The 576,716-nt window shown below is 42.4% G+C and overlaps 1 protein-coding gene across 6 annotated transcripts; it reads left to right on the top strand.

The window, feature by feature from the left end:
* The first annotated feature begins 134,828 nt into the window (after nt 1-134,828).
* On the top strand, nt 134,829-493,827 carry Sox5 (SRY-box transcription factor 5). Of its 6 annotated transcripts, none has more exons than XM_051173348.1 (15): nt 134,829-134,980; nt 185,427-185,553; nt 222,960-223,170; nt 295,195-295,281; nt 305,038-305,210; nt 309,614-309,682; nt 372,617-372,737; nt 393,164-393,249; nt 426,367-426,513; nt 454,868-455,045; nt 468,104-468,249; nt 484,123-484,231; nt 486,683-486,856; nt 491,430-491,646; nt 493,191-493,827. In XM_051173348.1, the coding sequence occupies exons 1-15, from the start codon at nt 134,943-134,945 to the stop codon at nt 493,492-493,494; spliced, it is 2,187 nt and encodes a 728-aa protein (XP_051029305.1). In that variant the 5' UTR covers nt 134,829-134,942; the 3' UTR covers nt 493,495-493,827. The 6 variants fall into 6 exon arrangements, with proteins under 6 accessions (XP_051029305.1, XP_051029304.1, XP_051029302.1 ...); XM_051173347.1 differs by having other exon boundaries at nt 372,614-372,737; XM_051173345.1 differs by having other exon boundaries at nt 185,427-185,658.
* The last annotated feature ends 82,889 nt before the right edge of the window (nt 493,828-576,716 follow it).

The raw sequence follows: 576,716 nt of genomic DNA, 5'->3' as shown, positions 1-576,716 counted from the left end.
CTTGGCAGCAGCCCGGCCCAGACATCAACATGGCCCTGGGTGGGAAGTAGACCTCCCCATTAGCTACTCTTCACACCGTTCACCATGGCCCCAGGTGGCAAAGCAAGATGGTACCTGGTAAAAAACATTTGCGAGCAAGCCCTAGGGCCAGGGTTCAAATCTCAGGACACACAAAGTAAGAGTAACAAACTTACTCTCCCAAGTTGTCCTCTGGCTTCCATACACAGAAAGGGGGAGGCGGGAGGGAGGAGATAGAAGGAGAGACAGAGACAGAGAAAATACAGAATCACCAGGGTGCTTTGTCTTGTTAAGGATTAGCCTACACTAATTGTGTTGTTTCACCTGAAGCTTTGTTCAGTGGATTACCCCCGGCCCAGAGCTCTGCTTTCATCTTCAGATGAACTCTCCTGTTTACTGTTGGATAGAGATTTCCTAGGCTCTTTATCAAAATTATTTGTGATTGTGTGACTGCCTCTGAGAGCTTTGCTGTCATCAAAACGTTGAATGTGTTTTAGTGTTTCCTGTGTTGCCTGTGTCCGAGGCACTCAGAACAAGCCTTGCCAGTCGATTCAGAGCGGGTGAAGGAAGGTGTCACCATTTTGGATTCAAGTGTGTTTTGGTCCTGACAAGCAAGTGCACATGTTCTGTGGGAACGCTGTGTGACATTTGATCTTAATGCATCAGGAAACGAATTGTAGAGCTTGCTGTCTCCCGTCCGTTCACCCGCTTATTCTGCCCGCATTAAAATACTCTAGCAACGTTGAAGTAAGCAGTGTTATTAACTGTGATCCCTGTGTAAAACAGTAGATCCCGGAAATGCGTTCTCACCCACAATTTTATGTCCTTGGAAAACCATCTCCTAATTCTCAAAACTGCCCCCAATCTCAGTCTCTGGTAACTTCCTTCCCCTGTGGTAGAATGTCGTAGATCCTACCTGTTAGTGGGGTGGCTCGTACATAGTACTTGTCTTTTGTGGCTGAATTACTTCACTTGGCCCTCTTGCCATCCATGGTGTCAGAAATGGCAGGATTTTTTTCCCCCCATCTACTGATGAACTCTCCTGATTCTTGGCTACTGTGAATCATATTGAAACACGCCAGGGAGCACAATGTCCCTTAGAAAAGATGCTTATAATTCCTTTTGATTTACAGCTTACTAGATCAAATGGCTCTTCTAGCTTCAGATTTTTTGAGTTTATAGATAGAAACTTTTACAAATGCTTATACCAGGCAGTAGTAGTAACACCCTTAATCCCAGCATTTAGGAGGCAGAGGCAGGCAGATCTCAGTGAGTTCAAGGTCAGTCTGATCTGCAAAGCTACACAGAGAAACCCTGTCTCAAAAAATAAACAAATAAATAACTGAATTAATTTAAATTCTTACTAACAGTTCACAAAGTGGCTGACACCTTGGTCAAGGAGCCACATTTGTCATTTTGTTAGTAGCAATTTTCTCATGTGTGAGGTGCTACTTATTGTGGTTTTGACTTGTAGAAATTAGAGATTTTGAGCATTTTATCACGCATATATAGGCCATGTATAGCTCTTCTTTAGAAATTACCAGTTTAGATCTTTGCTCATGGTTGTGTGTCCTTTTTTTGTTTGTTTGTTTTGTTTTGTTGTTTGGTGGGGGAAGGCATGACCAGTCGTTTACCCTAGACAGAACACCACAGACAGACCAAAAGAACTATTCCATGCAAACATAACATGAAGAAAAAAAAAAAAAAAAAGCAAGTGTACTGTAGCATGCGTGAGAGGTCATTTATAGGAGCAATGTGGTAGCTCCAAGACGGGTGTACCTCAATGAAAGATTCACCCCAGGACTGGTGACAGCTCATGTAATGCTCACCCTTGGAGCTTAACTGCTCACCTTTCAGACAGTCCTCTCCACAATGACTGTTTGCAGCCTCGGGACCGCAAGCAAGCAGGGGTCCTGGAGACCTGGAAGATTCCAGCATCTTATGAGTTATGAGGAATCGTGTGACGTTCTTCTGAATTTGTCAGTCTCCCTTCGCTTCTGCTTCCAAGAGGGATTGTTGCGACTCAGCAGACGTAGTAGACAGTCGACACTCATTCCAAAACTGGGTTGCCTTCCTGCTCTGCTCTCTACTTGTTTCAAGCCTTAAATATTTTGGATACCGGCAGGTCCTCATGGGGCTCATATGTTCTGTCAAGTATTGGATCATTGCTTGATCCCATTGTCTCCTCTGCTGTGAAGAATATTTTTCATTTTTAGACAATTGAATCAAGTCTGAGGAATATATCACCCACAGTTTTAAATCGTTATATCTTATGTATATAATTGCATATACACAAATCTATGTAGAGATACATATATATCCATATATTGCAAGATAGGTACAGTTTTAGGTTTTAAATAAAGCATTTAAAATATTTCCAAAGGAATATATTCAGGAAATAAAAAAATAAAAGTGTATGACAAGGGTCTTCCCCACGCCCTGGGCCATAAAGTGCTTCCTGAATATTTTTGTTTCTTTGATTGTTTCTTTTTGGTATTTTTAAAATCATAAATGCCTCATGAGGAGTATAGTTACACTGGTGAAGAAATCTGACTTTAGATATGGGGAAGCCTCACCCCTATGTTATCTTCATTTCTAGGTTGAAATGGAGCAGCTGGCCTCAACTGCATCTCTACCCTTTCCATTTTATAAGTGTTGGAGTTCAGAAATATTTTTGTATAGTATTATCTATTGGCAGAAATCTGTAAGATACTATTAACTCTCATCTTATGCCCATGTCAGATCTCATTTAACATATTTTTAATAACGTATTTTTAAGAACCATCTATTAGTACATCAAAGATTGGCTGCGTATATTTTGTTTTGATACAATCATTTTCCTCCATCATTCCATGCTGTTTGATTTATGCATTTAAAATATTATATTGGGGACAGATCCAGAGAGTTTACCAGACTGTCAATCAAGTTCATGCCAACCTTATGTGGAAAATCTCTTCCGTGAGTACTGTGTGCAGCCCAGTCCAGGTCTTTGAGGTATCACATTCAGGCATTCTTGGCCTCCATGGCTGCACCAGAAGCGATCTGATGTCTCTTGTGACATCCCCTCTCCCATCTTACGATGCTTGTTACTCCAGTCACCTCCCTTGTTAGCAATTATGGGATGCCTCTGTCTTCTCTCTGCCTTTCTAGTCTCCCACCTCCCAGTATCTCTCTCCCTTTCCCTCTCTCTCTCTCTCTCTCTCTCTCTCACACACACACACACACACACACACACACACACACACACACACGTCTTCATGAACAATGTCAGATAGAAGGACATTTGCATTCTTTTCTAAGAAGCATAGTCATTGAAGCATGATGAAATCTACAGACATTTATCTGTATGTTCACCTGCAAAGTTTACAGTTAGTAGCATTTGCACTCTTTTGACTTTGTGAGTTTTTATTAGCTAGCTATATAGCAAATTATAATTATGGATCTTTTGGAGTCAGTTATTCTTTTCCTTATGTGGGACTTTTAATACCCTCTTTTCTTATTTTACTTATTTAGTTGGGCAACTCCTGCTTATGTATCACATCATTATTTTTCATGTAAAGTCCCCCGTGGAGTATTTGTCCCAGCAAATCAGTATCCCTTCTGCATGGCTCTTTAATGGCTTGAATCTGACACACCCTCTATCTTCACATCAAAGCTTAATCTGAAAATTAGCCAATATTTCAATCCCCCTGTGATTTTAGTTTTTAAAATATTTTTTAAATATTTTGTTTGTTTGATGATTAATTCTCTAAGAATCTTATTTCATAAATTCAACTCTCCTTTGAAGTCTCTCTGAAGATTTTGATTTGAGACTCATTTCTGACAATCCTATGGCTTCCGTCCCGTAGTCACTCATTTTCATGTTAGGACTGAGTATGTCGGTATTTGCCATCATGATGGATTCCAGGCAGCGTGCCTGGCGTGATGAAGTGGACACGTGGCAACTTGGGTCCCCACGTCAGGTTTCCTCCCTTTGTGTCTCCTCTTGGCTTCTGTTTGAATTCCTGAGCCTTCTGGAAGCTTGCCAGATGCGAGTCCCCATGGCATCTTCAGGCGCCCCCTTTCCGTGAGTCTTCCAGGTTGTAGCAGTTTTTGTTGTGTTGTTTAGGGGTCACTCCACTACTGTCACCCCGTGGAATCCCCGGGGGAGGGGGGATACGCAGCAATTGAGACATCGCACAGTCTTCGCTCTTTTACACCCCCTTCTTGGATTTCTTTTTTCTTCCCTCTTACTACTTTTTGTAACTGTAGCACAACACCTCTGGGGGCGTCAAAGAACGGCCATCACCTTTAGCCAAAAGAATAGATGCACTTTACTATTTGTTCCAAAGTTCGAAGTTGACCCTGGTGTCAAAAGTGTTTTGTAAGCTTCAAGGTGTCACAGACTTTTCAGAAAAGCAGCAGAAACTGAAATGTAAAGGCCACATTTCTTCTGAACTTTACAGAGTTGTTCTCTACATGCAAACATCACTCTCTCGGTGACCAAACTGTAGTGCAATTGTATCAACCTGGCATTTCAGCCCCACAGTTTTGATTATTCTTTATATATTTACAAGTGCCTGTCTTGATTATTTTTTCTACAGTAGTCATGTTGAACTCTTAAATATTCAAGTACATATTATTCCAATTATAATCCTCTCTTTTTTTTCTCCTTTATAGTGCAGCTAAAATGTTACTTTTCTTTTAACGTCAAGACTTGGGTACTTTGCTTATAATTTTCTGTTCAGGGTTGAGAAGGGACAGTAAAACCTTTCATTTAAAAATAGGTCATTTATTTTGATGAGATGGGAAATCAGTGGTGGAAATCATGTGGTTTTTTTTTTTTTTTTCATGTTTTTCAATCTTTATGAGAAACCTAAAAAAAGCTTCCAAATATTGGGGTGGATAGAATAGGTCCTGATCAAAGTTCTTTCCATTTTTTAAAATAGAAATCTTTTTTTTTATTATTGCTTTTGGGGTTTTTTTTTTTTTTTTTTTTGGTGCTATAATATAATTATATCATTTGCGTGTTTTTAACAGCAGTAATTCAGACATAAGCACCCGGGTACTGGATGTCCCCGCGTGTGAGTGTGAAGTCTGTAAACTCTTTGTGTCTTCTGCATGACATTTTCTTGGAAATCCTCCAAGAAGACTCAGAAAACCTTTTCTGGAAAGACCCACAGAGGGAACAGCAAACTTGTCTCCACCTCTGCTATTGCAGTACAGAGTCGTCTATCCTTGAGCCTGAGTAACTATAACTAGCTTGAAATACATTTTCATTGACAAAAGAAGACGACAAACTGGACTAGGTATGCTGCTGTAGTTTGCCAGAAGTTTACACTTGAGATGACAGAGTTCCCAGTGTTGCTGGGCAGCTAGCTTCCTCTGGGGACTGTCTCTCAGTGGTAAAACTAAACAAAAGCACAGGGCTGGCAGTGTAGCTCATTAGCCTTGCCTCATAGGAGCAAGGCCCAGGGCTTTGTACCTAGCAGTGCCAAAGAAAGAAAGAAAATCAAAATAAACCTGAATGTCTTGACAGTCCTGCGCACGTTAGGTAGATGTTGTGGTGTTTTCGATGCTTTTGCTGTGGGTCCTCGTTCCCTATGTGGCTGAGACAGTGACGGCGGATAACCTTGACTGCATCATATAGACAGAAAAGCGGGGTTATACAGATTTCTTCTCCTCACCCGTGGTAAGGGAAAGGCTCTTTGCCAAGCCCGAACCAAATGCTGATTCCTCCATTGAGTAGGGATGTGTTAGGTGAGAAGTGGGTCAGTAGTTTGGGGTCACCCTCCGCTCCATAGTGAGCTCAAGGCTAGCCTGTGGGACATGACACCTGGCCTCCAAAAGAAAGCAGAAGGGAGTTTACACAGAGTAGAAAGTAACTACTGTGAGTAAATGTAAAATGACTTTACATCACAAATGTGTGATTTGTTTTGGCTAAAGAAAGGGAACATTTTCAAAGGGACCCTGATATGTCACGTGTCTGAAGAGTTTTTAAGAACTACAAAGTGTGATAAGTTAAAAAAAAGAATAACCCTGTAGGGTGGGTGGTGGCAGCCTCGGCCTTATTCCCAGCACTGGGGAGGCAGGGGCAGGAGCATCGCTGTGAGTTTGAGGTCAGCCTGGTCTACAGCTCAGGTTCGAGGACAGCCAGGGCTACACAGTGAACACTGTGTTAGGAAACCAAGATAACAAAAATAAAACAGAAACTTTAAACGTTTAGCAAAAACAAACAAACAAAAACAAACAAACAAAAACAAAACAAAACAAAAAATAAACCTCAACTAAATATTGACTATTGTCTTGCACACAGGAAACCTAAAGTTTCCATGATTATCATAGAACCAAGGAGCCCAGTAACCCACAAAGCAGTGTCTTCCACACGTGGGAAATGGAGTCTTGATAAACTGGTTTTGAGCTAAGAGAGAAACGGATTTGTTCTCCAACAATGGCCGTAGATTTCCTAGGTGCTGGGATTACCAAGGGTCTAGGGATGCTGCCTGTTGCCCATGGTGCTGGAACATGGCTTTAACTCTGAGGAAGTGTTTTAGTCACACTTGGTGAGGCAAAAGATGGTGCTGTGTTAAGCATCATGCTGTCACGTGGAGCCTCGCTCCCTGCATCGGGACACTCAATGACTGTTCACTTGGCCTTTGACAGATGTTTTTGAACCTTTAAACCATTTCCAGATTTCTCTCTGTGATTAGAGTTTAGAGATGTGAGTGTTCTCTTAGAGTGTGCTCTCCCCTGTGGGTAATTGTGGTTGCCCAGGGGACATTCTGTAATGTCTGAGGAGTTTGCTGTGTCTCCTGGACACTGCCATCTCACGAGCACCGGCTTCAGATGCTGACAGGCTTCCTATGTGACACGCCAGTCACCTGAGGAGATGGCTTGTGGAACCCAAATTGCTGCTGCTTATCCCTGCAGTACTGGCTTTCAGGAACCAGCTTTTCTGCTTCTGTAAATCGGAAGCATCCTGATGAGGAGGCATGATGATGGGCAACTCGCTTGTCAAGTGGACGAACAACTCCTAATGCTTGTAGCAGTGGGGGATATTTGACAATGTGGCAGTATTCTCATATGTGAGATCAGAGCAAGGTCACTGGCTGCCAAGGCTCCCTCCCAGGTAGTTCCTCAAACATTATTTATTATTGTGTAGGTGCATGTGCATGCTACCCATGCTACAACTTTTTGAGTTGGTTCTCTTCTTCCATTCTGTCCCAGCAATCTAGCTTCAGTACCGAGATTTGCAAGACAAGCACCTTTATCCACCGAACCGTCTTGCCAGCCCCATTCCTCATCGAACGAGCATTACCATGGGACCTGTGAGGTCCCTGCGGGAATACGCAAGGCTGACTAAGGTGCTGTCCGTGTTGATGGCTCCTGGCCGGTGAGCAGGCCTGCCTTGCCTTGCCTTAACTTTTCAATGTGTTGCCGTGTGATGACAATTCCTCCAAATGCATCAAATGGGAGATTGAGCTTTCTTAAGAGATTTAAAATTCTTTTCCCATTGACAGGAAGATAACCCATAGAAGTTGATTCTAAAGACTTTGGGTTCTTAGAAACAGAAGTAGCAGTGGCGTCGGGTGAACGATAGTGTAGTAAACATGTCTAGAGCAGCAATGGGAGCTTCAGAACCCCCGAAGTCATCAAGAGACCAGGGCCACTAAGTGGGGATGCAGTACCTGACAGGCAACAGGAAATAGGCTCACACATTTCTTTAACAAGATGAGAACATAGGGGCTGGCAAGATGGATCAGCACTTAGCAACACCACCTGTCCTTGCATAGGACCTGTATTCAGTTCCTGACACACACGATATTGGTGACCACCTAGAAGCCAGGTCCAGGAGGTCTAGTGCCATCTTCTGGCATCTGTAGGCACTGCATGCAGATGGTGCACATACTGTATGCAGGGAAGACACCCCTGCACCTAAAATAAAAATAAATATTTTTTAAAAGGTGAGCACCATTACTAGATTCTGAGTGTGCCCTTCTAAATTCATATTGACAGTTAATTATTCAAACATTGTATCATCAAGAGAAAATATCAGTGACGTTACCATCGAAGTTACCACACAATTTTTTTTTTTAAACTATGTCCTATAATGAATCTACTCCTGCATTCATTTATTTACATTTGAACATGGATCATAGAGTTTCTAAATGTGGACTTTAAATTAATAGCTTTTAAAATGAAAAGGCATTTTTAATATCCAGTCTTGTAAAAAGTAAATCCACCAGTAATTCTGTTGAGATGGCTTTTGTTGCTGCTATTAAGAAATGTTTTTCTCCGTGTGTTATTAAGTGAGAAAGTAAGGAAATACCTGAGGAGAGAAGCCTGCTTCTACTGTGTAATGGTCCCCCTAGTGGATCTGAGATGCAGCGAGCCTGGGACTGGTATACAGAAGTTGGTGATGGATGGAGGGGATATTCTCTGCCTGCTCTCACTTTGAGAAGTGTTCTCTAGGATTAAGGACACCTTGACAGCTACCCATAAAGAAACTCCCTGTGCTTAAATGTTCATTTTGTGAATGCCTTCAGAGAAAATCTCAGCAGCGCGTCCCTCTTTACAGTTAGAACGAGATAAATATATTAAATAAAGAGTCACTTTGATACTTTCCTAATTTCCAAATGAAGACTTAACTGGATTTTGTCAGTAACATTTTGTTCTTTCGTTTAAATTGTCTCAATATCGGCAGAATGCACTCCAATGCTGGCGTATGATTTTTGAATGGAAAAGACTTCTTAAAATCAAGAAAAACAAATGAAGGAAATTGGTGGTAGGAAAGCAGAGTACTTGCAATCAAGACACAGTCTCAAAGTCTAATGTTTAAGATAGCAATATATAACAATTACATAATAAAACTTCCAAAGTAAGGATTGGCTTATGGTTGTATAAAACGTTACTGTTAAGAACAATGGAAATAAGTGCAGTTACATACGATGAATGACCACTGGGGTGGAAAATATCTTAAACATACAACCAGCTAGAATAATCTAGAAACTATAATCCAGTTTTTAAAAGTTAATAATGAGCATATAACATGCCCGGTATCAACAGACTGTCCTATTACCTAAATGAACATTGAGAGTGTTTTCCCCTTCATTACACAATATTTTTCTGGTTCATGAAGCTGTTACTTATCCAGAGAAAGGAAGAACTCAAGTAGGAAGATAGTTTCTTCCTTTATTTCACACTGGTGGGCGGCACATTCTGTAGCAGGTGAGGGCCACATGAGCCAGTTCCTTCGTGATGTTAGGGTAGACTGGCGCACCATCCAGCTTCCTGGTTGCTCGACTCACTAATCAATGCGGTTCTGTGGTTTTTAAACTTTTTCTTCCTCCGTGTCTCCTGGAAAGCTGGCTAGAGGACCAGTGATTGGAGAGCTAAGTTGGGACACGTGTCCACGGCGTAGTGCGTGTGTTGTCTCCAGACCAACGATGCGTATGTCTTTGGGTTATGAGCACTTCCGTAGACTTAGCTTGCTTTATCCAAGCAGAGACTATTTATTTATTTATTTATTTATTTTTCTGGCATCGGACAACTTTCCTTGGTGACAGAATGGGTGACATGGTGTGGACTGGTCGAGGAGATAAGTAGGAAGAAAACGAAGGCTGTGAACATCTATAATCAACAAGAGTGTACACAAACAGTAATTAGAGTAAGTGAAGTATATTTCTGCAGAGTGAAAATAGAATGAACGGAACAATGGCAATTGCAGGCAATTAGGATGGATGATGGAGCGTGGATCACAGAGAGGGTGCCGGGCAGAGACAATGGGTGCAATGCGGATGGAGAAACAGCGGGGTTGTTAAAAAGCCCTCTGTTCAGGGCTCTCCCCAGACACACCTGACTTAAAAACCCTCTGTTCAGGGCTCTCCCCCAAACACGCCTGACTCCGCGCTGCCCTTCCGTGACCACCTCTGTGCTCATATTTCCAACTTGTAGGAAGCCCGAGTAAGGTAAACACTTGGTTTGAAAACTTTGTGCGGAGGCCCCACTGGTTTCCCGTGTCTCCTTGGCCTGCTCTGTGCCGGCTGCTTCCTCATCCACAGGGCTCGCCTGATGCTTAAATGTTACCATAGTGATGGGTGCTGGACACTGTCACCTTTCTCTTTTTAATTAAGGTGTAGAGGCGGGTGAGTGTGCTCTCGGAGTGACCCTCTCTAAGTTGGTGTGAGCACTGCGGTCCTTCCTCTCCTCCACAGTCTTAGCTTCGTCCTGTCTTTGATCAAGGCCTTCATCCTGTTAGGTTAAAGATACAGAATGCCTTTAGCCTGCTCCTCCACAAGCTTTGTCCTGGAGTAAAAAACTTAATTAAATATCACTGGGGAAAAAAAATGATTCTTTTTTTCCATCTGGAAACTCACACTTTCTCAACTAAAAGTTAAAATTTGCTGCCGCGTGAGTGGCGGTTTGTTCAAATCCGTGTAGTTTAGAAGTGAATGTTGCTGCTTACGATTTTAAAATTAATATTGTTCGTTAATTCTTTGGAATTCTCATAGAACACATTTGATCATATTTACCCGCACGGATCACACTTTCACATCCTTGCCCACGCAACTTTGAGATACCCACCCACACACACACACACACACAAATACGTAGAGTCTAGTTTAAGTTTCCCACCAAGTCTTGGGCCGGTAAGACTGGAATGGATTTGCTCTGGAGTATGGTTGACTTCCCTGTGATCACAAAATGAACCAAAACTGATTCCCTCTCCCAGCAGCTGTCAGAAGCCAGTCGCTAGTCGGCTAGTGGTGTGATTCCATGCCCACCTTCTTCCCATGCTGCAGTCTTGCCTGGCGTGAGCTTGCTTAGTTCTTGTGTGTGCTGACACAGTTGCTGTGAGTTTCTGTGTCACTGTTGTGTCTGGACAAGCAGCTTCCTTGGAGTGCGCCACCACCTCTGAGTCTCAGAATCTCTTCCGCCCTTCCTTCATGAAGATCCCGGGCCTTGCGGGGCAGAGTGTGGTGTGTGTGCCATTTGGAGCTGAGCTGTCTGTACTCTCTTACTCTCCACACGTTAACCAGCTGCTAGCCTCCATGTGAACTGCCTCCCCTTGCGAGAAGCTTCTCTCACGATGCTGGAGCTGTGCTTGACCAGCCGGTGTTTATCGATAAAGTACGTTCAGAAGGTCTGTGGAGAGTCAACGCAGGTGAAAATCCTCACTCGCTATATATTTTCTAAAATGCCATAAGAAGTATAAACAATGATTATGCATGAAATGAATGGAAGGAAGTTGGTGCTCCAGAGATGCTTGTATTGGATATGAGTGTGTTTGTGTGTGCGCGCACACACATGTGGGTATACATGTTGCATGCATGCATGCATGTTTGTGTGGTGTGTGTGTGTGTGTGTGTGTGTGTGTGTGTGTGTGTGTGTGTGCTTGCCACAGCACTCCAGTGGAGGTCAGGAGACAACTTGGGGATCTTTCCGTCCTACCATCATGCCTGGGGATGGAACATACAGCATCAAGCTTGCCAGCAAACACTTTCACCCCTGAGCAGGCTTTCTGGTACAGGGTTGCTAATTTTAAGTCGATCCTTTGGCTGTTCTCAGCTAATCTGAACTGTGTAGAATTTGGGGGATGTCTGGGTTTGTACCAGTTTCCACTAATGTCAGAGATTATCTCATATTTACCACGAGAGTAATTTTTTTATTAACACTTTGGTTGGTTTCCAAACTATTGAATTTCGTTGTGACATTCGTATAAATTTGTGAGTAAACTTTGCTATTTTAAATTTGTTTCATACATGACCCATAACAGATCCTAAGACATTATCTTATTTTAACCATTTGAATTTGTTTTTAACCTTTGGATTTTGATGTGTTTTTCCTGTATCTTAAGTCCATTTTTGCTCTTTTGTTATCATTTTTAGTACACTTATATCACCCTTCTCTAGTCTCACTTGGCATTGGCCCATTTCTATAGAAGGTCTGTGCACTTCTACCTTCCTTGGAAGTAGTAGACATGTGCATTACGCAGGAGCCCATGCAATTAATTGAGCAAGGCATTCTCTTGTTTCTTTCTGAAGCTGTACCTGTCTGTGCCCTAACTGACTGCAATCCTTCTGCCTCAGCCTGCCAGTTGCTGCGATTATAGGCATGAGCTGTCACACTCAGTGACAGCTTTTCTTGTTGAAGATCAATTCTATTGAAAACTCGTTCCTAATGATTAGTTGTGCCTGTTGGCAGCACACGGCTTTCTGTGTTTTGACAGGTGTCTGTGACCACCACAATGTGCCTTCCTATCCTTACCATTCATGTCTTCCTGGGACGTTCACATGCCCCTTCCTGGTCTGTTTCACGCTCCCTTCTGACCCCCGGGTGACCACTTTGTCAAGTTCGGTTTGCCTTCTCTAGAATTTGCTATCCTAGGATTCGGGTGTATGTGATAACCTTTTACCCGGTACAAATATTGTAAAGTTCAGCTCATTACTATACATATCAGATTATTCATTTCTTCTGTAGGGTGATAGATCTCTTTTTTATGGTCTTATGCTCATGATTACAGACTTTACATCCATCTTTTTAAATTCAAAATTAAGACCTATGAGCCTTCATACGCAAGTTCCTAGACATATGTTTTGTCTTCTTGGACAATTACAGAGGAACAGAACATGGGGTGATGTGATTGGCATGGGTTTAATTCAGTGAGAAGCTGCCGATGTTTCTCTTAGGTTGTTGGTTAATTGCTGAGCCTTGTGAACTTGGTGGTATTTTCAGGATTTGCGTTATTTTGTAATATCCCACTGAAGACATGCCTGCTCTCTTTGATTGGCCTCTTTAGTTGTTAACATTTGTCTTTTGAAATACAATAGTTATAGATTTTTTTTAAAAAAAATCCAACTCATCCATTATAGGGTATACATTTTATGTATGTCTTATCTGGAAGATGTCTCTCACTAACCTAAGGAAGGAAGGGTTGCCACATATTTTTATTTAACACATTTCAAGATTAAGTAAAAAGCAATGATGGTACAGCGACCCCCATCTCTCCTGCTACTAAGTGAAGGCATTCTCAAGGATGAGGGCAAAAGAATGAAACAGAGTTCGTAATTTGTAAAAAGGAGTGGGAGGGAAGTAATTCTTGAATTGTTCATGATGACACTAAGAATTCTTTCTGTACGTTTTGTCTGAGAAAGGCCGAATGCCTTTCTCTTCAGAGAATCTCCTTGAATCCAGATGCTCCCAATACAGTAGCACTGGGTCACTGGCTTGAAGGTTGGTCTCAGTTTTGATTCTTTATGTGTAAATCAATGTCCAACACATGCATACATGTACAGCGAGGAGCAGCTGTGTTCTATTTAACAAATGCTTCCATTATTGATTTACGAATTTGGCAGGGTTCCCCGTAAATGTTCTGAAGAATGAAATAGATTTAAATCATTTGCTTGTTTTCTATTTTTTTTTTTTTTTAAAGAGTATGGTTAGAGCTCTGGAGTCTAATCCATCCCTAACAGATGCACTTTGGGGCCAAGTTCATCTCTGTTAGACATTGGTATGCACTTACTTACCAGCTACCTACAACAGAGCTGATGGGCTGGAGGGAGATGATGGCCTCATCCTTCAGGGAGCGATGCATTGTCTCTTTGTGTTAGTGCCATCCAGAGACGTACAGACTCTTGTGCTGTGATGATCTGAGGATATCCATTCTCCGGCAGGAGAGTACACAGGTGGAGGGAAAGCAGGGCCATCTGTGCTTTGTTATTTGCTGCCTCAGGAGAGGGCAAGGGGACATCAAACTTAACTGCTGGGTCGGGGCATGTGACTGTCTTTGAGACAGAGCAACACTCCCTAAGGTCATTTGTGGTAAACCTCAGGAGAGTTATTTCGAGGGTTCTTCTTCTCGGCTGTCTCCAGAGTGACTCACAGAGCTCTGTTTCTGTTGGTGGCACCTATAGTCCCACCATGAATGGTGAGCTAAGAATTGTTTGCAGTAGGCCAAAAGTGGCGTCAGTGTCATTTCCAATCACTCTGAATGTCTCTAAGTCATTTCTGCTTTTCTTCAGAAACCATTGCTTTGGGATTTTAGAGGTTTCTTAAACTAAGCCTGCATAGTATAAGGTCTGTATGGTTTACCTCATGCTCACATGGTCTATCTCAGGTTCATATGATCTACTCCAGGCTCATATGGTCTACCCCAGGTTCATATGATCTAACCTAGGCTCATATGGTCTACCCCAAGCTCATATGATCTACCCCAAGCTCAGATGGTCTACTCCAGGCTCCTATGATCTACCTCAGGCTTATATGGTTGACTTCAGGCTCATATGATCTACCCCAGTCTCCGATGATCTACCCCAGGCTTGAGCCGTCTATACCAGGAATGCATCTGGCTCTCTCGATTTTCAAAGTCTCCTCTCCAGTGGAAAAATGAAATTTTATATTTTTGGATCAATAAAACATGTAGATGATGTTTCTTTCTCTTCAAATGAGTGATCATTTGAGTTGCACATCAGTCATCATAGCACACTGTTGTTGTGGAATTCCCCTCTATCAGTGACTTTCAACACAGAGAGGTTTTAACTGCAGTGTTAACATCTGCATAATGACCCTTGCCGTGTGTGTGCCACCAAGTTCCAATCACTAATAGAGGTAACAGTTATAATGCTTAGTAATAGGATACATGTGGAGTTGTCAGTTCTTCAAATAAAGCTCCAGATGAGGCTTAGAACTTCTTTCCACCTTCACACTTCTGACGCTTTGTCTAATGAGTTTTTAAAAAGTGTTTGTACATCCTGTAATATGTGCAGGAGTTATTTGTGTGGTAGGTGGTGTGTGTGTGTGTGTGTGTGTGTGTGTGTGTGTGTGTGTGTGTGTGTGCACGCGCGTGCGTGTGGTCTGTTTGTGTAGAATGTACTTGACAGCATGTGTTAGAGGTCTTCGTCATGTGCTCCCTCACTCATTCTGAACTCCTCACTTTGCTTTTGGTGGGAGGATCTTTCACTGAAGCGAATCTCAACTCAAAGCTCTGTCTAGACTACATCCTCAGCACCGGGACAACAGGCACCTGCCACAACGCCTGGCTGTTTACATGTCTTCTTGTTCTGAGCTTAGGTCTTGATGCTTGTGCAGTTGGCGCTTTAGCGACCAGGCCACCTCCTCAGCCCCTCCCAGATGATGCACCTATCTTGGAAGTCACCGCATGCTGGCGACAGGGAAGCTCTGGAACTGCTTGGCAGGAAGAAGACTGTTAGCATTCTCCACTCAGCATTTAGCTCTCTGCATTTTACACACACTCCTTGCCTTGTTTCCAGGAACACTGACCAAATCCTCAATCCCACTGTGGCCTTGACACAGAAGATCGCCTTATTCCCATGGTTTTGTGTGACAGCTCCCTGCACCACGGTGTGCGTAAGTTAGCTGCCATCACAATACCTTTGTGAGTTGTCCTTTCCAGCTCAAGTGATAACTATGATAATGGTGCTGTGAAAAATTATCGTGGGAAGACCGAATAATCTGTAAAGTATAAGGCCAAAAGATTGTAGCTTTTCCTCAAACAAAATGGCTTCTCAGATGGTATCAACAATGAACTTTCAATGCCTCTTAATTTATGTCTTCTGTCTGAACCTCATTTTTGGCTTGTGGCGGTTAATGGCATACTTTAATTTGCTTTGCATGGTGGACCTGACAGTGTGCATCCATTATGGGTTCTCAGAGAGCCTTTCAGTGACTTCAACCTGAGAGCGGCCACCCCTCTCACACCCTCACCCTCCTGTGCTAGTCAGGCCTGATTTTATTTTCCCACCTCAAAACTGTAAAGGCAACCTTGTCTTGGTAATTTTCATGCCCTTTCTTCCTCTTTGTTCTGTGTGTCAGTGAGATCTGATATCCACAGGCTTTTGCCATAGGTTAATAGCTTGGAACAAAGTTCAGTTAGAGTCTCCAGCATAATAAAATAAAATGCATAGCTGAGAATTATCAGTAGGCATTGCCCTGTGTTTTCTTCAAGCATTGTTTATTGAATCTTGCCCACCAGTGAAGCTGAATGCATGGATAAGATAGCAAACTGTCCGTCATGCACACAGAGAGGCAGGACACATCTGTGATGAATGGTACCGTTCTGGGTGTTCTGAGCACATGTGTAGTGCCCCGGGATGTCCCTGCTATAGATGTTTTCCTTGAAAGGTATGATTTAACCATATTGTCAAATCTGAAGATCCCTTGGTGATGTATGAGAACTTAACAACAGGCTGTCTTCACATTGTTAAGCACTTGCAATAGAAACATTAATTCATTTCCACCTCCCACATTAATTCAATTCAAATCACCTTCACTAATAGTTTAAAACCATGGGTCACTGCTGTTAATTATTTATTTATTTTTCTGCTCAAGCTGCTATCTGCTCAAGGTCATTGGGAATTATGTGGTGGATTTTCCAAAGAAACAAATTGTATGCATATGAATTTATAAGGTGGATTATTTAGAAATAACTATATCAACACCATTGAGCATTATCAACAATTCCATTGCCGTGGCTTCCTCCTCCTCTACTCAATGAGCTGTTAAAAGACACAATTTGTTGTACTATTCTGCTAACAAGAAATAAATAGCATACAGCAGGTGCCACGCAGGAAGGCACTGAGTGTTATTGTACTAACTGTGCTCGACTAATTCTCGCCAAAACAACAATTCTGTATCCAGTAAAGAAAAGAACAGACCATTTAGCAGAGATTGGAATCCTGGTTGTTTGTCATGTCAGGGTTAGACATGAAAATAGAATCATGTGACAGACATGGATTGAGGAAATATTTGGCTGCAGAGATGCACATTCAACTCTGAGCATCACCTCCAACATAGAATCTGTGCAGGTGGTTTAGAACACGGTGTAACTTGGTTCTGTACACATGTAGCCTAAGCATAGGATATTTTGTTTTTTTAAGAAGCACATGATTATCTTGCCATGAGGCCATTTTCCATATCATATTGCTTGTAAATTAGTGTTAATTGCCCAAAATATCCTATCAACTGAAGCTAAAGGATAGCTACTCTCTCCCCCAAACACACACACACACACACACACACACACACACACACACACACACACACACCACAGCCCCAAGTAAAAATTTGCCAGTGATCAGTATCAAAGGGTTGGGATGTTGAATGAGGTAAAGAGAGGGTTGGGATGTTGAATGAGGTAGGGAGAGGTTGGGATGTTGAATGAGGTAGGGAGAGGTTGGGATGTTGAATGAGGTAGGGAGAGGTTGGGATGTTGAATGAGGTAGGGAGAGGTTGGGATGTTGAATGAGGTAGGGAGAGGTTGAGATGTTGAATAAGATAGGCATCTCTGCATTTTCCCTACAGCTACACTTACTTGCAGCACCTCAGCCATTTTTTTCATCCTGTAACTTCTAACTGAGCACCCACTGTGTGTCAGGAATCACAAGAGAGTTCAAGTCAAACAGCTCATACTCCCACAGTGACTGGGTTCTCCTGGCACAATATCCAATCATTGAGCCGAAACAGTAACTGCAGATGGGGGCATTCAACACTTAGTGAGAACTTGTGAAGGGTTCCTTTGTGCTGAAGGGTGAGGAAAGGCCACTCGTTGACACTACATGGTCAGGTGTTCCTGAACAAGGAGAGAGAAGCCCTAGAGTCCCTGGGGGTGGACAGGGCCTAAGGGACAGCTGGTGTGCTCTGGGCTACAAGTGGAGCAATCAGAAGACAAAATGGAGATCTGAGGAAGGACCGGGTCTCGGAGGGCTTCTTAGACAGTGATTAGAAGCTGTGTTTTCTTCTCAGAGCAGCAGACATGGGGGCTGAGGAGGGGGTGCTCTTGAAAAGCTGTTTGACTTCCACGGTTGTGTTACTCAGTGCTAATTGTTGGATGTCCTGACCATCCATCCAGCTCCTGTGTGAGGAGGTCTTTCCTCCCAGGCTGTGTGTGGTTCTAATGATGTGTGTGCCTATGTGTGTGCATGTGTGCGTGCCTGCGTGAGTGTGTGTGTGTGTGTGTGTGTGTGTGTGTGTGTGTGTGTGATCTGTGTCTGTATGTACTCAGCTCAGCACATGTGGAAGATCAGGACAGTCCTCAGGAGTCACGGTCTCTTCATCGACCATGTGGTTCACAGGTCAAACTCAAGTCACCAGGGGTAAACAGTTCCTACCTGCTGAGTCACCCAGTGAAGTTCTGTCTGACTCTGCTTCCTTGGGGGTCTTGACCGCAAACTAAAATGTCAGCATTAGCAGGTATGATTTGGACATTTAAAGAAGTTTCAAGTGCAAGGTACCTGATTATAGCCAAGGAGTGCACTCTTCAGCGAGTGTGGTCAGAAAAAGCTCCTTGAGGAGTAGGGTACCACCTAGTTAGCATTGGGGTTGGTTTTCTCATGAGGTCATGATAGAGGAGTAAAGGGTAAAACTTTGAATTTCAGAGCCACACTGAGGAGTGACGCTGAGAAGAATGGATGAAGAGCCCGTGTCCTTGACACCGGCTGTGCTGAAAGATGCCCAGGGACATTAGGACTGTCCTTGGAGACAGGGATGTAAGAGGACCCTGGGAGGAGAGCTGCCATTTCAAGACATAGTTTTCTGGAACCAAAAGTTTCTGTACACAGCTCTGCTTCGTTTGTTCTAATATTTCTAGATTCGTTCTGATGTACAGGAGGAGTTTTTGTTTGTCAAAGCACTGAGGACACTCAAGTATATTTTTTTAAAAAGTCTTGTACACTGCTTGAGATTATAATGTAATTACATGGTTCCGCCTCTCCCTTTCTTTCCTCCAAACCTTCCCATGTACCAACTGAACCACGCCCCTACTCTCAATCACAACCGGGACCTCCTTTGTTTCTACATATACGTGTATACATAGATCTTCCTAGATGACAGATACACCCTCCTCAGTCCATATAATGATTTTCCCTAAAGAAAATCAGTAATTGGTGTCATGAAAGCATGTTCATTGTTACCACCCGTTAGGGAAATGCAAATTGGAAATACTATAAGATACAACTTTGGGTCCACTAGGAACACGAGGCAGCTGGTCACATGGTAGTCACCGTCTGGAAGAGGGGTCCTGGTGCCCAGGGACGGCTCTGCCAATCCATCCAGTGCCTCTTTCCATATCAGTTAACCCAGTCTAGGAATTCCTTTACACAGGTTCAGAGACGGTCTCCTAGGAGACTGCATCCCGTCAGGTTGATGCTATCAGCCATTATGCACAGAATATAATGTCATTGAGCCATAAGGTGCAGGGGAACCTGGCCCTCCCTAAAGCATGAGTATGCCTTGAAGGTGTGAGAAGCCAGGTGTAAAAGGATGAACCTTGAATGGTTCTTCTCAAAAACAGAAAAAAAGGATGGTGTTTGGTGCAGAGGAGGGAACAGAGAGTGAGCGATGAGTGGACAACAGGGTTTCCTTTTGGGGTGATTAAGATGTTTTAGAAATAATGAAAGTGGACGGTTTTACAAGATTGTTTAAATGTATCTTATGTCACAAAGTTGTAAATGTTTAAATGTGTATATTGCGAATTAGTTGATCACAACAGAATAACAAGATAATAGTATTAGTGAGCAGTATTGATCTTTGTATTTAATAAGGGACAGTTCTTGAATTTAATAAGGGACAGCCATTTGACTGTCAGGCTGTCTACTTACTGATAGCTTCGGGACAGGTCAAATTCTAAGACCTGGGAATACCTGCTCTCTTATGGGATGGTTGGCTCTTTGTAAACCTCAATCTTCAGAGCTGTCATCAACGTGATCACAAGGCAGATGACAGAGGAGGAGCTTGTCCTTCCAGGACAGCCGAACTCCGGTCTGTGTTCAGATTCAGGAAGAAAGAAAAAAAAATAAATCAAAAGTTCAGAAAGAGAACAAGGAAATTCCCACACTTTTCAGGGGACAAGAAAGGGCACCACTATTAGAAAGGGAAATGTAATCTTAGCAGTTAAAAAAGAAACAAGTTTTAAAAAAAGTATTCAAATTACATTTATTTTTTCCTTTTCCTTTTTTTGACACTCAATGAAGGTCAGCTTTCTCTCTCTTTCTCTCCCTCCGCCCCCTCCTCCACTTTGAAGAGACAGCCACCAGTCCTTTCTGGAAGGGAGGCTCCAACTCCTACATGATCTCCTCAAGAGAGAGAGAAAGGCAGTTAGGAAGAGGCCATGGCAGTTGTGAAGAGGAGGGGAAATCTGAGATAACTTTATTTAAAATATCAGCGTTTCCAGTGTCATCAAGCACTGTAGAGCGTTTGGATCCAGCGGTGACTCTATCATGGAGCCCCTGGGAGGGGGAGAGCCATTCCAGAAAGAGTTAAATTCAAATACTGCACGAGCCATAACAGAGCTGGCATCACACGGCAGCGGGGAAAGTTTGGTCTCTTCAGGACATGGTGTTGGACAATTGGTTACCCATATGGACATAAAGTAAAAATAGACCCTGGTGACAGGATAAATTCCAGGTGGCTCAGAACCCTCAATGTGAAAAGGAAACATTTAAAAAGCCTGTCAAAAAGCAGATTTTCATGACCTCAGAGGAAGGAAAGATTTTTTTATAAAGGAAAAGGTTAGCAGATTTGGACTCATCCCCAAGGATGCCACAGAAGAAAACACAAAATGACCAAGGAGGTGGTAAGGGGGATGAGGAGGGGCGTTACCAAAGGTTAAATACTTAGAACTTACCCATCACTGGGTGTGGTGGATGTGGTCCTGGGTGCTTGGGAGATGGGGGAGAAAGGTATCTTCCAGTTCCAGGCAAGCCCAGGCTATGTGCTAAGTTGCAGGCCAGTCTAGGTAACATAATGAGACTGTTTCAAAAACAAAACAAACAAACAAACAAAAAGAACAAAACAAATACAAACAGCCCAGACTCCTTCAGTCTTTAGTTTTTGAAAGACAATAGTAAAACTGGAAAAGTAAACAAAGAGACATTCTACAGGAGGAAGAAAGGGAGTAGGGGGCGTAAACATCCAACAAAGCGACTTGTGACTCCCCTAGTTAATAGGCAGCTTTGAATTGAACCGACACCTCTTGTAGACTCATGAAGCTTCCTCCCGTGTATGCCCGATGACATGGGTGTGGGTGATAGCCAAGAACGATGTTTTTTATGGCGGGAGAAAGTGGTGTGGCTGCTTCGGAAAGCCATTTTTTTTAATAAGTAGAAATTAAAATACACGCGTGACGGAAGCAGCCTCTCAACTTCCAGGATTCCTCCAGGAAAGACAGTTCTTAACACATTCATTTGTTGTTTGAAAACCAATGGATACCTGAAGTAAGTTTAAGAGATTAAAACTGAGTAGTGGCTTAATCAGAAGACACGTGAATAAACTAAGGCACCCGGAACCAGTACAAACAGTGTGGAATTATTAAATTATTTGGCTGTGATAAAATCTCCTCAGAATGGGAAAGGTTATAGTGGCAGTGGGAATCATCCAGAGGCCAGCGAGTTCCCTGAGGAGCCAACCGCTTAGTCTGTACCTTTTCTGAACATGTGTGATCTCAGCAGCGAGCACCCTTACCACATTTATTTTAGTGCGGGTGTGGGGTGTGCGTGCATGCACACCCAAGTGTCTTGCAGAGATAAGAACACAACTACATGGAGTTAAGTCTTTCCTTCTACCGTGCTGTCCAGGGCACCGGATTCAGGTCATTAGACTTGACGCGAAGTGCTTTTACATGCTGAGTCATCTTGCTGGTTGTACATTTTCCTTGGTTGATGAGCCATCCCAAACTAAGTGCCTTAAAATGGTTAACCCTTTGTTGATCTCATGGTTTTCTGGATGGGCCAGGTGACTGAAGGAACACCGGTGTCCTGTTAGGCCTCTTGCCACAAGGTATCACCACTTTCAGGACTGGGTTAGAAATGAAATCTGCTGCTACCTGATAAGGTGGAGGTTCCATGTGCGTCCCCACAAAGTGAGCCCAGGAAGAACTGAGTCGGAAACATTAGCGGCATTCTCCAGACTCCTCGAAATTTCTGGGGGAGGGGGCGCTAAGTCTCTCTTGAACAGCTGAGAATGAGGGCAGAGACTTGGCCACATTCACTTTGACTCCCAGAGCTTTTCCCAGTGGAGGGTTAGCCTGCATCTCCGTTGTCTCCAGCAGGCTCCGTGGCCTTGGCTGGAACCGGTTAACTGCGCTTAGCAGTGACCAGCTGGAATGGCTTCTATGAATGACAAAAGATATGAGGGGTATTCTAGGGAAGGTTGGGCAAGAAAAGGGGTAAACTGGAGGGAGATTCCAGAAGATTCAGCAGTTGGCATTGGGGGTACCCATCACTACCTTTTTTGTTTTTTTCAACAGAAATGACTGGCCTATTTAAGACGCTTCCTGAGAGACAGGATTCAAATTCAGACCTACACACTGTCTGCTAGTGACACTCAACCCCTTCCTGTCTGAACCCTGCATAGAAGCTTGTTATCTAAATGTTTGTAGGAGGCACATCTACATTTTAGGGAGTCTTATTGTGCACATTGTGGGGAGGGACATTTCCCATATTGATAAGTAGTTTATTCCGCACTCGGTCTCAAGCAGAGGCCAAACTGATAGACAATGAGTAGAGCAGAGTTAATAGACTGAATGAGAGGACAGGTAAGCCCCCCCTAAGGGGCTCCCACTGAACAAATAAGGGGGTTGGATAGCAAGGGATGAATGAGCAGGCCAGCTTTCCTTGAAGGACATAGCCAAGCCTCCATGCCAAGTCAGCTTGTCAGGTGTCAGTCTGAGACATGAGTGACCTCCCTGTGGAAGGAAAAGATGCGTTCAGCCTCTGCCCAAGAATGGATTCTCTAAGTGCGTTTAGCCATTTGTCTTTTTATTCACCTGCTTTTGGATCTACTTTATGAAAATGTTGTTACATAATAATATCCTTGTAGTTTTTATTTATTTTTCTTCTCTCCATGTACAGACTTCCAAGTTTTCAAAAACCCGCCTTTCAGTTTTAGCCACAATTCATTGATGTCATATGTAAAGATAACACACTGTCATTCTATTAATGCACCGAGCTGGGTTTCACCCACACTGTGTTTTCTTTACTATATGTCTCATTACATGCCTGACATGACCTGTGGTGTCTAAAACCGTCTCGACCCTGAGCTATCCCGCGTTTTTGAGGAATTATAATTTCCTTCTAAAGCTATGTGTGTCTCAAAGAGCCAAACTTATGAACTGCTTTGAATGCTGCTCTGGGATGTAAGTGAAAGGGGATGTAGGAAATACGGCAGCCAACTGCTCCCTCCCAGTGTCTCGTGCCTTCCACGGAACTTCAAAATCTGTCAGCCGACTTGATAACCCAAAAGAGGATCCATTTCTCAGTAGTTCTGTGGGTCTCCCTGTTCTTCCCTCCGAAAATTCTCTGAGCTCAGGGGCTTCAATGTCATGTCATTTATGTTTCCAAGTGCCCCTTCCTCACCATCTAACGCTAAGACTGGATACAACAGACCCATCTCTCCTGATCATTATCCAACACACACACACATACACACACACACACACACACACACACACACACACACACACACACACACACACACAGGGGTTCTCACGAGAGGAATGGCCAAAGTTTTACTATAGGTTAACCCAAGAATTTGAACACATTTAATCCAAACGTTAGAATTTGTCTAGTATTTCCACATGTTTCACTCATTGAGGGGATTCCTTAACCACTGGATAAATTCCATAGAATAGTTTATGAAAATGTTTTCAGCAGATATGATAATGTAATTTTACTGTTGTTCTACAAGCTGATATTTGTGTCATCCATCATCAATCAATCTGTCATCCACCAACCTACCTACCTACCTACCTACCTACCTACCTACCTTTTGTCTTAGGGAAATTTAGTCACTCACCTTTGACCACACAGTTGCAGGGGACTCTTGAAGATCATGTAGACATGTAAGTGAATAAGGACTTCTGTCTCAGTTCCCTTAACTGTCGTTCCAAAGCGAGGCAACTCCTCACTCCCACTGCTTCTGAAGTAATGGTTTACAAAAGGCATTTGTCAACCAAGACCTAAGTAAATGAAAAGAGAGGAGAACTATTTCCATCAGATTTTGAATATTATGCCTTTATCCGCCAATGCTAGAGATGTAACTCGGGGCCTTTAATGTAATAAGCAGTACTTTACCACAAAGTCACACCTTAGCCCTAGTAAAATGCATGTTCTAAAAGTGGAGTAGCCCCGTTTTCTAGAGTTCTCAGAGTTTTTGCTTTTGTTTTTAAGACAGGATCTCATGTAGCCCAGGCTGGCTTTAACTCAATATGTAGCTGACAATGACTTTGAACTCCTTATCTTCCTGTCTCTAATTCCTCAGTGCCACACCTCCCTGCCAGAGTCAAGGTATTTTTAATCAAATGTTATGATTCCATCACTTGTATAAAATATTTCTCAGTAAGCCATCGATCTGGGCAATCCTGGACATTATTCTAAACTTACCGTATCTGTTCTCACAATTCTGTCCCTTTAACCGAGGAAGCATCTATGTGCTGCTCTATAATTCTCATGCAAAAGAAGTTGTACAGTAACTGAGAAAGGCCCGGTAAAGCTTCCATCATTCTAAATGCAGGAGGAGGGGAGGGGCCCCAGGAAAGAAAGGATCATAGGCGTGGGGGTCCCATAGTGCCAGTCATCTCTCTCTAGCATCAAAGGTCCCTTCTCGCGGGGTCCCTGTGAGGAGTGTCTCTGACAGTCTGGTGTTTAGAACAGTGAAGGGAGCCCATAAGATCTGGGCATTGTCCCAGGCATTCACTCTTTGTCATACGCTGTTTGCTTCTCACCTAGTGGGTGCTTCTGTGCCTCAATTTCCCACATTTATCACAGATGACAATATCGCTCTGTAGTTGATTACAAAAAAAAATAATGATAATAGTTTTACACGAGCTGAATTTTCCCATTTGGTTCAGTTCCTTCTTTGAACTAAATATATGGAGTTGCACATATGTACAGCTATATAGAAGGCCCTAATATTCCTGTATAAATCTCAAACTTAAAGCTTATTCTTCAGAATGGCAGGGCATGAACATTTTCATGCCAGGCTTTCCAATCTATCAATTTGTGGAAGAGTTGGCAAAGCTGCCATTGGTGGAGCTGACTGTGATGCAGATGGGCCCGAGTGACTGTATAGGGAAGGGGGGAGGGGAGTTGCAGGCCTTCTTTGTTTTTTTTTTTTTTTTTTTTAGGATTGAACAGAAAAATCTGCTCTCTCCTATGGAGGGGGTGGGGGGCAGGGAGTTTTTGCAAAGCAAAGACTAAAATAAGGGCTCCATGATCAGCTAGACACTGCATTTCTCTTATCTTCCAACTTTGCTAATATTTTTATCCTCCGAAAAATTTTGGGATATTTATACTCGGTGCTATTACCGACTCTTTTGGAGGAGGAAGAGCAGTATTTTCATCTTCAGCTAGCAGTGGATGACTTGTGTTATCTATAAGCGTGTTCTTTACCGAGTCATCCGTCGTTTTATTATAGGTATCTCAGGCATAGAAAGCAGCGGAACTACACTGTTGCAGTCTTAAACAGTCTGAGATGGGAGGCAGCCTTCTTAGGGTGCCTGCCATCCAAAGGACAATGAAGAAGGTTACTTTCACTTTCAAAGCCTACACCCAGTTAAAGCTGATGGCTGTCCATCAGCAGGGTTGTGTTACTGTTCCTCTAGTACACTGAGGGTTTGAGGACCTCTGCTTCACTCACTTACTATTGTGTTTGTGTAAGAGCCTGCAGAGGGTGAGTGCACGCGGAGTGTATTTGCACACATATATGTGCATGGGTGTGGAGGCCAGAGTTTGATGTCAACATCTTTCCTCTTCATTCCCTCCGCATCTTAGTTCTGAGCCGGGGTCTCTCATTGGCTGTGCTGACTTGTCAGTGATTCCTGGGGATCTTCCCATCTCTGTCTCCCCAGTCCTGGAATTACAAGCATATACAGTGTGCTTGGAGTTCTACATAGTTAGGAGGCATCTGAACTCAGCTCCTTATGCCTGCATGGGAGCCATGTCACTGCAACATACACACCTCAGCCCAAGGACGTCAGACTCAGACAGTAAGATGGAGCGTGTGTGCAAGAGCCTTTAGCTATATTCACATGGAAACAAAAGGATGGGAATAGCAATGGGTGGGAAGACACAAGTGTGCCAGGCATAGCTCCATGGACGTGAAGGGCTGTGTATACTGGGTGCCTCTTCAGTATTAGCGGATCTGCAGATTATCCACATAGAGTTCTCACCACCAATTACTGGGGATTTCTTCCACCTGTTCCCTCTTCCTCACCAACTAGTAATTAATTATCTTTTCTTGAGTTTAGGAAACGTTTGTTGGCCCATATCTACATAACTATGATGCATCGACTTTCAAACGGGTAGCAGTTGATAGCAGACTTCCCTCACATAAATACAAACTTACCATGGTATACATAAATGACCACACAGACAGTTGTTAAGATAGTTAATTTTGGTCTTTGTTTGTTTTGTTTTATTTTGTTTTTGAGACAGGATTTCTCTGTGTAGCTGCCCTGGCTGTCCTGGAACTCCATTTGTAGATCAGGTTGACCTTGAACTCACAGAGATCCACCTGCCTTTGCCTCCCAAGTGCTGGGATTAAAGGTGTGCACCACCATTATAACCTCCACAAGAAAGCTTATTAAAAAGCCCTTAATTAAAAAAAAAAAGTAGGGTAGAGTCAGTGTTATAAATTAATATTGTAGGGTAGAGTCAGTGTTATAAATTAATATTTTCTCTAAATCTGCATCCACTCTTTTTCGTTTTCTTTTAGGAATGGTCTCACATGTAGCTCAGACTGGCCTTGAACTCACAGCAATTTTCTTGCCCAGAGTCCCACGTGTCAGAATTAGAGGCATGAGCCACTGCCTCCTCCTCTCTCTTTCTTGGTCGATTATTTGCAAAGATATGTAAGAGCAATGTGACTCATATGTAGGAGGCTGGTGTGGACAACATTCCTGAGTTATCCAGGGGAGTTATGAAAAGGCATATCTGTACATATTAGTATGTCTAAACTGTACAGGAGGGTGTAAGTCCTGACCCGGTGCTTGCAAAGGAAATAGGAGAGCCTCCCCAAGCTGTTCCAACAGATTGTGGGATAACAACAGAAACTCAGCCTTCCGAATGATACAGCGGGCCTGCAGAGCCTTCTAGGCTGTGCTGGAGACCCTGTGAGTTTGATTGGGAAGGGAAGGACCATAAGTGCTGTTTTTATTGTTATCTCAAATTCATATGAAATGAAGGTATGGCTTATGAATATCTAGAGAAATCTATGTTTGTATACTGACCTCTTTCAGTATCTTAAAAGGAAGATTTCCAATGAAGACGATAGGAATCTGTTTCTAGAGGAGACCGGTATGTGCAAATACTAGGCAGTATCTCTTCAGTAAACCCAATGATCAGGCAGAATACAATGGGTAGACAGGGCAACATATAACGGGGGGGGGGGAGCCGCAAACAACATTGGGGGGGCTTGTTTTAGAGTTTGCTGTACTTTGTGCAGCAGCCACAATTGCTTTTCCTGTATTTGCTCTCAGCTGAAATTTAAAATGCAAACTCTCTCTGGTCTGGTCACACTGGAGATCTATCCACGTGTCTTCCCTGAGTGGACACTTGAGTCTCCATGGCTAGGTAAACCTACCGGTGGACAGTGCAGCCTTGTGGCTCCACCCTGTGAATAAGCAGGCCAGGGGACATGAGGGGAGGTGAACTGGGGACAGAAGGATGTGTCTGTTCCATATGACACTTTGGAATGCAGGCTGGCGGTGGGGTCTGTAATGAGAACGCATCATCTTTCATTGACAGTTTGTTAATGTGACCACGCGTGTTCACACATTTCCTTCCCCAATAATTAAGACCTCAGAAATTTCTGAAACAATAATCATTACTATTGGTTGTGTCATCGAAAAGTAGTTCTGAGATGGCACACGGACTTTATCTTATGCGTGCTGTAAGATATACACTCCACTGATGTAGAAAGAGGCCACTCATCTGACGGTCTTCTCGTGCGTGCTTTGCATGTGCCTGTTGCCTGAGCAGTGTCCAACATGTGCAGACATGTGCAGAAGTCCTTAGCACTGACTTAATTAACTGTGTGTTGAAAATATTAAGAAAAGTGATTCAGTTTTTTTTTCCTTTGTAAAAATGCAGTTGTAATCATTGTAAGCCATGTTGTTGAGTGATCATGCAACTCTGAAGGGCACTCTCGGAGATATTCTCAAAGCATGAGACAGAGCTGAAGATGGTTGCCTGTGTCCATTGACTTTGGAGATCTGCCTTTCCCTCCCTGTATTTGGACACAGTACCTCATTTACAGGGTGAGGTGTGCGGTGCTGCCCTCGTAAAAGCTGGGGCTCTCTTTGAAACCCTCTGTTTTTCTTCCTCAATTATCTCCTCCTCTGTCCCCTCCTCTCCCTCCTGCTCTTCCTCCTCCTCCTCTTCCTCTTCCCCCTCTCCCTCTCTCTCTTCCCTTTTCGGTGCTTGAAGAATCCTTTCACCCAGAGTCTGTAGCTACAAGGCTGCTTTACAAACAATTATATGGGTTCCCATGGTGCCAGCACCAGTCAACGTACCCCAAATTGTTTCCATGATCATTTCTTACAGGAAATAAAATCCATGGGTCCACATTGCTAGCAGTCTGCACTGATTATTCTCAATATAGACTTTTCAGTTATTTCCAACACTGAGTGTCTTAAACCCCAGGAGTTTCTTGACAATGAAAGACATGGAAAGCACATTCCCTCTCTTAACAGCTGAATGTGTTTAGTAAGGCTTCCACAGGACACATAGAAACAGGTAGAATGTTTGACAAAACAGTTTGAATACTCTTGGCTTTCTTTAGTGCGCAAAAGAAAACTTGATTTGGAAAAAACGAGCTGGAGCAGAGCTTTAAGGGTGTTTTACTACCAAGTGTGATGTTTTGCAGTGTATCTGTTCTTGTCTGTGTGGACTGCTTATGATGTTTGTGTTCCCCGAGGGATTACTTAGCCGATTTAAGGTGCTTACTAAGTTTTTATTTGATGAGGGAAGGGTGGAGGAGAGAGAAACTTTGAGAGTTGATTCTTTTGCCCATTTTTAAGCAAACACATTTTTGTTTCAGCTGATGACCATGAGTTTGTTTTTCAACGTAAAACATCTTTTCTTCTTCCGACTATGAACATCTGAGACCATTGCTATTAAGGCTACCTGCCCTCCTAGTCCTTACAGTAGGCAACAGCTTCATAAAAGAATTGCCCTATGTCAAGAACATTAACACACATGCATCCTGTTGACAAATAATTAAAATGTAAATGTGGCGAGGTTAGATTGATTCATAGTAGAATTCTCAGTGTTTGTGGGAGCCCATTTGGGCGGGGAATAAGGGCTCCCTGCTTGGTTCATCTCCCTGAATCAGAAGCAATGGTTTTATGTAACCTGCTGGGTCCCGAGGCCACAAAGTGAAGGAGTCTGTCTAGGTCCCATGCAGTGTTTCTAGCAGGAACCACACACTCAGCTTTTCATGGCCCCAAGGAGCCCGCTAAATGGACGGACTGTGGACTGCGGGAGTTTGTGTTACCAGCCGGCCCTGCCTCTGCCTGCACCATCAGAGGAAGCAGCCATCCTTTTATGTGCACAAAGTTATTACGTGTCTCAGTCTCCGTTCTATTGCTGTGAAGACACCGTGGTCAAGGCAGCTCATACAGGAAAACATGTAGTTGGGCGCTTGTTTACAGTGTTAGGGCTTTAGTCCATTGCCATCACGGTAGGGGATATGGTGACAGCAGTCAGGTGTGCTGCTAGAGGAGCAGCTGAGACCTGCCACATCTTGATCTATAGGCGGAGAGAGAGGGGAGAGAAGAGAGAGAGGGAGAGGAGAGAGAGAGGAGGGGAGAGAGGGGGAGGAGAGAGAGGAGAGAGAGAGAGAGAAAGAGAGAGAGAGAGAGAGCAGTAGCCAGCCAGCCTCTTGTGTGCTTTTGAAATCTCAAAACCCAGCCCCAGAGATAAACTTCCTTCAAGCAGGCCACGCCTCCTAATCCTCTCAATCTTATCAGAGTTCCATTCCTGGTGACTCACCATTCAAACAAGTGAGCCTTGCCAGGAGGGGTGGGGTTCTCATTCAAAACACATTGTGCAAAATGGGGTTTTCCACATCAGCTGGAAAGTGCCCCTAAGTTTTAGGTGATTTTCACAGATTTGAAGAGAGTGTGAGCTCTTCCGAGCACCTCTGAGGGCATCATGGTGGTCCTTCCCCCAGGGTTTGTGGGAGAGCAAGTAAGCCTGATACCCATATGCCCTCAAAGCTCTGTCTTATCGTGGAAAGCTTATCCATGGGCATGGAGATGATTATTGGTAAGATTCAGCATTTGTAGTAATTAATGGAGAAGGAACGTTGTCATGGTAGGGGTTTATACCCCTTTGCGGCAGAGGATGTGGCACTTGGGGATAAAAGCAGAAGGGTCCAGAGTTCAAGTCCAGTTCAGGTTACATGAGGACCTCAGAGGCCAGTCACACAAAGAGCAACAAAAGCCAAGTGGACACGGAGGGACAGTTACTGTGTTTGGGTGTGTCCCGGAGCTGGACACGGAAACTATGTGAATAGGGACATGTCTGAAGTCACGGTAACTGAAGGGACACAGTGTTGCCATGACTGGTGGGATTCAGAGAGATTTGAAGGGAAGTTTGCAATCTTCATATTTGATTCCTAATCTTTCCATACATGATGTATTGTCACAATAAGATGTATTAAGCAATAAGTAAAAATTCCTTCTGGAGAATTGCATAAGCAGGGGCAGGAGAGATGGCTCAGTGATGGAGGTTCTTGAAGCTCTTGTGAGTTTGATTCCTGTCTCCTACATTGTCTCTCACAGCTGCTTGTAACACTAGCTCAGGGGATCCCATGCCCTCTTCTGACCTCTGCAGACACCCTCATGTACATGCACACACACACACACACACACACACACACACACACACACACGCACATACACACAAGTAAATAATAAAACACATACTTAAGAAGTCATCGTAGCTCTTGTATTAACCCATTCATGTTGCCAGAATATCAGAAACTAGGCAATTCGTAAATTACAGCAGTCAATGTCCTTTGAATGTGGAATGTTCCCCACAGCTTCACGTGCTTGGACATTTGGTTACCAATTGGTGGCAATGTTTGGGAAGCCATGACACCTTAGGAGGTGAATCCTTGCTGGAGGAGGTGGATCGCCGGGGACAGGGTTTGATTGTCACCCAGCCCCATTTCCAGTTGGGTTTCTGGCATCGGAGGGAATTGAGGGAATTCAGTCAGTCACTTCAACTCTGTAGCAATGACCTTACCGCCAGGATGGGCTGTGTGTCCACAGTGAGCAAGTCCCCCTCTCTCACCCTCCCCCCACCGCCACCCCCACCCCCCCACCGCCAAGTTGCTTTTAGTGGATATTTTATCATAGCCATGAAAAAATACATGTGTCTAATCCATGACCTGTTTCCAAGATAAGGGTGCAACCTGGGGCATCATCGGGAGCAGGGGAGAGCGCCTGCCCTGTTTCCAGGATAGTGTCTTGCATGAGGACACGCGGTGTCTCCACATGACCCCAGCCTTTTGCAAGGACCTGAGTCCCTTCTGTAGAAGTGCTTTGTCATGGCTTAGAACCTTTCTGAAGGCCGACTCGATCACTCCATTGCTCTGGGGATCTCAACATTCAGAGTGTTGTGTTCCCTGTCCACTGTGAACCTAGGCCGAGAGTTTAGAGTTAGCCTTATGGTGACTGCTTTCTGAATGCACGCACAAACCAACCAACTCACCCCATCCACGTGTCTCCCCACGGTATGTGTTCAAGGGCCCCATGCTGTCTTTCACTTGGTGGTCACACAGGGTTAAAAGGTGTAGATACAGTTAGGTGGAACACCTTGAGGCCACATCCTCTTCCTGGCCTCGAGTCTGAGCCTCACTGGAGTGTCCCTCCTTAACGCTTTTCCCCTTTTATTCCATAAAAAAAGTGATGTGTCTGTGTTCCTTCTCTGGTGACACCCTGAAGCAGGCTTGTTTTTCTGGTTCCTAGTTCTTCCTGCCAAGCAAGTGTACTTAAGGGTCACTCAAAGGCCAGCTACGCACATATAACCAGGTTAGGTCTCCTACCCTCCCCTCGCTTGGATACCAGATGAATTGCCTCATTAGAAACAATGTGGCCACCAATTCTTCTTGGTTGTAACCTTTTATCCTTTGGCTTTTGAGTACTGCACTTGTAGGTAGAGACTTCCCCAGACCTTGGCCCAAGGGTAAGCGCTTATTGCTTCATCCACATAGACTCTGGGGCCTGAGAGCCGATAGCCAGCAAAAGATACCCTCAGCTTGCTGCCAACCATTCTGGGGCTTCTGTGATTCGGAAATGAACCCAAACAGGGTGTTACAGTGCTGTGGTACCCACAGCCCTTCATACCGTGAAGCTGCAATTCTTGGATTGCGCTCTTTTCCAGAACTCTCTCAGCTGCTTTGGGAGGCCCACACTGTGTTCCATGGACCAGAGCTGCAGCTTATGGTTGGAAGACTTGGTGCAAACTTGGAGCTCAGTTTGTGTGTGTGCTTATGCGTGTGCACATGTGAGCATATCCCACAGAACTGCAAGTTCGCTGCTGAATCATATGATTGATTCATTATAGGATTAGATGTTGATGAAAACTCAAGGTGGGTCATGGCCCTAGTAATCTATGTTTGAACATAACTGGGGAAAGAGTACTGGAAACAAATCAGTGGCACACAGATTACCTGATTGAAGTCTCAGTGGTACAGGTTTGTGCAACGTGAATGGGAAAGAGTGAATGACAGGGAAAGATAAGACCACATGGGAGCTAAGGAGAACCTCTGCCTCTGTGTTTCAGGTGAGATATTTCCACTCTCCATCTATTCTTCTTATTAGCTACAGAAATCCACAGAAACAAGTCGCCGAGTGCCCCATTCCGACTCAGATGGCATTTTTCAATAAGGGCACGCTGTCTTGCAGAGAACATCACATCTCACTAATTGTCCTGCAAATCCCTCTCTTAATTAAAATTAAAATCTTCATCCTAACGACCGACGATGCTGCTTGCAAGTGTGTGTTGTTTCTTGTTCTTTAGGGGCAGATGCTGTGGGCACAGCTTCTCTTATCCTTTGGAGGAGGAGTATCTCTGGTGAGGAAAAATTTACAGCAATCGATTTTGTTTTGTTTGTTGCTGCAGCCGTAAAAACTCTCAAGCAAAAGTAAACAGTACTCATGAGGCAGGGGCATGGCGGTGCATCATGGGCGCACCATACGCTTTACGGCCCTGATGATGCGAACTCAAGTACAAGGTGTAATGGTTCCGATTGTACCATTTGCCTGCGCTCTGGGCTAAGTCGCATGCTCCATTGTGCCTAGTCTGGCTACAGCGGGACTGTATTTAATTCTCCGCTTGGTTACTCAGTCCCGAAAAGACACAGCAAGTGAGCTTCGCAAGCATCAGGTACCAGCCCCGAACAACACATTAAATACCAGAGATGTCTGAGTAACCGTAGTGGTGGGAAAGTGTCTGGCAGTCTCATTCTTTGTGAAGGGTTGGAGGGAGGAGGTGGGGGTGGGTGGGTAGCAAACAGGGAAGAATGGACTTTGTCATGTGCAAATATGGTGGCCATAAATGGTGCTGGGGGCCGTGCCATTGTCCTCTGAGTCTGCCATGGGAGAAAGCGGGCCAAGGGGAAGAAAGACACGTTTGATAGAGTTGTGAAGAAGGTTTGAATGGCGACTGGGTGTTGGGTATTGTCTTGCAGTGACCTCAATTCGGTACAGTAGAGACCCTTGAAGGCACTGTCTGAAGTCACAATACTGCCATTCTCCTCCGTTTAGTAAAAGGGATTAGTTAAAAGGGTGGCGTTCCGTGCCCAGAGTTCCAACTATTCCATGAAACAAAAGGCCCGAAATGTTTTTGAAGTTATTTTTAATTGAGTTGAACTAATTTAATAAAGGTCCTACGGAGGAAAAAAAAAAATAAAGGAATGTGATTGTTTTATGATTCCTCACAGATGGAGTGGACATTTATAGCATGCTTTTCCTTTAGTGTTCCAGAGAACAGTAGCCCCATTTACAGCTACTGTTAGCAATTTAAAACTGCTCCAAAATGAAGTCTTTCAAGAAGTTGACAGCTTATAAATAAATCTGTCTGATAAAACTGAACATAAACTGCATCTGTGGTTAGTTTGCCAAAATTAATTCTACATTTAATTAGAGATAGCAGTCAAACATATTTAATAAAAAACAGTCTTGGAGAGTAAATCAAATGAAGTCAGTTTTTCGCAGACGTTAAGCTTTTTTTTTTGGAAGAGTGATGAAAAGACCTCACCTCTCTGACTCCCAGTTTTGTGGTACTGTGAGCTCCAGGGAGCCTGAGGAAGCCAATGAGCTCCACTATGCTTCCAAGGGCTCCTCCATCAGCTAGGGTAAAGAGAAAAATGATCATTTTGCAATTTTTCTATATTTCCTTATTGCATTTTACTTTGATGCACAAAATATTAAGCTCACAGGTCATAGGAATATTTCTATTAATAATTTCCAGAGGCCAGCTGACTTGATACAAACTCGTGTACATGTATGAAAGTGTGTGAAGTTCCCCGTTAAAGAGCTTCGAGATTTCTCTGGAAATCTTGATTTCTTTATAGATAGAGAAATATTTGATAGGTACATAGATAATAGATGATAGGTATATAATAGATGACAGGTAGGCAGATAGATGATAGATGGACGATTAAGTAAATGATAGATATGTGGGTGTGTAGATGGATAGACAGACAGACAGACAGATGATAGGGTGCAGAGCCATTTCTTCCCAGGTAGAGATTTGGGGCCATCTGATTTGCATAATATCTGTCTGTGACATGCTAAGGGGATGTGAAAACCTGGACACACACACACACACACACACACACACACACACACACACACACACCACAGGTCCATCCCTGAGCAACAGATACCATTCTACAGCAGAGGTGACTGACAGTTCAAAGAGCAAACCAGTAGCTCCTCAAACATTGGGAAATTCAACCAAGTCCAAAGTACTGGGAGAAGTTTCCACACAATATAAACTAGCAACAAAAACCCCACATGGTGATGAAAAGCCAGGCGCATACAAGAATCCACACAGGGAATAAAGGCAACTTAGCCAGAATTACATTTGTTTAAGAAGTATGGTGTTTCTTTCTAGGAATGTTGGAAGTTGAACAAACACTGTCCTATATATTATGGGAGATAAAACTGCTATACTTAGCTAACATCAAATAGTTTGGATTAGAAGTTAAACATTTATTTATGGAGCTTAATGTGACAGTCATAGGATGATTAATCTAGACTAAATATGTTCCCAGATAGCTACTTGGTATTGTGTAGTTTTAATGCTACTTCTGATTAAAATGCATTAGGCCTTAGTTGGTTTCAGTTGCTCTAATAACTATTTTGATTTTACACATTCAATATCCTTCCAGAAAAATAGGTTTTGAGAACACGTTAATTTACCTTCTCAGTAACTTCATCAAAATTTCAATGAAAGGTTTTATTTATTTATTTATTTAGCAGACATAAAAGTAATACACACTTGTCTTAAAGTTAAAATAATTTATCATAGTTTTGAGGCTTACCACACCCACTTAGCATGGGTAACATTCTAGGAAAATGTATAAAACGCAGAATGTTTATCTACCAGTTGCTTTTAATTATGCCATGGAATAATGATACTTAGAGGCTAATAAGTTGTAGTGGGTTCATTATATATATATATATATATATATATATATATATATATATATATATATATATATATATCAGTTATAGGCAATATGTAGAAAGGGCAGTTCTTAAAAGTGGATACCCCAAACAAGTGATAGTTGGTTCAGGTTTAGTTATACTTTACCATCTATGACATTAATAACAAGAAGAGCCAATCTTCCTCACTAGACAGCTGGTCAGTAGCAGATGGACAATCAGACAGACAGATACACGTGTGTGTGCACATGCGTGTGTGCACACACATACATGCTGACATGTGATCCACAAGAATGATGATTTTAATTGATGATTTCAAATTGGGTAGAAAAAAAATTCTTGTTTCTTTATCATTGAAGAGTTAGAGTAAGGCTTATTGATGCAGCCTTGTGAATAAATAGATGTCCAATTCATGTAGTAAAAGTAAATTAAGACACATCAATGTTTTTGTCATGCTGTGTGTCTAATAGAACTTAGACAAAACAGCTTAAAAATTGTTTTAATTGACAGCTGTAGAATTGTGAGTTAACAGTTCGCTCGATCCCCTGTGGCCATGCCAGGCCTCTCCTTCAGCAGCTGAGCTGGTACTGGACAAGCCACTTCACCTGGCTTAAATAAAAGTCAAGGCATCCTTTAACCTTTAAAGAGGAGTGCTGAATCTTCTCTAGAGCAACATTTGGGCTTAAGTTCTATGATCAACGAAAGCATTCTGCCACTTTAAACATAACCTCACTTTCTCTTATATTTTTGTTTATATTTTGTGTTAAATGTTATAACATTTAATACAAACCATTTGATATGGAAGGTAGGCACTGGTCACATCTGGGAGTCACTGTGCATTTTGCTGATGTAGAAGGCAAATGAGAACATTGAGTGTTTTCAAGACAATAATGTCTCTGCTTCAGAAACTCAGCTGAGAATAAAACTCGCCATCCCCTTATGGCAGGGTTGAGATTTTATTAAGAAGTCCTAATCGAGTATATTTAATATATATTGCCAATGTATATGCTAGATGACAAGGTAAAACTCTCCCTATAGAAAGCCCCTTGTTCCTTGAAATTGATATGTCAGGAGTGCCAGCTGAGGGCCTTGAAAACAGCCCTCCTAACCTGAATGTCTCTGCCTCTCTTGAGTTCTCGCTTTCTCTGGCTACTTAACCCAAGTCTCTTGTGGCAGACAGCACACCCACTCCTGTCTCCTGTTACAGACCCACTTATCCCAATGATCATGTCAGTTATCTTAAAACAGTGTAAATCTGGATTTCTGGAGATATGGCTCAGTGGATAAAGGACTTGCCTTGCAAGCATAAGACCTGGATCTAATCCCCAGAACCCACCTTAATGAGCTGATCTGGTGGTACAGGCTTGTGAGGCCATGGCTATAGATAGATGCTGGGTCAAGAGGGTATCTAGGCCTCACTGGCAAGCCAATCCAGTCCCTAGGCAGTCCCTAGGCCAGGGAGAATCCTTGTGTCAAAAAGAAGGCGGTAGTGCTTGAGAAACCATATCTAAGCTCTGGCTTCTATGCACACATACCCACCTTTACACATGTACATACACATACACACACGCGCGCGCACACACACACACACACACACACACACACACACACACACACGAATCCCTTTAGAGAGAAGTATCCCTTTATCCAAATTAGTAATTTCTTTTAATTGCCTCCAATGTGCATGTGTGTGTGTGCACATGCGTGGGCGCATGCAATAGTTGGCTACAGTAAGACATCCGAATACCTGAAGCCAGACAAACTTGAGTCTTATCCATCTCGTCCCTACAGAGCCCCCTCCTGCATACCATGCAGCCTGCAAGAGCCTTGCACAGCCTACAGAGCCCCACTCCTGCATGCCATGCAGCTTGCAGCCTTGCACAGCCTGAGCTCACTACCTGTGGCTCATATCCAAAGATAAATGAACACTGCCTCTTCTGTGAAGTGGCCCTTCTCCAAGCATGCCCCCTCTCCCACATACTGTGGTATATACACCTTCTACCTAGAACTGCGATCCCTACCCCCAATCCCCACAAAGAGCCCCTCTTTTAAATCAGTGCTTTGAAATTATACCACCAAGCAGCCATATATGGTGACAGTATGAGCTTGTCCAGAGACAGTGACACCCAGCTGACTGATGCGTCCCAATGAGTTGTCCCAGAGTCTGCAGTCCTGATTTTCTTGATGCACAGCCATTTTTTTGAATTCTGATAACACGTCTCCACATTGTTACCCACTAAAAGTATAATTTTAAGAATTCTTGGTGTGTCTTTTTTTAATATCATTTAAATATTTCTAAGTTATTCTTAAGGATTTTCAAAGTGTCTATATTATATTTAATGTAGAATTCTGAATTGCCGTTAAGAATGTTGACTTTGAATCACCGTTTTGAAGCTTAACTTCAGGCTTCACTTTGCAACGTCTGTGTGTATATGTATTTATTTACATCTGAAAATACCTTTCAAAGGGAAGTATCGCTTTATATAAATTAGTAATTTCTTTTAATTGCCTCCAACATTTTGGTCTCATGTGGATTTTTGAAGTTGCTTGCACCTTTGATGTTTTATTAATTATTTCCAAGGTAGCTTCCTTTCCAGGGTGAAGCATACATATTGATTTTGCGTATGATGAGGACTGAAATTTCTAGCTTGGCACCGATACTTCTTGCAATCATATCTAGAAAGGGCTTGAACGTTTTTTTTTTTTTTTTTTTAAAGCAAGTCTCCAACAGCTAACTGTTGGCTGCCAACGTTCCATTTAGATAAGTGAAGAGGGGTTTAGAAGCCTCACACATTCCATGTGTGATGGGAAAAACCCAATATAATGTATTAAAGATGCAGCCTTTGGAAGGGAAACAAGGAGCGTCTTGAGGACCGTGTGCCAGTCTTCAAAGGTTTGCAGTCAGGTTTGGTTCAGAAAAGCCCTTGGATGTGTTGGAAGCAGAGCTTGGAAGGGACTGCGTGGTGTGTCGGGAAATTACCACAGTGAGCCTTGGTTACACGTAGAGTGCAAAGCCGACTGTGGTTGCATGACAAAAATTGGTCTGTGTCGTTTGCCACTGCCAATCTTCCTGATTGATTCAGACTGTTGGAGCCATAGCTCTCATATGGTGTTCCATATTGATTGTTAAAATCTGCAGAAATGAGTTATTTGGCGTGTATATTTTTCCCCCATCCCATTGGCTAATTTTCCTTGTGTCAAAGAGTTTTAAAACATTTGACCTTCCTTCTCAGTTCTCGGTTGTTATCATGACTGGAAGGAAATGGTGTGATGCGGCTGGTTTTTCATTAGGCCTGAACAACCTTGCTGCTACAGTGTATAGTTCACAGGGAGTGATGCGGAGAGCCCATCCCATTAGCCAAGTCACTGCCGAGCAACCACAGCAAGTCAGTGCTTCTATTTCTAGGGGTGGTGTAGACTTATTTTAGAAGTAAATGGCATCTACACTTGAAGAGAGAGAACAAGAATCCTTGTGCCAAACCCAGCCCTTTGGAAGAGCTTGATGGTTTCCCAGTGGCCATGAAAAGCAGGACAGAGGTCTGGGTTTTCTTTTCTTTTTTTCTTGTAGCATTCCGATGCAGTTGATTGGGTGTGAAATTTTGTCAGGATTTTTCAGACTGAAAAGATTGTGCTTGCTTGGAATGGGCAGGTGACACGGAGAGCCCCCTTTAAGTTGCCTGCAACGCCAGGATCATTACAGAGGAAACAAGGGGAACGCTGGCCCCTGCTGTTGGAGAGAGCCCACAGAAGAATGGAGACAGATGGCATCACCATTCTGTCCCGAGAACTGTGCGCTTGCTTTTTGGTCAGAGTCTGATTGAAGTTTCTGGAATTATTGAGTGGATAGATAATAGAGAATATGAAAATGGGTGCAGACAGGCCTTGCCAGGACTTTAATTCTCACTTAAACAAAACTGTCCCCTCGTTCCACAGACCCAAGCTTGGCTTCTGAGGCTTTATAAGGTCGATCCAACTCCAAAAATTAAAAAAAAAAAAAGAAGAAGAAGAAAGAGAAAGCAACTTCTTTTAGGTGCTGGTTACTATTTTAATTAGAGGAATATTTAACTCTAGGTTTTGAAAGAGGAAAACAAATCATCGCAGTGGTTTATATGGCGTCTCAGATGGTACATACCACATAGAGTGCAGAGGCAGGCGGGCGGGGGAGGGGGACGGGGCTTGCTCAACAGACTAAGGTGAAGGGAAGTTCTAACCTCTTCCATTCCCCATCTCTGGGAGGTTTGCGACCCAGCTCCCTTCCTCCATACCCAGCACTTCCCAGTTCCGTCTCTCCTCTTCCTCTTCCACTGTTAACTTCAGAGGAAATAGAAGGGACAGCATCCTGCTTCTGTGTGCCCACATGTTTGTGTTGGGATCACTAACGTGGTATTGTGTTTGCATCCCTGTAGCTTTGCTTGGGCCCTCTGTGAGCACATGTGACAACTTGTGAAGACTTTAAAGAGTTTTTGCAAAGCCCGATAAACCCCCGAAGCTCAAGCCATGCCACTCAGTGATTTTCTTCAATTCGGTTTCTGTAGAGAGGTGTCTGGGCTCTGGATTTGCAGCTCCCAACCATGTCTGTTTGAGAAGGAAAATATGTAGTTCAACCATATTTTGAAAAGTACAGCTTCATTAAAAATATGTTTCTTTAAGTCTGATTATCAGTTTAAAATTATCTTATAGCCTTGTAATGGCCAACTTAACAATTAAATATTGTTGCTACATCCCGCATGAAGGCATGAAGCCCTGAGACCTTGAACCACGGCCTCCTGACATGATAAAAGGGGATTTTTACCTTATTTAGTCATTTTTCAAAAGAAACAACTGACAAATGTATCCTTAACTTTCCATTTTTTTTTTAAATGGATTTTTAAAAATGAGGAAAATCTGCAAACCCTGTTTCTAATTGGCATGGACTATTAATAAAATTAAAGGTCTATCAGTGGGGAGAGCTGGCAACTTTGTGTTTACAGAGAGAAAAACAAGGAGAGAAATCTGAAGAGTAGAAGCGGGCTTTCCCAGGTCATATAGTGGAGTCAGAAATAAGTTATGATTGACATGAGAGATGAGCAGAAATGTCTCGGATAAACACTGAAAGCAATTCAAGAGTTGGATGAACATCACACCATCTCCAGTGCTGAGTTTGTCGGTTCTTGGCTGCTGGAATGGAAAATCTGTGATGGTGAACACACAAGGGAAAAAAGGCTGTCTTAGGCTCACAGTTTTGGGGACTCCAGCTCGTGGTGTGGTGGCTCATGGGTTGCAGGGCTGGGGCAAGGCCTACCAGCATGGTAGCAGGGTGGGGTTGTCAAAGCTGGGAAGGAAGAGAGAAAATGGAAGAGGTCCGAGCCCCACAGTTCCTCCTTGAGCATAAAACCCCGGTGACCTAAGGCCCTGCGCTAGGGCCTGCCTCACAAGGGTATCACCATTCTGGGAATGGAACAGTTAACACACAGACCTTGTGGGGACATTGCATTGCTCTAGTGTGGCATATGCAGTCAAGCTTTGTTCGTAGGGAAACAAACAAACAGTGAAGACTCCTTAAATGGAACGCTCAGCTCTCCTTTGAAAAATGTAATTTACAGAAATAAACGTTGAGCCTGACACCAGGTTTGTGTGGGAGTAAGGTAAATTTGGGCTAAATGACTGATGTGCTGTTTGGTGTAAACATTTGATTCCATATTGCAACTGTCTGTCAGTACGCATGTCATTAATCAAATAGGTACCCAGATGTACAGCAACGTTTAACTCTATTTAATGCAGTTAGTTTTATAATCATCGCTGGGAATTATCCAGGTGCAGGTGGTAGCTGCGTTCTCCCTCTGATTGTAGGTTCTGAAATCGTCCTTCACTTTCTAAAACGTTGGAATCTGAGTGCACAGGTTTGATACGATCTACCAGGTCTGGTATCTTTTGTGGTACTCTGTTAATGTGCAATCCAAAACTCCTGGGTGGACAGAAGTATTGGACGCCGAAGAGAGCCACACTCTCTCACATTAGCTGATAAAAGACATTGAGCGTTTACTTTCCTGCTTGGCAATGTCTGCAAATTCATAAGTGAACTGAATTCTTATGAACAGGAAGGTAGTGTCATTTCTTTGAGCTGTCTATTACTTTATGTGCTGAGGGCTGAAGGAAGTGAGCGTAAGGATATCTTTGAGAGACAGCAGGCTTTTGGAATCTCTATTGTAAAGTTTAATATCCAGAGAGCTATTATTTAAAGCCTGTTATGTTGGTGTATGGGTGTTTCGACAACATGTATGTCTATGTACCATGTGTGTGCATGGTACCTGCAAAAGCCAGAAGAGAGTTACGGATCTCTTGGGACTAGAGGTATAGGTGACTGTGAGCTGTCATGTGGCTGCTGTATAATCCACCGAGCAATCTTTCCAGCCCCACGTGAATCAACTGCACTCCAAATACCACAGTTTGAAAACTTAGAAAGTTTCGTCTGGCTGTGGTTGTGATCACCTTTAATCCAAGCACTCTTGACAGGCAGAGATCTGTGAGTTCAAAGTCAGCCTGGTCTACAGGGTGTCCCAGGACAGCCAGGGCTACACAGAGAAAAATCCTGTCAAAAAAAAAAAAAAAAAAAAAAAAAAAAAAAAAAAAATGAAACAAACAGAACAAAGCCCCCAAAATAAACAAGCCATCCTCAAAGTAACAACAGCAAAACATTACAAATTCTGTTACTTTGAGAGACAGGGTCTACGTTTCCCATGAAAATGTCATGATTGGTTCACTGTGAAAAGTCATGCTGAAAGAGTTGAGCTGTAAAAAAAATTAAAAATGAAGAGAAAATAGCCCTAGATTATCCCCTAAAGGCAACTTGTGAGGATTGTGTCCGGAGTCCGTTAGGGAGCCTTGAGAGGTGTTCCATTTTTACGCTTTTCATCTGCTGTGAAATCCCCCGAATCAGAGTGCGAGTGGACAGCTCACACAAACAGTGTGTCCTGGCCATAGTTCCGTAGATGGGGTCTTCTGTCCTTTCCCCGTAACAGACACCGTAAGTGGCGACAGCTGGTGCCAGGGAAAAGGCTTGAATCTTATCCCTACTGGAAGGGCCTGGTTCCCAGTGTACATGTTTACTAAAAAACTATAGACGCCCTTCGGTGACCTTGACGCATTTTCATGGGTTCCCACGGGCTCTCTCTTCTGGCTGGCAGCTTAGTTGAAATGCCTGCAAATCCAGGGAAGGAAGCTACAAATACATGTTCTTGTCACCTTCAGAGCAATGACAGTTGCCATCCATGTAAGATGGTGGCTTTTATAGCCATGAGTCTGCAGTGTAACCTGGGGGTTACTAGTACAGGCAGAGGGGACTGGACCACAGCAGTGACCTCACAGCCATCCATGGTCTCTACTGACTCAGCCTTCTTGTTTTCCTTTTGCTGCTCCCCTCCCTCCCTCCTTCCCCCTCCCTCCCCTCCCTCCTTCCTTCCCTCCCCCTTCCTCCCCCTCCCTCCCCTCCCTCCCCTCCCTCCCCCTCCCTCCTCCCCCTCTCCCCCTTCCTCCCCCCTCCCTCCCCCTCCCTCCTTCCCCCTCTTCCCCTTCCTTCCCCGTCCCCCTTCTCCCCCTCCCCCTCCCTCCCCCTCCCTCTCCTTCCCTCCACCCTCTGCCCTCTCCCTCCCTCCCTTTTGTTGTCCTTTTAACAGGATGTTTGTTGACTGACAAATTAAACTTGAGTTCCTGTGCTGTCAGAACTGGGTGAAGCAGCAACCTCCCGTACATCTGTTATCCCTTCTTCTAGAATAAACACTGCAGCTGGAAGGCTTGCCTGTGGTTCTCAGGATGGATGCATCTGTGTGCCAATGGTGGTGTTAATGGAGGAGAGCATAGGATGTCGGGACAATGGCCTCTCTCATGCACATTTTCTACTCTGCCCTATGTAAATGGCAGTCGCACACTTCAGGTTGGCGAGCAAGCCAGGGTATCTGTCCCTACATTCTCTGTGATTTCTTCATGTTTCCACATGTTCCTCATGTGAGGTGAGAGTTTATAAAGTCGCTTCTAGGGGTGGAGAGATGGCTCAGAGCTTAAGTACTCTTAGGTGTACTTGCTTCTCATATGAGATCTGAGTTTGATTCCCAATCCACATATATTGCTCAAAACTACAAGGAACTCCAGCTATAGGATCTGATGCCATCTTCTGGCATCCTAAGGCACTGAACACACAGACACACAGACACACACACACACACACACACACACACACACACACACACGGGAGACTGCACATAATTAAAAATTAAATATTTTTTTTTCTTCAAAAATCCAGTGTGGTGTGAATTCCTCGTAGAAGCAGCAGAATGGCTGTGTGCAGGTAGTGTTTCTGTTACATCTTTGTAACATATGTTAGCTATTTTATTTTGTTACAATTTATTTGGCTCTTTTGGGGTAGTAGTGGTTTGCGTACCCATGTATCACAGAAAATATGGTAAAATGATACTAGCAGAGAGACCCTGGAAAGGACCTGAGTGCCTATGGCCGCATTCCTGTCACCGAAGGGTTTTAGAATCTGAATGAAGAATGTTATGTTTTCCTGTCACTGTGTCAAATGAGCAGTTTGCATGGGGCAGTTTCTCTTCTCAAAGCCAGCCTGTGGCTCTCTGCCCGCCATCCCTCCCAGGTCTCTGAGTTCTTGACACAGCCTGCTAACGCTGATCTCAGCTCTCTCTGACCTAAACCGTAGGTATCATCTGCTCCACGAATTGTGGTGGCTGATTATAGTTAATGGCATGCACTTTGTCATGTGATCTTTATGTAGCAAATGCCCCCCCCCCCCTTGCAGGAGCACACATTTCAGTAATAGCCACTGTCACAGTGGGTTTTCCCTCCTCTTACCAAGTGATGCCCTGGCCTCCACAGGAGGGGACCCTGCTCCCTGCCTCCTTTTTCCTCCCACCTCTCAACACATCACAGAATGGTTGTCACAGCCGTTTGAAGTGTTGATAAACTTATCAAATTCCATTTCAAACTTACTTAGATCTCCTGTCATTTGATACAGAAGAGAAGGTGCAGCACACTCCTCACTCTTGACTGAGCATCGGGGACCCGAACCCCAGTCTGCATTTCGGCATCTTCTGGCCTTTAGTCCTTCCTCCAACCACCTAGTGCCTCATGCTATCATCCCGTGGTTCACGAGACACAGGAATGGTGACTGTCGGCATGGGTGGGGGACAACCCTGCCTGGTCCAGGATTTCATCAGATTTCCAATGCCTCTCACTTTGTTTCTGTAAATACCAGTCTGGGTGTGGGTAACGGCATCACTGAAGGTTGTCAAAAGGAGCTCTTCCTTTGTCGAGGTTTCTGTTTTTCCCCTAGTTGAGTTGTCCGCCGCATATTTATGGAGTACTGGTGATGAAGTAGAGGGTGTGAGTCACAAAAGAGCACATTTGCTCCATTTGCCATTGAAACTCGTATCTTTTGGCTTTCATGAGCCATTTATTTCTGCAATGGAGACATCAATAGCTGTCCACCAGGCAATGCAGCGGAGGTTTAGCAGAGGGCCTTCCGAAGAGAATAGAGGCGATTGCGATTAGCACCACTATTGTGTGAGGCTGTTGGTTGGAGTCCTGCTTAGCTGTCTTGACAGCCACAGCTTAGCTACTGGCTAACAGTTTTTTAAGTATAATAGATTCAGCAACATAGACGCAATTTTGTTACCCGAAAGTTAGTTATTCTTTCTCTGCAGCCTTGAATAGAAGTATCAGTCTAGCTTGTTGTAACTAGGGTCAAATGATTGCAGAGTAAAATAAAGAGCATTTATACCATAATGGTTACCATGCAAGGTTCAAACATGTTGGATCCCAGAAAACCCAAATGATGAGCATACTCTTGTTCTGTGTGGATTGCATCTGTGGAAGGTACCCCTGGCAGAAATCTGGCTAGATGATCATAAAGAAACTATGTGGGTGTCTTCTTTCCGTAGTCTAAGTGTGTATGTGTGCATGAGCATGCATGTGTGATTGCCTATGTGTATGGTATATGCATTCATGTGTGTATGTACATACATGTGTGGACAATACACTTCTGCGCATGTGTGTGCAGGTAGATGAACATACACCTCTGTGCATGTGTGTGGAGGCCAGAGGTCAATATAAGGTGTCTTCCTCAATTGCTATATGACATTTATTTGTTTATTCACTGATTGATTGATTGTGCATCTTTTTGTTTGTTTGTTTTTGTTTAAGAGAGATTATCACTGAACGTGGACGGCGCCAATTCAGTAAGACTCACTGGATAGCAAACTCTGGTGCCCTTACTGTCTCTGCTTGCTTCCCTTGGGCTAAAGACACAGGCGTGCACGGCTGGCTCTGCCTGGCTTTTGACATTGGTATGATGGTGCAAACATGGGTCTTCATGCTTGGGTGGCAAGCGCTTTACATACTGAGCCACCAGCATGAAGTCTCCACACTTGACTGTAGGGAAAAAGATGCAGCTGCAAATCTTTGAGCTGTTAACCTACGATTTTTCATTCAGACACAAAGGACAACTAAAATTGTTGTCCCTAAACATATGGACTTTGCATGTAATGAGCAGAAAAAAAAAATTCTCAGTGATGTATCTTCTGGCTCTATGACTTAAAATGCATTCTTGATTATTTTTTGCAGTGGTCAATAAAAGTGAAATGGTACCCCTAACCCCACAAACTTGCTGATATGTGAAAGTGGCTGAGGAGCCCTCCATAGTCTTACATAGCTCATCACCTCACTGTCTCAGCTTGGTACAGTGTATTTTAAGGTATTTATTGCCCACCTTGTTCTTCTACCAACTTCAATCTCTGGTGCAGACAAAGCTACAGATTACAGAATACTGTTTTACTAAGGCCGGGTGAAAGGGTTCCATCAGCCACATTTCCCCTTCGTTCACACGTTTATCTGAGATGAAAGATAGCTGATGATTTTGCCTAATCTAGCTTTATTCAGAATTGTGGCCTTAGGCGGTAGGGGGGGGGAGTGGCCAGGGAGGGTCCGGAAGGGACAGCGTAAACATACACACAGTGTGGGAATGTAAAGAACAGGATCTCTGTTACAACTGCTGGAGAAATCTCTGCCCATGCCGCTGAGGACAGTATGAGATTAGTGTTGCTGCCTGAGGGCCAGGACAAAGCCGAGCTGTGTGAGAGGGCTCAGGATGTTTGCTCAAGGGTGCTCCTTCTCCACCTGTTGACAGATTTAGATGGTGCCATGTCAGGCCTGGCTAACCGCTCTGAGGCTGTCGGGAAGCAACAGTAGTAAATGGCCGTGTGGAGCATACCGTGAGTTCCCTATTTGTGTAGTAGCTGAGGCTTGAGGTGGGGATCTCATATTGAATGGGCTCCAGATTGTCTAAATTGCAATCACAGTGTTTATTTAAATAGCCTGTGGGGACCATTAAAGCATTTTAACCTTGCCCCCATGCTTCTCCTGTTATGAAATCTTGAGGCACATCGGGGAGAAAAGAAAAAAAAAACATCTCAAGCTTGTAAAAGCATTAGGAGGCTGTAAGTTCTCTCTGCTGCCAAAAACCCTTCAAGAGTCTTAGTGTGCTGAACTAGCACGTGGTAGGAGGGATCCCGCTGCGGCACCAAGGGAAGGGATTTTCCTGGTGCACAGGCAGCGATCTGTCACTCTGCAGTCACCGATATCTCAATTCCAGAGATTCCAAAGATGCTGCTTGCTGTGCTAGCTTCTGGCCTGCCCCTCAACTTTCAGAACACCGTGGCTTCCGGGCTTTAGCAAAATCTGTCCCCATCACACTCGTGGTCAGCAGTCATTAACCCTCTTGGCTTTGCCTTCCTTCCCTCTCTGGGCTGCACATGGCTGATGGGAAGCTTTGTTTTGGTGTGCAAAGGCCATAGACTGGAGACCATCTCCCTAGCCTGGTTTTCAGCCCCCACTCCCAACTCTTATGAAGAAACTTGGGCTTTGACCTCTGCACAGTGGTTCATGTCTAAGCAGGGTTAGTTAGTGTTAGTGTGGTTCCAGCTCTTTCGAGGAAAACGGGGTGTGTCTCACAGCCCTGGCAGGGTTCTTCTAGACAAGCTCTTACAAATCTGTCTGAGCATGCCTACCCTGAGTAGGGTGATCTATCCCAGACACAGACTGGTGGCTGATGCATGTAAAGGACGCCCATCTCTCTAGAAGTGCAGATGCTACGAGCTTTGTGCTGAGTGAAAAATAGAGCGGATCTGTAACAGTGGAGTTTAGAAATGGATGTCTTTCCACCAGTGGTCATTTAGCTTCAGTCAGTTCCCAGCGAGAAGACACCTCGGAGGCCACCTGTTTCCTGAAATCTATCCTCTACGGCAAATGACGTCTAACCTTACCTGGTGGGGCTCTTCCATCCTTCCACTATATGGGTCCTAGGGATGGGACTCTAGGCATCAGGCTTGGCGACAAGCGCCTTTGTCTACTGAGCTATCTCCTTTTGAAGCCCCTTTGTAGGACCTGGTGATGAGGAAATCCAGATTCCCACTGAAGAATCTCGGGCGATCTGCTGTGTCCCTTCCGTAGTCACAGCCGCTCTGGAAACCTTGTAGCGTTCCCATCCATTGTCTTCTGGTTTTAGTCCTGAGTTTTAACTTCCTTACTTTCAGCCACCCCTCTCTCTCTGCCCCCCTTGTCCTCCTTTCTCTCCCATTCCACTTCTCTGCTCTGATGGTGTAAATTTTGTGAGCTATCCAAAGAAAAACGAAGCTATGAAGAAAGGCGGTGAGATTTATAATCAGAAAACAGATAACCAGCTGGTTATGCCCCTGAGAATGAATAAGGCCTACACAGCTGTGGAACACACAGCAACAAATTATTTGTGACAATTTGGAAAATCCTATGTCATAGTGAGAGTTATACAAAAGAATAACATTGTCTTTCTACCTGCCAGTCTTCTAATGTCTAGGAATACTTCTGCAATATTTACTATTCTCCAGAAAGCCTGTTTTAATGTAACAATATTGAAAGGTGCTGGCCTTGAGACTTAGTCTATACGGTGGTTACACTGTTTTTGTTGTTGATGATGGTTTTTGTTGTGTTTTGTCTGGGGCACCTTTGAAGGTAATGGTGTTTGCGCTTGTTTTAACTGCATCACTCCTTAGTGAGCCACGGTGGCTTTGGGAAGGGTTAGAGGTATCCAGGGAAGTGTCTCCACTGTGATTATTCATACCCAGCACTTTAGTTTTATTTGAGGAATAAAAAAAAACAAACAAAAACAAACAAACAAACAAAAAAACAAAAACAAAAAAAAACAAAAATCACCCAGGCTTGCACTCTGCTCAACTGGCTTTCCTTCTAAAAATAAACCCCAAGCTGACCAATGGCTGCAGTTCAGGTCAGAGTTCAGTACGGGACGGACCCCTTTACACAGGTTCAAGTGGGTTGGGGTTCGATAGGGCTTGGAACAGAGGGCTGAAAGGAAAACCAGGGTGATGCGATAACTCTTTTTCTCTGACTCACACTGCAGTCCCGCTGGGGCTCCCTCACAATGGTGCCAACTTTTAGGAGAAAGGGCAGATGGAATCTCTGACCTCTTGTGTTCAACCCATCAGTTCAACTTTGTGCCTCCTGGAGTAGTCATGTGTGGCCTTTCCCCATTGTCATCTTGTTCTTGTGTCTCACACACACTTTAGGCGTGACTGAGTACCAGTGCTGGTTTATTTTATGCTGGATGTGCTTTTGATGTTCTTCCTTTTTTTTTTTTTTTTTTTTCTGCTCTCACTACATACCCCTCAGTAGCCCTTGTAGACGAGCCTGGCTTTGAAATTGCAGGGGTCTTCTGGCCCTGGCCTCCTGAGGACTAGAACTGCAAGCATGCACCACCCCGCCCAGTCCAAGCATGCACCATCATGCCCAGTTTCCCATTGAACTTTGGCTCTCTAGACATTGACCATTTGGATTTTTTTTATTTATTTTATTTACATATAAAGAGTTACAACTTTAATTTTCTGATTTTTATGTATTTGGTTCATTTGTTAATAGTATTTTGTATAGACTTCTTAAAAATAATTTTGAAAGGATGCATGTTTTCAATGGTCATTTCAATGGTCATTTACTAAGTACCTAAGATGTGCAAATATTTAACTTGCTTTACTTGTCTTTCTTTCTTTCTTCCTTTCTTTCTTCCTCTCTCTCTCCCTCTCTCTTTTTTTTTTTTTTTTTGGCCTGTGTGCATGTGTGTGCATATGTGTGCATGTGTGTGTGTGTGTGTACGTGTGTGCACATGTGTGTGCGTGCGTGTGTATGTGGGGGGTGTGCATGTGTACATGGCACCCATGCTCATTTATGTGTGCATGCATCTTTATGAGCCATGGCATATAAAGTGAGGGGCAGGAAGTGTCTGCTCGACAGTGGTCACTGATGAGAACTGGCAGTTAAGTGAAAGAACTTGATCCTGATCCTTCTTTCTTCCTTCCCACTGACCGCAAGGTGGCTACCATCTCCTGATCAGTATCATGGCTGCCCTCAGTCTTTCGGTGAAACTTAAGAATGTCAAAACAAGAACAAAGAAGTTCACCTGGTGCCAGCAAGATTGACAGATCAAACTTAAACCAGCTAGGGGAAACCTAGCATCACCAACCACAGGGTCTGGAGAAGAGTCAAGGACTAGATCTTGATGCATAACCTTGTTCATGGCAGCAGCAAGAAACCAAGGCACATGCTCTGAGGTTTTTAAAAAAGTCTCTGAAGGATTTCCTTGGCTTGGGTGGGCTGGCTCATACTCTAGTCCCTCCCCTATTATCGCTTTACATTGCATATCAATATCCTTGATTGACATTGGGAAGCTTGCATTTCTGAGAAAAAGTCTATGTAAGTGTGGTGCTGGCTGGAGAGACCCTTATCTTTCAGATCACCAGAGCAGAATTTTTTAGAAGGGAATGTTGGAAGACAATCTAGGATTGATAAGATGTGTCTTCAGTTCAACAACCAATACTACTGTTGCCTTTGCAAACTGTTTTAGGCCCCATGCTAAATGGAAGAACCATAGAGAAAAACCACAGCCTCTGAACCCAAAGTTACGCATACCATTCATCTCTCATTGCTGTTTTATACCCAGCTGTAATATACACTGTCTGGCACTTTCCATTTAGTGGCCACTTTTGTGAAGTGCAAGTTTCACCTATGTATACATGTTTGAAGGCCAGGGATCAATCTAAATCCACCCTTTTTTCCCTCCCATTCTTCTTCTTCTTATTTTTTTTACACAAAATTTCTCAATAAATCTAGAACTTGCTGATTCTGCTAGATTAGCTGTCCAGAGATATGAAGGGATCCTCCTGTCCATCCCCAGTGACTCCCAACCCCACATACCCAACCCTGGGACCACAGTGATACTTCACCTAGCTTTCCACTGAGTTCTGAGAATCTCTGCCCAGGCTTCTTATACAAACAGCCCAAGCTCACAAAGAAAGTGTAATGAACACAGAACTTTTAGTTCCAGGTCCTAAGACCCCTCCCATACCTACATTTCTGTTTCATTGCAAATTTGTGAGTTATACACTTTTCTTAAAAAAGTTGAATCTTCCTTCCTTCCTTCCTTCCTTCCTTTCTTTTTACATTCCAATCCCAGTTCCCTCTCCCTCCTCTCCTCTGGTTCCCCCCATCTTCTCCCTGCATCATCTGATCCTCAGAGAGGATAAGGCCTCCTATCCCATCACCTCCTTGAGGCAGGACCAAGCCCCACCTCCACCCCCATGTCTAGGCTGAGCAAGGTGTCTCTCCATATAGAATAGGCTCCCCAAACTCAGTTTATGCATTAGAGCTTGATCTTTGTCCCACTTCCAATGGCTTCACACAAAGACAGACCCATCGGAATATTTCTTATGACAGGCATAATATCCAGAAGTCACCACGTCTGTGTAGTGGTTACAGTGCCCTAGGTCCCAACCACTAAATTAGGAAAGCATTCAGCATTGTTAAGTATAGCCACATGCCTCCACTGAGGGTGTCAAGTGGGCTAGCAGAACTTCTCATATATTCTGGAAAGTTCTGAGAAGTGACAAAAGGATCAAGCTGGAATGTAATGAGGCAACCTCGACCCCCCTCCCACTGTAAATGCTTTTGCACTGATGCTTTTGGTAATGTGCATTTGCACCATTACTGGAGTTTACCCTTGGTTTGCGATGCAGTTTGGTGGGAAGACTCTGGCTCAGTGTCAGTGAGAGACGGGCTCGCCCCTTAGTACTCCATATAGTAAAATAAAACACACCATAAAAACACAGGCTGAAGTCTGCTTTTCAACCAGTCTGTCTCACTGCAATTGTGTATCCTTCCTTCCCACAGTCCTTCCCTGGGTACATACTTACTGAATTCATTATGTGTTAGGATAGGGAAAGTCACTAGCTATAAAACTATGAATAAGACATGTTCCCTCCCCAAATATGAAGCAGGCAGCATACGTAATTACCACTGTAAAGTGAATAAGGTTCTTCTCTGTCATTTCTAAACCCAGAAGGCCTCCACTGGAAAAACTGGTTCGAGAAGTGAGTGTGTGGGTGCATTCTTCAGGAAGGGATGAAGTGTGTCCTAGCCACCCATCCGGCAGCACTTAGGACTTGTGAATGATTTCAGGGTTTCCATGGGGGCACAGTTCATTATAGCACATTATGTAATACACCGGCTGACAAAGCGTGTTGCAACTGTATACACCGTGCATCCTCCCTCAACCTTAAATCACAGTGCACGCATGTATTTTCCCAATCTCATTCTTAAGTGCTTCTGTTATTGTAAAGTGTAGCAGTAGCAGCCATAGATTGTAGTTGAAGAAAGTGGGACATAAAATAACTTGCCCAGGGCTAGTCCACAAAAGACTGGCAAAATCCATCCCCTACTTCTCTGCCCATGAGTTTCTAAGCCCATAGATTTCTTTAAAGGACTCGCTTGCCTGTATGTGTGGTTCATTTGTTTCCTATAGGCATCGATGTCCTGTGGGTGGCCTGCTGGCAAGCTCTACTCCTCACAGCCTTGCCTTTGCAAAGCTGCCAGAAGGCCACACCCTCTGATGTCCCCTTTTCCAACAGAGGAAACAGAAAGAGCTGAGAAGTGCCCCTCTGTCTAATCGAATGGGAGTTTCCTTAGCTGAGCATTGAGATGCTGCAAGCATCTCTTCCCTCACCCCATCCCATATGAACTACTGATGTCCAGCTAATAGTCAAGTCGATTTCGCATCAATAAGGGCCTGCTTGGTCTGTGTGCAGTAGGGTGTTTGTTCTCTCTCACAAGTCACAAACTCATGAAGTTTAAGGTGAGCTTTGGGTAACAAGGCGGGGATGACTTTCCCCATGGTGACAGCCTTACATGTTAGTTCTGCAGTAGTGAATCCTGGTAGAAAATAAAATAGGTTTCCAAAGTCACAGCGGGATTCTCCTGCTTGGGTAGGTTGGTTCACATATTTGTTCCATCCTCATAATGACTGTACAGTGACATGCCATTCACACTGTTAGGACTAGCCGGCCTCTTAGATCTCACAGCCTATGGTACTAGTCATCTGTGAACCTGATGGAGGCATTTGGTGACAACTAGTCGATTCTGTTTTAATATTGGTTTATGTTTTACATGTATTTCCCCCCCTCTCTCAAATGGCTACATTAAAATAGAACAAGGCTCCCGTTCCAACACTACAGTTATTTGAAGCTATTTGCCACAGAGCAAGAGAATAGTTTCTGTAGTAACGACTCGCTTGCAGTGTTTCAGTGTTCTTAGGATTGACGCCGTGGCTGGAGGCAGACCCTCTGGAGCCATCTTGCTTCTCTCTTTATAGCGCTTGCTTGGAGATGGGAGTGGGGCGTTTCTTTCTGCCGTATCATCGATGCAGCGAGTAGATGGCAGTCCTGGGAAACTTACATAGCCCGGTTCTGACTCGGGAGCTGGGAGTGACCTTACCATTTTGGATGGTGTGGTACAAAGGTCTCAGAAGCATCTTGCAATGCCTTGTGGTCATATCACTGTGTGGAAGTTATCCTTGACATAGTGGCGATACCGAAAGGTAAACTTCAGCCTTTGCCAAGCACTATTCTGTCTGGATATGGATAATCATTTGGATGTGGGACCACACAATGATATATGGCAGTAACTAATAGTCTGGTGGCTCAATCCCTCCAGAGACCCAGAGTCCTACTGGGAATGTCCAAAGCCAAGTTTTGTTCTTTCTTAATACTTAATGTGGCAGTTGCTAAAACTTTCCCTGGGTTCTTTGGCAATGCCTGCACAGGAAATCAAAATCATAGTAATTTATTTTTCCTAGCCTTGTTTTTTTTTCTCCCCCAAAATTCCCAAATTTTGTGTGAGAACTTGGACACAACGATCATTCAAATAGCAGTAGCTGGAATCCACCAGTGTTCGCATCCATGCTAACCGAGATCAAATGTTATCTTCTGCCTGAAGGTCACCTCTGTGAGGTGATGTAAGAGTTAAACATCTCACGGTCATGTGACAGAAACCCATTGTGTATATTCTGCATGGTCACAAAGGGACGGAAGTGCTCTGGTGGCAGTTGGTGGCTCTTCCAGGAGCCTGCTGGCTTCCAGTGCGATTGGATCCTGACAATGGGTTCTGAGAAATCTCTCCATTTCTCAGACCTTTTGGCCATTTTTTTCTGTTGGCTTCTCTTTCAGGCTAGCTTTCTTTCTCTTGAGGCTGTCTCCTGCCCCAGAAGAAAGTGTTAGGTCTGTTCTGTCCTTCATGGCTCTATGAAATGTCCCCTAGCCTTGTGAGTGGACAGAGAGGCAGGTTTTCTTTTTTGTCTTTTTTTTTCTTTTTGTTGTTTTGTTTGTTGTTGTTTTGTTTTTTATCCCCCCAGACCCTGGTCATTTGCCCATCTCTTGTGGGAGAATGGGGGAACTATTTGTTTCCCACAGGAAAAGAAGGTCTTTGTACCAGAAGGAGAACCGCAAGCCAGGCCAAAACAACTGATCTCCATGACAATGAGGCCTCCTATCTTTTCTCTTTTAACAAATGCAGGAACTTTGCCCAAGCTCACAGGGCAAATACAGCAAATACAGGGGCGAATGCACAATGAAGCCAGATTCAGTCCATCCAAAACCCAAGGACCCAAAAAGAAGTGTCAAGGCTGTAAGACTATGTTTAGAATAAAAGCAGCCAGTGGGACTCCCTCCTCCACCACTGACTTGCTGCTACCTCTGGAGAGTCTGCCTTGTCTTCAGAATCGCCCCAAGTCCTGTCTACTCTAGAGGGCCATTGTGAATATTCAGGGCTGTACATATAGACTAGACATACAGGCTTCTTAAAGTTCCTCATCCATAAGTGGTCAAAAACGCTGGCCTGTATTATAATTGTTTCTAGAACTTACTAGACCCTAATAGGCAGCTGTTTGGAGTTTCACTTTCATTTGATGATTCTCCCCAGGAACAAGTCTGGGTTTATAGTCTTGACCAGACCTGATTAAAATCCTCAATTTCTTCTGTTACTTAGTATGCGTGGCCAACCCCACACTATCGCTTGCTTGCTGCAGTTTTTGATACTAACCTTGCTGTCTGATATCATCACGTACTGTGTTAAAGTAGACGATGACACTGCCTTTCTAAAGAAGGGGAAGTATAGCTTTCACTGTGTTCTTGGTACTTCACAGTATGTAGCCCGTGTAGACTGCTCTTGCACTCATGGTTTTCAATGTGTTTTGATGCTGGATGCTGCTTCCTTTTGCTAAGCCTTGGGGGAAGCTTATCATTTCCTCAGCCCTACGAGTTGTATCTGCCCTGGAATGAGTGTGCACCTGAAGCTGGCTTTGATGGATAGATATGAGCCGTCCAAGTGAGGGAAAATGGCTCCTCTGTGTGTGTGTGTGTGTGTGTGTGTGTGTGCGTATATGCATGTGTGTGTATGTGTATATGTGTGTGTGTGTGAGAGTTTGTGTGTATGTGTGTGTTGTGTGTTGTGTGTGTGGTGTGTGTGTATGTGTGTATGTATATATGTGTCTGTATGTGTGTGTGAGTATGTGTTTGTGTGTATGTGTGTGTAAATGTGTGTACGTATGTGTGTGTTGTGAGTCTGTGTATGTTTGTGTGTTGTGTGTGTGTGTTGTGAGTGTGTGTATATGTGTGCGTGAGTATGTGTGTGTGTGAGTGCGTATGTGTGAGTGTGTGTGTGTTTGTGTGTGTGCACACCTTCAGAGAATGCTGTGAGCTTCCAGCAGCTTCTTTTTCCCTTGCCTCCATTCCAGAAGCTGAGCAACATGGTGACAAGGAAAACTTGTCAATTAAAAGCATGACTCCTTTGCAATAGGCAAGCAGAGTTCTAATATCATTGCTTGAAATGTCCAAGTGGCATGTGCTTGTATTTGCCCAACATGAAGAAATGGGCTATTTAGCAGGTGACATTTTAAGCACCGATGCAGCCTATGCCCTTTGCAGACAAGGGCTGTGGTGTGGTGAGTGTGGGCTTGTTCTCAGAAACAGGAGGGAGTTGTTTTCAGAGTGAGGTAAAATTTAAATTTCAATATTGAAATGTCTTTGAGCTTAGACTCTGATGGTAAACATGAGATATGATATGCATATAATATGTATGTATGAATGTATGTATGTATAAATCACTATATAATTATAGATAGTTCTTCTGTGGCAAAGGTTAATTTAGCTCCTTAAATGGTCCAGTGACTGGAAACCACCTAGCTAAATTTATGCACTATTTCTTGAGTCTTGCCCATAGACTGGAATTTGAGGTGATAGTCGTTTGACATACATTCTCATAGGACTCACACGAGGCCTCTTACTTAACTCTCTATCCTGCCAGAGGTAGGTAGATGAGAACCTTGTGAACTGCCATTAAGTAGTCGTTAGTTAGTTATTTGCTTTCTAAGGGACTTATCACAGCAATCTAGCACGTGTTGAAGGCTATGCCATTTCAGATGGCTAAAGCATAGTTAAGCCACTTCTAAAGTGTGGCTTTTAGTCTGGCATCTTCAAGGCTTGACAGCTTGTGTCTTTTTAACCAAACACTATTCCCCTCTATTTTTTACAGTATCCCTGCCCTCTGCAAAGTAACAACATTCAATAAATAAGAAAGTGCTGGTAGCATTTTAGAGACCTCAACTAATCTCCCAGCAGAGAAAAATCACTGTTCTGGGGTTGTATTTAGTATAAAAAGTAGTAGAACATCTGAGAGACAGACATGATTATCCTCGCTGGGTACCTACAAGAAGATGTATTGATTTCTTCTGGAAGAAGAGTACGGCTCTGCCCACAGATACACATGTTCACCCAGTGCTTCTGAAAACATAGCTTTTAATTCCTTGTAAACAATAGCATGGCACCAAATGAGAATTTTTTTTTTTGAAAAAGCTGCAACTATAAAACATTATTGTGCACATCAGTTTCAGATGAATTGACCTTTTGTTTCAATGGGGATGGTGTGCCCCTTGTTATGGACTAACTCCATTTGCCCATGCAAATCAGCACAAAGCTAGGATATTATCAGGCAATGGCAAAATTAAGAGGTAGGTCAGACTTAATGGAAACATCTGTCATTAACCCTTTTACAGAAACTGCCTGGGGGAAATCCTTGCAGATAAAAGCGCTCTGAGCCATCTCCTCCTGCTCTGCAGAGGTCCAGAGAGGGTGACAATCCTGGCTCACAAAGTCCGTTCCAAGCAGACTCTAGAGAATCGTTTTCTGGATAAAAACACCAGGCACAGTGTCCATGTGTGATGCTTTTCAAAAATAAAACAAAAATGAAGGCGACACATGCTGTCACTGACCTTAGTTTCTCGATCTCTCACCTGGAGACCCCCTCGCTGGTGTCTGTTAACCCATCAAGGTTGCCTCGTCCTCCTAGTCCAGTCGGTTTAAACCTCACTCTTTACCTGCTGTATTCTGAAAAGGTGGAACAGACAAAATTAGGAGGAAAGGTTGCTATTTATAGCTGTGAATGCCAATACAATATTGTTTGCCCATGTAGCACAAAGATAATAAAAGTTAATTTCCTCAACAGTGCACAGAGAGCTGGATAGTCAATGCCCATGGCTATTATTTTAAATTATCAGTGGACTTTTATAAAAAAAAGATTAATTCATTCGTATTCATGGTGAAATTAAAAGCATTGCTTTAAAAAAAATCTGAAAATTTATACACATAACCACAAGGTTACAGATCTGTTTGCCAGTAGGTAAAGAAGGAAGGAAGATTTCCACCAGAATCAAGAGAGCCAAGGTGTGGTTTCTAGTACAAGTTACATTTATCCACAGAATCACCCTGAAATGACTGTGCTCTTCCTTATCAAACGCTTTTATCCTATTCTTTGCTTAAGATGCTCCTGTATGGATAACTCTTCTCTCTGAGGAGCCTCCTATCTCTGTCTTCTGAACTTTCTTCAGTTTCATACTACCCCGTCGCATTGACTCCTTAATCTTTCTGGAAGTTTGGACACACAGTCAGAACACAATTTTTTTTTATTTTGTTTTGATTTCATGTCCCTCTTAAACAACACATTAAGTTTCATTAACCAGAGACACATTGCAAAGTAAGTGGAGGGGGCGTTTATTTGCTTGTTCTATGGCCTTCCAGTGCAGCATGCGACTTGCCTTTCTGGCATCTGAGAGATGTAGAGAGGTTTCTGCATGGTGAATGAGGAGCTGTGCAGCCCTACGCAGGCTGTAGAGTCCATACAGCTGAATTATCCTAAATATTACCTAAAAGATAAAAGGAGTGGACATAGAGGTGAAACAGGAGATACTCATTTGCCTTTAAAAAACACAATGCTCATTTTGTATATTTTAACATTAATATGTTTAAAAACTATTCCCTTAAAAAAAAATCTAAATAACTCCAAGCTCCAGCCACAGACCAAAATTGGCATGAAATTATATTGGGTTTCTATTAATCAGGAGTTCAAATTGAGAATGCCTTCCATCTCGGTTTCTCTCTGCCATGTGGGCAAAGTGAGACACTGTCAGCACGATCTGCAGTGGTGCTCACACATGATTGTGGGTCAGCACGCATGTGTGTGAGCGTGTTCACGTGTGTACTCAGCAGCGTTGGAGGCAGATCCTGCATGGAATGTTGAATTTGATGCTGAACCGTTTGTCCTAAGTAAGGGAGGGTGCAGCCTGAGATTGTTATGAGATGAGATGGTGACTAGACCTGATTAAAGATCCTGAACATCCTGTCATCCCCTCCTCCCGCATCGTAATGCCGGGGGCTCTGGGTCCCAGAGGCCAGCATGACCTGCTTAGTTAATCGGGAAGTAAAGAGGGCTGCACACAGCACCAGCCACCTTCACACAGTCCCAGGTCTGTGCTTTGGCAAGACCCGACTCTTGTCACCCTGGAAATCAACCATGCTTTCCTTCCCTCGGGAGTCTTAGGCTCTTTTCTGCTTTCACTGCCCAGGGCAGGCAGCCTCCACGCAGAATGATCGGAAAAGTTAGCTTGAGGACTTTCGGTATTTGGTTGAAGCATCCTTTTATTTTGCAAGAATTTTCACATCTTCTCGTTGCTGTCAGGCTCTGGATCACTAAATGCGTGGTGGGAGAGGCTGAGTCTTTAGATCAGAGCGAGGGCCTCACTAGTCATGGAGCTCTGGGTTCCACATAAGCTGAACGTGGTGCGACATGGCTCTAGTCCCAACCATGGAGGTGTGGCGGAGGAAGGAGCAGCCTGTCAAAGTTCTTCTCAGCTGCAGGGTGAGTACGAGGCCAGCCGGGGCTACACAAGACTCCTTCTCAAAGACAAAGCACAAGTCAGGTTTCTCATGGCAAGACTGCTAATAAATGACTGTTCTACGCCCGGGCTAAGAGGTCGGTGTGCTGTTTCAAGAGGTAAAGCCTTCTCTTTCTAGCCTCTAATTTGCAGATAGACGGTGATTTCTTCGTTCCATACCCTGTGAATCGGTGATCAATAGTGTAGAGACTTGACCAGTGATCTGGACGTGGGACACAGCATTCGATGCCTTTGATAATCAGGACACAAGCCATTCACTCTCAGCAGTAGACATCTTTTTCCCAGGAGACTAATCTGGAGGAGATGAAACAGCATCCCTGGCCGAGGGTCTGCTGGGCCTACACCAGGGTTGTGGAATGAAGCTTGCTCTGCTATGATCTCTGCCACCTGCAAACGGAAGTATCACATAGCCAGGTCAGCCATCACGAAGTGGTCGATTGGGAGGATCTCTTTAGCCCCTGGGCGTTTTTGGTATTCAGCTTCTTGGTTGAGTATAGTCACATGACTCAGCCTCTTTGTTGTGGCGATAACACACTCTGATCAAAACCAACCTGGGGGATGAGAGCATTTATTTCAGCCCTCTGGTCACAGGCCATCATGTCTTGCTGCTTGTTGGCTTGCTCATAGCTAGCTTTCTTACACAGCCCTGGCCTCCCTTGCTGAGCAATGGCCACCATGGGCAGGGTCCTCCTACAATCAAGTCAACCTACAATCAAGACAGTCCCCCAGAGACACGCCTGCATGCCAGCCTTACCAGAAACTCTGTTCTCAGATGACTCTGAGCGGCGTCAGGTTGACAGTCAAGGTTAACCAGGGCTCGCGCCCAGTGCAGGATGAGTTCTCCATCTACACTTCTCTTGTTCATGCCCCGCCCGTCCTTTCCCTGTAAGTAACAGTTCTAACAGTTCCTGGCACGCTCTCCTAGACTCTGTTCACTGTACTCTTGTGACAATGTCACGGCCTCTTCTCCTTCTCTGACTTCTGCCTGTCCGTGCTCACTTGACTTGCACGGGGTTTCTTACGCCGCAGTGACATTTAACAACGCGCATGCCGAGTCCCAGTGCTCTCTGCTTGGCTTAGCATTCATCTTTCCACTTATGTTTTGAAGAGAAATTTCATATTTTCTTTGCTCTAATTCTGGTTGCCAGGATGGCTGAGTGCCATCCTTGGAAGGGGTGTGTGTTAGCGCTGGCAAAGCAGGACCGTTGGCACAGGGCGGGGAACCCATTTCTGTGTCATGGAGATTTATCCACTCATTAGTTAAACAACTGCTATCCTCATAACCATCATTGACTACACCGTGTGTGTGTGTGTGTGTGTGTGTGTGTGTGTGTGTGAGACCCAGGCCCACCAAGGAGGTGTGTCCCCTGTTTTGCCCAAGAAACTCCCAGCTGGGTATGATGCAACTCCAGCTATGGGGAATTGTCACTTGGACAGCCAGTTCATTAGTAATAGGTAAAGAAGAAAAGAGTTTCAGTGTTTTGAAGGAAGCGATGGGATATTTGGTGCTGGCTTAATACATGGGAGGGACAGGTATAATCTTCTCTATTTGTCTTCTTTAGATACTCTGTGTGTACCTGTAGGATTCCTGTTGAAGAATTAGTTTGACAGGTTTTTAAAAGACTGAAATCCTTTGCCCTAGAAGAATACGTGTGTTAGCAGAAGTTTTAATTTACTTGTTCAGCCTGTGTTTTTAGTGCCTCTTTTTAGGGGTAGGGGGGTCCTGTAAATGGCTACATGCTTCCCGTTTTCTTAGTGAGCAACGCCAGGGGTATGTGGCTATGTTCAGCTTCTAGTACAAGAGGGGTCTAGGTTCCCATCGGCCTACTCCTTTGCTGTAGGTAGAAGCTACGGCAAGATCCCTGGCCACAAGACAGTGATCATAGCCACATGATTATATTACTGAGAATCACAGAGGAGGAAATATTCAGAGCGCCAGGTTTGAAGCCACCCCACAACCCTGAATTAGCACAATCTGCTACACACAAAACAGAGTTCTAGGAAGATCAGCTCAATGTAATGTCATACAAAGAAGCATATGGGCGTGGTGATTTCATGCAGCCTGCTTTATACAGTGTTATAATTTGTGGAGAATGTTTTATCATAGTTCTGTTGTTTAACTGAAACGAAGGAAAGAATGTCACCACTTAAAGAAATTCTGTTGGTCGTGTATTTAGTGAGTTAGAGATCTCTCTATAGTGAATTATGTTTCATTTTATGTTGTCTGGGTTTGCTCATTAGGGGTTTCTCTTGGGGAAGACCATGGAACAGAGGAAGTAGGAACACAGCGTGCTGAACTCTGAAATTGTGATAGGAAGTGTGTAGCAGCGACAGACCCAGACCTCAGCCCCCAGAACATACTCTGCAGTGTTGCTTGATGGGAATTGTGATCTAAGTGTGCTGGGCCTTATGTCAAGAGGTTTCTGCTAGGAATCATAATGAGTAATATCTGATATTTTTATTTGATGGATTAATGGTCAAATATTGAGGAAGGAAAGCTATTTTTGCTTAAAAAACTACAGCTTCTTAAGTTTGTTACAAAGTCAGAATAGGCAGTGAATTTTACTCACTTAGTGTCTGGCTAATGGTCCTCAATTAAAGGACGACCGCACACATGCACACAAGCAACAGCAGCAACAACAGCAGTCTTTCACAACTTAACACAGCATAATTTCATATAATTTGTAGCCTTTCCAGTTCTAGTGTAAGCAAATTCAATTTTTTTAAGTATGCATTTATTTTTTTAATTGTATGCCTGAGTGCATGAATGTATGTGTGTGCACTGTGTGTACTCACTCGGTACATGTGGGGTCCCAAAGAGCATGTTCACATTCTGTGGGTTCCAGGCAGTTGTAAATTGCCATATAGTGCTGGGAAGAATTGAGCCCAGGTCTCTGCAAAAGTAACAACTACTTTTAACCACTGAGCCATCACTCCAGCTCCAAATAAAAATTGTAAGACAGTATGGTCAGTGTGCCTTACATACTTGTATCAAAAGGTCCGTATAACAGCAAGCATTACACACAATGAGATGAGGTATTATATGCAATGAGCATATGTTGGTGCATTTTTTTAAAAAATTGCAGTATGGACAATGCATTTGATAGACCAGTCTTCAACTAAATTACATTCCGGTGAATTCTAACAATTCTTACAAGAATGTTTGCCCTCAAAATTAATTAGCTGTGAAGAAGTTAAAAATCAAAAGTCATTAAAAAGAAATTAGGAAACTCATGTTTTCAATTTAAACAAGTTAATTCTTGGTGTCGATACTATATTTTGGACAACTGGCAATAACCTCATAGGATTGTGTAAGCTCACAATTAAAGATACTGTTAAATGAGTATCCCAGAAATTATAATCTTGTGACATTGCTTATTCTGTGGTTTCATTTACCCTGAAACCCATGGGGGGGGGAGCAAATATTGGCTCTTATTCTCTGTGAGGATTCTGCAGGGCTTTGTAGGAATACAGTTCACAATGACAAGGACAACAGCTTCATTTGTTGAGCAATTAGACAGTTGCTTGGCCATTTGAGTTCCTTCTATTTCTACTCTAACAATGGAAGATGTAGCTACCACCACCATTTTCCTTCCTGGGTCCCGGATGCAGAGAATCCCCAATGATGTAGCCATCACCCCTGTTTAATCCATGGGTCCCGGATGCAGAGGATCTCTGATGATGTCATTGAAGACTGCTGAGCAGACGTTCCCACTAGAACACTATTTCTGTCTCAGAGGCAATGGCTCTTCTGTGACGATCGCTCACTACCTACCCAAAGCCGATCTGGTGTCCACGACTTCTCAGATTTGTTCCTGTGAAGAGTTGCTTACTGGAGGGTTCTCATTAGGCCTGTGCGCAGTCTTGGACTACTGTGGTTAATCTGGACAAGATGTACTACAGAGCCTCCCTTCCTCTTGGTGAAATGGCTAGCCTGGGCACATTGTCTGAGTGTACTAGGCTGCACTAGGAACCTTTGAGTGAGCACTCAGGAGGACGGAAGGACCCAGAACCTGTTTATATAAGAAGGAAAACGCAGCAGTTTGCAAACCTTCGCCTGCCACTTTTTCTATTTCGTAGAGCCTGGACTTTGGGACAAAATTAACAAATTTCAAGGATGTTTGTAATAAGGGTCCCGGCTCCCTCCCTTAGCAGCAGCTCTCCTTCTCTTCCATTATCTTGCCTCTGCGCCCGCCTGCAGCATGGGCGAGCACTGAAAGAAAATAAGCCCCTTAAACTCATAAACATACCTGCCTACCGTCTGGCGGGAGGCCCTGCAGTCTGGTGATCTCCTTAGTTACCCAGCAGAATGGAGGAAAAACAAGAGCCCTGTGAAGATTCCGCATGCTGCTGCATCCCTGCCAGATGGCTATTAGCAAAACACGGACAAGTGTCCCTGGCTCCGATGCCCTGCAGTAGGCACAACCAGGGTCCTGGGGCGGCGGTGGGCTTCGGTTTGAAAAGCAGCTTCAACCTCGGATCTTTCCATGAACACGCATGTCCGCATGATGGGGGCCCCCCGCTTGTCAGAGTGGCCAGACCATAAACCCGCTGGCCTCCGCTCTGCTTTGACGTACTTAGGGGCCTCCCTAAGAGACGTTATGGGGGGCTGGGAGGTGTGACATCACTACCTACCCATTACCTTCTCTGCCCTGGTGGGCCGCGGGACTAAAGTTACCCCCCAAAAAGTTGGGCCTTTGGGCTTCTGACAGTAACATCTGCTCATGCAGAACACAGTCCAGGTAGGCTGGAGAATGCTAAGTTAAGCGTCCTACAGTGGCATCTTACAGCGCTTCCGTCTGTCTGTCTGTCTGTGAGACGCTGACACAAGTACCTGGTCAGTTTAGGTGGCCTGGGTGAACACACAGCCTGTCTGTGGCTCTGAGCTTCCCCAGTGAGTTCTGCTGACCAAGCACCCTCCTCTAAGGTCCCTTCAGCCCTCACTCTTAATGGCTCTCAAATCCACCTGGCTCCAGCAGGCCAAAGCATTGCTGATTTTGAGGGAAAACTCTACTTGGCCCAGATTTTTTTTTTTCCATTATTTCTCCCTCATTGTCTTGCACCCTTGCCCCTGTTTATGGCAGGGTTAGACCCGCCCGCCCGCTTACACATGCCTGCAATCCCTTCACCTTGCTTACTTTCAGTGTGAAATGCCCAGAGCCCGGCTTATGTGGTGTCTGCTACTGTGTCCCGTCCCCCGCCCCCGCCCCCGCCCCCGCCCACCCTGTCCTGCGATGGAACACTTACTCTCCAGATGTGGGTGCTATTTTGAAAAATGGTTGTATCTGTTGACGGGAGGGGCTGCTCACTGATGACAAGGTCTGAGGTTTTGTAGTCCGGCCTCACTTCTCAGGATCTCTCTGCGTTTGCACTGTGGACATCACGTGACCAGCTGCCTTCCCACTGTGGCCTCCCAGGTTGACTTCCTCCCTTGAACTGTGAAAGGAAACCGCCTCTTCCTGAAGTTCCCCTCGTGAATTGCATTGTCCCAGCAGGGAGTGCCCAAAGCAACACTGAGTTGCAGCTCTGCTTTGCTTTGCTGGCCATTTGTAGAGATACAGCACACTTTTGGATCTAACGGTGTTCACACAGCTAAAGCCTAGCATTCGGGAACTTTCCAGTGTCTTTCTTGGAACCCCACATGTTATGATGAAGTGCTAGAGGGACCTTGGCAGATTCCATGGCAGGCAAGGGTGACCCAAGTAGAGGGACGAATACCCCAGACAGATGGAGCTTAGTGAGCAGTGTGATTAGAAAGGAGGTGGAGAGACATGGAGAGAGGACAGGACAGAAGAGGGAGACAGGAAAAGCCCTGTCTGCCCCTGGGGAACAGCAGGAAAGAGAGCGCAAGGGTCCTTTGCACCCACATGCAGACCATGCAACCTTGGAGCCCTGGGCTGACCAGGGTACCGCCTGAGTTCATTCTGTCAGGTGACAGGGGCAGGCCGGCATGATGCCTGAGTTCTTAGACCACAGACTTCATCATCGGATGTCGTTCATTCTCATCAGCAGAGAGAATTAGCCTCGTTAATAGTCCCTGGTTGGGAAACTCCTTTTCCTGTCCTTTGTGGACTTTCATATCCCATACATTCCAAACATGGGAAATGACAATGTGTGTCTTTGTTACTAAACTGAACCCAGATAGCAAAGGCTCCGAAGCTTGTTCCGTCTGCGTGGTTTGACCTGTAGCTACTCCAGTGATTTTGCCATTGCCATTCCTTAGGCTCTGCATGGCTACATCTCATTTTAATTATTCCTTTGGCAGTTGACAGGCATTGGGTCACTTTCTGTTTGAGGTGCTTAAGAACAATGTGACTATGAAAGTTTAGCTACAAGTTTACATGTTGATGTAGATGTAGGTTTCTCTTGGGCATAACCCTAGGAGCACATTTTTTTTTCAGGAGTCATCTGGTGTCTCTGTTCTTAACATTGAAGGTAACATGAGGGCAGCTTCTCCATCTAACTGTGTTATCAGAGGCAGTAGTGCATTGCAGACATGCTAGGCTTGTGGAATTCACCAGTGGTTTCCAGTCCTAACTGAGGAATAGGCATCAACTACAAATGGTCCCTGTCTAAGCTTTACTCTTTAGGAATATTTTAGTCAATCAATCATCAGAAATTGTTAAGAAGAAATAGCTATGTGATGCTGTTGGCTGTGAGATGCCATTTTCTTCCATGTGGCCAGTGAGGTGCTGTCTTTTACTACATCTTAGGGTGGTCATCTGCTTACCCTATTGAAACTCTCGAGGTATTTTACAAACTAAGAAGAGTTTTAAAAACATGAAGCAAAGGAGAGGGAAGAGGAGGGGAGGGGAGGAGAGGGAAAGAGAGGAATGGGAAGGGGAGGGAAGAAAATGGAAGGGAAGGGAAGATAAGATGTATGTCTGGAGATATGGCCAGACACATTCTTATTTATGTTTTAGTTTCTTTTCTTTTTTGTTTAATGTAAACTTTTTCTATGGAATTGAGCTCCAAGATGAAGTAGTATTTATTTTTACTTTTATATAGTTAAGTTGACTTTCCTATTTGTGGTCACTGTCATAATTCCTTCATATTGTTATGTCAAACTGAAGAGAAATATTTGAACCCTACTACTTACCTCAAGTTAAATATTAAGAACACAGAGTGATGCATCTGGAAATTCAACAGACTTTACCACCTCCCAGGTGACTCTCACATGCTTTTCAAAAGCCAAATTTGAATTTCAGGCCTACATTCCTTCACACTGTCATCTTAAATCAACAACATCTGGAAGCAGGAAACCAAACAAACAAACAGTTTTTCTTGTAGCTTCAGCACCAATTTCCTTCCCAGCCCCCTAGAATGCAGGGGCAGCAGCACACATGGCTTTGACATCACTAGTAATGTTTCCCCCTATGCTGATTGCCTGCCCCTCCCCTCCATAGTTCCTTCCCCTGCCTTACATGTGTCTATTACCCTCAGGCTTTGACCTTGGGCAGACTGTGAGCACCAAGTCTCGTTATTTAGAGTGAAGAAACACCAGCAGTCATGAGGAACAATGTAGTTCAAGCCAGATAAAATAAATCTCTCATTTCCTGTCAAGGGACCAAGCCAAAAGCAATGATGAGAGACAGGGGCAACCCACACAACCCGAAACATAGACACTGGGGATCTTTGCAACCACAGGCCTACCTCAAACGCTGACAACAAAACCCCAAACAGCCTGGTGACAGCAGACACATAATAGCTATGGAATTAGCACTGGTGTAGCTCCCTGGCTGTCCCCACAGCATGCTTGAAGTGCCAGGAGAGAGTTCTATGAAAAGTCTCCACCCTGTGAAGGAAATTGCACAAACCATGACGCTGCCTTTGCAATGGAAAACATAGGCACACATTCTGCCTGATGTATGTCCTGAACATCGGCAAATAGCCATAGGAAGGACCTCCACATTCACTTCAGAAGTAGGGGGGTTTAATAGTCTTTTCACCATTGTTGACCATGCTGACAGTTGTTATGATGAGCAGACACCAAGGGAGTGTCTGATGTCCACAGGTGTAGGAAGTGGTTTTAGTCCTTGAAATCAGTTGTCTGTGGGAGCGTTGTTGGATTCTGCCACTGTAAGTGAGGACTCTAGGGTAGCCTATCCAAGGTGTGGGCTTACCAGAGTGGGATGCCAGGTAGTACAGATTAGTGCACATTCCTTTCATTGCTAGATTTTACTGTGTGCATGGGCATAGTCACTGGGGCCACATATTAGATTCTTGATGTCAGCCCCTGATCATTCATTCATGTATGTATGTATGTATGTATGTATGTATGTATGTACCTGAGGGATCTGTTATATCAACAGCTGCACTCATGTGTGTACACCCCATATAGACATATATATATATATATATATATGTGTGTGTGTGTGTGTGTGTGTGTGTGTGTGTATAAATATGCATCTGTAAATGCCTACACAGAATCAATCAGTTAACAAAAATAAAACTTAAAAGGAAACCACAGCTCCCTAATATGTCAAATATTGCTGCCTAGCTTGCTCTGGGGATCTCCTGAACTCTATGTTCTAAGGCCAGAATTACAGATGGGCCGCCATGACTGCCCAGCACTTACAAGCGTCTTGGGGCTCCAAAGGCTGTGGCAAGTGCTTTAACTACTGAGCCATGTCCCAGACAGACAGACTGGGATGCTAGGTAATATTTGAGTCAAGCATTTGGAAGCACCTTGTGGAGATAGAGACAGAGTTAAAGACAGCATTTACGATGGCATTCTTGATGCTGTGCAGAAAGTCATAGGTGGGAGACCTTAGAAGAGCATCCCTTCCCTAGAGAATGAGTCTCACCTGTAGACCTCATGGATCCTCCTTCTCCCCCCTTCATTGCAAAAATAACAATATTTTGATCCCATGCAGCTATACATACTCTGGTTATGTCCATGCAAAGGAGCACGTACCTGCTCCCCCAAGCTCCTGACAGGGGCGGTTAGTTACACTCTTCTTCTTGGGGCCCCTGAAGTTGTAGAACCTGCTGTGTGGAAGCACTCAGTGGCTTGCTATGTGAATCATTGAACACACTTTGTAAGTGTGGATAAATCAAAGACTTGCACACGCCTTTCAATTTATGCAATTTTACTCAGATTGTGCATTATTTAAGGGAGTTGATCACTTTCATAAATAACCATAGTGGTAACATTGTTACACATGTTATCTGAATGATTGCTTTGCATAAGGACTTCCTTCAGGTGCCGAGCACGTATTATTTAATTTCCCCCGAATCTATTCAGTGAGCGCACACTACTCCAAATTGATGAAGAATATGCTTTGTTTGAAGCTTGAACTGAGAGCAATCCTGAGTGATAAATCACTTATTTTAGGTTTTATATACATAAAATCTTACCTAGTATTTTGAAAATTATCCGCTTCCTATGAAATAACATAGTCCAAGGACAGTAAACTGAGTTTCAATAGGTGACAATGGACCACATTTTAATGTATGTAAATAATCCCTTTAATTTGTCCGTGTTCACAAAGAAGCAAACTGATATAGGTCCAGGAGCATTTAGTGTGGGAAACATACAAGAGAGGGAATACAGGGAGATGTGGTAGGCTGCTTTTGCATAGTATTCCAAAACACCTGAGATGGTCTGAGAGAGAGAGATAGAGAGAGAGAGAGAGAGAGAGAGAGAGAGAGAGAGAGAGAGAGAGAGAGAGAGAGAGAAGGGTTTGGCTCTGGGGAGATGGCTCAGCAGATCAGCAGATAAGGGCATTGCTGCTCTTCAAGAGGTCCTAGATTCCATCCCCATCATCCATGTGAGAGACCTCACAACTGTACCCCAGTGTCTGTTGCCTGTTGCTCCTCTGCCCTGTGCCCTTTGCAGGCACTTCCACGAACGTGGACTCACACAGACAGACACACAGACACATTTAAGACTGGAACGCTGCTTTTGATTGCAGACACACTGCTGTGGGCCACACCCTGTGGGCCATTGAGACACTCCACCTCCAGAGCAAGCCCTGCTGAAGAGCTTGGAGCAGAACTCATGATTCTTCAGGCACCTGTGTCTTCATGTCTGTAGCTACAGGCTTCTGATCAGCCTGTACAAAATATAAAGTGCTCTAATAAAAGGGTGAACTCAGACAATAGGGTATTTCGTTTCCCTGTGTCCCCAGTGGTTGGCACACGTCAGCAAAAGGTTTATATATCAGGCTTGCACAATGCACAAAATATTTAGACAAATGGAGCAGTGACTCGGTTTTCCTCTTGTGCTGGTACCCTGCGCCCACACACACTAGCTGCCTGATGTACGCCTAGGTCTATTCCTTCCAGGATTTATCGACCTTCCCACCTCTTCGCTCTGTCTTCTGTTGACAGAAAATGGGACTTTTGCTTAATTTAACCCAGGATGTTTCCTTTAAACAAAAACAATTGCTTCCTTTCGACAGGAAATTGATGGAGCAGAAAGTCTTCAGAGGCAATTGTACTCTTTAGGTAGCTCACAGTACAACATGAACCCTGAGATCCATTCACGCCCCGATGGGAACGATATTGGTTACTTTTCCATGTCTCAGCCCTGGGCTGTCTGTTCCTGCCGGCAGCCTCTACTGGCACTCACAATAACTAAGAGCTAAGCTTTGACAAATGCCAGGCAATCCATCATCTTAAATTACTTGTAGGGATACGTGTCTTTGTGAGGGCATAAGCTCTTGAGTGCTGTGCCCACAGAAGCCAGAAGGGAGCACCAAATTCCCTTAAACTGGAATTACAGATGCTTGTGAGTTACCAGATGTGGGTACTGGGAACCGAACCCATGTCCTCTGGAGGAAGAGGTGTTATTAACCAGCAAGCCCTGTTCCATCCCATAGACAGTGTATTGCTTAAGAACCATGTCTGCGGGAAGTTTTATGCACTATACAAAAATAGAAAACAGAATAGTGAGCACTCACAGACACTGGTGGCATCTTGTGGTGGCTTGGGTGACAGATATTCTGTTTGGATCAAAGATGCAAATGCAAACTATACGCTCATGGGTGGACTGTTCACTGTTCTTCATATTCTGACTGTGGGGAAACAGAAATGGAATTAAATATCTAACATCATGAAAACAGCTAAAGGGAAGTACTGTGTATGGCAAACACAACTCACCTGTAGAATCCACACTGCTGCTGCTAAAGGAAATGGCCTAGCACTTTGAGGTTTTCTTTTTTTTTTTTTTTTTTCCTTCTTTGTTTTGGTTTTTTTTTTTTTTTTTTTTTTTTTTTTAATGGCCAAGTCTTTTTTTAGTGGGCATGGAGAATGTTAAAATTACATTATCTGTAGAAACTTGAAAATATTCCAGTCAGATGAGTGGCTTGAAATATTTTACACTTTCTCAGACTAGCCTGCCTATTATACTATCATACTCTAATCTTACTATGCATACTAGGCACAACGCAAGACAAGTTATACATGAGGATAAATATTGCATGATTTATCAATTTAGCTATCTTATTACTATGCTGTAGATAGATTCATGTAGAAGTAACTATTTATACCATGCTAACAATATACATTAAAGCCAGCAATAACCCCACAGCTTCCTAAAATTTCTGTTGTCTGCACCTGTAGCTCAGGTAGACATTTAGTCTTTTACATTTGTGATAAAACATTATGCATATCCATTTGCATACTAAGTTAACTATAGTAAATTTTCACCGTGTTTAAAAATGTATTCTGTATACATTTTATATGGCACATATACACTTTAAAAATAAACAATGAGCTGGGCAGTGGTGGTACACACCTTGTACGTGCCTTTAATCGTAGCCCTTGATGGTATGCATAGGCAAGCAGATCTGTGAGTTTGAGGCCAGCCTGGTCTACAGAGTGGGTTCCAGGACTGTCACAGCTGTTCCACAGAGAAACCCTGTCTCATAAAAGGGTAAAAAAAAAAAAAAAAAAAAAAAAAAAAAAACAAAAACCATGAACAAACATTAAAGGAGGTATTGGTTAAACATTTAAAAATATAGTTAAAGTATTTCAGGCTGTGTGTTTGTATGAAAAATTTGAAAATAATCTGCTGTCTGATTTGAGCCTCTATAGGCGAAACCAGTATCAGTGGGCATTTGGTTCTTATTTTTTAAATTGGGCTTAAGACAATAGTATAAAATGATCATTAGCTTGTACAGTTTATAAAACAACTCTGTTCTATGTCATTTGTTGTCCTTTGCCACAGTAATGCTCTGAACATTAGGGGTGGCAGTGCTTAAGAGATTCTGAATGTTTCTTTAAAGACTGGCTAGTATGTTTGCTCCGGCACAGCTGCCTGAGTCCCCATGCATGCTTCTGGATGCTTCTTGAGCAAATACAGCACATTCATGTTTCACCTTTGGTTACACAAGCATCTCATAATACCATGCTTGCTCTTCAGACCCCATTTCTCAAGCCCATGATGCCTCTCCTGACCGCTCTCCATTCTCTTGACTGGGATGGCACGATTAAGCCATTATATGAAAGTTATAATTTTGATATCTTCATTTTAACCAGAGTTTAAAGGCAGAAAGTGTAAAATCCAAATCACCTAAGATTGGCATAACTCATGCATCAAGCGTCAGGTGAGTTCTGTGTGATTCACGCTTCTGTGGGAGTTAGGTGAGGGAAAGTATCCCAACTGCCCAGCTTGGATATCCGAACTGCTCTGTGGGGTTCTTAAGGTGGGGTACCTGCATGGAAGACAGAAGTAGTTTATTTGAGGGTTTGTGAAAAAAACTTGGTGTTAATACATACTACTTGCTATTTAAAAGCCACCTATAAACGGTGAAAATCATTATTAAAACAAGTCCTAACTGGAACTTCTTAGTTTATCCTTTTATAACTAACACAGTTTTTCTGTGTCCAGATTTTCTAATTAAGAAATATTAGTGTATTGTGATGCTTGATAAGGGGAAAATATTCTTGAACTTACTGTTTTATTTTAGTTAATGTCTGAGTCCATATGCAGTTTTTATTTCTTAGAAACATGACTTCAAACAGAGCAAGGAAATGATGTTTTTGGTTGCTGTGTGTTTTGTTTTTGGAACAAGGTCATTTATGTAGCCCGCGTTAGAGGAGCTCACCCCTGCTATGCCTTCTGAGGGTTGAGATAACCAGCATGGACCACTACACTGGGCTTCAAGGGCATTAGATACGCATCCTAGGCATGATGTTCCAGCAAAGTTTAATATGTTAAATGAGACATCGAGCCATTTCCTTTTCCAATGACCGTAAAATATTCATATAACTTTTAAGTAATCAACGATGCTATAAAGTCATTGTAACTACTTTGTTTAAACCATATGGCAACTATCAGCAACATTTACGTTTTACTTTTGTGCTTTTTCTAGCTTGGTCCAGTTTGTTAGAGAACTTCTAGTTCAGAAATTCAAGATCCGAGGGTAGTAGTCTAACGTTGCCGAGGGTTCTCAACTTTCTCATTATTATTATTTCTTAATTTTGGAAGAGGACATACTTGCATGCTCCTTGATTTTTTTATTTGCTGTTTCTTTGGATCTGGTCAAAACCCACTCTTAATTCTGTCTAATGTGTGTATTATTACATTGGGAGGTTTCAAATGCATGAGGAGGAATCAGCATCAACATGATTGAACTTGGGTAGTGAAGGTAGCGGATCGGCGTGGGCATATTGGTCTGGTTTAGCTTATTATTATTGTTCATTTTTAATTAAAATAGAATTAAACCATTACCCCATTGTCTTTCCTCCTTCAAGCAAGTCTCAGATTCCCTGCCTCCAACCCTTAAGTTCTCCCCCCCCCCCCCGCCAAATTGATAGCCCTTTATTTTCTATTATTATTGCAACATGTATATTATACATTTTCACAAATACATAAATATAGTCTGCTGGGTCTTGTTGTTGTTGTTTGTGCTTATACAGTTTCAGAACTGCAGTTTTTTCTCCCAGCACCCACATGACAGCTCTCAACCATCTATAATTCTAGTTCTGAGGGGATCTGACACCCTCTTCTGGCCTCCTCAGGTACTGCGTACATGTGGTGTATAGCAGTATGTTCAGTCTAATCGCCCATATACATAACATAAAAATACTTTTTAAAATCAATCAGTCCATCATAAGCCGAAAGTCAATGTTTAATTCCATTATAACTCAGCAGACGATGTTCCTACAGAGGCGAGGGCACAGATACATTTGATAAAAGTTTACGAGTTCATGAACACGGCGTCATCTTCATTTAGTTGTGCTATCTTAGAAAGTTTTTTTTTTTCTCTGTATCCTTGTTGTATTGCTGCTGATAAAAGGCATGTGGCTATTGCAAAGTGTGAGAAGGGAATATTTACTTGCAGTGAAATCTTGTATAAGATTTGTATTGATTTAAAAATGTTCAAATCATTGTACCAATGTCACACCAAGAAAACAAACAAACAAACAAACAAAAACCCATGTCCTGTCACTTTGAGTGTTACTCCCTGGGTGGATGCTCATCATTACCAGTGCCACACCTAGTAAAATATGTCCTGTAGCGTTGAGCTTCTCTCTGACGGTGACCACTTGCCCCATTGGTCGCTGTGAAATAGAGGCTTTCTGTATTTTTAAGATGGGTAATAATAGTTCTTTTCAATTTTTCTCTTTTAAATTGGTAGTAGACTGTTGTACTGTTTTATTTTACATGTATGGTTATTTCGCCCACATGTATGTGTGTGTACTACATGTGTTCATGGTACTGGTAAAGCCATGGAGTCAGATCCCCTGGAACAAGGGTTACACACAGTGTTAAGTTGGGAATTGAACCCATGTCATCTGGAAGCTCAGTTAGCACCCCTAGCTACTGAACCATCTCTCTGCACACCGTCTTCCTTACTGAAACTGCTGTAGTTTTTCTTCCCATCGTCAGTGAACTCCAGTTCATTGACTCCTTGACTCCAGTTCATCTCCCTGTGGGTGCACCCATCCTGACTGCAGTGAGGACTTGGACTATGAAGACTACACAACATGCTTTGTGAATTTCAACGCTGTTTGCTTTGGCTTGCGTGAGTCTACAGTTGAGAAAGTATTTAGTCATCAGCAGTCTTACTGAGCGAGACACAGGAAAACCCACCATGCCATCACTTCCTCTGGGGGACTTGTGTTTTCTGGGAGGCTTTATTACTTCTGGGGATAGTGAGTGACTCACATGTAGGGGGGACTCGTGGTTTCCATGATGGTTCACATTTCTGCACTTTAGAGTTTCCCATTAGAAACGGTGCTTCTACACTGCCAGGGATATGGCAAAGAGCTCTTTAAGTCCCTTTCCTAGAAACAAACAGTTAGTGGAAAGACTTACCCCAACAAATCCTCAGTATTTTTTCTCATTTTTGAAGCTAGGAATCAGCTAGCTAGAGATGTCAGTTCATAAACTGCGTTTAAAAGGCAGAGATAATTTGGAGAATAAGCAGTATTGAACTTGCTGGTCCAGATAAGAATCACAGGCAGCTCTCCATCCCAGTGGGTCCAGATTTGATGGAGACATCTGTACACGGAACCCAGTATGCATGGCAGGGCCATCTTATTCCTGATTGGATCTCTTAACCTTTAAAACACAAGACAGAACAAAGACACTACCAAGACAACGGGAAGTGGAAGTTGCCAGTGTGTTCATGGGTCTCAAGAAGGTGGCCATCTGTGGTTGTATAATCAATTTGTTCCACAAAAGAAGTATTTCTCCTTAGGTGTCTGGGCCCCTTCCTGCCAGGTCACAGGCCACAGGTGTGCTATTCTCTTGGCCACTGAGAATGGCAACAAGGAGACCTTCCCATCCCTGCTTCCTGAGATAGCTCTGCCTGTTCTGGAAGGTCATAGATCAGGAGAAGGATTTGTGTTCAGGGTCAACTTCCACAGCCCTCACTCAAGGCCCCCGTGGGATTGGGACACCCACTTGACTTGAAGGAACCTGCCCATCATGGTTTCCAGCGCAATAAAAGACTTGGAGACCTCTCCTATTACTTGTCTCACTGGTGTGACAAAAAAATATTCAAGTTAGGTTGATTTTGGCTCAGGTCTCAAGAGTGCTGACTACCATGGGGGAAGCCATGACAGCTGGTTGTGTTGGCTCTGCAGTCACGATGCAGAATACAGTGATTCCTTTGTTCTGCTTACTCTTTTCTTGCCGTTCTGTCCAGGGTCCCACCCTATAGGCTAGAGCCACTCACAGCCCCAGCTGATTTCCCGATTCACTTAACCCAGTGCAGAACTTGCTCACAGTAAGCATGGGATTCGTCTCCTGGGTGGTTCTAGATCACATCCGGTTGACAGCGGCCGGCCATTGCACTCCTTTATCTCTTCTGTATCCTTTTCCTGAAAATACCAAATAATTTTGTCATATTTTACATTTCTAATTTCTCCCCTTTACTGCCCCCCCGTGTGTGTGTGTGTGTGTGTGTGTGTGTGTGTGTGTGTGCGCGCGCGCGTGCGCCTGTGTGTTTTCTGAACAAGCCATGGCTCATAGTTTCAGAAAACAACCTAAACATATTTCCAAGCATGATTCACACAGGAATTTATGTTTTCAAATATCAAGTCCAGAGCCCTACCTTTCTCAGTCTTTCTTGTTTTGTTTTGAAACAAAACAAACAAACAAAAAGACCAACTTTAAGTCTTTGCAGATGTCTTAACTTACAATGACAGCCCTGGGCTAGGGAGTTCAGGACTCAAATCTGCTGATTCATAAGGTTCACACTATGGATCTCACAGGGGAACGGGAGAACACATCTTGAATGTTGTTCTCTAACACATGAATGCCAGGGCACGTTTTTCATATGCATATGTAATAAAATAAATCATGTAGACTCGTTGCTACTGAAGTGAGATAATAATGGAAGTTTCTAGAAGAAAACTGATCTGTGTTGGGAGAGACTATTTCAGCATAAACGAGCAGACTTGAACCTATAGAAAGGTATGTATAAATGTATGAGATACTATTTCACGCAATCTGATATTTAGCTTTTGAATTAGTGATGCAACAGAGATTTTTGAATGCTGCATATCATTTCAGTGGAGCAGTTAGTTGTTCCCGCGTGTCCATTCGACACTTGCCTGCCTCTTTGACCACTGACCTCCACAGGTAACTGCAGCCATGAGAAGTTCTAGGTCAATGTGGGAGCAATTTGACTTTTCTGTTCGCCATGGCTGATTCACAGCGAGTCCATACCCTGGCTCCCAGAATTATTGACTAGAGTCATGGAATGTCCCTTCCTAATGGGATTTCTTCTGGCGCTTGCCAGGGAAATGGACTTTGGGATAGTTAGTCTCTGCTCATGGGCCTATCACTTTATCAGGGCCCACTCTCTATGCATGGATATGCCTTACTTATTGGAACTGTCTTAAATGCAGACTTGAGTAGTGTACAGGGGTCAGAGAGAGTTCAATTATTTGAAAATGTTTTTCTGTCTCCCTTCCCCCCTCCCCATGGCTAATGCTAACCCATGAAGCGTCCATGGCCCCCTTCAATTTAAAGAGACAGCCTTGCACATTTGGAGGGTGTGAATGCCATTCTTGTGAAACACTGTAAGTAGTAATTCACTAGAGGATGACTTTTTTATTGCTTCTACATTGATAGCTCGCCTGTGAAGACTTATGCCATCCTGTTGAGCTTAGGGAGATAGGGGAGGAATGTGTGTAGTAACTTAAACATCTGCATCAACAATCACGATCAGATCCTTTTTGTTTACCAGTACTCACTGACTTCCACGGTGTGGGTAGCCTGTGCTTTCCTTTTTTTTTTTTTTTTTTTTTTTATTTCTCCTGTTGCTTTCCTAAAATATTGAGGGTGGAGCTATGTGTATAATATGTCGCTGCCTTGATGGTTTAGAGAATCTGGGTTTGAGTCATGTTGAGATGCTGTCTGTTTTCTAAGGAGGAGTAGAGTGATAGGGACCAGGACCTGAGTATTGATCTTAGCAGGGATCAGACGGCAGGTTGCATATCCTGCACTTGTAAATTGCTTATTACTCAGCTCCATACTTTATATGTAGAGTCTACATATAAAGACTGCTCATAGAGCTGCAGAGATGGCTCTGTGGTTAAGAGCACTGGCTGCTCTTCCAGAGGACCTGGGTTCAATTTCTGGCACCTCCATGGCAGCTCACAACTGCTTGTAACTTCAGTTCCTGGAAACCTGATACCCTCACACAGACATGCATGAAGACAAAACATCAATGTATGTTAAAAACAAACAAACAACCCCCCCCTGCCAACTATTTGTGGACATAAATATTTCAGACTACCTGTATGTCTATGAGATGTCAGAAACCCCGGTTACTTCAAAAATCACTCTATGTGTCTTGGGATTTTTAAAATGTTTTGTTGGCTGTAACAGAGGTCTCAGGGAATTCCACAAGGTGTTAAGAATGTATAGTAGAAGACTATCTATTGGCAATAATCACAGTTGTACGTAAGTGAATACCTCCCTAAGACCAAGAGCTTAAGGTCAATAACTGTCTTAGCTCCAACTGCCATCATTGCTAAAGTTAATTTCCAATTCATATGAATAAGTTTAAATGTTAATAGAGAAATGACATCACTATAGATAAAGAATCTATGTTGCAAGTAACTTATGCTGAATTTGGAATTATACTGACATTCTGAAACAGATGAATCTCAGGTTGTAAATTTGTAAAGGTTTATTTACTTATATTTAGGTGTATGAGAGTTTGCCTGCATGTGAGTGTATGGCATGTGTGTACAGTTCATGAGGAGGCCAGAAGAGGGCTATAATCCCTGGAGCTGGAGTTTCAAATGCTTAAGAGTTTCCATGTGGGTGCGGGGAGCCAAACCCGCATCCTCTGTAAGAACAGCCTGTGCTATGAACCACCGAGCCACCTCTTCAGGCCCTTAATATTTTAATAATAATAATAAAAAAAGTTTTATGTGATAAACTGTTTTCACACTGTCCAGGCTTTTCCTGATGCAAAACTAAAACAAACAAACAAACAGATACGATCTCCACCAACATTGGGAGGATGGCTTTGATTTTCTTTCCCCTTGTTTAACATCTCTCAGGGGGACAGAGAGCCAATGGGGAAGCCACCAGGTGTAGAAGCAAACGTCTGCTGCTCAGGGCAAAATTTTCTGCAGTCTGGGAACTTGGGGATCTGGGAGCTAAGCAGTTCTTTTTTTTTTTTTTTTTTTTTTTTTTGTGATTATTAAGGGAACGGGGTTTGGAAAAAACCAATAGAGAGTTTTTATAAATTCTGTCGCTATTGTAACTATATGCACTTTTTATTTAGTGCAGAGTTAAATCAAACACTTTTCAGTTTTGTATGATGGGAGGGAAGGTCCCTTTCCTTTTGCTTAAGAGGGATCCCTCACCCTTGAGTCCTGTTGCCACAGGAGCTATGATTTATTTTTAACCTAATGTGCTTACCGCCTCTTATCTGCGGCCACACTTCCTGTCCATAACGCCATCAGTTTCTGCTTCTGTTAAAAGGGGGGCCGGGTCCCACAGCACTCTTCCCCGCGGATTCCTTTCCTTCTGTGTTTGTTTCTTTGAAGGGACTACCTGCTTTGATGGATGCAGTGCAGTGGCACAGTGACCCCTTGGTCTCCTTTCTGGTGAACTTATTTGCATGTGCTCCTTGGTGCCCGCTAAGTTGTAAGCGTCCATATGTGACCACATGTGTAAGACTCTTGTTGAATCAGCTAAATGTGAGCTATGCTTGCATCATCAATAACCTTTACTGATTAAATGCACACGTGCACTGAGACGCAAATCGGTGAAACTAAGTGTGGGTGGTGATAAGAGAAGTATCAGGAGAAGAAACAGAAACAAAACAGAAACCCTCTGAGTGTCTGAAAATAATCCCTTCAAATACAATTACTACTGTTACCTAACATGTAGTGAGCACTTACAGTTTTCTGGGTCTGAAGAAAATGAAATACACGGCAAACAAATGTCTGTGTTTCCAGACGGGCATGTAAAGGGAGTTGGGGAGACAGAGCCTGCAGGGTCAGGAGACTCTGGGGCTTGGCACTTGCGTATCATGTGGAGACCAAACGTTAATGTGGTTGTTGTTGAAACTTAAAACAGTTGTATTAGCAGCTTGATTGAGAGGGGGAAGAGACCCAGGATAAACAAAAGTATGTGTTTTCACGAGAGCTTAATTGTGTACAGTGTATTTCCTTCCCCAGTACCCTCCAATCCATCAAACAGAAAAACAGACCAATTTATTGTATTAAAACATATAAACTGTTAGGAAAGTATAATTCACGGGCCAGCCAGGGGGAGCGGCTGCTGTGGAACAATTCTCCATTGTTCCAAGGCCGTGGCGTAGCGGCCGCCTGCCTGCTGCATCCAACCTCGTTGGCTAGAATGCTCATGTTGAGGATAGCAGGACCAGCTAATACCTTAAAAACATTCTCTCCCTGCAGTGGTTCTGGGAGTCCCAGGGGCCTGGGAAAGTTCAGCTTTGGGAAGGGAAAGAGGATCCCCTTTGTCCCCCCACACCAGTCGGCCATCTCCATCCTTTACTTTGCTACAGCCCGGAGAAGCTTCCAGGCGCTCAGAGCTAATTGCAGCTCACTCAGGAAAGTCTTCATTAGCGTGGCCACACATGGTCACCAGATGTGTGGCCAGGAGGGACAGCAGGACAAGGCATCCAGAGGAGAGCAGCTAGGAGATCCGTTTGAAAGCTTCATAAGCCGTCTTTGTTTCCAGGTGTATTGTGTTAGAGACAGGGGTGGCTGGGGACTTGAGGAAGATGAACGCCTTCCAGTTCAGTCCTGCTCTGGGCCCTGAATGGGATCCTTTGTTCTCTTCAAAGCATTAAGACTTTTTTGGTGACTGTCAGTGGGCTAGAGATGTTTCACTTTCTTCACTGGAGAAAATGAAAATGTCCCGTGTTATCAAAGCGCTGCTAGCTGGGATTTGATAACCCAATGTCAGAGTCTTGAGGCAGGCTGGACTAAACAGTTGTATGGAAGAAGTCTCCAGGGAAGGGCACCCGTGTTAGTTGGTGAAATGTGTGCTGATGAAACGTGTACATGAGTTCAAATCCCCGCAGTCCACTTGAAAGGTAGATGGGGGGGGGGGGCTTGTGCTTGCGTCCCCGGCGCTGCAGAGAAGGGCATGGGAGGAGCCTGGAGCTTACCAGACAGCGCCAGCCTGGCCACATAGAAGGATTTCTGGTTCACTGTTTCGCTATAGACCTGTCTCAAAAGTCTGTGCAAATGCACATGCACAGACACAGACACACACACGGTCTGTTTTTACATTTGTATGTATATGTCACATGCATTTGTGTGAGTGCTCACGTAGTGCAGGCTCATGTGCTTGCACCTATGTGTGAAGGGCTGGGGCTGAGGTCGGGCTTCCTTGTTTTGTACTGAAGTGGGGTCTCTCACAGACCTCTCACAGACAGTGTGGCCAGCCACCGGCTCCGAGGGTCCTGTCTCTGCCTCCCACATGCTGGATCACAGGTGGGGTGCCATCTCCACTCAGCTTTTCTGTACCTTTGGGGATCTGAGCTTCAGTCCTTGCTCTTGTCAGGCAGACATGATTGACAGCAGAAGACGCCTGTGGTAGCTTTTGGGCTTTCCGGTGAGTCTTCTCTGACCAGCCTTGCCTGACATCAGACGCTCCCCGTACATGGCTCTCCCACTATCAGTGAAAAGTGCCGTTTCTGGGCCCTAATCCCCGGAGCTTAATTAATTCATATTCCTATTTATTGTTAAGTTTCCTGCAGGTTAGGATTTATTATCTACACTCTTGGAAGATTATACAAAGTCACAGAACCTCTGCTCCCGAGGGTCCGCCACTGTCGTCATCGGCCTCACATTTGCACATAGATTACTTCAGAATGCCAGTGAGATCCACTGAAGCTTCTACAAATGGAGTGGTCTGATGCTGCAACAAATCGTAACTTTTAAAGTGGCCTCATGAACTAAATCGCCAGGGAAAAGCCTGTGAACTTTAGCCTTTGGTGTCTGAAGTGATACCTTAAAAAAAAAAATTCACTGGGATTATCTTGTGAATTTCATTGTACTTTTTAAAAGTTAGATGTAATGGGGATGGAGAGATGGATTAGCAGTCAAGAGCACTGGCTACTCTTCCAAGGACCTGGATTTGGTGTCTATCACTCATATGATAGCTCACAACCATCAGGAACTCTAGTTCTAAGGGATACAATGCCCTCTTCTGGACTGTGTGGGCACCAGGCACCCTTATTGTGCAAAGACATATGTGAAGGCCAAATATTCATATACTAAAATAAAATATTTGCAAAAGTCAGACATCACAGATCTTGAAGGGGTAATTGAATAAATGGCATGTGAAATCATTCATTTTATGGCCGCGCATTCTTGAGGACTGGGTGGGAATTCCTCTGCATTTCTAGGGAAGTATGTTTGGACTGATGCTTTATGACTCTTCCTCTTCTGTGGTAAAATCATGAAGGAACTTGGGAGAAACTAAAAAGGAAGGAATTAGAAGGTTAAGGGGAAGGGTACTAAAGAAGATAGAAGGGGTAAATATGGTCACAGTTCATGATGTGCATGAAAGAAATTTTCTGAGGCCTGACACGTACAGTAGTTGTGCACTGACAAAATGTTGAACAAAGGATATGTTAATGTAGTAAGTTATGGGAAGTGTAAGTTTTAGGAGGAAGAGCGGGATAAATTTCCTATTGTCCTAAAAGATCAAATTTGTTTTTGTTCTGTTTTGGTTTTAACATTTTGGAGTCATAGAAGCATTTTAAAGTTTGATAAAATCCTTGGAAAATCTTATCCATGCGCTTATCCTCAATTTTATTGTGTGTTTACATGTCTGTGTGTGTAGGCAGGGTTATTTGTGTACCCGTGATTGTGTGTTTATACATGTGTGTATAATGTGCGTGCAGAACCCGGAGACTCCATCTAGTGTTTTCTCAAACACCCTCTCCTTTAATTTTTGAGCCAGGGCCTCTCAGTGAACCTGAAACTCGAGGGCTTCCCCAGACTGGCTAGCCAACGAGTCCTGGGATCCTTTTGCCCCTGCCCGGCACCGCTGGGATTGAAGGGCAGGATATTTATGAGGCTGGGAGGTGGTTTGAACTTATGTCCTCATGCTAGTATAGCAAGTGTTTTCGTGACTGAGCCTGGATTTTTAAAAATATGGTTCAGGACCTCTCGAAACTTGGCTTCCAGTTTGTAAACCTCAACTTGGAAAGAAGAGACTGTGTGGCCCACCACGCCAGTTCCCTAAAAGCAGTGGAGAGAAAGGACAAATGAAGCACCAACCCGAGCTGGTGTGGCTGTGTCACATCCGGTTTGGTCAGTCAAGCCTAAGATGCTCGCATCCAGTAGGCCTTTACTGACCTTTCCTGAGTAGATTTTATAGCTCTATCCACCTAGCGTTCCATGTCACAGTCTGGGTGAATGAGTGAGTGAGTGAGCGAGCGAGCCGATGAATGAATGAGTTAATTGTAAATGTCATGTATTAGCTGCTACAGCTGCTGTTGAGAAGCACAGTACGTTATTTCTCCACGCAGATTTTGATAACATTGTGGTTTTTATGTTTGGACGTTGAGAATATACTTAATCCCGAGGTTTTAATACGTCAAGTGCTTACTATGGCAACAGCGTAGAGGGTAAGCTCGCCGACCTCGCTGTGTGTTAAATGGCATGCAACCAAATTCATTTTGATGGCATTTCAAAACTACACTTTCCAAGGTTAAAAGTAAGGCGCGACTGGAGATCACTCGGACATGTGTCTCTTTCCTGTCACCTGTCCTTGCTTTTGGAAAGTCGCAGCGACATTAAACATAGAGTTGTATGTGTGGAGCTCTGATGCCAACTTTGCTGCTCTAACCCCTTCCCTGGGGTTCTTGGGATCAGACCTGGTGCCAGTGTTATGCAACAAGCACCCTTGACCTCTCAGCCATCTCAATGGTCACTCTTAGATCTTTCACAGTCTTTATTCTACCTTTCCTTAATCCACCCCTTTTGAGTTGACTTTTTGTACATGGTGTAGCAGGCTTTCTTGGACCACCCGCGCCCAAGTAATGATGCAGAGACTTACCATGAATTACGAATGCTCGACCTTAGCTTAGACTTGTTTTCTAAGTAGCTTCTTTACATTAACTCATTTCTATGACTCTGTGTGCTGCGCTGAGGCACCATTGTAATTAGTTTCCATCCTGCTTCCCTACTTCCTCTATGCCTGTCTACCGGGCCCCTGGCTGGCTGGCTCACCCTATTCTCTCTGTCCATCAGCCCTGCCTGCCTCTCCTCTGTCAAGCTATTGGCCATTCACGGTTTTATTGGCCCAACCAGGTACCTTAGGCAGGCAAGGCAGGACAGCAACACAGCTTTACATAGGTTAAAAAAAATTATTCTGCAACACAAACAAATGCTACACACCTTTGCATAGTTAAACAAATACTCTGTTCCACAACAAGATGGTATGGGGCGAGGACAATTTTATTCTGCTGCGTGTGGCAGCCGGTTCCCTCGGCTCCTGCCATGCCTTAGCGTGCATGCTATGCAGCTTTGTTGGAAATCTTTGCCTATAAGCTAACCAGCACAGTGCAGTGAGGTTCAGTCTGCGCTTGCCTGGATCCATGCTGGTCTGGTCCTTTGCTCTGTGCTTGGCTTTATGCTGCCCTCATTGTCTTTGGTTGTGATGGTTACCTGGTGTGGCTGAGGCAGACTGCGGTGTCCCTGGTTGCCTGGTGTGACTGAGGATAAACTGTGGTGGCCCCCAGCTTAGTCTAGGTTGATTTGCCTATTCAGGATGAGAGAATGTGTTTGACAAGAACTACCAGACCACACCATCACTCTTGGTTTATACAGTTGGATGACTGTGGACATAAAGAGAAAATCTGAAATAAGATCGACCGGTATGTCTAACCCTTCCCATGTCTGATTGAGCCTAACACTTAAACTTGTGTCTTTCAAGAAAGTGTAGGTGACAGCATATCAACCTCAGGGGTACATAATGAGAATAAATTCAATCATTACTGATAAACGACAACCAAGGCTTACGTCTGTGGAGTTCTGCATAGTGTCAGTAAAGTTACCAACATTTCTCAAATATTCGCTTAAGTAAAATTAAGCTACACTACTAAATCAGAATACAATTGGCTGACCTCTTTCCCAGCACTCAGGAAGCAGAGGCAGGGGGATTTCTTAGTTAGAGGCCTGACAGCTCTACAGAAGTCGTTCAGGACAGAGAAACCCTGTCTGAAAAACAAAACAAAATAAAACAAGATTCTCAAATTGGTATATTGAATTCTAACATCCCCTCTGCATTTTCTTCTTTAAAACTTTTAAGAAGCATAGGAGCTTAAAATAGAATATTAGAATATTAGAAGACAACAACGGACACTTAAAAAATACAAATGTAGTTAGCTCAACTCAACTCAGGAGGTATGTATTAGTAAGGCAAAACTTGGTTCAAATGCAGTTTTATTTAAAGAAAAGAGTATTGGAGGATCCTTGGCTCTGAATAACTATCGCATTAAGTTACACTTAAATGTGTTAAGAAGCTGATAAGGTTTAAGAGGAATTATGATCAGTCCCTGAGCAATATAATCAATAATAAACAGCATAAATCTTCAATTAAGAATGCCAGCCTCCTGCAGGAAGAAACATACTTTGATTTTTCCCCCGTATTTCCCACATATGAGTACAGCTAGACATTATTGTCACTCACAAAAATAAATGTGGTTATTTATTTTTAAGTAGAATTGATTTTTCTTCTATGTAACATGAACTGATAACATGGATTGAGATAACACTAAACATTTTTGTATCTGTGTGGGGTGTCTTTTCTCTTACTTGTTTTAGTAACAGATATCAGACATATCTGAAAACCACTGAGTAACATGAACTAGATTTCTGCTGCTAATTAGTGTGGCTGAAATTGTAACCATGTCATTCACAGCGCCTTATAAATACATCCATGTTACAATGTAACTTGTACTTTAGTCTGCAGTCATTATTATCCACTTAAAACTCCCTTGTCTGGGCTCTAGGTGCAATCCCCAAAAAAAAAAAAAAAAAAAAAAAAAAAAGATGGAAGATTTAGCTTTTATTTTCATGATTTAATGTAGCATATTTCTTAGTTATCATTCTGGACTAATCCAGGATTGTAGCAACTTCTTAGAGTCTTCTCTTTGACTTTTAAGTCAGCCTGTTTATTGTACCAGCAAGTTGTTGGAGATTGCCTCCGCTTGCCACACACAGGACGGCCAACATGGACCTCTCCCACTGTCCAATTCTTGGTTTAGCCTCTGTCTTTCCTATTTGGCACATGATTCCTTTAAAACTCAGGATGTGCCCACCCATATTCAGACATGCATGACCCTGGTGGCTCTGTGTCCAAATCTGGGATTCTCATGGTAAGCAGAGTCGGTATAGCTTCCAGCCTTTAAGGACCATCATGGTACAGGAACAAGATGGACTTTTTTCTTCCCTGAACAGGGTCTCGTGTACTTCAGGCTAGCCTCGAATTCACCATGTGGCCTAGGATGTCTTTGAGCTTGTGAGCTTCTTGCCTTTATTTCCTGAGGAAAATATGGATATTTAAGGAGTACTATAGTTATATTACATAAACTAAGTCAGTCTTAGAAACACAAATGTCAGGCTTTTTTCTCTCTCACTTGTAGATTCTGTGTTTTATATAGATACCTGAAATAATGCATGTGCATATGGTATGGAAATAGAAAAGTTCCCGGGGGAATGAAGGAGATTCATTGGAGAGGGCAAAGGGAAGGGTAGAGGGCAAGAAGGCAATATGCTCTACGTACCCGATCCACTTGAATGGAAATGTCCTTATCAGATCCAGTACTGTGTGACATTAATATAGGCTAATAAAGTAGAAGTATGATAATTGTAGACATGTTGCACAACTTTATAAGGAGGCACACTAGGGGAGCATTAATGTCCAGCAGGTGGTCAAATTCGTCTCACTGCCTGAGCCTTAGGCGGCATAGACATATGCTCGAAGGTTTAGGAGGGAAGGAAAATGTGAAAAACAGGGAGATGCCAGAGTAGCAAGAAGGAACGGCTCAGAGTTGTGGAGCTGTGGAGTTATGGGATCCAGTTTGGGCAGGACTCCAGAGATAAACTGAGAGTGTTGTTACATGTAATACATACATAATACATACATATGTGCATGTATCCATATATAAGCTCATGCTTGTGGTCTGAAGGGAAAATCGTAGTCCCAGATTTGCACTTTGAAAGGATGCCTTTGGATGCAGAGTGGAGAGAATTCCCTGGGGGAAGGGAGGCTGCAAGAGGGACTTGTCTGCATAGTTAGCGTCAGTTTCCAGGAGAGGATGTGGTAACCCTGAAGTTAGGGGCAGAGTCCAGGGCTAATGTTGGGGAAAAGGACTTGAGTGTAGATTGTGATTTTGACCTCCTGTAGTAGGGATCCAAACTAGACTTGACATATGCTAGGGAAGGTCTCTGCTGCTGAGTTACATACTCAACCCTCAGGGTGGCTCAGGTAATTGGTGGAAGAATGGGCGAGACCAAGAATCCTCTGCCGGAAACTTGTGTATCTTCCCTCAGTTTGCTCACACATGATGTGTCTTAGACTGTACTGTCTACCGTTTTAAACATACCATGTCACATGAACTCATAAATCAACTTGGATAAACGTTTGTATGAGCGGCCATCCCACCTGTTAACTCAGAAGGACACCATCTTGGTGGTCCTTGTTATTTTTTACAGAGTCTGTTCTTGACATCATTGGAGTTCTGACCATATTAATAAAGGAGGAGGTATAACTGAGCCAGGGAGAAATTTTAAAATGTGAGTCTGTGGACAAGGGGGAGAATCTCAGAAGACAAGGGAATGATGTTTTGAAGAAGTGATATTCATAAAAGAAAGTATACTCTGATTGTCACCCATTGACTTTATCTTCATGAAGAGTTTTGGTATACTGGGCATGGCTGAGTATTCAATTAGAGACAAATTTCAGATGTCCTGTTGATAATTCACGCTAGCAAATGGGTTTATAACTATGATAAAATGGGAAGAAATTTCCAGAACCACCTGGCTTTAAAGTGAACCTTTAAAGGTCTAGTTATGGATGAATATTCTCTGTCCTTATGGTCTCGGTTCTGGCCACGTTGTGTGGCCTGCTGTGTGTGTGTGTGTGCAATGACAAGATTCTACTTTCGGTGACTGTCACATCTCCTGAGTGGGTGAGATGCCATTAGCTTCATTGCAGGTGCTGCAGAGAAGTCTAGGCACCAGATTTGGCATTCTGGCCAAGTTCAAATCCTCACAGGATCCAAGCCAGGCTTTTCTAGCCTGGCCCAGCACAAGAGGCATTGTCTTTCTCCTTGTTCACTATTCAGCTTTAAGCTATGGTTTTCCTCACTGATCTCAGATTTGAGATAAAAAACTTAGCACACTCTTCTCGATGTAAGATTCTGTCGTCTGTGGTCTAGGACGTCCAGGATGCTGAGACCATCATCCAGGGCCACAGCATTTCCTTTTGGAAGCAAAGGCCAGGGAAGGACAAATTTAGTTTGCCTTTGCTTCCTTCGTGGGGTATTTCAGCTTTTCTTAACATTCTCTGAGCAGGTTTTTCTATTGAAAGTGGTCATCCAGAAAGCACCTGTGTGGGGCCATTCAGAGCCAGAGGTTTTATTTCAATCTAGTACTTCTATCTTTTCCGGTATGCGTGTTGGGAAGCCTTCTGTTCCTCCAGAGGCGTGTGCCTGTCCCGGCTTGGTGTGCTTGCCTCGGTTGAGAGACACTCCCTTTTCTAGTTCACGTGAGTAGAGGAAAATTGGCTAGTCATAAGAAGTATTTTAAGTTATTCCACAAAATTTTACTTTTCAGTAATTGCAGTATTTGTTCTTTAATTGTCTTGTCTTTGTCTTGCTTCATTTTGAAGTGCAGTCCGTCCGGTATCTCAAGCTGTCCTCTAGTAGTTATCTGTGTTGCTGAGCCTCACCATACGTGTGATGTTCCTCACACTACCATCCAAGTTCTGGGGTTATAGGTGTGTGCCACCATGACTGCTTCATGTGAAGGTGGAGACTGAGGGGAGGAACTGACATTGCTGGACAAGCACTCTACCAACAACATTCACATGTAACGGCACACATATGCACATACACATGCATAACACATGTATGCATGCACCTATACAATTCATAAGTACATTCAGAAACACATGCATATGCATACACACAAACACATGCACACACACACACACACACACACACACACACAGAGCTTACACAGCTTGTATTTGCTTTTGGGTTTTGAGACAGGTTCATACTATATAATTTAGGCTGGCCTTGAACTTCTGATTGGAGATCCCCTGCTTCTGTCCCCTCAAAACTGAGAATGTAGTGCCCCTCCACTTCTAGCTGACATTTTTGAGGCAGTATTTCACTATGCAACCTTGGCTGGCCTAGAACTTTCTAGGAAAAGCAGGCTGTTCAGAACTCAGAGAAATCCACCTGCCTCTGCCTCCCAAGTACTGAGATTAAAGGCATACACCATCATGCCTGGCTACATTTGATGTTTTGACTGGTAACATTTAGTGGTCCATGACATTTGTGAGGAAAATATTTGAAATTATCTCAACTTTTGTCACGCATATATCCCTGGAAAATATAAGTAAAAGTAATAACGGGGTCAGACATCTAGGGTATGTCTTTTCCTCAGCAATGCTCTTGCCACAGGGTGTTCAACCCCTGAGACACTCTCTGCCTTGTGATGCAGTTTGCACTGATTTTATGCCAAAGGCCCGGGTGGGGGGGAACATGTCTTCCTCTGGGCAACCCCACAGCTCCTTTAAAAGGTCAGTCTTGGATTCAGATCATTTCTTTTGTGGTGCTGGAATCGTGCATCAGTGTAGCTGCTTTCTGCCTCTGGAACTGAATTGTACAGACCACAAGAGCAAGAACGTGGTCATCTTTAACTCAACCCGGTATTACCAGTGGCTTGCTCTGTGCAGTACTCACTAAACACCTGTTTGCACCAAGATAAATGGATGAACCAATAGCATGACGTCCCCGAAAGAGTGGATTCAACATGAGAGGACTTGTTGAGGCACTGCGGGATTTTGCAAAGTAAATTCCTGTGGTGATGTATTGTTTATGATTTTTTTTAAGCTTGCCTGAGGATTCAGAGAGCAAAGCCAGCCTTAAGCTATGGAGATCAGGGAACAGTGGTATATACCTTTAATCCCAGGACTCATCATTAAGAGGTAGATGGATCTCTGTCAGGTCAAGGCCATCATGGCCTACAGAGGAGTGAAGAGTAACAGAGCTCACACCATCAATCCCACCATTAGGGAGGCATTTAAGACAGCAACAGGGTCTCAGAGCTGGCATTCATTCTCCAGCCACACTGAGGACAGGAAGACATTGGGGTCTCAGGATTCTCCAGCCATGCTGAGGAGAGGCAGCGGTCTGAGGCTCGGTGAGAGCTGGTGGAGACAGGGTCAGCCCTTCCAGCCTGAGATAGAGGTGAGAGCTCGTGGCCGGCCGCTTTGCTTCTCGTCTTCCCCTTAAAGCTTGAGCCCCAGTGTCTGTCTCTGGGTCTTTTATTTATCATGCTACAAATCCCTATGGCTCAGTTGAGAGAGTGTGAAGGCGGCTGCTTCCCCTGTATTGTATGGAAAAGTCTGAGAGCAGGGTACGGTTTATCAACTTGGATGGTGTGAATCTAACAGTCTATGCTTACTGATAATCCTGCTCTCCGTTGGTATGTGCCGCTCCGATAGGCACTCCAGCGTATCATCCCAGACATAAGTGATACTTACCATTGTATCAAGTAAGGACTGTAGGAGGATTAAAACAAAACAGAACAAAACAACAAACACTAAGAATTTTCACACTGACGTCTCCAAACTGCTTTTGCTGTTGTTTATTTTGAAGAGCTACCGAAATTACTAGAATGTCATTTACAGCACACTTGGCCTTACTGTGGAGGATGGCGTCGTCATCATGATCCTTAGAATGGACAGTTAGTAGCATTTAAGTGTTGATGAGATGAAGAGTCTTTTCATGTCCCCTGTGAGTCCTCAGGTTGTCAAAGAGTTTACATCTTATCTGTTAGAGAGACTCTGCCATTCCGAGGCTGCATCAGTGCCCAGTGCCTGGGGCTTGATAAGAAGATAAAGCCTCAAGGTAGAAGAAAACAGAACTTCTTTAGAAGGAGTGTGTAGTTTCCACACGTGACGCTGTGATGTGTGGAAGCATGTTCAGTGCAGAGTTTCTCACGTGGTCACGTAGGCAGTGGTAGGTTTGGAAATTAGGGGTCTGGCGCACTGCGCCCTTCATGAACTTCCCTTCCACGGGCCGATGTGTGCCTCCTTCATCACCCTAGCTTTCCTCATCAGCTCTTGTGATGCCACCTGGAGTGACATCTGTGGCCTCCGTGCCAGGGCATTGAGCATCCACCATAAGCAAGCAGTTGTTGGGCTGGTCTCTGCAGGGCACATCTCGTCTTCTTGAGTCCCTGGTAATAATAAAGCTTTTGTCATATTGGGGGGAAAGAGGAGAAGCAATTGAGAAGGATTTGAGAGGGTGACTGTGGGTCTCTCAGGTCCAGCTACAAGAGGAATACAATGATGGCCCTCAGAGCTACATATGGTCTTCCTTCCGAGGGAGTTGATTAAGCAGCTCCGGATGAAATTGAAATCCTGTGATTTGACCTTTGTCTGGCCTGGGAGGGCTGCAATTCGCATAACAATTTCCTTTTGTTCTTTGTTTGGAATTATTAATCCAACATGAGCCTCGAATTAATCAGGGGTAGTGCGTACTACGTTTCTAATTCGCGGCTCCGCTGCTTGTGTCTTTTTTAATTAAGGCCGAATGATAGCAGGCCTTTGCCCTGATTGCCACACTTACTCACCACACATTGAGGGATGAAGAGGCCAAGCAGGCAGAGGCAGATTACTTCAAGGTTTTACTTAATTGTTTTCTTCCCTTAAATAAAAAGCACTGGCTGAACCTTGAGGCCAGGCTGAGAGAGAACCTTTGTGGCTGCTGCTAGTTTTGACTTTCTTTGAGTGGGGAAGCAGAGTAACTCCTGTTAGGGTTAGTTCCCTCAATTGTCCAAGCTATGGTTTCATTGTTTATTAAACTACACCTCATATCTTCATGGGGCCTGGAAGGTTCGTGAATTGTAGGTCCAGTGTCAAAGATCGTCTGCATCCTGAGGCCTTTGATACTGTCTTTTCATCCTTGATTGATCAAATTTTTGTCAGATATGAGTCATTGAGAAATACCTATGGTCCATGAATCTAGGACCTTTGAATGCACTGTTATATCTTCTGTTTAGTTCCAAGGGAATTGGTTTCCTCAAGACCATAACTTAGTCCGGCTTTTCCACCTTGCTCTGAACATGGCATGAAACCCAGGAGGCAGATGCCCATGAGAGCTCCCAGAAAGAACTTTTTGGTTTAAGGTTTGAATTACTTCCTCCCTCATCTGTTCCTCATATTTTAGGAGGGCTTATGTTCTGATCTAGATAAAACGATATTCCCTGAAGTCATATCCTGACTATGGAGTTCCTAAGCTTTTCCCTGGAGATACCGGGTAGGCTTCATGACACTTCCACAATGATCCCCTGAGGGTGGATCTTTTCTTCCCCTCAAGTGCCCTGTTAGCTTAAAAAAAATGCACTGTCACTCCATGAGTAAGTTCAAGCTTAGGCAACTATGTAGTGCCTCATAAAGATAGTCAGAGCTTTTCCATTCTGAAATGTGGGTCTCAAGATCAGTACATAATAACAAGCAGAAAGATGCTGGGCCATGAGAGCTGGAGGATTCCTTTGTCCCACATATGCATACCCATTTAAAGGCCTAGGATTGCTTATTTATTTACCTATTTTTCCAGAATCATCTGGTAGACCTCTAATGAGTCTAATGAGTGGATAGTTTCTCTATTATCCATGGGTTAGAAGACTGGCAAGAACTTTAATTTACAATCACTGTTACACTTCAGACAGGTCTCCTGTCATAGCTGTTTGATGTCCCATTGTGCTGATTTTTGTCTTGATTTTCTAATTGAAATGCAATTATATAATTTTCTCCCTTCTGTTTCTTCTCTGCAGCATTTCCTATACTCCTAGCTTACTATCAGATTCATGGTTCTTTGTCGTGTGTGTGTGTGTGTGTGTGTGTGTGTGTGTGTGTGTGTGTGTGTGTGTGTGTGTGCTCATACCTCTGTAAATACAACCTGCTCAGCCCAAACAATACTGCAGTTCATGACTAACCATTTGGGTAATCAATCAGGGGATTCCTCCCTGAGGGAAACTGTTTCTCTTACTGTTAGTGTCTCTTAGTTGCTTATAGTTCTTTGTCTAGGGTTGAGGCCTATGAGATTTTCCTTTTCTGTATTATCATGTCTTTGAGTATTGTCCTTGTTTAGAAATGTTCCTCCAGCAGTCGTGTTGATTGAGACTTCATGGATATAGATAGCTTCCCTGACATTTGTAGGAGGTGAAATCCCACAGCAAATTTTCTGACTCTGTCAGACTCATCTGTGATAGAGGGACCTGCACTGTTTGGAGAAGTCTGTTTCTTGAGGGTGCTAAGCTGAATGGCTAGTCAGGCCACCTCCAGTAGGTTATAGCTGAGATTGTGAATGGAGAGTCAGGATCCCACAGGTCAGGTGATAGCTCTCTAGTTAAATTATCATATGACTCATTTGTTTCTCTTTCCTTCCCAGTGGTGGCAAGGTTCTGGGGAGAGAGTATGGATATCCCTTTACACTGTGTAAAGATGCATCACTGTGATTAGTAAAGGGCCGAATGGCCATTAGCTAGGAGGGAGAGGTTAGATGGAATTCTAGGGACAGAGAACTCTGGGAAGAAGAAAGGAGGAGTCACCAGCCAGAAGCTGAGGTAACTGAGCTAAGTAAAAGAATGTAGATTAAAAGACATTTAATTTAAGTTACAAAAACTAGTTAGGAACAAGCCTAAACTAAGGCCAAGCTTTCATAATTAATAATAATTTTCTCTGCCCTTTATTTAGGAGCTAGCTGATAGGATGGAGAAAGACTGGGTATAAGAAAGTTTCCTCCTACATCTGAATGCATGTTTTTTTTTTTTAATACCTCCATTGAGTTGGAGTCTGATGCAACAGGCATGTTGACTGCTGTAGTTCTTGTCCTTATAGTATTTTCGTTTCTTTGTTGATAGATGCATTAATAAGAAAAGACAAATTGCAAAGCCTCAAACTGGGAGAGAAGTTGCTTTTGAGAGTTTACTTAAATATTATTTGAATTTTTTGTGAACATGGCCAGTGAGAATGTGCTAAAGAGCCCTGTAAAGCGGGTGCGGGTGGGTATAGAGGGATTGTAGCATGATGGAGGGCCGAAGGGAGGAGAATGGTTTGCGTGCACAGGCTAATGAGGAGTTGTGGGACAGAAGGTCTGATGAAGATGGGAGGGAAATAAGGAGGCAAGGTCAGTGTTAATTAGAGCATAGGGGATCCTACCCATAATTGGAGAGTTATCTCCAGGCAGAGAGAAGGTATGTCCTCTTGCTCTGCAGAGACAAGGAAGCTGCTTAAGATGTGAGTAGATAGAACAGTGGGGTATCTCCATGGGAAGTGAGGGCATCTGGAAGTCATGGGGGATGTTGGCTAAAAGAAACCAATGGGTATCTGGTGCTGTTGTGAGGGGGTGAGATGAGGAAGATAGGACCCTTGAGGCTCTTGGATGGTACTGTCAGGATGGATATGGGTATGGGTGTGGCACAGGTTCCCAGCTGTGTTAAGCCATCCAGGGTGGGTGAGCCGAAGAGACAAATACGTGACTGATTTAGGATGAGGCTTCTGGCAGATAATGAAAAGGGCTAAAGAATAGTCAATACCCACTGATGCATTGCTCTGAGTGACTTCCCAAACAGGAAGGTGAACTGAATTATTGACTAGTGAGAGAGAGGGAAACAGGAACTAGGATAGGCCAGGTTGCATTACAAAGTCTAACGCTCTTTCCAGCGCAAAATACAGTCACCTCATAGTTAACACATTTTGTTATTTCCAACAAGATGATTTTATCCAGTCATCTTATAGGATGAGAACGTCTCTTGTAAGGATTACATAAAACTCAAAATGAACCGGTGTTTTGGTGAGGAGATTCCCATTTTACTGTAAATGTCAAGTCCATGGAAAAATCTAGAGACAGAACCGCAGGCACTTATGAGCAAACACCCTTGGCTTTTAGCAGCAGGTCACAGGCTTTTGCCATCCTTCTCTCCTGGCTTCCATTCATTTGTTCTTTTCCAATCCTTGGAAAATGTGGATAGCCCTACACAAGGCACATGCCAAACTCTTCAGGGCCGAGATACACCCAGATGGTCCACCTTTTCCCCCTTCCTTTCCATTTCTGCAAATGTTATTACCAAATACAACATTGTTTTTTCTCCTCCAAAGCCATTAGAGTCCATTTGGCACCTTCTGTAATCTGTGCCACTTGTTACCTTCTGATTATTCTGTGAGGGGACCGAGTTGTCTCATTGCTAGCAGCCAAATGACCAAGGGATTAATGAATTTTCTGTCCCTGGCCAATTGGTTTTTAGTCAGCAGTTATTTATGGGCAAGTCTGGGGCCATTGGTTCTCAAGTATGTGCAGCTGTACACTTCATCCTCCCGAGTCCATAAGCAAATGTAGACTTACTTTATCATGTTCGGTTGCATTTCTCCCTGCATTGGTCAGACAATCTGTTGCCATTTATGAACGAGTCTTTGCGTGCACGACATGGCTTGGGATTCTCTTTAATAATTTGGATTCCACGTTGCAGAAGACACAGTGGTTCCGATTCACACCATCCATGGGGGGTGGGGGGGGTCTGTGTCTTTCCCTCCTGTCACTAGTGACAGATTGCTCCCGGAGAGCACAGTGTTACCTCGTTCGCACTGCACATCCGCCAGGCCGCTGTCCCCGAATCAGCCGCTATGCAGAGGACCCTCGTGGAGACATCCATGATGGCGTGGCCTTGGCCTTTCTCCCCCCAGCTCTGCTCTTTTGGACATAAGGTAGAGATTACCACTAATGGTCTGTCATTTCCTAGGAGCTCCTCCCCCTAAGCTGTCTCACTGTGATTTCTTTTGTGGCCCCATTGAATGGTAGTCTTTGATGTCACACAAGAGAATGCTGTTGGCTAACAGTCTAGAGGCTGCTTCATTTGAGCTAAACACCACAGGAAAACAAACGTGATCTGTCATATTCCATTCCTAGCGGCCTCCCTCTTTGGTGCCTCCCTATTTTTTTTTTTTTTTTTAAGTGTCAGAGTTTCATCCTGACAGGAATCAGGAAGATACGTGTGATTAAGAGCAGTAATAATGTGTATTGCATTGTATTGTAAATGACCTTCCCAAGCCTGTTACTTTCCTGTCCTGCTGCCATTGGCTCCCCAGCATTTCTGACGACTCGGTATATACAGTGTATTAGCGCAATGGAGATCATTATGTGGCCTGTATTTGAGTCATTTTTATTTAAGATGCCAAACAATAAGCTGTTGATTGGGGGAACAAGAGGCGAACAATAATGTTCTGTGTCGTATAATACACCACCATTTCCCGGCTTTGCTTCAGAAGGACCCTCTTCATTGTTTTTGTATAAAAATGGTTCTTAGGAGGAGGAATATTTTGCTGAGGTATGTCATTATTTTGCAAATTTCTATTATCTCATCATGTTGTCTTCATTGTAAATTGCAGCTAATTAGGAACCTAGTTAGAGCCCAGCTTTGAGGCTGGCTTTTTTGTGAAAAGAGCCCACCGATTACCGCACTACAAGAGAGGAAGGGGAGAGAAAGGGGAGATTAATCTGGTTACCTAGGCGACACTCGCTTCCATCTGTGAGGAACAATACATTTTTGTTTCCTTGGCTCAGTTCAGATCTGTTTTGTTTAGAAGGGGGAAAGAGAGAGAGAGAGAGAAAGAGAGAGAGAGAGAGAGAGATGGAGAGAGAGAGAGAGGGAGAGAGAGAGAGAGAGAGAGAGGCAGAGAGAGAGACAGAGAGAGAGAGGCCAAAGAAAAGAGAGAAACTGGCCTCTCACAATGCTCCCTTGTGTCTGGGCCAGGCTTAGGGTTTGATTTCTCTGTAAGTTAGAGGTCTCAGGAGAGTGAGAAGATGAAAGAGATAAACTCCAAAGTTCCCAAAGGTCACGACCTCACCATACAAAGCCAGCAGTTTCACCTCCAAATCCCCTTCCCCCCTCAAGTACTTAAGGGAAACAAAAGACCTTGGTTCCCAATGCCATATAGTTTTCCTTAAAAACATGGTGCCCCAAATGTGAATTTTTAAAGTTATTTAATTTTTTTTTCACTGAATAAAATAATTGGTAATTCTAAGAATCTACTGATGAGTCTACTTTTTGCCCAGGCAAGTGAATTTAGACTTCCCTACTTTCTTTCTTTTAAAATTAAATCCCTTTGCTGAAGCCTGCCTTTTCTGTATGCTGTGACTCTCCAATGAATAAGACAAACCTATTGACTGCCGAAGGTTGAGGCCACCGATGCCTCCATTCCAGTCGTTTTTGTCACAGACAAGAATCTCAAGTCTTGCTTTGTTCTCAACTGGAGGGAACAGGCTTCCAGTTTCCTGTCATGGAGGTATGGAGGATGGACTGTGATAACTTGGGAGACGAGAGAGTCTACCAAAGAGGCTGAGAGGTCAGGGCATTTCTGGTAAATTGGCCGAATTCCCATCCTGTGTGAGCATAGTGCTTTGGGCATTGTGTTCCCATTGGTCTCATGCCATCATGCTAATGAGTCGCTATTGGCATGCAGGATGACATGGGATTAAAGATGGCTCACAGAGAGTGATGCAGAGCTTCCTGAAACTGTCTGCTCCACAGAGGTACTTACAGCATCCTTCAGAGTTCATCCTTCATGCTCATCAGTTCTCTTTCCAAACCACATTCCCAGCAAAGGGACGCCAAACCACTTCAAAGCCACAAAAGTTCCATTTGAAAGTGGAAAAATATTAATCAGATTATCTCATGTAGCCCAGGCTACCTTTCCACTTTCTACATAGCTAAGGATAACCTTGACTTCTTCCTTCTCCTGGCTTCTATTTCCAAGCATTGGCATTACAGGTGTGTACCATCAACCGTACCCAGTTTTATGCTGGCAGAGCGATTGAAAACAGGGTCTTATGCATATATGTAAGCATTTTAACAATTAGGCTACATCCCTAGCCTGATGCCATGCTCCTTATTGGGATGCTCAGAGCTACTCAAGTTCTTGTTTCATCATTCCATTTGGGCATCAAAATAGGACGTATAAGTGGTCTTGGCAGTCTATAAAAATACCTGAATTATGGAATTCTAGTACATTATAGTATTCATTATGTTTTATGGATTAAAAAAAAACAACAATAAAAAATGTTGGCTCAGATCCCAAACGTATGCTTTCAAAATGGCACTTTATATATTGAGTTCTTCTAAAACATCGCACGGGCTTTGCTTCTCAGCCAACGGGTCCCTCGTGTGGAACAAGATGCAAAGTGATTCAGAGGCTCAGATCTGCAGGGAGACTCATCTCCTAGGACCCTTCCACTACATAAAGTAGATGTGGCAAAATGATCTATTTGTATCACAGCTCGGGCAGCTTCTTCAGGCGTGTGAACCAGGGTAATTACTGGCTGAGCACACAATCGTGTTATAGAATCCCCTCTTCCCCAACTGATAAGATGCTCTATTCTGCGCAAATACACTTGGCTTGACCTTTGAAGAGACCTGGCCCTGTTTTTCTTTTTGTTTGTTTGTTTATTTATGAAGATGCTGTCATTTCCATGGGAATATGGAGAAGTTCATATGGCACAAATTTAACATCTTTATAGAAAGGCCTTGTGCTGTAAGGGTCACTTACCAAGGGAGCATCAGGGTCTCCTTCCCTTGTCTAGGAAGCTCGCCAGCCTAACTCCTGTTCCCAGCTGGACTGGGGTCATGTGGAAACCAATCTCTGTGTAAGGGCTTTGGCTTATTATATGTGGAGAAGGTAGGAAAATGGAAATGAAAAGATTGTTTGCCATGCACAAAAGCATGCTGTTCCTTGTGTGTAGAACAGGTCTTTGCCACAGATCGTGCCAACCTTCCGTAACATTGCAGGGCTGATAAGTTGTCAGGAGATCTTAGTTAACAGGCATGGGGTAGGGTGGGGGGCTTCTTCCAGCCTGTAGCTTTTAGGATGGCCCTGGTAGTTTCTCCCTGCAGAGGTGATGACCCTACCTTATCATACTCTCTTCCAACCTCGTGCTTTCTCCCTCCTGAGTCAGGAACTTCCGCCCTGAGAAGTGGACCAGAATGGTACCATCTGCTGACTTCCCATCCTAAAGCACTTCTGACTCCTCCCGAGGAGTCTCAGATGATTTTTACCGATACCTGGCATTAAGTCCAAAGAAGGAGGCAGAAGGCCTAGTTCTCTGGGGGCTACAGTTCTGTGGGTAGGGGGTGATCAGGTTGACTTGACAGGAATCAGGGAGTGATTATGACATACCGTCATTCATCTAAACACTTTGTGTGTTGAGTTATTAAATACAAAAGTACTCAGCTGCATATTATCTGATGAGTTTTCCCACGTTTCCTCATAGGCTAAAGAGAATGTTGTGTGTGGGCCATACGAAATCTACTTCTTGGTCATGTACAGATTTTCATCTGTGGTTTTGTAGTTCTTCTCATCATGTGGGGAAACACATCCAGTGACAACTCCCACTGTGGGGTTGGCTTGGGGAATGACATCACAGACAGGAGTTTCATCCTGTCTTCATTCAGCTGGCCCTGGCCACTATGGAAGGAAATTGGTTAAAGAAAAAAGTTGGCTTGCCCCATGAATGACCCACTTATGGACTAAATTAAGGTATTCCAGAAACTTCCCATTCATGTTTTTGCTGGTGATATTTGAGGAAATTGTGTTAGGTTTTAAAAATAACTATTATAATGTTGAAAGCTCACGTAGTGTGAGGAATTAAGGAATTAGATATTTCTGGAAAGCCTGTGAGCACCTTGCTGCTGAATGGAAATCAAAATAAGCTTTAGGGGTGATTGTCCATTTAGTGTGAGTGTACCAGATAGACCAGTTTAATTTTTATCATACTTGCATCACAGTTTATGATTATATAGACAGTGTCTCAGGGGTTAACTCGCCTGCCTCATATACGTACAAATGTCCCTGATAATGATTTTGTATGTCTGACATGATAATGGTTTCTTATATTTTTAAGAATGTAAAATATGCTTCATCTTACCAGGGCTGCAAATGAGCCCTTGGTGGTCTCCTATCCTACTTCTCGTCTTTAGTTAGCTCCCTGTTTTCCGTGTGCTCTGCCATCCTCTCCATTAGAACTCCTAATTAAAATGTAATTTTTAAAGTTTCCCTCACTGGGAGGTGGGCTGACGTGTGCTCATCCAAAGTGAGGTTCCTGGCCGACTGAGGTTTATTTGAGTCTAATTGATGTGCAGGAGCGATGGCCATTAACCCAGGCCTCCGGTACTGGAGGGATGCTGTTCCCAGTCAACTGAGGCATGAATCAGGTTGCAGGCAAAGCAGAAGAATGGGCAGCAAAGGAGCTGTTACCACAATGGGGCTGCTCTAGATACGGGCCAGAGCCATCAGCATCTCCAACCTCTCTATGAGACAAAACCAAATGTGGATTCTATCCACTCAGAAGAAGTGAAAAGGAGAACAGAAGGCAAGAAGGGACCTACAAAAGTCACTACGGGGGACATGTGTGTGTACATGAGGTGGAGCTGTGCGTGTATCCCTGTATGCTTGTGTGTGTCCTTGCATGGACATGATCTTCTGCATCATAAATTGGCCCATTTCTATAGGTATTCTGCAGACAAGCGGTCCTGTATGCATGCAGCCCTATCACACTCTGGGCAGTTTTCCTGCTGGAATACTTGTGTGTATTGTGGTGCCAGTTTGCTGATTTCTCCTCTACCAGAGAGTCCACATGCTACTTCTTCAAACAAGGGACAATGTGACCAGCAACCACGTGGTTCTTGGTACTTCTTTTCCATCTTCAGTAATCGCACCGTTACTGTTTTAGAATACTGTTCTGATTTCTAAGCGACAATTCTCTAAGTGCTAGGAAGGGCCAGTGACTTCCCTCTCTAGGCGTGGAAGGCGGGCATGGTCCTCACTGGCTCACCCTCTATCCTGTCTGTTTTCCTAGGCTAAGGGGCCGCTGCCTTGTCCTTCTGTCCTTCTTTGGGTAATGCTTTTCTTACAGAGCTCATGCGTGGCTTGAGAGGGTTCCCCTGTCTCCAGGCTTTTGCCTTCAGCTGCATTCAGATCTCAGGCTGCAGCCCTCTCGAGGCCTTGCAGGGTTGGGTGCTTGAGAGAGCTGCAGCTCGGTGTCTGGCCTCTCTAATCAGCTGAGGCATCTGGAGCCTTGACATCCCCCCTACCCTCTGTGGGGAAGCCCTGACATGCCTGTCCCCTAGGCATCACCTGGCCTGTTCCTGAGAAGTCTGTCCCAAGACCCAGGGGGGAGAAGGCAAGACTTCTTATGACCTAATCATTAACATTATGTGACACTATTTCCACGTTCTGTTTCCTGTGAAGCCAAGAAGCTGTAGGTTGAGCTGCTCCTTCCTAGGGGCATGCTCACATGGCCTTAGGGCTATGACACATGGTCGATCAGGGAGCTATCATTGTAGACTGGCTGCCAGGCACCCTCTTATGTGTTACTCTTACGCTAGTTTTGGGAAAGAGGTGCTTCAATAACTAGCAATTAACTTACAAGAAAAAAAAATCTGAGCACCTAGAAGATGCCCTTGAAAACCAGATATTTTAAAAGGGAATTTTTTTCTCTGACATTAAATAGAAGAGACAGACCATCTGAAAGAAGCCGTTTCAGGGTGTTACAACCTTGGGTTCCCTCCAGTTTGAGCTGGAGCTTAAAAAAAAAAATGCTCAGCTGTACTTAGAGTTCTCCTTGTAGGTTGCCCATTCAAGCTTCCCCAACAGCAAATTCCCAACTGACATAATGAGGCTCTATCTGCTAAACCTGTTGTGTCAAAAATCTTCTTGAAGTGTCTTCATTTACATATTTCTAGCATTGTGGAAACAATCATAATAGCCGCTTCTGTCAGGCCCATTGTAGCAGGCTTTCATGCTCTGATTGACAGGGCTAATAATTGATACTATGGGTCTATCTATTAGAGTTCTTGTTTATTTGGCATTATATTCAACAAAACAGGCACCGAAAATCCTTAGAAGTGTTATGGTAAATGTAGCCATCTCTTCTTTGCTCCTGTCATCGCCAATGGTTTGGATCAAACTGTCCCTAAATTAGTCAACTGGAAGAACATTCTTTATCTTTTATTTAGGATATTTTCTGATGTCTAGCGTTATTTCCCCTGTAATCATTTCAGCTTTATTGAGTGGCAGCTATACTTCAGAATTTCAAAGGAGCTTATACTGAGGAAGGTATTTCTTTTCATAGCTGTTCACTCTTCCTGATGGGGAAGACATTGCATGGCCATTTAGACGCCAAGGAATCTGATGGGTAAAGAGAGAAATTCAGATGTACGCAATAGAAAGTCCTTCAGCCCACCCTAATTCTAACTGTCTCCAACTCCCCCCCCCACTTAGGAAATCAAGTGAATCAACCAAACTTTGTGGAAGAAACACATGTTGGTGTTACTGTGATTTGTGTGTGCGTGTGTGCTAGCTGTGGTACAAAGGAATACAACAGATGCGGGCTAAAACGTCACCTGTCTAGCTGATACAGGTGTTCACAGAGAGCCCCGGGGGGGGGGGTCCAGCTAACACAGCTAAGCATGGCAGGGCTACCTCTGCTTATGGGAAAGATCCCCTGACCAGGCATGTTCTCCTCACCTCAGCCTTGGCCACTGAATCATTCACCACACCGTCCGTATGTGACAAGAATTCTCTCACCACGTTTTCTAGGCAATCTCCTCTTCCAATATTCTTCCTGTTGTGTAGTCTTGTCAAAAAGCCGAGGCTTCCTTCGGTGCTGTAGCAGTGACCACCAGGTGCCCAGTTGGCTTTCCTGTCCACCGATTGGGTCCCTCCTGTCACATGACCTTCTAAGTTAGTAGGAAATACATATGATTACTACAAAGGCCTTTGACGTCCGTCAGTGGGTTATTTAAATGTGCCCATCATAAACCAGTCAGAGAATGGATCTGAAATGGTTATCTATCAATGCAAAACAACTGTAAGAGGTGTGTGTGTGTGTGTGTGTGTGTGTGTGTGTGTGTGTGTGTGTTTTCCCATAGGGAAAAGAAAATTCTGAAATCTGATATCAGTGTTTGCAATGTTGGCAACAAAATCAACTCATGTTTATACTCTCTCCCTTTTAATAAACTTTCTTAAGTGACAGTTTTAAGTTGTGCTGGTTGCTGTGTTAGCTGTGTCTGTGGCCTCTGGTCTCTGGTGTAAGTCCTTTGTTCAACAAGCAGTTATTGAGATTTTAATGTGTGTCCAGCATTATTCTTCGGGGGTTTCTGTCAATAATGGATTTTAGTGAACTATAGTGAGTAAAGCAGCTGAACAGCACATGCCTCTAACCCTGGCGTGTGGAAGGAGCCTTGACTTCGTCCTCTGGATTATAGAACTCACCAGTGAAACTGCGTGGAGTTGGACTTTACCTTGTGAGATTTGAAGTCCCAAACCATACGTTTTAATGGTGACGGAAGGGCTAGTTAGGGCTTTGTCAACTTGATACAAACTGGAATCAGGAGATTACCTTCATGTAGGCAAGACTGTGGGGCATTTTGTTTTGATTAATAATTACTGTGGGAAGCCAAACCCATCGTGTGTGGCACGACCCCCGGATAGATAGTATGGGGGGGTGTAATGAAGCAGGCTTAGCAAGCCATGAGGACAACCTGGTATACAATGTTCCTTCATAGCCTCTGCCTCCGTTCCTGCCTTGAATTCCTGCCCTGACTTTCCTCGATGATGGACTACTGCTTAAAGATGAAATCAACTTTTTCCTCCCCAAGTTGCTTTTGGCCACCATGTTTATCACAGCAGTAGAAAGCAAGCTAAAACAATGGGTTCATTAATATTTTCTATGTCTTATTTAGACATTTTTGTAACTTGGGTCTTTTTTTAACAACAATTCCCATTTGGTATAGCTTGTCTGATTGGCTGGCCTTAAGACTTTTCCATAACTGCCTTCATAGCGCTTTGAGTTTTGTAAGGTTAGTAATGGCCAGCTTTTGCTTGCATTCTTAATCTGTGCCCTTGTGTTTCTTTTCTTGGTTAGTCTAGCTGCAGGTTTGTCAATTTTATTGATCATTTTGCAGAGCCAACCTTGCTTGCATTGATTTTTTTTTCTCTCTTGTTTTTCTATTCTGGCTTACTGATTCCTACTCTAGTCTTTCCTTTTTTCCTGTCATCTATTTGCTTTATTTCACTATTCCTTTTCTTTTTTTTTCAAATAGAAACTACAGGCGTCAAAACTCAATATCTTTACAATCCTCCACTATAAGTAATTACTACTATAATTTCCCCCTAAGCCCTGCTTTAGCTGTAGCTCATAAATATATTTTTAATGTAGTTTCCATTACCTCACACTATTTCCTTATCTCCCAAGTTATTTTTTCCTTGATCAATGGGTTAGTTAGAATTGTGTCTTATTTCCAGTTGCTGGTGGACATCTTACATGTCATCTCATATTTTTTTTTTGATTTCTAATTTAAATCCATAGTGATAAGAAAAAAAATATTTCTGTATGCTTCAAATCTCCAAAAGTCAGTAAAACTTTTCTCATTTTCTCTCCACCCATCTTTTGTCTGATCAAATGCCCTTCCCTTCATTGCTTTCTGTGTGTTTTTCTTTTTGTTCAACACACACACACACACACACACACACACACACACACACACACTCACACACACACAAACACACACACAGATTCACACTCACGCACAGACACACACACACAGACACACACACACAGACACACACACACAGACACACACACACACACACACAGACAGTTGCTTTAATAGTGGTCTTCAAACAAACGATCAGCATAGTGAGAGTGTCAACACATATTACTTCATATTGCTTGTGTGTGCATGTGTGTTTGTGTGGTGTGCTAAAATACCCCGCCTAACTCTGGAATCACTGTACCCCTGGAAGTTCTTAGACTTTGATTCTCCTGCCTCAGCTTCCTGAGTGGCTGTGATTACAGCCTTGTGCCACCAGACCTGGCTGTTTTCCCAGCTTGTTTATTTATTATTAATTGGTTGCCTAATTAATTAATTGTATATTTGAGGCACTGGGGACTTGACTTTTGATTATTCTTTCCCTACACACATATGAGATACCAATATCTCATCTATCATGTACATACTATATTTCACATATTTTTAACTCCTTTGTGTTAATATTTATTGAGTTTCTACAATACCTAATCAATGTTTGTCATTTGATTACAGTGCTTTATGGAAGTGTCACATTTATTCTTATTTATCTCATCTCTATCTTTGAGAGTCCCTGGGTGTGTCACATAGCATCAAATGTTTTCTTGCAGCTTCCTGAGGCTCATTTATGCCTCTTCATTTCTCATTTCCTCTCCTTTTTCTTAAGATAGGTCTCTCCTAATCTATTTTCATAATTTTCCATTTTTTATAGTCATTCAAGTATTCTTTTAAACCCCTTCAGTCAAATTATTTCGTCCTTCTTGTATATTTTCCCAAATCTAGAAGTCTTGTTTTGTTGGCCTGCTTTTCATGGTCTGAGTGGCATATTGAAGCACCATTTTGTACAATATACTTTCATCATTAAAATAAAATCTCTTTTAATTTCTAAACATCATTCTAACAATGACTTCATTGGCTCAGTCTGTGACTCTGAGGTCTAGGACTTCTCAGAGACAACTTGTGTCAACTTCTCTGTCTTTGTTTCAGCAATAATTTTGTGCATCTTTGTATGCCTCGTCATCTTTGTTTAAAAACTGGGCAGTTTGATGATGTGTTACTGCAACTCTGGCTTCTGATCTCTTTGCCTCTTTTATTACTGGCTGTTTGGTTGTTGTTGATGATGTTGTTGGCTCTGTTGCTGCTTCTTTTTATATGACTTTCCTCTTCAGTAGGCCACACTCATGTCTCTGTTTTTATTTTGTTTCAAATTTTTTTACTTAATCTTTCATTTGAAAGAACAGTTCCTTTCTAGAGTTCCCTTAAGTGGCCTTAGTGACAGCATGGGGATGGGTTAGAGGTGATACTTAATGGTGTTAAACCAACAAGACTTCTGTCTTCTTCTACTGGGCTTGCGACTCAGTGGTATGGCAGTTGCCTAGTATGTTTGAGGCCCTGGGTTCAATTCCCAGAACCACAATAAGTTAATTAGTTTATTAACTAAAATTGAAAAACAATCACGAGACTATTTTTCCAAAACGTTGATAACAGGTCATAGAGTGTTGTTTGGTAACATAATTTGGAGCATAAGGTGATACATTGGTTGAGGGATGGTAGCCTGCGTTCATTCGTTCGTTCATTCATTCATTCATTCATTTATTCATTTGTCCTCAATCATTTTGATGCTACTTCTTATGTACCTACTGGGGTATCAAACACCTTCTGGCCCTGGAAACATAATTGAGAGATGGAAGGATTGTCTTTGTCATAGAATCCCTCAAACTCAATAACTCTTCCGTGACACTGTCCTGGGAATAGTGCTGAGGTTACTGAGAATAACGTTATGATTGAACCAAAGGGTCAAAGAAACCCTCTTGCTGGGACATTTGGGTTTGGAGATGAAGGATGGTTTGGTTAATTAAGCAGGAAGAATTGACAGAGAGAGGAGAGAACACATACAGTATCTGCAGCAGGGGAAGAAAGCCATTCCATAGGCAGAAGGGGCATTTCACGGGACTGTAGGGAGAGTGAGGACTAGCTGTACCCCCCAGAACCTGAGGACATGGCCAGAAGCTGCTCCTTCTGGGAGCTCATTCTGATTGATAAGGGTGGAACATCAGTGGCTGAGAACAGCTGAAAGTATGGAGTGTCACGATGTTCTGAGCTCCACACTGGAGCCTGGATCTGGGTGGAGATCATGGACACAGTCACTCAGAGTAGACTGTTTAGAGATGCATTTCCAGTCTGGTAAGAATGACAGTCGACAGGGCTGTAACAGTTTCTGCGTGAGTTGCTCACTCTGAGCGAGTTCAATCTGTGCTGAGTGATGATGATGCCATTCCAATCCTCCTCACCTTTTCTGTCCCCTCCCTGATAAGTATCAAATGTATACATTTAAATGTCCCATCCTCTGTTGCAACTACCTTGTGACTAATAAGAAAGTTAATAGACATTAATTGTTGTCAATTTTGCCAAAAGACTCTCATGAATCTTGTTATTTTTTTTACATTCTGTTCATCTTGGAGCCTTTATTGCATCTCAGCAGGGACCACTTGGAAGCACCAGGGACCACTTGGAAGCACCAGGGAGCACTTGGAAGAAAATATTCTTGGCAGCTCTCAGGTCAAACTGTAGCCATTCCTCGAAAGACTGACTTGGGATGTTCTGTAGGGAATGATAAAGTTTTCAACTGTGGATTTTATTTTGTAACTTTGTGATTCAGTTTCTCTCAGTATTTTCTACATCCAATTATGGCCATTTGCAGAGTGCAACAATAGCATTTTTAAAATAAACTCATAACACCAGTCGATGCATGTACACATGGACACAACCACATAGCCTCCCCCAGTTTTTCCATATTAGTCTATGATTTGAAATTGTTGACTGAACCCAGTAACCACCGAGTGAATGCATTAGCCCATGAACAAAGAAACACTTGCTTTTGATTTTAATTTAGAGATTTTCTTTTCTTTTTCTAAGAATGAGAATAGATAATAAGCTAGTAAAAACTTACAGAGAAATCATGACTGATCATATATTTCCCTAACGCATAAATAACTTAGGCAAAAATCCATGTTTAGATATAAATTCAAGAGCATACATACTACATTGGATAACTCTGCTTCTATACCTCTTGGGGAGAAATTGGATCAATTGGCCAAATTTGCATAGCAAAAGCAATATCGTATCACTCTCTTTCTGTACATCACGTTACTTGACTTCTTACTACTATTTATTTAATATCAGTACATGCATGTCCATGTGCGTGAGGTCAGGGGTGCCATGGTGCTTGTGTGGAAGTCAGAGGACAATCTGAGGAAGAAGATTCTCTCCTCTCACCATGTGTATTCTGGGGATGTCACTCAGGTCCTCAGGCATGGAGGCAAGCATCATTACCCACTGAGCCATCCCTTGAGCCTAAGAATTAATTACTGGGTTGGAATGCCGTTTGTTCAGTAATATAAACTATTTGTAGCACTGACAGGAAAGTAATTTGAAATGGGCCTTCATGTCACTTGAAGTCAGCTTGCTTGACTGACATCATTCTGCTGCCCCCCTGGTTCTTGTGGGGATTTCGCTGCATAGTGTCATGATCTGAGAGATGCTTTAGTGTGCGTTCGGTTCAGGTGGCTGAGACGTTTACTGGTGGTTCAGCGCACAGGGCATCGCCGCAGACTTGGCGTGTCTAAGACTCTCTTGCTGCTTCTTCCTGGCCAGTGAGTTGCCAGGCTGGAGGAACGCGCAGGGATGGCCCAGGCTCCCTTCCTTTCTCATATTCCCCTTTGTCTTCCGACTCTCCTCTGTCTCCACCCCTCACTGGTCCCTCACATTCATTCTGTTCTCTCCTTATATCCAGGCATTATGTTATTGTCTGAAATGACACTAGCTCTTTTTACACAAGAATGTCCAACTGGGATTTTTGTTTTTAGAAAGTTGCTAATTTAAAAAAAAAAGTCTTTGCGTGTATGTGTGTGTATGTGCGCCCACGTGCACATGTGCAAAGTATGTATATGCGTGAGCGCCTGCACTTGCCACGACACACATGTGGGGGAGGCAGAGCACACCCTTGGTAGCAGTCTTAGCTTCCCACCTGCTTGAGACTGAGTCACTTAATGTTCGCCACTGTGCACCCCAAGCTAGTTAGTCTTTTGAGCTCTTGGAGAGTCTCCTGTCCTATCTCCCGTCGTGTCATAGGGATCACATACGTGTTAAGATAACACATCCAGCTTTACAGGAATGCTGGTGTCCAAACTCAGGCCTCACACTCCGGTGGCACTCAGCATACACACCAAGCCACCCCCAGCCTTTTTTGATGTAGTGCTCTCTGCTTCCAAAGTTTATCCACTGCTCGATTTTAGTGGGCTCATGTGTGAGTGTTAGCGTGCGTGCGTGCATGTGTGTGTGTGTGTGTGCGTGTGTGTGTGTGCGTGCATGTGTATGTGCGTGTGTGTGTGCGTGTGCGTGTGCGTGTGTGTGTGTGTGTGTGTGTGTGTGTGTGTGCGTGCGTGTGAAGGCTGGGTCTAGAATTCTGAGAACACTTAAACAAGCATTCTACCATTGTGCCACAGCCCCGGCCTTGATTTTGTTTTAAGGCACAGGCCGTATTTAAGTCCCATCCTTCCTCCTGCGACTTTCCACGTGTTGTCCCGAGCTCATTGGCACTGTTCAGCCTGTTTACTCTCCTGAGAGCCCCCTGTTCACCCTCAGGCCTTTTCCAGGCTCTCACTGCAGCCCCCTTTTGCTCAGGTTTCCCACAGTTCTGCTGTACCCGCAGTGTGGGCATCTCTATGGATTTAATGTCAGTGACTATGGTGTCCTTGCCCGAGGGCTGTAGGAATCTTCACTGCCTTGGGTTTTTGTAGTGTCTCACTCACCAGCCTTCCATCTCCGCTTGTTTTGTGGCTATAAGCACTCGTCCCTAAGCAACTCTTCTCTTCATCCCCAGTGACTGTTGGGAATGCCCCTTTCTGCTCCTCTGCTGCGCTCACTTTGGTTTAACCAGCTGTTTTATTTTTACAGTGGATTCACAAGGAAACCATATACTCATATTAGTGACTTAAGGCTAATGTGTGCTCTTCTTCATTAATTGCTAGTTTCCTACTGCTCTCTCCCGCACGACTCTACAAGGCATGAGTGTTCAGACATCGGTATCCCCAGTGATCCACAGGAGCTAGTCCAACACTTGGCAATGTTCAACACTCGTTTCTTCAGCCATTCTGAAATACTAAAAGCTAATGACAGCACCAGTGAGTTATCCAGCCTGTGCTGTCTCTTCTTAGTGTGTTCATACTCAAAATCTCCAGTTCTCTTCTACACAAACTGACTCTTCCAGTACGCTCCTAATCTCCTCTACCCCAAATTACCCATGAGCTAAAGGCTTAAAGTTTTGTTGCCAACCTATGCCGTTTCTTGAAATATCCAAGTTCCCATATTTATCTGAGCAGATGCTATCACTACACAGATATCTGGTAAATGTCTCTCGTTCGCCGTGACCCAGAGTTCTCCCTTCCCCACCTACCGACCCCTCTGTTTGTATCCTCCATCATTTTAACCAACTTGGTCTCCCACTGTTTTCTGAACTTGGAAATCTTTGGGTTATTTCCAAGTCTCGCCGTTACCTATTCTACACCCACTCACCAAAATCTTCATTCTACCAAGAAGGCAATGCAAAGCCAGCCAGCTGTCTACATTTCTGTGACATTTTAGGAGGGCCACCAGTGCCTCTCTCTGCTGTCACAGCATCAAAACCTCCAGCTTCTCTGCCTCCATCTTCCTACCTTATATTTCCAGCAAATGGTAGCAGCCAGGCTGTGGTCTTCTGTGTCACGGTCTTTCTTGGGCTCTCCCACGGAGCTGTCTCCTCTAAAGCTGTTCTGTCCTTCTGCTTCTCCATCCAGCTAGCCCTGTGTGCTCCAGCTTCGTTCATTCGCACTGTAGACAAGCCAGCCTTGCACTGATGCTCATTTCCTGTAGTAGCTATGTGAAACTAGGAGAATACAGCTCTACCAGCCTACACGGAATCCCTTCCTGTCATTAACTTAAATTCATACCAGTGGAGAGGTCACCTTTGACCACGAAGCCAAAACAACCCCTTCTGATCACGTCATTGTAATTCCCCTCGTGGCAGTTATCAGCATTTTAATTTTGTCCCCCCTTGTCGCTCTTCATTTCTACCCTGTCTACGTCTCCGACGATAGTACCTACCATTTAGCGGGTTTTCAATTAAATATGTTACTTCAATAGTTGAAATTAGCCTTATTAACTGTAAGAGCAGGGAAGATCTGCTAATGAACTGGAATCTACTACATTTTGTACTTGAGAGAAGAGCCTTCATAATTCTTTCTTAATAGCAGACAAAAGTGATTTTTAAATGAGTCTTCGACTGGCACAGTGGAGAAACTTAAAGTAGAATTCCAAGCCTTGAATTTTCTGGAAAGGAATGACAACTACATGCTACATGTAGGGATGGAGGCTGACTCCACAGGGTTTGCTGTCCCCTGACTCATTGTATCCTCACCTTTAATACTAGAAGAAAGCATCCTTATATATGTGTGTGTATATATATATATATATATATATATATATAATATACATATGTATATTATAGCTTTAAAAAAGCTGATACCACCCTGCTTCGGCATGAATGACATCATTCTTGGCCATGAAGTACAACACCGTTCTAATTAGTTATTTAGTATCTGTCAGCTTAGCTATGTTGGTTGATTGAGTTCAGTTTTTACTTTCTTCATGGAATAACAAATCACGCACATGATGCAAGGCATGTTTTATTTTCCTTTTAATACTATATTATGCTTCATGCAATAAAATCTAATTGTTACTGCTGCCACATTATCTCATTAATTTGATGGGTCTTGATAATAACAATGATTTGCACTTACTGAGTACCTAAAGCGATGCAAGCTCCTTGGGCAAAAAGGCTTGTACTTTATGTGTATGTAGTTTACTTCTTTTTTTCTGTAATCTTCATGAAGACGTGGGTTTTGTTATACATCTTCCTTTAGATTCTGAAACCACACAAGTGATTCAAAGTGGACATAAAATAGTTACATGCATGTAACACCAGTGATCAAATTAGACAACTATCATTTCATGTGTTAATATATATGTTATATATATGTATATGTGTATATATAAATACACACACTATATATATATATGCATATATATAATCTTTAATCTTCCCTATACATATCTAACATTCCTATAATAAGGACTAATTATCAATTCTATATCCAATGATCTGGTTTTCGCGTGATACTCTGGTATTCAGCAAAGTGGCCACGCCTCTCGTCAGTACACTGTATGTGTGCAGGAGCCATGCTGGCTGCTTATCACCTCCAACCTTTGGTAGACTTCCAGATCTTCTAGGACTCAGCCTCAGTTTCATAGCTCATTTCCTGGAAAACTCCAACTGACTCATGGTTGACAAGCGCTTCAGCAGACCTGGCGCTGTCCTACGTGGTACAGCCAGTGGGCGCCCGTGCTGCGGGAGGACTGAGTACTTTGTGTGGCTAACCCAAATTGACAGGTACAAACAAACATGACAATGCATTCAAGGTTCTTTTTTTTTCCCCCTCTCTTTTGAAATGAATTGCTTTTAATATTAATTACTCAGACAATGTATTCTATTTTTGTTATGTGGGGTTAAATAAATTATTAAAATGTTTTTCACAGTTTGACTTTGTAAAGCGTAGCTACTTAGGAAACTTAAGACGATGACTTCTATGGATTGCTATTTAGTAGTCATGTCCTCCTGTATAGTATGAACTTAAACTCCAGTCCCAAGCTCCGCCCCATCCCTGAGTGGAGATATGGAAGACTGCAGACTTAGGAAGAGTAGAACAGGCAGCTACCCCCCACCCCCCACAGTCTGTGCAGCTGGTGTGCATCATGAAGCTATGGAAACAGTCTTTACTCTTCGATCAGTAATAGTCCTTCATAAGCGGAGCAGGAGGCCCCTTCTCAACACTGCACTGAAACTTCTTACTCCAGTCACGCAGGCGGAGGGGTGAGGATGTCATTAATGGTGGTAGATAAAGGAATGAGCATGTTATGGACATTGAAATGTCATTAATGGTGGGAGATACTCATAGAAAGGGAGGAGATTTCCTCAGAGGTAGAAGGGAGACAAGGTAAATGTTTATATTTCATGTCACATGAAACACACTTACCATCATGTAAAAACTTGACTTCTAATGTGACAATGTAGTCTTCTGTGTAGTCAAGAAGTGTATCAGAAAAGCAGTCCAAGGGATGCTAGCAAAGGGAATATAGGAAGCCAGGTACTAACAGAGTCCGAGAGCGGCTGTGTGAGATGCAAGCAAGAGAAGATATAAGAGCAGACTCTGATGCTGGATGGGTCACCTTCCAAAGAGAAAATAAAAACTAAGACAGGATTACACAATGGTTTTTAGTCCAGGCCAAATTTACATACACCGAGTCTTGGAATCAGTGTGTGTTAGCTCTAAATGAATATGCAACAGGAATGACAAATCCCCTCAGTGTGGAATAGAATTGAGTGAAACATTATTGAAAGGAAGGAAGTGGACACAGAGAAGACACCTTTCACCAGATGGAGCATGTAGGTATTGCTTTAATTGATGAATTAAAAAGTGATCATTCCAGCAATTTACATTCAGAAAAGCATGATTGGCACGGGGGAGGAAAGAGGGCACCTAAGCACACTGGAGGAGAACAGGGAGAGGTGCTCATGGGAAGTTTGCTTTTTTTTATTTTTTTAAGTGAGAGTTTTATTAGAAAGGGAAGGGGGGAAGGAAAGAGGAAAGAAGTAAAGAGACACAGAGACAGAGGATGGAAGAGAAGAGGGAGACGGGAAGAGTCCTGTCTGCCCCAGGGGAACAGCGGGAAATAGAGAGGGAGAGAAGCCCGTGTGAAGTTTCCAGAAAATATGCACAGACAACATCTAACGGCGAGCCAAGTGTCAGAGTGTGGCGGCTCGGCTTGCGCCTGTCCCGTCAACTCTTTCTGGGGAGGCCAAGCAAGGAGGCTGTGTCAAGTGTGGACCAGCCTGGTTCTGGGCAAGCTTTGGCTACAGTGTGAGATCCTATCTTTAAAAAAGGAAATAACAAACAGACAGACAGAGACATTATCAGTCATCAAGTAGAGGATATGAGGACAAAGCAGTTATTGTATTTAATTTATTAGGGGGGTAGGAACATCCGGCGGAACAGAACCCTGTTTTAGTATCAGCTTTGACTTTCCTATAAGCAGAGTAATTGTCTGTCTTTGAAACTTCAGGTGGGAAATTCGGATTCTATCCAAGTCCCACTGTAATGAACTAACGATGGATGAGTGTATTGGGGTTCCTTGCAGGCGTGACTCAAACATGGCAGCAGTATAGACAAGTCCTTCCCCAGCAAGGGTAGGACCCCACCACCAAACAATTCCTTCAGTGAAGGGTTCTGCCTGTCTAGTGACGACACTCCATGACCACATACAGCCAGGGGGCAGAAGGGAGCGATGGGCGCATCCCATGGGACCACCCATGCATCCATTGCCTCAGCAGCGATAGATTAGTTTGTGATAAAGGCAGTGGGTCCCTTACCATTTAGATGGATAGCAAATGTTTCCCATTATTTGTAACATGTATTATAAATAAGAACTAGATGTTGGTTTGCACAGGAAAACATGATGGATATCACTAACAGGCAGTGGCACTTGGGGAAGCCTGATGCTCCATGTCTGGTCTGTGTAGGTCTTGTGTGTGGTTAATATTACCCAGGCTTCTTACTAATAATACCCAAATTCCATTTCCTGCATTAAAACTAAGACAAAGGGTGTTTGAAGCTTTGATTTCTTTTGATTCCTTGGCTTTTGACACTGGCTCCATTTAGACTTGATTTTTGTTTAGGATGAAGACATAAGTGTTGAAATTTGCAGCATGGCGTTCTTTGCTTTATGAGTGAAAGACAAATTTTTGGACATTGAGAAACACTGCGAGTCAATCTGTTCTTGGAAATTTACCAAGCACACTTTGCAGAGGTTGTAATTCTACTCAGCACACCTTTGGATACTCAGCAGAGTTTATTGGAGATTAATAACAGTTATATGGATCACATGTCCCGATGCTTTTTATCCACTAAGGTGTCATTTAACTTCATAAGTCCAAACACACAGTGTGCAAGCTGTCCCAAACTTGTGAACAGGCTGTTTCAAGTTTGTTTGGAATTTAGAATTTGCAGCACATTTTCCGACAAAAATAATGTTGTGAGTTGTGTTTGAAAAAGCCAGGCCAGCCCCAAAGGAAACTGCTATTAAATCTATAAATTAATATGTTGAACCTAATTGTACTGTTTAAGTTTTATTTATTTTTAGTGTGTGTATATGAATGTTTGCCTGTATGCATGTATGTGAACCGCATGAGTGGTTAAAACACTTTCTGGTCTCCCGGAGGACCCGGATTAGTCTCCTAGCACCCACATCAGGAAGTTCACATCTGTCTGTAACTCTGATTCATGAGATCTGATGCCCTCTTCTGGCCTCTGTGGTGCATGAACTCAGGTACTCATGAATGCACAGAAAACAAACAAGCAAATGATCTTTTTGTTTTATTTTTATAAAAGACTCTTCCCAGGTGATCCCAGGCTGTGTCAAGCTGAGCACTGAAATAAATTGACTATCACAAGCTCCAAGTCCGTGAATCAGTGCCTTTGTGTTCCGTAGTCACCTATGGGTAGAGCTTTTCAAACGTGTTAGCCATGGGGAATAGGCCACACCTACTCCACCTCTCCTTGTAACTGTGTTCCATTCCTCTCTTTCCAACAGAGCAGCCCCAGCCACTTCAGTCCGGTTAGCTCTGCTTCCTTGCAAGATAAACTATGAAATGCAGAGCAAGCAGCAAGGTGTCATTTTCTAGATAATGTTTCAAATCCCAATCTCATACTTTCTTCTGTCTTGCGAACTACCTCCAATCCTGTGCTCATGATCTCATGGGATGATGGAAGCAACTGATCAGGGCTAAATTCATTCACATCCAACTACAAATGGCAGTTTTTTTTTTTTTTTTAACATTACTTCATTGTCCTTCCTATTTCCCACAAAGGTCATTGTCCACAGTGAACCTACTGATGATCAGTGTGACGACAAAGCTTAACACAAAGCTTAGTGTCAATAAACAGTGGTAGTTTAAAGTATGTGAGGTAAGAGCTCATCTTGGAGACTCTGGATTATTTTTTCTTCTAACTCCTTTCATCTTCTCTCCTGCTTGTTCTCATATTTGCAGTTTATAACTGAATATATATGTATAATACATATGAATTAATATATAACTTAATATATATACACATATATACATAGATTTTGCTCTTTTATCAAAGTTAGAATTTTAATTTTTTTATGCAAGTATATTGATAGTATATACCAGAGTATTTATAAACGGAAGAGGGGGGTGGAGAAATGGGTAAAATTGTTCAAATAATACAAATAACACGATGCTTCAGTTAGGCTACAGGACTAAATGTTAGTCATTTAATTCACTGTGGGTTTGTTATAAATAATAACTCATGACAAGAATAACTGGCTTCTAGGTTTAGGGGTCTTAACCATCGAGTAGATGTTGGTTCTTACATCAAGGTATAAACCTTGTGGTGGAGAGTAGAGAACTATAAGTTTGGTTAGTGACAGCATGGGCTTTGAGATTGCTGAAAGAACCAGGACCTTTACATGTAGGTATCAATAAAAAACAAAGTGAATACAAGGAGCCTCCCAGTGGAAGATGGCAGAGTCATCAGGGATGCTCAAGCCCAGCAACTCTGACCTCAAGACGTTTATTGAAAAAGTCAAAGTAGCCATAGAGACCTAAGCAAAAGAGATGTGTGCAGAACCACAGAGGATATTTTTTATTTGTGTCCTAATGTCTTATAATATTGTACTCCACAAATAAAATGGAGTTATTTAAAATATGGTTTACTAAGACTAATGGCTTTAAATTAAAATCACTATGAAATATGAATATTAAAAAATACAGTTTTCAATGCTGGAAGTCTTACCCAGTAAGTTCTTCATGCTAGGCACGCCTATTACTAAGCGACATGGCTTCTCAGCCCCACGTTCTCTTTTAAATCAGAAAATTAATTTCTCCAGAGGAATATTATTATTGATAACATTTGTTATTTAATTTCCTATTTTTTTTTTACTATATAGTACATATCATCTGCACACTTTTATTTTAACAAATTAAATTTTATTCATGTATCTGTTGCATGGGTGTATGTGGTGGGGCCTGGCTTTTGCCTTGATGTGAGTGTGGGTATCAAAGGAAAACTTGCAGGAGTTGACTTACTCCTTCCATTTTGTGGCTTCTGGAGAGCAGACTCAGGTCATCAGGCTTGGCAGCAAACGCCTTTACCCCACACAGCTCTCTCGTCAATCCCTTCTGTCAGTCTTCATTTACCTTTCTACACCTTTCTACACACGAGGTAGAAGAACACCATTTTCAAGCAAGGGTGTAACGCACCTTCAGCTCTTGCCTTTTTCAGAGGCGAAATCACTTAAGAGCCATGTATTTACTTCCTCTGTTTCTTCCTTGTGTATCCATAAAGCATCCTTCAGAAGCATGAGCGGAGATGTCTGTGTTGCTCAGTCCCAGGGGCTTTTTATGCTGGGGTGCATCTGTGTGAACAGAGGTCTCACATGGCTGTCTCGAGGGTTCTTCCCATCACTGTGGACCCACCTAGTGTTGAGTTTTCAAATGCATCTCCTCAGAGTGGGTGTGTCATGCTGGTGCCCTGTAAATCATAGAAAAAAAAATGACACACTTAGATAATCTTAGGTTTTGATGCTCATTGTCAATGCTTAATGTTTTTGTCCCTCTCCTCATGGAGTATATTGTATGTAACATAAACAACCCAAGCATAATTGACTGTGAGTTAAGCATCAGACTGCTAGATTGCTCTCTGCACGAGAGAAAAGCATTCCCAGCTCTGGGTAAGAGCAGGATTCTTGAAGGAGATCACCTTGTATGGAATTTGTGTGATTTATTTTACACACCGATGTTACTTCTCTAAGTTTATTAAAAATACTTTATTTGCTATAGCTTTTAATGCTGAAATTGCCTTTCAGGGTTTACAAGTGGCTTTGCATTTTTATTGTAATTGTAAATATTTAGATAATCTTCGCAAAGAGGTGTCACTATGGGGAAGATGGCGAGGTAGGCAGCAGCTCGCACCCCGGTTCCTTTGTGCTACATGATAAAAATTTGAGCTTATATAAAAATGTTGCACCATTTCTGGGATTTCTAAGTCAGTATGTATTGATTACACATAACTATACGTGCAGTCTCTAACTTTTGATTACTCAACTTTATAACTGCATCAAAAGCGATAAGCACTGAATGGAAGTGTCCTTTGCAATGTGGCAGGGTGCCAGGCAGAAGAGAGCAGTCACAATCCCTCAGCCACATGGTCATACATGTTGACAACTGCCAAGCACCTTGCTGTGTGCTGCTAAGTGGGAGGCACATGCAGTTCGTACATTTTGGCCCGTGCTTGGGTACAGGTAGGCTGCAGGTAAACTGGAAATCGTCTGAATTCATCCCTCACAGCACCTAAAATCTGGCCTGCCTGGTGCTGTCCATAAAGTGCTAATGTTGAGAAATAAGCCCATTTGCTAATTGAATTGATAAAAAATGTAACAGGAGTAAGCTAGCCTATGTGTTTTTCTTCATTGCCTCTTGAAAAAAAAAATCTCACTTCTGGCCAAATGGTTTATTTCAATCAACATTTTTAATGTGTTTCATCTCAATATTAAACTTCTATATGTTTATGATGACAGTTATAATCTACTGGCACACAATTTCTTCGGCTTTTCAGTCTCTGACTAAATTTGTTTCTTCTCCATTTTCTGGGATTGGAGGAGACTGTTAGGCAGATAGACTGTTGAGGGTGCCTTCCCTTGGCTTACCATGGGATGGATTTGAGTACAGTGTGTGTGAGTGTGCGTGTATGTGCGTGTGTGTGTAGTTGTGTGCATGTGTGTGCGTGTTTGTGTGCACGTGTGCGTGTGTGGTTGCTTGCATGTATGTGCATGCGCTTGTGCGTGCATGGTTACGTGTGTGCGCGTTTGTGTGCACGCATGTGCGTGCGTGGTTGCTTGTGTGTGTGCGTGCGTGTGTGTGTGGTTGCATGTGTGCGTGGTTGTGTGTGTGCATGTGCGTGTGCGTGCGTGGTTGCTTGTGTGTGTGTGCGTGCGTGTGTGTGTGTGGTTGTGTGCGTGCATGGTTGTGTGTGTGCATGTGCGTGTGCATGCGTGGTTGCATGTGTGTGTATGTGTGTGTGTGTGTGTGTGTGTGTGTGTGTGTGTAACTCTCATTCTGTCTCCCTTACACTTTGGTTCCTTAACTCTGAGGATAACAGTGACAAAGCTAAGTGAGAAATGAGGCAAAGTTTTCCCACTGGCCTTCACTGTGGTCTGGCTACTGTCTCGAGGGGCTAGAGAGTCAACTCTAAGAACTGAAAGGCAGGCTGACTTTTGCCTGCAGGGAGCTTGGTTGTCATTCTGAAGTGTTAGGGCAGGGAACTATAAACCCTTGTCCCACTGATAGATAAGGAGTGCTCCTGGGCCTCAAAGCTCAATGCCTGTGCTCTGCCATTGCCCAGCTCCTTGGCAGCACTTGCAATCAGTTCAGCAAATGCGCTCTTCAGATGCTCACCCTCACATTGAGAGTCAGGTCCAAGGACACACCCATGGGCAGGTGACACCACTGACCTCACATTGGGTTGTGTAGCCCCAGATGAATTTCCATTTTTCATGCTTTGGCCTTCCTGGCTCCACCTTGCTGCCTGTTCTGGTCACCAGATGTGGAGACCATTCATGAACTCTGTGAGGGTGGGAGTTGCCAGGCGGCTGTGCCAGGGGGACCCTGTACTTGCTCCATAGGAGGCTGTGGTGTGAGCGGCGTGTGTGATGGTCACAGTGGCTGTGGGCATGTGATTGATGTGAGGCCGTGTTCGCTTTACATGTCCCCTCCCTTGCACTGCTCTGTCTACGCCTGCTGGGAATAGCACCCCGATTCTGACCTGGTCCCGGCTGAGACTTGTGCCAGCATCCGCAAGTTCATGTCTTTGAAAACGAAAGAACTTTGTGAGTTCATGGCCAAAGACTGTTGGTTTCTTGAGGTGAGCCATGGCTAGTAAGAATGCAAGTGTGCTTTTAAGTTGTGTAGACATGTAGCCATCTTTAAAATAGTCTTCACAAGAGGCCATATCTTCTCAACTTGATTTGATTCTCCTTGCTTTGAGTGTTTACAAAGCACTGAGGTAAGTGATTTTACTAAATTACCTGGCAGTAATTTTGTAAACAGCAGTAATAAAGCATGTAGCAAACACTTGGGGAAGTACACATTGTTACCCCATAGTTTACACAAATAAACACCACAGGCAGTCCCTTCTGGGAGAACCTGGGATGGCCTTTCAAGGCTGTCATTGCTTGAGATAGGATCATGTTAGATACTTGTTGATGTCCCGTGTAACCTGTATGCAAACAGAATAAATACCTTTCAAGGAAGCATAAAATCGTGACTTCCCAGTGTCTTTTTCTGCCCTAGGAATGCCTACAAAGAAAATGAAGGGAATATACTAAATGTTTGTTCTGAGGAATACAGGAACATATGTAAATTTTAGGAGACATGAAATATGATCACTAGGAAGCCACATAACTGTAACAAGATAGTGAAAATATAGGCTAGAGAGAGGGCTCACTGGCTGTTCTTCTAGGCCACCTGAGTTCAATTTCCAGCACCCACATGGCAGCTCACAACTGTCTCAAACTCCAGTACCGGCGATCCAGCACCCTCTTCTGGTCTCCATGGACACCAGGCCCTCGAGTGACATACAGACATACATGTAGGTAAAAACACCCATTTACATGAAACAAACATAATTTAAAATGTATTACAGAAATGACAATGAGAATTACACCGCAAATCATAGACTTGTGGCGTCTCAAACATTTTATGCTATATTTACAAGTTTCTTTTATCATCTTTATTTCTCATATCTTGATTTCTTTATACATCTGTTTAGAAGGTCTCAAACTACCATGTGCAAAGACAGACAGATTTGCTTTTTCCAACTCTTAGTTTAATGTGTGTATTTTTCAGTTTTTCTTTCTTTACTTTTCCCAAAGAATTCTAAGACTAAAACAATTAAAAACTATCACTTCTAATTAATTAAAAAAATTTTTTTTGAGATAGGGTTTTCTGTGTAGCCCTGCCTGTCCTGGAATTTGTTCTCACAAAGATCCACCTGCCTCTACTTTCTGAGTGCTGGGAGCTGGGATTAAAGGCTGTACCACCACAGGCTGGCTTCCTTTTAATTTTTTTTTAACTGACCAGCTGCAAGTAGATTGCCAGGTAACTGGTTTTATCTATAAAGTGCACATTAAAAATGGTGTACCCTGTGAGATGGAGAGATAGCTCAGTGGTTAAGAGCACTGTCTGATCTAGCAGAGGACTTGAGTTTAGTTATCAGCTCACACAGTAGCTCACAACCATCTGTAACTCCAATCCTGGGAAATCCAACACCCTCTGCTGGCCTCCACGGATGCTGTACATGTTATGTGTAGGCATATTCAGACAAAACACCTATACACATACAAAAATTAGAAAATGGAAACCTTATATAACTTTATTGCACTAAATGTGAGTCCTCGGTTTTCCTGTGCTTTGTTTGTTCACGAATGATGGCAGAGTAGACTCAAGAGTAAGCCATTTGTAAAAGCTCTCCAGTGCTTAAATTAGTCTTTCCCCCTTGGCACCAAAATACCTCTTGTGTGGATGTATCAGATTCGAGGATCGAGAAAATCCCTGCACTTCTACATCTGCTTTCATAATTTTTTAAAACCTGAGATACACAGCCCGTGTGGTTGAAATGATGGTTCTGCGCATTTGACAGAGATTACAGGGATCAAGAAGGTGCACTTCTTGTCTTTAAACTCTGGGGAGTTCGCTGTGGTTTTAAAGTATGGCAACAGTGTTGCCCCTGTGGGTTATCAGGGTGTCAGCAGAACAGATTTTGTTGTTGCTGTTGTCGTCCAGATAGGTTAGCATCTATTCCAATATGCTTAAAAACGGTTTCTTCTCTCACATGCCTAGACACAGTCCTTAGTGTCGCTCTTACGCAGGTTCCCTTTGCCTCCCAAATCATTTCTTACTTTCCTTCAACCTAAAGAGACCATGTGTCTTTATGATATGTGGTGGCATTTATTTTCCCCCAGCCAGGCTTCCAGAGTATCATAAGGACGAGGGGCAGCCATTAGGTCCTCTCCACTTATTGTAATTGTCTTAATTGGATGGGATCACAATTACATTTTCTTTTACTGGGATGTGGGTTTCTTTTTGGATGAATCATGAGCTCGGGTTGCTCATGAGGCTCTGAACTTGGCATAATGTCACATAATGGTTTCTGCAGAGCTATGTAGTCAAACAACAGGAAAATTCATCAAAGGAGAGATGTAAACGGAACATTTTTAGAGCAGAAGTTAGATTTGACTCATTCCTATGGTAAGGGCAACGGTGAGCAATTGCATTCTCAACTGCCTTAAATGCAATCGAAATGACACCAACTGTCTAATTGCTAAAATAGCATCCGGCCACTTGGACAAATAGGATAAAAGTTAGATTTGACGGGGACCATTGCCATTGTGAAACTAATAATGGTTAGGTCATTATTACTTTCACAAGTATTTTTAATTTTGACTCTTTTTCCATTTTGTCCACTCTCACTGGCTATATTTCCCTGGAAATCTTCACTTGTTACTTTCCTATTTCTGGTATCCCAAGTTAGTCCCTCAACCTTTCCTGTGGAAAAGGTGTGTGTGTGTGTGTGTGTGTGTGTGTGTGTGTGTGTGTGTGTGCTGTGCGTGTATAGCTGATATGACAAAAGCTGCATTTTACCTGAGATAGGCTGTTTATTTTTTTGTCTTATAGAAGAATCCCACCCCAGTGACTACAAAATTGTCCCTTTCATTGTTTTTTCCCCTTTATAGTTTTCTTTTTCTTCTTCTTCTTCTGTTTTTTTTTCTCATCTCATATTTGTCACAGAGCCTGTGATAATTCCAAATCCAAAGCCCCGTATTTCCTCTCACACTTAACCACAGTCCTGAGTAATATTCCAGTGTTTAATTCTGGAGTCCCTTTAAGGTATTATTACTACGATTATCTTAACCTCAACACAATTTGCCACCTTTCACCCAAAGGCCCCAACTTTAAGCTTGCGACAAGGACACTATTGTCTCTTTAGTTTCACCTGTGTGCATGGGAAACAACGCCTAAAGCAGGCGCTTTTCATGTGCTCCCATGTGTGTAGGCTTACATGTATGTGCATACAGGTGAGGTCTGAAGCTATTATTTCCCTTGGGTGTACTCCTTCTTATGCGCTGAGGTGGTCTTCTGTTGGAACCTGGACCTCACCAGCTCTGCCTAGTCCAGCTACCTAGCTCACCTCAGAGATTCCTTTCCCCAGTTAGAGGCAGGTCATATAAATGCCTGCTCTGCTTTTACTTGGGTTCTGGGCCACCAAACACCCAGTCCTCACGGTTGAGTGACAAGAACTTTTCTAAGCTAGGCCCTGGGCAAGCTTCCTTTAGATATGCACTCAAAGATGGAAGATGCCATAAACTTGAGAATCGGGTTAAAGAGTGGGCCTAAGCTATGCCAGTTTCTATGTGTAACTTTAGGATTATGAAGTCTTCTGTGTTTTCTCTAAGCAGAGGTACCCGGGCATCTGTTGCTGCAAAATTGCATTGGGGATGTTTAATGAAACCAGCAAACTTGGGCTGCAGAGCCCAGGTATGGAAGGAGAGTACAGAGACAGTCGGAGAGGGGCCTTGCAAGGACTGGAACCTCGTTTGGAAATTACCCTAGGAAACTGGGAGACAGGCATGGACAATGCCCCCCCCCCAGCAGTGAAGTTCCATTAGACCAAACAGTAGTGTGTGTGTTTGTGTGTGTGTGTGGCGGTGTGGGCTGCAGGCTATGGGCAAAGGCTAGGCTTGATGTGGTCCCAGGCCAGAGAGTGTCCAAGAGTGTTACTGTACATAACTTATCATCTCTCAGATTTTAGTTATATCCATAAAGATATACATCCTCAGGTATGTATTTACGAGCTTGTTATTTCCTTTAATGTTATTTCAAAAGCTAACACCACGTTCTCTGCAAATGACTCTCCCTTGACCATTATCGTGATAAATGGGAATTTCTGACTTCCTGACACATCTGATAAGTTTATTACAGCCCTCCAAAATCTCAATTGCCCACATCTTCTAAGAGAATTTAGCAAGTGCTCTACATAGTTGATAGGGAACTACTAGGAATATTTATTAATAGTTAGTTACATATGTTTAATTCCCGAGTCACGAACTACTTTAAGTAGTAGGTGTAGGGCTGTACTATTCCATTGTGTTGTCAGACTCCAATTCCCGCCTTTTAAATTGTTGCCGGTCCTTAGCTGTTAGGCCTTAGCATGGCAAATGAGTGTGAATAGATGACATCCCTCACATGTGAAGTATTTTCTTAACTGAGATGAACAGAAATAAAATCACCACTTGTAAGTGTATTGGACATTTCCAAATTGCCATCCACATACATTTGTTCTGTAGCTCCCAAATGGTATCCGTGGGTTTTCCTGTGCATTGACAGGTTTTTTTCTTACCTGTTTCATGGGGGTGCAGGTTGTCTGTGGGTACATTGCCTTCATTGTGCTCCATTTATCTCCAGATCTCCCCTATACCCAAGCCTCAGGCTCATGAACTAGTCCCACCTAGGAAATGCTGAGAGAGGGTGGACCATATTCATTTAGAAAGCTCTGTGTAGTATTGACTAAAGAACACTGTCCAGATGAGGTGCAAAGGGTAGCCTTGGAAGTACTCTTCACCTCAAGGAAGTATTACAAGGCAGAGAAATAGATATTTAGGGTTGTGTGATCTACAGTAAGTCTATCAAGGTTTTCCTTCCTTGGCAAACAGTTTAAGAGATACGGTTATCAGCCTATATCTGAAAATTGAATTTCTACTCCAGTGGTAGATGTTGGACATTTTGTCTGCACAGTAACGTAACACTTTGCCTTTCCTCTGAATAGTTTGCTCTTTCTTTGCTTTCTTGACTATTGAGACTTTGATGTTTTTCTCATTCATTTCAAAGAACTTCCCTCATCTCAGAAATTAGCTGTTTTCTTGGATAAGGAAAATGTTGCATATTTTTAGGCCACATTTTGTCATTCTGTACTTTGGGCTATATTGATTTATTAACTTCTATTTGTGACTAGTGAATTTTGATACAAAGATAGTAAGGGCATCTCATTTCTAAAATTATTTCTGAGTTTGTTTGTTCCTTGCAGGTAAATTTCAGCTTTCTTCTTGCACTTATGACTTATTTCCACGTGGAATCTCATCCATGTGTGTATTTCTTCATGGGGTTCTCTGACAGCATTAGTTAAATGCCACTGTATGATTTGCATTTTAAGAAGTATGTCTTTGGACTTCTTTCTCATCTCTCCTTTGACTTTCCTATCCCATCAGGTCATTTGAAACTTTGTGGTTCTAGTTCCCAGAAATATGGCCTAATTTCTAATTATCCTTCTTTATTTTGAAAGAAAAAAGTTCACAGGACTTTTGCCACCCATCTACCTGTGGACTTTGTATGTCTTTCCATATCATATTTTAAAGGTTTGTGTTTTGTTGATGTTAGAGCATCCATGTCAGTGTGTGTGTGTGTGTGTGTGTGTGTGTGTGTGTGTGTGTGTGTGTGTGGCGGGGGACCTCAGAGGCCAGAAGAAGGCTTTGGGTCCTTGGAACTGGAGCTGTAGGCAGTTTCAGTTTTCCCTGTTGTGGGTGCTGGGAGTTGAACCTAGATCTTCTGAAGGAGCAACTGGTGCTCTTAATCACTGAGCCAGATCTGTGGTCTTCGTCTTCCTGTATTGCTTTCAAAGCTCCCTATACAGATAAACTTAGCTTCAGATGTTCTGTTTGGGGTTACTAATCCCAGTGTCACCCACTTGTGATGGCGGCGTGTCGTCACATGTATTATTATGAACGTGGCATGTTCTCTGTATCACTTGTCTCCTGTTCTAATTTTGAGTTGTCTTAGTGCCTTTGGGACATTACAGGCAATTTTGTAAATACGTATTTTATTGAGTACGTAAGAAGTGTTTGAAAGTACTTCAGGTTCAGATATTGGGCACCTTACTTGGAAATCAGATGTCTTACCCAAACTCTCAGGAGCATTTTGCATCACACAATGGGGCTTTGGTCCTTTTCTCTTGCTGCACACTGGCTCCCTGGGTAGAGCATTGGCTCTGCATTTATAGTCAAATTACTTGTATTCTAATTGTCCTTTTCCCTCTTATCAGTTGCGTTATCTGAAACCAGTTAATTATTCCCCCCACCCCAGTCCTTTCTTTTTAAATTGTAGAGGAAAAGTAAACAAATGGATCTTTGTAAAGGATGTAGATTTCTCCTTAGCAAGAACCCAATGGCAGTTTTTAAACTAGGCTATGAAGCCCAGTTTATGACCATTGTATCGTGGCCATAATTTTATTTTTTATAAGTTTATTGTTTGACGTTTTTCTTTTATCAGTGCTCTGCTTAGCAAAAGGCCTATGTGTATTTTTCTGCTTTTTTTCTCACAATGTGGCTCAACAAAAATCAGGGCATACATTCAATAGATGTCAGAAATTTTATTCTTCAGGTCACAAATAATGACCTGGCTATGAAGATTGACTAAATTGGAAGTTGGGTTCTTACCCTAGGAAAAAAAAAATTGTGATTTTTTTTTTTTTTTTTTTTTTTTTTTTTTTTTTATTGTGAGCTTAGCCTGTGGCACATCTGACAGATATTTAGTCTTTTAGTCCCTGGTCAGAGCTCATGCAAGGTTTAAAAGTGAGGGCTTCTAATTCCAGAGCCATTGCTTTTTTTTTTTTTTTTTTTTTGAGTCAATCAATATTTAGGCCTATATTAAGTAATAGTAAGTACTTTACCCCTAAAGAATTCTTCAGCTTAAGGACGATTAATCGATAGTAATTAGACTCGACCCCCGTTGTAAAGGTGAGCATTTAAAATGTAAGATTGTAATATATATAGGGATGTTTGGACAGTATAAAGATCCTTCACTTGTCTGATGAATAATTAGACTAGTGCATTCATTTGGAAGTGTGTGTTTTCCCATACTTTATGCAACATGACTAAGTTTTTCCAAGTTGTGCCTGTAACAATTTGGAGACCATAACACAAGGATACAAGAATAAAAGCAACAGTCAACTTGGTAGTATTTCCAAAGTGGGTCAATAGCATTTGTGTTTAAAAAAAAAAAAAAAAAAGAAAAAGAAAAAAGAAAAAGAAAAAGAAAAAAATTCTAGAGTTTGTGATATTACAATCTTTCGTTTTCTCCTGAAGTTTTCCTTTGATATTTTCAAAGTTTGTATAAGGACAGAATCTTTTCCATTTTTTAACCCACTGTTCCATGGCACAAATGACCTATTCCATATGGGAGGTCTTCATCAAATCCCTCCCCTTAGAGTTCGGGAAACCCTGCAGAAGAGGAGGCCAGAAAGGAAGATGAACATGAGTAGACAAGGCCTCTAAATTAACAGGGCCAGGCTCACCTGAGCTCACAGATCCTGAAGCAGCAAGCACAGGGCTTGCACAGGTCTATGCCAGGTCTTCGCATATATTCGGTCCTATTAACTTAGTGCTTTTATGGGACTCCTGAGTATGAGAATCCAGCTCTTGCTCTTGGGACTCTTTTCCTCCTGTTGGGCCACCTTGTTCTACTTCAATATGATGCCTTTTGCGCCATCTTCTTACAGTTTACTTCATCATGTTTGGTTGCTATCTCTTAGAAGCCTGTTCTTTTCTAACAAGAGACTTTGGAAAGGAGAGGAGGAGAGGAACCAGGATGAGTAGAGGGAGGAGAAACTATAATCAGTATACATTGTGTGAGAAAAAAAAATCTATTTTCAATAAAGGGAGGGGGAGAAGGGACTGCTTGTAGCAGTATTATCTTGTTAGATAATATAATAAAAAATACAATTGTATAATAAAATTTCTGAAATGAAAGTTCTCAGAATCGTAGGCTAATTCTGTCCTGAAATCAATCCTCTTTGAAATCATTGACATGTTATAGTCAACTAGGTTTTCATAGTCATTTTAACTTAATTAAATTAGCTATGTTAATGTTAATAACAGAACTCAATTTTGTGTGTGTGTGTTTATGGACACATGAATGTGTAGTTCCGCCACACCTAAGTGGGCCAAAGCAACCTGTTCTGTGTTTGAATCTTCTTACAGTCTTCCAAACAGCATAAATATATGGAACACAAACTGAGTAGTGTGGAAATCTTATTTTGGAATTTCAAAGACAGACTGTAGAAGAAGGAGTTTAGGGTCGGGAGAAATGCTGGCTCCCAAGGCTGGAGCTGGAGACTCAGCCTCCGGATGCCATTTGTACTGTGTCCTGCATTAGAGATTGGCACATCAGACACCAATAGATAGACAGCATCCTCATATATTACATCATACTTACAGTCACTCATTTAGTATAGAATAAAGAAGACAGATGGGCATACTTAACTTAAAAACAAGTTGAATTATCCAAATGCTTTCCGATGAGCCACGGCTTGTTCTCAATTCTCCCCCCGATTAGATACCATAAAGAAGTATGTAACGCCAGGTATGGTGGTAACTTCCGCAATGCTAGTACTGAGACTGGAGATCTGTCTACACTATACAAGATCCTCTCTCTAAAAATGAGTGTGTGGTGTGTGTGCGTGCGTGTGTGTGTGCGTGTGTGTTTCATAGACATCCTCCTACACACACACACACACACACACACACACACACAGAAAACTTTCTTGAGTCCCATTTGCTAAGATAGTGTGTAGTTGTTCCCTAATGAGGAAAATCAAGAACCGTGCCTGTCAGTGAGTTAGTCAGGATTGCCGTGAGGTCCTTTGCTGCCTCCAGGGAAATGTAAGTACAGAATGTTCCCTGAATTTCTTAACAGGTTAAAAAATTCTGAAGTAGAATGTTGGTGTCCATGAGCCCCCTTTAAAGGTGTGGCCACAAGGGAGTGACTTCTTTTCTGGTGGGTTCTGTGAATCCTCCACTCAACTGTTTGGACTTCTGCCATCAGAGGGATCGGGATATGTCCCTTCTCCTCATTGTCTGACATCAGGAAGACCTTTTCTGTGTCACAGGAGAAATGATTTGTGTGCAGTGAGTGAAAAATAGAAAGAACACAAATTCAGTTGGTTTTACTTTGTTAGCTGAGGTTTTTTTTCTGGATTATGTGATTTTTGTTAGACCGAAATTCTATTATAAGAATGGGCACCGGAAAATCAATCCATGTAATATAGGGGAACCTTCAGAAATTATCCCTGAAGAGAAGGTAATGTTACAAGAAAGATTTGTTGTCACAAGATAAGAATAAGATTTGTCAACCCTTTTAATAGTTGTATTAAATAACCATCTTAAAGTTAATTATATTTTTAGTTGTTAATTATGCTTGCCACATCTGGTGTGTGTGTGTGCGTGTGTGTGTGCATGTGTGTGTGCATGTATGTGTGCGTGCATGTGCGTGTGCGTGTGTGTGCATGTGCATGTGTGTGCATGTGCGTGTGTGTGTGCTTGCATGTGGCTGTGCGTGTGCGTGTGTGTGTGTGTGTGGTGTCACAGTGGATGTGTGATGGGAGTTTGTTCTCTTCTTCTACCCTGTGAGTGCCAAGGAGTGTGCTTAGGTTGTCAGTTTGACAGCGATGGATAAGCCATCTTACCATCCCAACTAAATCAAGCCATTTGTGAGCATGGGCTGGTGTTTTCTGCCTCCATCTTTATCTAAAATTAGGGTGTTCTCTTGAGATGACAACATACCCAACAGCTGGAACTTTCCTGCTCTTGGGCTGTGGATGAAGCTGTTGAGCCACTGGCACTCAGGCTGCCTTTGGGAATTTGGGAGGGAAATGAGATGCCAGTGCTCTTTGCTGCACCTCCATGTTTAAAGCTTTTCTTTCACTGTTTTATTTTCCTTTTGAGACAGGACATTTTCTTTAAAACTTTAAATCACGTGTGTGTGTGTGTGTGTGTGTGTGTGTGTGTGTGTGTGTGTGTGCATGTGAGTGCAATTACCCATAGCAGCCAGAAGAGGGCATAGATCCCTTGGAATTGGAGCTACAAGCAGTTGTGACACATTCGATGTGGGTGCAGGGCACAGACCTCAGGTCCTCTCCAAGAGCAGCCAGGGTTCTTAACCCAATCACCCCTCCGCCCCCTCCCCCATCTTTCTTTTGACTGTTCAAACATTTCTTGCAGATTAAGAAGTCCTCAGAGAAAGAGCTACTGTTTTAAGGCAATGCTGAAGAATGAGATTAAACCAGGAAGGAATAGTATTGCCTATCAGAGTGAGAGTTAGAAGGGGGATGGGTGTGCCTGAAGAACAGGCTTTCACAGACAACTTCTGAGAGCCACTTGTTCAGGTCCAAAGACTTTGAACATATGGGCTATCATGTATGGCCCTCTCCTAGCACATACACCATTAGACAGGGCCAAAGTCAAGGTCTATTTCAAAGACAAACACTAGTTCATAGGTGCTGTCTGAAGCCATTGAACACTATACTACTAGAAGCCACTGTGAGATAAGTTTTCAGTTTGTGTGACAAGCTAGTGACAAGTTCCCTGAGACTCTGTGGAATGACTCACATTTGTACACTGGCTGGAAACTCCTTTCTGTTTAATTTTTTTTTTTTTTTTTTTTTTTTTTTTTTTTGTAAAGAGACATCTTCCAACTTTGGGGAAGATTGAAAACCGAAGTCAACAGCGCGTGCCTGTGTGTCAGGGTCAGTTAATTGTCTGACACCAGTAGTCCCTGGATTTAGCATGGCTATCATGCTAAATAATTTCTCTCTCAAAATAACCCGTCAAATTGTGTTAAGTATGAAAACTTGCACCGGCACGTTAGGAACAGCTATCACACACTAAATGCCCATCCTTACCTGTGGCCATTTCAGGGTAAAGCAGATGATGTTTAACCATTCTGCCCAAAACAAGGAAAGGGAGGCTGTCCTCCAAGAAAAGGAATACTCGGGATGCTTGCCTGAGGTGGCAGCTGGGAAGAGGTTACACCGAGGAATAACTTGTATCTGGTGGTGTTAAGTTCCGGGGTTCTCTCTTAGAGAATGTTCCGGCAGTGCTCTGGAGCCTGCCTTCCATTTCCCCGGCCTGTAGGACACTTCTTTTTCATACTTGCAATGGGAACAACATGCTCAGGAGAAAGCACGCTTGCTCACCTTCACCGCCATCACACCAGCGCGGCAGACCTCAGGGAATGCATCAGCGCCTGTCCATGCTTCCTAGGTCCCCCAGTCACTTGGAAAGACAAATGTGTGGTTTCATGTAAGCATCTGTACATAGTTCGCCGTGAGTCCACCGACCCCAGCTAACTCCAGTTAGGTTTCCCCCAGTGGATTTTCATTTCCTTGTCAGGGGTTCTTGTGGTCTGAACTCCTCTTGCCATCTTTAACATGGAAGCCTTGGATATTAACAAATCATTTGAAACTTAGTCATTTGATTATTTTTATGAAACAGATGGGACCAAACATTCAGGGGCCGAATGTGTGAGAATTTCCAAAAGTTTGCTGCCAGCTTGGACTACCTGGAAGTTCTGCCCTGGCCTGGACTACAGAATGACATGGTGTTTTTAAAATACTAATAATAAAATTATTATTATTACAATTAAAGTTATTTCACTTTTTTTTTCTTGGATTCTGTTGAAGTCATAGTCCTTGCCACACTAATAATAATTTAATGGGTGTTAAGTGAATACCAGTGTGTCTTGATCCATTTATATTTTAAAATTACTCTCATTATGAGTGGGTGTCTATCAATCATGATGTCAGTGTTAATGCAGACAGTGCCAGCTACATAACTTCAAATAATTGACTGAGTATTATAGGTTTATTTCACATGCATTATGTGCTGGTCATGAAACACTTAGGTGCTTTAGTACAAAATAACAATGTTTCTAAGTGATACACTTAGTTTGAAACACTGGCTTCACTGGGTTAACATCATTGCCTACTGTACCCCCAGAGCAGATTTCCACTAAATATTTGGGATACACTATTCTTTTTTGTCTGACACTCTTGAATTATGGGACTTACAATTTCTACTGTAGAATTCAAACAGAAACAACTTTTGAGGCATATTTGAAAGTACTAATTATAAGCTGGTGGTGGCTCATGTTTGAATTCTCTACTAGCAGGATGCTGAGGCAGGAAAATCATGAGTTCAAGACTAGGCTGGGCTTCATAGTAATGCAGTGAGACCTATTTTAAAAAAAGAATGTTCATACTATTCAAAAATATTGAGTACAATGTTACCAAAGTGGCAAGATTTTATAAAATTTAATTTGGGGTAAAAATATCCTTTAAAAAAGCATTTTAGGTCTCTTATGTCTGGGGCCTCTGTTTCACTGTATGTTTTTCTATTTTTTGGGGGGGTGGGTTGCTTCTTCTGGATTAAGACATCTCAAGTGACATGGGTAATGGACTCCTTGCCAGCTGTATGATCCCCCCTTCCTTGTGCCCATGTGTGAACAGTAGCAGAGTTAGTGGGGGGCACACTTGCCTGTATCAAGTGACATCCTTGTCCCAACCTCTTAAGCAAAGCTCTCATGGTCTTAAAGCTTAGTTTGAATGAATCATGACTGGGGTGGTCATTTTTAAAGGGGACATATTTTTCTACCTGGTCTTTAATGTGTCTCAACTCTTAACAAGATGACTGTGCAAAAAACATAGTTTTTAAAAAGTGTGTGTGTGTGTGTGTGTGTATGTGTGTGTGTGTGTGTCGCTCAAATTGATGGCCACTCCTGGCTTTTACACGGGGATTTGAACTCAAGTCCCCTGTTTTCCCAATAACTGCTTTCAGCTCTGACTTTTAAACCAGTTTTCGATTTCTCATCTGTTATTTGTGTTTATTTGGCCTTTGTATACTTCTGAAGGAGGCATGTGTTCTGTCGCGGCTATTCCAACCGGCAGAAGGCGAGGAAAGTTTTTCCTTGTAGTGGAGTTGGTTTTGAAAACCGTTTTCATACCTGTACTGGTGACCTTCAAGGTTAGAGCACCAAAGAGCAGCCAGCGGTGAGATATATAGATGTTGTAGGGAGGCAGCAGCTGGGACCATGCGGATCACAGCATCCTGCCTTATGGCCATTATCAGTATTTCTAGCTTTACGCTGCCACCATGACTCCTCTGTGTCCCTACTCCCTCGATTCCCAGTAACATACCCTTTCCCTTGCTTTCATATTCCCTCTTGCAAAACTGTAGTCACTAATTAGAAGAAGAAGAAAAGATTAAACATTTTAAAACGCTCGTAAGCTTAGAGTCCCTGTGACCATCATTAACAGAAGAAAATACTATTTTATATACGTTATCCATCAGAGTGCATTAGAGGTTGGGTCTCTTAAGGGATTAAAAAAATAGATATTTATAATAAATGCCACGACTTTCTCATTTTCCTATTTAGAAGTGGGCTGGGGCTGTAATAGAAAATAATGAGGTGAGTGCATAAAAAAATGAGTAATATCCTTTTCCCCTTCCCCAACTGCCAAAATAAGGACCAAGTCATTTTGACCCATCCCCGTTAACAGCTTTCAGGGTGAGTCTTAAGTCCGTGGTTTTGTTAGTGCCTTAACTCCATAGTGACACACTCAAATCATACTCCTCTTTGATTGTGTGTGTGTGTGTGCGTGTGTGTTTCTGCGTCTCTCCTGAATGATAGTTCTCATGATTAAGTTACTTTCAACTTTGTCCCCAAATTTCTTAGCTCAGAATAAAGAATAAATACGCCACCAGGAGTAAAACACTCCATGATTTTCACTCAAAATATGTGTATGGCATGTCATTGTGTATGCCTGGAAAGTAAACTTACTGTCTGCCTGTCACCAGGATAAAACAAAAAAAAAAAAAAAAAAAAAAAGAAGAAGAAGAAGAAGAAAAAAAAAAAAAGTGGGCCCTAATCAAACTGTGGTGGGGTCAACCCTTGTGGTTTTAAAGGCCCTTAATGTTATCCAGCTGCGAAATAAAAGGGGTAGGGAGGGGAAGTTGGAAGGAGTGGAGAGGGCTGGGGGGGGGGCTGTGGAAAAGCACAGAGAGTCTGGCTTTTATTTTTATTTTTTTTTTTTAAAGTGAGTTCAGTGCCAGCCTGGACATTGGGTGTGCGGACTATTGAGCCATTGTCTCTCCTATTTCCAGAGTAGACCCAGTTAATCACTTCGGCTTTAAAGGGAATTTCCTCGTGGAATTCTCCACAGAAAATCTAATCAACTGACCTGCCCTCTCGACAATGGGAGGCTTTTTTTCCTCTCTCTCCCTTATTGGGGCGGGCTCTGTAATGTAGCCTTTTGTGCACAATGAACCCTCCCAGTAGGAGTGGAGAGCATGTGTGTGAGTGACTGTGTGTGTGTGTGTGTGTGTAGAAAGCACACTATCTTGTGCTGGCGAGAGTGAGCTGACTCCCTAGCCAGATGCTGCGGTGCATGGGGACAGCCACGGTTACCCTGTGCGTGTGTAGGTGCCTCTGCCATTCCATGTCAAAGGTACATTACCTGATTACCTCCCCTGCCTGCCAGATTTTTATCTAGATAATTGGAACTGCCATGGAGGCTGCGCCTTGCCAGCCAGCTTAGGATTTGGAGAGCCAGAGTTTGTCCAGCTTATCTGTGACTGCCTGGGCAGAGGAAATTAAAGAGCCCCAGGGCTGGGGGGTACCCTGCTCTGCTCTGTCCGTCCTAGGCTCCCCAGCCTTCAGGAGCAGGACAGTGGACCGGTCAGGGTCATTTTGTGGCTGGGCTTTGGGACTGTCCTGCACCCGTGCATGCTGTGTTTGGCATGTGGGTATCTGCTCTCCTCCACGCCTGGTTTCTGGAGTTTGGAGCTACAAAACTTTGCCTGGGTTGCCAGGACATCCAGAGCACTTTGTGGAAAGGGAGAGCTAGCACTGAGCCCCACAGAGTGAGTGACAGCCTGTTTACAGGTTTCCTTGAAGGGGCCTCTGCTATATTTCAATCTGTCAAAGTTGCTTTTCTTCCTTCAGAACAATGCCTGATTGTTGTGTGTGAGTGAGTGTGTCTGTGTGTGCGTGCGCGCACACACACACATGCTTGTGTGTTTCCGTGTGCGCTTGGAGAGAGTCTGGGCGGGGGTGAGGAATAACAATTCTTTGTGTAAAAATGCTGTGGCTATTAGTGCTTAATTAGTTAATGCTCACAGTTGATTGGGGTTCTGTTATTATAAAGTTATTTTTTTAGTCAGCCCCAAATGCATTTTGCACAATGATACTGCTGGTGGTGGCAGTGGTTCGTGTCTGTGTGTGTGTGTGTGTGTGTGTGTGTGTGTGTGTGGTGTGACTTTTATTATTTAGAGGAGAGAGCATGGGAGACGTGTTACGAGTTGACTTCTACCATTCAGTGATGTCCAGGAGAGAGAATTAAGAGGAAGGGACAGGCACCCGGAGGTTGTCTACTGCCAGCAGCCGGAGTGTGCGGCTGTGCAAAGGGGGAGCAGCCCACTGCTGCTGTAAGTGTACTACCCCTTTAAGAGAATGGTCAAGGAGTCCTAGGAGAGAGAGAGAGAGAGAGAGAGAGAGAGAGAGAGAGAGAGAGAGAGAGAGAGAGAGAGAGAGAGAGAGGAGGGAGAGGGAGAAAGGGAGAGGGGAGAGAGTGAGAAGAGAGAGAGAGAGAGAGGCAGAGAGAGAGAATCCATTGGTTTAGGTTTGGACTGACTTGACAGGTTCAGTTGGAGCCGATCATAGGTGGCTACTGTGACAAAGGGAAATCGTGCTTTTCCAGCATGCTTACTGACCCTGATTTACCTCAGGAGTTTGAGAGGTGAGTACTGCTTGGTTTTTCTCCCCCTAATATACTGAAGTGCAAACTCTTCCGTTTCACAGTAGTCTGGATGCAACGGGAAGATGCCTCCCCCAGATTGCGTGGGGTAGAGCAGCTATGAGCGAGGGTCTCTGCAGCCTTGGGAGCTGATCTCTGTTGTGGTCGCCCGGACCAAATTGAACTGATTTGCAAAGTCTCCTCCGAGCTTACTGCTAATGTTTTTAGGTTGCGTCGGATCACAGGCAGGAAATTAAATGAACATTAAGCATCTCTCTCTTCTCTACCCCCCCCATTCCCTGCTGCTCTCTTTCCCTTCCTTAGTCTCCTACTTTCTGCCTTCATTGATCCCCCCCACACACACACCTTTTGTAGACTGCTCGCATATTCAGGATCTCTGTCTCCTGTAATTTCTGAAGTGACAGAAGGCTTCGGTGGCGGTTAAAGCGGAGGCTGTTAAATTCCTGTTTGATCCCTCTGTTAAACTTTGGAAACTGCTTGGGAAAGCAGGACCTTTTGTTGATATGGGAGAGCCGGGCTGTTGTTGTTGTTGTGTGCGTCCCCCCCCCCCCAAAGAAAATTTAACACCACAGGTCAATATTAGTAGATGATTATCGACGTGTCTGACGAGAAGAGGAAGGGGACAGACAAGACACCCTCCTTTTAAGTGTCGTGGCCACTTTTGTACTCGCTGTCTTAACTGGGTTTTGATAAACTGCACTTTCTGCTGAGCTGAGTGTATTTGTAATTAGTTGTTCCTATTCAGAGAGGTATGTGCAGTTCCCCTCCATCTGATGCTGCTGCAAGTAATGTGGGGGCTTCTAAAGAATTTTAGCCCTCCTCGTGTCCCTGTAATTACACATTATAAATTTTAACTTTGAGTTCGTATCCTAGTCTAAGTTTTTTTTTTTTTGAACTATAAATAGATTTTTGTTTGCCATTAAAAAGAACTCAAACTTCATATTCTGTATGGTGAATTAAAAAAAAAAAAATAAAAAAGCTAAAAAAAGCCAGGATGCAAGATCCCCAGGCTTTTTTCATTTTCATGCAAGCTATACCTTCTGTATAAACATTTGTTGTATCTCACTATGCAATGCAAGCTAGGTGCTAGACCAGCTGGTTAAAAATATGCTAAGTCAAGCTGTTTATCACTCAAACGCCTGAATTTGAGATGAAAAGACGAAAAAGGAAAGGACAAAGATTAAAACATTCTAGAACTGAAGCCACGGGAGAGGAAAAGTGTGGAGAAGAAAATAACCCTAAGGATGTGGTCACATCTCAGACAAGCTACTGTATAACCCGGGAAGAAAGTGAATATAGGGTGGACACTTTAATCCCTCCCTTTCCCATCTCGCCCTCCTCTTAATTAAGAAGGTGGATCGATGGGAATAGTTTTGAATTATTTTTTTTTCAAAGTTTCACTTATTAACTCTTTTAGCCAGTTAGCTTCCCTTTGCAAACATGGCCTTGTTTGTTTCTCTGTGGATACTGAAATTGTTCACATTAGAGCACATTATTGCCTAACGTGGCGATTTGTTAATTGAACAGAGTAAGTTTTGCAGCATGTGCAGATGAACACCCCAATGATAATTTTCCTTAATTCTAATTATACTTTATCTTTGCAAATAAAACTCTGACTGATTTGTAACCTGTTAACACATTGTTTTTATAAAGAGGTGGTTACATATTAACAGGCTGTAGCCTATTTCTCTTATAGGCAAGCTGCCTGCTGGGAACTTTATTTGTATTTTTTTTTCAATTATCTCTTTTTAAGCCAAACTTTTCCCTTTAACTTCCTAATGCTCAAATCTTCTAACATTGTTTTGTTTTCCCTTCTAGTGAGATTTTTTTAATGCTTTTTTTCATTATCCAGAGGCATACATTTTTAGCTAGATAATTAAATAAGCCAGTGATAATCAAATAGTTTGTTCCTATATGCATCCTATATGTAAACAGTAGTAGTTAAAGTAATTTTGAAAAATGTCATACAATAATAACATTTTTAGTAATTTGCCCAGAGGTTGAAATTGGCAATACTTACCAAAAATCCCAGAAAAATCTTGACAGTTTGTTTACACTGCATTTACCCATTGTCACTCATACAGAGTAGATCCTGTGGATGGGTATGGTACTGGGTATTAAAATTCTGAGAAGAGTGACCATATAATAGTACTAACATATATGAGGGTTTTTTTTTTTTTTTTTTTTTTTTTGCCTTTACAGTTATTTGCAAGTTTTGTTGAATAACTAGGTCATTTCTATTGACTCAATTTTTATTCTATTTGCTCACCTGCTATCAAAGAGTTTTTCACTCAAACTCATTTAGTCTTTGAAAAGAATTCCTAATGTCTTTATGAATGGGAAATTAGGTGTAGTGGGCAGCAACGGCTCAGAGCTCAGGTACCATTAAAGTTTTAAGTGATTTATATTTCGAGTGCCACTGGTAACGTATTGCCCATCTTCTGTGATTTTTTTTTCCCTCAACATGAAGACTATTTGAAACTTCAAGAAATATTCAAAACTTTAAGAACAGCCTGAGAATTTATATTCGATTTGACAAGTGTGTTTCCTTCTGTAAGAAGGGGGAGACTTAACAGTCTCAGGTTGATAAAAGGTTGTTAAATAGTTAAGAAGCAGGGATAGTTTCATTGTCTCTGAGGATGCTCAAGAGGTAAATGGAAAGGGATTTCAGAGGTAGCAAGCTTGAGCTGCCCTCTCCTGCTTCCCTGAAGTTCCCATAGGGCTGACTGTGGAGACTGAAGGATGATTCTCAGGTGGGGGATGAATAGGCAGTGCATGTCCTGGAGTATTAATTTGCGAGACAAACCTTTTGGTCTAGCAATTTACAGGCACCACAAATGGTCTGAGGACTGTGAGCAGCAGCATCTCCTGAGAGGTCCTAGAGAAGTCATTGTCCTTCTGTTTGACCGAGCGTTAAAGAATGACATACTGTGGCTTCATTTGAGAATGTCAACCCTCTCTTGATATTTAAACATGTAAAACACTTGCTTTAGATTGTGGTGTGACTCGCCTGCTGCTGAAGGAGAAATAACCATATCTGATACTTTATCCTTGGCACAGCTGTCTGTTTCTTTACTTGCTACCTATGTTCTTCTTAATTCCTATTGTGATTGTTTCATGATGAGGCTGCCTGTCATACTTTCCAGTGGCTGAACTGTAAAATTTCATTTAAGGAAATAGAAGACTTGAAAAATACATATTAAAAAATAAATAAAAACAAAAGCCTGGTTGTGTCCTGAAAAGAAGGGGAAAGTTAGGACTGAGGCATGAAGCATGCTAAGCTCAGTTAGGACTAAAGGATGAAGCATGCTAAGCTCAGAGCCTTCCTTGTGCTGTTGTGTGCTTCTCTCAAAACGGGTGTCGACAGCAGCCTGTTTCCAAACGTTGAAAGGAACACTGCAAGGTCAAGACCTTATGAAAAAGAAAAAAGAAAAAAAGAAAAAAGAAAAAAATATCATATCAACTTAGACTTGTCCCATTCACATCAGATTTATCTGCTGTCAGTCCAATGAGAGCAATTGTTTTTATCTTATTAGAAAACTCTCAACTTTATCCTGAAGCAAGGAATACCCTTCTAGGTCTGTGAAGACCACCTTGCAAATTGCTGTGGGAAGCTACTAGCAGCATATAAAGATACCCCTCACAATATTGCTATTTTAGTTACTGATCCTCCCAGTAAAATATTTTTTTTTCCGGCTTGGGCATTTATTCAGTGTATTTGGAGACTTAAAATAATCCATTATGCTCCTACATTCAGGTTTGCAGGTAACTTCTAGATGGGATTTTATAAGGTACCTGTCTAGTTTTTGTCACCTCACGGAAACTGTAAGCTTGCAAGTCTCATTATCAGAGTGTTCAACTGCCTGCTTTGGTCACTCCAGTTAGTCTTCCCTTGGTACTACTTCTTGGTGGAAAATGTATTCATAATCCATTACGGATTTTAATTGCCACCTCAATAATTTGTGAGCTAACTGAGCTGACACCTTGGTTTGTGGTGCAGCTTGCATGAAGTAATGCATAAGCCACACTTCTGTCCCACACCCCGTCTGTCTGAAGACTTGGCAGGAGTCTGGCTGATCGTCAAGAAGAATGCAGGGTTAAATGCCAGGTGGCATTGTGGCCAGATCAGGGTGCAGCGGGGAGAAATGGAAAAGTGCCTTGCCATTGATTGCATGTTGGTGCATTTTTTATTTCCGTGTCTCCAATATCAGAAGCACATCATATTAGAGCGAGTGTCTGCTCTTGGAAAGCTTTTGACTGAGATTTACACGAGCATCGTAGATTAGAGGCAGATGAGAAAACCTGTCTGCTTTGGAGCATCTCACCCTTCTTAGTGTTGGAAGCTGTGTCGCATGGATTTTGTGCATGCCACATCCACAGAGCAACATCCACAAGTGATGTCTAATTTTTATTTTCCGTTCTTCCCTTGCCCATTTTTTCAGCCACCTAAGGCGTATTTATCATCCAGGTATGTTTTGTGTGGTCTAAACACAACCCTTCTATAGATTACTTTAAAAGGCATAGCTGGTGGGTGTCGTTTCCCTTGAAAATTTGTTATTCATCTGTAGTTTTAGTGAGATTAACCACTACCATGGGACATAAAGGGGCATAAGTCAAGCTCTCCAATTTTCTCTTGGCTACCTCACTGTGCTCAGTTTCTGAGTCAGGTGATGGCAATGATCTTAAAAGATGTCCAGGGGCCCACCAATGTGTAAGTCATGTTCTCCTTATCCAAAACATGTTGGTGAATGAGAAGTTTATGGAGAATTTTCAACGTTCCTTAATTCTGTCCTCCCTGGCTTTTGCACCTAGAGGCAGCACTCATCGATAGAGTATGTAAACTTCAAATGCTGTGTAGGTGAAGTGGGCAGATCAAGGGGTACCGCTAGCACAAGAAAAGAGAAGAAAGACAGGCAGGAAAGAAAACCCACTAAAGACTAATGCCATTTCCCTTAAATGAACGTGTTTATTTAGGCTTACATCTGGGGAATGCCTTCTATTCCTTCCTGTGAATCAAGCACCTTTTTCTCTTTCTGACTCTGCTCTGCAGTCTGGAATCGCTTTGCCTTTCCTTTGGTGTTATCTCCCCTTCCCTTCTCTTGCTAGTTGAGAGTTCCCCATCTCCTCGGGAGCTCCTGTGGCGTATGGATCTGCTTGTCCAATAGGGGGGTGTGTGTTTCCCCACATCAGCATCCCTTTCTCTTGGAGGCTGAGAGTGAAACCTCGGCAGTGCTGCCAGCCTTTGCCAGCCCGAGAAGTCACAGCCTCCAAGTTGCTCCCAGCTCTTGTGCCTTCTTTGTGGCGTTGTGTTCCGCACCACGTTGGGCTGCCGGGAAGGACCAGACCAGAGCAAGATTTAGAAGAATTCTGGTGAGAACCTATGCAGAGGGATATGGCATTTTAAAAGAATTGTAGTAAACAAACAGAATTGCAGCATCAACAAAGATAATTAGCATAAACAATGTCGATTTAGGACAGGTGGTTTAAAAAAACAAACAAAACAAAAAACCCAAATATGAACCCAATTTGAATTCTGCCAATTTGGAACCATTGAACCGTAGTCCGCACCTCATGAGCACCGCCCGGTTTGTTGATGAACTTGTTAAAATGCATCTTTTCTGTTTCTTTTGTATCATTTTCTGGTCATTGTGCCCTTTTGTCACCCAGCTTGAAAGTAATTAATCTATTAAAAGGTTGTCTAGGGACCTTTATAGTCATAAAACACGGCAGAAGGAAAACGAAAAACAAAAGCTTCTGGGTGTTTAGAGACATCTCAGTTCAGAAGTGAAATGAGTTCAGGCTGCAGCTTGACTCCTCAGGTCCCATGTCTCCAAACTCTCGCCTTCTCTCTTTGATCTAAGTATCATTTGGATAATTTAGTTCTCCTGCGTTCCTGATACATTTGTCATTGTCTAGTTAGTCTCAGTTGCTACTCTTTCCTCTGGGTCTGGCTCGTCAGTGGGTGCACGCTTCTTGGGGCTGCTACTCTTTGCTGCTTTCCTCTGTAACTTGGAGAAGGGGGCATGGCATTGACTCCAGGGATGGAGTCCTATGAGGTCGCTAGTCACTGCCAGCTACATTGTCTAAACCTACTATGCTGTCACTATGAGTTTAAATCTGTAATCATTCAGGCTTATTACTAAATGACTTTTTTTTTTTTAATGCCTTGCGTGGAAATGTTTTGACTTCAATGAAATGTGGAGTGTGGCTGAACGGAGAGCTGTTTATTTTTCCTGCATTAAGGATGAAAAGTTCTTTATTGGAGTTAAGAGATCCCCCCCCTTTTTTTATATTCTCATGGAGAATGAAGTCCTGCAGTTCCAAGTGAGCCCCTCCCTCGTACTCGGGTGGCCCTTCATGCCGAAGCTGGAATAGGAGCATTTGTGAATGAGTTTTAGTTTCTTGGAGTTATAAAGATGTGTGTAAACTAGTAAATTGTGTCTCATTCATGTGCTGTGGAGATTTCTCATACTTTACGGAGAAAAATAATTTGGCTACTAACGAATTAGGGCTACCTGCCAGTCTCATTGTGTACTGTATGTAGGTAAGAGAGGTGCCGTGCAGGAAGGCTGTTGGCAGCCACCAGGGAAAGTTCCATGTGTGGTCGTGTTTCTATTTCTGCCCTTCACATTTCTGAAAGAATGTGTGTTTTAGAAAAGAAAATGTGCACACACAGAAGGCACGTTCTTCCACAGGCATGCACGCAGCCACTGGGGTCTCTCTTGCAGTGGGGTACCTGAATGCTACTGGCGTCACTTGCCTGCTCAAGTCAATCCTCTGATCACATTGAAATCTCTGGGTCAAATGCATTGAGAACGGGAAGATGTGTACTTGAGGGCAAAGAGAATTCTCTAAAAGCCATTTGCACTGTAAGGTGTGGTATCATCAGGTAGGGAGAGAGAAGTCAGCTAGGAATGTGAGCAGCTCTGGGATTCTGAGGGATGTGACTCATACAGGATTTCTGGTACACTATGGAAAAGATGTGAAAGAGTTAACCCACGCTGCCTGTTTTTGTTTTGTGTTTTGTTTTTAAATTTTATTTCTGAATCCAGGGGAAAGGAGATGGACAAGCAAAGTGTGGGGTTTTTGGTATATTTTAAATTGACGTGTATTTCAAATGGTAGCCAGTGTGGACTTGGCAAGGACTAATTAGGAGAGAGTGACCAGAGGGGTAGTGAGCTACCTGAGAGCTACTTCTGTGACTTTTGCATCAAATCTGTTGAAATCTCATTTTAATAAATTAATAAATTATACATATACATATATGTGCATATATATATATATATATATATATATATATATATATATATCATCCTAATGGAAGGGAAGAACAAATGTTGAAAGGGACATATGTTTTCATATAAAAGAACATGAAGTGAGAAAGTTCCCCTTTGTGGGACTGACTTTTCATCCTGGGTTAACATAGATCCCATCCCTCGACAAAGTTCTACACGGTGTTTGCTCTAATTGTGGAGCGGAGACAATTGTTTGTTCGCTACAATTCTTCCTTTGGGTGTTTACTCTGGGCTAGAGTTTGTTGGGCAATAGGCTACAAAGTCCCGGTCTCACTCCTGTCCAGGTGCCCCTTTGTTCTTTTTCTTGTTTTGTTTTCCCATTTAGAATATTTGCCACTGAATTTCATAATATGTTTGAAAAGGGATCCCAGGAAGATGTCACATAGAATTAAAGTTAACAACCCATTCCTCCTTTCATATCAGCACAAGGCTGAAGATACTTTAAGCTACTCTGTGTTGTTCCCATTATGTAGGAGAGGGGGGAATGGACCTGTGCTCAAATGCTCCAGCTCTCTCATTAATTCAGCTTTGATCTGTGTTAATCATAACTGAACATACAGTATCATATTATCACCCCCAGCATCATCATAATAGGAAGAAAACTTCAATAGGCAAAGTACCAGTCAGCAGAGCACCTGGGAGTGGGTAAACAAAGAGGAACTCACATTTCCCTCTTCTCCGAATCACAGCTAAATTTGGGAATTGTTTCTAGATCCTGGAGGATTGTGGGATACACATCTTGTTAAGGTATTGTTTTATAAACCTTAGCATCACTGGAAAAATAAAATGGATCGGATTTGACCGCTAAAACAGTTTAAGAACATTTAATGTTTTAAAAGCACCCTTCCAGAGAAATAGAAACAGATCCAAAAGACACAGGGCAGTTTACAGAATTGTATGATGGAACATAATGTGTATACTTTTATGAGTATATTAAAAATATTTGGAATTGACTAGCAGAGAAAGGGTTATTTGGGAGAGATACTGTAATTATTCCCACATACAGAAGTTGGACTTGAGGAGAACCCCTTTTAAGAACTAGGTAATTGACATCTTGAGTAAGTCCTACTCTGTCCTGATGGAGCAGCATGGGAAAGGTACCTTGAAAGAAAAAAAAATACTTCCTAGAGTACATCGCAGGGTCCCAGGGCAGCTGTAGTGCAGACATAGAACAGCATTCTAGCTTTAAGTCCCTGAAGGTGGTTGTGGGGCACAGGTAGTGGGCATTTAAAACTGAAGGGGCCGGGGAATCAGGGTGTGCTTCTGTAGCATCTGGGGACAATTGAGATTCCTGTTCAGATAATGAGAAAGTTAAATTTGGAGGCTCGGTGTGCACACAATATCTTGTCCATTTTAAGATACCCTATAGAAGACTTTTCTCTAGTTTGGCCAAGGATTTCATTTGTCTGTCTCCTTGCTGATGGTTTGGTGTATAATGTAGGAGATGGGTGTTAGTAGTTTGACATGACATCTTGAGTTTCCCATTTCTGACAGACCGGGGTGGGGGGGGCTCCTATAGTCTTTGATGTGGGATAGAGCGATAGGCCAAGATCTGCACCCTAAAATTTTGTCATTTTGAAATGCATTTTAAAGGTTCCCAGCTCCTGAATCCAGTGGTCAAAAGTGTCTTGTTTGGAGATGGATTATATCTCATAGCTTGTCTTTTTACATGTGGAATCATCATTGTCAATTTGTGAATTAGATGCCATTGCACAGGGGCAAGTAGCCACGCAATGTCTCAGGAGCTTTCATCTAAGTGCTGTGTATGGCTCTTTTTAAAGGTGGAGTGACAGATTTTTTTTTTTTTTATGAATTACACCAAGTGGGTGTAAGCATCAGATTTGTATTTTATATGCCTAGGACTCTCAAGTGCTTTAGATTCCCTCATTCCTGTCAGTTACGAATATCATAGAGATGAATTACATATGTGTGGCTGAGCAAAGTGCTGGGGATTGCTGGGAATTCAGACGCAGGAGAGAGCATCCTAGTTCAATTGCTGACAGTGTGTTCATAAAATAGAAGAATTAATAATAAGATTAGATAGTCAAGCAGAGATAAGGGCGGTATAGGTCTTCGTCTGAATAAATAAAACACTGAGCTGTAACGGAGCAAGATTAAGGAAGATTAAGGACAAGTGACTACAGGAAAACGTCAAGTGTTTCTCCAACTAAATTAAAGATCTGCTGGTGCTGGTCAGGCTAGCCAGCTGCATCAGGAACTTCGGGAAGAGAAATGGCAAGACCTCTTAAGACAACGATAACAACCAAAGAAAGAGGCATTAAAAAGTTGTCTCATCATCTGAGAGGATGTGCTCCCCATATTGATAATATTTTACATTTGGCAGACTGCACGCTGTTTTATTTATTTATTTATAACGAATACTCTTTGAAGGAAAATATGTGTAGTTTACCACCAGAAACATAATCTTTGACACATACCTAAGGACATTTTGTATTCTTTCTACCTTGAAAAATATGTCAGGGTGAATCATGAAAGTGTTGAAAAAATTGCTTAAATATAGAGCCATATATTTCAGATAATGTAAGAGCTGTCTACAAATTATTTCTTTGCTTAATGATTTCAATACATTTTATTCTATGCTTGCTGCTTTGAGTTTAGGAATAAAAATGAGTGTTATCCTCTCATTCCCTTTGTGGAGGTGTAGAAGTTACTAGAAAGCCAGCTTATGGAGAAACCCATGAAACTAAAATTATATTTAGTTCTATGACCAAAGAAAAATGTGCAACCATCCTACTGTTAAAGCAGTGTGCCTAGGGTGCAGCTGGGTTACTAGCTGCTGATGTGTCTGATGGGCTACCATTTAGTCATATACAAGGTTGGCATATGTTCCCACTTCTAAACCAGCAATTAAAACTTTGTGATGCATAGATAAATCACTTTAATTCCTTGGGTTTCAGCTATGCATCTATGAAATGGGCTTAAAAATCACTGTACATCTTGTCTTTATTACCCTACCTTCCAAGCAGTCTTGTGTACACTTGGTGAAGATTTAGGAAAATATTTGTGTATGCCGAATCAGTGTTTTAAAAGTGGGCTTCTGTATCTGTCAAAGGAAAAATAATCAGGGCTTTAACAAAAATTATTCTTGGTCTGATATATGCCTTTCAGGTGTCTGAAAACTATTTTCACATAAAAAAATAATTGCTGTAAGAAACTGGTTGGCCAATACCTCACTTTTAATGCTCATTTGACTGACATTTTTTGAAACACAAGTATTGAACCCTGCTAGCATATACTCTAGTCCCAACAATGTTAACTTCAGTTCTATATGTTCACTGTTAATAATTAAACATCTTAAACATATCTTTCCTCATTTTGTGCCCAGGAAATCTGATATACTAATAGTTTTTCGGTAACTTTAGTATATCAAACACATTTTCAAATTTCACATTGTACTAATCTTTAAGCCAGGTAAATGAAATTGTATTTACACATAACTGTAAGAATGAATATCTTTAAAGAATAAATTACTGAACAATGACAACAGAAACAGTGGTTTTCTGTGGATGAGAGAAAATTACACACACACACACACACAACACTTCTTAAACTAGTGTTTGCACGAGTAGTTTGAAATCTAGAACATTCTAAGTGATGCTCAGAAACTATTACCCACATAAGTGGATATCCCTTTCACTGTATATGCTCACAACAAAATGGGGAGGAAGCAATTTCTTCCTTTTGTTTTTTTAATAAGGAGGTGAAAGAAAGGGGAATATACAGGTTTCTTTTAAGGGACAGCTTTATAACAAGTGACAAAATCACCCAAGAAACAGAGCCCATGTTTTTGGTATAAAATTGTTTTCCACTGATATAATCTGTTGAAAGCCAGAAGCCATCCAAAGTGCTGATACCAATTTAAGAAGATCATCTTTTGCCTTAATTATACATCTGGGAAATGTTAGCTGAACATTTTGTGGAGAACACTGAATACCTTACTTACCAGTTGTCTAAAATACTGCTAATGATCGACACGGTGCCAGTGTTTTGATGGCTAGAGCCTAGGATGAGCATGAATACAAAGAACACAGTTGGAAAGAAGCACACATTTTATACAAAACAGATTTCAACCATCTGCTTGGCGCTCAAGTATGTGACTATAGGCAGTATATGAAAGAGACCACTGTCCACGTTATGAATGGTATCACATTTATTGGAACCTCAGAGAAACCGTAGGGTTGCCGTAAGCATGTAGACCCTGCGATTCTCTGTAGCTAAATAATAAAAACAAGAGCCCCAGCCAAAATTTTGTTCCCTCCACAATCCCTTCTATGTCATTTTTCTTCTCCTAGAAAAATGGTTTTTGCTAATAAAGCATGTCCCAGCGCTACTCATCAGGGCATCAAAGATACCAGACAGCCCTCTGCATGTGACCCCAGGGAGGGGCCCCAAATGGTTGTGAGTGAGAAGAATGTTTGCTTTAGGACTAGGTCAGATCCCCAAATATGTTTCCTGGGTTCTGGGCTGAACAGCAAATCGGCAAGGAATTCAAGGGCCCAGACATGCTCCTGAGCTCCAATTTTCCCCCTTGCTTCTGAATTCAGAGTATTCCACCAGAGAGGCGCCAGATCGCCACGGCAGAGAAAAAAAAAATCACGAGGTATAGGCAAAATGAGATTACATGACCACTTCTTTATGAGAAAGTGAGGAAGGAATCCCCACAGTGTAGAGAGAAGTCTGTAGATTAACTAGATGATCCACGCATGCAGCCTTTAAAGGGAGGTGTCATGGCATACTATTCCTGACTACCTTGCAGACACAACTGTTTTTAGTGGGGACTCTTTACCTGCTGTAGTTCCTTTGCCTAAAATACATTTTTATTTCTAAATATCAGAAAGATCAAGCTGTTAGAATTGTGTTCACTTTACTGATTCATCTGGTTTACTTATATGGATTGAGTGATATCTATTGACATTGTTTTCTAGCCCTTGAAGAAGTTATTTTGTTCAATATAAAGAACTGTTCCCTGAACCCCAACTTACAAACACCTTCAAATATGGTGGTACCCAGTGTCTCTGCTAAGTGATTGAAACATGGCTAATGTGTATGAGATACACAATAGATATGAAACATACACTAAATTTAAAATACTTAAAAGAACTTGAAGGGTTTTATTTTTTTCCTTTTATTTTTGATTCTGTGTTGTCATGAAATTTGGAACTATGGGCTTAAGATATACTATTAAAATTATTTTCATGTATTTTTGCTTTGTTAGTGTGTCTACTAGAAGGTCTAAAATTCCTTTCATATTGGAATTCCAGCTCATATTCTTGGCCTGTTTTATATTTCTGTTGGATAATGTTGTATACTTTCTGAAGTAGAGGGAGGTGAAGACATTTTGATCAGTGCCTTAACGTCTAGAAGTTCCCAGCTCAGCAGGGTAGCCAGGAGCCGGACAGATTTCAGAATTTATTAACTGTCTTTACTCTTAGTTCTACAAGAAGGTGGTGTCTTACACATATGTATAATATGCCTTTCGCCTGATATGTGCCATCAGTTCTGCAGACGTGTGTGGAATAATGACACCAGGGAAGATGTTTAAGGACTATATCGGTTATCTTAGAGACTAAGCATGTGATCTGGGCAATTATATTTATTTTTATACAATACCGCCATGTACAGGTCTCATCTTTCTCTTGTGTTTTAAGGGAGATTGTGGTTGGAAGGAAACCTCCAGCTTTTGCATCCCAGCTGATACTGCACATAACTTTCGGAATTGACCCACAAGATACCATCCAAGCTCTTTCTCTATGCATATGGAGACGCGCTTATAAATATAGATATAAAGATAGCACAAGCGTTCAGCGTGGACGCGTTATGTGCCAGACTCCCAGTCGCTTTGAATGCCTTCTTTATTCTGTCTTCGCCTCACTCGCGCTTTCGCCGCCTCCCAGCCCCACATGGGCAGGAGAGGGACATACAGTCCGTCACTGAGATTTCCTGGGATATGGCTGTGAATATCTCCTAGGCGATGACTATTGGAGTGTGCTTATCAACCCTCCAGAACCCTCCTTTCTATCAATTTATTGTATTTATTACTTTATCTTTTTAAGTTACCTTGTGGCATTAGGAGCCCAACCAAGGACTTCACATTCAAGTATGATGATGCTTCCTTGACCAGCAGCCCCAGTGCTAAAGAGCTCACTTATGGTACCATTCCCTGACTGATACAGGAAATAAAATGCCCTATAACTTACGATGTTAGTGTTTGGGGGGAAAACTCTCTTTGGGTGTTTTTTATGAATGTATCTGAATACCTACTATGCCAGGCACTGCTTTAAATTCCGATCATGCATTTAAACTCATGTGTTAGAAGTTTTATGCATGAATAGGAAGATTAGTTAGCCAGTTAGTTAATTGATACTTTAGTTTTTGTTTGCGAGGTAAGCTCTGACTCTATAGTTCTGGCTGGCCTGGAACTCACTGAGTAGCCCAGGCTGTTCTCAAACTTGCAGCAATCCTCCTGCCTCTGCTTCCCAACTACTGGAATTACAAAGTTTATATATGCGCTTCTAGAAACCTGACTTATTTTTAAAATGAATTTAATCCTGGCATAAGCTGGTGTGCCCATTGGATTTTCACGCGTATCCTGTAGATGCCTGTACAATACAGAATCTCTGCTTTAAAAGGCACTGACTATAAATCCATACTTGAAGACCCTTTCCTGGGATCTGTGAAACTATAAAATGTCTCACCTCTCCCCCTCCCCTCCCTCTCCCCTCCCTCTTCCCCTCCCTCTCCCCTCCCTCTTCCCCTCCCTCTCCCCTCCCTCTCCCTACCCCCTCTCTCCTCCCTCTCCCCTCCCTCTCTCCTCCCTCTCCCCTCCCTCTCCCCTCCCTCTTCCCCTCCCTCTCCCCTCCCTCTCCCCCTCCCTCTCCCTACCCCCTCTCTCCTCCCTCTCTCCTCCCTCTCTCCTCCCTCTCCCCTTCCTCTCCCCTTCCTCTCCCCTCCCTCTCCCCTCCCTCTCCCTACCCCTCTCTTCTCCCTCTCCCCTCCCTCTCCCTCCCTCTCCCCTGTCTCTCCCCTGCCTCTTCCCTCCCCCCCCCTCCCTCTCCCCTTCCTCTTCCCTCCCTCTCCCCCTCCCCTTCTCTTCACCCTCTCTCCTCCCTCTCCCCTCCCTCTCCCCTGCCTCTTCCCCTCTCTCCTACCTCTCCCCTCCCTCTTCCCCCTCCCCTCCTTTTCCCCCCTCCCTTCTCCCCCCTTCCCCCTCCCCTATCTCTTTCCTTCACACTCATTCTCAGTATCTTTAAAATGCATTATCCATGGAAATCAAGCCTTTACACAAGGACCTTATCTTTTTGTTAGAAATAATATCTGATCATTTTTGTGAGCTCGGCCGCCAGCTAAGCACCTTCTTTATTCTCTCCTAAATTATAAGTATGTGAGTATTCACATATGACTATCTAGAAGTTCGATGAACTGGCTGACAGGGTACATTGAGTGTGATACTAATCTGTTACTGACAGTTGTGACCCACTTGAGGGGTGCCGGGGAGGGGGTCAATGGTAATTGTGAGTGGGGACTTAAACTGGGTCTGACAATAAAACCATATGATTGGTGGATTCATGGGAGGCCTCGCAGAAACAGGCAAGCATCTGGGGATAGAATTATCTTCATGGCTTTCAGACACAGGGTTTTTCAGTTTTAATGTTAGATTCATATACTCTACTGTAAGCTTGAAGTAACCCATGGTTCTCTGTTTTATTTATTCATTCATTTTTTTTTTTTGATCTTTAAGTATCATCCTAAAGGTAGACATGTCTGACCTTCTGGGGCTCTTTGCTATCCAATACCTTACTTAGCAAGAAATACACAGTAAGCCTTGATGTTACAGGTGGGTTTCAGAGTGACTGTGGAGATCCGGAGAATACCACTACCCATCAGTGAGGTGACCTCTCCCAGTTGAATAAATTCCCCGTGACATCATTTCTTCATCTGTAAATTCCCCATGACATCATTTCTTCATCTGTAAAGCTGGTGCCATAATAGTCTCCATTTTGTAGGTCAGTTTTACTGCTCCAGTAAGAAATCAAACCTTGTGTGGCAATACATGTCTTAATCTTAGAACCTGGGAGGCAGAAGGTGGATCTCTGAGAATTCAAGGCCAGCAAGGTCTACATAATCAGTTTCTGGCCATCCAGGATGACATAGTGGAACTGTCTCCACAACTGAAAAAAAAAATAAAGAAGGACAAGAACTTCTATGTACTTCAGTTGTTGAGGAAATGTACAAGATGATGTTAATATCGTAGAAAGAATTACTAGAAATTTCCATGCACAGGTAACATTGGATGCATACTTGTAAAAAAAATATGAGATGCTCTAGCAAATGTCATGGCTTTGGCTCTTACTAGAGTCTGACCTGCTTCCTTAAAGAATGACAATAATGCCAAAAACAAAATGAAACACCATATTTTAGGCTGATTTTCATGCCATAAAATGATATATTTCATACACATATTTTTGAGATATAAATCTATATTACAGACTTTATTGTATGTATGAATAGATTTGTTTAAGTACATACACTATGTACAATACTTACAAAACAATAAACCTATGCATCCTTTTATGTGTTTACTCACTTTACATGCACAAATACATGTATAGGTCATACATACGTATATCTGTGGTCATACATATGTATATCTGTGTACATTATCAATGTATATAAGCAATATATATATGTATGATACATAAAAGTAGTGGTTTTGGAACAAATTTTATATGTATGAATGTATATACTTTGTCAATACATAATCTATATAGATATACTATTAAAATTTTATCAATTCTGTGGCATATTTCAGATATATGCATGTGACTGAATATGTATACAATACATTTACTGAATTTTTCATAAAACTAAAACCTTGGCTAAGAATAAGCATGCGTTCTCTGCCGTCATGATGAGTTATTTTCTGATGAGAAGCAGCTCGGGGTTTTATCAGGTCTTAGCAGTTGCTCTTGAGAGACCCTGGTTGTCGGAAGGATGATCTATTTTATGGCTATTTAATTTGTGTTCAATAGAAGAGTTTCTGAGAGCCCTTATTCACATCGCCATTTTCAGTAGAGACCAAGTAAGAGGAGTTCTGGGTGATAACAAACTTAGTCGGAGACGGCATGACTATAAGTAGCTAAACTAATGTTTGCCAGGTATGTAGATTTCTTGGTGGAAGGGTACAGGCAGAGATCTAAGAAAAGGCTAGCAAGTCCTGTAAACTATCTCCTTTAAATAGCGGTTCTTCCATCCAGGCTGTTGCTAAGAGATGGGGAACAATTAGTTCCTGACTGAGTTGTATTCTTGCCTAGACTGAAGGGCCCTCCCACCTCTGTCCTTAAACTGACTTCAGGTTCCAGAATGTACATAGTCCCATCAAGACATGCCTCCATGTGAGCCGGTCTGAGAGCTGTGGAGCACCAGAGAGAGACAGCCTCACAGCAAGCATGCTACAGCTGCACCTTCTGATGGATGGGTGCTTTTCTGAGATTCTGAGAAACACTTTGCCTCTCTAGGGCCCCCATTGTACCCTCAAACATCACTCCCAGGTAGTGAAGCGCGCCGCATTAGTGGATAAAGCAGCTGCTGGAAGTTCTTCAGGGACTTCGTTGAACTTGTAGCAGCATCCAGTTGTCCAGTAGACATCTCAGCTAATTCTTCCGAAGTATTTCCTGGGCTTCTCTGTGTTCGTAGACGTGTGTGTGTGTGTGTGTGGGAGGGGCCTATTCACACACATGTGATCACATATGTGGAGGTCAGAGGTCATTGTTAGAGTCTTCTTTAATCACTCTTGACTTATATTTTGAGGCGTAGTCTCTCATTGAACCTGCGTCTGCTAGATTCCAAGCTGGCTCTTTGGAGCCCCCAAGAATCTGCATGTCTGTCTCTACCTCCCCAGTGCTGAAATTACAGACACCTGGTGCCATTGTGCTGGCATTTGACATGGATATTAGGGATCAGACTAAGATCCTGGGCTCACATGCTATGAATTTTATAAACCTCCACCCCCCAAGCACTCTCATTTGTTTAAATAAAAATTAAATTTAGATTCACAGATATTAACAGTGATTTAAGAGCAAGCTATTTGCACTTCTGTCCTTCCTGTCAGTTTTTCTAAGTCACTTGCAAGTATAGTTACAAGCTTGCACCTTTCCTAAATGTGTGTCTCTGTAGGTAACACTGACACACCAGGAAAGCTCATCCCCACACAGTATTGATACACGGCATTCAGTCCCTAGACACCGTTTCTAATGGTCTCTGCATTGCTCTAAGTATTTTGGCCATTAATGATTGATTCTAGCACTAGTCATTGTATTTGGTGCTCATTTCCTTCCCCGTCACTGGGAAGTGGACATAGCATCTCTTGTTTATGTGTGGACAGTGACATTCAGAGAACAGTGCGGGAGGTTTTTCCTGTCATTTAGCATCATGGATCACAAGTCGGTCAGATTTGGGTGTGCTGGACTGGAACCAGGGCACTGGGATTTTCTGACGGTCGTTCTGTGGTTACAAAGTTGCAGTTATGGAGCTTTGCACAGCACAGAGTCTCTAAGGTGGCACTCAAAGGGTTAAGTAGGGTTTCCTGCCTGTAAGAAGTCATCACAGTTTACCCAGGAAAGTGGGTTTACCCCAGACACCAGCCTTTTCCCAGGTAACTCAAAACCCCGATTCTTAAGTCTGTGTTCAAGGTATCATGTTGGAAGTCATACTTAAAACTTACACTGTTCACTTTTCACACAAAACTAGTCAATATTGCCAGGCAAAGCAAATTTACCCCTGTTCTCTGCTGGCTTTTCTCACAAACTGAGAATCTGAAATGGTGTAAGTTGTGTTTCTGGGAATGTTTTCTGCTATAGGTGATTTTGTGTTTTTACTTCACCTCCTTAAATGATTTGTCATAGAGCTCAGGATGTGATTAAATCAGAGAGTGCTTGCCTGCCTGTGGACAGTCCTGGATTCCAGTCTCTTCCCGCATTATAATTACACATGTATGCACAAATGTGTGTGCCCACGCATGTGTACCCATGCATGGTGTGCATAGACCTGTCCTATGTTTATACGGGTGGGTTCCCTTGAGTTACTTGTTTCGCTATTCTATTTCTGCCTGGGGTCTTGTGTATGCCCCGTTTAAGATGAAACATGCTTTATTTTGCAGATTACCAGAAAGACTCATGGGCAACACCTTGACTGTCCTTTGGCATAACAAGCACTCCATGTTGCCTGTGGCAGGGAGTTCAGTCTGTACTAGTCTGGGTCACTGTATCATGGAAGGGCCTAAGCTTCTCTCCCACCAGATCCTATTCTGGAAGTTCAGTTTTGCTTTCTGATGCTCATTTTCCCCCATAAACAGCCCAGGCACTCTCTTTTGCTGTTTCCAAGCCCAACATACACATACCATGGCTTGGTGGATTAGAAAAAAATGGTGCTCTGTGAATGCTACAGGAACAACATTCACCCAGCTGGATTCCGTACTCCGGGGCATTTTAAATGGTTGGGATGGATTCAAAGGGAAGCGCCTGCCCAGTACTCCTGGACAGTTTATAGAACAAAGTTGGCCTCATCAACTGAACAATTCAACCATTTTCTCTGCATGGAGCCCTCCTCCCTGCATGACTCAGCAGTATTTACCTCTCCTGCTTGTTTGTTTATTTTTCATGCCCCTCATTCCTCTAGGGCCTGGAGGGAAGCTCTAGGCTTGAGGTGGGTGGGGGTTAGAGTTGAAAGAGGTGTTGTGTGGCCAGAATGAGGAGGAGGCAGCCAAACTAGTGAAGACCAGTTTCCACAGCCTGTGGATTCTCCCTTTGATGAAATGTGACCACTGAAGAATGATTTGATTCAATTAAACCCTTAAGTTGTCATTATCCTGCTCATTGGCGGAGCACGATAAACCTCATTGCGAAGCACTAAATATAACGTTTTTTGTTGGTTCAATACAAGCTGTCATGTTATGTTAGGTCTCAAAAATAGTGCTTCTAAAGATAGATTTTCAAATGTATTAGATATCCTTAGGTAAAACTGTGCTGAGGCTGCCTTGTAAGCGTAGATTATACCGACTATTACGTGTGCTGTTTGAGTACATTCTGTTACTTTCACCAGTGAGGCTTTCTGTTATCTCTATTAATCTTTTGGTAGAGTCTTGTTTTCTCAAGCTGAAAGGTTAGTTTTCTTTTGTCTATTAGACACGTCTTACAAAATGTTTAGATACAGAGGAACCCTGAGAAGTGTGGACTTTGCAGGCTCCTGAATTTAATTACCCATCTAACATTGCCTGGCCAGTACTGCAGACTTCTTTCTGAGGCCATAGCTTTTGAACTGAGGGTTAGTGGGGCAGCATGGCTCCTGTTGACGGTGTCCACCAATGCCTCTGCTTGTACTCACCCTGGCCGCAACTGAGCCCTGCTATGGGCGTTGACACGGATCTTCATAGTTTATATCATCTTGCTGATTTTACAAATGTTAAATGTGGGAGTGATCATTTGTGTGGATGAATTGCCATTGATGTTTAAAGATTCTCTACACAGAACAATTCAGATTTTATACTAATTAAATATTAAGCTGATCAATGCTTTATTTTTGTTTCTGGAGGTCTGATTTAAACAAAAAACACCACAAAGGCTAATTTATTATAGTTTTGATCGGTTGTTATTATTTTAGTTATTACATTTATTTGCCAAAAATTAATAACTGTCAGTTGTTTATGGGGCAATAACTTTGAGATAGTAATGGATCATACATGGATACATCAAGACTGGTATGGGAGGCCTATTTCTTTTTCTTTCCCCTTTTTTTTGTTTCCCTTGTTTGTTTGATTGCTTTTTCCTGCTCAATTTCTTAGGCTTCTAGGCTGGCCTTGGAGAACATGCATCCTTTGCTTCAGTCTCTGGAGTGTCTGGGACTATAGGAATGTGTCCTCAGGCCAGGCTTCATTATGTTTCTAAGTAGCAGCCCCTATTTTTGACCATTAGCTATTGCTGGCTACTTTTAGTAGCTACAGAGCCTGGTATTCTTAAAGATCACTGTAGGATTTATGAAATACAATTCAATAAAAAGAATAGTAAAAGCCAGGAGATACAAATGACCTGCCCTACTCTACCCAAATGACATCAAATATTAATTTCCTTTTAGAAACAGATGACCATTTTTTATGTGTAACAGATTATGAGAAATTAAAAACCCGTGGTATTTTATAGTAGATGTATGCTTTCCTGTGCTGTTTGAACAGACACAGAAACAGATATGTAAAAGCATCAGCTATAGAGATGCCAAATAGGGCTATACAAAGAAAAAGGTGCCTCTTGACTTTGTACATCAGTCTGCAGGGCTTGGGAGTTAGGGTTCTATTTCAGTTGAAATGTTAATTGTCTGTTTTTGCACAACTCCTGGGCCACACAGGAGTGAGCTCCATAGAGGCTGAAATGAAGAATTCCTAAATCCTGCCTCTGATGACAAGTCGCTAGACATGAGAGACAGATCCAGTGTTTTTCCTGGACCCTGCTCCCCCCCCATGCCCCGTAACTTCTTGTCTCTCTTTTTTTCCTGGGCTGACCTGCCTCCTAGCAGTTCTGTGGCTCAGTATCTACCTAGTGTCCTTCCTCGTTGGCCCTGTGGGTCCTCCCCAGCCACAGCTTGACTGGGACGTATTGAGGTTTCTTCACTATAGTCCTCCTCATGCCCTGCAGGGTTTGGATGTACAGTGCACGGCCATCTCATGGATGGGCATCATGCCAGTCCTGCAGACGGTAATAACTGTTTGGAGACTAAGGAGCTCCAAGGTGAGCATCTTGATAGCTTTGTGAGGAACTGTGCGGTTCATGACTTGCAGTATCAGCACCCTACAAAGGCTTAAAGACTCAAGATTAGGTCATGGTCTTTAAAGCATGGAACAGACCGTGAATGCCTCGTGTAGACAAAGTGAAATTAATTGGTAGTGATTGGAGTATTTTTTTAAAGATGGAGCCCAGAGGCCGGAGAGATAGCTTTGATTTTAAAGATGGCTTCTGTCTGTCTTCTTTATAGTGGAGAAAAATTGTCTTACTATTACATAGTCCGTGAGTCATTACTATTTGCCTCAATCATCGTCTTAGTAAGGTGACAGAAGTAACATTAATTATGGAAAATATTGTGTCATGGTCACATGGTCAAAAGAGGGAGAGGGGGGACAGTAAGTGAAGGGAGAAAATGAGTTTTCTTGTACAGATTCAGTGATGAAGGGGAGGGAGGAGGGGGGAGGAGGGGAGGGAGGGGAGAGGGAGGGGAGGGAGGGGGAGAGGGAGGGGAGGGAGGGAGGGGGAGGGAGGGAGGGGGGGGGGGGGGGAGAGGGAGGGGGGAGGAGGGGAGGGAGGGGGGGGGGAGGGGAGGGAGGGGGAGGAAGGGAGGAGGGGAGGGAGGGGAGGGAGGAGAGGGGAGGAGGAGGGGAGGGAGGGGAGGGAGGAGAGGGGAGGAGGGGAGGAAGGGGAGGGAGGAGGGGAGGGAGGGAGGAGGGGGGAAGGGGAGGGGAGGAAGGGGAGGGAGGAGGGGAGGAGGAGAGGAAGTGAGGGCATGGCCATAGTAATGCACTATGAATTTTTACCAGAGTGATACTTTCCTAAAGTGAGCATGGTACTTCTTTATCCCTAAGGCAGACTAGAGATTCCCTCCATGAGTTTGGGCAGTTTATGTTGAGGAGGACAAACTAGTTGCTTTGTCCTTTAAGGACAGTGAAGTGGAGATTGTCAGTCTATAAGAACTTTTAAAGTGTGTGTGTGTGTGTGTGTGTGTGTGTGTTCAGGTCTGCAAGTATGAGCATGGTCATGGCACACACGTGGACGTCACATAGTCTCATACACTGAGTGGAGATGGGCTCACCTATTGATGTTAGCTGGCTCACAAACTTCTGGATATTCTCCTCTCTTCATCTCCGATCCCAGCACAGGAGTGCTGCGTTTACAGATGTGTACTCTACCATTCTATCTTATCTGGGCTCTGGGGAACCAAACGCGGGTCCTCAGGCTTGCGTGGCAAACACTGCCCCCATTGTGCCATCTGCCTAGCCGTTCTAAAACTTCTGAGAAAGCTCAAGCATGTAATATACACTCATTAGTTTGGGGCAAACAAAGCAAGGGCTGCCTGTTTTGGAAAATGGACTTCTTGAGTGAATCCTGCTATTTTAGCCTCTCCTTGTACCAGCCAGGCCCTTTTTGTTTTTTCACCTTTTCTGTGGGTGATGACAGACAGAGATTGTGATATGGTTCCAGGCATGTGACAGCCCTGTTCCATACCTTGGGAACCAGTGTGTCATGATCACCAGTGCTCTGGGGATGGACATCCTAGGATCCCTCTCAGGTGTTGGCAAGACTGATTCTTCTTGAATTCTTTCATTGTGCATCTCTGTCTTCTGGTAGGCAGAACTCAAAGTCTACCTTTACCCACACAGTATTACACCTTACAAAACGTTTCTGGACTCTGCTGTGACCCTTTCGCGCGTCAGAAGTGTATGTGGCAATGGTTAGAGATGCAGCTCCATGCAGTGGGGAAGTGGGGGAGGGGGTGTTGGGGCTTTCCTTGCTGTGCCTCATGCTGAGATTCAGGTGCTCTGCTAGAAACAGTGATTGAAAGCAGCACAGAGCCGTGAGTTGGTAGGATGCCTTGTCTGCTCATCTGGACATGATTACCCGGCTGAAAAGCAAGGGTCCCTTTTCTTCTACCCTTCCAGTCCCATGTGTTAGAAGTTCAACGGGAAACAAAAACTAGAGAGGCTAGGGAGGTGGCTTAGTGGTAGAGCACTTACTTACCTGGCATGCAAAAGGCCTTGGGTTCAACACCAGCACTGCAGAATAAAAATGTGAAAAAAAAATAATAATAATGACTTTCTCAGCGTACGTCTGCTAATTATTTATTGATGAGGGAAGCCATTTTTGCATTGGAGCGATTACCATTGACCACAAAATTGAAATGCCGGTGTAAGGAATCCAGAGGTAGAGCCTGGAGATCCCGTTTTGTATTTTTACCACATCTAATAGAGGTATTGATAGGAAGCATACCTTCATGGCTAATCCTAGTATCGGGTCACACTCGTGTGGGGAAGAGTCCCATTGCGGCCATCACTCTGCTCATTACGCCTGTCCTCACAGAAGTTGTAGGGCCAGTACTCAGCTGCTGGGGTCGGCGTGGCTGGGTTTGTTGTTGCTGTGACAACTCCTTGCTAATCGATTTTAATTCTCACCGTTCGTTTTTTCTTGGTTGTCCTGGGGATTGGATGAAAGAGCCAAGTACATGGAACGGTGTCTTACTAACACACACAGCGTAGCATCTCTGTGTTTCCAAGACCACCCTATTCAAAAGAGACAAATCTTACATCGCTTCCTCAAGGATGCTAAAGAGCCACTGAGTATGTGGTACCTTCACATCCTCAGTGAGTGACAGGAAAATCACTCCAAGTTCAAGCCCGGTCTACAAAGCACAAAAAGCAAATCTCAGGGCAGCCAGAGCTACACAGTGAAATCCTATTTCAGAAAAGGGGGAAAAATAAAATCAATGAATGACTTTCACACAGATCTCTTTGGGTAAGATTGTTTGTCACAGAGGGTGCTCATTCTGAAGCTGGGCGACACCGTGACGTGGTTAGAAGCTTGTAAATGCAGTAGCATCGGTGACCCTCTTCATGCTGGACTTGATGTTGGAGTTTTCCCTGTGTCACCTCTTATATCCCTAAGTTTCTCTTACTGCACGAGAATGGACCCGCTTCAGGTACGTGATGTGTATAGTTGAGCCATGGACCACTTTCTTACAATCTCTGTTTGAGAGTTATTAAAAATGGCATGGATGTGCCATTTACACTTCAGGGGGAAAAAGCTGTTCAAGGAAACGATTCCCATAAAATTCTTGTGGTATTATCAAGATGTCCTATGCCTTTCTTACTGTTTGAAATCCTGGAGTCCTCCATGTGGTACACAAGTAGGAGAGTCTTACTGACTATGAGGTTGCCGTGTGCGGTTTGTGGCTGCTGTGATGGTATCTCGCCATGGCATGGCTGTGAGCATTTACTGGCATGATACATGGAAAGTACATCAGGGCCTGGATTTTCATGAGACTTCATGGACTTAAACATACCAGCTTAACCAAGCTTTGTTTTAGTTAGAAAATGTTAATGTCATTGAAATATCCTAAAGACAGCAGCAATTTTACATACTTAATGGGTACATGTGTTTGTGTATACATATCTATGCCTATACATACACACACACACACACACAAACACACGAACATGTGTACAGGAGCAAACATAGGTACACACACAAACTGCTAAAGAAAAATTTGGTGAGAAGACATGAGCGTATGTTGCATTTACCCAAAACATTATCTTAATTGGTTAAATTATGTAAGACTGTTAATTATAGGTTGAGCTATCTTTTATGCCATCTTATCTATAAGATTTTTATATTGGAGTATGGTCTTGGGCCTCTAAATTGCTTTATGTACTACCAAGGAAGCAGGGCCTACAGATGTATTGAATATGAAGAAAACAACCATTTGTTGCCTGCCATGTCACTTCAAATCTGAGAAAACTTCAGGTGGAATTATTGCTGCTTTTGTAATGTCTCTGTGTTAGGAATATCACTTGAAGAAAATGCAGGCAAGGGAGTGGGGGAAAGTTTAGCAGAAAAGAGTAGATGCTACTCTTTCAGAAGGACCTGAGATCTGACCCCCGTGTGTACAGCAGGAGACTTGCCACACCTGCATCTCTAGCTACGGAGTAGAGGACACCTAATTGTAGTCTCCACGGGCACTGCATAGCATGCCCCCCAAAGTAAATAAAGATGTGTTTAAAACATGGGTGTCCAGTGTTTTACTGGTACAATTTGATAACCATTTCTTTATCAAATTCATAACTTACTAAAAACTAATTCAGTCACCTTTTATGGAAAAGTCATGGAGAGACTCCTCATTCTTAACCTCGTGTGTGAAAAGTAGAATTGTTTAAGGAAATTCCACGGACTATGTTATTCTAATACCCATAATAGATGCCCACATATTGCCATGGCAACCGTGAGGAGACAAAGACTGAAGGTTGAGATCCAGAGGTCCAAAGGGCTGTAGAGCGCTTGGTGTAGAGTGGAAAGGACATCCAGCAAGAATAATGTCACATATTAAGAACAGCTTGGGGTTGAGGCAGGGAAGACAGGAACTTATCCTAAGATAGGGCTGAAAGCACCATGTGCTAGTAGGGGGTGGCTTGGAAGGCTGCCCCTCTGTAGGTTTGGGCAAGGGCTGAGCCTTTGAACTTAGGGGAGAGCTGGGGTCACAGGAACTAGGGTCACAGGATTTAGGATCATGCATTTCTTGGTGTGGTGTCTTCACGACCTGAGGGCTTTCTCCATTGTGTATCTCTCTCCTGCTGTAGCGCTGGGCTGTGCACATCTTGGGGCTCAGTGATGTACATTTAGTTACAACTCAATTTCAACTTCCTCTGGTTTCCGTTAACTCTTTATCTGGCTGTTCTGTCAGTTTCCACCTGTCCTCCAGCCTACAGCAACTCTAGATTTCTTTGCTTATGGTTTATTTATTAACTTGTGTTAGTACATCAGGAGCATCAATTGATATCTCATTATCTTTTGAGATACTCCCCTCGATGGAATAGGAGTGGCATAGTCCTTCTTTAACGTCCACACAACCTCTCTTGTCCCTCAAAAGCACAGATCTGAGCAGTTTCTGTTCACAAGATTGTGAGCATATAACTAAACACTCATCTGTCTTCGTTCCCCATGCCATGCACAGTATCAGTGCCCCAGAAGGACTTACCAAGTTATATCAGACGTCAAAGCTTGCTATGAATTAGATGGATGCTGAGTGTCATTAGTGAACAATGTGTGTGACAAATGATGCTGTGGACACTGTGCCTCTAGGATCTCACTTTCTCTGTGGTGTCTTCATCTCAAATCTGCTTTCCACTACAACTGTGTGTGCAAATCAAATGCAGAAAATCAGAGAGAGAGATTTATAAATCCCGATGACCATAAGTGCAAATGGACTTCCTGTTCCCATCTTCATGTTAAACAAATAGAGGGATTTCTTTTGTTATAAAATTCCAGGTTCATCTTGTGGCCTGTCATCTCTGCATTTAAGAGGGAAGAGGTTTATAGGCTGTATGTGTAGACTGAATTTCAAAAGCACCTCAGTAATATTTTTGCACGCTGAATGATAGACTGATAATAAATGGCAGAATGCATTAGATATTCTTTTTTCTTCTGTTGTTTTCTTTCTTTTTTCTTTCTTTCTTTTTTTTTTACTCTTCATTTTCTTTTTTAATCAAAGCCGAACAGGAAGCTATGCTGGCAGCCACCACATTGGGTGGAATTCAGGAGGAGGAGGAGGCATTCTAGGGGCCAGAACAAAGGTCCCTTTTGGTCTTTTATTTTAAAGAGCTACAAACTCACTTGCTTCCTGTCTGACGAAACTGAGAACCCAGGGTGAATTTGTTCAGTGTCTTCAGCAGCCCATCTTTAAGTAGTGTAGGGTGGAGTCCCTTTTTATTCCTTAAAACGGTTCCTATAGGCTCCAGAGTTAGTGGTTGCTGTTTTGGATAGAGTAAGGGAGTTTTACTTTGGTTAAAAAAAAAAATTAGTAATGGAGTTGAGGGAGGGAAAGACAGAACAGCTTTTCTTGCTTCCGGTTTGGATCTTGCTGGTGGCTCTGCCGCTTTGCCTGCAGCAATGGGTATTGCCAGAACTCCGGGGAAAAACAAAGCTAAAATGGCAACATCTCCCGGGAAAATCTGTAAGGCTGCAGGAAGGCTGGGCGGCAGTGGGGAGCGTGAGTTTGGGGAGCAGATGCCTTTGGTCTGAGTTGCAGTCCTTGCAGTCTGTTTCCCTTCTTGCTTTGAAATATTTTTTGTTTCTACCTCCTTGGTTTACAGAGAGCTGGGAGGCTCGTTTTTTGTTGTTGTTTTGAAATGTAAGTTTGCCAACAAGTGAAACAGAAAATACTTGCTGTGACAGACATGTCCCCTAAGACCTTTGCTTCCAAAGGAAACGCCTCTGTCTGTCTAAAAACAGAGGACCCAACGCTAGAATACTAAGTTTTTTTTCTTCAGTCTGTGTCGTAATATGAAAATGTAAAATCGTGTCTTTTGACTTCTATTTTTTTTAAAGCCATATCATTGAGGTCTCAGAGAAATAGCTTTTTTTTTTTCTTCTTCTCTAATTTGCTTTTTTTTTTTTTTTTTTTTTTTTTTTTTAATTCCTAGGGCAGGCATTGTGCAAGGGTTGAACAGCTGCTTTGAATTCTACTTATGAACGGAAATTTGAGGTTTCTAAAATGCCCTTATTTAATCATGATCAGCCCTCTCTGATTGACTCCCTGCTCCTGGTCATTATTTTATACGTCTTTATTAGGCTTCTCTGGCAGCCCAGAGCCTATTTTAACCTAGGTTTGCTTTGAAGGAATATAGAAAGGAGGATTGGGTATCAGGAGCTGTCTCTAAATACACAAATGAAATCACTGTTGGAGATCATCAGGATTGCAGCATAGTAATTATTTTGTGTTTCCAACACCCAGTCTGCACAAGAAATGCAGAAAGTACAGGGCCTGTGACCTCATACCTGCTCCTAACCTTGGTAGGCAACATTTACAGACAGTGTCCTCCTGAAGAGGGTGTTTTTACTCTGAACTGTGCTGACTTCACATTTGATGCTCTTAAACACACTGACTGGCAGGAGTGTGTGTGTGTGTGTGTGTGTGTGTGTGTGTGTGTCTTGGGGGGGGATGAGCATTTGCTCAGTTGGGAGAATACTTGCCTAGCTTTCCACGAAGTCCGTGTTCCATCTGCCTCAACACATGAAACTCCTGTGCACAGGCCTGCAATCCCAGTATGCAATCCCACCCAGCACTCAGGTGTGGATATAGGAGGATCTGAAGTTCAAGGTCATCCTTGGCCACAGTAACGTGAAGTCAGCTTGGGATATACGAGAGTCAGTTTCAAAAAACAAAAAAATTCGAATGAAACAATAAATTTACTATGGAAAATTTGGCAGTACCAATCAGTTTCCAGAGCTGTGTCCTAGCTTACTTCTTCTCCAGGACTTAGTTTAGGGAGGCCGCTCCAGGACTGGCCAGGGCTTTTTCTGCTCTTTTTTTCTTTCTATTCTTCCTGAGACATGTAGAAATAACATCAGGGGCTCTGTTCCTAGCAGGGCCAGCCGGGAGGGAAGCTACCCTACTCAGTTTGGACCTGGGTCACAAAGGGGAGAGACGGGTCACAAAGAGGAGAGATGTATTGGTCCGCATGGGGATGGGGGATGGAATCTGAAGAACCCTCGTGTTACTCCTCTAGGGAATACTATCTAGGTGTGTGAGCACCTTCAGTTCACTAAGAGACCATGGTAAAGTTTGTTGCTTAGATGAAGTACATTGAAGGGAGTTTCTAACTGAAATGCGAACTTCTGAAAATTAGGAAATTGTATCACAACTAAACTAAAACTAAATGGCAAGCCATTAAAAACATTTGTTTTCACTGATGTCTTTGTAGTGATGATTTTTATGTATCATCTTATAATGTTTCTTAATGTTACATGTATTTATGCATTTGTGTGAGTGTGTGTCTGTACTCACACAAACACCACACACACACACACACACGCACACACACACACGGGACTTCATGAATGTGAAGCAGGTACTCTGTCAATGAGCTGAGCTAACAGGCTAATGAATAGATTAAATATTTTTGATCCAGCAAAGAGGATCAAACCATTTCAGCTAAGCAAACCTGCCCTAAGTGAGGCCATTGTTGGTAGAATGTACCCTTGTAGCTTGTGCTGACACCTGATACCAGGCACCGCTGCTCAGAGTCTACTAATCATGTCCATATGGTTGTCTGGGACCATCTTTGTGGCCAGTGTACAAATGACACAAACCTCAACAGCTTGAGCAGTCGTGAGCCCTAGTGACATTTTCTAAACTGTTATCCTCATTCTCAAGGAACACAAGTGTCTTTTCCAGGAGACTTGTTATTTCTTATTTACTTATTCATTTATTGCTTTTTTTCTATTTTTCTTTTATTGTTATTTATTTATTTTTTTTTTTGGCTAGGTTTGTACAGCTCCGCCTTCCAGACGGTGTGAGGCTGTGCCGTAGGATGGTAAAACCATGGTCTCTGACCTGCTAGCCACTGGGTGTAGGACTTCAGGGAGGTCCTTTCCCTCTGGAGCCCCTTGGTTTCCCCAGCTGTGAGCGATGGGCCAAGTGCCTGTCTGACGGATTCTTACAAGACCAGAGCAGATGAGTAGGGAGGAAATGGCAGAGACGTGGGACTTGCCTCGCAAGTTACGTTGGACTCTGTGTCAGAAGCTGTATATATTTTTCCTGCCACATTTAAATAAAGAATTACAGATAAAAGAAACACAAATGTGGGATTTGCTGGAATGGCTCTGTTGTGGGCATGGGATTACTAGGGCGCCTTTGGCTGTGTATGGATTTTCTTTTGATTATGCTCACGTTCAGAAATATGGAGATTGTTGGTGAGTAGTACAGAGGTTTGGATTTGTCTAACAGTTGGGTGGGTGGCTACCTTGGACCAGCAGCCAATCCTGAATGCTATGAAGTCACGTGAGGTTACGAGAGCACGCCCACCTGTCAGGGGACTTTTGGGGGGTGTCTGCTATCTCCCTGATGCCCATGCCTGCACACAATGCTGGGGCTGCCTGGCACTTGCCTGTGTCCCCTGCTGTGACCTGTCTGTGAGCTTGGAGAATGGACTTCTGTGACGTCTCCCTAGATCTGCCGAATATTTAAATAAAAATCACAGTTTTAGAGAACATTTCTTGTTTTTATTCCCTCCCTTACGTAAGTTGCTGAAGTAGAAGCAGGTAAGATAGTTTTTAAATTATCAGGCAAATGTAGCAAAAGTTTGAAATAAGCAAAGAGTCTGACCTGCAGATGAAGAGCCAGTTATTACCTGAAAGGAGTTGCCTAGGTCAGAATATTTTCATTGCGTTTATTTATTTATTTACTTATTTGTGTATATGTGTGAGTTCACACATGCACACGCATGCACACCAGGGCAGTTATGTGGAGGCCAGCTCCTGGAAGTTGGATCTTATGTTTGATCATGTGGGTCCCAGTAGCTGCTGCTTAGGGATTAAACACAGGCCACCTCATTGGACCCTTGGGTAATTTTTAAAGTCATTTTTGGGAGATCTAAGATATGATGCTTGGGAGCTTAGAGCTTCCTACTACAGGTGACCTTCAGTGGGAGGAAAGAAAGGTCTCTGCCCAGCACATTCTTGTCACCCCGCACTGGAACTCTCAGAAGCAATGACACAAAGAAGAATTTATCCTTGATGAAATACCTTAGCATGTTAAGCCCAGGACTTAGGAGAAAGAGCCAGGGTGATCTCTGCGCATTTAACATGTGGTGAGTTCTAGGCCATCCAGGGCTATACAGCAAGACCCTGTCTTTAAAAAAAAAAAAAATGGTAAAGTAAAGTTATACATTTCTAGTCTATCTCTATTCTTGATTTAATGCATGCAAATCTATTGCCAGCTTTTAAAATGAAGGATTATACACTGTCGACTATTTAACATTGGTATCATCAGCTGCCGTATCGTGAAGTATCTGTAATTACATGGTACACACACCGTCAATTGGTTCTCATGAGCCTTTCTTATAGTTACATTAAAAGTTCCACTCACCATCCCTTTTTGCACCCACCTCAGGCCCATTGAACATCTCAATTATGAAGTTGTATTAGTCACGGTGTGCCAGGTTGGTTAAATTATGTGGATCATCCTAACATGTAACATCATAGCAACACTGAGAAATCTGCTGTGGCAGGACAAAGGGAAGATGTTGTAGGAAAAAGGCCTGTGATCAACTAGGGCATCTGACATAGAGTAGGCACTCAGTGAACAGTTTAGTTTCTGTTCTGAGCATAAAGAGCACAATGACTCCAGCACCCCGAAGGCTGTACAGAGGCTGTAGGCATCACTGAAGATACTTGAACAAAGTTTGGACAGTTTTTTCATTTGGGGCGGGCAGAGAAAGCTATTTAAAAATCCCTGATAGAAATTTCCAAAGGAGACATCACCAGACAAACTGGTAGAAATGTTTAAAATGTGAGTCATGCTAGAATACATTTCCATTGTCTCTAATTGGGAGTGTTATCAACAATGGCTCTTGTTATAAAATATACATTACCCCATCTGTGGTTCAAATAGCATTTCTACACATAGAAGTATCAATTCCACTTAGATTATAGTTATTTACTTGATCTTACTTGGTCCACTGACTGCAATGCTTATTAATTCTGAATAGTTTCTGAATACTCAATGGGTAGGGGATCTAAACCATAGGGCAGGTAATTGGTGGCGCTGAAACCAACTTCCCATCTCTGCAGTTTGAAGTAGGTGTTATTCAGTCTGCTCTTTTTCTTTCTTTGATAGCCATAAAATTCTCCCTAGAACCTGTGCATCGCTGTTGTTCCTGTTGAACTCTGGCCTAATAGCTGACAGGGTTGTCCTGTCTCTCTTGGAGTGTGCACTGGATATTTTATGTCAACTTGACACAAGCTAAAGTTGTCTGAGAGGAGGAGACCACACTAAGTAAATGCCTCCGTAATTGATGGGAGAGGGCCCAGCCCATAATGGGCTGGATCATCCCTGGACTGCTGGTCCTGGGTTCTACAAGGAAGCAGGCTGAGCAAGCCATGGGGAGCAAGCCAGTGAGCAGCACCCTTCCATGGCCTCTGCATCAGCTCCTGCCTCCAGTTTCCTGCCCTGCTTGAGTTCCTGTCCTAACTTTCTCTGATGATGCGCTGTGATGTGGAAATGTGAGCAGAGTAAACCCTGTCTTCTCCACGTTGCTGTGGTCATGGTGTCTCATCACAGCAATGGTAACCCTGACTAGGACAGAGTGTTTGCAGGATATATTCCTTTGTTTTGAAACAAACATTTTTTTTTTAAAAAGTAAGCAGCCTGGGCTTTTAGGAATGGCTATGGCCAGAATCAGTGATAACTCATAGGGAAGTGAAGAATTGGTTCATATAGAGTCCTTTCCCTGAGTTCAGTAGTGGTAGTATTGAACTTAGATTTCTTAGTTTCTTTCACAAAAATTCTTACAGTATAGTGCATTGAGTTTACTAGAAAATGTCATACTTTTTTTTTTTTTTAATTATTTTAAGCTTTAAAGCCAGTGTCCTCAGAGCCCTTCAAAGTGTCTTGCATGGAGCTCAGTGGAGATAAGTGACTTATTATGCTTGAAAGCCCAGCATCACAGTACCCTTGCCTTCTGCACCATTCCTTCTGAATAGGAAGTCATTGCCTCGTTGGAGGGCTGCACCCATACACACTGGATGAGGAAGCTGCGTACTTGAATGATCATTTCTGGCAAACAAACTGCCCAAAGCCAGAATCGTACAATGCATCCTGATCTCTTCTCCTCGGTTTCAGTAAAGGAGCAGCTCTTGGCATATCCTTTATATGCATCCACTGGACGGAGCTGCTGGGCTGGGCGGAAGAGTAGTGCCACACATCTGTGAAGCGGCGGGGCTCTAGTACTTGGGTAGAAACTAAATTCCCACCTCAGTTTCTCTTGTTAGACAGAAGCAGTTTATTTCAACCGAGTTTGAAACGAGGTTGAGTTGAGGGCCCAGGATGCTATCCACCTATGGTCCTGCACCTCAATCCCTCACATTTCCCATGTCACTCAGAGATCAGCCACGTACACTGTGTTCTAAGGCTTTTCATTTTTTCACCCAAAAGTGAAAATTTTGGTATGGAAATGTTAAAGTAACTCTTGACTCTTTTTTTTTTTTCTTCTAAGGGCCGATTCTATTAAACACAGATCGCTTGTCAAAGCTAATTAGAATATTCATCTCCTGTCCTGTACTGTGCCTTACTGCTGAGCGCCTTAAATGAGATTCACTCCAGTTCAATTCCAAAGAACAGCACTGATAATAGAAGACAGCATTTAATAATTATGGCTAGTGCTTGGCACGGTGCTGTGAGCATTTATAGGTACTCACGGACCCCTCAAAGCGAGCAGACTGGAGTCTTTGTATCTTCTACAGTGCGAGTCATTTCCGGAGGTTAGGAACATGGTCATGTTACATGATGGACTGACCAAGGACTCCACCCGAGTTGGGGCAATCCCAGCACATTCTCTGAAATGACCCTCAGTCATCTGTCTTAGTTATTTGGCCCTGCATTAAATCTGAGTTGGATACTGGAGTGACTAACTGTGGAGTTCATGGTTTAATAGTGAACACCCTGTGGTTTGGGTTAGTGTCCTGTGACAAGTCTCCATCACTGGGGTACAGATCCGAAATGGAAAGTTTTGTACTGAAATCTCTAACCTTCAGGTAGATTAGTCATTACAGCCTGGGATTTATGTTAAATTAGAGGGATTTTCAAGATTAAGTTAATGACTTGTAAGGATTCTTTAAGGCAATGCATTGAATTGGGGAGGAGACCATCAGTGGAGTGCTATTCAGGACCTTGGAACTGAATAAGCTCTGTTTGTTGTTCATGTTTACATGATGTGAAGTTATTGTCTATGCCCGTTTAATATTACCATTCTTTCTCCTGTGCTGTGATAAAGGGAGACTATTTTTCAAAAAATGAAATTGGAAGTATAGACCTCAAGAAAAAAAAATTCCCAACTCTAAATTGGTTGAAAGTTTCTCTTGTTCAGGGAAATCAATGTCCTCTAATTATGTCTGTGTTGAATTGCCCTAAATTAACTCAGACTACCATGATAAGGACAAAGATTGTGGGACACATCATGGACTATTAATATTTGAAGATTGCATGATAGAAAGGTATTTGTAAACAAGTTACTTTGGACACATTTCATAATGCCTTCAGCTAATCTGCCCTCCTCCTTGCCTTTGTAAATCTGAGGAGTAACTTGTTGTGGTTTGATTATAAAGCTGGCATCAGCAATAATTATAAAAAATAAATGAGAGATTAATTACTCTTGGGCTTTGGAGATTGGAGTTTATGTATTCACCCATAAAAACAATCGTGGATATGATGGCAGAAGTTACTTGCAAAGGTTATGATTTGCTTAGAAGTTTCCCAGCTTCACGAAGATATGCTACAGAAAGGATTCTGGGCCCTGACTTCTGAAGGGTGAAGTTTCTGGCTGTGAGAAAATAAACCTCATTTAAGGGAGGACATTACTAAGAGTCAGGATTAGACTTTGGTGACATGTCAGGAAGCATGGCAGTTACAATGAGGTCATCTATGCTTAGTCCGATAACTACCATCAACTGTCATCGTTACAAGATTGGCCTGCACAGAAGGTACATAAAAAGGAATCTGATGGCAAAGGTAAAAGAAAAACATTTACTTAATGGAGATTTAACTGCAGTGTCCACCCAAAGCTTGCACTGAAATGAAATAGAAATAGTTTCATTCTAGGCCAGGCATTTGTGGCACACACCTTTAATCCCAGCACTCAGGAGGCAGAGGCAGGCAGATCTCTGTGAGTTTGAGACCAGCCTGGTCTACCAAGTGAGTTTCAGGACAGGCTCCAAAGCTTGTCTCGAAAAACAAAATCAAAGAAAGAAAGAAAGAAATAGGTTAATTCTATCTCATCGGTGGTGACTTCAGTTGTTTTGAGGTAGAATCTGTAGTTCAGCTTTGCTGTGAGCTCATGGCTCTAGGCTCGTAGATTCTCAGCACCACTCAAACAACCAAGCATGAGGCACACATTTAAGTTCCCTTATGAAAAGTTATTCTTTACCTCATTTGTAATTGGTAATGAAAATGTAATGATCCAGTAAATATCCCCATCCATGGGACATACAGTCTGGGGCTCCTGGGTCCTCAGCCCCATATGCACTGTTTATTCCCCCCCCCATGCATACCTGTGTCATGGTTTAATTAATAAACTTCACAGTGGGAGATTAATGGCAGCCATCCACCATAGCTGAATAATTAAAGTAGAATTGTGCAGATTAGGGGACTATGGCCTGTCTCTTTCTCAGAGTACATAGTGCTTCACTCATCCTTCCTGTTGGGATGAAGAAGCCTGGTCCAGGGTCTTTGAGATGAGATGGAGATGGCATTGTGACATTCCACTAAGTGACTGGATGAAGCCTTCTTGAACATAAGTATCATAACTTTGCCAGACTGTAAATCCAGGTGGATGTTGAATGGTTGACATGTAGGTGATGTACACACTATGAACATGCTGCATGGAGGGAGGATTCACACCATGGACATGTTGCCTGGAGGGAGGATTCACATTGGAGGCTCTGGATAAAGCAAGAGAAGCTTCTCCATCTGACTCAGAGCAGCCCGTTGTCTCAAGCTTTCAAGTTGCTTATTTCTGGACTTTTCCATTTACTATTTTGAAATTGTGGTTGATGGTGTGTAACTCAAAACTGAAATGGAAAGCCAGATACATGCTAGGAAGCACTACTCTATATAGAGTTGAATTCTAACCCTACCACTTTCTAACCAGGAGAATCTATTCAGCCTGTGTTATGTCCCTAGTTCCCCTTCTGTAGGTAAAGTAGAGATCATAATGATTATGTGCAGGTTTTAAAATACTACTTGATTGAAATGCAATTCACATGCCACAAAGTGTACATACTTACTGTATACTTTATAAAGATTTAATCCCCTATACCTGTAATCGTGCTTGCATAACCACAATCTAAACTTACAGTGTCCATCCTTCCTGATGACATCTTGTACCCATCAGCCAGCATCCACCCTTCTCTGTCACTCCTCCTCCTTCTGACCAAGAACTACATTCCTTCTCTGTTATATAAATGTACCTATTCTGGACAGGTCACATAAGACATGCACGTATTTCCTTCCTTGTGACCTGATTGCATTGCATAACACAATGTTACATAGGCTCCAGTGTATTAAACATCCATCACTATGTCATTCTGCTTGTTACAAAATAATATTCCACTGTGCCCATATCACCTTCTTTTACCATTTTACCATCTGATTGATACTTGTGCTATTTCCATGTTTCTGGCTACTATGGATGATGCTCTTGAATACCTTTGTTGACTAGTTCTATGTAGACTCATATGTCTCCCTGGGACGGGGACCACTTGTTTATATGGTATCTTAGTGTTAGCTTACATTTTCAAATTATTAATATTCCGTGTTTTAAAACAGTTTATAAATGATAGCTGGTTTATCTGCACATGTGTCTGGAGGGTCAGTGTTAAATAAAGGGAAGGTGGGAAGATTGTAATGGCACAAAACTAAGTTTCTGTTTCCAGGTAATTGTTCCTCTGTATTCTATTTCTGCGTGATTTCGATGTGTCATTGGCAAGCATAGTTTTTTTTTTTTCTTGCACACTTTGATATGTTTGTTTCATGACAACCAGGTACTGAAGCTAATTCCTCACTTATCCCGAAAGGTGTCTCCCACATGAAACAAATAGGCACGTGAGTGTTGTCCACACCAGCCGTGGAGACAGGAGATTGAGGTGGCAGCCTGTGAAAGTGTGACTGAGCATCCACTCTAAGGAAGCTCTTTTCTATAAGGACCCATTTTGTGCTGAACAGGTCTGTAAACAGAAGGATGAAACAATGAAGTTTTACCCCATCTGAAAAAGAATAATCCTTTAGGGTCTTCTATGTTCAGAGCTGCTGCTGGGGCTGTTCAAATGTTCCAACCTCAAAGGACATCCCGAAACAGAAGAAATAGAACCAACTTTGCATATGATACGTCTCTGACCACACTTGGCTGCTGGCTTTTATCCAGGGATTTTCTTTGTTATTTAATGTGTTTGGCTGACTCAGTTATGGTAGCAATCTTGGTAGGAGTGTGACAACTGTGATCCTCTGTTAATAATGTCAGTCTAGTATGCAAGGGTAGCAAACTTGAGAGTAGGAAGTGCATGTTTGAGTCCCTGGTTAATCATCTTCAGGGTTTAATGTTTTGGACATATGAGATTTAGGATTATGACAGGGTTAATCAGCTCCAGGGGAAAGTTCCTTCCTGTTACATCTTACAGTTGGTAGACTCAAGATAGTCCATAAACTCATCTCCACATATGTATCCTACAAGAATTACCTTTATGTCTTCATTCAGTTACCACAGTTATTCATGTTTGGTTTGTGTTTTTAAGTAAAATGTACCAGCTTCTAAAGTCTTTAAGCTTAAATAATTATTGGAAGTCAAGAGTACGTTGTTTAGTCTTAACAAACATTGGTGGGGTGGTAGGGGAAACAGATTTTGAAGGAGTCCAGTTGATCCTCTGTCCACAAACTTGCCAGCAGCAACAAAACAAAACAAGAAAATAAAAGGAGCAAAGAAAGGGAGGGCAGGGTGGGGAAGGTTGAGGACAGCTCCGGCCCTCTTGGAATACAAAGGTCTTTCAGTTGTGGGGGACTGGAATGGGGAGTTTGGATAGTGGAAAAAAATGTTCTCCATGTGGTAACAAGGTTGGGGGGAGCATCGGGTGATTACTTTTCTCCTTCAAGGCTCCTTTATCCTCATAAGTTCCGACAGTGGTCAGCATGTCAGACAGCCCTCCCTCTTTCGTCCATCTCTGCACTGTGCTCTTCGGTTTATACAGCTGGGCCTTTGTTCGGCTGTGGGGAGGGGGGGAGGGGGGAAGGGAGGGCCCAGCCCTAGGAAGTCACAAATGGTCAACCCTGCACTGAGAGGGTCCAGCCTTTGGGTTGACACGTTTCGGCTTGTACATATTTGTAAAGAGAAAAAGAGAACGCGTGTGTGAGTGTGTGTGTGTGTGTGTGTGTGTGTGTGTGTGTGTGTGTGTGGTCGATTGTGGCACTGTGTGGAAATGTGACTGAATACATGGGTTGATGAGCAAAATTTTTTCATGACTGTAGTTTAGCAACTAATAAGAACAAACTTAGTGATGTCACCATCTAAATTACAGCCTAGCATAGCAGTCTCTTGGAGTGGCAGTATCTTGGGGAATATCCAAAAGTAGATGTGCTTGGCCATAGAACTAACGTGGAACACGGGGCATGGGAAAAGTGTTCGCTTCAGGCTTCATGACCCTCTTGAAACATGAACTACAGTGAGTTTGGGACTAAGCTCTGTCTCAGCCTTGCATCTAAGCACATCATGCACCGGCCTCTTTCCGTATGTGTTCACTCCACAGAGTGTTATAAAATACCAATGGCTTCTTTTGTCTCCACAGCATGCGCCACACCCTTTGGGTGTGATAGTCGCTTCAGTGAATACTCCATCTCTCTCACATTTACAGTAAAGAGCTAGGATCCCTAAGTTATACACAGTAGCAATGGGATCCATGATTTCTGCCTCTCCCTCTCCCTCTCCCTCTCCCTCTCCCTCTCCCTCTCTCTCTCTCTCTCTCTCTCTCTCTCTCTCTCTCTCTCTCTCTCTGTGTGTGTGTGTCTTTCTAAAAACAACAGGGAGTGTTTTAAACCAAGAAAGATTAATGGGAGAAGAAGATAAATACTTCAGACATAAAACGAGTTTGGAGGTCAAGCTTGGAAAACAGCAAAGCTTATGGATTTAATTCTTACTCATTTAAGCAAAGGGATGCTGGCATGATAGGGGGCAATGGACAGGCTGGGCATCCTTTGACACTGGCCGCAGCTGGGCTCTACTGGTGTGGAGTTTGGGTTGATGGATGTTTGCCCTGTTGGCTTTCAGTACTTTTGAGACTGTAATGTCAGATCCCTCCCCTCCGTTTTTCTGGGCAGCTCAGAAAGTTGCCTCTCTCAACAGTAGCTGTTGTCCTGGGGAAGACCTGTGCCCTGTATATTTGTTCTCTGCTGTCTGTTTTGAATATAACAAAAACATTTCCACTTCGTTCATTGTTTTTCTTTCTTTCTTTCTCCGTCAGTTGCACTAGACACAATTCTGTGTGGGCTTGGACAGAAAAGAGTTTGGTTTTCAAACTGCCCACCATCAGCAAAGCCAGGACACTTCCTGTCAGCAGTATTTGAATTTGAAAGAGGGCAGGGGCTCACAGAATTTCTCTCCATTGGGCTATCCAGTGGTCATTTTTGAAAACTATGAGCCCTTTCTCATTTCTGCTGTGGAGTTGTACTCCAGAGGGTTGCTGTAGAGTAGATGGCTTCACTTGCTGGCTTTCACAATGACCTTTGGAAACAAAAGAAATTAAAACTAGACTGGTTACTTAATTATTTTTGTCATCATTATTAGATCCTAAATAAATTAAACATGCCAACAGATTTGATTTCAAGGTGTATGCCGCAATCAGAATAAGTCACTCTTGATCATAGAACAAGTTGCTATGTATTTAGACTTAGCCAGTCGTGTGAGAGGGGCAGGGCTCAGCCAACAGGGGTGAAGACCCCATAAAGAAGCCTAGGTAAGAAGACTGGAAGGCCCCTCAAGAATAAGTACTCAAGAAGGTTATTATGAAAGACAAATTTATTTTTTATTTCCAGTGTTTCTGTTGTGGTTTGGTGACACCCTGAAAAGGTCAACATGACTTAATCATTATAACAAATGAAACGGTACTTATGCAGAGGACTCATGCCATCAAACCTAAGTAGACTCTTCTAGTCCAGGTTCATTTTTTGCATGCGTATTTCATGTGGATAGTGATGTCCATCAGTGGAAATCCATCTTCACTGAACGTGGTAATGTCAAGGAAGCGATTGGAAAGGGCCCCAGCACATGGCACGGGGGCATAGGTAGACATAATCATACTGAGGAAGCCACACGGACCATTAGGAGAGCAACGCTGATCATGTGGGCAAAATGGTTCGCTGTTACGTGCATGGCCTGCATCTTTCAGATTCATAGGGTAATAGCCACCTGTTATGTGTACACACCTCAACTTTCAGATTTACAGGTTAACAAATCCAGAGGTAGTTTAAGACGGTACAGTAAATGAGAACAATTAACATGTGGTTTTAAGTATATAAAATGAAATGTCCAGTGCATAATTAAGATGTTCCCGTAAAAAGAATACTATTGACATATCCGGGCATAGTCTATTCATCTCTCTTCTCCTTCCCAGGCTTTTCTCTCTCTCTCCTCCCTCCATCCCCGTACATACCATAGTTTATTTACCTGCCACAGAATACCTCCATTTCCCTGAAGAGTTCATTCAAGGATAGAACAATAGACAGAACAATTCCTCTTCTCACCTCTTCTCACTGGCAACTGTGCTGATTGCCACCAGAGATTGCACTGTTTGTAGGGATTCTGAAGGCAGTTTTAACGGATGTCTTAGTAGGGCACTTGAGACTAGGTACCCAGATCACGCCCTTTTCTGTCCTTGCTTACCCCACTGCTTGGAAACAGAAATTTATAGATGTGACAACTATACATCTCAGAAAAATCTAAAATGACTTCTGGTTGTTTTCAGTTGCTTTAAGTTCCTCTAGCCCAGAGCACACACTGGTGTGTGTGTGTCCAGCTTCTGACCATCAGGGTTAGAAAAAAAGAAATGCTACTCAAAACAGAGCTTAGGACTTTGGTTTGGTTTGGGTCTGGCTGCTTAGAGGGGGTTTCTTTAATGAAAGCCTTCTGCACCATGTACTGGAAGAGAGAGAGAGAGAGTTTTCCTTCCTCTCTATCTGTCCTGGGGACCAGGGTGTAGGTAGCTGCGCTGACTGGCCCAGCTCACAGACACGTGAGGAGCTGGGCATCTGTAGAAGCTCTGGAGAAAGTCTCCTTGGTGCTGACTGGGAGGCGCACCGTTAAGACTCCAGTCTGGCGCTGGCTGTCATGCCTGCTTGTGGAAAATAAGAACAATGCCTCCCTTGAGAAGGGGGAAAAGTCCAGGGCAGTCCCAATTCTGATGTAAAATTTAAATCATCCCTCCACATCCTGTGGACTCAGAGCTGTCAAAAAGGCAAGACTAGACTGAAATGGAAAAGGCTTCTTGTTTCCCTAAAAAGTATACCCTCTGTGTCTATAAATAACAAACTTCTGAGTCCCAGCTCCTAAGGCTGCATTATCGTAAGTAATTTATAAATAATCACAACAAAAGGACTCTGACATTTTTAACCTGTGGATTAAAAGGTTAAACTGCTGTTTCTGTGATTAATGACCAATGTGTTACAATACATGAACTGAATAATTCACAGCAAATGACCATTTATGGACAGACACTAGTTTTTTTCATTGTTTTTTCTTTTTTATAACTTTACATTTGGTCGATTTTCCTGACAACTTAAAAAGACCATATCTTCAATATTTAAATGTCTCAATCATCCATGTTTCTTTCAAGATAGTTAAAGGTTAGTAATCCCATGGTTAGAGGAATTGTTTAATCAAATGTTAATAGCTCAAAATTGGTGTTTCTGTCTGTTAGAAAGGGTATGAAATTCAAAGGATTATTAATGGCTCATTAATGGCAGATATTGTCTCTCTTTCAGGTAGAAAGTGTTCACTGCCAGATTACTTTTTCTTTTTTTCTTTTCCTTCCTTTCTTTCTTTCTTTTTTTTTTTAACATACAAAAGGGTAGTTTTGATGCTTTTAAAAAGAAAACAGTTTAGGACACTGTTAACTCTTTATGGATAAGAGTGGCTTTGCATTTATTATGCAACCTTCCCTCTCAAACTCATGTTCTTCCTCGCTGTGACAGCAAACTCCGGAGCCTTTCTCTACCTTTGAACAGTAGAGACTGCACCTGGTGTGGTCTCTCTACTTTTCCAGTGTCAGGCTGCTTAATTTAACATGGGGTAATTCTGGAGAAATGCAATAAAAAGTGAAGACTCAACTGAACACATTTTAGCTCCATAGATAGTGTTTTCTGTGGGTCAGCATTTCAAGAAGCCCAGGCTGGCCTTAAACGCACTGCATTGATGACGCTGACCCGGAATTCTGATGTTCCTCCTCAGAGAGATACTGAGATTACAGGTGTAAGGCTCCAGCTAGGGCAGCATCCTGTACTCACAGAACTTTCGGAGTTTACTCTTGTGAGAGATGCTCTTAATCTTGGCATTGAAATGCTACTGATTTGTGTTGTTAATGAAACAGGTAGAAGTGTGTGTGTGGGGAGAATGTACATTCAGACTCTAATCACTGCTGAATGGAACCAAAAATTATTTTTAATTTTTTTTTTTTTTGAGGAAAGATCTTGCTGTATACCCCAGAGTGGTCTCACACTCTGGCTACCCCAGCCTCAGCCTCCCAAGAGCTGAGATCAAAGGCAGGCACCACTTTGCTCAGCCCAGACAGTTTTTAAATACTAACTAACTTGTTTAAAAGTAAACACACACACACACACACAAATCAGTCATCTTAAAGTTAATTTCATTTCTTAATTTGGGAAGAAGTTAGAGCTGATACGGAAGCCATTCTTCGGTCCCACCTCTGAGTCTTCTCTGATACATTGTCTCCTGATGGCGCCTCTCTTTTTCACCTGGAAGCATTTCTTGGGACAGCCCTGAACTGCCTTGCTCTCTTGCTCTCTTCCCCTCCTCAGGCTTGAGGGGAACGGAAGAGGTAGAATAGGGCATTTACTGGGAACTGTGATGGTGCTCAGAAGACGGGAGAGGGAGTCAAGAAAAGTGGTCCCATTGTTATTAGAAAACCACCACCACCAACAGACAGGCAGCCGACACAAGGTGCTGAATGAAGGAAGGGGATGTGGAGCTTGGTCCCACAGCTGAGGGCCACAGAGTAGAAGGGCATGGCTGAGAGTGGAGGAGTCCTGGAGTGTCCCTTTGATACACACTGTTGGCCCTGACATCTTTACCAAACCCTCTTCTAAACGCTACTTAAGGTTTTGTAATACACAGTAAAGAGGTATTTTGTGTTGTACCCTTTCCCTTTTAAAGCAGAGTAACAGATTAGTTCCCAAGTGGCTGCAGCTCGGGCTCATTTGTTTGTAGACTTGCACTTGATGCTGAGTTTTGTCAAGTTCCACTCTGCTGAGATGTGTGGTGAGGCACGCAAGTATCCTTCCTCCGTGTGTCCTGTCTGTGTGTCTTCTCAGGGGTTGGGCGAGTTCTGCTAACACACACTTTGTGGCAGAACCCAGGGGACACATCCATGCCTCTTAGGAACAACGTTGGGTGTGAGGTCCTCAGAGGAGGAGATACTGAGCAGAGGAACAGGGAGAAGCAAGTTCTGCATGACACACTGACGGAGAGAGACTTTGAAGGAGGAAAATATGGTACAGAAGTTTGAAGACTGCATGTTTACCATAAATAAATTCTGCGGCAGACTTCTGGAGATGATAAAGCACAGACTTGGTTTAGGGAACTGATGAGGTGTCTTTAGAGTGCAGGAAGACAACTCTTGGTAGAGAAAGGATATTTAAATCTTGTCAAGGAAAAGGAAAATATAAATGGCAAGATGTAAACAACAACAATTGAAATTCGTAGACAAATGGTAACGGCAGACATTTTTTTTCCTTTGATAATGTGACATTCTAAGTGTGTAACCAGATGATGCGTCAAAGGGGCGTGTTGCTTATTTTACCCATCTGGGTAAAAATAGATTCATTCAAGCTTCATATCTCTTTCAATTCCACCTATAGGGTGGGTGACATTCTATAGCGAATAGATAATTTAATATGCAGTCGAGTTCTGTTCCTTCTGTTAATTATCTTCACTCAGAATTCTTGAATTAAAAGGAAATAGTTTATACGTGTTCTCAGATATTGTCTTTCCATTCCCAACAATGAACTTTGAAGAATGTTTGAGTGTGGTAACTTTGAGTGCGATAACAGTCAGTTTTGCGTGATTTTAACAAATACACAAGATAGCCAAAACATAAATTAAAAAGGGTCTGGCTCAAGGGAAACCTCCTTGGTTCGTTGGCCCTACTGCTGTGGGGCTATGGTGAGCAGCATTGGAGCAGAACCAGTCACCTCATGGTCAGGCAGGAAAAACAACACAGAGAAGGGAGGATTTGGGCCCCAGTGTCCTCTGAGGACAAGGCTCCAATGACCTAGAGACTTCCCACCTCATAAGGGTCCTACACTATCCAATAGGACCTTCCCAGGGGCTAAAATCCGCCTATGGTGTCTACAGAGACATTTATATTTAAAATGAAAGCCAAGGAAATAATTGCAGATCTATTTATTTTGCATGGCATTTGTGAAGTTCTCATAACAGGGCACATCTCTTTAACCATTTTCAAATGTTTTCAGACATGATCTATTCCTTGCTTGTGTCTTAATACAAGACAAGGGTGAACATCAGAAACTAGTATTTGGGAGAGCAACCAGGAAGGAAGTCATCAGTCTGTGAAGAAATCGGCACGGAATGGGAAGGATCCCGTGTTAAGCATTTAACGCCATGAAATGGCCAGGAGAATAACCCTGCTACTTCACTCACCAACATAAGCTTTTTTAGCCATTTTCTTTGCTCACTCATCGTTATTCAGTGATCCTTAAAGAGTGAACAAATTGGAAACAAATCATTTCTCTTTCTAAAACCCTGCTTATTAGGAGATAGCTCAGTCAGTAAAGCTCTACCCTGTAAGTATGAGGGCCTGAATGAGGTCCCCAGTGCCCAGGAAGAAGCTGATGCTGGCTCACACTGTAACCGAACACATGTACACACACACACACACACACACACACACACACACACACACACACACACACTGTTTAGGTGATGTTGCTATATGATTCGTGAGCTTTGACTACTTTTTCTATGCCTTTGTATAGATTTCAGCTTTCTAGTCTAGCCACTGAAATTGATGCTTAATCAGAAATTTGGTGTTTAAGGTCACCCCCTCCTGTTCATCTCCGCCATTCCCTCCCCTTTGCTTCACCCAGACCATTTTCCCTACTCTCCCAAAGCAGTCCTGTGCCTCCTTTTAAAACACTTGGGTTTTATTTTAGGTGTGTATTTGCCCGTGTATGTGAGTGTGTGTGAGTGTGAGTTTGTGTGTGAGCGTGTATGAATATGTATGTGTGAGTGTGTGTGCTTGAGAATGATTCTGTGTATGTGTTACACTGTCACTTTTCCTCCTGCGTTTACTGACGTCTGTCCAATCTTCAGACGTCATGGAAGCATCCTCTGATGAATCTAGTGACATAACATCATTCTGTTGCCCGTCTCTCATAGTATACACACTACTGAGAAGGCATCTATCTCAGGGTAGTCTTTACTTCTTAGTTATGTTACCGTCCACTTGAATACTGGGTTGACTTTAGATATTTTTCAGCAGATTAATTGATTGGTTGATAATTGATGAGTGGGTATATGCGTTCTATTACTCACTTAAAGGCAAACCAGAAAATGTAATGCATCCCACCACCTGTGTTCTCGTGACACAGGGGTTATTTTCTAGGCACAAACTGTGCTCACTCAGTTCATTTTTCCCTCATTGTTTCACAGGACAGATACATCTGTAGTGGAGCTGCCCGTTAGCGCTTTCACTGAAATATGAATAACTGTGCTTGAGCCCGGAAGACTAGATTCTATGGGGAAGGAAGTCAAGGCTTCCCCAAAGGTGCTGGTGTTTAGGGTGGGGAACTAGCCAGTCCTCACCAAGCCCACAGTGCTGATCATGACCTCACAGTGAACATGCCTGGTCACAGAGCCATCTCTTCAGCCTTCCTCATACATTTGAAACAGAACTATAAGATACTTTTATAAGAACTCTAAAAATTAAATTTGGGGAACAAACTCACACAAGGTATCGTGATTTATGAATGTTAACATGTGAGATGGTCAAAATGAAACATACCATCATTGGGATTCCAGGAAGAAAGACGACGCTGCCACCTGGCCATACTTCCCTCTCTCTGTCTCCATTGTTCTTGTATTTTAGTGGGGGAGGGCAGAGTATAAACAAAGACATAAGTAGGAAATACTATGCCCATGAATGGTGGGGAGGGGGGAGTCTAACCTCAGAAGAGGTGTTTGAATGAGTGCTTACTGAATAAGAGAGATTTGAGGAGAAATCTGTCTGATGGGAAAGTAAGGCTGGTCCATGTGTGGAAGAAGAGACTTCAGAAAAAACCCAGTGTGGTGTATCGTGTGCATTTAGGTGGCTTGAGTGTTAGTGCTCCACTGCCAACACTGAGTGGCTTTGACTTTCAATTTGGAGGAAAGAAGTCCTAAAAGCAAGGTGCCTTCTGGGCTAAGTCTCTTCTAGATGCTCTTTGGGAGAACTGACACTTTCTCCAACTCATAGATGTCATCTACATCTCTTGGTTCATCATCTTCACACCAGAAGCCTTTGGCGGGAATCTGACCCCTTGTGCCGGCATCTGCCCTTCTGGCTTTCCATCTTGAAAATACTATGGTCACCATGGACCCCAGAACTATTCCAGCCATAACCTTCCCAGTTCTACATCTCACACCTACAAAACCTACTCTTCTGTAAAACATTACATTTTCACAAGCCTAAGGATTAGGACCCAGGTGTCTTGAGTGGGCGGGGCCCTATTTTGATGAGCACCTGGGGCTTGTGACATTCACTGATTTAGAATATAGAAGAGCTCTAAATGGCCTTGATATTTAGTCTGCACTCGGAAACCCATGCCAAAAGCTTTCCAGAGGAGGTGGCAGGCATCAAGGCTCCTTAACACCACCACTCCCCCAGGTCAGCCCACTCACTGCCTTGCTAGTGTTCAAGACCACGGTTTTAATTTTCTGTTGGCAGTCTGATCTCCTCTTTCTACCTGCAAGTTTGCACTCCACGAGTGACCACAAGCAGAGGTGCATTCTCTGTGCACAGTGCTTGTGATGCACTTTGATAGCGAGAGACGCAGTCGTGTTAAGAGGACCATCTCACTAGCATGATTATGCAGAACATTACAGTAAAACGGAAAGGAAAGGGAGGCTTTGCGAAAGCCAACCTCTCCTTCCAAGGGGACCGTTGCTTATCTATTCCATTCATGCAACTCAGCATCCCAGGAGTGCTAGAGAGGAGAGATGGGATTCCATCCATGCTTCTCAATCTGCTCCTTTTCCTAAATAAACCTGAACCCTAAATTTATATTGACTTTCTAAAAGTATCTCCGTCTGCATCTCTGCCTCCCTCCTTACTTCCTACACGAGATCCAGCTCTATTTATCCCCAAACTCCCATTCCTCTTTGTCATTCTCCTCCCTTAAGATGTACAAGGTAAACCATTCTCTGGCGCCTCCCAGAGCCACTGCCCAAGTGGAACCAGGGCTGAGGGTTCCACAGTTCTTGTCAGTTGGGTCTAACCTCAGGTGTCCCTCACTAGTTCTATTCCCTGTACTCAAACTCCCCCTACTCGCTTTATAAAACTCTTGAAACAGAGACCTTGCTGGGGCCATTAAAACCTCTCAGTAGGTAAGCGTCTTGCACTTTTTAGGGAAAAGCCAATACTTAGATGAACTCTTTGAAGAATATTTCCTTGGCCAGACATAACACTGAGTTAAGACACCAACATTATACCCATGAATCACAGCCCTACAAGTTGCCGCCATCTTGAGTTCTGTCTGTCTCAGGCCAGCTTCTCTGAAGTCTGGGTTTCTGTCATAGGTAAAGCACATAAGAGCATGCATTATACATAGATTGTCCCAAGGTGCTCTCACCCTGCAACACAGTCATGCAAATGTGGCCACTGTAGCTCTCATAAATCAGGGTGATTTTATGACCGCTGTCTACTTTCAGGAACTGGGACTTTGCTCCACCCAAGATGGATCCCTTTGTAGATAGAACTGGAGTGTAATTTGTTGGGAATTTTACTTTTCACTTTAGTCATAACCATGCATGTTCTTACTCCAAGCATCTGTCTTGCAGAAGGCTTTACCTGACATTTATTAGCATGCTTTCCAAAGGCCAACAGGAGAAGGGCATCTGACAATATTTTGAAAATGGAGCTGGGGGATCAATTGCCTTCTGGCATCTTGACCTTGAACTTTTACTCCATCGGATGCTGTGTTTGGTGAATACACTCAGCCACTTGTCCATGCAGTGGATCTGTGCTCAGAGGTGTCTGGACACATTGAGAATAGTGCCAGAATCTCTCTCTACTTGTTTTCTGTGTTTCTACTTCTAGATATTACTTCTGATAGTATTAACAAAGTGGAAAATCCCATTTTGATCTTAGTTCTGAGAACTGTAGATCTGTGACGACCTTAGAGACCAGTTGGGCCAGCTTTCTTGTATGATTACCAGGAGCAAAGTGCAAAGTGTTGCTAGTAGCCTCAAATTGTTAGACACAGGAAGACTGATTGCATATGAGGCTATGGTGGGGGACCGTAGAACAACATCTATCGACTCTAATAAGAATAGTGATGCTCTGCAGACCACAGGCATGGTGCTTTCATCACAAGTGAATCAACCAATGGTAAAAAAAAATATCCCTACTAGTGTACCATGACAGATCTCTCCACAAAAACCTTCAGTGTCTGAGCATCCCCTTCTAATAAGTGATGAGATGTTCACCAGTGCAAAACAGGATCAGAACCCTGAGATCTGACTATTCCCAGTGTAGTATGTAGTAATGTAACTTGTGAGACAGCCAATAAGACCTAAACAATCCTAATGATTTACCTCAGCCCTTTCCATCCTTCTCCGAATTTGGAGTGAACTTGGAATAAACCTTCGCAATGGAGTCGAAAGTAGTTAGACTTGAGTGTCGAGAGCTCACATGACAGGTGCCTGTAGATACGTCCTCCTCTTGATCTACTCTGATCTTAGCTGGTCAACAGCATCACCGTTAACACATCTTTAAAGGCACTTGGATATTGGTTTACATTTAAGTACATTAAGCGGGTCTGGTGGAAGTTTTCTGTTGGGCAGCTTTGGCTTACGTGGTTATTTTACAGCTAAACTCTTTATAAGAGTTAGAAGAAAATGTCCCCCTTTCTTTGCAGCTCCCCCCCCTCTCTCTCATGGAGATTCATGTGGTAGGTCTGAAGTCTGCAATGTAAGCAAGAGCTTGCACTCAGTGACTGTCTGCCCTGAGTCAAGGACTCTACTGGTTTTCTTAAAAAAAAAAAAAAAAAAAAATCTTAAGAGGCAGATGCTATCTCTTAGTTTAAAGGAGAGTGACCTGAGCGAGAGAGAGTCTCTCACTAATGGCAGAATCACTTTTCAGGGATGAGAAATACATTCACAATGTAGACATAATAGTAGTGCAGTCCTCCCTCAGGGAATATGATTTCTGCCTCTTGTCCCATGGGTCTAGAATAAAAAGGGAGGGTTCTACAGACACTCGTTGTATGCTGATGGACAACCTGGACAAAATAATTATTATCTCAAGCGCAGATGAGGCTGTACATACTGCAGGGCAGCTGGTTGTTTTTACATTGGGTGTTTTAACTCAGCTCCTTTTCTATATAAAACTTTTTCACAGTAGGAGAAAGAGCTGGCCCCCTCACTAAAAATGTTTGCCATGGATTTTAAGCTCAGATGATGGTCTGAACCCTACTGAAGCACAAAGACAATGCACAGTTCTTGTCCCTTTATCTAAGACCTGCTTCCTTTAGCTTTTCTTACCGAATCAAAGCATGGGGGTTTCTTTCTGTGCTTAAATATTCTGAGGAGTAAATAACTGTAGATTCACATCTAAATAACGGCTAGGCTTATGCAGATAGAAACAACTTCTAAAAAATGCCCGGTGTGATTTGTTACCTCAACATGTTGATGTTAGGACCAAATGTCAAAACGGGTTAGATGTCTCACAAGTTAAAAATGTTTGTAGCTCTTAAGTTTTGAGCAAATATGCAACTTCCTGCCAGTTTCTCCGAGGACCTTCTATGTCTCACTACTAGGAATCTTACTGTTAATGCAATGCAAACTTGTTCAAGTGGAGAGCATGCATTTCTTTTATTATATACATTTTTTTTTTTTTTGTTTTGGATGGAGGAAATTTCAGTGCTTTTCTTTCTTTTAAACTGCCCGTAGTATTTTCTATTCACAGATGTTGTGTTTTGAATCAGATCTATCAAAGTGTAAAACTAGGTGGATAGTTTCCTTCCCTTTGAAATGAAATGGACTTGCCTTGTGCAGTGTTCTTAGGTGAATTTTCTTGTTTAAGAACCCAGAATACAAGAGAGTGCTATATTAGTGCATTATTCTCACAGCAAACAAGCACCGTTCTGTCGCTACCTGCTTGGCCATTGTTTCTGATTGTGTGTGCCGTGCAGCGCTGTTTGGATGGCTTCCTGCTCTCTGCCAGCACAAAAAGCCATTTCTGTTACAATGGCCCCTAACCACACAATGGCGGCATTAAGGATTTATGTGGAGGTTTCATTATTTTCTCCTCTTTTGTTCCTTCCAGGATGTCTTCCAAGCGACCAGCCTCTCCGTATGGGGAGACAGATGGAGAGGTAGCCATGGTGACAAGCAGACAGAAAGTGGGAGAGGAGGAGAGCGAGAGGCTCCCAGCCTTTCACCTTCCCTTACATGTGAGTTTTCCCAACAAGCCTCACTCTGAGGAATTTCAGCCAGTTTCTCTGCTGACGCAAGAGACTTGTGGTCCTAGGACCCCCCCTGCTCAGCGCAACACAATGGTAGGTCTCTCATGGTGTCCCTGTCCGCCAGTGTAGTCCTCTAATAGCTTGGCTTCAGTCTTTTGCTTGACATGATCGTGCGTTTAAGAAACTCAGGCCTCATAAAATTCCTTCAAGTAAGCAGGCTCCACAAGGAAACATAAACCGTGTTTAGTTCTTTGTTACCTGCTTCTGACACATGATTAGGGGGAAATCCATACAAAATGGAATAATGATCGTGCTAAGACGGTATTGGCTAAAGTTACCCAGGATCAAAGTTGGCTTCTTATTCTTTCTCATGCAATGTTAAAGAAACATTGGTGGTAAATGCTTACCTTCATCATTGTTAATCATCGTGGGTCAAATAGTTTTCAATCATTTGACCGTTTGACCAGATTTTCCCGCCAATTTTAGCTAATACATTGCACTCCTGCACTTGCAAGCGCGTGCGCACACACACACACACACACACACACACACACACACACACACACACACGAGAGAGAGAGAGAGAGAGAGAGAGAGAGAGAGAGAGAGAGAAGGAATTCAGCCCTTCTAACTACCACAGTAATTCATAACTTTCACAATAATCTAGCTAGGCATTATTATTAATTCTCTTTCATATTTGAGGAAGCTGAGTCAAGATGAAATTAAAAGGTGTTCCAGGTCATAGAAACAGGACTTTCGCAGCCATGCTGGCTTCCCGGTCCACGGTCCTGACCCTTCTTCATGGAACTCAGGCACAGTTCATGTCTTCTAGTCTGTCCCTGGGCAAGCTCAATCCCGTTCTCTGCAGGTGCTCCCTCTTCCTGACTTGGTCACTGACCACCCAGTGCAAGGCTGCAGGAGAAGGGGGCAGGTGGGTGAGGGACATGAGGTCAGCGGCCAGACTCCCTGTCTGCTACTGTGTCTCCGCGACATCTCATCTGCTTATCATTTTGACGACTGCCTGCTCTCAGGCGGTACCCAACTAAGTAAGAATGGTCCTCAGATGGATTTCTCCTGTGACAGTGACACATGTACACACCTCTGAAGGGCTGAGTATAAATAGTGATGGCTTCAGCAATGGCTCCAAGGTAATTTTGAGCATATTCAAAGATGAATGACCCACCCTGAGAAGGGCAGGTTAAATCACCAAGCTGGTGACATTGGGGACACTGTGAAGTTCTGTGCTATGATCTGTGGGTCTCTGGGAACAGAGAGCCGATTCTGTTTCATGGGCCAGTGGGATGGTTCATGTGGAAGGGTGCTGGCCACACAGACTCAGCCAACGGAGCCACATCCCCAGAGCTCATTCCGGAAGGAGAGAAACAACTCTTGAAAGTTGTCCTCTGACCTCCATATGCACGCCTTGGTGGATGTATGTTCATGCTCACACACACACAGGCACACGATAATACTAAACAAAAGTATGCAAAAAGTTAAAACAATGGATCTGAGTTGTGCTATGATTTCCAGTGAATTCTCCAGTAGTTCTGTGACCCAAAGTGGTTGAGGTCCACCGTGGTGTAAGTTTTTAGGGTTTGAATGAGCCATCCCATATCAATGTCATCAGCGTCTGGACTTTCTCACACAGCACACGAGTGGTTTCTCCCTGGAATGTTCCTTGCATTCATCACCTTGTCTTCTTGAGTGGACACTTGAACACATCACAGCCCTAACTTCTGAGCCCTGCTGCTAGATCATTCTCCCATCTGCATCTGATTTGTTTACCTAAGAAAGGGTTGGGGTGTCTCCCTCACACTGTTGTCAAATGTGTCTGTGGCTGCTGTCCCTTTCAGGACTTAGCCCCAAATCGTCACCACCCCACACTATCATTGGGGTCCTTCCTTTGCATTCTGCATGGGACCAATGCCTCATCCATGCCCAGCATCACATGCAATCGGCAAGATGGCGGGGTACCTTCAGTGGCAGTTCTACACATCCTCCTGGGATATCTTTCTGAGTTTTAGACTTCATCCTTACGGCAAATAGTGCTTTCCCCACATGACTAAGCAAAAGGTCACCACACCCTAGATGGGTCCATTCAGTTCCTGAACAGTGGGGAGTACATTGTTCCTTCGCTCATGGCTCACTGTACCTTTTCTCAGGCGCTACACTATGACCTATGCAATGTGCACAGTGTGTCTTATCTATCCTCTCTGTCTTTCCCTCTCCCTCTGTTTCTTCCTCTTTCTCTCTCTGTCTCCACTTGTGATGATTTAATAAATACTTGATTTGATATGGCTCAACAAATACTAAGTATTTGGGGGTAAAGTTCTCCAAACATGTCAATTCTTGGTGATATTTTCTAGAGCTATAGTGATACCCACTAATGTGCTTTCTGAGAAGATATCAGAAATGAGTCTCTTAGAAAAAGATCTATTTTAAACATTTATCAAAATGGTTGAATGTATTTATGGTATTATTACCTAACATGAATAATTTCTTTTTATAATGGACTATTGTTCTGCCCACACAATAGAGTCTTATGTTTCATGAGGAAATACATTCTCTGAGTTTTTACTCAGTGTGTTTGAAAATGGAGAATGCTTCGTGTTGTAGAGTAGTTCCTGCAAGTCTGCCTGGCAGAATCAGGGAAAACCTTCCCATATAAAACCCAGGGCAAAGACACTTCTGAGATAAAAACTTGTGCACTCTGTGGCCATCTCCCACAAAGATGATGAGAGTGTTAAGGCCATGTAGGGGCCTGATAAGGATGTAAATCTGCCTCTCTGAACTAGAGCTCATGTGTATTTTCCTAGTGTTTGGAGACATGAAACTCCTGAGTAGCTATGATCAGCACAAATGCTGCCAATTGAATTCTATGTGGGCTTTTGACTTGCTTGTGGGATTCAGGCACTGGTGGTGATGATACTGTATTCTTTAAAGAAGCTCTCAGAACTTTGCCAGCCAGCTAAAAGCAGAGCCCCACTCCCTGATCATCTCCAAAAAGCTTTGCTAAACAGTGGTTCTGCCGTGACTGCGTGGCCATCCTGACCTTTAACCTATTGGTGACAAGGGTGCTTCCGAATCTTTTGTTGGTTGTATAGTTTTATAATTTTTTTTTACATATATTTGTCCTGTGTGGAGGTATAATTAACTGTCTGTGTGTATGCATGTGTGTTCTGGCACACACACACAAACACACACACACAAACACATGCATGCATGCATGCACACACATCCACACATGCACGCACACACATCCACACACATCCACACACACACACACACACACACACACACACACATACACAGGCCAAATTCAATATTGGTGTCTCATCAGGGTGTTTACACCTTATTTCGCAGACAGTGTCTTGCAGTGCATGTGGGGCCCACTGGTCCTGGCTGGCCTGGCTGGCCGTCGATCTCAGGCATCTTCCCGTCTTTTCATCCCCAGGGCTAAGACTCCAGAGGCACACTCTACCACAAGTGATTCTGATATGGGTGTTTGTATGGGTGTTTGGCTGCTAGCCTTTGCCTGTGCACCAAGGACTCTACAGACCTAGTCGAGTCATCTTCCCAGCCTGTGGGCTTTAGTTTTGTTTTGTCTGCTTCTTTACAGTGGGCTTGGTTGTTGCTTCAAAGTTCCAGAGACAAACGGGCAGCTCTGTGATTCAGGCGAGCCTGAAGGACAGTTCTGGTATGGAGCAGCCTCATGGAAGGTTCAGGCAATCTCTAGCACAGGGGCGTGGGAGTGTCCGGAGAGATGGGGGCAGCTCTGAGGAGATAAGGGCCTCTGGTGCTCACAGTGGGACAGCCCCTGGCGCTCATTTTCTGTCTGGTTGCATGCTGCATCTGCTGGTGAGCTCTCGGCTCCAGTGCAAATGCGATGGGAAATGAAAACCACCACCACCCGTGGCTCTGGAATAATCTGTTGTCTACTTTTTTTTTTTTAAGCCTATTCTGTCTCTTTCAAGCTTCCTTTTGATTCTTTAAACCATTCTTGTTTTGAAGGAACAATATGTTATTTTCAATATGAAATCATTGGAGTGGCTTGCTCTACATGTAACTGAATCTTATTTAAAAAAATAAATAAATAAGTGCACAGATACCTCTTCTTTGCATTGTTTCAGGTCCAGCCAGTAGCCTTGCACACCCTGGACAAGAGCAATGTCAATGGGCTGCACTGTAGACCTTTCCTTTAATGAGACAGGATTGTAGGTGCCATACTGCCTCTGACTCTGGCTCAAGCCATCCCCCACCTGTCAGTCTCCTGAGGGACTGGGACTAAAGTTACACCCCACTGTGCCCGGCTCTGTGTGTATATATGTGTGTGTGTGTGTGTGTGTGTGCAGATATAATATATTATAATATGAAATATATTTTATATATGAATATATTTTAGTGTCTCACTTTCGAGTTGCTATTTTTCTGGGATTACTCAGAACTGAGTCTCCATGCTCATTATGTCTCCCTATGGTGTACGTTTGAATGAATGTCCTTCCGTCCACACTGCAGAACCAGGATGCTGTGAAACAACCGTTGGTATGAGTCCACTCCCCTCCCCACCAAGTCCATCAAAGAAATTTTGCAAATGTGTTTTTTATATCACTTTTTCATAAAAGACACAGTTTGGGGGGGGCTTTCAGGTTTCCTGTAGCAGGGTTCCTGTGTGTGAAAGGCAGTCTTAATCACTGAGTTAACACCCATCCAGTGTGCGGAGAAGAGAAAAGGGCCTTCAGAAGTTCTGGGGATCACTGTCAAGCCCTTAGATTACTTTTCCACACAAGGTTATCTTTAACTGCTACATTGTAGCTGTGTGACTTTGGGTGCTTGCTTTATGAATTCTGCTTGCAAAGAAGAATCAATTATGGACTTTTTGATATCTAGGGTAAGGTCATCTATGGGATAGTATTCAGAAAACTTAAGGAAAAGAGAAGAAAATGTGTTGGTGCCATTCATAAATAACAGAATAAGAACTTAATTATGGGGTGGTAAGGATTACTGTTCTTATCTGATGCGTTCTATAAGCTTCTCAATGTCTGTAAGTCAGACTTTGCATTAAGTTCTCGTGGCATGGTTAGCACCGCTATTCAGCCAAGGAGGTCCTTGTGCTAGATGTAATAAGGAGAATTGCATTGTTTAGGTGGAGTCCTATCCTGTACTCTAGACAAAAGTGTAATTACCTTTGAGTGGTGTGGATGTGGGATGCACTCTGTTTCATAGCACAGGGAGTAGATTCAGCAAGAGTCAGAAAAAGTGGGCTCGACAGCAGCTGTATGTGCAATGTAAAGTTACGATCGCAGGCAGCAGCATTCCACAGGGAGAGTGATTTCACCGGGTTTATCTCTAACCTGTTGTTGCTGGCAGAGATAGGCTTCTTATCTGAACAAGGCCAATTCAGTTGCAACAAGGTAAGATGCTGACAAGTCTGTATTTGTTTTTTTTTTTTTTATGGTAAATTGATGTTTATCATACAATGAAATTACATTGTTACAAACCTCACCTTGTCTACACTGTCACAAAATACCCCCGATGCTGCTTATCTAGACATACTTCCAGACTTGTGTTTGAATGGAAGTTCAATTTTTCTGTGTGTTGTGCTGGGAAATTGTCCCTAGGGCTATCAGGGATGGCGACATTGAAACACAGTCAGCTAGGACCTCAGAAGCTGCTGGAGAAATTGGGCAGTAGATCATTCTGTCTGTGCCCATGCCCTTTGGTTCAGTACCTTGGTGGGAGGGGTTGGCTCATAGGAAGTCACAGAAATCTTGATCAGGTCTGGGGAGATGGTTCATCAGGTAAAATAACTGCATTGCAAACATAAGGGTCTTCATTTAGACCCCAACACAAAACCTGGGCACAGCGGTGTGCCTGTGCACTCAGGGTTGGGATGACAGAGACCGGGGGTCTCAGGGCCTGTTGGTCACATGGTCCAGCTAACACAGCAAACTCCAGCTCCTGTGAGAAAGCAGAATAGAAATGAACAAGAAACAATGTCTTTATGCATGAGGCTTTATATTTAGAATTAAGCTAGGGTAATCACCATACAATAATAAACGGAATTTTGAACGTGTTGGGATTCTTGGTAGAGTTGATTCTCAGTGGAAAGGTGAGTGAGATGGGGATGGTTAAACTAGTTCAATCTGAGACCATTTCCATTTGAAGAACAATACTAGACACCCGGATTAGAGTATTGTGTGGACCGTTTTAATTTCCACTGTTGCAAGCTCCTCACACTGGCATTTGGTTTTTTTGTTACTTTAAATACTTTAGCCTAACAGAGACAGCTCAGTGCAGAACAAGTTAAAAAAGAAAGTACTAGTCACAAGCATGCTGTAAAGTTTTTAAGGTCAAATTTGGGCAAGTTGTTAAAATGTGAGACCCATATCAATAGGGATAAACACATCTCTGATCTGTTGGGGGTTCTTTGGTGCCTGCTTTGCTTATGGGGTGACTGTCTCTGCTGCGGTGGGGAGGAAGATGGCTTGTATGCTGAGGGACTCAAGGACTCTACGGAACAAGTTTGGTTCCCTGTGTGATTATGGTCCTCGTTTGTGAGTAGCAAGGTGTGCCATTTCTTAGTCCCAGGCTAACTCTGAAATAGAAAAGAAGTAATCCTTTTTTTTTTTTTTCTAACCTGGAGCTAACAAGTGACGACACTTCTGTGCTCAAAGCGGTTTACATTGGGGGTGTTTAACTTCATGTTCTCCATCTCCCGAAATCATAACCGGGCATTGCCGTGAGAACTTTGAGCTTCCGGAAGCAATGTCAAAGTAGAGACAAAAGAAAGGATGGCTTTTCAGTGTGGTTTAGGGTTTCTTACGACTTTCCGTATCACAGGTAGAACACTGGCTGCAGCATAGAGAATTCTAAGTGAGCCAGGATGGGTGGTAGCACTCGGAGGCTGAGGCAGGGGACTGACATGTTCTAAAGGCCGACCTGGTGTACGCGGTAAGCACCAAGCCAGCGTGTTCTACGGCCTGAGGCTGTATGGGAAGAGAATAGATGAAATGGGGGACCTCCAGGGAAAACTGTAACAGTGACGACATGAACTGAAAGAGTCTACTTCACCAACAGTGGGACACCAGGATGATGTTACAGTGTTGTGCCAGGATGATGTTACAGTGTTGTACACCATTTAAGTCCCTCTCTACCAAGTCTAAGATACTTAGAAGTGCACTGGTCCAGGGCTGAATTCATTGTTAGACTTCATTAGATGCATAGACCATCTTATGCAAACCCCATTATTACTAGCTTTGTTTTCTTTTTCAAATATGTATTCTTATTATCTTTCAATTGTGTGTGTGGGAGTGTGTCTATGTGTGGCCATGTGCCCAAGAGTACAGTGAGTGCTGTGGAGGCCAGAAGAGGGGCAATGGATTCCCTTACAGGTGTGTGTGTGTGTGTGTGTGTGTGTTGAGGATACTGCTCAGGTCGTCTGCAAGTCTTCATGGGCTCTCCGGCCCCTTAGACAGTAAATTCTGTTTTTGTTTGGTTTTATTTTCCTTTGGTTAGTTTCCTCTGTTCCTTTATGGCAGAGGGGAAGTTGTGTGGTATCAGACAAAACCATATGGCTAAGAGAGCTGACAATTATCACCACGCTGCTTGGTTACACGTTTTCTTCATGTGACAACAAGGAGCTTTTATTTTTTTCCCCATAGTCTATATTTAAGGATGAACCATGTGGCCAAAGGAGGTGTAAATATAAGGAGGTCAGCCTTGACCAGCTGTGACCTTGGCACCACAAGATTAAACCAGTGAACAAAGTGCCTGGTTTGTGCTTGTCATTTAGTAAAGACTGTCTCTGTGGCAGGAAGACCAACATTATAGCCATTATGTATAGGAAATGTATTCGTCTGCCTTCTGGTGGCTCTTAAACAGTGTCTATGTGGCAGACACTGGGGAGGTCATCATACCACTCCAGGGAACCTAAGCTACCAAGGGACAAGTGCAATCCCTTAAAAGCATAGATAACAACACGTTGGTGTCTCTGTAAGTCAGTCATTCGGTGAAAGCTCAGAGCTGTTCCTCCATTGGATGAGAGCCTTGTACCGATGTTAGTGCAGACACAGTGTGAGAAATGGCCAGCGTATTTCACCACTGGTGAGTCCCAACAGTGCATACACAGTGTGAGAAATGGTCAGCGTATTTCATCACTGGTGAGTCCCAACAGTGCATACACAGTGTGAGAAATGGCCAGTATCAAATGTGCTTGCCCATCTGCCAGACACCAGGCTGCACTGCTGTCCCGGAGGCCACTGTGGACCACCGCACTGCAACATAGAATCCACAGTTCTCTAAAACAATGTTAACAATGTGTGTCATGGGCTGTGTGTCAGCCACTATGACATATTCTAGAACAACAGTGTGGACCTTTCTCCATTAAATGAGTTCACACTCAGGTTCGAGATGGATTTCACTGAAGATACTGATCCCAGAACCTGCAGGTCAGGGTTACTGAACCATCAAACACTACAACCAAAGTGCACAAGGCTCCTCCTGGTAGTTAAAGGGAAAGTAAAATACAAGACTGAGAGCGTGCATGAAATGTGCCAGGTGCCAGGCATGTTCAGGGACTCTACCATTTAGTGAGCAAAAGCAAAATAAGCAACAGGGGCTTAGATATAAGTGCAAAATCACACATTACATAATGTGAATTATGACTGAGTCCCATGCAGTAGATTATATTGCCAGCACCCACGTGACAGCTCACAGCCATCTGCAGCTGCAGGTTGAGGGGACCTGACACCCTCTTCTAGCCTCTGAGGGCACTGTAGTCATGTGCTACACATACATACACATGCATGCAGGCAGGCAAAGCACCCATAAACATAAATTAATTAATTTGAAATGCTTAATTTAGGAGTGTGTGGGTATATGCGTGTGTGCATGTGTGTATGTGTGCATGTGTGCAAGTATGTGTGCATGTATGCATATATGTATGTATGTGTGTGTGTGTGTGTGTGTGTTGGAAAACCTATAGCCACTCCTGTGTATTGACTGTAGCTTCTCTAAACTGCTTATGTTGAGATTAATTCATCAGTACAAACTAGGTGTGGGGACAACCACAGATATACTTTTAAATGATGTATCCCCCCCCCCCCGAAATGACTAGGTGATGTCTACAAACTCCTTTGTCTTAACGAGTGTTAGGGAGGTTGGTGGCGTTTAAACGAGCTTTCAGTAATGACTCATCTTCCCACGTCCCCCCCCCCGTGGTACACTCTAAGATTTTGGGAGTGTCATGCTCTTTGAGGGGTACAGCTCTTTGTTTATGGCTATTGTGTTTACTGTTTCATGGTCCTTTGATCTCTCTGCTCCGATTTACCCACAGGAACAGCTTGAGATGGTGTAGGGTGGATGAGATCTGGGACTGTACAATATCACAGCTCGCCTGTCAGAAATCTGACATATTGCAACTAAAACTGACATCCCCAACCAAAATACCCATGTCTGTACTGCTAGACCCCAAGATGAGACACATCCATCCCTCTGCCTTTGTTTTGCGGGGGCCAAACCCCAACTTCTCCCTTTCCTAATGGGTTCCTGTGGCCTTCTTTTCTGGTACTCCAACTCTTTCGTGTGGGCCTGTGTCCTCTCCGCGATTCTGTAATTATTTTTGTTTTACATAGAGAGAAACATGCCCCTTTTACATATGGTGTTTTTGCTTCCCGCAGACAGAACTAGACAGACGCCATCCTTTGAAATTCCAAATCTTATTCAGTTTTACATTCTTATGCTTATAACCCGAGCCTCTCTAAACTGTCCTTACCTAAAAACACTTTATCGTTTTATTACTAGATTTATGCCAGTAAAGATACAGCGACTTTCCTAGGGATGATCTGTAAGGGCGATGTAGGAAGGCAAGCTTTGAGAAACTCGCCCCTAAGAAAGTAAATCTCAGATCGCGAAACATCGCTTTAACCACTGCCCCTGACAACTTAACACGGCAGACTGAAATATAAAAGCTGAAGCAAGCAGGATCAGTGGATTATCCAAGTCTGGATGTCTCCCTGTAAATTAGGAGACCTGACAGGGTGGCTGTGAGAGGGTGTGTATTGAGCATCCCTGTCAGATGCAAAGCATTAAGTTCTCAGATTAGCCCTGAGTGGATGTGGGCTACCTGCACATCAAGCAGAGGGAAATGCATTGTAAGGGAATGATGTGGAGAGAAGGGTCCCGATGGATGAAGAGCGAGCAGCATTTGCGTGTGCGTATTCAGGGGGCTCTGTCACCACAGTGGTATGAAGTGATGTGCAATACAGATCACCCACCCCATGTCCCTGGATGGCGGGAGGTTCACAGCCTCCAGAGCCTGATTACTGCTTTATCTTGTCACACTAAATTAACATGGCAGAGCAGGGCTAAACAGTGCTGACCTCTTCATCTGGGGAAAAGTGCTGCCTAGGAGGGAGATGGCATTTATGTCTCTCCTTCTCTCCCTCCCTCCCTCTCCCTCCTCCCATTCCTTCTTCTCCTCTCTCTTCCTCCCTCCCTCTCCTTCCTCCTCTCTCTCTCTCTCTCTCTCTCTCTCTCTCTCTCTCTCTCTCAGCCACCACCAACACAATACCTTCTTACACTCTTCAAACAGTTTAAGACTTAGTTAGACCATTATCTATTTTCAAATTATCTTAGAAAAGTATATTTTATATTAAAGTTACAACAGATAGGCCTTGAGTCGATGAAATGGCCACTTGGAAAGAAGCACGAGGTCTTATTTGTTTGATATTGTAAGAGCAATGACATCAACATGCATGGAATGATTTAGCATCACTGCTACTAGGAAGAGCTGTGACTTTGCAGAGAGAAGAGGCCTCTAACATCTCTTCTGCATATCCTCTGTGGCAGGAAAGAGATGGAGCAGTGAGGTCCATCCCCTGATGAGGAAGAGCCCCACCCACAAGAGACACAGGGTGGGGTGTGCCTCACAGGGAGTGGCGGGGTTCTTCATCCTTACCAAGTATTCTCTGTTCCTTTTAAAGGGACAGACAGTCAGGTAAAGGGACTAACATAAAATGAAACAAGACCCCAGAGTTAATTTGTTTGGCCCTTCTGACAGACTTCAACTGTGGTTTCCATGTGTCTTCTGAAATATACAATTAACAAAATTTATCTGTCTTAATATATTAATGAATCCATCAAAATCCACGGTGGGATTTGACTGACAGAACAGGACCAAGAAGAGGTCAAGAGTGCCCAGTGTGGTTCTCTCCCTCCTCTTGATTCAGCCCAAGACTGCATCTCAGGAGGGTAGCCCTGTGCACCCCTTCCTTGCTAGCTGCCGGAGGAGGTATTCTTCTCTTCTTTTTACCCTGAGTACTAAATCACTTTAAAGGTTGTAAGATGAGCTTTGTGGAATCTGGGAAACCCTTAGTGGCCCTGATTTATGGACTCATACTGTTTTCTAACCTGGAGACAATGTCCCAAGCTTTCATTATATTCCCAGAGGGTCCTGAACAACTAGAATAAGCCATGGCTTCTTAGAGCTCCTCCCGTCTAGGGCTGTCACATCTGTGACATCGTGTGTCTAGGGCACATCTGCTAACGGGACCAAGTGTGCAGCAAGGACGATGCTGACTCCCAGACATCCTGCTAGAAATCTTCCAGCTTGTTCTGGGGCTTTCTTCAGGGAACCCATGCTAGGACAGGTTCATTCTTGGCCAAGTAGATCCACTCCCATTTTTTGATCTGACTCTTCTCTATGAGTTGATTCCAATTCCAACTCATTTCCATAGTATTCTGAATCCAGTGTGCAGGTCCTGGAAACACAGACTACATTTAGCTTGGGAGAATACTGCCTGGGGCCAAAGAATGGGTTTCTCTCCTTGTTTGTAAGTTGTTTAGCTCCCAAACCCTGTTTTCTTTATACCATTTCATGGAGTCAGCTTACAGCCTGAACTGCTAAAAAGAAAATATCAGTATTAGAACAGCCTACTAGTTCAGTCCATCCATCCTGTTCCCCTGGTACCACCAAGTCAGTAACTATGCAGTATTGTCAATGTCACAGCAGCTGGTATATTTTTCAACTTCATTGTAAACATTATTCAATTTAAAAAAAAAAAAAAAGAAAATCAGCCAAAATTCTCACCAAATTTCCGTGTGTGTGTGTGTGTGTGTGTGTGTGTGTGTGTGTGTGTGTGCGCGCGCTATGTAATGCTTTAGAGTAAAAAATGACCCTTTAAACCAGTCTCTTGCAATTCTCAATGATAAGTCTCTCTTCATCTGTTTTTGTCTCATGTTGAGAAGTTCAGGGCTTAGAGGAACGATCTTTTCAGAAGCATGACGCTCCCTATCTTCATTGTGAACCTATATTTATTTAGTAAATAGATTTAATAAGTACAGTATGTGTCCATCTATTAAAAACATGCAGGATTTGTTAGCTATAAATTGACTTAAATGAAGTGTGTACATAGTTTGTATCCTAGGAAACAGCCTGTCACTTGGTGATGGAAGATCATGGTGATCTTGTTGTAGAAGACAACATTAAAGCCAGGAGGAACATCTAGGGGAAATACAGAAGAAACCCTCTGGATTGAGGATAACTGAGGGTCCAGAGGCCTGCAGGGAGTAGAGTCTAGTAATATTGGTGATTCGTTTTGAGGAGATTCTTGATATTCAGAAAGTTAGTGTCCAGTAGTTTCCACAAAAGGAAATTATCTTGGCATGGTGTGTCACACCCATAATCCCATAGGTAGGAAGGCAGAGAGGAAGGGTGGTGAACTCAAACACTGAGTATAGGCTGCAGAGCAAGATATTGTCTGAAACAAAAAGAAAACACAGTAAGATTAAAAAAATGTAAAGAAAGGAGGGAATAAAAAAATATAAATATCAAAAAAGAGAGACCAGGAAACAAGATAGGTAAGAACAGTTGTTAATCATCACACTAAATATAACTAAGTAAACTTTCTTTTAAAAAGGTTACTCTTCTCTGGATTTGTTTACATCTTATTTCATTTTCCTTAAGGACAGACATAAAACAAAGCAGCATGGGATGTCAAAAGTATAAGGAGAAGTGGAAATAGAGCAGACACCCAGAGATGGGAGCCATGCATGGTGGGACTGTCACCACATGAGGTGGAATAGGATGGAGTCATTTTATATGGTTACATAGATGTAAGCGATGAGTATTTATGAATTAATTGAAAAATGGGAAGAAAGCTGATCTGGTGATAGTTATTAGTGCAGAAAGGTTAAAAATGTGCCTCTCTCTTTGAGGTTTGGAACCTGTGGAACACGAAGAGAGCATTGACTTATGTAGCTCACATGAGAGCATGTAAGGGACTGCTCTGTGAAATGGCTCTTAGGAAATAACAAAAGGTCATCAAAACTCCTTAAAGAAACATCTTGAATATAATAATTGAAACCCCATACAGGAGGGTTAAGAATCCAACGGCTGTGATGATGTGTAATTCTAAGTGCACTCCATCTTCACCAGAATGTTTTGAGTTAAGTAGTGACCTCACATGATGCCAGTGAGCTTCCACCACTGAAGGAAAAGAGAATCCCCATGCCTCCTAAAGCAGTCTTTGGTAAGAGCAGTTTTCTCTTTAACCTGGTCCCAGAGCCATGTCAGCCCCAAATAACACACAGAGACGCTGTATTAGATATAAAGCTGTTGGCCAGTTTCTAATTGGCTAGCTCTGTCTTAAATATTAACCCATTTCTATTAATCTAAGTATTTCCACGTGGTCTTATCTTACCAGAGAGAGGGTTCAGAGCTTTTTCTCAAGTCCCTACATCTTGAATATCATCTACCTCTCCCAGAATCCTCCTGGCCTTCTAGTCCCGCCTATCTTCCCTTCCTATTTGCCAACAGTGTTTTATTCATTAACCAATAAGAGAAACTTATTTACAGAATGACATCTCCCCATCACTTCTTCCAGAATAAAAGAAGTAAACTTAGCTTTTCTCAAGATTAGTACAGTTGTTACTTTCCCTCTCCCCAAACCAGAAGAGCAGACACAGCAACTTCTGCTGCATCAACACACTCTCCTTCCCTCTCAAGTTGACAGACACTGCCACTGCCTCGACTGCGTGTTAACAATTCTGAGGGCTTCCGCAATCTTGACTGGAGTTTAAATATTCCCTTGTGAGTTCACACCTCTGCCACTTCTGGATCCACTCTCAACCTCCGTGAATTCATCTTAGGATCAAAAGTATCTCACAGCCATCTTTTCAGTCCCCAACTCCCTGCAACAGTAGCCCCATTAAATTCCCTTCTGGTGTACGTGAAATATTAAAACAATCTCTTTACTGTCTTCAGCTTTCAAATGCTGGGTAAGATGGGTAAGATTATGTTTATTTCCGTGTGTCTGTGTATGAGTATGCATGACCTCAGTTCACATGTGGAGGTCAGAGGACACTTGCCTGAATGAATTTTTTCCTCCTACCACGTGGACCCCGGGGATTGAGTTTAGCCATCTCACTGGTCCTTAACCTCTCATCTGAGGAGAACTTTGGAAGAAAAATAGTTCTAGTGGGCCTAAGCAGTGTCAGTATGTATGTAAGTCTACATCCTGCCCACTGAATCACCAGAGACCAAAGCCAGCAGAGGACAACGGATGGCTTTGAGATTCACTTCCTCTTCGAGTTGCTGTACCGTCTGTTTATTAGATATAGAGGGATATCAAATATTCTGTCTTCCTGCAGCTTCCCTCTGCCTCTCATGGCAATAAGTTGTCTTCCTGTTTCTGAATCCAGGAGAAGGGCCCGCCCCCATCTTTCCTTGTTATTTCTGGTGTGTCTTGGATGTCTTCATTCTCCAAGTCTTCTTATCCCTTCCAGATTGGCCACATAAGAAAACACACTTTTAGTGAATCACCTTCTTCTAGAAAAACTAGTATTTTCAACTTTTTTTCTTTAAATGTTGGAAAATCCACCAAAGAGCATCTCGGTCAATACTTTAAGCAGTGAACTTGCTCCTCAGTAGGGAAGCCCATAGGAGAAAAGCCTGCAGAAAGTCAGACCGTTGTAACATTTCATAATTGCTCAGCAAGGACAGCAGCCTTTCATGAATCTTTTAGTATTCACACTGCCCTTTATGCACGGGTAAAAGACCTTACCATGAGTGAGCCGCCCATGTGTTCTCTGGGATGATTTAAAGAAAGTAACACGTTCTAAAGCAGAAATAACTTGATTTCAGGGAGACTTCTCATATGGCCATGATGGTTATCTGAAGGAAACAAAGCAAAACGCTGCAGTCCAGGCATTAGGACAGGGTTTCCTGCCCTGTGCGAATTCAGACAGATGTAAGCAAGCAGCCAGCTTTTTGTGTCGCTGATGATACAATGTTGCAATGCTGGTCTTGGAGTTGAGTGTCCAGCGATATGGGTGTAGTGCTGAAATAAATATCAAACCCAAATTTAGGGGAAAACGCGTTTAGGGAAAGCGCATTTGCTCATAGCTCAAGTGGTATAACCGAAAAGTGGTCCCCTCGTCACGTTGAGGCAAGCTTCCATGAGGAAAGTAAATATCACCATGAAGCGTGTGTGCTTTATTGTAGAGGTTTGGCCAGGAGAGCCATGGGCATTTTGACTCCTTTATGTAAGCGGGTGAGAACGCTTTATCCCCTCTGGTCGAGTTTAAATTTGTCACTGACTGTAAAGGAGATGGGCGGGCATGTCTGTCACCCTCTGATTTCCAGGATGCATCTGGCTAACCTTGCTTCTGAGATTGAAGCCATATGGAGCCTTCAAAATTCTTGTGAAGACAGCCATCTTCCCAACTGTCTAACGCGGAGGGCACATGACTAACTGTATAGCCGGGCTTCCCAGCTGTGTCACAGGCTGGTTATTAAGTAGTCCAGCCAAGGAATAATCTAGTATATACATTTGATTGTGATATCAGAGCCTAAAAAAAACTGTGGGGATAAAACAAACCCTCAACTAATGTAAATTAATGAACTCATTTGGTTTTTAAGAATTCTGCTAACAGTCTGGGCAAAAGACAAACAGTTTAAAGGCTTTCATCTGCTTTGTCTAGCATTAAACATTAAAGAGGGTTGAAAGAGATGTCCCAGTGGTGGGGAGCATTGGCTGCCCCAGAAAAGGTCCCCAGGTTGGTTCCCAGCACCCACATGGCAGCTCACAACTGTTTGTAACTCCAGGCCCAGGGAATCCAATGCCTCCATGAGTGCCAGGCATACATGTGACACACAAACATACACACAGGCAAAGCCTTCAAATAAAAAATAACTAAATCTTAAAAAAGAAAAAAGAAAGCAAGAAATGTAAAAGAGAGGAAACATTCCAGGTTTTCATGTCATAATAAGAGAACAGAGGCTGTGGTTCTGTGTTTGCTTATGTCGTGTGTGTGTGTGTGTGTGTGTGTGTGTGTGTGTGTGTGTGTGTGTGTGTGTTTTAGGTATTAACAGTGAGCGCTCTTAGAAGTATCAGTTAGCAAGTTGGCTGCATATAGGTAGACACATATAATGTGCGTGAGGTTTGAAGCGAATACATTCTGGCAAAGAAGTTAGCTTGCCAAATGCTGCTGAGCGGTCAGAAGAAAAAAAGCTAATGGTTAGGGAAAATCCCGTTGGTGAGAAGGCCAACTTACAGTACCAGGCACTCTGAGGCCTATATCTGACTATGCAAAGGCCCAGAGGCCACGATTTTATTTCCTTTAAAATCAGAAAGGACAAGGGAACAGTTAATAGGAAGTGTTTTCATATACAATACTAACGTATTTGTTTTTCTACTGACTGGGTCACAAAATATAATTCAAAATATTCTGTTTTATTTATTCATTTATTCCTTTGGTATGAAGGATGGGGTTTTCAAAGGGAAAAATTCATAGGGCCCTAGAAAATAATGACAGGGTCCCGGTAGAGGGTAAAACACAGAGACAATTTTGTTACAAATGTGTAACAAAGATGTGTTTCACAGGCAGCGCTACCTTTTTGCATCTTCTCTTCTCTTATACCCTCACACCCTCTCATTCTGGACCTGCCTTTCTTGTTTACAAGTCTGTTTGTTGTCACTAACTTGAATCATGATTTAGATGGACCATCTGATCCCAACCTTCATTCCCTCGCCTAGGTTATGTTTCCTTTCCTCACATCAATCCCTGCCTGCGTTGCACAGAACACGGCAGCTGCCTATGTTACTGGAGATTTTCAGTAACTACATAATGCAATCAGTAGGACAATGTGATCTTTAAAGTAAAATAAAGGGATGGATATTAGTTTAGTACTATTTTTCTTAGCATATCCCTTTAATCCTACCATACTTGCCAAACAGTTTCTTCAGACATGATGATAAAAATCAGACTGGCATAATTTAAACCTCAGCCCAGGTTATTTGTTTTTGAAATGTTTGGGTTTAATATATGAGCTATACATAGGTGTCCAGTTTCCTTAAATATTTCTCTCAAAGGTGTTGTTTATTATTTTTGTTAGGAAAATATATGCCTTCCAGATTTGACTTCGTTTAGAAGACAGTAGTCCCTTCGTCTAATTTTGAATAGTGAAGTATTTCTGTTCCATTGAAATAGCTACCAGATTTCCATGGCGGATAAGGGGATTTCTTTATGATCCTCATAATTAGAAAGAGATTTCCTTAGTGAGTGAAGTGCCTCATTTATGCACCTCAGCTGAAGGGAGAGCCCAGCACCAGAGCAAATCCCACATAAGGAGCCACAGTGAAAGCCAGAGGCCGGTCACCACAGCCTCAGAGTCAAAGCCAGAGAACACGAACACCAAACTGCTCAAATCAGAGCATAATCCTCAAAGAGGAGAACTTAGCGCCGAGTCCCATTTCCACACCCAAATATCAGACAACAACAACAACAACAACAAAAACAAACAAAACCAGGTATAATGTCAGCTGGCGTGAACGTTGATGTGCCAACCGCGGTCAGTGGGCTGCTCCATTCCTCTGTGCTTAGAGCATAGCTGGGCCTGTATATATGCGTATATTCCCAAGTAGAGTGTGAACCCATTGTGAGTGATTATGAGTGAAGGCTGCCTTTGATTTCCATTCTCCCTGCGGTTTTCATTGTTAGCTGCCTCCTTCTCTGAAAGCAGAACACATGCAGGTTTGTGTAGGGGAAATGTGTTCGGCACTTGGAAAGCCTCTGGGCTTCCACCAGGGAATGTCCCCTCCGATGCAGGAAACACCCTTGGAGGTGAGCGGGCCTTTCTTGTGGGTGATTTCTCTCCCTCCTCTCTCCTTCCTACTTTAATTGCATCCCAGAGGGTTTCCCACACCGTGTGAAATCAGCAAGCAATAGTTCAACTTCCTCTTAATTCGGGGAAGATTTCTTAAGCGCTGTTTTCTTCTGTCTATTTTCAGCCATTTCTCCTGATCGTATATAACCTGCATCTCTAGCTCTCAGTTTCCTAGATATTCCCAATGCCATGCACCTCCAGTGACCCGTGCCTTGAGTTATACTGGAAGGAGATGCTGGTAAAGGAGGAGGTTGAGTTTTAGCTAAACCTTAAATATCTCTCTATTCTAGGAATGATAGGGATGGAAAATAATCCCATTTTAATTCATGCTGACTGAAAACCTCGTATATGAAAAAACGTATTCAATGTCTGCATGGGAAAAGTACATGTTAATCCACCGGGAACCCATGACGTGGTATGGAAGTGGAAGGAACTGTGACGTCATACTAGAGTGTAGGGCAATTCCGTGTCAAATAGCAAACTTGAGGAGATCCGGGTCATGGTATGGGAGGCATGGGAAAGAGAACATTACTTTCTGATTGGACAAATAAAGAAAAACTCACCATGTTTCTAGAGCATCACAATAGAACAGTATTTAATGTGTCCCCACTAATATCAAAATGTGGGATTAAGCATCCAGGGAAATGTCACAGTAAATAAAACCTGTTCTTTCAGCATGTATTGATGCACAGAAGAAATTCAGCCATGAGAAGGACCTTCAGCTAGGATAGAAGGGGTTTGCAATGGGCTCCATGAACACTCCTTGGGCAGTTTCTTGGACGTCTTCTGCTTCCAGAATCGTCCTGTTGGAGGACCACAGCATACGCTCATTGTGTACCTCCAAATGACAGTTAGATCTGACCAGACCAGTAGCGTGACCCCTAGAGGCATACTGGTGGAGATGGATAAGCCAAGCATGGCTAGAAACTAAGGTATTTAATCTGAATCTGCAAGCATGTGTTGACTTGAAAGTGTAAGCTAAGGATGGAAACATTCTAAGCAAAGCAACTGAAACCTGCGCCCACCAGAAATGGATCCTATGCAGAGGCTGTATGGCCTTCTATCTAGAAACTGTATTATGTTAGTTTGGAGGGGATGAGCAGGCAACTGGAATGGACTGATGGGGAATGCACTTTCCCTGAAAGACTAGAGAGGATGTGTACCCCAAGGCTGTGTTATTCCACTGTTAACTGCTACAGGCAACCCATGTCGCTTCCCACAAAGCTACAGCCAGGGACATCTTACTGACATGTACGAGATGTGTAAGGCTAGAATCTAGTGACAATGTCAGTAACAACAGACTTTACTTAGAAGACCATGTTCTAGTGGGACAAAGTTTAAAGTATCAGCCGAGGGACTGAGAAATGACTGAAGTTATCAGCAGACACCGCCTCCATGGAGGAACCCAAGCTCTGTTCCCATCACCCACATCAAGTGGCTCACAACTGCCTGCAATTTTAGGTCCCAGAGATCAAAGGCCTTCTGGTTTGTGACAGCGCACACATCTGCGCACACACGTAATTAAAAATAAAGACCACTCCTTAAAACAGTGTCCACAAAGATAAAACCTGAAGAGCTTCAAATTCTGTGACAAGTTTGGAGTTGATAATCAGATTGTTAGCAAATCATTAAGGCCTTTAGACTTACAAGTGACTTCATTACAGTCACGCTTTGTAGACTAAATAATAATATGTGGTTCAGTTTAGACTTGAATTAGTGTTCTGGAACAGTCTTTTCTAGATTTGTCTCCATACTTGATCCACAGAAGCAAACTTGAAACAGCATTCTCTCTTTTTTTTTGTAAAATGGTAAGGCACAGAGATAAACATGCAGTTTAAGATCACCCCTCAGCACCTCTAGTTTATTAGTAGTGAAACATATGAACTACATATTACAAAATAGAATCTGATGGAGTTTATTTTTTGTTTGTTATATATCAGAAAATTACTTGCACAGGTATATCAGAGTTAGATTTTATAGATATGACCACATGCACTATAGCTTGCAAAGCAAAGAACATCCATGTTTCCTTTTCTCAATCAAATATAAATGTATAATGATTTGTGCTTGCTTTAGAACATCAGTAATATATTTCCTACCCAGCTTTAAAGTTGTTCAATTCCATTCAGGCCAGTCAGAATGTCACCAAATCTGAGAAACAATTAAGCAGCTTGGAGAATCATCAGAAAGAAGGCCTAATTACTTTGTCTTTCCTAGAAATAACACTGAGTGGAGCCATGAGTTGCCAGGAAATCTGGTTAAACCTTCTTACATTTAAACCAGTCAGAGTTTTTAAATATTCTTTAAATGAACGTTAGATGGATAAAGAAGAGGAGGGAGGCCCAAAGGGGCACAAATGGAAACTGAATTTTCATTTCTTCTCACCTGTGAAATATGTTTGGTATTTATTTCATTATGTCTAATATGGACATATGATTTGCAATAAAACTCTCAGTTTTTACGTGTACAATGTGTTCATAAATAGAACATTTGTTTACTGTTGTTTTGATTTTACATTAGCTAGAATACAATTTAAACATCTGCATTCATACTAGGAGACGTTTCTGTCTGTTGCCTTGGGGGGGGGGGCGGGAAATCCATGCCTTCCCATTGAGAGGGATCTTGATGGCTCATCCATGTCAACAGTAGCAAATAGTACAGATTCCTAATTTATCTTACTGTAAATACAGATGCTTTGTGTGCTTTTTTAAAGGGTGGAATGATAGGAATTTTAGGACGATAAAAGTCCAGAAGTAAAGAAATTGCATGCTTGTGTCCTCATGCAGTAAGCAGTCAGAGATTTGTGAAATTTTAAACCTAGTGTGAGATCAGCAACTCTTCTTTTGTGTGAGGAAAATTAAAGTTCATCAAGGTCTTGAACACTTTCCCTAGACCAAAAATAGTGATTTAGGTTCCGGGTCTACAAAGTTCAGGAAAGCAGCGACTCTAAGGCGAGAAGGGAATGATCCCAAACCAGCATCATGTGCAGGAGACAGCGTTCGGATTCACTTTTCTATGTGTAACTGTGTTGAGGTTTGGGGATATTTGAACAACAGGCACTCAGCTGGAAGATTGGGATTGGAAGTTTCTGAGGGGGGGGAGGGGGTGAAAATTCTCTGCTTAGAGATAAGACTTGAGATTGTTCGTGTCTCAAGATATATTTATTAAACAGATAATTACGGAGAGCGTATAATTCCTCACAGATCGAACCGCACAGACTTCCTAAGCTGAACATTGTCTTGGAAAGGGCAAGGAAGTAAAACACTAAAGAAAGCATGGTCTGGGGAAAGCCAAGAATTCTGCCGTGGTCATGTGACCATGGAGCTAAGACTAGTGGTCAGCTTGTGTGCCATCCAGAGATTTCCAAGGTCTTCTTGAAAGCCGGGTTGGGGGGGGAGGAGACCAGAGAAAGATCTGTCAATGATACAACATCAAGGGAATTTCAGAGAGTGAAACAGAGAGACAGAAAGGCCAGAGAGGGAGAGCTGGGGGGAAGAGGAGAGTATTTAGGAAGACAGGGTGTATATCCATGTCATCTAAGAGCTCAGCTGCTGGATTTGCTTAAGAGCACGGAAGGTTAACCACATGGCATTTTTTTTTAAACACCGGGAGAAGGATGAGTAGCCAGGAGAGAAGAGAGGAAACATTGTTCTTGTGTCCAAAGATTTTGAGGCTTTTAGATCTGACAATCATATCACTTGTATTCCTTCTAGGACCCAGGATAATGCTTTTCAAAAAGTAGCTGTGGCCATGTGTTAGTCTAGGGTTGGGGGCTCAGGAGTTCAATGTTTAAAATGCTATTTTTTCATGGGATTGCTTAGCTTTTACTTGGAAATGTAAGTCGTAGAAGCAGATGTATAAAATGCTGTCAATTAGAAAATGAGTATAGGAAATTGAATATGCTAATAAGGCCAAAGTGAAGCCTTAGAAACAGCCTGCAGGATGTAGTCATGGCATATGTAGGGTTAATACAAACTTTGCTTAGAAAATTAGATGAAGGTCAACGACATTAATACAGTTAGGTGGTTCACCATGATGAAAGGATGTCCATCGGAGTGGCTAAACGTGCATCAGGAGGGCCTGAAGAGCTGCAGCTTCCAATGGCTTGCTGTTTAACTAGACAGAGCCTGAGTTTAAACTCCATCCCAGCGTGTGAGAGAGGTGGTAATATTTCACCAGTCTGTTTCACTACTTCTGTTTAGAGATCAGAGAAATTGCTTTCCAAAGCCAGCCCCATGCAGTCAGGAAAATTGATGCTTCATACGGTTGTTCCTGCCATCTTTAGCATCTTCTCAGGTTCCAATAGCATCTGAGGTTGAATTGTGATAGAACATTCTGGTCTAAGTGTGTTCAAGGAATGCCTAGGCCCGACTGTGCCAGAGCCTTGTGTGTGTGGCCCCGGGAAGAGCCCTGAGTCCAGAGAGAAAAGCTTTCAGTTATTGAAACGGTCGGTTTGGAACTAACACCCACATGAAATGTTGAAAGCTGTGCATTTCAGGTCATTTCCAAGTCCGTTCCACCTCACTCATGAACCCCCGTGGTCGCGGCTGGTCCCCTGCACAGACCTGCCATTCACGCCTGTTAACACGCACAAGGCTCTATTCACTTCCAGGAAATCGGAGGCTCTGTGGAGCTGGGTAAGAATTTCGCCCTCAGTGAGTGATCAGAATGAATGAGTTTGGAATTGGCAAGAACATTCAGGCATGTGCCACATTTCCTCAGGATCTTCATGTTTCAAGACCCCAGGTAGCATAGAAATTCCAGAGAGTCCTAGCAAGATCCCCATGTTATGTCAGCCTGAGTCCTTTTCATTTATTCTTGTCATCCTGGAAGAGCAGAGGGAGAAAAAGGGGGGATAAATAAATGTACACACATTTAATTCCTGCTCATCAGAAAACACAAGACTGAGTCATCATTTAAACACATTTATAACTACATAGAGCGCTGGTGTTGCTACCTTAGGCTATTTAATGTGACTTAGTCATTTTCTTACATTTTTGGTTGTGAGCCATCTCTCCAGCCAGACTTATCCATTTTCTTAGATATTCCATTTGAAATTAATTTAAAACTCTTTGTTTGTTTTCTGAGACAGTCTTACCCTGTGAGCCTAGCCAGCCAACCACCAACTTGTGGCAATTCTTGGCCTCGGTACTAAGCATGAAAGATTTTTCACTACCGCCTCTGGTTTTCTACTTTGCTTTAAGGACTCAGTCTTCACTGCCCAGACCACCATCAGGTAGGTGGGAGCCTTTGGTGTAGGAAGGTAGAATGCACAAAGGTATTTGGCCTCTCTGCCATGCTGGCACAGAGTGGCTACCTTGAGCTGTCTTCTTTGTAGAAACGGAGAATTTTCTTCTCTCAATATTATTGCTCATGCAGCTTTCAGCACCAGAGACATCGGGCCTTTAAAAAGGAAGAGATGTTACGTTTTTTTGACAGCTTTTGCCTTCCCCTGAGTGAAACAATAAAAATAAACATGAAGCTGTCGGCAACTGTCGGCATGGCCCGTGCCTATAATGCCATTTGCATGTGATTTCCTCTGCTCCTCTAGATAATTGAATTTATTCAGGCAATTTATTTTTTAAATGTGTGGTCTCTGTGAATGGAAACATCTTAACTAAAGACAACCCTTTTATTTCCTCTTAATGAAATATATACATGTATGTGTACACATCTGTGAGAACCAAGGGACAGAGGAGAAAATAATGGAGAAGTCAAAAAACGTACTGTAAAAAGTGTTAATTAAGGAGACAAAGTCTGAGTCTTACAACCCAGTGTCCTGCCTTTGTGCTCACTACTGTTGACTTTCAAGGTCCCTAGGTGGTCTACAGGAGGCTTCTTATTATATCTCCCTGTTTGATGTTGCTAAGTATAATGAACGGGTTGCAAAGGACTTTTGCAAGAGGTCTGTACGTGCGATTGTCTCAGAGCTGGTGAGTAGGGCAGAACTGACTAGTGTTCCAGTCCTGAGACTCTGGCTTCACACATAACAAACCTCAGCGAAAACAACCAAACTGCATTCCTTTCAATGAGGTGCTCAGATCAAACCCATGTGCTCTTGATGTAGGAAGCAGGGAGAACACGTCTTCAGCTTGGGATGGCATCTTTGTGGGTCTCGTGTAGCACACTGGGGTCACTCTGGAATACGGCACACGTATGGGTCATTCAGAAGGGAGAAATTCAAATACAGTTATACAAGGGGTGGAGAAGCCAATACCTGTCACAAGTGCACCGTCCTTATGGTCTCTCTACATACCATAGGATTCAAATGTTGTTTATGCATTTACCAGTGAGGTAGTTGGTAAATGGATAAAAAGATACCTATCTGATCGCCTCTCATTACACCTATGGGTACAACTCCAATACCCTCAGCAGCATTCTCCAAATTTGGGAGAGTGTTAATGAGTGTCAACCTCCACTCATGCAGGTGACTATGTGGCTGGACAGATGGCTAGAAGGCTGCAGTGGCCACACTTGAAAGATACATGTGTCAGTTGCCAGGAAGAATAAGGAACTTGCAATTTCAAGTTATTGAATTTTTACATATCTGTCTTTTTAATCTGTTTTATTCTATTTTTTTCTGGAGTCACTAAAGTATTTTACTCATATTTTGTTTAAAAAAAAACCTTCTTAATTTTCCTTTACTTCCTTGGCTTTGCTTAATCTATAGGTACTCATTCTTTTACATATACATTTTTCTTTGCAAGGGAAACATATACATAAAACACACACATGCACACATATAACACATTGTATGAAATATGAGTATTTCCTTTCTATATGCCTTTCAATATTCAAAGTCTAATTATAATACTGGTAAACACTCCAAAATTTACATGGCAAATCCAAGTTCTGGGAGTAGAAGTTTTTACCCACACATGGCTCTCTTTCTTTTGGCTTTCATGAAGAGGGCTTGGCCATCCTGGGAAAACAGCCTGAAGGCTTGTGTGTGGAAAGATGTCCCCAGCCCCCGCTGTAGGAAATGTCTCCTGCACCCTCATTTAACAATGCTTGTTTCTTCACCTTCACCCTGTCATTCTGGACACATTGATACTCTTACCTTCTCATGTTCCAGTCACTGCCTGAGTCTCCTGATGGAGACCACATGGGATTTCAAACCTGTACTGCCATGGTCGTAAGTCAGGGGCTGACGAATGTCTTTGGTAAAACTATGTAAAATTTAATAAGAAGCAATAAGTAGTATATTTACTAAAACCATTTTAGATCTGAGCATGGTAACCACACGACTGAGGCATAAAGGTCACTTGCAAGTCTAGACCATTCTGGGCTGCATGGTGAGGTCGGCTAACAGAGGCAACAGAGGCTATGGGTTATATGCAATCCTGTCTCAGAGAACCACAGCTACAAAAAATCTGGGTGTGGTAGTGCATTAGAACTCCAGACCTGGACCAGGACTAAGGAGCGTGAGCCCAGGGCTGGCTTCAGTGTGCAGCCGATTTGAGAGCCGATGTGGGACTTTGTATGAGGTCCTGTCTCCAGAAAGCAAAAGCACAAAGCAGAGCAAGCAATGCACTCTCAAAGCAAACGCTAAGTTTCTAAAGACATCTCGGTTCTGCTTTAGGGGTCGCGCATACCACCTGTGCTTTGTGTTGGCGTCATGATCAATCACCGTGTCTCCCTCGCACGCAAGAGCCATGGTTTGCACCCACTCTTGTTCACTTACCAACTCCTCTCATTGCTTTCTTCCAGTCCCCTCCAGGATCGGAACATATAAGCAAGAAGTTGTTTGCCCTGATTCGTGGTGGAAGTAAAATTTATATGAAAAAATAACTAGTACATGGATGCATATGCTCTCACACTGGAACAATCAATTACAAACAAAACAACCCCTCCCGGGTGCTCTGACAACCAACACCCTGCACAGACAGTGTGCCCTACACCCCTGCCTACAGGTACCCGTGTCCATGCAGAATAGTCCTACCCTTGTAGCTGTAAACACTCCTCGAGTATGGAGTGGATGAAGGTGAAATGGGAGTATGCATAGGGCTGTGAACAAAAGGACTCAACTGTGTGTGGTTTGAAAGAATCCAGTGGTGGCTGTAACTTCTCTGCCCCAGACACTGGATGATTCCAGGTGCCCGGTGAAATTAGTGTCTTTCTGACACTGTGTGCTACAGGCCAGCAGTGAGCATTTATGATCACACAGAAGTCATGGGAACAGTTTTCAATACAACAGGACACTTATTCCCTGCCATGCTCCCTTGCACTGCTGCCCAATCTCCTTAAGACACTACTTCCAGAGAATCCCTTCCAAAAGTCCTCCATCCCCTGCCAGATCTTCCTGAACTCTCTCTATCACTTGGCTTTCAGGATGCTTTTGGAAATGGTCATTGTATGTAGGCAGACTGTTTCTTATTGGTCCTCTCCTCCTTCCTTATAATGGATGTGCACTGTGAGACCTCAGAGATGATGATGCATCTGAGACAGCCCTGTGTGTTTTCCTCTGTTTATCTCTTACAAGCTTAGACAAGAGGGCCTCTCCATTTATTTCTCGTCAGACCAAAGGTATCTTGATGCCGAACTTAGTGCGGACACCCGATCGGCATAGCGCACAAAGCCAGCATTGGTTTACAAAATTTGGGACTTTAGGAATACTAGATAATAGAGAGAAATAGATTTCTATATAGAAATAGTTTACTACAATTAAATATTTTTTTTTACCATATATCAGATTCTGCTTCCTTAAGTGATTGTTTCTGAAGAGCTGTCTTCTCTTCTGTAGGCACCTACAGTATCTATGCATAAAAACTTAATAAATTCACAATTAACTCAATTAGCACTTATTGAACACTAATGGCGGGATACATGGTGACTAATCTGAGATGTCCCCACTTTCACAATATAAAGTTAATAGTAAATAACCCCTGTGAGAGTAACACACCTGGGGCTGGCACACAACTTCCCTATCTCTTTAAGTCTCAGCTTTCTCTCCATCTGAAACGTCTCCTTTCCCCTCTAGGTTGTTGCTCTGCAAATCAGCACTCAGCAGTTGTTATTGGTGCCAATTGCTTCATGTATATTTCAGTGCCTCACAGATCATCAGTTGTGAAGGGAGAGAACACTGCTTTCTTTCCTTATATCTTTGGCGTGTGGCACAGCACCTGAGCCAGCCGAGGAAGGCAAGGTGGCTGAGGGACAGCCAGCATGGGCTTTAGGATGGAAGCTTGGGTTTAATTTTCTACTTTTCCATTTTCTCCCATCACTTTTGCAGTCATAACTTCTAGAAACTGCAATTTCCTCATATGTGAAATAGGAATCTTATATTCATCTCGGAGTTTCTTTGTGAGTTATAAAATGTTATATAGTCCACAAAATCATTCAGAACGGCAATCATTAACTCCAGAAGGGGAAGTCATGTTGACTGAAGTATTAGTGAATGTGTAAAGATTTTGTGTGTTTGTTGAGGAAAATATCTTAATAGTTTAGACGATTCCATTCCCCCCCCAAACAACAAACACTGTGCCTATAAGACTAAATAAAATGAGAATATCTTGCTCATAGAAACTGTGTGAAGACCATTTTGCTTCTGGAATCCTATTGCTTTGTTGAATGAATGTGTGTTTGCTGGAGATTGTTCCTGCTGTAGGGTGGTTCTGGCATGCCTGCTCTGAGGACATTGTGCTTTATAGGACAACTGCATAATTTATTTACTTGGGCAATTGTGTGAACGTATATGAACTGAGTATTGTATGTAAACTGTGAAGCCTTGAGCTTTTTATATCTCTAATCAATGAATGCTCACTCATGCTAAAGTCCCCGTTCAAAGTCATAGAGCTACCTCTGCTTGGACCTATCCAATGTCTCAGGAAAATAGTCCATTATCACTTTGTAATGGGAAGCTAGGGTGCCTTTGATAGTGTAAGAATAAATTGACGTTAGGCTCTAGAATTAGCCTGATCTACGGAGGTCAACATCCCCTTAACCAGCTCTAGTCATGTTACAGACAGAGAGGAATAGGCTTCTGTCCTAGCTGACCTGACTCCTGGTTTCTCTGCTAGCAGTACAGAGGAGCATGAGGGTTAATATGGAAGTGTTTTTAAAACATCCATGTCAAAAGAGGGGTCCTGACATACCTACCACATGGACGGAAAGATCAGAAAAACCAAAATACAGCTTACCAACTAATTGGCCTTGTGGACTGATGAGAAGGTATGCATCCCTCCTGACACGTTCCCCAGAATTTGACAATTAGGAGCTTTATTTGTAATGGGTGGTAATGGAGCACTCTCCTTTTGATCATTTTCCTGATTTATCACTTTGTAGAAATCGGTGAAAACTGAAAATCAGGTGAGCAGCAGAGACAAGGGGCAGTGATGTGTGGTGTGGCAGCTTATAGACTACGCCCTTCCTAAGCAGAGCATCGGGTACCTGTCCCACAGAGCCCCTGGAAAGCAAACACTGTGTTTGAAACAGTCGCATTAAGAACAGTCATGATGGCCTCAAAAGGAGGATCCTCCTGCCTCAGTTTCCTGAGAGCATCATGCATGAAGCATGCCAAGAACACAGATTTACCTCAGTAAACAATGGATGTAGATCCACTGTCAGTGAGGGGTTCGTACTCTCTACACATACCCCTTTATTACACTACTTCCCCCAATGAGTCAGAAGCCTAACAAATTTAGGGAGTTTAGACCCCGGGTCTCTCACGCGTAGGCAATGGAAAAATAAAGACGTGTTAGTGGATGAAGACAGTTGCTGCCAAAGACCTGGATCACCCCCAGAGCTCATGTAATGGCTGGAGAGGCCTGTGTCACCTGACCTACACACACACCTTGGTACTTCCCGCTTTCCCTCCCTGACTCAGAGCTTCATACACAAATAAATAAGTGAATCTCATAAAAAAAAATCAAAAGAAAAAAAAAGTAGTATCTCTTACTTTTACGTATACATATTTTCATTAATGTTAAATTCTGGAACATCGATTATATATGTGTTTATGTGTACACATATGAATTATCTCTTTCCCATTTTGGATAATGTTTTAGGGTTTTCTTCTGATTGTGTAAAAAATGCTAACAACAACAAAACAATGTCAGGGAGGAAAAACTTACTCTGACTCAAGATTTCAGACCCTTGTGACAGGTGGGGCGGGACAGGAGGGGGAGGCTGTCCCCCTGAGCTGCGTGGGACCCCACCCTATGGGGTGCTGGCACCCATATTCAGGGTGTACCTTCCGTTACAACCTCTCTCCATCATACACACATACACACGTGCATACATACAGACACACTCACAGGCACACAGAGTCACATACACACACAGACACATAGACATAGATACACAGACACACACACGGAGTCACACATACCCATACACATATGCAGAGACACAGAAACACACACACACAGACACATACAACAACCCCCACACACAAGCAGACACACACACACAGTCACATATACACGTACACACAGACACATGCACACACAGTATGCTTCTCTGGTCTCCTAGGTGACCCTAAGTCTAGTAAGCATCACCACCACTGCCCAGGAAACCGATTCTGGAGACTCCAGTGTGTGTTGCCCAAGTGATAGGTTAATGAAGGAGTTGCTCAGTGGCTGTAGCACTGGCTGCTCTTGCAAAGGACCTGTGTTCAGTTCCCAGCATCCACGTGGCAGCTCACAACCATCTGTAAGTCCAGTTCCTGGCAATCCAATGTGTTATCTTGTGTTATCCATGGGCACTATGTTGTATGTGGTATACAGATGTACATTTAGGCAAATACTCACATGCATAAAATATTATTTTAAAGCGAGCCTGAATTACATTTGAATAGCAACCTCTAGTTCAGTCTGTTTAACCACAGAATTAAACTGTTTTGATATTTATTAGTTCCTTGCATGGGGAAGGGCTGACATATATTTTATTTAGCATAAAACATTGTTTCTAATTATAAGCAAGACTATCAATTGTCCCCATCTTTATTATACCTGTGTAACTACTTTACAAATGTGGGCATTCAGACCAAAACTATGACAAATTCTTCAACCTGTTTCTTCCTTGAGACTCACAGATGTAAGCAGTTTTTCCAACAACTGTAGGGTAATTGTTCTTTGACCTTCTTATGGAAATTTGAAGTATGATGGGCATCCAGTCTCTAGTTGTTGATAGAGAAATGAATACTTTGCATTGGTATAGATTGCAGTATATTGATACAAATTGAAAGTTATTGTTGTTATGCACTTTATATTTTTCCACTCTTGTACTTTTGTACATTGATATAAGTTTAAGGTCATTTTTGTTATAACATACCATATATATCTTTCTACTCTTGTTTAAAGGATTTTTTATATTGATAAAAATTTTATGTTATTTTGTTACAATGTATGTTCCTACTCTTGTTTGGGGTATTGTACCTATGCAATTCATTTAAAATATAACGTAAAGTTCTAGTTTTGGAAAGCTATAATTAACTTTTTGAAATAACCAGGAAACATAGGTCAGTAGTTAACCATCTATAACAATGAAATTTGTACATATATTACGTGTTTTTTCTAGATCAACAGAAGGACTTTCCCCATCAAGTTGTCTTTGACAGGGTAAATGTTCAGTGGAAACCTCTCTTCAATGTGTGGCCCTGTCTCTTTGGTGCAGAGGCAGCCCATGGTTGGCCTTGGAGTCCTGGAGTGGGTGATCTCAGAGGCCTCGGGGTGTGTCCAGGAGATGCTGGATCTTGAGACACAGTGTACAAATCTTCAGCAGGGAGGCGATGAGGTTGTCAGCATGGAACGCTCTGTTTACACAGGTCCTATTAGTTAATATATTAGCAATTTTCTGAGTGCCACTTTTGCTTATTAAGAGGCTCTCAGGGCACATGGAAGCATACATTTCATGCCCAAATGCAGCATCTCTGAGCTCCCAACACGTGTGATCACGGAGGAGTATTTAGGGAGAAGACCCTCTAGATGCCCCTTCTGTGCAGCATCTGCGTGGAAACACATGATGTTTCCTCAATTGTCCTCCTTGGCACAGCTTCTCTTCTTGATCACCAGAAGAGTGACTGTATAAACAGCCTCTTATTGCAAATACTTTTTGTGTATGCAGACAGGGTCGTGGTTGTGTAGACAGAGGACCGCCTGTGGCCATCCGTCCTTTCCTTTGCTCTGAGGATCTTGGGAACTAAACAGGTCCTCAGGTTTGATGGCAAGATCCTTTACCTATCTTACCAGCCAAGAAGGTTCATTATTAAATCTCAGTTTTGTTTGCAGGGATTTAGCAGTTTTGTTAAGATGACAGTAATGTCATAGATACCATTGTTTAATCTCCACATTATAAATGTTAATAAATTGAGGCAAATTTTGTCACATTTCTAAAAGCAACGTGTTTTCAAAATGCAATGTTGACAAAAACAAATCAATCTCAGATTCTCTAGTCTATTCTGATACTGTGAAATTAGTAGGAAGGAGGCTGAGGAGAGGGCTCCCGGGTGAGGAGAGGGCTCCCGGGTCCCGGGTGAGGAGAGGGCTCCCGGGTCCTGGGTGAGGAGAGGGCTCCCGGGTGAGGAGAGGGCTCCCGGGTGAGAGCACGTGCCATACTTGTATGGGTAGCAGCTTTTGGATCCCCATGCCTACATCAGCTATCAGTAGACATATGCACACTTACAAATGCCAAAATGACTTGGTAGCTCAGAAAAAAATGCCACTAACCTCTAACCTCTAACCTTTCACCCTTGCCTCTCCCCTCCACCACCAGTTTCCCCATAGAACGTCCATGCTGTCGAGTCCTGTCATTTGAGGACCCTCTCCTTCCTCTCTATAGCTAGTGGTCCACACCCCTCACTGTCTTGAGCTAACTTTCATCTTATTCTACAATGGGAGTTCTTGAAGTACAGTGGACACCATGCTCTTTGAATCTCTGTTTGGGCTCCCCTTCTCAAGTGTGTGAGTTAGGAATGCTGGGGCAGGGCAGAAGATCCGCATCACATATTCCCAGGTACCTGCAGGCATTGTTAGTCCAGGGATGCGCTTTTGAGAAGAAGCTCATGCCTATCACCACCAGAAAGCTAGCTCCTGTCCCTTGCAGTTAGTTGATCACTGCCAGTGGGATGCAATTTGAAAACAAATGCAAAAGCACAATTCTTTTGTTCAGTAGTGAGGTATAAACCCAAGCCGACTTTTCAGCTCAGGATTTGATTTAAATGCTAACCAGACTGAATCTTTGTAACATCACTATCCTGCTGGATTGCTGTCTACAAGAGTCTGGGTTTCATCTTGGGAAAAAAAAAAATGAAACGGCACTCTCCACTGCTTATGGTATCCCAGAATAAAAGCAAATGTTGACTTGATCCTGTGTGAGAAATGTAAGGAGGTTGTTTTTATAACATGGAGACATTCCTGTCAGCCTGCGTGCTCTGCCACCGGCTCCAGTATTCGATGCACAGTGGATTTCCACTGTGCAGAAGAAATATTCTGGGTTTAGTCAGCGCACATATTCATCACTCTTCTTGTTATTGTGAAGTACCTGACAAGAGACAGCCACAGAGAATGGGCTCCTTTTCAGTCACAGACCAAGGGACTGCAGCCTCCACCCCATAACTAGCATTTCCCACGTTCAAAGTGAGTCTTCCCTTCTCCATGGCTTAGTGAGCCCTCACAGACACACCCAGAGGTGTGTTTCCACGGCGATTCTAAACCCTGCCAAGTGGACAATGAAGGTTAGCCGGTACAGTGTCCTTCCTGAGTCATCAGGGGACTTGACACAGAGTTTTCCAAGGGTGACGGAGCAAAACCACAAAGCACAGGAAGACACTTTAGGGTTTCTTCCGCCTTTAGGCTGATGTACAGATGTTAGATAGGTAAGATAGATCTATGACAGAAGACAGATGACAGTTAATAGGTAGATGATAGAAGATACTTGATAGGTGATATATAGATAATGAATATATAAATGATCAGATTTAGGTCTCCTTATATATAGCCATTCATATATATATATATATAGCCACACACACACACACACACACACACACATATATATATATATGTATATATATATATATATATATATATATAGAGAGAGAGAGAGAGAGAGAGAGAGAGAGAGAGCATCTGTCTCTTTGTGACCCTGAGTGACCTAAACTCATTATGTAGACAGGGCTGTCCTACCACTCATAGACATCTAGCTGCATTTGACCCCAAAATGCAGAAATTAAAGGTGTACACCATCATTCCCAACTCTCCCCCCTCTCTCTATATATATAATCATTTAACTTTTAACACCATCTTCTATCTATATTATGGGCTCCCTGGGACCATGCCTTAGATCAGGGCTTTCCACCCAGCAATCCATTTTTAATGGAGTTTGTGGGAGATTTCTGGAGTAGACTCATACTTGGAACACTAATAATGGGAAATGGACTTTCTAAAGTTGTAGTGAAATGGGATTTGAGATTGTAGAAGTGTGCTTATGTACTCACAGGGATTGTGTTCAGGAGAGAAGCCTAAGCGGCCTCCCAGGAGTCTGTAAGTTAAGAGGAACCGAGCATAGTATACTGTTTATGATAAAACAGTGTGGAAAAGTTAAGGGAAGGAAGCGCTGTAAACACTTCAGTGAATGTCCACGTGAGGGTCATTACCGCACCTGACCCTGCGGTTTCACAGGGTAGACTATAAGGGCTGGCCATCCGTTGCAAGCCAAGGAGGCATGATGTGAGTGACCTTGTGTTTTTAAACATCATTTAAGGAATAGATGCACAAAGCAGGCATTAAGATAGCTTTCAGAACCTCGTTTTAGAATTGTTGGTGAGTTTTACGGGACTCCTCATTGCCAGCTTGACCTTGTCGAGCAGACTTCTTCTCCCCTGCATCTCTCTGTTTTCACTTGATTCTGATGCTGTGGTAACCCCACAGTTGGTAGACTGGAGACTGGTTTTGGTGAATCAATCATCATCCAGGCCTTGTCATTTAAACATTGTTTAAATGTTAAAGGTAATTTTTAATTTCATTGGCTAAAAGGATGGACAGGATTTACAAGACTTGACTGTTTAAACTGATTTGGAAGCATTTTTCTTGTACAGAGGGTGAACATATTAGAAGGAGAGGCTAGCTTTCATAATTATTAGGAAGAAAATAGTCTATCTGGATCACATATGATAGATAAGCAATTATATTAATTTTTTTTTTAAAAAAAAACATGTTATCACTAAGGTTACATGCAAGAATTCTGAAGCCCCCTAGGTTTTCTCATTATTCAGTGTCGTGACGACCTCAGTAATTCCCCCTAGCCTGGGTCCCTTAGTCTCTCTATAAACTAGAAATCATAATTAGTTAGTTCTACCATAAAGATTAAACTTGGGCATGTAAGACTCTTTAAAATGCTTGACTTAAGCTATCCAGTTATTATTATAGCTTGACAAATGGGATATAAGTATGATGTTGTTTTACTAGCATGTTTGAATTTCATCTCCACAAATAGAATCAAAAGCTAAGTAACGTGATGCATCTCATAAGATCAAAAGCTAAGGATGGAGCCTTGTTTGGATCTGGTTGAGTTACATTAATACAGTTCCTTTTCCAGATGAAGCAATACTTTCTCATTACCCAAATTAACATTTAAATATAAGTGCTGTCTTTAGGAAGAGGGAAGTGTGTTTTCACAAGGGCATTTCAATGAGGGGCTTACGCTGAGCACACCTATTACTTATTCTCTTGCATGCAAAGGTGACAAATAGCAAAGGGAAAGACCTCCAAATGCATTCAGAGATTCAGTCACTCTGACATCATTGAGCATTATATAGCACACCTCACAGTTATGTGAATTTTTCTGCAAATCCGGAAACTCCCTCTCAGAGAGATGTCAGGGGTAGATGAGACTCAAGTGGCAATTCTGGCCCTTTTGTGCTTCTGAAGGTTGAGTGCCCGGTCTTCATCCGCCATCAGGGTGAAGAGAAACATATTGTTACATGTGACAGAAGAAACTGGGGCTAAGACCCTCTTGCACTGGAGGCTCATCCTGCTCTCCCCAGTAAGATATTCATCATGTAAAAGAACAACGGAGTCCCAGACGGAAACATCTGTTAGCAGCCCATTAAAGGGATCAGCAGTGCTGATGGCTAAAAGGTCATCTGACAGGTGACTTGATAGTAAGGTTGTGTCCTGTGTGAAGTAGCAGCAATGCTTAATGAATTTTCTTTAAGTTTGTTCTGCCATGGCACTTGAATTCAGAACCCTTGTGATACTGGTTAAACATCTCAGAACATCACCTTCCAGTATGCAAGGTGTGTAAAATGGGAAGCTTCCTTTTCGAGGAATTTCTGATCTCTTATACCTGATCGCGTGCAGGTGTGGGAGCCATCCTCTCTCCGGATGACCTGCCATAGAAAGGCGTGTGGTCCCCAGTCAGCTCAGTGTTCATGTTCCTTCAGCTCTGCATGGTTTAATGTGAGGAGTAGGCACCCATGGGTGTGCTTGGGGTGAAGCCTCAGTTAAGGTGTGTTTACTTTGACCATGGAGGAAGACGAAATGGAAAAATCATTGGTGAGCTATGAATATAAATGCTTTTGCCGCGTTGCGATGCTGTGTACTGTGGGCTGTTCATAAGAAACATTCTTTTTAGTTTCCTGGATGAAGTATTCAGTTCTCTGACTCAGAGGAGACTGTGTGTGCCGTTTCCCTGTGTGCTTATATATATTTATGTATCGTTTTAAATAAATAACTCCAAAAGTGGGCATGCAACCTCCCTCCCAAGGGCTTGTAATGACTGTATAATATATCCTAAATCCAATAACATTGGAAAATAAATTGTATGTATACAATATTCCCTCAAAGTTTCAGAGGTCTATTCTGAGGTTGTGAGAAAGGGAAGTTACTTGGGACTAAGCTATTAGGGGTTAGGATTGTAATTTGGAAGAGCTGGTTAGCTTGCATTAACTTTTTCATCCTCCTCTCCTTTTTCCTCTTCTCCTTGTGTTTCTCCACATGCCCCAGCCTATTCAACAGCGCATGTCCCCGTTCCCACTAACATCCGTTAGTTCAAAGTCATATTAACATACAATGATTTTGTTGATAATTATTTTCAAGGGTCGAGATGACAGGATTTTAGCCAAGTAATTGAATATGCTTAAGCTAGCCAATATCACCCTTAATTTTAAAAGAATTGCATTCTTGTGGTCCAGTATCAGCTCTTACACAGACAACGAAAGCCCCAACAGGCATACTGTGTGATCTTACATATTCTGTTTGCTCACGCGTGCTCATATTTTAAATGAGACCTCCCGTGCCATATGAAGGAGAAATATAATCAGAGTGAAACTCACAAAACTGCATGGCACAGTTTTGCTCATAACAGCACTCTGCTTTGTGGGGACGTAAAGGACTATGGACATAAGCGGTGACCCCAGGGGAAACCCATAAGTGAGCAAACTGTTCATCACGCCAGCTTCATTCCTTTGAAAGATGCCTGAAATATCTTTGACACAAAACATATCCTGCACATTATAAATGTCACAAATTTGTGCTTGGAATTTGGGAGAGAGAAGATAAGAGAACACAAAAACACAAAAGTTTTTGAAAAAAGACCAGAGTCGCTCATGAGCAGATAAGTACAAAGAAGCAAAACTTCAGGGAACTGGTTAACAGGGCACTTGGTACTTCCAGTGAAATGCAGGGGAGGGGCCAGAAGCCAGGCTTCCAGCCTGAGCCCTATGGGGAAAGCGTCCGTAGAGGCAGAAGCAGCCTTACAATGGTCCCTCTCAGTGTGAAAGTCTCCAGTGTGGTGGGAGCTGCTGTGAAAGATTGACAGGGAGGTTGGTACCAAGGGAGACCCCGTGCCATTTAGGGGGCAACGAAGAGGAGTCAGCCAAAGATAAAGACAAGGTACACATATATGTGATTTGTTTAAACATTCCCATGTCACCAGGAAGTTGAACGCAGTTGACAGCTCTGTCTAATATTCATGCGAACAGCTGAGACCTTCAGCACAAGCCAGGACAGTAGGGCTACAATTCTGCTGAGCCTAAGAGCGTGTGCCTTACTTTATGGCCTCCTATTTGGTTTGTGTCTATAAAGCAGTCGGTGACTCAGCCCTGAACTGGCTTGCAAAGTGAAGACAAGTGATTTTAAGGTTTCCTTTGCTCCTTTGCTCACAGTCCACATTTTTTTTATATTTTATTTTTTCATGTCTACAGATTAAGCCACAGAGCTCCTTCTCCCCAAAGAAACACTACTACTGAGTTTTAAGTCACCCACCTCCTCTTTGCTCTCTCTTCTAGGAAGTCGATGGCAATAAAGTTATGTCTTCATTAGCCCCATACAACTCATCTACCTCACCTCAGAAGGCAGAAGATGGTGGGCGACAGAGTGGCGAGTCCGTGTCTGGCACAGCCCTGGGAACTCCGGAGCGGCGCAAGGGCAGTTTAGCGGATGTGGTGGACACCTTAAAGCAGAGGAAAATGGAAGAGCTCATCAAGAATGAGCCCGAAGGTAAAGGCTGGGAAAGGAAACTGTGTCATGCCCTTTTTGCTTCCTGTTGGGATGTTTGGTTTAGATTCTCAAGTTGAACAAAGTAGAAATCTATGGCTATGAAGATTACTCCTGCCTTCCTTTCTTCCTCCATCCCTCCCTCCCTCTTTCCTTCCTTTCTTCTCAGAGATACTAAGGTTCTTTTAAATCATAAATTCATGTTGCAGTGTGAGCCTTATTTTTATACATGAGTAAGTTATACTTGAGTGAAACTTAAAGATTCAAGAATAGAATGTCTCAGCATTGCCCAGAAGACCTTCCTACTCGTCACGTATCTGCAGCCTGCACTGTACATTTACTCTAGTAAATTTTCCCCCTCACGAACCATTTTAGGATTGTCTTGCATTTGTAACCTTTAAACAGTGTCATAGCTTATCCTACCTTGATTTTAGGTCCATCCTTTGTATAGTCTATAAAAAACAAGGTGATTATAATTACTTAGAGGTAGACCCACTCAGCCTCCCATTTTTAGACATTTTGAATTCTGTATTTTTGGGTTCCAGCTCTAGAACTCTTTCATAGCTACTGATAGCCTCTTGAACGTGGTATGCATATGTGCAAGGGTTTTCTTAAAAATAGAGCAAACCAAGGAAAAAATGAACTTGTTAACCTGTCCAAGGTTAGATCCAGATGGTGACTTGTTCCAGTTTAACCCCGTTGGGGAGCAGAAGCCACTGAGCACACAAGAGTCCCTCTCTTCTCCAGCTGCTTGTTTCTAGTGAGCAGACCAACAAACAGTGGAGAGAAGATGTGCTTTGATTACAAGTCATGTCTGGCATGCAATGTATGATAGTCGATGCATTTTCAGGTCCCAGGGAGCATCATGGCGGAGTGTATGGGAAGGCTGTTGCTTGACTTTATAAGGAATTGTGAAATGGTCGGCAGAGTGTCCACACAATTTTCCTTCTTGCTGTCTGTCAGTAGAGGGAGGTTACTGTGTGCTCACGTCCCTCTCAGCCTTCAGCACGGTTGTGTTTGGGGATTTCTGTTCATTCATATAGCTATACGTTACTATCTTGGTTTACTTTGCAGCTCCCCAATGGCATCAATGTTCAGATCTCTTCATACATTCGTTTTACATCTCCATGTCTTTGGGGAAGTGCCTTTTCAGTGCGTTTGTTCATTTATTGAGTCATTCTGATAAAGTTGAATTTTGAGAGATTTCTATATATTTTGGATACCCGTTTAGAATCAGAAAAGTATTGACAAACCTTTTCTCCCAGTCTGTGGTCAGTATTTTCATTCACAGTATTTTCTTTTACAGAAAAAAAATGGTTTAATTTTAATGGCTTCTAAGTCATCATTTTGTTAACGAATTATACTTTTGATTTGTGTAAGTGATCATGGAGAATCTGAGATTTTTTTTCTTACACTATATTCTATACCTTTATAATGTTGCATTATATACTTTAGATCTGGGAACCCCTTTAAGTTAATCTTTTAAAAGCTAGGTTCTATGTCCGACTCCTTTAATTTTTTTTTAATAATCAGACAGTCTAGTTGTTCAGCACAATTTACTGAAAGATGATCCATCTTCACTGAATGCTGTGCTCTTTGCAAAGGTGGTTGACTGGCCTGCTGTGTGTTTTCTTCTGCTCTCTGTGTTCTGATACATCAGATCATTAGACTCTCCGTTCTGTGATACCGTGCCGTCTTAATGACCATGGCTTGCTTTGGATAGTGTCCCTTTTCCAGTTTTCGTCATTTTCTTTGGGATTTTGTGGCTTAGTCTTAGTCTATTTTCTTTCTTCACAAACTCTGAAGTCAGTTTGTATATATCCAAAGGGTAATGTGGATTTGATGAGAATGGATCCTGTCTATTGACCACAGGATAAAGAAAGATGCCATACCTTACAAACACCGACTGTTCTCATCCATGAACATAAAAATCTCCCTCAGTTATGAATATCTGGATTCTTACAGTTTCCAGGTACATGTCTTAGATATATTTTACTAAATGTATGCTTGTTTATTATCATTTTATATAAGAAAAGTAAACAATAATCATGCTATTATTAGTTTCAAATTTTAATTGCTAACTGGCATTCTGCAGAAAATCCATGTGCTCTCCTTGGAACCTATGGCCTCGAAGTGAGTTTTATCAGTTTTTGTAAACTCTGCGAGATTATCTAGATGGACAAGAAGTTCATTCACAAAATGACAGTTCCATTTATTTCTTCCCCAATACAGTTTTATTACTTTCCTTTCTTCTTACATGTTGGGACTTCTAGTAGGACATCAATTAAGATGGGGTTACCATTGCTGTGTTTTTGATTCTAAGAGACAGGCTCTTGACCCACCATGAAGCAGGATGTTTGCTGTAGGATTTCTCAGATGATGCCGTCGAGATCTACATTCCTCTCTTCTCTGGTTTCCCTAGGAGTTTAAAATTTTACCTATTAATGTAACATACACACAATCTTTGATCTTTAAATTCTCAAAGAGATTTGCAAACATTGAATCACCCAGCAGAGTTGCAGTAAATCCAACTGGGACACTCTCGGTCCCCTTGATCTCTTTTGAGATTTGACTGACTTAGACTTTGTTGAAGGTGTTTACATTCAGGTTCATGAGGTCCATTTGCTCATAATTTGTACATCTCTGGTTTCAATGTGGACTTCGTAGAAGGATTTGGGAAGTGTTTACCTCATGTGGCAATTTAAAATAATAGCTTTTGATATATTCAGAATGCAAGGAAAAGGGCTAAGGAGTCCCAGTTTTCTCTGTATATTCTATTCCAAAGAGCACATCCTTAGATGACACTATTAAAGGGAATTTTGTGCACATTGTCATCTCCACTTTACTGGGTTGACTAACAATAGGTGCATGACCTCTTAACTTGGAGGTAGATGACAGGCCTAAACCTAATGAATAAATCTCTGTTGGAAAGACAGCAGCAGGAGGTACCCATAGGTACCTTGAGAAAAGACGCAGGGTGTCACTGGGCATTGTAGGAGCTGCTGAATTCCCAGGAGCGGCTACTTGAGTAGAAGAGCAAAGACGGATGTTTTTAGCCGGGAGGGTCGGCACGAGGAAGCAACATGACAGCCTATGAAGTTTAGAAGGCTCTCCATGCTGTATCTCCGTCAGTGATGCCCTTCAATATATTTCTTCAAGTGCTCAGAGAAGGGGGCGTGTGCTATTCAATAAGGCCGAGAGAATGCAAACTGAGCAAGGCAGGAACGGAAAAGTCTGAGTTTGCACTAGAGAGGGAAGAACACTTGCTGTGCAAACGTGGGAACCTCCCATCCAGAAGTTACCACTTCCGCCGGCCACACCGGGCGTAGCCACGTGTGCTCCTGTAACCCCATTGCTGTAGGGGACAGGGATAAGACTGGGGTTGGTGGCCACCAGCCTAGCTTCTGATTCAAGGGAAATAGGGCAGAGAGTGCAAGTGTGTTGGTATCCTCTTCTGGCCTCTATACATGTACGGGCTGCAAAGTATGTGTTTGTATATACACCATACCCACACATGCACCACACTCACATACACACACACACACACATACTGACACACACAGATACAGACATCCACAGGTTCATGCCTCCCTTGAGTTTCAGAAACAATCTCTGTATGACAGAGCATGAAGATGCCTTTACAGCCACACATTCAAGCCCCTGGAGCTTGCTTTGAGTATCCAGAACCATAGACCCACTCTTACTGATAATTTGCCCGGGTGACAATGTGGATGTATTTTTAAATACTTCCTTTGTTGTTCTGAGGTATTGTCTCATATTTTAGTCTGTTTGCCTAGGCTCAGTATGAAGCCCAGGCTGCCTTCAACTTCACAGTGGTCCTCCTGCCCCAGTCTCCTGAGTGCTGGGATTGCATGCATGGGCCCTGGTGCAGCTTTCAAGACTGCACACTCAGTGACTGAAACAATTGACGGGCTCACCGTGAAGTCACTTCTATCTGAGTAAAGCCACATTCTTATTTAGGAAGAAACAATACAGATTTCAAAGAGTACAGAATGCAAAATTGCATCTTAAGAGATTACAGGTCCCCCAGCAGCTCGAAGAAGCACTGTTGGCCTTCGAGACATCACTGATCAGAGGGTACTGGCCATGTCTGAGGCTGACCCCTCGTACCTGTCTTTACCCCCCCACCAGACACAAGGGACTGTGATGTTGTGTACAGCACACACACGTGAGCTGAGGCTCTCTCATTACCTAGCATCGAGAAGACAAAACATTTAGTAACCAGTCTGAAAGGAAAATGCAAAATGTGTTGGTCGGTAAACTGCAAGCCCCTGTTGCAGCTCCATGGAGACAGAAGCCATGGAAAGCCATGAGGAGCAGGCAGAGACTGGAGCTGAGTGCTAGGTGCACACATACATGTTTCTCTCCTCCAGACATGCGTCCATTGTTTCCCAGAGGCCATTAAAATGAGCAGCAGGTTGTGATGAAAATTTCATTAAGCCCAGTGAAATCATTATGAGGGGCCGTCTTCACATCTTGGCTTCCTCTCGTGGGGTGGGGGTAGGGGAACAGATTTCACCAGAACGACCACATTATCCCCAGCCCCACCCTGCCAAGAGCAGGCCGCCAGGGCCTGGGACCAGAGGAGAGGAGGCCAAGGAGGTGACTGCCGGTCAGGGACAAGAGGTGACTGAGGATGAGTGGAAGAAGCAATGCCTCTTGCTTGCCCTAGCCGTGATGAATTTCAATGTTTTCAAACGTAGTGTAGGTGAAAACCATAACCTTATACAGGGCTGTGTTTATTCCCTGAGAGTTTCAGCTCTCCTATAAAAAAGATTTGGTCATGCATGTCATCTATCTATCTTCTCTTGCATGTGCATGTGTATGGATGTATGTGTATGTGTTGAGATCTGAATACAATCTGCAGAACTAAGCTTTCTTCTTCAGCCATGCAGGGTTCAGGGATTGAGCTCAGGTCATCAGGCTTGGACGCAGGTGCCTTAACCCTCTTGTTGTCCATCACTGTTCAATCTTCCTTTAACTGATATGTGCTGCTAATTTATATATATATATATATATATATATATATATATATATATATATATATGATCTATCAGTCTTTCTGTTTGGTAGTAAGTCTATAGAGTCAGTTAGCCTTTCTTAGGTGTGGCAACTGAAGATTGGTGTGACATTTAATTCTGTGACAGGTAACATGTAACGCCTTGTCAAGACACCCAAGTACAATAATATATTGGGGAAAGGTATTAAAAACTCGAATCATTTTCTCTCATTATCAGATGAAAAATCTGATGATCAGAGATGTCCTAGTCTACTATGAAAGTCGGTGTTGCCCTTGGTCTTGAATCCCCGTCTTCACACACAGCACCCTAATTCCCATAGTAGTCTATTTACTCCTACACTCTAGTCCTCTGAAATAGTAAAAAAAAATGAAATGATAGTCAGTAGTTCCTCACTAAAATAAATGGTATACTGTAAGTGATCAGATTCGCAGAAAGAGTTTAATTTTACTTCAATATTATACTTACTAAAGTTGTGGTACTAATACTAAATTTATGAAATATTTTGTGAAAACCAAACTTAATCTCCTTCAGTGATATTCCGCTGTTGCTGAAATAGGTAAAGGAGAAGAGAAATTTTTCAAAACTTATGACCTCCTATTATTGCTAGGCAAGTTCTTCAGGCTTTCTTCATGGAGCTCTGAAGTTTAGATGGCAGATGTTTCAGCTGGTAAGGGCACGCTAAGTGTGACCACCTGAGTTCTTTCCCTGTTTGAGTGGGGAGAGAGAGAACCAGTTCGTGCAAGTTGTCTTTGTCCTCCACATGCACACCACGGCCTCTCTGTGCCTCCACACATAAACAAACAAACAAACAAATAAATAAACGTAAAGCAAAATTTAAAATATCAAAGTTACCGATTTTCTTAAAAACAAAAAACTTAGTAAATTGACCCTGCTCTTACTATATGGAGGACCCAGAAAACAGGACTGCTCCCCCATGCCGCCCCCATGATACTGCCCCTACATACTGCTTCCCCAATGCTGTCCCCCTGACACTGCTCCCCAGTGCTGCTCCCATGCTGACTCTTGACACTGTTCCCCCCGACATGGCCCTCTCTGATGCTGCCCCCAATGCTGGCCCCTGACTTTGACCGCTTGGCACCCTCCACTGTCCCCCACTCCCCCCATGCTATCCCACGACTCTACCTCCCCTGTTTTTACCACATTTTCTTTGGTTATTTGTTTACTTTCTTTGTCTACTGTCTTCTTCGTGGTGTTGTGTGATCATCCCATGCTATTGGACCAATTCCGCATTTCCATGGAGCATAGGACACAAGGCCGGCCCTTGAGTCCCAGCTGTGGGTAACAGCCTACTGACTGATGCCTTTTCTCACAATGTCCTAAGACCTGATGTTGTTTACATTTGTCTTTTTCATGTAGTTTTTCCATCCTCCATAGCCTACGCAGACACATCCTTTCTTCATGTCCGGTTCTCTGGATCTCCTGTATTCTCCTTTTCTTAAATGTATTCCCCATTATTACAGGATCTCCGGGATCATCTATGTTACTTCTTTCTTTGACTCAGAGACCCCGGACACAGCTCTAAGATCTGTGTGATATGTGCGTCTCACTAATGACTTGACCCTTACATGATGGCCTTAGGAAAGGTGTTGACAAGCCATAGAGCGTAACTCTGCCTTGTTGCTGACCCTAAAGCAAGACCAAAAGACAATGATATAAGGACACTGTTTCCAGGATTTTGTTTCTGTAACACGGGGATTGAACCTGGGGCCTCCTGTGTGCTCCACGAGTCCTCTGGCCCTGAAGTACAGTCTCAGCCTTTAGGATGTACCACACTCCCATTCCTTTCTACCATTTCTGGGAGTCTACCCGGGTCTCTGCACGGCAGCAATGTTTTCAGAGTCATGGATTCCTTCAGAGACTTTATCAAACCTGACAATTTTAAACAAAAGGACAGAAAGTCATATGTATTTACCCATGTTCAAGAGATGAAATATTTTATTAAGCCTCTTGGTGAAGCCATTATTGCAGACAGAGTAACTAGGCAGAACACTTGGAACTAAGATCAGTCCCTTATAACCAAACAGTGAGGTACATATGTGTGTGTATTTATATATTTATATGTATATATTTTATATGTGCACATATATGCATGTGTGTGCATGTGTATGCCTGTGCATGCCTGTGTGCATATGCATGCCTGTATGCATGTGAATGCACACACACACACACATACACACGTGTGTGTGTGTGTGTGTGTGTTTTGTATAGTGTCTGAACCATTCAGAGGTTACTTTACAAATAATTAGTAATATTCTACAATGCATTTGATGTAATTTTCACTTGTGAACCTTGCAGCTTTCTGTATGCATGAATGTTTCATCTTAAGTAAGGTTTGCCCTAAAACAGCATCTGCATTGTGATTTCCCGGCAAACTGTGGTATCTACTTGGCTTCCTTTGCTAGGATGGCTGTTAGTGCTTCTGCCCTTCGCTGCACTGCCGACTGTACTGTTCCCTTCACGTGATGGAAGGGAACCAATGGGGTGACGGCGACCACGGTACTTTGTCAATTGTAGTCTGCTTGGAAAAGCACCGGGTGGCAACCCTCTTAAATCTTGGCCCATGAAGGTCTCTTGCTCCTCAGGTACACTGGCCACATACTTTGCAGCGTTCTTTATCTGGGATCCCTTTGGGGGGGTTGGGACATTTAGGATCTGGATTCGATAATACCAACAGCAAAAGAGAAGCTAGCTATAAAAAGTTCATGCTTTCATATTTATTTACATATTCACCCAAACAAGTATGTCGTTAGCCTGTTTGTTTCTTAAGCGAAGAAGGGCTTCACAATGAGAAAGACTTTTCCTCCATGTTAATGATGGGCGATGTCTTGAATTCTGACCCGTGGAAAGCTAGGAGGGATGGTGTAATATTCCATCTGTGGGCTTCTTCTGTTCCCAAAGCGTCATAGTTGTGTAGAACTTTACCGTTCTCTTGTTTTTCCTGTCACTTGTTAACTTCCCTTTGCATCTTTCTGTGTGCTGGAGCACGTGCAAGCACGTGTGTGCATGTGCGCTCCTCTCTCGGGTCTGCCACATGCCTGTTTTCACTCAGTGTCTGTATCTCTCCGTGTCCTTCCTCGCTAGACTGTGACTGCCGTGCCCAGAACGGCCTTAGTGAGCATGGCCATTGTGTATGGGAAGCTGTTGCTTGTGCCTTCTTGGTTTGTGGCACAGATGTCCACAACTGAAAGATTTCCCCTGAATTCCCCCAGAAAACCTTCGCCCCTGCTCATGTAAGAAAGATCCCAGGGACACGGCGTTGTCTCCAACTCCTACCACACTGCTTTATGGGAAGCGGCCCTGATCTCTCCTGCATAGCATTCACAGACAGCTTGTGAGAACTGCTAAAACTACACACTGAGCTCAGAAAAGTCTCGTCCAAGAGCGGCCTTCGCCACGCCTGCAGCCTCTTCCCTGAGCTACCCTGAGAATCCTCCACAGACTATCAGGGTGGAGGCAGGCAAGTTCCCACTCACTCTGTCCCCATGCGTCATAGGTGTGTGGCTGAGAAAGTGACAAAATTCACCACCAACAGGTTTGGATTGGACTTTGTGTTTATCTCTGGTTGGTTTGTTTGTTTGTTTTAGTGAACCGAAACTCATGTGCAAACAGTCATAATACCGGCCTCTTTGAAAACTTGAAAATGTACATGATTTTACTGTCTGGTTTGTCTTTCATGTATTTGTATCTGCCATGGACCTAATCCACTTTACTTGATAGTACCTTCTACAGAGCTTGTAGAAATTTCCAGAAAAAAAGTATGTGTCAGTTCAGTGTCCCTTTAATTTGCAATGCAAATGTCTTGGTGTACACAGGTACAAATCCTCAAACATGTAATGTCCCCTTCCTCCAGGTCACCCTTGAGTTTAGAGTTGCTCAAGTAGGCATTACCTGCAGTTCAGTTTTGTCAGCCACATGCAAACCCTGTAGCAGAGCAGTCATTCTGTACAGATGGGCCCCGAGTGTCTGGTGCTTGGGCCTGGGAACGTGGCCGGAGGCATTGTATGAGCAACATCTGAGTGTGCAGAGGGATTAAGGGCGCCTCTTCTTAGAACTCACCTGTCTGCTGCAGAGCAACCCTTTAGAAATTATATCTAAACTTTGAGACACAGATTCACCCTGAACCCAGCAGCCTCCTAGTAGCGACTGTCCTGGGGAAAACAATAGAGATTTGCAATCTCCAGCCAAAGCCTCCCCCACAGCATCCCTGTCCCTGTGCAGAGAATGGGCACTCTGAAACTTGCTCTTGTTTTCAGCTCTGTGTTGGATGTGGCGGAGAGAGAAAAGGAGCAAGTAAGGGGGAACCCTGCTGCGGATACTTTAATTGGCAGAGGTTTGAGGTGCGTCTGTCTCCTTGCTCACTGTCCCTTTGACGAAGTACATCCTGAAGAGGCTTTTGTCAGTGCTGTTCCCATGAGGGACAAACAAGGGGACTTTTCAATGGATCTCTTTAAAGTTTTGTTCCTCACACTCCAGCTGCTGTGAGGGGCTATGCCTCGTGCACTGTGGCTCTGTGTTCAACTGTGCCTCCTGTCACTCGGAAATGTCTCTCTTCTTGTTGAGCAAGCTAGACTCTAACCCAGGGGCACCCCTTCTCAAAGGCACCCCTATATGGAAATCAACACTCCTAAGATGACGGTAAAGAGAAAGAGCTTGCTTTTCAAAGACAGGGCCCTCACACACTGAAGAGAGTTCTTCCTGAAGCCGTGTGTGTGAAGCCTTGAAGGGAGTCTCGTTCACAACGAGAAAGGGTAGCGTTTCAAGCGCTACCCATCATGGTGGTTTTAGCCCGTTCTGTTTGACCTCATTAAGTGTTATAGGAAATTTATTTATATTTGCATCATGGAGGCTCAAGGACTGTTTGGGAGAGTCCTCATTACCCTGTAGGGCCTTGGTCTGCAAGCTTGGGGTCTGGGTACAGAAAACGACTGGTGTTGACGTGACTTCTATCCTTATGGTCAACTAAGAACTTGCTTTTTTTCGCTAATAAAATGTAGCTACTTGTAGGAATGTCCTTTTTCTTCAATATCCCTCTGTGCATACTCAAGCTAGTATTGTGTTTTAAGTTGCATATTTGTTATAATATAAAAGGACAAGGACCTCGATTATAAAATATTGATCCCTGCTTAGACGTGTGTGTGTGTGTGTGTGCGCGCGCGCGCGTGTGTGTGTGTACTGAGGAGACAGCATAGGCCAGACCCAACAATTCTTTATGCAGATAATTCTAATTTTTTAAAGATAAATGCATACCTCTTTCTCTCATCCTTAACTAAATCTGCCAGTTCCAAACTTTCAGAGTCAATGCACAGAGCTCCCAGAATGAGACCTGCTGACCCTGGCTACATATTTATAAATAATCACGAGGGGGGCCCGGCAGCCCTTCTTGCTGATCATATATCATGGCTTTTGGGGATATCATTTATTCAAGAGTGAAGAGCCAGCCACCTGTTTCTGAGGCCTCTCTTCCCTCACAAGGAAGGCCCCAGCTCCAGCTGAATAGTAACGCTCTCATCTGGGCAGCCTCTCTCGGAAGCTGACTACAGCCTGGCTGAGGAGTTTGTGTGTTTGCGTGCCCGTGTGTGTTTTTCATTCCCTTCCTCCCAAGGCACTTGTCACAACCATGCATATTAAAATTAATCAGACCTCCCAGGCCTGTGTGGCTGTGTGTTTAACACGGAGAAGTGGCTATCAAGCATTTGCCCTAATTAAATAGGCCTGCTTAGCTTTGTTCTAGTGGATGTTCGGTCTTTTTTTTCTAATAGGACTCTGTCATGAAGAAGGCACGGACAACATTGGAGACGGTGGAGAGGACCACTCAGAGCTGCCTCTGCCACCTGCTCCCAGAGTCCTGAGACCTCAAGGACTCCCCCAAGCACCTTGCACGCTGCCCTTGATATTTAGGAGAAATATGGCCAGCAATGTAAGGGGGAGCAGAGAGGCTGGGCCGAGCAGAAGGAACATATGACCTGGCCACTTTGTTTTGATTAAGATGGCCCATCTCACTGCTGTTGAGTTGGAGACCAGCCTGTGCCCTGCACTCTTGAGTTTGCACTACAAACTTTGGAAGCCAGAGGGGAAGTCTTGTTGAAATACAGGATGTCTTGAATTGGAAAGGCAGCTCTTATTCACACAACTTTTTTACCTAATCCTTGCCCAAGTCAAAGGAAACCATTCTTCACATAACAATGGCATCTGCACTGATACAGATGGGTTTGGTCCACCCTGACCGTTTCTAGACCCCACCTATTTTCATGTGTGTTGGATGTTTCCCGGTGTAAGCAGTGTAAGCCATCCAGAAACAAACTCTGTGTCCTCTTAGGCTGGCAACCCAGAGAATGGCCCAGATGCATAAGACATAGCCATTCCTCCTTCGTGGCCTTTAATGTCAAAAATGAACCATAATGATGTCTCTGTTTGTGTATTGTAGTCCCAATTTATGTATATTATTGGGGACATTTTATACTTTAGATAATACATGCAGAAAATCTTAAAATATTTCAATTTGATATTAGTTATGTGCATATATGTGTATGAACCAAAGCATGTAGCTGGCATTCGAAACCATTTGACAATCAATGCAATAAGCCACTCCATGTTTAACAGTTTTGGGATACAGTAAATTCCCAGACAACTACTAAGCACTTGCTAAAAGATTGCTCTGGGATATAATTTATTTCTTCCTTAGGAAATATGAAGGGCCACATTATCAAGGACAAAGAAACATCTTAACTATTACTTTCCAACTTCTCCCTGCTCCCTCCCATTTGAGTGGCGACATGTCAGGACCCACGTAGCCATAAGCCCATATCCTGTCTTACATGTGGGCATGTGACTGGTGTGTGTGGGTCTGTCTCTATGGTGCTGAGCAGCTGATGACCATCTGGTACCTGACAGCCTCACTCCTTACCACTGCCCTCCTCACTGGGGCTGCTGCGGGTATTTATCAACACAACTCAGACTCTCCTGTGTGGGTGTGTGTGAAGTAAAAAAGAAAAATCAAGGCCTTGAACAAGTAAATATGTCTTTCATTATTCCTTTTGTTTGGCATGTTTACCGTGTGCTATTCTTAGCCGGTAGAAGTTGTTTGACAGTTCTGAGGAAGGGTAAAGAACCTTTTCTTGAACTTGCTCCTTTTGTTTTGTGTCTGTGGAGAAAGTTGTCATGTACTATTTCCCTTCAGTGCCAGTTTCTGTGTAAAATCTCCCTCTGAGATTGGCCCTGCTACCAGGACACGAAGTGCAGGAGATTGTCAAAGTCGTTGACTCTTTCGTCCTTCCTGGTTTGAAATGGACAGTTAAGAAGGTAGAACTCCAGAGTAAGACATGTGAACTTTGTCATCAAAAGTGAATAACAAGATGGTAGACAAATGGCTTCTTCCATCCCCTTCCAGTTGCCCATGGATTTGTGTAAGCATTGCAGAGATACCAGGCCCCAACTTAATTCAAGTTCTACTTTTCAGCCACACATTAACATGGCATCAAGGTAGAACTTTATAACAGGATTATTATTATTATTATTATTATTATTATTATTATTATTATTATTATTATTATAAAACCCAGTGACAGACATTGGGGTACAATTTGAAGATCAGAGAAACAAAACAGCCAGCCAGTTACCTCTGCCTTGGACTGAAATTGATGAGCCTATCTCCAAGAATCCTCAGAGACAATAGCTTTCCCTGTCTGGAAATTGAATCTCACATGAGACCCTTTCTTCTTCCTCATATTCCTCTCTGGTGCTGAGATTAAAGGAGTGAACTCTGTTTCTCTTTTAGACTGATTCAGTCTTGTGTAGCTCAGGGTGGCCTTGAACTCGCAAAGATCCCTCTGCCTCTGTCCCCTGAGTCCTGGGATTAAAGTTGTATTCTACTACTGCCTGGTCTCTCTGGCTAAGTAGCATGGCTGCTGGAATTAAAGTTGTGTATCACAGTTGCCTGGCCTCTATGGGTAACTAGTATGGCTAGCTTTGCATTCTGATCCCCAGTGGCTTCATCAGCTCATAAACAGTGTATCACCACAAAACTTTATACATGGTGAAATTGTGGGAGATGTCTGTGGAAAAGTGTGCTGGTATTGGGCATGCGTTAACTTTAGTCAGAAGGTGTTTGGTGTGTCAGCAAGCAAGCGGTGATGGGTATTGCCCGTGAACTAGAGCCCTGTCAACATTCTTGCTCAGAGTACTTAAGCTGGGCTTGCAAAGGCTTTCCTGAGAGATTTCTTTCACTTGTTTTCAGCACCATGTGCGGGAGGTGGGTGCTCTTCCCAGCCCTGGGATAGTTTTATTCACCCTTAGCTACGTAAAGTAGAAAGAAAAGCCCCTGCGGTGATCAAGATGCATACTTCTTCCCACTGCAGTTCTTCTTTCTGTGGATTTCTCTGTGATGCTGTTGTTTCAGTGTACATGTCTCCAACATGCCAAGGGACTCCATCTCAGCAGAGAAATGCATCTAGCTCGGAGGTTGGGCATGTTGCGACAAGGGCTGTATAAACAGGAGATGACACTTTTCAGCATTAATATGGTGGCTATCCAAATTGTAAGAAGAAAACCAGACACCCACTTCAAAGTCATTATGGTAGGACATGACCACGTCTGTGCGCCTTTGACTCCACGTTGCCTAACTTTGGCCATCTTGCTCGGCACTGCCACTGGGCACACTTGCTGCTGTTTGTTCGCACCTTAGCTTCCCGTACCCCATCAGAATGATGAGGGACACACATCCCAAGTGAGAAGTCAGCAAACTTGTGTTATTCTAGCCTAGATCTCTCTCACTCAAAGAATGTAGTTAGGGATGGATAGACGATGCTAGTGAATAAGAGAGGCTTAGAACACTTGGTTTTGTCCTCTCAGGAGGTTTTACCTTTTCTTCATAAACTAAATGTATTTAAATAAGTGGGTTTATTTTTGATTGTTTATTATGCCAGTTTCAAGACCCATTGCATTATAAAGAGAACTTTCCACTGTGTCTCTGGAAAGGATCCGTGATTCCAAACAGTGACAAGTGCTGTCTGTTTGATATTGCTGAGGGCTCAAGGTACCAGAGATGCTGCTGCATTCCTTCTGATCTTTGCTCTCTGTGTTTTCATATTAGTATTTACACTTATGAGAAATAATCTTGCCAACCCAAATCTCCACATTTTTCTCAATATATTAATATATATGCACAAACAAACAATATATATATATATATGTAAAATAATAAAAAATAATGTTACTCTACATTTAAGGATAACCTACATCATTCTGAATTTCTTTTTTATTACATTTTTTTTTTTTACTTCACGGGGTGGGGGAATACTACAATGTCTTTGTGGAGACCAGAGGATGCATCACTTAAGGAGTAAACTCCTCCCACCATATGGATCCCAGGGACTTGGAGGCATTTGTCCTACCCTGTCCAGCCATCTCCTGATGAATCTTTGAAATCTTTGCCTACATCAAGTCTTGCTAAACTAAGTACAAACCAGCAATTTTCACTGACATTCTGTATTTTACTTTCTATTGCTTTTTAATTCTTTGGATGACCTGTGTGTATTCTCGTGTAAGTCCCCACGTGGACTCAGTACCTTTCGGTAGTCTCCACCTTAATTCTTTGATCCTTCACTTATGTACTCTTCCGTCTTGACACCAAGTATGTAGGGTGGTTCTGATATACGGTGGTTACTTTATGGGTTTGTGAGGAGACAGAAACCAAGCACACAGCGATTGTTCTCAACCTGATTATGACCTGTTAGGAAAGAGACCATGAATTCAGATCCTAGGGAAATGGTATGCAAGTAGGAGGCATGAGAGCTCTGTCTAGAAGGTGACGTGCTTATACCTATCACCTATCGTATAGTCAATATTTGATCAAATTGCTTCAGTGATTAATATTTACACATCAGTAGACATATTGTTGTTTTGTCTTTGGAGGAGACATACCTGTCTCCTATGACTACTACAGTTGACTATTTCAGCCAGGTCTCTTCAGGTGTTTATACAAAAATGACTGCACTATCCACTGGGCCCATCTCTCCATAACATGGCTTCCCCTGATGTGTTCTCGTCCCATCTTAGTTGGGTGTTCCAGGGCAATCAATTCTCCTTCTCACAAGCTGCCTGAAGAAAGTTTATAGCTCAAAAGAAAAAGCAAATCCCTTCCCTTTTGTGCACCAGCAAATAAGCTAAAGGTCTAATGTTTTATTTTCTTTTATGCAACCACCTTTTGCTTTACTCACTATGATTGTAGAGGATAGCACATACTATCATTGGATTTTTGTTTAATACCATCTGTTTGGAAGAGTGAAACAGATTGTTATGATAATAAGTAAAAACTCAAATTAATCTTATTCAGGGACAAAATATAATAGCTTGGTATTATTTACTGATACATAATAAAAGTATGACTACACAACAATAATTTAAGATGTCTACTCTGTAACTATAACCTCAGTTTTAACAGATACATCTTTAATTCTCACACACACAGTTTACCCTAACATGCTCAGCTGTCTTGCTGCCTGTCAATAACATGCAATCCACTTGTGTACATAGTGTGCTGGAGACATGGCTGTGGGGCATGAGGCTGAAGGATGCGGTGGTCGCATTACTTAATGTTTCCTCAGGAATATAAGCCTGAGTTAATATTGGGTACGGCTCTTGTGCTGCCCTACACATTTCACCTCTCAGCTTAAATGGATGTGCTAAACCTGAAGCTGAAATGAATTTACTTCCTAAGTCTCCAGCCTGGTGAGCTCACTTCCTGTCTAAGTCTCCAGCCTGGTGAGCTCACTTCCTGTCTAGTTATTCAGGCTTGTGAGTACACTTCCTCTGTAACTCCTCAACTGATCCCATGTCCTGTCTATCTCCCCTCCCCATGCTCATTTCCTGTCTAACTCTCTAGCTTTGTTTCCCATCCCTGCCGTTCCCCATGTTCCTCTAACAAGTCTCCATGTCCGTTTCTCACTGAAGCCGCCATGCTTTCCTTTGCTTACAAATTACTAAGTTGCAGTGATTTTCCTTTAACTTACCGCTGGCTGCTAACTGTTGATCTCTGATATTTAGTTAATATTTCAACCTTACCAGCAGTGTTCTTAACGTCTTCCCTTCTTTCTTCCCCATTAGATTATGACTCTTAGTGCAGTTAGCCACAGGGACGCCCGGTGAATTCCTTGAGCAGGGAGTAGTTTTTACATCTTGCACTCTTGGCTTCTGGAAAATAATTTTTTTTTTTTTGGTGATACATAAATAACAAGAAGTAATCACTTTGTACCTATAACATTTCATTGGTCTCTGGTTATGTTCATTTTTTTTTACATGTTTATTTATGTATTTCAAGGCTGATATAGTAGAACAGTATAGTTTTCAGGTCCTAAATATTTGTTATCTTTCCCTCTAAATAGCATGTCTTCCTACAGCTGTCCTGAAAAATGGGAATGTAGATATGCTTAGCCTGTTATCCAGTGTCCCTGGCACAGTGACTCTAGACTGAACAACTTAATTCAACAGCAGTTTGGGCCTTTTCTGTCAAGACAGTCCACCTAGGGATTATTGGTAGTGATCCTGGTAGATGTCCCCTGAATAATATACCAAGGACTGTGGCTTGGGTTCTGGTGTTTATTATTATATGTGTAATTTTAGGTGTGTGTTCCATTTTCCTTTATTTGAATATAAAATAATGGCAGTTAATTGTTATTATACTACAGTTAGATTATTTTTCATGAGACTAGGTAAAGGAATTTCCTTTCACACCAAAGGGAGAGTCTAAAGAATCAGTTTTGCTCAAGTCATAACCCACTGGCTAAGCTGTGAGTCTGTAAAAGGGACATAGGTGAGGACCATTTGCAGAAGCATCACTGAAAAGCCACACTCCAGCTGCATCACTGAGACCGAGGTCACCCCTCTGCCACCCGTATCCTCTAGCATCCTCCCCAAAGTATGTGAGTCCCAGCCTGGCTGAATACACACAGCATCAAAGTGAGAAGATTATTCCTCCTTCCCACGAGGAGGTGGTAATAGCTCCATTAACATCATTATGCATACCATTTCTTTGTTTATTACTACTTCCTTTCCATGACAACAGCAAAAGTATTCTGCAGGTTGCCATTGCACTCAGATGGTGAGAATCGTGGCTGATCCAAATGAAATAGTCTTATCACACAAGGTTTTTCTAGTCCCAGTCATTAGATTCTGGATGTTAAAGCAACATCCTAAATTAACACACACATACACACTCAAACACACATGGCTGGGGCCGTGTAGTTTGGCATTCTGATAAACACTATGATCTCTGAATTTTGGGGCAAAGGCAAAAGGATTCCTAATTCCAGCCAAGAACTAGTGTCAACCTTGATGAAATAATCTCAAGAAAGAGCTTCAAGTAAATGGCATTTCATCTCCCCCCTGGAGACTCTGGGGCCCACTGTTGTGCTCAGCCTGTCCCCTGGCTTGGTCCACACAGCTCTCTGAGGACTTAGACAGGCATCTCTGTGCAAACAGGAACTCACCCTTTACTGTACACTGCTTCTGCTTTTCGTTGAGTTCTTCCCCTGGGTCAGCCGACCACCTGTACATGCGTGAAGTAAAAAGAACTTTAGTGAGATGAGAACATGTTACATGTGATACACACACACACTCTCTCTCTCTCTATCTATCTATATATATATATATATGTGTGTGTGTGTGTGTGTGTGTGTGTATATATATATATATTCCAGAAGCTGTGGCATGTCAAGGAAAAAGAATCAATGTTATTTCACTACGGTATGCTTTCTCATTTTCTTTTTTACCCAAAGCATATTTGACAAGGACTGATGTCTCTTTTCAGAGGTTCAAATGCTGGAAGGCATCTGCGATTGTTCTTTCTAATCTAGATAAAAATAAAGTTTAATATATTTCTACCCTCATTTAGATTTTTTTATTCCACTTGAAAAAACATTATAGCTTACATGCCAAAATTCATCTTGTCATTTTAAAGAAAAAAAATTGCCCCTATTTTACTACATTTACTATATTTCAAGCCAATCCAATGATAAAAATTACTATTAGCTCTCTTTCTCATACACACACACACACACACACACACACACGCACACGTGTGTGTGTGTGTGTATTACATGTATGACTTCAATGGCAATTTACCAAGTGTCTCTTGCAAGGGTATTATTTTATTAATTTTTTTTGCCATATAGAGTAACCCATGTCTCAACTGAGAAATTACTTACACCTTGTTATAAAGAACCAGCAATGTGTCTTTGCATAGGGAAATGAGTAACATATTTAGAATGATGTTGAAGCATGTAGTTTGTGTCTTAAACCAAACAAACGCAAAGCACCCAGTGTTTGATGAAGGTAGATTATACCTGCCTGCAGAGAAAAAACACAGCGGACACGGATTCACTGAACACCCTTCCGTCTGTGTTTCTTTTCTTTCCATTTCCTGAAACTGGCTAATAGTGCACACATGTGGGCCTCAGGGCCCGCTTTGCAGGGAGGACGCTAAACTGATGAGCCCACAGCCTTCCTCCCCAGTCTTCTCCGGGTGTCCCTGCACTCGGCGGAGCAGAGACAGATGGCTGCTGGTTGAGTTGTGTGCGTGGGAGAAGGGACTTCCACATGTGATTCTTACCATTTGGCAGTAATTAGTTTGTTGTATAAATTAACATTAACTGAACCATTCTTGAGGAATTGTTTGTAATTATCTTCTTTGAGCCTCTGAGTTGTGTAAAGAAATAAAAAGCAGGGAAGAAACTGCTTCTTATTTGATAAAAGTTGAAGGGTCTATCATTAGGCAGAATAGAATAACAATTATTATTGTATGCCCAATAGACTGAAAACTTTGAAAGAACCATGAAACGGAAAAGCACAAAGATTTTTTTTTCTTTTCCTTAGAACAAAATGGCTGAGAAATACAATTAGCTTTTCTGAAGCTGCATGATACTTTTGTGGCTGTGAACGCAGAACCGGATGTAAAGGGAAATGGGAGATAGAGGAATTCTCTTTCACTTGGCAATAAATGCTGAGTTCTTACCTTGTCCCCTTGAAGGCCACCGACTGCCCTGTCTTTTTTTCTTCTTGATTTGGAGGCTCCAAGGAGAAACATTTAGAACATGTTTGTGTACAGTGCATATTTCGTCACTTCTTAGACAAATCGACCATCAGGAGATGGACCTTCTATAATTGCAGCTTTAAACTCTGAGTGGAGTTTAATTGGCCTGTATCTCTGCTGACTCACCTTCCCATCCACTGCTGAGAGGAGGTTCTCAGGTGAACTCCACACCCGGGTCCCCATCGTCTGCCTAGCTTTGGTTGTGAATGCTCTCAGATGTTTCTAGGCTTAAAGTCTTTCTCTGTTCCTTCTGTAAAGAGATCTAATAACTAGAACTCACAGTCTTTCAAAGTATCAGTGTTTATTTCTAGAGGAAAAAAAATCCCATCTGTGTTTTCTCTTTGCAAATTTCTATCAGAAATTGTCTTGAAGAACCAATTCTTGCTAGGCATTTGAACCAAGATAGCCAAGGGCAGTTTTACTGTCCCTGACACAGATGTAACATTAATGATGGCTGGGAAATCCAGTGGTCATCGTTGTGTACTGAGTTTCCAGAGCGCTGAATTCTCAGGCACCAATGGGTCCCATGTTTGTGGACAATGAAGGGCAGGAATGTATGCCATTCGTAGTTGAGTTGTATAGTACAACTCAAATTCCTGATTGGAATTACAATCATAGGGACTGTAGCTACCGGGCTAATTCAGTTCGGAGACTTTTGTAATAATAAAAAGATTTAAATGATCTTTAAGACATATAAATAACTAAATTTTAACCACATATTTCCTGGAAAGTCAGCAGTGTTTTGAACTTGTTCAGGACGACTGCATTTAAGGCAGTTTAAAATCCATTTTGTTTTTGTTGTCTTGACTTGTGTAGGCCTTGCATGTATTTGGACTGTTTTGTGCTTAACTTAAAGACAAATTGCTTTCTTAAATGAGAGCACATCATGAAGAATTTCTGAGGAGGGACTGGGAGGACAGAAGTGAAGACTGGAGATCTTTTTAAAGTGTATATGAAAATCTATTATTTTAGAAGCTCCTGTGTGTGTATGTGTGTGTGTGTGTAGACTTCAAATGGAATTATCCCATAGGAGGGCATAAAAGACTCTCAGACACTCTAGGTTACCAGCTCAGTGCCTGGGGCATCTAACCTCACTTGAGTTGTTGGTTGGTGGTGATGGCAATGGATACTGATGCCATAGATCCAAGCAAACAATACAGGCTGTTCTGGCTTATTAGACAGAGATATCTTAAAAGTACTTCAAACAGTGTGTTAGGAAGTATCAAAACCACGTGTGAACGTACAAGTTGGCCCCTCCATAAAATACATCCAAATGCCCCCAAATTAAACAAATTTGCAGATGATGTTTTCTTTTGTACCTCACTTTGACTTGGCCATTTAAAAAGCCCTCAAGATTTTTAATTATTCTGAAATTCCTTTTGCACATGCTATATTGACTTCAGGGAGACAAAGGAAAATATTGTTGTTTTCTATATTTATGTTAGCTGTAAACCAAATGAACATAAATGCTCCATTCTCTGTACATTCCAGGGTCAGGACATAAACAAGAAAGAAGCCACCTTGCCCACAAAATAACTGTTTTCCCAATTCAGAAAATAGGGATGTGTTTTCTTGGAGATGAAGCAAAATAGAATTTTGGAATAAAGTAGACATTCATGAAAACAGCAAAGGTACAATTTTAGAATCACATTTTAAAGGAATAACTTTTGATTTTTGGACATTGGTATTCTTAATATTAATCCCTTTATGTAGGGGAAAGTAATTTTTATATTTCAAAGTAAATCTGGAGGTTAATTCCTGGAAATGAGGAAAAAACAAATACTTTTGCTTTATAATGTTTGCTTTTACTATATTTATGAACCGGTGCTCACAGGAATAATATAATATTTATGCACCCATCTAAAGGAAACACAGCTCCCTGCCACTACCACCCTACATGGCTTTCTTTGTATTCCTGTGACTTTGCAAATCATTTTCATATTTCTTCTTTCAGAGAAGTGATTTTTACATTAAAACAATCAACATTGACAAACCCAACCCTGAATATGCTTTTTTGGCAACTGTCTGAAATGCAAACTCTCCTATGACATGATATATTTTGGAACCAAATATACGAGGAGTGAAAAAGAAAAGACATTCCCTTGTGTGGCTGTGTGACTCAAAGAGAATACAGTAATTAACCCAGGAGAGTGCCCAGGGAGCTGTACTCAGAAACTGCACCTTTGAAATCTAGTAATCTTTAGCCACTGTTGAGTTTGGGTCAAAGACCTTAGACAGGGAAGGAAGAAAGAGAAGGCATTTTGTTATAGGAACCAGATGTTAAAAACTGATAAAGTCTGGCCAGTCCCCTGCTGCAAAAGCCTAACCCCACCTCCATCAAAAAAGGTGACATTCTCCTTGGACGCCCCTCTGTCCTTCTAGGAGAGAGACACAATCCTGGCGCGGCTTCTTCTCTGGCCTACCTTGTCGAATGGCCCGAGAAGACTAAACAGGTGTTACCTACTTTTGATTTCAGTGCATTTAAATTAATCCTGTCAGCTCAGCTGTTAAAACAACTGTCATCTCCAGCTGTTAGTAATTTTCGGCTGGGCACTTTTACAGGTTGCCAAGATCAGCCTGCATTGTGCCTCTCTGAAGGCACAGGAGAAGCAGTGTGTGTGTGTGTGTGTGTGTGTGTGTGTGTGTGTGTGTGTGTAGTGTGTGTGTGTCTGTGTATGTATGCGTGTGTGTATGTATGTATAGGTGTGTGGTTGTGTGTGTGTGTGTGTGCATGTGTGTGGTTTGTGTCTGTGTGTATGTGTATGGTGTGTGTATGTGTGTGTGTGGGTGTGTGTGTGTGTTTAAAGGGAACTCATATTAGGATGCAGCACACAGGGAATGATTATAAAAGTCCTAAATCATAATACAGCCTGATCCCTGTCTGTATTATAAATATGAAGCGCTTGCCACGTCCCCGCCTGTATCTGGGGCTGTGCTGTGTGAATCTGTGCGCATTTCATTAGCATCAACTTGGGAAAGCGTGAAGGAGGGAGAAGTTAGGTGAGTAGAGACAGCGTTGCACCTGTTTAGCTTTGCTGGGTTTCCAACACTGCCGTGCGCCGCTCAGAGGGTTAAGAGCCTTTTCCTCTCTCTCTCCCACAGGCACTCAGATGTTTTATGCCAGTTTCATATTCTGAACAACTCCACTTTCAGCCTGCTACTGCGTCTGAAATATTTGGTTGGGAGTTACAGCCTTTCCTTTTGAGCATTTTCAATCCCAACTGGACATTCATTTCTAGAATACTATGGAAACTTGAGATCTATTGGACGAGAAAGGGGCTTTAAGAATTACTATGAGATTTTTACAGGATAGGCCCTGAAATGTGCAGTCATTTCAACTCTATTGAATAACTAATAAAATAAATAACCAATGAAAATGTTCATTTGCTATTGTGACTGCTTGGAACTCAAATATTTAATCCATATTTTCACATTTTAAATTATAAAATGGAAAACCCACAGGTTTTCAGTTCATTTTATATTGACTAAATTAGGGTACAAGGTCTTAGCTATAACATGTACATTTCAAAAGAAAATTAGAGGCAACTCTGATATTGATTCTAAATTTCTCATATTTAAGAGTAATATAACCACATCAATGAAAACACTTTCCAATAAAAACGTAACAATCGTCACAAAATTTGTGGCTAATCCACAGCATTTTGAAAGATGAGTTTAAGTGGAAGAGACTTGCATTGAGTTCTCTTGTGCCCTCCTTCCTGTCAGGTAATTGTGTTTGTAAAAAGCGAGCCTTATATTTGGGGAGGTGGTCGCATGTACCTACTTGGTAACACTAGAATAAAGCACATATAACGAAATACATTTATATTCTGAGCCCCTGGCCCTCACCTTTACCCCACCCCCAGCCTGTTTCCTTCTACAAGGAGCAGGGCAACACTTTTCCTCGCTCAGCTCATCACAGATATTTGGTTCACAGTCAAGCACATAAACCAACAACACAGAAATATATCTGTCCTTCAGATGTATGCCATGGAGACATCGGTTTAGCCCAGTTTTATATGGCAGCACCCACAGGACATATTGGTTAAATATTAGTTATTCTCTCGATCAGTGTTTTCCTAATAATGCTCCGACCCTTTGATACAGTCCCTCGTGCCGTGGGGACCCCAACCAGTACATCATTCTCGTTGCTACTTCATAACTGTGATTTGCTACTGTTATGAATCAGAATGTAAATATGGGACATGCAGGATGTCTGCCATGTGGCCCCTGTGAAGGGGTTGCTTCACCCCCTCAGGGCTTGCAGCTCACAGGTTAAGACCACTGCTCTAAATGCTTACACCTCTGAAGGAACATGTCACATTATGTATGTGTACATGAACATTAGCTAAGTTTGAATAGTTAGGTTGAGGGTTAAAATCGTATATGGACATTAGCTAAGTTTTAATAGTTAGGTTGGGGGTTAAAATTTAAACTCTGTGTAGCAGTGGGTGTTAATACTCTCCCTACTCAGCCAAGTTAAAGTATAGTAATTCCTCCATGAGAGGAGGGCAGTGTGAATAAACTCACATATGTATGAAGACACCTAGGAAGATGCAGCTGCTAAAGACTGCAGTATCCTTTCAAACACCAAGGGTTGGTGCAGCATATTACACTGTATAAATACACAGACTGGTTAGAACTGCTAAGGTCTGTAGCTAGAATGCTTCTCTCACGGCCAGTGTGTTAATAACATGGACCCCACAAGGGAGGGTTACCACCAAGGCGGTACCAAGTAGGAGCTCTGGTCATTGTGGTGTGTGCCTCGTCCTTGAAGGGATGAAGGGCACAACCTGCTCACCCTCTTTCTGGAGTTCAGTGTGCAATGATTTCATCAGATCATGAACTAAAACTCCCCAAGCTTGGAGCCCAGGCAAACCTTTCCTGTCTGTAAGTGGAGCCTGTGGAGTATTTGTTGCAGAGAAGGAAGGCCAATGGACCTGGGACTTAATCTTTGCAGTGTGTTTATAGAGTGGAGAGATAAATGTCTTGTTTTAAAAATAAATTTTATATAAACCCAAGTACTAAACATGTATCTTAAAGTGGCTGTAACAATTTTTCAAGAGATGCTGTTTTGTTCTTTGACCGTTTTTTGTCAATATTTGACTTGCTGGAACCGAGAGATGCTAATGTGAAAATACTTAGTGATTCTATTAAGACTTTGTTACTACTGGGGAGCTCTGCTTAGTTTCTGCAAAACCAGCTTCCACAGGCAAACAGTTCTATTAAAATCTCATGGAATGGAGACATTTCATATGGGGAAAAAGTTAGGAATGGAGGGTAGAAGTGGGTGCATAAACAGCAAGAGAGATAGTAAAATAGAAATAGCTCTTAAAATGGTGTAATAAGAAGCTGAAGGACTAACTTTTCAGAGAGAGGAGCGCAAGATGTCAATTAAAATTGAGCGCCCCCTTTCTTGTAGCAGGCAGTGCCCTTCCCCCTCACAAAGTCTTCTTGCTTCCCCAAACGCAGTTCATCATATATTGTAGGCATGGAGAAATTGTGGTCCCTTGTGATTGGAAGGCCGTCTAGTAAGGCATCGCTTATTCCGCTTTTACTGAGACTATATTTTGCTGAACACCAGTATCCTTTGAAAAAACAACATGTGGAATTATTGTGATCTGCTAAATAAAATGTTTTTACTGTAGGATTTTTGCAATTATTTTTATAGGACAAGGAGCATGCATTTCACATAATAACAGGAATCAGGCTGCTAGGTCGTGTTTTACATTGATAGGGATCCTGGAAAGATCAAAAGACATGTTTAAGTTGGGTCGGGCAGGGGTGAGTGTTCTGTATTTGCAATGGAGTTAAACACATCTCCACCACATATTCGGAGCAGCATGTTGCAGTCGTAATTTATCTAATCATGCCAGCACTGGTGGCCAGAAAGGAGGGGGCATAGCTACCTGGACATCGATCTGTACCTTTTCATGACCTTCTTGTGGATTGTTGCTGAGAAGTGTTAGGACAATGTAGAACACTGACCTCTGACTGTTCCTTGAATGGGAAGGTGAAAATTACTTGGACCTCATCACCCACAGAATAAAAAAGTTCACAAAGGTGCTCTATGGCCATAGGAAGACAATGTCCTCAGGTGCTGGGGGTGTGGCCCATATGTGACAATGTCCTCAGGTGATATGGAATGTTAAAGAGAAGGAGCTGCCATCTTCTGTCTTTTAGACATGGTTAAATTGAGGTACCATCAAGTCAGAACAACCTGTTTGATGAACATTCAATTACAGAGTAGGACCAGAAAGATGTATAGAGAGTTGGGGGCTTGTAAATTTGAAGGGAATTGGCAGTTGAAATTCAGAGATGCAGAGATGATGATAGAGTTGTGTGTGTGTGTGTGTGTGTGTGTGTGTGCAGAGAGAGAGAGAGAAAGAGATAGAGAATGTTGTGTTCACATGTGTGGGGGGGCTCTTGAATAATCCTAGCCCTTGCCTATTTGGCCACTAGCCACAAGAACCCTCCTGTCTTACTTCTCCAGCACTAGGATTAGTGACATAGACAGAATCTCCCAGCATTTCATGTGAATGTTGGCATCCTAACTCAGGTCCTCATGCTTGTATGGCAAGCACCTTACAGACTGAGTGGTCTCTCCAGCTGGGGGACAGTGGTAGAAAATTTAGAGAGAGGGATAACTGTATCTGTAGACAGATTCTTGTTCTGTCTTCAGAAGAAATGTCTCAGAGAAGGAAGGAACGTGGGAAAGTTTAGATGCAACGTGGGCTTAGGGAGAAAGAGTTTTCTTGTCCACAACTAAATATAACCACACAAACAAATCATTCAGACATCCCTCACCAAGTGATGTTTTCTGTGTTGTGTTTGAGGACAAAAGTCAAAGGTTCAAAGGTTGGTGTCCAGTGACTAGGGTTGGTTGTATCAGCCACATAGTGAGTGTATGTCACGGTGCAATGGCTAACTTCCATAGTCAACTTCATTTAGTAGAGAGATGCTTGGAGCATCAGCAAAGCTCTGTGTGTGTGTCTTCGAGGTGTTTGACGAGATTAGATGGCAAGGCACTTACCTAATGATCGGCCTAATCACTGGTAGATTCCAAATGTGTATGACGTTTTGGAGACGGTGGTGCCGTGGAAAGAGCCTGTGTGGAGGAGTCAGGCCACTGGGCGTATGCACAACTATGTCTGGTCTTGTCTGGACCACTTCCTGTTACTGCTTTGTTTCCTTCCTGCCATGAGTTACCATCTCCCCACCACCATGCGCTCCCTTCCACGATGGATACAAGCACTGAGATTCTGAAGGGAACACAACCTTCTTCCCTTCCTACAGCGTCTCTCTCAGATAGTTTGTCACAGTGACAAGGAAGTGGACCACTTTGTGTGCACGGCTCACGTCTAAATTCTGTATTAGGAGTCGTGTGGTGTGAACAGTTGAGGAGACTGTGTTTACTACAGAGTTCGTTCCATGCCTAATTTTAGTCATTTGTGTCTTTCCCAGAAGAGAGCTTGCTTCATTTGATAATTAACAAGTGAATGCTAGAGGCCATCGTCATCATTTTTCCAAAGGAAGGTTAGAACATGATGATTGGAAAGATCGCGGGATGAGCTAAAATGTCTGCTTTGTTTCTCCTACGTGTAAAATGTATCAACTAATATATCTGAAATCAAAAAGAAGCGTGAAATTGGGAGCCAAATACCACTGCAATTTAACTATAAAATACAAATCAACTGAAAATTTATATTTGAGCTAATTTGGGCACAAGTAATATTTTCAAAAAGTATGATAACTTTTAAGCATAAAAGTAGATTTTGGGTATGAAATATGAGATATCTACTATTTGTTTTTATCAAATCATTTTAAGTTTTCATGAGAGTTACACTCATTTTTAAGAAATCATTCCCATAGGAATATGGACTCACCCTTTTGGTCTCTGGTATATTAGAAAATAAAAAGGATCGTGATGATCTACTCCACCTCTGAACTGCCACCTCTAAAGCTCGTAGGCTGCCTATCGTTGGCGTGGGAGCTCCCAGGCAGTTACTGCAGACTCCTGTCCATCTTCTCCACTGTACTCTCTCACCCACTGTAGTCCTTTCTCTTTCTTCCTGCGGACATGAGAATGGGTCTTCCCATCTACCATGGGCAATTAGTCCAACCCACTGCGTTCAGTGTTTGCAGGCATTATCAAACTGCCCAGAGCCGAGGGCCAGAAAGGGAGACAGACTCCCTGCTCTTTCCACACCACATCTTAAGAGAAGCCACCCAGAGCAGGTTTGCCTGGCATGTTGGCCTGCCTCTATAATCCTTGTCACCAAGAGCCCTAGGGAGGAGAAATTCGGGGCTACATAGGAAGATCCAAGCCAATCTTGCCTACAGAGTAGGGCCTTGTCTCATAAAACAAGAGAAAACCAAAACAAAACTGAATGCAACAACTGTATTGATTTCCCCCAGGAGGGTTTCTCAAAGTGGCCTGAGTGTGGGTGAACTGTTTCTTAGCAACAGGACATGACGATCAATAGGTCCACATTTCAATATGCTCTCCAAGTAACTTGATGCTTTGTATTAGTATCTAAGTTAATTTTATGTTCTATAAGGTAGGACGATGATGATTTTGCAGATTAGGGACAAGGCGGAGGTCTCCGGTGTGGATGCTTGCTTCTTCTTCAGAATGCCTTCCTTTGTTGCCCTGGCTGGTGTAGCCCATGCTGCCTGCCGTGTGCACATCTGCAGAGCCCTCTCTCTCCCAAGGCCCCACTCTGGAGAAGCATCTAACCCGACAGCTGTAGGAGGAAACCGGCAAGAAGAGTATTTTCTGCTCTTTGCTGTGTTCATAGATTAGTGCTCAGGGTACTTCATGCTTTGAATGCATTTTGCTCCAATTTCATTTTGTTTTGTTTACAATACTGACAGCCAAACTTCCTATCGTTATGCTCCGGTTTTGCCAAATTTCCATTCTTTGTTCTCCTGGGTCAGTTCTTTGGTCCATCCACCTGACAGTGGCTCCTTACTCGCTACTCTATCTTCCAAGTTTCAAGGGTGTCTCGCTATGTTGGGACGGGGAGTGCCCACGGTTCTGTGATAACGTATTGATACTGGCATTGGAAGGAGAAAGTGCAGTCCGCTCCATGGTTCTGCATATCACATCTCAGGCTGAAAATACATCTGCTATGATTTTTAGGTGCACTGTTGCTTGAGTTCATGTTTTATCTTAATTTAAATTTTATACTCAATTTCAGTATCTCTAGGATATTGCATTAAAATAATATGATTGAAAGTTAATCTACATCATGATTTATGGTAAAATGCAATCTGTCCATCTTTAAATCTTCATAGATAGAACAAATACTGCATGTGCATGTATATGTGTTTGAATATGTGCGGGTGGTTATATATGTGTTTATATATGTATAAGTGTTTATGTATACGTGTTTGTATATGTATGTATATGGGTCGGTGGGTATATATGTATGGATGTGTATGTAGGGGGAAGGTATGTGTGTGTGTGTGTGTGTGTGTGTGTGTTTGCTGCTCTGAAGGCCATGCAGCTGGCCTTTGAGCATCAGGGGGCTTCTATTGTCTCAGCCACCTCTGTCTGTCCCTAGAGGTATGCTATGCTAAGATTCCAGATATCTGTGCTCCTATGTCTGCTTTAGTCCTGGAGTTCCAAAGTCTGGCTGCCAGGCTTCTGTGGCAAACGCTATTACCCACTCAGCTACCCCTAAAATATTTTTTACTCATTGTATTTATAGAATTTCATTCAGGAACCTGTATAGTTCTTTCTGCAGTATGGTCTTTTGGATCTTAACTGTAGCAGTGCAACTTATTGTTCTGTTAGATAAATACTTTTGCCCATGTTAATAGTGTTAATAATACTAAGATCATCTTTATTGAATAACATAGAAATGTTAAAAATTCTGTTTAAAAAACTTGAATTCCAAGGAGCAAGTGTAGTGGCCGTTCAGAGTTTACCCAGTGACATTTCTGATATGAAGTTCACAACAATGTCTCCTTTTTAAAGTATTCTACTGGCCACGTAGTCGCAGCAATTGCCTTTAATCCTAGCCACCTGGGAGGTAGAGGCAGGTGGATCTCTGAGTTTGAGGCCAGCCTAATGCTATAGGACAGCCAGGGTTACACAGAGAAACCCTGTTGCAAAAACAAACAAACAGTGAAAAACACAACCAAAAATAAAGTATTCTACTCCGTTTCCTTCCAATGACTGCTATCATTTTATTCTGTGCTCAGACTGGCTTAGTGATTCTGTCTCCCATTTTGTAGCATTAGCAAGTAGGATGAGTCTTTAGTGTCTTGGGTTTGAAACACATTGAGCATCTTACCAAGAACTCATTGCGCTGCCAGGTGCTGTGACACACATCTGTAACTGCAGTTCGCTGCATTGCCAAGCATTATGACATACATCTGTTACCCCAGCTCACCACACCACTTGGCGTTGAGACACTAGGCTATAACCCCAGAAGAAGGTCAGGTGTTCAAGGCTTTCTTCTGCCCTTTACGAAGAAATTTAAATAAATTATTTAAATCATTTAAAATAATTTTTAACAAAACAGTTGTTTTACCTCTTTGTGAATTTCGTGTGTTTGGTCTTATTAAACTTCTTGCCCTAGCTGTTCCCACAACATACCCCAGCTCTCTCTGCCCATCCCAGTTTGTTCGTATCCTTTAGAAAATCAAGCCTGGTTTGGGCTGGCCCACTGTTTCTGATGTGGGGTCTTCCACTAGAGTGCGGTCATCGTACTAGGGAGTGCATTCTTAGAAGTTATCTAACCCTCCTCACATCAGCTAACTGTTGCCAAGGGGCTTCCAGCTAGGCCTGTGCTAGGATTTGGTCCGGTTCGAGCTTGTGCACGCTATCATCACTGCTGTGATTTCGTGGGTTCAGCTGCCCTGTGGTGTCCAGAAGACAGTGTTTCCTTGCAACCACCCACCACCTCTGGTTTGATCCTGCTCTCTCTCCCACACAGTGATCCCAGATCCGTGGGAGAAGGAGGTGCTGTGTATGTGTTCCATCTAGGGCTGAAAATCCCATATGCTCTCATTGTCTATGCCTCGGGCAGGTGTGCATCTCTGTGTCAGTCACAGTCGACTGAACACAGAACATTGTTTTAGATCAAATAAAGCCAGTGGTGGCTGCATTATTGAGGCAAAACGCTGCTCTGTCGGTTCTCACCTTTGCGGTCCTTGGACAGGTCTGCTGCCTCTGGGTTTTGGTTAATGGGCGTTAGGGGAAGGGTTCAGATTCAAACTACAGGAAGGTTTGTACACAGGCCATAAACTGTGATTTCAACACTGTCTTAAGGTTAAAGCTACCACATTGGTGAATGCAAGTAACTTAACGTACTTAACAATTTTTAACTTTTATTCCTGAAGTCCTTGTCTTCTAGAAGACTCAATTGTAGAACAGCAGAATTGAGCCTATCTCTGTTGCCCCAAGACACAAAATTATAATCCCCTTCTATTGGTGAATACTATTCTATAGGGTTAAGCAGCTCATTTTCTTTATCAGTTCATCCAGCATTGAGCACATAGTTTGATTCCCTATCGACTATGGTGTGTACCAATGTAGACTCTCTAGTCTACATACTGACACAAACACATAACAAGTCTTCTGGTCAGCCGGGCGGTGGTGGCACACACCTTTAATCCCAGCAGTAGGGAGGCAGAGGCAGGTGAATCTCTGTGAATTTGAGGCCAGCCTAAGAGTGAGTTCCAGGACAGGCCCCAAAACTACGAAAAGAAACCCTGCCTCAAAAAAACCAACCAACCAACCAACCAACCAACCAATCAATGAATAAAAAGTCTTCTAGTCTAAAATTGTAGTTCTCCTTTGAGGTTTCAGAAATAAAAAAACATCACTATTATGTGTGCGTGTGTATGTAATTGTATGTGTGAATATGTAGGTGAACCTGTACTTCCATATACAGAATTTCTATGAAGTTTGTGAAATTAAGCATACATTAGGCCTACTTTATTGTCATTTAAGTTTCTGCCTATACAACCCATAAAAGTTAAACTTCAGTGTTTCAGAATGATACCCATGGGAGACAAAAGACAAGAATTCTGTCTGTGTCATAGGTGAGACACTGCATTGGAACTGGGTTGTAATTCAGCTTGTCAGATCTGGGTCCAGTCTTTGTGGATCTAGGCAGGAGCAAGAGACATCATGGAGAAGAAAGGAGGAATCCTTGTACTTGCAATCTCTGGTATAAGAAGTTGGAGTTTAAAATGTAATAGAAATTAGCTTGTCTGATGAGCAGAAGTGTTGTAAAATTCAGTACAAGTAGAGACCATTAACGATAGGAAAACTTGTGTATGGGTGGGGACACTAGTATTCAAGCAAATACACGAAGTGGTTGAGTTTCCTAGATGATGCTGACGACTTATCCAGTTAGGGAAGGAATAGTGGGGTGGGGATCTGACATGATTGGAGACATGTGGACCACTGAGACCTGGATGGGTTACACTAACGGCAGAGAGGAAAAAGAAGCAATCTCACAGAAGAGGTGGAGGGGCTCGACTGTGGACTGCTAACGGCCAGTGTTTGCAAGTGGTGGACCTTGGGAACAAATCCAAATGATGTCTTGACAGTCGCACAGAAGCTGCATCAGGGGTGATGTTTCTACAGAACAGTGGCAAAGTTGTAGCAGCTTGAGGTACTCGCCCGGGCTGTACACAGGATCAGATCAGGACATGGGAATTCTTCACCCCTGGAACTCTTTTTTTATTATCATCTCAGGCCCAGAACTCAAAGGGGACTCAGTAGTCTCACTATTGTGTAGTAACCTGTGAATTCGCTAAGCTGGCCACACAGCCCTGTGCTTTCAAAGACAGTTTATCCTTACTGTAAGATGCCTGCATGCTGTATACTTGGCCTTCCCCACAGTGCTGAGCTACTGCTGAAACAAACTTAGAGACATTGATGTCCTTTTACAATATGATTGTGCTGATGCCAGCCGGGAGAAAAATGGTCCTCTTCTATTTTTGAAGAGTTCAGTTAATTAAGATACCAAAAAGACCAGGAGGATTTCAGGAATTGTATTTAGAAAAATGATTTGGACTGATTAAGCATCAGTGTTAATTAAAGCCACTTTGAACCTGGGTAAGTTTTCAGATTTTTATATTCAAGACAGACTTACGTTTTGATTTTTTAATATATATATATATATATATATAAACTAGGTACTAATTTTCCTTAAATCTTTAAATAAAAAATACCACCATATAAACATCAGAGGCTGACCCCATCTTCTTTCATGTAAGTATATTTTATCTCTGAGCTTTACGATGTAGAAATACTTCAACACATCCCCCACATGCGTGCTATACTCCACAAGCATGATTCAATGCAGCGAAATGGAATGGAAATTACCACATTACAGAGACCTTTGGGTAATTTTCAGTTCATTTTGTCATGATGAGAACTATAAGACCCTACAGTTTTGTAATTAGGAAAAATTGGTCTTCATTTAAGAGACACATTTAAGAGTACGACGCAGTTTGAAACTTTAATCCAGACTTTATCTCCCTCTACCTGATCCCTAGGAAGGTTCAGTGAGAAAGGGAAATCCCATACTTGTTAGAATCATGTCTACACCTTGTCTACAACATTTTTCTAATGTTGCCCTTCATGATATGATTGTCAAGTGTCAGCTACTCAACGTGACTAAATATGTGACTTTTGACTGCTGGTAAAGTACTTCATATATAATTTTCTCTACCCTTTTCCCAAAACGCATCCTTCAGGAATATGTAGAAGTCTTTGGGGTAATGACACACTAACCTTTTCTCCTTTTGCACACTGCCCAGCACTGTCTTACTAACTTATGTAAGGGTTTCACCACTACCCGGCTGCCGTGTGTAGCACCAAGAAAGGAAGGTCTTAGCTTTGCAGGCAATGACTGTAGGAAGAATAACTTTGAATGTAGTGACTGTGTATAATTGGGGTTGTAAACACCATGGATCCATCATAGTTTGAAAGTATTCATCATAGCTAAATTGAAGCTCAAAGGACTTGCTACATGATTGAGCAATGAGAGGTAACAGTTAGGGGTTTTCTAGACATCCTTTTATGTGGGAGAACAGGAGTTACATATAAGCAGGTTCAGACTCTTAAATTACATCCCTTCTGACCTTGCCATCCAGACTCGAGTATTTTCTAGTTTATTAGTTAAATGCTACCCAGCCATTTAAATACCAGAAAGCTGCATTCTTTTGAAGGTTTTTTTCCCCCCAAGGAGGGGAAAAGAGTAATCAATACACATGTTACAAATAATTCTATATTTCTTACACACGCATATATGAATGCAAACATACATTTTTTTCCCCTGAGGGTGGCCCTCTGCACACTGTGGTTCATTGTGCAGCAAAAATCTCCAGATATTCAGTCCCCAATGCACAGCTACACCTCTGTTGCCTGGCTAGCCCTTCCCACAGAACTCCCATTCAGCACTTTTTTTCTGTTTTCCTGGATTATTTGAACAGTTAATAGTCACATACACACAAGCACACACTCACATGCAAGCTTCCCCCACATCACAAAAACCACCCTAACCCCAGACTCCACCCAAGTCTCCAGTTAGCCACAAGGCAGGACTTGTGTCAACTCAAGTAAAAAGGGACCCAAAGCAAGTATGAAAAGGTGAAGTTGGAAGAACATGGTTGAGGTAGAGAAAGGGAACTTGTATTTCAAATCACAATGTAACTCTTATTCACCAAACAGGATAAAGCTCTAAAGCAACTCTTGTGGGAGTTCTTCACAGGCTTTCTGTGCTTTGAAATTTCCACAGAAGTCACTGAAAAAAAGCCAGTGCTAGGAGATACCATCTGAGGGATGGAAGTCTCACACACAGATGGACAGTTACAGGTAGATAGGTAAGAGAAAGATAGATAAATAAGAGATGGTAAATAGATTAGATAGATGGTAGGTAGACAATAAATATGTGTAAAATAGAGCTACAATGAATGATAGATGATTGATGGATAACAGATTCATCATTAGATAGATGAATAGATTTTCTTTTAGATAGATGAATGTATGACATAATGATGATAGAGGATAGATAAATAGTTTCCCACTAGATAATAATGGTGATATAGATATGTATGGTAGAGATGATAGATGATAGTTCAATAGATGGATGATAGATAAATGATATAAAATAGATAGCACTATAGTATAGTGCATATGGGTATCATATACTATTAGAGATGAGATGATAGTGTGGATGAGAGCTTACTCCTCAGAAAGTTCTGAGTACTGCTATGTTCTAAAGGAAGCCACATCCCAACTTACGTGTCCTGTACCTGTGGAGCACTGAAGGACACCATGTGTGCTCGGATCTCCCAACTCAGCTTTAAGCACACAAGACACAGGGTGAGACCCAGTGGCCTCACCATCAAATGCTGTCACTTTTTTATCTTGAGAATATCTTACTGTAAACTTTATAGGAATGCTACTTAATAATACATCAGCTGGGTGCATAGAAATTCCCATTTAAGTTAAATGCTATACTTGACTCTTCTGAGGAGACGGCTAACACTTGCACAGGTGCCTCGCCATTCTGGAAGTTCTTTGATGAAGAACACATGGCTTCACACGGCATCACTGATTACCAACCCACCACTGACGTTGGTCTGACTTGTCTTTTTGTTCATGTGCATGTGTGTCTGTTTCATCTTTTCAACTTTATGATGACATTGAAGTGACATACAGAAATGACACTTCACCCTTTGAACTTGGATATGTCTCTCTGTATTGTGGACATACACCGGGATGTTAATTTAGGAGGCTGGGCAGCAGAGGGCCTGTCAGTTATGAAGGTGGATTGCCAAAATTCAGTGCACAGATTGCCGGGCTCAGGTGGTCAGACATTATGTATACTAATGCCTCACTTTTTCCTTTCTGAGATGGGTCGTCATAGAGTCCAGGCTGGCCTCAGCTTCTTTATAGAGCTCAGTATGACCTAGTGCTGGGAATACAAGCACAAATCACCCCATCCAGTTTTATGTCATGTTGTGGAAGCATGCTAGACAAATACCCTCAACTGAGACACACTGCAAGCCAACAATTGATTGTTGCAGTGTGTTTCTTGGGGCTTGATTGTACTATAGATTGAACTTGGTTTTTTTTCCTGAGAAACTGAGGTATTTTGCTAGGCACAGAGGTGTGTGCATGCCTGTAATCCCAGAACTGGAGGTGAAGGCTGGGGTTTCTGTGTGAGGTCATGTGCGAAGATCAGGACGAGCCTGTAGTAGAAGGACCCTGTGCCAACTCCATCTCACTCAAAGAAAGAGCTACTTTTCTTCACAGCCAATGGATAAATCTTAAGCCAACCAGCTTTATAATCAATTACATATAGGAGTGGGGAAAGAGAATTTAAATGTTCTTTATTTTAAGGAACACAGAAGACTTTCAGGGAAGATTGTTTTGGTTTTTCTTACCTTACTGAATGACCAACCATGACATGGATGACCGTAGCCCATTTTACTAAGGGACTGCTAAAATAAACCAGGATCGGCCTCTAATCCCACAGGGAAAGGAATGAAGAATGGAGCTAGTGTTTTATGCCTGTTTCTTATGGGGCCTCATGCGACCCTGCAGTAAGAATTAGCTGTAGTGATGCTTGCACAGGTAACTTCAGAACAGTGGATCTTAGCAACACTATGCTTGTGTTTTCTATAGCTCTCATATTAGGCAGGTTTTCTCAGATAGATCTTATACAAATTAGATTTATGGGGGCACTTATATGAATATATAACTAAGTAGGTAATACTAAGTAAATATGTAAAGAAATGTTTCTTTTACATTCAGTAATATCAACCCATAATAAGTATATACCCATTAAAGAAAAAAAAATAGTAATACATTCCTGTTGATATAGTATTCTATTAAAGAAAAGCTCTATTTTTCTCTAAATGATTTTTAAAATATATCTTCCCGTTTCATTTCAAAGAAACGCTTATCACCCCATTTTGCACTAAGTGCAGCAATGAAGGATGCACAGAGAGATAGATGTCCCTGTAGGCTTTTCCCTAATGAAGCATATTGCGTTGCCATGCCAGATGAAAGTAAGAGGCCTATAGAACCATGCTGTCTTGTAGGAAAGACTGTATATGATGTTGGTACTAGACCAAAACTTTATATATAAAGTTATATCATCTGTAAATAAGGGTACGTTGACTATTTGTGTTGCCGTCATCTCCTTCAGTTGCTCTATTGCTGTGGCTAAGACTTCACATCTATATTGAACAGGTACAGTGAGAGCACCCTTATCTTGGCCCTGGTCTTAGTGGAAATGCTTTGAAATTCTTTCCATGTGGGAAAATATTGGCCATGGGCTTGCTCTAATTGTCTTAATTAGCTTGAGGTATATCCCTTGTCTTCCTAGTCTCTCTAGGAATTTTATTATTCATGGATATTGCATCGAGTGAGATGTTATATGGTTTCTGCCTTTTCCTTGTTGTGGTGGTGGTGGTGGGAATTTTATTTATCGATGCCTATATGTTGACCCATCTCTGAATCTCTGAGGTGAAGCTAACTGGATCATGGTAGCTCATTTTTAATGTGTCTTTGAATTCAGCTTGCAGGTACTTTATTGAGCATTTTAGCATCTATTAAGAATGAGAGAACTTGCTGTACTATGTAAATACCGGGTCGGCAGCACTGAACCCTAAGAGATTCTGTCCCCAGCCCAAGCCTGTCTTCTTTCACCATACCCTGTCCAGCTGTAAACACAGGCATGCCTGTGTTCTGATGACATGCAATGATCATAGCATACACATGTGTGTTTGATGTGCTGGATTCGATATCTTGCTCTCTAACTCAGCCATGAGTTTCCATGTTCACCCTTCACACACATAGAGACTGGGGAGACTGGGGAGAAATGAAGAGTACTTTGGAACCCTGTAATCATAATTCTTAAACTACAATTTTAATGGCTTTTCTAAACATACAGGGGTTTCCATGGTTGTGTGGGAGCTTTATTTGTCTTCTCTTAGTTCATCTGCATGTGTAACAGTGACTGTTTGGAATAGGGCAGCACACCACAGTGGCTCTACTCCTGGACATTTCCAAGAATCCTTGTCCTTGTAAGCCTCTGCCACACCTAGTCTGGAATCCACCCCTGGCCACTAAGACCTAGCAGAGTAACATGGCACAATGTAGGCCCCTCATGAATGTCAACTGAGTAAATGTCTAACATGGTGTAAGGACCTTTAAAATTGTAAATCTTGGCATCATTCACGATTCAAATACATTTTATTAATGCTGTTTGGCAACCGAGGGGAGACTAAAGCCCAATTGTTAGAGTACTGGTCTAAATGAACAAAGGTCTGGCTTTGACTCCCAGCACCTCATAAAAGCAGGCAGGGTAACCCACTCTCTGCAGGAAGGAAGCAAACGAGTTGCAAGTGGAAGGTCATCCTTGACTGAGTAGGGAGTCCATGGCCAGCCTTGGCTATATGAGACCCCGTGTGACACAATAATAAAACAACAGAGACTGATATTGGGGTTCAAGCTGACTATCAGAGAAGTAAAGCGGCCAGTCCTCCAGAGAGCTCTCACCTCTACCAATGCCCAGAAGGAAGGGGTGATCCCCCAACCTCAGACTGCGTCTCCAGACTGCCCTGCTCCTCACCACATCTCAGACTGCTCCTGAGCGCACCGAGCTCCTTACATTCTCTCTAGGGCTGGGATCAAAGGTGCCAGCTCTGTTTCTCTTTGAAACTGATTCACTCTCATGTAGCCCAGCGTGGCCTTGAACTCTGCCTCTGTCTCTGGAGTCCTGGGATTAAAGGTGTGGCCACCACTGCCTGGCCTCTATGGCTGTGGCTAGCTTCGAATACTGATTTCCAGGCAGTTTTTATTAATCCATAAACAACATATCATCACAACCCTGTCTCAAAAACATACATACATACACACACACACACATACACACACACACACACACACACACACACACACACACAGCTTCAGTAACATTGGGGGAAAAAACCCTTTACATATGTATCTGCCCACTTACAAAAGGAGATAAATGTAAGTTTGGTGGAAGATGTGTGAAAGCGAAATCTTACCTGATGAAAGGTTCTGGCACTTTGCTCTCCTTTACTTTTTGGTTTTGTCTCAGGGCTTGGGGTTTGGAGTCCTCAGTGTTTCCAGGCACCGTCACCAGCTTCGCCTTAAGCCAGTGACTCAATGGTGGAGAGCGACATAGATGTGACACCTTCACGTGGACACCTAGGACTCTCTGGGGATCGTTTCTGAAAAGGGGAAGCGGGATCTGACAGCCTGCAAGGCCAAGGCTGGCATGGGGGGAGGGGACAGGCACCCGCAGGGCGCCTGCCAGTGCCCAGCCCAGCCCAGCACTGGATCTCTCCATTGCCATGTGCAGCGCAGTGCACCGAAGATATTTGAGACGTTCCCGGTTCTGACTAGCTGAAAGTGGCTTTAGCCAGCCCGTGCTTGCTCTCTGCTAAAACCTACCTTCTGATTCCCTTCCTCTAGACTCAGTCTCATGCTCTTTCTAGGGTTGGACGCTTTAAATTATCCCCAAGACCGTGCATTATCTAATGCATGCATACATGTCCATGTTGCTAGTACAGATACGCGCATGTAAGTGTTGTTCCACATAGGGATCCAAAGTCTTAAACATTTATCTGATTAGGGATTAAGCATAAGGAAGATATGTAACTTGATAGTTTTACTGTGTGTCATGTACTAATTTTCTCTGAAGCCTCCATTTTGATAAGAGTTCTAAGAACCTTTGTGGTCGTTGTTTATCCTTTCTGGAAAGATATTGTCTTGTCTAATGTATGTGGCATGAAAGAGAGCACTTCATTCACCATTTAGAAGTTAATTACCAAGTTTCAGTTCCTTACAAATTCAAAGAAACCCAAATAGTGATCATAGTTCACAAGACCTGATAATCTTGCTATTGTATTTTTTTAATGGACCGAATCTGTAACATACTTGCCCCTAACTTTAATATTTGACTCACACTCACAGAATCTAGTTCCCGGTAAATGGGCTTCCTTGAACTTCCCACCATGCATAGTGGTCATAAAGGGCTCAAAATAACCCTTCCTGCAGGCAGAGTGCTCTGAAACACATGGCTCTTTCTAGCAAAAACAAGAGCTATTTGGAGCATGCTTGCTCGAACGGGCTGTGTCCGAGAGCACAGAATGCACACTGCACTTCATCTCTCCTCACTCTGTACCTGGCCCCCATTAAGGGTCTCTGGATCGTGCGGCTCCTAACCCTCTACCCTTAGTGATAGCAGCTTGTATCATGTGTGAGTTACCGGTAGGTGGGATGGAGGTCTGAAGACCCAATCTGTTGATTTATGACTAGAAAATGACCAGAGGTACTGAGAAAACTTGGGAACACACATCTGGATGCCACAAGTGGAAAGATTCAGGATCAATTTACGTAGTGTTGATAACAGGGGGCCCAGGAGAGTTAAGGCTCTCACTTGGGAAATGTAGGGGTTATAAAGAGAATTGCTCACAGTGGAATTCATATGTTAGAGACCAAGCCTCAGTCCGAGAAGAGGTAGGGCTGCCTACAACCTGTCAGAAGAGCCAGGAAGGATGTAAATTTCTACTGAGTTACCTCCTCAATACATGATATGCTTGTTGTTAGAATATTTATTTTTCCAAACAATGCCTTTCTCAAAATCTCCCCATGCTGTAATATATGCTAATGTGCATTTTGCAAAATCATGACACTTCAGAAGTGATTGTGGCACAATAAAATTCACATAAACACGGGGGAAATTATTTAAGTGGTGAAAAAAATAATATCTTCTGGCAATCAAGGAGAGCACAGAGACCGAGAAGATGGAAGCAAATGCCGTTCGGGCTCACACATTTGTTTTGCCATTTTACAGTTATTACTGTAGCGATCATCACACAGAGCCCAGATTGTTAGGTACACACTTTCCATCCTGATGCTCTTTAGGCACAGGTGGAAAGATGTCAGTTTGCTTTGGCCCTCCTTCTCTTCGGAACACGTAGAGAAAGCACCCTGTGACCAGTGCCACACAGGGCATCCTCAGAGCACATCCTTGAGGTGAGCTTCATCAAGATGAAGTGCAGTCTGCCGTGGTGGCATAGCTTGGGTGTCTTCGGATTCCCCCATTTCGGTTGTTTGCGTCGTTTCTCTTCTCACATGTATACCCTGCAGCACTCAGAGCAAGATTGGATTCGCTTAGCTGCATCCACACAGCAGAGTTGGGTTTTCTCGTCTTATCATTTTCCCGTGCATGCTTTTCATAGTCCTTGGAATGAAATGGCATATTTGTAAATGTGGTTGTCTCTTCTAGATCCCTTGGAAGTTGTTTGCTGGCTTCCCACAAGCAGAAGTGGGTAACAAGTTATATTAGAACATTACAAGATTAATCTTCAGGGACTGAGTTAATGGGTTTCCAAAGTGCTGCTAAGAAATGAATGGATTCACACATGGTCATTTAAAAGTTGAGTCCGTGTTGCAGTTCAGTACTTGAAGCAGGTTAGTTGGGAACGCTAAACTATTTGAGTGCTTGTCATCTGTGGCGGATAAGTTCCAAGAACCCAGCCGGTACCTGAAAAGCACATTTAGCACTGATGGCTATAGTACTCTGTTTTCCTCTTTCTACACAGTTATGATAAAGCTTATGACATCAGAACATGAAGAGATTGACAGTAATTGCTACTGATAAAATAGCACGAGCTTTAAGAATGTATTATGTGTAATAAAAGAAGATAAAGTCTCCTGGAAGACGGAAGGCAAACATTAACAGCATGCAAAGCTTCAGAGATGGGCTGACTTCTGCATGTGCCACAAATAGAAAACTTGCCTACCGTTAGCAAAATATATTTTTGAAGTTAAGACTTAAGCAGTCTGTTTGAAATACATCTACCACATCCCTTACAGATAAACGGCAGGGAAGGCAAAGCTAGCTTGCAGCTTGTGTGCTGGCTGGAAGCTTTCCGGGGAGTAGTAGGATTCCTAGTGACTAGCTCACATATTCTTGGCTGCTCCTGATTGATAGCTTGCAGCCCAGGAACAGCTTTAAACTGTCTCACATTGGTGTTTAAGCCATGAGTCATTGCTCCTGATCTATGCACATGATGTTTTAATTTAAGAAATACTGAATTTTCCTTTAAGAACAGGCTGGAAATAGACAGAATAAAAACCACTGAGCGGGATGGTATTCTTCCTTCACGTCCTATTTACTAGAAAGGATACTTTCCATGCTATCACTGTGATGGCCAAGCCACAGGGAATAATGGGGGGGAACCTCGCATGGTTCTTAAATAGTAGGAGAAATAAGTGTCTTTGCTTTCTTTTCAATGTTTTTCTTCTCCATCACATCCTCTGTCCCCTCCCTCCTGCCCCCTCTCTCTCCTACTCTTTTAAATAAGTAGGATCCCATGTCTGAAAGCTGGATTTCTTGGCCAGTTTCTTTTGTTGTTTCTGTCGGTCCGTCATGGAGATATGTGGCATCTATTTAAGAGCCGGGAGAGACTTTTCACTTAATAGTGTCATCGTTTCCATCTGAATAAGAGATCGACAGACTGGCCCTATATATACTCTATAAATAGTTATGTATTCACGTACACCTATATGTAATATTGCTAAGCTTTGTGTGTTTATGGGCTTCTGTCATCTTTAGCTGTAACAAACCACAAAGAGAATAATATAGTGTTACTCTTTAAACTTAGTATCTTTCTCTATTCCTACTGACTGGTACCTGCTACAGTTTGTGGTCAATTAATATTTATCGGATTATTTTTGACTTAAAATGGAGAATTATTTGCCTATCTGCTCAGCAACATATACCTTCACTTTCTAGATTCTTGTCCATTTGAATCCAAACCTGCGATGCCACTCGTATAAAATGCTCAGCAGAAACCAGAACGTTGGGATCTAAGGACCTCAAACCTAGACATACTACAGAGTTTGTCCGTTTCCTCCGAGCACGGAGGCAGGAATTCATCATGCTCCATTCTTAGGCAGAGATACGATTGCTTCTGTTAAACAACGCTTTAGCAAGACATCTTTAGTCTGCATTGAAGAGTTTACAAAGAAAAATAACAAAACAAGCTATTATAAGACTATAGTTCACTAAACCAACTCCAGTGTTCCTTCTATTAATGAGGACTGGGGAGACAATTTCCACTCAGGAGTGTGTCACAAAAGCTTTCGTCATACTTAGAGACAATTAATTTTCATCGGGTAGATTTGATGTAATGAAAAGCAGCATAGGCAATAGTTCTAGATGGTAGAAACCGCCAGGAAGTGTGCTGAACCCTCAGAGAGATGTGCCACACGGTTCAGGGTCTCGCACATAATGAGTTCTATTCCATCTCACCTCTTCTGTGTGTGTTCAGGGTTTTGGGTTTTTTCTTTCTTTCCTTTTTTTTGGGGGGGGGTTGTTGTTTTTCTGGGTTTTTTTGTTTGTTTTGGTTTTTGTTTGTTTGTTTGTTTTAGTTTGGTTTGGTTTTTGGTTTTTCAAGACAGGGTTTCTCTGTGTAGCCCTGGCTTTCCTGAAACTCGTTCTGTAGACCAGGCTGGCCTTGAACCCTCAGAGCCACCTGCCTCTCTCTGCCTCCTGAGTGCTGGGATTAAAGACGTGTGTATTTTCATGTTTCAGTATGTCTGCCCTTGGTATCTTCCGTTCTCTGTATCCTTTATGTGTTTCTATCCCTTCTTCCTAACAACCGTTTCATCTTTGTTTTCGTGATGCCCCATGTCACATTTATTCCAGCCTCAGAAACACATAAACAACTAAGTCACCCTTCCCACTGTGCTCAGCCTCTGTTTGTGTCTCTGTCCCTCCACCCTGCTGACTCAGGCCCGTGTGGATACACCTTCTCTTGCCTTCAGCACCCTGTTCTGAAGTCAAGTTAGCTGTAATAGGCGTGACCATTCAGCCTTTCGCTACATTGTTACTACTTTGCTTTGCTGGAAGCATCCTCAGTGCCTCTGGTTAGCTAAGTCCCACCGCTATTTGAAGAGCAAATGTCATTGATAGATTGGATGGCAGTAGGCACCCTGGGTTATATCTGCAGCAGGGCTGTGTGTCACTATGCCGTGTTCTGTTAATAAGGACATTCAATTCCCAAGTTAGCAATGGAAATTCCTGGTGAGGGGCACGATTATGATTATAATTAAATTGATATAGCTTTATTTCAGATGAGTGTGTTGATCATGCTTGCAAGCCATGCGTCAAAGCAAATGTGTAACTCCCCTTCAGCCATGGATGTGGAGAAGAAAGGCTTCCATACACGTTTCAGTACAAACCCCATCCAGAGCTGCTGGGCAAGGGTTCAGAGAGAAGTTCTTAACTTGACCCTGCTTAACAAAACAGCAATAGCTAGCGTGCTACTTTGCAATGCAGTTTCTCACTTGTGGCATGTTTAAAGTGACTCTTGGTAATATTTTATAGTGACATTTTTAGGATGGATAAGACTTTAGGTTTGCATTGCCCTCTGTCCACGCATTATTATACCAGAAAACTTTTGCCTGTTATAGATCTAAAAGCTTCTTAACCCCAATGCACTTGTATGGCCACACGTCTGCACGCTTGGCATTTTCAAGAAACTAAACATACTGTAAGTTACGTTTCCTGTATTAAAAAACCTGCAAAGCCATTTCTTTAGTCCTCTGAAGTCAGAGGAGGAATTTTCATTATTAACTTCATAAGCAGTTACTGTGTGCTGATGCTCTGCACCCCTTAGTCTCTGTCCTAACTCTCCGGGATACAAACACAATAAGAAAGTAAAGATAAAGTCTGAGACTGGCAAACTGACTCAGTGAATGGACACTGGAGCACAAGTATACGGACCTGAGCTGAAATCCCAGCGCCCAGGTACAAAGCCAGGTGGGGCCTTCGGATTCCTGTAACCTCAGCCCGATGCCAGTGGAGACAGGAAGATGGCTGGGGCGTTCTGACCCCCAGCTGTGCTCCCGGTCTCCAGATTCAACGTGGGACATTATCTCATAAAGTATAGAGTTGAACACTTCTGGCCTGTGTGTGTGCAGATGGAAACACACACACACACACACACACACACACACACACACACACAGCATCTGGCACAGTGAGGGGTTCCGCTACCACCCTTCAGTTCCAGGGCCTGCTTGCACTCCTGAAAGTGCACGCTGTGGTTTAAACGTCTACATCTCGGGGTGCAGTTGCATAAATTAAGCTGTGACCCTTAATCGCTTGCAGTCACGGGAAGAACAGGGGACTTCACGGCACCATTTCACCCCAACGCTGCATCACTCAGTCTAGTCAAATCAAAATGAAAATACCTGACACTGAAAACTTTCAGTTCATAAAAACAAACAACTTCTTCCTTCCCTGGGGCTAGAATTAGTTAAAGTAACACTTTCACACTTCCGTGCTGATTTTGTCTTGTACTTAATGTGAGCGGCAAATTTTTGTTTATTGTGTAATTAGTGAGTTTGTAATGTTTGTTTGTAAACAGCCGCAGAACTGATTTTTTTTAAAAAACAAGCTAGAAGTACACTGACATTTCTCAAAAACTGCCTCTTCTCACAGAAGATGAGTGGAGTAGTCCACATTTCAAGTATCTCCCTCCTAGCCATGAAGCTATTTGCTTTTTAAAGCTTCTAGTTTTAAATGCCATGATTGATAGTCTGCCAATTGCTTTTCCAGAGATGACCTTCATATATTTCATCTTAATGAATCTTAACGCGTTTATTTTTATTTATTTATTTAGAGTGGATGCGCAGGTGACATGGTGGCCATGTGTTAGAGGGCAGATCAGAGGGCAGCTTGCTGGTGTTCTCCCTGTCCTACTATGTGCATCCCAAACATTGAACTCAAGTTCACCAGCCTTAGTGGCAAGGGAGCTCAAATATTTAATTCCTCAGATTAAAACTTGAAACTCCCTGTAAATTACCTGACTGTGTGTTTCTTGTTCCTTCCACAAAAGTACCCAGTTCCAAAGGAAGTTGTATAATTTCCCCAAGTCCACGTAACTGGCAAATGCTCCAGAGGAGAGGAGTCTCCTGGGTCCCTTAGTCCCACCTTACAGGAACTGCATTTGGGGTTTATGTTACTGCTTCTCAAGCTGTGATTATAGTGAGCTCTTCATTTCACCGTGAAAACAGACAGAATATACTGAACTCATTAAAAAATAGGTTAAAACATGCTAAGGCAAATGATCTGTATCATTCATAATATTTTATTTCCTAATCTGTATTAAATATTTGGTTTTCCCCATTCTAATCTGAGGCTAAAGCATTTGAAAATGTTTGTGATAAGTATTTATAAGACTCCAGAAGGTAAATTTTACTTAGCCTGAAATATATTTTACGCATAGATATTTTTATGCTTTGGAATCATTGCTATATCCCTACCTATTGGTCAATTTCTACTCAAAAAACAATTCTGTATTGGTACAACATATGTAAAAGTTCCCTAAGGGGCACTGGGACTTATGGTCCCTGCCATCTGAAAATCATGTGTTCATTAATTATGCATTGAACTAAGACACATCAAGCCAAACATGTCTTGTGCCACTTACATCATCATAGTTTATACTTTACAAGATGTCTTGATAGCCATTCAATACCCAAATAGTAATTACCATTCCTGAGAAGAAGAAAATGCAATCAATGTAGAGGATGTCTTTCTGAAACTATAGAAATACTGTGTGGTGTGAGGTAGAGCAATGATTGACTGATCCGTTGATTTCACGTGCATATGTTGACCACTTGCATGCCCGGTGTGCCTGGACTCCAGAAGACGCTGGATCCCCAGAACAGGAGTGACAGGTGGTTGGGAGTCACCGTATGGGTGCTGAGAATCTAACCTGGGCCCTTTGGAAGAGCAGCCTGTGCTCTTAACCACTGAGCTATCTCCTCAGCCCTGCCAATGATGTCTTAAAACTTGCAACTCATTATACTGTGCTGTTACTATCCTGGTGTAACTATCCACGGGAAAACTATGATGTAATGTTCTAGTTTTCTAAAGTGGAAAGCACCAAATTGGCAATTAGAAAAATAAATATTTTAAATTTTGATTTTCAAAAATTTAAGTTCTCAGAGATGGGGAGATGTCTCAGAAATTTAAGAATGCTCTCTGCTTTTGTAGAGGATCAGACTTTGGTTTCCTAGCACTCATGTCAAGCAGCTAGCAACTATTTCTAACCCCAGCTCCAGGGAATCTTGAGCCCTCTTCTGGTATCTATTCACACACACACACACACACACACACACACTCACACGCACGCACACACACACACACACACACACACACACACACACTACAAAAAAAAAAAAAAAAAAAAAGAAGTAGCCTTTCCTTTTCTTCTTTGTAATTCTGCTCCAAAAGAAGAGGAAACATATTAAATACACCATGTAAATAAATATTAGTAATAATTCTATCTTTGCTTAAGTTTGAAAACTCAATAGATTTGAGTGTGCTTAGTAAAGTCAAGGTGGCATATTTTTCTTGTGTGTGTGTTGTGTGTTTGTGCACATGTGTGATTTCCTGTTCTGAAACACTTCCATCTTTTATGAATACTTTAGGGAATGCATAGAGATCTGTAACATTATTATGCAGACAAACAAATTATCCATGAGTTTCTCCTGTGAATTTTTAGAATTGACCAGAACTAATCAAACAGAAAATCATTCACTCTTTGTTTTGTTCAAGTACTCTTTTTCATAGCAAAACATGCTTTTAGATAAAAATGTAACCTTTAAAGAATAAACATCAAAATTCCCTAAATATTTGTAATGATTTAGAATTTTCATTAAAATGTCTTTACTTAATTTTGTACCATTGAAACACTTCTTAGTTTTTCCAAAATAAAGAAGTGTTTGCAAGAAACAGAATGACACCATTTCAGTAATTACTCCAATCCTCCAACAACAGACTGATGGAAATGGAAAACTTGGGTAATTAAGGCAGTAGGTTTTGATTTACAGCGTCCAAAGGTCACACTTAAGAATTCTAGGCCTGTCCACATGTCTCAGTTCTGTAGGTCAGAATGAGGAGCAGCCACTTACTTGGTAAAGTTTTTCAAAGACTATTATGTATCAACACGTTTGTTAGTTGTGGTCCTCACTGAAAATGGAGCTCCTGTGTCAATCAGATAGAACCATCAGCAGGAATAAAGAAGTCTGTGCATTCCCTCAGCCATGGGTTCCTTTCCTGTAGGATCTTGTAGGATCCTGTTTATCTAGAGATGTAAGGTATTGACCAACAAGTCCTAGAAACACCCACAAGTCTACAAGTACTCTTCGAAATCTTGCAAAGGACAGCCTTGTGAGATAGGAAACATCACACTAAATGACAGAGAGAAGAATTGGGAGGAAAATCAAATACCTCCCCTCCCCTACTCATTTTCCCAGCTTGGAATGTTGGAGATGCATTAAATATACTTTGCTTTTATCTTAAAGATTCAGATGGAAAGTGTTCAGCTGTGGCTTTGTTTCAAACAGCACAAAACCCATGTCACCAGCATTTAGTTTCGTTTTCGTTTGGAAATCCTTTTGGCCACAAACACCAGGACAGAAGGCAGGAGTGCCCAGCTTGCTCATGGTTGAAACTAAACATGGGTGTCTGGTACTCAGGAGGTTCTCTGTGTTTGCTAAATATTAGAAGAGTGATTAATAATTATATTGATAAGGACTTTTTAATCTCTTTTCTATCCGTTCATTCATACACACAATATTCCATAATATTCCCCAACCTGTAAATGCATGGATACATAGAACTTCGCCACTGGTTTTGCGGTGTATTCTTGAGATACCAAAGCCATTGTATTTCTCCGCATCTTTGAGTTTGTCCATTTTTGTGCATTTGACCCTCAGGGTTATTGCTCTCACACTAATGGAGTGTGAGTCACTGGATGAAAGTCCAAGCTCCAAAGCTTTGGGAGAAGAGCTGTGGCCCAAATGGTTGCAGAATAGATGTCTATGTGCTCGGCTTTTAGCTCTGTGCTTAATGCCACACCCTTTGCTCCAGGTTGGAAGCTGGAAAAAAAGACCTGGATGTAGTTGCCTTAGTAGTGTGACTGGGACAGAATGAAGCTGTCATTTGACCTGAGGTGTGTGTCTCCAAGTTGCACAAGGGAAGAAGGGGAGGGGAAGGAAGAAATGAAGGAGAAGGAAAGGCAGGGACTGGAGAGGTCTGTATTAATTTTTTTCTTTTGTATTTTAATTTTCCTTCCTTTGCAGTCTGCCTGAAAGCATTTTCAATTCTTTCATTGTTTTATAAAAATTTGCATTTCTAGAAGATAGTAGTTAAGAGACTGAAACTGTGATGTGTTTATGTGTTGATTTCATGAAGAGGAGGTGGTAGATCATTAGAGAGATCATCCCTGGAGGTCATCCCTGGTGGTCATGCTTGGAGGTCATCCCTGGTGGTCATGCTTGGAGGTCATCCCTGGGGATCACCCCTGAGGGTCATCCCTGGAGGTCAGCCCTGAGGAATCATCCCTGGGGGTCATCCCTGGGGGTCATCCCTGGAGGTCATCCTTGGGGGTCATCCCTGGAGGTCATCCCTGGGGGTCATCCCTGGAGGTCATCCCTGGGGGTCATCCCTGGAGGTCATCCCTGGGGGTCATCCCTGGAGGTCATCCCTGGGGGTCATCCCTGGAGGTCATCCCTGGGGGGTCATCCCTGGAGGTCACCCCTTGAGGTCACCCCTGGGGGTCATCCCTAGGGCCTGTTCATTCTCTTTTTGTTCCTTGTTCTTCGCCACTGTCATAGCCCAGTGGTATCACGACACATGGGTTCAAAGAGATAAAACTTTTAGCCTGGTGGTTAGTTGGCCAGAGCAAACACATGGGATTAAAAGGGGGTAGGGGGAGAAGTCTGTTGAGTTTGCAATGGATATTTCCATCACAGACAGAGAAGACAGAGAGGGAAGTGATGGCCCGCACTTCCTCGATAAGAAATGTGATTTGTGATGCCTCTGCCTTTCCCAATTCCGGATGCTGTTGCCTCCATGTCACGGGACATATCACATTCTGGAATGGGCCAAGGAACTGAATGGTCAATTTGCCTGTCCATATATGTCGTCACAGTGAAGGCGGGTCATTTACAAAAGCTTTGCCTAAGATTAGTCATATTTGCCAGAAAACTGCAATAATTCATCTTTGTGCACTGAAATACAGGCTGTTATTTTTTCCTTGTGATACATTAGTTTAAACTATGAGAATTTAGCTTCATGATATGGACTAGAAACACCTTTTGATGGGATATGATTCTCTTACAGGCATGCATACTAAACTCACAATTTCCCTCATATTAGCACATAGTTTTAATTTAAAATGCTCAACTTTAAGCAAGCTCATCTTTAAATACGTACTTTTTAAAGACATATTTGGCCCTCTGAATGTGCTTGCTGGCATATCCCACGAAAGGGCCTTGCAGGTCTGAAAAGTGTCTGTGTTACTCTCATTAGGCATAGCAGAGTCAGCTGGTTGACTGGGCTCAGATGTTAGAGCACCTGGCACAATACTTTCCTGCGGTAGTCATTCTTTGGCTTTTATGGCCAATGTGGTCCCAGCAGAGGTCAAAGAATCCACATCTGTCAAAATAGCTCTTGTGAGTCGCCTCGGAAGTGACAGTATTGTAATAGGGATTTTGTGGGAATCACTATTGCATATTTGGAAGCACAGGCATTCATCGCTGGAAGCCATTCTGGAAGGTTTACCTTAGGAAGTGGCTGCTGTTCAGGGCAGTGGGGCCATACCCACTGGCTGTAAGCTGAGAGTCATTTCACTCAGCAAGATGACAAGTTGGTTTTGTTGTTGTTGCTTTATTCCAGTGGTTGAATTTACTAAGTAGATTATGTTCTCACTGGGCTGTTTTGATTGGAGGCTTCTCGCTCTCTTCGCTGCTCAGTGTCTCTACTCAAGCTTAAGACATCTCCTCACTTACACACACCATGAGCTCATCCTGCACACCTGTTCCGTGTCCGCCTTCCTCACTTGCACACACCATGAACTCATCCTGCACACCTGTTCCGTGTCCGCCTTCCTCACTTGCACACACCATGAGGGTATGTTCCTTTGCCCTGGAGACTTCTCACCCTCTTATTAAGACACATGTCCATTCCATTCCATCCATCCATCCTCTCTCTCTCTCTCCCAATTTTGGGGTAGATGATGTCTACCTCTGCCTCACTGCATGGGACTAATTCAGCCCTACAACTGTTCCTGCTGTGGGGTAAAGTTGGTCACTTCCTTATCTGTATGGAAAGGCATGTCCAGCACAGGCCAGCCTAACAAAGTGTAGCAAATGTATTTAATAGTCTTGTGTCACCCAGTAGCCATCAGAATCAAGTTCCAGATTCTGGGGGTAAACCAGCTTCAATGAGACAGGAATAACCCCGGGAAATAGGATGTGGGCGTGAGGGTTTGATTGAGCAGTGATAGGTGCCTGAAGTTTAGATTATTTTTGTCCCGACTGTGCAGACTTCCTTATTTCAAAGCACAGGGAAGGATCATTTCTAGAACAGGAATCTTACAACCTACAACCAAAGAAGTGTGACCAGAGATTTATAGCTAACATCTCCACCAAATGGCAGGAAAGTTGGTGGGAAAATCTTAGCTTCTATCACTGGCTTCAGGAGAAGACATTCTTGCTCCTCAGACCCTCCTTTCAAAAGAGGGAATCTAAACTTAATGGGCTGTTTGAAGGAGAATGAAGGGGCGTGGGCAGGGCAAGAGAAAGTTCCCTTCTGAAGACTTGATTTGCTTGTGTTGTGTTCTGTGGCCCAGCTCTGCTAAAGGATGGGCCCTTGGCAATCTGGTTATACCTATCTTTCCAGAGTCAGGATGTTCCCTCTCTAGTTGTCAGGCTCCTTCCGGGTCTGATTATCTGTGACTTCTGGAATAAGTCTCCTGATCTTCGTCGCTGGTCTCAGGCCCTACATACATGCTCCTTGTTTGGGCATGTTTTTAAAGTGCCAGGCATTGCTGTTCACCTGCCTTTCACTAATTCTCCGGTTTCAGCCCCTGCTTGGAAGGATGCTTTCTTCATTCACTCCCACACACCCCTTAGCTTTACTACATGGAACCTAGAATTTTTGTGGGGGGGGATTGTTTGTTTTTTTTTTTTTTCTTCCTCCTCTGTTGTTCATGGCCTCATTTTCTGTCCAAAACTTGTTTAGGAAACAGGAGAAGCCATAATAAAATAAACTATTCTTCTTTAGATGAGCATGTTAAAGCAGATGTGCAGATAAAATAGCACTGAATACAGGGGAGTGACTTGTGAACCAGGCTCAGATTCTAAAATCAGTGTAGCAGGCAGAGTTATGCTTAGAAGATCCTTAGGAACTCGCCACAAAGGAGAGCATTGAACTAGCCATAAAGCAAAGCGTTAATGGTGGTCCTTTGGTCAGCCCAGCACGGCCCTGACTTCTAGTTATATGAGGCTGTTGATTGTATTTCCTGGTGTAAGAGAAGTGTGTGCCTTCAAACAGGAACCTCTCTCCTGAGAACAAGAAGACATCTATCTGGCTGTGTGGGGCTTAGGACCCAAGACTGGAGGAGGGAGCAGCTACCTCATGACTTCTTTCAAGGGTTAACTCCTCCATCCTGAACTCCTCCACATGGACACATAGAGTTATCTGCCCTTATACAGTTGCCAGTTTTTCCTTTTGTTTTGCTTTAAGGATATAATGTGATTTCGCTGTAAAAGAATGAAAAGAATTTTTTTTTTGTTTAACTTAAGCGAATAAGCTAATAGCTAGTCTCTTACACAGTTCAAAAGCTGTATAGATAGGTAAGTTTGATAAGTATAGCAAGAGATTATGTTGTCTTTACAGATTTGGGGATAAGTCAGCTGCTTTGATTATTGATAAATTAATACCCTTTTGAGGATTATTGCATCTGTAAAGAGCTTGAATCAATTTGAAATGTGAAAATTAAGAAAATGTGGATTGAAAATTGTTTGAGAGAGTGAAGAAAGTACGTGGGTTCAGTTCCCATTTCCTTTATCTTATGGTATTCTCATAGCTTCCTATCGTAATAAAATTAATTAGCTGTAACAAGAGTGCTCCTTTGATGCCTGGCATCCATGGACATAATTATGAAACCTGGATAATCTTATTTATCACCTCCCATCCTCTAATTATGGTTAATCCAAAGAATGGTCTTCCCGTCACCAAGGATGACCTCTGAGTCATATGTCAACTTGAGTCCCCTTAGAACGAAGTGAGTGGCTAAGCATTGGGAGAGCATGCAGTGCAGGATTTGGTGTTTCTCACAGAGGTCCAGCAGCCTTGGGGATGAAAGCGTGGGCCAGAAGGGACAGATTCAAGCTCCAGCAGCCTCTATTCTAATGGCCAAGCAGAGCGAGAATAACTTAGTAACGAAGTAAGAATCTGTATGAGAACTAAGGAAGTCGGGTAGAAAGTGTTAGTAAGGTAAGGGCTGGTACGCGTGCATTGTGGCCAGCTAGGACTTCTCTGAAGAGGGGAATATGAGTGACGATGGGCAGTCAGCCATGAGGTTTGCAGAGGAGGCTGCTGCAAACGGAAGTGGGATGGGGAAGCCGAGAAAGGCTGCCGAAGCCAGCAACCCGGTGGGGCATGAAAATGACCGCACTGACCAGTGCATGATGGGGGAAACAGTACAGGATGGCCCTGGAGAAATAAACGTAGGCGTTTCCTAGGAAGTTATGCGCCTTTAAAAGGGGGTTGGGTTTCATATTGAAGCCAAATAATCAGGACACCTGGATATCTAAAGAGGAATAACTCCTTCAAAAGAGCTCAGGACAAGTTGGGATATATTTCTTTCCGGTGATGATGGATACCAGTTGGGGGAACAGTCTGAAACTCCACAGAAGTGGTTTTGAAACATGAACCAAGCTTTCTATGCCTCCATTTCCTCTAAAATTGCAACAGGAGCTCCTATCTTGCATAGTTGCTCAGAGACTGAACGAAACCGTTATTGGAACTTTACCTTCACACTTAGTCTGTCAAGAAATAGCAAGTATCACTGTTGTTGCTGTTGTTATATACAAAGCAAGAAAGAAAACAGTTTCAAAGGTGGGTTATAATGGTCTTGATAAGAGAGCAGACATTTAAGGCAAAGTGACAAGCTTGCTGCTCTAGACCTGTGTGTCCTGTGGTTTGTGCCTGCAGACATGCTTAGGGCGTTTCCTTGCTGGGAAGCACAATATGGTTTGCATATAAAGGGAGAAGGTGGGTCTTTAAGTACTTTGCATTTTCACAGAGCTTCCCTGTTAAAACCCTCCTTGAAAAACCCTGGGTTCAGATTACAGATCTATCTCACAGGAGCACACCCAAAACTCCTGTGAGTATTGAATTGCTTATCTGCTCTTAAATCATGAGCTGTACTTCCCAACTCCCCGACCAGCCAGACCAACATGGGGCTTCACTTCTGCTTCCAAGAAAATGACTCAGAGAACAAACTTAGTGTGGAGTGATGGGCTGGGTACAGGGAGCAGTTGCTTGGGAGAATGTCGTCGGAGTGGAGGTCTGCCACCTACCTTTGTCTTCTCCCTTCCCAAGGCCTTAACAGTCTGTCAGGGCTTCACAACACAGCCTGTGTTTGTGCTTTGCATATCTGTTTAGAATAACTTCCCATATTCTGTCTTGTGGGTGCCTTTTTGAAGTTAGAATCTTGGTGGACAGTTGAAAAAAACAAATAGAAATGTTATGTGTGCATGCTGGCCTGCCATATTCCAAAAACCTGGTTGAAACTTTTCACACTGACTAATTCCTTTGTAATTGTCATCAGACTGTAAGGTGGGGGCCACAAAGGTGACTGGGTTATTAAGTACACCGGCGCTCTTGCAGAGGACCTGTGTTTCATTTCCAGTGTTGGATGCCTCCTGTATTTCCAGTTCTAGAACGGATGCTCTTTTCTGGTTTCTGGGACGCCTATGCCTACACATGCCCATACCCAAGAAGAAACGGCCAACACGTAATATTTAAAACTTTTTTATAAATGTGCACAATGGCCATTTCTTTTATGCCCATTACTTTCCCTAGTTGCTACCAATTTTTCCAGTGGTGTGGCCCAAGTAGAGGCACTGACCTACTTCAGAAGCCACCTATTTCAGCCCACAATGCCTCTGTGAGTCCCTGTGCTGGGACGGTGAGTACGTTAGAAAGCCCCCCCACACACACACACACAGCATGTTCTCAATGGCTGTGGAAGCCCACAGTGCTCATGTGGACATACTAAAGGAGGTGAGGGTAGAACCCTCTAGCAGTGGGACACCCTGAAGCATTGCTTCACTCAACAGCAGCTAACAGTCATCCTGGGCAACACCCCCCTCGTCAAGTCCACCTGGCACCTCCCAGCTCCACGACTCAGAGGTGATGTGACTGGCTACTGGGCTTCTTTCCTCATAAGGCATTGCTCTGAGGCATCAGCCACCTGCCTGGGGCATCTCCACATTCTCTTTTCCTAACACTTCAGTGGCTCACTGTGTATTTTAAGCTTAGAGCTAACTTTTATGCAATTATATTAATGCCACCCCCAAATTCCTCCAATATTTTGGTGTCCCCCGAACCCTCCAATTACTCAAAACTCAACTTATTTTTCATCCTTTTAAAAAGATCAACAGACTCTTTAGTGGATGTCAGGTAAGACCAAGGGGGCTGAACAGAATTATGCTTATGCTCTTTGGAATAGATCCTGGTTTACCTTTTGTACCACCACTGGGTTAGTGAACAAATTATGCGCACTCACAGATATGGGTGAGAAAATCAGAAATGAGGGTTTGCTTTTTAGGTGAAAAAGATAAAAATCTGAAGCCTTCATCTCAAAGTAAATGGATGTGGTAGGAACACAGGTGAATTTACGATATTCATTACTGACACAAACTTGTGAGTTACAGATATAATATTAGATATATTTGTCAGAATAATGTTTCTGCTACTTTGGCATTGTGAGCAATATGCATAGTAAGAGCTCAATAAATGAAAAATCAGTTCAAGTCAAGCCATGAGGACACATAAAAATTTTGCCACTATAAATCTGCTTGATATAGGTTTTCACACATGCTCTCAATGTCTGAGTTTCTCCTTGAGGTCTGTTTATTTGATTGTTAAATTACTAGGTTTTACAATTGTTGTTACTAACAGAATAAAGGGGTTCATTGTGGTATTTTTCTATGTGCATATAGCGTCTGCTGCTCAAGTCCAGCCTTATTTTTTTTCCTACTCTCAGCATTCTCTACCTGTGGCTGCCTTCAAGCCAGCCTTCTTTTAGCACCCACATGTGAGAAACAACACATGATGCTTGACTTTCTGTCTGGGGTTTTCTTTTCTATGATGCATGGCAAGGTCTCCTCATCTGTAGAAATGAATAACACAGCATTTAAACACTGGCATGGTTTGCACGAGAAGGGCCCCTCATCGGCTCAGGAAACTGGGCACCAGGGCTCTAGTTGGTGGTGCTGTTGGTAGAGATTAAGGAGCCATTAGAAATTCAGACATGCTGGAGAAAATGTCTCACTGGGGCCTGTGTCTGAGATCTCAGAACAGTACCCTACCTCATGATCTCTCTCTCTCTGCTTTCTCATGGGGTTGAAGGTGTGATCTCTCAGCTCCCTGCTCTGGTCACCTCCTCACTCTAGAACCTCAAACCCAAATAAACTCTTTCTTCCTTAACTTGCATCTGAGCATGTGTTTTCTCACAGCAGCAGAAAAGTAACTAATCAGGCACACTCACACGCACAGACTCACACCACCATCATTCCTCCAACGGTTTGTGTATGGTGGGGAACTAGGCTCCTTTCTGATCATTGCTGTGGAGGGTGCTGGAGTATGGATTCATTTAAGAGGTCATGATTCATTTCCTGAGGGTACACACCCAGAAAAATGCATCACTGGTCCACAGGGTTGTTCTCTTGTTCATTCCCTTTGAAATCACCGTATTGTCTTCCACAGTGAATGCTCCAAACTGTACCTGTCCTAAGACACCCAGGGGTATCTTAGTCACGGGGCCTCAGTTAGAACCTCATGGTGGGATTGCATTTCTGTGATGCCAGGGGAATGTGGCACAGCTTATACTGTGCAGAGACCTTGTATGGTCAGAGATAGAGAAATATCTATTAATGTCCTTTGCCACGTCTGTTTTGAGAGATTTATTTTTTTATTTTGTGTATATGAGTGTTTGCCTGCACACGTAAATGTATTTGTACCATGTGAGGCCTCAGTGCCTTTAGAGGTCAGAGGAGTGTGAGGAATATAGATATAAGATATACAGTCATAGATGTGAACCATCATGGGGGTGATGGGCTCTAAACTCAGGTCTTCCCCAAACATCTCTTACCCCTGAGCGCTGGCCCTGCCCTGACCTTTGCCCACTTCTTGATATGATTTTATGTTTTCATGCTGTTAATCGCAATGGCTTTTTAGAAAATCTTGCGTATAAGTTTTGCTTTGTAGATGTGTTTCCCAACTTGTGAGTTTCCTTTACTTTTTTTTCTTCCCAATGGCTTCCTTTGCTATAACAAAGCTGTTTTGCTGTTTTGTCTTCTGTAATCTTACTCATTTTTGGTTGTTTTTGTTTGCTTGTTTGTTTGTTTTTGAGATTTGGTGTGACTTTGAGGAATATGAGTCCCAGGGTCAGTGTCAAGGAGCTTGTTAGGTTTAGATTTCTACACTTTTGTGTTTGTTGTAAAATAAAGATACAGTTTTATTCCTTGAGTGTAAAAACCTAGGCTCTGCATCACTTTCCATTGGAAATATAAATTTTGTCCCATGGTGGCCTATGGGTTGTCAAATTTTAGCTGACCATGTATAATTTAATTTATTTGAGGATATTATATTTTGTTTCATTTTCTATATATTTTATGTATAACAAATTGACAATCATAGTCTTATAATGTAGTTTTAATTCGGAAAGGGTATTAATTCCAGGTCATTTTTCAAAATCGCTTTGTCTTATTTTCAGCTCTATTGAATTTAGGGCTTATTCTTACCATTTATATAAAGAACGCCAGTGACTTTTTTTCATTTGGGATTGCAGTGTATCCATACATTTTTCCCTGTATCTTGGACACCTTAACAATATTAATCTTCCCTTTGCCAGCATAGGGCGACTTTCCATTCGCTGTGCTTTCTTGAGTTCCCTTCACCAAACCTTTGCAGTTTAATGTAAGGCTTCCCAATGTGCACTAATCATTTTGAAGATAAATAGCCTCCGTGGAAGAGATTGGACTGCCTCTAAGAGATCTGTTCACAGGAGCAGGGGTTAAGATTTAAAGGCGACGGTCAAGAGGTCAAAAACTGCCAACGGCCACTTGCTAGTCCTTCATCTATCTGGTGATTGGCATGGAGTTACTCATTCATTCGGTAACGTCACATGCGTACATATCTAGGAACATCTCTTGAAATCCCACTTCTGTAGTTTGTCTAGAGGTAGGTGTTGAAATACACTGGGAAAAGCCAGGCAGCCTGAGCTTCGATGGAGATACTCACTTTGGAAGCGAGGAAGATGTGCTTCTGGGTAGGCTGGTAGAAACACCTCGAGTTTGGGTGCTACTGTGATAGGCAAGTTTCAGAACTGCCACGTCCTTGGTATAGTGAGGTGGCTCAAACAGCCGATTAGTGCAAGCAGTGTTTAGCAAAGCCACGGACAGCTAGCTACTGTTCTTTCACTGTTTTGCAGCTCTGACAGAAACTTGGTTTAGCTTACAGGGGAAACGTGAGAGACAAAGAGCCATGTTGGTGTGCAGTACCCAGCGGAGAGGCAGAGCCCCTCATTTTCGCATCCAGCGTGACACCGTGTTCACCTTCTTGACGGGCATGTGTGATAAAGTGACATGTAAATGGAACGCGGGGGTAGATAGGACACTGCACCTGGACTGGGATGAAACAGTTGCCCGAATACTGGTCTATTATAGCAGTTTGCAAACCTTGAGTAAACTCAGTCAGCGGTTGTGTAATTGGTTATTCAATCCCAACCCTTGTTCACAGCTCAAAGCCAGGAACACTGAGACCTGTTGCCAATTTGAGTGAATATAGTGACTGTACTCGGCCGGGGCCTAATACTGGAGCCAGGCCTTTTCCTGTGGGCCGCCTTCCACCATGTCTGAAGCTGGCTCGGTGACAGAAGGCCTTTTGTTGTGCGAGCCTGGCTGCTGCTCCCCTCCTTTGCAGAAATGTCTAACAGCTACACAAATAAAGAAGATAGGAAAGGGGTTCTAGTGTAGCAGCTCTCTGAGGAAGCTGATGCAGGGTCTCGGGTCTCTGCCTGCCCTCCTTTATGTGGGAGGTAGGAGGGGGAGCCGACTTAAGTGAATTCAGGGAATGATACAGAATCCGCCTCTAGATAACAAGCGGACCTCCGCCGTCCCCCATGGAACATGATATGTGTGGAGACACTGTGTGTATAACTGGGTTCATGAACATGGGTTTCCGTGGAAGGCACGTTTGCCTTCCCTCTTTTCCCCTTTGAGAATCTGTGAACTAAGAAGGCTGGTTTTGCTGGGTACCCCACTATGCCTCAGATACCATGTTTACAAACCTGTTATGCATTTAACTTTGCGAAGCAGGCACTGCACCCTTCTGGCTGTGGCTGTGCGGACTGGACTCAGGCCAGCGGGCTAAGCACTCAGTGACTTGAGTCTGGTAAAACTCAGGGGAAAGTGAGCTGAAGAATGCCCAGTCCTCTTAGACGAGGGGCTTCATAAAGGGATCTCTACAAGACATGTCGTATCTGTCAGTGAGATGATGGTGGCTTGACAGGCCCGAGTCCCACCCCTAACCAGTGAGGCTTTTGCGATGATTCTGTGTCTGCATGCAGGCTGGGACAGGTCACCAAGTGTATAATCATAAAACACTGCAAAGAGCACAATAGTGAAGAAACACACACAGAGATACATTCTGAAACAGGGGATTTAGTAGAGGTGTGTGTGTGTGTGTGTGTGTGTGTGTGTGTGCGCGCGCGTGCGTGCGTGCGTGTGTGTCCATGTGTGTGTTTGTGCTCAAACCTCTTGATCCCTCCTCCTAATTCTACCTCTCACACACAAAACATATAAATACACACACACACACACACACACACACACACACACACACCCCAACAGAGAGAGAGAGACTTCAACTCTCAGCAGCCTTGATCCCTCGAGGTTTTGGCTTAGTGATGGAGATGGGTGGGCAGAAGATGAGGCCGGGGAACGGGTAGGAGGTTGTCTGATGGTAAGCAAAGACAAAAGGAAAGAAGGTGAAGTTGTCATAGAAGATGAGTCCTTAAAATGGGACTGGGTATTGCGATGCAAACATAAAATCAGAGGACACAGTTAGCTGGAGATATGAGTGGGAAGGGCCATAGCAATTCCAACAGAAGCCTTTCATGGGGAAATGTGCCCAGCTGTCTCATTATAAGAGCCTTCCTGGGAACCACCTGCCATAAGTGCCATTATAGAAGTGGTATTATGGACATTGATTATAATCAAGCTTAATGTGTGTAGGTTTAATAAAGGTATTGTGCAGTGGTCCTGAGTTCCGTGCGCTCTAACAGGGACTTGCTAGCATAGGCTCATTCCTATCGCATCTCACAGCGTGGCCATTCGGAGGTCTTTACATTCTGATGGGAAAATAGGAAGTTGGGTCAGTGAGAAGACGATCACAGACTTAGACACCAGCCCAGTTGCCCTCAAAAAGAACAATACTGTGTGCATCTCACCATCTTAATCTCCCAAATATTTCTCCCATTTACTTTATAATACAGCATGTGCCAAACAGATGTCCTCTCTAAGCCACTGTCCGTACTCTCCAAAATGGTAAGTGTCCGACTGGAGACCTGGGCTGCTGGTGAGGACTGGCGACTCCAGATGCCTCATTAGGTTAATGTAGGTAGGAGGCACACATAATGAAATGATTTGGGGACTGCTCCAGAGAGGACATAGATGGGATCCGCGGAGTAGGGGATAAAGTTTATCCCTCTCACAAATGCACCACTCCCAAGTGTAAAAAGCCTTGCCCTCTCATCCAGATCAGATTAGGTGCTCTTTAATTTTGTTGGGTTCACCCATCCTTTTGAAGTAAAATACGCGTCTACTCTTACATTGGTAATTGCTGACAATTCAGTTTTTATTCATTTAAGTCTCTAGACTGTTTTAAGGTTTTCTGCCCTTTAAAATGTATATCCTTGTAAAGCACTAAATGCATGTGAAGTCTTCCTCATCCTCACCTGTCCCGTTCCCTTCATTATGAGGATTAGAATTCAAACTGTGCATAACTATTGCATGGCAGCTATCCTAAATATTTGTATGCATAATTTGATCGGGAAACATGAGTCTATAGGTTGTTGTCTTTACCATTTATGTCACCTACAGAGGTCAGCTAGATAACTCTCGACTTGTTCCTGGCAGGAAGCAGGGACAGAAGCAGACCTTGGGACTGGCCTCCTCTTCCATGCTCTCCCCAGCATCCAAGCGCTCTCAAATGTCCCTCCCAGTGTCTCCCTTTTGTCGTTGCACGAGGAACGTGACTCACTCGATGGTATTGACCAGTGTTCTTTAAGAACCAATGAAGGATAGTCATTTAAGTGCTGCTGGCCCATGGAAACCTATGTCAGTTCCATCCAGAGGAGAGTGGGCCAAGTGTTTTATTTTCTGCCATAAGCTGATGCCCAGGGTTAATAACTTGTGGTCCTGCCGTCTCCCAGAGGACTTTGCCTAGAGATCTCTGAATGGGGAGAACTTCCTTTAGTTCCTATTTCTCGGATTTCCTATGTTACCTATGTCATTCTTTGACTGGACTTTGAGCCTACCCTGTCTCATTTTTTGCCATTCAGAACCATGAACTTATTATCTCAGGGCTTTATCTTTTTCTTTGTCATTTACATAAATTCCATACATTTGTTACAGGAGTGATACGTTCTGTTAAAAAAAATTTAATGTGTGTAAGTTTTCAATATGTGGTTACATAGTTTGCGATCCCTCATTTAAAACACTTAAGCTTTTTTTTTTTTTTTTACAATCTACCAGTTCATGCCCTTCCCCTGTGCTGTACTTAAAAGACACATTGGGTCCCTGGCCGTTCTCCATTGTGTCTCCCCTTGAAGTGTCCCAAGTCCTGTGGTTGTAAATACACATCCACTGGAAGATGTCTGATATTTTCAATTCACATTGTCTAATTATTGCTCAAATGAACATGTGGCATTTCACCTTTGGAAGAGGAGCTCAGCATATTCCATCCTTTCAAATCTTACTCACTTCTAACAGGCTTTCAAGTTTCCAAAGTCCTAATGGGATGTTTTCCGTCCATCTTTTCAAATTCTGCTTCGGTGTTTATTTATCATGATGAATGATGAAAAGTTCAGGTTCCTGGACCTCAACCAAGACACATAAAACCCAACTCTCTGACGGCTGTTGAACGTTGCCTTTTAGCGGCCCCCTCCCCCATTACAGATGCTGGGTCACAGCACCCATTGGAGTCTATCCCACACTGGTAATATGCTCAGTGCCAAGAGAAAGCAAGGGGTCCACATTTTGTTGAAGGAATTCACTCACATTTTTTTTTTATCCATATGTATCATTGAGTTTACTTGACATCGATGCTGTACTCAAATTTCTTCTTCATTATGGACTGGATGAGAAATTGTCCCATTTCTTAGAAATTGTGGTCTAGTAGTAGAAGAAATTTATATCATGGATCAGATTAGTAAGTATTAAATTACATAGGAATTCTTACCAAAAACATCCTAACCACCCTCTTGTTTACATTCATTGGTTGACTAAAGGAGCCCATTGTCTCCTCATTCTGGATCAGTAGATGAGATTCTAGGAAAGTGACTCAGTGACGTGGTAGCATTTGGAGAAGAAAAAAGTTTGGTTTGATTGACCATGGCCACGGTCTCATGGTCATACATGAGACCGAGTTGCTTGAGGTGTTGAGGCCACATCTTAGGTGTCCCCCACACTGCTACTGTAGGGTATGAATGTACATTGTTGGATGCATGAATATAGGCATACCATGTGAAATTTTTCTGTCTGTGCACTTGTGTGCATGCGTGTGTGTGCATGTGTGAGAATACTATGTGTGAATCATGCAAAAGTAAGAGATTCAGCAAATCTATATATGATGTATATTATTGTTTTTATGAAGTTTGCATCTCATACAGCATATACAATGTGTTAAAAACAAGGATGATAGTGGCGAGCAAACATTACATTTTGAGCTTAATATATGGACAGATGGGTTGCACATGCCTAATTTTAAACCCACCGCATTCATCATTGTGTGCATTTAGGCTTTTAGGCTCTTGTGATGTTAGAGAAGTAAAAACTACGCCTATCTCTTTTGATTTTTTTTCTATTTATCTTGTTTTCATTTCTTTTTGCATATCCACTTTTTCTATTTTTAACTCTTTATCGTGTTCCTTCTTACATGAAAATGACTTTTAAAGAAAATCCTTAATGGATTTTTACGTTCTCATTTATATTTGTCCCGACCTACGTAATTTGGGTGGGGTCAGAGAATATTGCAGTTAACGTAAGAGCACACTTTACTTTAGATGGAATTATGTCTAAGTCTGGCAAAAATAAATCATACACTGGGAATGAAAGTACTGTATTGTGTCTTCTGAAATTACTGTGCAAATGAGAAATCCAAAATTTGGTGCAGGGTTCTGAGGGCCTTAGGGGAGTGTGGGCTTCTTCACTTTGGGAGCCCATGCTCAAAGGTTGACACATGATGCTAAGTAGTTGGAGAGTGGTTTCTTAGCTGCTTGTTTCTTCTCTGATCTGTTTACGTATCAGAACATGACCGTCTCCCCCGAGTTATAACTGTCTCTTCACTCCACTGTTCAGCTTCCTTAGCAACAGTCTCCAGTTTTCCTGAGTGGTCCTGTCTGTCTTACCCTGGCAGGCAGCTGGCAGGGTGTGCTTATGGCCTAGGCTTACATAGGTCACTGTAGAGAAGCCTCTGTCTGACTTTCTTTAGTTCTCACATTCAAGGATACAACATCCTGTCATATTCCAAATGCTGTGGACTACTTATTCTAAAGTATGTTAAGTGGTTCTTCTATTTAGATGCTTTTTTTGTATTCACTTTCTGTTCTCCTCCTCCAGCCACATTCACAATTTAGAGCAACTGCACAGTTATAGAAATGTGATCATGAAAGAGAGATTCCCGCATGTTCTAAGTGCCCAATAAATGAATGATTGTATGAATATGCTCTTTGTAGTTAGATGCTCACATGGATCACAACCCAAACATGTGCATGGTCTTTATCTTCAATACATCAGAAGATTGTGTGATCCACACTTGATCTCAGCCTCTAGACTGAGATCAACCAAGCTTCACAAGTGCATCAAGACCTACCTGGTCCCGGTCTTCAGGAAGCTGCAGAAGACTTAAGTGTTGATGCCTGAGCTTTCCCACTTTATGCACAAGATATTCTTCTGAGAGAAAAACCCCATTTGTTTTAAATATGTTTGATCCTCAAATACCTTATGCTACAATTCTGCAGTTCTTATGGTATTTTTTCTTTATGGTTCATTGTGTACGCACGATGAAGAAATTATTAAACCAAGCAGGATATGCAGAAACGGAAAGCTTTTCTAATTTATCTCTGACCAGACAGAGATAATAGTAGGTGAAATAATAATGATGAAAATATTTCAGAAGAAATTTTGCAAGTTTTTTTTTTTTTTTTTTTTTTTTTTTTTTTTTATAGAGAGGCTGCTATGTGTGTGTGGGCCACACATCCTTTCTCCTGGCTTTCTTTCACGTTGTATGGACTTTCTGGTCCTTCCCTCCTAGTGACTCTGGCTTCCTCCTGCTCTCTAGTCTCTGCCCCCTCATTGAAACTTAACCTAAATCTGGAACTTGACTCAACCTCCTGCCTGCTCCTCTCTTTTTTGACGTGGTGACTAATTTGGCTGCAAAAAGACAGTGTTTATCAACCACATGTTTTGCAAAAAGGCCTCGCTCATACATTTTTATTGAAAGTTAAAATGCTGTTACTCTGTAGAGGTGGGAGTTTGGGGTGAGGTAGCCGTGATGGTGGATAGAGTTACAATGCCAGTAACTGCTTGTACAAGCATTTCTGTTGGTGGGTAGCCCTTTAACACCCCCCCACACACACACACTGACTTCCACAAACATTCAGATAATATTGGCAACCCAAGGACCTTTGGAATGACAATTGTCTAGAGCAGATAAGAAACAAAGACTATTTGAGTCTCTTTATCTGTGCTGTTTGACACATTTCATACGTTAACCCGCGAATGAATGCTTTCCCTCCTCCTTATCATTGTGCCCATTTCATCATTATAGAGGATGGAAAATGACAGTTCTCATCATAGAAGTACATGTAGTACAGTGTAATAATGGCTGAAGGGATGGGTGTGTGTGTGTATGTATGTATGTGTGTGTGGACGTATGTACATACTGGTTTTGCATGCATATATGTACAGGAGATTGTATATCTATATGTATACATACATGTATTTGTGTATGCATACATGCATATGTGTATGTATGTGTTCATCCATAAGTGTGCCAATATATATGTATTTCTGCATGTATGTCTCTCTGTATGTATAGTATGTTTCTATGTGTGTTTGTATATGTATATGTATGTTTCTGTGTATGTGTGTGTATGCATATATGTGTGTGTGTGTCTGTGTGTATATGTGTACAGGTAAGAGGTAGCTCTATTTGGTAGTTTTAGGCTGACTTGTGGAGTAACACTAGTTAACACTTCCAAGTGATACTAAGTGCCAGCCCTGTTTAACCACTTAGCGTGCATTAGTTTTCACAGAGAACTTGAGCTTGAGATAAGGGCAGCCATTACCCTCTTTTCAGGCGAGTAACTTGAAGCAGCAAGAGGGTAAATTAGTTGCCAAAGAGCAGTAAACCGGGAAGAGATGGAGTCAGGTTTTATGACATTGAATCATTATCTGTCTTTTTGCATGCAGTAGTAAAAAGACAGAGTTTTTGTGCCGGAGGGATAGCTTTCTGCACCCCCTGTTGCAGTGGCTTCTTGATGGGATCTAATAATAAAACAACCACACAGTGATGCCCGCAGGCTACACAATCCGAGCTATCTTTAGGTGGAGGGAGTGCGGTGACTCCATCACTCAGTCTTTAAGACTATTAATGTTCATATGCAGAGAGAATATAAAGGATAGAGTTGTGAATGTCTGTGTCTTAGAACTTGGGAAATGGAAGGAGGAGGAGTTTCAGAATTTCAGGTCAAATGGACTAAATGAAACCAATCACACACACACACACACACACACACACAGACACAGACACACAGATACACACACACATTCAGATACACACTCACGCACACAGACACACAGATACACAGACACACAGACACACACACTCACACATACACAACACATATACACATACACACACAGACACACACTCACAGACACACCCACTCACACACACACACACACACACACACACACACACACACACACACACACACACCTGGCTAGAACAGTGGCTCTCAACCTTCCCAATGCTGTGACCCTCTATACAGTTCCTCATGTCGTGGTTGCCTCCAACCATAAAATTATTTTCATTGCTGCTTCATATCTATAATTTTACGACTGTTATGAATCCTAATGTAAATGTTTGTGGAGGTAGAAGTTTGTCAAAGGCCCACAGGCTGAGAACTACTGGTTATGAGCTGTCCCCATGAACCTAATTTCGGTTCCCAGCACCCTTATCCTTGGCAGGACTCACCCCTTGCCTCTAACTCTAGCTCTAGGGGATCCAGTGCCCTCTCCTGACCTCTGCAGATACCTCAAAAATATTGCGGAGACTCACATAGATACATACACATTAATAAAAGTGAAATCTTTCATACACACCAGCCTTGCAAGGAGTACATAAGAATATGGATAGATAGAAATGGTGCCACATTAATTGTGACATATTTAATTATGTACTGAAAAATACTCTTCTAAAATGCGATAGGAGGTTGGATATAATCGAGCAAACTCTGGCTTTGCAGCCAGTGTAACAAGAAAGTTAAGCTCCTCAGTAGTAGCTCACCAGTCCCTGGAACTGATCAGATATTATTATTTGTAAAAGTCACCTTGCCAAAGCCATTTCTTTTTCTATTAGAAACTTCTTAGTAACTTCCAAGTAGAAACAAGCAAGTACTTTGACTATACTAAAACAAAAGCCCTTCTTGGGCTTAAGTCACTTGATGATCATTAGTTACATACAAAGATGAAGTAAGTGTGATCTGGGTGCTGTGGAATGTCAGCTGTGATCCTGGCTTGTGATAACCCATGAAACTCTGTCAGAGATCCTACAGCTCGACACTGGTAGCCCAGCTGTGGTGATAGGTGGGCTCAGGTTTGCGAAGGGCCCTCTGGTCTCAGGGTGCACAGGGCTTTTCGTATCTGTAAGAAGTATTATTTGAAGATGCTATCCTCGCGAAATAAATTCTTTCTGCATCATCTGTACATTTCCCTCAGCCTTCCCCCTCACACATCTCTATGGATAACTAAACAGCAGCACACTGAACTGGAATCATTCTGACTTCGAACACTGGCGTCTCTTCTGGAGTTCTTGTGGGCACTTGTGAGAGTGAACAGGACTCATGTCCCAACAGAGGTGACGGAGTTCGCTGTGACAATTCTAACAGTGTCGCCTGCCACTTAGTTATCAGCTGATCCTGACGGTGGCGAAGAACATGGGACTAAAATTCCACTCTTAGTTCTTCAGCAAATGGATCTGTGGGGTGGGGGTGGGGGGTGTGGCTAGGACCAAAACTGTTTGCATAGTGTGTGCATGGTCCTGGGATTGAACCCAGGGATTTATGATACAGCTATGTGGCATGTTGCATGTCGAAGAGAATACTGCTGGGGATGATGTGGCAGGCCCCGAGTTCACATTTAATTAGGTTTTGCACAAGTATTTGAAACTTGTTAATGGTTGTGTTTCAGGCTATGAATGAAGAGTTTGATGTAGAATGGCTTTAAGTCAGACTGAGGAATAGCAAGTTATTGCCCAACTCTGATTCCCTGGTAAAATATTTAAATACTACGTAGTCGATAACTTCCTTTGCAGTCTATTAGCACCTAAAAATATCTAACTCCTATAGAAAGGTGTTTTGCGTTTGTTAGGTGTAAGTTAGATTGGTGTGACAATGAGCTATTTATTTTGGTGTTGGTTTAGTTTTATATCGCCAAATCATGAATGTTCGGTCTGTGTCTGTACAACTGCTTCGGCAAAATGTTTATCTAAATGAGAGAGAAAGGCCGTTACTAGTTGTAAAATTCAGCTTCTGGAGAGAAAGGCTTCTGGATTAGCTACCCAAGCATTTACTTTACGATTTGAGAAACAATTGGCATATCTGAAATTTAGCTATACACATTATTCCTTCCCAAGTGCGATGGCCCCCTGACCATAAGTCAAAAACAGTGCAGTTCAGTTGAAGTTACACAATTAAGCAGTGCTAGACCTGCCTGATTCCTGGGGTTTTGTTTAAACAGTCGAGCACCGTGCACACATACATTTTTGCTCCTTTGGTTTTTTTTTTTTTTTTTTTTTTCCACTGTGCCCTGCCACAGTAGCTCAAGGAGATTAAAGCAGAAAAATAGCCTACACACATACAAAGCCCAAACCTGAGGTTGTGTGTATGCTACCGCGCTGGCACGAATGTGGTTTCATTCTTGGCACTGCCAGCTTGCTGGAGAATTACAATATGTTGGCGTCGGTCCCCAGGTCTCATTGTCCCAGCCCAGGGAGTCGGTCTTAAGAGGGTTTGGCACTGGAGGGAAAAATGGAGTGTGCGTTACAGGGAATGAACAGGCCCTAAAGAGACAGGGTGCTGCCGCTGTAACAGTGGCTGGCAGGTTCAGGGGTTTCTGGCGTGGGGTCGCCATGGGCAGTGGTGTGATGGAGAGAAAAGGAAAGCCAGCCAGTACGTCTAACGGCCGGGGACGGCAGAGAGGAGCAGAAGCGGTTTCATGCACTCTTCTTAATGAGTGGACAGATGATGGCCGCTTCCGAGGCTCCAGTGTTCCCTGGCTCTTTTTATTTATTTATTTTTTATTCACATTTATTTTACATTATCTTTAAAAATGCATGTGTTTAGTTTTCTTCTCAAAAGACAAATCCTCGAAGGAAGAGCCCTTGGTTTCATGATCTGTATGCTGTACTTTGGACTAGCTGAGGTTGGGCAGAGTCTGATTTTCCTCAGCTGCAACAGGGAACAGAATAACCCCACACACTACTGTCAGAGGTGTTATGGCTGACGGCGCCCTTTAAGCTGGGACACTGCCATAGCCGTTGCTGACTCTTACAATGACTTTATTTGAGCAGATCCTTAGTTTTGAGAGTAATCGTGAAACTCCAGTGCTTAGAGAATGAAGGCCTAAGTGTTTAAAGTAAGAAATGCACATGGGGCATGTGGTGTACACCTTCAATCCCATCACTTGGAGGGCAGAGGCGGGCAGATGTCTGCCGGTTGGGGTCAGCCTGGTCTACACAGTGAGACCCTGTCCTACAGCAAAGACGACAAAACAAACCCAACCCTGAAAACTAAAGAGCACTTGAAAGCTTACTAACCCTGCAGTCACCAGCCACACTCAAAGCACAGAACTCAACCCTGTGTCTCTTAAAGAAAACCTCATTTTTGAAAACGAAATATTGCATATTGAGCCACTGTCTTGTTTTCACATGATAAATAGTAAGCGGTACTCAAGAGCCGTGGTAGACGCCCCTTTATTGGATTCGCTCTTCAGAGAGCAGGTGGCTGTAAATATTGGGATCTTGCCATTTTGTCTTTTCTAATCGCAGACTTTCTTACTGTCCTCCGAGAAGCTTCATCAATGAGGAGGGCACCTGAGTGTCCCTATGACTGCACACCATTCCCTAGTGCCATGTCACTGTAGGAACCACCTGTGTGGACATGAGGCCATGCAGGAAGTGTGCTGTGGGAAGTAGGCTTGCCCGCCCTATTTATGGGACAGAAGTTCATAGAGAGAGCTGAAGGTAAAGGTGGACACGGAGTGTACACACCCCACCCTTTGCCTGTGAGCTACTCAGGCTAGCTACTACCATAGGATGGGTGACAATCGGGCTTCTGTTTTTCCTTGTGGTTCAGTATTCCTTCTAGTTTATAAGTAAAGGAGGTAATTTAATTGTTCGTGCTCACAGGAAGTTTCATAGTGGAAAATCTTATCATTAGATTAAGTTCTGATGCTAATGAGAACTGAACAACAACAACAACAACAACAAAACCCACTAGCCTTTTAATCCCATGGTTAATACTCATGCAAACATGTTCTTCTGGAAAGTTCAGTTGATTCTTGGAAATTTTTACTCCAGTGGAGTTCAGGGTAGTTCCTGTAAATCTCAAATTCCTCTGCAGAGGAAATGAAGGTGTGTCGTCTGTGTGAGCATGTACGCATGCAGCTGAAACAGCAGGCTGTGGCATTTGGACTTGGCGTCACGGTGGGCAAATCCTGTGCCTCCCTAAGCTTTGCTTTCTTAATGGGTGAATCTCAGTCCTTACGTGCCGTGAGAAGTTTGCCATGCCATGCAGAAGGGGCTTTCTCTGTTGCTCAGAACTTAGGCTTCAAAATGGGGTCTTTCTCATCTTGTCACTGTGGGTAAGGGACATTAGGAACAAACAAAACCCGACCCAAGGCATTACTGTTTCCCGTCATAGGTTTCGAAACCCCAGGCTGGTCTAATTCTGAAATTTTTGTGACCTCCTTAGAACCTATAACATGGATGTAATGACACTTTCTCAGACTTCTGGTGACTGTGGAGCAGAGGTAGAAACAGCACCACAGTCCAAAGGCAGAGGCCACACTCAGTGTGTATATTTGGAGTCTTAGTCATCCCTGGACGTGGCATCTCTGAGTTAGACATATTTCTGATATTTCCATGTTCACAAACACCCCCACTATCTCCTCCCCTCCTCCTCCCCTCCCTCCTGCATGCTAAGAGTCAACTTGAACCAGCTATCTAGGAGCCTTGTATCTTAACACTTGTTAATAAGGAGGCCAGGAATGTTCTGTAGGTCTCACAAATCTGGCTACTGTTTCTTTAACTCTGCAACTTTAGACAGAAGACTTCTGTCCCTTTATGAGGCAGCCACAGTAGATATTTTGTCTAGCTGCAAGAGAAAGGCATTGCCACGGACCTGGCAGACAATAGCCTTAAAAGTAGAAAGGTCTGTTTCTGGAGCAGGGAGGCTCAGGGGCCATTGTTAGTCCACAGTGGATTTCTATTGCCGCGTTCCTGCTTTGCAAAGGTTTGTTAGCTTTTAATGACTGACAGAACTCTCCTGCAAATACCATATTGGCCATGCCCTGTTTACACGCTACTCAAGCAATTTTTTTTTTTTTTTTTTTTTTTTTTTGAGCTCTGAATAAAGAAACAGTGGTGTTTGTTTGACCTACTCCGATAAGGTTTAAGAACTGATTTTTCCAGTGCTTGCTGGGAATGCAGGCACACTGAAGTTCCAAGCAGAAGCATTTTCAACTCACTTTAAGCGTCATGATGCAAGTGGAAAGCCCGATGACGACAGCAGTCTGCACAGTGCTCTGCTCACAACACCGCTACTGCCCTTTCCAAAAATGAGATGGAAGAGCAGGGATGCGTTTTAAGAAAATGTACAAGGAAGTCTGTTAGGGTTTCCCTTCACGATGGGAAATAGAAACAGGCATTTTGTGACAAAGAGTAACATATTAGCCACATCTCACGAATGGGACATATACATATATATGGACACAATATAAAAACTAGCTAACACCTTTGCCATTTAAATGGCACCAATCAGACTCCCTGAAACCCCCCCCCCCCCAAGTCAGACGGTCTGGTCTCTCCGATTAAGTTAGCAAGTAGTCCCTTTCTGTTCCTCCTAGGGGGGAAATGGTCACTGGAACAAACAGAAACGCACACAGCCACCATTGTGCAGACAGGAAATAGAGGCACTGCTGTCATTAGGTGAGGCATGGGGACACTTACCTGTCAGTAGTGTGAGAACTTTGTTTTGTTTTCTAACTTAATGCAAGGCTAACTGGAGAGTTGAAATGCATTGTCATTGTGTACCCAGCTAGATGCTGACAGGAACATACAACTCCATTGTCTGGGACAGAGACTAACGTGTGCTGGTTTTTATTACAGTTATATTTACTTTTAGTTACGGTTCAGTACAAAAGGAAAGGGCAGAGCCAGGTGTCTACAAAAAACGAACCATGTTCTGCAACTCGTGACCTTGCCTCTAAAATGTGTCTTCCCTGCCCCAACATGGGCGCTTGCAAAAAGCATGATACAAATCTGAAATAAGCAAATAATGTGTTTCCATTGCCAACATTACTCAGTTCACCAGATTTCTGCAATCCTTGAAAAGCTTCTTTTATATCAACCTTTTTTTTTTGTTTGTTTTTTATTTATTTTTGTCAGTGTTCGCTGTGTACTCACAAATCTTGCCACGGTGTGGTGGTTATCACCACACAATGTTACACGTATTATGAAGTGCACGGAATTGTAAACACACAGAGAGACGTAATTACATGTAGCAGGTTTAAGGGCTAATTCTTTGCCTCTTTTTTTTTTCACTCTGCATTTTATCAACATAATTATTTTCTGACTGCAGACTAACAGTCTGAAATTGACAAGCATCCATTATAACAAGAATGTGCCCACCAAATTTAAAACAATGAGCTGTGGTCTCACAGAAGCCCATTGTCAGAAAGAATTAGTATGGCTTTGTTCTGGAAGGGGAAAAGCTAATGATTTCGAAACAGCAGGTGACCAAACACCCTCTTTCCCCCCCCCCCCCCTCCCTGTTATCAGTTTGTTGATGAAGTCATTATGAACGGGGGCCAGGACAAGGATGGCCTTATTCTTAGCAGATAGGCTTCTACAAGCCTGCTGCTAATAGTCATGCTGATTTGCTCATATAAGTCTGTTTTTCTTTTCTTAGATACACCCAGTATTGAAAAGCTACTCTCAAAGGACTGGAAAGACAAGCTCCTGGCAATGGGATCAGGGAACTTTGGAGAAATAAAAGGTAGGAAGTATTGCTACTTTTATCTAGAATGTTCAGGAATGATGCTGCTATTGATAAGTGTTAGTGGTTGTGGAATACTTCTGTCCCAGCTCCTCTGCTTCATGTGTGCTCTGGTACAGGCTTTCCTTCTAGCTGGCAACAGACTGAGACTCTGTCTGTGTCTTCTCCTTGCCCTGTGTAGGATCAAGGATGGGTTTGTTTTTTGGTTTTTTTTTTTTTTTTTTTGTCTTAAGAACAAAAACCAACTCTTTCTATGACTTGCTGTGTTTTGCCTCCTCTTATTTGAATTAGATGATTTATTTCAAAGGTAAGAACATATCAATACTTCACCGAGGTTAGAAACAGCATCTCATAAATTATAACTCGCATCCTATGTCTGAAGTATGCATACGTACAGTGGACAGCTGGAGCCTGCCGACCAGCAAGGCAGACAGAGTACAGGGATGCTTCAAGTCAGTGTCAGAGATGTTTCTCTTTGAGCTCATTTGAATCAGCAATTACGATTAATAAAAGCTCTCTGAGGACTTCAGAGAGCACTGAATATTCATATCTTAACAAACTTCCAGTAACAAGGAAGGAGATTTAATTTTCTCATGTAGAAATGGAAGCAGATGATAGTTTCGATTACTTTTAAGCCATTGCTTCTCAGAGCACAGGGCAGCACATAGCACCCTGTTCCTGCCAGCAGGGTACTTGTGGTCCTAAATTCTAAAGCAATGTTAATCTTGGGAATGTCAAGATGCTCAATCATCAACAACATCACCTTTGCACATGAACTGTGGTGCTTATCTTCAACAGGTGCTAAATGTAATTTCTGAGCACCTACCGATCAATATTAGTACATTAATATTAGTATGTTAATATCAGTATATCAATGTCAGTGTGTTATATATGTCTGAGTAACTTTGTGATCTCTGTAAGATTCTGTCCCATCCAAGCGTCCTAGAGCAAAGGAAAGCCTTTGTCTTTGCAGCTCCTTCCTTATTCATGTCTGGCTGTTCGGAAAGTTCCAGGAAAAAAAAAAGTGTTTAACTGATGATTTCACTAGTTTGTCAGTCATTTGAGGTTGCATGCCTTCTGGCTTTAGAGGGCTGTGAATGGGTAGTGAGGGTTCATCAACAAATTTGATAACCAGCATCTATTTTGGAAGAAAACTTAAATGAACAATTAGCATGCCTCAGAGCTTGGTAGGGCTTGAGGGTACACAAAGGGAAGCCTTGACTTAAGACATCAAGGTTTTCACCCCTTTGACGGATTTTTAACCCTTGGCTCCCATGGAGAAGGACGTATGCCTCCGTCTTCCTCCACTGCCCTCAGCAACCACCGAGCACGTAGCACGCAGGACTGACTGCCTGCTTCAAGCTGGAGCTCATATTCCTCCCTCTCCTCCAGCCTGGATGGCCATGGTGCAGGGCTTACAGGACAGAAAGGCTCCGTGCTGTCCTTTGAGCTTGGCCTGGGGGTTATTTTAGGCTGTTCCAATACAATCACAAAAAAGTTCCTGTCTTTAATTTTGAGTTTTTAAAGCTTCACAGTCGGAGCCCAGAGTTCAGTTATTGTCCCCTGGTTCTGTTTTTTTTTTTTTAAATCTGTTTCCAGATTAAGCATTTTGAAAGCGACTGTCCATCTCCCTTCAGTGCAGACCTGCTTATTAGGTGCCCACTCAGCTTTCTCCAAGAAGTAGAGAAACATCACTGGGTCACTTTGCCTGCTGACTGTGTGTGACAGTTGCAATTACAAGTCATTGTTCGTAGGTGCAGAGGGTACAATAGAGGATTGCCTCTGGGGCAAATGAAGTGGGGGTGGGGGTCAGTGCCCAGGAATGCTTGCCACCTCAGAAGAAGTCAGAGAACAATGGCTGCCTTGTTCCCGCAGCTGTTTTATCCCAGGCAGAGGAAGGTGTGAGGCTCACATATTTGTCTACTGTTTCTGGCTGGGGGAGCTCAAGGGCTGGGCTTTGTGGGTTCTTCCAAAATAGGAAAGCATGAATGTGCTGCCCGATTGAGTGGTTTGCCAACGGTCACTTCCAAACAGTAGATTAGAATAGAGCTTCCACTTAGGTCTGGGAGGTGGGTACCAGCTTCACTCCATCAACGGCATTCTCTTACACAGTGAAAAGTGCCCCTCCCTTCTGTTTGTCTTGGCCAGTTTTATTTAAATTTTTATTGACTGGGAAATAAAAGTAATCAGAGAGACAACAAGAGAGAGAGACAGAGAGAGAGAGAGGCAGAGAGAGAGAGACAGAGAGAGACACAGAGAGAGACAAAGGGGGGAAGAGAAGGATGAAGGATGAGAAATGAGAAGGTGTGTAGGGACCGGAGAGAAAAGGGGATAGGCAAGCTTGTAGATTTAACACTGTAGCCAGGCCACAATTAAGTCCTTTCTCCAGTACTGTAAGGTGTAACCAGTGAATTGCTTTCAAGGTATTTGAACAAATCAGTACAGTCACAACTTGGAAAAGTTTAGAAAAAGTTTTCTTACTATTAGTGTTCACGAAGAATAAGTGGAAACTTTTTTCGTGTCGGAAGAATACGGATGATACCTTGGCTGTCCATAAATAACTGTGTTTAAATTCTATCTCATGTTTCCCCCCCCCCCTCAGGAGATGACATTACTGAAGGTCACTGGCCCCTGAGAGCATAAATTACTGTCTCTTATTCTCACATTTATTTTATTGTGCATGTGTACACTTGTGGACATGTGCACATGTGTTTTGTACCCATGCTTTTATGAGGTCAAGGGAAGAATTTGTAGACATTTCTTTCCTTCCGTCAAGAAGGCTCTAAGGCTCAGGCTTTGAAGCAAATGCCTTTACTCACAGAGCAGTGTTGCTGACCCCAAAGTTAAATTTTCAAAATGTTAGAGCATTCTGCATGGTATTGCACCACACTATACTCTGGCCCTTTGAAGATGTGGCGCATCCAGGTTTTAAAGGCGTAGTGGAACTACGCCTCTTTGTACACACATGCAATGCACATGGGATCTAGTCTGGGGAAAGCAGTTGGACTGCAGTGACAGCCAGCCAGCTTGTGCTATACTCCAAGGGGCTGCCTGAGGAAACAGTTTCTTACCTTCTCCTCAGACATACTGTGTCACTGGGCAGCCCTAGAGATTTCCTACGTCGTCTGCAGAAGAAGCTCTGAGTAGCAGTGGTGACCAGGGCACTTTCCAGCTGGCTACCAGTGCTATCCACAGCATTTCAGCTAGCATGGAACTCCATGACACCCAGTGTCACTGAATTGGCACTTCATCCGAGGACAGTGTCTGGGGATCCATGGTGGCTTTGACTAACTTAACAGATCATTCATTTTTTCAGCCAAGCAACTGCAAACACTGCACATTACTTGTGCCATGTCTGTGTGTAGACATCTCATTTATTTCTTCTGCTGCAGTGAAGGTGAGCCCTTGACTGGCAGGGAGGCTCACTGGACAGGCTGCTCAGCAGAGTCCGGGACAAGGCCACTGAGGGCATGTTTGACTAGATCCTTCCTACGCAGGACTCACAGGTTCTCCTTTATTGATTTAGCCTCAGGAAATGTTATATATGTCAGGTAGAGGGCAATGCCAGCTGTGCTTGATAATATAAAAATGTGACTACTTCAAGCCCATATTTTTGCTTATTCTAGACGATGGGACATGTAAGCAAACACTGTACAGCTATGGGTTCATATCAGTAGAACTTTGGGCAATTAAAATGCCTTGGAGATCAGTAGTTAAGCACGGGAGTGGAGTCAGTACTTGGGTCAACATAATCTCTCAGGTGATGTACATATTTGAAATAGACATGTGCATTGAGTATGTGCCTTGAAAGAGGTAATTGTTCTGTTTAAATAATATTAGATAACTTGAAAATAAGCAGTCAGAGAATAGAAGTCAGACACAAGATTGTTTTTCCCCAAGGAAGAACTCTAAGTCCTGGTGAGATAGCTTGGTCAGTTGGGAAAATGCTTGCATTGCAAGGTTGAGGATAAGAGTTCAAGTCCCAGAGCCACAGTCAAAAACTAAGCTGGACCTGGTGTCTTGGTCATAACCCCAGTATTGGGAGGCAGACAGGTAAATCCCTGGCATCTTAAGACAGCTAGTCAATACTTCTTAGTATTTTCCATGCTATTAAAGGACCCTGTCTCAAAGACAGAGTTGGATTGTGTCTAAGAATTGACCCAACTCAGTTAGGCTTTTGCAAATTTAAAACATGTCAACAAGAAAGTCACCATTTCTATCTATGCATGCTTGTGTCATTTGGAAAGGTGTCTTAAAGCCTTCCTCTTAAGGTCCTGCATTTGTTTAAGGATCAGAAGCATCGCCCTGTGAGGTTAACATTTGAACGCTCACCTGAAGCTTGTAAGTGTGCACAGTTTCAGGGAACCCGAGAATGTTAATTTTATGAGAGCTGTTGTACCCCAAAGATGTTTCCCGAAGAGTCAACCAGAAGAAAGGAGTTACTTCTAAATAAATGTTTATGCCCAGTCTTCTCAGCTTACCTTCTAGCCTCTGCAGTTGCTTCTAACTGGTGTTTTTCACATTTTGTTAAAAGCATATATTTAATATTTTCTGAGTCTGAAGAGAGTCTGATGGTATGGAGAGGGAAGCAGCTCCATGGTGTGCGTCAAAAGACAGCGTCCCTGTGCTTTCCTTGCCCAGCCATCAGCTCCAGCCATCAGCTTGCCTCTGGGTGCACAAGCAAACTTAGGGATGGGGAGAGGGTGCTGCCAGCAGGTCTCAGGGGTCCACAAGTGCAGGGCTTTGCACACCTTGTACAGAGTGCATGACATGGGACAGGAAGAAGACTCTGCCACCAGATCTCAGGGGTCCATGAGTGTGGGTTTTTACATGTGTTGTACTGAGAGCAAGACATAGTCTTCCACACGCTTGCTTCAGGTGTGTTAGGAAATACCAAGGTCATATTTCATCGGAGTTTACATTAGAAAAAGAAATAACGTCATTAAACATCGTTATCCAGCCATTTAAAACAATGAGTTTGAGAGGAATTGAGTTGTAAACTTAAAATAATGATAATGCCATTTGTATTCTTGCAAATACAGACTCTTCCAAGGCTTGTAAAATGTAATCTGACTGTTGGATAGTTCAGGCCAACCCCAGACTTCCCTTGCTTCATGCTAACCTTAGGTAGGAGGCCTGTTGAAGCCACAGCTGTGAGCAGTCATGTGATCCTAATTCTTCCAGGTACCCAGGGGACATCTGGCTGTGTCTTGTGGTTCTGTTTCCTCATCTGATCATTTAAGGGAAGCCACAGTCAAGTATTTACTGCTTGTCACTCCATACACAACTTTCAACCAGAAGTATTATGATACGCATCTTATCCCAGCCCACAGACTGTTAAAAATATGATAATAAACAGACACCAATTACTCTAAACCACAAGCTGTAGTTGTGGTCTATACAGCCTGCACCTTCTGTATGATGCCCGGTGCTCTGTCTCTCTCAGCATTAGAGCGGACTATTTCCAAAGACTTTAAATATTGATAACACTTATAGACAGACTGTACATGGAGAGCTCCATGAAATTCCAGCCAGAGTAGTCTGTGCTTAGCATTCCCCATACATGTATTCTGGCATCCTTTGTCTGCTCACATGTCGGCCTTCCTAATTTAGTATCAGTCCAAATCTTTGAATCAGATGCTAGGGTCAAAGGTGGCTCTGAGGTTAATATCATGGATGTTCTTATAGAGGACTAGGGTGTGATTCCCAGCACTTACATAGTGGCTCACACCTGTAACTCCAGTTCCAAGGACTCGAGTACACTCTTGTGGTCTCTGCTGACATTAGATACACTAGTGGTTCCCAGACATACATGGAGGCCAAATACCCAAACGGTATATTAAAGTGAAATGATAAATATATTAATTAAAAATGGCATATTAGACAGATATTGAGTACAATCCAAATACAGCAAATATAATGTGATAATTTGAAAAAGCGAGTTTTTACATTTTGACCACATTAAATAGGTGGGTGGGAGCATGTTGATAGAAGTCATTACGTTACATTAAATTACATTACAAAGGTAAACAGCAGTCTTTACTGAGGGCTGGGAGCTGGCTCAGCAGTAAGTACACTTGGTCCTGCAAAGCAACAGGGTGTGAAGGATAGAGAACTACTTACTCCATGGTCGATGTGGTCAAGCAGTGGTGGTTGAGCTGAAGACCCTTGAGAAGATGTGTGCTCTGTTCCAGGGTCCACGGGGTTTGCCATGTTTTTGGCAAGGGAGATGACCCAGACCAAGGGTGAAGGTGGACAGCTGGCTTCAGGATAGGCTGTGTCCCTCACTGAGGCAGAGGAGCTAGAGTCGGAGCTCAGTCCTCAGGACCTCCTCTGTGATACTAAGAATTACTCTGCCCCCATTGCCTTGGTGGAGCCTGCGTGAGCCTATGGGACTGTCCCGCCTTGGTTATCAGGCAGCTGGAAAGAGTGACAGGACGGTTTTGACCTTTGGGCATTCATTCCTAGTGTGCTGAAACGGTTCTACCATAGATGGCACTACAGCCGGAACACCAGAGTCAAATATGTATATTTGATACACGCTTGTTTTCCATGTCAATCCCAGTTCCCGCACCCTCCCGTCCTCCTCTGCCCCCCCCACCAACCCCTATCCCATCCCCATTCTGCTCCTCAAGGACGGTGATGACTTCCATGGGGAGTCTTCAAAGTCTGTCACATCATTTGCAGCAGGGCCCAGTCCCTCCCCCATGTGTCTAGGCTGAGGGGGTGTCCCTTTCAAAGTCCATTCATACACTGGGGGTAAATACTGATCCACTAAGTTTAAAATGTTGTTTGACACTTCACCAGCCTCTTCTTGCTCACAGGCCACTCTGCGAGCCCTCCTTATGCCCGGGGCAATCCTTATGAAGAACATCCCTTTGTTTTAGTTTAGAAATTTCATGGAAACTGAGGTCACCGCAGAAAGTTTACCGTCTTGGTTAAATGCTCAGAAGCTCAAACTGGAATCCTATGCAGTACCCGTGGAATAAAAGTCCCTAGTCTTTGTCCTTGTAACACACAGTGGCTGAATATGAGAACAGACAAGAGTGAGGGTGGGTATTTTTTATGCTGTTTTCTGGGCAAGGCTCAAGTGTTTGTTGTCTGTCAGGCATTTACCATTTGCTTTGCTTATAGTGGAAGTTGCAGTGAGGAGCTCAGAGATGATCTGGACACGCAGAGAGTAGGTGTAGGTTCCTTCATTGGGGAGCTGGAGAAGTGGTGAGGGGCTGGGGTGTGGCTCCTTGGAAGAGCATGACTGTGCATACCCAAGGCCCCACGTTCCATATTTAGCACCAGAGAGAAGAAAGGCATGCTGGAGTAGGCTTAAGGCTTTCAAAATTAGAATCAAATGTAAAAATCACACATTTTATTTTAAATGTGAAATATGTTTTATCTACATAGTTTAGTGATGGTCCAAGAAGTTTTGCTAATCTTTTCTGTTTCATCACCAAATACTATGCTTCTTCACACCCCACTGTTGTATCATTTTATACTAATGGACTTGTGCCTCCCTGATTCCTAAGTTATATGGCTGCATATTGGGGTGAGATATATTTTCAAACAAAAACAAAAAGCAACTGTAGAAATTTACCAAAGAAGCAAAGTTTAAAATAACATATAATCTCATCACCTAGAATGGTTACTACAGATACATTGGTACATTAGCTTTCCATCTTTGTCCCTTTAGTGTAGACATGGACATATTAAAATCAAGAAATATTTTAAGATGGGGCTGAGAAATGGATCAGTGGGTAAAGTGCCTGCCCCACAAATTTGATGCCCAGAATGCAACATAGAAAGCCAGGTGTAACCCCATGTACCTGTAATGCCTTTCCTGGGGCAACAGAGACAGGGGGAACCCTAGGACTTCCTGGTCAGCCAGGACAGGTGCATTTCTATGTTCTGATTGATTAGAATCAAAAGACATCCAAGGATCCAAGGTTAGACTTTGTCTTCCACTTCTGCATACATGCACACACATATGCAGACACACACATGTGTAGAGTACCTGTGGGACACACACACACCTGCACATATACACATAGAAATGATAAATAGGTGGTAATTAAATATCACAGATAACAATTCTTAGAGATACATTAAAAACTGTATTTATTTTTTGCCTCCTTTTCAAGAGGGACCTGAAAATAAGTCACTCACTGCTCTTCATAAACTTGTAGGGAGAGATTCAGTTGAGGCAGAGTAGATCTTCTTCGTTATGTATGCCCGTGGGAAATGCATCATTACATCAGTAGTTTATGCCTTCTGTTTGAAGTGAACAGTGTAGTTAAAGAGTGTGTCCTGCCCTACTGTTTGATAGCACTTTACCATAGGGGCCTTGTCTATCTCTTGAGTTCTAGGACAATTCAGCTCCTCTTGTTTCTGTATCAGTGTGTAGCACATATTACTGAACTATCAAGTGTTGAGTCTGACTTAAGATGTTGAGCCAGTTTAAATATCTGGACCTTTTTCTTCCTTAAAATAACCACCGTGACTTGTCAATTTATAGATCCAAGTATGATTTTGGGTGAACTTAAGGTGATGTTCATCTGCCAGTCACATTTTACCACTCAGTGGGAACATGCTGTGCTTGTAGACTTGAGTCTTTGCTTGTCAATGGTATTCTGACTTTTAAAATATATCAAGATGATCTCAGACTTAGTTGGCCTAGCCGTAGGATTCCCTCCTTGTCTGTGGCTCTGGGGACAAGGCCAGGGCCACAGTCACTATCATTTATACTCTTTCAGTGAGATATTCTCTAGGAGCCAAGGTGTCTGCCCTATATGAGTATGGATTTCTCATGTTGAGTCTTCCTGGTGGTCAAGATTGTCACTGGTCTTCCAGAGGACAAAGTTCAGTTCCTATTACCCATATCAGTGGCTCACAACCTTCTGGATCCAGAACTCCATTGGCTCCAGAACTCTCTTCTGATTATTGGGGCAGCTGCACACATGTGCCTATATCTCGCACAGACACATGGATGATAAAACAAATCTTATTGAAAAATGAAAGGTGGATCCCATCTGTGACAATGCCATGATCTCATCATAATTCAGCTATTATTTTTGTTCCTGGTTTTGTCTTTCTTGTTCAGTTAGGACAAAAAGTAAAGATTGAGAACTCTGTCTTGGGCATCTTTTTATCTCCTACAGGCCCATCAGAGAACCCAAGAGTCAAAGATGTTCACAACCAATTCATAATTTACTCATAAAAGATAGAAAAGCTATAGATCATTTATGATAAAACTGACAATGTCTGATGAGCCTGGCATCCATTCTGCTTGTATGTGCTTGTGTGTGTGGACACATACATGTGAGTTGGCACATGTACACAAGGGTGCTTGTTTTGTGAAGACAAGAGGTTGGTACCTGATACCCTTCTCACCCTTCAGATCACTTCTATAGCTTGGTTCTCCCTGAGCCTGGAGCTTACTGAGTGGCTACAGTGTTGTTCACAAAGAATTCCAGGATCCTCCTGTCTCCATCTCCTCAGTAACTTTGATTCCCTTGCTGACGTTTTGGCGAGGAGCTGAGGTACTCGGGGGCTGAGAGTGAGCACGTTACTAACTGAACCTTCTCCTCAGCCAGGTTCTGGTATTTTTGATAAACAAACAGCAATTGCTTTTCCTTGTGCAAGGAATTCTGAGAGAAGGTGCGTGCCTTCCCTGTCACCTCCAAACCTGTAGCAAGAGTACTGTTCACTGAAACATGGCCACCTTCTCCTTTCTTCTGTATCTTACTGTCCTGTTCCTCTCAGGGACTCCGGAGAGCCTTGCTGAGAAGGAACGACAGCTCATGGGGATGATCAACCAGCTGACCAGTCTGCGAGAGCAACTCCTGGCTGCCCACGATGAGCAGAAGAAACTGGCTGCCTCGCAGATAGAGAAGCAGCGCCAGCAGATGGAATTGGCCAAGCAGCAGCAGGAGCAGGTGAGGGAGGCTAGGGACCAGGGGATCCTCAGCCAGCAGGTGAGAGAGGCTGGGGACCAGGGAATCCTCAGCCAGCAGGTGAGAGAGGCTGGGGACCAGGGGACCCTCAGGCAGCCGCCCTCTCTTCTTGGTAAATACTGTTTGCAGGAGAGGAAGACAGGCAACATTCCCTCCCATTCCCATCCCCTAGAAAGTAAAGGAAAAGGCAGAAGGCCAACACACACCCTCCCACCCAGGCTTAAGGACTGTGTAACTACTTTGGTTGAACCATAGAAGTGGGATGGACTGACCATCTATCTTACCTCTGAAAACCTGACCAGAAATGCCTGAGATGCTCCCAAACCCCAAACTTACCTGTTAGCACCAGCATGATGCCATCTGGAACAGCTGGAGCTAGACTCATAGGCCAGGGCCCAGTTAAAGATCAGGGGCACAAAACACACTGAAGACAATTATCTTCAAGACATGGACACGGGATGCTTATGACATACACTTGAGTGTCACTTTAGACTTTAGACAAAGATATCTTAGTATGCGTACACAGACATTCAAAAACCCAGCAACAACAACCGAAACAAAGCAAAGCCTGCTGATATCCAAATGCATTTAGTCCCTAGCATTCCACATAACAATATTTCTCAACCTTTAATTGTAGTTTTGCTGAGGAGGTGAAGGCAATCCCGGGGGTGTGTTGTCCTCTACAGTTGACACGGCCATTGCGATTGTGATCTTAGCACAACTGTGGTCATGCAAATGGTCCCTGGGAACAATCCGTTATGGATGCATGAGGGACTAGTGGGCTGTTGACTATTGATAGATTCTGGGAGAGGGGGAGTCATTGTCTTCATGTGTACACTAGCAGTTGAGGCTACCTGGCTCTAATAGACAGCTCTGAGCCCGTAGTCAAACAGACAGTCCTTGTCCTCCTCCTCTCCCTCCTCGTCCTCATCGTTTTGATATGTCTCCTTGTGTAGCCCAGGATGTCCTGCATTGTTAGCCCTCTTGTTTCAAATGCCTGAATGCTGGGATTGCAAAGACACACCACTCGATCCATTATACTTTAATTTTGGTGAAATGCCTTAACACTTCCCTTTAAGTGTATTTGTACGCTATTGGATATATCTATATCTATAGTCTTGATTTAGCCCTGTGGAAAGCTCTGACAACTCCGGTGACTGTAATGGGCCAGCTCTGTCCTTGAATTTCCAATGCCATCAGCGAAGTCACACTGCCGCCCAGATGAGGGACCCTTCTGCTGATGTCCCCCTGCTTTCTTTGGAGGGCAGCTGGTCCTTTCTAATAGAAATGGGTTTCTCTGCTCATTCCATCATATAGTCTGAACCATCTGTGAGTGTCATCAGTAGATTCTAGAATGTTTTCTTGATTCTCAAGATCTCTGGCATTCTTCTTGGAACCTTAGAAACTAGTCCTGAGATCTTTCCTGAGCAGTCATCGGTGGTAGAGATGCCGGGCACTGCTGTCTCCTCAGCCTGATGAGGGCACTCAGAACAGGCACAGGTCAGGATTCGGGCACCCAGGCTGCTCTCCTCTCTGAAGCAGCCATAGCCTCCCCACGCTGCATCCATTCACAGGTCCTCTTCAACCCTAAGGCCGGGATCAGGAGCGCTGGGGTCAGCTTGGCCTATAAAGTGTTCCACGCCTGTGTATGGGCCTGAGTCCAGTCTCAGGTGTGGGGATACTTGCATGTACTCCCAGAGTTGAGACAGGTGGCTCCCTGAGGCCAATTGGTCAGTCAGCCTGGTCTACTTGGCAGGTTCCAGAACAATGAAAGATCTTCTTTCAGAAATAAAGTAGACAGCATTTGAGGAAAGACAACCAATATCGTCCTGGCCTATACTTACCAAGAGAGAGGGAAAGAAAGAGAAAGAAGGAGATAGAGACAGGGAAGGAGGGAGGGGGAGGGAGAGAGGGAGGGGGAGGGAGGGAGGGAGGGAGAGAAAGAGGGAAAGATGAAGTCGAACTCCTTTATTTTGACCCAAGTTTCCCTGTAGTTCCCGATCAGCCTGGGAGGTCATCCTCTGCATGTGCTAATTGACACATCCCGTACAAACATTGGAGTCTATGTTCCCATCATCTTAGCCTTGCCACTATGCTCTGAGCTCTAGTCCATGGCTATATCCACAACAAATCTGAATCCATCAGGTTCCAATCTAGGTATTGGAAGTTGAGAAGGACGTAAACCCCCCCCCCCCCCCGCAGTGGGATACAGCTCATTTGTACGAGTGTTGAGAAATACAAAGCTTGGGATTACAACTGAGGGTCCAGATGCAGTCACGCCTTGTTAAAGCTGCTGTCAAGGGAGACTGTAAGACTTGAGCAGAGACCCATAGAAGGTAAGGGAGCCAGCTGCATGACCACCCAGCCAGGGGATCCCAATAGGAGGTCACAGCAAGTGCGAAGGCTCAGATGCAGGAATTGCCCTGAGAAGTAGGAGCATGCTCAGTGTGTTCAGAAGGAAGGTAGGAGAGAACTATGGCAAAGTGGAGAGACAGAGGCTACAGGAGAAGATGAAAGGAGCAAAGCAGGGGACTAAACTCTGTGGGCTCTGTCACGATGTGCTGGCTGCCTTGTATTCTTGAGTAGGGCAGAGGGGTTTTGAAAAGATGAATGGCATGGCATGCTATGTCTTTAAAAATATATCTGTGGACTCTAGCTTATAATAGGCTGAGAGAAGAAAGGGCCGAAACCAAAGAACAACAAATAAGAGGTTGTTACATCCATCTAGCTTAGAATGTGGCTTAGAAGGGGAGCCCGGAGGGAAGGGCAGAAATGGTCACGTTCTTGACGTGTTCTTGTGGTATCTCTGAAAGGAGCTAGGTGTCAAATGAAGTAATGCTGTGTGAGAGACCATAAGCAAACCTTGGCAAGTAAGTAATCTTAAAACAAACAACAAACAAAAAACAATCTCTCTCCTTACCTTTCTTCAGAAGAAAGGAAATGCTAATTTTAATACTCTAGCAATGAGTGCATTAGAGTAGCAGATCTGTTCTGTAGCCAGGAAGGGATACCGTAGTCTGTTATGCAATCACGGCCCTTCACTTTTCCTTTCATCTTTAACTTCCTAATAAAGAAGAGAAAGGAAATATCTATGTAATAAAATGACAGGAGAACCCAGTGTCCCTTGGAAGAATATGATGCAGTGTTACCCAATACAGTGGTAAGCTTCGGAGATGGGAGGTTCTTCTCCAGGGTTCCACCAGAACTCACATTCTCTTCTGTCTCATCTGCACACCTCCTGGTCTTAGCAAATAGGTACTCATCTTGGCAAGTGTGCACAGATCATGCTCACGGTATAACTTCACTGCATTCTCGGGCATTTCCTTTGAATGAGAAGTTCTTAAAAAATAGATGGATAGCAAACCACATGGAGTCACAGCTTGGGGTACAATGCTGAGTTCACATAGAAGGGGTGGATTGCAAGTAGGTGGGATATCACTGCTCTTCCCCGAGGTGGGACACACACACACACACACACACACACACACACACACACACACACACACACACACCCGCCAAGGAAATCCTATGCAGGTCTAAATCTCAGCTAATCGTAGCCTTGTTGAAGTTGGAACATCCTTGAGTATGGGTATGCATAGACGGGTCTGAAGCTTGAAACAAAAGTTCTGGTCATGAGAATGAACAGAGAATCAGTTGGCAGGTGTATGGAAGTAGGCAGGGGCGGAAACAAGAGTATCATGTTAAGCCTTGGAAGACTCCCTCATTTAATTTGATGTAGAATCAAAAGAGAATGCGGGTCACAGAGCCAAGAGAAAAACTTCAAGACCGAAAGCGCTGGAGGGTGGGCCTCTGGTGAGATTGAGGGGGTGGGGACGATAACACATTCTGAATGGGAGGACAAGAAGCAACTGATAGACCCTGGAGAGAAAAGTGTGCAGATTGTAAGAATGTGTGAAGGACCGCTATTCAAGAAGTCTGCGGGAGACCCAGATGAGAATATCACCTACACCAAACAAAGCAACCCAAAGCTTCATTGAGGAATCTAGTGTCTTTGATACCTTGGGCTACGAGGATCTTTGGTCCCAGCAGCTCCTCTTATCATCAAAGCACTTTGTTTCTACATTGACAGTGTCAGTAGGGGGACCTGTAGATACTGTAGTCGCTGTGGAGGGTAGTCACTGAAAACCTCCCATGTCTTACTGTGATGGAGGTACTGTTTAGGCTTCCAAGGAGGGGCAGGTGGTCACTGAGAGGAAATGCCTTGTTTGACCTTCCTTAAGGACGACCTTCAGATAGTTCAGATCATGGAGGAATGGTGTGTGCGTCTTCTCAGCCAGCATTCACGTCCAGCTTTGACGGGAAGAAGGTTGGTCTTCCTCACCCTGGGTCTTACTGTGTTGTCAGTGTTCTCTGTTTCTCCACAGATCGCGAGGCAGCAGCAGCAGCTTCTGCAGCAACAACACAAAATCAACTTGCTTCAGCAACAGATCCAGGTCAGAAATCCGCATTTCAGCATCCTTCTTTTTAAAGGCAGACTGTCCTTTCTTGGTCTTGTATGATTTAATGGAAATGAACGCAGAGGCAGAGCTGGAAGTATTTTTGGCCCAGTTCTCTATGTGTTCTCTGTGTGATGCAACATTCCAGTGGTGACTCTGTCACAGGCGGTACCTGGTCAGGTAACATTCATCAGAGCAGGCTGCCAGCAACTTTTACCTTATACTCAGAAGGGATCATTATAGGATGCGGTTTCACTCCTTTGTGCGTCTGTTGGAAGATGAGCCTGAAAACACTCCTAATGTGGTAGATACAAGGACACAGCAGAAGGTGCAGCTGGGTTTTGGTTAGAAACACAGAGAGAGGTTCTCTTGGCAGCAGCTTGTAATCAAAGTGAGGCATGGAGAAGGTAATGAATCAGGACTGCCCTGGGAAATCAAGGCCATTTTGATTCTGTGAAGATCCGCAGCGTTAAAGGACATTGATAAGGGAGAAAACCTGCCATGCTACTAAATGATGAAATTAATTATCAGAGGAGATTCCTTCTCTAATATGTACTGAGAACATGGACTTAGGCGATGCTTTCCTTTCCATTTTGGAGCCCCATTTCCTGGTAGCACTTGGAGATGCAAAGTTTAAATGATGCCTTCAGGAAAGAGTGTGGCATAGGAGTCTACCGGGGTATACTCAGCATCATTCCACCATTCTTTAGGCTGAGGCAAGATGCCCAAGAGTTCCAGGCTTGCTTGGGTTACATGAGACCCTGTCTCAAAAAATAAAATGGCAACAGCCATGAACTTTAAGAATGTCAGGACACACAGTATCTCCTGGGTACCTAACTCCTGCCATCAAAGAACAGGATATAAGGGGTTCAGTGCTCTGAATTTCACGTGACATCTGTCTGGGAGTAACAGTTCGGTTCACGATTACATTATATTTTTCATATCTGGGTAGAAATTCATCATTCTCTTGAACTTTTCTCTTGGGGATATAATAATTTATGCTGTAAATATTATAGAAGCAGATTAGAAACTATTTCATCCAGCTTATCGTTGTGGCTTTCGTTTATTTACTAACCACATTTCTTTCATTCTACCTGATTGGGTCAACTGCTGTGACCTTATCCTAGCATGTGTGGGCCAGGGTTTATTCCTCCCCAGTCCATCCTAGGCAAGAACTCTCCATGGCTTAAATTGCATTTACTATCTGAAAATTCTTATCTAACATTCTGATCTCTGTCTCTGTTGCTTTAAAATGCAGCTGCAACACCTTGTAAAACCAACACACCAACAGGCATTATTCATCGCATTGTACATTCTGAGCTCTTTTGTACCTTGCTGTTGCTTCCGGCCTCACAAAGCAATGAATTCCAGTTTCTACGCTATGGAACATTGAGCTAAACAGTTGTCTTAGCCACAATTAGGCTGCCCCGAAACTCTTTGTTTTAGTTTCAGTTATTAATGGCATTCAACTGGTCTACCTAGTAAGAAAGCATGTGCCATTCTCCATGGGTTAGATAGCTCTACTCAGTGGAGTAGACTGATTTTGAAGGTGTACAGCTAGATAGCTTTACACAGGACTGGCATGTCACGTGACAAAATGGTGACTTGTTCAGCGTTTCTTTTTGTTTTTAGTGTGGTCTCTCTGAAGGTGAGGGTAATTTAGGCATCTTTTCCCCCCATTTGAAACGTATCTTTCAGTTAAAGGAAATGGGTGCATTTTTACATTTATGCACAAACATCCACATTAAAATCACTCTTGACCTGTGAATTTTATCTCCTCCACCATTTGTGAACAGAATGGAGGTATGTTATACTCTGGAGTTGCATGTTCTGAGGGGAAACCCTATACAGATTTGCAAATGAAATGGTTTCCTTAAAGCACTCGGGGTCAGCTCTTTGTGAAATGACTTTAAGGCTCTCAGAAAGCAACATTTGCTCTGAAATCCATGATTTTAATTGGATTTAATATTCTTTTTATATATTACATGATAGATGCTTAACAGGGTCACCATCTCCTGGCAGGGCTGTTCACTCGACTCATTGGGGTTAAAAGAAGAATTAAAGGTTTCTGTACTGTTCTCTATAGACAAAATACTGTCATAATACCAGAGCTATTCGTTTCCCCTCAAGAACATGCCTAGGTACTTAAGAGAAGTAATCCTAGGGCTGTGGAAGTTCCAGCTTCTTTTCTACCTGGCAGCTGTAGCTCCTAAGATGCTCACTCATTAGCCTTAAAAGAATGAGAGTTTTTATTTCCACCTGTTGTGTTCAGCCCGTAATGCACCTTAATACATGAAATAACATCTGTAAAGATTGCAGAAAAAGCTGTCTTCCCAGGTCTTTTTTTTTTTTTGTTTGTTTGTTTTTTGTTTTTTTAAAGGAGAAACCTCTACAGTTATTGGCTTTTCCTCTATTCCTCTATTTGAACTTTCTACAGTAATAACTTTTTAGCAACATATTTCCTTTTTTATAGTAAGTCACTCTAGGTCTGATGTGGACCATACTCTGTATTGCACATAATGAACCAAGGCTGGCGGTCCATCTTGACCCGACTCACCATATGAAAACCTTTCAGGTCGGAGAATAAGTGACCTCCACTCAACTTCTCTATGACAACAGATTGAGTGTCCCCAGAGAGGCACATTTCTTTCCCTGTTGGAGCGTCTGGGGACAGGCTCTTTCTGTAGCTCTGGAGGAGGTGTTTAGGGGCTTGCTTTGCTTTATGCTTTTGCCTGTTGTCGCAGTACTGGATAGAGTGTATGCGTTTTCTCGTCTATGAACAGTATTAATCCAACAGTGTGTTCACCTAGGAAATCCTTTAATGTATTTTGAGATAGCCTACTGCTTTTCAGATGCATTCGACTCATGGTTCCTATATGGGACTTGACGTTGTAACTTTAAGAGAATCATGTTATTTACTCCATCCCCTGATCTGATCAGCTTCTAAACTATTGTTCGTTGTGTTCTCTTGGGGAGAAAGAATTAGTCATTTATAACCCACTGTTAGGATTTCTGGTCCACAAGCAGAATTAGTCACAGCTCTGGCTCAGTGACTCTGCCCAGGGCTACCTGGGAGGGAAGGAAGCACTGTGTCCCCTTGTGTTCCCACAGTGAGCATTCCAGTCTACACCACAGGAGGAGACTCAACCCTTTAGGTTATACTTCCAATGCTTTCTCTGAGGAGAACTGTTCTGTCTGAACTGCCCTCATAACAGCCTTCACATTTGCGTGCTTTGTTAGACCCGTGACACTGAGACCTGGATTGTGTCCTCTAAGGTTCCTCATCCTTATCTGTAAAATGGGAACCCTGATGCCTCAGTAGGGAATTGTCTGTGGACAATCATCGGGAGGGAGAAAGACGTGTTCCCTCAGTGTTCCGAGGGCCAGATAGCGTTAGTGTCTTTTCTAGCCATGTATTGATTTTGAGGGACTCACACACAGACATGCACACATCACATACATATTCATACACATTCACACTCCTAACATGTACTCACACATACTCACATACATGTATTCATACAGAGATACTCAAACATATACGCACGTACATAGAGAGATTTGTACACTTGTTTACATCTATATACACACTCAGAGACACAATTATATAAGTCATTCACATATGTACACATACATATAGTCACACAGATATACATACATATATACAGTCACACCATATATACACAGACATACACATACATACACACTTATAGACATACACATACAGAAAGTTACACATACATGCATAGAAATTCATACATATACATATAACACATCAAAAATACATGTACATACAAGCATATACATATATACATGTCACATATATACACTTCCATATGTATATATATGGATGCATATATGCACAACATATAGGCAAGCATTTATATATACATATATTTACATACATGCATTACACATGAAGACACATATATATACACATGTTCATACATATGCACATGAATACAATCTGTATGACGTCATCACTGAAATTGGGAGTACAACTTTTCCAGATTCATGGGACTTTAGAACTTCAAGGGGTTTTCACAAAATTTATATTTGGAGCCATCTCTCATTATCCCCATTTGTGATATAAAGCACTTAAACGATGGGATTTTCCCAGTGTCAGGAAGTTGGGGACAGTGGCTACTTGTAAACATCCCAAGTTTTGACCCTATTCACTTTTAATCCTACCAATACCCTACAATTTAAGGCTTAATGACCCAACTTTGAAAACGAGGCCCCTACCACTGGGAACTTAAACTTTGAAAATAAAATTCAAGTTGACTTAGGTGCAATTCAATGATTAAGTTGCAGTCATGGGCTCAACCAATTTGTGATAAGAGCCTCGTCTTATTGGAGCCAAAGTTCTCTGAGCTCATTAGAATTTGGGTAATTCTTGATAAATTATTATGCAGAAAGAAACCTACTGAAATCGCGTATTGAAAATCGAATAATGTTAGTGGTGACATAAGTATGCTTGGCTGGCCTGCTGATTCATGATTTCTTTCCCTGAGGGTGGTAAGTCAGAGACATTTTACTCCCCTCAATAGACCCCGCATACAGGAGCCCAAAGAGATTACAAGGTAACCTTGTCTCTTTGGGAGACTGGAAATGCCAAGAATAAACAGCAGGCCATTAAGGTAGCATTTGAACCTGAGAAGGGAATTCATTAACCCCTTGAGTTCCAGTTAAGTCTTTACCTTTCAAAGTATAAATCCCATAACTGGATGGGGTGTGTTCGTTCCTGACATTGAGAACATATGACTGGAAGAAGGTACAGGGAGATAGAAACCAGCTCGTGAGCTACCTGTTCTTTCATCTTTCACTTTCTGGAAACAGCAGCTTGGGCAGGAAGGTGGTATGTCCCGACAGAGAGACGAAGGGAGCTGACTGACAGCCGGTCAACAGTCCCGAGCTTTTCCTCAGAAGATACGCCTGGAGCTCCTGTGAGGTTTCTACTTTAATGGGTCTCCCGGCCCATTAATGACAGGACTGCAGGCATTCCCGTTACCTGTCTCTGTAGGCAGAGACCAGGTAGGGTGACAGACATCTACAACATCGCCTGTGTCAATAAAACGTGTCAGATGGCAAAGTGGGCACTGGGGACACGGAGACAACCATGCTGAGCCCAGTCCTCTAGAGTACATTCAATACGGAGACAACCATGCTGAGCCCAGTCCTCTAGAGTACATTCAATCACTTTTCAGTAGGCCCCCTGATCCTATACCCCTACGTGTGTGCGTGTACACACACGTGCGCGCGCGCACACACACACACACACACACACTCACACACACTCACACACACACTCACACTACAGTTTGGTGGCTCACATCTGCCATTCTAGTGCTGTGGAGGTGGAGGATAGAGGGTAACCATGAATGAGTTTGAGAGTTTGAGGTCAGCTTGACAAAGGAGTGAATCCCTATATAAAAGAGATTACACTGTGAAACACAATCTCACCAGTAACAAAAACAACAATACCCCCCCAAATGTAATTCTATCACTATTTTGATAGTCAAGTGACCCTAAAACAGAGATATCTCCACATCATTTCTTCTTTTTCTTCTTCTTCTTCTTCTTCTGATTATTATTATTATTATTATTATTATTATTATTATTATTATTACCTTGCTGATGTGTTCTTTCTCCTCCATCTGGAACAGCACAGTATAGTTAACAGCCCCTTACCTTATTCTAGCAGGGTCCTCTTAAACGTCAGTTTCTTCATACCTATACTCTTGTTCAGTCAAGTCTCATGCCACAAGTTCCGTGTTAGACAAGGACACCCTCCGCTGTCATTCCCTGAAGCCAGTTGCTGTTTTCTGTTTATTTTCTCTAAAGACACGATGGCATCCATGAGTCTTACCTACAAGTTTCCCTGACAGTTGAAAATCAGGTAGTATTTATACTTAAATATAGACAGACTAGCAATGCACCCCATACCTTTCTACACGGCGATTCTCTGTCCCCCAGTTTCCAATGGCCTTTATTTTTCCCGTTTTTCTCTTCATAGTTTTAACCTCATCATCCTCTTCAGGTTCTGCAAAGCCTTAAGAATAACTAAAATCTCTGGAGTATCTCCTTCTTTGATGCCTGCTTTCTTGACTTTTGCCCTTTCTTTTAGGGTGAATTTATTTATTAAGCAGCCATAGTAATATGTGCAAAGGATTTAAAGAGTGTGACCATGATTTTTAAACTTGTCCATGCCATTATTGAAGCACACACACACACACACACACAGTGATGCCAGCCTTCCTCTTAAGATATTGACTACATTAAAGTTATGTTGAAGACAGTGTCTGGAAGTTCTCATCTGGAATTTGAATGAAAACCTGACTTGAGCTCTTTCTTTGTCAAAGGAGAGGTGGGACAGGGGTAGGTGGCAGAGACGGGTAGTTCTTCTATGAAAGGAAATCCCTTCCTCCTCCTCTCCTCCTTCCCTCCCTTTCCTTCTTTTTATCTTTCAATTTTGGGCCATTTTCTTCTCCGGATAATTATTTCATCTGAAGTTAGTGTAGCTGATACTTGGATCAGAAAAGTCTGCCAGGATATATACTTGGAAGCTTCACCTCGAGCACCGTACCCAAACCCTCCCTCACCTGATGAGCTTCTCTCTCATAGGCTGAAAATATGATCATTTTATCAGACGAGAGTCCAGCCCAGAAAGAAGGCCATGGCAGGTGTGCTGTCAGTACTGTGTTTTCCTGGTTGCTGCCCGTGGACAGGCTTAGATGGTCCTTGTCTCTGATCTGCAGTCCATGGCCTATCAATTTATGAAATAGGGCCTATTGGCACTTAGATAAAATCATGGGTACATAGCTGTCACCAGTAGAAACAGCACCGATCAAAGCAAACAGAATTCAGGGCAGAAGTCAAAGCTGGCCTAACATGAACCAGGGTTTGTTGTTTGTTTCAGCCCCATGGTTGGCAAAGGAAATGCTGCTGGTGGAGTATTCACAGACTCTATTTGGGTGTTTCAAATTCCTGTTTTTACAGAGATTTCAGGAACACGGAACGTACAAATGAGTGAAATTATCAGAATATTGACAGATGAGCTGTAGTGTAAGAGCACAGAGACATCACAGGGTAGCTCGTATACCCCCGGTTCCTGAAGCACAAAGAAAATGTATGTGGGTTCCTAGACACACAGATTACTTCTGTTTTGTAGCTTTTGCTGATGAGTATTCTTGTAGCTTACAAACAAAGTAAAACTAATAGATATTTTTGCTTGATGTGTACTTAAGTTCATGTGTACATTTATGAAGCAGCGTCCACGAGAAATTGGCTAACACCCAGGGAGCACAAATTTAAAACACTGATAAATGAAGCCAGCTTATTGTGTCATGGTTTTTTCTTTAGCAAAGAAAGATCATTGGATAATAAGGAGTTGAGAACACCTGTCCTATAAATCACAAGGGTCACCTGTCCCATAAGTCACAAGGGTTGTCTCTATTTTCATTATGAAGGAGAAGCAGAGATTGTTCCTTTAGTGACAAATGTCCTGGAAATAATAGTTTCTCAGTCATCACCATTCTTGAGTGCAAAGCAGCCCTTGGTAAAGATAAAGAATCTTGCTTCCTTGTAATATTATTCAGGATTCAGGACACACACACACACACACACACACACACACACACACACACACACACACACACGCTTCCTATGCCTTGTCCCAGTTTTGTTTTGTGACAATTCCACCATTCATAAGAGGTTGATTCTGCAGGATGCTCCATTCTTGACTTGCTTCATGTCCGGACCTGACTTCCTTGTAGCAATGTGTTTAAATGATATTTTGAAAGAAATATTTCACTCTCTGTCTCAGCAGTTTAGGTATCTCTCTGTTCAACTTGATTCTATACCCCAACGCCTGCCTAGCTTATTCAAAAGGATGTTTGACAGACACCTCAAATCTCAATTTTCCAAAACACAGCCTTTAATTATTCCCTAAAAACCCATCCATTCTTTGCTAATTTGATCATTGCTTAATATAGTATCACTGGGGATTTGGTCAAAACCCCAGGACACACCCTAGTTTTCACGTTCCTGTAACTCAAACTGAATCCATTGGTCCTGGTTTACCTTCAGAACCTACCAGTTCACCAGCACTGATTTTCAATATACATCGCCCACATCTCCCATTGAGCTAATTGTACCAGCCCTCTCCATCCATCACAAAGCCCTTTCCTCACACCCAGTATTGGCTACTTGTGATTACCCTTTCCAGATAACCCACAGAAACCAGGAATGAAGGATTTATTTGAACTCATGGGTTCAACGAGTTCATTCATAGTTGCTTGGTCCCTTTTGCTCGGGCGGAACACCAGGGTGGCAGGAGTGTGCAATGGTGGCTGAACTTCTTGTTAGACAGCAGCAGGACAAAAAGGAGATATAGGAAGGACCAAGATCAGGTACCACACTAAGAGGCATCTCAGTGGCATATTTCCCTCTAACCAGGCCCCCAGCAAACTATGTCACCAACATACAATGGATGCTTCAAGACAACACTCTGCTGCCGAGGGCATCACCCCTGTGATGTGACTCTGGAAATGATGTTGGCACCCTGAGCATGCGTCACGGACCCCTCAGGCATCCCTTTACTGATTAAATTGACAACCACAATAAGACCGGAGGCCATCTAAATAGATCTTGCCCCTAGTATGATATTCTCAATCTGGATATTATGTAAGCATGCTCAAAATGATTTTGGGGGGGGGTGGGTCTCCAACCGCTGATGCTTTGCACTCCTCCTCTGTCTCCAGAAACCTTCTTACAGAGCCAGCAAGCACGTTTTCTTGTTTACCCTGCTCTTAATACCGCTAACATGCAGTGGACAGTAATTTCCTTAGCATCAAAGTTTCTGTCTTTCTCACTAATATAACCAAGTAACTGGAATGGTGCCCTGATAACTAAAAGACATAAACATATTTATGGAATGAATTGAGTCCATGAGAAAACAAACTGGAATACAATACTCACTACATAATATAGAAAAGATTAAGCCTGACACAAATTTCATATTTATCTTTTAAATTTTTATTGTACTTATTTGTGTGTGCATGCGTTTGTGTGTGTGCATCTGTGTTGCTGACACCTTGACAGTTCAACATTTGTCAACTGAAAAGGTACCATCCTCCTCACTCCACTCAAGTCTGCTGACGAGCAATTTAATTCAGACAATCAGCAAAAATGAGACAAACTAGACTTATCAAACATAATAAAACCCAGCAAATTGGCAAATGTGACAGGGTTTGTTTTAAGAAAGTCATTTAGCTTTGCTTTCTGCAGTAAACAGAATGAGAGACAGTTCTTTTATAAGTGGAGAAAGTAAATATTTATACACGAGGAAGATGTGTCCCACACACATAAGTACCACATAGAACTAACTCTACACTTACCCGCACATAGAAACCTTGGAGTTCTGTGCTTGTGGAAGAAATATTGGTTATTTCTGTTGTTCTTGATCCAATTGTAGTACCTAAATAAGTAATTAGCACAGGAAAACTGTCTCCCATAATACAAACATATGTGTGACAAATCTAATGAAGATATTTGTATAGCATATATGCCTACTGCATTTTAGACCCATATAAATTAAAATTTGTCATGTATGTTAATGTGTACATGCTTGCACATGTATGTCAATATATATGCTCTTTCTGCTCCCCATGGTCACCCATAGTTTGTGGATATAGTTTAGTTTTTCTTCCAACCTCCACATTGTACTTTCCTGGCCCAGTACTTACATGGATGCTTGTGCTAAATAGGCCATGGGATGTTGTCCCTAGTTGTTTTCTCTATTTTTTTTTGGTATTTTAGCTCCCCATCCCACGATTCCTTTCTTTACCTAACTTTTCTTCTCATTGACCTAACACACTCTATATTTGTGTTAATTGAATGTTGAACATTAATCAAAAGAATGACTCAAATTATTTTATTGTGCGATGATCTAAGTATATGAGCAAGAGTAGAGAGGAGAGGAAGGAGAGAGACAATTGTCCCAGGGTGTTAGCATAATATATTGATGCCATCTTTCCATGATGGCTTGTTGTCATGAGCACCCATGTCACACAGCCATAAAAAGAGGCAGGATGGAGCTGGGGTAAGGTAAATCAAGAGAGAACAATAAAATTCTTCTGTTGCCTAGTAGAGGTGTTTAGAATGTGTTTTCTTTATATCTTCATCCGCCCCTAATTGAGGATGCTTTAAAATTGAATGACTAGCAGTCAAAACGTGTTTGCTTCAAGCTGAGAAGAAAAATGCTGGTATCCCCGCTTCCAAACTGATTGCGCTTTGTACACAGCTGACAGGGACAGTCACTTTGAGTGACTGATAAGTGGGAAGCTTCGCCACTCATCAAAGAATGCAGACTGAAAAGAAAAGGCTGAGCTGCTTAGATGCTCTGGCATGTTCAAAATAACATCTTACATCAGTCAGACCCAGAAGCGCTAAAAAGACGTTTGACAATGAAGTAACGTATATAAAAAGTAAGTGGAGATGGAGAGACATAGGAATTATCCCACAAGCAAATAGCTACAAAGAGGTGAGGGAAGAATGCATTGTAGTTAAGGTCGTGATTCGAGAGATGAAGCAATGGTTACATAAAGGAGCACATCTGTGATGGAATTTGCAAATTAGTCGGAAGCATCACATTTAGAATTGTGTTTAGGTAGACTCTTGTGTCATTTATATAAGCAGTTATCTTTGACACTGTGACACGTGGAAGCCCCTGAGTTGTAAAGGTGTCATCCCCTGGCACAAGTAGTCATTTCCTCCCCTAAAAGTCTCAGTTCACACCCTTCCTTTCTTCTCCTGTAAACATTTAACATTTATACTGTGTGTTAAGATATTATTCCATCCCTAAGTGGAAGCTGAATGTCTATAGAACAGAGTTGGATATGTTTTTGTGTGTTTGTTTTTTCTTTTAGATATAATGCAGAGTTTGGTTCCTTCAGTGTAAGTTTCACAAATTAAAAAAAAATTTTTTTTGAAATGGACTATTGGATATTAGGTGGTTCAGTCAGGTGTCCTACTTGGATATTTTGGGCATTCATTTTCCAGATGCTTCATTTGAGTATTCACACACTTCATTATCCCTTGGATCCTTAATGAGATAGAGCAATGACCTCAATGAATGCCAGCCCTCCAGTGTGAACATGCTATTTACATAACTGATTTCAGTTGGGTAACCCATAAAAACATTTGTATCTGTCAGAATAACATATTCCACTGCTTGATTTGAAGTTTAGGTCACAATAAATATATTCACTGTAACACAAATAAATAAAAGACTCAGAGACTGATATTGAGGTTTAAGCTTCAAGCTGATGATCAGAATAGCAAGCAGCTGGCCACTAGCTCTCACCTCTAGCTCAGGCTGAAAGGGCGGATCCATGCATGAGCTCTTCCCTGAATTTCACACTGCTGCCTCTCCTCAGTGTGGTTGGAGAATGAAAAGCCTCTCTGAGACCTTGCTTCTGTCTTACACAACGTGCCTAATGTTGGGATTAAAGGTGTGAGCTATAATTCTCTTTTAGATCGATTCACTCTTGTATAGATAATGGTCTTGGACTCACAGAGACCGGTCTACCTCTTAATCCTGAGTCCCAGGATTAAAGGTGTGTGCCAACCATCACCTCCTAGTTTCTGGCTGCTGGGATTAAAGGTGTGTGCCTGGTTTCCATGGTTTATGGCTGACTTTGCTTTCTCAATCTTCATCCAAGCTTTAATAAATCATAAACAATATCTCACCACATTCACAGGTAATTCTTCTGACTTTTGAACTTGATTCTGAGATCCAGTAAACCAAATTTCTGGGGTATTCTTTTAACCGATGGGAAGCCAACTGCATGCTGGAGAATATAACTGCTGTAAGGTGAAAGAATACTAATGTTTAGTGTTAAACAATGAACTCAAGATATGCTTGCAAGATAAGCCTTTGAGTGAGCAGGAGAACACTCTAGAACAATGTCCAACCACAACCATCTGTGGATGGTCACAACTCCTTAGGGACATTGGGGGGCTTGCTGGAGGCCACCTTTATGCAGGCTGTGCCTTTTCGTTACAATATTTTCTTGAAGGAGGAGGCAGCTGTGTGGGCCATGGTTGTGCTAGAAGCCATTGCCCTCAGCACAGGTCTACATGTTAAATAGTATGGAATTAACCTTTGGATTGGTTATATAAACAACAGAAAAAGAGAATTTAGAGCAAAGACTTAACACACTTTTCTTTTGTAGACAAAAATGTGATACCAAAACAAACAAAGAAAAATGATGAGTGCCTTGCCTGTGGCCTTAAACTAATTAGATGTGATCCTCCTCCAGCTTGCACTTTGTTCCTTCATGTAATGACACCAAATACAACAAGGGTTACAACAAGGGCACAGGTGCTTATGGGCACAAATGGACATCCAGTCTGCAGAGTGTAACAGACTGAATTTACTTTCTCCGTAATTTGGAACAAACGTTAACTCTCATAATAAATTGGGACAATAATTGAATGTTTACATAAATTTATAAATGGCATCCTTTAAGTATCATGACGTCTGAAAGCCTGACTCCATTAACATTATCAGAAGTTTGCAATGGGCAGTGCACATTTGAGCCCTGACAACATATATGCATTTCATTGAGTGGCGACAGCTATTATTTTTTTCTTTTATGGACAAGATTATTTTCCTTTTATTGAAAAAAGATTTTTAACATAATATGTTCAGATTAAAGTTTCCCCTACACCCATTGCTCCAATTCCTTCCAACCTCTCCTCCCATCAGAACTACACTCTTTCTGCCTCTTGTTATAAAGCAAATGGGCATCTAAGGAATAGTAATTAAATAAAAGGCAATAAGATAAATCAAAACTAAGCAAATAAGAATATTTAAAAAAAACTAAAGAGACAAAGAAAAGGCACAAGTAATGTTTACAGATACACACACATACACTCTAACACACAAGAATCCCATAAAAATAACGAACAAGGAGCCAAAATAATATACACAAAGGACCTGTAAGGTTAAAAAATGCCCAGACTTAACTTTATGAGAGAAAAGAACCTCCAAAGTTGTTATTGAATTCATTTTGTGTAGATCATCTGCCGCTGGGCATGGTGTCCTCCATCCCCTCTGTCTCTTAACATGTTTTCTCCAGAGTTCCTTCCCTTCTGCAGAATTTCCTGATTGCCGAGTGGAAGGATTTGGTGGAGATAACCCTTTCAGGGCTGAGTGTTCCAAGGGCTCTTACTTTCTGCATAACGTCTGGCTGTGGTCTCTGTACTTGTCCCATCTGCTGCAGGAAGGAGCTTCTTTGTTGATGGCTCAGCAAGGCACCGGTATAGTGCATCATTAGGAGTCAATTTAATTGCTATATTCCTTTAGCAGAACAGTAGAATTGCTTTTTCCTACATCCCTGGCCTACGGAGTCTCAGGTTCTTGGCAACCCAAGCAGTATTGGGTATGGGTTTCATCTCAGGCAGTGGGTCTTAGCACACACCAGATACCAGTTGGCAACTGCCACAAGCTTTGCGTTACTACTGCACCAACCAGTGTATCTTGCAAGCATGGCACTCTGGTAGATAAAAGTAGTTAATAGCTGGGTAGGTGCTTCTCTTTCTCTTTTGATAGGGTGAAGAGTACCTTCCATAGTGTGAGTACTAGTACACAAAGGTGAAGGTTCTAGGTAGGCACCAGCTCTTTGTGTTCAGTGAATCTCTTAGATATCTTTAGCAACAGGGTTTTGCTGTCAGTTTATGAAGAGCTACCAATAGCCTTTGCAACATCCTGGGTTGTTTGGAGGTTCCCATGGTATCCCTTTGGTCAAGAAAGCAATAAAATGTAACCCATTCCTGGTACTGGGAGCTTCCTCTGATGACAAAAGATGTCTGTTTTTCCTGTTATTCAGCAATTTCATTTAGATTACTTCATATATATTGGACGTTTCTACTGGCTATTAAGAATAGACAAGTAATGAACATGGTTGAGCAAGTGTCTCTGTAGTAGGATGAATATCCTTTGAGTATATCCCCAAGAGTGGTATAGTTGAATCTTGAGGTATATATATTCTCATCTTCCCGAGAAACTACCACACTGATTTCCATAGTGCATACAAGTTTGCAGTCTCATTAGCAATGGATGAGTGTTCCTCTTATTCCACATCCTCAATAGCATGGGCTGCCTTTTGTTTTATTGATCTTAACCTTTCTGAGAAGAGTAAGATAGAATCTCAAAGTAGTTTTCATTTGCATTTCCCTGACAACTAAGGGTACTGAAATTTTATAAGTGCCCCTTAGCTGTTTGAGTTTCCTCTACTTAGAGCTCACTGTTTAAATGTGTACCCTATTTTTAATTTTGCTATTTGTTTCCTTTGTGCCCATTTTTTATATTTATTTATATACTTTATTTGATATGTAATTGGTAAAAAAAAAATCTTTCCCTATTCTGTAGCCTACTGTAGTATAAATGCTAAAAACCCAGAGACAGATATTGGGATCAAGCTGAAGGACTTTCCTGTCTTCTCTTAGCAAGGTTTGGTAGTCACCCTCTTTTGTGTCCTGTGTGTCCAATTTGGATAGTATACTGTCAGCAGTCGAAGCAAAGGCACTGTCTTGCCCAGTGGTTTACTTTTGCTACAAATAAAGTAAACTCCATTATCTTCTCTTAAGTAGATAGGTGCTGCCAGGAGCAGACATGTCTCATTGTCATAAAAGGAGCCTAAGTTATTAAAACATCTTAAATGCCATATTATGTGCATCTCTGAAGTGTTTGAAGATGACCTGTCTTCCTAAGAATATATCTCTGTTTGACCTTGAGATGTTGAAAACATCTAATGTGATTACAGTCCATTATTAATAGGTGACTAGTTACTAACCTGCATTTCCTTATTGTCCTAAATAGTTGGTGATAATAATTTTCAAGGACTAGAAGTTTGCATCCATTGTTAAATTAGCTGTATAGGTACAATACCTTGAACAAGATTAGAAACATATATACAGTATGTTTTAACAAAATTATTCTCAAATTTGTATCAACATACAAAAAATATTATTATATACAATATACAAAAGTCCATTCCATTGTACAGTATTTAAAACTAGTAGTTGCTTTTTGAAAGTATATTATTGAATCTACTCGTTTATACTATCATATCTCTATCCCCCTTCTTTTCTTTTTTAAACAAAAACTCTGAATCTAATCTCCTTTGTTTAGCATTGTTTCTGACCATTGCCAATAGCAACATGTAACCAGTTCCCCTAAACAATGACAAATGTTCATAACCCATTGGAAGAGCAAAACCCACCCTACCACTTCTTGGGAATGTGGGCATCATGTTCTTCATTTTCCTTCCTGCTGTCTGGGGGTGACTGCATTTTAGGGGATCCTGAAAATAAACACTTGGGTTAATTACCAAGTCCTAGGAGAGGCATATGCATCAACATTTGTCCACTCGCTGTATAATGGGAAGGTGCAGGGCTTGTCTCAAGTCCTGCCTAGAGTAGTCTATGAGGCTGGACCATCTCAGCTGGAGACTTTGAAATTATTCTCAATGGTGTTAGTGACGTTGTATGGTCTCAGCTAGCCACCTCTAAATTGTTCTGAGCAGTTTGTAATCCAAAACCAATCTTCAGTTGTTTTTAATCTTAGTGGTGTTATCATAGTCCAGGTGGAATCATCATTGTAGGGTCCCATCATCTTTTTTGGAGACTTCAAAGATTGCATTAGGTCAGATTATTCCTTTTTATGGTATTTTTTCTAGTAGTTTTCCCTTTTCTTTAAATCCTTCAAGTTATTTTCCTTGAGAGACAAAAATAAAATCTTGCCCCAACCCTAACTTTGGGGAGGTTCTAAATCTAATCTTTATCAAATTTGATTTATGGTTTATCTTGAAATTTTTATTTCATCTGCTAGAGCTCTGCTATCATCCAGATTAGTATGATATTTTTTTTTTACAATAGGCATTTGGATCTTTAATTGCTCTGGGAAGGGGTTTCCTATCCAATGACAGGAAACAAATGAACCAAATTTGGTGTAGGGTCCTCCTTCAAGAAGCCCCTCAAGGAGTTTCCTGAAGGCAAAGGGTTACCTTGAATATATCTTGTTGATCTACATTCATTAGATCAATGCCTACATTTTCCACACCTTCTGCATAATCCAGAAGGAAGGGGCATTCTGTTTGGATTATGTTTATAAAAAGCATTGTTTCTAGAAGCACTCTGTTCATAATCCCTTTTAGATGACCTTATTTGATACAATTGAAACCCTTGATTTTTCTTCAAACTTCTTGGAATCACCTTTCCTATCCATTGCATCATCATGGTCATGAGATTCAGTATTAGTTGTACCTTGGACCCATTCCTCCAAAGGTGCTGACCATCCCTTTAGCAGCCTGATTATCATTTTGTATTGAGAATTAGCATATTCAAAAGCCAGAGATTCAGTTGTTGTTTGTCTGGCTTCTGAATCTGTTGTCATTTTATTTACTGCCAATGCCCATCTTTGTGAGAAATACATGATGGCTTCCTTGTATAACTTTAGTAAATGACTCAGTTTTCTTTCCTACTTCTCCAATTCTGTCCCAAGCATTCAAAGCCGCTGCATGGCATAAAGACAGGAAGTGGTTATCATATAGAGACTGCCTTCCTATAGTAGCATAATTTCCTTCTCCAAGAAGTTGATCTTGGGATATTTCCATACCTCTAGATCTAAACTGTTGTTCAATAGTCTTAGCCTCTTCTCTGAACCAGGTACTCCATTTTAATTGTGGACCGGGCTCTAGAACAGCTTTAGCCAGGTCTGACCAGTCATTAGGAATAATTATATTACAAAATGACCATCTACTTCACAAATGATGAATTCATGCCATTTGAGACTACTGCTTCATTGAACCTCTTTAAATCTAACATTGCATAGGAATCCACTTAGCTCTTACAGAGCCTCTATCATCTTACAATTCCTGTAAGGTTATTGGACATTAGAGTTTGTTGTTTGTTCTATAACCCTATAATACAACACTGAACTTGGTTTTCCTTTAAATTCCTGTGTCTGGATTTGAATATCTCTATGATCTGCTTTAATAAGTTTTTCTAAGGCCTGTATCTTGGCAACTATATCAACCAATTTTTTTAGAGATAAAGGACGAATCATTAAGTCAACAACAAAGATTATCAAAATGATAATTAACAGTTATGTCCAAGCCAGTTGATTATCCCTTCATATAATTGTTCTATTTTTAACTCATGCATTGTGTGATCATAAAGATACCTAACCCTTTCCATTGTGATTGTTTTTCCCATTTTTAATGTGAGTAAAAACTCTCTCTTTTAACTAATTCCTTCCTTTAAGAATTCTGTCTTATATACCACTCTGGTGCTGGGATTAAAGGCATATACACCTCTTCCACCCAGCCTCTGTGGCTAACTAGTGTGGCTGCTGGAATTATAAGGTATGTGCCCCCCTCTGCCTGGCCTTTATGACTGGCTAACTTTACATTCTAATCTTCAAGCAAGCTCTACTAGATGATAAATATTGTATCGCCACAGCCTACTACTTTGTTTGAATGGCAACAGGCATCTCTTTTTGAGTTTGATGAAATGATGGACATGGTGTCACTGGAATCTGTTGATAGCAACATGAAGAAAGTGGTACCCAAGTATGGAGGTCATTTCTGATATGTTTTACCAAGGAAAACGTTCTGTCAATAAACAGATGGGTTGAGTAAATAAGTCCACGGGATTTGAAGTATGCATTTGGGGAGCACTCACACAGTAAAGGTAGAGAACTGCCGTGGTCATCTGGCCTGGGGGCCCAAGATGCTGCAAAGTGATCTCCAACCACCACACGAGAGAGCATACTTCTCAGTCCACATGCAGCACCCGAGGCCACGCCCAGTAGGCCTCAAAAGAGATTGGCTGAAGGAGTCCCCACATCAGCAGCGATTCTTTTAAAGAAAAACATATTTATTTTAAAGGACCTCTTTGAATTTTTGACATATTTTCTATTTTTGAAATTATAAAAACAAAAAATATTGGGGTTAGGGACTTAGCTCAGTGGCTTAATGTGGGAAGGCTCAGCAACCCCAAACAACACAGACAACAACATCTAAAATCATCCACCATCTCACATCTTGTTTTGACCTGTCCTTTGTGGCATCTCTTACCCCAATTCTGTTCTCCTTAATGCTTCTTATGTGTGTGTGCCAAGAAACCCTTCCTGAACAGCAGGCCTGGGCAGCAGGGACCCGAGAGAGAACACAATGTGCACGGAATAACTGTTGATGACGAGTTAATTTTGTGGTAGCTACTTCCATTGTAATGGCGGAATCAGGGCCAGGGAGATGACCCAATGGACAAAAGTGCTTGGGGCAAAATTGTGAGGATTCGATACTGAAATTCCCAGCACCCATGTAAAACCAGAACTCCTATGAGTAATGACAGACAGACTGGAGAATCCTGCTAAACTCTCAGGCCAGCTAGCCTGGGTAATAGAGTAGTGTCTACAGCCCAGCCTCTTCTAGATATAAAGTTTGACAAAAGAAGTTTAGCTCTCACCTTAAGGGAAGCACAACCTCAAGACAAAGCCAAAATTCCTGTCTGAAGTAGCTCCTAAGTTTTTTAATTTAATTTCAGAATCCTTGAGCAGTGTACGTACCAAAATAATTATAGTCTCATTTTCTTCCTCCAAATAGAATTTTCTAGAAGGACTAAGAAGTGGTAACATCCTCAAGTTTTGTGATTACTTTCTGTTTTTAAATCTTTCCCTCATACACAGATTTAAAATTTTTGTTTGCAATGTATTTATTTTGGGGAGATGCACATGATAACAACGTATGTGTGGCTAACAAAGGGGAGCTTTTAGGAGTCGGTTCTCTCTTCCTCCCTGATGGGACCTAGGGTTTGAACTCTGATCCTTAGGCACGATAGTAAGCCACTTTACCCACTGAGACACCCTTCTCACCAGTCCACGTAATACACACTCATGACTTTATTCTTTTCTGGAAATACTTAGACAACTATTTATTATTTCAATGTTGAATGTTTTATAATTATTTAGTCTTTGACATCCTGCCATTTAATGGGTCTAATAATTTCAGAAGTATGAATTATTTTCCTGAATAATAACCAACCAGGCAACAACCAGGTATTCTAATCCACCTGCTAAAATAGAAGGAAAAGCTTCACCAAGACAGCAGCCCCTCCCTCCAGGGGCCCTTAGCTGTTTGGATGACCGGAATGTTGGTGTACTTCCCTTTCCTCTGTAGTATCCTTCACTTGAAGGAGAAGCAGGGATTTACCTCAGCATACGCTGCCTCATTTCACCGTTACTGCTCCTGTCTTTCTGCCTTGACCACTATTAAGTTTTATCCCATCGCGGCTGCAGGAGGCCGTAGTAAATGCCAGTGGATGTCTCCCCACAACATCTGTTCAGATAATGTGCTTGTGTACACAGGGGCTCCTTCTCATTTGCATACAAACACACCTGCTTTTACTCGTTTCCCCCCTCGCGACCCTGAGCCGGTTTTAATAAACACTAAGGCTGCGGGCCTCTTCTCTGTCTAGTCTTTAGTGTCTGCTGGATGAGGGAGGGCTGCAATTAAGAATAGAAATGTCTGTCACTGAGGCTTAGAAGAACAGCGATAGCAGAGGTTCAAGGCTGTGGGTAGAATGTGGGCCCGGTAAGAACCTGATATCGCTCACCCAGCCCCTCTTTTCTCTTTCTTTATTAATAATATTCAGGGTTCTCCTTTGGTATTTTTGTTGATTACTCAGGGTTGGCTTGATGGTTGGCCAGCCCGGTTAGGCATTTGTCCTCTTCACAAAGCACAGCCCCACTCCGCTGGGTTGAGATAAAATGAGATTTGGCAAAACTGTTTCCATTCCATTTTCTGTCCCCTCTGCACCTTAAATTTCCCCTCTAACTTTGACTCCAAAGTTTAGTAAGCTTTAAAAAATGGGGAAAAAGAAATAAAAAATAGCGGAAGCTGTCTACAGGGTGTGGTTTTTTTGTTTGTTTGTTTGTTTTTGTTTTTTGAATCTGTTTTGGCTTGTGGAAATTTTGTCCAGTTACAGTAGATAGTTAAGCTAAGCCCACATTCTACGAGCTGTATCGCTGGACATAATCTCATCCCGATAATAATAGATGGTGAGATGGTCTTCACTTGTCCAGCCATTTTACTGTTCTTCTGGGCTGAGCACTTCTCTGGAGAAATGACTGCCCAGCCTCTGCCTGGAGTTGCAGTATGTTCTACCACTGCCACATATGTGTGGAATTCACGCTGCAGAAGGAGCATATGCGAGCAGCTGACTGCCTAGCCCCAACTGGCATCTTCCCCCAGCTGTGTCCAATAAGCTGGCATGGCTACATTTAGTACAGAAGGTCCTGATGTTGTTACTGCTCATAAAAGTTAGGGTGCTGGGCGTAATAACAGGCCGGGCAGAGCAGCGGTAACTGTGCCTCCTCTCTGTGACCTTTAAATGTTACTCCTCTGTCACACGCTATGAAATTAAAACAAGGCTAAGCTGCTGTGGCCTTCCTCCTGCCCAGTGTGGTCAGTATGTGCCAAATGAAGATCCTGGGGGCAGGGAAGAGGGGCACCATGCCCAGTGGCCATTATACCAATAGTTGTCACACATTCAAGGCCCACCCTGGCTACACAGTGGGTTTCAGGCCAGCCTGAGCTCCTGTGTGAGATTCTTTTTTTCTTTTTCTCTCAGTAACAATAGTTACCAACACAGCTGCTACAGAAAAAAAAAAAAAAAAAAAAAAAAAAAAGGTATTTATAGGGATTTGGAGAGATGGTTCGGCCGATGAGAGAGCACTGGCTGCTCTTCCAGAAGATCCAAGTTCAAGTCTCAGTACCCACATGGAGAGTGACAATGGTCTGTAACTCTGTAACTGTTGCTCTGAGGATCAGGTGCCTTTTTCTGGCCTCTGTGAGCACATGGTGCACAGACATTTGTATGGCAAAATGCGCATGCAAATAAAATAGAGAGAGAGAGAGAGAGAGAGAGAGAGAGAGAGAGAGAGAGAGAGAGTAGCCATCATGGGATGCAATTTTGTTAAAATAGCAAATCTTATGCCTCAGGAAGGGATAATTATCAGTTTTAAACAATCCCATGGAATACTACTTTATGTTACTTACTAAGTGGTTTCTTCAATCAGAGTTTCATGTAGTCCAGGTTAGCCTTAAACTTGCTGTGTAGCAGAGAACACGTTTGAATTCCTGATCTTTCAACTACTGGTATTGGAGGTGTGTGGACTCATGTGCAGTTATGTGTATTGATTTTGAATAAAACTAATATAGACTTTTCATACTGCTATACCTGTTGTATTCCTAGTACTTGAAAAGTTTTCTTAATGTATAAATACACGTTTTTGTTAAAATAACGTGACTTAAAAATCATCAATGTTATTTTTCTTTTGAAAAATAAGTATTTCTTTTTAAATATAGACAGTTTCTCACTTTTTTTCATTTTATGTTTAAATATATTAACTGAAAACAAGGCATATTCACATAGAAAATGGAATATTTAAACTAAAATGGGTTGATTTAAATATTTCTAACTTTAGTTATGAGAATTATTCCACAGCCTTGGACTATAAGTTTGTATAAAGTTGTAAAAGATAATTCGAGGGAAGTGTTTGATGGTTTTCTGCTGTACATAGTCCGTTGGATAGTCCAAGGGACTCAGACATCAGTAAGACAGACGTGCATGTATGTCCACTAAAAGACACCTGGAAATAATAGCCAGTAATTTTAAATGAATATCATTATTAATGCTTGCATTCCACAGATAAGTCAAAGTGTTCCAGGACAGTGTATTCATACACACACACAGAGAGAGAGAGAGAGAGAGAGAGAGAGAGAGAGAGAGAGAGGAGAGAAAGAGAGGAGCCCATGCTCAGTGTTCTTTCTATATTCATTAGTCAATCATGAGGCTCAGAAAATGGGGTAATACAGCAGCATTGGTTATTTGGGGAGCTGTAGCAACCAGTGCCCTGGGGTTCTCTGAACACACGTGACCCCCCCACCTGATTGCAGTGTGTTTGTAGGATAACATTCTCATTAGGTGGTGTTAGACCTGCTCTTATGAGAGCTCCATGGGCTGTCTGTTGTAGGTGATCTCACACAGCAATGGAGATTATTTCCTTTTGTTCTGGATCAGGTGCATGTGCATGTATGTGTGTGTATGTATGTATGTATATATGTATGTGTGTATATGTATATTATAAGTGTATGTGTGTGTATGTATATTATGTATGTGGTGTCTGTGTGTGTGTGTGTGTATGTTTACAAGGATCCTGTTCCTTTATAAGGCCATAGTTATAGTGCTAAGGGTTAGCGTGTATGTAGATCACCTTGGGTACACCAGTCAGCCTGCAGTAGCTATTAGAATCTTTTATGCATGGAACAATAGTTGTTTTGACAACAGTGTATCCTGCTACCTCAAGAAAGTACTGGTAGCAAAAAAAAAAAAAATGAGCAGAGAAAAGTTACAGATATGTTTGTTTGTTAAGTTTTGATCATATTTCATTCTTCAGTGTAGCTGGGATTTGTAAAGATGGCATGGTTATTATTGAGGGACACAATGGCTTAGCTTCAGGGGCATATTAGTTTCTTATGGTTTGGAAACTACTTAATCTAACTCCAATTTCCCCTTTACTGTATTCTAAGTGAAGTCTTAGCATGGAAAGGTCATAATGAAATCTGTCTTGCCCTGAGAGGGCCTTGCTGCTGGTCCGTCCTGAGGTTAGGGCAAGTAGCAGTCTCTTGCAGTTCCAAGGCTTTGGGTTCACATAGCCTAAGGGTCGTTTGTCCCAAATCCACATTAGCATTAGCTTGGCTGATGAAATCTTAGAAACTGTGTCATCTTTAACAAATACATATTTGTTTTTATATATGTTTTACATATTTCTCATTCTTATCACCATATACTCGACTCCTCACCAACTAGATAGACAACTGGCATCATTTTGGGCTGTGTCTGAAAAAAACGCCAAAATATTTGATGAATTCACTCAAATTTTAAAACAAATGACCTCACCTGGCTGTGTTTTGGCTGTTGTAACAATGGCGGCTGGTGGGGTGGCATTGCCCTGCCATGCTAAGTCCCTTGTGCTAAGTGCAGTGAGAGACCACACACTTCAACCTCAGCAAGTAGAGTGTGTGTGCCACTCAGCCTGCCACCCAAGCTCCTCTCACTGTGCTCGTTACTAAAGTACAAACATTATAGCTTTGCTGTGGATTTCTTATCATAATTCGAAATACCTCCGGAAGTCAATACCCAGCTACTAGAAGTTTCTTCAAACATGGTAATTAAAAAAATAAGATAAAATATGAAGAGCATCTCTGGCTAGGTGTGTGTACACAGAACCTTAGTACTTGAGAGGATTAGGAGTTGAAGCGCAACCCCAGCAGCAATTTTAAGACTAGCCTGGTCCTCATGAGACCACGTCTAACAGCATTCATGTGTTGATCAGGATGCTTTAGAGGTTGAACAGATGTGTTATAATTCATGTTGAAGTGAGAACTGGAGTTTGTTGTTTCAGTTAGGGATGTTTACTTTACCAGTGTAACATTTTAATTCTGCGCAGGACTACTTCCCAAATACATTTACTTCAGGATATTTTAGTTACGAATTTTCTGTTAAGTTTTATTGACGTATAATAAATGTTCTGTTGTATGTTGTGTAAGCTATATTAAGCTCCTAGCATACGTTCCCATAAGGTGTGTTTAAGTGCTGAAAATATACCAGGAAACTTTTTTTGGTTGTTGATTTGGGTTTTTATCTTTTGAGATCTCTAAGGTACTATGTAGGTCTTGAACTCAGAGAGATCCCCACCCACCCCATACCCCCCCCATCCCTCCAGCCCCCACCTATGATCCCAAGTATAGGGATTAAAGGAGTGGATGGACCTCCACCACTAGCCAAAATATCTTAAATTTTTTAAAAAATAAAATAATACTCAAATGTTTAAAGCTCAAATATAAGACATGTTGTACTGTTGACTTAGCACCTACTTTCACATATACATATTCAAACAAAGCTATGTTCCTTGCGTATAGAGACACACTATTCTTGCTCTATACTTTAAAGTTTTGGTAAAATCATAACCAAAACAAAACATAGATAAGTATGGAAAGTATTTTCTGATTGTGCTATGTTTGGAAAATCAGAAATGATGACTTTCCAACCCTGACGCACATGGGTTGGAATAATAAAGCTTCCCTAGGTAATGGGTCTTTCTTAAAGAGACAGGGTGCCACAGGGGACATTCAAGAAAAAATGATGGAGAATGAACTCAAAGAGAGTACCCTTGAAAGTACAGTCATTCTTGCTCTCTGAGGAAGCCAGGAGTGCACACTTCCTTCACTTTCAGTCTAGAGATTCCTGACCTGCTGACCATGTACTGAATATGATTGTAAATATCACGTAATAACTGAAAATGTAACAGGCAAAATTTCCTGCCATGTGCAAAGAACTCCTGGCTTAACCTAACAGAGACCTTCCTCCTCTTCTCTATGGGTGTGTGTGTGTGTGTGTGTGTGTGTGTGTGTGTGTGTGTGTGTGTGGGTGATGACACACCCATAGTAGAATAGGCATTTTCTTAGCGGCTTTGTTCACCATTGTATCAGACAAGTAACTCTTCTCATAAAGATAAATCCTCTACTAGAAAAGAAGCACATGAAAACTTTCATTTCAGGGACTAGAGAGATGGCTCGGCATTTAAGAGCACTGACTGTTCTTCCAGAGGACTCGGGCCTAAGTCCTAGCACCCACATGCCACTCATAATTGACTATAACTCCAGCTCCAGGGGATCTGAAGCCTGCACACCAATGCACATAAAATAAAATTAGACAAATTATTTTTTTGAAAAAAAAATCATTCATTTCAATATCACATTGTATTGGGCTAGACTAAATATATATTTAGAAATTTTTAAGATTGGCTACCATGGTGTATGCCTTTAATCCAGCATTTGGGGGGCATAAGAACACAGAGCTCTGTGAATTTGGAACCAACCTAGTCTACTACATAAAGACTTGGAGGCTAGCAAAGGAAGTACACTCAGTTCATCATCCATCTTAGCAGCCAGCACCACTGAGCCAACTCGTTAGCCCATACCCCAATTGCTTTCCTTTTATACATACTACCCATGTTCAGGTCTCACAGCCGCCCCTCCCTGCAGTGAAGGCTGAATTGTTTTGATTCTGGTAGCTTCTCTTTCAAGTCAGTTGTGTGCACCGATGTTATGCTAGTCCAGGCAGGTTTTCTCTGGAGCCTGTACTAGGACTAGCCCTTGTAGACCAGGCTGGTCTTGAACTCACAGAGATACGCCTGCCTCTGCCTCCCGAGCACAGGGATTAAAGTCATGTGCCACCACTGCTTTCTTCCTTAAAGAGTTTCTTAAAGAGTCTTAAAAAGTTGCTCAGTCTGCCCTTCAACTCCAACTGCCCCAGCCTCTCAAGCCCTGCTGTGGCAAACTTGGCTGTGCACTCACTGAAGCAATCTGGCCCCCCCTCTCAAAAGGAAAGGCCAGGGACCACTCACCCTGGCCTTATTACAACCTGTATATATGAATCCCTCCTGAGAGAAACAGAATACAGGCTTCTGCTGAAATCAGCCCAGAGCCCCCTCCTCCTTCCATACAAAGCTAATATGGGTAACAAAAATCCATGCTGTCTTAGCCCACTCAGGAATCATCACAACCAACTGTATTTCCATTGTCTCCAGGCTTGGGTGGTAAAGAAAGTATAAATTATTATTGTGGGTGATCCTTTAAGGACTGTCATCTGCCCATTTTGAAATGCTTGTATCATGAGTCAAGAAATGGAAATACAAGCACTAAGCTGCCGACAGATAGCAGTGATCTTCCGTAAGCAGACATATGCTTTATTATCCCAATGTTAGGTTTAACGAAGAATGCCAAAACTAAATTTTCAGGCTAAGAAAGTGAGTCTTACAGATCATGAGAGATTAAAAACATAAATAGTTCTGTCACATCATTATTCTCCCTGTCCTGAACACTCCTGCTGAGGCCCCTGACCATGTTCCAGACCCACTGGACGGTGTCCCCCCTGAGGCCAACTATACACTGAATCATAGGCTGACTTACATACACCTCTGTGACTCAGACAGTTCACCCTGGGCACCAAACTAAGCGTCCAACCGACAGAATCTCTACAGTCCCTTCTAGTCAGGGAGCAGTCTTACATTCTGAGTTTATGCGAGAACACTCTTAATAGTTATTGATCGCCAAAGAATGCAAGAGCTGGAGGTGGGGAAGATGGCTCATTCTACAGAATGCCCCCCTTGCGAGCATGAGGACCTGAGCTCGGTCACACATAGGGAATCTGGGCCTAGCAGTGCATTCCTTGATCCTATTTTGGAAAGGCAGAGATGGGAAGAGCTGCCCTGCGTAACCGCCAGCCAGTTCACAGACTCTTTGGCTCCAGCTTTAGTGGGAGACCCTGCCTCAAAATCATAGGTTGAGATCACCTGAAGAAGATTCCCAGTGTTGATCTCTAACTACCACAGGTGAGAAAACATGAACTAAAGCCAGGAACAAAGTAACCCTGCCAACCATCAATAGCTATCAGTATAGTAAATGGGGTTTTCATAAGCTCTGTCTACACAGGGCAGAGCTGTGTACAGATGAGTAGGGGCATACTTCAGTAGAAGAAAACCTAACCCTGGCTTCATAAATTCACTCACCATGTGGTTACTGTTGTATGTGTTTTACATGTGACTCTGAGGTCCCAGATGTAACTTACAGCCATCTTATCGGTGGTGTGTGGATAAATTATCAGAATATTCTCTGTCCCCCTCAATAGCTTCAAACACGTTGATAAGAGTGTAGGTCATGGCTGGCGCATATAGAAACAAGTCAGTACATATTGTGACCCCCCCCCCAAGTTCTAATCTACTACTTTTATTTAATATGAAGTACCTCGGTTGTTAATATGTTAACATTTTAAAGCAGGAGCTGGAGAGATGTCCGAGGAGTTGAGTGCCTACTGTTCTTGCAGAGCAATGGAATTTGGGTCACAGCTCCCAGATCACCTGGCTCACAACTGACTCTAACTTAGTCCCAGGGGCATTCAACACCCTCTTCTGGCCCCTGTGCACACTTGCACACACATAAAAATAAAGTTAATCTTCCAAAGATAAAGTTCCAAAATAGACTATTCTCAATAGAGTACTCTAAAATATCATATTTTGGCTCTGTTTATGTGAACTTCATTAAATGAAAGCTTACAGCTAGTTTGAATAGCTGCAATTTTTCCTTAGTATAAGATATTCAGGATAATTTGTGACTCTGACTTTTCAGTTTTCTTCAAGTGAACTATATTTTATTTCTCTGTAGTTTGAGGTTTGTTTTGTTTTGTTTTACTTCTGATTAATACTAGGAGTTTTGTCACAAACTATATGAGAGCATACATTCAGTGGGTTTCCATTTTGACTAGCACAGGTTGCCCAATTCTGTAAGAGTTTATAATCAGTATTATCATTATACTGTTTTATTGAGGACAAGGTCGTGCTATGTAGGCCCAGACAGCCTTGAACTCACCGTATAGACCAGACTAATCTCAAACCTATGGTCCACTAGCACTACCTTCCAGGGCTTGGATTGCAGAGTATACCACCATGCTTAGAACATAAATTTATCAGAAATATCCAAATAGATGTTACCCAGTAATTGAGTGTCTTTGGATTTGTGAATATTTTAATAACACTTGTTTTTTGGACTCAGTAGTCCCTGGTTACCTCAGGCCAGTAGTAGCAATTGGGAAAGGACAATCAGACAACTGCAATTTGTTCTTTTACTTACAATTTTATGGCTAACTCATGCCATTCCCCAAGCCCTGTTTGCCTTTTGTTTATTATATTCCAAATTGTTTTTAAACAGTTGCACAAGGGATTATGTCCCCTGGGAATGGTCCATTACATTCTGAATATCAGTGTCATTCCAATTTATTTGGACCACAGCATTAATCTCACTTAAAGCCATGAAAAGGCGGGGTGGATAGAGCATTACTTTAACAGCTAAGAGAGAGAGCGTGCGAGGGACATTAAATGCTGCCTCTCTCCGAGCTCCTGGAGCTATTGATATATCTGTGTGCAACTGAGCAAGTGGGAAGTAACGCGGGGATTATTAGTGGAGAGAGGAGCTTGAGGGCCGTGAAAAGAGAACCCCTTTGCTTCCCTGCTCCTTTCTTCCTGTGCAGGTGGAAAGAGAATCATTTAAAGGAACCCCTGTCGGACTCTCTTTTATTGGTTTCTTTTCTTAGGTAAAGTTACCAACAGGTTCATTCATGAGGTGATCTAGAAGGTTGTTTCGCTGCCACTGAGCCACCATTAAGGTGATTTGTAAAGGGTACCACCCAAGTATAAAGATGCCTGGTAGGAAAATAAGGCCTTTATGGGGAAAAAAAATAGCAGCCCATCACTGCTTTCCTTTTTAAACCAGGCTGGTTCCCACTCAGAAGGATTAATTACAGTCAAGTTGAGAAGATGGCACAGCTCTCTGTGTGTGTGGCGCGCGCGCATGTGTGTTTGTATGTCTCCCTTTCGGCATTAGAAAGATAAAGCGTGCAATGTGATTAGTGTGCACATAGCTATGATCAAACCAGCACCAAGGCTTGTGACAAGAGGTTCAAACACTCTGTGGCTCACTGGTGCTGACAGGCAGATCACACGGCCCTTAAACAGATGTTTAGCAAGAGAGAGAATGGCTGCGATGTCAGATGCAGTCTTTCCCTGGGCCAGTTTAGCCTGTGAAGTATTAAAATCCCCAAAGACGCCTAGTCCTCTGCAAAGGCACAAAAGTTACTAAGAAGCCTCTATGAAATCTCATCCTTCCTTTTATGATAAAGATTTTTAATGCAGTGTGGATTTGAACATGATCAAACTTTGTGTAGAAACAGATGGCTGGATACACTCCCTCCTCCTAGTCCAATGCGGACTGGTGAGGCTATTTCTACCCAGTATGCTGTGTTTAAGGGGTGCATTTGTACAGAGCAGAATATGTAAAGTCAACCCCATTTATTCCAGTTCCAAAAATATTCTAGCAATGTGTACTTTATATTTGTGCACAATAATCAGATAATATTGCAAGGAAACATCATCCATACCCAACCCCACGAAGTATTTAGCTGAATACCCATGGTGGATTACAAATCACCAATAATTATTGTTTACATTACTAATAATCTCTGAGAATGTCTTCTGTAGTCCTACAAGGCAAGAATGGAATGTAAACATGATGTAGGTACAAACCTGTCACTGTGTGTGTGTGTATGTGTGTGTGTGCGCGCGCACACGTGTGTGCATGCTACAGAGCTCAATTATTTTATCATTTCATTACTATTGCAGGGCACTTTGGTCTAGAGAGTTCTGTCAACTGGATAAACATGTTTGCTGCTGGTAACTTACCCAGGTGTATTCTTCTCTCTGTATTATTTGTGGAATGGGGCAAACTAGTAGAAAAGAAGACCCGGCAAGACCCAGCCTTTTCAGTACCATAGGACCGTGACACCACAAAAATGCCCCTCTTCATTCTTAGGGAAACATTTATAAGCAATTGACGGAGAGGGGGAAAGAATTGATTCTTGCAAATTTTGCACTTTCTAATGGCGATTTCCAATCCCTTCTGTATTATGTTCAAGCCGAAGGGAACCGTGGCTGTCGGTGGTATGGCTACATTAAAATAGGCATCAGTGAAATCACGCAGAAACCATATTGTGAAATGAATCAAGAATGCATGTTTAGCATAATGGGACCTTTATATTGCTGCAAAAAGTATTAGAAGGTGATGGCAAGGAATTTTGAGGGGAGGTAGAAGAGACCCTCCGGTATCAAAAGCAGGTCTATGAACATCATATGGTTCTGTCATGATGATCATGGGATTGTTCAAGGCCATCTTTAGAAATCTCATGAACCTCCTTCCCTGGGTAGCCAAGCTATCCGGACTTGTGTTTCTAAAATCACTCACAATACTCTGAAAAAAAAAAAAAAGTTGAAAATTCAGCCGACACAATTGAAAGTAGCAAAGTAGCAGAGGGGAGCTTCCGGGAGCACCCACACATGGTGAAAAGCGAATGAGGACCAGAGCTGCTCCAGGGTGTAGAGTTGGGGGTCAAGGGTGCTGGATAGGACTGCAGCAGCAATACATGATTTGGATGTAAGAGACAGAGAGAAACAGAGAGGGATGAGGGAGGTACACACCCCCACTTTCAGTCACCCAGAAGGAGGTGTTCCGGTGCAGCCACAGCATCTCTTTTTCTGTCCCTTGGGGTTTTCACTCGCCAAAATTTTCCTTTAAAAAAAAAAAAAAAGAGTTGTTTGTAAGCAACTTTCACAATTATTTCTTACCCGGAGTGCGGGACTGCCTGTTTGAATGTTTCCAAGAATGTATTGTTCTTACGTGACTACAGGTCAGGGAGGCTCTGCATTAATTACACTAACATATGGTTATTAACAGATTCTAAGCTCAGGGAGCAATACTTCACAATGTTATCTTCCACATAGTCAGATGTTAGCCATATTGTCAGTGCTGGCAGCTATTGTCCTACTCATTTACTTCACAGAGCTAATTACTCCCTAATAATAGCTTTACCTTGGAGTTTTTCACTTGCCTGTGCCAGCAAACCTGTTCGCACTACATATGCTAATTATTGGCACTTACTCCTTATGTTAAGATAGCTTTAAGTTCATGCTGAGCTGCCTGGCTTTCGTATGGAGCCAGCTGGCTGAAAAGTTCCACCTTTTTTTACTAAAGTCATTAAAAGTTTTAATATGGGCCCATCTTGTTCTCTTTACAAGATCAGTCTTTCTGGAATTCAAATGAACGTGCGGTTACCCGCGGACAATTGCGGATGATAATAAGAAAGACTTCGGTTGCCTCGAGAAATCTTATAGCTTCCAGCCATTGTGGTCCTCCTCGGGCAGGCTAGCAAAGATGAGTGATTGCTTTTACGTGTAAACTCAGGTCATTCTGTGCATCTGAGTCTGAGGAGTCCATATGCAGCACATATGTACATGGCTGCACACACACGCACACACACACACACACAGCCACACAGCACATACACCACATTCTGTATTTTCTAATTTCTCTTGGGAAGGTGTCTCAGTCACCAGTGGAGTTTAATTTATGCGGGCTGAGCCGACTGGAGTCTGGAAAGTGACTGTTTGGGTAATAGCCTCTCTGAAATCCTTCCCGTAAGTTTGCTTCACCCTCCCCCCCCCTATCATTTCTCATTTCAAAAGATTTCGGATTAATGCCAGGGCCAAAGACTGTACTTGAACTCTGTTCAGGATTCCCATTGATACCAGCGGGAGTTAATATTTAAGTGTTGTTTTCAGTCAAAGTAAAATATGGTTTCTCTGGTTTTAATGAACAAATATCTTCATTTGGTTCCCATCCAGATATAATTAGAAACTACAACCACTCAATTAAAACCCAACTTTGATAAGTATGATTCGAAATGGATTTGACCTTTCTAGGTGGTAAAACTTTGGGGTGGGGTAATCTTTTGAGATTCTCCCAAATTAATGTATATTCTTAGGTATGAAGCTTATCTAAATTCACATTTACTTTAAAAAGTTAGCTTTCAAAATATTTAACCTTCTGATATTTATCTTGACGGATGAAATATAGCATAATTTATGCTATATTTTGAGGTATATATTTGGTATGGTAAATCTTTTTTTTCCATTTCTCCCCCCCCCCCCCCATTACCTGTATTTGTTAAACTGGGAATTTTCTGTTAGAATGTTCAGGGACATTGTTCATTTTACCTAGTGCCAAAGGCCATGTTCTCTAGAATTCTTAAAAATCAGAATAATAGCCAGGCGGTGGTGGCACATGCCTTTAATCCCAGCACTTGGGATGCAGAGGCAGGAGGAGGATCTTTATGAGTTCGAGGCCAGCCTGGTCTACAGAGCGAGTTCCAGGACAGGCTCCAAAACAATGCAGAGAAACCCTGTCTCAAAAAACAAAACAAAACAAAACAAAACAAAAACAAAAACACAAAACAAAAACAAAACAAAAAAACAAAAACCATCCAAATAAAATTGAAAGGCTTGTTTATACTAAGGAGCAGTGGGAACAGGCACTCTGAGTGCTCATGGACTGAAAAGCAAAGTGGGAGAAACGTTGAACACTGTTGGGTTCTCCTCTTCCGGCTCCCCATGACCCCATGAGTGATGCTGAGTGATGGAGGAGTCAGAACAAATTGCCAAGATGTTGAAAAGTGGGTTTCCTGTCAGTACGAATCCATTCTTGTCAGGGAGACTCAAATGTCTGCCGTGAGGCATGGCTCTCTTCAATGTCTCTTTGTGTGGATGGACTTGGCTGTCGAGGACTTAGAAGCCAATGTTAAGGCAAGTCAAAAGGACTCGTTCATTCTGAGGACTGTCTCTACCAACCTGAAAAACAAACACTTTACACTGAACAATATATTTGTACACATAAGGCATCCACACAGTCATCGAGTTCTCGCATCAGTGACTTACCTCCATCCGATTATGTTTTGGAGACAGAGAATGGTAGTTTGAGATCACAGCTGTGTCTGGGAGACGGCTCATTTGGTAAAATGTACGCTGTGCAAGCAGGAAGACCCCAGTTTGCTTCCCAGCAAGCATGACTGTTATCCCAGGCTGGAAAAGCTGAGAAGGGGCACCTAGCTTGTTTTGCTGAATCTCAAGTTCCAGGCTAGTGTGAAACCTTTTCTCTAGAAAATAAGATAAGTGGCAGGGAGCGTGATGATCTTGGTTGTTCTCTCTCTCTCACTTTCTCTTTCTCTCTCTCTCTCTCTCTCTCTCTTTCTCTCTCTCTTTCACCCCCTCCCTCCCTCTCTTTCATAAGCATACACATGAACATATGTTAATATGCACACACGTACACACATACAAAATATTAAATACTAAAAAACAAATTAGCTACAGCTTAAATGAAAGGTATTTTTCATTGATGGTGAGGGAAGTTGAGATACCCCTGATTTCTGTTTGCTTCCCTGCTCTTGAACTGTGTGTTCACGGCTCTGAGTTACAGTAAATGCTTCGACATAGATGATGTTTTTGTTGTGCTGTGTGGGTTGGCACATACTGACGATGACCAGTTTCCTTTCAGAGTGCTTGGGACAAGAGATCCATAGGAAATGACACTATAATGGCAGTGACTGAGACCTATCGTCGGCAGTGGACCCCTCAGTTTCCTTCTTGTGTTTTGGAAATCTGTTTGCTCACTGTAAAACTGCAGATGGAATAAGTCCGGATAGCTCAAGGAAAATTTGCTTTTGAATTTCTTTAAAACTTCTAATGTCTCCATGAGTCCTGAGACTAGGATAACCCTACTCTGCTTCTGTTTGAGGACTTTGAAACAGTTGCTAGCCATCAGCATAATAAAAAGATTGAGTGGTTCGCACGTAGCCACAATGGACTGAAAATTTATCGTGACTGCTCTCCGGTGTCTAGGTAATTGCCTCCAGCTAACTTATTTTCCATGAGTAACCTCAGAGGCCCTGAACATTCTCCTCATGATTACCAAAGTGATTAGCGCCTTCTCTGATTCACGAAGCAGGGAGCTTGCTTCTTCTCAACTTCTCTTCTATGCTTTAACTTTGAAAACGGTGGTGGCCACCTCCACCGGAAGGTGATTATTTTTCACCAGGACAGTGTGCTTGGTTTTAGTGTCCCTTAATGTCATACCCAAATTGCCAGATTTGTGCCTGAGACAATTGGAAAGCAAGATTGCTGCAAGGCTCTGAATCATAGAACAGTTAGTTTCCATATTAAAATGCTCTGCAGTGCATTTCTACCCTTATGGGAGTGAAAGAGAAAAATCTCAATATGAGCATACAGAAAAAGACAAAAACCTCCAGCACACTGGCTGCAGCTCCAAATCTACTGTGGAGTCTGGCCTGCCACTGGGGTCACATACATACAGGAAGTCACCACCTCCCTAAAGGGGCAGCATTGTCTGAGGCTCACTCTTCCCTGGGAGCCCAAGTTAAGCTAGTGGAGTGTATGCAGGGCTGGGGGTCTGTGAATGCAGATTTAACTGAGTCTACAGGGGTCTTCCACAGCGTCTTACAGGTTGAAGACTGAGGCTAATGGACTAGCTCTATCATAGACACGTCAGTGCGGTCAGAGCATGGGAAAGGTATAACAGAAACATACAAATACTGTGATGAGATTTTCTAGAAATTAGATTCAGTGTTTCTCTCCTGATGTTACTGGGCAGATTTAGTTGTATATGAAGACAAATATTCTTATGTGGACCAGGGACAGTAAGACAACACAGTTTCCTTCCTTCCTTTTCTTATTTCGTTTTGGTGAACAGAATGTCATTGTATAATATAGGCTGACTTGATCTAGAACATGCAGTGTAAACCAGGCAATCCTACTCTCTCCTGAGCACTAGAACTACAAAAAAAGCACTACCACTCTTTGCCTTAGTAATTGTTACTTTCTTGGTATTGTTGTTAAGAACTTTTATTATTACTATTATTTTTTCCACTTTTTATTTTTGATTTCATCTTATATCCCAAACATTATTCATTAAATTTATTCAGTTATTTTACATCCTCTCCTCCCATTCCCTCACCTTCCTTCTGCCCTTCCCCAATCCACTACTCTTCTGTCTCTGTTCATAAAGGGGCCAGCCTCCCAGGGTGTCTGAGCATCTGAGCATGGTATGTAAAGTCAAGATAGGGCTAAACTCCTCCCCTTGTATTAAGGCTGTGCAAGACAACCCAGTATGAGGCATAGGTTCCTGGAAGCCAGCTAAAGCATTAGGGGCAGGTTGAGTGATGCCCTCAACCAAAGAATGGATAAGAAAATGGGGTATATTTACAAAATGGAGTATTTCTCAGCTGTTTAAAGCAATGACGTCAATAAATTTGCAGGCAAATGGATGGAACTAGAAAAAGTCATCCAGAATGAGGTAACCTAGACCCAGAAAGACAAACACGTTCTCACTCAAAGAAGATATTAGCTGTGAGAAAAAAATTTACTATGCTACAAATATTTTTAAAATAAATTCAATGATAGTGTTGTAGAGGCTTGAGTTTAATACTTCTTGTGAAAACCTGGTATAAGTAAATGCTCCCAGAGGGAAGACACCTCTAATTTAGATCCCAAGATTACCACAAAGTATGAGCCAAAAAACATAGACAGAAAGTCAAAAGGTACAAAGCACAAGCTAATTCTTAGAGAAGACAATTGTTTAGAAAGGCAAGGTTCACACCTCCTACCAATATGTTGTTTCAGAAAACCACTTATTTTATGAACATTCAGGTCAATAAAAACAAAAGACCAGGAAAAGTTAGATTGCGTAAATGTTAAGCAAAGGAAAATGTGGACAGCTTTCGTAGAATCAAAGTTGAGTCTCAGAACAAAGTATCAGATGATTGGTTACAGTATGGTTAAGTCATTAAAAGGACATAAAAATAATTATCAGCATCTGTACACCTACTAAAAGGTGTGATAGGCTCAAAGGCATTTTAAGTGTGATATATTTAAGATGATTAAGATAACCAGTTGACATTCATAGTTGAACATGTCAACAATTTTCTTTATCACTTATGTAATATAAAGTCAGAAGATTGCTGTAGGAGATGGGGTATTTCTTTTTATTCCTACCCACATTTGCAATGAACTGGCTGTTGAAGAATGATTATTATTATTTTTTTTTATAGAAAACATAGAAACAAGATCTTTTTCTTGGTCACTCAGAGTCTCAGGAAATTTAAGGTGTGAAATAATATAATTCCAATTTATTGGGAAACTCTGAAGACAAGTGAACCATGGACCAGAGGAGGAGCTGCATTAAAATTGAAAAACTATTCAGAGTTAAATGGTAATGCAAATTAATTAATAACAAAGAGATTTATCAGATTAAGGAAATTATTATCTGTAACAAATAGATTACCATAGGAAAATTATCTTAGTGAATCCAGAGAAAGATTTTAACAGAATTTGACAGTTGGTTATGGTAAAACCCTGTGCACAAAATAGGGGTGGAAGGGACTTTCCTCAAATGTATAAATTATTTCCATAAAGAACTTTTAACTTTTTGGTATTTAATAGTCAGTATCAGGACATTTGCCCTTGTAAACTTTGTACTTATTATTATTCTGTAGCTAGCTCCTTCAGTGTAAGCAGTTGATGAAGACTAAAAGACACTCAAATGCAAAAGAAGTGATTACAATGTATCCATTCACAAATGATGAACTGCATATGGGAAACCCCAATGAATCTATTTTTAGAAACTATTGGATACTAGAGAGTACTGGAGGGTCACAGGTTACAAGGTGATCACAGAGCATAAATTTTCCATATGTTAGAAACAAGCCAAAGTTGAACTTCATAAAAGGGCATTTAAAACTTCTTCAGAGCACCAAGTACTTTGCAAATGACTCAAAAGACATGGAATACCTGTATTGTTACAATGAGGAATGCTAAAGACAAGCAGATCTGAGGTGAGAGGTGATGCCACAGCCAGCCAGCTTTGGCTCATAGCCAGAGACCTGGGAGAATGACCCTAGGCAGGAAAGGCTCACTGGGTCCTAGGAGACTTCAATCCAACTTGTCTCCCTCCCCCAACCCCCGTTTAGTGCTCCCCTTGCATGAACACACCCCTGGACAGGCTGCTCGCCCCATGGCCACAGGAGGGGAGAAGTAAGTTGACAGAGTCCCCGTGTCTCCCCAAGGACATACCATCATATACCCGACTAAAGGTCCCACTCTTGGGTATAGAGTGAAAACCTGTCTTAAAACACCTAAGCAAAAGGCTATAGGTAAATATGAAATGAAACCATGAGTTAATTAGAAATCAATGTAGGGTTATTTTAGTGACCTTGTGTTAGGTCAAGATTATCAAAAGTATCCTCCAACAAAAGAAATAGAAGATAATGAATTTGCTTTCACCAGCGTTAAAACTGTTTCTTTTTAAACTGCAAAGAAGATAAAAAAGCAAACCACAGACTGACAGAAAATTTTTTTACAAAACATATAACTGAGAAAAGTTATAAAAAATATACCAAGATCTCCCCAAACTCAAGAATAAAATGAGATGTAACTAAATTAAAATGTCTCAAAGAAATGAACAGACTTTCAACCAAATAAGATGTAAGGATGACAGACAAGTACATTAAAAACATGGCCATCCTTTATAGTTAAAGAGGTATGAATTGACACCAGAGTCTGGCCTAGAGCATACGTAGGCCTCCCTAACCTTGATGCGGTGGGCCTTACTCCAGAGAGAAAATGTTATGAAGAAACTGATTTTGAGAATACTGCTTCTGAGATTTCAAATAGCATGTTGATTGAGGAAAACATTTTGACAGTATTTGTTTGTGTGTTTAAAAATTTACACTTATAACCAGCAATTCCACCCAACTTAAAAAAAATTAAAATTCAGTTTCCATAAGAAAAGGTGTATGTGTGTGTGTGAGTGTGTGTGTGTGTGTGTGTGTGTGTGTGTGTGTGTGTGTGTGTAATCATAACAGTTTAATCTTAATCTCATAAATTTGCCTGTACCCAACACTTTGTTGAGTGGATAAATAGTCATAACTACCTAGCAGCAAAAATACAACAAAAGTAGTTGGCTTCCAAAAGAACAGTCTATTACCACACAGGAAACATGAGCCTGTTTCCAAATTATTATGCAAAGCGAGATAAGGCAGAGAGGCTAAAGCCTATGGGGTATATTGCCCAATTTATATTTGGAGAATGAACATGTATTGACTAAAAAGCCCTTCAGTAACTGCTGAGAGTATACTGACCACAGACAGAGCAGGCACTGGGTGCATGTGATGGGACCATTCAAACAAATTCCAAGTTGTTGCTGATTATATGATTAATGCACCCAACTAAACCCTACAGAGAATATTGAAATAATTTTTATTATATATAAATCATATCTCTATAAATCTAACCCCCAAATTAATGTCAATTATTTGATTAAGCCCTTGATTAGACAGATTTCCAGGGATAAATCACCAATTGGATGAGAGAGCTGAAAACTGATTATGAACTCAGAGAAACAAAACTGAGGATTAACGAAACTCGAGGAAGAATGAGACAGGAGGTGAAGGGTTCCACTCTGCCACAGTCGGAGCCCGGGTTTACAGAACAGACAAAGGAGATGAGACTTGGCATGTGACAAGACAGTAGAGAAGGATGTCCCAGAACTCAAAAAAAAAAAAAAAGCTTAAGTCTAGCTCTATAATATAAAGAAAACATTCTCAAGCTGTGTTAATCAAACCAGATCCACTCACAGTTCATAGTTGATTATTCGAAGTTAGAGCTTACCAAAGGGAATGGTGGTGAAGGGCTATTGTTGGAAATAATTTAGGAGATTGTTCCTAAAACCTGACAGGTTGACTTGCATGACAGTCAGATGTCTCCGACGGGGTGTGGGAAGAAAAGACTCTAGCCTGAAAGGAAACCCCGTGATGAGTTTCTTTCACATGTTAGAACAAAGTCACTGTAATCAGTCAAATCCCAGCCTCATGTGTGTTCACCAAGAGGTGAGACTCAGGAAGGGCAGTGGGTACAGATGGGCAAAAAATCATGGCATGAAAAGCCAAGCTTCTACTCATTCTAGTTTGAAATGTATAGATCATTGAGAAAGAGCCAAATGGAAATAGTGGAAAATAAAAGCATTTAAGTCAGGAGGCAATGGCAAGAACTAAGGTATCCTCATTTTCTTTTTGCATAGTGATAAACATAGGTATTTAAATTTTTAAGTTCATAGAATATCTTCAAAGGTAACTACAGGAGGAAACTGAATCTTATTTAAGCTGCTGGAACAAAACAGAGAGTAACTTCCCAGAGTAAATGATGATGATACCAGAATCATCAAAAAGGTCGAGAAAAGGCTGATAATAAAAGCTAGGGGAAAAAAAATCTCTGTAAAAAGAAGTTCAAAATATGCGGGTAATTAAATCCTTTCTATCTTGAAGCAGCTGACTAAATTGTATGAAAATAAAATGCTGTTATTGAAAGAGGCGTAAAATTGAAGCAGAAAAGAAAATGTGAAGGTCAAAGGGATGGTTTAAAAACAACAACAACAAAACCAACTCAGTAGCCAAACACCTAGTTAAAGCAGAAGTAGTGATCCAGTCTGTAAATATCCAACCAAAGCCAAAGGAATGCCCAAGGCAAATAGGGTGCTGGGTGGATATGTAAGTTTCAATTTATTGAGAATATATCATCATTTAAGCTTGACTGTGTAAAATACTATATTTAGATTACAAGAGGCAAAATTAATAGAACTACACTGAGTAGGGGAGAAAAAAGTATGGAGGGAGAGAGAGAGGGAGGGAGGGAGGGAGGGAGGGAGGGAAGAAGAAAGGGAAGGAAGGGAACCATCATTATAGATGGATTTACTGGGCATCTCTCGATTGTTAGGTCTGTTAGATGCAATGCTTTTGAAGATGTAGAATATAGAACAAGAATTATTTTAAACACTGAATCCAATATTTAGGGTAAATATTATTCTCAAAAACACGTTTATATAATACAATTTTGAAAATACTCATTATATGTTTATCGTCAGTCACGTCATTATTGTAGACAAAGGTAAGATAGACCATGTCTAGTGTTAACATGATTTGTAAATCAGCCAAAATATACATGAAACCCTAATATTTGGAAAGAGTCAACAAGCATCTCAATGATTAGACAAGGAAAGAATTTCAAGTAGCTGTGGTGGGCGAGAACCACAAAAAGCAGATTCAAGTCTTGCAAAGATTGAAAGGGGATACTGGAACCTGACAAGTACCTACAGATATTTTGTCCCTAGTTAACTGATTACATTTTACAATAAAATCATGGATAATATGGATGAATGTCAACCCATACTTTATTATTAAATATTGTAAACCTAAAACTTACGGTCACAGAACAGCCCAAGAGACACATAAAAGAAACCCAACATGGTGGGCTCATACGTCTTAATCTTAGCACTCTGGAGGCAGGGGCAAGGGTTCCCAAGTCCAAGCCTCATACTGTCACTCTTTCAACATGTTAGAGTTTAGAAAAACAGTTGGAAAATGGGATGTACAGCATTTGGCTGGTATAGAAATCATCATACCCAGTGCTGTAGATGAAAGTTATGGGAAACTTTCAGAGTTCTATTTCCTTTTCTGCATATTTTTTTTTCAAGTTTAAAATTTTAAAAGTTCATTATGACAATTATGACTTTGTGTGTGACACTGAGGAAGACCCTGAAGACATTGACTACCCTTCATTAAGACAACCACATTTGGGGATGGCAAACCATCCCACGGTCTTAGCTCTGTAGGTGACTTTATGTTTTGGTGGTCTACTGCAGCTTTCAGTCTATGAAGCTGAAGAGTGAGGATGTCTGGTCAGTGTTTCAGTACCTTTGGTTATAACACTAGGTGAGCACAACCCACCCCATACACCTTGCCTGTCTACCCATTCTTCATGGTTTCCTGTGTATGTATAACTGAATATTTAACGTACTCAAATATTGAGGCTTGTAGAACTAAAACTATGTATATTCTATTTTCTTTTATTGTGAAAAAAGTGGCCCAAGAGAATCTATCGTTCCCATGCTTCTCAAATGAAGCCCTCCCTACTCATATTTTCAAGAATTTTAAAACTCATATTTTCAGAATTACATCTTTAGGATTCTGTTCTTTCAGAATTGAGAGTCAAGAATTTTAGAACTTAGAGATTTTTTTTTTTAATTTATTTCGGTGTTCTGGATTAAAGTATTTAGTGCCTTAGCTCTATGTCATGTCTCAAGCCCACCATCTAGAAGGCCATAATTACAGAGGAGAAGCCAGTTAGAAGTCTGTTAATAGAGGAAGGAATGCGGCTCTGTTCTGTAGTGACACTAGTTGAAGTGGGGAGGAGGGAACGGACTCAATAAGAATGTATGCATTGGGTAAGTGATTAAATTTCATCTCAGTGTCTATTGCACAAAAGTCAACAATAAATCATTAGACTTATGACTTCACAAATGAGTGAATATTTTTCACCTATGTCAGATGGAAAGTTGAAGGACTGAATTTCCTGTGATTTAAATCTTATTTTGGAATAAATGTGATCTGAATATTTAATTTTTAATACTATAACTTAGCTTTAACACACACACACACACACACACACACACACTCCTATTGTTAAACTTGGAGGAGATATGGGTCTGAAAGGTGATGCAGAGGCTTAGCGGGTATTCTTGGGTGGAGTGGTGGAGTGGGCGCTGCGATGGATGCCTGTGATGAGTTAAGTAAGGGGTGGCTCAATTGATAAAGGGCTTCTGATAGATTCAGAATGACATGTGGACGAACGGATCTCTTGTAGACAATGGCTTTTGACTTTGAGACCCTTGTGAGTGTTGGGTCTGCATGAATCCCCAAGACACATCTTTGGGCAATATCCGTGTTGACATCATGCCTAATGTATATCTTTTCCACTGCGCTTGACTCTCAGATCGTAAGTTGTTTAACCCTAAAATAATTTATCGCAGAAAAATACTTATAGGCCCTTATTTTTCATTTTGCCTGTCATTCTTCTCTCCTATTTGTGCCTTCTATAAACAGTGGCCATCTTACTCTACACTGTCATCTCTGTGGGACAGAGTTTGTTCAGCACACTACATGAGGTGTGTGGAATGCAGGAGGGGATGTGGAAGAAAGACATTCTGAAAGAGGAGATGGAGTCTGTACCAATTAAGAGGGCTTTCTACCAGTCCGTAGAAGTATAGACGTAGAGGATCAGGAATGGACAGAATTCCAGACATCAACTCCAAAAATGGAATTTAGCATATTATCATGATCTGTGGGGGTTAAAATGTCACAATCCCACGGTGGGCTAAGCAAAATACAATACCAATAACTTTAAATGTGTAGAACTGAATCAATGAATAAACAAGTAAGTTAAAACAAGGGGAATATACCCAATGGGTATCTGAACCTCAAAAGATCAATATTAATTAATTAATTAAACAGTTTCTGAAAGAAGTAGGTCAAAGTTGAAAGGAAAGGCTGTATGGTGACAAAAACAGCGAACATCAGCCTGGACCATGGTGTGTGTGTGGGGTCGGGCATATCACTCAGTGGGTCAAGTCTAAAGCATCTAAAGCATGCTCAGTGGAGACTCAAAGTAAGTTTGTGCAGCTTGCAGATCTGAAACTGCCTCCTCTTGCCTAATTTAACTGGACCTGACAGAAAATGCTACAGCCTTGCTGTTGAGGAAAATGCACAGGAAAGATGGGAGAAGTAAGCTTTAAATGGCCTGAGAAGTAGATGGATGGTAACTGAGTCACGGTTATCCAGTCTGCAAGGTGACTGCTTCCATAACCCAGGAAGAGAATACAAGACAAGAGAAGCCCAGGCCTTTAAGTCACAAGTTTTGAATTTTTTCAAAGGGTGAACTTTCATCTATTTTAGTCATTCCTTTGACTGTCTCAGAAACTACAGGTTGAAAAGGAACAGGTAAAACTGTGGACAAGGCATAGCCTTGCCCTTTCCCCCAAATCCTAGAGTCCACCGATTCACCAGGGTCTGCATTTACCATTCCTGCTGTGATTGGAATGCATGATGCCCTTACAAGCCCTTGAGTTTAGATACTAAGGGCTCAGCTGATGGTGCAGTCACATGTGTGTGTGTGTGTGTGTGTGTGTGTGTGTGTGTGTGTGTGTGTGCAGAATGTGAGTGTCACAGGTGGAAGGTGGAAGTAGCTAGCAGCCTGCCTTCTGACTTGGAGACAGCCATCCCCCTCACCCCATTACTTCTCTTCTGCTCCTTGGTCCATGGAGATGTGAGCATCCTCCTCCTGCTGCTGCCAACACAGATGGTCCAGCTGTCCCATCCCCTCTCCAGTGGACTAAACTTTAAATTATGAGCCAAGTTGCCTATTACCAGGTATTTGGTCACAGTGACTAGGAAAGTAACAAATACAACCTCAATATGAAATTCTAAAGTCTGAAATGCTCAAAAACACAAAACATGGAAATGACGCCACGCCTGACTAACATCGTAGTCCAAAATCTGTGTTTGGAGTGAAATTATTCTTAAAATTTCCGTAAGATTGCCTCTGGGCTATATAAAAGAGGAAAAAATTCAGCAATTGGATTTTTGCCCTACCTTCGACAGACACTGTGAATTTTGAAAACGTAAAATCTACTTTTGGTCCCCAGCAGTTCCGATCACTTACTTATACCCAGCCAGCCTTGACATGACCACATGTTGGGATGTGTTTTTCTAGTTAATAATAGAATGATTTCATTAAAACATAACAAAAGTAAGGCCCAGCTGATGGCAATTAGTTGGGGGGAATATTAGGCAGAGGATCTCTGATTAGTCGCCAAAAGGACTGAGAAATAAATCAGAGACTGAGGGAGAGGGAGAGGTAAGCTTCAGTAGCGGGGGTTATACAGACCAGTTAACCATTCCCAGAACTTAGAGCACACTCGCTTGGTGACCTGGATTTTATGCCTCTCATGCAGTCAAATGAACCTGACAGAAAAGTTCTGGTTGTTGGATCTGCCTTAAGTAAATGGAGGATTTCCACCATCTTCACAATGGGGAGTGTATGCACCCATTTGGTTAACCAGAGCTGGTTCCTTCTAATTATTTAATGATATAGTATAGTTGCAAGCTTATCACTAGTGTCATGTGTCTGAAAGGATATTTTTCTGAGTGCAACTGGTCTCAGAGGTGACCAAGCATTATATAACCCGGAGAGGAAACTTAGATAGTCATACTATTGCATAAGGAATGTCAAGCCACACTTGACAACCCCAAAGGCATTTCCAGACAAGATATTAGCACAATTGCAGCCCCCAGGTCTGGAAGAGGAGGGTGACTGTGGGACTAGAAGGTCTCGTGGTTCCTAAAGGATTTTCAAGATGATGTAATAAGAGCTGGAGAGATGATTTAACACTTACAAGCACACAATGATTTTCCAAAGTATAGGGGCTCAGTTTCCACAGCACCCACATCAGGCAGCCTACATTCCCCTGTAACTCTGGCTCTGGGGAATCCAAACACCTCCTGGTACTACACACACACACACACACACACACACACACACGGGCACACACACACACACACACACGGGCACACACACACACATGGGCACACACATGCAGTTGAACACATCCACACAGAGCAAATTTTTAATATATCTTTAAAAACATTTTATAATAGATGCAATCAATGCTGTGCCCTCAAACATTCGAGGACATGGCTAATATGCAAAAGATGTTCAGCCACGGAGTGATAGAAACATAGCTGAAACTTCTTTTTTGTTAAGATAACAAAAGCACGAGTGTTCTAAAATTGACCAATGATACTGATTCTGAGGAAACAGTCCCCAAAGCGTTATTTCCGCCCTTGCAGAGATGGTCGTGTGTGGGTGTAACTGTGACAATCTTCCTCAATTATTGGAGACTGAGTCCATTAGGCTACGTGTCTAGGCAGTTTTACTGGATATGGACCATTGAAAACATATAAAGCTTTCCATTGTGTGACGGCTCATATTGAATGTTGCCATGAACAGACCACAGGAGCCATGACTTCTGTGAGACGAAAGACTTGAGGCAAACAGGAGGCTGGTTTGCAGCCCCGTGTTTATGATTTAATGGGCTTGGTTATATTTAAAAGTCTATGAATCTCTTGCTTATTGAATATTTAATTGGGATGCGTGGATCATAGGGAATGCTTTATTTTCAGTTCCTCTCAAAGAGTGGCTCTTCTCTTGAGGGGTAATCTGCTGTTTCCCTTGCTAAGCACTGTAATGTACATGGTGTTACAGGTGTGCAGCCATGTATAAGCTCAGCACCGACACGGCTCAGTGCTATGTGAGAGAAGTGTGCAGGCCAGAGCTCTAATAATTTTGTTATTGAGTCATATTGCCTCAGTTTCAAGAACTTCAGCTTTGAAAATGCCAGTCTAGCTCTTCCTCAACACACATGGGGGCCCAGACAGATCTGGAGAGTAAATGACACTCTCATGACTCGCGCTTATTTATAGTCGATATGAAAACGGTTAGATGTCAGAAAGCTGTCTCAGTGAGACTCAGTACCAGAGATGCAGGAAGAGTTTGCGCTATAAAGTAAATGCTCCACAACAGACCAGGTTTCCAGAGACGGCAGCGGTGTTATTCGACCCTGGGATCAGCCGTGGAGGAGCCCTGGTCTTACAGGAGCTGGCTGTCGTCAGTAGCAGCCTTTTTCACTCGCTTCTGGAATCCATCCTTAAGGATAAATACCCACGAATTGTACTGTAGTCAGTGTTCCCATTTCTTCCAGTTTCCAACAGTAAACATATGTGTCCACACACATTTACTATTCTGAACCAATGGGAAATCATGTTCTCTGCGCAGAATGCAACTTGGAGGGATACAGGCAAGAAGACTTTATCCACGGCCATCCTGCTCAGAGCAGCGCCCGAGCCAGGTAATGGCTGCCGTGTGACAGAGTAAAGGAAAGAGGTGTCAGATGCTTCTCTTCACTGAGAGTTTGTGATTCTGTGAAAGCAATTGATATTTGAACCACTTCCTAGTTTTCTTTTGAATAATTAAAATCCATCCGAGAGCCCAGTATTTGCCAGTTTGAATGGCATTAGAGAGTCGCCAATTGGCATGGTTTTGGTGCCTCTTCTATTTGTTTCCGTTTTGAGTTGGGGGAATATTTTTGTATTCCCGGAGAAGCTGTTCTGAAATATGTCATCCGTTTCACATTTTCCCTTCTTGGGCTCGTATTTTTATGCAATACAAAAATAAATAAATAAATACAGCTCTTACTGGGGCTACGGGATGGTCATAGTATCGGATAACTGGCCCTCTGCCAAGTTAACCAAGACATGGTGAAGATATAGCCAAATTTTGTCATTCTGAATTTAATATTTGGCTCATTTTTTAGCATAAATTTTGCACTTAAGTTGAGTTATTTTCATTCAAAAAAAAACCATGATACTATTTTGGCACCCTCTTTTTATAGAGTGTATTCTGCTTTACAACTGTTCAGTGTATAAATTTATCTCTGCAGTACCTGGATTAAGGAATTAGGAATTTTACCAATTGATTTCTACTATATGCCATATGAGTGTCATGCTCAAAGGGAAATGGACTCTGTGACTTTTTTGTAGAAGACAGCTATGCTCAGCTATTCACTCTGAGGACATAAATGCTCCTCCATGTTGGTTTGGCTAGTGTATTATTGAAGCATACACTCGATAAGGTGTCATGATGACTGAGCTCATGTTATACTGACCAGGCAGGTTTTCTATTCTTTCTGTCCACTCTACCACCCACTTTGGTATTTGATACTGATCTATGGTAAGGTAGCAAACCAGAAGATTTAAATTTGGCCAACTTCCACTCATGGTTTCTGTGAGTTTCCCGGGAGAAACCTGGGTGGAGAAGGCTACTGAATTACTTAGAAGAGGGGCTCTGCTTTGGGTGGGTGATCCTAAGCCTCTGTGACTAATTAATTAGTATTCTTAATTAGTATTCTTCCACCTATCCTATGTTTGGGGAAGGCCCATAGGAGCTCAGAATTGCTTTTGCAAAGACCATACTTGAAGATCTTTCACAGTGGCACACTTGAGCCATAAGTGACATGGACCCCTCGAAGCCTTCATCAGTGTAGTCATTTGAAACTGTAGACAGATTTCTGAGACCTGCTGTCCTTCTCTTGATTTTAGTGTCGTGAGACAGTACCTGTGCTGTTAACATAAGCTGAGACTCCTTGGATCGTGCATGTTAACATCCATCTGCCCTTTCCTTTATATATTCTTCGAGGGGAAATGAAAGAAAAAGAGGAATCATAGGACCCCCCCCATCCTGGCAGAGGTGTGAGAAAGGAACATTGGTGTTTGAGGAACACGGGTTCCCTCTCCTCTCCGCTACTCAGTTCGCCTCCTTGTAAACTCGGTCATTTCAAAACCACTGGCAGCTAGCAGAGTGAGCCTGCGCTTGTGCGACACAGCAAAAGGACTCCAGAGTCCAGGCATGTTGTTTACAGCTATACCTCCAAATGTTTAGACTTTCCTGCTTATCCTTGTACGCTTCTGGCTTCTGTTTGGGTCATGTAAAACTGTTAGACAGAACAACCTAAAAGGACTGAACAACTGTGGCTGTCACAACACCTCTCGTTCTCTCATTGAAAGATTAAGAATATTATAAAATGCAGATTGATGCAGGCAGGTCTGGACACATGGCCTGTTGGTGATGGATGAGATACCCACAGTTGTGAGTCCTTTCCAGGGAGGTATGTCATCTCACTCTCAAGCACACAGAGGAGCAGCTGAAGTGGGCAGTTGCGGGTCCAGGGAGACCCTGCAGACCTGTAGCAAAGGGCCTTTATGTAAGACAGAGGAGCTTGTGAGCACGCCTTCATTCTCCGGGCAGCTAGCTTAGTCCCTGGTTAACCGAAATCGTTGAGTAATTGTTCTGAGGTTGAGAACAAAATGCTGAATTAAACTGTTCCCACTGCAATAATTGTGTGATTATAGCATTTATATCGCTGGCCAAAGGAACAGTCATTAGGTTTGGAAGACTTACCAAAACCACAAGTACAAAAAAAGATGCAAATCACATGTAAATTGCTGTTTAATACCTATCGTAGCTCCGGAGTAGAGTAGAGAGCACATTTCTGGTTAGACGAGAAGACACTGAAAGCGGGGATTGGACATTGAGTGCAAAACTGCGAAAACGAAATCTTGAAGATGTGGGATGCATTGTCTTGTTCTTTTACAATGCTCATCTTCTTGGTCATGTATTTGCTCTCCCCTTTTCTCCACCCCAAAGGTCCATCCTTAGCTTCGTTCATTAACTCTGTATGATTTCTCTCTCTCTCTCTCTCCTCTCTCCTGTACTCTAAATCATGTAGTGGAAAGGGCTTATCAACCAATTAAATGTCTGGGTGGAGAAGGAAAGACTCAACAGGAAGACTGTTCTGTAAATACTTGGAGAACAGCACCCAGAGCAGCGTGAGGCAAACGGAATAAACTGGTTGTGTTACTCCTCAGAGCAAATCATGCCATAGTGGCTGTTTTTTTCCCTGGTAATCTCATCCCTATGCCCTACGCTGAACCACTTTTGGACTAAAGCATGTTGGAGGCTGTGTTGCTACCCACATGTGTGACATTTTGAACCAGATGACCTGTGTGGGGGATTAGCTGTACAGCCAGTAGCCAGCTTGTTCTAGGATACTCAGTGAAAAGCAGTCGTTTTGAGAGACAAACGATCCCTCAAGGACAAGTGACACATTGACATTTTTTTCTTTTCTGGCTCATCTGGGAACATGTTGGCAGCCCTCAGACAAAGATGTGAATGGATATATTTTTAAAAGTTTGCATCTTGGGGATCCTGGTAGACTTCATTTTTTAAATGCACAAGGAAACATGGTGGAGATAAATCCACTGGTAATGCAGGGAGCATAGCAAATGGTCTAAAAGGCTGACGATGTTGACTGTGCGTCTCCCTTTTCGGTAGATAGAAATGTGGTCAGTGTGGAATACTTCCTCTACTCTTTGCATCTTGTACCATAGAATTAATTGCATTGTAAATCCGAGTAAAAGCTGCCTCAATAATTATTGGAGAGCAGTCACATATCATAGAGAATTAATGTGACACATTTATATGAATATTTGTGGGCATAGCTTTCCCAAAATTCTGTCGTATTTGGAATCTTTTGAAAAGTGCTTTGTGAGAAAGGAGTCAGGTGCCCAATAAAATTTAGTTAAAATTACTAAAACTTTTTATCGGCGACACCTTTTCTTTGCAAGTTTAGAGCAACTTCCATGTTGCTTGCTATTGATAGAGTTTAATTCTTCAGTTTTTCTTACAAATCTCACTTGACATTTTCATAATACATACTTGTTTCAAATACACCAATAGATTTATTGTTGTATATTTTCTACTGTTTCAGAAAAAAAATAACTGAATCAAGGTTTTTCGTCACTTTTCAGTTTTTCATACTTCCTATATGATGCTCATATTTTTAAAACCACAGCAGTGTTTTAAATTCATTCTTCATTCTTTTCCTTCACCGCTGTCTTCTAATGGTACAGCTTAGACTCTCTGACCACTCCACAATACCAACTAACCTCTCTGTCCTGCCAGCCACCCACACATTAATTAGAACAAACACAGATTTTAATGATCCTACTTGTCAATGGCAAAAAAAAAAAAAAAAAGAAAAAAGAAAAAAGAAAAACCAAGGATCCTATTTCGGAAATAAAGTTGTGTTTCTACTGGAAATTCAGACTCGCTTCCTAGGACAACTGGCCCTTGTCCATGGTGCATCACACAGGCCTTGAATTTTAGGCATGGTGCCTTTTCAAAAAGTGAAAATACTCCCAGTTCTGTTCTTAAGAACTACCATTTTTTCTTCTGTCTAAAACCCATATTTTTACATTATGCTAAGACCTTGAGATCTGTCCTTCTTGCTTCCTATCTTAGTGTGTTTTTATATGTTTATATGTTTTTATATGTTCTCTGAGTGTCTTGAAAGGAGTTTGTATTCTGTACTTGTCATTTGTAGTGTCCTATGCGCATGAAGTTCTGCCTCAAGAATTGTCACTTTTGTTGGATGTATGTAACATACTAAGATTTCTGTCTTTGAACTGAAGACTTTAGAGTTCTTGCTGAAAGGTCATTGGCCTTTCCAGCCTATCTTGTGTGACATGTTTTTGTTTTGTTTTGTTTTGTTTTCTTCACTCTGTTCCTGTCCTTTCTAACATTTTGGCCCTTATGATATAACTGTATATCTTAGAAATGGAATATATCTGAGTGGGTGTTCCTTTGTTTTATTTTATAATTCATTATAACTTTATTCCATGCGTCTTTTATATCATGGATCTTGAGCTTATTCATTTCCCCTTTCCTTCCATTCCACTCTCTGCCCTGTTCCCCTCTCTAAAAAAAAAAAAAAAAAAAAAAAAAGAAATTTAAGAGAAAAAAAAGGAAAAAGATTAAAAAGGAAACAAATTAAACATCTCCTCATGGAAACTGCAGTGTGACACCGCGGGTCATGTCATAAGTCCATTTGTCCGTGTATCTTTACTCAGTGTTCACTGCAAACAGTCATTGGTCTGGTGCGAGGCAGGCCTCTGGTCTCTGCTACACTATTGATGCTGGGCCTCTCTGGGACTCCTCCTGGGTACCCTGCTGTTGCCCTGTTTCATGGAGATTCTGCATCTTTGGGCCTGCAGGACCAGTCCCTACATCTGCTCTGTCATATCACATATGGGGTAGAAGTTGGGGCAGGCCAAGTCATAACCCTGGGTTCTGGGCCTGGGAAGCCCTATGGTTGGTCCACTGGATGAAAAATGGTGATACCATGTTTACAACTTCAGGGCTAACCCACCCACACCTGTGAAGATGCTGTCAGCTTTCCGCAAGGCCAGCTCTCTTATCTGCCCTAGGGATTGATGTGGGGGAGGATGCAACCCTCCCCCTGCACATACCTCCACAAGACAGACATGTAATGGGGACAGTTTTCCCACGCTTACAGCCTCGGGGCTGGTTCCCTCACACCTGTGCTAACAGGGTTGGCTCAATGGTACTGCTCTGGTAAGGTGGAGCGCCTACTCTCACATCTGGGCATTTCAATGTGCTCAACTTTGTCAACACTGCCTTTCAGCATATAAGATTAGCTCACTTACGTTTACTATTACTGACTGTGTTTTGATGGCTAATAGGTGTTTTTTAATCAGGAAAGCTCTCTGCACATTTAGTGTAATTTATCCATATTCAAATATAGTAGTCATATGTAAGTCACAGCCGCGTGTTATGGCCCCTCACCACTGTAGCAAAACTGCACAGCTGGCCTCCCTGCCCTTAGGGTGTGGCAGCTGATGTAAAGTCCCACGTTATTAGACGGATTTGCGTTGTATTTCTTCATAACTAGAAGATGCGAAAGTTTTCATTATATAAATGACACTATATTCAATGGGTGCCCAATTACAAAAATATTTCACATTTTCAGCTCAAAAAAATCATCTTGGGTGGCCTTTCTGGTAATTTCACACATTTTATTTCCGGAGACAAATGTTCCAGTGAAGCGCTCCCAAGAAGTGTCCTCGTGACAGCAGCCGTCTGAGCGAGCGCCTGACCAGTCAGGCCCTGTGAGGCAGTCTGCACCCTCTCAGGGAATAGGCCTCCTCACCTCCTTAGAGATGAAGGGAGGAGACACTCCTTATATACCCCAGTGAGGCTGCAGGCAGAGCAACCCTGTAGAATGCAAACTGTGCTTGGACAATAAGAAAGAACTTGGCACTCGGGTCTTCTACAAACTAACCGGATGTTTCTCGGGGCTGAGGTAGTAAAGTTCTTTTCATGCTACAAAGCAACAAACGCTTAAACATAGACTGCTCACATAAACCTTGCATATTCTAACAGAAACAGAAGCCACACCGGAGAAACATTTAATATTAGATGTGTGAGGCTAGAATACCACATGAGAATAATGCATGGAGTTTAAAGATACAACGATATAAGGGGTTTCTTGGTTTAAAGAAATAGTTTAGTTTTAGTTGCAGGGGAGAGTCTGGGGAGTGGGGGGTGTACACACAGGCTGTGTCTGTAAAGAACGTTTTATACAATGTGATTTTGTGTGCTTCCAGGAACTAAAGCACTCAAGGTTAGAGTGGTCACCGTGTTCAGTTACCTTTACAGTTAGTTTTTACGCTTGCGTCCTTCCCATGGGTGCAATCAAGATTTGCATTTTCAGATTGAGTGGCAGGTGCAGCAGGTATTGTGTGATCTCGTTAATGAAACCCGGGCCCGCCCTTTCTCCCTGTCATGGGACACAAAAGCCTTTTAGCACCCTGGCCACTGGCATGAGCATCCAACGCAGGTGGCAGCTCAATGGGGTGAGGTGGGTGGCTTCAGTGGTTTCTGTGGTTCAAGGCCCACGTTGCTCTGAGGAGATATCAAGAATCTTCTCTGGAGACGAAATGCAACCTGAGGTCTGTCATGTACAAAGCGGATCATGATGAATTGGGGGCTGTGGAAGGAGTAAGCAGCTGAGGTGATAGGAGGTGTGCACTACCTATGTGAGTCATCGAGCCGGTAGTATGGGCTACAGGACAGCTTAGCTGTGATCCTAATCTGGAGGCAGGATTCTAGCGCAATGAGAGAGGGGCAGGACAAGACAGGGTTGCTTTCTTTGCTTATGTCTCTGCCACTGATAGGGTAATTCCACATTTACACCTCCAGCCTCCCCCATTGCCTCTTTTAATTGTTTGGTGGAATTTTCTGTCGTATCAGTATGCTGTCTCTAGGTGCTGTTACAACGCTTGGTACCACATGGGAACGCAGTGAGTTAACAAATAGAGTGTATTTAGGAAGACAGGAGGCTGTGATGATGAAGCTTGGCTCCGAGGAGAAAGCTGCTCTTAAGCCCGAGATGTGTACAATTGTTCTTTGGGGGGAGGGGCGTGGATAAACATTAGTTTATTAATCAATTTCATCTATAGGTAAAGTATACAGAATTACATAGTGCTGCACACATGCTCAGAAAATGTATAAACACATCTCTACTCCCTTAAACAATGCTGCAGGGAAGAAGAGAGAAAGGGACAGAGAGAAGGTTTCAGCTCTCTGCAAGGTGCTGATTTCACTTGAGGACAAGTCCCAAGCTCTGGTCATTTTAGGTCTCTCTACCCTACTGTCCTCTGGAGAGACCATGCTTGATGGGAGATGTCATTCTGTAAATATGTTTCTCTTATTGGTTAATGAATAAAGCACTGTTGGCCAATAGGAAAGGATAAAAGGAGGGACTAGGAGACACATGCCAAGTTATGTTCCCACTAACAACATTCAAGAGCAGCTTGTTCACAGCCCTGACTATATCTGACATCGCTTACCTGGGGTAATAGCAACCTAACAGACCGGAAGTCACATCTCATTGTGTTTTTAGGAGTATTTCCTGGTAATTAGAGGTATGAACACCTATTGGCCAGTTTTAGTAGTCTTGGGGGGGGGGATGCTGATTTGAGGTACATAGTTTTATAAGATATATTCTTTTTTATTTTTAAATAAAGATACAGTTTTAAGTAAAAATATACCTACTAATTTAACAGACACATTCCAGTAGTTTTCATTCGAGATTTGGCCGCCATCACTCAGAAGACAACCTGTCCTTGTTAACTGTTATCATAGCTTACTCTTCCCTTTACAGGTAAATATTAGATATAATCTTTAAAAGAACCTATGCTTAACTAATGTTACTATCACACAAAACCATGAATAATTGATCAGCCATTGAGAAAAAGAAAACATGAATGAGAATCGAATACTAATTCAATTTCTAATTATGGACTCGTGAAAAAGAATCAATAGATAAGTGATCATTTCTCATGGTAACCCTAATATTTTGTTTGTTTTTACCTTCATGGCGATTGGTAGAGACAACAAGGTGTGGTATAAAATGGTATCGGCATTGGCAAAGTCTGACTCTGTCCGTGTGGCTAGTTGTGCCTAGACTGATGTGACACACTCTTGTCTTTCCAAGAGCTATGGTACTCTACACGGTCGTCACACACATCTGAAGACACTGAGTTTTATCTGAATGAAGGCACGGGGGTCTAGATGGGCATGGTGGCTTCTGCCTGTAATTCCAGCCTCTGGGAGAGCAGAGGTGAGAGGATTGGCCACGAGTTCAAAGCTAGCCAGGGACTACGTAGTTATTTCCAGGTCAACCAACCATGAGACTGTCTCAAATAACAACAACAGCAGCAACAACAACAATAACAAAAAACAAAAACAGCAACAACAACAAAAATCCTCCAAGAGACACGAGGGTCCCAGTTCTACTGAGGGACATGTGTACAAATTTTCGTTTTGAGGATAGAAATACTGGTTTAGTGCTGACCTTCAAGGGAGGCAGAATTTGCTGTATTTTTAACCGTTATCTTTGTGAGTCTCTTGCTTAGCTGCCATTTTCCCGTCTTCTTCCTCTGTAGCTTTCTACCTTTACATCACACTCACACACACTTTCCTGTTCCTGTGATTCTACTAGCGACTGTTCCCGACTTCAGCCCTGGGTTGACAACACACTTTTTCGTATCCTGTATTGCGTGTGCATATTGCTTCATCTTGGTTGACCTCGAGGAGGAAGTTCCCTGTGTCACGGCTCTTGGTGGCTGTACCATGGTAACAATGGCAACAATAAGCACACCCTGGGAAAGTAAGAACGCACTCATGCAATGAACCATTGATGGGAGGAGTCAGTGTGTAGTGGGATATTCACTTTGTCTCCTTCTGTGGCACTGACCACGCCCATTGGGGGTGGAGCCATGGGCGGAAGTGACCTGTGGAAGGAGGTCGGAAGGGGCCAGGAAAGGCTCTCTCTTTCTGGCGTGACTCAGACAGGAGAGGATCGGGTTGAATTTCCTGGTGTTCATCTGTCTAGGTTGTAAGTTATTTCTCCCTGAATAAACATCTATTCGGCCTATTTGTTTATCCTGATCCTTATTTACCGCAGTATCAGTGCCCATATAATATTTCAGTTTCTATTAGATCTAATGGCCATCTGACTAAAGCACAGTGACAGTTGCCCAGAGTGACGTAAAGTATAGATATTGTCATAGCTCTGGCTGCTTCTCTTTCCTAGGACACCATCTTCCCTGTCCCCCTCCACACCGCTTCCTGCCCTCTTTATCTACATGAGTTTAAATCATGTGAACTCACAGAGCCCAAGGGGCCTTTTGCTGTGGGGGGGGGGCAGGAGTGGGGAGGAAAAGGGGAATAAGAATTAAAAATAAAAAGTGAAAGGCAGACTTGAAAATCTAGCAGTCTCCCTGGTGGATGGCTTTGCTAAACAGGAGTTCTTCAATGAAATCGCTCGTTACCAGTGCAGAACAGGGTGGGGGAGGGGGTGCATGCTGTTTCTGGGGCTCAGTATGGACCGTTTCGTCCACAGGGAGGATGGGATGTAGACCAGTCTGCATTATGTCTGTACTGGCCCTACAGGCAAAGCTAGCACTCGCTTCGGGGCAAGAATAGTTGTAATGTAGTCACCAGACAACTTTGCAGCCACCTTCAATAGCATCACTCTTTCTTACTCTTTCCTTCTTTTTTTTTTTTTTTTTTTTTTTCTTTTTTGGCAGCCAAGCTCTTAGTAGAACCATCTGTCTTTCTATTAGTATTTTTGAGGCCTGTTTTGAAGCCACTTTGCTTGGCAAAGTCACTTTCATCCTTGGAAACAATTTAAAAAAAAAAAAAAAAAAAAAAAAAAAAAGTTCGGTGGCTTTTTGCCGAAGAAGAATACTATGAAAGAACAGAAGAAAAAAAAAAAAAAAAACCACACGGCTGTTCATTTTTGTTCTTAAAAAAAAAAAAAAATGGTTACTTTGTCTTTGTGTTAATCAGATGGAATTGGAGGTGGTGAGCTCCTGAGTAACCGTGATGCGGCAAGCAGGCAGGGCTGCAGTTTTCACAATGCCTCTGTCCCTTTGTCCCTTGGCGAGCTTGCCCTCAGCCCTCCTTGTGCGTCAATCAGAAGACAAGCAGACATAATTTTTTTTAAAAAAAAAATATCCTCTTCTGAGGACCACTGCATTGAGTTGATGGACTGAGACACCAACATGTTTTTCTAACAAAATCAAGGAACTTGAGGCTGCTGCGTCTTAAGGGTCCTAAGCGTGGCGCTGTGGAGGGAAAGACAGCCGCGGCTCTTGCTCATTCCGTGTGGGTAATTCCACGCTTCCTACCTAAACCCTGCTCGCAATTTCACTTGGATATTGCATTCTTCATTTTCTCAGGAACTGCTGCCATGCGCTGCTGTGTGCTTCTAAAGGGCCTCCCTGCTTCCCTCTGAAGGTGACTATGCGTTGGCAGCAAGAGGTGAACGAATTCCTAAGCAGTGTGCTTAAACACTATGGCCCTCATCGGGCCAAATTCAGAAGGAGTGTCTGGAGGAGCTGGCGCTTTTATAGTTTACTTCTAATTTCATCTTCACTGGGGCGGGTGCACTAGGAGCTTCTGTGTTCTGAGAACCCTGGGCAGGCAGAGCCCTCACACGCCCTGCGTCTGCAGCTCAGGGGCCCTGCGGCCTTTCCACTTATTGAAGGCTTTTTGCAGCTCTTTTTTGTTCTGAGCTCAGACCCTTCTTGGATTTCCTTATGATGACCCCTTTCTGAGTTCTCCCCCACAGTCTCCTCCCAACCCTAGTGAACTTTGCTTTACATTTTCTACGCCCAGGCTTGGCATCTAGGTGTTTCTAAGGAAAACTCCAAACTCTGAAGGCATCAGGGTCCCTGCCGCCTCACCTAGGAACTTAGCTTTCTCGCTGATACATAACATTATCTCTGGCTTATCTTCTTGTCCTGCTACCCTGAAACCGCCTTCCCTCCCTCCCATACTTGCTCAGCCGGTATCATCTGGTTTTGTGTCACCACTGAGGGAGTAGTTTCTATAGACCTGATCATGCTCACTTTTCAAACTCCCCACCTACAGCCCGGGCCCATCTTAGTCATTTTCACTCTTTTTAAAGTAAGATACACAGCTCCTGTTCAGAGTGTAAAGCTCCTGCCGCTGCCTTATCTCCTGGCCCACTCAGATTTCAGAGCAGCAAAACCTCTTGCTCATGCGTGTAAAACTCTTCACTGCATTTTTTTTTTTTTTTAATTACCAGTTGGAAAGGTAATGTGCACAGATGTCTGCAGAAAGCAGCTGGTTCTTTCCTCAAATCCACAGCACTTGGCCTGTGTCTGTAGAGTAGTCCATGCTCTTCACCTCCTCCCCCAGCCTGTTTCTCCGTGCTCAACTTGCTGAGAATGCTCTCTTCTTTTCTACCAGAATTGACAGTATTAATGCATCTTTCAAAGGACAACCCCAAGACATACGTTTCTCCTCTCTGAAGATGCGTTCTGCTGTACCTTCCTCTGGCCTTTGACTCCCTCCATCTGGAATTGCCTTGTTGCCATGTTTTTACCCTAACTCTGAGCTGACCTCCCCACTCAAACCAGAGCCTCTGTGATCACTCAGCCCTAGACTCCAATTCCCACCTGCTGGAAAGTCTTCTCAAACGGAACAGCATTGAGAGCTCGAGGTCATCAATGCCAGTTTTAACCATCGCTTGAGAACTTCTGGCTCTGCTTTTACTTATTAGTTTGCCATGCCATCTCCTTAATGGAGTGAGATGCTCTTGAAGTCATCTGTGACTCTGTCCTTTACCAGGACACCTTGCTGTTTTCCCTAAACATTTCTTGACATAGGGATTGTGCCTTTCTTGTTTGTTGCCCTGTTTGTTGGCTCTGCTTTGTGTATGTGTGCTCTCAGAACTCTACATACTCCCAGAAGGGTATTGCTTCTACCCTACTGAATTCAACCTTCACAGTTACCCCAGGCCTGCAGGGGAAGGAGTAAGTGTTGTACCCCGATGCCTCACTGACTCAGGTGGCGGCTCCCTCACCTCTGGCCTCTTCTTCCCGGCTTCTGGTGCCACAAACTTTTACTGCTCATGCGTCTCCTTGCTCTTAGAATGGTCTTCACACAAACGGGTCCGTACGCTGGGCTCACGGTGTTTATCCCCCTGCATCTTTCTACCCTGAACCCACTACCCCCAGAGGTTCCTGTGGACTTCTACTTCTCCCAGGATCCCCTCTGCGCCTGGGTCCAGCATCTCTCCCCTCTGTCCCCTGCTGCTCTCAATGGCTCTGAGTCATAACTGTCCCTGTCCTGCCCAAGTCGGAGCAGGCATGAGGATGAGTTTATCTCCTATCCTTCGTCACCATGAAGTGAACACTGTGCCTAGCTCCTGCTAATTGAATGAAACCAATTAACAAAACCAATCCATAGAAGAAATGGGAAGCAGGTTAATAATCATAAGCATCTACTTAGGGTGGATCAAAAAGTTATACAATAGGATGTATTAAGTATGAAATACTAAAGTGAATAAATGATAGATTTTTTTTTTTTTACAACTATGTCAGCATAGTTAATTGGTGGGTCACAGATTTTTTTTTTTTTTTTTGAGGGCAAGAATATATGCAACATCTTCTGGTAGAAGAATGCAAGGTGTTAAGGCATCAATTACATTTTGAAGTTTTAAAATCAGGATAAAACTGTGTAAATTTGTTGTGACATATTCTAACTTGTGAATAACATGCCCCCTATTAAAAAAAAAAGACTAAAAAATTTGACAAAATTAGTTTATTGAAACTTAATTAAAAATGTCACACATTTTAAAACTTAATTAAGAGTTTAGAAGGAATTTCATGCATTAAGTAAAAAAAATCGTATTTACTAGTGATTAAAATTTAGAAATAGTCAAAAGTATCAAATACGGTGGATATATGTCCAGCAGTATGACTAGTTAGTTTTAGAACAAGTCCAGAAAGCCTGCAATCCTTTGCCTTAATGCGTGCCCTCTCCAAAGTGGTAGCTGAATTTTACCAAAGGTGAACAATGAGCAAGGGCCACAGCTCACTGTATAAGAATCGGCTGCACAAAATTGCCTGAATGCCATCCAGGTGAACTGAGCCTCCCTTCACACCAGTCTCTCCTGCCATGGAAACACAGGTTTCCAGTTCTCAAGTACACCTTTGTGTGGATTTCTCTTGTGTGTGTTTCTCCTTTATTGTTTATTACTGATGCCTGTTGAGCACTGTATCTTATTTCTACCAGAAGTTTGTCTAACTTGTCTACCTTTTCTTGCAATGCATACCATGGGCTTCTCACATGTGGGAGCAATCTTCAGCAACTTGGACAAGTTTTGGAAACATTTCAAACAACTAAATTACCAGCCCAAAAAAAAAAAAAAAAAAAAAAAAAAAAAAAAAAGTGTTTCCCGCTTCGCACACTTTGTGAATGACCACAGAACAACCACTGTTGTTGATTTGGGCAAATGAGCAATTTTTATCAGATAGGCAAATTTTCAAGAGAGGAATCTGTGCATTGTGAAGGTAAAATATGTTTGAAAATATACTTTAGTTTCATGAGTGGATTCACTACATGCTTGGATGGTGTATATTCTACTGGCGTCTCATTGGGAACTTAAACATGTCATCCTCTCCAATCTGTTCTATGATGTTTTAAAGAGTACTCACTGTTGAAGCTGTGGAATTGGCTTGATAATTTTAGTTTAGTCCCTCTTTTCTGTCTTATTGGCCTATACCCCCACTTCATCCCCATTGTATTCCAGACAAAGCAGTGGACAGACATTTTAGCCAGCATTGCCTTTTTAAACACACAGTGCCGTGAAAAGCTTATTTGTCAAGGGTTGGTCTGATTTCCTTTCAACGTGATGATTGTTTCCCAGCTAGTCCCTAGATTCTTTTTAAAGTATGGTGTTCCTCATTTGTCATTAGTAAAATATTTAGACACTAAATATTTAAAGCTTTAGCAAAATGTACTCAATAGTTAGCCATAATAAAATAAAAGCTTAAAGTACAAAGATTTAATAAAAGTCCCAGGAATTTTAGTTTATTCCTCATAATATTACAAACTTTTAACAAGTAAAATATACCCAGTTACTGAGCAAAATTCTCATTCACAGTTATCCTACAGTAAAAACAACTGATTAAGAAAGTCATTAAAAAAAAAAAAAAAAAACACCCCTCTATCGCGGTTAAATAAGGATCAGGATAAACAAATAGGCCGAACAGATGTTTATTCAGGGAGAAATAACTTACAACCTAGACAGATGAACACCAGGAAATTCTGCCCGATCCTCTCCTGTCCGAGTCAAGCCAGCAAGAGAGCTTTTTCCGGCTCTCCCTCCGACTTCCTTCCACAGGTCACTTCCGTCCATGACTCCACCCCCCAATGGGCGTGGTCAGTGCCACAGAAGGACTATCCCACTACACCCCTCTATAAAGGCAAAGTCTTTTTTAAGTTCTTTATTTGTTATTTTAACTTAACAAAATGCACGCCAAGCTTCACAATTCACATCTGTAATCCAAGACCTCAGGGAGAAGAGGCAAGCTGGACCTGTGTTTGAGACCAACCTGAGACATAGAAAAGCCTTATTTCCAAACACACAGACAGAAATGAACTTTAAAACCCATTTGCCCATCAAGATATCAAGGGAGTTCCCATATCCATTCCATAGTCTAAAACCCAATGGGAAGACATTTAAACTCTATATAATGCTCGAAAAGGAAAATGGTAATACTATAAAAAATGCTCTTATGCATTAACAGATGATTACACAAAGAAGAATTAATTATGACAGCATGATAGACTGTTTACAGCACAAGTTCTGAAGGGATCCCTGGCATTTCTATATTACTTTCTTCCTCCTTCAAAGATGTAACATGTGAAATCATGTAGCCATACTCTGAGAGAGAACACTAGAACATTCTCTGCTTCTCACCATTGGATTCCTCTCTGGTCAGTAGATAAACTGGGTCTCCACCACATTTTTGTGGATTTGTGCTTCAGTGGAGGGGGGGCACCTGCCTGTCCACCCCATTGACTTATGAGTTAGTTCTCCATAGAAGAGCTTGAGCTGTTGGGTTCAAACAATACAATGAGAAAGAAGTTGAGATCCCTTTTTTTCTAAATAAACTCATAGCTCACAGAGGAAATGTCATTCAGTGCAGGAAGTGTCCTGTTAGATTTTCAGGCATTAGCTTAGTAAATTATAAGAGACAGGCAACAGTTCTTCCTGCTCTACAGAATGGATGCGTTACAGAGTGCCTGATAACTAAGAACATTATGTCAGTCTCAAAATTGAATGCATACAACCTGGACATGAAGAAGGAACAGAAAGGATTGGTTAGTGGAAACTGGAGGGAATGCTGCTGAATGCATTCTGGTATGGACAAGCAGAGAGGACATGCAAACATGTCCTCAAGTTCTACTGGGGCAGAGACAAAGGGTGTGATGGAGGGTGGCAGAAACATCTGGAAGTAGAACTAGAGAAAGGAAAACCCACGATGAGAGACTTGGCCATTTGTCACCAGATGAAAGCAAGCAATCCAAAGTTTATAAGCAAAAGGGACAAACACAATGCAGATTCGAGCCCCGGGAGGATAAACATGGCAAGCAAATGGAATTATATATCTGAGAACCACTTAGAAGGAATTTTATGAGGGGCATAACTTAGCGTCTGTTATTGCCTTGGCTCTAGGGCCTGAAGTGGTCTCCCTTTCCACTGCTGACATGCCTAAAGGTGCTTTGGACAAGCTGCGAAGAGCTGTTGACAGTGACAAAGCGTTCTTGAGAACAGCTCTTGCTGGGGGTTGACAGGCATCTGAAATCCTAGCATCCAAGATGCTGTAGCAGGAGGCTGCTCAGGAGTTTGAGTCTCTCTAGGGCTATGTGGTGAGATCTTATCTCAAAACAGTTTTCTTAAGCCTGGGCACAGGCTGTGACCATCAGGGTACTTTGAGGGAGGCTTTGGTTTGATTTCCAGCCCCTGAGACTGGCCAGGAGCCCTGTGTCAGGCTTTCTCAAAGTTTCTCACAGGACTCTAGTACTGAAAAGTTTGATGGTTGCTGCATTGAAACAAGATCCATGGTCACTACAGGTCTGCGTATCATTTTGCTTATGTTAACCATCTGAAATGTGGCTGTTCATTATAAGCTTGATGTGTGTTTAATACAAGGATTCTTTATTTCAATTGTTCTTATTAAATTTTTGATACATGTTATAGCATATGCTGTCTTAGAAAATAAGGTATGTTATGTAAAGTGAATGATAGAGCATTGTGTGAAGTGGAAAAAAACTGTTGAGTGGCCAACCAAAGCCTATAGCCATTGGGTGGTCATAGATAGATAGATAGATAGATAGATAGATAGATAGATATGTGTGTGTGTGTGTATACACACACAGACACAGATAGATAGATAGATAGATAGATAGATAGATAGATAGATAGATATGTGTGTGCGTGTGTATATACACACACAGACACAGATAGATAGATAGATAGATAGATAGATAGATAGATATGTGTGTGCGTGTGTATACACACACAGACACGGATAGATAGATAGATAGATAGATAGATAGATAGATAGATAGATGGTAGAAGATTTTATATACTTACACAAATCCAAAATCCACAAATGAAAGAAAACATTGTATATTTATCTTCCTGAGTATGGTTTTTCTTTTTTCTTTTTTCTTTTTTTCCCACTTAACATGGAAATGTGTTCCTTTTCCAAAGCTCATAAATATATCTGTAGATGGAAGTTTGTGTCCTCCCGGTCCCACAGCTGTTCAGTCCCAAATAAACACATGGAGGCTTATATTAATTATGAACTGTTTGGCCTATTGCCCAGGCTTCTTATTGGCTAGCTCTCTCTTAGTTACTAACCCATTTTTATTAAGCTACATGGTCTTGGCTAACCAGTGATGCCCAGACCTCTTGCTTCCTTAACAGTTACATGGAGTCTTGCTGGTGGTTCATGCTCTGTGTGCCTCTTCCCAGCTTTCTCCTTAGTCTGGTAGCCTTGCCTATACGTCTTGCCTGGCTACATCCTGTCCATTGTCCATAACAGCTTTGTTCATCAACCGATAAGAGAAACATGTATTCACAGCATACAGAAGGCCATCCCCCATTAGAGATCTATTTTATGATGAATGAAACTGCACTCTGTGTATGCCATGCTCTTTTTGACTCATTTACCTGGCTACTGTGACCTGTGCAGCCATAAGCATGGGTGGCAAGTGTCTATGTGGCAGGTCTCCTGGGCACTTTTCAAGGGCATGTACAAGAGGAGGAGGATACCTGGGTCCCATGGGAGTTCTGTTTTTAGCATTCTGAGGAACCCCCATACTGACTGAATGGACCGATTTTCCATTCAATCTCACCAGCATTTGTCGTCTGTTTCCTTAGCGTTGTTTGCTTTCCCAATGACAGCCATTTCTGCCAGGACTGAGGTGCAATCTGGGATGTGTAATTATCTTCTCATCAAATAATGGGGTGGGGGGACATAAGGGTACCACGGCTTCTTTTCTTTGATTCACTCTCTCGCGTTCAGCAGGTTCAAGGTCAGCTGCCGCCATTGATGATCCCTGTGTTCCCTCCTGACCAGCGGACCCTCGCTGCAGCTGCCCAACAAGGGTTCCTCCTTCCTCCTGGCTTCAGCTACAAGGCTGGGTGCAGTAAGTACTACTGAGCTGTTAATTCCAGAGTGGGTGGAGGATGTGGCTTTCGGTTGGACGGTTTAATGCAACTGCCACACCAACAGCAAGGAATGAGTTCGTTCATTTAGCGTGTTTATTTTAGAGATAAAAAGCACAGTTGCAGGGCAGGAAGGGTTTTCACTGGTAACCATAAGTGCGTATCTCGTTTCCCTGCTTCAGAAGCATTTGTCTTTTACACCTCGTGTCTATGCTTTCTATTTCCAGTGTATTGCTAAAACATGAATATAATCTGGGGTTCCTTTTTCCTGGAGACGCTTTCCTATAGTTTTTCATTGTACAGTAGGTTAACTGAGTCCTGTAGAGAGAATGGGACCTTTGAGTCCTTCACAGAGTGACAGCCTGTAGGGGGTGGAATGTGAAATGATTGTCATAGACTTGTGTGTTTGTACGGTGTCTCTCCTCCCACACTGGTGATGGCGTTGAGAAAGTTATGAGACATTTAAGATGTCTCTGAATGACCCCGTGAATGACGTGACTCACTGGGGTTTGACCTTGAGGGGCTATAGCCCAACCCCATTTCCCATTTTCTCCTTGACTGCTGACTGTGGACTTCTGGCAAGCCAGCCTCACACTCCTGCCTCCGTGGAAGGCAGTCAGTCAGATATTGCGTAGGGGACCCTCCCTTCCCTGCCTACGTTGCCTTTTGTTGTATCCTTTGCACAGCATCAGGCACATTGCCAACCCTCAACAAGTCCTCTGAAAGTCTTAGTTCGTAGACCAGGCCATGCTCTTCCTGGATGGTGCCCTCTCACCAGAATGGATCCCTCTCCCTGATGTGACGAGTCTCCTCCAGCTCATTTCAGGGGTGATGTCCTGGACCTGGACCAACCCTTTCCCTTGGCTCCTCTGTGACTTCCCAACTGTACGATATAATATAAAGATTTAAAGACTAGAACTAAGTGTTACAACCACAGGTGTAAAAATGCAAAACATCACCTAACAGGAAAATTAGATTTAATTTCTAGTCAAGATGTGTAGACTAAATGTCACAGCTCAAGTCTAGACTGTAAAAACCCATACCTCCAGGAGCCCCTTGTGACCACTGTTGCTCTTGACTTTGGCTCCCCAAGTTTTCAAATGAGCCAACCTATTTCTTTCCAGGACCCCCTGGTTTATCAATTTCATAATACTAACACACAGTTCTAATTTTATAGATCATCATTTAGCCCAGAACAACTAGGGGCTGTATTCTAAGGGTTTAAAATTCTCAGAATAATTGTCTTCCTCAGGATGGGATTTTATATTCAGTAGTTACTTTAAGGCTGTGCGGTTTATAAGCCTTAAAGGGTCTTTGCTTTTCTGTTCGCCTAGAGGACTGCTCCTTACTTGAAACATATGTAGCAAATGTGGTTTTGTTTTTTGTTGGCTTCTTTTTGTTTTTGTAACCTAGCTTACTGAAACAACAAAAAGTCACTGCATTCACAAAGATTGTGTAGAAAAGAAAAACATACTGACCATGAACAGCGGAATGACTATAGACACACACACTGTCAGGAACACACAGCTCTCTGCTCCCCTTAACTACTGGCATGTTGAATTTGTCCAGCCACAATGTGTCATGGATCAAACCAAGTTTTTCCTTTGTGAAAGTGGCTGGTGTTTCAACTGTCTGCTATTCATGCGTTCGGTGCTTAGGTTATAAACGATTGCACTTCTTCAGTTTCCTTGGAAATAAAGTAGAACAAAGCCTTTACTGCTGCTGGCCAACTTCAGCTTGGCACCTCGCCAGACTCTAGAACTTAGGAGAAGTGGGTTGTGAAAGAAAGTGGCCCAGCCTTGTTGACACCCGGGTTCTTGGGGGCAAGCCTCAAGGAGGAGCTGGCCAGATGTAGTAAATAGTCTATAATGTCTCTCCACCAATCACATGGCAAGCAAGGAAAAGGGGCGCAAAGTAAAGCCTGCCCTCCCATTCTCGGCCCATTTCTCTGTGGCTGTCAGCCTGACTTCCACGTGTGGCAGTTGCTTTGAGTTAGGTATGACGAAGTCCTCGCTGACAAACACTAGTCAGCCCACAAACTATGTGGCTCCAAAGCCAGAGGCTTTTCCTCAGTGCACGAACCTAGGACTAGGGTTGGTTTAGGAGCTGAAATGTGGAACTTGCCCGAGGAACCTGGCACTATAGCCCAAGGCAGCATGTCCTATTTTCAGGCAAAGAGGCTTCTGGTTGGAGCATAGAGGCATTGTCCCTGCTCTGAAAATAATGATGAAAATGTGCCTGCCGTGGAGTGGCCAAACACGTTGTCACACAGCTCTGGCTGCAAGAATGCACAGCACAGACCGATGGTGGCATAGCTCAGTAGCCAAACATCTGTACAAACTAAGTGCATGGAAAGGAAACATTAAAGGATGCTCTCCTGTACTCTCAACCGTGAGTCTGAGTCAGTCTACAACCGCGAGAGCATTGATAACACTCTCCAACTTTCTGCTTGGGTACATAAATACACATCTTCCCGAATCCATGCCTCCTTACTCATTTTCCTACTTATTTCTTAATACATAAAAGAAAATACTTACAAACATCTGTGGAAGTGAGAACAATGGCATTTTGCTTATTATTGTTTTTGATGACTGTAGACAGAGCCTCGCCCTGTAGCCCAGTCCTCCTGCCTCAAACCTGTGGATTTTAGGGTTAGAGGTGTGAGTCTCCATACTGGGCTACAAATAATGATGAATTAGTAAATTAAATGCTGTCTCACAAGAGAGAGGAGGCATGGGTTTGAAAGAGTCATATAAAAACACTGTTTTGGTAGCTCAACTCAGTATTACTCAATTAACTTAAGGGGATAAAAGTCAAATAATAGTTATTTTTTAAACTTGTAGTACTGTCTAAATTCTTAACCAGTCTGTAATGTGAAAAATAAATTTATAGCATGTAACTTAAAATTCCAGGCCTAATTTATTCCTGGTAGTACTAGCTCATTGGAAGCAGAAAATAATCATAATAACCAATGAAATAAGTTTGGAATGCAAGGTGCCCAAGATGTTGGTCCTAAATTATAAGTGGCTACACAAACAACTCAGTTCAGTCACTCCAAGTGGCCCTAACTTGTTCAGGAAAAAAATTCAATCCATGAGCTGGGAGGCTTCTGCCAGGCACCTATTTTCAAATAAAAGTTTAAGTACATTTGGCGCCTGAAGAAATACTCGATGTTGGGAGGAAGATATTCCACATTGTACTTGCTCCCCATGGAAAACCAACCCTACCCTAAAGGGGGGATGTAAATGTGAACTGTGTGTGTGTGTAGGGAGTGTGTGTGTGTGTGTGTGTGTGTCTATGACGTGTGTGTGCGTGCGCGTGTGTGTGTATGGAATGTGTATGTATATATGGAGTATGTGTGTGTGTATGTGTATGGAGTGTGTGTGTATGGAATGTGTGTGTATGTATGGTGTGTGTGTGTGTGTGTGTAGTGTGTGTATGGAGTGTGTGTGTATGGAATGTGTGTGTATGTATGGTGTGTGTAGTGTGTGTATGGAGTGAGTGTGTGTGTGTGTATGGTGTGTGTGTGTGTGTGTGTGTGTATGTGTATGGAGTGTATGTGTATGGAATGTGTGTGTATGTATGGTGTGTGTGTGTGTGTTTGTGTAGTGTGTGTATGGAGTGAGTGTGTGTATGTGTATGGAATGTGTGTATGTGTATGGTGTGTGTGTGTGTGTGGAGTGTGTGTGTGTATGGAGTGAGTGTGTGTGTGGGTGTGTGTGGAATGTGTGTGTGTGTGTGTGTGTGTATGGAATGTGGGTGTGTGTGGAGTGTGTGTGTGTTGGTGTACACCTGACACTTTCCACTTGCAGGAGGCATTTGAGATGGGCTGGTGCCAGCTTGAGGTGTGCTGTGTGGCCGTCTCTGTCTTTGGGTTCTTCCTTCTGTTCACACCATCCTGCTGATCATGTTCAGGAGACCCCGCTCCTCTACAGCAAGTAGTTTGGAAACAGAATTGGGAGAAATAGATGACTCACTCGCTTGTAGCTTTAGACCTCTGCCCTTTTTTTTCCCATTTGTGCCCAACATTTCCAATGTTACAGTTCTAATAGTCACAAGCATTGGAAATTTTGACAGGGAAGCATTTTACAAGGAAATAATAATATCTTGAGAAACATCGAATTTCAATAAAAGAACAATTTTTATGCACAGTATAAAAATAAATTGGAAAGAGCTAGCTGGCTTGATCACTTAGCACAAGGTGTGAATTGAATGTGTCATATGACAGTTGACACAGAGTGTCCTCGATAGAAGGACAAGAACCCAACACTCCATGCCAAGGACCTCAGGGTGCTCCTGGGTAACTCCCAGGAGCATGTTGGACATTTTAACAATTCAAAGAAAATACAGTGCCATCTCTTTGGCACTTTGCAAACTTTCATATTTAAGTTGTATGGACTTTTCTACTTAATAAGGGTGCGTGGTTGGATTTTTCTTTTCCTCTTTTCTCATGAGGGAGATATTAAAAATGATTATGCCACTGGAAGCATCTTAACTGAGGAAGGTTCCAGAGCTTTCCACCCAGTGTGGTGTGTTGCCTTTCTCCGAGGCAGGGTTTCTCTGTATTGTTTTGGAGCCTGTCCTGGAACTCTCTCTGTAGACCAGGCTGGTCCCCTCTTATTTTTTAAAGCAGGAAGTTTGCATGAACATAAAATGACAAAACTTATCCTAACAAAACTTAGAGAACTGTGTACACTGCTGTGAAGATGACTCATTCATAGATCCATGCCAGGTGATTCTTCCCTGCAGTTTTTCTATTGTGTTTGTTTTGGCAAAATATGGCCAGTCCCTGGCAGGCAACAGCAAATTATGAATACGCTTAGAGTAACAGAGCTTGGAGGTGCAATGAGGTTTTAATTCTGCTGGTTTGCTTCGCCTCCAGCAAGTGTAGTTGTTTGGGTAAGAAGTGTCCCTCATAGGCGCATGCAGGTGAACACCTAGTCTCCAGTTGGTGGCGCTGTGTAAGACAGTTGGGGAACCTTTCAGATGGGGAGCCTTGATGGAGGATGTACATCACCATGGGTGGGCATTAAGAATTCACAGCTTTCCTCCACTTCCTTTTATCTCTCTCTCTCCATTTCCTGTGTGTGAATGAATGTGATATGTCTCCAGTCTGCTTTTGCTTCTATCTGCAGGACAAGCCTCCCCTGGCATTACAGGATCTCTCCTGTTATAGACATATGCTGCCATGACTCAAAATGATTCATTATAGGAATAAATACTTCCAAACTCAGCAACTAAATCAGACTTCCCCAAAGCCTTTAACTTATAAAATTTGGGGAAGGGAGACAATTAGGGGTCTAGGGAGAAAATTAATCCCATTCATTTTAACACAATGCAGAAGCTTTAAAGATATGATTAGCACTCCCTTCTTCTTCTGATGGACAAGGAGCTGCAATCTTGATCATCAGGGCCTGCTTTCTTCTTCTTTTGGTTTAGTAAATGTATATCACATGGATGGGTTTGGACTTATGCTTTGGTGATTGCTTGGACACTGCTTGCCTATGACCTGTGTGTCAGCTGACACTGTGAACACTGTTAAATCAGAGATTAGCATGTGGTCTTCTAAATGCCAGCTTATGGGCCCTGTGCACTAGAGAGACACATAGGAACCCACTCGGCCTCCCATCAAGCAATGAAACATGTGGTATTAACTAGAAACAGAACATGTCAACAAGTTAGCCTGAGGAAGCTGGTGGTATTTAATTCCTAAACATTAATTTTATTGTGGCGAATGAGGAACTAATTAACTGAGTGTTCCCTTTTTCATTGGAAGACGAAACACCGTGCAGAAAACTGATGAGCAAATACAGCATATTTTAGGTTTATTAAGCTTGGCTTATCAACATCTATTTACTTAAACTAATCTCATAAGGCAATTAAGAATTTCAATCACTATATTGCTATTTTATTTAGCACATTTCTGAAAAAGAAATTAGTGTGTTAAAATGCAAAGAGACTATGCGAATAATGCATCTCTGGTTTCATAGAGCCAAGGGTGACTAAATATACTTTCAAAAAAAAAAAAAGGAAGAAAGAAAAAGAAAAATCACATAACTGCTTCAATATGAGCCTAATAAACAGACAAGTGGAAACAGACACGTGGAAAGTGGTAACAGAAAACACCCAAAACTCAGTAATAACTAAGAGCGCAGTAAAAGTAAAAGTTAAGGGTGCATGAAATCATGGGGCCAGAGAGATGGCTTGGAGGTTAAAAGTACCAGAAGCCCTGAGTCGATTCCCAGCAGCCAGGTTGGGTGACTCATAACCACTTGTAGCTTCATCTCCAGGTGAGCTGACACCTTCTTTTGCCCTTTGTGGTCACCCACGTACATATGCCATATGCTCACACAGACACATAAATAGAAATAAATTTAAATTTAGAAAGAAGTGGATGTCAGATGAATGAAACATTTCCATCAGCATTCCACCACATCTACAAACCCCAGGCAGCCACAGCTAGGTGGGACTCTGGCCCTAGAAGAAAGGAGAGGCACTTGCTTCTAAATGCTGGGTGTGGTGGTCGAGTGTTCTAATCATTTGTTTTTGTTGGTGGACACGGGATCTATGATTATACGGCATTACCTTCTCTCGGGGTCTTGGGGTGTATATCATTTTCCTTGTGTACTTCACTTTTCTAACATTTGGGAAGTCTGTCCCAGCTACTTCATTTGTAATGGGAAACTTTTCATTGACTCACTGTTGCTATCTCTAAAGAAGACAAATTATTGTCACTGTAACTCATCACAACTGGATATTGAGTGGTGGATCCAACTTTCAAAGTAAAGACCGTCAGAATTGAAATCTTCCCACTCATTCTCGGTCACAACCTCAGCATGTCCAGGCATTCCAGATGGCTGCATTCCAGACTGCAGAGGACAGTTGTGCCATGTGAAACCTCAAAGCCTGCCCCCACAGTGACACACTTCCTCCAGAAGATGTGGCCCAGATTAAAGATGTGCCATCCAGCCTCAAGGTCTGGACTAAAGGAGTGTGTCATCTATCCTAACTCTGAGACCCTACCTCCTCCAACAAGGCCACACCTCCTAACAGCACTATTCCCTGTGAGCTTATGGGGGACAGAGAAATTGAACCTACCACAGGCACCCACATCATTTCTGTCCGAGGCAGAGTGAGCAGCAACTTTCAGTGCTACCTCCTAAAGGTTCCAAAGCCATCCAAACTGGAGGCCAATGGGCCCCATGAACCTCTGGGGGACATCTTCATGCGAGCCATGATACCTGAAGATCACAGACTCTGGGAACAACCCAAGAAATGAGATGAATGATCTGAGAGAACAACAGAATGACTGCAAAAAAGTGTAAACAATTTAACTGCATGCTAACCCTTAAGGAAAAGCCTGGAAGGAAATAGCAAAAGCATTCGATTTTGTCTTAATTGACTTAAAAGAATTCCTTTCTTCCAAACTGCTACCTCTTAATATTGTAATCATACTAGCTCCATTTTCTCTATATCGTTCAATTTCCCACAAGACACGGAGGCGGAATGTTCGCATACATTGTAATATAGGTCTGGATGGGAAAGCAATTAGTTAATGAATGAGACCCTCTGTGCAGCTTAACATGAGTTACTGTACAGTCCTTTAAATGATGCCTCTGCAGTAATGCTGGCTCACAGAAGTAAGAAGAGCCTCCTCCTTTGATTCATTGTCCCCTTTCCCGAGACACAGAAGTTCCTCAGATGATTAATCCAGGATTTTCATTCACACTAGAATCCTCCAATTACGAGGGAAAACAAGTGCTCCATCATTTATATGCAGAAATGTCTGTCTGTTCTGAGAGGTATTTCCTAAAGTGTTCATAAATTAATCTCTTTCTAAACTAGCTATCGAGGTAACTATTAAATAGGATAAAGTTTTCATTTGCCACGCTACATTAAAAAGTCATAAAGCTATATTTTATTAAAAGAAAACCTCCTAGTGAAAAAGTATTAGCCTGTGACAGGGCAGTTAAGAGCTAACCATTATCTCACAACGTCTTCTTTTTAAACATCCATAGAGTTAAGCAAGACCTAATGTATTTTACTTTCTCAAATAAAATTCACTAAGAATATTTGCATTCATTCCTTACCATTTGGTGGGAGTTAATGCAAAATATTATCGTGTCTCATAACAGTTTTCACATTAAATCATGTTATACTATTGTAGCACTTTTCCACATTGAGAAAGACCTTTACTTCTCCATGTCGGAATTCAGTGAGATGTTTGAGAATAGATGTTGCATATCTAAGGGCTCTGGGCTGGAGAGGTGGCTTACAGGCTGCTCTTGTAGAAGACCTGGGTTTGATACTCAGCACCCAAATGGTGGCTCTTAATACTCTGTAACTCAAGTTCCAGGAGTTCTAAACCCATCATCTGGGCTTCATGGACACTGTATGCACTCTTATGCGCAAAACTAAAATGAAAAAAAAAAAACTCTTAAAAACTACCATTAACGAATAAATAAATACAATGATGAAATTATAGCTATTCTTGTTGGTATGAAGAGCAACAAGCTCTGTGGGATTACAGAGTAAACTGGCAGAAGACTATATCACAGGGATAAACGATAACTTATCCTCTCTTTGTATGCAATATTTTCCAGTGTGCCTTTGGCTATACTCAGGTACTTTAATAAAATGATGATTACAAATTCGCAATGAAAAGAAATACTGTAACACTTCAGGAACAATACTATTTACTTAAAACTATCATATTTGGGGGAGTGTGCATGTGAGCCTGAACACTTAAGAGAGTGCACACACCCACGTGGGTATACCCACGCAGAGAGATCAGAAGGCAGCTTGCAGGAGTTGGTTCTCTCCTCAGACAAGGACCAAACTCAAGTTTTCAGGCTTTGTGCAAAGCCCTCTACCCTCTGAGCCATCTCACTGACCTAAATATGATTTACTTCCACATTTATCTAGTCAGATATGAATTGTTTTTAAGATAAAAATCTATAAAAGACAGATTGTGGAGTGTAAAAGGTAATTTTCCCCCTCAAAATGTGTCACCAGAAATTAATCTTTTCTTTCTTTTAGATTCTGGTTTAGAATGTAGTTTGCAGAATTAAACCCAGGGTGTCTTGTGTAGATAGGCGCGTTAGCCCTGGGCTGCATTTCTGCAGCCTTCTCTGTGTGACCTAGGACTCCACGCTTCTCCACTAACTGTTGTTCTTATTATAGGAAGCCAAACACTGTGTTTGTCTGGATTAAACACTGTATTAAAAAAAAAAAACAATCTGTTTCTCATTTGCAGAATTATTTGCTCATAATATGTTTCTTTCATTAAACCCTAAACTTTGGATTCGCCAAGTGACAGCTCTAGTTCTAGACACTTGATTTGCTTCATAACTAAATAAATTCTCCATTTATTCATTCATTCACTCCTCCATCCATCCATCCATCCATCCATCCATCCTAAAAAGTGTTAAATGAGTCAGGCACTGTGCCAGGTAGTGGGTGTTGAAAGGTCCCTGCTTTTGGTGTGTTCATAATCTTTCTGGGAAGAATTGAATTATTCTAGTCTGAGTTTCTGTGTCCACCCAAAACTCACAAGCTGCAATTCCTGTCCTCGGGGTGATTCTTTTAGGAACGAGAGCATCCAGGACAATGGTTAGGTCACGACAGTGAAAGCCTTAGTAATAAAGATCAGAACAGCTGTTTTGCCCCTTCTGTGGATGGCTTCTATGAGCAGCATCTATGAAAGGATGATTTGTCATTAAACATGAAACTTGCCAACCCCTTGCCTTCAGGGTTCCCAGTCTCCAGGGCTGTAATAAGTAAATGTTAGTTAAGCCCAGCACTTAGAGGGCTGAAGAAGAAGGTTGATGAAGAGATGTAAGCCACCTTGAGCAAAACAGAGCTGGGGTAGGGAAGATAAGAGAGGATGGCAAGGAAGGCTGCCTTGTTTTCTAGGTATCTTGAATCTGACAATCTGGCACAGTGGGTTGTCCATGGTGATGATGTAAACAACAGTGATATGATATAAGAATGTCTAACATTTGAAAGGAAGTGTTTGGAAGGGAATTCATCCAAACAAATCAGTGAATGGTCCTTAGGGTGGGAATCTACCTCCGTGTCCACTCTTGAGTGATGAGAGCGATTAAACAATAAGGTAGAGGCACATTCTTACGCAGTAATCAAGAGATAGAATATGTTATACCTGATAGTATGACAAGGGGCAACTCTAAAACATGACAGTACAGGTGAGTCATTTGAGGACCTGGGACTTATTCAAGGAAATATTTTACAGCTTAATATGAAGAAATTGTCAAATAATTGAAGAACTAAAACCTGGGTTAGGGTTAGATAAGACCTCTATGCACCTGTATTTCCATCTACCCATACACCATATATCCATGTATTCATTCATACACCCCTCTGTCTTCCCACACACCCTTCAATCCATTTGTCCACCCTGCCATCAATCTACCTACCCTATCCACTTATTCATCTATCCATCCATCCATCCACCCATCCATCCATCCACTCACCCATCCATCATTCCGTCCATCCATCCATTGGTAAAACTACAAGTCTCTGAACTTGTCTCCCAGATGCAAGTCACTTACCAAAGAAATATGTTCTCCACTGAGTTTCCACTGGATCTTGTTATGGCACTCAATAATTTTATATATATATATATATATATATATATATATATATATATATATATATATTGGCTATATGCTGTGTGTTAGGATTCCAGGTATGCACTCCAGTTAACCATATAATATTCATGTGTTTTACTTTCCATGCTTACTTGTATTGGTTTTATAAGTGAAAGCATCATGCAAGCAAAGATTATGGTTTTATGTTATAGTGTCTACACATCACAATATCTGATACACATTAGTAAAATGAGCATTAAGCAGTCTGTCCATTATGAAAATGGAATTACACGTTTTTAAATTAGTCTGTGAAACTCTCTAAAACTTAATCCTTTTGCTTATGTAAATAAAGTTGACTATACTATTTTCAATTTTGAGATCTTCTTAAATGGGTCTTAAATGCATCGTAACTCCTACTGACTTGTGAAGATCACATATATACAGATGCATACACAATCACCTGTATCCAGCATCAGGGGGATCCAACAACTTCTTCTGACTTCCTTAAATACATGTCATAAGCACACATATACACACATGCACACAAACATAAATGCCACAGTTCCCAACTTCTTAATCGGACAGTAAAGAGTAAGTATAAACACATGTTTGTGCATCTGTATACAGGTACACATATTTTATATATGTTATAGCACACACACACACACACACACACACATATATATATATATTAGAATGGTCCAAATTAATCCTAACACACAGTAAATATTAGCTACCCACACTTAAAACTAGTGGGGGAATAAGGAATTTGGAGGAAAATGGGATTTATTTCCTGAAGCATACACCAAAATAAAAGGGAAAGCTCACCTATGGTTTCGCCTGTATTTTCTTATGTCTCTTTTCTGCCGACTAATTGGTACCTAAGCTCGCTGCAGGGGCTGCCCCTTCCCCTCCCGTTCCATCCGGATTAGTTCAGGCCATTATCATTTTCCACTGGATTTACTGCTATGGGTTTAACTTGTCTCTTTGTCTTGCCTCTCCCACTTCCAATCGATCTCTCTCTAGCCACAAAATTGATCCATCAGCAACACAAACCGGGCTATGCCACTACCTTCTTAGTATCGCACACTGACTTACCATTGCCAGCATAGTAAAATGCAAGGCTCTGTGAGCTTTGAGTTCTACTTACTACTTGGGCACATAGCTCACTGTTCCCTTCCTGCACTGGATGTGTAGGGAAGGACGTACCCATAGATGTAGTAACAAACCTTGGAGTGTGAGCTGTGTAAACACCGCCTAATGAACGGCAGGGCCTCACAAGCAGAAGATGCTGGCTGCTAATTCTCCCAGCAGCCTTTGGGATGGATCAAAGCAACAGCTCCCTTTCTCAGCCCCCTTCTACAGTGTCTTGGTAAACCTTACTTTGTCTTAGGCTCCTATGGATCTCTCCATTCAGAAATGAGAGGAGTGAGATCCGGGGGTGTTAAGTTCACATCTGAGAAGGCGTTCAGTCTGTTCTAGGAAGTGATGGAGGCTTGTGTCTACTCTGGCAGACAGAGACACAGAAGGCAGGTGCTGGAAGGTCCTGAAGTGTAACCTCTTAGTGAAAATAGCTGTTGCCTGGGCACACTCAACCCAACAATCTTTCTCTTGCTCTAGTCTCTTCCCAGGCTAAGTACTCACCTTGAAGTCTCTAGAATACCTTCAGTGCTCTTTTATTTTACTCAGAGCATCACTTGGTCAGTTTACATGTGTTTACATGATTGTTCCCTCATTTGATAACTAGTAACAGCAGAAAAGGGAACTCAGTGTGTGTATGTTTGTTTATATGCATGTGAGTATGTGTATATGTGCACTTGTATGCATGCATGTCACACATACATGTGTGTAAATGAGCATGCATGCACGTGTGTATGTAAGCATGGGCGTGCGCATATATGTATGTCTATGTGTGCACATGCACATGTATGCATAGGTTTAATTTTCATATTTCCTGACACATAGAGAAAGAAATCTGGTGTTGTCAGGGAAGCAAAAAACAGGCTGATGAAGCATTTACCTCCCTGTCTCACAGTTCAGCAGCCTCTGCTTCAAGTCGGAAGCTCCTGACCCTGGCAAAGGCCACACCCAGTTCTCAAAATCCTTAGCTAATCACCCTGTCTGGAAAAATTGTTTTCCTGTCTTCTATATAGCATAGCAACATAACATAACTAGAGATGGCTACACGTCATGTAGCAGGCATGTTAGTCTTTACCCTTTCCACTTGCGAGCCTCTTACATCCAGGAAACTTTGACATTATCCCAGAAATACAGGTATATAAAATAAGGTACACAAATCAAAGATTTACTGATAATAAATAATAACAAAATTTTAAAGTAATTCTAGGCTTTATGTGTAACTTTGTCATTTAATGAAAAAGCAGAGCAAACTTATAAATTGATAATATAAATGTGCTCGTTGATTTTTAAAGTGTTAAATCTTGGCTGAATATCGATGGTATAGGATGCAGACCACCTTCAGCATTATTCAGGGTCCTCATGGCTGAGAGAAGCACTTTATGTAACTAGGATATAAAGTGGCTGGTGTATGTTTAGGGCTGGCAAGATGACTCGGGAGTTCAAGCACTCACCACTCTCGCAGGAGCTGGGTTCGGTTCCCAGCACCCACACCAGGCGGCTCACAGCCATCTGTAACTCCAGTTCCAGAGGATCCGCTGCTCTCTTGAGGCTTCCGGAGGCATCTGAATGCACGCGGTGCACAGGCTGATGGCAGGCGCACATATATACACGTAAATAAAATATTTTAAAATGAATTTGTTGAAACTTCCATCCTAATCCCAAATCAAAAGTCACTTACTGGTTCTTTATGAAACTCAAGTCAGCAAATCAAAAGGCATGTTCTAAAACTCAAATAATCTAATTTAATCCAAAATACACTATGCATGCTGGGGGATGAGAGTAAGGAAATATTGGAAGATTGTATTTTTCAAATTTGAACCGTTATTTTCCACGAGAGAGAGAGAGACAAAGTTTGTATATAGAATAGAAATGCTGAAATCTATAACATGCCATAGCCTGAAGGCTAATCTGAAATGTTTCCAGCCGATGGTGGGCCATGTGTGGTGTGATGGGGTCCTGTGTGGTGTTTTGGTGCCGATGCTATGTAGTCAGAACCAAGGTTGCTGTGAGACCACATGATTGGCACATGGTACAGCACAAAGGCGGAAGGTTCCTTAAGCGTCTGATGCTAAATTAATTTTGGACATTCTGTCTTAAGAACCCTTCCCCCTCGCCTGCTTTCTTAGAACCCCCACACTCCGATGCCTGACCCCATGTAGGATTGTGACCCACGTTGGAGGAAGCTAGGCCTTGGTGTAGTTTTCAACCTAATAAAAAAATTTATTTTGAACTAAAATTTTCCAGTCTTGGACTTGAAATAAGAAAATTAACTTTGGAACGGTCGAGGGAAAAACTGTTCAAATGGTTAAAAACTGAGAAAGGACTAAAAGAAATTGCTTTTAAGTGGTCGAAAGTCAGTTTGAATAACATACATGATTGGGCTTTAAAAGTCAGGGTTTTCCATTATCTGCCACTCAATATGTTCTTCATAAGGTATTTACAAAATATGCCAATAGTTTCCCGGGCCAGTTAATTGAGGGATGGCTTGAATGAGTGACAGTATTTCTTCCTACAAAATTGTTCTCCTCTGGTAGCTTCTGGTTTTTGATTTGCCGTTTATGAATTCTCATAGATTCCCATGTCCTCATCAGAGCATGGAAGAACATTCTGCGTTTCCTTAATTAAAAATTAAATTGCTACATTAGGAAATTTCTCAGTGACTATATTCCTATTTATTTCTGAACTTGGGGAAGATTTCTACATTTTTTAGCTCTGGCTTGGAAAAAGTAAATATTGAGGTAGACATGGTGTAACATATGTGACTTTCACATTGGCTGGGGACAGCCGCTACAGTGTGGCTTCTTGGACAGAACGCTTATGAAATATATTGAAGTCCTGCTTATGATCACATGTTCATATTTTAGAAGCTGTATGTGACTAACAATGTACAATGGTTGTTATCACTTCTCATTTCTGTTGCTAAAATTTGTTGTCCTCTGTTCCCTTAAATACCAAACTCATTGCTGAATAGCACCCTTAGACCAGTACAGTGTTCTATAGTGAAATGTCACAGGCTAGGTGGCTTGGACAGGAGTTTTGCTCACAGATGCAGAAGCTAGGAGATGTTAGAGACAAGGCAGTTCTTATGGAGCCTCCTCCTTTGGCCTGCATCTGTGTCCTCCCCTTGCTCTCTCCAGGGTGTATGTACCCTGATATCCTCTTCCTATAACAACTCCTGTCAGGACTGAGGAGATGGTGCAGTGTGTAAAACTTTCACTCATATGCCCGCTAGCCTGAGTTCGGGCCTGGGGACCTGTGCTGAGGCTCCAGGTCTCACCTGTAGCCAGAACTCTTGGGGTGTGCTTGAAGGAGAGACAAGAGAATCAGTCAGAAGCTCACTGGCCAGTCAGCCCGGAGTGCATAGCACAGAGCGTAAGACACAACGCGGCAGACAAGAACTCACTCCCAAAAGCTATCCTCTCACTGAAGCATGTATGCTATAACACGCACATGTATGTACACACACACACACACACCATGCACATGTACACACACACACACTCACACAACACACACACAACATGCAAATGTACACACATACACCATGCACATGTACACACACACACACTCACACAACACACACACAACATTCAAATGTACACACACACACACCATGCACATGTACACACACACACACACCATGCACATGTATACACACACACTCACACACACACGACATGCACATGTACACACACACTCACACACACAACATGCACATGTACATACACACACACTCACACAACACACACACCATGCACATGTACACACACACAAACACACCATGCACATGTACACACACATACACACACACATACTCACACAATCAATTCATTTTAAAGAATGGGCTCCTCTTACATTCCATTAAGGCCTGCTAGTGAATGCATTTTACTTATTCACCTCTGTAAATCCAGGTAAAGCCAGAGTGAGGTATGCATATCAGGGCTTCCCAACATCTCGGGGGCTACACAATTAATTCAACCCATAGCACACATACACAATTGCTCACTGCTTATGACTATTTCATGCACAAACACGAAGAAAAGTAACTGTGAATATTGTCATGAATGTAAGGAATGAAAACAGTAATACTCTGTTGTGTAATTTTTTTATATAAAAATATTAGAAACTAGATTAGGTCTTAAGTTATGACCCTTACATACACAGGTAGCTCACTACTCTTAGGTATCAGTGATATGGAAATCCAAACCACCTCTGCTAGTGTGCAGTCCCATCTAAATGCACTTAGAGCTTGAGTTCCTGAAAGATATCTAGGTCATCTAGTCCACCTGGCACTTAATCTCCGTAGTAATGTCATTAAACCTGCATTTCCGTCTTCTTCTGTCTTTCTGTTTTGTGACAGGATCTTGCTGTGTAGCTCAGGCTGGACTGGAATTCACTCTGTAACCCAGGCTGGCCTACAACTGGTGCTCTCTCTGCCTCTGCCTCACAGCTGCTAGAATTACAAGCAGGAGCCGCCCACCACCCTGGCCAGACGCTCCTTTCTCATCTGTTGCACCCAAATCTCTTTGGCGATGGAGTGTGAAAATGTCTCTCATCTCTGCTCTTTTCCATGGATCACCAGTTAGGCCGCATTTCCGTCCCCAGCCTGGGGACGGAACACCTGTGTTCTGATAATAGGTTTCAAGGCCTGCTTCTTGTCCCTTGACCCCCCTGAACCCTGAAAGCCAGCAAAACCACACTAACTCCTATCCCCCCTTTAACTACGCTCAAAAGCGTAGAAGCCACCGCCTTTAACTCCTGTAGCAGTCAGGCCTGTGCAGCTCAGACATGCTCCTGGGGAGGAGAGATTAATGTGCAATAACTGGGGACCCAGATTTGTTTAATTTTTATTGTGTACGTCTCCCACAGCACCCGGCAGATTCCTAATCACATGGTGGATGTAGCAAGTGCTTATTAATTGATTAATTTACAACAGGGGAAGTAAATTGTATAAATGAATTATCACTGTGAAGAGCACCAGAGCCTGTACATGAGCGCTTCAGTTAATTTTAAGATTGTGTTCATTAAGTGGGGGGGGGGGGGATACAAATGAATTACAATGTTGTAACCATTTACGTGGTTGATTCTAATAACCATACAATTATAATATTTACCATTTTCCCTAGTTCGTGCAAACGTAATTTCAATGTTAAACATTTCAACTTCCCTCCACTGGATCAGTGTCACATAAATTAAGCAGTTGGTAATACCAAATGGCACAAAAGCCCAAGCATGCGGCATCACCTGCCCATCCCCTGTCTTTTTGGGATGCTCCTCATTAGCAGTGGGGGCTGCTATACTGTTTACATGTATTTGTCTCTTTGGAAGTAGAACTTTCCCGCTTACACGGAAGTTCTGCCGGCAGCAACTGGCTTTGTGGAGCCCGTTCCCAGTTCCTTTCTCTTATCCTTACCCTAGCATTCATGCATTCATTCCAAGTCAGTTTTCTGTACCTCCCCGCCAGTGAGACCCTGCCCTGTCCCGTTTCTGCACGCCTCATCTTACCCCAGTCTTCCTTCACTGCCAATCAGCTGTCCCCAGAATGCCTTCCTGCCATTCACTGTGATAACATCCCCTAACAAGAACAACTTGGGGGAGTTTACATAAGCTCACAGTCCCATGGTCTACCCCGGCAGGGCAATCAAGGTAACAGGGGCTTGAAGCAACGGTCAGCCATACGGTCCAGGGTAGAGAGAGAATGAACGAGCTTACTTTTCCACTCTTAATCTAGAACCCAAACCCAGGGACTGGTGGAGCCTGCATTGTAGGCTGCCTCTTCTAGCATCGGTTAATCTTACCAGCATAGTATCCACCCTGCCCCACAGGCCAGGTCTCTCTCTGTCTCTGTCTCTCTCATCTCTCACTGAGAATTTCCTCCCAGGTCATGTTAACAACTAAAACCAACCATGGTACACTTGATCTTAAAGTTACAGTGTGCCTTAGATTATACATGTTAATCCGCACCGATCCTGGCACCTGTCTGTTTGGGATTGGCTTTCAGCTGTATCTACTCAAAGCTGATGCCTTCAAGGCATGTAGCTTCAGATTTAGATGGGTGCTTACCTCTCTCCAAGCTCTGAGAACACAAATACCCAAAACGGATTTTCTTACTCCTTACTCTATCAGCATCCTACTCTAGCGTGGCCGTCTTGTTCCTCGACCCCGTAAGGAGCCTGAGTAGACCCTGTCTTCTGTCAGTGTTAGAGGGGAAACTCTGGAAGTCACCCTTGTGTTAGTGTCTGCCTTGTCAAGAGACAGCCAGCACCCCTGCTGTCCTGTCCCTCAAGTGCTGAGTTCTCCCTGCACCACCAAAGTTCCCAGCCTTGTCCACGCCTGCGCCCCTGCTACACAGACGTCTGCTGCTGTGTGGTGATCTTGGTCAGTTGTTTCTCTTCTTCACGTTTGGGGCTCACTTTCCTCTGAAGGGTGAACTTAGATGCCTTAGGGTTTGCTTATAGAACCCTGAGTAATAACGATATTTCCTGGTGCCCTCTGCCCCAGCTCATGCTTTGCAGTACAGCATCTCTGGACCTAGAACATGGAATAAGACTCCCACTGTGTGTTTATCTTCATGAATGTCCTCTCTCTCTCTCTCTCTCTCTCTCTCTCTCTCTCTCTCTCTCTCTCTCTCTGCCTTCCCTTCTCACCTTTCCCCAACTAGATTGTCTTTACTTCAAATTCACCTTAAACATGCCTTTTCCCAGAGGATTCTTTGTTCTCTTAGACAAGATTTTGGAGGCCCCAATAAATGTTTACAGAATTATATATTTCTTTACTAAATGTTGTATCTTATACAGATAGTTTTAATTTGACCCAGCCCACATCAACTATAAACCCCGTGAAGGGCAGATCTCCAGAGGTCCACTCCTGTTTGAAACCTGGAACAAACCTATGGTTTTGGGTGATCTCCTTTGCTGTTAGTTTTAACTGTCAGCTTGACACAACCTATATTATCTGGGGAAAGAGTCTCAATTGGGGAATTATTGAAATCAGATTGGCCTGTGACTCTCTGTGGAGGTTGTCTGGAGTGTCAATCGCTGTAGAAGATTCAGCCCATCGTGGGTGGCGTCATTCCCTACGCAAGGTCCTGAACTGTATGAGAAATCTAGCTGAACAAGCAAGCAGGCAGCACAGGTATATCCATTCAGTTGTCCTTGCTTCTTGTCTACGAATGTTACGTGACCAGCCTTGACTTCCCCTCAATGAGGGAAGGTAACTTGGAATTGAAATCCAAGTAAGCTCTTCCTTCTCCAACTTGCTTTTTATCCTGCCATTTGTCACAATAACATAACCTAGAACATCATCTTTAGAATTAAAATAAAAACATTGCCTATATAAAAATCTCTACACCAGTATAAAATATTTATTATGACACAAAAAAAAATCACGGTGGAGTATAAAATTATGAAAATTGGTGAAACAATGATGTGAGACTGTGTACGTGATACTAAGGGACCTCTCTGGATGCCTACAACTTAAACTTCCCTGCATTCCTAATAAACCTCCATGTTTATGCTAGACTTTTTCAATGTTCACCTTTCAGTACCCGGAGCAGTGGTTACCATTTTACCACAGATACTCTGTGTTTTAAACTGAAGCATCTTAATATTATTGCTAATGCATACCCCAACAGGTTCTTGCATGAATTCATGTTTTGCTTGTTGATTGCGACAGGACAGTCTCTCACTATGTAGTCGCCACTGGCCATCAATGAAGGTCCTCCTGCCTCAGTTTTACAGACACCTGGCTTCACACATTCAACTTCTAAAACCAGTTTAATATATTAGAAAATTTGTTCTTATAGACAAAACTTTCAATTCCTTGCTAAATCACATTTCCAGTGGTTAACTAATGTGCACTATTGATTACATTACTAACCTATAGTTGGCCACTATGCAGAGTATCCACCTTATGTCTTATTTAGCCAATAAATATTTCTATGTCTGCATCAAAAAAGACATGAAATAATCAATGTAAACCTCTAATGTCTGGATTTTTATAGAATCCCTGATGGGAAAAACAAGATTAATTTTGAACCATACGTTAAAGACACAATTTTGAAGGATCAATTTGTCTGTTGCCTTTAAAGTCTACTTTTGTCAGCATTTATCTCCAGAAAAACGAAGATGTCAATATTTTCTGTAATGTCAAAGAGAAAAAGAAAGAAAGGACAAGCATGAAATGTTTTCTTGACTCTGAATTTGCCCATGACCTATTAAAGAGATTATTTTAATCCAGGCCATAGCACAACATTTGAAAGTCTAGTTCATGGCTTAAATCTCTGGTGTTTCGCTCTTTAAAATGGGAAGAATGGGAAGTTGGCAAGGAAGGATGTTCTGTGCTCTCATCAAGACTGCAGTGGTGTGTGTGTGTGTGCGCGTGCGCCTCTGAACCGCGTGCCCCCCCAACCCCCATTTCCCTAAACACATCATGGAAAAAGGATGAGGTTTCGGCCTTAATTGCTCAGTCCTTTTATTCCCACTCCTCTCTCAGCCAGGGTTGTGAAGAGTTGGTAAAAGGCGACACAATGGATCTTTTCATTAGGCCCCGGGCCAGGCGCACAAAGGCAGGCTTTTGGAGAGAGAGAATGCAGGAGTTTAATTTGCAGGTGGAAAGGAGATATAAGGTGCTGATGCCTCTATTATTCTCCTCCTTAGGTGACCCTTACCCTGTTCAGCTGATCCCAACCACCATGGCAGCTGCCGCTGCAGCGACCCCAGGCTTAGGCCCACTCCAGCTGCAGGTAAGTCTGTGGACAGTGCTGGGATTGTAGGGGTTAAATAAACGCAGAAGACAGCCACTACGCTGTTAGCACAAACCACAACCCAGGACTGAGATTTCGGTCACACCGTTGTTTCGTTTTCACATCTTTTGGTTCTGATCCTCAAACACGAAGATGATTAATCAATTTCGGTTGTGTGCTCTGCACTTAAACTCACGGTGTTTTTGCCATGTTCTGGTAAGGTTTGACGATGTGAGCTGAGCGCCGGTGTTGCCCTTGGTGGTAAGCAGCATGAATTTGTCATAGAATGGTCTCCGAAAACACAAACAGGCTGTCGGAGATACCTGCCCATGCCTATGGTCCTGGGCAACCGAGACAGGGTTTTATTGAAAGGCATGGACGATACCTGATGTTAGTCAAGTGGCCACAACTGTCTGTTCCCCTCGCTTACTGCAGATCGTTAGAGAAAGCTAGGGAGAGCAGACGGAAGTCAGCGGGTGTCCATTTGAGCTTCAGTTTATCCAGACCTCCTAATAGAGACCTTTCTGCCCTTTGGATTGTATATTTCCAGGATAGCCTGGAAAGTCAATAGCCTTACCAGATGTCCAAACGATTTCAGAAATTATGTCTCTGAGGTTGAAGAGAGAGTCAATACGGTTTTAGTAGAGGGAGCTTTCCTTATCTCAATCCCTGAATTGGCACCCCATAAAATATTTCATGTGCCCCATCGTTGTGAGCTTTTGAATTATGCAGTTAATGAGAAGAGATGATAGGCTAATATGTGGTTCCATAGCCCGGTTCACAAGCATGGGAAACAGACTGTGCAAAGCCAGATGTCCTGCAGGCACACTTCATACAGTTGGTTTGTATCCATGATTGTGACTTGTCATAGACGGTACTGGTCTAGATAGAGTCTTGGATTTGATCAGGAACTAGGTACAACTGATGAGCATACAGATTTGTCAAAAAGACTGGAGATTGGCAGCAGGAGGAGATGAGAGACTGTTCTACAGAGATTACAACATGCATTCCTAGTTCACCTTTTCCATGAAAAAAAAAAAAAAAACAACAACAACTATCCCATGGCTGGTTATTTGAGCTAAGAATATACTGGGAAGTGTTGGGGCTGCAAGTACAATACAATTACTGTAACACCCAGTTCCATCAATATGGAAAAGAGATTGTCATAGGTTAAGACACCATATGTGCAAAGATATACTTACTCGCTGTCTATATTTGTTATGGGTAAAATATCTTTTTCTAACTTTTTCAAAGAATGGCTTACATCACCTGACATAAAAACACCTATGCCTGTAGGTAATAGAAAATGTCTTTTATAATGAAGCCAGAAGAAAAGATTCTTTTAAAGGAGGGAAAAGAATAGGGGAACTAAAAGAGAAAGGAAGGGCAGCCTCCAGCACAGATTTGAATGTGGGAAGATAAGTCTTTGAGACTTAGGATACAGGTTGAAAGTTTCCAGCTGCTTTGCTGGAGAGAGAGAGAGAGAGAGAGAGAGAGAGAGAGAGAGAGAGAGAGGAGAGAGAGAGAGAGAGAGGAGAGAGAGAGAGGAGAGAGCGGCCACAAGACGAAAATGTCTACTGCCAGTCTCCATCACAGTAGCATTGCTCAGTGTCTAAGCTGCTTTCCTGTGACCATATTAGAATGTCTGCCATCAGTTTAGTTTGATTACCATTCTGATGTCTGTAGTATTTCCAAGATTTAAAGCATGGGTTTCGTTACTGAGAAACAAGGGAGGCATTTGAGAGCAAACAGGTTTGCTCTTTCTATAAACATCATTTAATCTGTAGCAGGGCAAGGTTCGTTTCTTTTCCCTTAATAATAGGGTCTTGCTAAGTTTCCCAGCCTACATTTGAATGCTTCCCGCTCCTGCCTCAGTTGCTCTGTCTAGTCTTGAACATGTAACCCTCCTCCCTGGCTCTTGGAAGAATTTCACATGTGCATCCTCATACCACCTGTGAAGGGTTTTCATGTAAGTGGTTTTGCATCCATTAAAGTTTCTAATTTAGTTAGGATCTCATTAGAAATTGTACTGTAATGCAAGAAAAGTGGCCATCAAAACACTGTCACAGAAAGCTATGGGTACTCATAAAACGTAGTTACATAAACATATGCATATAATTTAATTTTGCAGTTGGTATTCACAAGCAATCCGACTCCAAAGACATGTCGTTTAACGGCTTCTAGGTTTTTGCTGAGTGGCACCAGGGATAAATACTGGTTCCACTGCCAGCGGCCCCATAGACTGTGAGGCCACCCCACTGGCAGCCATCTTCAGGGAGCCTTATGCAGGTTCCCCAGCTGTCAGTCTGGGGGTCCTTGAGCTCCCACTTGCTCAGATCAGCTGTTCCTGTGGGTTTCCCCAGCATGGTCTTCAGGAAGGACGATTTGGGGGCAAAACAGAGAAGGAGAGCAAGGAAAGAGACTCTTTGATAAAAGGAGCCATTGTGGGCTTAAACCTGGCACTAGAGAAATTCCCAGGAATCCACAAGGATGACCCCCAACTAAATCTAACAATAGTGGAGAGGCTGCCTTAAATGCCCTTCCCCGATAATGAAATCAATGACTACCCTGAATGCCATCCTAGAGCCTTCACCCAGTAGCTCATGGAAGCAGAAGCAGATTTTCCCAGCTAAGCACTGAGCTGAACTCCTGGAGTCCAGGTGTAGAGAGGGAGGAGTGATGAGCAAAGGGGTCAAGGCTTTTTCTTCTTGCAGCCATAGGCACAGCTTTCTCCCTGTTCGGCCTGCTCCCTAGATACTAGTTTCACATATATAATGGTGTGGGAAGATGGGAAATGGGTTGTGAGAAACAGACTGGAGGCACGTGATCAATGCTTGGAGAAGCTCTTCCAGTCAGATTTTAGGAAAGGGAGCTCATGTGTACTGTGCGGATGGTGCCAATGGCTGCTTCTGTTTGCTTTACAAACGTTAGTTGATTCTTAAGGGCTTATTTCTTCATTTTGTTCTCTGCTCCAGTTTAATCTGATTTTATTTGTTCCGGGTGAGGAGTGGTAAGTCCAGGGGTACCCTTCCTGAGCTGAGGAAGGAGCAGGAAGTTACTTACCTACCCCTGGCAGACATGCACCCATCTGAGTCCATGCTCCTTCCTTGCTAGAAGGGGAGAGAAACCTTAAACAACAATAGGGTATTTCCCCTCCCCTTGGGTTCAAATACAATGGTTTCAATTTAAATAAGATGCCATAGCAACCAATGTTGCTTGCTGCTGGTGTTGGGACTACTCCATACTGTCATAGGAGAGGGTTTCCTAGGACTATCTCATTTAATTATTGTTACAGCCTGTAGTGTTAGATATTAGCAGTTCTCTTAGACAAGGAGCTTGAGCACTGAGTTCAAACTCCATAGTCTTACCATTTCACCATGCCAAGGGCACTCTGTTTGCAACTCTGGAGTCCTTCTCTCTCAAACGTTTCTCGAACTCAGCAACTGGACTATCAAATTGTAAGCATAATTCACTCTGAGTGCCGTCCGGTGCCAAGGAGCAGTGGCATCCACTATAGTGCAAGCTTTGAGGTTCACACCACCACTCTGCACATCTACCACAGTGCGAGCTTGGAGGCTTGCACCACTTTGCACAGATCCAGATTCAAATAGTTTCAGGACCTCGATCAAATGCGGAGTTCTGAAGATTTCTTTCCACTTCTGGTTGACCTGATTTACCCATCCTGCTTTCTCCTGAAATAACCTTGTACATATGACTCTTTCCAGTTGTATAACTAGGAGAAACCAGAGCCTCTATTAAAAGAAAGACAAAGATGAGCATAATGACTTTAAAAGGCTGGCAAAATGGCACACCTTAGAAGAAACTACTTTTTTTTTTTTTTTTTTTTTTTTTTTACTGCTTAACTATTATTTTGCAACCCTGGCAATTACTATCACATGTAATTTTTTTTTTTAAAGTACTTCATATGAAAACTGACCTCATTTCGTGTTTCAAACATCATCATATGTTACTTCTATATTTGAGAAGAATGAGTTAATCTCAACTATGAATGCAACAAAATGAACATGTTATACCAATTACTTTTTAAATGTTCATTTCTGTTAGAGCAAATCCATCTTTATGTCCGATGCCTCCTACATCTAGGGAAGGTGCTTTAGATGTTTATGTAGACTATGGATCCAGCCCCAGATGGACCTCCCCAAGGGTTGTCTTCGCCCATGTGTGGCTGCTCACTCTCTGGTCTCACTGAGTGGGCTCTCCCTCCCTCCCTCCCTCCCTCCCTCCCTCCCTCCCTCCCTCCCTCCCCCCCCCCTCTCTCTCTCTCTCTCTCTAGAACAAGTGCTATCCTGAGCTACATGACCTGTGCTCATCCATCTGTGTTCTTCAGGGTGTGTCCCTTCCAGTAAACACGCCCAGAGGCCTCCATGTTTTTCTCCACCATAACCGACTGAGCGAGGCCAGCTCACCTCTCGTTCCCGGCAGACTAGAGTTGTCTTGGTCTTGGCAGCTCATGGCATTGTCTTTTTACTGATTGGAATGACCGTTTGATTCTTTTAAAGGGACTGTTATGGATTGTTCTTGCTGAAGCTCTGAGATGCCTCCCTACCGCCTTCAATTCTGTCTCCACTGCCCTGAAGGCCGCCGCTAATTGTATTCGTTATTCTTCTCATGGCTGTGACTCCATACCCGACAAGGGGCAGCTGAGGGGAGGGGACATCTATTTTGGCTCTCAGTTGAGGGTGTGCAGTCCATCGCATCAGGCAAGCACGGTGCTGGAGCTTGCGGCTGGCGTGGTAGAACCAGGAGGCTGTTTCCTCATAGCTCAGCAGACCACAAGGTCATAGTGCTCATGTCCATCTAGCGTTCTCACGTTTCTCTTTTAGCTAGCCATGGAGATTTGCCACCGTGTTATGATAGGCAGTCTCTTTGCTGTTGATCTTAACGTACCCTAAGGTATATCTCCTACACGGTTCTAAACCTTATCAAATTGTCTCACTCACCCAGCCAACTCAAACTTTCCTTGTGGAGACATTTATTTTACTTCCAGGGATAAACTTGAACCCAGTGCCCCAAGACTGTATTAAGGCAATTGTAGGGTATGTTCTAAACCCTACCACCTAGTCAGGGTTGTTATGACAGCAAAGAAACACCATGCCCAAAACAACTTGGGGAGGAAAGGGAGTCAAGCAGGGCAGGAACCCGGAGGCAGGTGCTGATGCAGAGGCCGTGGGAGAAGGAGTGTTGCTTACTGTCTTGCCAGTCATGGCTAGTTCAGCCAGCCAGCTCCTGTATAGAAACCAGGACACAATGCCTAGGGTAGCACCGTCCAAAATGTGCTCAGCCCTCTCACACCAATCAACAATTAAGAAAATGACCTATGTACAGGCCTGCCAAGAGCCAGACCATGTGGAGACATTTTCTCAGCTGAGGCTCTCTCCTCTGCAGTGACTCTAACTTGGGTCAAGTTGATATAAACTAGCTAGCACACTGGTTTCTACCAATCAAAATCCAGAAGTCAGGGGCCTGCTATTAATTGAGCTTTACCAAGGGCTTTCTGTGTAATATGGACTCAATAAACACATGTTAAATGGAGAGGGGAAAGAATAAAAAGTAATTTCAATAAATCATTTGATTTTCTTATGTTACTGTCCTATGATATAATAAAATTTAGCTTACTACCAATAGTTTTTTTTACATAATCTCCCCCTTTTAAAAAAAGTAAAAATAAATGAAATGAACCATTTTGACTTATGTAAGAATAGAAAAATCATTTTAACTTAATTCCATAAGATCATGTTAATTTTTTTTTTTTTTTAAAGAAAGAAGGAAACTACTTTTAGTAAAGTATTTGAAAACCACCGTAGGTGGCTGGCACCAAGGTTGGCACTATGGTATTTGCAAAAATTAATTTGTAACCTTTCTTGAACCAACCTTGGTCAGTCCCATCTCCCCAGGCCTCTCCTCTGTCCCTTGACTGGCCAAGCAGACTCTCAGCCTTTGAGTTTCTGAGTAGCTCTTTCTCCTATAGGACTCCTTTGCTTGCAAGGCCCACATTTGCCTTCATTCACTACACGGTATAGTTTCACCATCCTGAGACCTACGCTACTATACTGTTTAAATCATCAACCAACGTTCCTGGAGACACCCCGGGTGAAGTTCCTCTTTCCACTCATCTGCAGACACCTTCAGACATGTTCTCATCTGATTCCCTGTCTCCTGGAAAGGGTGCACCCCAGCAGGCCAGGGCCTCTTCCCAGCTGCATTGCACCTCAAGGAACCCAAAGAATGCCTAGCAAATTTCAAGTGCTAAGAATCTATCACATGCTGAGGCTAACAATAATTTCCAATAAAATAATGCAACGTATGATTAATTTCTGAAGCAAATTGTATTTAACCGCCAGGGGGCTTTGTGGTTATTTTAGTCTCTATTAGAAGAGGGGTGTGAGAAAGCCCTTGTTCTGCCTCTCCTGATTGACCCTCCCCTTACCACGGCATAACAATGGGCCACTGCATAAACACCGTGCACTTGTACTTAGAGCAATTGTCTAATTCTTTTGAAGTCATTGTAATTTACCAATGAGAGATGAAATTTGCAACATCTAATCATTCCTATATTATATGCTAACATGTGCACAGACACACACAAGAATATGCATGCTGGAGGTGCTTTTATGTGACACAGTATGGCTCATCTTGCCAAGGCAACACTGACGTAAACTGTGTCTAAATAATGGATGGATGTATTTATCAAAACAGTAACTAGCCAATTAGCACTCCCATATACTGGCTTGACCTGTTTTCTCTTTGTTTCCTTTGATTTCTTTTTTTAATTCCTTTTTTCTAAATACTTTTTTTCCCCATGTGCGATTGAGTGATTTGAACATTTTTCTTCATCATCTCAAGTCTATTTAGAGAAGGTGAGTTTTTGTTTATATACCAGATTAACCTAGCTTTATTTCTATATTTAAAATGAAGTCTAACTATTTACACAAAATAAGGCTAACACAGAATTTTGGGACATTTGTGTCTAGATGAAATCAGCTAAGTGAATTGTCTGTTCCTAATTAATGGAATCCAATGAGTACAACAGACTTCCATCTAGCATTTATTTTTCCTATTCATTCTCATTAATTTGCATTTTACTTAATGAGCATCATGAATCTTTTAATAGTAGTTATACTGTACTGTCCTATTTCTATTTTTTTTAAGCTAGGCTTCTAATATTTGAAATTAAAAGGAAATATTTATTCAGTTTCTTCTCACTTTATAAATACTGTATCTGTCTTGGCCAAAAGATGGTTACCACCTGTTCTACCTATAGGAAGCCAAAAATACCAACTCCAACCAGTGATTAATAGTGATAAGCAGAAGGAAGCAAAGATTGGGATTTTTGGACAGTCATATTTTACTCAAACTAAGCAAGTAGTCCTCAATCAAAAATTCTTATTGAATTAATTAAACTTTAAGAAATTTTACTACAACTATTTCAAAAATTCAAAAGAATATTTTTGGAATGTTAAGGCTCTAAATTCCAATTTGTCGTAGAAGAGACGAGGCACTCCTGCAGTGTCGGGGACATATCTTCACCGCGATGCACGAACCCACCCATACAGGGTGCGTTAGTTCGCGTTAGCGAGGCCTGCGGGATTGGAACTGAAATCTAGGAAGCTGAAGCAGTCAGCAACTGATGACAGAGCTCCACTGAGATAGACATGAATTAAAACCAAACCAAACCCTGTAGTTCATCCTTTTTATCAAAACTTGGTATTTGAAAGATACCAATAATAATGACAAGACACTGATAAATACTACAGAGTACCCAGGGCTGACAGGGACGGGGCAAGAGAGTGAACAGAGAAATCCAGAAAGATGAAGAACAAATAATCAGATGGAAAGATCTAGGTGCAAGGTAGACCCTGTTAGATCTGCTTACAAGGAATGGGTGGGTTTCTGTATTGGGGTTTTTCTTTGAAGCTTTCCTAGTAGATTGCCTCACTACAAGACCACAGCTATTCCCATTTCACACAGGAATGGTCAAGGGCGATTCATTTCAGCCGCAGCTCTAGGAGGTCCTTCGCTTCCCAGCTTCCCTCTGCTTGAGTGAATGTTCTCACAAGGTTAGAAGGCTGGATTCTCTTGCTTCCTCTCTGTCTTTGACCCTGAGCCTGCGGGGCAGACAGACAGAAGCACAAGCAGGATTAAACACCACAGCTGCTGGGGCAAGCATTTGCATATGTATAATAGAGAGAGAGAGAGAAAAAAAAAAAACCCGACAACAATTAAATTATACACAGAGACACCCTGCATACTAAAGAACATATGCAAACAGACCAGGAAAAGTGCAGCCAACATTCGCTCTGACTTTTCCAAACCCATATGGGATCCAGTCAGAGCCCAGCAGTATTCAGGCACCCTTTAAGGAAGAACCTGTTAGGTTGTGCTTCTGGAGTTATTACCACCCCCAGGGGGCCCAGGGGATGCTTGACATTTGAACAATGAGAGTATGCGTTCCAAGTTTAAGATGCTAACAAAAATATCAGTGCAAGTACTTCTCCAGAACCTGTTTTTATCATCACCAGTTAAACATGTGGCAAGTTTCAAAACTATAGTTGAATCTCTACCATGGCTGATTGTAAGACAATAGGGCTGTTACTCAGGGCCAGGGTGCTGATAGCAACTCTATGCAGGTGTCTTGGTAATCAGTACATGTTTGGGAGATTCTCCAATGTTTCTGGGTTTCTAGGCTCTACAAGGATGCCTAGGCTCAAAGGCAATTTTAGATATCATTCCAAGAACAACACCAATTTTCTTTAATTTGAAAAGCTTGTATTTTTTTATTTTGTCATAAAAAAAGAACTACTTAATGTTTGAATTTTGTCTATATGCAAGGAGAGCAAACAAGTAAACGTTTGTCTTAGGAGTGTGTTGTTCAGTGAAAATGTCAGTTCAGTTTGTACCACTAGAATTCTTTAAAGGATCCAAGGGATATTTATGACTCAAATGCAGCCTTGGATGCAAAGGTTTATGAAGATCCCAGTCACCACTGGAAATGGCGACAGATATTCTGCTTGGGAAGTTTTGGTTGGTATCACAAAACTATTGAATATGATAAATTATTCCTGTGGCTACATACAAGCACACAGCTTCTGAGGCCCACAATGATCTGCACCTGATCCCTCATGACTCTGAGGCCCTCAACTTAGAAACAACCCAGAGCTCTGAAAAGCTAAAACCTCAAGGACATACGGTTCTAAAAACATAACTTGCTCTTGCATTAAGATATGAAATAAAATTGTTTTCTCAAAGAAGCTAATTAAAAAAATGAAATGAGAGCTGATGGGAGATGCCATTATGTACATATGTTTCTCATACTGGTTAATGAATAAAGCACCGTTGGCCAATAGGAAAGGAAGATAGGAGGGACTAGGAGACAAGGAGGAAAGAGGAAGTAGGAAGGAGGGGTCAACATGGAGAGTCTGAAGAAGGCAGAACCGCCAGCCGCCCCTCCCTGGTAAGACCACGTGGAAATACATAGAAATGGGCTAATAATTAAGACAGAGCTAGCCGATAAGAAACTAGTACCTGGCCAATTGCATAATATCAAATACAGAGTCTCTGTGCATTATTTGGGGCTGGCGCGGCAGCGGGACGAGACCAGGCGGTGGGCGGGACAAGACCAGGCGGCGGGTGGAAAAACCTTACTCCTTAAAGAGAGACTCTTTAATTCTTAATAATTAAGGCAGAGATACGTGACCCCTTTAAAAGATAACCTGAAGGGAAGACCCATGATGGTTAGCATTATTGCTTTGTCATACTGAGGAGCCATCTTTAGATCAACCCCTTAAGAGGTTCATACTCCTTACTGCGACTGCGTGATTCTGAGTGTGTTACCTGTATACTTTGTCTCATGTCAAAGTTGCTCATGACTAAAACTCAGCTTTGGTAAGTCCACCAAACCTGTCTGTACTATACTTCTCTAGAAGATGAGGATGGAAATGATAGCTTTTTGTGAGGGCTGAATGATGTAATGCTTATAACATTCTAAGAGTGATAGAAGAAATGATTATCATTTGCCTTGCACTATGTTAGGGGCAAAATCCAAAGACAGTTACTTTTAGCTAATTAATAGAGTTTTATTAGCTGCTATATTAAAATTATATTTACTGTTTAAATGTGCATTGACAATTAGGCATGAGACTTTTTATATAAATATATATCAATAAAAGTAAGGTAAAATGCAATACTATATTCTCCTGTGTGCGATTGCATGAAAGTGCATTGAGAGACTCTACAGGAGGGCTAGAGAGACTCCAGGAGGTAAGACTCCATGAGCTTGCTGCTCATGTAAGGGCTCACATGGTGGCTTACATATACCTGCAATTCTTGCTTCAGGGGACCCAATGCTCTTTTCTAGATATTTTAGGCATCTATACTCACATGACACACCTCCGCACAAATATATACACATACATATGAATAAAAAAATATCTTAGGAGAATAGAAAAGAATCCATCAGAGGAAATGCATTTATCCAAAATAGAAACATCTAGGAGTATAGTATCCCATATTTGAGCATTGTGTATTTTTTGTTTCATTATTCAAATCTATGAAACGGTGATAAAGCCTCCAGACATATCTTATGTTTTTATGGATGTAATGAAAATGAATTTTCCTGTGCATTGCCCTCAACTGTTTTAAATAAATACCTTATAAAACCTAAAATAAATCACCCTTATGTGGGGCTGTTTAATATGATGTTTAAATTTTAAATAACATAAAATGTTTTCTGGCATTATCATTTGATACTTACTCAGGTGCTGCACACATTAATAGGATTACGCTCTTCATATATCCTACACATTTTCTCTGTTGTCTGCAACAAAAGTAATTTCTCAAACTTTATACATTTCATTTTTTTTTAATTAGCTTCTTTGAGAAAACAATTTTATTTCATATCTTAATGCGAGAGCAAGTTATGTTTTTAGAACCGTATGTCCTAGAGGTATTAGCTTTTCAGAGCTCTGGGCTGTTTCTAAGTTGAGGGCCTCAGAGTCATGAGGGATCAGGTGCAGATCATTGTGGGCCTCAGAAGAGCTTGAAAGGTAGGAAATGCAAGTTTGGATAAAGGTGGGGTCTCCCTCCTCACATACAGGTGATAGACACATGGTAGATAGACACATGATTTGCTAGTTGGGTGATGGATTGATAGATTTAAGATAGGTGATTATATATATGGATAGATGCTTAGTCAGTAGATTATCAGATAGATGATAAATCAGTGTAGAGGTACATGATAACCTAATGAACAGACAGTTGCGTGGATGGATGATTAGATAGAAGGTTAGATAATGGATGGTTATACATGGATGGATGATTAAAACTCCTCATTGGTGAATAGTTGCTTCCCTTTACTATTTTTTATTTATTTATTTTATATAACCATTTATATAACCATTTAAATGAAAACAAACATTTATAGACAATATTTGGGAATTTGGGCGTTGTTCTTTCCAAACTACTTCCTGCTGGTAAGGGGCGCTGTCATGGGGGGATTCGAAGAAGATTCAGAAATCCTGGCTGTAGTCTGTAGGGCTGCTTTGTCCAGCTGTTTTGAATGTAGGATCACCTGGTACTCTGTTTCAGGTGGTCTGGCTTGATCAAACCACAGTAGTCTGGAAGGAATCCACATTTTTTCATTTTCTGTGGAAACAAAAATAGAAATCCTTTTCCCCAGTAACTTGTCCTTGAACTTAAATTTTGGAGTCAAAGCATTTTTTTAATTTAATTTATTATTTTACATGTCGATCCCAGTTCCCCCTCCCTCCCTCCCTCCCTCCCTCCCTCCCTCCCTCCCTCCCTTCCTCCCTCTCTCCTTCCCTGCCAACTAACAATTTGAGCTTCCATGGAAAGGCTACCATAAATGCCCTTCCCGGAGAGTGAGATCAACAACTAACTTATCCATGGAGCCGTCATCTAATGCCTGTTGGAAACAGGAGCAAACACCCATAAATAAACACTAAGTCGAAGTAGAACTCAGATGCAGGTGGAGAGGACAAGACCAGGAGGCAGAAACACACAGAGACAGCTTACCTGAACAAGGAGGAGCTAATGGGCCCCAGACTGATAGCTGGGAGACAAGCATGGGACTGACTCAGGCCCCCCTGAATATGGGTCTCAGCCAGAAGGACTGAGCAGTCTAAGGGATCTCAGACAGTGGAGCCAGGATGTGTCCCTGGTGCACAAAAGGACTTTGTGAACACATCCCCCATGGAGGGATAACTGCCTTAACCTAGAGACAGGAGAGAAGCCCTAGTCCCTACTTCACATGACCTGTCAGACCTACATGACCCCAACTGGATGGCATTCCCCTACATAAGGAATTGGGGTGGGGGGATGGGAGGGGAGGGAGGTTAGTGTGCATGTGAGAGGCCCATTACTAATTATTTCATGAACACACACACACATTCTCTCTCTCTCTCATCTCCTTCTGTGTCTTGTGTGTCAGCATTTGTGGGTTAATACAGCTTGAATTAGAGATTCTGCTGTTTAGCAGACAAAATCTATCCCTAGTCTCCAGTATGACAGATGAGGCAGTTGAGATTAAATAGTGACCAGACCAAACCACTGAGACTAATGTCCTTCAAACTGAAATTCAGGTCTAACTCTTTCAGATTTTGTTATGATATCCTTAAAAAGAAACATGCATTGGGTATCACATTCTGGTTGTGCTGGCTTAAGCTGGGAGTGAGAAATTTCTGAATTAGCACTTGGACCATTCAATTAAGGCTGAGTCAAGTAGTGCCTTGCATTTGCATATCTGTTACAGTGAGGGCCCTCTGAATGGCTTCTCTCTCCCCAAGTCCTGGGGATTAATCCTCCTCTGAGAAGCTCTAGGGAGATCAAGGAGTTTAGAAAAACAAAAGCAAAGACATGTGCTGTCTCCTATCTGTTTGTACATAGGGCGCTCAAAGTGGGTTTGTTTACATCATGTGTCTCATTGATATTCCGTTTGCTTCTCAGAAGAGAGCGTGCTCAAAAATGATTATGTAATCATGCATATACTGGTTTGCAGTTGTGAATGAGCTATTCTAACAGAAGGACCAAGCCCCCCCCCCCAAAAAAAAAATCACAATGGTGAAGTGTATTATTATTATTATTATTATTATTTTTTTTGGCAAGACTTGGAAAAAGAATTCTGATGGATTCTTCCATGGGGGAAAATTTAGTCCAGAACATTTCTGGTTGTTTCTGGTGAAAGTTTCTTAATAGTATCAGACAAAGCAAGGAAGGGCGTGGCCAGAAGTGGGTGTGGAAGGGTCGTAGCTGTTCAGTTTTCTTACCCTTAACCTGTCTGTGAGGGCCACACTCGTCCGCCCTCCCAACTGAACTGTACCTGGGATGAAAAGCAGAAAGGAAGGAACAGGACAGTTTCAAAGTACTCCCGTAGACAGTGACTACTGTGGCAGTGAGCGTGGGGTGGGCCACACTAAGGCTTCAGAAAGAACATGCGTACTGGTCATTCCTGCTTTCTCCACTATCAGAACTTAGCCAACAGTCAGTTTTAGAGTAAAGCCTGGGATATATTACAAATCGCTTTCTTTTTGAGTTCACATCCCAGAAAACAGATGTGGTCAAGTGTATACTTGTAAAGTTAGTGCTGGGCAGGGATGGAGAAAAGACTCAGGGTTCCTGGAACTTTCAAGCTGCCAGCCTAACTCCAGGGTTACTGAGAGACCTGTCTCAAGAGCATCAAGAAAAGAGTGTTAGAGGCAGTACCCTGTCCTCCATCTGGGGCCTCTGCAGGTACTTATATGCACATGCATGCACACACACATACACACAAGACACACACATCACATACTGCGCACGCACGCATGTACACACACACACACACGTGTGCGCGTGGAAGCATACACACCACATACACGCATACACAGAGAGAAGAGCCAGGAAAACACACCATAATGAAAAGATTTGAATAACATCAAAGATAAACCACACAAACGGAGACCTTCTGTCTTTGTTACTTCTCTAATGCTGGGGTAAGACCCCATGACCAAGGCAGCCTAGGAAGGGTTAAACTTGGGTTTGTGGTTTCAGACAGCATCCTTGGTGGCCTGGCAAAGGCATAATGGCAGGGGCAGCTGAGAGCTCACATCTTGATCCACAAGTAGGAGACAGAGAGGGCAAACTGGAGATCACAGGAGTCTTCTGAGCCCTCAAAGCCCTCTTCAAATGGCACCCCTCTTCCAACAAGGCAGGACCTCCTGATCCTTCCCCAAACAGTTCGCCAACTGGGGGCCAAGAATCCAAATATAGGAACCAATGCTGGCCGTTTTTTATCCAAGCCATTAGAACCCTTGTCTTTACTTTCATCAACATCTTGGCTTAATTGGCCACACTTCTAATTTTCTGCAGGAAGGAATACTCAGTTTCTATAATTTCAAGTCACAGTAGACAGCAGGTGGCATTAGGAGCCCTGTGAAACTACTTCCTTCCTACTTGTCACACACTCCGTATCTGCATTGTCGTCAATGGTGGTCAACAAGAGATTCCCACACTCATGCTGTACTCATTTGGGCTGTGTGTGTGTGTGTGTGTGTGTGTGTCTCTGTGTGTGTGTGTGTGAGAGAGAGAGAGAGAGAGATGAACTCAACTCTGTGTATATGTGTGTGTGTGTGTGAGAGAGAGAGAGAGAGAAAGAGAGAGATGAACTGAGCTCTGTGTGTGTGTGTGTGTGTGAGAGAGAGAGATGAACTCAGCTCTGTGTGTGTGTATGTGTGTGTGTGTGAGAGAGAGAGAGATGAACTCAGTTCTTTCTGTGTGTGTGTGTGTGTGTGAAGAACTCAGTGCTGAGTGTGAATGTGTGTGTGTGTGTGTGATGAACTCAGTGCTGAGTGTGTGTGTGTGTGAAGAACTCAGTGCTGAGTGTGAATGTGTGTGTGTGTGTGTGTGTGTGTGTGTGTGTGTGTGTGTGTGATGAACTCAGTGCTGAGTGTGAGTGTGTGTGTTTATTGAGCTCCGGAGTAAAAAGTAACCATGCTCATGTGCGTCTTCAGATTTTAGAATGAAACTATTTTTTTTTTTTAATCTGTCTGTGTATTAGTTTGTGCGCGAAAGTACAGGAGCCTCCAGAGGTTAGAAAGGTCATCAGATTCCCTGCAGCTGGAGCCACAGTTATGAGAGAGCCTCCCTGTGAGGGCGATGAGAACTAAGCTGTGGGTTCTGTGCAAGAGCAGCCAGTATTCTCAGCCTGTAGCTGTCTCTGTAGCCCCTGGTGAAGATAGAAAAATGTTCCTTCATCTCAGCCCTTGGTCTGTAATGCGGGGCAGTTACAGTCCTATACGGTAAGGGTGTTGTGACCCCTACAGCGTATTCAGCTGCATCAACCCCCGCCCTCACTCCTTACTCCTAGATTCACAATCCCCTGGATCTCATACTTCAAAGTGATCTAAAATGGACCCACAGCTTCTTTGGGCTGCCAAGTCATTTTCTGGAATTGCAGAATTTCTGCTGTATAAAGAGACAGTGCTCATCCAAGTTCATGATGGAAAACTTCATTGGGAGCCCAAAGGCCTCATGTTTCATATAACGAAAGGATTGATTTTTAAAATTTACTTCATTTTTTTTCCTTTTTTTTTTTTGAGACAGGGCTTCTTTGTGTAGTAGCCCTGGCTGTCCTGGAACTCCCTTTGTAGGCAGTCTGGCCTAGTACTGACAGAGACCCGCCTGCCTCTGCCTCCCGAGTGCTGGGATTAAAGAGGTGTACCACCACCTGGCACTTTTCTTCATTTTTTTGAGGCAAGGGCTCATGGGACCTAGGTTGTCTCGAACTTGCTATCAATCTAAGGGTGGCCTTGAACCCTTGTCCTTGTTGCTTCTACCTCCTATCCAGACACTGGGCTGTTTCTCAGGACAGGTTTTCATTGTGTAGCTTTACCTGTCCTGGAACTCATTCTGTAGACCAGGGTGGCTTAGAACTCACAGGGATCCAGCAGCCTCTGCTCCTGAGTGCTGGGATTAAAGGTGTGCTCCACCACCGCTACCTGCGTGCAGAAAGTAATTTTTAAAGGCAACTTTTCTCTTCATATGAAATGTTCGCCTTCGTTTCATATTTCAAAAGCCCGTATCGTTTTTCCTGTTAAAAATGAAGGCCGTCCACTCCCCCCGTGTTCCCTTCCAAGGATGCTTTGCTTTAACAGGGCTGCTGTCTCTAGAGGAGCCAGCTTTCCCTATGGTAGGCAAAGCCACTGTGGGATTGGAAAGTCATCCTATCTGATGATGGTGAAGGGATTCAATAGCCAGCGGAGGACAAATAACGCATCAGAAGGAAGTCTCTACCTAACTGTCACCGACACCTTTAATTTCTACTTTTGGCTTTTTTTTATGGTTTTGAGTGTGACCTAAACCATCACTGACTTTTAAGAATATTCTGTTTCATACCCTGAATTAAGCTATGTTAGGTACTTTGTGTTGGCAAAATCATGGGATATTTAGCTCTTCTTGCCATGCCTATCATTTAGCCTGGTCTCTCCTCCATTCACTTACATTGTACCACAAGCTGACATTTCTCCCCTTTTAAAGGCCAAAGAATATTTCATTCCATGGTTACCAGTGCTGGCTTGCCCATTGTTCCCTGGTGGACACGTGGGCCGCTCCTATCTTTCATAACGGCTTCCACTGTGCATCTCTTTGAAAGCTTCATATCCTGTAGATGTGTACTCAGAAGTAGACTTCTTGCACCCTAGGACAACCCCACTGGTTTTCATGGCTTGCACTGATTTTTTTACTTGATTATCTTTTTTATTTGTTCATTTTTTTTTTTTTTTTTTTTTTTTTTTTAGTAAGTTTGACATCATGGTTGTGGGGCAATGTCGTCACAGTCGTCTGGTTTTGATCTGTATGTCCCTAACTCTGTGTGTATTTTAGCTTGGTTATTGGTGTATCTTCCTTAAAATGGTTTGAATTGGATGTCTGAAAATTGTTGAATACTTTTTATATTTTTCTCTATGTAGAAAATCAATAATGTTTCTCAAAAGTGAATAACTTCTGATTCAAGTTTTGGACCAGGACATTTGAGTTGTGAGCACTGGCTGGGTTGGTTAGTTAGGTCAGTTTTCGGAATCTTGAAGTGAGAATAAATAATAGTAAGACTGTTCACTTGGTAGGATCATGAAACAGCTTTAAGATGTGCAAAACCACTCAATACAGTAAGACATCAATTGTTTTATTACATTTTGCTACTGAAAATATATTAGTGTCGCTACTTGTAAAAACCCAATATATTTGTTATGGTGACATTCCAGTGTGTGTTTTTAAATCTGCTGCTGTTCGGTTTTGGATGTCCTTTTATAATTACCTAAAATGTATTAAAGGCAGATATACAGGAACTTGTTCAGCAGGCTCATGGGCCCTGTTTGCCAATGAGTAAACGAGACAGGAAAGGCCCTCTCACACACATCGAGTGGCCTCTGTGCACTAAAAGTTTTGCTCTGACTTTCTCGTCACTGTTAGGCAATGCAAACGCGTTGCTCCCAACTCTGTTAGGTAGATATTTAAAGTGCTATTCATTTGAGAGCAAGAAGGGTGGAGGTTGAGCGGAGCCGGGTGAGACCTGCGTCTTCCGTTGATGGCTGGACGATCTACACAGGTGGTCATGTCTGAGGTGTTTCTGCTTTCCCTTCTGACATCTCCTATGACGTCAGCAACACTACACCCTTTCCTGTCCATCAATCCTGGTGATGACTTAGCTGACTAAATTGATGGGACTGTCCCATGGTGTTCAGCTGGACTTCGTGAGTCTTTATTAAGGCTTTGAGAAGTTGTCACCCACAGGAAAGAGGGGGACCTATGTCACAGTGAGGAGATGTGACCACCTCAGTGTGGAAACGCGCTCCTTCATCCCAGAGGTAAATGCTGATGGAGAAATGCTTTTTCAGATCTGCATTTGTCTGCGTGCTTGGTCCCTTTTACTTCCATGTTGTTGGCTGAGAGAGAGGCTGGTGGCAGCCCGCTGTCCATGAATAGGGTCAGAGGAGAAGCTCCCAATCCCAAAGAGAAATATTGGATTAAAAAAAAAAAAAAAAAAAGCTAATCTGTCACTTCAGTCATCGAATATGAACTGAAGAGACTTCTAGCCCTTAAAAATCCCTTTTCTCCCTCTTTTTATTGCTTGGAATCTTAAAAGCTTTATCATTTGCAGTCATAAAATGAAAATATACACCAAACCCTCAAAGGGTAAGTATGAAATTAAATTATATTTAGGCAGCTGTAACCTTTTAAAACGATCGGATTCCAGTTAATGTATTTCTTCCTGTTCCGAGTGCTGCCATGGTGTTTGATGGTGGGAAGCAGTCCAAAGGGCATTGGGAGATAATAAATTCACTGTAAATTTCACCCCAAGGCATGTCTCCATACACCAAGGCCTCCATTTAGCAAGGCTGACCTAAAACTCTTGTCACATCCAAAGGTCATTTAGGTTGGAGTCAGTGTGTCCCATCTATCTTTCCTTAATGTAAAGACTGACAGTTGGAGCAAGACGGAGCTCATAAACAGTCATCAGAATATGAGCAAGAAGCCAGCTCAGGATTGGGAGGGGACCATGCAGACAGAGCACCCTTCTGCAGACTGGCAGCTGCCTTGCTTCTTGCAAAGTTAGGAAGGAGTTTGCGTAGCAGTGAATTTTGTGGCCTGTATTTCAGAGCAACCCTGTAACTGGAAAAGACACGGAGGGTTGGTTGATTTAGAATCAGGCAAAATTTTCTCAGTTTTATTTAATTTGTTTCCAGTGTAGTAGATTGATATGTATGTATGTATGTATGTATATAATATATACATATTATATGTATATATAACATACAATATATTACATATTATGTGTATATGTATATTAATATATATCATATCATATTTGTGTGCATCATATATATGTATGTATGTATATATATATATATACATCTTTAGACTCCAGCCTCTCTCCCTCTGTTCTTAAGTTCTCTCTGTAAGTAAATCAGATCAACAATTTGTTCTTTCGTGCCTAGCTTACGTCACTTAGCACATGGTGTTTTCAAGTTTCAAGCTTCATGTTACCACCTGCATCTCCCAATTACCGTGTGTGTGTGTGTGTGTGTGTGTGTGTGTGTGTGAGAGAGAGAGAGAGAGAGAGAGAGAGAGAGAGAGAGAGAGAGAGAGATGCTTACCACTGGGCTATGGCCACAGTCCTTTAATTTTACAGTTAAGAATGACGTCAGTGTTCTCAAGAGCAGCATGCATTAACTACTAACACTTACAGACACATGAATTCCCAGGCACTGGCCATTGGTAATAAATGTTACACTTGCCAGTGCTAAATGCAGGTTAGGCAGGTAAGGTTACATCCACGCACATCTTTCTGGAGATGAAAGTTAAAAACTTCTCTTGATAGCACGGGCCGCTGTTGTCTGATGTGGCCCGGGTGTTCAGTACAGGGCTTCACACAGAATGGGCAGCGGGTACACGTCTGCTGGATGCGGTCAACGTCAGGTGGGAGTGCACAAATCAAAGTACTTGATTATTTCTCCGGGTGAGCTTGATGTGATGAGAAATGCGCCACTGAAAGAGCCGGGGTCTGAGGCGTTAAAGAAAACAGAAATACAAAGGGCGCCGCGTTCCGTGGTAGTGGTGTTTCCCCTGATTGGTTTATGTCACTCACTCGTATTCTGAGTAGTGCAGATGAATCATTTTTGCTACAAGAGTTTTCCAAATTTTTAGGAAAGTTAGGGTTTTATGAGCAGGAGTGGAAACAGGGACTAAGGAGCCATATGACTTTGTTATTAGTGGGAGTTATGTGTGGAGACCAAGCCTTTAACTGAGGGTGAGACAATACTGAAAAACAAATGTGTGGATGATCATGCAATTGGTGTGGGATCAGTTTTAAATTGTGTGCGTGTGTGCGTGCACGTGTGCGTGTGTGTGTGTGTGTGTGTGTGTGTGTGTGTGTGCGTGCGTGCATGAGTATGTGTGCACGTGTGCGTGCGCGTGTGTAATCAGTTAAAAGTGGGTTACTGGAGGTGAAGCAACACCTCGGGTATGTCCTGTCCCTCCCATTTACCTGCAGACTGGTCCTGTAGAGCAGTAGTGTGATCACATAGCCCTTTCTTGCTGCTGTAACTGTAGATTCTCCTCTGCAGGCACCACCCCCTTCCCTGCAGCTCAGGGTTCCACACACACTGAAGCTGGCAGGCCTTTTCCTACCACCCATGTGTTCGCCGCTGTCCATCTACACAGTGGGTTCGGGGACAGACCCTGTCCCCGTCTGTAGAGCGTAGAGCTGTAACATTACTCTTTCTCATAGCCTCCTCATGCTCTTCTACCACGCGATACTTACACACTTCCAGTGGGACATTTTTCTGACTAATTTAATTAATGACTATTTTGTTCCACCGAAAGTGTTGAAAAGCATGGTGCTTTCTAAATCATTCCAGTGATCAAGGGAACACGACGATACACTTTTGTTGTCTCCCTTACATTTATTCCATTTCATTAGCGAATATCTGAGACATTTATTTTTAAATTAAAAACTGAGAAAGAAAAACAAACTGAAGCATTTTTACTGGCAGTCGCCGAGAGGAAAAAGGGCAGATGAAGGGTGCTGGGGAAGTTTCTCTTTCCTGTTCTGTGTCCTCAATGCTGAGGTTGTCATTCGTGCAGCCCAGCCTCCTCTGAACCCATCTCTATGTCTTCTCCTGCTCTAACAGCTCCTCTCAAAGCACACGGACCACTGCGATTGGGTGAGGGCTACTGTGGGTCAAAAGGCACAGTGAATAGGACAGAAGCTGTGTACAATGAAAAGGAATTTAGCCTCAACACTGTCTCTTTCCTGGCCCTGGACAGTGCATGTTCATGTAAATATCTCTGTGCCTCGATGTTTTCCTCAGCGAGACACAAATAGTGCCTATTAATTTGTTGAGAAATTTCAAAAGATGATGCTTGGACATGCCTCAGGGTGAAGTTTAGGTGACCGTCACCGTCTTTCATCCTTCCATGTCATCGTTCCAGTCTGAAATATATGGTTTCTTACAATAAGACAAGCAAAACACCAGAACGAATATTAATACGCAATATTTTCCCTAACATAAAAATTTATAGGAAGGCAAAAGGGAAAGAAGCAGTAAATGGCTTCCCAAGAGGAAACTTTTTATCCTTAATTTAAGCATCATATACGTTGTCCCTATGCTAGAAGAGAACGAAAGCAGACTCTGAAGCGATGTCGTAGGTGTAGGTGTGTCTTCTTCAGAGTTCCCCCAGCCCTGAAGGCATTCTGAGTGCCCGTAGCTTCTGGAAGAGTCCCTTGGTTATGACCACATTTGCAACTTTACATTTGTGTTTTGGATAGTTTCACTGACCGTATTCCATTGTCCTGTGTCCCTCGTGACAAAGGGAAAGGAGCCCCTCATACAGGAGCATGTCCTCTGCCATGGGCTGCTCACCTCATCTACAGCGTCACTTTATTTCCCTGATGACTTTCTTGGGCCTGGTCAGATTTAAGGACTAAGGACTTGGCTGCAGCAGGACAATGTATGGGGAGTCTTTCACATGAGTAAAGGCATGAATGAGGAGAGATCTCACAGCAGTAATACATTTGCTGCTCGTGCTGAGGACCCAACTTTGGTTTCCATCACCACGCTGTAACTCCAGCTCCAGGGAACTCAACACCCTCTTCTGGCCTCCCAGGGACCAGAACTCATGTGCTTACTGCCATACAGAGAAGCACACACATATGCGTAATTAAAGTTTTAAATTGAAAGAAAGCAGTTGAGAATACGTACCATTTCAGAGTTTCCCCAAAGAAACTTCACTCCCAATTTGATGAGGTAATTAATAATGTCGCATAATGGAAATCCAACGTAGGGATGAATCAAATGTTGGTATCTTAAGTTGTTGAACGTTTGAGGAATTGTTGAAGTGGTGTTTGCCTCTGTGCCTCACATCACAAGCATGGGGTTATTACAGTGATGCCAGAAGTAGCGACCCTTGCCTCTAGGAGTCAGAGCCACGGCGTTTCCTTCCCTGCCTCTGTGCTCTAGCATGCAGCCAGAACACATTCCAACAGTGTGTGTTCTTATACACAATAAAATAATGCGCAGTCTGGTTTAATGTAAGTGGATGCGTGTTCTTCTTGCCTTCTGTTGGAGTGGTACGTCTAATCATTTGGTATCTGCTGCCCTCCCACCATCTTCTGGGACAAAATGAGTGATGGTCATGAACTTGGCCAAACGGAAGCATTTGCTTCAACAGTCTGTCTGATAATCCTCGGCTTCCCTATATCAAATTATGGATGTTTGAGAGCCACAGATTTTTATTTCCTTTCAGTATTTTTTTTCTTTCTCTTTCTCCCCCCCCCCCAGTTGCTTTGAGAGGAATTTCCATGGCATTTCCCACAAAATTAAACTAATTAGAGATGAAGTACCATCAGTGATAGATGGAGATATGTAGAGCCCCTGGCCAGCATCAGTCCTACCTTGCCAAATGGAGATGTATTCACTGCTCTGTGACCTCAGGGATGGAAGCAAGAGCTCTTGTTCTCAATCAGAAATGAGCAGAGATTCTGGAGCCGCGGGAAAAGGGTCAGCTGGCTGGGTCATGCATCATACGGGGAGGCAGATGTTGGAACATATTGGAGCGGGTCACGTGCGCAGCGTGAAGGTAGCTCATGGAGCAGAGCACCAGGGAGGAAGGGGACGCAGAGAGATCGGGCGGGTGGCATCTCCCAGTGTGGCGCTCACAAAAAGTTTATCTGGTTCCTCACCGAACTGCTTCAGTTGTAAAAGTCGATGTGGGGCTTTCTCCTAGCCGTTTGAGACTCGTGAGTACAGGAAGGAAAAGACCTTTAGAAGGACAATGCATTCGGTGCATTCCTTTATGGGCTTCCTGGCCTGCAGCCAGAGAGCCGGTGACACCCCTCGCCTGTGAGAGGTCCTAGGGCCTGAGGACGTTCAGAGGCAGCTTGAATTTTTAGCAGGATGCCATTCGCACACCCACACACCAGTCCACCCTTCACCGGTGCCTCCCTATTCCATCCAGCTCTCACAGCCCATAAAACCCAATAGAATAATAACGGTTGGATATGTATTACTAACATTTAACGAGGCAGCTTTATATAAATAATACAACTCAGGGGTTTTATCCGTGCATTCGCGGCGTCATGTTTTCTTCTGTTTGGGATGTGGTTTTACCATGCTGATCTTTTCGACCCAGCCTGTTTGGTGCCGCCTCAAGCAGATCCACAAAAGCTTCTTAATATAAAGCCACACCTATAAGCTGACAAGACCTCTGCCACTCCCCAGCCTTGCTGAGACATTGCCCTTCCGGTGTAGTATTTATTTTTAAGATGTGAGTCACAGTGATACATGATGATTCTTTTTTGAATCGTAAGAGGCAAGCTTCTCCCTTCAGACACACAGCATTGTGGCTCACCTGCTGACCAGGAAAGGTCATCTCCACACTGGAGATTGGTAGCATGTCTCTCCAGGATGGCTTTGTCCTGCTAACAACCCGAGCTGCTGTCTGGTGCATTCACCTCACCCGACCCCTTGCTTGACCTGATGTTAAACTTTTACCTGTGACACAACGGCTACATCCCTCCTTTACATAGAGGAGTCTCCTAATAGGTCCTGAGTTTGATTGCCGTTGCAGCTTAATGCACATCTCCCCTGTCCACCATTTTCCTTAGGAATCGCGTCACAGTTCAAAAGATCCAGTGTCCCCATGAGTCCCTTTGGAGTTGCTCCCCAGAGACTGGTGCCTCAGATGCCTACTGTGTCTTAGACACAGATTAGAAGGAAGACTTGATTATTCTATTGCCATACTGTTTACGATCTTTCAATAACTGCCATGCCCTCCTGTGGAACTAGACTCTTAAACCATTTCTCTAACACAAGTCAAATGGATAAAGCACTCATTTAACTCTAGAACACCAACACAAAAGCCCAGTTTTATAAAAAAGGAAAAGATCTCGATGCAATATTTTCTCATGGGAAACAAGAGAGTAACTAGTAAGCTCATGGACAGACACCCGGTAAAATCAGAGACACAGTGCCAAGCAGTGATCCCACACAGTCGACCCTGCTAGCATAAGTATCCTTAGGAAGACAGGCGGGGGTCTGGAGAGGTGGGCCCAGCTGTTGGAACCCTGGCAGTGTGCTTCCAGATGATCTGAGTTCAGCTCCCAGCAATCATGTGACTACTCACAACTACTTCTAACTCCATTTCCAGGACAGTAGACACTCCCTTCTGGCCTCGGGAGCACTACACAAGTGTGACATGCACACATGCAAGCAACACTGATACACATAAATAGAAAAAATCCATTAAACAAGAACGCACACAGTAAATGCTAAGTACTGATGCAGATGTGGAGTAACTGAAATCCTCAGATAAGGCTGTGAAAGGGCTCAGCCCCTGTGGAAAATAAATGGCACCTTTAAAGTAAACACGAACTTGTGTGACTCATGCTCATATGACTAAGCAAATCCAGGGTTAGAAACTGGTAGCCCAGAGTAATAAAAACACACAAAGACTGGTACTGGAATGTTCATGGCAGGACGACTCATAACAGCCTAAAAATAGGAAGTAAAAATCCAAGTGTCCATCAAGTGGCCAAGCGAATAAACAAACATGGCATGTTGTGATGTGTCAGCTACAGCGGCTCTCATCGGACACCCAGAGGTGCCAAAACAGCGTTGTGCTAAGTGAAAGAAAGCAGAATCTCTCTACTAGTTTCTTCTAGCTTTGTCCGAGAAGTGGTAACATCTGGGACCCCACAGCTAGCACAAGGGTTACAGTGTATTATGTTGCCTATATAACAATGTTCAGGGTTTACTGACATATCTTGTTGCATCAGTAAAGCATACATCTGTGGTTTTGTGTGTGATAGAAGCATTCTGATCTCGCTGTGCTTGCCAGGGTGGTGGGCTGAGAAGGTTGTCAGATTCTGGTTCTCTCAACTCAATTCCAGTCAGTAAGGAGTGAAGACACATCCTGACCAGGAACCTTCTGTCTTCTACAGAGAAAAAAAAAAAAAAATCTGAGGATGAGAAGGGTCAAGTGTCAGATCTGTGAGCCTATCTGGTCTACACCTGAGAAGGGGGGGGGGTGTGGATTGAGGACAGAAATAGACAGAGACAGAAGATAGAGTTGGGAGGGCATCAGTGAATACTGGAATCTACCTTAAGTTTACTGCTCAAAGTGCTTATATACCCCAACCAAAAGGGTGGAAAAGGCAGAAGACTTCTTTACCATGATACAAGGAAGATACAGACTTAATTATGTCCTTAACCACACCTTACACCAAACCTCTTTGTTATGTGGCTTTGAGGATTAAGATGTCTAATGAGCATACCTTAGGCCAAACATCTTCCAGTAGCCTTAGACCTTTAACCTTGAAAGAGCACAGGAAGGTTTGAACTGTCTGGCCATAAGTCAAGATGAAACAGAGCCAATTCTATGGGCCCCTGACGTTCTAGGTAGCCTTAATTCTCAACTTGACTGGATAGAGAGATGCCTACGGGATTAATACGCCATATGTTGCTGTGTGTAGGGAGCGTTTCCAGAGATGGTGGAGCATGGTCATACCAATGGATTAGTTCCTTGATGGGTAGGGCAGCATTATTGGGAAGCGGTAAGAGGAGGAGAAGGGGCCGAGTCTGAGGAAACATCTCCCGGTGGTGGTGGCAGAAGAGACGAAGAGATGTCTCTTCCCCAGGCCTGTGCCTGTCTTCCCTCACTTCCCGCTTCCTGTTCACCTTTGTGTATAGAACATCTCTAACACATCGCTAACACAGATGTACCCTGCTCTGATGCTCTGCCCAGATGTGTGGGCCGAGCAGCCATGCCTGAAACCCTCTGAAACCACAAGTCACAGTAAATACATCTCCCCTAGGTTGCTCATGTCAGGTTTCATTTATTTATTGTTTATTTATTTAACGAAATTGACAATGACGATAATTAACACAGGATATTTTAATGTGGAGCTACAAGGACAGCAATAATCTGGGGTATGTGTGTGTGTGTGTATGTGTGTGTGTGTGTGTGTGTGTGCGTGCGTGTGGTGTGTGTGTGTGGTGTGTGTGTGGTGTGTGTGTGTGGTGTGGTGTGTGTGTGTGTGTGGTGTGCTGTGGTGTGTGTGTGTGTGGTATGTGTGTGCGTGCGTGCGTGCCTGCGCGTATGTGTGTGTGTGTGCGTGCGATGTGTGTGGTGTGGTGTGTGTGCGTGTGCGTGTGCGTGTGGTGTGTGTGCGTGCGTGCTTGTGGTGTGTGTGTGCGTGCGTGTGTGTGTGGTGTGTGTATGGTGTGGTGTGTGTGTGTGCGTGCGTGTGTGTGTGTATGTGTGTGTGTGTGTGTGAGTGAAGATTATACAAGTGCATTCGTCAGGTTTTGTCTGTATGATACACATTGACCTTGGTGTGTTGTATTCATCACTGTCCCTCTCAAAGCGTGTTCAAATCCCCAAATTGAAGATCCCCACTGAACAAAATGCTCCCATCACTCCCTCCCCCACCCTGGGGATCTCTGTCCCATCTTGATAATCAGAGCTTCCTCAGCACTCTGTGTGAGTCACATCCTGCAGCCTTTCTTCCATCCCCCCCTCCCCCCCTCAGCAAAGCTCGCTGGGTTCAGACACGCATCATCACTTGCTGAGTAGTATTCCATTCCTTACCTCTGCCACATTCTTCAAAACCATGCACCCGTGAGAAACTTTGGGGTCATTTCCACCTTGGTCTATTGAGTCTAATTCTGTGTAAAATACGGTGATTTTTTTTTTTTTTTTAAATCACATTTCCAGGCATTTTTCAATAAACAACCAGGACTTCCGAGTCACACTCCGACTCTGCCTCATGTGCCAGGGAGTGTGGCAGTTTCTATACTACGAAGGGCCATTTATGATTCCTACATCTAAGAGCAATTGCTCATTTGCTCACACCCATACCAACAACGTGGAGCTCATTGAGTTTCATCTCAAGATTTACCGCCGTTTTAATTATTTTGGGGAAGGGCACGTGTTTAGGGGTGCACTGATGGACCAGAAGCAGTCCAAACACAGGTGATTGTGAGTCTCCTTGAATGGGTGATGGGAACCAAACCCAGGTCAGCTGAGATGAGGTCTTTTCCTGCCTCTTACGTGGGGGTGGTGGAGGAGGATCCCCAGTGTGGGGAATTTGGTTTCTCTCATGCTCTTGAGTTTGTCAGAGTAGGAAGTTTGTTAGCCGGTCCACAGCGGCACAGAAATCAGATTTATCCACCCAGTGTGTCACTCTCTACTGGGACTTTTGCTGATGCCATTTTACACATAATGTACTTATTAAATAAGTTAGTGTTGCCAGTGTCAGGGAAAGTCCACGCTTAATTTGAAGTTGCTTTGATAATTTTCTGGGGAAACATGACAAATAACTGTGCAGAAAGCACATTCATTCACATCGAAACCTGCTGGCATGTTTTGAAAGATTTTCTCCAGTACATTAGTTTCCCTTTAAACTCCACATTTAAGTTACATTAAGAAGTAGAAATTAAGCCATAAAGATAACACTTACGGAGGCTTGAAATTGCTTTCCGTTTTTGTTTCCGTTCACAATGCCATCCCATGCCCTTTCACTTAAGGGAGGGAAGGAAGGAAGGAGAAAGTAAAAAGTTTCCTTCTGTGCCACACATTTAACTTAATGCATCTTTTCAGGGTTAATTTACACTGGGTACCAATCCATTCAGAGGCAATGTGTCACCAATAACAATAGATGAAAACACTGTCATCTAAAGGTTCTAAATATCTGCCACATGCATGGAATGCTAATACATATAAGGTATATTTGTATGTATGAATGTGTACATGAGTGTGAATGTGTTTGTGTGTGTGCATGAATGCGTGTGTGTATGTGTGTGTGTGTGTATGTATCAGCATCTTTTCTTTTGAACTCACAATTTCCCATTTCTATGCAAACATCTGACTGGGAAGGCAGTGTCAGAACACTTCATTTCTATGCTAGCTGTGAAAATGTAAGTGTATATATCTCTGCTTTTTTTTTTTTTTTTTTTTTTGATGAGTAGTACTTACTCTTGTTAATCATCAAGGGCCACAAAGGATGACAACTTTATCCTTTTACCAGCTCAAACCCTTGGGGAAAATTAAAGCAACCTCTCTGCTCCCATCTGAATAAACAGCAAAATATTAAAACTTCACTTATTTTCACGCTTAGCATACTTCTTTTATTCTTCTAAGTGTTGGTGTTTGGGGAAAATATCACTCAGAGAATAGGACTGTGCTTTGAAAGGCCTTCGTAAGGTTCTTGGGAGATGGCTCAGCACATTTCGCTCTTATAGAGCACCTGAACTGCACTGTCAGCCTTAGAGTTAGGCAGCTTCCACAGCTGTGACTCCATCCATCTCCAGGGTGTCTGATGTCCTTTTCCACGGCTTTGGTACCACATTCACAAGCACATACCACCCCCTGCAAACACAAACATGCACACATAATTAAAAATAAACTTATAGAAGGACTTAAAAATTCTTTGGTGGCTCTAACAATCTTGGGCTCACCATTCCTGTCACGGTCACGTGAGAGTTCCCAAATGACCTTCAAGAGCCACCTTACTTTCCACAAGACATTAAAAAAAAAAAAAAAAAAAAAAAAAAAAAAAAAAAAAGGCCTTCCTTACGTGGCTGTTCCCTGTGCAGTTTGATGTTGAATTTGGAGGAGACATGCCCAGAGAAAAGAAAATGAAGGGAAGGTAGAGGAAGGGCTTACGTGGCTCTATCTCCTTAGCCACGGCTGAAGTAGAGCAAGGTTGTATCATAGAAGGATCCTGATGGGAGATGCCATTCTGTAAGTATGTTTTCTTATTGGTTAATGAATAAAGCCCTGTTGGCCAATAGGAAAGCAAGATAGGCGGGACTAGGAGACAAGAAGGTTTCGGGGTGAGGTAGGGGGGGAGAGTCAACATGTAAGATCAAGAGAGCAGAGGTCCGAGCCCTCTCTCTGGTGAGATGAGACCACGTGGAAGTACTTAGATGAATAGAAACGGGTTAATATTTAAGACAGAGCTAGCCATTAAGAAACACTAGTAATTGGCCAACAATAAGAGAAACATATTTACAGAATGACATCTCCCACCATCCGTTATCTTACGATGCTTGGTCTTGGGAAGAAACTGAATGCGGGGTCCCTGCTGTCTTCACATCCCTCCATGCAGACTGTCTAGATGTACAACAGGGAGACCAGCATGCACAAGAGACCTGTGTTCATTAAAGGGTGGTGATGCCATTTTACAAGCTCCCGCCTTTGGGGCTGTGTTACTTGCATTTGATATTTTGAGACGGGAGTGGAGATAAAGGAATAGGCCCTGCCTGCAGGAGGGTTACTAGTCACAACTAAATCGGTCTGGGACAACAGATCCTGATAGTTACCTTTGTCAGTGCCCAGTGTTTCATATCCAGATACTCCAGATGGTAACTAGACGCCAGGCTGGTAGCCAGTGAGAGAAGCTCTGTTGTGAGCAGTTTGGGGGAAATCTGCTATTGGGGAGAAGTGGCAAGAGCTTCCGATCAAATGAGTGCGGTAATCCAGCTTAAGAGTTTAAATTGGTTGTTATTTTGTCACGCTACTCAACAAGGAGCACTGACAAATTTGTTTAACACGTCTAAAGTGAATACCATCATTAATAGGTTGAAAATTCACATGGTATGTAACCACGAAAGAAAAACCAGATTGTCCAAAAGTGTTGAATTCTCCCCTAATCCAAAAGACAGAGTTAATTACTAGAGGTGAAAAATATCTATCACCCACGCCAAGTTCTTATCAGAGTACTGGATCACTAGAGCTTGGCACGAAAATCAAACACCTCTAGGTGATCTGTTAACCTAACCTAACGCCTGACTCCAATTCCATATCCGCACACCAGGAAGTATAGCAAAATGGTGACTAGGTTTGGCTGGCCAGGATGGATGCAGTCCATCCGTTCCTTTTGAGAGGCCATCATATCTTCACACTTTGAAAAGTGCCTGTGGCTGGACATGTGCTCAGTGGTAGAGCACTTGGCTAGCATGTGTGTAAGTGTAGGTTCAAGGACTTGTGTGCTAGGCAGAGAAGATGGAAGAGGGAAAGGTGATGGGGATGGAAGGAGACAGGGAGGAGGGGGCAGAGAGGGAGGGGCAGAATGGGGAGGCATTTGCCTTTCTGTGGAGGTCCCCCAGTGAGTCGGACTGGTCAGCATCTTGCAGCCACAATGCAGGATTGTAAGATAACCTCTCTGTCTGCCTTACTTAACAAACAAACAGCAACAACAAAAACAGAAGGGTAATACACTTTGCCTCGCAGTGACTTATTCCTATACACAAACATGTGACAAGACAATTTCATATTATGTTTTGTGCCCAGTGCGCTATGACATTCATATTATTTCTTGTTAATTTTCTCGTTAGTGATGCCAGGTCAGACTCTAATGCTCAAAAGTGTCACTACTAAATTCTGATGACCTCATAGCACAGGCTCTGGCCTCCTCTTTGTTCTGGTTAATCTCCACTTAGGTCGTTCGTTCCCATTCCCTGGGCTTCCCATACCTGGATTTTCAGAGTGAATCCTCTTGCGTGGGAAAGCTGAGCCTGTGAACCCTGTGATGCTTGCTTCTCAGGGTGTTCACTCCATGGGACTCACTGCCTTTGCTGTCATTCCTACCCGATTTCCCTCCTCCTCCAAACTCCAAGAGAAGACTAAGGGAACACTATCTTAACATTAGTTACAGTCGGCCAATTGATTATTTCCTGTCTTCTGGCATCCATGGGCCCCTGAGTTTGCTTGCATGTATGCTTTGCCCCTCTGTGCAACTCTAGATTCTGTTTTCCAGCAGCTCCTGCTTCTTTAAGTAAAAGTTTCAGCTTCTTTAGGGCCATTGTCTTCTCTGCATGAGCCCTGGGGGAAGGAGTTTTGAAAATTCACTCCAGCTTTAAGCCATCTGACTTTGGACAACTTTTCAATTTGAATTCAAAAGCATGTCTTTGGATATTTGAATCCTGATAAACTGCCATTCCATTTGTAAAATGGTAAGAAGGAATGCTTGTATGAAGTAAGGGAAGGGTGTGTACTTTTCTTCATGTTGGACGTGGGACACCTTCATCATTCACGATACAATGTTTGAGGATTTTACCCTTTTACCTTTAAATATAGGTCCTGTAATTTTTTGAAGGTTGCAAATGTGCCCGTAAGAATAACTGATCAAGTTATTTAAATGTCCAGTCACCAACCATGATAGATAGAAAGTTACCTTAAAAATATAATGATAAAAGCTTTAAGAGTCAAAACTAAATTTTAAATCATTGAGGTTTTTTTTTTTTTAAAAAAAAAAAAACATTTTGGTGTTTACATGCAGATATCTAGATGCCCTGTGTCACCTGTATTAATTGGTAAAATCTTATCTTTGTTGCATATGAAAGCCAGGAATGTGTGCTGTTATCACATATCTTTAGTAGTAACAATTCTTTGCAAGGACACAATAAACAATGCTACATTAAAGTTAGAGAATATAATATTTTTCTGTGGCTAGACTGAAAATTTGTGTGTTTTTCAAATTCACAGATCTGTATATTTTACTAGGCATGTGTGTAATTTGCTAAGCTGTGTCCTGAGGACACAGTTACACTATAAATAACCTCATAAGCAGTTTGAAATAGTGGTAGATAAAAAAAATCAACTTTTCAAATCCTAGGAAATAATGTGCAAGTTTTCACCACAACCGGGAGAAATCTATCAATTGTAGATTTAAAAAACAAAAAACAAAAAACACATGAACTCCAAAGTTTTCAACTATGAAGCAAAAAATTATTTTACTCTTTATATAACCTAAGACTTAAAGAATGAAATCTTTTCCAGTGGCTGAAGTAAGAATGTTATTATTATTCTCTCAACACACACACACAAATGCACTGGGGTGCTCAATACTGATGGCCTAAATGCATTTCAATACGGAGATTCCTGCTTCCTTGGAATGCATCTTATGTTACATCACATGTAACTGAGCTATAGTCCTTGTCACCAGCTTAACTTTCCTGTTTGCATTTGAGCCATAAGATGGAGAACTGCTGGCGATACTTGTGTGTCTTCATGTAACTGCAGGCCTGGTTTATAGTTTGTCACTGACAGTGGGATCCCAGTTAGCAGAATGTGTTGTGTTGCTGGGATAAGACTCTGCTTTGAGACTGTTCTTCCTGGAGGACTATCCTGTGATCTCTCTCTTTGAGAGCATCCACGCCTAACATGCATTGCAGAGGCACCAGGTTGAATAGCAAAGGCTCTCTGGATCTCAAGACAGGTACAAAATAGGAAACTGGGCCATGTAGAACACATACGTGCTATAAAGGTCAACTGCTTTCTAATGCAGACTGTTCAACTTCTTAAAGACAACTACATGAAGTCAAAAGAGAGTTTGTGTCAGTGTTTGATGTCCATGTTTGCTAAACCTATGCTTGAGGTTGGATACTGTATCCTTAGACATCCTTATGAAAGTGAAGTACCCTTTAAATTCATCAATTCTTTGTTGAAGCAACTTGTCTTTGTTGTTAAGAATTAGTGTGTGTTTTAGAGTTTCTTTTTGAGATGTGTCTGTTTCTATCATGAAGTTGATCAAGTTGCAAGCATCCAGGAAACGTTTGTCAATGCAGGTAGAATGATCACATAGCAGCCTCCCATGGTCCTCTCCTTCCGTCTTTGCCAATTTCCATACTGTTAATTGGCAGGAGACACAAAGTTCCAGATGTCCCGTTCAGGGCAAGATTGAAACAATGCAAATAAGAGAGTTACTATGTACGTGAAGATGGTTTCTCAGTAACACATGGTGAAGAACTTATGGGTGAACCTGAGGAAGCAGGCTTTGGCCAGATAATGCCAACTGCTTGCCTTCCTAGTCACCAGGGAGGCATGAGTGTGATGATAACTTCTGTTTTGTGCCCCTGAGCTCACTATTACCAATGTCCTGCTGTCTGCTTCCCAAGCAGTTAAGCTATAGAACCGCGACGGCTTCTTGTGTTCAATGTTTTGGGTGTAAGCAGAAATAGGCAGAGGAAGCATGGAGCGTCGGTGTGTGTGCTTCTGCAGAGTGTTTGCCTTGTGACTGACAGTCTCTCTCTGTCTTTTCTTCTGTAGCAGTTCTATGCTGCCCAGCTAGCCGCAATGCAGGTTTCTCCAGGAGGGAAGCTCCTAGGCCTACCCCAAGGCAACCTTGGTGCTGCCGTGTCTCCTACCAGCATTCACACAGACAAGAGCACAAACAGTCCACCACCCAAAAGCAAGGTACCCTCTTCAATAAGCTCATCTGTCTTCAACTGGGCTTCTGCTGTTCTCGCAGGGGTATTTATTAAGGTACCCTCTTTAATAAGCTGGTCTGTTTTCACTTGGGCTTCTATTGTTCACTCAGTGGTATCGATTGAAGGTCTCGTAGATTCCAGCCACTGGGCTAAACTCAGGGTAGACATGGAGGTAAGACCTTTAGAAGGAACAATAGCTGTGTGTGTATATTTACATTTGTAATAATGGACTCACTCAATAGTTACACTGAAAACCTAAAATGTGCATTGAACCAGTGAGTGTAAAGCTTTAATAATAGATATCTATAAGCAATCAAATAGCCATCCTTTATAATCTAAAGAATGATCAATAACAAATTCCATGGAGCCATGTATGGATAAAGTATATTAGAATTTATTAGGAGGACAGAGTGGGCTTCAGCAAGAAATGCAAACGTTTGCCAAGGGAAAACAACTGAAATAGAAACTTAAGTACCAGTAGAATTGAGACATATGGAGTGTTTCTTAAAAACTATCAATAACTGTTATAACGCAGTATGGTAATGGCATAGTTGTAATTTTAGATATGTCACCCATCCACCAAGATTATCATGTAACGACATGAAGATAATAATAGTGTTGGGAGACTATTTAAACCCAGTTCTGGCTTTAGAGCTGTGGAAATATTCCCTGAGAACACAGGGAAAGGCTGGGGAGTTCAAGATCAATGCCTGGCACAAAAGCGCAGAGAGCCTTGAGCGAAAAGTCTTCCTATGTGCAGACTTCACGTGTGTGCTGTTGTGTGAACACATTAAGCTTTCTGTGAAGTGAGTGAGGCTAGCCAAAGAGCGATGTTTTCTGTAACTGCTCAGAAAAATAACCACAAATATTTAACTCTATTAGAAAATATTAACCAGAAAACTGATACCACTAATAGTTTTTTTTCCACCAAACATCTTTTATTTTTAGTTATCTAGAAATTTGCTTCTGTCTTGCATTCCAAGAAGGAGGTGTGAGAGTATCTTAGGCGAGTCGGGGTAGGGCAACCACAAAGTCTATGAATGAAGCGTATGAGTAAGATTCATCGTGAAAGAGCGTCATCTCGGTGACTGTAGAGCTCCAGGCGCAGTGGGGTCTTCTGGAAAGGGGACCATTGGGTCAGCTGTTGAAAGATTCCCAGCGTCTCTCTTCCCAGAGTTCCCAGTGCCCTTTCTCTATTGCTAAGAGAAGAACGCATTTGCTCATGAGCCTGACAGAGGAGCTGTGACTGGGCTGGAGAAAACCCTTGCACACAGCTAGACCACAGGGCGGGGACATATGCCACTAGCAAAGTGCATCTGCTGTTTGGAGGACCTCACACACCCTTAGCTTAACGTACGAGGCCCGACCTCTTTCTCTTTATCATCTTGGAAACGTGTGACGTGTTAAAGCTCCGAGGCAATTATAATAGTTATCAAATCTGGTGTAATTCTGAAGCAGTGGCATTGTGGCAGGTTCCCCGGCGCTGGCAGTTGCAAAGTGTTATATTTACAGAGACATCTGAAGCAAAATAAAGATACGGGGTGGAGTCCTTGTTACACACAGACTCCTCCGTGAAGGGTGACTCTGTTTCTCCCCCTTGATGTGTGCGCTGCCCTTCACGTCATAACCCATTAGAGTATTTCCTCTCAGGGTTGGAAACTGCTTGATTCTGTTTTATACAATCAGTGAGTTCCCCCCCCCTTACTTTTGGGTGCATTTTTATCATGAACATCTTCTCAGCCATTTCTCTTATACAAATAATGAGGAAATATTTAATGCCAGCCCCGTCCACCTTTGCCTGTGCTCAGTCCCCAGCCATTTATCCATCTGTCCATCCATTAGCAGGCTGGCTGGTGATTGCTACAATAATCCTCCCGTAGGTAACAATGGCAAATGCCAAAGCCACTGACGTCCTCTTTGTTGTGGTTGGGAAAGGGCTCAGTGAGCCAAGCAGTTTTATGGACTCGTGAAGTCCTGTGCATTCGGCTCAGAAGAGAACAATTGCTTTAGCAGTGATCAAATTCTCCCACATCTTAGTTGTGTACGCCTCTCTTTCATCTCACAAAAGTAAAACAGTAGATTGTGTTTCAGTTACCATGATTCACAGAATATAAGCATGTATTGTACAGTTTACCTTTGAAGCATAATTAACTTTGCAAGCCGGCCTTCATGAATTTCCTATCACACAGAGTTTAATGGCTGTGCCTCTTCCCGCCCACATTAGCACATATGTAAAGATGTAACCAAGCACAGCATTCTTCTCTTTCAGCAAGAGCAACACTTCAGTAAAAATGTGTGTTCCTTGCCCAGAGCGCTCTAGTGTACAGCCCGCCACTACCGATGTTATCAGAAAGAATTACAAAATAATGCCCGTGTTCACAAGAAAAATACACTGAATTGAGAAGAGCCATGGCACTGACAACTACATCATTTGAATGTAGCTCCCAAAATTATAACTAGTAATAAATAAACAGAACCCATTTACTCTCTTCCAGCTCAGAAATGACGCTTACATATAGCACGATGGATATTGTGACTCTACAGTGCTAATTTATTCATGAGCATTCATTTATTGGTGCATTTGTGTTTTTAAACAATCAGCTATCAGGATCTTGGGGGACATTTTCTGTGTGTTTTTGGTGTTTGTTGTTGCCGTTTCTGTGCCTGTCTTACTATCACACAATAATAATGTAAGGGCCTTGTGTGCAGACCTACTTGGCATTAATGGAATTGATGGCTTACGTTACTAGGACATTTACTCTTTGGAGCAGTAGAGTTGCATGTCAAATTCAAGGGATGACAGATGGACAGTGCTCCTACTGACAGCTGTCAAAAGTGAAGGGTGTGCTCGAGCTACCCTCATCCTGCAAATACCATTGCCTCTGACTCCCAACTCCAGAGGACACAAGCAAAACTTATTTGCAATTTGCAAAAAGAAAAAGAAAAAAAAATGTAGAAGGGGGATCAAAAGGGGGGGCTCCAAAAGACTGTAAAATTGTGCAGCGTGAGTCCTCTGATGCATGCTGTTTTCAATCTGCTGTGTGCCAGTTGGAGGCTTGGGGAGTGCGTGCGCGCAAGAGAAAGGATAATGCTGAGAAACGATAGAGTGGCTGCGACCTCCGAGCTCAGCCTGGAAATCCAAGACATTGATTTCGCTTAGCATTCCCGCTGAGAGATCTGGCGGAGTTCAGTTGTAATAAAAGAACAAGATTCTGTTCTAATGGTAATGGCGTACGACAGACGTATCACTTTGCCTGTCCTCAACACCAGAGAGAGTGGGATTGGAGAGAGGTCAGCTGACCTGCCTGGGGTGTTGTACAAGTGCTGATACTGAGCTTTGAACTGCTGCCTAGGAACGTAATTATTTATAATATTAAATGATAAAGAAAGCTTTAGAGGACTCACAGTACATGTCTGAAAACTGCATGCGAGAACTGCATTTTGTAACCGAGGAAATTCTAGACGAAGCCTGGTCTATTTAAAGTGACTAGAGAGCACTGGCTTTCCTGTCCTTGATGTCACATAGTAGTGACATAGGAGGGCTGTCCTGATCGACACCTGAAGTGGCATTGTTGGTTAACGTTGTAAACTCTTGGCTTAATTGGTGCCATGCCTGTGTGTGTGTGTGTTCAGTGGCTCATCTCCCAAACACAGTATCATGGAGAATTAAAACCATGGGCAAGTTTCAACACATCCACAGCACTTCGGACTTGTATCTTTTACCTCGGTCCTGAACTCTTCCCTGTACATCACACTTGACAGCTGTCTCTTATGTGAACCAACAGAGGCAAATATATTTATTTATCTCTTCACAAACGTTCTCTCAGCTTATCTTCAACTTTCTGTCTAGATGTTGGCAAATAGCAAGCAATAGAATGATGAAACCTCCAACGTTTGTACAAGAGATTTTGCCTTCTAGTATGAAGGAATTGTTTAGCATACTGCTGCATGATACTGGAATTGGAATCTTGCTTCAAATATGCTTGCATGCCTTAACGAATGTTTAAATTTGTTTACAGCCTAGACTCTGCCACTGAGCAGACTGATATAGGATGTGTTCAGCATTTCGCTTGTTAGTACCACACGTTGTTTATTTAAATCACTTTCTGTATAAACCAGTAGAATCTTTTGAAATTCCCCATGGGCTAACCCTTCCCTCTATTCGTAAGTGATTCTTTTTTTTTTTTTTTTTTTTTTTTTTTTTTCATTATAAAAGTAGTCACCTGTTGGGGAAAATTGAGGAGCAACTTATATATACTATTATTGAACGACTCTCTGTATTTGATGGAAACGTGCATTTCTCCAGCAGCCACAAGAACCAGTTAGTTTTAAAAGCTGATAACAGCAGAGAATTCCTGGGTGCTTTTCTTTTAACCTCACCATGACCCTCCTCGAGCTCCCATTCCCACCATCAAGAGCACACAGATTGTCCAAATCTATTTGTTGTTGTTGTTGTTCTTTGCAAATCCTTCTGGCAGGGATGTTCCCAGCAGTAGCACCTGGGAGTTAGGACAAGAGAAAGAAATGCTTGCCGGACAAAGCCAGAAATGGCCCAGGCTAGCTGACCAGATACAATCAGATCCTGTCAGCTGTAATATCCTTGTAAACATTGCTTCAGTTGCTGGAGAAAGAGTTAGAGCTTCGTGGGTATGTGCTCCACTCTCACAGAAATAGAGTCATCTTTTCCGACTTGGTGGGTGTGTGCTTGCGTGGGTCCTATCTGTGCTGCCAGTGACTCTGATTAGACACCATCTTCTTAATGGTACCGATCACACATTTTGAGGCTATTAAGTGAGCCCTCCCCCATATACCGATCTGCAGAGATGAGTTTACACTTTAGAACTTGTAAGCCTGGTACACATATCCCCAAGATGAGTTAGTGTTCAGCTGAGAGGGTGGACATCTTGATCAAAGACGGATTATGATTCGGTTGGAAATGATGGCATTTTTAGTGACTCCAGGCAGGAATTTATAATGCTAAGTGGGAGGAAAAGGAAAACATGATTGTGAACTGACAGCATCCGGTCCTAATCAAGTCTGACCAGCAGTACCTCAATCTGTCCTGTTGAGCATTGTTTGGGGCTATCGTTTTGTTTACTCCCTTTCCCCCCCCCCGTGTGTGTGTGTGTGTGTGTGTGTGTGTGTGTGCGTGCGCGCGCGCGCACGCGTGTGCACGCTAGCTTTTTTTGTTTTGTTTTTTGTTTTTTTTTGCTTGCTTTATTGTGTTTTTTATTTTGCTTTTTAAACGGGGTCTCAAGTAAAACAGGCTGGATTCAAACTGGCTTTGTAGCTGAGACTAGCTTTGAACTCCTGTTCCCCCTGCCAGCACCTGCCCTGTGCTAGAAACACAAGCAGGTACGGTCAAGCTCATACAACATGCAGCCTCGGCAGGTTCCGTGAGTTTACCAAGGAGAACAGAGGCCACCACAGCAGTCTGTCCTCCTGGTCACACCACTCAGGGTAATCGCCACGGCTTTTACTGGCTTTCATGCCTCATACAGCCATGGAAATAAATGTTTGAGTAGCAAATGTTCTGCAAGTATTACTCTGAGTAGGTTGAGGATCTCAGAGTATTTCCAACAATATGCTGCTCTGCTTAAGCTCCTGGATCTCCAGGTCCATCAATATCTCAGAGCATAAAAACTCACTTTCCAGGGCCAGCACTGGCCTTGGGCTGCTGCATCAGGAAGACAGGCACTCGCTGCGATCGTCCTAAGAGACGAGGGACTGCGACTGAGTCAAACAGTGCCTCCAAATTGTCAGGCCTGGTGTTTGCTCCAGCTTCAGAACAGAGTAGTGTTTTAGCCTCAACTGATTAATACAGTATTGGAACCGGCCACACGTTTTGTCCACTGTCTGGAAAGACCATTAAATGCCAGACTCTGTGTGGGACCTTGCTCTGGAGAGAACACTGTAGTCTGTGGACCAGCTGCCGAACACCTTACCTTCTCTCTCCATCTCCATACGTGTGATTGGATTACTGTTTGAGTGTTTGAAATGTGTCGCCGCTGCATCACGCCTGCATCGAGCGTTCACCTTAAAGCCGCCCGCCCGACCGGTAGAGCTGAGCTGCCAGCCTGGCCCTTATCATTAGCACATCCCGGGCGGGACAGATTTACAGCAGATAAAGCATCATCACCCTGTGACTTTAAATAGTTTTCTTTTCCTGGTCTCTTGTCACTCGACTGGAACGTGTTAAATGAAATGTTAGCACTTAACCCCTGGGATGAGCACTGCCCCTCCCTTTTAATCTCTGTTTGGTTGTAGGGAATCTTCCGGAAGCTCAGTGCTTAACCATAGGTTTTCTCAGCTTCAGGGCCGTAAATGTCCAAACAGGTCACCTGACGGTATATTCTCGGGGCTGGGGAAAGGCATAGTAGCTGTCTTTGTGGCTTTATAATTTGTACACAAATTATAAAGGAAAGACAGACCAGTTACAAGCTCCACATTAAATATGAAGCGGAAACAGCCAGGAGAAATTGATGTGATGCCCTTTACATCCCTCTGGCCTGGGCTCTGTTGGTATTCTGATTTTGTTTAGAATGATCTGGGTCTTGAACACAGCATGGTGAGGCGTGTCAAATCTCTTTAATAACACAAACCACAGGAGAGAGAGGCTGTTGGGTATGTGTCAACCTAGAAAAGGGCCACTCGGCAATATTTTATCAAACACAGTGGCCCTGCCTACATAGCTCCGTCCAGAGGAGCCTTTGACAGAAAAGCAACTTGTTCAAAGCCATGGAATGCCGGAAAGGTGGGGTGGGGACCTGATGTGTTTAGGGACGGACAGATGGAGGCTAGTAGGAAGTGGCCTGACTGGAAAGCACCACGGGCATGTCCGGTCTTTGCCGCGGTGCAGACAGGGTGTGAGGCGCACTTGTCTGTCCTCCTTCCGGTGGGGACCCACACATGCTTTCCACGTGTACTTGTGCACTCCTGGAATGGCCTCCTGGAATGGCTCCCCATCCTCCACAACTGATCAGGCCCTAGACGGACGCTTGCCCATTGACTCCTTTCCGTTCTGTTCAGACAGGACAGGCAGGCGCTGTTGGAATAGAGAAAGAGGTTATAAAACTTCAGCGTTGTACATGCTGTTGTGTATGTTGTCCCTCAGCCTGTGTGCATGCTGCCTAGACACCCTTTTCATAAAACAGGAAAACTTCGACGGCCTTTCTCACAGACACCCCTCTTAGACAGAAACTTAGTGCTAAGTTGGCAGCCAACTAATATTGTTTAAGTTACTAAAAAGAGTCTGTGTGTGTGTGTGTATTGTGTGTATATACATATATATATATACACACACATATATATGCATTTGTTTGATTTCTATCTGAACTTTTCCCTTGATTACTATTAATGTTTTCAAATGTCACACAACAGAGAATGAAAATAAATTACCTCATTCCATAGAGGTAGACATGGAAGTCAAAATTATAGAAATAGAACTCCCTACGTATAAGGCAGATGTTGCAAAGCTCAGCTATCCAGAAGGCTTTGTTAGGAAAAGTGACAGTTTACTTAGGAAGCCTAAGTGGAAAGAAGACGGAAGGTGTCTAGTATCCAGGCACACGGTGTCGCCGCCTCTGCCTGGACTCCTGGAGTGACAGGGAACCTCTACCCCACAAAGCAGAACGATCTAATTCAGAATAACTTCCATCCCTACAAGGTTCTTTCTTCAGCAGAGCTTAGCCAGCTTTGTGGGATTTTATCTCTTCTGCTGAATAATAGACAGTGTGGTCATTCTCAAGTGATGTGGAAATGCAACCCAAACTCCATCAAGCAAGAAGGAAAAGCGGTCACAGGCATTAAGCAAACAGACCATCTAGTTATTCTGCCATCTCAGGCAGGAGCCCTGGCAAGTCCTTGTGGAGTTGGTTGTATGCCTCAACTCTGTTCTTCCACGGGTCTCTCCCCCCCCCTCCCCCTCCCCCTCCCCCTTCCCTCTTTGGTGTTCCTTAGTTTCTGATGCACCTTGCATCAGCTAGCTGCCCATCGATTCCTCAAGTGTCAGTGGATGCCTGTGGTCTACCGCACTAGGCTCCGGTCAGTAGCGCCACAGCCACCAATAAAGCATCTTGCTCTCTAAGACAGTGCAGTTTGGTGGGGAAAAAAAGCAAAAACAAATACAAACCACTGAGCAAGTCAGTAGTTTCTTATTGTCTCAAAGAAACGAAACATGGTCAGGGAGCATGCGTGGGCAAGGAGGAGGCAGCCTCTTGAGAGGTTTGGCAGAGGGGTCCCCTATCAGACTGGCACTATGAGAAGGAAGAACTTGGCAGTGAGGAGTGGCTATCATGCTGTCCCATGTGTGTGGATGAGTCGGGCCAGCAGCATGGAGGAGCAGAATGGGTGGACCAGAAAGACCGACCAAAGGCTAGGGCATTGTTTTAGGAAAGGGATTGTGTTTGCGCGCTTTGTTGTTGTTGTGTGTTTGTTTGTTTAGCTTATTTATTTATTTAGAGTCAGGCTCCCGTCAGTCACATGGTCCTGGCTGGTCTGAACTCACCACGTAGATCAGGAAGCCTTTGACGGACAGTGCTGTCCATCTTCGGCCCTCCTGAGGCCAGAGATTGCAGACCTGTGCCACCAGTTCTGCAGGGAGAAAGGACGTTGAATGACACTCTAGGCATATTTCCTTCTTTGTTACTTCATTTTTCTTTTTTAGAATTTCATATACTTGTGTATTTATATGATTCCTACCTCTCCCTCCTCTAGTCCCTCTTATACTCCCCCATCCCCTCAAGATTTTGAATACTTCTTCAGTGATTGTTATTACACACACATACATACATATACACACATGCATACATACATACACGTGTATGTGTAGAACCTCCTGAGGCCACTTAATGTTGTTCATGTGTACATGTGTCTAGGGCCGACACTTGGGATTGTCCCTGGAAAGACCTTTCTCTCCCCTCTCTTAGCCACCCACGGTTGCCTATAGTTCTTCACCTGGGGGTGGGGTCTTGTGAGCCTTTCCCCTCCAACAGTGGCATTTCAGATCGTGTTCAGGCAGCCAGAGTGTTGAAGTTTCATGGGTGGGCACACCTTCCCGTCACGTCTAGAAGTCACTAGCACCACAGCAGATATCTCCGTCCTCTGCCTTCTCAATGATGTTGCCAGAGCCTTTGAGAAGAGATGGCACACTCCCTCTTTGTCACAGTTCTCAACAAACCGCCATGATTAAGTAGACGTTGTCTTTCTTGGGGTAGTCACAGAAGACTTTGTGCCCAAGGCCAGATTACTTATTTTATTTTAAGCTCCGAGGCCAATGAATTAATATGTGAATCATCTCAACAAGACATCCTTAGGAACACTCTGGAATGTGAGTACTACTGACATCCATTGCCACTGGAGGGACAAGGCCATTTGATTTGACAAATATGTATTGATTGACACATCATTGTCCATTAGCATCCTAGGAGCTGATCTCACAGCGCAGGCCAGTGTGACCAGAGGTACAGAGAGGTCATCACACGCAGCTGACAAAGGCAAGCAGGTGTTTACTTAGCCTGGAGTAGTTCCCATTTTTGTTTTTTAGGGTTGACTTACTGTACCAAGATTGACCTTGTTGCTAATATTTTCATTTAAGAAATGCAGTTGATGGCATTATAGCCACCCCTATGAAGCAAATTGTAAGGTGTTCTTTTGTAGTACGAGTTTGATACTAGCATGAACATAGTCAACATAAACAAACCTTTTGCTGCTCAGGTGCCAGGTGCTATGGTTAAGTTCTGGTAGTACTGGTACCTGGATAAAGCAGGAAAATCACAAGTTCAAGGCCAGCTCAGCTATAGGGTGAGACCCAGTCTAAACAACAGAGGCTGGGGGGGGGGGAGTGTAGCTCACTGATTGGGAGCTTAACCAGAACAGTTAAGGCAAGACCTTGAATTCAACTTGCAGCAATGGAAGGCTGCAATTGCTCTAATTAGAATTTACTCGAGTTTAGGAATACTTTTGCATGGTGATGGCCTAAAGAGATGGCTCAACAGTTAAGAGCACATACTGGTTTTTCAGGGGACTTGCATTCATGTACAAAATCAAATTGACTCTCTAAGCAATCTTATTTCAAATAGGTAGATATAAGCATATATCAGCATATGTATTATATGTGTTGATGATGGCATATATATTATATATGGCATTTGAATAAATGGCACATATGTATATAATGTTTACATATGTGTATATATATGATTTTCATTTATTCAAAACTTTATAACTTTAGTATGATTTCAACAACACCCATGAAGTAAACAGAATTTTAGCTATCTTTTTAAAAGTCAGTGAGGAGCTGAAGCTATGGCTTAGCAGTTAAGAGTATGAACTGTTCCTACAGAGGGTCTGAAGTTGGTTCCCTGAACCCACATCTGTGGCTTACAACTGCCTGTAACTACAAGTCCTTGGAGGTTTAGGATCCTCTTTTGGCTTCTGGGGCACATGAATACACACATGCACATACCCCCCCACACACACAACAGCAATACATAACTAAAATTGATAAAAATGAAAACAAAGAATAAGAGTTAGTAAAAACTATGCTTCTCCTTTAATTGACTGGATCAGGGATGATTTTCAGTTATGAGTAGCTTGTTTATATCATCATGACGAGCTTGAGGGCTCCTAAATTGACTATACTATTGTAGGAGAACTTTCTGTGAAAATCTTCTCTGTTAGTCCTGAGTCTTGGCCTCACCTTCCTTCTCCTTTCCTTCAGTTATAAGTGTCTCACATGCAGTATACACTGCCACCCAGTTACACACATACACATACATACACATACATGTGCCCGCGCGCGCGCGTGCGTACACACACACACACACACACACACACACACACACACACACTGGGGCTACTGAAATGGCTTAGCAGTTAAGGGCACTTACTGCTCTACCAGAGAACCCAGGTTTGATTCCCAGAACCCACACACACGCGGTGGCTCATGACCATATGCACTGCATATACATGCACACAGACATACACGCAGGCGCTCACACATACACATAAAAGTAAACGAATCTTAGATCACACACAAATTAAACAAATAAAACTTCTATAAAGTTTGTATGAAGTATCTATGAAAAGAGTAACTTTTGTGGTCAGAAATTAGTATGATTTATTTGATCACATACTTTCAGATGTTCTTAGTACTTAACTTTATTTCACTTATATTTTATATGTATCAAGACATAGCAATGTCTGCTTTATCATATTATATTGCATCACGTGAATTCTTATCAGATAAACCTGTTTGCATAGCCACTCCTGAACTTATAATGTGGAGGTGGCATTAATTATACACAGTTCATTTAAGGGGACCTAGTCCTTTTAACTCTTTGAGACAGAGTCTCACTGTGCATCCCTGTCTGACCTGGAACACTACCCTGCAGACCTGGCTGGCCTCAAACTTGCAGAGACCATCTGATCTCACCCCTGAGTGCTGGTACAGGGCCTCACCATAGAAAGTATCTTAATCTAGAGCCTGCAACCTCCTGACAGTGAAGTTCTGGACCACTCCATGCCACTTCTCATTGTTGCTGAATGGAAGGACATAGTGTGTGTTTGTATGTGTGTGTGTTTATATATATATATATATATATATGTGTGTGTGTGTGTGTGTGTGTGCATACAGATCAGAAATTTATGACTGATTAGCATCAGATGTAGAGAAAAACATGTCCCCACCAGACACACACTGAACAGTGACAACTCACTAAGTGTGAGCGTGGTCTAAGGAGTTTGAAACACCGAGGGTTTCTAAATTCTGAGACATAACAACACTACCCCATGCCACATTAGGTATCTCCTGGTAGGTTTCCAAAAATGGAAAATGATCCTTAAATTCTCCCAGTAATTTAACACATATCTGATGTTTTGTTTATCTTGAGGTAAAATTTTACTCACTAAAATCTTAGCCCTGTAACTAATATTGAAGAAGTCTGATCTCCATGGCTCATAGAACTGACCCTCTCAGAACCTGGTATTCTGTCTGGAAAGTAATGTGCCTATGCAAAAGTGTAGCTTTTAAATGTTCAGTAGCTGGGGTTTGTGCTAACGTCCCTGGGGTTGACAGGGAAGAATGTGGCTCTCTTGTAGTAATTTAATTGACCTTATGGAATTATGCCACCTCCATCAAGAGCCATAGGATGCATAAATGCAGCATCCCTCATCCTCAGCAGATTCTCTCTGAGCTGTGCCTTCAGCAACTGAAGAACTGCTCTACAATTTTGTTTTCCTGGAGATAAAGATGAGGCGATTTTTTTCTATATCCAGATAACAATAAAAAGTTAAAATTTCAAGTTTATACTATTAAAATAACAAGATAAAATGTGAACATTCAGTTAGATACAAATTTACTTTTCTTCAAATTATTTGCTACTTGCAAACATATTGGATACTAACATGTTTCATAAAATTCACAAATTTTGCTTGGCTGAAGTTCTGATGCAATACATCCTGAAATGTATTTTCTGTACTCAGATACCATCGGGGACCTGCACTTAAATCGCCTTCCAAGAACCAAGGGACCTATTTTTTTCCTAGTCTATTTTACAATTTGAGCTTTGCTGTTAGACAGTTCTGATGACTTTTGTGGATATTTCATAAATGGGGGGGGGGAGAAAGCAATTGGGGGTAGAAATAGAATAGATGAAATGTTGCAAAAAATAAAGTTTCTCTTGTGGTATTTTATTTCCAGTAGCACTTAAAATAACATGAGTAGAAATACTGTTGTGAAGTATGTTTTAAAAAGCATTGTGACAGCGACAGGGATGTTCATAAATAGGTACAGATTTGTGTTTTCTGTACTTCACTTTGCAAGTCTTTGGAGGATCAAAGTTTCATTTTAAGTCAGCAGGAGCCGAGTACTGAGGTCAGCCCTGTGTGTATACAGGGCAAGACAAGAATTTCGGGTCAAATGGTGGAATGTTCTGTTGCCAGTTTTCATGTAGAAGGTGTTACCACTTATCTAAAAGAGTGATAGTTTGGATCCCCCTTTGAGAAAACAGCCAAATAAACCTGTTGTTTTCCATTAGAACCTACAGATTTGCACCAAATGTAAATTCTGATCTGTCACATCCAGGAGAATGATTGAAGCACTTGGGACCACATCAATAAAGAGGGACCTAAGTGAAGTCTGGAGACAGCTCAGTGATTAAGAGCACTGGCTCTTCTTCCTCTAGACATGGGTTCAATTCCCAGCACCCACATGGGATGCTCACAACCATCTGTAACTCTGCACAGGGCTCTGATGCCTCTTCTGACCTCTACAGACACCAGGCACACACGTGGTACAAGTCATTCTTGCAGGCAAAACACCCATATAAATCAAATAAAATATTTAAAAATTAAGAAAAATAAACAAGTAGAAAGAGACCTAGCACATAAGGTGAAGCAGATAGCTGCATTTACTTTGTCCATCTATTTTTTTAAGTGGTTGGCCTTAACATTCTCTTAAAAAACATTTCCTGGAGTAAATGTCTGTGCTGAAATAATCCAGGAATAACAATAAGTGAACCATTAGTTACCACTGTGTATGGTTTGAGGTTTTACCATATCAATTTTTGAAAAGTTGTATTTATTAGTACAACCCGGCTTAAGAGAAAGTGTCAGTACAAGGATTCTTTCTAGATCAATAATGTGGCTTTTAGCTTAGACAAAGGGAAATATTAAAGTATATTATGAAAACATGCTTTCAAACTGTGGTTTAGTCTCACTCAGTTCAAAAGCAAAGGTCTAATCAAGGCGCACAGAACTTGTCTAAAATGAAATAGTTTCTAGAGCAGTGTTCTCAACCTGTGGGTCACAAACGCCCCTGGGGTCAAAGGACTCTTTCACAGAGGTCGTATATCAGACATCCTGCAGATCAGATATTTACATCATGCTTCATAACAGGAGCAAAATTACAGTTATGAAGTAGCAAGGAAATGATCTTGTGGGGTTGCCACAGCATGAGGAACTGTTAAAGTGTTGCATCAATAGGAAGGGTCAAGAACCTTTGCCCTAAGTGGGAAAGAAAGGGGATGCCTCATTTGAAACAAACACTGTCAATCTGTTCTAAGCAGGAGAATTCGGAGTTTGCCTGGAAGAAACAATGTGTCTCTTCCCTGGCTTAAATGATTTTCAAAGCCATGACATGCCGGGTACCAATCAGGATCAAAGGAGTAATAACAAAGCCTCTGCACAGCATAATGGGGAGACACACAAGAAAACACACAGTTAAAACGCTATGGGTTGAGTGCTGTTCCTCCACACGGAGGTAAGGAAGAAAGCTTCTGGAAACAGGGCAATGCAGAAGCGACTTGTGGAGGGTGCAACATTGTGAATGACTGTAGAGACAACCGGGCAGCCTGCAGAGAAGGTATGGCCTTCTCTGTGGAGTGTGAAGAATGAAGCATGATTGACAGTATTATCACTCTATAACTTTTGTGCCTTCCTGTGGCATTCTGGGAACCAGCCCCTCTCCTCGCTTCCTTACTGCATGCTTTGCTTGCTTCCTCCACCCCTCAGCCGTAGAGTGATTCTGTCTTCTTCTTCTTCCCCTGTTCCCGCGGAACCCGTGGAATATCTACCCCAAATGCCACCTCTATAAAAACTGGATTACCCCGATTGTGTGTGACCTAACTACACATAGGCTGGTGCTTTTCACAATAGCTCAACTCTTGTACAATGTTAGTGCCTTCGTTACTGTCATGTGAGTCTGAGTCCTTTAAGCGCGGTACTGCCTGCCCTCTTTCTGAAAAAGTAGCGAGTGAGGAGAGCCGAGGGGCTTGGGTCATTGTAGGAGCATTTCAAGGTAGCAGCTGCAAAATGTGATTTTTGTCCAGGAAAAAAAAAAATTTGATATGCTTGAACTCTGTCCCTAGAAAGATTATGGAATCAAGAGATAGACCTTGTCAGTATGTATCCTTCTAGTCTAGGTTTGACACTCTGGACTTAGGAATTGCCATGCCTCTGGTCAGTGCATAGAGACTGTCGTGGAGTATGTGTGCCTGACTTATGAGCCTTTACTGTGATATGAAGAGAGCATTCACACTTCGGCACCTTTTGCCCTAGATTCTGATTATGAAATTGGCCTGGGGGAATGTCTTGAGGTTAGGGAAGTCAACCCATTAAAACTTGATGGAGGGACTTGGTGTTGTTGCTCAGTGCATAGACTGTTTGCATGGCACGCAACAAGCCCTGGGTTTGATCCCCAACACTTCGTAAGAAGTATATGATACACGTGCCTGTTACCCCAGCATGCTGGAGGCAGAGGCAGGAGGACTGGGAATTCAAGAGCATCCCTGGCTACAGCACAAGCCTGAGGATAACATGGACCACAGGGGGCCAGAAAGAAAATCCCAGGAAGGATTTTGATCAGGTACAGGTTAATTAACCAGCTTTCTGTTTTACCATTAGCTTTGTTGATTTACTATGAATATATATTTAAGTGAGTGCCCCCCCAATGAACAATAACCAAGTGAATGGGCGTCTTATGGGATTTACCAGTTTAGTTACATTTATTTAAAATCCAGGATAAGTTTTAGAAGATAAAATTTTGTTAGTTTGTTTTCCTGTTTGTTAATAACTTTGAGATTCCCTCTGCCCTTGTAAGGCAAATGACCCTTCAAGAATTAAAAAAAAAAAGATAAACATGTCTATGATATTTATATATAGGTATATAGCATTAAGTAACCTACCACTCTGAATATAATATATTGTATTATGTATAACATTGCACATTGTTACACATTTAATATGTTTTATAGAGATACACCTTCATAGTCTATATATGTGTATAAAATACACTGTAATATTCCATATACCATATACTTCTGTAAGAGAAGGATGAATATATTACATCATATTCTGTAGGATTTATTCAATGTGATAACCTAGTATATCAGAACACTGTTTTTAATGTAACAAGAAATTCTAAGGCAAAATCACTCTTTATCTTTTCTTGATTCAATCTAAGCAGAACGAAAACAGGATAAACTTTACTGAGGTTAGACGATAATTCAGTGGGTGAGAATCTGCCGTGGGTACCGGTGTGGGGATCAGAGTTCAGTTCCTTTCTGAACTGGGGTTTGTAGATAGACAGCATCCTGGTTCGAGGCCAAGATCATTACAAATAAAATCAAAGTCTTACCTAATACCAATTCTCAGCACTCACGTTCACCTTCAGTATCTCGAGAGAAAATATTTGTCCCAAGAATTTGTCATAAAAGATGCCCTTAGCTGGCATTCTGCATAAACAGCTTGACCCTTCCCGGAATCCTTTAAGAACAATTGGCTTCTCCTGTCACTGCCATGATGAAAGAGGATGCCTTAATGACTGTTGAGGTTGTCAATAAGATGAGGGGTTGGCACTTTTCAGTCCTAAGTCACTATCTGGTGGCCATGTGTATACCCGGGAACCCACACTGTTGGACACCAGCCTGTCCAGTAAGTAGCTTAAAGGTCTGACTCACTCTCCCAGGCCCTCAAATGCCCCTTCTGTCCTAGTGACCCTAGAGGATCTGAATCAGTGTAAACTGACACATTTATGCAGAAACAAAACTATATACAGTAAAAATAAATAAATAAAATGATATAATAATAAGCCTGTGCTCAGTGGGTTCCTTTTGGAGGACCCAAGTTTGGTTCCCGGCACCCACACTGGGTAGCCATTCTGCAACTTCCTTCACTGGTGTTGCTACAGTTACATGTATGCCCCCCACACACATACACCCCACACAAGTATACATATACACATAATGATAAACTAAGTATCAAAAAGGAAGCCCAAGAAAGCAATGGATTCATGACTTTTACAGGGTTTAAGTATTTCTATATAAACGATAGGTATGTGAATGTGTTTGGAATTTTAACCACTTTGAGTATTTCATAAAAAATAAATAAAAATCATAAGAGGGTCCATACCCATGTTATCTAAGTTGAGCATGGGAAATAACATTGTATGTGCTGTTGTTACTGTTTTTAAAGGATGGATTAGCACGTCTTTCCTCTTAGGAAGGTTGGCAGCTATGGAGCTTTAAGCTCAGAGGTTCTGTGTGGGAAGAGGCTGATGGTCACAGACTTCAACAGGAATAAGTAAGAGCTCGGGAAGGGGATTTTCAGCTTGTAACATTGACTGTGGAGGGGGGGGGGTGAGAAAGGAAAAAGGCTGTGCAGACTGAGATCCCACAGTGGTACAGGGGTTCACTTGAAATATTGGGATTTGATGCATTTTGGCAGTCAGGAAATAGAGTGCATAGCAGTTATAAATCAGCAACTAAACAGCTATATAATTATTAAAACAAATTTAAATGTTTATGAGTACTTCATATGTAAAACTCATTAAACATATGCTTTATAACCTAAAAGTGCTCCCCCAAATAGTTACATAACAGTACCTTATCGATTTACTTCTCAGAAACTGGCTTTCTCTGTGACAAAATTGAATTAGAAAATTTTCCTAATTCCCTTTGGAGAAGGGAGAAATCTGTAAAAAGTACACAGATTTATGTTTTTTATCTGTTTTCTAATATGTTGGTTATAAAAGGAAGGGAAGAAGAAAACACTTTGTTAATCATAGTTGGAAAATAATTGCTTCTGATGAATGTAGCGGGAAAAGGGGCAATTTTAAAGCAATTTAGTGTTCTTTGTCGGCCGTCAGTTTTGTGCTGTTTTGGCAGTGGCCAGGATTACGTCCCGGGCCCCACAGACCTAAAGTATTAGAAGATGCTGCCATAGCCTCGGCTCTCCTGGTAAAGGCATTTCTAGTAAAAAATAACACCAAGTCCCTCAGAACAGTTTGGAGGATTTTATGTTCCAGTCACTTAGACATTGATACATATACCCTGCATTTTCAGGGTCCTAAGTGCAAGGGTTCTCCCATGAGAAAAATGCAGGGGTTTTGTTTGTTTGTTTGTTTTTGTTTTAGTAATATGTTCTAGAAGTGCAATAAACAACTGGATTTGGGTTTAGGTTTTGGACATCATAATCATAGGTATAGAGAATCCATTATAATTAATTGAAAACAATGAAATGTAGAGCTGTTTGTTTTTAAAGAACATTCTATTCATGACGATACTTGGTCAACCATTAAAATTCCTTAGCAGTTCATGCTGTCTTAAAATGTTCTATCTTTTAATGTCTAGAGCACAAACCTCTTGTCTCCCATGATGCCTAACTGTGTTGGGTATAGTAAAAGACAGTGGTGGCACATTTAAAAGATTAATTCCTGTGTGAAGAATATAAAGTTATACCAGGGCACCTGGCACAAAACCCCTTCACTGAGGCCTCTGAGTCAGTGACCTCAGGCCATTGAATTTCTGGGGACAACAAGAGAAGAGACCAAGGCTCTGAAGTCTGAGGTTCCAGAAATACAAGCGTTCACTTGAAGAACCCATAAATATCGGAGGGGTAAACTTTGCAGTTTGCGTGGCTCGTTGTTCATTTCAACTGAGCCCCTAATTAACGAACTATTTCTCTCCCCTTTTACTGTTTGCCGTATTTGTGAGCGTTAGGAAAGTTGACACGATGATACATCGCCTCAGGAAAAGAAAATGACTTCTAAAGTGTAGGGATATTTGGATCACCCAGGAGGAAAACTTGACAGTGAAAAGCTTTGTGGGGAAAAAAAAAAGATGTCTTGATGGGAGATGTCATTCTGTAAATATGTTTCTTGTATTGGTTAATGAAGAAAATACTGTTGGCCAATAGGAGAGCAAGATAGATGGGACTAGGAGACAAGGAGGAGAGAGGAAGTAGTAGGGAGGAGATTCAAGATGGAGGATGGAGAGAACAGAACACGGGCCCCTCTCTCTGGTAAGATAAGACCACACAGAAATATTTAGATTAATAGAAATGGGTTAATGTTTAAGACAGAGCTAACTAATAAGAAATGCTAGTAACAAGCTAACAACTTTATATCTAATACAGCATCTCAGTGTGTTATTAGGGGCTGGCACAGCTTTGGGATCAGGCAGGTGGAAAAACCTACTCTTAACAATGTCTCGTGCCTTTATTTCAACACTATAAATCAAACTGTGATGTAACACAATACTGCCCAGATTCTCTTTCTTCTGTCTTCTCTGCCTCAACCCCTCCCCGTGAATGTGTGTGTGTGTGTATGTTCCATCCTTTCAAGTCTCCAAAACTACAACATGTCAGTTAACTGTCATAACTACCACTAAGCATTGAGAAGCCAGTAACAGCAGCTTACTAGACACTGGGGATTGTTTCCCCCTGAAGACCCACACATATGTACATATGTGAGCCTTGAATACAAGGCAGTTCATGGAACTGACTGGAGTTTTATCAAATTACTGGTATATAATTATGCCTACCCCTCCCCCGCCCTTGTGATAGTATGCTTCTACCTAAGTGCCCCATAAGGTCCAGAAAAACCTAAACCCTAAGAGACTGTTAATAATTTCTGAAAAGAAGTTGTTGGAACTTTGGATATCATTTCAGACATTATATCTTGCTTTATTTCAAGAGCATAGTTAATCAACATTTAAATCGTGGTTGCCATTATTGTTGTTTCTCTGAACAGTAAACTGCCCATCCCTCTGAGGTCAGTGGGTCAGCCTGCTGCTCACAACTTAGAGTGTGCTCCTGTCAGTGTGATATTAATTCTTTTTCTAGACCCAGTAGTGATATCACTTCATCGTTATAGATACTAATGCCCCCAGTGCGGAGGCGAAGATAGAACTAATCCGTGCCTCTATTGTGTCTTAGAATGTGTTCTGTAAACCTGGGATGCTCCTCTGTAAACTCCAGTGATTGCTTGTGTGTGTGTGAGCATCCAGTCCCTCTTTGACAGGTTGGGCAGACCCTTCCTGATTTCTTTCCATGAGCTTCCTGTTCAGCGTGAGTACCAATCACAGAGCTTCCTAATAATCCCTGTAAGGAATGGTCATGAGGCACCAAGGAATCCATCACAGGGTTCTTAAACAAATGGCGACAGAGTTCCTTCAGAGCATTTTCTACATCTTTTGGGGATTTGCACACAGAGGCTGATAGGAGAAGATAAGACGACTATTTACATCATTTTCTTCTCTGTGTTTCCCTTAGCCTCTTGGTTGAAGTACATTAATCACTTTAGAAGATATTATACATCACCCAGATGAGATGACCACCAGAGGTCAAAGGGACGATCGTGTGTGAGACAAAGCTGATTCCTAAATACCATCCATATTTTACTGCCTCACGGGATAAGTGATTCGACAGACACTATTGGCCACACTTCTATTTCTCTCCTTCTCTTATCACACAGGAAAATGTGCAGGCTTTCTGTGAGGGACTTTTCGTCTGTGATGGTAGGATAGGGGAAGTTCTCATGTAGCGTTTTTGGAATTAATGTACTGAAATTATGCTTTGTGCAATGATTTTCACATTTTACAAGAGGAGGGGTTATATTGAGAGAAATTCAAAGTATCAAAGTTCAATGCAAAGTTCAAATGCAATGTACAGAAGGAAATGATTAAAATATTAAAAGAGAAAGAAAAATATAAACAAATACTGGTGCATACCTGCTCTACAAAGTGCACCTAAAACTGAGGGAGTTCTCTTACAGATGACACTGAGTGTCCTTATCCCAGGTCAGGTGGCTTCCCATGGAGCTTTAATTCCTAATTAGGGATGATAGACTTCCAGTGAGATGTACTTGATTGTTGAAAGTCAGGCAGAGGTGTTACAAAGGTGGAGACAAACATTACAGAGGACAGCCACCCAATCAAAAAATTGCAGTCAAAATAGTCCTACAGCTGAAGATGATCTGAGTCTGGCTTATCGCAATAGGAGAATGGAAATGGCAAGTTCTTTCATTACCTAACATCTGACATCATATTCTACACTGTGGGTGTGTCCGTGGTCTCCTGTGTCTGTGTTCTCGTATGTTCTGTGTGGATATCCACTGAGAGTCTGTTTCAGTGAGCCTGGAGCTTGTAGTTTTGATTTGACTAGCAGGCCAGCAAGCCCCAGAGATCTTCCTGCCTCCATACCTCCGGCACTGGGATAATGTATGAGTGTGTGTGCTGAGGATCAAGACTCAGTTCCTAATGCTTTTACAGCAGGCAGTTTGCCCACGGAGCTGCCTTCCCAGACCCATACTCCTCTACTGTTTACATAGGCAAACTCTGTCCACTGTGGGAGGGGACTAATGACACAAGGCTCCAGAAGGCAGGGGCAATTGAGAGCTACCCCAGAGGCTATCAGAGGGGTTGGTGTAGGAAAAGTAATGGCTTTCTTTGCTGTAAGTCCTTCAGAACTTCTTGTTCCCTTAAAAATGACTGTAAGATAGCTGGTTGGCGGTGGCCCATACCCTTAATCCTTGGAAGGTGAAAGCAGGTAGATGTCTGTGAGTTCGAAGTTAGCCTGGTCTACAGAGCGAGTTCCAGGACAGCTAGGGCTGTTATACAGAGAACCCGTGTCTCTGAGAAAAAGATGTAAATTATATTCTGGAAGGTATACTTTATATGTTTTCAAATGTGTGCATGCGTAGATGTGTGCATGTGTACTTGTGTATATGTATGATTTATAGCACTGAGTCATTAAATAGCAAAATAGAAATACCCCCTGAAGTATTACTAGAGAAGGGATAGAGGGCCTTTCAAATGACAAGTTCAATGATGACTAGTGCCAGCATAACTTTAATTAAAAGCAAGCAATTCAAATGTAAGAAGTGCTTGCTTACTCCCTCGACAAAGGCCCCAGATTGCAGGCCTAGAATCCTGCTTTAAGAGGCATGGAAAGGCGGAAGACAAAGCCAGACGAGAAAGGAGCTCACCAGGGCTGAACTCACGGATTTGGGGCTTGTGTGACATGCAGTCAGCTCTAAGGGTGTCCCTGCCAAGGTGAAAGCACACCTACCCCAGAAGTCTGGGTCTTTGCATGCATTTTTTTTCAAAAATCAGAATGCAAACATTTATCTCTGCGAAGGGGTTTCCATCCTAAGTGCCTCATAAGGTGGTTGAGTTGATATGATTGATGAATTTCTAGTGTCCAGAGTAAAATAGCCATTTATAAATGGAGGGAATACTGCTTCAGGAATTAGGGATGGACTGATGTTGACCTGATAAATTTTTAAGATTTACTTTTTTGTGTGTGTATGAGGATTTGTATATGCACCACATATTTGCAGAGCCCACTGAGGCCAAAAGGGGGTGTCAGATCCCCTGAAATTGAAAGTTTCAAGCTGTGGTGAGCTGCCATTTAGGTGCTGGGAATCCAACCCAGTTTCCTGTGAAACAGCAGCCAGTGCTCTTAACCTCTGAGCCATCTCTCCAGCCCTGATGTTGATTATTATTGTGTTTATATGATCTTACCCATTTCCATTCAATTGATATATAAACCAATTGACAAAGGTCTGATTTCCAATAATTGGTAATAGGTAAGAATTTAAGGGTGTGGGAATTTGAGACCACCAGACCGACAATTGTTAATAAGTAAAAGGTAAAGATCTGAAGTTTGTAATTATTCATATACTACCAGCTGGCATCCTGTTCCTTCCACTGAGGTATGGATAAAGTTCTGTGTGGTAAAAGAGAAGGAGGATAAGATCAGTAGGCAGCTTGGGGTACTGGTATCTAAAATTCCTTGGAAAGAAACGGGAGACTAAAGAACAGAGAAAGAAGTAACTATGTTATGTTCTAAAGAAGGCCTTCCTTCTTTTGATAAAATAGTAATATAAAAAATCACATTTGACTTCTCTTTTTTATCGTTGTTTTCACATATGAATATTGTGTGCGCTGTTTGGTTTTTGTCAGTTTGACACAAGCTGGGTTCCCTGGAAGAGGGAGCTTCAGTTAAGTAAATGCCGGTATGATGGGAGATGTCATTCTGTATATGTTTCTCATACTGGTTAATAAATAAAGCACTGTTGGCCAATAGGAAAGGAAGATAGGAGGGACTAGGAGACAAGGAAGAAATAGGAAGTAGTAAGGAGGAGTCAAGATGGAGAGTCTGGAGAAAACAGTATGCCGCCGGCTCCTCGGTAAGAGAAATACATAGATCAGCAGAAATGGGTTAATAATTAAGGCAGAGCTAGCCGATAAGAAACAAGTAACAGGGCCAACAGCATTGAATCAAATACAGAGTTTCTGTGTGTTATTTGGGGCTGGTGCGGCAGCATGACAAGACCAGAGGCGGCAGGCAGAAAAACCGTACACGTTACACCGGTAGGCAAGTCTGTGGGAACCTTTTCTTGAATACTGATACTGCTACTGAATACAACACTGGGCAGGCTACCTCAGTGTGCATACGCAAACAGGCTGAGCAAGCCAGGGACAGCCAGCCAGTAGGTAGCACTTCTCCATGGCCTCTGCTTAGCTCCTGCCTCCAGGATCCTGCTTTAAATTCCTGCCATTTTCCCTCACTGATGGACCATGACCTGAGAGGTGAAATAAGCCCTATCCTCTTCCTCGTGTTGGTTTTGATCCTTATTTTATTACGGCAGCAGAAAGCAAAAATGAGACAGCATGCATCTATGCAAAAGAAAATGTTCTCGAAAATAGGCCTAACTGTGTTAGAGTATTTGCATAAAATGGTCCTGAGGTCCCTGTTGATGGTCCCATGAGTCTATCTACAGCCATAGATGTGGGCTATGTTCTTTGCTTCATCCAATTCATTTCCTTATCCACTATCCGCTTGTGGGATTGTCAGACTGTGACACAGACTGATCGAGGCCTCCATGTTTCTGCTGCTCAGCCCACAGCTGTTAAATGAGATTTTAACTCTCAGATAAGTCATGATAGCTGCTGTATCCAGTTGTTTGCTTGATTTCACGTGTTTCATATTCTCAGGCAACAAAGATGAACCAGTAGCTTATCAAAGGTTATATTCCACAGCAAATTCCTAAAACTTCTCTCTGGAGATTCAGAATCTTATTTTCCTTTACCATGAAGGAAGTTTGGGTTGCTATGATTAAAACTACTCTGATCCAAATCAGCTTAGGGAAACAAAGGGATGGTTTGGGTTCCATTTGAAGGTTATAGTCCATCATTGAAGGAAATCAGGGAAGGAACCCGAGCATGAACCTAAAGAGGAGACCAGGGTTCATGCTGCCAGCTGGCTGACTTGCAGGCTCATGCTTTGCTAATATATATATATATATATATATATATATATATATATATACATACATACATACATACATACATACATACATATATATATATATATATATGACCACTTGCCCAGGTAATGGTACCACCTACAGTGACCTGTCTTTCTATATCAATGAATAATTGCAAGACTCCCCCATAGATATGCCCATGTGCCAATCTTATAAAGAAAATTACTCCACCAAGACTTCTTTTCAGGACAATTCTAGACATGTGAAGTTGGCAATCAATGCTGCTAAAGGAGAAACCTTATTTTTCTCAACAAGTAGTCTAAGTGTCATGTCAACAATATGAAACATTTTATGTAAGACTGTGTAGACAACAATCACAGAAAGTCACTGAATCAATTGTTTGCAGAACTTTCTGAAATAGCAGGTGTGTGTATGACCTCACTCTTTTGCATTTACCCTAGCCTTTGTGTGATATGTGATATCAATATGAGAAGAGGTCACAGTTCCAGAGTATACATGAAGTTTGGCTCTTAAACTGTAGGATAAAACTGGGTGTGTAAGTTAAAAGAGTAGGGTATGGCAAAGCTTTCAGTAGGTTTTACTAGAACTGTCTGAGCTTCATGCAATAAATTACTGGTTACTTGATAGCATCGGAGGTGATGGACAGGGCAGGGTGGCGCACATCTCTGATCCCAGCACTTGAGAGGGAGAGGCAAGAGGATCAGGATGGCAAACAAACAAAAAATCATCACGGCCCTGAAGATTAAACAAGTGATTTGGAGTATCTATAATGAGATCTGCAAATGTAAATAACTGTCTTCCAGGAGTTGAAATGTGTTTACTTCAGCTTACATGTCTGTTTATGTTTAGATGTTCATAAAACATTTATCATTTGGAACTACTCAAAGAGTAAATAAAATCCTGGGGACTATCATTTTATGTATAAAAGAAATAATTACAAAGTAACAATGTTTGTAAAAAGTTTCACTGTGGTAACCTCATCCAACAATTGGTTGAGTAACACAAAGGAAATGTTGCTTTCCTCCTGCTTAATGGTGGATTGGGTAGAAATGTCTTCCCGACCTTGGAAGTTACTTAGTCTTTTACATGTGAATTATTTATTTATATTTTAATGTATGTTTTGCTGCTAAGAATAGAGGTTGGCCAAGCTAAGCTGTTTAATTATTATTATTTTTTTTCTAAACAAGATACTATAAGTCAAACACGAGCCTCCCATGCTTACGCCAAACCCATAACTCTTAAGAATGCACACCATTAACAAATGGGTCAAGCCCATCTTACAGTTAAGTGCTGTAGAATCTTCATTCAGTCAGGAAAACAATAATTAATAGACAATTGGAGTGTTCTGTAAGTTTCCTGTTCTTCATGAACAACGGGCCTTGCTTTGTGGTCTCAGCAGCCGGGAATAATTAAAATGGACCAAACTGTGAAATATAATGTAATGGGCCAAAATTATTATGCAGTCCCCAGCATAAGGATACTGCATGTGAGTTCCTATTAAATATACCAGTAGTCTGCCACACAGTCAAGGAGAATGTGAAAGGGCAAATGTGAATGACATTTCTATCAAATTGTAACTGTCGACCTGTCATATGTCCTTGGGGCCCTGCACTTTTTGCCTTTCAGACATGTGCCCTGCCTTGGAGGAAATCTTGAAAGTTGCAGTGGGTCTTTAGCCTTCGTAAACAATCGAGTCGCCCGTCAGCACGCACCTGTAATAGCTCTTAGTGTCTAAAGCTCAGACATGTGACATTTCACCATGTCATGAGCCCCAGCTCCCTCAGATTTATCAGTGCCCTGTCACCCTTCCTCCTGAGCCACACTCACACTCTTCCGGTTATGTGCCCCAAACCTCCCACTCCAGCCTTAGGAACACACCCGGCCTTCCCCTCCCGCCATCTTATTACACAGTCAAGGGCAGCAACGGCCTTTAACTCCCCAAAGCATTTCCAGAAACATTTTGCAAGAGTTGGTGATCCTGTCCTAAGGATGTCACCAAAGCCCGAGGGTAGACACAAATGCACCAGGGAGTGGGGAGTGGGACACATGGGGCATCTACAGTTACACACTAAGGAGCATTAATAGTTTACCAGGCTCTGAGGATGCTTGGCGTCACTGGTGGAGAAGGGACAGACTCTTATCCCGGAACTCCTGCACCAGACCCATCTTTATAGTGCTGGGTTTTTATGCACACAAGTGTTTGTAATCTTAGTATGCATCCCAACCAAATTTCAAAGAAAGTAGTCTTACTACATATCTTAAATTGTGTACCCTTTCATCAAGGAAGCTTTTGAAGCCCAGTGTAACTTTTTTAATCGCCTCTTTGGTAAGCCAATAGCTGACCACCTTTGGAGTACACTAGAATTACTGGAAAAATACTCATCCAGATACACTGTGTTGGGCCCCACATGCAAGCATCTGCAACAGTTTCCCCTGAAACTGCTTCTCAGGTTCTCCAGGCAGTGCTGGCCCACGAGCAGCTCTTTCAGATCCACTGCAGTGGACACACATTAATTACTTCAGGGTTCCTGCCAACCAAGGCATTCTGTAGGTTCTGTCAGAGCAGCTGGGTATTTCACATTAAGGAGTGTTCCAGGTTAAGTAGACCTTTATACATTTTTAGGTGTAAAAATAAGTTTCTCTAAGTCATACGCCCTATCAGGAAGGGAACTATCTTATTTGACTGCTTACCAAGAGTCCACTGATAGACAGAATCTCATAAAATAGCTATTAACGTACTCTATATCTCTAAAGCAACCTAATGGCCAACTTGAATCATTGATTTAAATAACAATGACATGCACTTTCCTTTGCAATGCAAAGCAGAGCTTAAGAGGCCTTGAGAACACTTTTGTCTGGTTTGTTCACAGGTTTCCTAAGTGAACAGAATCTACAACCTCATCATGAGCACCTTTCAAAGCACAAGCTTCCACTGCATACCTTTTTGTCTTGTGCCATCATGATTTTCCTTACAAAGTGATTTGTTTGACTAGCACACACACACACACACACACACACACACACACACACACACACACACACACCATGGTCAAAGTTTTATGCTCCTAAAAATCTAAAAGTTCCAGTTATAGTTATGTGTGAAGGTTTTGCCTTTCAGTTTTTTTTTTTACATATAAATGACTAATTTTAGTGAGAAATTGTTTCAGAATTTGCTCCTACATATCCATATATGTATATTTGTATGTTTACATATATGTGTATAGTGAAGAACTAAGTTTTGAGAGATTAGCATTGGCTTCCCTGCTATTTACCCTATTCGATACAGAGAGCTTCACTTTAAAGCTAAGTTTCTGCTATTGATAAATATCTCATATACTCTTGCCGTATGAGATAATATTTAGGAGGAAACTAAACCCCCATTCTACAGTAAAATTTCAGTAGCACTGAATCTGATATAAGCAGCTGTCAGAATGTTTCAATTTTAGAGCACAACAAAGGAATTGAGTAGTTTGTAGTGGTGAATGAGCACTATGGTGTTTTCCTGATTCTCATGATGCAACAGAAATCCAGCAGAATTGTTTCCACAAATGCGATGTAATTAACAACCTGGGAGCTAACAGAGATGGGTATAAAATTGAGATGTGCTCTTCAAGCATAGAATAATTAAGTCACTAATATACTGAACTTGTCTAATACAGATGTTCATGCCAAGGAATATTTTGAGCATTGTTCTGGATTTTATGTTATGAGTGTAGTGATGCTTACTTGGGTGTTTAGGTAATACATAATTATAATGTTGATTATGTTACTAAAATTATTTTTGTGAAACATGGGGGTAATAATTATTTTCTTTAAAACTTGTATTATTATTATTTTATCTAATTTGGAGAGCAGTTCTGTTCAGAGCCAATATGCACAGGTATGGTCCAGGTACTGCCTCTATACCAGAGATCCAAACAAAAGAGAAGAGGCTGTTCAGCATCATAATCTTATATGAACTGCACATATATATCTCCCAGTGAAAGTGTGTGTCATCAGAGAAGAGCTTTCTTAGAGTGGTTCTTTCACGCTACATCATGTGACTGCTCTCTCTGGATAGTAGGCAGCATGTGTGCTTTCTGTTATACAACCAGGGCTCTGTAATATGTAATTGAAAGTGGCACGGTGTCAACAGCTAACCAAACACTGTAATGCTGAGCGTACAGGTTCAGATCACAGGTGGGAAATGACAGGCTGTGTAGCTGTGTTTTTCCTGATGTCTCTGGTCAGCCTTTCCTTGTCGCAGCTCATGTTCTAATGACCCTTGCAGGATGAGGTGGCACAGCCACTGAACCTATCAGCTAAACCCAAGACCTCGGATGGCAAATCACCCACATCACCCACCTCTCCCCACATGCCAGCTCTGAGAATAAACAGTGGAGCGGGCCCCCTCAAAGCCTCTGCCCCGGCAACGTTAGCTAGTCCTTCAGGAAGAGTTAGCACAATAGGTAAGTCCTGTTTCTCTTGTTCTTGTTGACTTTCGGTGAATGGAATCGTCTAAGATGGCTCGTCACAGGAAGACTGCATGTGGCTTGAGCAAATGAGGGAGATGTCATTTGAGTTATTACCATACGGTCTGTTTTAATCATGCCAGTGAAATTTCTAACTTGGTCAAATTTCTATGCCCCTGACAATCTAAAAGTACTAGTTATAGTTATGTGTGAAACTTTGCCTTAGTTTATCTTTTCAAAGAGGCATAAATGTCTAATTGTTGTTAAAAATGGTTCTGGAATTTTCTTCTAAGTGACTTCTACATTGAGATTTCCCCCCCATTTTTGTGATGTGTACAGATACGTAATGAGGTATACATTCTGTTTGGGTCAACTTTCAACGGTGAACTATGAATTTTACTGTGTTCCATCCTGACTGAAGACTCTGGTTGCACACACAGGGACTGAGAACAGTAGTGCCTTTGGTTCTGCTGTAACTATAATTTCTTATGAGTTAACCAACACTATTATTTGTATTTTTCATGCATGAATTAAAACGTGCTCAGTTCAGCACACGTTCATTGATATGTTTATTACTTCTGTCTGATTAGGAAGCCTCTAGCACAGATTAGCTTTTATGTAGAACATGATTACTTTGGGAGAGGTTACAATCTAGGTCATAAATACTGAAGGCTACTCCAGAGCACACCCGTAATCCTGTAGTCAGAGACGAGAGTGTTATATTCTACTGAGAAGATACAAGATAGACTAAGTTACAAACAGCACTATTCAAACTAAACTTGCAAGAACAGATATATTCATAGGCATTCTAGGCTGTAAAAACAAGAGGAACAACTCAGGAAAATATGCATCCATGACATGCAAGGACTTGGCTAGAAAGCAGAATAACGTGGCAGAAAGTGGTGGAAGGAAAGACTGGAAATGCATGGATGACATGGGATGGAACACTCCCATATGAGATGTTGACTTTTTCCTTCACAGACCAGTGTGATCTGAACTCTAAGTATTAACAGCTGAACAATGTTGTTTAGTGGAAGCACTGTTATCATATGTGGTAAGAGTGTGGTCCATGAGATGAAAGTAAGCTAAGCAGATTCTGGAGGGATGGAGGCATATCAAAGGAGATCTGACAAAGTCATCTGCATCAGAGTGAGACAGAGGAGCCTAGGAGTTTCAATTATCTATGGACAAAAAGTCAGAATTGGAACGAAGACATAAAAGTGAAATTTAGTATATGTTGAATTCCAAGAACAAGGCAGCATTTAGTTAGAAGTGCTCAAGAGGAAACTGCAACTGTTTGATAAGTAAAAGCAAAGCTTGGAAGTTAGATACAGAGATTAATACTTGACTAGAGCATTTCACCAGAAACGAGTGTGTCTGGTAAAAAGAACCACAATTGATGATTTTATTAGCTAATGGTTGTATAAAAACCAACCCCAAAACTGCCGTTCCCTGTTCATTTCCTCAGTTCACAAGGGGAAAACTCAGCCAGCTATTGCTGCCTTAGGCTATTTCAAATAATTAGGGGGAAGATGCTAGCCACAGAATCAGGCCCCCTTGGATCTAACTGCAGGTAGGCAACTCATTTGCCTCCCTGGTAGATGGAAACCTCAGTTTTTGGTTACACACACTTTCCCCATAGCTAGCTCCTTATCCACATGGCAGAAAAACTCCAGTGAGTGAACCCAAAGAGAAGAGAAAGCCCCAATGTTTATGGCCCACCAAATCCCCATCTGGTCTGTCCTACTGCTCTGAAACCCATTTTACAAAAAGAGAATTAACCTCCAACTTCTGAAGGGACATGCTTTAAATCTACCTCACACTCTTCCAGGTAGAAAACAGCTAAATGAGACTTCCAAAACTCAGGAAGAATAAATGCCATTTATATAAGTGGTGTGGGAAAGCCTTCACTCAGTACAGTAACTACTAGAAGCACAAGGAAGTCACGCTGAAAAGAAGGCCTATATATGTTAAGCATTGTGGGAAATCCTCCAATAAGTGAGTAGAGTCTCACAACAAAAAAATCCTGTGAGCAGTTTGAGATAGGTTTCATTTCTTCCAGTTATCTTTGAACTCATAAGAGAACTTATATTGTAGAGAAACCCTATGCATTTAAATCATCACAGTCACCCAATAGACAAGTACAACCATAGGGTGACACACGGTTGAGGTTATTTGGTGGTCACGTTCTACAGAGGAGCAGAAGAACATGAAGCAAACAAGTCTTAGGCTTTAGCTGGAGCTCACAGATGGGCAGACTCTGAAATTCAAGTGGAGTGATTTCACCAGGTGCCCCATTGCAGCAGTTTGGAGAATGGAACAGTCCAGTGAATGTCCAAGTTGGTGATGTGGACTCATGTTGTAAGTGTGATATTGAGAAGTTACTGGGTGAGTAGAGTAGACGTAGGTTTTAAAATGGAGATGGATAGGGAGGTGGGTAGTCAGACAGACAGACAGACAGACAGATGATAGGTGATGGGAGATGTCATTCTGTATATGTTTCTCATACTGGTTAATAAATAAAGCACTGTTGGCCAATAGGAAAGGAAGATAGGAGGGACTAGGAGACAAGGAGGAGAGAGGAAGTAGTAAGGAGGAGTCAAGATGGAGAGTCTGGAGAAAGCAGTATGCCGGCCGGCTCCCCGGTAAGAGAAATACATAGATCAGCAGAAATGGGTTAATAATTAAGACAGAGCTAGCTGATTAGAAACTAGCACCTGGCCAACAGCATAATATCAAATACAGAGTCTTAATGTGTTAATTGGGGCTGGTGCGGCGGCTGGACAAGGCAGGACAAGACCAGGCGGCGGGCGGAAAAACGGTACTCCTTACAGATAGGTAGACAGACAGGCAGATATTCCTCTCCAAAGGGGAAGATGAGAGAATCAGAGAGATGACCAACCTCGAGAGTGAGGTGACAGAACTCATAGCAAAGAGACCGGGCTGCTGGAATGAATTGACTCAGGAAAATGAGAAACTAGGTCTTTGATTCAAGACAGGAAGAAGCATAAACTTAGTTCTGATTCAGACAAATTGAAAACTAGACAGAGAGAAGAAGTATTTCCAAACACTTTAATTTTACATAGTAGAACTCAAGATGATTTGCTAGCAGGAACTCAGCCTAGGGCAGGGGACATTGAGATGAGGACCACTGAAAAAGGAAGCTTGGAATCTGCACGTTAAGTCTCACTGTTTCAGTTAGTTTTAACTTACTCTGCTCAGTGTCCTAAAGAACATGACACTAGATGTGTTTCTGTGTACTGAGTGTGTAAAAAAATATTTGATTTGGCAAAAAGAATTCACTTCCTTTAAAAAATGGAGTTCATGAATGTCACAGTGTTGACATAAGGCCTACTTTAAAAATATTACTCAAACTGATTTTTTGTATATGTATATATATATACATAATTTTATAAATAATCATATATGTATGTGTGTAGATAGTTTTATTTTAAAACCCCCAAAGACTAAGTATAACCAAGTAGTTAATAAAGGCAAGAATATATTTAGTGATGCTTATCATGGGGCTTTCTCTATTACAGTAATAAAACATCTCCTTCCCACCATGGTTCTTTCACCATATCTACAGCCCTCATATTTTCCAAGGGTTTGAGGCCACTACAATTTACTTTTCTCTTTTCAACAAATGTAGATGTTGAAAGCTGAAACTATAATGAGAAATAATGTAGTTGGATAAAAGCCGGGAGGATTAATGGTGTTGTAAAGGTCACCCTGAAAGAAAAATTAATGTGTTAGGCCATTAATAAACCATGGAAAACTGTGGACCAAAAGATAACTTTGAGTTATCATTAATGACACTCAGCTCTTTGCTATATATCTATTAGCTACACATACAGAAAGTGACTTTTTGAGGTTGGTGGCCAATATACAATAATGAGTATGTTCTACAAGTATACTTTTGATTGGTAGACACCTGATAGGCATCTACAAAGAAAACAGAGCTTTAGCACATACAGCCCAAAAGAACAGTAGACAATCTGAGACTTTTTGGGCAGATGTCACTGTCCCTGCATAGGCCCTTTCTACCCATGTTTCACATGTGTTTAGTTACATAAACATTCCTCAAAGTGTTCTGTATCCATTTCCTCACTGTGTCTGTTTAAACAACAGGCTGTTAGGCAGAGCGGACACCCATGCCCTCTAGCCCAGCAATTCCTACTTTGTAGGGAACTGGGGCAGATAGTTGCCTCTGCCAGCATCGGAGTAAGTTCTTTGGGTGCATAAACAGCAGTATTACTCTGGTTTTACTTCCTGCTTCAGTGACAAGAAGCCTTCCATATGCCAGGCACATGCTTTATGACTGAGGGTCACTCCTAGGTCCCTTTATTTTATTCCAAGAAAATAGTTGTGTGGTAACTGCCATAGTTAGGGCTTCTACTGCTGTGCAGAGACACCATGACCACAGCAACTCTCATAAGGGAAAAAACATTTACTTGAGGTGGCTTACAGTTCAGAGGTTCAGTCCATTATTGTCATGGAGGGACATGGCAGAGTGCAGGCAGACAGGATGCTGGAGGAGCTTGTCTCACAGGCAAGAGGAAGTGGTCTGTCTCATCAGTTGTGGCTTGAGCATATGGGAGACCTCAAAGCCCGCCTCCACAGTGACACACTTCCTCCAAACAAGGCCACACTTCCTGATAGTGCCAACCCCTTTGTCAGCCATTTTCTTTCAAGCCACCACAGTAGCCTAGCAGTTTATTTATCTGTACTCAGCTCCTTAGGGTAACAGTTGAGGTCCCTGAGTTGGCATTTTTTTTTTCTGGCTATGGTTGCTGCTCTGGCTAGATAACCTACCTTACAGGCTTATCTTTATCTTTCCTTTCACTCACATAAGTGAGTGTTAAATAGCTTCTGTGTGGGCCAGTGCAACAGCAGAGCCTGTTAGGGTGCTTGCTGCTAAGCCTGGAAACCAGAGTTCAAATTCTAGGCTGTACAGTGTAGAATGAGAGCCCTGACTCACACAAATTGTCATCTGCCGTCTACATCCACATTCTGGTACTCATGCATGTCCACATATATTCACACACACACACACACACACACACACACACACACACACACACACCAGAGAGAGGAAGGAAGGAAAGAAAGAAGGAAAGAAAGAAAGAAAGAAAGAAAGAAAGAAAGAAAGAAAGAAGAGAAAAGTGAAACATATTTGCAAAAGCCATTAATGGCATGCATCTTTAAACTATGGGAACCAAGCAAAGCAGCTTCTGACCTAGTACAACTTGGTTTCATTTTAGAACATGTTAGCTATCATCAGTAAAATTTCTTAGAGGCCCATGAAAACTAAAACTGCACTTACAGTGTCCTTGATAGGCACAGAATAACCTAAACAAAGAAAAAGGAATTATGTTCAAGTTCATTAACTGCATTAGCAATACAGCCCAGGTGGACCTCAGACCCTGGATCATCACCTTCCTGCCTTCTCCTAAGTGCTGGGATGACAGCCATGCACTACTCTGCCTGGATAGTACTTTATATGTTTAATGGGAAAAAAAAACTTACACAAAGGATATGAGGAGACAAACTGTATGCTGGGATCAGTGAGTAAGTGGGAATATTAAAATTCACAGGAAGCCAGTGCCTGCCTCATCAGGAAATGAACAGTGCCATTCTGACACATCTTGAAATAATTTACATTTGCGTGGTACTTCAGAGTTTGCAAATCTTTGTTGCTTATGGCTTAATTCTGACTTTCTGAGATGAGGAAATGGACATTGTGTATTCAGGTGCTAATATTTAATAACTGATCCCAAAGACAGAAAATTTTGTGAGAAATCTTGTGAAACTCCAACTTTCCTTTGTAAATAGAATGTTTTATGGTGTCAGTGAGATGGCTCCGTGTGTAGAAAGGGTAAACCTGGACATGAGTTCAATTTCTGGAGGAAGAAGGAACTGACTCTAAGTCATCTTCATGCCCCACACATAAGCCACGATACTCAAACGTGTGTGTACATACATTACATACAGTCACACACACACACACACACACACAGACCACTAAAAAATGCAATGTTAATAAAATGTTTTAACAAAATTTATATAGTAAGTAAGAATGTATCTTGTCTTGGTATCATCTGTTAACTCTGAACTTTTGACAGTTCTGTGCCATGCACTGGAACTTTCCATTAAAATAAACTTGGAATCGTATCAAGGCAGACACTCACAGAAATGTGTGCATACTCCTTCAAAGTCTAGTGAAAAGTAATACTACACACACATGCACTGGAGGGCGGAGATGCTCGGTCATGAAGAGCAATTGTTGCACTTACAGAGGACCAGCTGTCTGTCCCCAGTGCCACATCAGAAGACTACAAGCCTGTAACTGTAACTCTAGGAGATCCAATGCTCTGTTTGCTGAGGACACCTGCACTCATGCATGCATGCATGCATACACACACACACACACACACACACACACACACACACACACACACACAGGATGAAAAACAGAATAAAATCTTTTTAAATGCACTAAGTAGTTTGTGAACTGGCAAGCTGGGACAACAATTAGGCAACACAGGCCTGTGTGACAATGAAAGCATTTACAAGGCTCCAGAGGGACAGATAAGCAGGCTGTATGGGACTTGCCCGGAGCATGTCTGGTCTATGTCAGAGAGGTCCTCACAGACTGAACAATTCCCGAATAATTCCCAAACATAGCAGAAATTCCCAAACTTCAGCATGTGGGGAACTTAAGGAGACAGAAACCAGAAAAGTCTTGGAACTGGGGTGACCTCTCTTTTGTGAGAGATAGATGTGACGCATGGGAAGACCATACATCTGACAAAACAGGCGTTTAGGCCCTGTTAAAGCTCTTGGGGCTTATCCCACAATGATGATTTGGGGGAAACATCAAAGGCAGGCAAGGCTAAAGAAAGGTTGGCATCATTTATTGAAGAGTCTCAAGGCATATCACCATAGCCAAAGGTCTGAAGACAGCTAGCTTCCATTCAGTACTGCTTATACTTACAAACCACGACATGCCACCATTTCATGAGATGCTACTTTAAGTACCAGGGTAGCAAGTGGTGGGTTTTAAGCAGAAGTTTTCACATCCAAAGACATTGTCTAGAAGCAGAGTAAAGACTGATTTGGCATGTAACTATGAAAATAACGAGCCAGTAAGGATGGGCTTAAACTAAATGAAGGATGGAGTAACTTCATTGAAGGCGGAGAAGCAGATTTAAGAGCTGGGGAATGAATACACGATGATGAGACCTGGCTGTCTGGTATGCATGCAAGGTAAAGAACCTAACCTTAGATGGCATCCAAGTGATGAGACAGGAACTGGGACAGCCCAAGGCAGGAGGGGAATAATGAACTCTGGGATACAGGGGCAGCAATCCCTGCCTCATGGGGCACACTGGTGGAACTTAGTGAGAAGATATCTAAACATACTAGGGTATGAATGTCACAACAGCTGTTGTTTTTGTTTATAGTATATTTCTCAACTCAAAGAAGCAATTAAGAATATAGGGGGTGGGCTAGGGAAATAGCTCAGTCAGTTAAGTGCCTAACTGCTAAGTATGAAGAACCGTATTCAATCCTTAGAACCCACCTAACCAGCTTAGCCTTGTAACACGCTCCAGGCCCGTGGCAGACCAGCTCTCAAAATTTAAGGTAGATGGCACCTAGAACCACACCCAAAGTTACTCTCTGGCTTTCAAACACATGTTCAGCCAGGTGTGTGTACATGCATGCACGTGCTCTCTCTCTCTCTCTCTCTCACACACACACAAACACACACACACACACGCAGTTAAATGCTACACTACTGAAAGGCACATCCATGAACACTGTGACTTGAGAGCAGTTCACCCTCTCCCCATTTCCCAGGCTGCATCCTGAGTCAGTGGGTCTGCGTGGTGTCTGCCCACTGCCCTTGGCACACCCCACTTTCCACACGAGAATTACTGTCTTTGCCTTTGTGTGTACATGTATGTGTGGCCGGCTCCTTCCTCTCCTCTCTTGTTACAACACTAGCCACTGGATTTCAGACTTAGCATAAACCCATGGTGGTCTCGCCTCAAGATTCCTAATGCTGCTTACAAAGGGCCTTGTTTGACTCGGAGAGGAGGCTGCGCCTTCCTTCACTGTATGGTAGCCCAGGCTGATTCTTTCCCTTCAGAGGTTTCCCTGTTCTACAATTAGCCTTCCCAACTTGTTTCTTCTTCTCTGCTGATGAAAGTGAGTGGGGTGGAAACACACACACACACACACACACATATATACACACACACACACACACACATGCATACACACATACATGCATATACACACACATACATACATATACACACATACACATATACATACACATACTCACACACATGCATACACACACATACATGCATATATACACACATATATATACACACACATACACATGCTCACACACACACATACACACACACATACACATATACGCACACACATACACACACGTACATGCATATACACACACACATGCATACACACACATACTCACATATGCTCACACACACACACGAAGATAGAGACAGAGAAGGGGAGAGAGTGTGACAGTGACAGAGACAGAGAGGAGCAAGAGGCTGCAGAGAGGAGGAAATTTTTAGAATGCTTTGTAGCAGTACAGGTCAAACACCAAGGAACGTGAAAAAAATTCAAATCAAGGTAATTTTAACAGAGTTTTAGACGCAACTTTTTTTTTTTTTTGCATTAGTTATCTCAATTGAAATATTAACTAGAAGTTACACTGTCCTTAGCCCTTAATTTTTCCCCTAGGAGTTCATTAAAACTTGTGTATATGTGTAGATCCTAGCTATACATATAATCGCTGCCTAAGTTTGTAGACATGATCCTAGTCAGATCCTAGCTCTAGATGCAATAGCTGCCTACATTTGTAGACAAAATCAAACCCCAAACCAAAACAACAAAACAAACAACAAAGCACAGTATCACTTACCAAATGGCCATTTCTGGTGTGTCATTTTTGAACTCTAACAGACCAGCTCGCATGTAACTGAATGTCTGCTTATTTGTTTAGCACTGGGGACCACATCCAGGGCCTTGTGTGTGCCAGGCAAGCCCTCTTCTCCTGAGTAACAGCTCACGCCCACACACAAATGTCCCTGCGAACCATGAAATGCCATTCCTGTACAGTTTCCGCTCATGACCAGAGTCCTACCACAGGAGTGCCAAGAGTGGTCAGAGAGGGCTAATGTCAGCTCTTGTCAGGATGAAGTTCCTCCACACGTGCCAGGAGGTCCCACCTCCCTCACACATGTGGTCACTTCCTCCCTCGTCAGCTTTACATTCCTCTCACAACTGAGAAAAATGGAAGCCAGAAAGATTGTTAGAATTTGTCAACTATCACACTTGCCATAAATAGAAGCCCAGATCCATCGGAATGGAGTCTGCCGAGTCCACTGACTTCTCCAGGCCACTTTGTAAACAGAGTGACAGTGAATGCTTTGTCTGCAGACTGTATTAACTCAGTTGATCTTGACACCTTTTGCTAATGTCCTGTCCTCAGCATTTAAGCAGTGGAGAGAATAGTTAAGACAACTTGAGGGGCCAGTGGGTGACCGACCTACGCTTTTGTGATTTGTCTAAGGTAGGGTCACATTTTTTCCCCCTATTGATTGGGAAGTTGAACCAAAATTAAAGGAGCCTGCAGGGGAAGAAACTCTCTGAGGAAAAATATGGAGGAGAAGAGGAAACAGTGGTAGTCATAGGAGGGAGGAGGGAGGGAGGGAGGGGGAGGGAGGGGAGAGGGAGGACAGGGGGAGGGAGGAGGGGGGAGGGAGGGAAGTTTTCAGACAGTCAGGATGTCCTAGGGAGGGGAGCTACCTACAAGGAAGGGGAAATGCTGTGCAATTCAGCAACTCAGAGAGCGAGGGGAGCAACAGAGAGATGTTAGCTCCAGGCAGCAAGTGAAGACAGAGTGGAGGAGGACATCAGCATCTTTGAGAAGTTTGGTGTAGGAAGGGGGGGGGGGGGAAGAGGGATTTAAAAGTAAAATTTGCGGAAAAGCTTTATTTGCTTGTTTGAAGGGAAGAGATGGCCTAGCACCGAGAGCTGAGGTAGGGGAGAGACAGTTCAAACATAAGAAACATAAATGGAGAGTACGGAAAATCTAGAACTTGAGTCTAGGGCATGTTGATGACTAGAAAGGTTTCTGTTTTTAATGCAACAGGAGTTGGAAATGAAGTTAGAAGGGGCAAGGGCAGGGAGGTTGGCGTCTTACCCAACCATTCTTTCTATAATCCAAGGCAAGAACATGGCTTGATATGGGGAGCCAGCAGGGGAGGTTGTTAGTCGAGTGTGATAAGACGAAACTGTCTAGACACAGTGAACAGAGCCGTGCTATGGTTGAACTCTGTAACATGTAAATGGCTTAAAGACTTAGCAGAGCAGATACCAATTTTAGAATCTAGCACAGCATAACTGAGACTCAGGGGTCTCTAAAAGCATTTTTTTTTTTTTTAGAGCCAGTGCCTGTTTGAGTCTGAACCCACATTTCCCAGAACTGAAGTGACCTTTGTTGGGTGCAGGTTGTAGTTAAGCCACCCCTGCAATGCTATACATTCGTCCTGTATCCACATTAACTGTTTTCCTGCACAGTGCTTTCTTGGCAGTCTGTAAAAGGCTTAAAAGAATTCATGCTTTTATTCAACACCATGTGCTAAACCGTTTCAAATATATTTGTGTTCTGGAGAAGCTAAACAGACCATAGAGAGGCTAAATAGAATATAAAAAAGCATGCATTGCTGGGTTGAGCAGAGACAGGGGTCAGGGGCCAGGACAAGCAGGCCGATCCTCTCAGGATCTGCCTAAGACAATCACACCCAAGCTCATCCCAGAAGAGCTGGATTCCCACCCAGAGTTACAGAATACACAGGGAGATAGCACATTGAGAAGATTGTTGGGAATGCTGAAGATGGCGGCATGGTAGGCATGTCCATCCTTGGCAACAGTTAATCCCTCTGCATAGTCCTTGGTCTAAACAGTTTCTTCCAGTTCATATTGTGTGTATCCAAAGCAGCATTTTGTTGTTTGGATCGACTCCAGTGATTACTTCTGAAAAGGAAAGGTATCACTCTCAAGATCCCTACTTTCCATGGCCTCACCTGAAACATGCTCAGGGACCTAAGAAGATGCCTGAACCAGGACTTGTCTGTGATGAGGAAATCCAGGGACTCACTGAGAAGCCATCTTCATGCTTTCGAACTCACGTGTCCATCTCTCGGTAGAATTTTCGAGCAGCAAGAAAATATTTGATGTGTTTTGGCAATCAGCGGGTCAGACAGAAGAGCTGTGCAATGAGGGTGTGTAATCTGACATGATTAGACAAGGCTCTTTAGTACCAGAACATTCATAAAGACACAAAGAAAGAGTATTAATAACACTTTCGCAGCAAGGCAGCTAGCCATTTTATATTTCCTTTCTTTAATCTTAGTGTTTTTCAACAAATCGTGGGATTTAATAGCGTGTTTTGGCAGATTAGAGGATTTATGGCCCAGATGTTTTTTGTTCTAAAAATGGATTAGGGTGTAAAGTTTGCTGGAATCCGCGGAGCATGTTGAGGCAAGCCGGTCATTTTCTGTGTGATTAGTGCCTGCCTTCTGTCTCACAGCCCCTCCATCTGTCGCAGCTCACCAATAGATCTGCTTAGATTCAGCCTCATGTCACAAACAAGTCCCTTTTCTGGGCAATTTCATATTACCCGTCTACCCTATGCCATTTTATGCCCCAGTTAAAAGACAGATAGATGATAGATGATAGATAGATAGATAGATACACACATACATACATTCATACATTCATACATACATACATACATTCATATATACATACATACATACATACATACATTCATACATACATACATACATACTATTAGCCAGCATTTAGATATTTGCAAATGTACTGGCTAATTTTTCTCTCAATTTTCTTCTACCCTAAAATAATGCCTTCTGCACAAGAATGCACAGCAAATAAACAAATAGCAATAGTTCAGTTGCGATCAAGTTAAAAATCACCTTAGTTCCTTCCCTCCCTCCACTACCCTTTAAAACTACTGCAGTGAACTTTCTCTAAGTCTGATTTGGGGAGTTTCAGACCCGAGCTGACCACCCGACTGTCTCATGGAGACCGAGTTGACAGTGTCTACGGTGTCTGACCAACTGCAGGGTCTTGGTGGCACTCTGTGCTTGAAGTCTAGTCTTGTTGCTCTTAGGAGTGTATGACGAGCAGCAGACCACTGTAGTTCATGTCCACAGCAAGTGGATTTACAGGGGGAAAGTGTCTCTTCCAGCCATCTAATAGTGATTCACTCCATCTGTCAGTCACAGGCCTGACTGTACTAGCCACAAACTCTGACCCGGCTCTTCTGATGCTATGAGAGACTTGGTAATCACGGTGGTAATTACCAGTGTACAGATCTCACTGTAGAATGCACATGACCTCTGCATGGGGGTGAAATAAAAACTGTATTTTTAAGCTTCGGAATTCTAAATGCTCACTGGTTAAGGCCATGTATACTCTTGCAGAGGACCCATGTCTGCTTCCCAGTAGCCATGTTTCCACAGTTTACAAACATGTTTGACTCCAGCTCTAAGGAATCTGAGGACCTCTTCTGGACTCTGTGGGTGCTGTACTCACATACATGGACACACAGAGACACACACAAGCACGCGTGTGCACAGTATTCAAAACAAACTCAATCTTTAAGATACACTCAGGTATTGACTTAAAAATGTAGATACAATTTTATTTTAAGTTTGTATTTAGAAGAGCATATTTTTTTTTTTTTTTTTTTTTTTTTTTGCTATGGGTATTTGGCAGTTGTTATCACATGTGACTGTGTGAATCGGTCATCCCCAACTGCACAGTCATTTATTCATTACAGATGGGCTTCATGAAGACATTAGGTTCCTCCAGATCCTAGCCACCATCGCCTCTCCCAGCCAAGAAGTATGGCCATGGCCAAAGTCAGCCTGTCCCTCTCCCATGCATTTTGTACATTTGTTGTGTCTCATCTCCAGGTTATTTAAATGACCATGATGCTGTCACCAAGGCAATCCAAGAAGCTCGACAGATGAAGGAGCAGCTCAGGCGGGAGCAGCAGGCGCTGGACGGGAAGGTGGCCGTAGTGAATAGCATAGGTCTCAACAACTGCCGGACAGAAAAGGTTAGTGCAGGCAGCGCTCGTCTCTCTAGGAGTGCTGTGAACACGGGTTCCTCTTCCTCCTATCACCTGTCCTTACTGTCTTCAGAATGACAGCTCCTCCTTGCCCCCACCCCCATTAGCAAGGCGCTCTGGAACCCATCCAAATCAAAGCAGTCTATCTATGGGAAGTGTCAGAACACTATAGCGTCCCCAGACCTTACTGGGGATGAGCATCGGCCCTTCGTGCTGCCAGTTTATATGAAAACAAAGTGGCATTTGAAATGATGTGTCATCGGAGGGAAAATTTTGCCTTCCAGAGATACTTGACTTGTATTTGGGGATCAGCTGGATTTGAAAACACGGAATCTTCTTTAGTCAGCCTAAGCTTGGATGATACCCTGGCTCCTAACACTGAAGTGTTAGGGGCTGCAGAATTGGAAAGTTTGACTTCATCATGACACAAAATGTGCTTTGACCTTCTGTATTCTACCCAGAGCCAGCAGAGCTTCTAAAGTAGCCATGGACACCATGGCTTCATTTTGTCTTTGCATGGAAGCTTGGTTTCACGTAGGGAAAAATGTCACTATAGCATGCTCGGAGTGGTACACTTCTTTGGTTAGTATCTGAATGAAAATGTTGGTGACTGAAATTCTATCATCCCACTGATCCTCGTGATTAGCTATTAATCAATGGTTTCCAAGTCCATATCCCTGAGGAGCACATAAGTCCCTCAGAAACTTCTCCGAATGAGCAACCTGCTCTGACCAGTAGCTCTCTAGTTTGCTATGTGTTGTACAGAATTAGGTAAAGTGCCCAGAGTACAGCACGGGGGAATTTGGGACACACCCCTTCCCAGCTGCTACCCTCCTGGGTCCTCGCACGAGTAAATACCCAGGACGGAGAAACACGTCCACTTCTGGAGGCAGCAGCATGATCCGAATGCCCTCCCCCGGGGCCTGTAGCTCTCAGGATTCGATTTTTGTAGCCCAGTGCAGTGCAGACTCTGGGACTACAAGGGGCAGCAGGAAGAAACATGATAGCAGCCCCAAGAAGGAATGAGAGCAAGCATAAAGGGAATTTATGTTCAAATATTTAAACATTCTTGAAAGGACGCTCCAGCAAGGAAACCCTTTCCTCTGCTGCTCCCCGTGTAGGAATGAGTTTAACACTTGGCCAGATGCTAACGCAAAGTGACGGGGAGCTATTCCTCGCAAGCATAGCTAAATTGCCGCTATTTGTTAAGCGCTTTGAATTCAGCTGTGGTTGTGGCAGTTGGTTGTATTCCGTGAACATCTGTAACCCTCCCCCTTGGTTCTAATCCTCCAAAGCAGAGACAACTCTACCTATCTCCCCCACACTCCCCTCCCTCGTGCTGGCTGGGAATTGTCAAGTGACAACCAACCAAATCCTTTTGGACAGGAAGCCTTCATCCCGAATTCTATATACTTGCAAAATAGGTCTTGTGGGTTGGATCCGGGAGCCCATTAAAAGCACTTTGATGGTATGGAAATCCATCTTCATGAAGTTCCCGAAGCCCCTAAGCAGCAAGCTGTTTAGCTGTGGTTACAGATCAGTCGTTCACATCGGAGGGCAATAATTGTGCTGACGGCTTGTAAGGCAACAGGAGTACATAAAATAATCCTGGGCCCTCCACCATGGCAATGGGAGTTAATCCTCTCTAACACAGATCAGCTGTTGCTCTCGTGCTCGGCTTCAGTGAGTCCACAGCCTTCTGATTAAGTAACAGCAGCGCAGATGCCTGCACTCCGGCTAGTCCAGGCTCATCCACGCCTAGAGGGCCTGGATGCCACATCTCATCCAACGTCGACACCCGTGAGCATTTTATTTGACCTCTCTGGTTAGTGCCTCCTGTTTTGAGTGGCAGGCCTTGCCATCACCTTTGCTGGGAAATACTCCTTCAGCTTTCCCTCCTCTTAGGTAGAGTTGTAACATCAAAAAAAAAAAAAAATCTTTTTTATAAAATATATTTTTGAAGTAATGACCTGCCAATTCCTGCCAGTGAGCTGAGTCACTGCCACTAACCTCAAGGTCGTTACTGATTAACTTCGAAATCTTATTATTTTTATCTCTTCAGAATTATCTTTTGAAGTTTCGAACCGGGCAACTGTGTGGATGGGTGAATGCATGTCTGAGTGGATGTGCACGAGAATACAGGGTACCCACAAGCAGAACAGTGGAGCTGGAGTTACCAGAAGTTGTGAGCCACCCGACTGGATGCTGGGGACCAGACTCTGGTCCTCTGCAGGCCTGCGTTCCTGAGCACTGAGCCTCCACTCTCTCTATGATCCATCAACATGCTTTCTATCCGTGTTGAAGGGCAGCTCTTATGGAAGTGAACCCCTTTCTGTCTAGTGAGCACTGCAGCTCGTAGGAGAACACAAGTGTACGGCAGAGCTGGGCAGCAGAGACACTGTGCACTCTGGCTTCCTGTTCCTGTCTGATAAACCCGGGTGTCAGTTCTGTGCCGATCAACCTATGTCCCTGTAGCCTACAGCAAGGTGATGATTAATGTCAAATTGGCATCTCTGAAAAAGAGACTGTTCAACATTCACACCCACTGTGTGCTTACAGACAGTCCTGAGTGTTGGGAGCTTGGTTCTGAACGATAAAATACAAACCCTCCTGGCGATTTAGGTATAATTATTAGCTGAACACCTTTTATGTGTGAGTCCCATCTATCAAAAGTGGGTACAGACCCTGGTTGCTTAGCATGTCCTATCAGTTATTTGTGGTGACTGAGGTGAATACTTGTGACTCATGAACAAATACCCTGTACCTTGATTGTCTTTCCCAAGTTCCTGCCCTTCTCTTAGGCTTTTTCATAATCATGCATCTCCATCCAAGGTCAGTTCATATGCAGGTTAGTGGTTAGCCTGAAACTTCCCATTGTACTTCCCCAAGAAAGGCACCTTATGAAGTCCTTCCACATTTTTCACGAGCATCTTCTCATGCTATCTGAGGTCCCCGAAGAATGCTATTTGCTGCCAACAGTAGCCATCCCTGGGCTAGAGAGATTGCTCGGTGGTTACCAGTGCTGGTTTCCAGCACACACACGTCAGCAAGCACTGGAACTCAAGCTCTAGAGGATCTACCCCTCTCCTGGCCTCTTAAAGGCACCTGTATATTTGTGCTCACACGCACGCGCACACACACACACACACACACACACACACACACACACACACACACACACGCGCGCGCGCGCACACGCACGCAAGTCGATGATAAATGTGAAGACAGGGGTAAGGCAGAAGGATGCTAGGGGCTGAGAACAGAGCAGAAGAGATTGAAAAAAGCAAACTATCCCCATGCTGTACCCTGACCCACAGAGATGTAGGGAGACAGCCGCAAGATCCAGATCACTGAAGTCCTGTCCTGGAGACCTGTTGCCTTGGTGTACAAACCTTACGCTTGTTGACTTTTCTACACATACGCAAAGCATGGTTGTCCCAAGTAGAAGGTCTCAGTTCTGCGTAGCTGTAATTGGCCGGTGAAAACAATTAGAGGTGTGAAGACGAGGACAAATGTTTGCCGGGTGATATGTACTGAAGCACACGATAAAAGTCATTTTTACTGGAACACATTTTAATTGAAGACTTCTAAAAGATTTTTTTTTCACTTCTTTACTTTTTCTTGGAAGTGTTTCAACATTACCCAAGAACTGTGTGTGTCAGGTTTCTTGGAAACTCTGGGACACAGTGTTATTTTTAATTGTCATCTCTGGTTAATTATAGACTGATTGTATATTCAAATAATGTTATCTTCTGCCACAGATCTCTGCTACAGATGACACTGTAGCATAAACCTCAGTGTTAAGGGCAGGAAAGGAGGCGTCTCAGGTAGGAAGAAAGAGAAGTGTTTGAAGCTGTGCCTCCTTAACCCAGACAGGGCAGACTCTTGACCACACAGGCAAGAATTTGTTAGCAGGCTCTTGGTCTGGACCTGGCAGTAACTGCCAGGCATTGTGTCTCCAACAGAAAGTTGAGCATACACCTGCAGGGAGAAGCTAACAGAAAGTCCCCCGATCCTTTCTCTCCTTCCAAATGTGGCTCTCCTGGGAAGGGTGGACCCCATGCTGTTGTGTCTGTTTGAAAACATGGTTTTCAGCAGACAAGGGTAAATGGAAGTTCAGGAGCATAAATAGTATTTAATCACTATCAACTAAGAGTGTTCCGAGGCAAAAGTTAGTCATCCTTTGTTTATCAGCTCCATGATTTGTGGGTCACAATCTCTGTGACTCTTGATGTATTTTTCCCTTTGGGTCACAATGGCTGATGCACCTACAACTAAACCATCCATGCCCATATGCTTCAGGGGATGGGGTCATTTTCTCCTTGCTAAGCTCCATTCACATGGGCCTCACTCTGCTGGCTAGCTTCCACAAATGTCTTCCTGGCTAGAAGTGGGTCATATGAATTTAAGGAAATCCCTTTAAGTTGCTCACAAATCCTTTTCTGTAATGGAATTAGAGAATATCTCCCACTCTCTCTGAGATCAAGGGACACTTTGAAATCAAAGGTGGTCTTAGCAGAATAAAAAGGAAATGTCAAATAGGTGTTGGACAGGAAAAGGCAATCATCAACCCTGGCTATAGCATGAAAGTAGCACTGGGATCCACAAATGCTCTATCAGCCCGGGGTGTTCTTCATAACCATGGCCCCTCCCTACCTGTAGTGCTCTCAAAACTAGACACCCGGGGCTTTATATCTCACCTGAGGCTCACTCACAAGAAGTTAAAACACGCCAAAACATGGGCGCAGGAAAACACTCCCGATGCTAGCTTAAGACCTCTGACTCTGTGTTCACATACGTGCTTCCCATACACGTTGAGAACTTCTGTCCTGCTTCTGTTTCATGGAAAGTAAGGAATGTAAGTGTGTAAATGTATGCATTTATTTCTTAAGATTAAGACTTTGTTTACCCAACATGCTCTACAGTCCTTGTGCTAGCAACATTGCACATGCTGGAAATTCATCTATGATTGCAAATAGCTGCCAGGAGCTAAAGAAAATCCCTTGGCAGCCTTCTATTAAGAGATGTGAATATGATGGTCAGTAATGCACTTGTTTTAACTCCCAATTCACCAGAGAGGCGGTAAGAGTCAAATTCATGAGAAGCCCTACCCAGGCCTGCACAGGGTAATTTGAAAACGGATTAATTTTTATCATGGTGGCACTCAGAATCTCTCCTCTCAGGAGCTGTACCCTCTTCTGTCCCTTTAACAGAGGACCAAACCTGAAATGACAGTGACCAATGTTGACTTAATGCAGATGTTTAATAATGAAGAGAAAAGTGGGTAGTTTGAGAGCATTAGTTACAAATGGTGGTGAGTGCATCAGATGGTACCCAGTGATAATTTTACATCCATCATCATTCTTTACTGATGCTTTGCCAGCCATTCTGATGGATGGGACGGGCGGTGTTAGCTCTTCAGAAATGGACACAGGGAATCTAGCAGAGTTATCTGACACACACTCCTTCACAGAGATAAAGGGAAAGCCTGGGAGGACTCTTGAGCCAGGGGCTTTCCTTTGAAATACCGAGCGGGAAGGAAAACATGCGTGTCTCCATTCCATAGAAGATGCTTTCAATTAATGGTCTCTAGATGGCCATTGTAAGTATTGCTTTGAGCTAAAATGAATCATAGAGGCCAATTTAGGACTGCATTTGTCAACTGTTAGAGAATAGCTTTGCAAAGGAGGGAGGTATGCCAGGTAAGCTCTTCAGATGAGCAAAGAAGGGAGAAGCTTCTGAACCTGCATCTGTAAATCAGATTTTATTAGCCGTGTGTGTGTGTGTGTGTGTGTGTGTGTGTGTGTGTGAGAGAGAGAGAGAGAGAGAGAGAGGGAGAGAGAGAGAGAGAGAGACATACACACACAGAGAGGATGAACCTGACCTTTTCAATCCTACAGTTAGAATTGGCCTAGGAACCAATTAAAATAACAGAAGTAGCACAAGTGATTAATATTTTTTTGTATGAAAGTGCATCTATATTACCTTCATCTTTACATTTGTACATAACGACGTAGTGACTCGAATTAAAAGACACAAAGTCTGAAGGTGAATATTTGGTTTTTTTTTTTTTTTGTTTTTTTGTTTGCATTTCTGATGGGAGTCTCTCTCCTCTGCAAATGTATGTGGCATGGGTAGGACCCTGCCATCTTCTGCATGCATGGCACAATCTAACCCTCAGGTTTCCTCTGCTTTTGTTTACATTTACAAACCCTTCTGATCCTCAGCTTCTTAGTCAGAGAACCCTTTTTTATGGGATAGGAGTGGGGAGGGAACTGTGAATATTATCAGCACAGAACAGCCAGTTCTCAAAAAGCCCAGGACAAAAAAAAACGAGTGGGGGTGTGAATGGGTATTATGTCATCACCCATCCATCATCCTGTATGACAGCCTTTAATAACTGCTATCGACATCCTTGACAGGCGGCTGCCAGGTAGAGGGGCTCTTAGCGTCAGGAAGCGAGCGCGGGCCAGCTATGCCAGCTACAGTGCTTTGTTCCAGACGGTTTTCTCCTGCATCTTTTCCTTTCTTTCTCCCTCTCTCTCCTCTCTGGGGGTATTGAATTGAAATACATGCCGAGTTTACAGACTGCAAAGATCAGAGCTGTTTCCTCCAGCAGTGGTAACTATGCATTAAACATTTTGATTTGTTTGAGCTTGAAGTTTGGTCCTCTTTGCCATTTGCTTCATGGAGTTTGTGTATATTTACAGCCTCTGCATTTAATGGCCACATGCCTTATTTTCACAGATGGCCAGTGGAAGACTTTTTCTTTCTCTTAGTGTAGCCTGCGCTCAGTTTTGATACATTTGTCACAGTGCCACTGCATACAGCTAGCAAGTGCCCACGCTTGGTGGGGAGCAATTATGGTGTGAGTTTTTAAGGAGCTTTTTAAAGGTTTTTTTTTTTTTCCTCCAGTAAACTTTTTATGGTTTAATTTCCAAGCCTAGAAAAGCTGTGCATGTTTTCAAACAGAGAGTCTTGTGTTCTTTACATCATTCTGGTTGGAGAGGTTAGGGGCGAAATGGCCCAATAAAATGAGACTCCCAGGGTGTGTCTCACCAGGTTTTCAGGGGGACTTCCGCCCCTGTCATCCTGGTGATTGAAACGAGCTCTTCATTTTAGGGGATGAGCAGACACCAACAACAGCATTCCTGGCGGCCTTGTATAGGGAACATTCCAGATATCGTAAGAGTACGTGAAGTAATGCACAGATGAAAGAGAATGTGTAATGAAATATGAACAGTGTCTGTTCCAAGGCGATGGAGTCATACATCTGCCTAATGTAGATTCCCCCCACGTTCTGCGTGCGTGAAGACTAGCTGTAGCTGGTGCCTTCAGAATGTCGCCTTTCACAACCTAGTCTGTCAGACGCCATCGCCCCGTCCCCATCCATCCTCTCATCCTCCTCATAGTCCTCCTGAAGCCAGTTTTACATGCAGTCGTATAAAACAAGCGCCCGCCTATGTAGTAGGTGTACTTGCTATCAGGGCCCTTTAAAGATGATCTTGGCAATATGATCTCGGACTACCGGGGAAACATTCAGACTTTAGCACTTTGTTTGCAAAAGATACCAGAAGGGCTTTACAGACACACCCCCTTCCCTCTCTTGTCCAGGAGACGTGGGGACAGTAATGGCTAGTGGTTATTGATTCATATTTTGTGCTTTCACACTTACACTGTTTCTTTAAAAGAAAAGAAAGCCTGGCAATTGAGAAGACCAGAGGAGCTCAGGTGGCGAGTCGTCAGTATTTGGGCCTCTGTCCTTTGGCACGGAGTTTACTCTTTTTCCCAACGAACCACAAAGGACTTTAGGCATGTGTACCCTCTCAGCATTGTTTCTTAAAGCTTAAACCATAAAAATCTCACGCAGCATCTCCACGGTTAGTAGACTCCCCCAACCCGTTTCTGTTTCTCCTGGCTCCTCTCTCTTGTTAGGGCTTCCTTTCTCGCTACCACCATCCTCTCTCCCAGGGAATGAGAACCATAAAACCAGTAAGAATATACCCGATCTTATTTACATTGCATTCCCAGCAGTTTTTTTTTTTTCCTGTTCATTAAAATGGGATTTTAAGTACGTATTCCAATCTTTCTTTTCCTGTCTCTTCACCTAAAACTACCATGTATAATTGAAAAGTGAACTATAACCATAGTGTGCCTGTTTTTATTTATCAGACCTAGTATTTCCGGACCAGCCCCATGACTCTGTAAAACAGTCTAATTCAATTTATCCAGCTGAAGTAAGTGCTGGCTCCTCAGGCCACATTTGTAAGAATGTTGACAGTTTCATAGCTTTTATTCTATGCAAAGGAAAAATTAAAGAGGAAAAGCCTGTGTTTCTGTACTTCAGTGACTGGACCACCCATTGTTTATAGAATAATTATCGTTGCACAGCATTCTAGTGCTATACGCGCATTTCTGTACCCCCAATACTCACCTACCACATGTCCTACATGACTATGAATTCTATCATTTTCCTTTTTGGATACCTGCATGCCTCCCATTAACCCTTCAGGTTAGATGTGGTGAGCAACACATGTGTACCTTCAGTAGTGTCAAAGAGCAGAAACTGTCTTCTTAAGACATTAGTTGCACGCTGAACGTGTACACAGACACTTGAAGTCCTGGCCTCAGGTTTTCCTGTGATGACCCCCTCTTCCTCATCACAGGCTCCAACCAAGATCATCAGTGAGCGGTGCGGTGGTGTTGAGTGACAGTGTTCCTCTGCAGATCCTTTGTGACTCATTTATTTTTGACACACTCTTCAGAGTGGCTTTTGTGCAAGTGGCACACTCGGGCTACTGTGGTGCCGCCTTCTCTCTGGCAAGGACACACTTGGGTTACCATGTTGCTTCCCTCTCTCTGGCAGTGGGCTTTTGTGTCAAAAAACAAGTTAGTTTTTTTAGACTTGGACATCCAACTGTGTTTCATGAACCGCCTACATCCATAAGAGTCCTCATAGGACAGATTTGGATAACCTTTATTTGTTTTGCTTGTAACCTATTCCTTGAATTTAAGACAACTATAATACTTAGAAATGATGTTTTTATTCGTCGTTTCCAAATATATGAAGTACCTACCTAAAGGGTTGAAGTGTATTCCTGAGTAGCTTTTGAGAAATTATGAACAGTTAAAGAAAATGTATAAATGTTTACATTTGCTCCATGAACTTTATTCATATCTGTCGCATGGAGTTCAATTAGGTCAGGACCTGAAGACAAAGGCCTCAGTCTAACTGGCCATGAGATCATGGTGCCTCCTTGGCATGTCTGACCCACAGGTAGTCACATGGCCGACACTTAGATGCCTCGGGGAGATGAAGCATCTCATCATCACATCCCTCTGTTGGGTAACACTCCATTCTGTGGTTCTGTGCTTTCACCTGATAACAGACCATTCTGGCCAGTGTTCTATTAGTCATGTGCAGCACAATTTCTACACCTCACTGAGAGCATGCCTTGGCTCTCCTAAAACACGGGGCCTTTTAAGGCATCTAAGGCAACTATCATTGTCTCTGTTCCCCCTATTAAACTTCTTCAGGATGCTTACACATTTTCAACCATGATATGCAGGATATTGACAGAGCAAGCCTCTCTTGCTCTAAATTGAAACAATCACCATCATTAATCTTAGCTTCCTCTATTCCTGTTTTTTTGTGGGGACGCATGGGGAAGGTGCCATAAAATTTGTCTTACCACATACAATCTAGCTGTGTGCTGTTACCACCCCATCTACCCTTGCTCTTAACTCAAATCCACAGCAATGGCGTCTGAAATATGCAAACAAATGTGTAGGTTTTGCTCCCAAATGTTCCTTCTTCATGAAAATCAGAATTAGTACTTTCATATAGGCTTTTGAATATTCTTCATAAACCTTTTAAATATGTATCCCCTTTTGCAATTGTTTTCATTATTAATAGGGATTTGTTGGTTGTCTCCACAAACCATTGATAAGCCGATCTTAAAGGCTAACATAGAAACTGCAAGTTTGTCTGATTTTTTTTTCCCATTGACTTTTGCCTTCATGTTGCTTTGTGAGAAAGCATATCTTCCCAGTGGGTTTCCTTTTGACCACATAACCGGGTGAAACTGGACTCCTGAGTTTAGGGGCTAATTACAGTTCAAGAAACATGTCATGAAGCCGACTACCGGATTTCAAACCAGGATTTCATAGGGGCAACAAGACTCAAGCCTGAATCTCAAATTGAATTTGTTGGGGGGGGGGTGTGTAGAAGGACAGGGTTAACTAAGGCTTGCTGTCAGTGTGACTGACACACAGGACACAGAGACGCACGTCCATACATCTCTGTCTCTCTCATTCCTCAGTGTTCTCAGAGTCCAGGACACACAAAATTACTGTTAAGTAATCTATCAGAAATAGAAGAAAAAGAAATCTTTCACAAACGTTACCACATTCTATATATCTGCTGAAGTTGGAGGAAGTTGTGTTTCTTAGTATATGTTTTGTGTATGTATATGTTTATATGTAATGTATACATAGTTTACAAGAAAGCCTTTTGTCTCATTTGTGCTATTAGTTTTTGTGGGTGGATGGTTGTTCTATAGAGCTATCAGTAAGAAAGAATGAAACAGAGTCTGAGGGGGTTGGCATCCGCACAGCTTCTTCATCTTCTATTTAAGCAGATCAACACCCCCCCCAGCTGATAAATCATGACAACATTATGAATAATCTTCTAATGTCTCTGGTGGGCTGTGAAGTTCACATAATGGGATTGGAGGGTTGAAATCTTTTTTTCTTTCCCTTTTTCTACTTCCGTATTCTCTGTGTCATTAGTATAGTAGGAGACCATAAAAAAGGGAACAAAAAACTACAGCCGGAGGGGTTTAGCTGCACCAAGTCAACATTTGACAGTCACACTCTGTTTTGTCATTACATGCATGCGCCTTTTACGAGCTTTATAGCTCTGTGAGCTTTATTTCAGAGATGTCCATTATGACAGCTGATCCACAGCCTATCTTAGTCCTTGGGTCCGTGTGCCTGGTGGGAAGCAAAGCTCATTGGCCACATGAATCCCAGATTCAGAGAGGAATAGGGGACCTGTCTTTCCATGCACTGTTTAACTTAAGAGCAGAGAACTTAAGAGAAGGCTCCACTTTCTCTCAGGTGCAGCTTGTGCTCTCTGCCTTGGACAGCACAATGGAAGAGCAACAAAGATGGCTGCTCTGTCCTTTGTGTTCACTGAGTTTTCAGTCGTACTGTGTAACTGGGTGTGATGGTAATGGAGGAAAATTTCTGGTTAATTACATGTCTGTGCCTAAGTATGAAAAGGAAAATATAAAAAATATATAAACATTAAATACATTACTATGTATATAGCAAGGAAGGAGGGGATTCAATGAATTTTAAAGTAACTCAGATCTCATTTTCATCCTATGTATTTCCTGTCTTTACCACAGCGAACTGAGGCCCATAACCATTCCTGTGATCCCTATATGTTTGGTACTGTCTTTTCCAACTAGTGTTTAGTTTTCCCAGGACGTTTTCTTTTTAACAAAAATACAAATTTCTTAAATGTTTGAAAGCCAATGAGAATCTGTCTCAAATTTTAAAATTAGGATGCTGGGACTCAAATGTCTTACATGATTTATTTAAACATATTCTCATCTTAAATATGTCCCTTCCCCTGTTAATCCCTGTTGCTTTTTGCAGTCCAATAGAAAGTGTAGGTATGTTTCAGCTTTCCTATTGGGTCCCAACATTGATGTCATATGCAAGCAATTCAGTGGTCTTTCCCACTGTGCCAGTCAGTGGATAGGCTGCAGAGACCAAGGCCATTCTACAAGTGAACATGAGGACTCTAAGGAGAGCATTGTGATTACTCACATTGACCCCTGGAGCCTCCTGGTCTACCTGGAGCCTCCTGGTCTACCTGGAGCCTCCTGGGCACATGGATTGCTTCCTTTTACTCCTTCAGTCTTTTGGGATCCAAGACTATTGTGTAGTGCCACTGTCCTAGAAATTACTATGCAAGTCCTGGGACTCGCAATACCTTTCCTCCACCTTCTAAGTTCCAGGATCGAGGCTGTGCATCTTCCTCTTCTTCAGGCTAGACACAATCATATGACCTTCCTACAGGACAAATTAAGACTAGAAAAGATTTCACTGAATCTTAACTGACTTAACCTAATACCTCCCCTTGGACTTTGCAAACCTTTGACTTATCTGAGACTGGATTATTAGCGAAACAGGACTCTATTTCCAAAAGAGATCTGGTTGCTGTCCAATTGCTCATTTTTAATAAACAGAGGTGCATATAGGCCATTTTGTTTGGCTCATACTTATATATTTAGCAAAGTTCTGTTTTGACCACATTGATAGAATTATTTTCATCTACTCTTTGATGATCCCGGCAGGAAAGAACTTTTGCCAGGATTTTTAAAGGTCCTGTATCTCTGATGTTGCTCTTTGTAACTGGATGAGGATAGGGAAGTTCTAGATCTGAGTCTGATTAATAATACAAGCTCAGGAAAACCTAAATACTACCTGGCATTTGTGGTTTAAAAAACTGCTCATAAAATTGATGTATGCAAAGTCTATAAAGAGTTATCATCGATATGATTTTATTCATCTGATCTTAATGGAAACAAGTTCATGAAGTTGGTAGAAAATTATGACCTTTGTCCATCAACACCTTGGTCTGTGTGATTTCCAACATCTTCCCACATAGCTATGTGATACCCGGTCAGTCTTTGTCTTTGTTCAAACAATAGACAGGGCCTTATTCCCACTGTGTGTGCCAGGATAGCCTCAAACTCACAGCAATTCCTCTGCCTCAGCCTCCCAAGTCCTGAAATTACCAGCCTGGTGCCACCATACCCTGCTCCCAATTGTTATGATTATTTTATCGGAGCTCATTCTACCTAGGCAAGATTTAATTCTGAGGACGATGAGAGTCACACTATTCTTATTCCCAGGCATATTTGAAAAGAGGATTCTATAAAGGAAATGCTGAAATTAAAGGGTATAATCTCAAATGGTTGAGTCTAAGAAATGATAGCATCCATGTCAGTCCCTGTAGAGCAGTGGTTCTCAACCTTCCTAGTGCTGCAACCCTTTAATACAGTTCCTCATGTTTTGGTGACCCCCCTCAAGCAATAAACTTGCTTTCATTGCTGCTTCATAACTGTAATTTTGATACTATTATGAATCAAAGTAAATATTTGTGTTTTCTGATGGTCTTAGGTGACCCCTGTGAAAGGTCCATTGGACCTCCGGAAGAGTAAGGACACACAGGTTGAGAGCCACTGCTTCAGAGGCTAGATGGAGAGGATGAAGGAGATTGAAAGGAAGACACATGTTTATAACATTTGACTGATTCTTTCTCCTAATATCCCTGGATAGATTGGCTCTAACTGCTTTAATAGTGAAGGCTAATTTTAAATCCAACACATTCTTTCGTTGGTTCACCATATTACCTGCATTTACTCCTTTTCTGCCACTGTGTAAATGCATGCATATCTGAGCTCCTGAGAAATGTATATGAAATTTAACTATAGCATCAAATTCTATGTGGCCTCCAGGGGCGTTGCTTTCTGCTTGGGTTGTCTTCTGTCTTCACTAAAAACATGCCACACATCCCAGAATCTGTCCCATCACATCTTCCTTTCACTTTTTGTATGCCTAAGAATCAAGGTACAAAGATTGACAAAGTACGTATCCCTGCCATGTCCTTCTCTACTTCCTCCTACTGACGGCTTTGTAGCCAGTGTGAGGGGCTCCATTCTAGGCTAATTGCTTAGTCTCAAATCCCATGTGCATTAGAGGCAGCTAGTTAGGTGTAACTTACTATGAAAACTGACCACACCATCCCTGCTCATTTAGTCTTATCATCGCAGTAGGATGGTCATTCACAGACGTGCACTCAGTGAGTTAGAAGACACTTTCTATTTCTCTTTTGAAAAACTTTTCATCCAGATGGGACATTCTGTAGACAATGTATACTGTCCTTTGCCTATAGACCATGAAATCAACATTTTTACGTTCCAAACACAGTTCTCTCTCTCCCTGTCTCCTCCTACCCCCTTGCCTCCCCCCAGCCCTTCCCCAGTCCACTTCCCTTCATGGATAAGGGCTCCCATGAGGTGTCAATATAGTTTGGCACAATAGGTTGGGTCAGAGCCAGGCCCCTCTCCTGTGCATTAAGACTGAGCATGGCCTCCTACCATAGGGAGTAGCCTCCAACAGGCTAGCTCATATACCAGGTTTGTAACAGTGATATTTTCTTTGACCAGGACATTCTTAGATTCTCAGATGTTACTGATGGAAGTGGTATGTGTGTGTGTGTGTGTAAATGAACTATATTTTAATAGCTACATTTACATGAAAATAGTCTGTTAAACTAGTGTCCTTGAAGCTCCTGAGTTAAGCTTACTGGATACTGCAGACTTCCTGGGCGGGGGGGGGGGGGGGGAATAGAAAAAATCCAGAGGTTACAAAATTGTGGAAAATACCAGTAACAAACCCAAAACAAACTGGGTCAGAGTCTACGTACCTCAGCTTTAATACTGTGTGATTCCATGGCAATGACAGTAAACTGGGTTCTCTTGTATGCTGATAGATGGCTTAAGTTGTTCCCATCAAGTTAGATACAGACGTTGATGAATAGAGTACAGAGTTCCAAGGCCACAGACTTGAGAGAAATTTTAATCTAGTCCTTACAATTGTACTATTGTCAAAGGTTTGCCAAGATAAAGCCTGCGCTGTATTAAGGATTTCAATGCCCCATTAGTTATTTGTGACTGCATTTGCTGGGCTCCTTCCCCTGTAATACAATGGTCTTCAATAGTTGGTTGTGTTCTGTGAGCAGTGTGCTGTGGGTAGCAAGTGGCTCTGCAGTGTGCATGATCTACCAGTGTCATTCACGACAGTCTCTTTCCAGCAATCTGGTGAATTGTCAAGAGACTTGAGCTATAGCTGCAGACGCCAATGGCTGCCTTTCTTGGAACCACACTATCCAGAGAGCATGACTGGAAAACTTGAGAGGAAGGCGGCCTACCTCCCCTTGCATGCTTTTCCCTATGTTTAGAGTCAACTGGTTTCTTAATTTGGAAGCAATGTAATATCATGAGGGGGTAGGATTAAGCATTATATTTTTCTTGAGCATCACATTATTTTTAACACCGTGCTCTCCATGAATGTAAGCCACACACTGCATGCTTTTAAAAGACGATGTCTTTTGAGATCTAATTCATGTCTATTTGTATCTCAAGTAATTCGCCAACTCAATATTTTGGCTGAGCAATCCAAGTCACATTGTGGTCCAAGTAGCAGGCACTTCCATTGGATATGGGGAGCCTTGACAAGCAATTAGTGATGAATATTTAATTGCCTTCATTACCCTTGAGTGAGCAATGCAGATGGCATTTGGGATGTGGTGATGGGAGGTGAACTCCTCTGAGCTTTGTTTCTGGTCACCTGACTACAGGAAGACTTTCTTTGGGACTTAAGCCACCCCTACAACTCTCTACTGAATAAAAATGAAGCAGGGTTCCCAAATGCAGAGCTGGTTGCTGATGGGAAATCTCTATGTGCACTTTGTGACTAAGGAAGGCTGTCTCCAAGGGGTCTCAGCCTAAGCTCCTTCAGGCACACAAAACCCAAATGCCAAGACTTTTTCTGGGTTTCAGAGAGTCAAAGTCCCCTCCAAATCCCTGCTGATTGTTTTCCTTAATTGCCTTAGCGTTCCGTGTTGAACATGCAAAGGTGAATAAACCAATATCCCGTGGCTCCTAGCAGCCAGCTTTATTATGTATGGCCCAAGGGGAGAAATGTCTTTGAGTAATTATAGTTTCAAGATTCTCATTTTAAATTTCTTTCTGTTTTTTTTTTTTTTTTTTTTTTTAGGAAAAAACAACACTGGAGAGTCTGACTCAGCAACTGGCGGTGAAGCAGAGTGAAGAAGGGAAGTTTAGCCATGGAGTGATGGATTTCAACATGAGTGGGGACTCAGACGGTTCGTGACCATTCCACCCTCAGGACCCACAATGCAGGCAGGGGTGGAGGAGGCGCATTTAGAGCAAGAGAATAGACAGGAAGGCCACTGCCTTCCTGGCCATAGTGGGGGCGGGGTGGGGTGGGGCGGGGGGCGTGGTCTGTGGCACCTGTCAGTGCCACTGCAGACAGAGGTTGACCCCAGCAGTGTGGACTCATTGCCCCAGGATCAGGGGGCTGCATGTGCCAAAGGCAGGGCTTAGATCTAAGATGGCGTAATTCCAAAGCAAGTACCCTGGCCCAGAAGCTCTCCTGCCTCTCGCCACTTTCTTCCCTGCACACCAAACTTTGTAGAACTGTGTATCTTTCAGCTGATTTTTGCAGCTTGCATTTTTCAGCTAAATACACAGCACAGAAGACACAGCCTGGGCATTTTCCTTGTATCTGGGGCCTCCCCTGACACACGCTCCTCACACTGACAGACACTACTCTAACCCAGCGTCCAGACCCCACCCCCACCTTACCAGGACTGCCTGCAGAGAGCTCCACCCACGTCCCCGTTCTATACCTCACATGTGTACAACTTCAAACATGGCAGCCAGCAGCCAGAACCCAATTCAGCTGAGGCAGTAGAGGGAACAGAAGAAAGTGTACTTCTCCATGCAGGACCCCAACCCGGTCTTCCCTCCAGGGCCAGGTGAAGTGTGCTTTAGGCATTTAGTGGCCAAGCCCTGCTACAGGCTGGAAGAGGACTCAGCAAACCGAGGAGAAGCAGAATGTAGAAGAGAGGGAGTCCCTGAGACTCCTCAACAGGCACGCTTCTCTAGTCATCAAGGGCCTCACCAGCTGACAGATAGGCAAGCGTGACCACCTCACTTAATGGCCCCTTGAAATTGAGCATGGGTGCCTGGAACAGCAGAAACAAAATCTTGCAACCAGTCTCGCCTACGCCTAGCTGCTGCAACACGGAGAAGAAACCTGGCTAGCTGGCGCACGCATACACACACACACACACACACACACACACACACACACACACACACACAGGCAGAGAGCCCATTCAGGGTTGACGGAGCCCCGCCCTGCTGCTCCTGTGGCTTCTGTTGCTGTAAGGTGTGAGAACAGGAAGCAGCAGATGTGCCTATATGATCGTTCCCTAGTTACAAACCCATCCCAGGAAGGTGCATTAGCACAACTGCTTGCCAGTCAAGACCACATTCCCATGAATTTTAAACTATGCCCGCACGAGAAAATATACTCTGGCACTGAGAGTTACAACAGCAAAGCTCGTGTCGCCCTTGTCTAATTGAGTAGTGTGCTCATATACAAAGTAGCTTCCAGTCCACACCAAGCATGGAGCATGCAATGAATGAGGGACCATGAGCCATGCGACCTAGACAGATGCTACTTTGCGGCCCTTGTTTTCAGTTTGCCAACCCTGCAGAGGTGATACTGACCGATTGCTTATTGGTTCCTCAGATTAAGGTGTACAGGTGAACAGGAGGGACTTTTAAAAGAAAGGCATGATTGTTTCCCTGGTGGCACAAGCACCAGGAACTCCCAGATTCTAAGTTTTATGCCGTTTTTCCTTGCTTTCAATAACGATAACAGTGAGGACTTAGCAGCAGAGTGCCAAGCTCCCTGTCTCCCCTGGTTCTCATCTCCCAAACCCAAGCATCTTGGCGTCCCAGCTGTGAGACCCTCTGTCACAGCTGCTTTAAGAAGTCACATAAGGCCAGAGGTGGGAGAGTGCAGTGCAGCTTCCTGTGTGACTCCCGGGGTTGAGGGACACCTCATCATTGACGCTTGATATCGACATACAACCATCAATTGGTCCACTGATTACATTCAGTGAAATATATGGTTTTCCCCTACCTTAAACATGACAGAAAACTATCCATTGCCTTCTACATAGACTACATATATATGTGTGTGTGTGTATGCATATATGCATACATGCATACACACACACACACACACACACACACACACACACACATATATATATATATATATATATATATTTGAAAAGAAACACCAACCACATTAACGGGAGGTCTTTATATTGTTTTGACCGAAATTCTATCTAGCATGTTTCTACTAGTGTGTCCTCAGAGACAAAGGGGAGGTACAAATACTTCAATTTCTCACAATCTTGGTGTAGTCTTTCCAATATACCCTAAGAATCCAAAAAAGTAATAAGTCTGCTTCCTGTGAGCTATCCAGTAAATGCTCCAACTTTCCATTGTTCATTGAAAACCCAAGATGTAATGAGAGCTGGGTTTTAAAAATTACACATTTGCCACCACAGGGTTATCTCAGATACTTCATAAGCAAGCACCTGCCTTAGGGACTGGGAATCCCATTATCAGAAAGACGTTTTGTTTTCAGATATTTTAATAGACTGAGAAAACAGTCATGATGGAGGTAGCTTCTCAACACTGACAGAAATGTTGATGTTCCCTGTTTCTAGGAAGTGCCGGAGTTTCAGAGTCAAGAATTTACAGGGAATCTAGGGGGCGTGGGAGCAACGAGCCCCACATAAAGCGTCCAATGAATGCCTTCATGGTGTGGGCGAAAGATGAACGGAGGAAAATCCTTCAGGCTTTTCCTGACATGCACAATTCCAACATCAGCAAGATACTGGGTAAGGAGAGCGGAGGGCCGCGTGGGTACCGGGTAAGGAGAGCGGAGGGCCGCGTGGGTGTCCATAGATGTGTGGTACTCTCTCTCTCTTGCTGGGTATGAAAGGCAGGCTGCCCCTGTCTTCTGCTGCTACAGCATATTAGCGCCATCATTGAGGGCCCTGTGAACAACACAGTATCCCGTGTTCTTGTACTGGCCCCTGGAGAGTGGCCATGCCTGTGACCCTGAAGTCCTCCCTGCTTTAAGATTTATGACAGAGGCCATGTTGCTTCTACACAAGCCATTCCTAGTGATGACCTTCGTGTCTCCCGCTCCCTTGTGAAGCAGCCATGCATGTCTCATCCCTCGCTCGTTCTCCTTTGTAGAAGCATCTAAGTTTTAGAGTTGTGCTTAGTGTGCACGGTGCGTAGTGGGAGGAGACAGGAAAGCTACAGGCTGGTTAATCAGAACAAAGGATCTAGAACATCCACTCCTATGCAGTCAGTGACTCCATGCAGTCTGTGAACCAAAGGTGCTCGTGGTAACTCTTAGGGACATGGCGTTGTTGTGAGCTTAACTGAAAAGAAGCTTAATTTAACCAGAACAGCCCCAGCATACCAGAACACAGGGCACACATTTACCCCAAAGCAGACACAGAGAAGATGGGAAGGGAGGGAGGGAGGGAGGGAAGGAAGTGAGGGCAGGGGTTATTGGACAGATGGATGGACAGACAGAAGGAGGCAGGGAGGGCACAGAATATAGGAAGACTTCTGCAGACTGACTTAAGACAAGATCCAGGCAGGGCGAAAGGGAGATGAAGGCGCCAGTCTCCATTTGCCTTTGGACCTTTGCCACTGACGTTGTTACTGCCACTACCCTCGTCGTTATTTCCAAGGAGCACGATTCACTACAACATCAAGGTGGACTTCACATTGCCCATTCTCTAACAGTTAGGGTTGGGAATGAAAGCACCAAGCTCTATCAGAAAAAGAGCAGGCCTTGAAGACAGGACGTAGCATGTGCGTAAACTACTGAAGCTAATTAAAGTCGATGATGCTCTTGGAATCTCATAGACGTTATAAAGAAATACCTCTGCGGATACGTTAAAGAACTGATTGCCTACACATGGTAACTGAATGTAACCCTCTGTGTTCACACTTTCATATTCTCAACAAAGGCAGTCGATGCCACCTAGGTCACAGGATGTGCACGCAATGCCATCAAGTCACATAAAAACACATGCGTGTGTGTGTGTGTGTGTGTGTGTGTGTGTGTGTGTGTGTGTGTGTGTGTGTGTGTGTGTGTGTGTACTTCTGAAATGGTTTTCAGATGAATACATGGATGTTGTCTGAAAGATTAGAAACAGGGTTTGTATATTTGAGAACATAAACTCGTACAAAGTAAGCCGCTGGTCGTGATGAAGGTGAAACCAGTATCACTGATGACTCTGCTGTGACTCAACTATGTCTCCGTTAATTTCTTCGTTCTACTTCATCATTAATTTGCCACACTTTTAAAGACAGGGCCTTACTATGTAGACCAAGCTGGCCGCAAACTCATAGATATGCCCACCTCTCTCTTCCAAATGCCAGAATTAAAGGAGTGTGCCACCATGTCTGGAGGGATCCCTCAAATTGAGCATGCTGTACCTGCTTCATCTGGAGTCACCTTGACAGAGGAGCTCAGTACTAAATCCATCTCACTGGTTAAAACTTTATTCTATATAGAAGAGCAGACAGTTGGTGGCTGGGGAGGAAGCTCAGTGGTTAGGAGCACTTGCTGCCTGAGTTAGGTTTTCAGTACTCAAGAAGAGAGGCTCAGGACCGCCCCCAGCTGCAGCTCCAGAGTACACAGACCCTTCATCCTCTCTCCATCAACACACACACACACACACACACACACACACACACACACACACGGAAGTCTTTGAAAGTGTTATTTTGGTTGGTTTGTTTGGAGACAGGGTTTCTCTGTGTAACAGCTCAGGCTGTCCTGGAACTAGCTTTGTGTAGATCAGACTGTGTAGACAGATACCTGCCTGCCTCTGCCTCCTGAGTGCTGGGATTATAGGCATTTGACACCCCACCTGTGTGTGTGTGTGTGTGTGTGTGTGTGTGTGTGTGTGTGTGTGTGTGTGTGTTCTTTTTTTTAAGACAATAATTTTTCTAGGAAATGTAGCAAAGATTCTTTACGGTACAGTACTAACTGATTAGGAGAATCTGTTAAGGTGGGAGTTGCTATATAGCCTCTGACTTATATTCTACATATAAGGTGGTTCCAGGCCAAGCCTCGCTGATAAAGCCATATTAATTAAACATACAGCATTTATAGTCACACAAAAATTAAACACCAAAGTGTTCTGGGCCTCGATATTTAGTTATAGCTTTAAATAAAAATAAAATCTTCAAATAGCCACAAGATGGTTCTGAATGGCCTATTTCATATAAAAAGTACAAAGGAGGCTTGATGTTTTTCTCTTTACTGATTGTTTTGGATAACAGCCTCCGACAGCATGCTGCTAATTCATTCTGCTTAAAACAGGCGCTTGAGCTGGGTTGACATTTTACGTAGTCTCTGGGGATCCTAGTTGACATTTTAAAGGGCTTCTAAGCATTTTATAATACCCTAAAATCTGGTTTTAATAAGCCATTCTGCTGAAATTGTTAACATACGGAATCACCTTTTACTGTTTGGCGCGAGATCAGGGGCTGGGGGACATCTTTTTCTGATTAGATATACAGTAGTCAGAGTAAAATGTGCAAATTCATTACATGCCCCATGGAGATGACATCGCTGCTCAGTACAGGCTCTCCTCATGTAGCATACTGCCAGACTCAGAAGTCGGGGTGGGGGGAGGCGAAGGCAAAGGCTACTTATTTTCTCTTATTTTGAGCATCAAATATTTTTTTGCTGTAACTTACTCTTCTGTTATGAAGAGGCATTCCCCAATAGTCTATTCATTTTCATTGCAAACAGCCCCACAGCAAGCCACTTCCTTGTTATACTTGGCTCTGGGAACAAATCAAGTAGCTGTTTTCATCTCTTTGTGGGGAAGGGGTTAGACGACCACAATGTCTTTGCCATACTCGGTGGGTGTATTTATGGGATCTGCAGTCAACTGCTATTGTTGCCGGGAAGCCATTGAGACCAAACCCAACTTATCAGTTGGCTATCTTTACCCAGAGGGAATGTTAAAGGTGTAAACTAGTTTTGCCTCCAAACTGAGACTGTGCGGTTCTAATGTGGAGCTGAGCCACTCCATCCCAGGTGCTACCTGGATACCATGATTCATAATTATGAATAAATAAGGCTGTAGGCTGAGTAGTGGGAACATGCATGCTTGTAATTCCAGAGTGTGTAATAGGAGAGACCCTGTCTCTAAAAGCAAAAGGTACTGGCTTAAGGCTGGGGATTCTGAGGGGAAACATGTCAGAAGTTAAAGCAGAGAGTTTTAATTCTCAACCTACCAACCAACCCACCATTATGCACATGTTAGGAGATGTAGGTAAACATGAAGGTCAAGACAAGACAGGTTACCTCCTTCAGTGAGCATTTCCTTTCCTTAGCCAAGAGATATTTTAGAGAAAATCTTCAATGATCTAACTGAATCCCCTTATGTCTATATTCGGTTTTCAGAGAAGACAGAATCAGAGACCCATGATTCTCTTTGTATTTCTTCTCCCCAGGGGACTTTTTCTGGTAAACTGACCCTTATGAACTGATCTGTGGTTTGAAATCTGGTCAACACTCTGGCAAGAAATGCCATGAAAAGACTCAATCTCATTCAACAATATTTAACAATATCTGTGTTTCTGACCCTGTGGAGGTCACACACCAGATACCTGTATATCAGACTTTCACACAATTATTCATAGCAGTAGCAAAATTAAAGTAATGAAGTAGCAACAGAAACGGTTTTACAGTTGGGGATCAGCACAACATGAAGGTTGCAGCATTGGGAAGGTGTCAGCCCTCTTCACCCACCATGTGAGTCAGGCTTGGCTGATGAGCATCACAGGACCCAGGATGACTCAAGGTTCTTAGCACAGTTCTCACATGTGGTAACTCCAGATCCTTCTCCTAGCCTAAGTCCCTATCTAAAGGGGTTAATTCGGAAGTGCAGTGAGTTTTACAGACACTGTCTCTGAAACAGCCACATGATACGTGTGCCCTCAACATAGAAATATACTCCAAGACTCAGTAAGCTATGGAGTCACAATATGTGTTGGATTCGCATGGGGTTTTCGCCGGTTTAAGTGCATCATATAAAGTTCTTGAGCTTTACAGTGCATAATAAGCGAGTTTAGTTAGCTGTTCATTCAAGTCAAAAATAATGCACTGCCCAGTGATCATGTCTTTGGGTGCATAATTTCCTTGCAGACACCTCTGCTCTTGTGAAAATCTCGCCTTTCAAGTTGATTTCGCTAATCAGAAACATGTTTATATAGTTCTGGATTTTGTCCAACATTTCTTTTTTCTCTCAATTTCTTCCTTGTTCTCTGTGGCATCTCTCTCTCTCTCTCTTTCTCTCTCTTTCTCTCTAAGGATTCTTGGAAGCTCTGTGAGTTGGCATCCTAACCTCCTTGTCTCCACAGGGTCTCGCTGGAAAGCTATGACTAACCTAGAGAAACAGCCATATTACGAGGAGCAGGCTCGCCTCAGCAAGCAGCACCTGGAGAAGTACCCAGACTATAAGTACAAGCCCAGACCTAAGCGCACCTGCTTGGTGGACGGCAAGAAGCTTCGCATCGGGGAGTACAAGGCCATCATGCGGAACCGGAGGCAGGAAATGCGACAGTACTTCAATGTTGGGTATGAGAACTTCCTTCCGGCCCTATGTCACATAACACCAACTTCCTGTTGTCCACAAGGGAACATCCCCCTTGGCTGCCCAGTTGCAAAGCAAACTTTTGGAAAGGAACCTACAGTCTTCCCCCGCCCCCCCAAGATTATTTTGTACCCAGTAAGTAGCATACATAACATACAGACAGAGAGATATGTGTTTCTATGTTTGTATGTGGAGAGACATCCACTGCGAGCCCCTTGCTCCCCTGAGTTCTATTCACAAGTCATTTCAAATCACAGTCACTTCAATAATAAATACAGTCTTGATGTTTGCTGTTACAAGCTTAGAGGTATGGCCAGATCTTGCCAGGTCTTCTCCTGGCTAATGTTCATGACTTCCAGCACTTTGCTATGATAAGTTTCACTACTGGCAGCTTATTCAAGATAACACAACCCAACAGTAGTTCCAAAAGAGTCACTTTCTTCTGAGTACTGTGGAGCTACACACACACACACACACACACACACACACACACACACACACGCGCGCGTGCTTTCTGTGTGTGCATCTTCTACAGTAGAAATTACATTTAGGACACAGCAAGGTCACAAACAGAAGAGTTCCATCCTGAATTTAGAACCCCGCCTCAAGGATGCTCTCCGCACAGTGATGCTGTAAGCACTGCAGAATTCTCAAGATACACAAGAAAGAAGTCACTCGTGCTTGAAACAGTATGATACAGAGAGCATAGGATAGCAAAGGGCACTCTGGGTATAGGCAGAAGGTGGCTGAATAATGAAAGCAAAAGGATCATACCAGCCCCACACCCTCCAGAGCCAATGTGCTCTGTGCAAGGCTCTGGGATGCCACTATTTCTGGAGCATATAGTAAATCTATGAATGGATAAACGCAAGAAGGAAAGCCCAAATAAATGCCTGGGAATCCCATCACACCAGTATCAGCTAAATCAATCTTTAAAGTTCAGTGAAAAACTGTGAGTTCCCATGTTAAAAGGTTTTAAAGACTGGGACAATAGGAAATAAGTATGGAACTGTAGGCAATTCCTGGGGTGGTATGTCTATAAGGCTGGCTCAGCCTGCAATCCCCAAAGGGCTCACACCATTTCACACACTAGGTAGATATCATTACAGCTTTACCTTCTCATATTTTGGGAACCATAACTTTATTCTGAAAGTTCTAAATAGTTTAGATTTTTTCCCCATTATACTTGAACTATATCTTTAGGCTCCATTGCAGGAAAAACAAAAATCCCTTCCATCCTTCATCATGAAGAACTGGGAGGCAAGCTTGTGGATAATTTTGCTTAATCTTTCTGTGATAATTTTTTTTAACCTAATAATAAAACAGAATTATTTTAATTGTCAAATGGCAATTTGGTTAAATGCCTCCTAATCTATGAGGCAAAGCACAGGCAGGGGAAGGCACTAGAATCCACACAGGGTGTCACTGAAGCATGTTGGGCAATGGGGTGAATGCTGGTTCCAGTTAGTGCTGAGGCAGGGGACAGCTGAGATCTCAGGGAGACACTCACCCACTCTTTCTGTGACAGGCAACAAGCACAGATTCCCATTGCGACCACTGGAGTTGTGTACCCTGGAGCCATTGCCATGGCGGGAATGCCATCCCCTCACCTGCCCTCAGAGCACTCGAGTGTGTCCAGCAGCCCAGAGCCTGGGATGCCCTTGATTCAGAGCACTTACAGTGTGAAGGGAGAGGAGCCTCACATCAAAGAGGAGATTCAGGCTGAGGACATCAACGGAGAGATTTACGATGAGTATGATGAGGAAGAAGATGACCCAGATGTGGATTATGGGAGTGACAGCGAAAACCATATCGCGGGACAAGCCAACTGATAAGGGCCAACAGACTGTTGCGTGGCGAGCCGAGGACTTAAAGAAGCCCTAGCTGCTCCATCCTTACCAGTGGCCAAGCACATTAACTTTCTCATACACTGACTGTTATTTGAACTGTTAGTCTTAAATAGTTGGGACATCAGCTGACAAATAGACCTCAGCCTCAAAAGGCTCGGAAAGGAAACAATTTCCAAGCAGACAACATCAACAAGAGATTGAAATAAGCTATGGGTAAAACAAAGCCAGTAACTCAGCTGCTAGACCCCAGCACTGAAGTCTCACCCGTCAACTTTTTTTTTTTTTTAATAAACTTTATGGCTGTTTGTTCTATAACTAGAAATTCTCACTCAGGTACACAGTGCCAACAAGTGGCTTGTGAATGTGTTTTGTTGTTTTGTGCTACAATTTTTTAAAAAGAAATAAGTTTTGTTTTGTTTTGTTTGGGGGATGGTTCTGGGGTTTTCTTTTACCTTTTTGTTCCTTTGTGATTGTTGTCTTGCACCTGACAGAAAGAGGGAGACGGACACTTGTTCCCTCTGCCCTCTCTCTCTCTCTCTCTTCTGCTTTAAAGATGGGGTCCTGTGTGTGAGGGTGGGGGAAGAGAGGAAAAACTAAGAGCCTGGTTTTGCCTTCCTTGCTTCTACATCACACAATCAGCAATCATTTCCTGTAGAGACCTCTAACTCTTGCACACAACACTACATCTTTTAAGCAAGTGCCAGCTGAAGCGATCACCAACTTCATTTTCCTTCATTTTCTACTCCTTCATTACTCCTGTTCCTCCTTAAGTTGGGACAGTGTTAAACCTTAGACAGTCCCTGGAAAGAGCTGATACACCAGCAACTGGTGAGATTGATTTTTTTTTTTTTTTTTAATGGAAACTGTAGGTGCTGTTCTCAGGTGAAAAGAGAGAGAGAGATAGAAATTTAGAGAAAAAATATTTTCTGATCTTGGATTTCTGTGTGTGTATGTGTGGGATTATGGTACATTAGACACATTCCTATTAGGGAATAATGTTGGGACATTGTAAGCAAAGCCCACATATGGGAATGGAATCCCACCTCTCCTAAGCAAGTGGTCTAGAAGCAAACTTGACCTTGACTTTGCATGTCCAGTGACAGTGGAACTAAGTGTAGGGCTAAGAAATTCTATTTTTCAGTTTCTAGTATATTATTGGGTGGACCTGGTAGCCCGGTGTCATGGAGATGTGCTTGGCAAACATGGGAGCTACCAACCAAATGCTTCCTGAGGTCCCTTTTCCCTGGAAAATTTGCTTCTTCTAATGTTTGCTACTTAACTTAGTGGTGTGTGTGTGTGTGTGTGTGTGTGTGTGTTTCCTGTTGAAACTTTGAGTAAAACAATCATTTTTTTAACTGCATATATTTGGCCATTTTTCAGAGACACAGAATTAGGGTGTATCTCCACCAGTCCATCTTTTCCTGATCAGGAACTGGTAGTTCTATAAGAATTCCTATTCATCTCTCCATGCAATGAGGTCAGAGACTGCATTTTACAAATGGGGGCCAAGTGTAGTCCATGCCATAAGAACCAGGATTTGGTTATAATTCCTACAGCACCACCAAGCAGACCCTTACTTCTGTATGGTCCTTCATGTTGACTTGAGTCTGCTAAAGATCAATTGCTGGTACCAGCAGAGTCCTTGCTGGGAGCAACAGCCAATGGTGACAGGACTGGTGATCTTGACATCACCAACGGAAGGGCCAAGGCAGGGGTAGGACCTAGTCAAAGAAACCCAGAATCATTTCAGGTCACTCACTACAGTTAGTGTTTAGTATCAGTCAGTCAGCACTGTAGCCAGTGGCCTGGGTACGTTACACTGTAGCCAGTGGCCTGGATATGTTACATTATAGAGCCAATGGCCTGGATATGTTACACTGTAGCCACTAGTCTGGGTATGTTACACTGTAGCCAGTAGCCTGGGTATGTTACACTGTAGCCAGTGGTCTGGATATAGTACAGTGTTACATCGTGTTTTCATTTTGCCCCACCAAACAATGCCCTCAAGTTTGATTTTTCTGCACAAATAAGCAAAAACAAAAACACACATACACAAAAAAGAAGTAAAATCCTTTTTGTTTTTCTCTCTCTCAAAAGTCTTGCTCTGAGGTTTTGCTTGGAAGAGCTGATCATACCTGCATGTCAGAGGTTTGGTTCTATTTTCTGTTTGTGGTTTGTTTGTTGTTTTATTTTTTTAATGACTGTATTTTCCTTTGAATTGCCTTTTTTTGCTAGTGTTGTAAAATGATGATAAAATAATAATAATAATAATAATAGTAATAATGATAATAATAATAATAATAACGGTCAGCTGTTCCCAGATTAGTAAATTATGTATAATTTATTTTATTTCTCCCTTTATATTTTATTCTGATTTGATTTGGAAGTACAGCCAGTAAGCTGTTAGGTATTTAAAACTAATTTCCAGCTCTTATACACATGTACACACATACATGTATGTGCATATGATACACACATACTCATCCACACACTTGCTTCTCCATCTGTGACTTCCTCTGTGTTATCAGTTTGGGGCCCGGAAGTGTCAGTTCAGGTGTTCAATATGAAGGGGTGAATTAGTAGGAGGGTTGTGTTCAATCTTAATTAACTTATGCTCTTTTCTCTCATTTTAGTTATTTAATTACCAATTATCTAGAGCCAAGTTTTTGTTTTTGTTTGTTTTGAAGCACTCTGAATAAGAGAAAAAATAGACACTTGTTTTTATACCATTATAACATACAATGTGAAAACAGATTTATTTAAAAAAAAAAAAAAACTGTTTCTCTGTGTCTGTTAACAAACCCTCCTGACTGATGTGGATTGTCCACTTGCATATGCTGGGTTCCTATCTCACAGTACATTCTAGACAAGCTTGCTTTTCCTTCCTTAACCTTGGGCAACAAGAATACTTTGTAGGTCCACATAGATGCTACTGAAGGCATCCATGGCCAAAACCCATGCCAATACAGCCCTGTCTGAGCAGACTCTCTCTGTGTCAGCCTTTGTCTTATTTGAAGGGAAAACAAATTGTTCGTGGTGACCTGCAGCTGCCGAAACTCTCCAGTTTAGTTGAGTTTATGTCTGTGATTGAACTGTGCCCAGAGAAAACCACAAAGCAAGTCTATGATGTCCTGTCATAGTCTGCCCAGTCAGTTTCTTCAGTGGATGTTCAGCTTGCTCTGCCCAACAGTTTTCCATGGGGAACAATAAAAACAAAGGCAATTCTATTCATGTCTAAAGAGCACTGATGTCACTTGGAAAAACCAAACAAAAAAGGTGCTTTTAATAGCAACTTAACTGTATTAATACCTTGCCCTTTGGGCCTCTGATTGGGTGGTGATTTTTGGAAAGGAACCGAAAACCTTATATTCTTTTCTGTGCCACACAATGACCGAACAAGATATGGAAGAGGAAATAAGACACACCAAGAAAAATCAAAGTTAGCAAACTGAATCCCACCTTCCTCTCCCCTGTCTCTCTGTTCAAGCCACACCCACCCTCCTTCCTTTCCCCTGCCTGTCTGTTCAAGCCACACCCCCATCTTCCCTCATCATCCCTACATTTGTAACAACACTGAAGAACAATACTGCCAGTTTCTCCTTCATATATTTGTAATTGGTACCTCTAAAAATAGCCCAGTTAGATATAAATCTAAGAAAAATGTTCACCAGGAAAAAAATGGGTTACAGTTGCTTGTAAGTTAATGATAATTTGGCTAGTTACTACAATCAGGAGGAGCACACATGCACACACACTAGCATATTTTTGCTCAGATTAATCAAGCGAACTTTAAAAGTTCATTTGGTATCTATCGAAGAATTACCTTTGTGCAAAACACCTCCCAATAAATATATTTATCATGATAGAAACCAAATCTTCCCATAGGGAATGGATATTGAAGTATTAAGTGTTCTTTAATGATGTAACTTCTTTTGTTTGATTTCTGAAGTGCAGACACGTTAGTTCACTTAAAGGAAGTTATCTCTACCATTTTATGGCCCTTTTCTCAATATTTTCTTAATGCACAAGCTGATACTGTTCTCAGAGGACTCCTATCTCATTTAAAAACATAAGAATTAGACTTTCCTTACTCTAAAGGGTAAATTATTGAATTGTAATAACTGTATATTTACAAACAGGTTTATGAAATATTTGTCTATCAAGTTAATAGTGAAATAAAACTTTAGAAGGTCTAAAAGAAAAAAAAACCCACTTAAAGTGGCTGAGCTCTCTCTGTCTTGTAGGGCACAAGGCATTTCTTTAGCCAGGTTTATACAGTATTTAATTTTACAATTCTGCAGGTTCAAAGTGGCGTGTTGCATTTCCTACTGACAGGCCCCTGTCTGCCACAGGGTGTCTGTCACTGGCCCACTAGACAGTATTTATTCAGCTCCCCTGGCTCGAATGCACTTAGTCTTTCTAACAGTTTGGATTTCACAAGTGAAAAGGTTTTGTTTGTTTGTTTTTTTTTAATGATTAAAAAAATAGAAAAGAGACAATCAATGCCTGGACTAAAAACAAAGTATGTGCGAACCACCATCTCACTTGAAATTTAATAAAGTAAAAAAAGTGTGTAAATATAACATAGAGTTATAGATTTCTATTTTGTTCATAACACATAGTGTAATATAAGTTGTATATTTTCATGTTTTTGGTTTTATGTTATCATTCATGCCACAATAAGAATAAAACAGGAGTTGGTGTACTCTTGGGAAAAACAAAAACAAAAAAAAAAAAAACAAAAACAAAAACAAAAAAAAAAAAAAAAAAAAAACAAGATGTGGGTCCCCACCAACTTGTTGTTTGCTTTTCTGTTTCTGTTTTCATTTCCTTTTGTTTTGTTTTGCATTCCCTTTTTCAGTATTACTGCCGTGCAAGGCACCAATAAAAACAGCAAATGTGTTCTTTATCTATTATACTGTGTTTCTCTGCACGATTTGTTGATGAAAGGGTAACTGTTCATTTGTGAGAAAAAGAGAAGTCTGGAGAAGCTGTCACCTTCTCTGGAAATATCATGCCATTGACTGACTTTGAACTGAGAACTAAGGGTGTCAGTCCTCCTAACACAGGACTCAGGCACGCCTGAGTCACTGACTCAGAGACAACAGTCTCCATGCTTCTAAGGACACTTCAATGGGTGAGGGTTGCTATTCTTATACCCTGTAGTTACACTCTATCCCAGTATGTGAGTGGCAAGTTTCCTAATGTCAGCTCATACAGAACTACGTGCCAGGAAACATTTTTTACCTGAGTGAGGTGCAGTTTTAATTGTAGCCACTTCTAGGTTGCTCACAACACACCTTAGCCTCCCGAGTCAGTTACCCAGTTTTAAAGCTGTCGTTAAAAACACAAGTCTTTTTTTTCCCTAGGGCCAGTTTTGCTCCCAACTTTGTGTGTTTTCTGTCTTGATAGTTCTGTGTCACACTTTCCTCTGAGGGTTTCTGAGTTACTGGCTGGTTTGGGGATTTGTTTGCAAGCAGCATTGGCTAACTGAGATGCAGCTGTGCAATTTGTCACTAAAAGGAGTATGTTACAAAGGCTGACCCAGGGAACTGAGAATTAGCTATTAGAAGTGTGGAGTCACTTCCCAATCCCAGACGTCATCATCTAGAACCTGGGACTTTAACCAAGCTGCTGGCCACAGCTAAGCTCCAAGTACTTGTGGAAGCAGGGACATCACCAAACCACCTGTTTTGTTGGGTAAGAGGGGCTGACTTCCTCCACTGCCCAGACTTGTGTTTTGCATGTGGAATCTGGCAGTTATGTTGTCTACAATGTTTCCACATGGACCTGAGGCCTCTGAGGAATGTTTGACACCTCAGGCAGAGAGTACTTTCAGTCTCTCTCTCACGATGGTTTTGAGGACATTGGAGCCATCACCATCACCTGTGGCTATCACCATTCACTTAGCCACAGGCTTCAGAGACCCAGGCATCAAAAACATCACAAAAATGCATAAAGCACAACTATACAAGGTTTGTAAAAAATTCTGAACAGAAAATATCCATTGTAGGATTTGGGAAGTAGATATTGGGACAAGGTGAACATCTAGGGCTATGTTTGGATACACCCTCAGACTCTCTGCAAGCTGCTTTATCAGATTTGGGGTGCGGAAAAATCTGAGCTGTTAAAGAAAACTCGCTGCCCTTGATCTCTACCAAATAAAGCTCCTTTAGTTGCAACCTAAAACATTTCAGTTTGGAGCCCCAGATGCTATGTTCTTCACTGCTGACGACACGTGAGAGACTCTTTGCCTTTGATGCCAGAGACTTGAGCAACTGCAGGAGTCTCGGCCACCAAAGGAAAGTTTCCCGTTTCTCTAACTTCAACACTCTCTGTCCGCCACTCTCATTTTGCTTTTGTCATTGTTTTGTCGTTTATACTTTTAAGTGTCCTTCCTATAACTTCATAATGTCCTGAACTTGCGACAGCAAATAGAGACCAAGGCACACAGGAAATAACTCTATGTCTCATGTCTAGGTGGATCGTTGATAAGAAAAATCCAGTTTTGAAAGTTTGTAAAGTTTATAAAGGAATCTAGAAGCTAGCAGGGTGACCTGTTTCACAAGCATCATAATTGTGCAAATAATATTGCTGGGTGTTCTGAAAAGTAGTTATATTTTCTTAAACAGGCTAAACACCTGTCCTACAATGTGTTATTCTACCAATTTGCTTAGCAAGCTTTTTTTTTCACCACAAAGAATGAACTAATTCAGCTCTGATCATAAGGCATCATTATTTTTTCAGTCAGGTCCAAATACACAAAGCTTTACATCCCCAAATTCCAGTATTTACACATGCAAGCAATCATGGCCTAGAATGGTCCTTCCATGATATTCAATGTACAGCCAAGAGGATATATATTATGACATCATCATATTCAGTATACATTCCATTTAAAGGGAAACAATACACTAAACTAGCAGAAGAGTTGTAGGAATTAATTGGTCCAAGTACATATATTTTGTACAGTGCCTGCTCAATTTATTATTAAGTTTCAGGAGCTGGGAAGCAATCCTAATTACACACAAACTGTAAAAATGTATTTGAAAAAAAGTCTTTGTTTATAAGAGATGTCAAAGCTTGAATTTTTAAATATATATTGTTATATTTATAATAAGTGCATACTGTCCCACTAGAAGGTGGTGTATGGGGGTAAGGCGGGGCATAGAACAGAGTTTGAAAGGCCACCTAGACAACTTGCTTGGGAGTGGCTGTCAGCCTTCATCTCATCGTGTCCCAAACCGACACACAATACAGTTTGATGAACTCATCTACCACCTGTGCTGGCAGAGCCCAAATAATGAACAAAAATTGTCCTTTTTTACTTAGAGACAATTCTGTAAGCAACCCTTCCGTCTCCCAGGCTAGCCCGCACGACTACAGTTAGCCATTTAAGGTACACAAAGAGGTGTTTGCTGATGTTTGAAAACTGAAAACTTTTGGTAGTGTTTAGGCATAAACATAGCACATATTTTTGAAGAGAGTATTTCAGGATCTCTTCCTTAAGGAATTGTCAACTTCTTAACCCACAAGGCACACAACTCTATACGCTTTAAAAGCTATCAAAAGCATCCTAAATTCTTATTTTTATTGTCATATAAAAAACATTAAAAGTTCCTTAACTTTTCAGATATTTCAAGATTATTTTGCAAACTTAAAAAAAAAGACCTTTAACAGGGTAATTTGTAACTCAAAACAATAGAGATTATATCATTGAAAGGTATTGTAGACCTATACCAAAGTATCTAAGTCCATGACAAATGAATGCTAAGAACAAGAGAGGATTTAAAGGAAATTCTATAATTTCTCTTGTACTTGTCTTAATGCATGAGTAATTGTCAAATATACAGGTAATGATGTTAACCTGGTCTGTTTGTCTATCTGGAATAAAAGCTAAACTCTTACCAAAGTCCTTGAGCCATTGGCACCCAGGTCATCAGATGAGTTGGATACTCCGACCTCTGTTCCCCATGTTATGGTAAATGCCAGGACAAAGGCTCACAGCCCCCAGTCCTTCATCACAGTGAATACGAAGCACCAAGGGACTTGATGCAGCTTTGATACCAGTATTCAGCTCAGGGTCCCACCTCCCATGGAGTTCAGGACCCCCTTTCCTAGGGAATGAGGCTGCCTACAGTGGGCTAGTCTCCCACCTCAATCAGTGCATCAAGATAACTCCTCACAGGCATGATCACAGGCAGATCTAATCCAGATAACTTCTCACTGAGACTTAATAACTACCACACACCCTCCCCTCCATTTTCAAATTTGTTCTGACTTACATAGTCAAGTACAGAATTGCTGGCATACTTTTACATGTGATAAAGAGCTACACAGGGGAAACAATAAAGTCATTAAAAAGGACACATATATAACACTATACAAACACATATACATGCATATTTGTGCATGCACACACAGAGTAAACTTGGGGACTCTAATAGTTAGACACAGCTCTTATTTTCAAAATAGTCAGAGCAAACAAGATATCCGGGATTAGAACACTCTTATTACTTAATTGAAAGAGCCTTGAGATTTATGATGAGAAACAATCCACAATCCTCTCATTGTCCTAAATTCGCAGATTGATTTCACACTTAAGGGCTCACAAACAATGCAGAGAGCTACTTTTTCTGTAAACAGATTGACATAAGCTGTAGATGTGTTTTCTGACTGCTTACTGTACCAGTCCTCTTGTAGAGTTTTATAAAGACAGTTTGCAGGGGGTCTGGATAGAGTTGGTACACATATGAATAGATAACAGGATATATGGATTAGATGGGGATTTTCAAGGATAAAGCTCGAAGAAATGCGTTATGATGAATATTTATCATGTCCCGTAGACTTGCTTCTTCAACTATCGGATGATTCAAATTGTCTTTTAATTAATGTTCATTATGACAAGAGAGAAGACAATATTCCTTCACTCAAAATGTGTAATTTGCAAGGAAATAAGATCAACAGACATTAAGCAACATTAAGCAAAATGCAAGAAAGTTATTAATGAACAAGAATTGTAAGTGATAAAGGATTTCAAATGAAAATTAGAATTATTTCACTGTTGACTGAGGCGTCTCCTTTCAAATAGCACATAATAGACATTGAAAAGCTAATCTCCTAGTAGAACTAGAGAAAGCTGAAAAAAATTAAGTCTTTTAAATTTTGTTTTGTTTTGTGTGTGAGAGATTAGGCTTTGATACAGAGTACTTGATTGCCAGTGACATAGTGGCATATAGAATTGTCAGTTCTCCATGTGGTTGCTAACAGCAGTGGACTACCAAGCCTCATCCTCAAAACTGTATTTTCAAGACGGTGGAAAACTTAGGAAGTTATGCAAGGCAGATGAACCATAATTCCAGGAAAGAAAAAAAAAATCCATCAGAGGTAAATCTATAAGCATTGACATTTGTATTTACAAAAGGCATAAAACAGAATCTGAGCCTTGCCACACAGCTAGCTAACTACTCTGCACAGAATGCACAGAATAAAAGGTAGAAAAAAAAAAGAGCACATGGGGGGAGGTGGACACTGCCCCCTTCCATGCCAGCACAGTCCCTGTGCACATCTAAAGGGACAAGTTGGATAGACCATAAGTGCAAGCCTAGGTTCCCATGGCTTATATGATGACTCTGTGGGTTGTGGGAAATTAAACAGGATGTTGATGGCACTGCTACTCAAAGAAATATTGAAACCTCCCACTGTTGCTCAGGAACATAGTGTAGCCAGGGAAATGGGAACTGCCTCAAGCACACAACCAGTCCCACTCCATGCTTCCCTGGTCCTATCTTCAAAGAAAGGATGCTGGTGAAATGTGGCAGGAAACTTCAACAGGCTGACTTAAACATTCTGTATTCTTTCATGGACTAAATTGCATAAGAACCCTCATAAAGGAAAGAAAAATGAGGTATCTATGTAAATTGCTCAAAAGATAAGAATGAAAGAAGAGAGGAGTGTGACACAGAAGAGACAGATAGGGAGAAAGGAAGTGCCTACAAGTGTCTCACATTCCAAATGCCGGCCTGGGGAGCCAGCCTGGGGCACACGAGGACCAGGGTCCAACTCTTAGTACCACACACACCAAAGAAGAGATTTGCAACAAAGAGAATGCCAAGCTGTGCTGGTTTGTGTCTCTGGTGTCAGCTTCCTGAGGTCCTGAAACTTGAGCCCAGGAGTTCAATGACCAGCCAATGCAACTTAGTGAGGTACGATCTCAAAAAACTGAAATAACAGCGCATGTAAGAAGACCAGAGTCCAAATCCCAATCCCTAGCAGCCATATAAATGTTAGGTGGGCAGGACAGTTGGTTGTGCAGCCAAATTTACAAGCCCCATGTTTGATGAAAAGATTCTGCCTAAGTATTTAGGTTGGAGAGAAATGAAGATTCCAGACATCAATGTTAGGCCTCTACACTTGAATGGGGTTGCATGGGAACTTCACATGTGTGTGTGTGCACGCACGCACGCGCGCACACACACACACACACACACACACACACAGAGAGAGAGAGAGAGAGAGAGACAGACAGACAGACAGACAGCACACATAGCAAGAGTTATTCTTCTTCAAATGACTGAGCCTATAACTGACCACCCAGCCCAAGAAGACCCAGATTTCCACTACATTTCATAGAAGAATTGGCTGAGCAGGTTATGTTCTACAATCTATCAGAAAACAAGAAAGAAATGAAGGGATAAGTCTGCTCATTAAGCCAGCTTTGGAATAGCTTCTCCTTTCCTCAAGTCCCAGAGCACAGTCACTGGTCAACCAGTATACCCTTGTGTAGCATGACTTTTCCTGGGGAGACATAAATATGTCTATTCACTACAGTATTCACTACAGACCAGACACTGATAATGATCCAAAAAAGCCATCCCACCCAAATCTGGGCTTACTAGGCCAGGTTTCTTAGAACCAATATGTTTATTGGAGTTACTTATAGGAAGAAAGGGGAGGCACTATATACAGGAACATGATTCACTCAAAAGTTCAAAGTCAAGAAAACCCAAAGACCAAATGGTTGGTGTCTCCTGAAGGTTCCATTCCTGGAGCTGTCTCTCTACCACAGGCAACCCCACTAAAGAGCCCCCTTTAGCCTCAATGGCTATTTATGCATTTATAAGCCAGAGAGAGGCCTCCTGGGTCTCAGAACTTTTTGAGGCAGTGTTTCAATGTATAGAAAATAGCTACACAACACTATAAACCCAAACCCTTCCAATTAAACTTACTATTGCAAGTATTTTTATCATAGCTTTGCTAACATAAATGATACACTTCCCTTTCATCCCACTCACATGGACAAAGCCGATTCTTTCAAGACTTATTTTTCCATATAAGAGCCCTTTGCCTAACCCCAGGGACTCATACTGGAGCTCACACAAAGGCAGATTTTCTTTTTTAACATCAGAGAGTTCCTTCTCTTGAAGAGACTTCCTTCTCTTCAGGCATCCTGAGTTGAGTCGGTTGTTTTTCTGTCACTATGACAAAATGACTGAGACAAAGAAGGTAAAGTAAAAGATCTTATTTTGGTATAAGGTTTCAGAGAATTCAGACCATGATTTATAGTTTCTGCACCCGAGCCGAAGCAAGCCATGATGGTGGAGAAGGTGTGACATTGAACACATGTTCACCTCTTGACAAGAAGGATAAGGGAGAGATAGGGAGGAGAGAGGAGAGAGGAGAGAGGGCTTGCTTCCAAAGACCCATAGCTTCAACAGGACTGATCCCTTAATGCCAGCACCCTGGTGAACCATAAACGAGAAAATACTTCTCTAAACACTGCTTCCAAGGGGATGAAGTCATTCACACCTTAGCCTCTTTAGGGTATTTCAGATCCCTGCCCGACGCCTCCCTTTCATATTCTAACACAAATTCTTCTCATGGAGTCTGCATGTAGAGGTGTGTCCAGGAAGAAAATAAAATTCTTCCTTTTAGCTTTCATCCTATGAGGCCTCAGGCCCCGTGGGTAGACTGTCCTGTACATTTTCATCCTATGAGGCCTCAGGCCCCACGGGTAAGCTGTCCTATACATTTTCATCCTATGAGGCCTCAGGCCCTGTGGGTAGACTGTCCTGTACATTAAAGAGGAAAAAGAGCATTCAAGTTGCAGGACAGAGTAAACATGTCCTTGAACCTTACCCATAGGGCTTGGGCACTTGGCTACTTTTCTTCTTAGCCTACTATGCCCAAACCTTGGACATTTTTGTTGACTACTAATTCGTTATTGCCTTTTCTTTCCTGGCCTCCAAGCTCATCTCTCTCTCTCTCTCTCTCTCTCTCTCTCTCTCTCTCTCTCCCCCACTCTCTCTCCTCTCATGTACACACCCACACAAACAACAACTATTAATACTACTACTACTACTACTGCTATCCTGAGTAAGTTTTGAAGAAAAGGTCCAATGTTCGTGCCACTGGCCATTAGTATGATCGTCTCTGAGCTTTTGGCCCATGGCTGGCGGTAGAGCTGTACTCACATTGCATTTCTGCTTCAGGACCACTTTGTGTGTTTGTTGGATGCTTCAAACATCTCTTCTGTTTCCAGTATTTGATGCTATATTCATTTGATCAAGATAGAATGAGTATCTGAAATATAAAGATTAAAAGTGGGAGAGGAGGAGAAGGAGGAGGTTAATGAGATGGAAAAGGAGAAGCGGAAGACAAGGATAATGAAGAGGAAATGGAGGCGAATATGGCGGCGGAGGAGGAGGTGAGTGAAGATGTGAATGAGGAGGCAGGGAGGAGGAGGGCTGTGGACAGCAATGGTTTGGAAAAGAAATAGCAAAGGAGGTACGAGAAAGCTCCAGAGCGTGTGTGACGGGACATGCTACCCAGGGAAAAGGAAGCAGCATCTGGCAATAGGATAGCATGGAGACCAAAGTTTCTCTACTTCCAGCCGTCAGGCTAACTGACCGTCAGGCTAGCTGCTGTAGCTTCATTCTGCAACTTGCCCATTCTTTGAATCACATTATTGTAACACTGAATTTTTTTCTGTTAATACTTTTTTATCAATAAGAGCAAGCCCCGTGAAAAATCTTTAAATGGCAAATGACTTTAATGGCATTGGCAGGATCGTTACTAAGTTCACAGAGTGATAGACACTGAACTGGATAAACTTGAACCCAGAGATCGCCAAGGCACAGTGTCTTCCACGATTGACTCTAATGCTCTTCCAGGCCACTCTTACCAAATTCACCCACCTAATTTGAGTAAGCAATTTGGTGTACATTCTTTAATCTTGCCTCAGAAATATGGGTGCTAATTCTAACCCTCAATTTTCTGAGAAGTTGACCTCAACAACCAAGACACATCTCTCACCCTTAAGCAAAAGCACGCGGCAGAGACCCACACTCCTTTTCCCTATAACCCCTTGAGTTTGCCCGACAAAGACCCAGCGAGACCCATTGGAAAAGCTCTCAGATGCAAGATCTGTCTGAGGCCACACGCAGGCCTGTGTTTCCTTTCCTCACCCCTGAGTAAGGCTACTTCTAAATAGCTGGCTTTTGAGAGAAGTCCACAAATATTGAGTCCTTAGTTAATGATCACCCTCCGTCTGGAAGCTCTACCCAAGAGGAACACGGGAAGGGGGGGGAGAGATGAAGGAGAAGAGATTTTTCTGGTTCTCAAAGATTCTTTTGTCTCTTCCCTGAGAGGAATGAAGTTGTATGTGGGAGGTGGGTAGTACCACCCTAACCTGCTTTATTCTGACTGAATGGGGAGGCCAATATATTATCCTGCGAAGGGGGAGGGAGGAAATTGCACAGACAACTCCTGGAATGACAATAAAGACATCCTTGACAGCATGTGGGAAACAGTACCACAACTTTCTCTTTTATTTTCCCAGGGGTGGGGGGGGTTGGGGGGAGAATCAGTATTTAAATGACAGGTGAAGTTAAATGATGGACAAAACGCTTTGTTTATAAAGTATCTTCAAGTCTTTCAGAAAGAACCGTTGCATTTGAAGACTGAATTCAAATGGTTTTTAATAATAATAATGATAATAATAATAACATATTGGTTTATCAATAAGAGTGTGGAGCTGTTCTTTATAGCGTGTTTTGAAGTTTTCCTGCATTGTTGGTGGTGCCTTTCCACGGGTACTGCTGTAAAAACAGCTGAGAATAAAACAACTATTGCATCACTTTAACATACAAGTTTCTCTTTCCCAAAGTTTCTAGTCTATGGATGCTAACTTCTAGAATAACAAATTACTAGATGTTTTCAAACCGGTAATGACTGGTCTCTTGGAGAGTTTAGCTTTAATAAATCCCTTTACTTGAATCAATATAGTAGGCATTTATATTTTTTAATTTGTCATCATTCTGCAAGCTACCAACTACCTGCCTTACTCTGGAGCAGCAGAGTAAGCCACCATCCTGTCTTTGTTATATTAGAATAGACTTGACTTAAAGTAATGCTCCCAAAATAAATGGGAAGCTGAAAGTACTGGGACTTACAGTTGAGTAGTATCCAAGTAACTGTCCAGTGAGCCTCATAAAAAGGGGGAAGGGATAAAAATTGGTCCATGGAGATGGATACCCAGGGCCTACACAGCGATGGGAAAGGAAACAATGTCTGCAAGAGCGCCACAAGCATAGCATGTGCACACAGGCACACAGATTCATAGAGAAGTGAAAATATTCTAACAACGCTCTTACATGGTTTGCTTTGAGATTTATTTTGTATAATGTGAGTAATGTTCGTCTGGATGTGTGTGTGTGCACTGTGGAGGGCAGTGTCGGGCCCCTGGGAGTGGAGGTACAGGACTTCTGGGTACCCGTGTGGGTGCTGCACACCAAACAGAGGTGTTCTTCGGAAAGCAAAACAGCGCCTGTCACCACTGAGCCATCTTCCAGCCCAATTTCTCTCTGGTTTAGTATAGTAGCCAGGGGCTGAGAATGCTCTAAGTTTCACATAAAGAAAATAATAAAACAGCCATGCAGACTGACTTCTCTCCAAAATGTATGATAGCGGTCTCCTTTTTTAAAAAGTAGGTATATAATAAGCACAATAATTTATCTATTTCTTTGTAAAACTGTAATATTCTCACTAGACATGTCAATACTTTTCTATTTTGCTTTATAAATAATTTTGATGTGAACATTTATGAATATAAATCCTTGATGGTACTTTTGTTTCCTTATAAATATCAACAAGTTCACGTCTTTAAAAGTTTAAAAGGCTAAAATTTCTTTCCAAAAATTGCAGGGATTTCCACCTATGCTTAGTCCACTTTTGTGTCGTCTCTGCTTTCAAGCCACTGGCCCCGTGACCAAATCCTCTGTCCTCTTTGCTGTAAAGGAGATGTCTCTCATTTACAAAGCGAGATGACTACACATCTCCTCCTCAGCAGGAAGCAGTTTCCCCCTGCAACAAAAGAGTCTGCCTCAACTGACAAGTCAGGGCCCAATAAAAGCATCCCATCTCTGCTCGGGAAAGCTGTAGGAGAGACTGCAGAGAGAGGTAAAATAGGAAATAATTGCCGCAGCTGTCAGAATTAGTGATATTTCACTCCAGGTTCAAGTGGTAAATTAAGATAAAGATCTTTGTTTTAAAGGTATATTAGAACGTTGAGTGACATTTTGGAAGTTAACCTATGATACCCAGGGACTTGAGTTTGAGGTAGTCATGGTGCTCGTGTGGTGTGTTCACATTTTCTTTTGAAAACATAGTGGGGATCTTTTCTGACTTATCCGGTTTACAGCATCATTTCAAGGGAACCTTGTACTATCAGGGTAATTCTCAGTAGGGCAGGTCTTTGCGGCTTCTTCCCTCTAAGGAATCTGCTGTGAATAACATCAGCCCTTGCTTTATCTAAGCTAAAAGAGTTATACCCAATAAGAACTTGAAACTAGGCCTACAGCTGAGTAGGCTGGTAACCACCTGGTAACCACCAGGTGAGAAGAAGCCAGTGGAGGAGATGGACCTCAGGTGAGGAGCTGCTGCTCCTCAGGTGACACCATGGGAGACAGGAGCCTTCCTGACCAGAGACGCAGGGCTTGAGGAATCACAGCTCAATGGAAGTTAGAATGCTTCATCCACAGAGCCTCCCCTACGGTCGCCTCTGGCTTAGGGTGCACTCCACAGATGAACTTCACGGGTTTGAAAAAGCACCTCGCCAAACTGGCAGTACATGTTCATATTCCTTCACAGCGAGAATGGTCTTAGTGTTTCACTGCCTATGGCCAGAATCCAAATGGACAGATGCCACGGTTTCAGACAATTGAGAACCAGGGGGCTGGAGAGGACACCTGGTGGATAACAGTGCACACTGTTCTCACAGAGGATTCCCGTTCAGTAGCCAGCACCCACACGAGGTGACTTACAACTGCCTTTAAGTCTACATCCATGGAAATCTGGAGCTTCTAGCCTCTTAGTCACCTGTAACACACACACACACACACACACACACACACGCATACACACCCACACACACTCACACACACACGCATACACACCCACACACACCCACACTCACACACGCACACACTCACACACATATACACTCATATACACACTCACACACTCACACACTCACACTTAAACACTCACACACATGCACACACTCTCACACTCTCACACACACACTCACACACACTCACATGCATACACACACGCACACACTCACACACTCATACACACTAACACACTCACACACATACACACACACACTCACACACACACACACACACACCCTTTAATCAATAAATAAATATGATTTTAAAGAGTCATAACATAGCTAGGCTATGGTGGTACTTGCTTTTAATCCCAGCACTTGGGAAACAGTGCCAGGCTGATCTCTGTGAGTCTGAGGCCAGCCTGGTCTACAGAGTGAGTTCCAATCCAACCAGGACTACACAGAGAAACTGTGTCTTGAAAAACAAACAAAAAAGAATCATAGCATTTTCCATTACCTCTGCATGCAGGTCTCTGTGATGTCTATCAGAGAAGGTATGGGTCAAGACCCTCCATGAGTATGAAACAACACAAAGAAGCAAGAAACATGAATGCAAGACATAGCGGCTTTCTCTGCGAAACTGTGTACTAGTTACTTTCTTTGTTGGTAAAATACCTGGCCACAGCAACTTAGCAAAGGACTGTTATTTGGCTTCAGCTTGAAGAGAGGTCCTGTGGCAGGAGCTTGAGGCAAGGCCCCCTCCATCAACTGCCAGGCAGGAGGGAGCAAACAGCTAGCACCAGGCTTCCTCTCTCCTTCCTTTCCTGTGAGGGCCCAGGCCAGGGATTCATGCACTTTCCGGCTGGGCCTGTCTTCCTGCCTCTGTTAACTAGTCATGCTAATCCCTCCCAGGCTCAGCTAGTGGATAACTGAATCTAGATCGGTCACATAGGCTTGTCTTGTGGATCATTCTAGATCCTGTTGAGTTGACAGCACTAATGACCACAGGCAGGAAGTGCTCTTCAGACTAGAGAACTTCCCAGCAGAGACCAGGGTGAAGTGAGCAGAAGTCCCAGGGACTACAGAGGTCAAACACACTACATGTGCATCACCTAATTTCCCTGACACATCTGAGCCCGACACAAGACACAAGCATGCAAGTTAAATCCCTCTGAAAGATCCCCGAATCTCCAGCTCTAGGTATTTGGAAACGTTTCACAACTTTTTAAAGGGCATTATGGTCTTTTTTTTTTTTTTTTTTGCTAAATAAAAACGAGCCCTGAAGAAAATACTATTTTCGGGTGACAAAGTGATAATGAAATAAATGTGCTTAAAACGGACAACAAATATGCCTTAAACTGAAACGGAATGAAGGTCTGTCTGCGAAAGGGACTGTGACCAGAGCCGCTCTGCAATGCAGGGCTGTGCCCGGAGCTCGGAAACGGGAATAGCATCAGCACCAAGTGCTGGGAAAGTCAAGCCCCATTTACAAACTTCCCCAAGAATGCCATCCTGCAAGTGACATTCTGGGTTCCAGGGCCCTGCTAGCATACAGGCCATCAGAAGCTCCATGCAGCTGACTTGGGAAGGGAAGCCCTGGTTCACTCTGGTGATTTAAAATGCACCGCCCTGCCTTGTGTTTGGGATATTTCTGTTCACGAAGATAATGTGTTTCCTTGTTTTTAAAGAGGAGTGTTTCTTTGTAACATTTTTTTTTTTTTTTTTATCCTAGGTATCCATCATCCTGCTCCACAAAGCTCAAGCCGAGCGTTTTCACAAGAGCAGAGGCAAGAGTCAGGGCGAAGGTCCCTAACTTCACAGTTGTCCTCGACAGTGAAAGAAGATGGCTAAGGGTCCAAGGGTCACAGACGTATTACCAAAAGGGGAGTGGTGAGGGAGCACGGCTGTGTGCGAGGCAGTCACACTTGGCGTCTTCACGACGGCATCACATTTTAGTACTACTGTTATGATGTCAAGTGTATACTTGATTTCTCATATACTTACATCTTTTTTTGTCTCCTCAAAGGTCACAGTGATGAGTTTCACAGAATTCAGTCAGCTTCTGGGTAAGTTTGGATAACACATCTCACTTTTCAATATGCTAGACAGGCTACACTTCTCCCCCAAAAAATTCAGGGGATTTATATATATATATATATATATTTATATATATAAATATATATGTTGTTTTTGTTCGTGTGTGTGTGTGTGTGTGTGTGTGTGTGTGTGTGTTTGGGTAGGTACATAGCATCAGATCCCCTGGATGGTCCTGGAGTTATAGGCTTTTGTGAGCTGCCATGGGTCTGGGTCCTGAGCTCTTGTATTTATTTGGACAAAAATAAAATTAGAGCCCTCATTACAGGTCATGTTAAGGAGAAAAATGCCAGGTATTTGGTTCTTGACTTCTACCATGTGGGTTCCTGGGACTGAACTTGGGTCCCAGGCCTGTGCTGCAGGCGCCTGTACCCGATGGGCCTTGTCACTGACACATAGGCCTTTGTTTCTGTTTCCCGTTTTTAATGTAATTTTTAATGCCTGTTACACAGGATAGGGTTGATATTTACATACAACATTAGAATAAGGCACAAGGAATCTTAAAGACTTAAAGGAAAAAAAATAAGAAAGAAAATGAAAAACCATTTTACATAGTACCTATTATAATACTGTATATGTCAAATATTTGTATAACTGGTATATACTATATATACATGGGATATGTAAATATTAGGAATATGTATGACATATATACGATTGATAAGCATTCTTATGTAAAAGGAATTTATATAATATATGATTGATGAGTATTCTTATGTAAAAGGAATTTATACAATTTCTTATGTGCACACTCTTACTATACCCAGCAATGCCACTTTGATCACCCCCTTGTCCTTCCCTTCCCTATATTAATTGTATTAAAATGAGATCTGCATCTATAGCTATCCCTGGCATTAGAATTTTATTTGCTGAGTTAATGATTTGTAGTAGTTACTCTCATACAAACCAAGTAATAGTCTGACAGCAGTACAATAATAAATGCACAAGAAATACATCTTGCACAAAAATAAAGTTCTGTGCACAAAAATAAAGTTCTGTGCACCCGAGTGTTATGGAAAACGTTCTTTACATTAAAAACGGGAAACAAAGCCGAAGATCTGTGGGTCAGCAACATGACCCATCCAGTAAAGGCACCTGCCTGGGACCTGAGTTCAATCCCAAGAACCACATCGTAGAAGGTGAGAACCAACTCCCACAACGTTTCCTCTGACCTCGAAACACATGCATGCCGTGGCACAACTGCCCCAACACTGGAAATAAATAAATGTAAAACAAAACAAAAGGTTCTTTTGAAATATTCATCAAAATAAGTGTCAAGAGTAAGAGCTGAATCCATTCTGCCACATAAAACTATTCACCAAGACTGTGGGTTCAGAGCAAGGCGTTCTGAGAAAACATAGTTACAGACTTTAGCTTATTCCTTTCTTTCATTCAGGCACAGGTTGGGGCCTTAGATGGAGGGTGCTTTAAACTTGGCAAAACATGCTGTCCTCCATTACAATTTTATCTGCTGCTTTCCCACAATTAAACACTGTAGCCAGAGTTTCCACTGAGTGGTGGAAAAAATGTACCACATTTTCTCCATCCATTCGTCACTTGAGGGGCATCTAGGATGCTTCCAGATTCTAGCCATTACAAATAATGCTTGCTTTGAACATAGCTGAACAGATATCTTTGTTGTATGGATGTGCATCTTTTGGGTATATGCCTAAGAGTGGAATTGTTGGATCCTGTGGTTGACTGATTCCCATTTACCTGAGGAACCAACGTACTGATCTCCAAAATGGCTGCACAAGTTTGCAGTCCCACCAGCAGTGGAGGAGTGTTCCCCTTTCTCCACATTCTCTCCAGCATAATATGTCATTGGTGTTTCTTATTTTAGCCATTCTGGCAGGAGTAAGATGGTATCTCAGAGTTGCCTCGATTTGCATCTCCCTGATGCCTAAGGATGTTGAACATTTTATTTTAAATGTGTTTCAGCCATTTTGATTTCCTCTATTGAGAATTCTCTGTTCAGTTCTGTACTCCACTTTTTAATTGGATTATTTGGTGTTTTGGTGACTAGCTTCTTGAGTTCTTTGTCTATTTTGGAGATTAGCCCTCTGTCAGATGTGGGATTAGTGAAGATTTTTTTCCCACTCTGTGGCCTGCCCTTTTGTCTTATTGACTGTGTCCTTTGCCTTATAGCTTATCAGTTTCAAGAGATTCCATTTATTAATTGTCCATCTCAGTGTCTGTGCTAGTGGTGTTATGTTCAGGAAGCAGTCTCCTGTACCAATTCATTCAGTGGTACCTCCATGACCAAGTAGGCTTCACCTCAGAGCAGTGATGGTTCAACATATGAAATCTATCAGTATAATCCACCATATAAACAAATTGAACAAGGAAACCCACATGATCATCTCACCAAATGCTGAAAAAAACCTTTGACAAAATCTAACACCCCTTCATGATAAAGATCTTGGAGAGATCAGAGATAACAGGAACACACCTAAACATATTAAAGCAATATACAGTAAACCAACAGCCAACATCAAACTGAATGGAGAGAAACTTAATGTGATTCCTCTAAAATCAGGAAAAATACAAGGCTGCTCACCCTCTCCATATCTCTTCAATTTTGTACTTGAAGTTCTAGCTAGAGCAATAAGACAACAAAAGGAGATCAAGGGGATACAAAGTAGAAAGGAAGAAATCAAACTGTCACTATTTGCAGATGAAATGATAGTTTACATAAGTGACCCAAAAAACTCTACCAGGGAAATCCTACAGCTGATAAACTCCTTCAAAATGGCAGGATACAAGATTTAAAAAAAAATCAGTATCCCTAATATATATTATATACAGACAGTAAAGGGGCTGAGAAAAAAATCAGAGAAGCATCACCCTTTACAATAGACACAGACAACATAAAATATCTTGGGGTAATGTTAACCAAACAAGTGAAAGAACTACATAACAAGAACATTGCATCTTTAAGGAAAGAAATTAAAGAAAATATCAGAAAATGAAAAGATCTCCCATGCTCTTGGATAGGTAGGATCATCATAGTAAAAAGGCAATCTTGTCAAAAGCAATGTATAGATTCAATGCAATCCCCATCAAAATCCCAGCACAATACTTCACAGACCTTGAAAGCAAAATACTCATCTTTATATGGAAAAACAAAAGACCCAGGATAGCCAAAATAACCCTGTACAAATAAAGGAACTTCCGGAAGCATCACCATCCCTGACTTCAAGCTCTATTATAGAGCTATAGTCCTGAAAACAGCTTGGTATTGGCATAAAAATAGACAGGTAGACTAATGGAATTGAAAACCCTGATATTAACCCACACACTTATGAGACACCTGATTTTTGACAAAACGGCTAAAATTATACAATGGAAAGAGGAAAGAATCTCCAACAAGTGGTGCTGGTATAACTGGATGTTGGTGTGTAGAAGACTGAAGACAGATCCATATTCATCACCACGAACAAAACGTAAGTCCAAATAGATCAAAGCTCTCACATAAATCCAGCCACACGGAACCTCTTACAAGAGAGCGTCTACTTCTAAGCCTTATCCCTGTTAAAAAGAGGTTTTTAAGGGGAACAAATAGATGGTCAGAGCTTGAAAGAAGAAGCAGTTCTAACAGGGATATTTGTGACTAAACATTTATATTTAAAAACCAGAAACTCAAATAAATAATGCAACTCAAGAATTAAAAAAAAAAAAAAAAAAAAGTAAGGCCAGTGATGGTGGTGCATGCCTTTAATCCCAGCACTTTCCAGAAGCAGATACAGGTCCTTCTCTGAGTTCAAGGCCAGCCTGATCTACAGAGCAAGTTCCAGGACAGCAGGGGCTACATGGAGAAAACCTACCTCAAAAAAAGTAAATATAACAAACAAACAAACAAACAAATAACAGAATCAAAAACAAGAAAAAAATCTAAGAAGAGACCAAAACAAAATTCAGTGGATGAAAAGAAATAAAAATCAGAATTAAAAAAAAAGAAGAATCAAATAATCTCAAAGCTGGTTCTTTGAAAAGATAAACAAGATTGATGGACCATGGCCAAATTAACCAAAAAACAAAAAGATAACCCAAATAAGAACCAGAGATAAAGATGGAAACTTGTTGTGGGGTGATCTGTTTGTACACTGTATAAGCAGAATTTTCTGTGTCATGCCTGTTCCCCTTGGACCAATTTCTCTTCTCCCAACATGTCCCCACAGCCACTTATGAGATAACCACTCAAAGTATGTCTCCATCGATTCCCTCCCCTCAGAGTCAGGAAGCCCTCAGCAGAGGGCGTGGGAACGGAGCGTAGTAGAGAACACCAAGGAAACAAGGCCTTCTAGATACTACAGGACTGACACCCATAGACACTCAGAACGCGGCGGCATGCATGGGGCCTGAATAGGCCAGACGGGGGTCCTAGAACTGAGGGGAGTGGGCATGCGCCCCATCCCTAACTCAGAGGCTAGACACGCTTGACAACCACCTGTAAACGAATAGTTAGATTTTTCTTAGAGTGTGTCACTGGCAAAACAAACTACTTTTAAGGGCAGGTCCCGTGCCCAGGAGAAGATGGCCAACACAAGGGAACTCAAGGGCATCTTTGGAAATGCTGTGATCCATTGTGTTTCACTGGGGCATTTCCTTTTTAAGCCTTGCGAGTCCTTGTGTATATATTATGCCTCCGCCTTCCAGTTTTGTATTTTCATGGGATTTCCTGTCTGTGTGAAAGCATGTGTGTCTCTGCCTCTATATGTGTTTCTCAAGCTTTTACTTCAGTCTCTTCTGTTTGTTGTTTAGTCCTGTTCCAATTTCTTTGTTGTTGTTTTATCTTTTTTATTTTACTTTGTTTTTATTCCTTAGATAGTTGTTTGTTTTCTAACAGAAAACGGGGTGATGATCAGGACAGGGGTAGAGCTGGGAGAGAGGCTCTGAGGAGGGGGGGAACCATAATCAGAATATATAGTCTAAAAATACATATAATTCTTAGTAAAAGTAAAAGCCTATATATGACAAATCCACTGTCAATATCATTTAAAGTGGAAAAAACTGTAGCCACGTCATTTCCTCTGGAGTGAGACAAGGCTTTTCAATCCTTACTGCTTTTTACCATAGCACCAGAATCACTAGCTAAAGCAGTAAGATCAGAGAAGGAAACTAGAAGGATACAAACAGGAAAAAGAAGAAGTTGAATTATCTCTATTTGTGCATAATATGATATTATCCATAAGAGATCACAAAAATACCAACAAAAACTCTATGAATATAAATGGTCAACAATGTAAGCAATATGACAGAATAAAAAAATCAATTTATAAAAGTGAGTAGCAATTCTATACATTGATAACAAACAAGCTGAGAAACTCCTACTTACAACAGCCTCAAAGAATATCTAGGAGCAAACATAACCAAGTTGTTGAAAGACTACTAGAATTAAAACTTTAAATCTGTGAAGATGGAGAGACTGAGGAAAACACTAGAGAATGAAAAGACCTCCTATGCTCATATGTTGGTAGAATTAATATTACTAAATGACCGTTATATCCAAATTAGTTAACAGATTCATTGGGATCCCAATCAAAATCCAGACAAATTTACACACACACACACACTTCTGAAATCCACATTGAACCACAAAAGATCTAGGATATCCAAAGGGTTCTTGAGTGAAAAGAAAAATGCTGGAGGGACTTCAAGATATATTACAAAACTATAGTTTAAAAACAGTATGGCACAAAAACAAACATATAGGTCAACAAACAAAATAGAAAACCCAAACGTCAGTACACACAACTGGAACCATCTGTTATTTGACAAAGAGGCGAAAAACACATGTTGGCAAAAAGACAGCATCTTCAACACATAGTGCTTAGGAGACTGGATATCTTGAGGAGAATAAAATTAGACCCATATCTATCAGACTGCACAAAAATGAACTCCGCATGGATCAAGGACCTCAATATGCAACATGAAATACTGAAACTGGTAGCAAACAACTTAATGCACCACAAGGCAGAGTTGTACGAAAGGACTTTCTGAACAGAAATCCATTTGCTCAGGAAAGGGAGCCAACAAGAGAGCCTGTTAAACTAAAAAGCTCTGTACAGAAAAGGAAGTCACCAGCCAAGCAGAGTTTGAGTCTGTAGAGAGTGAGAGGTGTTTGCCAGCTACACATCTGATGTGGATGACTATCCGGAATGTATAAAGGGCTCAAGCAACAAGAAGCCATGCAAACAAACATCCCATTTCACGAGTGGGCGGGCTGTGGACCAGAACAGGGAGTTCTCAAAAGAAGAAGTAAAAGTGGTCAAGAAATACCTCAAAATGCAGTGCAGCATGCGTAGTGAGCAGTAGGGAAATGCACATCAAAACAATGTGATGATTTCATCTTACCCCAGTCACAATGGCTCATCCCACTACTCCACAGCTGTCCTTGGAGGTCCTAGAAGTCCTGGAATCTCCACTATGTGGGTCTCCACTGAAAATGGGACCACACTTCGACCAGCGGCCTCTCCTGGGCTCTCTTCAGAAACCGATTCTTCACATGGTGTAAACATCAGCTCCTCTGTGTGAGCCTTCACATCCTGGGCCCCTCCAACACCTGAGGCTGATCCTCACCAAGGCCTCTCACAGGCCAAGCCCCAGCTGATCTCCATGATCTCTAAGCCTTCAAAACCAGTAACACCTGGGAGGCTCTCCCACAATTACCAAGTCCACAGCCAGTGTGAGATATGGCCTCAAAGCCAGCGTGAACTCTGGCCTGGTATCTCTCCCCACAGTCTGTGTGTGCTGACTTTGGGAGGATTTCAATAAGATGATGTTGGTCTCATCTCGTTCACAGCAGATTTGTGGACCCAGGTAAGCAGCATCGATTTGATCAATAGAGCAAAATTTTCACTCACATGGTTCCCAGCTCTTATCACAACCCGTTCTCCAGCCTCGGGTAACCAGAAAAGGCAGATTCTCGATTCAAAACACTGCACAAACAGTCCAAAAGAGTTTTAACTTCTCTCTGAAACTTCCCAACCCAAGTCTCCATGGTTTGGATTTCCTAGAGAATATTTTTTTCAAGACTTCATAGAACAAACAGCTCATTAAACTCTGAACACTCACAGCTTTCATAGAGCAATGACCAAGTCCTTCCAGAGTCCTCCTCAACACAACATGGCCCTGTCCGTCACGACATCTGATACCAATTCGTGTCCTCGTTTGCTTTGGAGTTCTGTGATAAAACACTGACTGAAAGCAACTTGTGGAGGGAAAGCTGTATTTTATCTTACAGACCAGGAAGCATTCATCTCCAAGGGAATCCAGGAAAGAACCCAAGGCAGGAAGCTGAAGGCAGGAACGAAAGCAAGGTCCATGGCAAAATGCTACTTACTACCTCGCTCAGCCTCTTTCTATATATGCCCGAGGTCCACCTGCCCGAGGGCAGTGCCAGCCCCGTAGGCTGGACTCCCATACATCAATCATTAATCAAGAAGATGGCCCACAGCCCGTCATGCCAACTGGATGAAAGTCTTTTCAACAGCTGAGGTTTCCACTTCCCTGACAGCCCCAGCTTTCTGTCAAGTTGACAGAAAACACTATCTGCTGAATGTTCCTTTTCTATTAAGGTTTTAGTTGGGGGAGGGAAGCCTTACCCTCTGTGCACTGTCTCCGTGTTTTCTGATTTCCACTATGGTTCACCTTCCAAAACTTGCAGGGCCGGCTGTGAGAACACTCGTTGCTGTAGAGATAACTGGGAACCCGAATTTTGGGAAAAGCTCCTATTCTTTGCTAATGTTTGTAAGTTCCTCTACTGGTAAAATTAACTTGATGCTTGATCTTACGGTGGGTGAAAATGTGACTATTAATCATTACTATGATGAGACAAGTTTAACGTCTCAGACATCATTACTGTTAAAGGGCACAGATTATAAACTCAGAGATGCTATTAGTCCATTGTAATTCATTACTTTGTTTTCCAGACAGATTCTCGGTTTGTAGCCCAGGCTAGCCTCGAAATCTCAATATTTTTCTCCCTGCTCCACCAGTGCTGAAATTAGAGAGTTATATCTACAAACCTGTCCAAATTTCTGATTTGTTTTCCAGTAACATACCATGACATTTCATGCCATGGATTAGTCAAACTCCATTTAGTAGCTAAGCAGTCTTTGGTCAGATTCTGTACTTTTCCAACTTACAATGTCTCCATGAATAAAATGAATCCTGTTACATTCTTTCTGGCTAGGCCACTGGGAAGAATCTATTAAGGAATGTTAAAATATAAGTAATTATGCACTCTAACAATAAAGAATAAGAGAACATTCTAGAATGGCATCACCTTATATTTTACACTCTAGGTATCAGAATCTTAAGTGATATTTATTGCCTACCGGCAAAAAATTAATGTGCGCTATTCATTTTCACATATTTTTCCCGTTCACTTTGTAAGTTAACATTCCTACAGCCTTTCACCTCTTCAATCATTTCACTTTTAATTCCAACTATCATGTTGAATCGTGGGTATCCTTGTAAATTATTTTAAATTGGGTGACATTCGTGTAAACAAACCTATATATATGCCGCATTATCATATGAGAGAGAAACAGATCTGAAAAGTTCTGGAATATACTTTCTTCTAATGGTTTCTCCCGACTGAGTTATTCATATAAACCGACTACAATACCTTCAGGTTGACATTCATCCCTACTGTATGAATGGACTTTGGGAGCCCATTCCACGAAGAGGGAGACTCGCTCAGCCTAGACACATGGGGGAGGGCCTGGGCCCTGCTCCAAATGATGTGACAGACTTTGAAGACTACCCATGGAAGGCCTCACCTTCCCTGGAGAGCAGAAAGGGGATGGGGTGGGGGTTGGAAAGGATTAGGAGGTGTGGCCTTCTTGGGGGAAGTATGTAATAGGGATGGGCTTCGAAGTTTCGATGTCCCATGCAGGTCCATTTATCCCTCCCTTTGCTTCATGGTTGTCTCTCAAGATAAAAGTCTCAGCTACTGCTCTAGCTCTGCCCTTGCTTTCCTGCTGCTGTGCTCCGCACTACGATGGTCCTGGACTCTGACCCTCTGAAACTCTAAGTCCCAAGTAAGCTCTTCCTTCTATAGGTTGTCTTGGTCATGGTCTCTTATCAGGGTAGTAGGGTATTCACTAAGTTGGTGTTGGGAAACTGGGCTATCTAAGAACGACACATCCTTCTTTTGGGCCCTCAGTGAGTGTGGCTTGAACAGCGAGCGCCTCACAAACTCAAGCACCCTCACAGCTACTTCGAGCCAGTGGCTCCCATACTGCTTTTCTGGCCGATTCAAGGAATGAAATTCACACGCCACAGAAGGTGGCTTTCGAGAGGCTTATTATAGGGCAATGGTGGGAGCTTGAGATGGAGAGGAGGAGGGAGGGAGGAATGAGAGAGACGCGAGCAGAGGCAGAGAGGCACAGAAGGGTTCTAGGAATCAGGGTTCCAGTCAGGCAAGTCTAAGGCTTTTAAAAGACTTATGGCAGATTCTGGGGTGAGGTATGGGGGAGAGGAAAAATGTGCCCCCTTTCACAGTATGCTGCATGGTAGCATACAGCCTCCAAGGTGTTCCTATGGAAGATAACAAAGGCATAGGAACCTGATGAATGTTGCTCCGGCATGGCCAACCTCAACCAGGGATGTTCTTGGAACCGCTGTTTTGGATGCCTGCCCTCACTGACCAATCGGTTGTCATCAGTAGTGCATAGCTACTTGAGCCATTAATAACTATAGTTATCCAGATTCACGAAGTGTCATTGTTAATTGTAAAGCATGAAACAATGAACAAACAAACACGAAATGAAGAAAGATGTGAGCTCTCCTTGTGGGGAAAAGTAGCAACATCCATTTAGAGACCAGCAAGAAACATTCATAATATTTAAAAAATAATGTCCCCAACTTTCAAAAGTAATTTTAATTGAAAAAATACTAGTTTGGTTAATTTTCTTTTACAAGAACACCAGGAATAAATTATTTTAACCTTTGGGGGCAAATTGAACTGGTTAATTGGTACATTACTCATTAAGATGACAAATTAAAAAAAAATCAAGAAAGGAACATGTCTTGGAAGCACCATACATCTGTTGAAGCAACTTTGACCATGTCCTGTCTTAATGCTGTTCCACTTGTAACACCAAAAACCTGAAAACTTTGACTCCACATGAGGGAAGATTTGAGGAACTCCATCACTGACAGGACCATGTGGCTAACCATGCTCATGGGGCTTGACCGTCCTCCAATTCAAACCGCTAGCAAAGGAGGAGGAAATGTGTAGATGCTAGTCAGCATGCCTGCCTGCAGGCCCACACTAGAGACAGGGGTAGGAGGATTTGCTCACACAAGACTCAGGCTTGCCTGGTCTACATCATGAGTTGCAAGCCAGAAAAACAAAACAAAACAAAACAAACAAACAAACAAAAAAAACCCAAATGAATATAATCGTGAGACCACGCCAGGCTTAGTCTGAAGATTTACAGAGTTTCCTTGACATGTGCCATTTCCAGGAGAAGTTATTCACATGGTAATGCTTCCATTCTCTCTGATATTACTGTATTGAACTCTGACAATGTCTCAGATGATCACAATCCACATCAACAATATACACCCTCGACAGGATGATGAAAATGACAGTTTCCTTCTGTGGTCGTCCTCTAAAACCTAGCACCTCCTACCTAATAGTATTGAAAACATCAGATAAGAACGTTTCTAGAACTCGTGTAACTCTGTTCGCGTTCCAATGGTGGTGTGAGCCAGGGCTTTGGTGTGCATTAATTAATGCACACAGGAAGTGGGGCACATACCCCTCTCTAAGCATCACCGTCGAACCCCCGAGAGCAGCCTTGGCCGGCCACAATCACCATCATCACCACTTGACTCCTAAACACAAAACGCTGAGCTTACAGATCTGGTTTGCCAACTGGGACACAGTCCTGCAAAGAGTGTAGGACCAAGCTGTTGGGAGTAAGCTGTTGGCTACCACGTTGGAACAGGGAAGGAACCGTGTTCATTCCCAGCTCAAACTCCCAAGTCCACAGCAAATCATCCATGTGTTTTCAATACTGCCCTAGAACTGGAGAGGAGATCCAGTGATTAAGAGTACACAGTGCTGGTGCAGAAGACCCGAGTTCGGTTCCCAGTGCCGCATCAAGGGGCTTCCAGTCCCACAATACACAGCACCCTCTTATGTCCTCCTTGGATACTGCACTCATGAGCACACATGTATAGACATACATAAACACATAATAATAATAATAATAATAATAATAGGCACCACCTTCGGCCAAAGATAAGTCCATGTAGACTCTGCAGAATCCCTGAGAAATTAATCCTGGATTATATGTTCGGCAATCTTCTTCAGACCAGCAGAGCTCAAAGTCAATCGATGTGGACAAAGAGTAGACATGCCAGCTAGAGACAGTTGTCTTCCGCACTGTGCAGCAACTTGCATCTTTGCAGCTGTAGTGTGACTCTGGACCTAGCTGTTCCTTCTGTATCCGACTTCAACATTTCCAGTCCCTCTTAGATCCTGGGCTTCCATGTGACTTTCCAGACTGGTCAGCAATTGGGAGTCTGGCAAGCACTTGGCCTTTCCAGTCTTGTTTTGAGTGAAAATCAATGTATACTCTTGTAAGACTAACAGCATAAAGCGGGCAACTGAGTTCATTCTTCAGACACAATAGGGGCTTTTTGCCATTCTAGGGAGGAGATGAACCAAATGTTTTCTTCTAGTTCCAGATGCATGTGACCCTGTCTTATCATGGTGATCTGACAAGCATGTTCTCCCATCAGTGTGCTCTCAATACATTAGAAAGAGAAACAGAAAGGTTGCATGATCTGGAAAGAGCAAGCACCTTACAGGAGGCAACAATGTTTGTCAAGACCAGGAGCTGCAGGTCACTGACACCCAGATTTGGTCACATCCTTATCTGCAGAAATGTAGCCAGAACTTTGTCCCATCCAGGTGTGTGTGAAATAAAGAAGGCCCTAAAAAGGGGAGCCTTTTCAAAACCAGTCAACTGCCACAACTGAAAATAGAACAAAGTAGAAAATAGAAAGCAAAAGAATTGTTTATCAGGGAACTACTTTAGCTTTAAAGTTACATATTTCTAGTAGTTAAAAAAAACTGTTCATGCACTGTGGCTTAAAACACACACACACACACACACACACACACACACACACACACACACACACACACTCCAGCTGGTGAAAAGTGAAGTTTGACTTAGAAGGAGATTATTTTTCCATATCTGAGAGAGTAACACTGATAAATAGACCTAAGAGAATATTTTGCTATGGAATACTAACAATTGTAAATATTATTTTATATGTTTTAATTTTACTTACAAGTTCTAGCTTTGTGTCTCTACTAAATATATACACTATAGTACATTTCAGTATTTACCGCATGCTGTTTTATTAGAAAGGGTCTCAAAATGGCCCCTGCTAGCCTGGAATTTGAGTCTTCCTGCATGAGTTTCCCAGCCCTGGGATTGCAGATGAGGTAATGTGTCCAGCTTGGTTCTTATTTTTACTATAAGGATGAGGCATAATTCTGACATTTTTCCTAAGTTGTTTAGACCTTCCCAAAGTAGGTCATCTATTTGTCATGACAAAACGTGAAATTTCTCATAAGTTTTTAATGACTCAGAATACCCCGAAACATTTAAGAAATCACAAAAGTTTTGTGTGGGTGTACTATGTCTTACGAAAGCTCACCAAAGTGTGTCTGTTGAAGACTTGGGTACCAGCCTATGATGCCAAGAAGTAAAGAGGTAAGGCTTCCTGCAAACAAGTTAGGCTATTGAGGTGTGCCCTTGAAAGGGCCATTGGATACCCAGGCCTTTGCCTGTGATTGCCTTTGCAATCATGAAGGCACCAGTGTGTTCTAGCATACGTGTCTCAGCATGAGTTACACCACAGGTGACCTTGTGTTGAAACTTCTAACCTTTCCTGTTTATAAGTCCTTCCCCACGGGCATTTTGTTACAGTAAAGAAAAGCCGACTAACACAACTACAGACTATCTTCCTGTTTTATTTATGTTGTAGTAGCATACCAACTAAGAAGTGAGACTTTTCTAGTGAAAAGGTAATCTAAACTTCAGCTAGAAAGCATTTTTTTTCTTGAAATAGGGTCATTAACTGACTCTGGATGCTCACTTATTCTTGGTGTGATTCTAAATCAGGGTGAACTGACTTATTCTTCCTGCAATCCTAAATCAGTGTGAACTTCCTTTGCAAACTGAAAACTAGTGGCTTGAAAGAACCAGCCAGGTGTGTTTGGTTTTGTCCCAGGTCATCGGGCCATCTGGTTTGGATTCCTGGTCCTCCAGGCAGTGTCCTTGGGGAGAGAGGGGCTCTCCTTCTTGTGGTGGCATGGATCTCAAGCTGGGGCAGTCATTGGCTGCCCCCACAGTTTCTGTACCTCATTTATCCCAGCACATTTTGCTGGCAGGACAAATTGTAGGTTGAAGGTTTTGTGGCTGAATTGGTGCCCAGTCCCTCCACATGGATTCTAGCCTGCTTATAGGGGAAGGCTGGTTCTGGCTCCATATCCCTATTACTATGATTCTTACCAGTCATCACCCTAATGGATTCCTGGGAGTTTCCATTGCACTACGTTTCTTTCTACCAGCACCAGTACGCTCTCCCTCCATCTCTCACCCAATCCTCCCAGCTCTGTCCCCCTCACCAGCTCTAGTCCACTCTCTATAGTTGTTCTATGTCTCATTCCCAGGGAGATTCCTGAATCTCCCTCGATCCCCTCCATGTTACGTTGTCTCTCTCACTCTGTGGATTGTAGCATGATTATTCTTTACAGTTAATATCCATTTATAAGAGAGTACACACCATGTTTGTCTTTCTGGGCCTGGATGACCTCAGTCAAGATGATTTGTCTGCAAATTTCATGATGTTATTTTTTTTTAACAGCTGAGTAATACTCCATTGTGTAAATATACCATTTTCCTTATCCAAGTAAATAAATAAATGGAGTGATTCCTAATGACATTCTGCTATACTTGTAGACCGGGAGCCTGGCTCAATCATCATCAGAGAGACTCTATCCATCAACTGATAGAACAGACTCAGAGATACACAGCCAAATATTAGGCAGACCTCAGTGAATCCCATGGAAGGGGGGAGGAAGAACGATTTTAAGAGTCAGAAGGAGCAAAGGCACTACAAGAAAACCCACAAAATCAGCAAACCTGGACTCAGGGGGTCTCAGAGAGACTGTATGGACAACCAGGGAGCCTGACTGGGTCTGAGCTAAGTCCTCTACATAAATTTTATAGTTATATAGCTTGGCATTTCTGTGGGACTTCTAACAGAAGGAGCAGCGGCTGTTTCTAATGCTGTTGCCTGCTTTGGAGGACACTTCCTCCTACTGGGTTGCCTTGCCCAGCCTTAATATGATGGGAGGTGCCTAGCCTTATTGCAACTTGATGTGTCATGTTTGGTCGGTATCCTTAAAAGGCTGGCTCCTTTCTGAAGGGAAAGGGAGGAAGAGTGGATGGAGAAGAGAAAGGTGCTTGGAGGAGAGAAGAAAGGAAAAGGTTTGGTCAGATATAAAATATGAGAGAACAAAATTTAAAAAGTCAGTGTTCAGACTTACTCCAGCATGGCTTGTGTTGCCTCGGCTGTCTATCCAAGACATTTTAAGCAAATTGTTTCAGAACCTGAGTTCACATTGCACGGCCTTGGTCAGTTCTGTGGCGCACATCTTCAGGTGGCCCCTGTAATGTCATAGAAATCAAAAGAATTTTAATTTCAATATCGAAGGCCTGGTTACCAATGAAACAAAATAATGTGCAATGTGTTTAGTTTACAGACAAAGGTTTACGAGGAACATTCATGGTCATTAAGATGGAAAATGTGTTTGTCTTTCATGGTCCATGACATCTTCGTGCTAAGAGGAGTCACTGAGATGGAGAGATAAAATCACAGCTGTGCAGATGGTTGTATAAAAGAAGAGAAAGCTGGGAGTGTCACTGTGTGGTTTAAAATATCTCCAGATGTGGGGCTGCAGAGATGGTTCATCATCTAAGAGAACCAGAGCCTGCTTCCCAGCACCCACCTCAGATAGCTCTCACACACTCCCAACTCGTTTAAGGTGACCTAACGCCCCTTGCCTCCTCATCAAACACTTGAGGTCACGTGTACATACCCTCACCCAGATTTCACATGTGTAAACATAACTGAAACTCAAATCTTAAAAAACAAAAAAAGCATACTCCCAGATACAATAAACATGTGCAAATTAAAAATTAAACAGCGAGGCAAAAAATAAAGGAAACCCATCACTAGAGTTAAGCTAATTTTCATATTTAATTAGTTGTGTGTGCTTATGTGTGCATGCATCAGTGTGTACATGGCTCAAATGCATGTGTGTGAAGCTCTCTGTAGAGGGCGCCTCTAGTGGTATTCCTCAGGGACCATCCACATCCACTCTTACTTTTTTTGAGACAGAATATGTCATTGGCCTGGAACTCGAGTGGGTTATGCTGACTGGCCCGAAGGCTCCCGGAATCTGCCCATCTGCCCCTCCCTGTGTTGGTATGGTATACACGCACACCACTGCTACATCCGGCTTCGTTAATGTGTGGATGAGACTCAGGTCTTCACGTTTGCATGAGCGCTTTCCCAATTCGGTTATCCTCCATGCCTCTTCCACTTTGGTTTCTTCTGAGACAGTATTTCTGTATAGTCCTGGCTGACCTAGAACTTGATTTGTAGACCAAGCTAGCCTTGGGTTTTAAGACATCATCCTGCCCTAGTCAACCAGGCCCTGCAATCAGGGTGCTACCTGTGTGTGCAGGTAAGACACATTTGTGTGGCTTTGCATTCACAATTAACAGTCAATTAAAGCCAAGACAATGACTTGCCTGTTTTGGAAAGCCATATTACCAGGGATACAAGCAGCAGTGACTATTCTACTGGCCAGGATAAAGGATTGTGTGAGGTGCAAGGCCATGGCCCTCAACGGTATCCAGTTCATGTGTGTGTATTTACAGTGACTATATACGCTCTCACATTTTGTGTCTCTGCTTTGTGTCTGTGTCTAGTCTTTGCTTTTGAAGGGGGGGGGATGCTTTTACCCCAGTAAAACAGCATAGTCAGTTATTAAGGTTCAAAGGGGAAAATGCTATAAAATGATAGCAATCTGTTCATTTGAACCTGGGGTCTTGTAGAACTCTCAACTTTCAATACCACTTAAAAGAGAAATGAATCCCCATGATGTAACTTCACATTCTATTTATATCATTATTCTTTATTCAACACAAACACAGTGCTCTGTGATGTTACTGCATGTCATAAATGTCATCATAATTTGTCTTTACACATCATAAATATCTTAGTTTGTGACATTATTATACCTTCGGGTGTCTCTTTCCATATTTATGGTAATTACATCAAAGTATTTACTATAATTATGTCATTTGATGAAATTACAGTAATTACTTCAAAAAATGATAGCCCATGACTAATGAATTAAAATAGCATGGAAATTCACATTAAAAATGACGTTAAAATAATGCTAAGTATCTGAGATAGGGAACAAGAAGAACATCCCTCACTGGGCTTTTTAACCCAGACTTGTCTCCACCGGTTTCCCCATAGAGGAGTTCAGCTGTATTTAAACCTCAGAAGTCCTTCCTAAGGGCGCAGGAACCCAAAAATGGAAACCCATTTGGCAGCATAATTTTCAGTTTATGAAGCCAATGTTTGACCTTGAAAAATAACTTCCATCACAGAAAAAAAAAATTCAAGTCCTCCTCTGTCTGTGTTATTATTTTCCTTTACTGTATTATTTGTCAAAACCAGACTCATAGAACCTCTCTGTTATGTATTGGAAACAAACTGGGAAGAAACTGTACTCAGGAGGGACATATATATATATATATATATATATATATATATATATATATATATATATATATAATAATCACTGAATAAAGCAAAGCAAAAAAAAAAAAAACTGTCGTTGTGAAACTCACATAGAAGGAAAAAGATAAAATAGGAGTTCAAGACAGAAATCCCTGATTTTATACGGTAGGATAAAATGTGTATTAGCCATTTGTTGTCACTATGACAATATGCCTGAAGCATTCTACTCCCAAGAGGCTGATTTACCTCATATCTCCAGACATTTAAAATCCCAACTGCCCTAGCACAGACTCTGTGATGATGGCTGCATCGTGTCATGATACAAATGGCAGTCACAGTCACATGCCGAGGAACAAGAATGGGACTACACTTTTAGCTACAAGCAGACGGATAAAATGGAAGCACCGATCTTGCTTTTCTCATAGCAGAACTCTCGGAGGACTCAAGGGTTTACAGGACAACTAATTACTTTAATTCACAAATTCTGTAAGGACTTGCTTGTAGCCATCCCCCCAGTAGCCGTCCTGATGAACAAGCATCTGTCACAGTGTGTGGAATCACAAAAACCATGTCTACAGCTGCATACCGCCTTGTAGAATAGGATGCGGGAGGTGCTGCATAGAGTAGATAGTTCCAGGATTGGGTAAACAGTGGGGGGGGGCTACATATTTCAGTACATTTACGGATTTAAATGGGTCTCACTAAGAAAACCGCATCAGAGCAGAGATCACATAGCAATGGGTATGTATGTCTGCAGGAAGACATTTCACACTGTAGAGAAAGGTGAAAAGGGCTGAAGTCAAGAGTTTACCCTTTGCTTGGGAAGAACAAGGGGTGGGTGAGAAAGAGGAGTTGGAGCCAATGGGATGCAGGGTGTGGCAAGTCTGTCGTAGACATACTGAGAATCTTATTGCTCATTGTTTGGGATCCATCAGCACAGAGATGCTATCTATGGCAATGAGGTTGGACCAGAGCAGAAGTGAAGGACAAGGGTGGTCTGTGGCAGAGGGAGTAAGACCAGCCGAGATGCCTCGAGCAATCCTAGCCAGCTGAGAAGCTCAGCACAGTAGATTCTGGTTGCTATGCAGCGTCCATACTGCAGTAGGATGATATGCTCAATGTGAACCACTGGGCACAGCGACAACCTGGATCTCATCATGTCCTAAGGTCTAGATATCCCGATGCTAATCACCCACCCTCTGAATCCCAATTCAAGCCCCACTCAACAGAAGTAATAGCAAATGTGAAAAGGCTCATATTACACAAGGGAAACGTACATTTAACCCATACCGGGGAACCCACCTGTCTCCCACTCTGTCTTGAGTACAGTGAGGTTTGCACAGGATAGGGGAACCCACATTATATGCTGCAATGTAGAGGGGTAAAAACATACCACATAATATCACTCTTCCTTATTATGTTTTCTTTCTTATGGCTTTTCAAGACAAGGTTTCTCCGTGAAACAGTCCTGACTGTCCTGCAACTCTCTCTGTAGACCAGGCTGCCCTCGAACTCGCTGAGATCCACCTGCCTCTGCCTCCTTCCCGAGTACGGGGATTAAAGGTGTACTCCACTTTGCCTGGCACTCTTCCTAAATATTATGTTTTGTTCTGACACTTAGATATTTTCCTTCAAATAAAATATTACCAGGGCTGGATAGAAGGTGCAGGAGTTAAGAGGTCTCACAGTGGTCAGAGCTCTGTGCCCAGAAGCCAGATTAGGAGGCTCACAACTGCTTTGAGTCTACCTCCAGGGAATTTGGTGCCTATTCTGGCCTCTATGAACACCCCCATTTATTTGCACATGCCCACGCAGAAACACATATGGATACATATAAATAAATAATAAATCTTAAATAAATAAAACAAAAATTTAGCGATAACATATATTAAGTTATTTTTAAGTTAAAAGTTCTTTTTAACATTTGCTTTTATTTTTTTTCAATATATCAAATGTTCCCACATTTTCATCTGTAAAACAAAGTCCTTTGAGGTCCCCTATCATTTTGGTGGCTACTGTCTGCATCATATCTTCTTAAACTTTTCCACATGTGACCTCTTCTCACACAAGAGATGTTTATATGATCCAGGCTATATGAGTATATACAATGGGAACAAAATCATTCCCTGATAGTAGACCATTAAAAAAAAGTTTTAGAACAATTCTAGGACATATGTGAATTTTATAATTAACAAAGAAAATAACGCATCTGCATTAATGGGATGGGGGCATGCTTGTTAAAGCACACTAACCCAAAGGCAGACTGATTCGGGGCATGCTAGAGAAACGCTAGAGGTTTTGTTTCCTGTAACTGAGCCATTACGTTTCTATAGAAACAGCAACCTTCTTGAAGGCAGCGAAAATATTGCAACTCGACATAACTATACCAACTCTGAGCCCAGGGGTTTCAAGCGGCCTTGGCTGGCGCTGAACGGCGTGGCAACGTGCACAGTTCAAAGAGCACAAAGTATGTGTCCAGAACCAAGGATGTAGTGGTCATGGGACATAACATTTGATTTCAACTTAACTTCTGCTTGCTGTGTTTCCAGAGACCTTTGCCCTTGGCTAATTCTGTGGTACTCTCATGGTCAGGTGACCGGCCTCATAATCCATAGTTCAAGATGGCATTCTAATTCACATTTTCTTAGACAGTAATTAGTATTGATTTTACTTTCCTTTTATATAATTCCTATTTATCCTACCAGATCATCACCTCCTTAGATTATAGGGGAACAGCCTCTTTAAGTATTGTTTGCTTAACTTAAATGTATTTCTAATGTTAATGAGTAGGTAATTAACTCATACTTAATGATTCCTCATAGGACAGTCGGTTTTCAATGTCTTCTCACTAGGTAGTTTAAAAAAGACATTTTTTTCCTCTGGTTGAAAGCCCTCCCTTTCAGAGATAGCCTCTTTTATGGATCCATTTCTTTAACAGATGCTGCTTAGCTGGATGCACGGAAGACTTTCTGTAAAATATCACAAGGGTGAACGCAACCACATTCCTGATGATGCCCGCTGTGTGAATGCATAGAGCTTACAGGAAATGCCAGGACCTTGAATGCAGCTGCAGTTCCTAGCCCCATGAAGGCAAAGTTTAAATGAGTTCCCAGACTCAAGATAAATGACAAATAGGTGTTTATTAGGGAACAACTTACACAGATAAGAGAATGATCCAGAATATGCAGTCTCTGCTCCACTGATGATCTCTACAAAGAGAGGGTGAGCCAGCCCCTCCTCTCCCTAAATTGGTCACTATGAACCTGAAACCACACCCAAAGGGTATGGCCACAACTACAAGCTCACTGGCAAGACAAGATGCCACCACAGCCATCCTCCCCCAACTTCTACCTCAAGCTGAGGTAGGCTGTCACAATGACTAGCTATGAGTCCTGTTGGTTGATCTCTAATTGAGGGAATTTTGAGACACACCATGAGTGTGTCTGTCTATAAGGGAATTTCTATAGAGGATTGACTGGGGTGTGAAGATTGCCCTTACTGTGGGTGATCTTTCCAGAAGGTGCCAAAGGAGTAGAGGCTCTAGGCGAGCAGCCTGCCCCAGTGTGCCTGACTGACTGAGCTTCTCAACAGCTGCTGCCCCACCCCTCCACTTATGTGAAAGGCCATCTCCATCAACTTCCTGACATGATCTCTACATTCTAGAAATTCTCCAGGAAGCTATCATGAGTTCCCTGGCAGATTAGAAGAAATTGGTGTGGTGACCAGTCTGGTGACCTGAGAAGCAACTAGAACACAATTCTGTACTGTGCAAAGCAATAAACTAATAAATCCCATTTATAATGATAATGAATTCTCTCACACACACACACACATGCATGCGCATGCACACACACACGCACACACGCATGCATGCGTGCACACACACATGCACGCATGCATGTGCACGCGCGTGCGCGCGCGCGCGCACACACACACACACACACACACACACACACACACACACACTATCAATCGTGTTCCCCAGGAGAACCCTGACTAATGCACTTGTCCGCACACACATATTCTAACCCCTGCCTAAGCAAAGTCTTGCAGCAGCAGGTGTATGATGATATTGTGTCATTATTCATAGCAAAACGTTTTCCCCTTTCTTAGAAATGTATAAAGCAGGATGAGTCTCACAATCCATCAAGTCTTTGATTCAGTAAAATACGCCCATTATAAAATATGAATGTTTGAAAAATGACAAATGTCATAAAACCAGGAAAGCAAATACAAAGATGACTTTATTCTGAAGAAGTTTACACATCCACCTTCCTCTGAGCTGTTTCTTCAGAGATTTCACTTTTTAAGTGTGATAACATCTTATCATCCTCTCTATATTATCCCTAAGATATAAGTTCTTCAATTCATGTTTTAAGCTGAACATTCCTCAAAATTGCTACTATCTAAAATTAAATTGAGCAATTACTTGTCCTGTGACAGCCACACTATCCGGAAAATTATATTCCCATTCTAGGTTCACTTGGAATATGAAAGGAAGTGTGTTAAAAAGAAGGTGTGTCTTTCACAATTAGTCTGCCATACTTTCTCTGCACAGTTCTTACCACGATCCGTGGCTTAACATGTTGATTTGTGCCCAGGAAGTAAATTCAGAACTCAGAAATCTTTAGAGCCACTCATAACTTGCCAAAGGATTAATCAAAGCTAGCCCACCGCAACTCTAAATAACCTTGACCATCATTTTTGACAGTGTCTCCCCGCCTCGTCTTTTGGAAGAAAGAAAGATAGATAAGAATTCACTCTCATATTTATGATAAACACCACCACAGTAAATGTACACCGGGTCTGCACTCTCCCACCAAGCACCAGAAGATCTTGGAAAATCTTTGATTGTGTCTATTGACACCAAGGGCTGGAGAGACGGCTCAGAGGTTAAGAACACTGGCTGCTCTTCTAGAGGACCCGGGTTTAATTCATAGAACCACATGGAAGCTCGCAATTCCTGTGACTCCAGTTCCGTGGAACCCAGTGTCCTTTTCTGGCCTCTGTAGGCACTTTACTCATGTAGTGCAAAGTCATACGTGCAGGCAAAACATGCCATGTGCATAATATAAAAATAAATAAAAACACTAATAAGTTGACACTAAAACAAAAAGAAAATGAAGAAAAAAATTGGAAATTTAGATATCAGAACACAATAGTTTTTGGCTATAATCCTGCTTTTTGTGCTTTTTGGGTTTTTTTTTTTTTTGTTTGTTTGTTTGTTTTAGGTACCATATTTTAGTTACACTGCTCTGGTAATGTGAATGAGGCAGCAAAATTATAAAAACATTTTCATTTTGGGGATAACAAATCAGGAAAACGAACATGAAAAATGTTCGCTATTCCAGCTTCTAGCTCTTTTAGATGTAGGAAAACATAAAGGGTTTCAAAAACAGTCACATTTTGTTTTTTTTTCAATTTTTGGTTCAATATCTGTTAAAAAAATTTTTTTTTGTTTTTGTTTTTCAAATTATTTTACCTTGGCTTCAAATTTGTTTCTACATGAATGGTGCACTTGTTTTCATATCTTGGAAGGCGAGAGGTTAGTCTGAAAGGATTAGAAGTGAGATACAGAATCTGGTCTCCTTAGGTCATTTGTTTGTATCCAGCTGAAGTCAGCAGTGGCTAAAATTCATTGCCATCTGGCAGTTTTTCCATGGCATCTTTGACAGAACGTGTGGTCCTAGTCTAGTACACACTAGACAGATGTCCAGGTCATAAAACTCACAACGATACTTGGCACGGTATCACCCCTTGTTGACAGAGCCATCAGACAGGCCAGAGATCGAAGCAGAATAAAGGATGAGCTGTCTTAATCGCATCCAGTGGTCCATTGGCAAACAGATACCCCGTCCTCACGCATCCTGGGTGGGGGAAGGAGTTCTTGGCTATACTCAAAGGAGGGGGAGACGACACTAATGAACTCAGTGTGTCACCCAGCACAATCGTGTCTCTTGCTATACCTTTGTGCACAGAAGCAAAATATGACGGGATGACTAAACCCTAGAATCTTTCTTTTTAGTGACAAGTGAGACTTCATTGACTTCTCCTTCATTCCAGACCATTTTGTGAAATCACAGCCACCTCTGTAATTGCAACCACAGCTTGTAAAGACGACGAGCCATGTAACTACTTATGTAAACATTGCGTATGCACGCATCTCCTGTCTCTACCAGCCACCCAAATATTCCCCATGATGGACATGATTGCCATGGATTTTGAAAACCACCAAACCCTTAGCCTTTTCCCTAAATAACTCGTTCATCTTCTTTGCTAACTGAACTCTCCAGGTCCTTTAGCTCTGTAGTGTAGCTCACTTTCCATTCACTGGACACCTTGCCATCCTTGTTCTATGATCTCTGCGTTTTCATGTGTTGGGCACTTATGTGGGTCTGGTGCTTCCTCATTTTTTTCTAATCCTGTTCATGTTAAGCTCTGCCATCTACTCCCAAGGCTTCACCTCATCCCCCACATCATCGTCGCCATCCAAATGCCCAGTTTAAACCACTACACCATATTACCAAAATTAATCCCAGTAAATGTCCTCCTAATTCCTCTTTTTGGAAGCCAAACCAGCACTTTTTATTCTCTCTAACTTGGTTGCTTTTCAATACTATTTACTCTCCCAGATAAACTCAGTCACTGCTATCGTGTCTTTCAAGTATGTTCCCATCCTCCTTTCTGTTCTCTCTGTTGCTACACGCAGGGAAAAACATCAACTTTGCTAAACCCCAACTGCACCAGGGTGGAGTGTTTGCATTCGAAAAGGAGACCTTGGGAGCCCCAGACAGATAACAGTGACATCTGGACTCAAACTAAAACTGTGACCAAAGACTACACATGAGACCTTGCGGGTGTCTGACTCTTTTTCTGGGCTTTCATTCAGTTCATTCTAGATGTCTAGATGACAATTTCACACCCACAATTTGCAGTATTACTATCAATCCTTCCTGTTCCTCATGTGCAGCTCAGGAACACCGTCCACACTCCATAGACAAGAGCAGAGAATAGAGATCTCCCTACCTCCTACTTCTGTATCTATCCTCCTTCCTCTAGGCCCTCCAGAAAGACCAACTTCCCTTCCTTATTAGGTCATGTTTTTACCACTCCACATAGTAGGATGTTTCTGGTCTTACAAACAAAGGCATAGCTTGGCGTGCATTTTCTCCAATCTCACAAACCCTGTTCTTCCCATCTTCACAATGAAAGTCTTTTAGGAAAGTATACAGAGATGGCTCAGCTGTTATCAACACTTGTTGGTCATGCAAAGCACGGGGATTCGGGTCCAAGCACCCACATAATGGCTTACAAGCATCTGTTATTCCAGGTCGAGGGGTTCTGATTCCTCTAGACACCCACATGGTGCATAGACAGACATGAAGGCAAAACACTCATAAACATAGAAAGCAAACAACTAAATCTTACTTATTAAACAGTCCTTTAGGAGACTGGAAAATGTTTGTGGTTTCATTCCTGTGCCAAACTCCCTTCTTCTCTTTTGAACTTGGTCAAATTTTTTTAACCCTAACTTTACCGAAGTCCCAGGATCTAGCAATTCATTTTCAATTTTAATTTCACACCACCTCACAGCGTCTTTGGGAAGAATTGTTCATTCCTTCAATCTCCAACTACACTCTTCCCTTAGTTATGTGAACCTCTTACTAGATACATGGAAATACTTCACCAACCAAAAAACAGAAACAAACAAACAAAACCAAATAGACAACAAGAAAAGCAGTGTGTCTTGACAAATTTTCAAATCTCACAAGGGGATGCACTTTCCCCGAGAGAAGATCCGGTGGCTCATACTGGGGCTTGCTTATGCTCTTTCTATAGTATGTTGCGTAATCCACATCCTTGAGTAAGATAGTTGAGACAGAAAATCTATCACCTTCGATAAATGATACCTAATCCAGTGACTATGAAGGTGATCAATAAATGATTATTAAATAAGTGATTGAAACACACAGGGTTCACGTACTTGTATGCATTTATGTATGCGCAGGTATGCAGTTGTGTGTGTATGTGTTGTGTGCCTTCATGCCTCTGTGTGTGTGTGTGTGTGTGTGTGTGTGTGTGTGTGTGTACAGGCCAGAAGCCACACTCAGGTGTCATTCCTTTTGAGGAAGGGTTTTTCACTGAACTTGCAGCTCACTGAGTCTGTAGGACTGCCTGCCAATGACCTCCATGGGTCCTCCTGTCTGCATTAATTATATATATATGTATATATATATATATATACACATATATATATGCACACTCCATATATATATATATATATATATATCAGCAGAGCCATGCGTGGCCTGTTAGTGTGAATTTCCCATGTAGCACTGAACTCAGGTCCTCTTGTTTGCCATGCAAATGAGCCACCTCCCAACCCTCTCACACTTAAAGAGAAGCAAACATGTAATTGGCCGAATTCTATCCATTTCACTCCCACTAGGCAGAGTTGAATGAATAGGTTTATATAATAACCTGGGAGCTGAGAAAAGGGGTCAGAGCTTTCCTTAATTTCTCAACCACCTTTCTGTCCATTTCAGAGGCAGAGGACGAAATGGCTAGAGACCAGAGTCGGGTTACATCTTCACTACATTTAGCCACGTGTTTTCTAGCACAGATTTCGGCAGTCCCCGCCACTCCTTTCAGAGTTCACTTTCCCAACTGTCATCAGGCTAAAGCATGGAATCTTCCCTTTTGGGTGAAGCCGAGTATTTTATTCATGCAGTCATAATCCAAGTTATCATGAATTAAATCGTGTGCCATTCAAGAATGCGATGTGCACATTACGCGGAATTAATATGTGCAGCCCCACTGCCTCTAACAAATTATGATTAGGCAGGGCCTGAAACGCATTGGTAAGAAATACTTAACAGATGACACCGTGACAGTATGCCAGTGGGGATGTTACTGTAATGTCAATATTATTAAACCTATGTACCCAGCTAATTCATGAATAGAAATTACTTTTGTATCTGACACATTTCATTGAGTAATAGGACCCACATGAAACTTGAAACTATTCCTTTTCAGACAAGCTAAGGGGAGGTCTCCAAAACCACACCCAAACACCTATTGAATTCAGGCGTTATCTAATGAGGTGGGGATGAGGGACAGGTCTCGAAGGTACCGCGTCTCGCTAGTCTATTTTACCAAATCAGAAAAGATGTCATTGCCTTCTAGTGCAAATTAAGACAGTAATGACATCTACAACTTGCTGAAGCCTGTCAGTTACCTGGTACTGTAGCCAAGCACTTTCCACATCTGGCTGAAAATGAGTTTCCAAATTCTGTAACATAGGATCTGTCGAGGAGGGGAAGAAGAAACTATGGCTTGAAAATGCAAGGATGGAAACGTCTTAAGATTCGTGCTTTATTAGAAACATGTGGCTCTGAATTCAGCTGAGATACCTGTTACAGGTTTTCCGTAGGAAGAACCTGGGTGCTAAACCACACCATTTGGAGTAATTGAGCCTCTTACCTGAGTGCTGTCTGCCAATGCATGATGTTTGCCTCAGTTTCTCTTTTTGCTAACAGAAATAGCACTTGATTAGAAAAGTAGTGATACGCCATAAGTGCTGAATTATTTTAAAAGGTTTCCCACAAAACTACCAGAACTGGCCATTTGGTTTTATTATCTCCATTAGAAAGAATCTGGTAAAACACACAAGACCACCTGCGTCCTTCCAAGCCTTCTTATCCCCAGTCTAATGCTCGGGAGTTATGAGACGTGAAGATCATTTTTCACTTAGACTTCCCTTCTGTTTCCCAGGATTGCTTTTGCGGGTAGTTCTTGCCCACTTTTAGTTACTTTGGGCAGTTAAATACGCACGCGCGCAAGCACGCGCACACACACACACACACACACACACACACACACACACACACACGGCATCACCTATGTTGGCATCGCTGTTGGTGCTGAGCACAGGTAGGGTGGAGGAGTGAGGGAGGCCAGAGAGAGAGAGAGCAGCTGCACATGTGAGGGAGAAGTGGTCTGAAGGGCTGCACGCTCTCCACACCCTGCTGCTCAAGCAAGGGAGGTTGCGCCTCACATTGTGCCCTTCCCTGTAAATCTATCACCTTCCTGAAAAGGAAGACAAAATAAACCAATACATAAACAAATCCACAACTCTGAGACTCTTTAGAATCCATGCACATCCCCAATACTATCACAGGCCTTTGCTGTTTACACTGGTGTCACAGCTATCTTGAACAAGAAACAGCTAGAGACCAGCTGGACGCTCTTCCTTCCTGCCCTTCCCATTTAGTTCCATGAAGTGTGTATGTTGTGAACATTACTCTGTTCTAAAGATGAAATCAGTGGGAACTTAGGATACTGCTTTACAATGATTAAACTCTACCATCTCCACACTATTTCTTCCACACTGTCCCCTCGGCACACTGACATTAGGTGTTATTATAAATCAGGTTCTAAAGGACATATGGAATGAAGTACTGCAATGGTGTGTTACGGAGGTCAGGTGTGGGTGTGGTGGAAGTGGCCACGAGGAACGGATTTCAAAATAAAGGAGCATAACCTCGGTTTAGTTAATAGGCAGGGCTCTTGCAGTTCCACAGTTCTGATGTTGGTAGTGGCGATTAAAAGAAAACTTGGTTAGTTTCAGTATTCCTTTTATAGTGTGGTAGTGCGCGACTTCTACAAGCGAGATATAAGCAAAATGTCGCTTGGCTCAAGGCAACAGCATTACTGAGAAGACCAGCCCAGCAGGGGCAACAGTCCCTGAAATCTGTGGCCCACAAGTTCCTGGGCAACTTGCAGGCAGCCCCGCAGAAGAGTCTCCTCTCTCCAGCAACTGTCTACTGCTTGGAGAAGGCTATCATGATTCCTTCATTTCTGAGACCTAGGAATCCAAGTTTCACAAGTTTCCTAAACTGTGACGTTTCCTCAGCATCCTGCATCCAAGAGCCCTTCCTCCTTGCTCGAGGAGAGAAGGCTTCAGATCAGGACACAGCTACAGAGGGTTTAAAATTTACTGATACTTTAATAGTTCTCAAATTACGCTCAATTATCATTGTCAAGGCATAAACATGAGTAATTGTGGAGTTCAATGTCACTTTTATCAGGGAATAAAATAAATAGCTCTGAAATGAATGGAAGGAAAGGCTGAGTATAATTTTGTATTTGCTTGAGTTATGCATTATCGCAGAAACTCGAATTCCATTTTATACCGTTTAACCTTATTACAAAGAATAGAAAGACCAGTCTTTGAGCGATTCACTGGACACTGCTGCATTATTACAGACACCTGCTGAATGGTAATTCCCTATCAGTGACTTCAAGAATTGTGGGGGGTGCTGGGGAAGGGAGACAAATCCAAGATAATCTCATTGGAGTTTGCTTTAACTCTTGTCGTCTACAATTTAGAAGCTCTCTTTATTGCACTCTGGCTTTTAAAGACCCTTGCATTTGCCTGGAGACTCAAATAACAGTGTCTATTGTCTCCTAGGAATCTTGAAATCTTGAAAAGTCTCAAGCCCAAATCATCCAGCAGTACCATAAGTACAAGTCCCCAATACTTTAATCATTGTTACCCTTCTTAGGACTACATTGATACTCCCAGTAGCAGAGCAACATAGTAACATATCTGATGGTTAAATCTCCTAGACTCAAAGTCCAAGATAGAATGGTGTCCCCTAGTGAGTTCCTCACACTAAGGGTGCATTAGCCCACAGGGCAGTGGGGTCTGAAGGAATGTCTCAGCTGCCAGGGAGGAAGAAGTTTGTGCCATAAGATACTTTAGTGGTGAGGAACAGTATACCTTGAAACATGGGTCCAAAGTTGGCTGATGTCACAAACCTAGGCTAAGCGATACTATGTGTCCTTGTTATTTCCGGATGGAGCAGATATCTAAAGGGTCCCAAGGGCACTACCTGGGCCTCTGGGAAAACACTGGGCCTAGTAATATTAGGTGACAGTGGTCACTTATTCTGTCTGCAGCCCCACTTGCCCGTTGCTAGGAGTGCAGGTGGTAACATGGCTCTTGTAAGACCTGTCATTGGGCAAAAGAGAAACTGGGAGCATGTGTGGACAGATCTTTGGATGACGGTAGCCAGGTGTGGATGCTACACTTGGTGTTAAAACAAACAAATAAAACCACTGACAGTTTTAAGTGCCCACAAGTTTGCCACAGTCCGGAACAATCTTAGGACCTCCTGGATAATATGGTGAAAAATAAACCTCTGAATCACACTAAAAATTTCATCTCACATATTGTTTTTCCTGATAGGTCATTAGGAAGGAGTGAATTTAATTAATGTGGTTATATGTTCTATATCTATACAAACAAGTCCAGTTTCACTCCTGTTTTTACCGTTTCCCTTCAATGCTGGTATCCATGGGTTTATTTGTTAAGTGGAATGAGATTGAGCCTAGCCAATCAGGAGCTAGGCTCTTTTTTTTTTTTTTTTTTTTTTTTTTTTTGTAATTTCAAACCAGCTCATGTTCTATAATAAGAAAATTTTATTCCACACTAGCATAAAATCTCGACTCCTTCCTTCAGCTCCAAACTTCCTCTATGAGAAACTCAGTTGAAAAAACATCTTCAGTGGTACCTTGTACCTTGCATCTTTCATTTGCTGTGGGCTTTGGCTCTTGATGGAGTAGAAAGACACCTTGACCTGTGTGGGGCTGCTGTAGCGAAAAAATGGCACAATCTGGGTGGAGATAAACAGCAGAAATCTATTGCTCACTGCTCTAGAAGCCACGATGTGTAAGATCCGGCAGACCGTGTATGTCTAGAGAAGCCTGACTTTCTGGTTCATGGGTGATGCTATCTTGCCAGACCTTCAGATGATGGAAGGGCTTCGCTGGCTCTGTGGTTCGCTTTCAGGGCACTGGTTCTAAGCAGGACTGCAAGGCTCCTCCAAAAAAGGAGGTACCACCTTGAAGGATTCTTGCATCATATGAATTGAGGCATAGGGGGGTCAAGCATTCAGCAAGGCAGACTACTCTGTATATCATCCCTACAGAGGAAGACCAAGGCAGGAAATAGAGAATGGAGCGTGGAGAACAGAAGATAAAAAAGGAGCATGCTAATATAGCTGAGAAAAAAATACCAAACTAGAAACATGAGCCATAAAGAAGATTAGTGTATATTGTAACCATATATACTCAAAATACTCATTTGAGAGGTACTCTTGGTTCATTTCAGAGAAAATAAAAATGTCTCATGAGGAAAAGCCTGGCCATTAAGCCTTGGTTTTGCTATGTTGTATGTAACAAGTCAAGAAATTCCCGTCTTCAGATTCAAAAATCCTTGAGTAGGGGATACATAGAATTTGGGATGATCTTGTGTTTCTCTGTCAAGTTAATCTTTTTTTCTTTCGTTAGAATATTTGATTTTTGTCAAACTGCTTGAGATAATGATACCAAAGTCATTGTGTCTATTTGTCCTCCATAAGGTTCAATTTGGGAGATTCTTCTTGCTTCAGGCTCTCAAGTATAAGGATCATAGGAGTGATTTACCATGCCTGCCAAATTTTAAGTGAAAATCTTGGCTATAGTTGAGTAAAAGAATTTCATTTTTGAGCTAAATTTCACCATAAATATTATTACAGAAGTTTATATTAAGATGTATCCTTGCTTTAAATATTTCTCAACTGGATGATTTGGCATATAAAAAGCTAAGAGTGAAGCATATTTAGTTTTAAGCAACTACATAAACCAACCACTAAAAACAAAGACCCAAATGATGAAACAACTTTCCAAACAATGAAACAAACAAATAAATGAAAAGTAAACCTAAATACTGTTCTTATTTGTCAAGCATTCAGATTTTGAGATCACTGGCATATTTTTAAAATATTAGTTTAATAGACTGTTTTTGATGGTATTTATGGACTTTTTCCTGTATACATCTACAAAAAGTTATGATACTTTATTTTAGAGCCAGTCATAACTGTCCCCATAATTTGTCAACTCAGTTTTGTGGGTTGTTAGGGGCTGGGTTCATTCAATGAATAGAAGGAAAATTATCCTAAATAATAAAGGTGTCTTGGATGTGGTGGCCAATGATGTCTCTACTGTGACAAGTAACATGATTGTCAACATTCTCCTAGCATTTAGGAGGGTGGAGTTGCTGTTCCTTAAGGATGGAAACAAGTCTCCTCACTTAAAGTCAATCCAGTTAATTTCAGCTCTTGACTTAACTCCTACTGAGAGATACACCTGTGCTGACTCTTCACTTCCCGGAACGGAGACGTGAAAGTCAAACTGTACACATTCGCCCTCCCTCTGGAGAAACGTCTCCCAGGGATAGTGCTTTCTTATCAGGGTCATTTAGCAGGATTTGTTTCTGGGCTTTCTGTCTCTTCATCTGTCCCCTCTTTCTCTCCTCTCCAACTCTTGTTGCTGCTATGTTTTCCTTTATAGATTTTGCTATTTGCCCCTGTCTTCGTCGTTTAAACTGAAAATAAAAAGAAGCGTAATGATCCTTATCCTTTAAAAAGAAAGGGGTGTCACGGGTGCAGGAGAGCTAGCCCGGGCCCTCTCCAGCCACAGCACCACAGGTCTCTTAGCTGCTGGCCTCTGGTGAAGATGCAGCACAGAGAGACAAAGGACGCATCCTCTCTTTGAGGGCTGGCCACTAGGAATTTGGCCATGCTCCGGCGAATATATGCACAACACAGAATGGGTCTTTGCTTTGTTTTGTTTTGTTTGGAGCAGAGTGGTCAGAGTGACTGGTGGACATGGAAAGACTTGGAGGTGAGTATCACTGGGGTGCATGATGTGAGAGTCCCAAATAATCAAGAAAAAATAATGTGAAGAAATATGCTTGCTTGCAAGCTCCTGCTCCCAAAAAGGAAGGAAGGAAGGAAGGAAAAAAGAAGCCATGCATGGTGGTGGTGCATGCCTGTAATCCCAACACTCTGGAGGCAGATGAATCTCTGTGAATTCAGGGCCACCCTGGCCTACACAGAGAGTTCCAGGCCAGTCAGGGCTTCATAGTGAGATCTAATCTCAAAATCAATACAAGTAACTCCTTAGACAAAATAACTCAGCAATACTCCTTGTAGGATTATTATAGAATTAGGGCACCAGCTTACTTGTATGTAGTTCCTCAGCCTCACTACATGGTGCCTCCGGAATGCTAAATACTCAACTCATTTGATGCCCAAGATATTCTTATTGGCTAATAGGTTGTATGTTTTGGAACCAAGATTTGATCTTCTGAGAAGTAGTTCTGTAAGATTTGGAGGCATTATGACATTATGTGTTTTTTAATGAAAGATCTTTATGACCATGAAGTTGATGTTGGCTTTACAAAAATATAGGAAAATCAAATCAAAGCTTGGGTTCATTGACCACTTCAGTTACACTAGATTCTGAGCCTAGCTACAAAACTACCACTTACTGTCATTTAACCAAGAAGAAACCAGGGGACACAAGGATCAGGCGACGTGCTAAGTTAGAATCTACTACGGAACGGCAGAAGTGGGGTGTGACCCCAGCTAGGTGCTTTTGGTTTGGGTACCTGCACCTTTACAATCCCTCCTACAACTGTTCAGACCCATGGCATTGAAAATCACATGACCACACTGCTCAGACCTGGAGGTTCCAGGAAAACCTTTGGCCCACCAGCCATGCAGCATGGGCAAGCACGGGCAGGAACAAGGGTCTTAGTGGAGACTTCCATCCATGATCAAGGGGCTTACCCACATGTGCACTGGCCAAGTCACACCAAGAATATCTGAAGAAAGAATGCACAGGATCCCCCATCCTGATCTTTCCCATGTTGCTTCCACGAGGTAGGCAGTGCTTACATGTAGGGCATGGCATCGGGAAATGTGGTTGGCACAGACTGATGATACATCAGAAGCTGAAGCTGATTTGATGGGAAAGGTAATAACAGAGTAGAACAGAAGTTGAGAGGTAATTTTTCAAAAGCATTACAGGAAGTGTGTTCTGTAATAGTTGAGAAAAACAAAGACCCCTCAAGAAGTGGGAAGGATCAGAGGGAAGCGTGAATGCTTTCGACATGTGGCATGAGCTAGGGTTATGAAAAACAACTGCTTCTGGTGATAACATCTGCCGCATAACATATGTAGCACATGACGCTCAGATGGGGATGGCATGCATTGAGCCATGTTCTCCAGTGTTTACAGAATGATGATGCTGACACTTGTTTAACCTTGGGTACCCACCAGGTACTTCCATGAAACCATCCCTTCTCTGAATGTAATTTAGAGATCAACCCTTTCAACAGGTTGCAGAATTCGCTAAAAGGGTAGAATCTCAAACTCCGCCCTACAAAGACAAAACTGGCGTGTTAGCAGTACCCATCCCTGGGTAGCTCAGAAGGATGTTGATGTCTGAGAAGCAAAGTGTGAGTGTTTCTTGGCTATTGCTCAGAGCATCTATATCAGAAGGCCATGGCCAACATCAAGAAGAATGAGGTGTGGATAGTTGAATCCACCCGATTCCTGCAGTTGGTTGTCAGCAGAGAAGTCCTCACACCCACAACCGCCACCCTGACCAACAACAAACACATCATTCAGTTCCCTGCACCAGCTCATAGCAATCCAAGACCAGTGACCATTTGCAAGCAACCAATATCACCCATCCAAAGTAGTTACATTTCTTCTTTGAGGAGGATAAAATGAGGAAATGTTCAGTCTTCACCCACAGCTGAGGCACCCAGCATATGACATGAAGATTAAGCTTTAGCTGTTATCAGGCCATGTAAGTGGAAATAAACAGAGACTTGCTTGTGGGGTAGGATGGGTTGGTTCTGAGGGGCTTTCCCTTGGGGGGGCAGTTGGTGTGAACTGGATGGCGATGGGTGCTCCAGACTTCCGTTTTTTTACAATAAAATATTCTAATAAAAGCTACCAAAGAAGGAAAAAGAGTGGTTAATTATGGGCCACGGTTTGAGGCATAGCCCATAATGGCAGGGAAGTCACGGCAGCATAACAATGTTGGAAGCGACTGCGGCAAAAGACGAGATAAGAGATTTAGGGGGAGTTACATATAGAGACACCCTCAGGATGATCAAAGAGGCCGTTTTGTAGTGTGTCTTGAAGTGATAGCATAAGGAATGGAAATTGACCAGCAGTGTGATTTTTTTTTAAATATTCCCCAGTTGTAGAACACCTACCTGGTGTGCACCAGGCCCCGACCACTTATCGCTGCAGGGGAAGCAAGCTGCATTTGCATGCTTGCACACTGGCACACTTGTGTGCTTGCACAGTAAAACTGTAGGGCACTTGAAGGAGACTCTCAAACCTGAAGCTAATTAGGACATCACATCGTCCCTCTCACATTTTACATATTCATCAAGTCTCCACTCATCTATGCCACAGAGTCTGTACAGGAAACTGCAGCCCGCTAAGACCACTGTGGTGGTGGGAGCCGGGCGATGCCGGGGATGTCCTTGGCTTCTGCTGATTCACCCTTGGGGTGTGGCTCAGAACCCCCAGTCTCTCCACCAGCCTTTGTAATGCCGTCCCTGCTGGACAGCTCCCAGGCTCTAGCACTGTGGCTGTCTGTGTCCTTGCTGGACAGCTCCCAGGCTCTAGCACTGTGGCTGTCTGTCTCCTATTCGGGGAGGGGGGGGGGGAAATCATTCTCCTGCCTTTCCTATCTTGGAGTCACTCACTACATCATGCTTGGTTTCTTCCTAATTCTAATGTGCTTTCAGTTAATTATCGGTTCCAAATTTTTGACTGAATTTCCAACAGTTACTTTTCCTTTCCTAATTAAATTTCACAAATGCACACCAACCCCGGTTTCTCATATATAGGATAAAATTAGCCATTGCTTTCTTTGATGTTTGTTTCCATGACTATAGATAATGCGTGTAGCCATCGCAGGAGTCAGCAGACTGCGGCTTGCCAGGGAAACTCGGGCCGCTGCTGGGTTCTGTAACGACATTTTTTGGAACGCTGACATGCTCATTCATCCTCTTGTTTTGCACCTATACTCTCACACTTATAATGGTAGGATTGGTTAGTTGTGCTGCAGACCTTTGAGCTCCCAATGCCTATAATAATCAGCTTTGCAAAAGAGGTTCGTTGACCCCTGTCATATTCTCACGGTAGGTGTTGCTTAACTGTAGCTTTTGTTTTCTTCTTGCATTGATTGGATAGTCACCTCCAGTTACACAGTTCTAATTACCACATTGACATTAGCACGTCTGTTTCACCTGGAGGGGAACACAGAGATTACCTAGACCTCTCTCATTTTTATTTAGCTCCTGTGATCTGCTGCCACAGTCAGCACCTTGATGAGAGCTCAATCCTGATGCACAAGGATAATTTGATTTGGGTGTGTCAGTCAGTTTTGCATTTCTTAAAAAAAAGAAAAAAAAACCTAAGAGAGCCTACATGGAATGAGAAAGGACCGATTTTGGCTCATGATTTCAGAAGTTTCTATCTGACAAAGTTGCTTCATCTGTCAACTTGACCCAGCCTGGGTTCACTTACAAAAAAGGAAATTTCCACTAAGGAACTGCCTGCATCGGCTTATGGCCATGTCTGTGAGACATGTTCTTACTTGCTTGCTGTGAGTGACGCTACCCCCAGGTAGCTGGGCCTGGACTGGATAATAAGGGAACTGAGCAAGCCAGGGCAAGCAAGCCAGTGAGCAGCGCTCCTCCGTGGGCTCCCCTCAAGTTCCTGCCTCCAGGTCCCTTCTTGAGCTTCGACCCCAGCTTCTTCCAGTGGTGGCTGAGGCTTGAGATCCTTTCCTCCTCTACTTGCTTTTGGTCATGGTGCTTTCACAGCAATAGAAGCACAACCCGTGATCATTGGCTCCACTGCGTTTAGGCCTGTGATGAGACAGACAGCTCCCTGGACGGAGCGTTGTAGTGCAGCAAAAATAGCTCATCTCAGGGCCAAAAAGTAAAAGAGAAGCAAAGAGGCAAAAAACCTTACTATTCCCCTCCAAGGGAAAAGTGACAAAGACCTCTGCTGAGTCATCGCACAAATACCTGCCATGCAGGACGTCTCATGTTTGACGCCTGTGAAAGGCTTGTCTGACCCCCAAAGGGTTCACAACCCATAAGCTGAGAACCCCCAATCTAATACATGAACTGTTGGGGAATGCTCGAGCTGTAAAGCAGAGAAACACGATATCTACAGGAAGCTCCTGTTGTTTGTATAAACATACCAATTGCCTATTGAAGCAAGAAGTTCTGGTCTCCTTAAAGAGTACTTCCCATGTTCCTCTGAGTTCCCTTTTAAAGCCAGGCTTGCCTTGAGTTCCCGGTGTAGACACAGACGATTTTGAACTTCTGGACTCTGTGTTCCAAGTGCTAAGACTACAGGTGTGTCCAATCACACCTTGTTAGTGCAGTTGGGGGATTGAACCCTGAGCTTTGCATACCATGGGCGAGTACTTACCCAGTGAGCTACAGCCCAAGCCCATTCCCCCATCTTCTGCATTTGTGTGTCGTCATAGATGGAACTTAAAGGGAATGAATGGCACAGCCAAGACGGAAGCCAGGGTAGGAGAAGTTGCTTCATCTACTTTCATTATAAATGAAAACAATTAGAAGTCCATATAGATAACACTAAGAACACGGACTTGGCATTCTATTTGACATATGGCTGCATAATGCTTGTGAAAAAAAATTAAAGCAGGTGTGCCATTTGTCACATACCCTTGTATTGACTTCTGCCCAAATTATGAGTGTGAACTCTCATGTCTCATGACTGGAAGACAAGCACAGGAGTCCAAATCACAGAATTTCACAAATCTATACTTGGAAACATATGAAAGGTTGCCCCAACATTCTAAAGTTTATTCCTCTTAATTATAAAAAAAAAATGAGAATTATAATATTGCATACAATTTCCACGGGGATTGAGTGAGTGAAAACACATAAACTATATCTAGTACATATTAACTACTCCCCCCAAATATAGTTTTTCTCTCTCTCTCTCTCTCTGTTTCTTCAGGACACACACCAAAGGTATTGATACCCATTTAAACCACATTCATCTTATTTCAACTGATTTACATCATACATAATGTCTCAAATCTGAGGGAATCACATTCACATTTCTGGGAATATTTGATTAATGACAATCCAAACATTGCAGTATGGAATGATGGGCTGGCATAATTACAGAACAGCCATCTGATTATGGATTGTTGCATATTTAGTGGTTGTTCTTACCCACCTTTTGAATGAAGAGTTGCACGGTAGAAGATAGTTTGAGACAGTTCCGTGTGTCTAAGTCTTACTACAGTAACACAGAGTGAAAATAAACAGTGACTCTGATTCACGTCACCTCATCCTATGGGATATTGTTTCAGCACACAGGGAAAATGATAAGGACCTTAGCTGAATAATCTTCACTCATTTGCCTGGTAAGTTATGCAGCTATGTATTCGAACTAAAGTGGAACCTGGTGGCTGTGAACAAAGCTGAGGTTTATAAACCCGTACTCACACGCATGTGCCTGTGTGCACATACATGCAGAACGACGTAATATTACTGGAATTCTTCTTGAGTCTTAGGAATACCAAGGGGAAAACAATGTCAAAGAAATAATGTGTCCTTATGGTAAGTCCAGAGAACGATCACTTCAGAACACTCAGAACCCAGCATGCTGGGCCAAGTGGCCACAAGGGTACTCACATGTGGAAAAAAAATACTGCTGTATAGACAAATTCAGAAATCAATATCATGAACCTCTCAAACTGTAGATGAAGGATTTTTAAAAGAAAAGTCTGGGGCTAATCAACCACCCACAGACTGATTAAAAAATACATTCACGTCTCATAACTTAACACTTTGATCAATGTATCTGCAGATGAGAGTAAAAGTGAACGACAGCCCAGGTAGAAAGTGGCTGGGAGAATATGCCTGATTTCAGCATCTGCAGATCGTGTGTGTGGGGGAAGACAGGGAGGTTGACAGTAAGTGCATTAGGTGACAGTATTTAAGGCCGCTTGGAAAAGTATTAGTACACTTACATGCCGAATATGGTAAGTCTAGACTGACTTTCATAAGACTAATTGCAACCTACCTGAGCATGTAAAAGCTGATAATCTAATGCCATAATTTTTCTGCTGGGAAAATGGTATTTTAAACTTTCTCTGGGCTGCTAATGACTGTCAAAATGTAAAGAAAGGCCAAAGATGGAATTAAAATTTTCACTGCTGCAAATTTAAAAGCCAAACATTAACTATTGCTAAGCAACAATATTTTCTGTTCTCCCCTTCAATTCTGTGTCCTTCCTCTGCACTAAAGTTTCTGAGTTTGTCTGATCTAGCTTCTGTACTATGACTGGTGAAAAAAATAAAATAAAATAAACCACTATTTTTATCTTACAAGCAAATTCCTCATGAAAGATGGTCTCTCCTTTAGTTATGTGCAAACTAGCCTCGGTGCTTTGGAATTTTTATCCAGCAAGCTCGAAGAACTGGCAAGAAGATCAGTCAGTTTTATATTTCTACTTCATGCAAGAGAAAGATCTGCACTTCCCCAAGAAGAGGTATAGAGATGCTGTTCGTCATAATTAGGACCATGTAACTACAAATGTGAGGCATAAACATATTTAGTGCAAAATGTAAATATTGCAACAAAGTGGGTTGGGCACCTGGGTCTCATCTGGATTTCTCCAGAATCAGTTACAGTACACAGGTAAACACAGGTGTAAGGCTTCCAAACCTGCAGTATGCTATTCTAAAATTACACACGGATCCATCTTGTAATGGCCACCTTAATTAACAGCTGCACTCGTTTCCAAAAGCTGACTAAAATTCAGTAACTCCTGGCAGTCGATGAGGAAGTTTATATATACACACACATGCACACATATATGTAAAAATTAAAGCATATACCCAAGGAGAAGGCTCTCTTAAATATGAGTGCAAAGGAGATGTGAAATCAGATATGGTAGGTGTAGTTGGAAAGGAAGTAAGTTTCATACAATGGCAAAAGAGCCAGTGAAAAGTGGAAATGTGGGATCTGCTTAGCTGGGTGCATTTATTTAGGAGCAGTGGCCGCCATTAAAATCCGTGTCTGTGACCAGAAGTCAGTTCGTGCTATCAGGGACCTATTCCTTCCATGGATTGCTGAATTCTGAGTCTCCTAGCAAGCACAAACATTTCAAGATGAGTTTTGTATAGACCACTTACACATAAGAATGCTCGAAGAGAGGATGCATCTTTCCTAGGGACCCACCGCTGCCACACTGCTGGACTCATCAGAGTACCCCTCAGCCCTCATCAGAGACGGTTCTTCTTGCAGTAGATGGGAGCTAACACAGAGGCACACAATGTGCAGAGAGTGGGAGGGTTTGGAACACTCAGCTCTAAGTGGGATGTCTCCATCACACCCCACCCCTCAGGGCTCAGGGACCAGTGTGGGAAGACTGTAAGAGAGATGGTGGTGGATGATTCCAAGGAATCAGCATCTTCCAGACCCAGCAGCACTGGTGCACATATGACACAGGGACTCGCACAGCACACGAGACCTGCACAGGTTCAAAGCAGAAAAAGAATCCCAGCACAGAGAAAGGACAGCATACCAAACAAAGTCGCACCCCTAACCAAGTTTCTTTCCCCAGTGGGGTGTCACTGGGTATATCAACCACACTCCAGGACAGGTCTCAGGCCCATGAGCAACTAACTGATCAACACAAAGCAGATTCGTGTGTGTGTGTGTGTGTGTGTGTGTGTGTGTGCGTGTAAAATAGGTGTACACATCAGAATATTTTCTGATAACATACCATAAAGACTATATTAAAAGCAATTCCTTCATATACATATAGTTGTGCAGAAAACATAACTACAAACTAATGAGATGCATGCATTCATTTTTACATACGGCATTAAATCTTGGCTGAATTATTCTTCAGGACGCTTGTTACCCTCAGCTTTCTTCACTGTTGACTGGTAGTTGGATTTTCACAATCGATTGTGAGAACGCCACTTTGCATAAACACTTAGTACAAAAAAATGACAGTAGTATGCTTAGGACCATTTCAGAAATTATTGGAAATTCTATCCTGACTCCAAGCCAAAATTCATTTAAAGATGCGCTATGAAACAACTTAAGTCAGCAAACCAAACCACAAATCTAAAATTCAAACACTTTAATGCAATACACAACCCAAAGACATAGTAATTTCATACAAGCTGAGGAACGGTGGTAGGAGATGTTGAGGGCCTTTGTTTTCCATAATTAGAACATTAGGCTTTTATCGGAGCAGAAAACTTCGTATGTCCAGTAAACACTGCGATTCATAGCACACAATAGACTTAACTCTGAGCCAAGCTGTTTCATGAGCCCTGCCTCATGGGGGGCAAATGCAGTACAAAGTTCACTGCCGTGTCTTCAGCATCCAGGCTTCAGTAAAGTCATGTGATTCCACAGGTGACGGCGCCCAGAGACATCTCAGAATCATGGTGCACCCAGCTAAATTCTGGCTGCTGTCCATTCGAAAACCCTGAACAGTTAGCAAAATATTTTCAGGGCTTCCACACTAATTCCATGACTCCCTTTGGGCCCCGTGGCCCACGGTTTTAAAAGGCCATGATCTAGAAAAGTTGAGAGCAGGTTAACATTTAATATTAATCACTGCAGATAAGAGCAAACCGTGAACTTGAACGTGGTTTTGACATTCCCTTGGGAAATACCAGGAGATTAAAGTAGAAATGCACCCAACTTTCTGTGCCTAGATGCCCTCTGAAGGAGCAGCCACTCCCATGTAAGCATGGTAAAGGTCTCAGAAGAGAGAGACAGAAAGGACACAGTCCTTCTGAGACCATGCCTGCTGTGGACCAGCATTGCCTCCATGGCTTCCGAGACAAGTCCTGGGCAGTCTGCCCATCTTTCATGGTTAGATACGAACACCAGAAATTTTAACCGCCTAGGCTTTCTGTTCCCCTTAGCAGGCGTTGCTCTTAGGAATGTCTCTGCTCTAAGAACATTGTATATTCACAAACAGGTTTTCAAGGACTAGGAGTTTCATAGTAAAATCTCCAGTTTCTTTGTATCAGCTCTTCATTCACCCTGAAGTCCTCAATCAATTACATCTGACAGAACTGCAAGGTGCCTTAGGCATACCCAGGTATCACTCTAATGTTCACAGAGTCTGTGTTCCCCCCCCTCCCCCCGATAGCGACTTCTAGAAAAAGACAGCCAATCACTTTGTAGCTCTATTTCCTCCTACAGAATGGGAAAGAAGTTTCAATATGGTCAGATTTTCTGGCACCAAACCACCCAGCATTTACTGTATTATCATTCAAGTAAAGTCATGCTGAGAAACCCTGCTCACTGAAGAAATACAACCTGTGGCTTAAAAGCCATCTTTTGTCTTGGTTTGGCTCTTTGTCAACCTGGCATAACTAGAGTTATACCGGAAGAGGAAAGTAAGTTGAGAAAGACGCCTTCATAGATAGTCCTATAAGACAACTGTATTGGGCGTTTTCCCGAGTAATGATGGATGTGGGAGGACCCAGAGCACTGAGTGTAGTACCACCACCCAGAAGATGGTTCCAGGTGTATTAGAACGCAAACTGAGTGAGCCACAAAGAACAAGCCATTAGCCAGTCTTCTTCCATGGTTTCTGCCTCCGACCTCTTGTCTTCGCTTCCATCGATGGACTGTATGACCAGGGTAAGTAAACTAAATAAACCCTTTCCTGCACACAGCTGTTGGCCATGGTGTTTCACCACAGCAATAGAGACCCCCCAACTCTTTTCTGCTTGAGTCAGAAGCCTGCGTCATGAACCCAGCTGCCATCCTTGCATTAGTTTTGTTTGTTTTTCCTGGTACTGGGATGAGATGCTTTGACAGATGTCAACCTTTGTGGGTTTTTATCTTAGTTCACAGTTCTGCTTTACAGACCATCATCCCAGGGACCATAGGACAGGAATTTGAAAAACTAGTCATGTCTGTAGTCAAGAACAAAACAGGAGTGGATACATGCATGCCAACTGCTCGGCTCGTTTGCTCCACTCCTGTACATTTCAAGGACCATGCACACGGACGACGCCACCCTCTGTGTCTTCCTACACCACACCAATTAAAGTAATGATGGAAACCCACATGGACATGCCCACATGCCAATCTTTAGACCTAGGCAATGCCTGATCGAAACACTTTGATTATCCTAGAGTGTGTCTTGTTGATAGTTAAGTCCTCTAGATGCCCATGGGTTTGGTACCTTGTAGTGCTTTCCAAGCCAGCCCTTGCCATGGTTTGCCTTGGAAATCATTTATCCATCTTCAAATAGAAAATCAACAAGTCTACCATCCCCTCACTTCATGAAATGCACCTCGCTGAGTTAGAATTTCTTAGCCTGCTGGTGCTCTGAACTAGTGTATCTTATGTAAACCCAAAGAAGTGATTTGAGAAAGCCTTTTAGATGTTAATTCATGCTGGACTCTGATGCCTCATGCTGCCTCCATGAACTCCAGCATCTGTTAGTATTCTAGGCATAATAAGGAGCTGTTCTTATGGACTACACCCTCTCTTCTCCCTGATCATCATGGTCAGACCCTCAACGTGTGGCCATCCGTCTTCCTACCAGAGAGGTAGTCATGTCCCTTGGAAACAGCTTGGGAGCAGACACCTGAGGCATAAAAAGCTTTGCAATCTAACCATTTCTCTGTCAGTGAAGACTCCTGTGCCCTTAGAAACAAAAAAGAATCTTTCAGTTATCACCTGATTTGATTCTATAAAGTACAAATTGTTCTGGGAATTACTTTATGACATCATAAAACTTATAGCAGTGATTCACCAAGAAATACATGCCAAATTTGAGATGACACCTTACATAAGTTTTTAAATTAAATATTTCCCTTTCAAATTATGTCTCCCCTGCCCTGACCACCACAGATTTTTGTTTTTGAGAAAATGCCTACATTTTAGTGGGGACTAACTTCCTTAAGTATGTCAAAGTTTGTTTAGGAACAGAGAAGGCTTGTGAGCCCAGGAACTATAATCAAAACACAAAACACTTCCAGTGGGCTGGGGCTGCAACCTGCTGTTCTCCTTCCTAGGCTCTTCTTCTGTTTAGTTCAAATGCTCGACTGTTTAGCAGGCACACATAACTTAATCAGTGGAGCGCTTATTTTTGGCATTCTCACATTCCAAATTAAAATTACATTATATTTTTTTTTGGGAAAACCCCCCACTAGTACCATCTGTGAATTGAATGGTGTCATTACACCAAAGTACTGCAATTAGAACAATAGGGTAAAATTAATGCCAATGTTAAATACAGATGTGCCAGATATGATGGGTAGTTGATACACAATTCAAATTGACAGCCACGTGCGATGTGGAAAGTATCCAGGCACAACCCCAGATCCAGTTGGCCAATGGATGTCATGATTGCTTCACAGAGAACTTATTTAAAAGAGATTTATTTGGCAGTAAGAAAAAGTTAGTCTGAAAAGATCATGGTCTTTCCTAGGTTACTCACGAAAATCGCTCATTATCGCAGAATAATGCAACATTCCACAGCCACACAACCAAATCCATACTTTTCTCTTGTTTAACAGGGATACATTTTATATTTGTATAACATGGTGGACCACAGGACATTGCTCAGATAATAGCAGCATTTTTCCATTGTGGTAGCTGAGACCACTATCTAGTTTTTATGTAATAGGAGTTTCTTAATATAGCTTGGCAGAACAATGTATTTAATTGCGTGGGTTCATTATCTTTGAAGCTAAACTTTTCAAGGAGGATTATAGACAAAGCTCCTTTCAGATTAGGATCTTCTAGAGTTTTTCATTAATGCTGATCCTGAAAGGATTGTGTTACTGTGATAATCAAAGGTGTCTTAATCTGCATCATCTTATGTTGAAGTGTGGGCAGCTCAAGATGGAACAAAACCAGTCAACCAGTAGAAACCGCCTCCATGGGCTCCTAAACTGCAAGCAGCGCAGACCATTCTTATTAAATTACCATTGTTGTTAAACAGAAATTTTTAGCAACAAATGGGAGATTGTGTGTGTGTGTGTGTGTGTGTGTGTGTGTGTGTGTGTGAATAAGTGCAATTAACCTGTAAACCCTCTAGCAGCAGGTATCTATTTGTGTCAATAAGTCTCAAACATGCAACAATATTAACAAAGCAAGAATAGCAGTAACTAAGTCAATGGTTGTTGGGATGCCCACTAAGAATTTTGGTTCATGAAGCCATGTTCAGTTGGACCCATAATGACATGATATGTGTTCTCTTCTAAAGACAGTATTTTCTAATCCCCTCCCTTCAACGGGTTAAAGTTGAGAAAGGAATATAAGAAAATGCAAACATTTGGGGCAAAGAGGTGTATATTCTCACCAATCATCATTATTAGTGATCATTAAAGTTACTTAAAGTCAATTTATAAGAATTGGTGAAGTCTACCCCAATGTTTACCTAAGACAAATACTCAGTGCTGGGCAATTGAAGATTGCTTAGCACAGTTTGTTCTCACTGAAAATGCAGTATACACAAAGAGCTGTGGATCGAACAGCATTGATTAATGCAGCTCTCACTGTGATTACCACCTTCTGGGGGGCGGAGCTTAAACAACTGTAAATAAGCTAAAATGAAGAAAAAATGACAGGAAACATATAAGAAGGCGATCATGGAGGTGACAGGAAAATAAAAGCATTAAATCAGATTTATAATGGAAACACCACATGTGAAAATTGTGATTTCAATACAAATAAAATACTTTCTCTTATCATGTACTAACTTCTCTCTTTCTCTCTTAAAGATAAAATTTCTTTTTTTTTTTTTTAAAAAAGTATGTATATGAGTGTTTGACTGTATGTATATCTGTACCATGTGTATGTCTGATGCCCACAGAGGTTGGAAAAGGTCATTGGCTTCCCAGACAATGCAGTTACAATGGTTGCAAGCCACCACTGAGGGGGAATGTACATACATACATATACATATACATATACATATACATATACATATACATATACATATACATATATATATATATATATATATATATATATATATTGGTTGTTGAATAAAACACCATGGCCAATAGAGTCAGGGAGATAGGTGGGACTAGCAGATGAGGAGAATTCTGGGAAAGGTGGGCAGTTGCCATGTAGACCACAAAGGAGTAGAAAGTCTGGACATTGTCCAGTAAGCCAAGACCATGTGGAAATTCATAGACTGATAGAAATGGGTTAAAAATTAAAACAGAGCTAGTCAGTAAGACGCCCTAGTCATCAGCCAACAGTATTATAATAAATACAGCATCTGTGTGTTCATTTGGGGACTGAGAAGGGAAGCAGGGCCTGGCTGGACAAGAAACTTTCATCAACACACCACATGAATTTGGGATCTGAACCCAGGTCCTCTGAAAGAACAGCCAGTATTCTTAACCACTGAGCCATCCCTCTAAGCTCCCAAGAAGACATCTCTTAAAACAGTCTTTCTTCTGACAGCTGTTTCATTTATTTTGTTCCCTTAAGCTCACTGAAACATAGGCATAGGTCTATCAGCCCTTCTCCAACATGGTAATTCTATTAATAGTAGTCCAACTGATGAACAGATTAACCATAGGAATCCCATCCCTTCACCTAGCTGTGTTCACTGACACGGCCCTTCTGTGACACAGTGCTCTTGTCTGGCTCAGTGCATTCTGTTTTCATAGTCCTCTCCCTGTCCTCCTTGGGGCTTCCAGCCTCTCACCACTGACTTTCCGCTGTGGTGCAATGGGTCTCTCACCTTGAGCCTTCTTTTCTAACTCATTTCTTTGATGGCCTCACTGATTTTTATGGTATTGCCAACACTCATGTTTATATGTTTAAGTATGTCCTCCCTAAAATATTGGAATTATATGCCCCCTGCCTACAAAAACTTTATGTGATATCCAAAATGTACAAAATTAAATTCCTCAATTCTCCATATTGTGTCCTGTTATGAGATGAACACCCCCCCAATAATATGTGGAAGTCATAACCCCTTTCTTTACTTCAAAATGTGTCCGTATGTAGAGATAAATCCCTTTAAGGAAACAGTTAAAGTAAAATGAGGTCATATAGATAGGACCCTAATCCCAATTCAGTGATGTCCTTATATAAGAGCCTCCAATAGACCTCAGTGAAAATGAGGGCGATGATTCTGAGGTCACAACAAAGGACAGGCAAGGTGGGTAGAGAAGTGGTGGGAAAACCCACAACTGTGAGAAAAAAATATACTTTTGTTGTTTTACATGGAACTTCCCTGTGGCAGCCCCACCAGACTAAGAACATCCATCCGTGGTCCCCCAAATCCTCCCAAAATAATACCCACTTCTTTAGCCCATGGCCCAAACTTTGGGCTTATCCTGGACAATTCTGTTTTTCATATCTGACATGTCCACCAGGAATCCTGTTGACTCCAAGTTCAGAAGAGGATGAAAGATTATCATGGCTGTCCACTCAGATACGTGGCCGGGGCCAAGGCTCTCACCTGAATGCTGTAGAGGAGAGCAGCTTCTACCTAAAGACTGGCTGTGAGGCTTGGTCTGAACTCAGATCTTCATCACCAGATTTCATCCACATACTGGAGGCGGTGAGAGAGAAAAGGACAGGGACTGGTCCCATGCTGCATGGCCTCAAATCCCACCCCCGTGTGACATACTTTCCTCCTGCTAGACTCCCTGTGCTAATGTGTCCATAACCTTAAAGAGTGGACAGACAGACAATGCCTAAGGTGCAATTCCTCGTCCCCCACAACAATACCCTTACAGCTCTATAATCTGTTCCCAGGATGCCTTCACCTTCACTTTCTGCAACATTGTCTTTCTTTCATCCTGAAGGAACTTAACCAGAAGCCCTGTAGTCACGTGACAGTTCTGATGCTTCACAACTCGGTTGAAGACTGTTGAAATGATCTACTTTCAGTTGTCTACTCCCTCATCTTCTTTTAAGTCTTTAAGCCTAATGTCACTTCAATGAGCTCTCTAGACCTTCATTTTTGAAATTAATACTTTCTGTCTCTGGCACCAGCAATCTTTTCTACATTGCATGACCATTTCACTGCCCTTGTCATTAGCTATTATACTATGTCATTTTGTCAGTCATTGGTTATTTATTTATTTTTATTAGACTGTGTTGCCCTGGCTGGTCTGGAACTTACTATGTTGGCCTTGAACTCAGAGAAATCCACCTGCCTCTGCCTTTCAAGCGTTGATATTAAAAGTATGCTACACCATCCCTAATATATTTATTAGTGGGACTAAAGGCACATGCCATCATGCCCAGCTCTTCATGTGTTTGGCTCACAGATACCAATTGCATTGCATGATCCCATATAGTAAGTGTTCAATAAACTTTTGCAAAGTTACTATAAATGAGTTGGCCATAAAGCATAAACGAAGATCAACGAATCCATATACCTTGAAAAATACTGTGAACACTGACATCCTGCCTATATTTCTTGAGCATAGCTTTGTTGTCTTCAGTAAATCTGGGAAGGTTTCTATTTGTTATTTCTTCAAACATATTCGGCTTGCTATGTATGTGGATGTCCCTCTAGTGTGCAATGATGAACATGTTTCTTAGTTTTCTGCAGATTTTAAATTGAGAGCATGTCTATCTATGTTTGTTACAGACTTCCATGAATTTGAAAATTGAGCTGGCATTCATTCATTTATGATACTGTTGTTCTCTACTAATTGTTCACAATGACTTTGATTGTAGAAATGTGACTTATTTTCATATTTGTAGACGTCCTATGCCACACAAATGCAAAACAAGCATCTCACAACAATCAGGACCAGGTTTGGCTCATCCAAGAGAAAACAATGGAGCATTTCTTCCAGGCTAATTTAGCCACAAGATGGACGTCCAAGTCTCCCTTTTACTGAGAGTTTCTACCAAGGCTTTTTGTGTGGGAGTAGAGGTTATGGGAACTAAGTTTCCCCTGCATTGTGTGAGCTCTGGAGTGTCATTTCAAGTGTTGACAAATGTCTTCATGTCTGTATCCCAGCCTGTTCAGCCTCTGGTGTCAGCTCTGTCTTCGTTATGGCCTCTGCAGATTCAATTCATTCCCTTTTAAACCCAGCGATGCATTATCGGCACCGTTTGAATTGTATCCAGAATCTCTCTGTATTTTAAATTCAGTGATTTCTTTTTCCAGAATACCTGTCTGCCATATTGCAGGAGGCAGCAGGGAGCTTAAACCTCATCGTTAATTTTAAAACTGTCGCACGTTGACGGTTTGGGTGTTGTCATTCGGGCTAGGGTAAAATGTGGCACAATAAGAACTGTGTTTTGGAATATCAATGCGACAATAGCAGCAGGCACCCGGATATTGATAACGAGAGGTGATTTCTTACACAGAAGTAGAACCCCATTAAAGGTTGCCAGAATGAGATGGACATGTTAACAAAGGCGCTGTGGCATGTGGCAATCATTTGCATAAAAGGTAAAGTTGGAGTTCCCACCTCACATCCCACAATTTCTAAACCGAGCAGACATCTATAACACTCTCAAGAATATAAAGTTGTGCAAGCTCAAACGTGGGTGACTGCCTATGGACTCAGATGGGAGGGAGGAGGCTCCCAAATCGTAACTCAAAATCCATTTGCTCTGCCATTAGCTGATTTAATTATCTAAGAATAAAAAATTTTTGAATGGCAAATTTCAACACGAACAACTTTCAAAGACAAGTAGCAAACTGAGAGGAAACATTTGCAACGTACGTCACAAATGACAGGAAGATATTCTTAATATATAAAGAATCCCATTAAAAAGCTGAAAAACGGAGACAGAAAATTCACAAAATTAATATGTAAACAGCCCTTGGCCATATGGAAACATTTCCCACCTTATTCATAACAAGAGAAATAAAAATTAAAACTATAGTAAGATGCCATTTGTGTGCATCAGTCTGGTGAAAATTCAAAAGTTTGATCGCAGTCTGTTGTTGAGACTTTGAGAAAAAGCTCGCCTTCACACAAGGCAAGGTGGAAGGGAGTAAGGTGATACAATGCCCAGGGAGAAGAATTTCACAGCGTCTACTAAGACTCCAGTTGTCTGCTCCCTTTGTTTAAAAAACTCTCAGTATTAACCTAAGGAGATCCTGTTGATAGGAAGATAGTTGTTCAATGTCATTACACGATTCTCTGTGGCTGTAAAATTTTGGTAAGGGCCAAATATAGGAAAAGATTGTTTGGATAAATCACAAAATGTCTACTCAGTTGCAAACATTCACTCAATGATATAGAAAGTAAATTATAGTGCATCTAATAATAATATAAATGGTAAATAACAGTGTATCTACCCAGTGACATGCCTCTACTCAGGGTAGTATATGAAGAAGAGTAGTTTGGTATATGGCTTTAGAATGACTGTCAGGATATATTTTTTGAATTGGGAAAGCATTTTGCAAAATAACATTCATAGTACATAACTAATAGTGTGTGTGTGTGTGTGTGTGTGTGTGTGTGTGTGTGTGTGTGTGTTGCTACAAAAAAGAAATCCCAGAGAGGGGAAAGGATAAAATGAACAAACACAGCATGAAGAAAAACTTTGGAACACTGTTCTTAGATGAAGAACAGTCACTTTAAAGAAGATGAGCTTTAAAAACCTTTGATCTTAGCTCAACAGGGCTACCCTTGGTGAACTAATTCTGAAATGATCTCTTGTGCTGTGGCAATCAGGAAAATTGGCATAGCTCGTGATTTAACAGCAAGGAGAGTTCTCACTGAGGATAGAAGGATGGCAGAAGGTAAGAGTAAAGTTTGGGGGCTGAGAGAGGTTTCAACAGTGAAGAGCACTTGTTGCTCTTAAGGAGGACCTGGGTTCAATTCCAAGTACCCACGGGGGAGGCTCACAACTCTCTGCACTCCAGTCAGAGGATCCAATGCCTTCTTTTGTCCTTTGTGCATAACAGGGACACACATGATACACAAACATTCATACAGATAAAACACCCATACATATAATACAAACACAAATACAATATAGCAAAGAGTAAGACTATAGAAAATGTAAAGGAAAACCACATGGCACTGGGCTGCACTTGTAGTTAGGAATGTAAACTCACAACAGGTTTATGACAGACATCTTGAATTTATGATTTATAAGCTATGTATATCTCATTACATACATGTGTTAGTTTTGTTCCTTTAAAGATCTGGGAACAATGACATCTCAGGAGTAATGAGCTCATTTGGCATCTACATCTTGCTTTCTAATGACCCTCCCACACTAAAACAGCAGGACATCTTATAAAAACAGTTCTTACCAGGGCTCAGTAAAGAAAGAGCATATTTAGGAAGCATTTTATGCCAGAAACAAAGGAAATGTTCATAGTCTATGAGGGGATACATTAAAATGACCCAAAAGCCAAATCTTTAATACAAATGAACAGCAGAGGACTAAAACCCACAAAAATTACAAACACACTGAATTTATGGAAGGAAAGAAAGGAGGGAGGGAGGAAGAAAGGGAGGGGGGAAGGGAGGGAGGAAGAAAGGAAGGAAGGAGGGCATAAAATGTGTGAAGCAAAGAGAAAGTTGGGAGAAATGCCTTTTTTAGAGATACTACCATCGACTACGCATCATACCATGCCCTGGGAAGTCACTATTTGTCATCTTCATGACCATGTAATAAGTGATGTAGGGGAAAGTATTATTGCATGCAACTGAAAAATCTGGCAGGCAAGAAGGAGATATCTGTATGGTTGAAAACAATGATTATTTTATATTAATTACAAATGGTAATTTGTATACATGTAAGTAGGCCTATTGGTGCAGAGAGTGGATGGACTCTCAAACCAAGTAACCTGCTCAGGTCAACTGAATGGTGCTGAGGGTGGTCTCGTGATGCCGAGGTGGCACTTGGAGGAAGGCAACACCCGGGCAAACTTACAAATACACACAACTGAGATCTCATAAGCATCATTCATACGAGTACAAAATGGAAGGTGTATTTCGTAAATGTTGATGCTTGATGGAAACGCAAAGTAGAGCGACTGAGCTTCACTGGAGAAGAAGCACTGGAGGAAAACTTGAGCCCGAACCTTGTACAAGTTTTACATGGAATGGGCTCGGCTCTCTGAGATTACCTATGGAAGACAAGGCATTTGGGATTGACCTAGGAATTGTGTGCTGTGTTTTGATTATCAGAGAAATTATAGCCAGTGCCGCTCAAACAGTTAAACAGCAAAATTCTAGACAAATCGTAGCAAAACTTACATTAAAACCCCAAGCTAGATGGAGCGTCTCAATGTTTTATTTTTATTTATTAAGTCGGGTGTAGTAACAACCTCCCAATGGCTGTGGGGATGAAACAATTAAGTAGGGGAGTACAGTGTTTATGCTTCATTTTCAGCTCGATTAAGTTTCACATCCACCCCTGAGAACAAACCTGTAGGCCATGGTGTGAGAGGTGTGGTCAGTGGGAGGACACACTCTGGAATACATGCCACCATTTCACGGGCAGAAGCCCTAGCTGAGTAAAAGCCTGAAGTTAGATTTCATCATTCTCTCCTTATAGACATGAGCCCAGTGCCTTCCCTTCCTCATGGCCTGTGTCCTTCAATTTGAGCTAAAGGAAATTCTTCATTACATGTTACTCTCGACAAGTATCTTGTCACACCAGTGAGACGAGCCACTGAGGCAGTAAGAAAAGCAGGCGTGACTATCACAGACAGGTAATGGCCACCAAAAGAACCAGGGTACTTTTGACTGTGCAATACAACAGCATGAAAACCTAAGAACAAATGACATAGGTGAACAGGATTGTCCCAGGGAAACGAGGGCGTAAAGACATCTGGCTATTGTTAGCATGTCCCTCGAAATAATCAATACATCTATTTGCTGAAAGAAAATATTACTGAATTTAAAAAGTTGCTATAATTTTACTTGATCCTGCTAAAATACACTCAGGAAAAATATTTAGCCACATAATTAAGATATGGAAATAAAATGACACAAACTTTGATTTATGTCCCAGGGTCATTTGTCTAGAAAGGTCTATGCAGGGATTGAAAGAGCATATTTCAAAAGAGCTAAATTGGAGCATATATTGCATGTTCTACTTACTTGCCCTACCCTTTTGAATATCTCTCTCTCCCTCTCTATCTCTCTCTATCTCTCTCTGTGTGTCACACTGTGTGTGTGTGTGTATGTCTGTCTGTTGTCTGTCTGTCTATCAATGCTTGCATGAAGATCCAAGATCAATGTCAGCTTTCATTTAACAGGCAACATCCATCCATGCATTTGAGATACTTTCCCAGCAGGAGAGAAGGCTAGGGAAGCCAGCGTTCTACCTTTCTACCTGTCTCCACGTTCAAACATGGGCTTTATGTGGGTGCTGGGGATGAAAATCAAGTCCTCCAACTTGCATTTACTTTACCAACAGAGTGCTCTCCCCCGCTCACAGCCCACCGAAACTCCATCTCCCTTCCTTATCCTGCATCCTACTAGCACATTTCATGCTATGCTGTGCATGCCTCCATGGCGAGTAGCACTTCAGTACTGAAATAATGGCTGATTTAACTAATACCCTATAATGCAACGCCCATTAGTGTGATACAAAATAATATTATGAGATTTTATTAGCTCATATTAGTAAACACAGATTGCATTCAAAGCTGTCCCTGGTTTATTTGTGAAATGCTTGCATATGATAGACTCATATAAAATAACCAAATTATGCTGCCACAAAGCTGTAGAGTTGAGTTCCCCGCTGAGCAGGTTATGTGCAATCTTTTCTTTCTCCTTACTTCTGACGAGGGATGGGGAGGCGGGGGTGGGGGGGGGGGCTACAGGGTTTCCCTTTGTGCACCTTCCCTGATGCACAGGAAGCTGCCAAAGGACGGTTTCTGACCTTCCCCGTGCCTTGCTATCTAATGGGTACCAGTAGCAGCATCAAATACCACTTCTCGGCATTAAAAATGAGTATTATCTAACAGCAGACTGCACCTAGCACAAGGTAGAGGGGATTTTTGGCAGCTAGCCAGGTAATTAAGTCAATGCAGACACAAACAAGACCACGCAGAGCCTCACTGAAGAGTCCTAGAAAGTCTCCTAGTTGTCATTACAGGGAAGCCCATCAAAGGATGGATTCGATATCACCATGGGAAGTAGTTCTCTTTCGACCAGCTCTTTCATTTAACAAAGCCATTACCACACCAAGGTGAAGGCTATATGGGGGTCCCACTCAAAATAATAATTCCATGGTTGTGTTTTCCTATGCTAATGACTCTGAGCATTAGAAGAGGTGGCACCAATGGCCGTTTCCAAAGCCCATTAGTTAACAGCCTTGTCCTCTGTGAAGCAAGAGGGACGATGGAGCATTGGTAATAGAATTAAATCTAACTGGAATGTTACAAATTTTTTTTTTACTTTGTGCATAATGGATTTTTTAATGGCTTTTAATAGGGATGAGATGTTTCAAAGGTTTGTTTGTCTGAACGACCACAAACATGTCGGTGACACTTGTAGATAATAGATCATAGAAAAACATTTTGTGAAACTACTTTCACCGTGGATGATTAGTCAATAAATTAAATGGGAGCAATCCACTGTTAACACGGAATTGTCTCGCAGGCTTATCCCAAAGGTCTCTTTCTAAGTTCTCTGTCTACCCTTCCAACCGCACCCCTCTCTTGCTAGCGATGAGTGTCTCCTGAAATGTCACACTGTGGTTTCTCTTTGCCCATCACCCCATTTCTTCTTGATAGATAAATCCTGAAATTTCACTGGCTACCTTTCCTGAGACTGCTGTCCTGGGGCTCACCTATGATCCTTAATGTAGCTTATTAATTTCATTGATGTTAATGTGGTCAGAGCAGATGGAGGAAAGGGTTACTTTTAGCTTACAGTCCTAAACGGATACGTTCACCCTGGAAAGGCACGGTGGCAGAGGAGTATCACATTGCATGGCCAGTCTGCAAGCAGAGAGGGGACAAGCTCCACGCGTCTTTAATGACAAACTTAGAAGCTGATGGTGATGCGTCCATGAAGCAAAGCCACAGCAGGACCAACCACAAAGACACACTCACCACTGTGTGATTCTCTCTGATGTTTCCCTGTGTTATTTAGGAATTGTTCACGCGGTATTATTTTAATTGAAGGCATGATTCCTCGGAGCCGAGGCTGCCGTAAAAGAATCAGAGCAGTCGAACTTGTCAAAACATTTAGGGACTTGGAAAAAAAAAAAAACTTAAAATTCTATGGAAAACAAGTACATAAGCTAATGCCAAAGAATGTCAAACGCGGTGATATCAGGGTCAAAGAGCTGGCAAAACAATGGCCTTGCTTGTCAAGGAAGTTCTGTACTGACATCACAGTTCTGGAACATGGAATTAGCTGATCTGGGCCTGAAAACACAGGAGTGTCAAGAGGATTGATTCTATGTACACATGCATGTACATATAGAGACCATGGAACACCAATTGGATGTCATTCCTCAGTAAAGCTACCAACTATATTTTCAGACAGGTTCACTCATCGAGCTAGAACTCTCAAACAAGTCTAGGCTGGCTGGCTGGCAAGTCACAGGCACCCTCCATTTTCCACCTCTTGTTCACTGGGGCTACAAGTGTGTACCACCACCTGGCTCTTTTTTCTTCTGTTTTGGTGGATTTGGTGAGACTGGGCATAGCCCTTCATGTTCACAGAGCAAGAAGTTTACACATTGCGCTAGCTCCCAGGCTCCTACCATGACAATTTTTGAAGAATCAAAAAGTATGAAAGGAACCTCTGAAAATTTTATCTGAATAAAGACATAAGTCATGCCTGGTCTGACCAGGAGGGATTTTACTGATTTTTTTTTCTAAAAGAATAGCGATTCCATAAGCAAAACCTATTGCTGAATCCTTTCTCTAATGAACATGACTTGTTTCATTCTCCAACTTAAAGCTTTCTTAACTAATATTCAAAATAAGAAGTGGAGATATACATGGCCATCTCCACTTTTCTTTTGGTTTATTTTTAACATAAATTAATAACAAAAAGCCCAGAGACTGATATTGGGGTTCAAGCTTCAAGCTGAATATCAGAAAAGCAAAGCAGTCGGCCACTAGCTCTCTCCTCCAGCTCAGGATGAAAGGGCTGATCCACGAATGAGCTCTTCACCGAGTCTCAAACTGCTGCCTCTCCTCAGCATGGCTGGAGAAGGAATGTCTCTCTGAGACCTTGCTTCTGTCTTACATACTTCCCTAATGTTGGGATTAAAGGTGTGAGCTATAATTCTCTTTTAGACTGATTCACTCTTGTGCAGATCTGGGTGGCCTTGAACATACAGAGATCCATCTACCTCTCTTTTTCTGAATCCTAGGATTGAAGGTGTATACCATCACCTCCTAGCTTCTGGCTGCTGGGATTAAAGATGCATTCCTGACTTGTGGTTGACCTTGCTTTTTAGAATTCTCAAGCAAGCTTTAAAAAAAAATCATAATATGTCACCACAGTTTATTTTTATTTTATGTGTGTGAGAGTTTTGTCTTCATGTGTGTCTTTGCGCCATATGAATGCCTGGTGTCAGGAGAGACCAGAAGAGGGCATGAGATCCCCCGAAAACTGGAGTTACAAAAGGGTGTGAGCCCTCTGTGGGTGCTGGGAGTTGAACCCAGACTCTGGAAAAGCAGAGCATCTCTCCAGTGTTCTTAAAGAATCAAATGCCAGCTCTTTGGGACACCAAGAGCATCACAAATAGATTAGTTCTCCTTGGATGTGACTGGTTGGCTGGTCCTTTTATCCACAACGCTGTTTTAAGGTCATGGTATTCATCACAACAATAGAACATAAAGTAGAATACTCGCCTCTCTCTAAGAAACCAATACAAGCTAATCCTCCTTCTTTGCGGTATGGACAGTTTTAATCTCTGCTTCCTTTTGAAGCAAAAGCAAGCAAGCAAGTTTCTTTAGCAGATTAGAAAGTTACACTTTAAGCTCTAACATAAGAAAATTACTCCTTGAATTTATTGTTGGTCCATCTTTCTCATGAGGTCAGAGAATACTCCCTAAATATTTAAATAAATATCCCATGATGTCTTATTTGGCACAATGACCTTACCTTTACAAAAGACTTAATTTTACAGATGGCCAACTTATGACCAAAAGACACTTTAAAATATTTACAGATTATTTCCAATGAAATTAATAGATGATAATATACTGAAAAGCTGAAACCAGCAAGGCATGGTGGCACACACCCTTAACCCTGCACTCAGGAAGCAGAGGCGCACATATTTCTGCGAGTTTGAGGCCAGCCTGATCTACAATAGGAGTTCCAGGACAAGAGAAAATTTGTCTCGACACAAAACAAAACAAAAAAACAAAAAATTCCTACCAAGTAATAAAGTTAAACCAGACACACAGTTGCAGCACTCAGGGGCACCCTTCCAAGGGTCTTTCAGTGCGATACATCAAAGAAACAGGACTTGACTCTTTTTCCATCGATGTCGTGGATTTTATTTCTCCCATCACATACACTCCTAGACAAAGCATAATATTATCTTCCATAATTAAAAACTGCTAAATTTTGGTCTCACACTGTGCATAGCTTATTGTGGATCTACTTTCTTAATTTTTCTACTGCGTCATCTAATTCGCACTAATTAATTGTACTCTGGGTAAATTTGGGCTATTTATTAATTCCTTTATTTGATATGCCAGAACCTCAGTAAGCAAGGGAAACATCCCACCACAGATTTCCACCTCATATATTTTTTATTTAATTTTATTTAAATTTATTTAAAACAGATTGTTTTACATGTAATCCCAGGTCCCTCTCCCTCCTCCCCTGTACCCCTCACCAACCCCCATCCCATCCCCTTTCTCCTCCCAGGGAGGGTGAGGCCTTCCATGAGGAGTCTTCAATGTCTGCCATATAATTTCAAGCAGGGCCTAGGCCCTCCCTGATGAGTCTAGGCTGTGGGAGTGTCCCTCTATGTGGGATGGGCTCCCAGAGTCCATTCATGCACTAGGGATAAATACTGATCCACTACCAGAGGCCCCATAGACTGTCCAGGCCTCCTAACCAATACCCACATTCAGGGGGTCTGGGTCAGTGCTATTTCTTATAGTGGTATTCATACCTCTATACATGACTTGTGGTGGTGGTGGTGTGTGTACATGCGTATGCATGTGTGTGTGTGTGTGTGTGTGTGTGTGTGGTGTGCTATGTACTTGCGTAAGTGGATGCATGCATGTCTGTATGTATGTGTTTGCAGAGGGCAGAAGTCAACGTCAAATGAAGTCGTCATTCTTTCTCCTTCTTGCTTTTGAAACTGTCTCTCACTGAACCTTTCTACAGCTGACTCGAGGGATTCTCCTCTTCTGTTTCCCAGGACTAGGGTTGCAGGCTCGGGGTTACTTTGCTCTTGTATGGATACTTCATTCCTCATGTTTCTGTGTCAGGCACTTTACTGTCTCCCAATGCTTCACTCCCTGCCTATTTTAAGAGCTTTGAGGTGTACAGGCAACCATATAACTTAGATGCAATCACTAGCTAACTTATATTTCTTCTGGAGTCATATGTGTGTTCCAGTTGTTCTGTCTCTCTGAAAATTTTGATCATTTATATTTTTAATAAATGGAAGTTGTTTCTGACTGTGATTTTTACACTGCATTCAGAATTCAGAAATTATAGTTTGGTGTGGTGTTGGACCCCAAGAGAAACCAGAGAGGTTGGAAGGGAACCCTCTAAATATGGAAATGTCCAGTTCAATCCCATCACATTGCAGCCTGGTTAAAATCCATGGTATTTACCAAGTATCAGTGTGTGTTCATTGTCTGGAAGGATGGACTTCATAGGAAGGTTACCAGGTTTCTTTCATCATGGACTTTGAACACAATCACAACACTGTCTTCTGACCTGGATCCCGACAACTAGTGTGTGTGTGTGTGTGTGTGTGTGTGTGTGTGAGAGAGAGAGAGAGAGAGAGAGAGAGAGAGAGAGAGAGAGACAGAGAGAGACAGACAGAAAATCATTCATGCAATTCAGAAACCATCTGATTGAAAGTAAACTCTCTCTTCTGTCTGTCTGTCTCTCTGTGTGTGTATGTTCCACCTTCTTTTTTTATTCATATATTATGGTTATCTATTGCTAATACAACAGGGACACATCAAACCAACCTAAAAACAAAACGCATCATTTGGTCCGCTACGGTTCTTGTGGTCAGGGTTTGGGGAAGTGACAAGCTTATGCGGTGTCCCCTTCTCAGTCTGTGATATCCTTCCAGGCAGATATTTCCTGAATAGCATGAGATGGTACAGAAGAGGAAGTCTGAGCATCCCAGAGACAGCTTGCCATTTCTTCATGTCGTTTCTCCATATGGCCGGACTGCATTCCTGAAGCCAGCACCAGGAGATGCAGGGAAAAGATAGCTTTTGAGATCTGTTCCCAGAAGCTGACATAGCTCCACTTCTACTAAAGCCTCTTGGTCCCAACCCTCATACTGGAGATCTCAGAGTCTATCTTCTCACAGGAAAACTGTTGCAGAATTGTGGGTCTTGAGAGTGTAACTATACTAGATTGGTTCTGAACAATGTCCTTCTTTTAAATGCTCTTAGAAATGATTCTGTGTATCATTATTATTATTATTGTTATTATTATAGTTTCTAGTGTTTGGCTGCTAGTGCTTCGAAATGGATATTACATTTTAACAAACTATGAAGCTCTTAATTTATACTACCTATTCATTTTTAAAGGGCTCTTATTGGTAAATGTGTGTGTGTGTGTGTGTGTGTGTGTGTGTGTGTGTGTGTGTGTGTGTTGTGAGTAAGGGAATGTGCAGTGCTCACAGAGGACAGAAGAGAGTTAGATCACCCGGAGCTAAAGCTTGAGGCGTCTCGGAACAGCCTTGCATGGATGTTGAGAATCAAACGCCAGTACTCTGATAAAGCAGTAGGAGTTCTTAATTGCTGAGTCATCTCTCCAGCCCAGAATGTATTTTTGATTGTTTTTAATTTCTATGTATACAATGATATCATCTATATGTAATATCTATTTATCTCTCTTCTTCTTTACTAAATTTTTCTTTAATTTTCTTGCCTTATGGAACTCCTTGAATCTTTAATTCAACACTAGTTGGATGGAGAGAATAAAAAACCCATGCCTTTAAGTCTGAAGGAAATAATTTTATCCTTTCCAATGAAATATAAGGGTTAATAGGCCAGTTTCAGGTATCATATTTCAGCTTAAAGTCTTTCTTCTCATATTTACCTAACTAAGCCTTAACTAGTAGGAAAATGTCATCTATTGTCTTCTGTATATAGCATAATAATCATTTTACTTTTTAATCTGATAGTTTGTCACATTAAATCAGTGGCAAGTTATGAACACAAGCCTTTTGGTTGTATACATTTTTAATACAATGTTTTATTTGATTTACTAAACACGTATCTTTTTATTTTTTAAAGATTTATTTATTTGTTATTACACGTGTATATATGTGTCTATGTGAGTATATATATATATACCGTGTGCACACACAATTCCACAGAGGCCACAAGAGGAATCAGATCCCCTGGCAATGGGGTTACAGATGGTTGTCAGCTGCCATGTGGGTGCCGGAAACCAAATTCTAGTCCTCTGTGAAAGCAGAAAGTATCTTTAACCACTGAAACATTAATAAACATTTTAGTATTTATTTTCCACGTTTTTGGATCTTGGTCCACAATTTTGCTTTTTCACAATGCTTTTGTTAAAACTTGATTTAGGTTTATCCTGGACTTTTTGTTTTGTTTTGTTTTGTTTTCGAGGCAGGGTTTCTCTGCATAGCTTTGAGGCCTGTCCTGGAACTAGCTATGTACACCAGGCTGGTCTGGAACTCAGAAAGATCTGCCAGCCTCTGCCTCCTGCATGCTGGGATTACAGGGTGTGCGCCATCACTACCTGTGTATCCTGGACTTCTTAAATAAAAGGAGAATGGCTGTCATTTTTGATACACATATACAGTTGATAGTAAAGGACATATGGTTTGTTCCTTGACTCCCTAGCAGAAATCTTTATTAAATCTATTGCCTGATTTTTTCTTTTGTTTAAGGGGGAAACACTTTATTATTGACCATTTCATATTAAACTGTTATGTGGAATATTTTAAGTAAGTTATTCTTCTATTTATCTTATCTTTCCTACTTGAGACTGAACCTCAGGCAAATGAACAAAATCTAAACTTTTAAATCCCTTTGAAATATTTACTAACCTTTCAAAATCTATAAAATTATATCAAGCCTTCTTTACAGCAATATTTGGCTTCTATAAAGGAAGTTATTTCAGGGAAAAATCGATATACAAATGGTTAGTTTCTTTTTAATCTTGTCTAGGTGAAAAATTAAGCAACCTTTTTGGGTGTTGAAGGTCCATTCAGTAAAATACTAGAAATATGTTATGGGGTCAGAGAGATGGTTCAGATGTTAAGAGCACTTGCTGCCCTTTCAGAGGACCTGGGTTCATTTCCCAACATTCATTTGGTGGCTCACAACCACCTGTAACTCTAGCTTTAGGATATTCAACCCTGTCTCCTGGCCTCTGTGGCCACAGATATGCAAGCGATGCACTTATGTACATGCAGGCAAAACATTCATACATATGAAATAAAATAAATAAATCCAGATGAGGTTCCAGCACTGAGAGAGGGAAATAGATATGGGATCCCACTCCTAACCAAGAAACTATTTGCAACAGATACCTGTTGGAACAGGGAAAATAATTTTTCTTCAATGTTGTGGAACTGGGTGTATCAACCACACTCCAGAGCAGGCCCTCTGCCCAGGAGTAGTTGCCCAACACAAAACCACAAAACAGACTAAATGTTTTTTGGGTGATTTTGGTTTCATTCTAGCATTTTATTTTTTGTCTTACTGTTTTTTTTTTTTTTTTTGTTTGTTTGTTTCTTTAATTTGGGGGACTTACTTTTTCTAAAGAGAAGGGAGAGAGAACATAAAGCATAAAGTGGGTTGGATGGGGAGGAGGGGAGGAATGGGGAGGAGTTGGAGCAAGGGAAAACGTGATCAAAATCTATTGAGTGAAGAAAAAAACATAAAAGATACGTTTTTCACTTAAAAAGGCATTTCAAAGTCACTGAAAGGTAATTGAAATAAAAAAGAAAATGAATAGTTAAGAAGGGGTAGCCTTCAGTCTCAGTCAAAATTCACAAACAGATTCAGTATCCACTGTGTTTCTACGTCTTCTCATTAAGTCAGCCAGCCTTAGTTGTGTATGGTCCATTTCGGGGCAGTTAACCCAAAAGGAATCTTAAATGTCTTCCAGATTTGCTGGTGAGACTCTCTTACAACATCCCCAGGTCTTATTAAGCTGCTACCCTCCATGTACCTCTAGTTACTGAACATGTCATGATGTAGTCAACTTTAATATCCTAATGGAGACAACATTACGTGTTAGATTTATTTTAGAAAGTACTTTTAGAAACAGTAATTGATGAGAGAAATCATCACCATGGAATTGTACATTATGGATGAAACAAATATTTTAGAATAAAAACAAAGGAAGGTGGAGGTGGTAACTGAAATGCACATTCATTTCCTATTACTGCTTCTACAGCTATATAAACTTAACACCTTAAATCAAAGAAACAATATATATGTCAGGGTATTACACAAATCATCAATACTGTATAGATACCTGATAAATATTAGCTGGTAAATGCATCCAAAAATTAAGGTCTGTAGTTCAACAAAGATACCATTAATAATTCTAGAATGAATAACTAAACATGCTCTCTAAACTACTAGCTCAGGGGTAACACTGTAGGATGGAAACTCAAGACCTGGACCTCTGGGTACCAACATGACCTGAGAGTCTACGGCTCCATTCAGTGGCTCACAGTTCTGTCTAGTGACTTCATGACACAACAGAAACAGGTAAAAACTCAGTAAAACCAAGGGAAACCTCAGGTTCTCGCCCCACAACACTTCCATGAGGACCCACACCAACTGACATGAACCCTAGGAATAATCATGTCTCCCTGTAGAGCATGCTGTGGATTACAGATCACGATGGCCAGAGCTTGTGATTTCCTGAATTTTTTGCATTTCACATGTTCATTTTTATATGGTTCAAGATTGTATTCCACGCTTAATTTTGCTCTTCTTTTGGATGATGCTAATGGGCTGTTATTGACGAGTGTCCCCAGTTCAGCTCATCACACCGGGCAGTATTCATGATGTTCTCCTGTATGCCAGCTGAAACTGGTAGTGAGTTAAAGGCAGAGAGCCAAATTCATCACAAGGATAATGGCTAAATATATTTTGTTTTGTTTTCTGAATTTTAATGACTGAATGGAAGACTTATTCATTATTTATCTATTTTTGAATTTTATCAAATAGTTCTAGTGGTAATTACCCTATCTCTGTATTTATAGAAAAGTGGCACATTATCAAAATAATAGCCTGATTCCATATTTATGAAGGATCTGTTAAAATTATAAATATAGATACATGGGACTATGTGATTAATGCCAGGGAAAGCCACTTATAGGTTAAAAATGGGGGGGGGGACCACAGATTGCTTGCACCTTTGGTGAAATTAGCAGTCCATAGTCAATTCCATTTGGGGGAAAATGGCTCCCTATAAAGCATGCCATTTGTTTTAAAGGGAAACAGTCCCTGATTCTTAACCAACGTCACAGAAGTAAGTGCTACCCTACGCCACACACTGCAAATTCAGCAACACAGAATAGCGTGGTTTTCCTCCTTATTGGTCTAAAAAGCGTTGAAATGGAGCATGAACACAGGCATCAGTGACTTCTGACAGCTGCACAGAAGCACTATTCCTGGGGACTCTCACGTTAAGACGGGTAGCATGCAAACCCAACTATTGTGGCCAGGTACTCTGAAGTCAGCAAGGCTATGAGGCCACATTGGTGTCTCAGAAACAAAGCTTAGAGATGTGAAGGAAAAGTACGGCATGACATTTTTCCTGCACGGCACGCAAAGTTGTACAGAATGACTTGTAACAACCTCACTATTACTCCCACATAATTCCCAGGTCTGTGTGGCTTTGCTTCCTATGGGATCTCACCCACCAGCAACCTTCAGGAAAAACTCAAGTGTTTACAAAGATCCTGACATCAATGGGTGGCGCCGTTAACTCTGCATTGTTCACCTTCATCTATGTAAGCAGGTGCATTTCTTAGACAACCCACTCACGGAGAAGAGAAAGGATTATACTTACATTGAAAACAACATTGGTAAAATTACATAGAATGGTGGGGCCCCATGTGTTTGGCCGTGTTTTATAGTTTTGATAAGTCTTTCCCGGGGCACATATATTGCAAGTCTTGGTGCCCAGCTCATGGCACTGTCGAGAAGTTGAGAAGTTGGAGCCTTTAACAAGCTGGGCCGGGTGCGAGATCTGGTTATGGGGAGCATTTATTTGGGGGGGACAGTGGGACTGCAGATCTTTCCCGTTCACCACCCGTGGCCATGAACAGATGTCTTTGTGAGCACTGACACGATGTCCTGCCTTACTCGAGTCTCAGCTCAATGATGCTCTCAAGTATGGCTCACAGCCTTCAACTCTGTCAGTCAAGTAACCTCTGCTATTAAGTTCATTTATTTCAAGGATATTTTGTAGTTACAGAGAGCCAAATAACGCATTAGTGGATGTGGGCAATATATTGCAGAGTTTCAGTAAGCACCAGCCATACTGGTATTGTTTAAATAGAGCATATTTTTAATGTTTAAAAAAATCATACACTATATCTAAGGCAGCAGCATGTATCAGTAAGAAAAACTGAAACTGAATAAAGAAAGCCAAAGGCAAAACTTAGGGAAACAATATTCTTGTCAACTGTATTTTAAGAAACAATGTGAACTGCTCACATATCAAGGGGATGATCACATTCTGGATCTGACTGATGTGGAAGGATGTGGCAGTTTGGTTGGCATATATAACAAAGATATGATAATATGCCAGGCAAACACAAACAGAGTCAGTCATACAGCTATCATGAAGGACCTTGCTTTGCTCATGTGCCTGTGTGCGCGTGCGCGTGCGTGCGTGTGTGCGTGTGTGTGTGTGTGTGTGTGTACGTATATACGTGCACACAGGGGTAGTAAATTACCTCACATATTGCACACTCACTACAACAATGAACTCTATAAAATATAGACATAAAGCATAACTTTTAATAAAGGTTCTTTCTGCCAGAAGGAGTAGGTAGGCATGAAAGAATAAAGGAAAATAAGCAGCTGACATACAACCTACAATGGACTCCATGTTAACTACAAATACCATGGGTTTTTAGTATCTGGACGGCAGCATTAGCTAGCTACCTACAACTCCATGAGCATCTTGCCAGTGCAGGTGTGTTATCTGAGGAGCCTGCAAGATCTCTGCCAGGCTGGATGCTTTGGAGACTTTGGGTCTCACGGGCCTTTTGCTTTCTCTGTGGTTCATACTAGCCACTGAGATCATATCTTGTTTTGGAAAATATGCACCCTGTACATTCATGCTCAGCTAGCTGCCTCTTGATTTTGTAGGGCCAACCTCAGGGGCTTATATTTTTGCCTGATCATTTGCTCATGCATTCATTTAGATGTTTCACAGGTGTTCAGTAAGCATTTGTGAAACACAAACATGATGGTATGCTGGGCTGGGTAAAGGGTTCTTGAACAGCACTGCCTGGCAGATTCTACAGAAGGTGGGTTTTCCATCTCATGGTGGATGCAAGCAATGGATGCCTTGAATTTCAGCACCCCAGACAACATTGCTCTCTTGAGGGCAAACATATCCACAGTAGCTTTTCATGACTAGATTCCACTGCCCCTGTGTCTATTTCCATCCTCATCACCCTGCCCCTCGGCCTTCAAGGTTGGCTTTCCTGGACCCAGTCTACAGGATGCACTGTCTCTGCCTTCTGCATCTCTTATGTCACCGTTAGGGATGACTCCTCCATGTCTTCTCCTATTGGACTGCTGTCTCTGCTTCT

This window comes from Phodopus roborovskii, unplaced genomic scaffold (assembly GCF_943737965.1).
Source record: "Phodopus roborovskii unplaced genomic scaffold, PHOROB, whole genome shotgun sequence".
NCBI classification, from domain to species: domain Eukaryota; kingdom Metazoa; phylum Chordata; class Mammalia; order Rodentia; family Cricetidae; genus Phodopus; species Phodopus roborovskii.
This window is presented reverse-complemented; position numbering and strand designations above follow the sequence as displayed.

What these genes read in the sequence shown, in the direction of transcription:
- Sox5 (XM_051173344.1), top strand. Translation starts at nt 134,943, where the DNA reads ATGCTTACTGACCCTGATTTACCTCAGGAGTTTGAGAG. An exon ending in CATCAAGAATGAGCCCGAAG is followed by an intron (nt 223,171 to 295,194) that starts GTAAAGGCTGGG and finishes TTCTTTTCTTAG; the next exon opens with ATACACCCAGTATTGAAAAG. An exon ending in CATGAGTGGGGACTCAGACG is followed by an intron (nt 484,232 to 486,682) that starts GTTCGTGACCAT and finishes CCCTGTTTCTAG; the next exon opens with GAAGTGCCGGAGTTTCAGAG.